The sequence below is a fragment of the Calonectris borealis genome, chromosome W (genome assembly GCF_964195595.1).
Source record: "Calonectris borealis chromosome W, bCalBor7.hap1.2, whole genome shotgun sequence".
Classification (NCBI taxonomy): Eukaryota; Metazoa; Chordata; class Aves; order Procellariiformes; family Procellariidae; genus Calonectris; species Calonectris borealis.
Window position 1 is genome coordinate 30,001,202 of NC_134351.1, and position 576,716 is coordinate 30,577,917.

The 576,716-nt window shown below is 45.3% G+C and overlaps 5 protein-coding genes, 2 long non-coding RNA genes and 1 other non-coding gene across 12 annotated transcripts; 2 read left to right on the forward strand and 6 right to left on the reverse strand.

The window, feature by feature from the left end:
- The first annotated feature begins 64,425 nt into the window (after positions 1-64,425).
- Positions 64,426-64,530, forward strand: LOC142075151 (U6 spliceosomal RNA). The gene has a single exon (XR_012670808.1). It is a non-coding gene; the product is annotated as a U6 spliceosomal RNA (small nuclear RNA).
- Positions 64,531-96,474: 31,944 nt separating this feature from the next.
- LOC142074706 (SWI/SNF-related matrix-associated actin-dependent regulator of chromatin subfamily A member 2-like) lies at positions 96,475-155,199 on the reverse strand. The gene is made up of 7 exons (XM_075135510.1): positions 155,107-155,199; positions 153,065-153,282; positions 113,938-114,043; positions 113,015-113,116; positions 105,632-105,767; positions 97,134-97,276; positions 96,475-96,510 (listed from the first exon to the last, which is right to left on the reverse strand). Exons 1-7 carry the CDS (start codon positions 155,197-155,199, stop codon positions 96,475-96,477), a joined length of 834 nt encoding a protein of 277 aa, XP_074991611.1.
- An 8,453-nt stretch (positions 155,200-163,652) lies between these two features.
- On the reverse strand, positions 163,653-219,436 carry LOC142074949 (SWI/SNF-related matrix-associated actin-dependent regulator of chromatin subfamily A member 2-like). The gene is made up of 12 exons (XM_075135962.1): positions 219,338-219,436; positions 215,762-216,004; positions 215,336-215,449; positions 209,737-209,844; positions 206,517-206,603; positions 205,586-205,632; positions 203,328-203,494; positions 202,330-202,493; positions 197,691-197,918; positions 182,517-182,594; positions 164,396-164,614; positions 163,653-163,697 (listed from the first exon to the last, which is right to left on the reverse strand). Exons 1-12 carry the CDS (start codon positions 219,434-219,436, stop codon positions 163,653-163,655), a joined length of 1,599 nt encoding a protein of 532 aa, XP_074992063.1.
- Positions 219,437-219,992: 556 nt separating this feature from the next.
- Positions 219,993-229,800, reverse strand: LOC142074707 (uncharacterized). The gene is made up of 3 exons (XR_012670672.1): positions 229,659-229,800; positions 221,134-221,297; positions 219,993-220,060 (listed from the first exon to the last, which is right to left on the reverse strand). It is a non-coding gene; the product is annotated as an uncharacterized LOC142074707 (long non-coding RNA).
- A 344-nt stretch (positions 229,801-230,144) lies between these two features.
- LOC142074951 (SWI/SNF-related matrix-associated actin-dependent regulator of chromatin subfamily A member 2-like) lies at positions 230,145-359,073 on the reverse strand. The gene is made up of 12 exons (XM_075135963.1): positions 358,440-359,073; positions 270,001-270,330; positions 267,910-268,011; positions 266,568-266,817; positions 256,437-256,563; positions 255,001-255,174; positions 254,587-254,760; positions 245,132-245,239; positions 243,656-243,709; positions 231,845-231,975; positions 231,583-231,643; positions 230,145-230,249 (listed from the first exon to the last, which is right to left on the reverse strand). The coding sequence occupies exons 1-12, from the start codon at positions 359,071-359,073 to the stop codon at positions 230,145-230,147; spliced, it is 2,250 nt and encodes a 749-aa protein (XP_074992064.1).
- Positions 359,074-364,891: 5,818 nt separating this feature from the next.
- On the reverse strand, positions 364,892-379,526 carry LOC142074666 (zinc finger and BTB domain-containing protein 5-like). Of its 4 annotated transcripts, none has more exons than XR_012670664.1 (3): positions 379,325-379,522; positions 366,526-372,344; positions 364,892-365,963 (listed from the first exon to the last, which is right to left on the reverse strand). XR_012670664.1 is itself a non-coding variant. In XM_075135440.1 (3 exons), the coding sequence occupies exon 3, from the start codon at positions 372,338-372,340 to the stop codon at positions 370,319-370,321; it is 2,022 nt and encodes a 673-aa protein (XP_074991541.1). In that variant the 5' UTR covers positions 372,341-372,344; positions 372,466-372,511; positions 379,325-379,526; the 3' UTR covers positions 364,892-370,318. The 4 variants fall into 4 exon arrangements, 2 of the variants coding, with proteins under 2 accessions (XP_074991541.1, XP_074991540.1); XR_012670663.1 differs by having other exon boundaries at positions 364,892-365,499; positions 365,825-372,344; XM_075135440.1 differs by adding an exon at positions 372,466-372,511 and having other exon boundaries at positions 364,892-372,344; positions 379,325-379,526.
- Positions 379,527-453,493: 73,967 nt separating this feature from the next.
- Positions 453,494-491,107, forward strand: LOC142074725 (mitochondrial nicotinamide adenine dinucleotide transporter SLC25A51-like). The gene is made up of 2 exons (XM_075135566.1): positions 453,494-453,769; positions 489,027-491,107. The coding sequence occupies exons 1-2, from the start codon at positions 453,689-453,691 to the stop codon at positions 489,936-489,938; spliced, it is 993 nt and encodes a 330-aa protein (XP_074991667.1). The 5' UTR covers positions 453,494-453,688; the 3' UTR covers positions 489,939-491,107.
- Positions 491,108-519,962: 28,855 nt separating this feature from the next.
- LOC142075102 (uncharacterized) lies at positions 519,963-533,076 on the reverse strand. Of its 2 annotated transcripts, none has more exons than XR_012670775.1 (3): positions 532,379-533,076; positions 531,695-531,856; positions 519,963-521,370 (listed from the first exon to the last, which is right to left on the reverse strand). It is a non-coding gene; the product is annotated as an uncharacterized LOC142075102 (long non-coding RNA). The 2 variants fall into 2 exon arrangements; XR_012670776.1 differs by having other exon boundaries at positions 531,695-531,930; positions 532,379-532,537.
- Between the last annotated feature and the right edge of the window lie 43,640 nt (positions 533,077-576,716).

Here is a 576,716-nt window from a genome sequence, read left to right on the forward strand (position 1 = left end):
AGCAATAGGAACACGCTTGTTTGAACATCCCAAGGATATTCAAAATTCTCAGGGAATATTGTGGACATCTTCATGAAGAAAGAAGAAAAGGGAGTTTCTGACGATATGGAAGGGAAGATGAACAAGTGGGAGAAAGTGTCCCATCCTGTCTCCCACCTAAATTCATTCTCCAAGGAGAATGAACGAAGTGTAATTACTAATAGTTTCTAAGACGTGGTTCCCGAGGTAAAGAGGTGATGGCAGTGCTGAGTACAGATACCAGATTAGACTTATGACCAATGATTTTATCACCTCATAAAACAGCAGCAAAATGATAATCTTGGCCCAGTTCCGAATAATAATAAACAGCACAAAAGGGAACATATACTGCAAGCAAGGTATTACATAACCCAACATTGAGAGCCAGCCCCACAACTTTGAGAGCCAATACATCAACATTGTGACCAATCAATATAATGAATGCTTATAACCAATTTTGCCTTAACACGCTTTGGTCAGATCTATCGTTATCTCAACCCTTTGTGCCCCACGTTTGGCGCCTAAAAAGGACTGTTGTGGTTTAACCTGGCAGGCAGCCAAAGCCCACGCAGCCGCTCGCTCACTCCCCCTCCCCGGTGGGACGGGGAGAGAATCGGAAGGGTGAGAGTGAGAAAAACTCGTGGGCTGAGATAAAGACAGTTTAATGGAACAGGAAAGGGAAAATAATAATAATACTAATGATAGAATATACAAAATGAGTGATGCACAATGCAATTGCTCACCACCCGCGCTGACCGATAACCAAGTAGCGATCGGTACTTCCTGGATCACGCCTACCGTTCATATACTGAGCATGACGTCACATGGTATGGAATACCCCATTAGCCAGCTTGGCTGGCTGTCCTGATTATGTTCCCTCCCATCTTGTGTACCTAGCTCAGTCAGTAGGCACGGGAGCTGTCCTTGGACTAGGAGGGCACTTAGCAACAACTGAAAACAACAGTGTGTTATCAACATTCTCCTCATACTAAATCCAAAACACAGCACTAGGAAGAAATTTAACCCTATCCCAGCCAAAGCCATGACAGTACCTCAAGGGGATTTGATTTTGGGTGAAAATAGCCAATGAACTGAATTGTATGATGTTAATTGCTATATGATATTGTATATCATCACTTCTATGGTTGCTATCTATGGTATTGCAGTAAAAATCACCCAGATTAATGAAGAATGAACTCTGATGAAACCAAGTAAAGTGCAATGATGATAGAACCGGACGAGCACAGCAATACTGAAATGAGAACTGGCTTCAGGATGCAACAGTCCAACACCACACACCATTTCTCCTGCCCTGAAAGACTGTTATGACAGATGGAGCCCAAAGTCATGGCTTAAATGAACTCAATGGACATTTTAGAGGGATGGCCCATAGACTCAGGGAATGATATCTGTGTGTATATATATCAAAAGACAAGAAAGGTGGTGGTGATAATTGGAATGTGAGACCTAAGCATGACGTAGATAGTACAGAATAAGGGGTGGATACTGTCCTGGTTTCGGCTGGGATAGAGTTAAATTTCTTCCTAGTGCTGTGTTTTGGATTTAGTATGAGAAGAATGTTGATAACACACTGATGTTTTTAGTTGTTGCTAAGTACCGTGCTAGTCAAGGACTTTTCAGCTTCCCGTGCACAAGAGGCTGGGAGGGAGCATAGCCGGGACAGCTGGCCCAGCTGGCCAACGGGGTATTCCATACCATGTGACGTCATGCTCAGTATATGAACGGTAGGCGTGATCCAGGAAGTAGCGATCGCTGTTTTTTGGGCATTGCTCAGTGGGTACACTCATTTTCTGTATTCTATTTTTTTTTTCTTCCCTTCCTTTCTTGTTCTGTTAAACTGTCTTTATCTCAACCCATGAGTTTTTCGCACTCTTACCCTTTCGATTCTCTCCCTGTCCCACTGTGTGGTGGGGGGAGTGAGCGAGCGGCTGTGTGGTATTTGGCTGTCTGCCGGGTTAAACCACGACAATGGCTTTGCAGAATAGATTTTTTGTCTATGTATTACATTGTAAATGCTGATTCTTCGTTCCAGGAAAGAGTGAGAATCTTATCATGTCTGAAAGAAGCTACACAACTTAGAATTAAATGGGAGAAATTTGGAATCAAGAAAATGCTTTCTATCAGAGGAATATACATACCTAGTTATGTCCCAGTCAAATATCTAGAGCATCTGCATGTACCGGGATACATGTGTATGCAGGTTTCTTCCAAGGTTCAGATTCATATTAAGAGTGGGCCTGGTAACAGTGACTGATAAGTTTGCCTGATATGTCCTATTAAAAGAATTTTATTTTTTATAATTTCACTTATAAACATTGGTGAAACTGGCAGATTGAGCTGAAAGTTTTTATTCTGACTCATTATAACTTGTTGGAGAAAATTAAATTCAAACTAGTCTTATTTTGAAAGGTGTATCTAGAAAAAGAATAAACATGCTGTTTATCACCTGTTGAAAATTTCTAGCAGTGTCTTCTTTTTTTTGAAGCTGTAATGGTTTTTTTTTAAGTCCTATTGTATAAGAATTGCAGTTTAAGAAGTCTAAGGAGGAAACATAAGCAGCATAAGAAGCAGAAACTTATGTTTGGCAGGGTGCTGAAAACAATTTTCTTATCCTCCTCATCTTTGAAAAAATTGTTTACATGAAACCACTACTGAGTTTAACAGCTAATATTTCAGAAGGCCCTGAGGTACGCTCCAGGGCTGAACAGGCTTTTCTGCTCTGATTTACTGCGTATTTCTAAGGCTTCGTACTTGACCTCACAGTGGGAATACTTCCTCCCCACGCTCTTGGGTGACTTGCTGCAGGTAAACAGACTACACGTTCTGAAAGCAGAGCTCTCCTGTGGGGGAGGCGGAAGAGGGAGAGAAGGGCACCAAGGAGGAAGACTCGGATTGGCTGGTATTCTGCTCCGGGACGGGGAGAGACAGTGCAGGGTTCTTTCTGGATCTCAGTAGGAAAGGCCCAATAAGAAATGACTTACTAAAATAGCTGTTGTCATGGTTTAAACCCAGCCGGCAGCTAAGCACCATACAGCTGCTCACTCACTCCCCCAGAGTGGGATGCGGGAGAGAATCAGAAGGGTAAAAGTGAGAAAACTCGTGGGTTGAGATAAAGACAATATAATAGGTAAAGCAAAAGCCATGCGCACAAGCAAAGCAAAACAAGGAATTCATTCACCACTTCCCGTTGGCAGGCAGGTGTTCAGCCATCTCCAGGAAAGCAGGGCTCCATCACACGTAACGGTGACTCAGGAAGAAAAACGCCATCACTCCGAACGTCCCCCCTTCCTTCTTCTTCCCCCAGCTTTATATGCTGAGCATGACGTCATATGATATGGAATATCCCTTTGGTCAGTTGGGGTCAGCTGTCCCAGCTGTGTCCCCTCCCAACTTCTTCTACACCCCCAGCCTACTCGCTGGGGGGGCGGTATGAGAAGCAGAAAAGGCCTTGACTCTGTATAAGCACTGCTCAGCAATAATGAAAAACATCCCTGTATTATCAACACTCTTTTCATCACAAATCCAAAACATAGCCCCATACTAGCTGCTATGAAGAAAATTAACTCTATCCCAGCCAAAAGCAGCACATTTTTCACCCCTTATTCCATACCATTTACGTCATGCTCAGGTCTCACACTATCCAATACATTCTCATAACCCACCACCCCCCTTCCCATCCTTTAATATACTACAGAGATATCATTCCCTTAGTCTATGGACCACCTCTGTAAAATGTCCGTAAAATGTCCACACATATACACAAAATGTCCACTGAGTTCATATATGTCATGGTTTAACCCCATCCAGCAACTAAACACCACGCAGCCGCTTGCTCACCCCCCAACTCCGGTAGGATGGGGGAGAGAATCGGGAAGGCACAAGCAGGAAAACTCACGGGTTGAGATAAAAACAAAGTAGAACAGTAATAAAAACAATTATAACAACAATAACAGAATATACAATGCAGGCGATGCACAATGCAACTGCTCACCAGCCGCCGACGGCGTATTGCAAAGGGGGGATGCCCTATCCCAGTTTTTATACTGAGCATGATATCACATGGTATAGAATACCCCATTGGCCAGCTGGGTCAACCGCCCTGGCTATGCTCCACTCCCCCAGCTTCCCCTGCACTTGGGACAGTATGGGAGGCCGAAAAGTCCCCCAGATCAAGCACCACCCAGCAACAAGCAAAGCATCAATGGGCCATCAACGCTCCTCTCATACCAAACCCAAAAACCAGAACCCCCTGACAGCTACTGGGAAGAAAGTTAACTCTGTCCCAGCCGGAACCAGGACAATATCCACCCCTTATACTATACCATATACATCATGCCCAGGTCTCACATTTTCCAATACATTCCAATTAGTCATCACCACTTCTCCTGCCTTTTGATATATACACAGAGATATCATTCCCTTAGTCTATGGGCTATCCCTCTAAAATGTCCATTGAGTTCATTTAGGCCATGACTTTGGGCTCCATCTGTCATAACAGTCTTTCAGGGCAGGAGAGATGGTGTATGGTGTTGGACTGTTGCATGCTGAAGCCAGTTCTGGTTCCACTGTCGCTGCGCTCGTCCGGATCTATCATTGTTGCACTTTGCTTGGTTTCATCAGAGTTCATTCTTCATTAATCTGGGTGATTTTTACTGCAATACTGTTGATAGCAACCATAGAAGTGATGAAATACAATATCATATAGCAATTAACATCATCCAATTCAGTTCATTGGCTATTTTCACCCAAAACCAAATCCCCTTGAGGTACACACCGGACTTCCCCATCCTTTCGCATTACCCACCAAGTGCACCCAGGTCCTTGAGCAAAAGCAATCCCACGGATGGGTTTTCCCTTGCCAGAGGCAGGAGTAACCCAGACTGTCTTCCCCAGCATATTTCTTATGTGCATGACAGGGACTTTATCCCCCTCTACAGTACGTAAGAGTTTTGATTGGGCAGGGCCAGCTCGTATGACAGATCCCCTGGTGTTGACTAACCAGGTGGCTTTTGCTAAATGTGTATACCAAAGCTTGAATGTCCCACCACCCATTGCTCTCAGCGTAGTCTTTAGCAGTCCATTGTATCGTTCGATTTTCCCAGAGGCTGGTGCATGATAGGGGATGTGATATACCCACTCAATGCCATGCTCTTTGGCCCAGGTGTCTATGAGGGTGTTTCGGAAATGAGTCCCGTTGTCTGACTCAATTCTTTCTGGAGTGCCATGTCGCCATAAGACTTGTTTTTCAAGGCCCAGGATGGTGTTCCGGGCGGTGGCATGGGGTACAGGATATATTTTTAGCTATCCGGTGGTTGCTTCCACCATGGTGAGCACATAGCGCTTGCCGTGGCAGGTTTGTGGGAGTGTGATATGATCAATCTGCCAGGCCTCCCCATATTTATATTTCAACCATCGTCCTCCATACAAGAGAGGCTTTACTTGCTTGGCTTGCTTGATTGCAGCGCATGTTTCACATCCATGGATAACCTGTGCAATAGCGTCCATGGTCAAGTCCACCCCTCGATCACGAGCCCATCTATATGTTGCGTCTCTTCCTTAATGGCCTAAGGTGTCATGGGCCCACTAAGCTATAAATAATTCGCCCTTATGTTGCCAGTCCAGATCCACCTGAGCCACTTCAATCTTGGCAGCCTGGTCCACCTGCTGGTTGTTTTGGTGTTCTTCAGTGGCCCGACTCTTGGGTACGTGAGCATCTACGTGACGTACTTTTACAGTCAGGTTCTCTACCCGGGCAGCAATATCTTGCCACAGTGCGGCAGCCCAGATGGGTTTACCTCTGTGCTGCCAGTTGTTCTGCTTCCACTGCTGCAACCACCCCCACAGGGCATTTGCCACCATCCATGAGTCAGTATAGAGATAAAGTACTGGCCATTTTTTCTCGTTCAGCAATATCCAAAGCCAGCTGGATGGCTTTCACCTCTGCAAACTGGCTCGATTCACCTTCTCCTTCAGCAGTTTCTGCAACTTGGCGTATAACACTCCATACAGCAGCTTACCACCTCCGATGCTTTCCCACAAGACGACAGGACCCATCAGTGAACAGGGCATATTGCTTCTCGTTTTCTGGTAGTTTATTATACAGTGGGGCCTCTTCAGAACACGTCACCTCCTCCTCTGGGGATATTCCAAAATCTTTGCCTTCTGGCCTGTTCATGGTCACTTCCAAGATTCCTGGGTGACTGGGGTTTCCTATTCGGGCCCGTTGTGTGGTCAGTGCGACCTGCTTACCCCACGTAGCATCGGTTGCATGATGTGTAGAGGGGACCCTCCCTTTGAACATCCAGCCCAGCACCGGCAGTCGGGGTACCAGGAGGAGCTGTGCTTCAGTACCAACCACTTCCGAAGCAGCTCGAGTCCCTTCATATGCTGCCAATATCTCTTTCTCAGTTGGAGTGTAGCGGGCCTCGGATCCTCTGTATCCCCGACTCCAGAACCCTAAGGGTCGACCTCGAGTCTCCCCTGGTGCTTTCTGCCAGAGGCTCTAGGTAGGGCCATTCTCCCTGGCTGCGGTGTAGAGCACATTCTTTACATCTTGTCCTGCCCGGACTGGCCCAAGGGCTACTGCATGAACTATCTCCCATTTAATTTGTTCAAAGGCTTATTGTTGCTCAGGGCCCCATTTGAAATCATTCTTCTTCCTGGTCACGTGATAGAGAGGGCTTACAATCAGGCTGTAATCTGGAATATGCATTCTCCAAAAGCAGGCTTCAGAAGGATTTGGACTATTCTCTCCCATTTCTCAAAAACTTTTTCTGCTGTGCTGCCCCACAGAATGATGTCATCAATGTATTGCAGGTGTTCTGGAGCCTCACCCTGTTCCAGTGCGGTGTGGATCAGTCCATGGCAAATGGTAGGGCTGTGTTTCCACCCCTGGGGCAGTCGGTTCCAGGTGTACTGGACGCCCCTCCAAGTGAAAGCAACCTGTGGCCTGCACTCTGCCGCCAAAGGGATTGAGAAGAACGCATTGGTGATATCATTTGTGGCATACCACTTGGCTGCCTTTGACTCCAGTTCGTATTGGAGTTCTAGCATGTCCGGCATGGCAGCACTCAGTGGCGGCGTGACTTCGTTCAGGCCACGGTAGTCTACTGTTAGTCTCCCCTCTCTATTAGACTTTCTCACTGGCCGTATGGGACTGTTAAAGGGTGAGCGAGTATTGCTGATCACTCCTTGGCTCTCCAGTCGATGAATCAGCTCATGGATGGGAATCAGGAAATCTCGGTTGGTACAATATTGCTGCCAGTGCACCGCTGTGGTAGCGATTGGTACCTGCTGTTCTTGGACCCTTAGGAACCCCATAACAGAAGGGTCCTCCGAGAGACCAGGCAAGGTGGACAGCTGTTTAATTTCCTCCGTCTCCAGGGCAGCTATACCAAAAGCCCACCGGTACCCTTTTGGGTCCTTGAAATACCCTCTCCTGAGGTAGTCTATGCCAAGGATGCACGGAGCCTCTGGGCCAGTCACAATGGGGTGCTTCTGCCACTCCTTCCCAGTCAGGCTCACTTTGGCCTCCAATACAGTTAACTCTTGGGATCCCCTTGTCACTCCAGAAATACAGATGGGTTCTGCCCCTTTATAGCTTGATGGCATCAGGGTACACTGTGCACCGGTGTCTACGAGAGCCTTATACTCCTGTGGCTCTGATGTGCCAGGCCATCGAATCCACACAGTCCAGTAAACCCGGTTGTCCCTTTCCTCCACCTGGCTGGAGGCAGGGCCCCTCTAGTCCTGGTCATTATATTAGCTACCCACTTCTTGTAAGCACAAATCAGAAGTCCCTTTATTAAGATCGGAAGTGGAATCAGCCCTTCTACTCTTTCTGGGGAACTGCTCACCGGAGACTGGAGCAGCAGTTTTCCTGGAAGGACCCCCTCGTGTGATTGTTTTTTCTTGCAAGTCACGTACCCATGCCTCCAGGGTCGAGGTAGATTTTCAATCCCGCTTCCTCATGTCCTCTCCGTGGTCACGGAGGGAAAACCACAGGGTGCCCCAGGGGGTGTACCCATGATATCTCCTCTCTTGAGCATAAGGACGCTTACTCCTAATGGCTGAGATACTGGCCCGTGGAGGTGGGGAGCAGGACATATCCTCTTTGAGTTGCTGGACCTCCCGGGACAGTTTCTCCATAGCAGAGACACAGGCCCATAGGGAGGAAGAGAGACTTTCTTTGTATTGCCGGATTTGGCCAGCCAGTTCATCAACCGTTTGTTCCTGTCCTTTTTTCCAGGTCATTATTGCCAATGAGTTTCCATGCGACGCTGGTGCGCTCTGTTCAAACTTCCGCCACATGGGTCGGGTGCATTTGACTTCATCTGGATCTTAGGGTAAGTGCTCGTTGTTCAGGTCATCATAAATCACTTCCAGCACGGCTAATTCCCTCAGGTACTGGATACCTCTCTCCATGGTGGTGAAACGAAGAAGTTCCTGAGAAACTCTCTAAGACTCAATTTGGAGTTTTAGAAAGCAGGTATTCTTTATTGCAGCACTGGACGCACAGGGGATTGCTCCACCTAGTGTGCGTGCCAAATCACTTAACCGTAGAAGTTATATACAGTTAGAGTATACATATTCATTACATTTTCCAGAATTCATTAACATATGCAAAAGTCTCAGTCTTCACGCATGCTTAGGTTTAGCTCCTGTTTAATTAGTGCAGTTCTCACTAGCACCACCCTCTTATCTATTCTACTCAAGATACGAGGTTGGCCTCCTTATCTAGGATACTAAGTTTCAAGGCCTTTTTATCTACTATGTGTCAGGTCGGCCTATTCACAAGGTGTTCCTAACCATCTGCATCATTTCAACCAAAGAACTGTAAATCTCTTCATTGTTCCTTCCTATTTGACGTTAATCCCTATCAATCCCTCCTTTTCTTTTGAGGGTATATAGTTAAATCTATATCCCTCAATAAATTAAGCTCCTTTGAGGCTATAGAAGGAGAACTTCACTGTAGTTCCTCTTATATTAGTCTCACCTTCTCAGAACTTTGGTTTCCAATTATAGAACAACATTTCCAAAAACACTGTATTATTACATATATGTAAGCAAAGCCCAATATAGCAATCAAAAGAATACCTAATTACTTTATCACCCATTGACTAAGGTCGGGAATCCAGGAGGTTAACCTTTTGAATGTTTCCCCAAGTCCATATGAAGTGTCATCTTTCTGTATTTCATGGAGCAATTTTGTCTGTTTCCAAATTTCTTCTAAATCAGCAGAAATTCTACCACTTTGATCTACGTATACACAACAGCTTGTGTTTAGCATTGTGCATACTCCTCCTTGAGAGGTTAACATCATGTCCAAAGCCATTCTATTCTGGAGGCTTATTTCTGCCAATTCAGACACTTCTTCCTGCAAGGCCTTTATAGCATCATAGGTTTCATTCCCAATTTTCTCAACCATAGCAGATATATTTACTATAGCTTTCTTTCATTCACCAACTCCTAACCATGGGAGAAACCATCGTGCAAAAGAATGGAACCCAGTGGGTCTATCTACTAATGGGTTATTTCCAGCTCTCTTACTTCTTCGAAGATAAGTTCTTTTAGCCACATTTTAGACTCTAATTTCTCAACCACAGTAATGTGTGGTACTACTGCTCCCAAAGCACATATCTCTGACCAATTTGGTGGCAAGACCTTACGGGCCTTGTTTCCATAAATCTAATACCAACTTCTTCCTTCAGGTACCGGCCATTCAAAAGATTCAAAAGGTCTTAAACCTCCAATATTTATGGTCTTATTACAATCAGAATAATTTCCAACAAAGTCAGTCTTTGTTAGGCACCTGATTTTGTCCATTCCTTTTGGGGGGTTACACCGTTGTACACAGGTACAATATTTTTGTTCTGGAGTTGGGGTCTCAATTATCCATTCCTGTTCTTTCATCTCCCTACTTACATTAAAAGAAGTGTTTACCCACAGAGTGTTCCAAGATATACTAGCTGGTATAGGGATTCCACTTAAGGGAACTCCCTTCTTTGAATGCTCCGGAAAATGAGTACAAGCCCAACAATCTGACTTACTAGCAATATGGACTGTTCTTTGTAACAAGTCTATATGTAGGTTTCCTTTCCATGGATTCCCTGACCCCTCATGGAATAGTTCTATCCAAAAGCAACAAAGGAATATCAAGTCTCTTAGTGTTTTCATTCCTTACTCAAAAGTTAATATCAGTGTATGATACGTCAAAGTTCCAAGTGCAATTTACTGCATTCGAGAGTTTCAACTTTAATGGTCCTGTCCTCTCAGAAGTCCATTCTCCTGGTGGAGCTTTCTTCACACGAGAACAGTGTATCCAGGGTGTCTGCTCTTTGGTCTTGATTGCAGTAAAGGTCATCAGCAACACCTGGAACGGTCCCTTCCACTTTTCTTCCAGTGGTTGACCTGCAAAAACTTTGACATAAACCCAATCTCCTGGCTTAAAAGGGTGAATCGGTTGGTCTAGGCCTCTAGCTCTGGTTCCTAAAACAACTTTTTCTATTTGACCCAATTGTTTTCCTAGAGCAATCATATATTGTTGCAGATATCCTTCTCCTAACTGATTCAAATCTTCTCCTCTATATTGCAATTGGTATGGCCTTCCTAATAGGATTTCAAAAGGACTTATACTTTCCTTAGTTCTCGGTTTTGTTCTAATCCTAAGCAACGCAAGTGGAAGCGCTTGATACCAATATAGATTAGTTTCTTGACAAATTTTAGCTAGTTGTTGTTTTATCAAATGATTCATCTTCTCAACCTGCCCACTTGCTTGGGGTTGATGCGGCGTATGTAACTGCCACTCAATCCCCAGCATTTTACTAAGTTGTTGAACTATTTGTGTGCAAAAGTGAGTACCTCTATCTGATGATATTACTGCTGGTATTCCAAATCGAGGTATGATTTCATTCAGCAATACTCGGATGACTTCTCGAGCTTTGTTTGTTCTGCAAGGGAAGGCTTCTGACCAACCTGAGAACCTGAGAATGTGTCTGTTGACACTAAGTACCGATACCCCCCTTTTCTTGGGAGTTCGGAAAAGTCTATTTGCCATTGTTGCCCTGGGATGTTACCCTTTCCAATTGTCCCTACCTGTACCCTATTGGTTGTATTAGGATTGTTTTTCAAACAAATTTCACACTGCTGCGTCACTTGTTTCACCACAGTATACAAATTGCGACCTACTATTCTTTTGTTTAGATCCTTATACAAAGCATCTGCTCCCCAATGAGTTTTGCTGTGCTCATCTGAAATTAGTTTCCACAATATTCTAGAGGGTATTATAATATGTCTATCTGGTGTATATACCCATCCATCATCTTTTTCTTTCCCTCCTAAATCGTCAATCAAATTCTTATCTTCCTTTGAATATCTTTCAGAGCCTAAATTTAATTTTAATACTTGAAATTTACCATCTGGAATCAAAGCCAATGCCTCAACTTCCGTCCTTTCTGTGGCTTGTCTGGCCTCATAGTCTGCCAATTTATTTCCAATTTCCTGTTCAGTGTTACCTTTTTGGTGTCCTCTGCGATGCATAATAGCCACTTTCTCTGGCAATTTTACAGCTTCTAAGAGTTGTAAAATTTCTTTTGCATGTTTTATCTGTTTTCCTTGGGCTGTGAGTAATCCTCATTCTTTCCAAATGGCCCCGTGGGCATGCACCACTCCAAAAGCATATTTAGAATCAGTCCATATATTAATTTTCTTCCCTTTTGATAATTCTAGGGCTCGAGTCAAAGCAATTATTTCGGCCTTCTGTGCAGATGTCCCAACAGGTAAAGATTTAGCTTCTATTACCTTATGGGTGGTAGTTACAGCATACCCAGCCTTACGTTCTCCTTGCTTCACAAAGCTGCTTCCGTCTGTGAACCATGAGTCCTCAGCATCCTCTAGTGGTTCTTCTTTCAGGTCCGGTCGACTGGAATAGACAGCTTCCATGGTTTCTAAACAGTCATGTATCACAGGTTCTGAGGTATCTCCACTGAGGAAAGATGCTGGGTTTACAATATTAGTAGTCTGTATGTTAACATCATCCTGTTCTACCAAAATAGCTTGGTACTTCAAAAATCTGGAAGGAGAAAGCCAGTGACTCCCCTTTTGTTCTAACACTGCCAAAACTGTATGAGAGACCAATATCGGCATCCAGGCCATCCTTTACTCACTTCATCTAGTTGTTTGGAGAAGTATGCAACCGCTCTCTTGTAGGGTCCTAATCGTTGAGCAAGCACTCCCAGTGCTATGCCCTGTCTCTCATGAGAAAATAACCAAAAGGGTTTTGAAATGTCCGGGAGGCCTAAAGCTGGGGCTCTCATAAGTTCCATTTTTAACTGTTGAAATGCTCTCTTTGCTTCCCCTGTCCAAACTAGTTTTAACGGATAGTCTTTCAGTAGTTCATACAGTGGTTTCACTAAAAGTCCATAATTATATATCCATAATCTGCACCAACCTGTCATTCCAAGAAAGGTTCTGAGTTCTTTTACCGTCCTGGGTTCTGGTGTGCAGCAAATAGCTTCTTTTCGTTCTGCTCCAAGTTCTCTTTGTCCTCCCGAGATTTCAAATCCGAGATATGTCACTTGTGATTGTACCCCCCGTAATCCAAGAGGAAGAAGTTAATGACCTGCTATGCCACCTGGACGTTCACAAGTCTATGGGGCCGGATGGGATCCACCCGAGGGTGCTGAGGGAGCTGGCAGAGGAGCTTGCCAAGCCACTCTCCATCATTTACCAGCAGTCCTGGTTAACAGGGGAGGTCCCAGACGACTGGAGGCTAGGCAATGTGACGCCCATCTACAAGAAGGGCCGGAAGGAGGATCCGGGGAACTACAGGCCGGTCAACCTGACCTCGGTGCCGGGGAAGATTATGGAGCGGTTCGTCTTGAGGGCGCTCACAAGGCATGTGCGGGACAACCAGGGGATCAGGCCCAGCCAGCACGGGTTCATGGAAGGCAGGTCCTGCTTGACCAACCTGATCTCCTTCTATGACCAGGTGACCCACCTAGTGGATGAGGGAAAGGCTGTGGATGTGGTCTACCTGCACTTCAGTAAAGCCTTTGACACTGTCTCCCACAGCATTCTCCTAGAGAAACTGGCGGCTCATGGCTTAGACAGGTGTAGTCTTCACTGGGTAAAAAACTGGCTGGACGGCCGGGCCCAGAGAGTTGTGGTCAATGGAGTTAAATCCAGTTGGCGGCTGGTCACGAGCGGTGTTCCCCAGGGCTCAGTTTTGGGGCCGGTCCTGTTCAATATCTTTATCAATGATCTGGACGAGGGGATTGAGTGCTCCCTCAGTAAGTTTGCAGACGACACCAAGTTGGGTGGGAGTGTTGATCTGCTCGAGGGTAGGAAGGCTCTGCAGAGGGACCTGGACAGGCTGGATCGATGGGCCAAGGCCAACTGTATGAGATTCAACAAGGCCAAGTGCCGGGTCCTGCACTTGGGTCACAACAACCCCATGCAACGCTACAGGCTTGGGGAAGAGTGGCTGGAAAGCTGCCCAGAGGAAAAGGACCTGGGGGTGCTGGTTGACAGCCGGCTGAACATGAGCCGGCAGTGTGCCCAGGTGGCCAAGAAGGCCAACGGCATCCTGGCCTGTATCAGAAATAGTGTGGCCAGCAGGAGCAGGGAGGTGATCATGCCCCTGTACTCGGCACTGGTGAGGCCGCACCTCGAATACTGTGTTCCGTTTTGGGCCCCTCACTACAAGAATGTGGCGAATAAGGACACGGACTCCGTCTGAGTGGGCACAAAGATGAAGACGAAAATTCCCCCTTTATTATACAGCACAAGCGCCTTTTTATACCTCACATTATGCCACGTATGCACTTCAAAGAATTCCCTAGTACATCCCCTAAGCAAAGGTCATCTCGACACTCTTCCTCTAATTTCCTTATCTTTGTCACGCCCTCAGAACCATTAACTGCCACCTCTTATCTCCCTTTTTCCCACAGCTTCTTTCACTTTCCATCTTCCCATGGCTTCTTGTTTACCAACGCTATGATACTGCTTGTACTCTCAGGCATTGATTCCTCCACATCTCCCCCTTTTTCTTTTACAACAAACACTAAGCTAACTGACTTTTCTATTATTCATCTCACACATTGCAATAAACATAGTACACACACAAGATTACATACGAATACAATCAAACGTATAATTCCCAGTTCAGTCAAACTCATTACCCATTTTGCCAAGCCCCAATAATTCTATCTCTTGTGGCTCTACGCTCAGGGCGGATGGTACACCAAACATCCGTCCCAATTATCAGTCACATTGCGGCCGCCACTACAAAGTGTTGCATGCGGCTCCGTGAGACCTAGGGTCCAATTGTTCCATGGGAGTCCCACTAAGCAGGTGGAAAAAAGGATCTCCAGGTGACAAGAGCAAAAGGCAAATGGTCTTCTGGCCTGTCTGATTCGCAAGGGTGATCCAGATGTTCTCTTTGGGCTGTGATGGGGCCCATAACGTGCTTACGCTTGCGACAACGGCGAAAAAGATGGCTTGACGGACCGCGCTGGTACCCATCTTGGTCCTCGATCTGTGGAGACACAAGCATACCCTCGACCCCAGGTTATCAATGAAAACGGGCCTTCCCACTCATGAGATTCCAGGTTTCTCACCTTTACCCACGCCTTGTCCCTTATGATTGCCTCATGACCTTCAACAGAATCAAAATGTCTGCAAATCGGGGGTCCACCTTCCTCAGCCCACCGATTGAGAAAATTAAGAACATAAACGGCTTTTGCCAATCTTTCCTGTGGGGTCAAATCCCCTACTCCCCCTTTTCGTTTTGTTAACATGTCTTTGAGCGAACGGTGCGCACGCTCAACAATGGCTTGCCCTGTGGGACTGTGTGGAATTCCCGTGATATGAGTGATTCCCCACGTTTGCAGGAATGTCTGTGTGGCTTGGGCAATGTACCCGGGGCCGTTATCTGTTTTTATTTTGCTCGGTACTCCGAGAATGGAAAAAGCAAGAAGAAAATGTTTTCGGACATCCCGGGATTTTTCCCCTGTGTGGGCTGTGGCTGCAATTGCTCCCGAAAACGTATCCACTGAGACGTGGACACATTTGAGTCGACCAAAGTCGGGAAGATGTGTAACATCAGTCTGCCAAAGTTCGAGTGCCTGCAAGCCACGAGGGTTGACTCCTCCCGGGTGTGGAGGGCCCGCACACTGGCACTCAGGGCATGCAGTGACAATTTAGCGTGCTTGCATAAGTGGTAAATGAAACATTCTAGCCAAGGCCTTAGCGTTCTGATGATAAAAGTTATGTGAACGCCTCGCTTGCTCAAATTTCCCCGGAACAACAACAGCCCCTGCAAGCGAATCAGCCAACCGGTTTCCCTCAACCAGGGGCCCCGGCAATGCAGTATGAGATCTGATATGTAATATAAAAAAAGAGTGGATCCGTTGATGAATGTATTCTCTGAGGGTTTTAAACAGGGCAAATAGCTGGGCATTATTTACATCTTTCAAATAAGCAAACTCTATGCGGGACACTACCCCTGCAACATATGCAGAATCAGTCACGATGTTGACGGGGCATTGCCATTTCTCAAACACTCGTACCACTGCCGCCAACTCCACGATTTGTGGTGAACCGTCTTGTTTCCGAATATCAGATTGCCATTGATCGTGATCGTCCTTCCAGACAAGGACAGACTTACCCGTACGCCCGGACCCATCCGTGAAGACCGTTAGAGCGTCCAAAGGGGTCACGCTACATTTCGGCAATTGCTGCAGTGGTAGCGGGGACTGCAGCCATTTATGACTGGGAGGGTGAATAGAAATCGCTCCTGTAAAACCTTCCATAGCCATTTGAAAAGGTACAGACATTTGCATCAACCAAGTTAACATAGGCATCACAACAGGGATGTAAATGGTGTGTGGCTCTTTTCCGCACAGTGCTATCAACCGTTGCCTCCCTCTCATGACCAGGGATGCAAACATTTCTGCTCTAGTGGTGATGGTTTTCCCAAATTGATGGGGAAGAAACACCCATTCTATGACCAACAACTGTTCGCCGCTGGGTGTTGGCTTCCATTGAAACAACAAACCATATGGTTGGAAGTCAGTGTTCACTATTGCTAACTGAAAAGGAAGCTCTGGATCACAGCGCTGTGCTTGCCGAGCCGATATCATTGTAGCAATCCGCTGCAACGCTTGCTGAGCCTCGGGGGTTAACGTTCGTCGAGACCCCAGCGCAGGATCACCTTTTAGCAAATTAAACAGAGGTCTCAACAGCTCATTGTTGATTCCCAACAGAGGCCTTACCCAATTGATGATGCCCAATAATTTCTGCAAATCAGTCAGGGTGTGGACCTGACTACTGATCTTGAGCCCTTGCGGTATCACAGTTTGCTCAGTAATGCGCCACCCTAGATATTGCCAGGGAGCAGTCTGCTGCACCTTTTCTGGGGCAACTATCAAGCCGTTATGCTGGAGGCTCGTTACAACAACCTCCATGGCCCCTCGTATCATGGCCTCAGAGGGAATTGCTACAAGGATATCATCCATATAATGATAAATTACGACTTCAGGCAATTGGGCACGGGCTGGACTAAGGGCCCGAGCCACGAACCATTGACATATGGTGGGACTATTCTTCATGCCTTGCGGGAGCACCGTCCAATGGTACCGTTGACTCGGCTGGGCTACATTGGTCGCGGGTACAGTAAAAGCAAACCGCGGCGCGTCATCTGGGTGTAGCGGAATGGTAAAAAAACAGTCCTTAAGGTCTATTATAGTGATGTGCCAGTTCATAGGTATCATGGTTGGTGAAGGGAGGCCTGGCTGTAGAGCTCCCATGTCCTCTATAGCCTCATTTATACGTCTTAGATCGTGAAGGAGCCTCCACTTTCCTGATTTCTTCTGGATGACAAAAACTGGTGAGTTCCATGGGCTCGTGGATGGCACAATGTGCCCAGTGCGCAGCTGCTCAGCAACTAGGTCCTGCAAGTGATGCAGCTTGTCCGTGGGGAGGGGCCACTGATCCACCCATATAGGCTTTTCACAGGACCATTGCAACTTCAGGGTGTGCTGCCGATCAGTAGCCCCTAGGATAAATTTGTCCCCAGCATGATTCCCCATTGTGACAAACAGTCTCGTCCCCACAGCGTGAGAGGGGCCGGAAGAATGAACGGTCGGACATTGGCCCGCCGACCCTCCGGTCCCTCGATTTGAATTAATTGAACACTCTGCAGTGGTGCTGTTTGCCCTCCGATACCTGTAAGGGCAATTGGGACCTGTTTCGTCAGCCATTGAGCTGGCCAGTGTGACTGCGCAATGACTGTCACGTCAGCTCTGGTATCAATAAGGCCGCTGATGCGCACAGACTGCTGAAGGCCACCGCCTGACAGGCAGCAAGTCAGTTGCGGTCGCCCCGCAGCGACAGGCTGCGCCCACCACAGTTGTGGCGTGCCGGTGGAACCAAAACCTTCACCCCCCCGTTCCTGAGGCTCCGCCGCAGGAGGGGCAGCTCGAAAGTAGACGAGCTGTGCTATTCGCACTCCTGCCGGCACGTAACAGGGCGGAGTAGGCGTCCACAACATGATTTTAACTTCTCCCGTATAGTCTGCATCGATAACCCCAGGGAGAACGAATAAGCCCTGTAACGTGGCGGATGAACGTCCCAGTAAGAGTGCACTGTAACCGCCGCCTAGCGGCCCCCACACTCCGGTGGGCACCGCTTGAACAGCCGTAGAAGTCAGGTTCACTGGGTGGGAGGGGGCCAAGTCCACGCCGGCACTTCCCCATGTTCGGGCGGATAATTCGGAGGCACGGATGCCGGCGGGGGGCTGGGGGCAGTTTCCATCATCGCATGGGGGGTTGCTTGTGTCATCGCGCGGCCCCTCCCCGCGCTTCTGCGACCGTTTCCCTGGATAGGCTGACCGTCTCTATCATACTGCGACCGGCATTGATTCGCAACGTGCCGGCCCTTCCTACATTTTGGACACGTTCCCAGTTGTGAGTCAGCCAGTTCCCGCCTCCGCCTGCCTGCCTGCGGGCACTGTCTCTTAAAGTGACCGGGACGGCCACAGCTGAAGCACGTCTGTTGGCTGCACTTAAAGTTTGCAAAAGCAGTAGCCATCGCCACAGCCTGGTGCTCCGTGGTCCCCACACGGTTGCATTCCTCTATCATTTCAACTACCGTAGGGTTTTTTAACGGACGGAGCACCTTCTGGCAATCCGCGTTAGCGTTCTCAATTGCCAATTTTTGTAATAATATTTTCCGCGCTTCCTCATTCTCTACTTGTTTGTCCAAAGCATCTTTTAATGTCTCGATAAATTTCATATACGGTTCCTGTGGTCCCTGCCTAATATTAGTAAAGGAGCGCTGGGGCTTCCCTACCTCGGGGACCTTCATAAATGCTAGGTAGGCAAGATTCTTTGAATCATTTAGGGCTTCAATCGGGAGTTGTACCTGGGCAGAGGCAGTGGCATATCGACCCTCTCCTACCAATGCGTCAACTCCCAAGAATCTCACTGGATCTGCTGCGGGACGCTCCAAATATTCCAGGGCTTTTGCCTCACAGAGTCGCCGCCACTCCCCATTCCAGAGCATAAACTGAGCAGAGGAGAGCAACAATTGCGCCAGCGTTTTGCAATCGAGCGGACATAACGTATAACTCCTCATGACCGACCCTAGCATATTTGCAGAGTAAGGGGCACTGAGGCCAAATTCAATCACTCCCCTTCTCAACTCCTTCACTACTTGGAAACTCAGAGCCTCCCACCGGGGCCTGTGATGAGCTTCATAAATCACCGGGAACACCCGGACCTCACGGAGCTTAGCCGCGAGGTCAGAGTCCCCTTCTTTCTCTGCCTCCCTTTGAATCCCCTTCCACATATCATGCACATGCGGGGGATATAAATCCGGCTCTTTCTCTGGGTTGACTGGTCCCGGATCAAACGGATTGGGATCATCACTGCCGCTACCCTGCTCCCCGCAGGCAGCCACCGCTCCAGCCTCAGTGGCCGGGGGCGCAGAAGGCTCTTTGGCCACAGATGTACTCCCTCCTGAGTTTTCACCTCTCAGCTTGTCTTTAGCACTGACGTGCTTTTTTAGGGTCTCATTCAGAGTCCTCCAAGGCGCTAGCAGTCCTGCAGCCACCGAGTCCGAACGAGTGGCAGCATCCCAAAGCTGGGTGCCAGCTTCATCCCAAATTTTTGGATCATAAATGTTAGTAGAATCGACTCCCTTAACGGTGGTTGTCACCCACTTCAGGAGTCGTCTCAAGTCCCCATTATCCATGGTTACTTGATATTTTTTCAGGATCAATTCCATGGTCCTGCAAACAGTTTTTTCCTCCTTTGTCATGTTTAAACCCATGACTACCGCCCCCCGCTGCTCACCTCTGTTCTGCAGAGACGATTCAACGTCACTATCCTGTTTCCTTTCAACAGCTCTTCTCCCGTTTCCTTTCAACGGCTTTTTTTTTCCTGTTTCTCTTCAACAGCTTTCGTTCCTGTTTCTTTTCAACAGCTTTTATCCCGTCTTCTTCCAGCGGCTTTTTTCCTGTTTCTTTTCAACAGCTTTGGCAGTTCAGCGGGGCTCGCCACCGGATCGACAATTGCCGACTTTATGGCCCTTCAGACAGAATGTCCCGGTCCCTGTTCGGGCGCCATTTGTGGCGAATAAGGACACGGACTCCGTCTGAGTGGGCACGAAGATGAAGACGAAAATTCCCCCTTTATTATACAGCACAAGCGCCTTTTTATACCTCACATTATGCCACGTATGCACTTCAAAGAATTCCCTAGTACATCCCCTAAGCAAAGGTCATCTCGACACTCTTCCTCTAATTTCCTTATCTTTGTCACGCCCTCAGAACCGTTAACTGCCACCTCTTATCTCCCTTTTTCCCACGGCTTCTTTCACTTTCCATCTTCCCATGGCTTCTTGTTTACCAACGCTATGATACTGCTTGTACTCTCAGGCATTGATTCCTCCACACAAGAAGGACATGGAGGTGCTGGAGCGTGTCCAGAGGAGGGCAACGAAGCTGGTGAAGGGCCTGGAGCACAAGTCTGATGAGGAGCGGCTGAGGGAACTGGGACTGTTTAGCCTGGAGAAGAGGAGGCTGAGGGGAGACCTTATCGCAATCTACAGCTACCTGAAGGGAGGTTGTAGCGAGGTGGGTGTTGGTCTCTTCTGCCAAGTAACTAGCGATAGGACGAGAGGAAATGGCCTCAAGTTGCGCCAAGGGAGGTTTAGATTGGACATTAGGAAAAATTTCTTTACTGAAAGAGTGGTCAGGCCTTGGAACAAGGCTGCCCAGGAAAGTGGTTGAGTCACCATCCCTGGAAGTATTTAAAAAACGTGTAGATGAGGCGCTTAGGGACATGGTGTAGTGGGCATGGTGGTGTTGGGTTGACGGTTGGACTCGATCTTAGAGGTCTTTTTCAACCTTAATGATTCTATGATTCTATGATTCTATCAACTGAGCTTTCTGTTGAGAGACTCGATATCCGCTTAATCCCAAAAAATTAAGCAAATTTACAGTCCATTCCATTGCACACATTCTTCTTCTGTTTCTGTAGCAATTAAAAGGTCATCTACATATTGTAACAGAGTGCCATCTTGTGATGGGGGATTCCAAGTTTCAATCTCTCGTGCTAATTCATTACCAAAGATAGTAGGACTATTCTTGAATCCTTGAGGTAACACTGTCCAGGTTAATTGGGTCTTTCTCCCTGTATCAGGGTTTTCCCACTCAAATGCAAATAATTTTTGGCTTTCTTTTGCCAGGGTCAGACAGAAAAAGGCATCCTTTAAGTCCATTACGGTAAACCATATCTGACTATTCTTTAATTTAGTTAGCAATGTATAAGGATTCGCTACCACAGGATGCAAATCTTCTACAATTTTGTTTATTGCTCTCAAATCTTGAACCAATCTGTAACTTTTGCCATCCGGCTTTTTCACAGGTAAGATAGGAGTGTTATACTCTGATTCACATTCCACAAGTAGTCCGAATTGCAAGAAATTATCAATTATTTCTTTTATTCTCTTTTGATCTTCTAACTTCAAAGGGTACTGTTTAATTTTAACTGGGCCAGCCCCTGACTTTAATTCTATCTTTATTGGTGCTGCATTTTTGGCCTTTCCAGGTATCCCAGAGGCCCACACTCCTGGATATACTTGATCTAAAATTTCTTGAGGTATTTGCTTTTTCAGTTTGTATTAAAGCCAGGCTTAAGACTTCAATTAATTGTTCATTTTTAATTTTATATTCCATTTTATCTCTTTTGAATGTTATTTCTGCTCCCAGTTGCTCTAATAAATCTCGCCCCAATAGGGATTTTGGAGAATTTGGCATATACAAAAACTTATGTATCCCTATTTGTTTTCCTAGCCTATATTTAAGCGGCTGTAAAAAGATAGCTTTCTCTTGTTGGCCAGTAGCTCCTATTACAGTCACAAAATCCTCATCCACGGGCATTAATTCTTGGTTTAATACAGAGTAAGAGGCACCCGTGTCCACCAAAAATTCGAAGTCAAACACCTCTCCCATCACAGCATCTAAATCACTCCAATCTGGATCTTGAGTTTTTAACATCTCAAGAGCTTGGGCTGTCTTTTCAGGGTTATTTCGATAATTGCCCGCTGCTTCTCTCCAATTATTCAAATCTGTGACTGTAAAGGGGACTTGAACTACTACTGGACCTTCCGGTCCCACAGCTTCCCGTAAAGGAGCCTGAATGGGTAATGCATTCCTGCCACCTTTGTTCCGAGTCCTCCCTGCCGCAGGGCTAAAACCTCCGCCTTCCTTTTTCCTAACAGTTTCTGAATCGCTCTCATTCGGAGATGAGTCAACAACCCCCTCTGCCCCTTTCTAGCAACCTAGCCTGGGGCGTTATCAACATTTCCATTTCTTCCTCTTTATCTTGTTCCTTTGTCCCCAAACATCTCTGCCCAATGCTACATGCTGAACAACACCGTTTCAACTTTCCCTGATCCTTCTTTCGTTCCTTTTCTAATGCCAATACAAAAGGGTCTTGAGGTGCTAAATTTATACCGCACTCCTGCCATTCCGGATGGTTTCGCAAAGTGAAAAACATATCTGCATACATTACTTCATCCCATTTTACACACGGGAAATCACACAAACAAACTTTTCGCATAACAACAACACAAATATTCAATCACTATGACAATAGATAATACCTTTACACAAAACAATCGAAGGGGAATCGAACCCCTGTGTCACTCTCAGCAAACAAATATTTACAATAGTTACCGTGGGCTTATTCAGATTTTACCTTAAATGGGGACTCTAACCCCGAACCAAATGGGGACTCTTCTTCAAGATACCTCCACTCTGCTTACCGCCCATTACGATATACACAAAATTCTTACACAAAGAATAACAAAATTCTCTTATCACAATAACTGTGGAGGAATCAATGTCTGAGAGTACAATCAGTATCATAGCATTGGTAAACAAGAAGCCGTGGGAAGATGGGAAGTGAAAGAAGCCGTGGGAAAAAGGGAGGTAAGAAATGGCAGTTCGCGGTTCTGAGGGCGTGACAAAAGATAAGGAAATTAGCGGAAGAGTGTCGATCACGAGTTAGAGATGACCTTTGCTTAGGGGATGTACTAGGGGATTCTTTGAAGTGCATACGTGGCATAATGTGAGGTATAAAAAGGCGCTTGTGCTGTATAATAAAGGTCTTCGTCTTGTCTTCATCTTCGTTCCCTCTCAGATGGAGTCCGTGCCCTTAATCGCCACAAATGGCGCCCGAACAGGGACCCTCTGTCTGAAGGGCCATAAAGTCAGCAATTGCCGATCCAGTGGCGAGCCCCGCTGAACTGCAAAGCCGTTGAAAGGAAACGGGATAAAAGCTGTTGAAAGGAAACAGGATAACGACGTCGCTTAATCGTCTCTGCAGGACAAAGGTGAGCAGCGGGGGACGGTAGTCATGGGTTTAAACATGACAAAGGAGGAAAAAACTGTTTGCAGGACCATGGAATTGATCCTGAAAAAATATCAAGTAACCATGGATAATGGGGACTTGAGACGACTCCTGAAGTGGGTGGCAACCACCGTTAAGGGAGTCGATTCTACTAACATTTATGACCTAAAAATTTGGGATGAAGCAGGCACCCAGCTTTGGGATGCTGCCACTCGTTCGGACTCGTTGGCTGCGGGACTGCTAGCGCCCTGGAGGACTCTGAATGAGACCCTAAAAAAGCATGTCAGTGCTAAAGACAAGCTGAGAGGTGAAAACTCAGGAGGGAGCGCATCTGTGGCTGAAGAGCCTTCTGCGCCCCCGACCACTGAGGCTGGAGTGGTGGCTGCCTGGGAGGAGCAGGGTAGCGACAGTGATGATCCCAACCCGTTCGATCCGGGGCCGGTCGACCCAGAGAAAGAGCCGGATTTATATCCCCTGCATCTGCATGATGTGTGGAAGAGGATTCAAAGGGAGGCAGAGAAAGAAGGGGACTCTGACCTCGCGGTTAAGCTCCATGAGGTCCGGGCGTTCCCGGTGTTTTACGAAGCTCATCAAAGGCCCCGGTGGGAGGCTCTGAATTTCCAAGTAGTGAAGGAGTTGAGAAGGGGAGTGATTGAATTTGGCCTCAGTGCCCCCTACTCTGCGAACATGCTTGGGTCAGTCATGAGGAGTTATACGTTATGTCCGCACGATTGTAAAACGCTGGCGCAATTGTTGCTCTCCTCTGCTCAGTTTATGCTCTGGAATGGGGAGTGGCTGCGACTCTGTGAGGCCAAAGCCCTGGACTATTTGGGGCGTCCCGCGGCAGATCCACTGTGATTCTTGGGAGTTGATGCATTGGTAGGAGAGGGTCGATATGCCGCTGCCTCTGCCCAGGTACAACTCCCGATTGAAGCCCTAAATGATTCAAAGAATCTTGCCTACCTAGCATTTATGAAGGTCCCCGATGTAGGGAAGCCCCAATGCTCGTTTACTAATATTAGGCAGGGACCGCAGGAACCGTATATGAAATTTATCGAGACATTAAAAGATGCTTTGGACAAACAAGTAGAGAATGAGGAAGCGTGGCAAATATTACAAAACTTGGCGATTGAAAACGCTAACGCGGATTGCCAGAAGGTGCTCCGTCCGTTAAAAAACCCTACGGTAGTTGAAATGATAGAGGAATGCAACCGTGTGGGGACCACGGAGCACCAGGCTGTGGCGATGGCTGCTGCTTTTGCAAACATTAAGCTTAGCCAACAGACGTGCTTCACCTGTGGCCGTCCTGGTCACTTTAAGAGACAGTGCCCGCAGGCAGGCAGGCGGAGACGGGAACCGGCTGACTCACAACTGGGAACGTGTCCAAAATGTAGGAAGGGCCGGCACGTTGCGAATCAATGCCGGTCGCAGTATGATAGAGACGGTCAGCCTATCCAGGGAAACGGTCGCAGAAGCGCGGGGAGGGGCCGCGCGATGACACAAGCAACCCCCCATGCGATGATGGAAACTGCCCCCAGCCCCCCGCCGGCATCCGTGCCTCCGAATTATCCGCCCGGACATGGGGAAGTGCCGGCGTGGACTTGGCCCCCTCCCACCCAGTGAACCTGACTTCTACGGCTGTTCAAGCGGTGCCCACCGGAGTGTGGGGGCCGCTAGGTGGCGGTTACAGTGCACTCTTACTGGGACGTTCATCCGCCACATTACAGGGCTTGTTCGCTCTCCCTGGGGTTATCGATGCAGACTATACGGGAGAAATTAAAATCATGTTGTGGACGCCTACTCCGCCCTGTTACGTGCCGGCAGGAGTGCGAATAGCACAGCTCGTCTACTTTCGAGCTGCCCCTCCTGCGGCGGAGCCTCAGGAACGGGGGGGTGAAGGTTTTGGTTCCACCGGCACGCCACAACTGTGGTGGGCGCAGCCTGTCGCTGCGGGGCAACCGCAACTGACTTGCTGCCTGTCAGGCGGTGGCCCTCAGCAGTCTGTGCGCATCAGCGGCCTTATTGATACCGGAGCTGACGTGACAGTCATTGCGCAGTCACACTGGCCAGCTCAATGGCCGACGAAAAGGGTCCCGATTGCCCTTACAGGTATCGGAGGGCAAACAGCACCACTGCAGAGTGTTCAATTAATTCAAATCGAGGGACCGGAGGGTCGGCGGGCCAATGTCCGACCGTTCATTCTTCCGGCCCCTCTCACGCTGTGGGGACGAGACTGTTTGTCACAATGGGGAATCATGCTGGGGACAAATTTATCCTAGGGGCTACTGATCGGCAGCACACCCTGAAGTTGCAATGGTCCTGTGAAAAGCCTATATGGGTGGATCAGTGGCTCCTCCCCACGGACAAGCTGCATCACTTGCAGGACCTAGTTGCTGAGCAGCTGCGCGCTGGGCACATTGTGCCATCCACGAGCCCATGGAACTCACCAGTTTTTGTCATCCAGAAGAAATCAGGAAAGTGGAGGCTCCTTCACGATCTAAGACGTATAAATGAGGCTATAGAGGACATGGGAGCTCTACAGCCAGGTCTCCCTTCACCAACCATGATACCTATGAACTGGCACATCACTATAATAGACCTTAAGGACTGTTTTTTAACCATTCCGCTACACCCAGATGACGCGCCGCGGTTTGCTTTTACTGTACCCGCGACCAATGTAGCCCAGCCGAGTCAACGGTACCATTGGACGGTGCTCCCGCAAGGCATGAAAAATAGTCCCACCATATGTCAATGGTTCGTGGCTCGGGCCCTTAGTCCAGCCCGTGCCCAATTGCCTGAAGTCGTAATTTATCATTATATGGATGATATCCTTGTAGCAATTCCCTCTGAGGCCATGATACGAGGGGCCATGGAGGTTGTTGTAACGAGCCTCCAGCATAACGGCTTGATAGTTGCCCCAGAAAAGGTGCAGCAGACCACTCCCTGGAAATATCTAGGGTGGCGCATTACTGAGCAAACTGTGATACCGCAAGGGCTCAAGGTCAGTAGTCAGGTCCATACCCTGACTGATTTGCAGAAATTATTGGGCACCATCAATTGGGTAAGGCCTCTGTTGGGAATCAACAATGAGCTGTTGAGACCTCTGTTTAATTTGCTAAAAGGTGATCCGGCGTTGGGGTCTCGAGGAGAGACGACATCATAGAGGAAGGTAGTGAGGGTGCCATTCTCTATTTCCTCCATAAAAAACCTCTCAGGGGAAGAGGTATAATTGCTATTGGTCTCCATGAGGTGGTACCCTAAATATAGTAATGGCTTCACTACAAATCCCAAATACCAAATAACCCCCAATGCCAGTGTTTTAGTAACAAATCTCCCAGGCAAAACATCATTAATCACTGCAGAGCACAGCAGACTACAAAACCCAACTCCAATCTTTAACAGGTACAGCAAAAACAAGAGCATGGTGCAGATCAGATAAATTAATATCGAGAACAGATGAATCAATATTGTGAGCGGCAACTGTTAACAGATATAAATTCCTTGATACGCTCTAGTTAATCTTTTGTTATCTCAGCCCTTTGTGCCCCACGTTGGGCTCCAAAAAGGACTGTTGTGGTTTAACCCTAGCCAGCACCTAAACACCACGCAGCCGCTCGCTCACCCCCCACCTCTGGTAGGATGGGGGAGAGACTCGGGAGGGCACAGTTAACAGGAAAAGAGATAAGTAAGTTTTAACTGGAACATTTTGAAGTTCAGATACCAAACAGCATTGCAGTGCTCTCCCAGGACCAGGCCTTCGCTGTCTCTTTTGCCTGCATATTAGTTGCTGCTCGATACAAAATGCATCTTGTGGGGGGCCAAATCAAACCCCTGCTGGAATGGGGGGAATGCTGTAGGCAGTTCCTTGTAGGAGCAGAACAAATGTGTCACCGAGTTAAGCACTCATTGAGGCCAATAGCTATTCTTTGCATTTTTTTGCTTCCACAAAATATTTTAGATTACAGCAGTGAATGATAACTGCATTTTAAATCATGATGGGATTTCCATCTTTACAAAGGCCTTCTAGCTGAAGATTGTAATTTCCACATGAGGAATATCTCAAATAATACTACCAGACCATTAACATGTTGTCTTCTTAAACTGAAAGCATTTGTTTTGTTCTGCCAAGTTATACCCAGTGCTTTCACAAAGCCCACCCTGTACAATCTGGCTACCTGAGAGGGACAGAAAGCCAAGAAATTCTTCATTTGTTGCACACTCTTATTGGCCTTTGGACAGTTGTAGATATTAATCTTGTTCCATAGCATCAATTCAGCTACTATGATCTATTTCAGGACCAGAACCATGAGTGTAGGTGATCAGCCTTTTAAAGTACTGGAAAAATGAAGGTGAAAAATGATTTACATTGTTCTTGCTGACTTTTTATTACAGAAACAGATGTTGGAGTTTTACTGGCTGAAATAATCAGACAGTAAAAAGATAAAGATAGTAGGTCATCAGTCCTACTTTCCCCATGAAGTGCCACAATTGTAAAACAAAATGTACGTTCCAGAAATTACAAGTTTTATTGCATATACCAAAACCAGCATCTAGAGAATAAGTGTGGAATAGGTGGTGTGGAAGCAAAGTAGTTAAGGTCTCATAGGCCTTTGTAGGCCTCATTAGTTAAGAAACATTTGCAGCTAATGGTCTTGCACAATTTAATTAACAAAGGAGTGAATTATTCGTGAAGGGATGTACTGCCTAAGGCTTCCTTATCTGACTGTCTAGAGCCTCCTTATCTGAAGAATTCCAGTCGCTGTTGTTATTTACCATATCCTGCTTACCTGACACAGTTTGATGAAGAAGGAGTAGTATAACCCAAAGGTATATAAACTCTGTTACTGCCTCATTTGGGCGGAGTCCTTATCAGCAGTCTGTCCCTCTGCTGCTCTGTGTTCTCTCCTACAGCTATAGTAATAAAGTGCTTCTGTTTTGACCTGATCAAAATTGCATTCCGGATATTCCGCAACAATGGGGGGAGTAGAAAAAAGTGTATTAGCTTTGCATGACGTTGCTTAGAACACTACCATGAATTTTATAAATCCAGCGTCTCTTCATCCCAAACAGAGAGAGTGTTTTGCCTTTGGGAGGGAAGATGGGAAAGGGATGTCATTGCACTGTCATTGTCACTGTCATTGCAATGTCATTGTCACTCTCAATTATCTGTACTGTGTTCCCTAGTCCAAGAAAGATGTGGACTTACTGGAGAAAGTCCAGCGCAGGACCACTAAGATGATTAAGGGACTGGAGCATCTTTCATACAGGGAGAGGCTGAGAGAACTGGGACTCTTCAGCCTGGAGAAGAAAAGGCTCAGGGGGATCGTATCAATGTGTATAAATACCTGATGGGAGGGAATGAAGATGAGGGAGCCAGACTCTTCTCGTAGTGCCCGCTGACAGGACAAGAGGCAATGGGCACAAATTAAAACCCACAAAATACCATCTGAACACAAGAAAACACTTTTTTACTGTGAGGCTGGTCAAACATTGGGACAGGTTGCCCAGAGAGGTTGTGGAGTCTCCATCTGTGGAGATATTCAAAAGCCGTCTGTACACAGTCCTGAGCAACCTGCTCTAGCTGACTCTGCTTGAGCAGGGGAGGGGGGTGGGTGGACTAGATGATCTCATGAGGGCCCTTCCAACCTAAACAATTCTGTGTTTATTTCAGGAAAAGCTTTAGCATTTTTACTCAACAGTTTAAGAAGCTCCTATATAGTATTTTGTGTTATGCATTTGTTTCTGTGTTAATTCCTGCTTCAGTAGGATCTGGGTGTCAATCACAAACAAAATGTTAAAGTTGTCTGTAAAGGATATTTCAGTGTGTTAATGTTAATCTTAATCAACATTAATCTTCAAAGTGTTATCATCCTGTGTATAGCCCTCACCCAGAACTGGGTTAAAAGACCAGTTAATAAGAAACCAGAATGATGAAGTTAGTGAGTGGGTGTTTGATTGGAGGAGATCAAGATGTATATGTTTTAATTTAAGAACACTATGGTGATAGATAGTTTAGTTTGTTGTGGATTCTATATTGCTCGCTTCTGTAATTTTAAACAATGAAGATTTGTTGCTTAGAAGTTAGATAACTAACAGGTGTGTGTTTGTAATTGTGTGGAGTAGTAATTAATTATAAGCTGTGTGTTTTAGAGGTAGTGATAATTAATTTTAGCTATGGAAACTATAAACAAACGTGGTCCAAGCATGGCTCAGGGACAAATTGCGACCCTATAAGGTAAAGAGGAAATAAGTTCATGAAGAGTTCACTACCCTGCCGACCACCAGAGACCACCCGAGACCCCCAAGAAGACCCTAAAGGCTTTAGTGCGCATGTGTTTAAGATGATGTAATATTATAATTAGTTCTCGGAAATGTAATGAATATGTAACAAGGAAATTCAAAATATGTATGAGAAGCATGGATATAAACAGAAAGGTGACTAGACCAGGTGTGCTTGATTTGTGGCAAGTCCACCGAGCACCCAGGCCTGAATAAAACAATATCTCTCCTGAGCGTGTGGAATTGGTTACTTGCACGCCGGGCACGAATCCGCTTTTCGGACAACAAGTGTACCACATTAGCATCTATTTGATGCAATTTGGACTGGCTTTCCTCCGCCCCCCCCTTCTCTCGTAGAAGGAAGTCTGATTTTAAAAAATCTATGATTTTTAAATGACCTAAAGTAGCAATGGACATTCCTAGTCTAGGAAGCAACAACAACAGTAATATCCTTCCTCTGGAAATGTCAGAACAGCATTTCTGGGGGCCTGTTGGAGAAAGTTTACCATAAACACTGGTAAGATAAAATGTGTGATAACCTTCAGTTTACTCACAATAGAAAATTTTTTCCAAAGGACTTCTGTGGATGACTTCATCATAATATTCTCCTGAGGAATGAAAGGCAGAAACATGTCTCTAAATGGGTAACAATTCCAGATATTTCCTGTGAGCCATAAAGGAGAGGGAGAGGAAGGCACTGGAGAACAGTAAGAATTAGGGAAAGAGAAGGAGCAAAATGAAAATGAAGGGAGAAGGAAAAGGGCAATAGAAACATCCCTGATGATATTTTTTCTAAAGATTTTTCTCATATTTACCACACTGGCCATTCTGGGTCCCTGTGTTTGGGAAGGCAAACATCAAAAACTACATAATTTTGGTGCTTTTGACTGGTGTGTGGATTTTTCAGGCAGCTAGTATTCGTGTCTTGTATTAAAGGCCTTTTCTCTGAAAGCTGAAGCAGAAGAAAACTGTGAGTTCCCAATAACTAATGACTACCAAGCTGGTGCAAACTGTTCCTGTCATTTGCATGAGCACAACTATTTGCTTTTTGATGATACATTTCACATTTTATTTTGCTTCTAAGGTTTACAATGAAACAAGAATCAAATTTTCCAAAAAGCAAATAAAGCACTCCTGTAAATCAAATCAGGTTAAAGGGCCAATATACAGAATGGCATTCACCTTTAAAATTAAGTTGAATGATCTGTGCAACATCTGTTCAGAAAAGGTCAATTGCCTCTATCTGTTTTCTGTCCAAAAGAATGATTGTATCTATATTTAGCCCCAGAGCAGAAGAAAAGAGATCTAAAGATTTTTGCAAACATTCTGGAAGTAGAAATGTAGAGAGAACGTTATTTCTTCCTGCCATCTTACAGATACTCAAGTGGGTATCTAAGCAGAAGTTAACTTGTGCTTCAAAAGACTGGTCCTTTGGGGCCGGATGAGCTCAGTAAGGGAGTACTTAGGGTATAGTTTCACGCTGGTTTAAACCCATCTAAATCCAGATTACTGCAGTTGTGCCTTTCCCTCTACTCCCCACCACACTGTGAGCATGTTGTTGAGTTGGTCTGGAAAGCTCATTGGTATGAAAATTAAGCTGAAAAAAAAAAAAAGCTTTCCACCAGATCAAACACTGTGTATTTCCATGAATGCTAATACTAGAGCTGGAAAGGGAGGAAGAGGAGAAAGTGGGAAGGTATACCCCACACAGCAGGGTTATTTTTCTCTTTTACCTTTCTCTGTAAAGAGACCTCATAGCTTTGGATTTTTTTCTTCTTGCTGTTGTTTCTTTCACTTTTTGGTGTGCATTTCCCTGCTGTTTAAATTCATGTGAATCCTATTTGTTCCTCTGTGCATCCATATGCAGGATGTGTCTGGGTATCTGATGTTCATTTCAGTTAGCCATTATCTTCCAGGTACATTTCCCCAAATGTTAAGTATTCATTTTACATCTATATTTTAAGATGCACACATAGTTTTGTTGTAGGAGAATTTTTCTTTTCAAAGTTCCAAACAAGGGGAAATCATTTGCATATGAGTATTATAACTGGTTATACTGTATTTATTAGAATGAAACCAGTTTTAGGCCTCCTGAGAACTGTAAATTTTCCACAAGAATCCAAAATTGATGTGAATGTACTTATATATACTATAATTTGACCTAATATCTTAGGCAAATTAAATCTCTTAATTTGTTATTTATAGAGCACTTCCAAGATTTGCAAACAGTTTGTGTTATGCAACTATTTGCTAATACTAAGTAGAATAACTCCATTAAGTAGTTGCTAATGTTATGAAAATTCCCTTCCCTAACTATTATACCTATCAGTCTTCATAGTATGAAAATGTATTAACTTAATTTATATATATAGTTTACATTGTATACTGATTAGTCATTCTTGAGTAAGCAAACTAAAGGACACCAGCTCATTGCAAGGACTAGAAGGACAGCCCAGCCCTGGAAATAAGGACATTGCTTCTCGGAATCTTAGAGTTGTCCATGAAGGATAAAAGATACCCCTGGACAAACAAGATAATGCCAGCATCCTAGCCCCTCTAACACATCTTTGAAACCCTCCCAGCGTCTGGCATCATAGATAAGTAACTATAGCAAGACCAACTCCAGGGATGTCTGGATCAATAGAAAAGCAGATGGATGATGACGCTGCAGAAATATAGTTGCTTTGCCAAGTTTTACTATGATTAGTAATCGGTAGTGTGTGTAAGTAGTGAGTAGTGTTGAAATGGCCTATCTATTCTTCAGTGAAGTGTTCACAAAGTTAACTCCAAAGAAAACAAAGCCATTGCAAAAATGCTTTGAAACTATACGTATGATATATTCATAGGATCATGTATTGGGTCTGGCTGGAATGGAGTTAACTTTCTCCATAGCAGCCCTCATAGTGCTGTGCTTTGTATTTGTAGCTAGAAAGGCGTTGATAATACACCGGTGTTTTGGCAACTGCTGAGCAGTGCTCCCACAGCATCAAGGCCATCTCTCCAAACCCCACCCCCTCAAAGGCCAGTAGGCTGGGGGTGGGCAAGAGGTTGGGAGGGGACATAGCCAGAACAGCTGACCCAATCTGACCAAAGGGATATTCCATACCATATGACATCGAGCTCAACAATAAAAGCTAAGAGAAAGGAGGAGGAGGGGGGACATTCGTCATTAAAGGCGCTTGTCTTCCGGAGCAACAGCTACATGTACTGAGGCCCTGCTTCCCAGGAAGTGGCTGGACATTGCCTGTTGATGGGAAGTAGAGAATAAATCTTTTTTTTTTTTTCCTTTGCTTCCACATGTGGCCTTTGCTTTTTCTTTATTAAACTACCTTTATCTCGACCCACGAGTTCTTTTTTTCATCTTATTTTCTCCCCTCCCTATCCTGCTGAGGAGAGGGAATGAGAGAGCAGCTTGGTGGGCATCTGGCGGCCAGCTAAGGTCAACCCACCACAGTCCTTTTTGGCGCCCAACGTGGGGCACAAGACAACAGCAGTTTTGTATTAAGCGTGCTATAGTCATAGTAGTTATTAAGTGGCAAGCTTCTGTGCGGGCCATAGAGTTTGCTGGCTGCACTGCTTATCTCTTTATTTTGCTGAGCTTCGGAACATGTTAATACAAACAATGGCTATGCGCTTGGCCCTGGCATTGATGCCCTTACTGTGCTGGGGGAGCTGTCTTGTGGAGAGGATGAGGGAATACACCTCCCTCTTCCCATCCGGGAGTGATGTGGGTGGTTTTATTGCGCAGGCTCCCAAGCTCCTTGTTCACCCTTATATGAGCTGTTTAATACTACTAATTCACACTGTTGGCATATTGTGAGGCATGAGGAATTCGAGATAAGGATGGTAATTGGGAGAGGTAACAGGCAAAACATGGACTGAACATAGCTGGAGAGCGAAGAGCGGAATGATTGTGGGGAATTTCTGTTGTAATTGTGGTGAAGGGACGAGGGGTGGATTGTGTGTAAATTGTCCTCTTTTGTCGGTGTTGTGATGATGTTATTTTGATTTTGGTGTGGGGAATTGTCGTGGTTTCATCTGGCAGGCAGCCAAATACCATGCAGCCGCTCACTCACTCCCCCCGCCCCCCACAGTGGGACGGGGAGAGAATCGGAAGGGTAAGAGTGAGAAAAACTCGTGGGTTGAGATAAAGACAGTTTAATAGAACAGAAAAGGGAAAATAATAATGATAAATAATGATAGAATATACAAAATGGGTGATGCACAATGCAATTGCTCACCACCCGCGCTGACCGATAACCAAGTAGCGATCGCTACTTCCTGGATCACGCCTACCATTCATATACTGAGCATGACGTCACATGGTATGGAATACCCCATTAGCCAGCTTGGCTGGCTGTCCTGATTATGTTCCCTCCCATCTTGTGTACGTAGCTCAGTCAGTAGGCATGGGAGCTGTCCTTGGACTAGGAGGGCACTTAGCAACAACTGAAAACATCAGTGTGTTATCAACATTCTCCTCATACTAAATCCAAAACACAGCACTAGGAAGAAATTTAACCCTATCCCAGCCAAAACCAGGACAGGAATTCTTTTTCTTGATGTAAGTGAAGTTTGTGAAGATTGTAGATTGTGTGATGAATGTGTTTTAATGATAATTCTTAAATATGTGACTCACAGAGGCGAGGGGTGGAATGTATTGGGTTTGCGTGGCAAGGTTTTGGTAGCGGGGGGGCTACAGGGGTGGCTTCTGTGAGAAGATGCCAGAAGCTTCCCCTTTGTCCCACAGACCCAATGCCAGCTGGCTCCAAGACAGACCCACTGCTGGCCAAAGCTGAGCCAATCAGCGACAGTGGTAGCGCCTCTGTGATAACATATTTAAGGGGGAAAAAACTGCTGCATGACAGCAGCCAGAAGAGAGGAGTGAGAATATGTGAGAGAAACAATCCTGCAGACACCAAGGTCAATGAAGAAGGAGGGGGAGGAGGAGCTCCAGGCACTGGAGCAGAGATTCCCCTGCAGCCCGTGGTGAAGACCATGGTGAGGCAGGCTGTCCCCCTGCAGCCCATGGTCCACAGTGGAGCAGATATCCACTCTGCACACCATGGAGGACCCCACGCTGGAGCAGGTGGTTGTGCCTGAAGGAGGCTGTGACCCCGTGGAGAGCCCGCGCTGGAGCAGGCTCCTGGCAGGACCTGTGACCCCATGGAGAGAGGAGCCCATGCTGGAGCAGTCCGTTCTTGAAGGACTGCACCCCGTGGAAAGGACCTACGCTGGAGCAGTTCGTGAAGGACTGTCTCCCGTGGGAGGGACTCCACGCTGGAGCAGGGGAAGAGCATGAGGAGACAGGAGCGACAGAGACAACGTGTCATGAACTGACCACAACCCCCATTCCCTGTCCCCCTGCGCTGCTTGGGGGGAGGAGGTAGAGAATTCAGGAGCGAAGTTGAGCCCAGGAAGAAGGGAGGGGTGGGGGGAAGGTGTTTTAAGATTTGGTTTTATTTCTTATTATCCGACTCTGACTTTTGATTGGCAATAAATTAAATAAATTTCCCCAAGTCGAGTCTGTTTTGCCTGTGATGGTAAACGGCGAGTGATGTCCCTGCCCTTATCTCAATCCACTAGCCTTTCATTGTATTTTTTCTCCCCCTGTCCAGTTGAGGAGGGGGAGTGATAGAGCGGCTTGGTGGGCACCTGGCATCCAGCCAAGGTCAACCCACCACACTAGCTTTCCCATCTTGTTTACCAGGGGGGGTACATTTTCTTTAATCTTTTTTTTCTGGCCAACTGTCGTGGTTTAACCCCAGCCAGCAAATAAACCCCACGCAGCCGCTCGCTCACCCCCCCACTCCGGTGGGATGGGGCAGAGAATCGGGAGGGCACAAGTAGGAAAACTCCCGGGTTGAGATAAAAACAGTTTAATAATTGAAATAAAACAAAGTAGAACCGTAATAATAACAATGAGAACAACAACAATAACAGAATATACAAAGCAGACAATGCACAATGCAACTGCTCACTGACCGCCGACTGCGTGTCACGAACGGGGGGCGAGCCCCCCCACACACCTGGTTTTTATACTGAGCATGATGTCACATGGTATAGAATACCCCATTGGCCAGCTGGGTCAACAACCCCGGCTGTGCTCCCCCTCCCCGGTGCAAGCATCACCCAGCAACAGCCAAAGCATCAATGGGCCATCAACGCTCCTTTCACACCGAACCCAAAACACAGCACACTCCCCAAGCTACTGGGAAGAAAGTTAACTCTGTCCTAGCCGGAACCAGGACAATATCCACCCCTTATTCTATACGATCTACATCATGCCCAGGTCTCACATTTTCCCATACATTCCAACTAGTCATCACCACTTTTCCTGCCTTTTATATATATACACACACAGAGATATCATTCCCTTAGTCCATGGGCCATCCCTCTAAAATGTCCGTTGAGTTCATTTAGTCCATGTCTTTGGGCTCCATCTGTCATAACAGTCTTTCAGGGCAGGAGAGATGGTGTGTGGTGTTGGACTGTTGTATCCTGAAGCCAGTTCTGGGCTCTCGTCCAGTTCTATCATCGTTGCACTTTGCTCGGTTTCATAGGAGTTCATTCTTCATTAATCTGGATGATTCTTACTGTAATACTGTTAATATGGCATATAGTAACCACAGAAGTGATGACATACAGTATTATATAGCAATTAACATCATACAATTCAGTTCATAGGCTATTTTCACCAACAATTAAATCCCCTTGAGGTACACACCGGACTTCCCCATCCTTTCACATTACCCACCAAGTGCACCCAGGTCCTTGAGCAAAAGCAAACCCACGAATGGGTTTTCCCTTGCCAGAGGCAGGAGTAACCCAGACTGTCTTCCCCAGCATATTTCTCATATGCACGACAGGGATTTATCCCCCTCTACAGTACGTAAGGGTTTGGATTGGGCAGGGCCAGCTAGAGTGACAGATCCCCTAGTGTTGACTGGTTAGGTGGTCACCTGGTTAGCTGGCCTTTGCTAAATGTGTGTCCCAATGCTTGAATGTCCCACCACCCATTGCCCTCAGTGTTGTCTTTAGCAGTCTGTTGTATCGTTCAATTTTTCCGGAGGCTGGTGCATGGTAAGGGATGTGATATACCCACTCAATGCCATGCTCTTTGGCCCAGGTGTCTATGAGGGTGTTTCGGAAATGAGTCCCGTTGTCTGACTCAATTCTTTCTGGGGTGCCATGTTGCCACAGGACTTGCTTTTCAAGGCCCAGGATGGTGTTCCGGGCAGTGGCATGGGGCACAGGGTATGTTTCCAGCCATCCTGTGGTTGCTTCCACCATGGTGAACACATGGCGTTTGCTTGTCGGGTTTGTGGGAGTGTGATATAATCAATCTGCCAGGCCTCCCCATATTTATACTTCAACCATCGTCCTCCATACCAGAGAGGCCTTACTCGCTTGGCTTGCTTGATTGCAGCACATGTTTCACATCCATGGATAACCTGTGCAATAGCGTCCATGGTCAAGTCCACTCCTCGATCACGAGCCCATCTATATGTTGCGTCTCTTCCTTAATGGCCTGAGGTGTCATGGGCCCACTGAGCTATAAATAATTCACCCTTAGGTTGCCAGTCCAGATCCACCTGAGCCACTTCAATCTTAGCAGCCTGGTCCACCTGCTGGTTGTTTTGATGTTCTTCAGTGGCCTGACTCTTGGGTACGTGAGCATATACGTGACGTAGTTTTCTCTACCCTGGCAGCAATATCTTGCCACAATGCAGCAGCCAAGATGGGTTTACCTCTGCGCTGCCAGTTGTTCTGCTTCCACTGCTGCAACCACCCCCACAGGGCATTTGCCACCATCCATGAGTCAGTATAGAGATAAAGTACTGGCCATTTTTCTCGTTCAGCAATGTCCAAGGCCAGCTGGATGCCTTTCACCTCTGCAAACTGACTCGATTCACCTTCTCCTTCAGCAGTTTCTGCAACTTGGCTTATAGGACTCCATACAGCAGCCTTCCATCTCCAATGCTTTCCCACAAGGCGACAGGACCCATCAGTGAACAGGGCATATTGCTTCTCATTTTCTGGTAGTTTATTATACAGTGGGGCCTCCTCAGCACGCGACACCTCCTCCTCTGGGGATATGCCAAAATCCTTGCCTTCTGGCCAGTTCGTGATCACTTCCAAGATTCCTGGGCGAGTGGGATTTCTTATTCGGGCCCATTGTGTGATCAGTGGAACCCACTTACTCCATGTCGCATCGGTTGCATGATGTGTAGAGGGGCCCCTCCCTTTGAACATCCAGCCCAGCACCGGCAGTCGGGGTGCCAGGAGGAGCTGTGCTTCAGTACCAACCACTTCCGAAGCAGCTCGAACCCCTTCATATGCTGCCAATATCTCCTTCTCAGTTGGAGTGTAGCGGGCCTCGGATCCTCTGTATCCCTGACTCCAGAACCCTAAGGGTCGACCTCGAGTCTCCCCTGGTGCTTTCTTCCAGAGGCTCCAGGTAGGACCATTCTCCCCGGCTGCGATGTAGAGCACATTCTTTACATCTTGTCCTGCCCGGACTGGCCCAAGGGCTACTGCACGAACTATGTCCCGTTTAATTTGTTCAAAGGCTTGTTGTGGCTCAGGGCCCCATTTGAAGTCGTTCTTCTTCCTGGTCACGTGATAGAGAGGGCTTACAATTTGACTGTAATTTGGAATATTCATTCTCCAAAAACCCACAAGGCCTAAGAATTCTCTTGTTTCCTTTTTGCTAGTTGGTGGGGACATGGCTGTTATTTTGTTGATCACATCCATTGGGATCTGACGACGTCCATCTTGCCATTTTATTCCTAAAAACTGGATCTCCTGTGCAGGTCCCTTGACCTTACTTTGTTTTATGGCAAAGCCAGCCTTCAGAAGGATTTGGACTATTCTCTTCCCTTTCTCAAAAACTTCTTCTCCTGTGTTGCCCCACACGATGATGTCATCAATGTATTGCAGGTGTTCTGGAGCCTCACCCTGTTCCAGTGTGGTGTGGATCAGTCCATGGCAAATGGTAGGGCTGTGTTTCCACCCCTGGGGCAGTTGGTTCCAGGTGTACTGGACGCCCCTTCAAGTGAAAGCAAACTGTGGCCTGCACTCTGCCGCCAAAGGGATTGAGAAGAACGCATTAGTGATATCATTTGTGGCGTACGACTTGGCTGCCTTTGACTCCAGTTCGTATTGAAGTTCTAGCATGTCCGGCATGGCAGCACTCAGTGGCGGCGTGACTTCGTTCAGGCCACGATAGTCTTCTGTTAGTCTCCACTCTCCATTGGACTTTCGCACTGGCCATATGGGACTGTTAAAGGGTGAGCGAGTCTTGCTGATCACTCCTTGGCTCTCCAGTTTACGAATCAGCTTATGGATGGGGATCAGGGTATCTCGGTTGGTGCGGTATTGCCACCGGTGGTAGAGATTCGTACCTGTTGTTCTTTGACCTTCAACAACCCCACAACAGAAGGATCATCTGAGAGACCGGGCAAGGTAGACAGCTGTTTAGTTTCCTCCGTCTCCAGGGCAGCTATACCAAAAGCCCACCAGTACCCTTATGGGTCCTTGAAATACCCTCTCCTGAGGTAGTCTATGCCAAGGATGCACGGAGCCTCTGGGCCAGTCACAATGGGGTGCTTCTGCCACTCATTCCCGGTTAGGCTCAGTTCGGCCTCCAATACAGTTAGCTCTTGGGATCCCCCTGTCACTCCAGAAATACAAATGGGTTCTGCCCCTTTATAGCTTGATGGCATCAGGGTACACTGTGCACCGGTGTCTATGAGAGCCTTATACTCCTGTGGGTCTGATGTGCCAGGCCATCGAATCCACACAGTCCAGTAAACCCGGTTGTCCTTTTCCTCCACCTGGCTGGAGGCAGGGCCCCTCTAGTCCTAGTCATCGTATTCACTATCCACTTCTTGTAAGTATGAATCAGAAGTCCCTTTATTAAGGTCGGAAGTGGAATCAGCCCTTCTACTCTGTCTGGGGAACTGCTCCCTGGAGACTGGAGCAGCAGTTTTCCTAGAGGAACCCTCTTTTGTGGTTGTTTTTCCTTGCAACTCATGTACCCGTGCCTGTAGGACTGAGGTAGGTTTTCCATCCCACTTCCTCATGTCCTCTCCGTGGTCACGCAGGTAAAACCACAGGGTGCCCCGGGGTGTGTACCCACGATGTCTCCTCTCTTGAGCAGAGGGACGCTTGCTCCTAATGGCTGAGACACTGGCCCGTGCAGGTGGGGAGCAGGACATATCCTCTTTGAGTTGCTGGACCTCCTGAGACAGTTTCTCCACAGCAGAGACACAGGCCCGTAGGGAGGAAGAGAGACTTTCTTCATATTGCCGGAGTTGGCCAGCCAATTCATCCACTTTTTGTTCCTCTCCTTCTTTCCAGGTCATTATTGCCAATGAATTTGCATGTGACGCTGGTGCGCTCCGTACAAACTTCCGCCACATGGGTCAGGTGCATTTGACTTCATCTGGGTCTCTGGATAACTGCTCGTTGTTCAGGTCATCATAAATCGCCTCCAGCACGGCTAATTCCCTCAGGTACTGGATACCTCTCTCCATGGTGGTCCACTTGCCTGGGTGGCATATCACATCTTCCTTGAAGGGATACCTTTCCTTCATGCCTGACAGGAGTCGCCTCCAGAGGCTGAGGACTTGTGCCCCTTGCCCAGTCACTTTGTCAATGCCCCCTTCCCTAGAAAGGGATCCCAGCTGCTTGGCTTCCCTACCCTCTAATTCCAGGCTACTGGCCCCGTTATCCCAGCATCGGAGCAGCCAGGTGACAATGTGCTCGCCTGGACGACGGCTGAAGTGTTTTCGCATATCTCGCAGCTCACCCAGGGACAAGGATCGGGTGGTTACCATCTCATTTACGGGTTCTGCCTCCTCCTCCTCCTGTTCTCGTGATGGCCCTGGTTCATTTTCATCCCTTACTAAACGAGCTGATTTTCTTGTGCATTTTCTTTTTTGTATAGGGGCGACTGATACCAGCATGGGTTGATTCCTTGTTCCAGGGGGCAGAGTAGCCGCAGTGCCTGCCGTGGGGGATGGGGGAGCCACAGGGCCTGTTGCTTTGTCATCAGCTGCAGAGACCTTTTCTTCCCCTTGAGGGTTCTGAGTGGTGTTAAACAGGGCTCGGTAGGCGTGGGCCAGGCCCCAGCACATTGTAGTGATTTGCGTCTCCCTGGAATGGCCAGGGTGACAGCATACTTCTTCCAAATATTCTACTAATTTTTCAGGGTTCTGCACTTGTTCAGGGGTAAAGTTCCAGAACACTGGGGGTGCCCATCGTCCTAGGCACTTGCCCAGGCTATCCCACTCGCCCTGCCACTCATAACTATCCAGACTTGGGGCAGATCTCTGGATGACATTCTTAAATTGCTTACTAACCTTGGATGAAACCGCAACAATATTCCCAAGGAGTACCAATAGATGTATCTTAACTACCCAGGGATGTTCAAGGTACTGACAAGTTATCTTAAGAAAGCAGATGACATCATAGAGGAAGGTAGTGAGGGTGCCATTTTCTACTTCCTCCATACAAAATCTCTCGGAGGAAAATGTATAATTGCTAATGGTCTCCATGAGGTGGTACCCGAAATACACTAATGGCTTCAAATAACCCCCAATGCCAACGTTTTAGTAACAAATCTCCCAGGCAAAACATCATTAATCATGGCAGAGCACAGCAGACTACAAAACCCAACTCCAATCTTTAGCAGGTACAGTAAAAACAGGAGCATGGTGCCGAACAAATTAATATGTTAATGGCTATAAATTCCTTAATATGCTCTAATTAATCTGTTGTTATCTCAACCCTTCGCTGCCCCACATTGGCCGCCAAAAAGGACTGTCATGGTTTAACCCCAGCCAGCAAATAAACCCCACGCAGCTGCTCACTCACCCCCCACCTCAGGTAGGATGGGGGAGAGAATCGGGACGGCACAAGTAGGAAAACTCCCGGGTGGAGATAAAAACAGTTTAATAATTGAAATAAAACAAAGTAGAACCGTAATAATAACAATGAGAACAACAACAATAACAGAATACACAAAGCAGACGATGCACAATGCAACTGCTCACCGACCGCCGACCGCGTGTCACGAACAGGGAGCGAGCCCCACACACACCTGGTTTTTATACTGAGCATGATGTCACATGGTATAGAATACCCCATTGGCCAGCTAGGTCCACCACCCCGGCCGTGCTTCCCCCCCCCCCACCAGCAAGCACCACCCAGCAACAGCCAAAGCAATAATGGGCCATCAACGCTCCTTTCACACCAAACCCAAAACACAGCACAACCCCCCAAGCTACTGGGAAGAAAGTTAACTCTGTCCCAACCGGAACCAGGACACCAATGTACCTGTAGAATCCCTTCTTTTTATTCTTCGCATCCCTTGCCAAATTCAGCTCCAACTGTGCTTTGGCTTTCCTGATCCCATCTCTACGCATCTGGGCAGTGTCCCTGTATTCTTCCCAGGATGCATGTCCCTGATCCACTACCTGTGCATTTCCTTCTTACACTTTAGTTTGACCAGCAGGTCCTTACTCACTCATGCTGTTCTCTTGCTTTCCTTGCCTGATTTCTTACATGTGGGAATTGAGAGCTCTCACGCTCTAAGAAAAACGTCCTTAAAGAGCTGCCAGCTCTGTTCAGCTCCTTTGTACCTGAGGGAAGTTTCCCAGGAGGTCCCATCCACTAATTCCTTAAAGAACTGATAGTTTGCTCTTCTAAAATTCAGGGTCCTGACTCTACTCTTCACCGGGCCCATATCCCTCAAGATCATGAATTCCAGCAGGGCATGATCACTGCAGGCCAGGCTGACACCATCTTGACATTCCTAATTAGTTCTTCAGTGTTGGTAAGCAACAGGTCCAGTAACGCTTCTCCTCTCGTGGGGCTGTCTGTCACCTGGATTAAGAAATTATCCTCGATGTAATGTAGTAGGTACAGTATCTACTATTCCATACTGCTCGCTTCTGTAATTCTACTGCTCGCTTCTGTAATTCTAAACAATGAAGACTTGTTGCTTAGAAGTTAGGTAACGAACAGGTGTTGTGTTTGCAGGCGTGTAGAATTGTAACTAGTCTAAATTGTGTATCCTGGAAGCATTGTTAGGCTCTAGTGAAGAATAACCTTGGAAACTATAAACAAACGTGGTCCAAGCATGGCTCAGGGACAAATTGCGACCCTATAAGGTAAAGAAGAAATAAGTTCATGAAGAGTTCACTACCCTGACGACCACCAGAGACCACCCGAAACCCTCAAGGAGACCCTAAAGGCTTTAGTGCGCATGTGTTTAAGATGATGTAATATTATAATTAGTTCTCAGAAATGTAATGAATATGTAAAAGAGGAATTTAAAATATGTATGAGAAGCATGGATATAAACAGAAAGGTGACTAGACCAGGTGTGCTTGATTTGTGGCAAGTCCACCGAGCACCCAGGCCTGAATAAAACAATATCTCTCCTGAGCGTGTGGAATTGGTTACTTGCACGCCGGGCACGAATCCGCTTTTCGGACAACAGTTTTTGGCGACCCAGATGGGACTGCTGTGAAGCCTTGCCCGGATCGACTCGCCGGCTCTCGGTTGGGAGACCCTGCTCTCCGGACTCCAGCGCACACCGACCTTTTGATCGGGGACTCCGTGAGTATTCTCCCCAACCAGAGCAGGTGAGCGACTCAATGGTGCAACGCTAAGGTAAATGAGATATTGTTCTGGGGTATAAAACTGTGCATGCATTTGGTAAGGAATTGTGGCCACAGGTAAAGAGGTATATCCATATGCGTTTGACCGTGACGACTGGAGTATATGAAGTTGTGGTAAAGAACGTTCTTTTTTGGTAAAGATATGGGAGCTCAACCGTCAAAAGTAACACCTTGTTCCCCCTTAGGATGCATCATTAAACATTGGGGAAAATTTGGGGGTGATCCTTTGAGAAAGGAGAAATTAATTGAGTATTGTACTAGATGGTGGCCAATGTATAAATTAGAAGATGAGGAAAAATGGCCAAAATTGGGAACCTTGCAATATAATACTATTTTACAATTGATGTTATGAGGTACCTTATGTAGATTTGTTTTTTTTTCTTTGAGAAATGATCATGAAATTCGGAAAAAATGTAAACTTTTAGATTCAGATTCTAATGTAATGATGATGATGATGGAAAATAAGGAACCAAAAGCACATTGTTGTTCTGCTTGTAGCATAGGAAAACGGTGTTTAAAACTAGGAGAAGAGGAGGATACACAAATGTTAGTACCACCAAATAAAAATGAAACTTCTGAAACCGAAGCAAGAGGAAGCAATACTTTTAGTCCGATAGCTGGCAGGACTAGAACCCAGCAAGGGTCTGTATTGTTAGCACCCCTTCGCCAGGCAGTGGGCCCAAGGGGGGAGCCAGTATTTGTGAAAGTACCATTTACAACTTCTGATTTAATGAATTGGAAAGAGTTAGCAGGATCATATAGAGAGAATCCTGAAAAGGTGTATAGATCTTTTCAAACAATTATTGAAAATCATAATCCAGATTGGCAAGATATTCAAATTCTTTTGAATAATTTGTTTACTCCTGAAGAAAAGAGAGTAGTATTAGAAAAAGCAAATATAAAAAAATGAGAGAATAAATGCAAGAGAAGGTCCTGCTCATTTTATGCCAACTCAAGACCCAAATTGGAATCCCAATAGCAATGACGGGAAATTGATGATTAAACAGTATCAACAATTAATTTTGTATGGAGTAAAGAATGGAGTACCCTGCCCAAAGAATTTGGCGAAATTGACTCAAATAATTCAGGGAAAAACAGACGACCCATCCGCCTTTTATGAACAATTATGTGAGGCAGCTAGAAAATGAACAGACTTAGATCCTGAGAGTGATAAAAATAGAGCAATATTTACTAGTTTGTTTGTAAGGCAAGCTGCTCCAGATATTCAAAAGAAATTGCAGAAAGTGGATGAAATTACAGGAATGACTATATTATAATAATAGGGAAGAGGAGGAAAAGAAAAATCAGGAAAAAGAAAAAATAAAAGACAGGAAACAAAAAGCTGCTATTCTAGCAGCTGCTTTTGTAAATGCCCAAGGATCAGCTGGAGGAAGAGGTAGAAGATATGTGAAAGGAAAAGGTAGAGGAGATAGAGATATGTTTAAACAATATACCCCATTAGGATTTAATCAATGTGCTGTATGTAAGAAACAGGGACACTGGAAAAGTGAGTGTCCAGAGAACAAAGAAGCAGTCATGACTCATCACAACAGGTACCACCTGAAGCTGATTTACTTATGATGGGAGGAGATTCTGAATGATGGGGACCAGGGGTAAAAAATGATATTTTCCCAGCTGAGCCCCTGGTTCCAGTAAAGCTGGAAGATGAAGTAGTCGATTTTTTAGTAGATACTGGAGCAAAATATTCTGTTATAAATACATGTAAAGGACCAATGAGTAAATTTAATGTATCTATTGTTGGGGTCACGGGAAAGGAGGAGGTAAGGCCTTTTTTGAAACCTTTAAAATGTAAAATTGGAGGAAAAACATGGATACATGAATTTTTATATATACCGGAATGCACCATGCCTCTCTTAGGACGGGATTTATTGAATAAATTGGGAGCACAAATTAACTTTAAAAAAGGAAGAATCCAAGTTCATTTTCCTGAAGCTAATGCCTGGCAAGCCCAAGTTTATTTATTACAGACAAACACAGATGAATCTGAAGAAATTCCAGAAGAGATTAAAGATACAGTTTACCCTTTTGTTTGGGCAACAGAGAAACCAGGAAGAGCGAAAAATGTGGAACCGGTAAAAGTTGAATTGAAAACAGGAGCTCGACCGGTAAGAAAGAAACAATATCCTATTAGTATAAAAGCGAGAAACGGTTTGGAACCAATAATAAATAATTTTCTTAAGTATGGACTTTTAAAAGAATGTCAATCTGATTATAATACTCCTATCCTTCCAGTGAAAAAAAAAAAAAGCCACATAACCAAGGATATAGGCTGGTTCAAAATCTAAGAGCAATAAACCAGTTAGTGGTGGACATTCATCCAGTAGTCCCTAATCCATATACGCTGCTAACAACTATCAATGAGTCAAATGCATATTTCTCTGTTATAGATTTGAAAGATGCTTTCTTTTGTATACCTCTGGAAGAAAACAGCCAAAAGATTTTTGCTTTTGAATGGGAAGATCCGTCGACTGGGAGGAGGACTCAGCTCTGCTGGACCGTGCTGCCACAAGGGTTTAAAAATAGCCCAACCATCTTTGGAGCAGCTCTGAATAAGGAACTGGAACAGTGGTCCGGTAAGGAAGATCAAATCACCCTCCTTCAATATGTTGATGACATCCTATTGGGAGCAGATACTATTGAGATCTGCAAAGAAAAGACTGTTAGCCTCCTAAACTTTTTGGGAATGGCCGGGTATAGGGTGTCAGAGAAGAAAGCACAAATTGCAAAACAAACTGTAATTTATTTGGGGTTTGAGATTTCCCAAGGACAGCGAAGATTGGGAAATGATAGAAAAGAAGCCATTTGCAGGATGGCACCCCCTCAACCAAAAGAGAGTTGAGAGGATTTCTAGGAATGGCTGGATGGTGTCGCCTTTGGATTCCAAATTATGGTTTGATGGCAAAACCATTGTATGAGGCAACCAAAGGCCCTGAAGAAAATCCTGCCTCTTTAATGCCAAGGGAAAAAGAGAGTGATCTTAACCATGATTGTTTATAAGTCATTGAACAGGTATATGCCAGTAGGCCAGATCTGAAAGATGTCCCTCTCCAAACTCCGGATGAAGAATTATTTACTGATGGAAGCAGCTTTGTTGTAAAAAGAGAAAGGAGGGCTGGCTATGCCATGGTAACTTTAACTGAAGATCGAGAAATAAAAGCATTACCTCCAAATACATCTGCCCAGAAGGCAAAAATTATAAACCTGACAAAAACCTTAAATTTGGCTAAAGGTAAAAGAGTCAACATCTATACAGATTCTACATATGCTTTTGGAGTTGTGCGTGCTCATGGAGCAATATGGAAGGAACGAGGACTTTTGTCTGCCAGTGGTACCCTTATAAAATATGAAACAAAGATTTTAAATTTGTTGGAAGCAGTACAGAAACCTAAAGAAGTTGCAGTGATTCATTCTAAGGCTCATCAAAAAAGGGACTCAAAAGTAATACAAGGAAATCAGAAAGCAGATGAGGCTGCTAAATGTGTAGCATTAAATACTATGATTTATGTTTTAATTCCATCAAAAGAAATTCAGGTGGAATCCCCAAATTATAGTGAGAAAGAAAATAAATTAGCTATGCTATTACATTGTAAGAAGAATGATCAAGGATGGTGGATAACTTCACATGGACAATGTATAGTAACCCCTGAAATTATGAAGAAATTAATGGTCAAAACCCATGCTGAAACACATATGGGAGCAGAGGCAATGGTCGAGTCAGTAAAACGATATGCGACAGGAACTAAAATGTTATTGATTGCTAAAAGTGTGAGTAATAAATGTGAGATTTGCCTTAGGAACAATCCGAAAATACAAATCCGACCCCCTCCTGGAGAGGTAAAGAAAAGCATAACTCCTGGTGAATATTGGCAAATAGATTTTTCAAAGTTACCGCGATGTAACCAATACCAATATCTATTGGTATTGGTAGATACCTTCTCTGGATGGCCGGAAGCTTTCCCGTGTCGAACCAAGAAGGCAAAAGAGGTTGTGAAACATTTGTTGAAAGAAATAATTTCAAGGTTTGGAGTCCCTTTAGGAATGTCCTCTGATAGAGGCCCACATTTTGTAGCGGAGGTTATTAAAAATGTGAAGAACCAAATATTAAAGAAACAAATTCCTAAAATATATCCAGAAGCTCAGTGGAAATAGATTGAAGCTTTACCATTTGCCTTGTTAAGAATTAGGGTGACCCCGAGAGTTAGAGAAAAAGTAAGTTTATTTGAAATTTTGTATGGTAAACCTTATGATCCTTAATCTAACAAAAAGATCTAAACAAATGCATGTAATAGGAGAAAAATGTTACACCAGAATAAAAAAAAAAAATATATCCTAAACTGTGGACATCTATACCTAAGGGACCATTGAAATTAACTTTAAGGCGTACTTGATGAGTTATCAGAGATGTTGTTAAATTATTTGTGATATTTAAAATATTTATTGTTAGAAAAAAAAAAAACAACCAAATTAATTAAGAAATTGTAGGTTTAGGAGTAGAAAATATAAAGCCTGTTGATATTAATTATGACGATCAGTAAAGCTGAATCCCAAATTCTATTGCCAAAATAAGATAGAAATTACAATTGTTCTTATTTGCAATACTGATCATCATCTTAGTTATAATAATTTGTTGTATAATTTAATGTATGTCTTTTTGTAGACCAAATGCTTATAAATAAATGATGTGAGACTCATGATGCTCAACATCATAAGTCTCAAAGGGGGGAATTGATGTAGTAGGTACAGTATCTACTATTCCATACTGCTTGCTTCTGTAATTTTATTGTTCGCTTCTGTAATTCTAATTCTGTAATTACAAATATTGCAGGAGTAGTTTAAGGCTATTGTAATTGACTGTGCTTTAGGGGGTACTGATATAGTTGTGGTGTCATTTGTCCAATGCAATATGATACCACCTTTTACTTGCTGTAAAGTCCATATTCCCAGTTCTCCATCACCTTCATGATGCAGGCATATGCTTTGACCTCAAGACCCTACCAGCCATGTTAATCTGGATATGTTATGCTCTAAGGTAATACTGAGTTTTCTATTCAAGAGGAGCAAGAGGAACAGAATATACACGCACATGTCTAGATTAGTGTTGTTTGAGCAGCTGAAATTTGCTTTTCCTCAATGTAGCCACCCTTAGTTTGTTCCTTTATATTGCATGAATGTCTTTTTTTTTCACCTTAGGAAAGAGGGGAAAAGAAAATCAGGAGATAAAAAGTTCCCAGTTTACTATTTCCATTGTCTTTGCTGTTAATGATTCTCCCTAGGCTCAAGGCTGCACCTCATGTTACAAGCCGGTCTGTCCTGTCAGAGGAGTGGTCTAATCTAGCATTCATGGGAACTCTGTCTATCACTGAGCCCTTTTTTTCATCTCTGCCTCTCTCCTTGTTATAAGGGGCCTCAAACAAGAATGCACCCAAAGACATAATTTACAACTGTGAATGGTACATCCTGGAGGAGTGTAGATAAACCAGCAGACACCAATTGACACCAAGATAAGGAACTTGAGAACTTTTACAAACAGAGAGATAAGCAAAGACAAGACCATATATGGAAAAGGAGACCCGGAGTTCATGGAAAGGACACAAAGAAACCTCTTCAACAACCACAAGGGACCCCCAGAGACCACCGAAGACCCCCATGGAGGTCCCTCAGAGACCCAAGCCGCATGTGTAATAACTATGTAAATATGACAATTAGTTCCCGGAAATAGAATTAATATGTATAATTCTTCCGGGAAATCCAATGTATATGCATGACATAGGACGATATAAGCTTTAACTGATGCAACACGCGGCATGCACGTTAGGTGGAACGATCCCCCGTGCATCCAGCGCTGTAATAAAGAGAATGCCTGCTTCTTAATGCTGCATTGGGGTTAAGAGGTTTATTCCCGATTTCGGTGACATCCTTACAAACATAAATAAATAAAGGGCTTCTGTGCACATTGAAAAGGAACTCAGTGAAGTTATCTGAAATTACATCTGCTTTTTGAATCAGTCGTGGGAAATATGTATTTTGCACCTCATTAAAAGTCACTCTGCTGAGACTGACACTAAAACAGCCAGCACCCATCTTGTTTGCATGTATTTACAGGTATGTTTATATAGTTTGCCAATTGCTTTTTCTGGTCATTTTACGCTACCAATAATCTTAACAATTTGTAAATAATGACAGTGGAAGACCAGATGGCTCATGAGATTGGTAATAGGTACCATCACCAATTCAGATATATCCCAAACTTCTGCTGAATATTACTGCATGAGTAGGAAAATAAAGGTAGAAATAAGCTACCGTAGTACACCATTTTCCCAGAATTCACAGGCATGTTTTTGATGCAGTAGGTACAGTATCTACTATTCCATACTGCTCGCTTCTGTAATTCTACTGCTCGCTTCTGTAATTCTAAACAATGAAGACTTGTTGCTTAGAAGTTAGGTAACTAGCAGGTGTTGTGTTTGCAGGTGTGTAGAATTGTAACTAGTATAAATTGTGTATCCTGGAAGCATTGTTAGACTCTAGTGAAGAGTAGCCTTGGAAACTAGAACCATAAACAAACGTGGTCCAGAACTGGCTCGGAGACAAACCTCGACCTTATAAGGAAAGAAAAGAACAGGTTCATGAAAAGTTCACTACCCTGCCGACCACCAGAGACCACCAGGGACCCTCAAGAAGACCTTAAAGACTTCAATGCACATGTGTCTAGGATGATGTAATATTATAATTAGTTCTCGGAAATTTAATGAATATGTAAAAGAGAATCTTAAAATATGTATGAGAAGCATGGATATAAACAGAAAGGTGACTAGACCAGGTGTGCTTGATTTGTGGCAAGTCCACCGAGCACCCAGGCCTGAATAAAACAATATCTCTCCTGAGCGTGTGGAATTGGTTACTTGCACGCCGGGCACGAATCCGCTTTTCGGACAACAGTTTTTGGCACCCCAGATGGGACTGCTGTGAAGCCTTGCCCGGATCGACTTGCCGGCTCTCGGTTGGGAGACCCTGCTCTCTGGACTCCAGCGTGCACCGACCTTTTGATCGGGGACTCCGTGAGTATTCTCCCCGACCAGAGCAGGTGAGCGACTCAACGGTGCAATGCTAAGGTAAATGAGATATTGTTCTGGGGTATAGAATTGTGCATGCATTTGGTAAAGAATTGTGGCCAAAGGTAAAAAGGTATATTCATATACGTTTGACAGTGACAACTGGAGTATATGAAGTCGTGGTTAAGAACGTTCTTTTTGGGCAAAAATATGGGAACTCAACAGTCTAAAGTACCTCCTTGCTCTCCCCTTGGATGCATCATAAAATATTGGGGAAAATTTGGGGGAGATCCTTTGAGAAAGGAGAAATTAATTGAGTATTGTACTAAATGGTGGCCAATGTATAAATTAGAAGATGAGGAAAAATGGCCAGAATTGGGAACTTTGCAATATAATACTATCTTGCAACTTATGTTATTTTGTTGACGACAGGGTAAATGGGAGGAGGTCCCTTATGTGGACTTGTTCTTTACCTTGAGAAATGATCATGAAATTCGGAAGAAATGTAAACTTTTAGACTCAGATTCTAATGCGATGATGATGATGATGGAGGACAAGGAACCAAAAACGCATTGTTGTTCTGCTTGTAGTATAGGAAAACGGTGTTTAAAACTAGGAGAAGAGGAAGAAGATATACAGATATTGGTGGCACCGAGTAAAAATGAAAGTTTTGAAACTGAAGCAAGGGGAAGTAATACATTTAGTCCAATACCTGGCAGAACTAGGATCCAACAGGGGTCTGTCTTATTAGCACCCCTTCGTCAGGCTGTGGGCCCAAGGGGGGAACCAGTGTTTGTGAAGATACCTTTTACTACTTCTGATTTGATGAATTGGAAAGAATTGGCAGGGTCGTATAGAGAAAATCCTGAAAAGGTGTATAGATCTTTTAAGACAATTATTGAAAATCATAATCCAGATTGGCAAGATATTCAAATTCTTTTAAATAATTTGTTTACTCCTGAAGAAAAGAGGGTGGTATTGGAAAAAGCTAATATGGAAAATGAAAGAATAAATGCAAGGGAAGGTTCTGCTCATTTTATGCCGACCCAAGAACCAATTTGGAATCCTAATAGTAATGATGGGAAATTAATGATAAAACAGTATCAGCAATTGATTTTATATGGGGTGAAAAATGGTATATCCCATCCAAAGAATTTAGCAAAACTAACCCAGATAATTCAAGGGAAAACAGAAGATCCATCCACCTTCTATGAACGCTTATATGAGGTGGCCAGAAAATGGATGGATTTAGACCCTGAAAGTGATGAGAACAGGGCAATATTTACTACTTCGTTTGTTGGACAGGCAGCTCCTGATATTTGCAAAAAGTTACAGAAAGTGGATGGCGTTACAGGGATGACTATATCACAGTTGATTGAGATTGCCTATAAAGTATATAATAACAGAGAAGAAGAAGAAAAGAAAAACCAGGAGAAAGAAAAAATAAAAGATAGGAAGCAGAAAGCTGCTATTCTGGCGGCTGCTTTTGTGAATGCCCAAGGATCTGCTGGAGGTAGGGGAAGAAGATATTTGAGGGGTAGAGGATGTGGAAATATATTTAGACAGTCTGCTCCATTAGGGATCAATCAATGTGCTTCATGTAAGAAACAAGGATGCTGGAAAAATGAGTGTCCAGAGAATAAGAGAGTTGCTGTGATTCAGCCACAACAAATCCCACCTGAAGCTGATCTGCTTATGATGGGAGGAGATTCTGAATGATGGGGACTGGATGTCGAAAATGATATTTTCCCAGCTGAGCCCCTGGTTCCAGTAAATCTGGGAGATGAAGTAGTTGATTTTTTAGTGGACACTGGAGCAAAATATTCTGTTGATGCAGTAGGTACAGTCTGTTACAGTACCTACCTAGGTAACTAGCAGGTGTTGTGTTTGCAGGTGTGTAGCATTGTTAGACCCTAGTAATGATTAACCTTGGAAATGAGAACCATAAATGAACGTGGTCCAGACATGGCTCGGAGACAAACCTCAACCTTATAAGGAAAGAAAGGAACAGGTTCACAAAGAGTTCACTACCCTGCCGACCACCAGAGACCACCCGAGACCCTCAAGAAGACCCCAAAGACTTTAGTGCGCATGTGTCTAGGATGATGTAATATTATAATTAGTTCTCGGAAATTCAATGAATATGTAAAAGAGAATCTTAAAATATGTATGAAAAGCATGGATATAAACAGAAAGGTGACTAGACCAGGTGTGCTTGATTTGTGGCAAGTCCACCGAGCACCCAGGCCTGAATAAAACAATATCTCTCCTGAGCATGTGGAATTGGTTACTTGCATGCCGGGCACGAATCCACTTTTCGGACAACACTGTTATAAATACATGTAAAGGACCAATGAGTAAATTTAATATATCTATTGTTGGGGTCACGGAAAAGAAGGGGGTTAGGCCTTCTTTGAAACCTTTAAAATGTAAAATTGGAGGAAAAACACTGATGCATGAATTTTTATATATACTGGAATGCACCATGCCTCTCTTAGGACGGGATTTATTGAATAAATTGGGAGCACAAATTAACTTTAAAAAAGGAAGAATCCAAGTTCATTTTCCTGAAGCTAATGCCTGGCAAGCCCAAGTTTATTTATTACAGACAAACACAGAAGAATCTGAAGAAATACCAGTATCTCTCCTGAGTGTGTGGAATTGGTTCCTTGCACACCGGGCACAAATCCGCTTTTTGGACAACAGATCCAGCAATTCCTAACACAGACATTATGGCACACCTCACCCCACCCTTTTTTCCAAGAGAGTGAAATTACTCTGAACTGTTCAAACCTGAGATCTGTGGTGATATAAGAATATGGTGGCATTAGATCTCATTATAGATCTTCTGTGAGCCATTCTCTACAATAACCAAAATCTTCATTTTCCCTGGGAATAAATCAGTGCAACTCCATTAACTTTAATGGATATGAGCACCTATTTAGCTCTTTAACAGTTCACAATAAAACAGAGTAAAGCAGGAGATGAAAAAGAATATAAGGTCCTTTTGAGACTGTTATAGAGCATGTACATATTCTGAAAAATAACTACCTGGTATGGAATTTGGCCAGGATACTCCATGATTTGCCCACAATTCTTTTGCGGGGGGGGGGGGGGGGGGGCGGAGAATAGTGTGATTTAATATCTACAGGATCTTGCTTCATACATAATGCAATGGTATAGCTAAAATATATATAAGATAATGTAGGTATTGACTTAGTCTATTGGTGGATAGTCTTTGAAATGTGAGAGGACCTTAGCACGGGGTATCATGGAGCCATCAAATGCATTATTGGAACTACTCTGCCAGTTACAAACCTTAAGTGAAAGGTCTGGAAACTCTTCCAGAATTAAATACCTACCTGTTCTCTGAGGTCAGCATATCTTCCCCCACCCCAGCCCCAAGCCTCTCCCTACCAGCAGCCACCCTTTTATTCTAACAGCACAGTGGTCAGCATGTTTACCAGGACACAGGGGGGCAGCCTGGCTTTGGTCCTTTTCTCCTACTTAACATGCCTAGAACCCTGAGCAGAACCTGCTATTGCCATACGTGTGAAAAGCAGCAGGTGGTGTTGCTGACCTGTAGAAATAATTGTTATTTAAATCAGTTTTACTTAAACCCCTTCTTCCCTTTCTGCTGAGCATGAGTACTACTAAATTACAGTTCTGGATAAGGAATCAGCATGAAAAAGGTACAAGAGAACTAAAAGCCCGCTGAGCAAGGTCTGCCTCATTCAACAGGAATTTCAGTCTGATTTTTCAGCTCAGGTTACAGTTTCCTCCCATTGTCATGAATGTAATGATTGAACTCTGACCCTTGGCACAGGGATAGAAGCTCCCTGCTGACTTGCCATCTCCACTTCTTTCTAAAATGTGAATTTCTTGTCAGAGGTCTCCCATTCTAGGCCAGTTTGCATCTATTTGTGAGCCTGATGAAAGCACAGGAAGGCTGGCAAAATGGGGGAGGGGACAGTACATCTTCTGTTTTACAATTCTCCATTAGCTGTCAGTGAAATAGGAAACTGCCACCAGCTGCTCAGTGAGTAGCCAAAAACCAAATTAGACAGATTTTACAGTTTACAAGTTCCCTCTCTCTCTTCCTGGTAGCTTGTAGTGAGGGATGAACTGGAAAATTTGGAAGTCTTATGCATGTGAGGGTTGTGTGAGATACAACTAGAAAAATGTTGTCCGAAAAGCAGATTCGTGACCGGCGTGCAAGTAACCAATTCCACATGCTCAGGAGAGATATTGTTTTATTCAGGCCTGGGTGCTCGATGGACTTGCCACAAATCAAGCACACCTGGTCTAATCACCTTTCTGTTTATATCCATATTTCTTATGCATATTCTAAGTTTTCCTTTTACATATTCATTAAATTTCTGAGAACTAATTATAATATTACATCATCCTAGACACATGCGCATTGAAGTCTTTAGGTGTGGAGAAGAATTGTGGAGTTGGGAGTTTCGGCCAAGATAAGACAGGAATTCGGCCTGTGCGCTGAGAACTAGCAGACGCGCACATACGCCTGAGATAAGACCTGAACACCTGGCTTAGTTGTCTCCTCTGTAAGGAAATTGAAAACATCAAGAGAATTATGTAACTGGTTAACCGTGAGAATAAGCGGATCTGAGAGCAGTCGTGTGGATCATTGCCAAAAGGAAGAGAGACTCTTTTTCTTAGTTAATAAGGGATACGAATTGGGTGATGATTGGGGGAGACAGCGGGACCTCCCCGTTATGGTAAAGGATATATTCTCCTGTATTGTAACAATAAATGATTCTGCGCATGCTTATGTGAGAGTCCGTGCAATCATACACCACATTTAGGGTCTTCTTGAGGGTCTCGAGTGGTCTCTGGTGGTCAGCAGGGTAGTGAACTTTTCATGAACCTGTTCTTTTCTTTCCTTATAAGGTCGAGGTTTGTCTCCGAGCCAGTTCTGGACCACGTTTGTTTATGGTTCTAGTTTCCAAGGCTACTCTTCACTAGAGTCTAACAATGCTTCCAGGATACACAATTTAGACTAGTTACAATTCTACACACCTGCAAACACAACACCTGCTAGTTACCTAACTTCTAAGCAACAAGTCTTCATTGTTTAGAATTACAGAAGCGAGCAGTATGGAATAGTAGATACTGTACCTACTGCATCAGATCCAGTAGCCCGAAAGAGGCAAGACTTCCACAGTTCTGTGTCCCCATTTCCGTCTAGTAGCAAGGCTGAGCATGTATTCTCAATAGGTACACAAGCACACATACAGGTAATACATATACACACAGCAGATGACAAAGATCAACATAGCCAGAAAACATAGCATTCAGGCAAACATGAACAGCAACAATGGCATCATCCTATTCCCCTCCCTTGCTGATCCAGTAGCTGGGTTTAGACACTCAGTCTTCCCAGTAGCTGGCCCCTAGATCCCAGTCTCCCCAGTTGCTGGCACCCATACATATGAGCCCTGAAGGCCTGCAGCCCCACTCCAGTTGCTGATATTCAGCAAATATGGATCTTGCCAGTAACTGGCCTTAGACACTCAGTCTATTCAGTAGCTGACCCTGGATCCCCTGGTCTCCCAGTTGATTCACTCAGACACACACAGACACACACATGCTTACATACATGCGCAAAGGTCTCTCCACTAACTGGTCCATAGCCTTACCAGTAGCCGGCCCCCAGACCTCACAGTCTTTTCAGTACTTGGCTTGGACCCTCTGGTCCCTCCAGTAGCCAACTCTCAGCCCCTCTGGTCTCTCCAGTATCCAGCCCAGACTTATGGCTGCTTTGATACCTGGCTCTTCACTCTGTTATCCTACTTGCTGGCTAATCTAGCTTGATATTCTCTAGCGATCACACACTGACATACATACCCACACACAATATGCATGCACTTCAGTCTCTCCAGTTGCTGGTACCACAGACACATGGGGCCCTATGAACCATGGCCCCTGCTCCAGTTGCTGGCACTTAGACTTCCACACATGCACACAGAGTAGAGAGTCCATCACCCAAGAAAACAGTTAGAAATGAAGTTTCAGAACAGACTGTGGTGATCAGGCTCGGGTCATGGCCACATAAGCATACTGAGCAGCAACCTGTTTACATGCAACCAGCCCCTTTTATTCCCTTATCCCTCTATTTTCCCATACTTGTTCCTCCCCGAACCACCTTGATCCCTCCTCCCTTTCCCCACCTTTAGACCTCCCCCAAATATCCCATAATGTCTTGCACAATCCCAAAATGTTCTTCTTGGTATCCTATGATGAGTCTTTTACATTCCCACAATCCACTTAGTATAAGACATAATAAATTCTATTCAATCTCCAAATCATCTTCCCATCTGTTCCTTAATAAGTCCACTACACCTTTAGGCAATTGTCCCCTTTAGTTTGCTAGGCATCAGTAATATAAGGACAACTTTTATCCAAAATAAGCAGTGGCAGGTGCCATGGCCCCCAACTTCTGGGGAAAGCCCCACCCCTACTGGCAGTCACATGTCCCACTTGCCCCAGAAATCCCTTCCCTCTTGTGGTCATGTGTTCTGCTTAGTCCATGCCTTTTTGTCCTGGGGGGGTCGCCATTTTGTAAAACATCATATCCAACGTGTTCACACACTGCCCTGTGATTGGCTGGCAGGACCAATCCCTTCCAGTTTACCTATAAGCAAATCAGACCAGGAAGTCCCCTCCCACTACATACACAGGGGATGCCTTTTTGTAAAACATCATAACCTATGTGTTATGTGCAAGTGAGGGTATGTGAGTGTGTGATCGCTGGCAAATGTCAAGTCGGACTGGTCGGTCAGTATGTGAAGTGGCCCGGGAGACAGGTGTGTGTGTGCACACGCATGTGTCTCTAAGGGCAAGGCCACAGGAGGAGTTGACTATCAGAGGGACCAGGGGAGGTCTGGACAGCTGCCAGAGAGACCATAGGGTCTGGGGTGTCTAGGGGCAAGACCTGCTGGTGTGTGTGTGTCTCTCTCCCTCTCCCTCCCTCTCCACTTCCCTCCTCCACCTCCCTCTCCCCTCCTGCCTGCAAATGGAAAGTAGTGAATGAATTCCTTATTTTGCTTTGCTTGCGCGTGCAGCTTTTGCTTTACCTATTAAACTTCCTTTATCTCAACCCACGAGTTTTCTCACTTTTGCCCTTCCAATTGTCTCCCCCATCCCGTTGTGGGGGAAGTGAGTGAGCAGCTGTGTGGTGCTTAGCTGCCTACTGGGGTTAACCCACAACACAAGCTAATCTTTGTATTGGTGCAGGTAGCCATAGGAGAGCTGCACTAATCATACAGGCAATGCACAGTCCATATAGGCAATGGAACATTTGACTAACACATATACATGCGCGTGCACTCACACAGAAGAGAAGAGATGTATTATACTGAATCAAAGACTGACAATGACCAAGAACAATGCTAGGCATAGAGTTTCCTAACTGTAAGTTAGGAAATGAAAGTACAAATTGCATTTCTGCACACCACACATCTCCCCAAGTGGATAAGAGCTAGGTAGCAGCACAGTTAGGGCTAAAATTAAAAAAAAAAAAAAAAAGTAATAGCATGTACATTAAAGAGAATGAAGCCATACTACAGAAAGGTTCTCCAAGTAGCCTTTGGCATAGTTTGCATGTTCTAAATACACTTGAAACCAAGGGCACAGACAGTCAACATTACTAAGGTATAACGATAACATGCATCACTGAGCCGTGGTAGTTGTCTATATGCAAGCTCTTAGCCCAAGGGAAAAACAAAGTAATGCAATTTTACTGTAGCCCTCTTGCATTTCAGGCTAAAATAAATTGAAAGCCTGATGTTTGCTGAAGTCTAAGAGCATGCACAAGGATGCCACAGCCTTAATCATGTAGGATAATCTGCTAAGCTGGGGAAACTTGAACATGAGTTTGAGCCTTAATATGTTCTACAGTGATTTTCATGATGCTCAGCAGGCTATGTATTCAAACAGCCACTTGTTAAGTAGCCTGTGTAAGTAAAGAAGAAAAAAATAGGGAAACAAACATTGCATATCTAGCATATGCTGCAGCAAGCAGAGCACAGCTCAGTAGGCAGATGCATTAAGGCAGCACACATCTTATAGTGCTGTTTCCTTTTATATGTATGACAAATGGTACCACATTCTTCTGCTGTCTCAGAATTTACAACCTGTTTTTTTTAATGTGGAAACCTGAGAGCCAAACCAATTTAACCAATAGATAAACTGCAGAGTTGGGAAGAAGACAATGTTTTTTGAATGTTCTGTCTCTGTGCTTTCCACTGGGTCCTGCTGCTGTACAAAATGGCTCACTTATAAGCTTCTATAGCACTTCAGACAAAGGCAGCTAATCCCAGCCCTGCAGTGAACACAAACATACATTAAAAAGCCTGCAGCAGCAATAACTTGGAATTAACAAGTGGGAGCAAATACAAATTGTAGATAGGGAAGTTGAAACAAATCTTACTTGGAATGAATAGCTAGTATAGACCTCTGACATTGTCAGACCACAAACTGTGTGGGGAGGGTGGCTGTAGTGATCCTAACTGGAAGACTATTCTATATTGAGGAGTTTGTGATCCACATAACTTAACCTGAGTAGGCACAGGCCTATGCTGTGCTATGCTGTGATGTGCTGCACATATCCCTTGGCCACAGGATAAACTTAGCTGGCTAATTGTAACAAGAGGAGACTATAGGCACCGACAATTGGGCCACTGGCATATCCTTGTCTTTTATCTTGTCCTGGTTTCGGCTGGGATAGGGTTAAATTTCTTCCTAGTGCTGTGTTTTGGATTTAGTATGAGGAGAATGTTGATAACACACTGATGTTTTCAGTTGTTGCTAAGTACTTTGTCAAGGACAACTATCCTCTGCTAGACTGGGAGGGAGCACAGCCAGGACAGCTAGCCCAGCTGGCCAACGGGGTATTCCATACCATGTGACGTCATGCTCACTATATGAATGGTAGGCGTGTTCCAGGAAGTAGCGATCGTTACTTGGTTATTGGTCAGCGCGGGTGGTGAGCAATTGCATTGTGCATCACTCATTTTGTATATTCTATCATTATTTATTATTATTATTATTTTCCCTTTTCTGTTCTATTAAACTGTCTTTATCTCAACTCACGAGTTTTTTCTCTCTCTCACCCTTCCGATTCTCTCCCCGCCCCACCGGGGGGTAGGGGGAGTGAGCAAGCGGCTGCGTGGTATTTGGCTGCCTGCCAGGTTAAACCACGACAGTCCTTTAGTTAACCACACATTTGCCATAAAAGATGGGTAGGAATCCAATTGTAATACCAAAGAGATTTTCCCAAGCAGGATCTTCCACCCCTCCCAAAGTTGCGTGGTGTTTGGCTGCCTGCCACATTAAACCACAACATATCTAAAAGTGAAATAGCATGTCCTCGTGTAAGCATCCTTTTCCTTGACAGTAGAAATGATGAATAGAATTGGTTTCTTCTAATAAGATCCTATAAGGGCTCTAAAGACCCAAATGTGGAGAACCTCTTGTCGTGGTTTAATCTGGCAGGCAGCCAAATACCACTAGGAAGAAATTTAAACCTATCCCAGCTGAAACCAGGACACCCCTTCACGGACAGGATCTGTGTACCAGGCCATGCCCTGATTGTAGGTCCATCTGATGCTGCACAACTTGGTTCCCAGCATCTAAAGGGACTGCAGTTTAATTCAGAAAGGAAAGTTACATATATATTTCACTACATATGGTATAATCAATATACTTAAATTAAGTAAGTTAGAAGGTGTCACAGGCAAATCAGTCTAGAGTTGGGGAGTTAATTTATTGCCAACCAACACAAACCTCCAGTCACTTATTTGGGTATTAAAAAAAACCAAACACCCAAAAGAATTGCACACTTATGCAAATACCTTTCTTCTCCCCTCCCCAGTCTCAGCTTTCCATATTTTCACCACAAGGCACACTCGGCCCATCAAAAATCCTCTGTCAAGGCAACGGGCACCTAAGGCATTTGAGGTGTTAAGAAAATGATTTCTTTCTGCTGCCCTACACTTAATAGTTTCCTGCTGCTCTATGTAGCATACCTGCTCCAGTGTGGGTTGCTCATGGGCCACAGTCTCTTCAGGACTATATGTACCCTTCTTTTGCAGGGTGCTATAGTGATCCTGACCAGAAGACCATTGTACATTGTGGAGTTAGTGATCCACATAAAACTTAACTTGAGTAGGCCCAGGCCTGTGCCATGCTATGCAATGCTACACATACAGTGTGGCCTTCAGGCCTGCATTGTGCTGCACAGATTCCTCGGCCTTTAATCTTGAAGGAACCATCATAACGCTCCTGAAAGCTGCCTTGAGAAAGCACTTGGTGATGTAATTCTTGTGCTAGGACAGTTAGGAGAATGCCAAGCCAAAAAGGAAGAAAGGAGGATAAACTGCAAAAGAAAGAAGTTACCCAAAAGAGATGTTCTTAGCTCTACTCCAGTATGGAGTCCCAAAAGATAAAACTGATGGGAAGCCTACCCCCTATTTATAGGAAAAATATAAGCAAGTGAAAGGGAAAAAGAGATCAAAAAAAGGAAATTAAGATGATGGACAGACTAATGACATCCTCTGCTTCCCATCAAGTAAAGAAAAGTAGAGTATGCCAGGACAAAGTAATTACCCCAAACTCGCCTCAGCAGTTCACTGGAAAACATACAAATCCCATACTGACTGATTAGATTTGGATTCCCTCCCCAGAGTGTAACCAGTAGTGGGACCCTCACAGGGAGATAACAGACCTTATATTACCCTAACAATACATTGGAGCCATCATAACCAGCATTGGGTGATGACTCTAATTGGACACAGGGGCTGAGGTCACTTTAATTCACAGGGACTGTTGTGGGTTAATCCTGACAGGCAGCTAAACCCCACACAGCTGCTCACTCACTCCCCCATAGTGGGATGGGGGAGAGAATCAGAAGGGTAAAAGTGAGAACATTTGTGGGTTGAGATAAAGACAGTTTAATAGGCAAAGCAAAAGCTGTGTGTGCAAGCAAAGCAAAATAAGGAATTCATTCATAGAATCTTAGAATCATTAAGGTTGGGAGAGACCTCTAAGATCATCGAGTCCAACCATCAACTCAACACCACCATGCCTACTAAACCATGTCCCTAAGCGCCTCATCTACACGTCTTTTAAATACTTCCAGGGATGGTGACTCAACCACTTCCCTGGGCAGCCTGTTCCAATGTTTAGCCACTCCTTCAGTAAAGAAACTTCTCCTAATGTCCAATCTAAACCTCCCTTGGCGCAACTTGAGGCCCTTTCCTCTCGTCCTATCACTAGTTACTTGGGAGAAGAGACCAACACCCACCTCACTACAACCTCCTCTCAGGTAGTTGTAGAGCGCAATAAGGTCCCCCCTCAACCTCCTCTTCTCCCAGCTAAACAACCCCAGTTCCCTCAGCCGCTCCTCATAAGACTTGTGCTCCAGGCCCTTCACCAGCTTCATTGCCCTTCTCTGGACACGCTCCAGCAACTCAATGTCCTTCTTGTAGTGAGGGGCCCAAAACGGAACACAGTATTTGAGGTGCGGCCTCACCAGTGCCGAGTACAGGGGCACGATCACCTCCCTACTCCGGCTGGCCACACTATTTCTGATACAGGCCAGGATGCCATTGGCCTTCTTGGCCACCTGGGCACACTGCTGTCTCATGTTCAGCCGGCTGTCAACCAGCACCCCCAGGTCCTGTTCTGACAGGCAGCTTTCCAGCCACTCTTCCCCAAGCCTGTAGCATTGCATGGGGTTGTTGTGACCCAAGTGCAGGACCCGGCACTTGGCCTTGTTGAACCTCATACAGTTGGCCTCAGCCCATCGATCCAGCCTGTCCAGGTCCCTCTGCAGAGCCTTCCTACCCTCCAGCAGATCAACACTCCCGCCCAACTTGGTGTCGTCTGCAAACTTACTGAGGGAGCACTCGATCCCCTCATCCAGATCATTGATAAAGATATTGAACAAGACCGGCCCCAAAACTGAGCCCTGGGGAACACTGCTCGTGACCAGTTGCCAACTGGATTTCACTCCGTTCACCACAACTCTCTGGGCTCGGCCGTCCAGCCAGTTTTTTACCCAGTGAAGAGTACACCTGTCTAAGCCGTGAGCCGCCAGCTTCTCTAGGAGAATGCTGTGGGAGACAGTGTCAAAGGCTTTACTGAAGTCCAGGTAGACCACATCCACAGCCTTTCCCTCATCCACTAGGTGGGTCACCTGGTCATAGAAGGAGATCAGGTTGGTCAAGCAGGACCTGCCTTCCATGAACCCGTGCTGGCTGGGCCTGATCCCCTGGTTGTCCCGCACATGCCTTGTGAGCGCCCTCAAGACGAACCGCTCCATAATCTTCCCTGGCACCGAGGTCAGGCTGACAGGCCTGTAGTTCCCCGGATCCTCCTTCCGGCCCTTCTTGTAGATGGGCGTCACATTGGCAAGCCTCCAGTCGTCCGGGATCTCCCCAGTTAACCAGGACTGCTGGTAAATGATGGAGAGTGCCTTGGCGAGCTCCTCCGCCAGCTCCCTCAGTACCCTCGGGTGGATCCCATCCAGCCCCATAGACTTGTGAACGTCCAGGTGGCGTAGCAGGTCGTTAACTGCTTCCTCTTGGATTATGGGGGGTTTATTCTGCTCTCTGTCCCTGTCTTCCAGCTCAGGGGGCTGAATACCCTGAGGATAACTGGTCTGACTATTAAAGACTGAGGCAAAGAAGGCGTTAAGTACCTCAGCCTTATCCTTGTCCTCGGTGGCGATGTTCCCCCCCAACATCCAATAAAGGATGGAGATTCTCCTTGGCTCTCCTTTTGTCATTAATATACTTGTAAAAACATTTTTTGTTGTCTCTCACGAAAGTGGCCAGGTTGCGTTCTAGCTGGGCTTTTGCCTTTCTAATTTCCTCTCTGCACAACCTAACGAGATCCCTGTACTCTTCTTGAGTGCCAATTCACTCCTTCCCAGGCAGATGTTTAGCTATTTCAAGGAAAGCAGGGCTTCATCACACGTAACGATTACTTGGGAAGACAAACACCATGACCCTGAATGTCCCCCACTTCATCCTTTTTCCCAGCTTTTATTGCTGAGCATGACATCATATGGTATGGAATATCCCTTTGGTCAGTTGGGGTCAGCTGTCCCAGCTGTGTCCCCTCCCAACTTCTTGTGCAACCCCAGCCTACTTGCTGGTGGGGCAGTGTGAGAAGCAGAAAAGGCTTTGACGCTGTGTAAGCACTGTTCTGCAATAGCTAAAACATTGGTGTATTATCAACACTGTTTTCAGCACAAATCCAAAACATAGCCCCATACTAGCTACTATGAAGAAAATTAACTCTATCCCAACCAAAACTAGTACATTCTCCATCCCTTATTCCATACCATTTACATCATGATCAGCTCCCACACTCTCCAGTACATCCTCATTAACCACCCCCCCCTTCCTGTCCTTTGATATAATACACAGATATTATTCCCTTAGTCTATGGACCACCCCTGTAAAATGTCCATAAAATGTCCAAAAATGTCCACAAAATGTCTACTGAGTTCATTTAGTCCATGACTTTGGGTTCCATCTGTTATGGTGGTCACTCAGGACAGGAGAGGTGGTGTGTTGCGTGGAGTTATTGGGCACCAAAGCCGGCTCATGTTGGGTCACTGCTGCACTTGCATGGCTTCTTGTGAGGCTCATCCTCCGTTGGTTTGGGTGGCTCCTGCTATAGTACTTCCTATAACATGCAACTCAAATCATGGGTTACAGCAATTTAAAGGTATATCCATTAAAGGGACCCATCCCAATATCCGAAAAATAGATTGATGGAAATTAATGCTTTGGGAGGGGTGGAAGATCCTGCTTGGGAAAATCTCTTTGGTATTACAATTGGATTCCTACCCGTCTTTTATGGCAAATGTGTGGGTAACTAAAGTACTGTCGTGGTTTAACCTGGCAGGCAGCCAAATACCACACAGCCGCTTGCTCACTCCCCCCGACCCCAGCGGGACGGGGAGAGAATCGGAAGGGTAAGAGAGAGAAAAATCTCATGGGTTGAGATAAAGACAGTTTAATAGAACAAAAAAGAGAAAATAATAATAATAATAATAAAATATACAAAATGAGTGATGCACAATGCAATTGCTCACCACCCGCGCTGACCGATAACCAAGTAACGATCGCTACTTCCTGGAACACGCCTACCATTCATATAGTGAGCATGACGTCACATGGTATGGAATACCCCGTTGGCCAGCTGGGCTAGCTGTCCTGGCTGTGCTCCCTCCCAGTCTAGCAGAGGATAGTTGTCCTTGACAAAGTACTTAGCAACAACTGAAAACATCAGTGTGTTATCAACATTCTCCTCATACTAAATCCAAAACACAGCACTAGGAAGAAATTTAACTCTATCCCAGCCGAAACCAGGACAGGATCCGCTCTCTTCAGCAGCACATATACTAAAATTGGAACAATACAGAGAAGATTAGCATGGCCCCTGCGCAAGGATGACACTCAAATTCGTGAAGCATTCCATATTGGCGCCCAACAGGGGGCACGAAGGTTTGAGAAAACGATAGAACTGACTTAATCGTGTTAAGGCAAAATTGTTATAAGCATTCATTATATTCATTGGTCACAATGTTGATTTATTGGCTTTCAAAGTTGTGGGGCTGGCTCTCAATGTTGCAGTACGTAATACCTTGCTTGCAGTATATGTTCCCAGTTGTGCTGTTTATCGCTATTCAGAACTGGGCCAAGTTTATCATTTTGCTGCTGTTTTATGATGTGATAAAATCGCTGGTTGTAAGTCTAAACTGGTACCTGTACTCAGCACTGCCGTCACCTCTGTATCTTGGGAACCACCTCTTAGAAACTATTAGTAATTACACTTTTTTCTCCTCGGAGAATGAATTTAAGGGGAAGACAGGATGGGACACTTTCTCCCACTTGTTCATCTTCCCTTCCATATCGTCAGAAAGAGCTTTTTTCTTCTATCCTCTTCATGAATACATCCACAATATTCCCTGAGAATTTTGAATATCCTTGGGATGTTCAAACAAGCATGTTCCTATTGCTATGTCTCCTGAATGTGGTTCAGGACTTGTTTAGGGTTAAACAACTATTCAGGAATACTGTCCAGAGATCAACACTGGCAACAGACACGGTGACTACTCAAACCCCCACGACAGGCACTGCAGCTACTTCAACCCGCACAACAACCCCTGTGGCTACTCAAACCCCCAAGACAACCACTGTGGCTACTCTAACCCCCGCAACAGGCACTGTGGCTACCCAAACCCCAGCAACAGTCACCACAGTTACTCCAACTCCCGTGACAGGCACTGAACTCAAACCCCTGAAACAGGTACTACAGCTGAACCAGAGGACCAACCCTTGCTGGTATCCGTTGACCCTGTACAGAAGAGGAAATCTTGGAAGGGGAGGTCAGGTCGTTTAGAAAGGGATGATGGAAGAGCAGGGCCATCATGGGGAGGGGAGGAGGAAGAGGAAGAACTCATAAATGAGACAGAAACCACCCGATCCCTATCCCTGAGTGAGTTGAGAGATATGCGGAAAGATTTCAGCCGTCGTCCAGGCGAGCATATTGTTACCTGGCTGCTCCGATGCTGGGATAATGGGGCCAGTAACCTGGAATTAGAGGGGAAGGAAGACAGACAGCTGGGATCCCTTTCTAGGGAAGGGGGCATTGACAAAGCAATGGGAAAAGGGGCACAGGAGCTCAGCCTCTGGAGGCGACTGCTGTCAGGCGTGAAGGAAAGGTATCCCTTCAAGGAAGATGTTATATATCGCCCAGGCAAATGGACCACTATGGAGAGAGATATCCAGTACCTGAGAGAACTAGGTGTGCTGGAGGTGGTTTATAGTGACCTGGACAAAGACCAAATGCCCAAAGATCCAGATGAAGTCCAGTGCATGTGACCCATGTGGCGGAAGTTGGTACGGAGCGCACCAGCGTCATATGCCAGTTCATTGGCAGTACTGTGCTGGAAAGAGGAAGAAGCACCAACGGTGGATGAAATGGTTGGCAGACTCCGGGATTTCAAAGAAACTGTCTCCTCCTCCCTTGTCTCAGCTGTGGAGAAACTGTCCCGGAAAGTCCAGCAACTCGAGGAGGTACATGTCCTATTCTCCACCTGTACAGACCAGTATCTCAGCCATTAGGAGTCAGCGTTCTTCTGCTCAAGAGAGAGGATATAGAAAGTACACAACACGGGGCTCCCTGTGGTTTTACCTGTGTGACCACGGAGAGGACATGAGGCAGTGGGATGGAAAACCTACCTTGACCCTAGAGGCACGGGTACGTGACTTGCAAGGAAAAACAATCACACAAGGGGGTTCTCCCAGGAAAAATGATGCTCCAGTTTTCAGGAAAAACCTGTCTCGTGAGGGTCCAGTTTCCAGTGAACAGTTCCCCAGACAGAGTAGAAGGGCTGATCTTACTTTGGATTGTAATGAAGAAATTCTTGACTCATGTTTGCAAGAAGTGAGAAATGGATACTATGACCAGGACTAGAGGGGCCCTGCCTCCGGCCAGGTGGAGGAAAGGGACAACCGGGTTTACGGGACTGTGTGGATTCGATGGCCTGGCACATCAGAGCCACAGGAGTATAAGGCTCTCGTAGACACCGGTGCACAGTGTACCCTGATGCCATCAAGCTATAAAGGGGCAGAACCCATTTGTATTTCTGGAGTGACAGGGGGATCCCAAGAGTTAACTGTATTGGAGGCCGAAGTGAGCCTAACCGGGAATGAGTGGCAGAAGCACCCCATTGTGACTGGCCCAGAGGCTCCGTGCATCCTTGGCATAGACTACCTCAGGAGAGGGTATTTCAAGGACCCAAAAGGGTACCGGTGGGCTTTTGGTATAGCTGCCCTGCAGACGGAGGAAATTAAACAGCTGTCCACCTTGCCTGGTCTCTCAGAGGACCCTTCTGTTGTGGGGTTGTTGAAGGTTGAAGAACAACAGGTACCAATCGCTACCACAACAGTGCACCGGCGACAATATCGCACCAACCGAGACTCCCTGCTTCCCATCCATGAGCTGATTCATCGACTGGAGAGCCAAGGAGTGATCAGCAAGACTCGCTCACCCTTTAACAGTCCCATATGGCCAGTGCGAAAGTCCAATGGAGAGTGGAGACTAACAGTAGACTACTGTGGCCTGAATGAAGTCACACCGCCACTGAGTGCTGCCATGCCGGACATGCTAGAACTCCAATACGAACTGGAGTCAAAGGCAGCCAAGTGGTACGCCACAAGTGATATCGCTAATGCGTTCTTCTCAATCCCTTTGGCGGCAGAGTGCAGGCCACAGTTTGCTTTTACTTGGAGGGGCGTCCAGTACACCTGGAACCGACTGCCCCAGGGGTGGAAGCACAGCCCTACCATTTGCCATGGACTGATCCACACCACACTGGAACAGGGTGAGGCTCCAGAACACCTGCAGTACATTGATGACATCATCGTATGGGGCAGCACAGCAGAAGTTGTTTTTGAGAAAGGGAAGAGAATAGTCCAAATCCTTCTGAAGGCCGGCTTTGCCATAAATCAAAGTAAGGTCAAGGGACCTGCACAGGAGATCCAGTTTTTAGGAATAAAATGGCAAGATGGACGTCGTCAGATCCCAATGGATGTGATCAACAAAATAACAGCCATGTCCCCACCAACTAGCAAAAAGGAAACACAAGCTTTCTTAGGCCTTGTGGGCTTTTGGAGAATGCATATGCCAAATTACAGTCAGATCGTAAGCCCTCTCTATCACGTGACCAGGAAGAAGAACGATTTCAAATGGGGCCCTGAGCAACAACAAGCCTTTGAACAAATTAAACAGGAGATAGTTCATGCAGTAGCCCTTGGGCCAGTCCGGGCAGGACAAGATGTAAAGAATGTGCTCTACACTGCAGCCGGGGACAATGGCCCTACCTGGGGCCTCTGGCAGAAAGCACCAGGGGAGACTTGAGGTCGACCCTTAGGGTTTTGGAGTCGGGGATACAGAGGATCCGAGGCCCGCTACACTCCAACTGAGAAGGAGATATTGGCAGCATATGAAGGGGTTCGAGCTGCTTCGGAAGTGGTTGGTACTGAAGCACAGCTCCTCCTGGCACCCCGACTGCCGGTGCTGGGCTGGATGTTCAAAGGGAGGGTCCCCTCTACACATCATGCAACCGATGCTACGTGGGGTAAGTGGGTCGCACTGATCACACAATGGGCCCGAATAGGAAACCCCAGTCTCCCAGGAATCTTGGAAGTGATCACGAACTGGCCAGGAGGCAAAGATTTTGGAATATCCCCAGAGGAGGAGGTGACGCGCGCTGAAGAGGCCCCACTGTATAATAAACTACCAGAAAATGAGAATCAATATGCCCTGTTCACTGATGGGTCCTGTTGTCTTGTGGGAAAACATCGGAGGTGGAAAGCTGCTGTATGGAGTGTTATACGCCAAGTTGCAAAAACTGCTGAAGGAGAAGGTGAGTAAAGCCAGTTTGCAGAGGTGAAAGCCATCAGCTGGCCTTGGACATTGCTGAACGAGAAAAATGGCCAGTGCTCTATCTCTATACTGACTCATGGATGGTGGCAAATGCCCTGTGGGGGTGGTTGCAGCAATGGAAGCAGAACAACTGGCAGCGCAGAGGTAAACCCATCTGGGCTGCTGCATTGTGGCAAGATATTGCTGCCCGGGTAGAGAACCTGGTTGTAAAAGTACGTCACGTAGATGCTCACGTACCCAAGAGTCAGGCCACTGAAGAACATCAAAACAACCAGCAGGTGGACCAGGCTGCTAAGATTCAAGTGGCTCAGGTGGATCTGGACTGGCAACATAAGGGTAAATTATTTATAGCTTGGTGGGCCCATGACTCCTCAGGCCACCAAGGAAGAGATGCAACATATAGATGGGCTCGTGATCGAGGGGTGGACTTGACCATGGACGCTATTGCACAGGTTATCCATGAATGAGAAACATGCGCTGCAATCAAGCAAACCAAGCGAGTAAAGCCTCTCTGGTATGGAGGACGATGGTTGAAATATCAATATGGGGAGGCCTGGCAGATTGATTATATCACACTCCCACAAACCCGACAAGGCAAGCGCTATGTGTTCACCATAGTGGAAGCAACCACAGGATGGCTGGAAACATATCCCGTGCCCCATGCTACTGCCAGGAACACCATCCTGGGCCTTGAAAAGCAAGTCCTATGGTGACATGGCACCCCAGAAAGAATTGAGTCAGACAACGGGACTCATTTCTGAAACACCCTCATAGACACCTGGGCCAAAGAGCATGGCATTGAGTGGGTATATCACATCCCCTACCATGCACCAGCCTCTGGGAAAATCGAACAATACAATGGACTGCTAAAGACAACACTGAGGGCAATGGGTGGTGGGACATTCAAGCATTGGGACACACATTTAGCAAAAGCCACCTGGTTAGTCAACGCCAGGGGATCTGTCACTCGAGCTGGCCCTGCCCAATCCAAACCCTTACGTACTGTAGATGGAGATAAAGTCCCTGTCGTGCACATAAGAAATATGCTGGGGAAGAGAGTCTGGGTTACTCCTACCTCTGGCAAGGGAGAACCCATCCGTGGGATTGCTTTTGCTCAAGGACCTGGGTGCACTTGGTGGGTAACGCGAAAGGATGGGGAAGTCCGGTGTGTACCTCAAGGAGATTTGATTTTGGGTGAAAATAGCCAATGAACTGAATTATATGATGTTAATTGCTATATGATATTGTATATCATCATTATTTCTATGGTTGCTATAGCACTGAAAATCACCCAGATTAATGAAGAATGAACTCCGATGAAACCGAGCAAAGTGCAACGATGATAGAACCGGACGAGCGCAGCGACAATGGAAATCAGAACTGGCTTCAGGATGCAATAATCCAACACCACACATCATCTCTCCTGCCCTGAAAGACTGTTATGACAGATGGAGCCCAAAGTCATGGACTAAATGAACTCAACGGACATTTTAGAGGGATGGCCCATAGACTAAGGGAATGATATCTGTGTGTGTGTATATATATGTATATATATAAAAAGACAAGAAAGATGGTGGTGATTAATTGGAATGTATTGGAAAATGTGAGACCTAGGCATGACGTAGATGGTATAGAATAAGGGGTGGATACTGTCCTGGTTTCGGCTGGGATAGTGTTAAATTTTTTCCTAGTGCTGTGTTTTGGATTTAGTATGAGAAGAATGTTGATAACACACTGATGTTTTCAGTTGTTGCTAAGTACTTTGTCAAGGACAACTATCCTCTGCTAGACTGGGAGGGAGCACAGCCAGGACAGCTAGCCCAGCTGGCCAACGAGATATTCCATACCATGTGACGTCATGCTCAGTATATGAATGGTAGGCTTGTTCCAGGAAGTAGCAATTGTTACTTGGTTATCGGTCAGCGCGGGTGGTGAGCAATTGCATTGTGCGTCACTCATTTTGTATATTCTATTATTATTATTTTCCCTTTTCTGTTCTATTAAACTGTCTTTATCTCAACCCACGAGTTTTTTCTCACTCTTACCCTTCCGATTCTCTCCCCGTCCCACTGGGGGAGGGGTAGTGAGTGAGCGGTTGCATGGTATTTGGCTGCCTGCTAGGTTAAACCATGACAAGTACCCAAATATAATACTGAGCATGATTTTTTGACAGGGAGAACTTTCAGGGTTCGCACTATCAATGTGGGAAAAGTGGTTATGGCTCCTGTTGTTTTGCACCCTTCTGCCAATCTGGTTGTGTCCAAGAGATACAGGCTGCCCAAAGGCTATGCAGAGATTACCCAGACAATTAAACAGCTACCGGAGGCTGGAATTATTTGCAGAAATCATCCTCCCTTCAGTAGCCCTATCTGGCTGGTGAAGAAGCCTGATGGCTCCTTGAGAATGACAGTTGATTACCAATTGATAAATAAGGTTGCCTCTCCACTCGCAACCGTAGTGCTTGATATCGTCAGTCTGCTCAAGCGTATTGAATCCAAAGCTGGGACATGGCATGCTGTCTTAGATTTATATAATGTTTTCTTTAGTATTCCAATTGTTAAGGAATCACAGGAGCAATTTGCCTTCTCATGGGAAGGTCAGCAGTATACCTTCACAGTTCTACCTCATGGGTTTTTAGACAGCCCCACCATTTGCCATGGGCTGGCAGCCCAGCATTTGGAAGATTGCAATATTTCCCCGCATTGTAAATTGTTCCACTATGTGAATTATGTTCTGATCACTGGTCCCTGCTGAGATCCTGGCCCAAGGGCTAGGGCATACATTCTTAATTTTGGAACATTCTGCTGATATCCTGCAACGCTTGATTTACAGAAAATAGTTAATTCAATTTGTTTTGCAAAATGTGGATATTGATACCCTACCTGATAATCCTCATCACTGCACTAGCCTGAAGCCACGTCTGTTGATGGCCCCTAAATTACACTGAAGTTTGAAGCCCCACCTGCTCAGCATGCAATGGACTCTTTGGTGGGAACTGAAAGGCTAATGTTTAAGAGGACATGGAATTTTTTCCATATGTTCACTTCTTTCTCTGTTTGTCCTCTGACAATATGGTATTTCATTGTCCTCTATTGGATGGAAAAATATTATATGTATTATATATATTATATACATTACATATCATACATTCGAGCTAAAGAGGAGAGGCACTCTGCTGGACCTCATACTCACCAACGAGGAGGGCTCGTTGTGGATGTGAAGGTCAAAGGCAGCCTTGGCTGCAGTGACCATGAGATGGTGGAATGCAGGATCCTAAAGGGGAGGGAGGAGGGTGACAAGCAAGCTCACAACCCTGGACTTCAGGAGAGCAGACTTTGGCCTCTTCAAAGATCTGCTTGGAAGAGTCCTGTGGGATAAGGTCCTGTAGGGAAAAATGGCCCAAGAAAGATGGTTAATATTCAAGGATCACCTCCTCCAAGCTCAAGAGAGCTCCATCCCAACAAATATGAAGTCAGGCAAAAATGGCAGGAGGCCTGCATGAATGAACAAGGAGCTCCTGGCTAAAATTAAATACAAAAAGGAAGCATACAGAAGGTGGAAACAAGGACAGGTAACCTGGGAGGAATACAGAGGCACTGTTTGAGCATCCAGGGATGAGGTTAGGAAAGCTAAAGCCCAAATGGAATTGAATCTGGCCAGGAATGTCAAAGACAACAAGGGCTTCAATAAGTACATAGGTGACAAAAGGGAGACAAGGGAAAATGTGGGCCCATTGCTCAATGAGAAAAGGGAACCTGGTTACACAGGACATGGAAAAGGCTGAGGTACTGAATGCCTTCTTTGCCTCAGTCTTTACTAGCAAGACTGGCCTTCAGGAATCCCAGGTCCCAGAGACCAGGGGGAAAGGCTGGAGCAAGACATACCCTTGGTGGAAGAGGATCAGGTAAGGGAATACTTAAGCAAACTGGACATACGTAAGTCCATGGGCCTTGATGGGATGCACCCACGAGTGCTGAGGGGGCTGGCTGATGTCATTGTGAGGCTACTCTCAATAATCTTTAATCAGTCATGGTGACTGGGAGAGGTGCCGAAAGACTGGAGGATCCCTAAGAAGGTGATGCAGCAACTAATCCTGGGAACCATTTCCAGGCACATGAAGGACAAGAAAGTCATCAGGAGTAGTCAGCATGGATTCACCAAGGGGAAGTCATGCTTGACCAACTTGACAAACTCCTATGATGAAATGACTGGCCTGGTAGATGAGGGGACAGTAGTGGATATTGTCTACCTTGACTTCACTAAGGCTTTTGATGCTGTCTCCCACAAGATCCTCATGGAGAAGCTGTTGATGTGCAGACTGGATGAGCAGACAGTGAGGTGGGTTGAAAACTGGCTGAATGGCCAGGCCCAGAGGGTGGTGATCAGTGGCACAAAGTCTAGTTGGGGGCCAGTGACTAGTGATGTACCCCAGGGGTCAATACTGGGTCCAATCCTGTTCAACATCTTCATTAATGATCTGGATGATGGGGCAGAGTGTACCCTCAGCAAGTTTGCTGATGACACAAAAGTGGGAGGCGTGGCTGATATGCCAGGGGATCGTGCTGCCACCCAGAGGGACCTGGACAGGCTGGAGAAATGGGCTGACAGGAACCTCATGCAGTTCAACAAGGGGAAGTGCCAAGTCCTGCACCTGGGGAGGAACAACCCCAGGCACCAATATATGCTGGGGGCTGCCCAGCTGGAAAGCAGCTTTGCAGAAAAGGACCTGGGGGTCCTGGTGGGCACCAGGTTGAACATGAGACAGCAATGTGCCCTTGCGGCAAAGAAGGCAAATGGTATCCTGGGCTGCGTTAGACAAAGTATTGCCAGCAGGTTGAGGGAGGTGATCCTTCCCCTCTCCTCAGCACTGGTGAGGCCACACCTGGAGGACTGTGTCCAGTTCTGGGCTCCCCAGTACAAGAGAGACATGGGCATACTGGAGGGGGTCCAATGAAAGGCCATGTCGTGGTTTAACCTGGCAGGCAGCCAAATACCACGCAGCCGCTCACTCACTCCCCCCGCCCCCCACAGTGGGACGGGGAGAGAATCGGAAGGGTAGGAGTGAGAAAAACTCGTGGGTTGAGATAAAGGCAGTTTAATAGAACAGAAAAGGGAAAATAATAATAAATAATGATAGAATATACAAAATGAGTGATGCACAATGCAATTGCTCACCACCCGCGCTGACCGATAACCAAGTAGCGATCGCTACTTCCTGGATCACCCTACCATTCATATACTGAGCATGACGTCACATGGTATGGAATACCCCATTAGCCAGCTGGGCTGGCTGTCCTGATTATGTTCCCTCCCATCTTGTGTACCTAGTTCAGTAGTAGGCATGGGAGCTGTCCTTGGACTAGGAGGGCACTTAGCAACAACTGAAAACATCTCTGTGTTATCAACATTCTCCTCATACTAAATCCCAAACACAGCACTAGGAAGAAATTTAACCCTATGCCAGCCGAAACCAGGACAGGCCACAAAGATGATGAAGGGACTGGAGCATCTCTCCTATGAGGCAAGGCTGAGAGAGCTGGGACTGTTCAGCCTGGAGAAAGCTTGGCAGGGATCTCATCAATGTATATAAATATCTGAAGGGAGGGTGCAAAGAGGACGGAGCCAGACTCTTTTCAGTGGTGCCCAGTGACAAGGCAAGAGGCAATGGGCACAAACTGAAACAGAGGAGGTTCCGCCTGAACATCAGGAAACACTTTTTTACTGTGAGGGTGACTGAGCACTGGGACAAGTTGCCCAGAGAGGTTGTGGAGTCTCCTTCCTTAGAGATATTCAAAAGCTGTTTGTACATAGTCCTTGACAACCTGCTCTAGGTGGCTCTGCTTGAGCAGGGTGGTGGACAAGATGACCTCCAGAGGTCCCTTCCAACCTCAACCGTTCTGTGATTCTGTGATTCTGTATATATCTTGTATATTATTAAATATAATTTATATTATATACATTCTATACTATACCTGCTATATATTATAATTATATAATGTATTATATAGTTATATGTTGGATGTAACAGAATATTACTACTAAAGTATCCATGTTATCGTTTCAGCTTCTAGTGGCTGCTATTTGCAGAAGATAAAAGCCTTAATATTCCTATTCATCTGTGACAGTTTCCTGGTTTCTCCTAGTGACTTATATTCTTATATTAATTATTTTTCCTCCATTAAATATTTATACTCTTTTACATAATTAAAATTAAATCATATTCATTCCTTTAAACCACTGTTAGGCTCTCCTATTTCACAAGTCTTGATACCTGCATATGTTTGTTCCAGCAGCACTGAAATTAAGATGGTTCATATTAAGGGATGTTAGGAGTGGCCGCTGCTTCCAGCAACTCTGGTCCAGGACTTCCTCATGCCTGTCCACTGGACCCCAGCTTTGTGCGCCCCAGGGACCTGGGGGTCTCTGCTCCTTTCCGATTTGCAGGTTCAACCAGTAGTGAAGCACGTATCCCAGAGACACACACACGCAGGACACACACAGGACACTGTCACGGCTAGTTACACAGACTGCCACAGGCAAGGCACTGCCTTCAACAGCACTTACATATAGGACTCACATAAAATATAAACATAGACAGTCACATCCCCTTCCTCCTCTTCAGCTGGTAGAGATAGAAGTTCGCTAGTGAAATCACACACATGACACACTCTAGATTCACAAGCACACGCACATTTGCAGATCCTTTGGGTACCAGCACAGCCTCTCTGTCCGCCCGATACCTCTGCCCGCATCCCAGGCCCTCTTACCCACTTCACGGGTCCCCTACTTACCAGCTAGTCCAGCTTGATGCTCACTAGCAAACATGCATGCACTCACACACTCGTTCCACAGGCACTCCACATTCCCAAGTCCCCATGGGCATACCAGCATGGACTCTCTGCCCGCCTGATACCCCTGTCCTACTGACAAGCTAGTCCAGCTTGAAGTTTGCTAGCGAATTACACATGCACACCCCCACACACACCACGTTTGGGGAAGATACAGATGCTTGGCCCCCTACCCAGCAGCCAGCACCAGGCATATGGGCTTGTGACTCACAGTCCCACTCCAGCCTCCAGCACTGAGCCCCTCACTCACTTCACTCACCGTGGTCCCCCCCAGTAGCTGTTTTTTGGGACACACACTGTTCCTGTCCCAGTGGCTGGCAGCTGAGACCCTCACCCACTCCAGTAGCTGATGCTGGGACTCCCACTCGCTCCAGTAGCTGATACCACAGGCCAGGGTGCCTACACCCCTGGTCTGACTCCAGTAGCTGACCTTAAGTCCACTCACACCAGTCCCCCCAGTAGCTGGCACTTAGTCCTTGCAGCAAACATACACGTGGGATAGAGAGTGAGATTCCACAGAGAGAGAGTTAAGAAAACATTTAATAAGAAGATAGGACAGACTGCTGTGATCAGGCACAGGACTCAGTCAGACAATCATACTGACTGGCCCCGTTTTACAAGCAACCAGCCCCTTTTGTACCCCATTCTATCTAGCCCCCTCTTTGTTCCTCCCTGCTCCTCCTTCCCTTGCACATTGTCTCATCATCTGGAATAGTTTCACAGACCCCCTCAAACATCCTGGACCCTCAAGTTTGCATCCTTATCAGTTGCAAAGTCCTAGTTTGACTGCAGTCTCTTCATAGCCCATCAATTAGTGTGACTGACCAGTTTGTTTCTAGTTATTGTCTTTCTTAACACTAACTGGTCAAGTTTTATGTCTGTGTGTTTGTCTCCCTCCCTCCCTTTCCTTATCATCCCAATTTGGCAAGGTCCTTAGTCAGATAACTTTACTGAAAAAAAAAAAACATTCTCACGCTCCACATATATTTATCAATTAGTGTGACTGACCAGGTTTGTTCTTATCACTACCTCCCTTATCATTTGTTGGTCAGATTTGTGTATCTCTATGTTCTTGTTTATGGCTCCTTTGACCAGGAACCCTTAAAGAAGCAGACACTCTCCTTCCACATACCCTTACAGTTCTTTTTGCTTATTTAGCAAACATATCCTCAATAATAGCTCAACTCTCAGGACATTACTGGATGCTTGTGAATATGCCAGGAGAAGAAAAGCTTATACTACTGGCTATCCTTTTTTTTAAGACTAATTTTTAATTTTAGGCAGATATTTAAAACCTTTAAGATATCCTACATCAGAGCCCTGAGAGCATCTCCCCCCACTTGCACCCCCAGAGGTTTGGCTGCCTGGGCTCAGGACCAATTTAAAGATAGTGCAGTTGAGGGCTGCCCCCCTTCCCTCTGGTGACCTTGGCAAGAGCACTCCCAGACAGCACTGCCAGGAGGCCTCCGCCAGGGCTGACCCCCCTTCCCATGGGAGCTGCTTTTAAGCTGAGGCTGTAGTGCTTGGTCCCACCTGAGCTACAGCAGCAGCTGTGTTGTAGCCATGCCTGTGCATGGACATGTGCTCTGTTGATCTGGACTTGAGCCCTGACCCGCAGACTGATTTCCCAGCTTGACCTTGGACCTGCTTCATAACTATGGACTTGCCTGACAGTCACTGTGTTGTCCGAAAAGCGGATTCGTGCCCGGTGTGCAAGTAACCAATTCCACACGCTCAGGAGACATATTTTTTTATTCAGACCTGGAGGCTCGGTGGACTTGCCACAAATCAAGCACCCCTGGTCTAATCACCTTTCTGTTTATAACCATGCTTCTCATACATATTTTAAGATTCTCTTTTACATATTCATTGAATTTCCAAGAACTAATTATAATATTACGTCATCCTAGACACATGCGCACTAAAGTCTTTAGGGTCTTCTTGAGGGTCTCGAGTGGTCTCTGGTGGTCGGCAGGGTAGTGAACTCTTCATGAACTTATTTCCTCTTTACCTTATAGGGTCGCAGTTTGTCCCTGAGCCATGCTTGGACCACGTTTGTTTATAGTTTCCATAGCTAAAATTAATTATCACTAAATCTAACAATACCTCTAAAACACACAGTTTATAATTAATTACTACTCCACACAATTACAAACACACACCTGTTAGTTATCTAACTTCTAAGCAACAAATCTTCATTGTTTAAAATTACAGAAACAAACAATATAGAATCCACAACAAACTAAACTATCTATAACCATAGTGTTCTTATATTAAAACATATACATCTTGATCTCCTCCAATCAAACACTCACTCACTAACTTCATCATTCTGATTTCTTATTAACTGGTTTTTAACCCAGTTCTGGGTGAGGGCTATACACAGAACAATAACACTTTGAGGATTATAGTTGATTATGATTAACATTAACACTATGGAGGAAGCTCTCATAACTTTTCAGGAAAATCAGCATAACTGGGTACTCCTCTGAAGTACATGTACACTAATGCATACAGCATGGTGAACAAACATAAGGAATTAGAGTTCTGCATGCAGTTGCAGGGCTAAAATCTAATTGGAATCGCAGAGATGTAGTGGGATAGCAGGAGTGCTACCATGAATGGATAAAGACTCTTTAGGAGGGACAAGCCAGGAAGGTGAGGAGGGGAAGTTGCCCTTCATGCAAGGAGTGCATGATGTATGAGCTAGATGAGAGCTTATGAGTGTCCCATCCAATGTCGGGGGAGGTTTCGATATGATCCCAAGAGCGAGATTAAGACACAAACGAGGTCAAATGCCGTATGTCCTAAACAACTTTTATTATCAAAAGTAAAAGTTAGTAGTGATAGGATAGATCAGAACAAAGATAGAAATCAAGCAAGCATTCAGGATAGAGTTGCAAGAATAGTCACCACCATGGATCCGCGGCGTCTCGGGAGTTCAAGTCTTTCGGTTTCGGCGGTGGGTGATCCCCTCGGGCTAGTCTTGTCAGTCCCTTTTATTCCTGTTCAAGGGCTGCAGTTTCCATGGCAACGGCACGTTGCTACATTCCTGTGCAACACGGAGTCTTGCACATAGCGCAGCCCCTGCAAACCGGAGGCCTCCGTGGCCTTGCAGCTGCTCTTCTTAGATAAGCAATCTTTGAGATAAATGTTCTACAGTTCAGTCTCTCACACCTATTCAGAGGATTCTTTGCTTAGATAAGCAATCTTTGAGACAAATGTTCTACAGTTCAGTCTCTCACAATGAGTTATGATTAAAGGACAGATCACCATGCCTAACACTGCTGTGAGAGTCTGCTAGAGATCACCTGGTCAGGAAGTAGATGAGGCCTTCTTCAGACAACCAGAAGAAGCCTCATGTTTGCAGGTCCTGGTCCTCATGGGGGACTTGAACCACCCCGATATCTGCTGGAGGGGCAACACAACAGGATGCAAGCAATCCAGGAAGCTTCTGGCATGGACTGATGATAACTTCCTGACACAGGTGATCAAGGAGCTGATGAGAGGAGGTGCTCTGCTGGACCTGATACTTATAAACAAGGAAGGACTGGTTGTGGATGTGAAGGTCAAAGGCAGCCTTGGCTGAGATGGTGGAGTTCAGCATCCTGAGAGGAGGGAGGAGGGCAAAAAGCAAGATCACAACCCTGGACTTGAGCAGAGCAGACTTTGGCCTGTTCAAAGATCTGCTTGGAAGAATCCCATGGGATATGGCCCTGGTGAGAAAAGGGGTACAGGAGAGCTGGTTGATTTTTCAAGGATCACCTGCTCCAAGTTCAAGAATGGTCCATCCTGATGAGCAGGAAATCAAGCAAAGGTGGCAGGAGGCCTGCATGGATGTACAATGAGCTCCTGCCTAAACTCAAACATAAAAAGGAAGCGTACAAGACGTAGAAGCAGGGGTAGGTGACCCAGGAGGAATATAGAGACAGGGGGTTAGGAAAGTCAGACAGAACCCACCTGGAGTTTAATCTGGAAAGGAACATGAAGGACAACAAAAAAGTATTCTATAAGTACATAAGCAGCAAAAGGAAGGCTAGAGAAAGTGTGGGCCCACTGCTGAAAGTGGCACGGAACCTGATGACAAAGGACATGGAAAAGGTTGAGGCACTCAGTGCTTTCCTTGCCTCAATCTTGACTAGTAAGGCTTGCCTTCCAGGATCCCCACTGGTCTCAGGGGCCTGGCAAAGTCTGAAGCAATGAAGACTTGCCCTCAGTAGAGGAGGATCAAGTTAACAAAAATTTAAACAAACTGAATATACACAAGTCCATGGACCCTGACTGGATGTGTCCGCAAGTGCTGAGGGAGCTGGCTGATGTCATTGCAAGGCCACTCTCAATTTTTGAAAGATCACGGTGATCAGGGAAAGTTCCCAAGGACTGGAAGAAAGCAAATGTCACTCCTATCTTCAGGAAGGAGGTTCCAGAGGCTGACAGGCCATTCAGCCTCACCTTGTTCCCTGGGAAAGTGATGGAGCAAGTCTTCCTGGAAGCTATTTCCAAACATATGAAAGACAAGACAGTGATTGGGAGTAGTCATCATGGTTTTACAAAGTGGAAATCATGCCTGACCAACGCAATAGCCTTCTATAAAGAGAAGACTGGCTCAGTGGATGAGGGGAGAGCAGTGGATGTTGCTTATCTTGACTTCAGTAAAGCTTTTGATACTGTCTCCCATAAGATCCTCATAGACAAGCTGATGAAGTATGGACTGTGAGGTGGATTGGAAACTGGTTGGGCTGACAGGCTCAGAGGGTCGTGCTCAGTAGCATGAAGTCCTGCTGGAGACCAGTCACTAGTCAACACTGGGACCAATACTGTTTAACAACTTCATTCATGACCTGGATGATGGGACAGAGTGAACCCTCTGCAAGTCTACAGATGATACTAAAATGGGAGTAGTTGCTGATATACTAGATGGTTGTGCTGCCCTTCAGAGGGACCTCAACAAGAGGAGAAATGGGCTGACAGGAACCTCATGCAGTTCAACAATGGAAAGTGCAAAGTCCTGCTCCTGGGGAGGAATAATCCCATGCACCAGTACAGGCTGGGGACCGACCAGCTGGAAAGCAGCTTTGCAGAAAAAGACCTGGGTGTCCTGGTGGATACTAAGTTGAATATGAGCCAGCAATGTGCCCTTGTGGCAGAGGAGGCTGTTTTGGACCAGGAGGTGCTGGCTTATTATAATCCCAGTACGAAAGGCACTCGGACTCTGTAAACTATTGCTTAAAATGCCATTTATTGGAACTAATACTAGAAAGGAAGAAAGAATAGTATAGATCAGTGATCTCCAAACTTTTCTGATCATGTACCCCATCAGTAAAAAAATTTTGAGCACGTACTCCCAATATATGTTTATTTATAAATTATATACATATACTACTGTACTAATATATTATATACATTATAAAAATATGAAAAATAAATTAAAAAGGAAGAGATAAAGATGATATAAAGAATATTTTAAAAATAATTTAAAAATTTTATTTATTAATGATACAATAAAAATTTTTGCTCTCACTAAAAATTATTGTATGGAATATTATATATATATTATATATATATGGAAAAGAAAACTCACAAAGATATGTAGATCCAAATGGAAGAAGTGCAACATTGGCTGTGCTTATTAAATCATGATACTCATTTATCACTCCCATCCACTAATTATGCAAAGGTTCTTTTTGAAATATGGCTAGTAAATTTCCATCTTCCATGATGTCAATCAGTTGTTCTTGCAAACTGATCGGAAGGTGTTGCATTTTTATGTTTTTAACAAATGGGTTCAAAACCCACTGAAACTCTTCATTTGGAAAATTTCTAAACAGCTTAGGAAATTCTGTTTCCAAAAGTCTTTTAAGTGTATGAATATGAGAGTTTTTATAGGTGACACACTTGCATCATTTTTGGCAACAAAGTCACATAATGACGGAAACATTTCCAAAAAGCCACTTTCAAAAAGCAGTTACTTTCTCGATCCTTGTTAAAACATCACCTTTATTTTCTGGTTCAGCAATTTGACTATGTAGTAGAAAAACTTCCTCCTCTGTACTATATGCGTATGGACATCTGAATAAAAATATCAAACTTCTGTCTGTCTTCAGCTACAGGCAGAGATGTAAAAAGATAAAACAAGCAGAGGGTCAGACCAAGCTGATCGGTAAAAACTGATTGTCAAAGTACAGGAAATTCACCTTGTTGACAATGTGTACAGTGCTTAGTTGTTACTTAGAGCTTTGTGTAGGCCTTTTACCGTGGTTGAATTCTCTGCTTTCTCTCCCTCCCCTATGGACACCATTGTGTTTTGAATGTGATCTTTTAAGAATTTTTGTTCCCTTGATATTAATCTTGATTTTTAAGGCCAATAGTGAAATGTTAATAAATCTATGTTTGTGTACACATATAGTTTTTAAAATATTTAGATTCTGTGAGTGCTCATAAGGCCTTAATCAAAACTGAAGCTCCATTTTGCGTGTGTATATCATCTATTGAAACTTGTCAGTCATAAAATGTTGTCAAATAGGTAGTTGCATCTTTTCAAAGTCCCCTTTTGAAATGTCAAGCCTACTTAAAATAAAAGTTTGGGAACCCTCCTCCCAAGTGCTATAGACAGTTGGCTTGAAACATCCATGGTTAGTGTTTGCGTCTATATTATAGAAAATATAGCTGAGATGGCAAAGAACAAGTGAGCTAAAATTTCCCTTCCACATGTGCTTTATACAACTAAGATTGCTTTTAAATTATTTCAGTAGAAGATCTTTGTCATAGGGTTTCTTTTTATTTCTTTTTTAATTTCTTCTCAGGTACAACAAAATCGGAGGATCGAGCTGCCCTGCTGAAGAAATTTAATGAACCTGGCTCACAGTACTTCATCTTCTTGCTGAGTACAAGGGCAGGAGGGCTGGGCTTGAACCTCCAGGCTGCTGACGCTGTTATAATCTTTGATAGTGATTGGAATCCTCATCAGGTTATTTTTATTTAATTATCTTCATGTAATATGGAAATAATTGTTTGTGCTTTTTTAGGCTTTGTGTTTTGATTTGGGAAGATTGACAGTGAAATGAAAGTATATCATAAAATGCTGCTTTGAGAAGAATTGGTAAGGCAAGCTGCTACAATCAAGTAGTGTTTTGTTTTAAATCGGTAAAGTGATACTGTGTCTGCGTATATAGTTTTTCTGAGTGTCAGGGAATCCTCAAAGTTAGAGTCTTACAGTCTGCATTTTCTGTTTCATTGGTATAACTTTGTTCACCCTTTAATCATAAGGCACTAATAAATGGCTCTCCATTCAAAGTTAAAAGCTCATGCAGCAGATGAAATAATTTCTAAGATTACTAATGCATTTAAGATTCTCAGGGATAGTGATTTGCTTTAGATACACAGGTCTATAGCTAGATTATATTATATATATATCCAGCTATATTGTTGCCTCTGTTCTTGTACCTGGACTAGAGTCTATACTGGGTCTGGCTGGGATGGAGTTAATTTTCTTCATAGCAGCCCATATGGTGCTGTATTTTGGATTTGTGACCAAACCAGTGTTGATAATGCATGCACCAGTGTTTTGGCTGTTGCCAAACAGTGCTTGCACAGCCGTGAGGCTTTTGATTTTTCCTACTCTGCCCCACCAACAAGTAGACTGGGGTTGGGCAAGAAGCTGGGAGGAGACACAGCCGGGAGACCTGACCCAGACTGATCAAAGGGATATTCCATACCATATGACGTCGTGCTCAGCAATAAAAGCTCAAGGAAAGGAGGAGGAAGCGGGGACGATTGTGGTCATGGCGTTTGTCTTCCCAAGCAACCATTATGCGTGCTGAGGTCCTGCTTTCTAGGAAGTGGTTGGACATCTGCCTGCCAAAAGGAAATAGTAAATAAATTCCTTCTTTTGCTTTACTTGCACACACAGATTTTGCTTCACCTATTAAACTGTCTTTTATTTCGATCAACCATTCTTCTCACTTTCCTTCTATTTTCTCCCCATCCTGCGGGAGAGGGGAGTGAGCGAGCGGCTGTGTGGGTGCTTGGCCGTTGTCTGGAGTCAACCCACCACAGTCCTTTTTGGTGCCCCACGTTGTGGTAGGTTGACCCCGGCCAGCAGCTAAGTACCCACACAGTCGCTTGCTTACTAGCCCCTTAGCGGAATGGGGGAGAGAATCAGAAGGCCAAAAGGGTGAAAAGTCCTGGGTTGAGATAAAGACAGTTTAATAAGTGAAGGAAAGATATAAAAGAGACATTGGAAGAAACAGGCGTGCCCAAGACATCAATACCTGGCTCCAGGACTGGTGCCTCTGCCAGAACTTTGGTTTTTATAACCATGGAAGAGTCCTTGAAACACAAGGTATGCTGGGCCCTGGCGGGATCCACCTGACCCAATGGGGGAAACACTTCTTTGCTTGTAAGCTGGCAGGACTGATTGAGAGGGCTTTAAACTAGAATCAATGGGGGAAGGGGATACCATCAGGAGAGCTGAAAGTAAGCCAAGGGTTGGCATGGCATCGCCTGAGGCTGGCAATGCTAATGGGAGCATTTACTCTGCTCCAGAGAGCACTGAGGGCTTAGGAGCACATCTGAAATGCCTGTACACCAATGCACGCAGTATGAGAAACAAACAGGATGAACTGGAAGAGTTGGTCCATTCCCAGAGCCATGATGTCATTGGTATTAGTGAGACTTGGTGGAATGAGTCCCACGATTGGAGTGCTGGGATGGAGGGCTACAGGTTGTTCAGGAGGGATAGGCAGGGCAGGCGAAGTGGAGGAGTTGCACTGTATGTAAGGGAGAGGTGTGACTGTACAGCCCTCACAGTTAGGGATGATGTGGTTGAGAGCCTCTGGGTGAGGATTAGGGGGATGGAAAACAAAGCAGCTGTCATAGTGGGTGTCTACTACCGATCGCCCAGCCAGGATGTAAGCACTGATGAGTTATTCTGTAGGCAATTAGGAGAAATCTCTGGATCTGTGGCCCTTGTCCTTATGGGATATTTCAACTTCCCAGTCATCCACTGTGAATACCATACTGCTGTGACAAGCAAGCCTGGGAAATTCCTGAAGTTTGTGGAAGAAAAATTCTTGTCACAAGTACTCAGTGAGCCAACTAGGAAAGATGCCCTCCTAGACTTGTTGTTTGTGACTAGAGAAGGACTCGTGGGAGATGTGATGGCAGGTGGCTGTCTTGGCCACAGTGATCATGAAATGGCTGAGTTTAAAATTTTCGGTGTAATGAGAAAAAAGGTCAGCAGAGTTGCTACCCTGGATTTCAAGAGAGCAAACTTTAAGCTACTCAGGGAGCTAGTTAGCAGTGTCCCCTGGGAATCTGCTTTTGAGGGCTTAGGAATCCACGAGTGCTGGTCAGTTTTTAAGAACCGCCTTTTAAAAGCACAGGAGCAGGCAATCCCATGGTGTCACAAGTCAAGCAAGCGGGGCAGAAGACCAGCTTGTCTGAACAGGGAACTCCTCTTGGAACTCAGGCAGAAAAAGAAATTGTATGACCTCTGGAAGCGAGGTCAGGCTTTGCAGGAAGATTACAGAGCCGTGGTTCGCATATGCAGGGAGAAGACACGAAAGGCTAAAGCTCAACTAGAGTTGAAACTGGCCAGTGTTGTGTCAGACAACAAGAAAGGCTTTTGTATGTATGTTAATAGCAAGAGGAGGTCTAAGGAAAACATTGGACCAATACTTGTTGAAGATGGTCACCTGACAAATAGGGATGAAGAAAAAGCGGAGGCATTCAATGCTTTTTTTGCCTCAGTCTTCAATAATACGGATAGACCTTGGGCTGCCTGATCCTCTGAGTTGGAGGATCACGAGTGTGGGGTGCTGGTTGACAGCCGGCTCAATAGGAGTCAGCAGTGTGCCCTGGCAGCCAAGAGGGCAAACCGCATCCTGGGGTGCATTAAACACAGCATAACCAGCCGGTCAAAAGAGGTGATTATCCCGCTGTATTCAGCGTTGGTGAGGCCTCACCTTGAGTACTGTGTGCAGTTCTGGGCCCCACAATTTAAGAAGGATGTGAAGGTCCTTGAATGCGTCCAGAGGAGGGCAACAAAGCTGGTGAAAGGGCTGGAAGGCATGTCCTATTGAGGAGCGGCTAAGGACTCTGGGTTTGTCTAGTTTGGAGAGAAGGAGGCTGAGGGGCGACCTCATTGCTCTCTACAGCTTCCTGAGGAGGGGAAGTGGAGAGGGTGGTGCTGATCTCTTCTCCCTGGTATCCAGTGATAGGACGCGTGGGAATGGCTCAAAGCTGCGTCAGGGGAGGTTCAGACTAGACATTAGGAAACATTCCTTTACCGAGAGGGTGGTCAAACACTGGAACAGGCTTCCTAGCGAGGTGGGTGATGCCCCATGCCTGTCAGTGTTTAAGAGGCATTTGGACAATGCCCTTAATAAGATGCTTTAATTTTTGGTCAGCCCTGAAGTGGTGAGGCAGTTGGACTGGATGACTGTTGTAGGTCCCTTCCAACTGAACTATTCTATTCTATTCTATTCTATTCTACTCTACCTTGGAAGCCAACACACATATGTACACCACCACCACCACCACCACCCCCCCCCCACACACACACTCTGCTCAGTTTTTATTGCTGAACATGATGTTATATGGCATGGAATATCCCTTTGGCCAATTCAGGTCAGTTGTCTTGGCTGTGTCCCCTCCCAACTCCTTGCCCACCCTCAGCCTACTCCCTGGGGGGGCAGAGTGAGAAACAGAGAAGGCCTTGACGCTGTGCAAGCACTGTTCAGCAATAGCCAAAACATTGCTGCGTTATCAACACTCTTTTGGTGACAAATCCATATCACAGCACCATCCCGGACAAGCCCCCAACAGGCTGGTATGAAGAAAGTTAACTCCATTCTAGCCAGACCCAATACATAAAATTACTAATGCATTTAAGATATTCAGAAATAGTGGTTTGCTTTAGATACACAGGTTTATATCTGGACTTTATAATATATACCTAGTTATATCGTTGCCTCTGTTCTTGTACCTGGACTAGAGAGTTGCTTTACTTCAGGGTTCCTTTCTGGCCTGAAAGGCCATGAACTCTGAGTGGCAGAGAAGAATTACATACTGCGGCCTATCTTGGTCACTTACTGCACATGCTGTCGAGAGGTGTTAGACTTACTGCATTCACATTGTACAGAGCATGCACATACTTTTTTCCCTCCGGTTTGCCTGCCTGGGTCTGATGAACTCCCAAGAAGGAGGATAATCAGGAATGAGCTAGATGAATTGCGGTGGACTGTAGCTCGAGCACTTCTTTTTGTTATGCTAATGAAACCCAACATTACAGTGTCCTTTAAGCAGGGAGTGATTTGTGTAGCACAGTTACGTTATGCATCATTCCATATTCTTTGCCTAATAGGACTTGCAGGCCCAAGACCGAGCTCATCGAATTGGTCAGCAGAATGAGGTTCGAGTCCTGCGACTGTGCACTGTGAACAGTGTGGAGGAGAAGATACTCGCTGCTGCAAAGTATAAACTGAATGTAGATCAAAAAGTTATTCAGGCTGGAATGTTTGATCAGAAATCTTCAAGCCATGAGCGGAGGGCTTTTCTACAGGCTATATTAGAACATGAGGAAGAAAATGAGGTAAGGCAGTTAAAAACAATCAAAGAGAAGATGTTTCAGTTGGTGCTTGGGAAGCAGCTATATAACTGGTAGGCGAGAGTGCAGTTTGAGTGCAGCTTGGGACTGCTTGAGACTGCAAGCTATTATATAATTTCCTTACAAGGAAACAACTCTATTCCTAAAGGATATTCTCATGAGAACTTGTTGCTGCACTGTTAGATAAAGGCGAGGCCATGCAGGTGGCGTAGTCACCGGTACCAAGTGGGAGCTGCTTGCAGGCTCCTCTGTTACAATGAGCTGTCTGAGTTTATCCTGTGGCCAATGAATTTGTGCAGCACAACACAGGCCTGAAAGCCAAGCTGTACGTGCAGCGCAGCACAGGCCTGGGCCTACTCCCATTAACTGTTATGTGGATCACTAACTCCTAAATGTGCAACGGTTTCTCGGTCAGGATCTCTACATTCCATCCATTGATCCACATACAGTTTGCCTTTACCAAAGATATATTGTAAGTTACAGATTATATTAATAACGTATGGGCTTCTCAAGCCCTAAGTACGAGCCCCAATAGAGCAGACAGCCTGTTCAAGATCCCTGACTCCTCGAATACAATGTCTTCCACAAGGCTCCCAATACAGCTGTGTAGCATGGGGGAGGATGGGCAGGAGATGGTCTTCAGAGACCCTGCAGAGGCAAAAGCTTGCAAATGATGCAAAGGAGGTAAGTTTAGAGGCTGTGCTCAGAGGAGCATAAAGCCCTGAGCAACCTGGTCCAATCTCGTAGCTGACCCTGCTTTGAGGAAGAGGTTGGACTAGATGACCTACTGAGGACCCTTCCAACCCAAATTATCATGTGATCCTATGACCAGTAGATGGAGACTCCCATGTCAGGGAAGACCTGAAGCTTGTGACTTCTGGCAACAGAAGGAAGATTCCTTCTCTGCCTGCAGATCTGCAATTACAGAACAGGTATAGTGCCCTGGGAACAATTGAGGAGGAACAAGCTCGGTCAAGGGAGGCATCAGAGTCAACTGAGCCTATACCAAGTATCTACTCAGCACTGATGAGACCACATCTGGAGTACTGTGTCCAGTTCTAGGCTTCCAACTACAAGAAAGAAATGGACATACTAGAGTGAGTCCAATAAAGGGCCACTAAGATAATTAAGGGATTGAAGCATCTGACATAAGGAAGAGGCTGAGAGCGCTGGGATTGTTTAGCCTGGAGAAGAGACGGCTCAGGGGGGATCTCATCAATGTGTCTAAATACCTGATGGGAGGAAGTAAAGAAAATGGAGCCAGACTCTTCTCAGTGACAGGACAACAGGCAATGGGCACAAACTAAAATACAGGAAATTCTGTTTAAACGTAAGAAAAAAAACCCTCTTTTTTACTGTGAGGGTGGTCAAACACTAGAACAGGTTGCCCGGAGAGGTTGTGGAGTCTCCGTCCTTGGAGATATTAAAAACCCAACTGGACATGGCCCTGAGGAACCTGCTCTAGTTGACCCTGTTTGGGGATGTGTGGGGGGGTGTTGGACTAGACAGTCTCCAGAGGTCCCTTCCAACCTCAACTATTCTGTGATTCTGTGATTCCTTAAAGGAGTCCAATTTTCATATCACCTCCAAACAATTCAACAAAACAATTAACTACCTTAATTAAGATAACAGTATTTTTGCATGCATAACACACCTCTCCGCTTAAACAGAATAACTGTCAGATCCTGATATAATTTCTGTGGCTTAATGAGTTGTCTTAGGTTATTGAAAGGTTTTGTCATCTGTAATTCTTTATTTTAGGCTTTCAAAATACTTATCTTAACTACTTTTAATAAAATTTAAGCAAAATCTTTGTGAATATCTGCCAGAATCTTTCCATGTTAAAAGAAATTCCTTCAGTAGTCATTAAATCTATTGTATTGAAAGCAGTTAAAACTGTGAAATAACAAAGCTAATACATTTTTTATATTCACTGTGATACAGGTTTGATTTATACTATTACTTCACATGTTCATACAATCCTTTCCAGTGTGACATATATTAAAAGCAATGTTGCTGCTCCCTATCATTCAGTTACAAACATGCCTTTTTGTAGGATTGGAACCTCTCTGAAAATGCATTCTAGGAATGCTCCCAAAGAGGGTACTGAAGATGTCATCAGTTAAAACTTAGCTTAATATGTGATATGTTGCATCAGTATTATTTGTTGTATACTTCTCACAATTTTCACTTGCGTTTTTTACTAGACTACATTAAAAATTACACATGCTTTCTCTTCTAGCTCTGCACATTTCTGGGTTTAGAGAAAAATATGATAAAATTGAAGGAAAAAATATTATTGAGTAATTCAAGATGATAGTAAATGCATACACATTGAGAGGAAGAGAGAGAGTTTCACTAGTTCAGAATCCAAATATTTTGGACTTCTTGTACTCTTTTGCAGGATTTTTGGGGCAGTTTTTAATAGTTTACTTAATGAAGGCTTTTTATGCATGTGATTTTTTTCATTGTTGTTAGGGTTGGTGTTTTCTTTTTTAACTCTCAAATTTCTTCTATTCCCCTCCACTTCTTATTTTCATTTCTTCCCATACACACGTGCATTCAAGTATATGCACGCCCACAAAATATGTAATGAGTTTTTTTAAAAAAAAAAGAACAGCTAGCTTTTTCCAAATATTGAATGTATGAAATATTGGTGGGGAGGGGAACCAACAGTTCCAGAGCATATGCCACCAGAACACTGTGTCAGAACACTATCACTTTTCCAACTGCTTTACTTATTTCATGTTTGAATTACAAATTACATGAGTATTTAGAGAGAGCTGAAGTGGTAATCATACCTTTTTCCTGAAGTGTAGAAATCTTACCAATGGAGGGAAAATGGGATGTATAGACATAGATGCAGGCTTCTTTTGATTACTTTGAAAATAAAAGACTGTAGAAAGTTAATTTTGAGGTACTATATACTGCATTCTACTCCACCTCCATTTTAGTGAGTACAAAACATTTATTGTCATGTGAAACCCTTAACTGTAGGTTTACAATATACTGTAACACAGATTCAGGAAATGTTTTAAGGTTTTTACGTGGGAACCAAACTAAAGTTTGTAGCTTTGATTTACCTGTCCTGTTATGAAATTTAAAATGCCATGTACTTGCAAAATAGTTGCTGTATTTGGAGAGAGGAACTGAGCATTATGGAGCCTGATCATGTTAAAAATGGGCACCATAGCTCTTCAACATTTATGTTTTCAGTTGAATCCTAGAGTTTTGGTTTATTTTGCCAATGAATGTTTTTGATTTTATGAAATAACTTTTTGTCAAAAAGACGGATCTTCACCAGACCCACTTCTTAGGAAAGTCTGCTGCCTCCCTGGGGCCCGGGTTAAAGATGTTACGAGAAAACTTCCTACCCTGGTACGGCCCTTGGATTATTATCCATTATTGCTTTTTCATGTAGGCAGCGACAAAGTTGCAATAAGAAGTCCAAGGGCGATCAAGAAACTTCAGGGCCTTGAGACGACTGGTTAAGGGATCAGGAGCACAAGTAGTGTTTTCCTCTATCCTTCCAGTTGCAGAGAATGCTGTTGGAAGAAACAGGAAGACCCAGCTGATCAATACCTGGCTCCGTGACTGGTATCACCGGCAGAATTTTGGGTTTTTTGATCATGGGTCGGTCTATATGACACCAGGCCTGCTGGCGACAGATGGGGTACACCTTTCTCAAAGGGGGAAAAGGATCTTTGCGCAGGAGTTAGCAGGGCTCATTGAAAGAGCTTTAAACTAGATTTGAAGGGGAAAGGGCTAAAACCAGGCTCGCTAGTGACAAGCCATGGGATGGCATGCCGATGTTTGCGGGACAGTGTGCTAGCGAGGTCCTTCGGTCTGCTCCACGATGTGCTGAGTACACTGGAGCACATTTGAAATGTCTCTATACTAATGTGCACAGCATGAGGAATAAACAAGAGGAGCTAGAAGCTTTGGCCCAGTCCCAGAGCTACGACATCATTGGCATAAGCAAACCCGGTGGGATGAGTCCTGTGACTGGTGTGCCGTGATGGACGGTTATAGGCTCTTCAGGAGGGATAGGCAGGGCAGGCGAGGTGGGGGGGTGGTGCTGTATGTAAGGGAGGGGTTGGATTGTATGGCACTTGCAGTTGGCGATTACATGGTTGAGAGCCTCTGGGTAAGGATTAAGGGGAAAACAAATAAAGCGGATGTTGTTGTGGGAGTCTACTATCGACCACCCAGCCAGGACGATGACATCGATGAATTATTCTACAAGGAATTAAGGGATATCTCTAGATCAGCTGCCCTTGTCCTTATGGGTGATTTTAACTTCCCAGACATCAACTGGGAATATCATACAGCAGACACAAACAGGTCCAGGAAATTCCTGAAGCACATTGAAGATAACTTCTTGGTGCAGGTACTAAGGGAGACGACTAGGAAAGGTGCCCTCCTAGATTTGTTGTTTGTAAACAGAGAGGGACTAGTGGGCAAAGTGGTGATTGGTGGCTGTCTTGGTCACAGTGACCACAAAGTAGTTGAGTTTCAAATTGCTGGCAATAGGAGAAAAACTGCCAGCAAAACTTCGACCCTGGATATGGGGAGAGCAGACTTCGGGCTGCTGAAGGAGCTAGTTAGTAAGGTCCCCTGGGAATCTGCTTTTGAAGGTATTGGGGTCCATGAATGCTGGTCACTTTTTAAGAGCCATCTCTTAAGAGTGCAGGAGCAGGCAATTCCAAAGTGTCGGAAGTCAAGCAAGCGGGGCAGAAGGCTGGCTTGGCTGAGCAGGGATCTTCTTCTAGAACTTAGGCGGAAAAAGAAAGTGTACGGACATTGGAAGCAAGGACAGGCAACACGGGAGGACTACAGAGATGCTGTTCGCCACTGTAGGGAGACAATTTGCGCGGCCAAAGCTCGATTAGAGTTCAAGCTGGCCAGCACTGTGAAGGACAACAAAAAGGGCTTTTTAAAATATGTTAATACCAAAAGGAGAATCAGAGATAACATTGGTCCATTGCTTGACGGGGTCAGTCACCTCACAAACAGGGACGTAGACAAAGCGGAGACGTTTAATGCCTTCTTCGCCTCTGTCTTCAACACCGATGATGGGCCCTGGGACCCCCAGAGCCCTGTGTTGGAAGACTGTGACTGGGGGGACGATAAACTCCCAGCCGACTCTGAAGTTGTTTGAGACTTGCTGCTCCAGCTGGATGCACATAAGTCTATGGGGCCCAATGGGATTCATCCCGGGGTACTGAAAGAGCTGGCCGATGTTATCGCGGGACCTCTCTCCATTATTTTTCAACGGTCTTGGGAGTCTGGAGAGGTCCCAGTCGACTGGAAGCTGGCAAATGTTGTCCCAATTTTCAAGAAGGGTAAGAAGGAAGACCCTGGTAATTACAGGCCTGTCAGTCTCACTTCAGCACCTGGCAAAATTATGGAGAAGGTTATTCTGGGAGTTATTGAAAAACACTTGAGAGACAATGCAGTCATTGGTCATAGCCAACACGGGTTCACGAGGGGAAAGTCTTGCTTAACTAACTTAATTTCCTTTTATGACAAGGTCACCCATCTAGTTGACCAAGGGAAGCCAGTAGATGTGGGTTTTTTTGGATTTTAGCAAAGCTTTTGATACTGTCTCTCACAGTATCCTTCTGGACAAAATGTCCAGCATACAGCTAGACAAGTCCATAATACATTGGGTGAGCAATTGGCTGACGGGTCGGGCTCAAAGAGTTATAGTAAATGGGGTTACATCAGGCTGTCGGCCAGTCACCAGTGGGGTTCCCCAGGGCTCAATTTTAGGGCCAGTGCTCTTTAATGTTTTTATAAATGATCTGGACGCAGGAATCGAATGTACATTAAGTAAGTTTGCCGACGATACTAAACTAGGAGGAGCTGTGGACTCCCTCGAGGGTAGAGAGGCCTTACAGAGAGATCTGGATAGACTAGAGAGCTGGGCAATCACCAACCGTATGAAATTTAACAAGAGCAAGTGCCGGATTCTGCACCTGGGACGGGGTAATCCTGCTTATACAATAGAAATTGGGGGACGAGAGGCTGGAGAGCAGCCCCGCGGAAAGAGATCATAGAATCATAGAATCATAGAATCATTAAGGTTGGAAAAGACCTCTAAGATCATCATGTCCAACCGTCAACCCAACACACCATGCCCACTACACCATGTCCCTAAGGGCCTCATCTACACGTCTTTTAAATACTTCCAGGGATGGTGACTCCACCACTTCCCTGGGCAGCCTGTTCCAAGGCCTGATCACTCTTTCAGTAAAGAAATTTCTCCTAATGTCCAATCTAAACCTCCCTTGGTGCAACTTGAGGCCATTTCCTCTCGTCCTATCGCTAGTTACTTGGGAGAAGAGACCAACACCCACCTCGCTACAACCTCCTTTCAGGTAGTTGTAGATTGCGATAAGGTCTCCCCTCAGCCTCCTCTTCTCCAGGCTAAACAGTCCCAGTTCCCTCAGCCGCTCCTCATCAGACTTGTGCTCCAGGCCCTTCACCAGCTTCGTTGCCCTCCTCTGGACACGCTCCAGCACCTCCATGTCCTTCTTGTAGTGAGGGGCCCAAAACGGAACACAGTATTCGAGGTGCGGCCTCACCAGTGCCGAGTACAGGGGCACGATCACCTCCCTACTCCTGCTGGCCACACTATTCCTAATACAGGCCAGGATGCCGTTGGCCTTCTTGGCCACCTGAGCACACTGCTGTCTCATGTTCAGCCGGCTGTCAACCAGCACCCCCAGGTCCTTTTCCTCCGGGCAGCTTTCCAGCCACTCTTCCCCAAGCCTGTAGCGTTGCCTGGGGTTGTTGTGGCCGAAGTGCAGGACCCGGCACTTGGCCTTGTTGAACCTCATACAGTTGGCCTCGGCCCATCGATCCAGCCTGTCCGGGTCCCTCTGCAGAGCCTTCCTACCCTCGAGCAGATCAACACTCCCGCCCAACTTGGTGTCGTCTGCAAACTTACTGAGGGAGCACTCAATCCCCTCGTCCAGATCGTTGATAAAGATATTGAACAGGACCGGCCCCAGTACTGAGCCCTGGGGAACACCGCTCGTGACCGGCCGCCAACTGGATTTAACTCCGTTGACCACAACTCTCTGGGCTTGGCCGTCCAGCCAGTTTTTTACCCAGCAAAGAGTGTACCTGTCTAGGCCGTGAGCCGCCAGCTTCTCTAGGGTGGCAAGTTGAATATGAGTCAACAGTGTGCCCTGGCAGCCAAAAGGGCCGACCGTGTCCTGGGGTGCATCAAGCACAGCATAGCTAGCCGGTCGAGGGAGGTGATTGTCCCACTCTACACTGCACTGGTGCAGCCCCGCCTCGAGTACTGTGTGCAGTTTTGGGTCCCTCAATATAAGAAGGACATCAAACTATTAGAGTGTGTCCAGAGGAGGGCGACCAAGATGGTGAAAGGTCTTGAGGGCGAGACTTATGAGGAGCAGCTGAGGTCACTTGTTTTGTTCAGCTTGGAGAAGAGAAGGCTGAGGGGTGACCTCATCGCAGTCTACAACTTTCCTCAAGGGGGGCAGCGGAGGGGGAGGTGCTGATCTCCTCTCTCTGGTGACCAGCGATAGGGCACGAGGAAATGGCATGAAGCTGCGTCAGGGGAAGTTCAGATTGGACCTTAGGAAAAGGTTCTTCACTGAGAGGGTGGTCGGTCACTGGAACAGGCTCCCCAGGGAAGTGGTCACGGCACCAAGCCTGTCCGAGTTCAAGGAGCGTCTGGACGATGCTCTTAGTCATATGGTTTAGTTTTAGGTAGTCCTGCGAGGAGCAGGGAGTTGGACTCGATGATCCTTATGGGTCCCTTCCAACTTGAGATATTCTATGATTCTATGATTCTATTATACTCTGTGTGGCTACCTGTGTTAGTATCCCATGTGTGTGTGTGTGCCTCTCTGGAATACACACTCAGCCTCACTACTGGCCAAACCTGCAAATGGGGATAGCAGCAGCTGCATCTTAGAGTGGGTCTTAGCGTGCACCCAGCTGGACTTCAGTGACCAGTAAGGAGGAATTCACAAGTCCCGGAATCCTCTAGGTTTGACAGCTCCCATAACATCCTTAACAGTGAGGATACATACTGAGAAACAAATGGTTCATGTAACTTAGAAATCTTCAGTTTAAGAAATGTTCTATGATGTGCAGAAATTTTATATTGATTGTATATTTAGAATATGAGAAGTTTGGGTTTCTACAGGAAGTAACAGCAATGTTAAGTGTAGATATTACATACTGTACCACATCTTAGTGCATCTCAGTCCTGGAAAGCATGATCTGATTCTTTGTAATGAAGAAAATAAACTAATTTATAGATGGGGTGACTGCCTACATAACTAATTGTATTCACTCCCACTAAAACATATAAAAACATAAAACATAAAAAAATAAAAAAGAACAAAGATGTTTGTTTTATTGATTAATCACTTGAATTCTAGTTAAGGACTGGAATTATGCTTCCGTTTCAAGGTATCTTTTAATAGCTGTCGCTTGTCTTGTATCTCTCTTTGAGGATGTTCCTATGGAATTCAGACAAGCTCTTATGTTACCTGTTTAGAGCAGAGCACCTTGGGTCTCTCTACAAGAGGCACTCTTGTCACTATAGTAAAAAGGATTTTTGTGGAATTCATAACACAAGGCTGTGTTTATTGAGATAAATTATCCCTTTATTAGGAAAGCACCAATAAAACATTCTTCAAAATTACTGGAGTTTTATTTGCCTCAGGCTTATGACTTGCAACCAAAGACATTGTGCAAAGAAAGCAAAGATTAAGTACACTTTAGGGAAAAGGTGAGAATTCACACTTGTAACATAGAAGATCAGTTTGATGAAAGAAGCCATTCATTACACTATATAGATTGCGATATTCTAAAACATTTTCAACTCATTGTTTTTAATCAAGAGGAGAAAAGTTTAGCAAAGTTTACAGTACACATAAATTTGCTACAATTCAAAAAAGCATTTTTCTGAAGATCATCAAGCATAAAGTGAAAAAATGTATAGAGGACAAGGTGAGGTAAAGGCTAACTACTGTGCATTTATAAGCTATTAAACAAAGTTGCATATATGCACCACAGTGTAAAAAAACAATAGAGCAGAAAACTGCCTGATGAAAAATAAAATAACCAGTGGCTTTTTATGGCTTCTCCTGGTTATCAATGCTACAAAAGACTTTTTTTTTGTCTTTCTGGTGACACTGAAAACATCAAATGATAAAACCAGGCATGATGAAACCATTACCAAGGAAACCCAACCCAGAGAAATATACTATCAATGCACATTTTTTCATCAAAAGCTTTTTTGTTGTTCTGGAGATTTTAAAAAAAAACTTTGAGGCCCATTTGGTCACAGTATGTTACTTTTTTCCTTTTTTACACTATGATATCATATGTTTGTCAGGCACTATCCTAGAGCTAGTTTATAGAGGATGAGAATACAACCCAATGTCTGTTTGACAAAATTAATTCAGTGGTTGTAAAATGAGAGAAGAGAAGGGGATGGGGTCAGTTCTGCCAAGGAAATAAACTGAATTACTCATCATCACTTCCGCTTGCTTCTGACTGGTCCTAGAGGTAAGAGACACAAGAAAAGTCAGAAATTCTTTGCCAAGTATTCTATGTTTCTTGTTAAAGAAAAAAAGAAAAATTACAATTAAATTGACAAATCAAGATAGCCATAAGAAAAGTAATATGTTATTTACTATTTTCCTTTCATGACATTTCATTCTAATTAAATTGCCATGGGCCTCTTTAGAGAAGAAAAGGCACAGAATCGGGAAACACTAGCTCCTTTCTGTCTACCCAGGTATTTTAAAAATGTCTGGAAAGATCTGTCTTCATTTGTTGCATTAATAGAAACACCTACGAGAAATTAAACCCAAGTGTTTCTAGGGTGGGAATGAAAGCAAACAAACCATGAGTTTTAAAGTTTCAAAGAAAGAAAGAACATCTTCAAAAAATAAGTGCCAAAAGTGTCAGACTTTTTGTCTTAAAGCACCAAGACCAGATCCCACAAGCAAACCCTAACACAGTTTGAACCTGCTCCCCCATCCTCCCAAGATGATGACACAGATTAAAAACAATGCTTAATGTTTCTAAGCATGAAGAGGTGAAAATTCTGAGTGCAAACAGGACATGGTATAGATGAAATCACTGCAACCATTTCCAAAATCTCAGTGAACAAAACGTACGTTTTCATCTTGATCCTCATCACTGTCATTGTCACTCACAACAGGCTTGGCTTTTACTCGGCTTTGCCTCTTCTTGCCTTTGCCTTTGTCCTGGCTTTTTTCATCCTTCTTGTACAGCTTGATTTTGACTTTCACTGATTTTGCTGTAAAAAGTGGAATGTGAATGTAACATCTGCCTTTATTTATTGTATACCATTTTCCTACTAAATAACTTTTAAATAGTCTGTCTTAATGCAAATTCTCCCCTTGTAGCCTGAAAAAAATCTTCTTTCTGTTCTTTATCTGGATTGTGGAATTAAGTAGAGATATTTGCTTTTACTTGTGGTCTTGATAGTTGCAGTGCTAATGTGCATTAAACTATCAAGAAAATCCAAGAGTTGATCAGGTGCATCCTCCTTTCACTTTTAGAATGCATGGCACTTAGAGATAACATTTAATGTTGCAACTACACTCAGGGAACCTTGTACAAGAAGATGCATGTTAAGAAATAAAGTAGTTTTTGTTGCCTGCACATAGAAAAATGTCTGTCTACAGTAGGAACAGACAATTTTGGGGTTTTTTAACTACACAAACTCCATGTGGAGGTGACTGGAAATTTCTGAGTTGACAGCTGTCGTGGTTTAACCCCAGCCAGCAAATAAACCCCACGCAGCCGCTCACTCACCCCCCCACCTCTGATGGGATGGGGGAGAGAATCGGGAGGGCACAAGTAGGAAAACTCCCGGGTTGAGATAAAAACAGTTTAATAATTGAAATAAAATGAAGTAGAACAGTAATAATAACAATGAGAACAACAACAATAACAGAATACGCAAAGCAGGCAATGCACAATGCAACTGCTCACCGACCGCTAACCGCGTGTCACGAATGGGAGGCGAGCCCCGCCCCACCCCGGTTTTTATACTGAGCATGATATCACATGGTATAGAATACCCCATTGGCCAGCTGGGTCCACCACCCCGGCTGTGCTCCCCCCGGCCCCAGCTTGCCCTGCACGTGGCAGGGTATGGGAGGCCGAAAAGAGAAACCAAAAGTCTCCCTGGTGCAAGCACCACCCAGCAACAAACAAAGCATCAATGGGCCATCAACGCTCCTCTCATACCAAACCCAAAACACAGCACACCCCCCCAAGCTACTGGGAAGAAAGTTAACTCTGTCCCAACCGGAACCAGGACAACAGCTTACTGAAGAGAACACAAGTGCCCAGTTCCAGGGTATCTGCTCATTTCCAGATGAACTGCTGAAGTTGCATGCTCTGCACAGCTGCTTGTAATACTTGCAGATTAGCTCAAGGCAAAAGTAATCTAGTTTCTCTATCCAGACACACTTTCAAAGTGCAGTTCTAGGTAGTTAGAAAGTATGGGGTAGAAGCACTTGGGTGGCAGAAAGCAGAATGAAGGGATCCCTCCTTTTCCACAATGTCATGTTTCCAAATTTGCAGGGACTTCAAGTTCAGAGGTTATGTGAGAAGGTACCTATTGAGGAAAATTTAATTGGTCAGGGGATCTAAAAGGCAATATGTAGAACTGGCTCATTCTATAGTCATTTTTTTGACATAAGTGTGTTGTGAACCTACTGGCTACTTGGTTATTGGTCAGCGCGGGTGGTGAGCAATTGCATTGTGCATCACTCATTTTGTATATTCTATCATTATTATTATTATAATTATTTTCCCTTTTCTGTTCTATTAAACAGTCTTTATCTCAACCCACGAGTTTTTCTCATTCTTACCCTTCCGATTCTCTCCCCGTCCCACTGCAGGGGGCGGGGGGAGTGAGCGAGTGGCTGCGTGGTATTCGACTGCCTGCCAGGTTAAACCACGACAGTCATTTTTTGGTGCCCAACGTGGGGCACAAAGGGTTGAGATAACGACAGATCTGACCAAAGTGTGTTAAGGAAAAATTGTTATAAGCATTCATTATATTGATTGGTCACAATGTTGATTTACTGGCTTTCAAAGTTGTGGGGCTGGCTCTCAATGTTGCAATATGTAATACCTTGCTTGCAGTATATGTTCCCGGTTGTGCTGTTTATCATTATTCAGAACTGGGCCAAGATCATCATTTTGCTGCTGTTTTATGAGGTGATAAAATCATTGGTCGTAAGTCTAATATGATATCTGGACTCAGCACTGCCGTCATTTCTGTACCTCGGGAACCACCTCTAAGAAACTATTAGTAATTGCACTTTTTTCTCCTCGGAGAATGAATTTAAGGGGGAGACAGGATGGGACACTCTCTCCCACTTGTTCATCTTCCCTTCCATATCTTCAGAAAGTCCTTTTTCTTCTATCCTCTTCATGAAGATGTCCACAATATTCCCTGAGAATTTTGAATATCCTTGGGATGTTCAAACAAGCATGTTCCTATTGCTATGTCTCCTGAATGTGGTTTAGGCCATGTTTAGGGTTAAAAAATTATTCAGGAATGCTGTCCAGAGATCAACCCTCAGCAACAAGAAAAGAGGGAGGGCGAAGGGCGGTGCCTCATCGGGGCAGGCGGAGCGGAGGGTCCCGGGGGAGCGGGCGGCGGAAGATCAACCCCAGCGACAGACACGGTGGCTGCTCAAACCCCTGTCACAGGCACTGCGGCTATTTCAACCGCCACGACAACCCCTGTGGCTACTCAAACCCCGGCAACAGACACCGCAGTTACTCCAACCCCCGTGACAGGCACTGCAGCTACCCAAACCACAGCAACAGGTACTACAGCTGAACCAGAGTACCAACGCTTGCTGGTATCTGTCGCCCCTGTACAGAAGAGGAAATCTTGGAAGCGGAGATCAGGTCGTTTAGAAAAGGATGATGGAAAAGCAGGGCCATCACGAGGAGGGGAGGAGGAAGAGGAAGAACTCATAAACGAGATGGAAACCACCCGATCCCTATCCCTGAGTGAGCTGCGAGATACGCGGAAAGACTTCAGCCATCGTCCAGGCGAGCAAATTGTTACCTGGCTGCTCCGATGCTGGGATAATGGGGCCAGTAGCCTGGAATTAGAGGGGAAGGAAGCCAAACAGCTGGGATCCCTTGCTAGGGAAGGGGGCATTGACAAAGCAATTGGAAAAGGGGCACAGGAGCTCAGCCTCTGGAGGCGACTGCTGTCAGGCGTGAAGGAAAGGTATCCCTTCAAGGAAGATGTTATATATCGTCCAGGCAAATGGACCACTATGGAGAGAGGTATCCAGTACCTGAGAGAATTAGGCGTGCTGGAGGTGGTTTATAGTGACCTGGACAACAACCAAACGCCCAAAGATCCAGATGAAGTCCAGTGCACGCGACCCATGTGGCGGAAGTTGGTACGGAGCACACCAGCATCGTATGCCAGTTCGTTGGCAGTACTGTGCTGGAAAGACGAAGAAGCACCAAGGGTGGATGATGTGGTTGGCAGACTCCGGGAATATGAAGAAACTCTCTCTTCCTCCCGTGGCTGTGGAGAAACTGTCCTGGAAGGTCCAGCAACTTGAGGACGATATGTTCTACTCTCCACCTGTACGGACCAGTATCTCAGCCATTAGGAGTCAGCGTTCTTATGCTCAAGAGAGAAGATATAGTAGATACACACCACGGGGCACCCTGTGGTTTTGCCTGCGTGACCACGGAGAGGACATGAGGCAGTGGGATGGAAAACCTACCTTGACCCTAGAGGCACGGGTACGTGACTTGCAAGGAAAAACAATCACACAAGGGGGTTCTCCCAGGAAAAATGATGCTCCAGTTTTCAGGAAAAACCTGTCTCATGACGGTCCAGTTTCCAGTGAACAGTTCCCCAGACAGAGTAGAAGGGCTGATCTTACTTTGGATTGTAATGAAGAAATTCTTGACTCGCGTTTGCAAGAAGTGAGAAATGGATACTATGACCAGAACTAGAGGGGCCCTGTCTCCGGCCAGGTGGAGGAAAGGGACAACCGGGTTTACTGGACTGTGTGGATTCGATGGCCTGGCACATCAGAGCCACAGGAATATAAGGCTCTCGCAGACACCGGTGCACAGTGTACCCTGATGCCATCAAGCTATAAAGGGGCAGAACCCATGTGTATTTCTGGAGTGACAGGGAGATCCAGGAGTTAACTGTATTGGAGGCCGAAGTGAGCCTAACCGGGAATGAGCGGAAAAAGCACCCCATTGGGACTAGCCCAGAGGCTCCGTGCATCCTTGGCCTAGACTACCTCAGGAGAGGGTATTTCAAGGACCCAAAAGGGTACCGGTGGGCTTTTGGTATAGCTGCCCTGGAGACGGAGGAAATTAAACAGCTGTCTACCTTGCCTGGTCTCTCAGAGGACCCTTCTGTTGTGGGGTTGCTGAGGGTTGAAGAACAACAGGTACCAATCGCTACCGCAATGGTGCACCGGCGACAATATCGCACCTACCGAGACTCCCTGATTCCCATCCATGAGCTGATTCGTCGACTGGAGAGCCAAGGAGTGATCAGCAAGACTCACTCACCCTTTAACAGTCCCATATGGCCAGTGCGAAAGTCCAATGGATAGTGGAGACTAACAGTAGACTACTGTGGCCTGAACGAAGTCACGCCGCCACTGAGTGCTGACGTGCCGGACATGCTAGAACTCCAGTATGACCTGGAGTCAAAGGCAGCCAAGTGGTACGCCACAAATGATATCGCCAATGCGTTCTTCTCAATCCCTTTGGCGACAGAATCCAGGCCACAATTTGCTTTCACTTGGAGGGGCGTCCAGTACACCTGGAACCGACTGCCCCAGGGGTGGAAACACAGCCCTACCATTTGCCATGGACTGATCCACACCGCACTGGAACAGGGTGAGGCTCCAGAACACCTGCAATACATTGATGACATCATCGTATGGGGCAACACAGCAGAAGAAGTTTTTGAGAAAGGGAAGAAAATAATTCAAATCTTTTTGAAGGCCGGTTTTGCCATAAACCAAAGTAAGGTCAAGGGACCTGCACAGGAGATCCAGTTTTTAGGAATAAAATGGCAAGATGGACGTCGCATCCATCCCAATGGATGTGATCAACAAAATAACAGCCATGTCCCCACCAACTAGCAAAAAGGAAACACAAGCTTTCTTAGGCCTTGTGGGCTTTTGGAGAATGCATATTCCAGATTACAGCCTGATCGTAAGCCCTCTGTATCACGTGACCAGGAAGAAGAACGACTTCAGATGGGGCCCTGAGCAACAACAAGCCTTTGAACAAATTAAACAGGAGATAGTTCATGCAGTAGCCCTTGGGCCAGTCCGGGCAGGACAAGATGTAAGGAATGTGCTCTACACCACAGTCGGGGAGAATGGCCCTACCTGGAGCCTCTGGCAGAAAGCACCAGGGGAGACTCGAGGTCGACCCTTAGGGTTCTGGAGTCGGGGATACAGAGGATCCGAGGCCCGCTATACTCCAACTGAGAAGGAGATATTGGCAGCATATGAAGGGGTTCGAGCTGCTTCGGAAGTGGTTGGTACTGAAGCACAGCTCCTCCTGGCACCCCGACTGCCGGTGCTGGGCTGGATGTTCAAAGGGAGGGGCCCCTCTACACATCATGCAACCGATGCTACGTGGAGTAAGTGGGTCGCACTGATCACACAACGGGCCCGAATAGGAAACCCCAGTCACCCAGGAATCTTGGAAGCGATCACGAACTGGCCAGAAGGCAAAGATTTCGAAATATCCCTAGAGGAGGAGGTGACACGTGCTGAAGAGGCCCCACTGTATAATAAACTACCAGAAAATGAGAATCAATATGCCCTGTTCACTGATGGGTCCTGTTGCCTTGTGGGAAATCATCGGAGGTGGAAAGCTGCTGTATGGAGTCCTATACGCCAAGTTGCAGAAACTGCTGAAGGAGAAGGTGAATCGAGCCAGTTTGCAGAGGTGAAAGCCATCCAGCTGGCCTTGGACATTGCTGAACGAGAAAAATGGCCAGTACTTTATCTCTATACTGACTCATGGATGGTGGCAAATGCCCTGTGGGGGTGGTTGCAGCAATGGAAGCAGAACAACTGGCAGCGCAGAGGTAAACCCAGCTGGGCTGCCGCATTGTGGCAAGATATCGCTGCCCGGGTAGAGAACCTGGCTGTAAAAGTACGTCACGTAGATTCTCACGTACCCAAGAGTCGCGCCACTGAAGAACACCAAAACAACCAGCAGGTGGACCAGGCTGCTAAGATTGAAGTGGCTCAAGGTGGATCTGGACTGGCAACATAAGGGCGAATTATTTATAGCTTGGTGGGCCCATGACGCCTCAGGCCATCAAGGAAGAGATGCAACATATAGATGGGCTCGTGATCGAGGAGTGGACTTGAGCATGGATGCTATTGCACAGGTTATCCACGAATGCGAAATCTGCGCTGCAATCAAGCAAGCCAAGCGAGTAAAGCCTCTTTGGTATGGGGGACGATGGTTGAAATATCAATATGGGGAGGCTTGGCAGATTGATTATATCACACTCCCACAAACCCGCCAAGGCAAGCGCTATGTGCTCACCATGGTGGAAGCAACCACAGGATGGCTGGAATCATACCCTGTGCCCCATGCCACTGCCCGGAACACCATCCTGGGCCTTGAAAAGCAAGTCCTGTGGCGACATGGCACCCCAGAAAGAATTGAGTCAGACAATGGGACTCATTTCCGAAACACCCTCATAGACACCTGGGTCAAAGTGTATGGCATTGAGTGGGTTTATCACATCCCCTATCACACACCAGCCTCTGAGAAAATCGAACGATACAATGGACTGCTAAAGACTACGCTGATAGCAATGGGTGGTGGTACATTCAAGCATTGGGACACACATTTAGCAAAAGCCACCTGGTTAGTCAACGCCAGGGGATCTGTCACTCGAGCTGGCTCTGCCCAATCAAAACTCTTACGTACTGTAGATGGAGATAAAGTCCCTGTCGTGCACATAAGAAATATGCTGGGGAAGACAGTCTGGGTTACACCTGCCTCTGGCAAGGGAAAACCCATCCGTGGGATTGCTTTTGCTCAAGGACCTGGGTGCACTTGGTGGGTAATGCGAAAGGATGGGGAAGTCCGGTGTGTACCTCAAGGGGATTTGATTTTGGGTGAAAATAGCCAATGAACTGAATTGTATGATGTTAATTGTTACATGATATTGTATATCATTATTTCTATGGTTGCTATCAATGGTATAGCAGTAAAAATCACCCAGATTAATGAAGAATGAACTAACTCCTATGAAACTGAGGAAAGTGCAACGATGATAGAACTGGACGAGTGGAGCGATACTGAAATGAGAACTGGCTTCAGGATGCAACAGTCCAACACCACACACCATCTCTCCTGTCCTGAAAGACTGTTATGACAGATGGAGCCCAAAGTCATGGACTAAATGAACTCAATGGACATTTTAGAGGGATAGTCTGTAGACTAAGGGAATGATATCTCTGTGTGTGTGTGTGTGTGTATATATATATATATATAAAAAGAAAGATGGTGATGATTAATTGAAATGTTTTGAAAAATGTGAGACCTAAGCATGACGTAAATGGTATAGAATAAGGGGTGGATACTGTCCTGGTTTCGGCTGGGATAGAGTTAAATTTCTTCCTAGTGCTGTGTTTTGGATTTAGTATGAGGAGAATGTTGATGACACACTGATGTTTTCAGTTGTTGCTAAGTACCCTGCTAGTCAAGGACAGCTCCCATGCTCTGCCAGGTGCACAAGATGGGAGGGAACCTAGTCGGGACAGCTGGCCCAGTTGGCCAATGGGGTATTCCATACCATGTGACGTCATGCTCAGTATATGAACGGTAGGCATGATCCAGGAAGTAGAAATCGCTACTTGGTTATTGGTCAGCACGGGTGGTGAGCAATTGCATTGTGCATCACTCATTTTGTATATTCTATCATTTTAATTTTTATTTTCCCTTTTCTGTTCTATTAAACTGTCTTTATCTCAACCCACGAGTTTTTCTCACTCTTACCCTTCCGATTCTCTCCCCGTCCCACCGGGGAGGTGGGGAGTGAGTGAGCGGCTGCGTGGTATTTGGCTGCCTGCCAAGTTAAACCATGACAGCCTCTTAAATTATGAATGTCATCTCCTGCTTGCCAAACAATCTGATTTCCATTTTCCCTTTGTCTTACTGAAGTAACATTTTCTGGTTCTTAATGATATATGTCGCATAATATCAGAAAGGTTGCTTACCTATGGATTAAGCAAGGCACTACTTCTAGGCACTTATATTTACAAGCGACATGATCAGGAAAAGAAGGGTCCATATATACCCATGGTCAGTCAGATAAGGATAAGTCAGATCTGTTTCCATCTGAGCAGTGCTTAAAAGCACTTGAAGTTTTCAGCACAATTCTTAGAAATATAGCCAGAATAGAGTAGCCAAGAGACTTAAGCTGAATGGAAGCAGCCAAAACAGCAAACTTTATAAGAAACTACTTCCACCAGTGGAAAATGACAGTCTATAACCAGTCTCAGTACACAAATGGAAAAATCAATTCCTCTCTCCTCCATAAATGTATTTCCTTCTCAGCATTCAGCAGGGAACTTACATTCTGACTCTGACTCCTCTTCTTCTTCATCATCATCATCATCATCATTGTTGCTTTCTTCCTCACTCTCTTCTTTGGCAATCTTCTGTCGTGCACTTTTGAATACAGACTGAAGAACAATGGAATCCTCATAGATCTACAGTATGAAAGCAAACCTATGTCAGAACTGCAAGCCAAGCAGCACCAAAAATTCACTTTTTTTCCTATACAAACTCACAGAACGTAGCCTTTTTATAAAAAATAACAATGCTTGTTTCATGAATTTTACAAAAAAATGCCAATATTGAATTTTCATGTTCTAAATGAAGAATCCGGCCAACAGTGAGCCACAAAAATATGACTCTTAAAATGTATCATATTTAAAATATCCAATTAGAGAAAGAGTCCATCCTGGAATGAATTTTTTTTTCTTTTATTATTATTTTATTACCACTAAACTATGATATATTTTAATTAGATCATAGCAGCCTTGAAAAATAGTTGTTCCAAAATCCAAAGTGGGTAAAAAAGAAAATAATTTATCCCAAGCAGCTTTGGGATTCCTTTAAGACTCCTTCGTTTAAGATCCAAAAAGACTGAAAATCAATGCTTATCCAAAACTCTATTAATATTTTGAAGCCTGCTAAGTATTTTTGATACTATCAGCTTTTATTTTAACCTCATTGGAAGAACATCTATGAACGAGAGGACTACATCTGGCTTGTAATGTATTTGCCAGATTAATTTAACAGAAATAAAAATTAAAAATAATAATGAGATACTGTAATCATCTAAACAAAATGAGCTTGCATATACTGCTCTGTAACACTTTGGAAGTAATGCATTGGTTACATTGAACACACCATATAAGATCTGTCTCTCCATGAAAGCACTTTTTAAGCCTCCAGCCCAGATGGAAATGCTTTGCTCAAAAAAACATAGAGGAGCATGCATCATACTAATAAAACAAATCTGAAGTATCTCACTTAAATTTTACTTTATTGTATACTTAAATATCTCTGTCCGAATTAAACTTATGGGTTTGTATCTTTTAATGTAAGTAGTGCACACATAAATATTATATTTTAATTTTATAAGTATGTGTCAGAGCAAAAGTGGATCCAAACTATTACAGAGATGTCCTGGTTCCGGCTAGGACAGAGTTAACTTTCTTCCCAGTAGCTTGGGGGGTGTGCTGTGTTTTGGGTTTGGTATGAGAGGAGCGTTGATGGCCCATTGATGCTTTGTTTGTTGCTGGGTGGTGCTTGCACCGGGGAGACTTTTGGTTTCTCTTTTCGGCCTCCCACGCCCTGCCACGTGCAGGGTAAGCTGGGGCGGGGGGGGGGAGCACAGCCGGGGTGGTTGACCCAGCTGGCCAATGGGGTATTCTATACCATGTGACATCATGCTCAGTATAAAAACCAGGTGTGTGGGGGGCTTGCCCCCCCTTTGTGGCACGCGGTCGGCGGTCGGCGAGCAGTTGCATTGTGCATTGCCTGCTTTGTGTATTCTGTTATTGTTGTTGTTCTCATTGTTATTATTACTGTTCTACTTAGTTTTATTTCAATTATTAAACTGTTTTTATCTCAACCCGGGAGTTTTCCTACTTGTGCCCTCCCGATTCTCTCCCCCATCTCAACGGAGTGGGGGGGTGATCGAGCGGCTGCGTGGGGTTTATTTGCTGGCTGGGGTTAAACGACAACAGTCCTTTTTGGCACCCAGTGTGGGGCACAAAGGGCTGAGATAACAACAGATTAATTAGAGCATATTAAGGAATTTATATCTGGTAACATACTAATTTGTTCTGCACCATGCTCCTGTTTTTACTGTACCTGTTAAAGATTGGAGTTGGGTTTTGTAGTCTGCTGTGCTCTGCCGTGATTAATGATGTTTTGCCTGGGAGATTTGTTACTAAAACGCTGGCATTGGGGGTTATTTGGTATTTGGGACTTGTAATGAAGCCGTTTCTGTATTTCGGGTACCACCTCATGGAGACCATTAGCAATTATACCTCTTCCCCTGAGAGGTTTTTTATGGAGGAAATAGAGAATGGCACCCTCACTACCTTCCTCCATGATGTCATCTCCTTTGTTAAATTAAATTGTCAGTACCTTGAACATCCCTGGGCAGTTAAGATACATCTATTGGTACTCCTTGGGAATATTGTTTTGGTTTTATCCAAGGTTAGTAAGCAATTTAAGAATGTCATCCAGAGATCTGCCCCAAGGCTGGATAGTTATGAGTGGCAGGGAGAGTGGGATAGCCTGGGCAAATGCCTAGGATGGTGGGCACCCCCAGTGTTTTGGAACTTCACCCCTGAACAAGTGCAGAACCCTGAAAAATTAGTAGAATATTTGGAAGAAGTATGCTGTCACCCTGGCCATTCTAGGGAGACACAAATCACTACAATGTGCTGGGGCCTGGCCCACGCCTACTGAGCCCTGTTTAACACCACTCAGAACCCCCAACCCACTCAGAACCCCCAATGTCTCTGCAGCTGATGACAAAGCAACAGGCCCTGTGGCTCCCCCACCCCCCACGGCAAGCACAGCCGCTACCCCACCCCCCACGGCAGGCATGGCAGCTACTCTGACGCCTGCAACAAGGAACCAACCCATGCCGGTATCAGTCGCCCCTATACAAAAAAGAAAATGCACAAGAAAATCAGCTCGTCTAGTAAGGGATGAAGATGAACCAGGGCCATCACAAGAACAGGAGGAGGAGGAGGCAGAAGCCATAAATGAGATGGTAACCACCCGAGATCCCTATCCCTGGGTGAGCTGCGAGATATGCGAAAAGACTTCAGCCGTCATCCAGGTGAGCACATTGTCACCTGGCTGCTCCGATGCTGGGATAACGGGGCCAGTAGCCTGGAATTAAAGGGTAGGGAAGCCAAGCAGCTGGGATCCCTTGCTAGGGAAGGGGGCATTGACAAAGCGATTGGGCAAGGGGCACAAGTCCTCAGCCTCTGGAGGCGACTCCTGTCAGGTGTGAAGGAAAGGTATCCCTTCAAGGAAGATGTTATATATCGCCCAGGCAAGTGGACCACCATGGAGAGAGGTATCCAGTACCTGAGGGAATTAGCCGTGCTGGAAGTGATTTATGATGACCTGAACAACGAGCAGTTATCCAGAGACCCAGATGAAGTCAAATGCACCCGACCCACGTGGCGGAAGTTTGTATGGAACGCACCAGCATCACATGCAAACTCATTGGCAATAATGACCTGGAGAGATGGAGAGGAACAAAAAGTGGATGAATTGGCTGGCCAACTCCGGCAATATGAAGAAAGTCTCTCTTCCGCCCTACGGGCCTGCATCTCTGCTGTGGAGAAACTGTCCCGGGAGGTCCAGCAATTCAAAGAGGATATGTCCTATTCTCCACCTGCACGGGCCAGTGTCTCAGCCATTAGGAGCAAGCGTCCCTCTGCTCAAGAGAGGAGACATCGTGGGTACACACCCCGGGGCACCCTGTGGTTCTACCTGCGTGACCACGGAGAGGACATGAGGAAGGGGTATAGAAAATCTACCTCAGCCCTACAGGCACGGGTACATGAGTTGCAAGGAAAAACAACCACAAAAGGGGGTTCTTCCAGGAAAACTGCTGCTCCAGTCTCCAGGGAGCAGTTCCCCAGAAACAGTAGAAGGGCTGATTCCACTTCCGACCTTAACAAAGGGACTTCTGATTCATACTTACAAGAAGTGGATAGCAAATATGATGACCAGGACTAGAGGGGCCCTGCCTCCAGCCAGGTGGAGGAAAGGGACAACCGGGTTTACTGGACTGTGTGGATTCGATGGCCTGGCACATCAGACCCACAGGAGTACAAGGCTCTCGTAGACACCAGTGCACAGTGTACCCTGATGCCATCAAGCTATAAAGGGGCAGAACCCACCTGTATTTCTGGAGTGACAGGGGGATCCCAAGAGTTAACTGTATTGGAGGCCGAAGTGAGCCTAACCGGGAATGAGTGGCAGAAGCACCCCATTGTGACTGGCCCAGAGGCTCCGTGCATCCTTGGCATAGACTACCTCAGGAGAGGGTATTTCAAGGACCCAAAAGGGTACCGGTGGGCTTTTGGTATAGCTGCCCTGGAGACGGAGGAAATTAAACAGCTGTCCACCTTGCCTGGTCTCTCAGAGGATCCTTCTGTTGTGGGGTTGTTGACGGTCAAAGAACAACAGGTGCTGATCGCTACCACAACAGTGCACCGGCGGCAATATCGCACCTACCGAGACTCCCTGATTCCCATCCATAAGCTGATTCGTCGACTGGAGAGCCAAGGAGTGATCAGCAAGACTCGCTCACCCTTTAACAGTCCCATATGGCCAGTGCGAAAGTCCAATGGAGAGTGGAGACTAACAGTACACTATCGTGGCCTGAAAGAAGTCACGCCGCCGCTGAGTGCTGACGTGCCGGACATGCTAGAACTCCAATACGAACTGGAATCACAGGCAGCCAAGTGGTACGCCACAATGGATATCGCTAATGCGTTCTTCTCAATCCCTTTGGCACCAGAGTGCAGGCCGCAGAGTGCAGGCCACAGTGTGCTTTCACTTGGAGGGGCGTCCAGTACACTTGGAACTGACTGCCCCAGGGGTGGAAACACAGCCCTACCATTTGCCATGGACTGATCCACACCACACTGGAACAGGGTGAGGCTCCAGAGCACCTGCAATAAATTGATGACATCATTGTATGGGGCAGCACAGCAGAAGAATTTTTTGCGAAAGGGAAGAGAATAGTCCAAATCCTTCTGAAGGCCGGTTTTGCCATAAAACAAAGTAAGGGCAAGGGACCTGCACAGGAGATTCAGTTTTTAGGAATAAAATGGCAAGATGGATGTCGTCAGATCCCAATGGATGTGATCAACAAAATAACAGCCATGTCCCCACCAGCTAGCAAAAAGGAAACACAAGCCTTCTTAGGCGTTGTGGGTTTTTGGAGAATGCATATTTCAAATTACAGTCAAATACTAAGCCCTCTCTATCACGTGACCAGGAAGAAGAACGATTTCAAATGGGGCCCTGAGCAACAACAAGCCTTTGAACAAATTAAATGGGAGATAGTTCATGCAGTAGCCCTTGGGCCAGTCCGGGCAGGACAAGATGTGAAGAATGTGCTCTACACGGCAGCCGGGGAGAATGGCCCTACCTGGAGCCTCTGGCAGAGAGCACCAGGGGAGACTCGAGGTCGACCCTTAGGGTTTTGGAGTCGGGGATACAGAGGATCCGAGGCCCGCTATACTCCAACTGAGAAGGAGATATTGGCAGCATATGAAGGGACTCGAGCTGCTTCGGAAGTGGTTGGTACTGAAGCACAGCTCCTCCTGGCACCCCGACTGCCGGTGCTGGGCTGGATGTTCAAAGGGAGGGGCCCCTCTACACATCATGCAACCGATGCTACGTGGAGTAAGTGGGTCGCACTGATCACACAACGGGCCCGAATAGGAAACCCCAGTCGCCCAGGAATCTTGGAGGTGATCACGAACTGGCCAGAAGGCAAAGATTTTGGCATATTCCCAGAGGAGGTGACACATGCTGAAGAGGCCCCACTGTATAACAAACTACCAGAAAATGAGAAGCAATATGCCCTGTTCACTGATGGGTCCTGTCGCCTTGTAGGAAAGCATCGGAGGTGGAAGGCTGCTGTATGGAGTCCTATACGACAATTCGCAGAAACTGCTGAAGGAGAAGGTGAGTCGAGCCAGTTTGCAGAGGTGAAAGCCATCCAGCTGGCTTTGAATATTGCTGAACGAGGAAAATGGACAGTACTTTATCTATCTCTATTTCCTCCATAAAAAACCTCTCAGAGGAAGAGGTATAATTGCTAATGGTTCCCTTGAGGTGGTACCCAAAATACAGTAACGGCTTCATTACAAATCCCAAATTCCAAATAACCCCCAATGCCAGCGTTTTAGTAACAAATCTCCCAGGCAAAACATCATTAATCACGGCAGAGCACAACAGACTGCCAAACCCAACACCAATCTTTAACAGGTACAGCAAAAACAAGAGCATGGTGCAGATCAGATAAATTAATATCGAGAGCAGATGAATCAATATTGTGACTAGCAACTCTTAACAGATATAAATTCCTTAATACGGTCTAGTTAATTTGTTGTCATCTCAACCCTTTGTGCCCCACGGTGGGCGCCAAAAAGGACTGTCGTGGTTTAGCCCCAGCCATCAACTAAACACCGCGCAGCTGCTCGCTCACCCCCCCACTCCGGTAGGATGGGGGAGAGAATCGGGAGGGCTCAGGTAGGAAAACTCGCGGGTTGAGATAAAAACAGTTTAATAATTGAAATAAACCAAAGTAGAACAATAATAATAACAATGAGAACAACAACAATAGCAGAATATACAAAGCAGACAATGCACAACGCAACTGCTCACCGCCCGCCGACCAACGGCAGCCCGGCCCATCCTGAGCATGAGAGTCCCCTCCTTCCCAGACCACGCCTCCTAATTATATACTGAGCATGACGCCACATGGTATGGAATACCCCATTGGCCAGCTGGGTCAGCCGCCCTGGCTATGCTTCCCCCACCCAGCTTCCCATGCACCTGGCAGAGCACGGGAAGCAGAAAAGTCCCCGGTGCAAGCCCACTCAGTAACAACCAAAACATCAATGGGCCATCAACGTTCCTCTCATACCAAACCCAAAACACAGCACACACCACACACCCCCAGCTACTGGGAAGAAAGTTAACTCTGTCCCAGCCGGAACCAGGACAGTATCTCTGTTTACCTCTTCTATTGTGAATTCATAGGACCGCGTGCATCCTTGTGTGTAAACCAGGCAAAATCCTGAACTCTATATCTCTCCAAGATGAGAGATTTGGGTACATTATTTATTAATGAGGCTACATTATTCCAGTCTCTCAAAATGGATATTGTTCTTTCAACAAGAAAAAAATTTCCACAATGTCCAGAGAATGTGAACTATATACACAAAGATCTAGTGTCAGACAAACTTTAAACTTTATCTTCCATTAGTAGAGCTGAAAATTTCACCACTAAACGCTTAACAACTGTCCCTAAGCTGGACTATTCTCTCAATTACTTGTGTTATGCACTGTGGTGAGCTCAAACCAACATATGGCTCTTCAGGGCGCAGCCATTTAGCATAGATTCAAATAGTCTGAAAACTGTCCTAAAGTATATCAGAACAAACTGATCTCAGGATTATGGAATCAAAACTAAATTCGCTGAATGTTTGAATTCTAGTTGTGACCAAAGGATTCTGGATGCTTCAAAGAATATGGGCATTTTTATTCATTAAAAGCACTAATAAGATTAAAAATAGAGGTTTTATATACAGAATTGTCATAATTAAACAAGCACTGAAAACACTGAGTAGGGAAGACACATGTTTAACACAAAGTGGTTCAATCAAACCTGTGATCCCTCCAAATTGAATGTCTGAGCATTGTGACACAGCAACATGACATCTTTCTCCAGATCACTGAGGTTCCGATATTTATGGCTACGAATTCTTTCCTGTTGCATTTGTTAAGAAGACATGGAGAAGGATGGATGGCAGCAGTGGGGAGAGAAAAATTAAAATAACAGACAAGACAATTAATATTGCTTTTCAATACATTAAAACCCTCTCTTTATACATTTTACCTAAGTGGAATGACAAGTATCTCATTAAAACAAACAAACCAAATTTAAAGCCTGTGTGAGAGGAATATGCTGACAAAACGCATCATGGCCAAAGGCAGACTAAAAATTGTGGAATCGTTTTGTGAATTGGAAGGGCCAAAAGCAACAGAAATTGTATTGTTGTGGGTAAGAAAGGAGTTCAATTCCAAGTTTCTTCTCAGTACAGAAACAAAAAGAGGTACAGTGTGAGTGAAGGTAAAAGAGAGAGCCATGAACTCCTCATGGCCTCTAAGGTGCAAGAAGTTGCCTAATCTTCACCTATCCAACTGTGGCTGTTCCAAGATGTGATGCTAGTTGAAAGATGATTATATCCCTCCCAAAAACATAAAATTTTTGCAAGCACTACACTTATTTAAGTTTTGCTTACAGATTCATGATTTGGTCCTTTACAAAAAAACCATTAATGTATCATCTCTGAAAGTATGATTTATGTCATCCTGTGTTTTGCTTTGACTTAGGTGTTAGTAGTGAAGTACTGCAATATACATTAAGCAAAATTCATAACAAGGGGTATATTAAATTTTAAAATCTAAGCAAAAAACATAGACAAATTTAATATCCACATGATCATAATTTTAATGATGACTTAATGTTCATATTTCTATATAGTGAAAAGGAATAAAGAAATGTCCACACCCAAAAATGGTTCTCACCTTTATTTTTTTGAAGTCCACTGGTTTCCTAATTAATTCATAATACTCTGGTAATTCTTTTCTAGATGGGAGCTGAATGAAGACTTCACTTAGCTGCCGTCCTGAACTGTTGAGAAAAACAAGCACACAATACAAAGAATTACTACAGCTTTCTCAGAAAAGAAATTGTATACAATCAAATTATTAAAAATCTAGCATTTTTTTTCTTGTAAAGGATTAGTAACAAACTTTGTTCTGAATTGATCTTATTGATTTGATATAAATAATTAATCTACAGTTTAATGCACAACTTTCATGTTCTTGTCCTGATACATCACCACCATAATATGTATAGATCATAAAGGAGAAGGATCAGGATTTGAATCTGAATTCTCTAGTGCTTTGTCTAGGGCAGTTTTATTCTTTTCTTCATTTTCTTTTATTATTCTTAACTATTCTCTTTCTTGTCACCTTAAATTTATCTTCCTCTTGGTCTTTTTTATAGCTATTTTTATAGCTCTGGTTCATAGTGAACTATTTGTCCATACTGGCTGCTATTATACCAGATGCTGATTGAAATCAGATCAACTAGGTTTTACAATACATGCCAGTATCAACTTTCATTAATGAATGTTAGGTTTCTGGGAAGATAATTTGTAAGTGCGTTGAAAATCAGTACTGCAGTTTGTACCTCTATAATCATCTGGAAAGAATTGTCAGAGATAAAGTAATGGATTATTTAGATTCCTTGGATAACCTAAGATACACTTTGCCTATGATTTGCAACTGTTTATATTCTCTGAGATTTCCAGATTTTCCCTTGTCCATCCCTTATTAATAGCTACTTTAATGCTTCTGAATAGAAGTTCTTTTTATCCTCTCATTTGTGGCTTCCCAGGTAATAGCTGACTATGAGTTATTTGGAGAGGAAAGATCTGTTGATGGCCCTTATGGGCTCAAGCATATATATATATTTATGCATATATTGCCATTTATCTGACAGTCATGGTAGCAGAAAAAAGCAGCTTCTGAGAAGAACTGTAGCCTGTTTACACAGACAGCATTCACCAGTGTTTCTCAGCCCATATTTCACAGACAGGAATATCACTGCTTAATTCTATCACAACTTACTCCAAAGGGGCCCTGTTTTTTCATTTCCACCTTTGAATGGTAATTTGTAGGAGTTGGGCAACACAGAGCCTGCTGCCAGTTCTTGAGCCCCCGCCTGAGCTTCTCTCTTACAGCTGTCCTCCACAATACAGCATTCTGTTGAAACTGCAGGTATCTTATCAGACACACTGGAACTAATGCTAAATCAAAGGTTAATTTAGGTAATTCTGTCATGATGAAGGAGGATAAGATGTATGGGACAGCTGTGTCCTCTATGAATGTCATCATCTATGCCTTCTCAATAGGGATCTCTTAATGTGTAAAATAGTCTCAGGATTTGGGTAGATACTATTTTGCCTATGGACCTAGTAGGTCAATGAACAATTAGGAATAAACAGTTTTCTTCTTTTACATGGAGATGTTGTTCCACTGATCCAAGATTTCTTAATGTTCTTGGTTTAGTTCTAGGACATTTCTTCTTATAGACATTGTATGAGAGAGAAGGACAATAATTCAAATATTCCAAGCACAGCTTCCTATTCGGTGTGGTCCAATCAATATCCTGTGGCATAAATCTTGTGTATTTTTCCATCCAGTTTACAGCAAACACAATCCTAGCAGTCAAATGCCTGTTAGGTTATGGCAGGTGCAGGAATATACTTTTAGCAGCTGCTGCTGCAGGGTGAGAAGAGACGGCTGGCTACATATATCCACCAGGGAAGGGAAAGTGTTCTGAGCATAGATCCAACCCTTATAGCTGTTGAGGCCAGACCACCCCATTCTGTACCACACATGAGAAAACCAGTCAAACTCCAGAAAGTTTACTAGCAACTCACCAAACAGATCTGATTTACTTAGGAAGCACCTGGATATTGTAATAAGAGAAAATCGTTAAATAGACAGATAATCCTAATCCAAATTCGCATTATTCCTCTCCCATCAGCAAATATTTGTGAAATTGTCATGCCGCTCTGTCTCTCATCTCCTTCTAGTACTGATTCACACAGAAGAGGTCAATTTACTACTTCTATACTTCATGAGTCAAAGGGAGAGAGGTTTGTACTGTGGATTTAAAGGCTCCAATCCTATCAATGTTCTATGTGAGTGACAATGTGATTCCACATGACAGGATTTGCTTTTGTTTCAGTTTGCGTTTTCAAAGAGAAATGGGAAGTTGCAAACAAAAGCTACATTTACATTATTTTCTTTAATAACCAAAAGTGTAGAACATTCACAGCTGCAAATGACATCAATGAAATTTGTTCCTGAATATATAAAACAATAAGTACTCTGAAAACAGATCTCTGGTGTCCAAATGGTATCTTAAAGTTTAAGTGTCTATTTGTCATCCATAAATTTAAAATAATGCTATGGTGTTGTGAAACTCAATTATATGTTTGCAAAGCATTTAGATACTATATACTGATGAACACCATAAAGAAGCCCATAAAAAAATTCATAATTCTGTCTTCTAATAGGGTTTGAATAATGGACACAACAAGTAAGGCATGAAACCACATATTCAGGAATGAAGATAAAGCAAAATAACAAATAGCTGTTCATTAAGTGATCATTGCCCATCTTGTACATGATATGAGGCAAAGATCCTGTGGAAAAAAACAAATGAAACCAGTACTCTGTCATAGCATTACAGGCTGTACTTACCTTCTGGCTGCTTGATTTCACAAACTTAATAATGTTCTTTTAATAATTCTGATTTGCAACATATATCATGCAGATGTAAGCTAATTCTTTAAAAGGCACAAGTTACTTGCAAAATTAGCACACAATTAGCAGATGACTTGTGGAGTCATCCAATATTGTGACAAAACTGTGTCTTCAGAAGCCAGAAGGTATGTTATTTTGTAGACATCCTCACTCTGTACTTGCTCAAAGATTAAAACAAAACATTTTCCCATTAAAACAAAAATTGGTAAAAAATAAATTTATTTTTAAAAAAGAAAGTAGTAAAACTCTACTTTCTGCAGCTAATACTATACTTTAATAGGAACAAACACAAATTTACAATTGCACCGTTATAGTAGATATGAAATATAGTCTTCAAAGTGCTTACAAAAAAACCAACCCCCCCCCTCAAAACCCACAAAGAGCATGTCTCCTGATTTATCATGTAAATGGTAAAACCAGATGTACTGCCCTTTAATTTTGTCTACCCAGATCAGTAACAACTTATTCTGTTGTACCATTTTCCCAGAATCTCCTATCACAGAAACATTACCTCCTGCTCCCTTTGTGTATGTGTTTCCATATTGCATGTTTGAAAAGACAATATTTATGTAATCAAAAATGACTGTTATGGGTATGGTGGAAGAAAATTATTAATTCTGAATGCCATTCTCTGATTTTTAATCCATATTTCCACTTTTAAAATTAAAAATAATAACCTCTATAGCCACCATATAAAAAAGCATGAGCAGTAATCATTTATGTTTGCCTAGCAACTAGCAGACTACATGTTGAAGAGCAAAGAGTGACCAGAATAAATTAACAGAGTTGACTGTGACAGGAAGATGAGTGATGGTTCTATTTAATACTAATATTTTTTAATACTATTGTATTAGTTCATCCTTTTATTCCCATGTGTGTTCACATGTGAATACTTACATATTATATAGGTTAAAATTCCTTAAGGAATACTACTCCTTTTTTTCAAAACTCTTTCCCCTTCAGGTATTTGAAACTAATGAAACCAGAAAGGAAAGATAAAAATGAAGCTGAAACTGCAAGATGTTCACATTTCTTTGGCAAATTTCACACTTCTCAAAAAACACTGTGTCCTGGTTTCAGCTGGGATAGAGTTAATTTTCTTCCTAGTAGCTGGTATAGTGCTGTGTTTTGGATTTAGGATGAGAATAATGTTGATAACACACTGATGCTTTAGTTGTTGCTAAGTAGTGTTTACAAAGTCAAGGACTTTTCAGCTTCCCATGCTCTGCCAGGTGCACAAGAAGCTGGGAGGGAGCATAGCCAGGACAGCTAACCCAACTGGCCAAAGGGGTACTCCATACCATATGACGTCATGCTCAGCGTATAAAGCTGGGAGGAGAAGAAGGAAGGGGGGGACATTCGGAGTGATGGCGTTTGTCTTCCCAAGTAACCGTTACGTGTGATGGAGCCCTGCTTTCCTGGAGATGGCTGAACACCTGCCTGCCGATGGGAAGTAGTGAATGAATTCCTTGTTTTGCTTTGCTTGTGCGCGCGGCTTTTGCTTTACCTATTAAACTGTCTTTATCTCAACCCATGAGTTTTCTCTCTTTTACTCTTCTGATTCTCTCCCCCATCCCATTGTGGGGGGAGTGAGCGAGCGGCTGTGTGGTGCTTAGTCGCTGGCTGGGGTTAAACCACGACACACTGAAATTCCATTTACATGGGTTGAGTGAAGAGTCCTGCATGCTTGCTCTAGTCAGAGTTCTCACACCTAGCACTAGTGTGCTAATTACAACTCCCATTCAAGTGCAACTCACAGTGAAGTTGTTCTAAAAAAATCCCAAACAAATACAAAAAACCCACCTTCATGGTAAGGTTGTTATTTTGTATTTATAACCTTCCAGCAGTAATCCAGACAGGTGGAGATATTATTCACTTTTGTTAATTTTTTTTTTTTTTCCTTTCCAAGATTATTTGACTTCACTAGTAGATGGCAGACATTTCCCTATTATTTAAATGGGAATAGATAGAAATAGCAATTCCTATTTTTGATGTTTGGCTACATAGGCCATAATCTTGATCAGGTTATCAATCACAACTATTTATTTTGTATGCTTGAAGACTTCAGAGTATTGATTGGTATAGTTAATTACTATTTACATTACTGATGACCAGTTACACTACTCACTATTTTATAACACAGCTAAAAGCTAGTCACTTGAGGAAACCTCTGAAACAGTCCAAATGAAAACAATTTTACATACAAAGAAAAATCCTCTCCCCTGAACTAATCTGTCAAAACTAGGATGGTACAAGTACTTATTTAAACATTTTTAGCTTTAATGATGTAGTGATCAAAATGCTACACACCAAAAATATGGGAAGTCTTCTGTTCAAGCAAGAAACATGGGCAGGGCACAATGACCCAACCCTCCAACTTTATCGGCCTTATTAAACATGGTTAACAACCACCTACTAAGAGGAGGAAGCTTTATGAAGTTATCAGGTAAGGCTCTGCACTCACTACTTTGTCTAGGTCTAATGAGCTGAGTAGAGAGTAGGTGGATCACAGAAGCACACCACTTCATACAACAGAGCTGTTATGGTTGTAGAGATCTGGTAGGAGTCAACTGTTGCTATCTAAGCAAAGTTAATGCAAAGTAACAGGTGCAGCAAAATGTCACCAAGGCATTAAAGAACAAACTACTGCAAGGGAGGAGAGTACAGTGAAGTTGTAAGGAAGATGGAGGAATATTGGATCAAATGAATTTTTTTGCATTTAAAAATCAGGAAAGGGAAAAACTAACTTCTGAGGATTCTAGACTAATAGTTTATCTTTGAAATTTAAACATAAGGGAAAGCACTCACAGGAGGAAGAAGATGGTTTTGGAGTCTAAGGCAGCATGCATGTCCATGGTGCAAACAGAGCAGCTAGGGCTCCGCTTGAACTCATTTGGCATATAAATTCCTAGTTCAGTAAAAACATGTGTTTATTTCCAGTAAAATTGTTCGTAATTTCAAAAGGGTAAAATAATTACCCTGGTCACATAGAGAAACTTTGGTTTCTAAAAACATAAGAAAAGAATTACAAATTAATCTACACCAGCCTTCTATGTGGACATTCTCAATTTCAGAGGGAATGAAAGACAAAAAGGTTAAAAATGAGGAACAGAACTGGAAAAAAAAGACGTAAGTGCTGGACGTACTCATTTCAACCATCTTTCCCCTTGAAGGGGAAATTCAAATTGTAACTGCTCAGCAATGGTAATTTTTGACAAAGGAATAATCTGGCATATTGGGCAAGAAGGCCTAACTGCAGAACGGGTTAAACTGCCTGATGAGATAAGAAATGCCGCAGTATTGTCTTGTAACAATCGTGGAATGCAAGTGCTCAGGGGCCACTTTTGGTAAACACAACTGGCCTAGGGGATGAACCAAACACCGGGCTAAGGTGCCTGATGCCGCCTGATACCGACACTCACATGATTGGCATAGGTGTAAGTGTATATAAGGAATTCGCTCATGCCGCATCTTTGCAGACTCCTTGTAGAACCGCTTATTGCGGTAGGACTCTGTCCAATGCATTGCTCATTAAATCTTTTTACATATAAGCACAAATGTGTGTTTAATTTGCCTCAAGGGGTACAATAAAAATTCCCTAACACCCTAAACAATTGTCTTATATCACAAATACAGACCAAGGTTTAACACCTACAAGGGCACCTTTTCTAACTTGCAGATATTAGTTTCTTAAGTGTAGAAATAATTGCAACAAAATCCAAAACGAAAACACTTTAGACATTGCAAATGGGGTCTGTAAAGATGATGCTTATGTTAATGTTAATCTTAATCAACATTAATCTTTAAAGTGTTATCATCTTGTGTATAGCCCTCACCCAGAACTGGGTTAAAAAACCAGTTAATAAGAAACCAGAATGATGAAACTAGTGAGTGGGGTTTTGACTGGAGGAGATCAAGATGTATGTGTTTTAATTTAAGAGTACTATGGTGATGGATGGTTTGGTTTGTTGTGGATTCTATGTTGCTCGCTTCTGTAATTTTAAACAATGAAGACTTGTTGCTTAGAAGTTAGGTAACTAACAGGTGTGTGTTTTAGAAGTAGTGATAATTAATTTTAGCTATGGAAACTATAAACAGACGTCGTCCAAGCATGGCTCAGGGACAAATTGCGACCCTATAAGGTAAAGAGGAAATAAGTTCATGAAGAGTTCACTGCCCTGCCGACCACCAGAGACCACCCGAGACCCCCAAGAAGACCCTAAAGGCTTTAGTGCGCATGTGTTTAAGATGATGCAATATTATAATTAGTTCTCAGAAATGTAATGAATATGTAACAAGGAAACTTAAAATATGTATGAGAAGCATGGATATAAACAGAAAGGTGACTAGACCAGGTGTGCTTGATTTGTGGCAAGTCCACCGAGCACCCAGGCCTGAATAAAACAATATCTCTCCTGAGCGTGTGGAATTGGTTACTTGCACGCCGGGCACGAATCCGCTTTTCGGACAACAGTTTTTGGCACCCCAGATGGGACTGCTGTGAAGCCTTGCCCAGATCGACTTGCCGGCTCTTGGTGGGGAGACCCTGCTCTCTGGACTCCAGCGCGCACCGACCTTTTGATCGGGGACTCCGTGAGTATCCTCCCCAACCAGAGCAGGTGAGCGACTCAACGGTGCAACACTAAGGTAAATGAGATATTGTTCTGGAGTATAAAACTGTGCATGCATTTGGTAAGGAATTGTGGCCACAGGTAAAGAGGTATATTCATATGCGTTTGACAGTGACGACTGGAGTATATGAAGTTGTGGTTAAGAACGTTCTTTTTTGGTAAAGATATGGGAGCTCAACCATCAAAAGTAACACCTTGTTCCCCCTTAGGATGCATCATTAAACATTGGGGAAAATTTGGGGGTGATCCTTTGAGAAAGGATAAATTAATTGAATATTGTACTAGATGGTGGCCAATGTACAAATTGGAAGATGAGGAAAAATGGCCAGAATTGGGAACCTTGCAATATAATACTATTTTACAGTTAATGTTATTTTGTAGAAGACAAGGAAAATGGGATGAGGTACCTTATGTAGATTTGTTTTTTTCTTTGTGAAATGATCATGAAATTCGGAAAAAATGTAAGCTTTTAGATTCAGATTCTAATGTAATGATGATGATGATGGAAAATAAGGAACCAAAAGCACATTGTTGTTCTGCTTGTAGCATAGGAAAACGGTGTTTAAAACTAGGAGAAGAAGAGGAGGATACACAAATGTTAGTACCACCAAGTAAAAATGAAACTTCTGAAACCGAAGCAAGAGGAAGCAATACTTTTAGTCCGATAGCTGGCAGGACTAGAACCCAGCAAGGGTCTGTATTGTTAGCACCCCTTCGCCAGGCAGTGGGCCCAAGGGGGGAGCCAGTATTTGTGAAAGTACCATTTACAACTTCTGATTTAATGAATTGGAAAGAGTTAGCAGGATCATATAGAAAGAATTCTGAAAAGGAGTATAGACCTTTTCAAACAGTTATTGAAAATCATAATCCAAATTGGCAAGATATTAAAATTGTTACTCCTGAAGAAAAGAGGGTAATATTAGAAAAAGCAAATATAGAAAATGAGAGAATAAATGCAAAAGAAGATCCTGCTCATTTTATGCTAACTCAAGACCCAAACTGTAATCCTAATAGTAATGATGGGAAATTGATGATTAAACAGTATCAACAATTAATTTTGTATGGAGTAAAGAATGGAATACCCTGCCCAAAGAATTTGGCGAAATTGACTCAAATAATTCAAGGAAAAACAGAGGACCCATCCACCTTTTATGAATGATTATGTGAGGCAGCTAGGAAATGGACAGACTTAGATCCTGAGAGTGATAAAAATAGAGCAATATTTACTAGTTTGTTTGTAAGGCAAGCTGCTCCAGATATTCAAAAGAAATTGCAGAAAGTGGATGAAATTACAGGAATGACTATATTATAATAATAGGGAAGAGGAGGAAAAGAAAAATCAGGAAAAAGAAAAAATAAAAGACAGGAAACAAAAAGCTGCTATTTTAGCAGCTGCTTTTGTAAATGCCCAAGGATCAGCTGGAGGAAGAGGCAGAAGATATTTGAGAGGTAGAGGTAGAGGGTATTTGAAAGGAAAAGGCAGAGGAGGTAGAGATATGTTTAAACAATATACCCCATTAGGATTTAATCAATGTGCTGTATGCAAGAAACAGGGACACTGGAAGAGTGAGTGTCCAGAGAACAAAGGAGCAGTCGTGACTCAGTCACAGCAGATACCACCTGAAGCTGATTTACTTATGATGGGAGGAGATTCTGAATGATGGGGACCGGGGGTAGAAAATGATATTTTCCCAGCTGAGCCCCTGGTTCCAGTAAAGCTGGGAGATGAAGTAGTCGATTTTTTAGTAGATACTGGAGCAAAAGATTCTGTTATAAATACATGTAAAGGACCAATGAGTAAATTTAATGTATCTATTGTTGGGGTCACGGGAAAGAAGGAGATAATGCCTTTTTTGAAACCTTTAAAATGTAAAATTGGAGGAAAAACACTGATGCATGAATTTTTATATATACCGGAATGCACCATGCCTCTCTTAGGACGGGATTTATTGAATAAATTGGGAGCACAAATCAACTTTAAAAAAGGAAGAATCCAAGTTCATTTTCCTGAAGCTAATGCCTGGCAAGCCCAAGTTTATTTATTACAGACAAACACAGATGAATCTGAAGAAATTCCAGAAGAGATTAAAGATACAGTTTACCCTTTTGTTTGGGTAACAGAGAAACCAGGAAGAGCGAAAAATGTGGAACCGGTAAAAGTTGAATTGAAAACAGGAGCTCGACCGGTAAGAAAGAAACAGTATCCTATTAGTATAGAAGCCAGAAAAGGTTTGGAACCAATAATAAATAATTTTCTTAAATACGGACTTTTAAGAGAATGTCAATCTGATTATAATACTCCTGTCCTTCCAGTGAAAAAGCCGCATAACCAAGGATATAGGCTGGTCCAAGATTTAAGAGCAATAAACCAGTTAGTGGTGGACATTCATCCAATAGTCCCTAATCCATATGCGCTGTTAACAACTATCAATGAATCAAATGCATATTTCTCTGTTATAGATTTGAAAGATGCTTTCTTTTGTATACCTCTGGAAGAAAACAGTCAAAAGATTTTTGCTTTTGAATGGAAAGATCCGTCGACTGGGAGGAGGACTCAGCTCTGCTGGACCGTGCTGCCACAAGGGTTTAAAAATAGCCCAACCATCTTTGGAGCAGCTCTGAATAAGGAACTGGAACAGTGGTCCGGTAAGGAAGATCAAATCACCCTCCTTCAGTATGTTGATGACATCCTATTGGGAGCAGATACTATTGAGATCTGCAAAGAAAAGACTGTTAGCCTCCTAAACTTTTTGGGAATGGCCGGGTATAGGGTGTCAGAGAAGAAAGCACAAATTGCAAAACAAACTGTAATTTATTTGGGGTTTGAGATTTCCCAAAGACAGCGAAGACTGGGAAATGGTAGAAAAGAAGCCATTTGCAAGATGGCACCCCCTCAATCCAAAAGAGAGTTGAGAGGATTTCTAGGAAGGGCTGGATGGTGTCGCTTTTGGATTCCAAATTATGGTTTGATGGCAAAACCATTGTATGAGGCAACCAAAGGCCCTGAAGAAAATCCTGCCTCTTTAATGCCAAGGGAAAAAGAGAGTGATCTTAACCATGATTGTTTACAAGTCATTAAACAGGTATATGCCAGCAGGCCAGATCTGAAAGATGTCCCTCTCCAAACTCCGGATGAAGAATTATTTACTGATGGAAGCAGCTTTGTTGTAAAAGGAAAAAGGAGAGCTGGTTATGCCGTGGTAACTTTAACTGAAGATCGAGAAGTAAAAGCATTACCTCCAAATACATCCGCCCAGAAAGCAGAAATTATAGCCCTCATAAAAGCCTTAAATTTGGCTAAAGGTAAAAGAGTTAACATCTATACAGATTCTAAATATGCTTTTGGAGTTGTGCATACTCATGGAGCAATATGGAAGGAGCGAGGACTTTTATCTGCTAGCAGTACCCCTATAAAATATGGAACCGAGATTTTGAATTTGTTGGAAGCAGTACAGAAACCTAAAGAAGTTGTGGTGATTCATTGTAAAGCTCATCAAAAAGGGGACTCAAAAGTAATACAAGGAAATCGAAAAGCAGATGAGGCTGCTAAACGTGTAGCATTAAATACTATGATTTATGTTTTAATTCCATCAAAAGAAATTCAGGTGGAATCCCCAAATTATAATGAGAAAGAAAATAAATTAGCTATGTTATTACATTGTAAGAAGAATGATCAAGGATGGTGGATAACTTCACATGGACAATGTATAGTAACCCCTGAAATTATGAAGAAATTAATGGTCAAAACCCATGCTGAAACACATATGGGAGCAGAGGCAATGGTGGAATCAGTAAGACGATATGCGACAGGAACCAAAATGTTATTGATTGCTAAAAGTGTGAGTAATAAATGTGAGATTTGTCTTAGGAACAATCCGAAAATACAAATCCGACCCCCTCCTGGAGAGGTAAAAAGAGGCATAACTTCCGGTGAGTATTGGCAAATAGATTTTTCAGAGTTACCGCGATGTAACCAATACCGATATCTATTGATATTGGTAGATACCTTCTCTGGATGGCCGGAAGCTTTCCCGTGTCGAACCAACAAGGCAAAAGAGGTTGTAAAACATTTGTTGAAAGAAATAATTCCAAGGTTTGGAGTCCCTTTAGGAATATCCTCAGACAGAGGTCCACATTTTGTAGCAGAAGTTGTTAAAAACATGAGTAAGACATTAGAGATTAAGTGGGATCTCCATACCCCTTGGAGACCTCAATCTAGTGGGCAGGTGGAAAGGATGAATTGAAGCCTTACCACTTGCCTTGTTGAGAATTAGGGTGACCCCTAGAGCTAAAGAAAAAGTGAGTCCATTTGAAATTTTATATGGAAAACCTTATAGCGTTAATTTGACAGGAGGATCAGAACAAATGCATGTAATAGAAGAAAAAGTATTAACTGAATATCTTTTATCTTTGAGTAAGGTGTTGAATTCTTTGCATAAGTATGTCCTTTTGAAGACACCTTTACCTCTTGAATTTCCAGTACACTCATTTAATCCAGGGGATCAAGTTTATTTGCGAACGTGGAAGGACGACCCTCTTGGAGAAAAGTAGAAAGGACCTTTCCAGGTGCTGTTAACAACAAACACTGCTGTGAAACTGGAAGGAATAGATTCTTGGATTCATTATACGAGGATTAAGAAAATTCCACCTGGACTGTGGACATCTGTATTTAAGGAACCATTGAAGTTAACTTTGCGGCATGTTCAATGAGATACTGGAGATGCTGCTAAATTAGTATAACAATTTGATTATTGAACAGAATTAAATTAGAGAGAGAGGGAAGATGTGGAATGTGTTGTTGTTAATAATAACGATCAGTCAGATTGATTCTCAATTTTTGTTACCAAAATGGGATAGAAATCGAAATATCTGGGAACTTTTAGCCCGAGAAGTAACCAACATGTTTTCTTGGTTGTTCTCGTGGCTTCCAAATTTAAATTGGCACAAACAATTGTTCTTATTTGCAATACTGATCGTCATCTTAATTATAATTATTTGTTGTATGATTTAATGTATGTCTTTTTGTAGACCAAATGCTTATAAGTAAATGATGTGAGACTCATGATGCTTAACATCATAAGTCTCAAAGGGGGGAATTGTTAATGTTAATCTTAATCAACATTAATCTTTAAAGTGTTATCATCTTGTGTATAGCCCTCACCCAGAACTGGGTTAAAAAACCAGTTAATAAGAAACCAGAATGATGAAACTAGTGAGTGGGGTTTTGATTGGAGGAGATCAAGATGTATGTGTTTTAATTTAAGAGTACTATGGTGATGGATGGTTTGGTTTGTTGTGGATTCTATGTTGCTCGCTTCTGTAATTTTAAACAATGAAGACTTGTTGCTTAGAAGTTAGGTAACTAACAGGTGTGTGTTTTAGAAGTAGTGATAATTAATTTTAGCTATGGAAACTATAAACAGACGTCATCCAAGCATGGCTCAGGGACAAATTGCGACCCTATAAGGTAAAGAGGAAATAAGTTCATGAAGAGTTCACTGCCCTGCCGACCACCAGAGACCACCCGAGACCCCCAAGAAGACCCTAAAGGCTTTAGTGCGCATGTGTTTAAGATGATGCAATATTATAATTAGTTCTCAGAAATGTAATGAATATGTAACAAGGAAACTTAAAATATGTATGAGAAGCATGGATATAAACAGAAAGGTGACTAGACCAGGTGTGCTTGATTTGTGGCAAGTCCACCGAGCACCCAGGCCTGAATAAAACAATATCTCTCCTGAGCGTGTGGAATTGGTTACTTGCACGCCGGGCACGAATCCGCTTTTCGGACAACACTTATGTCTAAAAATGTCAGCGTCATCCCCAAGTTTTTCCCCACTTGTGATTTTAATTCTAAATTACAAAGAGGGCAAATGTGATCTCTGACACAAAGATAGTACGTTTATAGATACCAGAAGATTAATGAAATAATATCCCACTCATAATTTGGTGTTAGAAATTCATACTAGAGACAACAGTAAGAATGGTGTAGTGAAAAAAAGCACAGCTATCGGAGGGGCTAATAAGTACAATTTCCTAATGTTTTCCTTTTTTTGTAACTCTGGGAAATTAATTACCTAGGCAAGGGTTTTGTTTGTTTATTTTTTTAATGCCAGATATCTGCTTCAGGGTGATTTGTTTTGGAAGACTTCATTCAAACAATTAAACTTCTAAAAATAAAAGCTAGCAGACAAACTCCTGTGTAGTTAAAAATTCTATTCTTACAACTGTTCTAGTGCTTCTGTACTTTGAACAGTAATGCAACATTGAGTCGCCGAGGCGGGCTGCTCCGGTGCCGGCCCGGTCCGCAGCGGAGCGGCAGATCTTGGTGTACAGGGGGGTTTCCTGAGGCAGGGAAACGTCAGGGCAGCAGAGAGACTCGCCAGGAGCCGGCACCTCTCGCGAGAGACGCTGACGAGGCCTGGGCGTTGCCAGAGCAACTGCGGCCACCCCTACATCTATAAAAAAGCAGCCTAGGGAGCTTTAGTGACCAGGGTGTGGCGCGGCAGTTTGCGCGTGAAGGGTGTTGTCACCCTACCAGCTCCAAAGGTCAGTTCAATTGGTGGTCATCACCCTCCCAGAAGGAGCTTAGCTATGGTATCCACCCAGCAGAAAGCTATGTCCTCTGCACTCACCAGAACTGATGTGGCAAACCAGACAGAGCTCCCATTAAAACATGCAGCCATCCAGGTCTCAGGCTGCAGGGTAGTACCTGATGGCAGTAGCGAGAACAGCTGTATGAGGTGTGACCAAGTAGATGATCTGCTCAGCCTGGTGGCAGAGCTTTGAGAGGAAGTGGACAGGTTAAGGAGCATCAGGGAGTCTGAGAAAGAGAGAGACTGGTGGAACCATGCTCTGCCCTCCCTGAGACAGAAACAGCCACCAGAAAAATCACAAGATCAAGGGGATCCTGTATCCTTCCCCCCACCAGGCAGAAGGCAGTAACTTAAAGGAAAGGAGCGAATGGAGGCAAGTCTACGCTCGGGGTGGCAGGCGAACCCCCTCCTTGCCTACCTCACCTTCCCAGGTGCCTCTATACAACAGATATAGAATCATAGAATCATTAAGGTTGGAAAAGACCTCTAAGATCATCATGTCCAACCGTCAACCCAACACCACCATACCCACTACACCATGTCCCTAAGCGCCTCATCTACACGTCTTTTAAATACTTCCAGGGATGGTGACTCAACCACTTCCCTGGGCAGCCTGTTCCAAGGCTTGACCACTCTTTCAGTAAAGAAATTTTTCCTAATGTCCAATCTAAACCTCCCTTGGTGCAACTTGAGGCCATTTCCTCTCGTCCTATTGCTAGTTACTTGGGAGAAGAGACCAACACCCACCTCACTACAACCTCCTTTCAGGTAGATGTAGAGCGCGATGAGGTCTCCCCTGAGTCTCCTCTTCTCCAGACTAAACAGTCCCAGTTCCCTCAGCCGCTCCTCATAAGACTTGTTCTCTAGACCCTTCACCAGCTTTGTTGCCCTTCTCTGGACACGCTCCAGCACCTCCATGTCCTTCCTGTAGTGAGGGGCCCAAAACGGAACACAGTATTCGAGGTGCGGCCTCACCAGTGCCGAGTACAGGGGCACGATCACTTCCCTAGTCCTGCTGGCCACACTATTTCTGATACAGGCCAGGATGCCGTTGGCCTTCTTGGCCACCTGGGCACACTGCTGTCTCATGTTCAGCCGGCTGTCAACCAGCACCCCCAGGTCCTTTTCCTCTGGGCAGCTTTCCAGCCACTCTTCCCCAAGCCTGTAGTGTTGCATGGGGTTGTTGTGGCCCAAGTGCAGGACCCGGCACTTGGCCTTGTTGAACCACATACAGTTGGCCTCGGCCCATCGATCCAGCCTGTCCAGGTCCCTCTGCAGAGCCTTCCTACCCTCCAGCAGATCAACACTCCCGCCCAACTTGGTGTCGTCTGCAAACTTACTGAGGGAGCACTCGATCCCCTCATCCAGATCATTGATAAAGATATTGAACAAGACCGGCCCCAAAACTGAGCCCTGGGGAACACCGCTCGTGACCGGCTGCCAACTGGATTTAACTCCGTTCACCACAACTCTCTGGGCTCGGCCGTCCAGCCAGTTTTTCACGCAGCGAAGAGTACACCTGTCTAAGCCATGAGCCACCAGTTTCTCTAGGAGAATGCTGTGGGAGACAGTGTCAAAGGCTTTACTGAAGTGCAGGTAGACCACATCCACAGCCTTTCCCTCATCCACTAGGCAGGTCACCTGCTCATAGAAGGAGATCAGGTTGGTCAAGCAGGACCTGCCTGCCATGAACCCGTGCTGGCTGGGCCTGATCCCCTGGTTGTCCCGCACATGCCTTGTGAGTGCCCTCAAGACGAACCGCTCCATAATCTTCCCTGGCACCGAGGTCAGGCTGACAGGCCTGTAGTTCCCCGGATCCTCCTTCCGGCCCTTCTTGTAGATGGGCGTCACATTGGCAAGCCTCCAGTCGTCCGGGATCTCCCCTGTTAACCAGGACTGCTGGTAAATGATGGAGAGTGCCTTGGCGAGCTCCTCTGCCAGCTCCCTCAGTACCCTCAGGTGGATCCCATCCGGCCCCATAGACTTGTGAACGTCCAGGTGGCGTAGCAGGTCGTTAACTGCTTCCTCTTGAATTATGGGGGGTTTATTCTGCTCTCTGTCCCTGTCTTCCAGCTCAGGGGGCTAAATACCCTGAGGATAACTGGTCTGACTATTAAAGACTGAGGCAAAGAAGGCATTAAGTCCCTCAGCCTTTTCCTCATCCTCCATGGCAATGTTCCCCCCCGCATCCAATAAAGGATGGAGATTCTCCTTGGCTCTCTTTTTGTCATTAATATATTTGTAAAAACATTTTTTGTTGTCTCTCACGACAGTGGCCAGATTGCATTCTAGCTGGGCTTTTGCCTTTCTAATTTCCTCTCTGCATGACCTAACGAGATCCCTGTACTCTTCTTGAGTTGCCTGCCCCTTCTTCCACAAGTGGTAAACTCTCCTTTTTTTCCTGAGTCCCAGCAAGAGCTCCCCGTTCAGCCAGGCCGGTCGTCTTCCCCGCCCGTTCTTCTTATAGCACATGGGGACAGCCTGCTCCTGCACTGGAGGCTCTGGATGTGGAAGGTCAGTCAATTGATGGTGTGGATGATGGTCCATCTACACCAGAGGTGTTGCCAAGGTCAGAAAGGCCTACCCCCTGTATCACGACCACCTCCACGAGGAAGAAAAGATGGGTTATAGTTGTAGGTGACTCCCTTCTGAGGGGAACAGAGGGTCTAATATGCCGGACAGACACTCCTCTTAGGGAAATCTGCTGCCTCCCTGGGGCCTGGGTTAAGGACGTCACTAGGAAGCTTCCTAGCCTGGTACAGCCCTCAGACTATTACCCATTATTGCTCTTCCATGTGGGTGGTGATGAAGCCGCAACGCGTAGTCCAAGGGCAATCAAAAGAGACTTCAGGGCCTTGGGACGGTTGGCAAGGGAATCTGGGGCACAGGTAATTTTTTCCTCTATCCTTCCAGTTGCAGGCAGTGATATTGGAAGAAACAGACGGACCCAGTCTATTAATACATGGCTCCGTGGCTGGTGTCACCACCAGAATTTTGGGGTTTTTGATAATGGGATGGTCTACACGGCATCAGGCCTGCTGACGTCAGATGGGATTCACCTTTCTCAAAGGAGGAAGAGGGTCTTTGCTCACGAGCTAGCGGGACTGATTGACAGAGCTTTAAACTAGACTTGAAGGGGGAGTGGGATAATATCAGGCTCGCCCATGACAAGCCATGGGATGACATGCCAAGGTTAGAGGGATGGGGTGCTAGCGAGGGCCCTCAGCCTGTTGCTGTGAGACTTGCTGGGTACACTGGAGCACACCTGAAGTCTTACGGAGATGAGCCGGTGGCTCCTGAGGTAATAGGAGCCAACAGGGGAACACCGGTGAAATACCTCAGAGGAATTAAGGTGTGTTCTTCTAAAAAGGTGACACTTCCAACAGCCCAGCTGAAGTGCCTCTACACCAATACACGCAGCAAGGGCAACAAACAGGAGGAGTTGGAAGCCACCGTGCTGCTAGAAAGCTACAACCTAGTTGCCATTACTGAAACTTGGTGGACGAATCCCGTGACTGGAGCACTGCTATCGATGGCTACAGGCTGTTCAGAAGGGACAGGTGAGGAAGGAGGGGTGGAGGGGTTGCCCTCTACATCAAGAAATGGATAGACTGTGAAGAGCTGTCTCTGAAGAATAGCCACGAGCAGGTTGAAAGCTTATGGGTAAGAATTAGAGACCAAGGCAACAAAGGGAACCTTGTGGTCGGCGTTTACTACAGGCCGCCCGATCAAGGGGAGCCTATTGACGAAGCCTTCTTACTCCAGCTACAGGAGGCATCGCGCTCGCAGGCTCTCGTCCTGCTGGGGGACTTCAACCACCCCGACATCTGCTGGAAAAGTAGCACAGTGAGCTGTAGGCAATCCAGGAGACTCCTGGAGTGCATCGAGAATAACTTCTTAGGCCAGGTAATAGACAGCCCTACCAGAGGGGCTGCGATACTGGACCTGTTGGTCACCAACGCAAGTGAGCTAATCGGTGACATCAAGATTGGAGGCAGCCTGGGCTGCAGTGATCATGCACTGGTGGAGTTCGCAGTCCTGAGGGATATGGGACAGGCGAAGAGTAAAGTCAGGACCCTGAATTTTAGGAAAGCAAACTTCCAACTGTTCAAGGAGTTAGTCAATGGGACCCCCTGGGAAACTGCCCTCAGGGACAAGGGAGCAGAACAGAGCTGGCAGATCTTTAAGGGCGCTTTCCATAGAATGCAAGAGCTCTCGATCCCCAGGTGTAAGAAATCAGGAAAGGAAGGCAAGAGACTGGCATGGCTGAGTCAAGACCTGCTGGTCAAACTAAAGGGCAAGAAGGAAATGCACAGGCAGTGGAAGCAGGGACAGGTACCTGGGAAGAGTATAGGGGCGCTGCCCGGTTGTGTAGGGATAGGGTCAGGAAGGCCAAGGTGCGGATGGAGCTGAACTTGGCAAGGGACGCAAAGAATAATAAGAAGGGCTTCTATAGGTATGTCAGCCAGAAAAGGAAGGTCAAAGAAAGCGTACCCCCCTGATGAACACGACTGGCGAACTGGTAACAACGGACGAGGAGAAGGCTGAGGTACTCAACAACTTTTTTGCCTCAGTCTTCACTGGCAATCTCTCTTCCCACACCTCTCGAGTGGATGGACCTCAAGGCAGGGACTGGGGAAACAAAGTCCCTCCCACTGTAAGAGAAGATCAGGTTCGAGACCACCTGAGGAACCTGAACATGCATAAGTCTATGGGACCTGACAAGATTCCTGAGGGAATTGGCTGATGTGGTTGCCAAGCCACTCTCCATGATATTTGAAAAGTCATGGCAGTCAGGTGAAGTCCCCGGTGACTGGAAAAAGGGAAACATTGCACCCATTTTTAAAAAGGGTAGAAAGGAGGACCCTGGGAACTACCGACCTGTCAGCCTCACCTCTGTGCCTGGGAAGATCATGGAACAGATTGTCCTGGAAGCTATGCTAAGGCACATGGAGGACAGGGAGGTGATTCGAGACATCCAGCATGGCTTCACCAAAGGGCAAGTCTTGCTTGACCAACCTAGTGGCCTTCTACGATGGAGTGACTACATCAGTGGACAAGGGAAGAGCTACGGATGTCATCTATCCGGACTTCTGTAAGGCCTTTGACACGGTCCCCCACAACATCCTTCTCTCTAAACTGGAGAGATATGGATTTGATGGGTGGACTATTCGGTGGATAAGGAATTGGCTGGATGGTCGCATCCAGAGAGTAGTGGTCAACAGCTCAATGTCCGGATAGAGATCCGTGATGAGTGGTGTCCCGCAGGGGTCCGTATTGGGACCGGTACTGTTTAATATCTTCATCAACGACATAGACAGTGGGATCGAGTGCACCCTCAGCAAGTTTGCAGACGACATCAAGCTGAGTGGTGCGGTCGACACGCCTGAGGGACGGGATGCCATCCAGAGGGACCTGGACAAGCTCGAGAAGTGGGCCCGTGTGAACCTCATGAGGTTCAACAAGGCCAAGTGCAAGGTCCTGCACCTGGGTCAGGGCAACCCCCGGTATCAATACAGACTGGGGGGATGAAGGGATTGAGAGCAGCCCTGCCCAGAAGGACTCGGGGATGCTGGTGGGTGAAAAGCTGGACATGAGCCAGCAATGTGCACTTGCAGCCCAGGCAGCCAACCGTATCCTGGGCTGCATCAAAAGAAGCGTGGCCAGCAGGTCGAGGGAGGTGATTCTGCTCCTCTACTCTGCTCCGGTGAGACCCCACCTGGAGTACTGCATCCAGCTCTGGACCCCTCAGCACAAGACAGACATGGACCTGTTGGAGCAGGTCCAGAGGAGGGCCACGAAAATGATCAGGGGGATGGAACAGCTCTCCTATGAGGAAAGGCTGAGAGTGTTGGGGTTATTCAGCCTGGAGAAGAGAAGGCTCCGGGGAGACCTTACTGTAGCCTTTCAGTACTTAAAGGGGGCTTATAAGAAAGATGGGGACAGACTTTTTAGCAGGGCCTGTTGCAATAGGACAAGGGGTAATGGTTTTAAACTAATGGAGGGTAGATTCAGACTAGATATAAGGAAGGAATTTTTTACGATGAGGGTGGTGAAACACTGGAACAGGTTGCCCAGAGAGGTTGTAGTTGCCCCATCCCTGGAAACATTCAAGGTCAGGTTGGACGGGGCTCTGAGCAACCTGATCTAGTTGAAGATGTCCCTGCTCATTGCAGGGGGGTCGGACTAGATGACCTTTAAAGGTCCCTTCCAACCGAAACCATTCTATGATTCTATGATTTTATTGAGGGGACGGGGGAAAACTTCTGTACTAAGTAAAGCAAGGAATGGTATGAGAAAGACAGGTGATTGATGTAGCTATTTGTGTTAGCTATTAATGACCACACTTTGAGAAGGGAGTGAGGCATATATCATAGAACAGCCCAGGTTGGAAGGGACCTCGAAAGATCATCTGGTCCAACCTTTTGTGGGAAAGGGAGCCTAGATGAGATTATCTAGCACCCTGTCCAATAGCATCTTGAAAACCTTCAGTGATGGGGACTCCACCAAGTCCCTGGGGAGGTTGTTCCAGTGAACGATTGTTCTCGCTGCAAAAAATTTCTTTCTTATAGCGAAATGAAACCTCTCCCAGTGCAACTTGAACCCATTGCCCTTTGTCTTCTCCATGTGGCTCCTTGTGACGAGAGCACCTCCGTCCTCTTTGTAGCCGCCCTTTAAGTACTGCAATACTGTGATGAGGTCCCCCTTGAGCCTTCTCTTCTCCAGGGAGAAAAGACCTATCTCCTTCAGTCTTTCCTCATAGGGCAGGTTCTCCAGCCCTTTGATCATCTTCATGGCCCTCCTTTGGACCCTTTCCAGTCTGTCCGCATCTTTCTTGAATTGTGGGGACCAGAACTGGACACAGTACTCCAGGTGCGGCCTGACAAGCGCTGAGTAGAGTGGGATGATCACATCTCTATCTCTGCTAGTAATGCCCCTGCGGATGCAGCCCAGGATCCCATTTGCTTCTGTTGCTGCAGTGGTGCACTGCTGACCCATGTTCAGCTTGTTGTCCACCAGGACCCCCAGGTCCCTTTCAGTAAGGCTGCTCCCCAGCCACACAAATCCTAGCCTGTACTGGGCTCTTTGGTTATGTCATCCCAGGTGCAGGACCTTGCACTTGTCTTTGCTAAACTTCACACTGCTCTTGCTTGCCCACTCTTCCAGCCTGTCCAGGTGTCTCTGTAAGATGGCTCTCCCTTCTGACGTGTCCACCTCACCACCCAGTTTAGTGTCATCAGCAAACTTGGTGAGAGTACTTTCAATCCCATCGTCCAGATCATTTATGAAGATGTTGAAGAGCATAGAATCATAGAATCATAGAATCATACAGGTTGGAAAAGACCTCTAAGATCATCGTGTCCAACCGTCAACCCAACACCACCATGCCCACTACACCATGTCCCTAAGGGCCTCATCTACACGTCTTTTAAATACCTCCAGGGATGGTGACTCCACCACTTCCCTGGGCAGCCTGTTCCAAGGCCTGACCACTCTTTCAGTAAAGAAATTTTTCCTAATGTTCAATCTAAACCTCCCTTGGCGCAACTTGAGGCCATTTCCTCTTGTCCTATCGCTAGTTACTTGGCAGAAGAGACCAACACCCACCTCGCTACAACCTCCTTTCAGGTAGTTGTAGAGCGCGATGAGGTCTCCCCTCAGCCTCCTCTTCTCCAGGCTAAACAACCCCAGTTCCCTCAGCCGCTCCTCATAAGACTTGTGCTCCAGGCCCTTCACCAGCTTCGTTGCCCTCCTCTGGACACGCTCCAGCACCTCCATGTCCTTCTTGTAGTGAGGGGCCCAAAACTGAACACAATATTCGAGGTGCGGCCTCACCAGTGCCGAGTACAGGGGCACGATCACCTCCCTACTCCTGCTGGCCACATGTGGGGCCCAAGTATCGATCCCTGGGGGACCCCACTTGTGATAGGCTGCCAGCCTGAGTAAAAACCATTGATCACCACCCTCTGCACCCTCTGAGTGCGGCCTGTTAGCCAATTTCCTACCCATCTCACAGACCACCCATCCAGTCTGTATCTTGCCAGTTTGTCCAGGAGAAGGCTGTGGGAAACAGGGTCAAATGCTTTGCTGAAGTCCAGGTAAACAATATCCACTACTGTCCCCATGTCAACAGAAGATGTTACTTTGTTGTAGAAGGTGATCAGGAGGATGAGAGTTGGAAAGTGAAGGAACTAGTTGCTGATTATAAAGAAAGGATAAAGTGTTTGCAACAGGCTGCCAAGAGTGCTGAAGCTAAGAATGCTCAGCAGGCTCAGAAGCTAGTGCAGGTGGCAGTGGTGATGGCTGCACAAAAGGCAGAACACATTCACAGGAAAAAGAACAAAGGGAAACAGGATTTGGAAGACTTAATGGCAGTTCAGAGTGAGGATTGGGATCCAGAAACATGGGATGGAGTCATCTGGGAATCAAGTAAGCATGAAGATGAAGAGTGCAATATGGCAGTTGTTTGGACCCAAATAATATCCCAGGGTCCACAAGATCCATCTCAGGGTGTGTCCGAATGACCTCATATGGCCCCTAAGCTAAAAGACTTTACTGTAACAGTTACCAGGGAAAAAGGGGAGGCAGGTTTTTGTTTCTGTCTTTACAGGTATAACAGAGAAACCAAAATGGCCACTTCCTGGGTGATACTGTTCAGCTTCACATGGGGGATATATATTGCTGAATCATCCAACGCCACAACTGGATGGAATAACGCAACCATTTTTGAACAATCAATCAAAACTGAAGCCACAGAGAACATCACTTTGACCACCATCTCAAGTACCAAAGATAGAATTGTCAGAATGAGATAACTTTCATAAGAAGTAGGGGTGGTATGGGAATCAGGCAAAGGATGCAACATTTCCCTAAGTGGAGGAACCACCAACAATGCAGAATTAGGCACCAACAGTAAATCAGGAATAATTTGGTAATATAGGAAAAACAACCAACAGTGTCAAAAGGGAAATGTGTTTACGGAAAACCAGTTAAATAACACCGTTTATTTAGATTTAGGAGATAGCTTGATAGGGCAATATTGGGCCAATGCAACAAAACTTGGGTCAATTTGACTACAGTATATTACGTTCCGGAAACTGACGTTAACAAGACTAATGTAAACACCTGACAATCATTTTTGTTAGGAAAAGAAAGAGGTGAGGGCCCTTAGAGTGAATATATTATTCAAATGAAATTTAACAAAACCATAATAATGTCATGATCTCACAAATAAAGCATTATGGGCAATGATGAAAGGCCAGGGGATTTTATGAAAAGCAAGAGACCTGTCAGGTACACTCAGTGTTTTAGAAAGTCTAAGCATAGGAACCCAAATGGGAAGCCTCCAAGCCCAACTCCAAGATGCAGTAAAATTTATAGGCATGTGGATAGAATCAAGCAGGGTTGCTTTGCAAGGAGGTGTGCAAGCCGTAAAACTAGAATTTGCATTGGAACAAAAATTGTTTAATGCCACCGCAACAGCAGGTTTTGGTTTGGCAGGAACAATAAATGATTCTTTAAAGAACTTAACATGTTATATAATACCACAGCAACTCAATATGGAAACGCAAGCATTGATGTCTCAAGTACAGATGGGGTGGTAGCAGAAGGAAATGGACTGATTACTAGGAAAAGATAAGACACCCTCTTTATCTTTGAAACAAGGCAGTTGTCAGCTGCAATGGATTAAAAGATTGGGGTCAACAGGATGGTTCTGGAAAATAAGATGTGCAGGAAAAAGACAGTTAAACCTCCAACAATGTTGGTTAAAAACGCTTTGATGCAGAACAATGAAACTGGCCCACAATGTCTTTAAATTCACAATGGTGCAGTGTTACACCCAACAGTTCTGGTATACAACAAGCTGATATGATTAGTTTAAGCAATTGTGAGATGTATGGGGTGTCTTGGTTTCGGCTGGGATAGAGTTAAAATTTCTTCCTAGCGCTGTGTTCTGGATTTAGTATGAGAAGAATGTTGATAACACACTGATGTTTTCAGTTGTTGCTAAGTATCTTGTCAAGGACAACTACCCTCCAGGAAGCTACCAAGCTACTACCCTCCCAAGACTGGGAGGAGGGAACACAGCCAGGACAGCTAGCCCAGCTGGCCAACGGGGTATTCCATACCATGTGACGTCATGCTCAGTATATGAATGGTAGGCGTGATCCAGGAAGTAGCGATCGCTACTTGGTTATCGGTCGGCGCGGGTGGTGAGCAATTGCATTGTGCATCACTCATTTTATATATATTATTTATTATTATTATTATTATTTTCTCTTTTCTGTTCTATTAAACTGCAGGTACTTCAACCTGCAGTTCTGTTCTATTAAACTGCAGGTACTTCAACAGGCACTGCAGGTACTTCAACCCCCATGACAGTGTGGCTACTTCAACCCCCACGACAGGCACTGTGGCTATTCAAACCCCGGCAACAGTCACCGCATTTACTCCAACCCCCACGACAGGCACTGCAGCTACCCAAACCACAGCAACAGGTACTACAGCTGAACCAGAAGACCAACCCTTGCTGGTATCCATCGCCCCTGTACAGAAGAAGAAATCTTTGAAGCGGAGGTCAGGTCATTTAGAAAAGGATGATGGAAAAGCAGGGCCATCACGAGGAGGGGAGGAGGAAGAGGAAGAACTCATAAACGAGACGGAAACCACCCGATCCCTATCCCTGAGTGAGCTGCGAGATATGCGGAAAGATTTCAGCCGTCGTCCAGGTGAGCATATTGTTACCTGGCTGCTCCGATGCTGGGATAATGGGGCCAGTAGCCTGGAATTAGAGGGGAAGGAAGCCAAACAGCTGGGATACCTTGCTAGGGAAGGGGGCATTGACAAAGCAATGGGAAAAGGGGCACAGGCCTTCAGCCTCTGGAGGCGACTGCTGTCAGGCGTGAAGGAAAGGTACCCCTTCAAGGAAGATGTTATATATCGCCTAGGCAAATGGACCACTATGGAGAGAGGTATCCAGTACCTGAGAGAATTAGGCGTGCTGGAGGTGGTTTATAGTGACCTGGACAAAGACCAAATGCCCAAAGATCCAGATGAAGTCCAGTGCACGCGACCCATGTGGCGAAGTTGGTACGGAGCGCACCAGCGTCGTATGCCAGTTCGTTGGCAACATTTTCCTGGAAAGAGGAAGAAGCACCAACGGTGGATGTCGTGGTTAGCAGACTCTGGGATTTCGAAGAAAATGTCTCCTCCTCCCTTGTCTCGGCTGTGGAGAAACTGTCCCGGAAGGTCCAGCAACTCGAAGAGGATATGTCCTACTCTCCACCTGTACGGACCAGTATCTCAGCCATTAGGAGTCAGCGTCCTACTGCTCAAGAGAGAAGATATAGAAGGTACACACCACAGGGCACCCTGTGGTTTTACCTGCGTGACCACGGAGAGGACATGAGGCAGTGGGATGGAAAACCTACCTTGACCCTAGAGGCACAGGTACGTGAGTTGCAAGGAAAAACAATGACACAAGGGGGTTCTCCCAGGAAAAATGCTGCTCCAGTTTCCAGTAAAAACATGTCTCGTGAGGGTCCAGTTTCCAGTGAACAGTTCCCCAGACAGAGTAGAAGGGCTGATCTTACTTTGGACTGTAATGAAGAAATTCTTAACTCGCATTTACAAGAAGTGAGAAACGGATACTATGACCAGGACTAGAGGGGCCCTGCCTCCAGCCAGGTGGAGGAAAGGGACAACCGGGTTTACTGGACTGTGTGGATTCGATGGCCTGGCACATCAGAGCCACAAGAATATAAGGCTCTCGCAGACACCGGTGCACAGTGCACCCTGATGCCATCAAGCTATAAAGGGGCAGAACCCATTTGTATTTCTGGAGTGATAGGGGGATCCCAAGAGTTAACTGTATTGGAGGCCGAACTGAGCCTAACGGGGAAGGAGTGGCAGAAGCACCCCATTGTGACTGGCCCAGAGGCTCCGTGCATCCTTGGCATAGACTACCTCAGGAGAGGGTATTTCAAGGACCCAAAAGGGTATCGGTGGGCTTTTGGTATAGCTGCCCTGCAGACGGAGGAAATTAAACAGCTGTCCACCTTGCCTGGTCTCTCGGAGGACCATTCTATTGTGGGGTTGCTGAGGGTTGAAGAACAGCAGGTACCAATTGCTACCACAACAGTGCACCGGCGGCAATATCGCACCAACCGAGACTCCCTGATCCCCATCCATAAGCTGATTCGTCGACTGGAGAGCCAAGGAGTGATCAGCAAGACTCGCTCACCCTTTAACAGTCCCATATGGCCAGTGAGAAACTCTAATCGAGACTGGAGACTAACAGTAGACTATCGTGGCCTGAACGAGGTCACGCCGCCACCGAGTGCTGCCGTGCCGGACATGCTAGTACTGCTGAAGGAGAAGGTGAGTCGAGCCAGTTTGCAGAGGTGAAAGCCATCCAGCTGGCCTTGGACATTGCTGAACGAGAAAAATGGCCAGTACTTTATCTCTATACTGACTCATGGATGGTGGCAAATGCCCTGTGGGGGTGGTTGCAGCAGTGGAAGCAGAACAACTGGCAGCACAGAGGTAAACCCATCTGGGCCGCCACATTGTGGCAAGATATTGCTGCCCGAGTAGAGAACCTGGCTGTAAAAGTACGTCACGTAGATGCTCACGTACCCAAGAGTCGGGCCACTGAAGAACATCAAAACAACCAGCAGGTGGACCAGGCTGCTAAGATTGAAGTGGCTCAGGTGGATCTGGACTGGCAACATAAGGGCGAATTATTCATAGCTCGCTGGGCCCATGACACCTCAGGCCATCAAGGAAGAGATGCAACATATAGATGGGCTCGTGATCGAGGAGTGGACTTGACCATGGACGCTATTGCACAGGTTATCCATGAATGTGAAACATGCGCTGCAATCAAGCAAGCCAAGCGAGTAAAGCCTCTTTGGTATGGGGGACGATGGTTGAAATATCAATATGGGGAGACCTGGCAGATGGATTATATCACACTCCCACAAACCCGCCACGGCAAGCGCTATGTGCTCACCATGGTGGAAGCAACCACCGGATGGCTAGAAACATATCCTCTGCCCCATGCCACTGCCCGGAACACCATCCTGGGCCTTGAAAAACAAGTCCTATGGCGACATGGCACCCCAGAAAGAATTGAGTCAGACAATGGGACTCATTTCCGAAACACCCTCATAGACACCTGGGCCAAAGAGCATGGCATTGAGTGGGTATATCACATTACCTATCACGCACCAGCCTCTGAGAAAATCGAACGATACAATGGACTGCTAAAGACTACGCTGAGGGCAATGGGTGGTGGTACATTCAAGCATTGGGACACACATTTAGCAAAAGCCACCTGGTTAGTCAACGCCAGGGGATCTGTCACTCGAGTTGGCCCTGCCCAATCCAAACCCTTACGTACTGTAGATGGAGATAAAGTCCCTGTCGTGCACATAAAAAATATGCTGGGGAAAACAGTTTGGGTTACTCCTGCCTCTGGCTAGGGAAAACCCATCCGTGGGATTGCTTTTGCTCAAGGACCTGGGTGCACTTGGTGGGCGATGCGAAAGGATGGGGAAGTCGGGTGTGTACCTCAAGGGAATTTAATTTTGGGTGAAAATAGCCAATGAACTGAATTGTATGATGTTAATTTTTATATGATATTGTATATCATCATTATCTCTATAGTGCTATAGCAGCAAAATCACCCGGATTAATGAAGAACGAACTAATTCCAATGAAACCAAGCAAAGTGCAACGATGATAGAACTGGACGAGCGCAGCAGTACCGAAATGAGAACTGGCTTCAGGATGCAACAGCCCAACACCACAGATCATCTCTCCTGCCCTGAAAGACTGTTATGACAGATGGAGCCCAAAGTCATGGACTAAATGAACTCAATGGACATTTTAGAGGGATGGCCCATAGACTAAGGGAATGATATCTGTGTATATATAAATAGAAAGACGAGAGAGGTGATGGTGATTAATTAGAATGTATTAGAAATTCTGAAATCTAAGCATGACGTAAATGGTGTAGAATAAGGGGTGGATACTGTCTTGGTTTCGGCTGGGATAGAGTTAAAATTTCTTCCTAGTGCTGTGTTTTGGATTTAGTATGAGAAGAATGTTGATAACACACTGATGTTTTCAGTTGTTGCTAAGTATCTTGTCAAGGACAACTACCCTCCAGGAAGCTACCAAGCTACTACCCTCCCAAGACTGGGAGGAGGGAACACAGCCAGGACAGCTAGCCCAGCTGGCCAACGGGGTATTCCATACCATGTGACGTCATGCTCAGTATATGAATGGTAGGCATGATCCAGGAAGTAGCGATCGCTACTTGGTTATCGGTCAGCGTGGGTGGTGAGCAATTGCATTGTGCATCACTCATATATATTATTTATTATTATTATTATTATTTTCTCTTTTCTGTTCTATTAAACTATCTTTATCTCAACCCACGAGTTTGTTTCCTCACTGTCACCCTTCCGATTCTCTCCCCGCCCCGCTGTGGGGGGGGGGGGGAGTGAGCGAGCGGCTGCGTGGTATTTGGCTGCCTGCCAGGTTAAACCACGACAATGGGGATAGAAAGTGGCAGTGTCCACAAACAACATGAAAAGTGATACCCCGTATAGATGGATTTGCTTTTAGTTCAAATGTCACCAGCTGAAATTATAGAGGAGGGAAACATCACCCGTGCAGAAGTAAAATCAGAATATGTATTGCAAACTAATAGGGGCAATATTACAAGCACAGGGTGTAGGAATGATATAACCTGGTGGGTGTTACCTGGAATGAATGGAAGTGTGATTGAGAGGGCATTTGCCCCAAACTGATCATGTTAAAGAGAAAAATAACCATCAGCTGGATTAAACAGTAACCTGGGAATTAATTACCAAGAGATTTCTGAAACAAAGGAGGAGTCAGCTTGAAAAGAATAGAAGCAGCATGAAAATCTGAAACAAGGGAGGAGAGGCCTTGGACTGGAAACAGCAAGTTTCAAAATTGTGTTTGATACTGCCAGATGTGCCCCCTCCAGCATCTCAACCTCTGTTTAGACCTGGCAGAGCAGCCTACTTCCTGTGGGATGCTGTGAATAGCCTGCATCCAACCAGTGGGCTGACAGCATAGGGTGCACCCTTCAGGTGTGCATAGGTGACCTCATGGGGGGGCTTTCTCACCAGCATGTGGATGAGTGGGTTGTAGGGAGTAGCACAGGCACACCTAAAGATGGAGCACCCACATCTCCCACAGAAGGGGTGTGCAATTAGGGAAACACATGCTCCCAGAAGGGGGTATGTGTTTGTAACTCACACTGCCTCTTTGTGTGTGTGTGTGTGTGCGCGCGTGCGTGTATGTACGCGCTCATGGGATTATTTTGGGATTAGTTACAGAAGGGTTTTAGGTGTTCAGGTGTAGGTGTTTACTGAACTTTTGTGTGTGTTTGGTATTGTGTTTTTTCTGTTGTATTGCTGATATGGATCCTGAATGTAGTTCACTGATTGCAAATTAATCATGTGTTGCTAACAAATCAATAAACCACCTGATTTGGTTTAAACCATGTGAGTTGAGTAGTTTTTCCCTGTGAAAAGATGGGCTTTACTTTACAGAACTGTTTCTTTCTTGTCCTTTGTCCCCTGCTAGCCAAGACTTCACAACTAAGCTTGATTTTTCATATAATGGATCAGGCCCATGATCAGGTGGATATTAAATGAATATCATTAATATATTACAATCCATCCCAACACAAATCTTTCAAGAACTTCAGTGTTATCTTCCTTCCAGCCTAATGGTTCCTCTTTCAACATTGCTTTTAGTCACATCTTTATCCAAGTCCTCATACATCTTGGAAATATTGCATTACACTCCTCTTTTTTTCATCTTAACTAACAATTTTCTTGTGGTATCATATCAAATGCTTTGCTAAAATCCATCTATATTAAATTTACCACGTTCCCTTTGATAAAATATCTTTCATCTACAAAATGAGTTATCATGTTAGTCTGGCACAACCTATCTGGCTATTAGACCACTGACTAGATATATCAATTCCTTCAAAATCCTGGGATTTATATTATTTGACTCGTCCCCACAACTGAGTGCTTTAATTGCTTGACCTTTTGCTTCCCTCTTGTAGATGGCAATTTTAATATCTATCTTCTCACTACCACCACTCATCCTCCCTTTCATATCATCATCCTTACTGAAAAGTATAACTTCAGAATTATAACTATGTAATCTTTATTTAATCTCTATGCCATCAACAATGCATGATAGCTCTATGTCTTTCCTCATTCTCTTTTTATTCATACAGCTGAAGAGCCTTTGTCTATGTGTTTTAACGTTCTTTGCAAATTTTAATTCACCTGACTTAGCAATTCTCACTTTCCCCCTATACTTCTTACTCTCTAACAGATAGTTTTATAATTAGACTTTTTCCTCATGCTATCTAGAGGATAGGCTTTATAATTATTCTGCTTCATTCAGTTAGAGCTGCAGCTGTTTCCCACAAGACTGCTGTCTTCCTTGAGAAAAACATTTCAACTGTCCCAGACAGAATCACAGAACCATAGAATCATAGAATGGTTTGGGTTGGAAGGGACCTTAAAGATCATCTAGTTCCAACCCCCCTGCCATGGACAGGCACATCTTTCACTAGATCAGGTTGCTCAAAGCCTCGTCCAACCTGACTTTGAACACTTCCAATGATGGGGCATCCACAACTTCTCTGAGCAACCTGTTCCAGTGTCTCACCACCCTCATCGTAAAAAAATTTCTTCCTTATGTCCAATCCAAATCTACCCTCTTTCAGTTTAAAACTGTTGCCCCTTGTCCTGTCACTACAGGCCTTGGTAAAAAAATCTCTCTCCATCTTTCTTATAAGCCCCCTTTAAGTATTGAAAGGCTACAATAAGGTTTCCCCGGAGGCTTCTCTTCTCCAGGCTGAACAACCCCAACTCTCTCAGCCTTTCCTCATAGGAGAGCTGTTCCAGCCCTCTGATCATTTTCGTGGCCCTCCTCTGGACCCACTCCAACAGGTCCATGTCTTTCCTGTACTGGGGACCACAGAGCTGGACCCCACTCCAGGTGGGGTCTCACAAGAGTGGAGTAGAGGGGGAGAATCACCTCCCTTGACCCGCTGGCCACGCTTCTTTTTATGCAGCCCAGGATACGGTTGGCTTTCTGGGCTGCGAGCACACATTGCCGGTTCATGTCCCATTTTTCATCCACCAGTATCCCCGAGTCCTTCTCCGCAGGGCTGCTCTCAAGCCATTCATCCCTCAGTCTGTATTGATACTAGGGATTGCCCCGACCTAGATGCAGGACCTTGCACTTGGGCCTAAGGGAGAATGCTACCATCCAGGACTCTGGGTGTCTCCAGCCCCAGAAGGAGGCCCCAGGCACTCCCTGAAGCCAGAGACATGGATGCCGGCATCCACCCTTAGGAATTCTGTCTGCATTGAGGCCTCTAATGTGCTAGAGACAATTGGGAGGTGTGTTCTAGTTGAAGCACTGAATCATCAGATGAAGGAGCTGCAAGAGGAGGTGAGAAGGCTGCGCACCATCAGGTAGAATGAGCAGGATATTGACAGGGTCTTTGCAGAGACTCTACAGAGCCAAGAACCCAAGCCCTACGTTGCAAGGAAGGAGGGACAGATAGAGACTACCCTCAAAGAAATGGTGGATGGAAACTCCCAAGATGGGGGAGGCTGGAAAGTTATCACTTCTGGCAACACATCTAAGGCTTCTTCTCCACCTCTGGTTCTGCAGTTACAGAACAGGTACAATGCCCTGGCAACAGGTGAAGAAGAACCACATTCAGGGAAGGTGTCAGAGCCAACTAAACCTCAACCAAGTGTCTGCACAAAGAAGCAAAGGAGGTTGATATTGCATGTAATAGAGGCACCCATCTGCCAACCTGACCTGATGTCTCAGGAGGTTTGCTTCTTACCAGGCACTTGGATCTGGGATGTTGCAGAGAGACCATGGAGGCTTGTCCGACTCTTGGACATGCTTGAGTGTTTCATGGGGCCTTAGATGTCTTACCCTGTGTAATACTGAGGGCCTTTCATTTCCAGTTCTGCAGCCTACCTTTCACTCTCACCTCTTTAACCTTTCATCTATACACCCCCAAGGTTGCTGTGGCAGTGCCCTTACTCTCATGTCCCAAGTGCTCTTTTCTCACAGCCTTGCACTGGCAGATGCTAAACCACTGTCATGTTGGGTTTCTTGTGGAAAGTGATTGCTCTTGACATGTGAATCACCCTTTTCTTCCTTTTTCTCCTCATCCTTCACCTTGTAGCTTCTAGTGTATAATGTCATAATATGATTTCCTCATCCTTCCCTTTGTAGCTTTTAGTTTATAACTTTAGAGCCTAGTAGATAACATAGTCAATAATAGCTATTTACATATTAAAAAAATATTACCCAATAAATACACACCTGTACAAAATAAAGTGTTCTCCAATTAGCATTAATAGCAGGAATGACCAACCTCTATTCTCTCTGTCTCTCTCTTCCTCTCTCTCTCCTCTCTCAAAAGTTGGGAAAGAGCATCTTTGCCAACAGGTTGACCAACCTGGTGAGGAGAGCTTTAAACTGCAGACATCAGGGTTAGAAGATTACAACCCACAGTTAAGTGAAGAAATGGTGAATGGGGTGGAAAGCAAAGGGTGCAGGGCAACAGATACAAAGAGAGACCTCGGGAACAATAAAACAGGGTGAAAGGAGACCCACCTCAAGTATATGTGCATAAATGCATACAGCCTGGGAAATAAGCAGGAGAAATTAGAGCTCCACATGTGGATGCAGAACTATGACATCACTGGAATAACTGAGACGTGATGGGAGAGTTTGCGTGATTGGAGCTCTGTGATGGATGGATACAGGCTCTTTAGGAAACACAGGCAGGGAAGACTGGGAGGGGGGTGCCCTCTATGTGAATGAGTAGCTCAAATGTATGGAGTTCTATGGAATGGGAAACAGGATGGTTGAGAGCTTGTGGGTCAGGAACAGAGGAGAGGATGGTAAGGGTGACCTCATGGTGGGAGTTTGTCACAGACCACCTGATCAGGGTGAGAAAGCGGACAAAGTCTTCTTTAAACAATTTGAGGAAGTCTCCAGATCTCAGGCCATGGTTCTTGAGGGGGGGCTTTAATTGCCTTGACATCTGCTAGAAGGGCAACACAGAGCAACACAAGCAATCCAGGTTTCTGGAGAGTGCCAGTGATAACTACTTGATACAGGTACTAGAGGGGCTAGCCAGTGGTGACGCTCTCCTGGTTCTGCTACTCATGAACAAGGAAGAAATATTCAGGGATATGATAAAATGGCAGCTTTGGCTGTAGCGACCATGAAATCGTGAAGTTTAAGATCCTGAGAGGAGTGAGGAATGAAACAGAGTACAGACCCTGGACTTCAGGAGGGCAGACTTGGGCTTATTCAGGGAACTGGTAGGTGGGATCACTTAGGAGTCAGCTCTGAAAAGCAAAGGAGCTCAGGAAAGCTGGCAGGCTGGCAACCTCCTCCAAGTGCTAGAAAGATCCATTCTGATGCTCAGAAAATCAAGCAGACATATCAGGAGACCGACTTGGCTGAACAGGGAACTCGCAACTGAGCTCCAATACAGAAAGGACGCATGCAGAAGGTGGAAGCGAGGACAGACTTCAAAGGATGAATTTTGAAATATTGCCCAAGCAAGCAGGGGTGGTAATAGGAAAGCCAAAATTCACCTAGAGTTGATGCTTGCAAGGGGCACCAAGGACAACAAAAAGAGCTTCTTACCGCTACATTAGTAGTAAAAGGCTGAACAAGGAAAATGTAGGACCATTGCTCAATGGAGTGGACAAATATAAGACTAAGGTACTCAATGTCTTCTTTGTCTCAGCCTTCACCAACAAGGTCTCCTAGGCCTTTGTGCTTAGATGAAGGATTCAAAGAGGAGAACAACCAACAGGGAGAGAGTCAGGGATTACTTGAGAGAACTTGACCCATACAAGTCCATGGGACCAGATGGGATGCACCTGAAGATGCTGAAAAAGCTGGCTGATGTCACCATGAGGACACTCTTTATCATCTTTGAAAAGTCATGGAGACTGGGGGAGGTCCACGACGGCTGGAGAAAGATGATGAACCCAATCCCTCAAAAGGCCAAAAGGACAGTCAGTCTCACTTCAGTCCCTGGGAAAATCATGGAACAAGTCCTCTTGAAACACATTTCTGGGCACATGAAGGAGAAGGTAGTGACTGGTAAGAGTCAGCATGGATTTACCTAGAGCAAGTCATACCTGTCCAACCTGATTGCCTCCTATGATAAAATGACTGGATTTGTGGATGAGGGGAGAACACTGGATGTTATTTACCTTGACTTTAGCAAAGCTTTTGACACTGTGTCCCACAATATTCTTGTATCCAAGTAAGTACATTATGGTCTGGATGAGTGGACAACCAGATGGGTAAAAAACTGCTTGGATGATCAGGCTCAGAAGATTAATGGTTACTGTACCTGGAGGCTGGTAACAAGTAGAGTCTATCCTGGGACCTGTCCTGTTTAACATCTTTATCAATGACCTGGAGGAGGCAACGGAGTGTGCTCTCAGCAAGTTTTCAGATGACACCAAGCTGGGGAGGTGGGGTGGAGTTGGCTTCCAGTTGATATACTCTAGGGCAGGACTGCCATCCAGAGGGACTTAGACAGGCTGGAGGAATAGGCCAACAGGAACCTTATGAAATTCAACAAGGACAAGTGCCAAGTCCTGCACCTGGGAAGGAAGAACACCTTATAATGATACAGGCTGGGGACTGACTGGCTGGGGAGCAGCTCTGCTGAAAAAGATCTGGGATTCTTGGTAGACAACAAGCTGAACATGAGCAAGCAGTGTGCCCTGGCAGCAAAGGTGGCCAACAGTATCCTGGGCTGGATTAACAGGAGCATAGCCAATAGATTGAAGGAAGGGATCATCCCCCTCTAATCAGCACTCCTTGGACCACATCCAGAAGACTGCATCGGGATTTGGGTCCCCCAATAAAGGAAAAACATTGATGAACTGGGGTGAGTTCAGCAGAGGGCCACCGAGATGGTCACGGGGCTGGAGCACATGCCCTGTGAAGAGAAGCTGAGGGAACTGGGCTTGTTCAGCCTGGAGAAGAGAAGGCTTCAGGAGACCTGATAGTAGCTTCCCAATACATACGAAGAATTTACTAACAAGATGGAGCCAAGCTCTTCGGCGGTGCATAGCAGGAGGATGAGAGAGACAATGGGCAAAATTTGAAAGAAGGGAGGTTCAGACTGGATATGAGGAAAAAAATTTTCACCACAAGGACAGCCAAACAGTGGAACAGGTTGCCCAGAGAGTTTGTGCAGTCTCCATCCCTAGAGGTCTTCAAGACTGGATCAAGCTCTGAGCAATGTGGTCTGATCTCATAACTGACCCTGCTTTGAGCAGGAATTTGGCCTAAAGACTTCCTGAGGACCTTCCAACCTGAATTATTCTATGGTTCTATGGAACTTGATCACTTAATTCAAAGTTTTTTCTATAACCAGGTTTCCTGTTGGCAGATGATATCTCAACAACAATAACAAAAAGAGGAGTCAGAAAAGTTAATACAATTAAATTCTCCTTCTCAGTCATAAGCTTCCTTTTACTTAGGAAATTTTTTCCTTGAAGTCAGAGGATTTTGTCCAGCTTTCTTATCTTGTTTTCTCTTGCTTCTAGTTTCATTCTGTATTCTAAACTATCGAATTTAGAGCCTAGACTAACATTTTTAAATTCATAAAGAGAAGAAAATGTAATGTTAAAACATCCCTGCCCTACCAGACAAAATTGAAAGCCGTCAGTGGGGAGGGGCATGAGGAGAAAGGAAAGGAATGTATTTAACGCTTCTGAAAGAGAGGATTCCTTATTACTTGGGAGACACCCCAGATATCAGGAAACTGGTGTGTGGAAGAAGGCCCTTAAAGTCTTCATGTAGTTAGGGTGCCAGAAAAAAAACATCTCAGCATAAACACTGAAGCACTCTCCCATTAAGTAAGTTAGTGAGTTACCTAGTTTTGTGAAACAATTGAGAGAAACTCAGCTGGCAGCTATAAATTGCTCTGTGAAGACTACTAAGCTTATACTTATTGGAATGTTTCATTAAAATCTGTACTTATGTTGGAATGTGGAATGGGAAGAAAAGGAAGCATGCTAGTTGCTAAATATCCCTGCATATAGTAGGGAAATCTGAGGAGGAAGCTTTCATGGCAGAGAGAAACAGTAATTTGATTTCTGTACTAAAACATACACCCAGCTAAGCTAGCTTTTACTGCCTTGGGTAAAGTCCTTTAATTGGGATTTACAAATACGTCTTTGAATTTCCTGTCACAGGATTTAAAGGAATTATATATTGTATTTGACTACATTGAATATTTATCTCAAATGTTGCTAATTTGTCTATTTGACTTTATTTTGACCTCAATTTAATAACTATATAGCTCAACCTTTGGTTTATTATTTGCATTATTATAGCCTTTAGAAATCCTAAATGTAGGCAACCCATCCTGTTTTGTTGGATGCTGTTCGAATACATAAGAAAAAGACTGTCCCTGCCCCAAAATGCTTACAACAGAACTCTAAGACAAGTCATGACAGTGGAGGAAGTACATAGGGACTCCTCCCCCTTGTCAACATTATGCAGAGGTCTCTATACATAAGCAGCCAACTTGTATTCAAGAGTTTTGTAAGCATCATGGAAAAAGAAATTTTTTAAAAGAAAGATTTAAAGTAGAACAGAGAAGTGGTTCAATGAGTACAAGAAGCTCAAGTGTGACGGGAAGCATGAGAGAAAGCACAGAGATGTTTAGTAGTTTACTCCTAGTAATATTTTTCTTGATTTATTTTCTCCTGGCTTATTAGCTGCAATAAAGAGTGTAAATTTGCTTTTGAGGAAGCAACTCAGGCCAGAGCCACTAAGACTTTTGGATGGGTGTCTCCTGATCACCCTTTGGTCTAGATTAACCCTTTGGACTTTCATAAAGTAGAGATGAAACATTTACTAGTGCTGAAAACTTAAGTTGAAGATGTAAACAGTTTTAAGCATTCAAATACTAAATGCATGGCCTACTCCCTTTCTAATGAACCTGTCCCTCTGTACTTGCCCCAAAGCCCCGGAGTTGAAAAAACACCCCCCCCCCGAATTCAAGGGTTCAAATGGCTAAAATAAAACTCATTCTGAAACTGCCAATCCTGAAAATGCTCCTCTAATCCAAAGGAATAACTCCAAAGACTTTTTAATATTTAAATCTTTACATTTTTAAGAGCCTAAATTTGCTCTTCTGTGCTTTCCCAGCCTTAATATGACTAAGTGGTTTGATGCTAGCTCATACATAATCAAAATAAAGGAACTTGGCATTCTTCTGCCTAACTCATTCCCTTCAAAAGCTCAACCCACAACACAGGCATTTCTAATGCCTAATGGACTAGGGCTCCATATGCTTTCTACATTGGCAACCAATTCTGTCTTTTAAAAAAACTCAATTACTGGAAGAGGGAGTGGTATCTCTCTTAGTGCAGTAGTTACCTGGGTGATAGAGATAGAGATTTGAACCTCACTGGGCAGAGGAAGCAAAATGCCCAAATCTCATACTTCTTAAGTGAGTACTTTAACCACTGAGCTATGATACATAGGAGGAAGGTAGAAGTGACTTAAGCCTGCTATGTTTAAAATTAAAAGTAGGAGCTCTGACCAGAAGTGCTTGCCTTCTGGAAAAGGTCCAAGGCTAGGGACCCTAAATGGAAAGAGATTGCAGCTCTGATTGGAATGCCTGAATTTAAAACACTCCACTCTTCCCAGCTTTTCTGCTAGTTAAAAGCCACAGCAAACTGAATGTTGCTGACCTTTTAGGCAGCTCCTGCTCATCGTGCTCATTTTTTGTAACCCATTTTGAAGCAATAAACTTTTCAACACACTCTAAAGAGAACCTATAGATCACAGGATGATCTGGAGTCCACTGCAGTTATGTGCCCAAAAAATAAGGTATCACCACTCTAAATCCTTTATTGCATATTGCCCAAGTTATCCCTGTACAAGTACAGATCAAACTGTAGCTGCAAAAAGGAAAACATGTATCCTGCCATTTGAAGCCACACACTCTGAAAAGCTTGTTTATATAAAAATTGTAGTAAATTAGGTACTCAGTTCAGAAACCAAATAGGTTACACCAGTGCAGCTCCTCTGGTGTGAAAACGCCTTCTTTTTGAATGAATTTTATATTGATTTAGTTTACACCTGCTCCTTATTCAACTTAAGTAAATAAATGTATGGCAAAATAGGAATGTCTACACAGGAAGGTTGCACCAATTTAAGTAAATCAGAAACCTGAGATCAAAGAGTACAAGTTCCCCACATAGCTGAAGCCTGATACAGAGTTTCTATTAAGCAATAGCCGAAGATGAGCCATTTCTCAAGTTCGTTCTCAATAAAAAAGATGATTTTCAGTTGGAAAGTCAACAAAATAAAAATCCCACAACTTCAGTTTGGATTAGAAGTTAGTTATATTTCTTCCTGAGGTTCAGTTGTCTAACATGTGAAACATATATATATGTGTTGAAAATTGGGTTTTAAGGACAAAAAAGCTTCAGTCTCATTTATGAACAACCTACTAGTGCTCAGTATTTCTACAGTTTTTCCTTTGAAAAGTCAAGTGTTCATCAGGCGAACCCTAAGTATTTTGGGAGTATTCTTAAGTTTCATGGTGAGAACTTGTATTGACAAAACTATATCCACGCATTTAAAATTATTTATATAATTATTAAGACAGAATACTCCATTAAGCTAAAGAAAAACCCTTCCCAAACCTGCAGTACTGAAATATATCTACTAAACAGGACAGTAGCATTTCTAAGCAGACATGATATGCCCATCTTTTAAATTACATTTTGACAAGTTTCGATCAACCAGATCCTTTAAAAAGCCCTCTATGTAGAGGAAGACTTACAAGATCGGGCCCTAAATGGAATTATTTTATTTATAAATAAATAAATAACTACAATTGAAAATTACACAGGATTAAGTTTCCAGAAAGTATTTGTCAAAACCAAAAAAGGCTGAGCTCACCTGTCTTTGTAGTTTATCACAGTATCAATAATGGCATTCATCTGTTTTGTCAATTTAGGTGGGTTGGGTGACAACTTCTCTGCAGGAGGTCTGCCTCTTCTTTTCTTTGCTTTCTCCCCATCCTCTTTCCCAGAATCCTTATCCAAATTTCGTCGTCTCTTCCGTTTTTTAAGCCGGATTTCCTCTTCCATTTCTTCCAAATTGCCGTCTTCAATTGCCTGACAACCATGGATTCCAAAAAACCCAAAAAACCCAAAAGAGAAATATGCAAAGACAATTAACAAGTGTTTAAACCCCCCCCAAATACAATGCAACAAGATATAGATAATTCAACATTAAATGCTCGGTCTATTTATAAAAAAGATTTCAAAAGGAAATTCAGTTACTGACAAACAATAAGACACTAAAATTAAATTAGTTCTGTAAAGAACCCTACCATCTAAATACATATTCATCTGATCCTGAATTTCATATATATGAGGGCTTGCATCAATTTGTTCACTTTAGTAGCAGTCCTAGAGAATGTAGTTCAAAAGAAAGACTCTGATGTGCATGTTTACAGACAGGATAGTCCACACCATGCTCAGCTTCCAATGAAAGAGATTACAGTTTTTTAATATGTTTTTTTACATACAGACACACACACACTTTATGTAGTAGCATAGAATCATAGAATCATAGAATAGTTTGGGTTGGAAGGGACCTTTAAAGGTCATCTAGTCCAACCCCCCTGCAGTGAGCAGGGACATCTTCAACTAGATCCAACCTGACCTTGAATGTTTCCAGGGAACATACTAGACAGCTTCTCTTTCAAAGAATTTAAGTGACCTAACAGTTAAAACCATATCTAAAATGTATAATTTTCATTTAGAATAACAATCAATAAAGAGGCAGAAGCACTGACAATAGTGTTTTACAGTAAAGAGCACTCATCATAGAATGAAAAAAGAAAAAACACACACATAGCCACAAAAAATTAACAGTTTCAATTACCCGCAAATGTGTGCTTTTAACCAGAGCCAGCAGCACCAGGTAGAGAGATAAAATCTCTATGAAAACAAACCAGGCACAAAGGGAACCTGTTCACACACTAACAGATCCAGGTGAAAAAACAAGAAGCTGAACTTTTTTCTTTGGGGGGAAAAAATCCCATAAACAGATAAAAAATATATTGAGCCATAAGAGAACTGAAACTAAAAGGAAAAAAAAAATTAAAAATCTTAAAAGTAGGCTTTCTGATTAATGCTTTCTGGAACATAACTGTTGTTGATATTTGTCCCTCTTGCCTCTCAATATTGCCTTGAATACATGCAAATACTAATCAATCATTTCTCATAGCTGAAAGAGCTATAATCATAAGGCAATTACCTTCATTTCTCTACAGAACCACACATGACTAATATTTATGATCATATGAGAATAACAATCAATATAAAAAGAGTGATTACAGTCCAGACATAATTTATTTCATTTGCATACAGTGTCTCTTGAAAAACATTTTATGAACAAAACCTGGTTCACTATACAAAACAACCTGGCATGTTAAAACCACTAGTGGGATTTCAAAATCTGTTTCCTATTCATTCTCTAATGTGCAAATCCATAGAACAAACATGAACACAGAATCCTGAGGGACAGCCTGAAACAAGGCCTTAATAATCAAAAGACAATTTCCATCATGCTTTCAAGCATTCAGATAGCCACTATGAAGAAGGCTTGAGATCTGATGAGTTAGGAAGAATAAGTAAGGAAAAAACTGCACAAAAATTCATTAATATTCATTTGGTTAAATCAGGACACCCACCATATACCACTGCAGCTAGCAAAAATTAAGAAAAGGAAATTTCTCCACAAATTTTAGAAGCTAAAAATAATGAATACAGCATGCAAGGCTGTCAACAGTTAATGTCATTGCTCTCCTTAAGCATTCAGTTGCACATCGAAATACAGAGAACACCAGCTTTTGATGTCTTATACACCTACACATTCCTGTGATGTAATTCTACTGAACCTTCAAGACTGCAATGAAAAAGGTTATTTACCTTACCACTATCAGCAGGCCAGCTATCGGAAATCACAGTTAATGGGGATAAAATTAACAAAACAGCAAAGCAGCGAGCTGCTAGTCTCTTCATCAGCTGATCAGGGGAAAAAAAAGAGAGCTGGGGAAAGGCTATGTTTTCAGATACAAGTAATTTTATTTTAGTGAAAATTTAATACCGAAAGGATTGTAGATACTCAAATCTGCTGTTTCATTCTACCTACTACAAGGCCCAAGGCCTTCTTCCTTCAGCTTGCTTTAATATTGACAACTTCTTATCATATTTTTCTCTTATTATTCTAGGCACTCAGATTCTAGATTTTTAGCTGGGCAGTTACCAATTCTTGTTAGCATTTTAATTGTAAGAGCAAAATTGGTCAATTTCATGTATGATTTTAAAACTAAAATAGATCATATGCAACAAATACAGTTTTAAAATGCAAACAATACTTTTTATTGTTCTGTACTGAACAGATTAGATTTTGGTTATTAGAACTAATACAACAAAATACTCAGAATGACAAGAAACAAAAAACAAGGTTAGCATTTTGACGCAATGTACTTTAGAAAATGGATATTTACTCATTAACCAAAACAAAAAAAATATTTTCTTGCCAAATGTTCCCCCCCATGCCCTCCAAATCAATGGTGGTGTCACCACTGTTGAGTACTAGCATCTCATTTAGAACTGTGCATACAGTTGTTACTTAGGATATATAATATTTTGAAAAATTGTTGCTGGGGGTAAGATCAAAGTCAAAAGAATGTTTGGGGTTGTTTTTTTTTTAAAACAACATTGGCCAATGTAGTAAAAAAAAAAAAAAGAAAAGAAAGAACAGGCAAATTGTGACATTTGTTCTTCCACTCTGTAAATTAATGAGTAGTATACAACAAATTAATTGCCAGCACACTATAAATCTGCAAATGAATATTAAAAACTATTTGGATAATAATATAGAAATCTATTATTATAATTAGGTCTTAAAATTTTGTGCAGACGTAAATTCAGACAATTTTCCTTAAAAAAGGTTTTAGTGAAAGTACTAAAAATCACGCAAACGTGTGCGTGCACACATTCATATATGTGTGTGTTCATGTTACCAACAACAAGTTATTTATGAAACTAATTCAAATGACAGTGCTTCATTAGAAGAAACTTACTACAATAAGGCTAAAGTGCCACATCCAAGAGAACATCCTTCCAAACCTTTACCAGCAGGATAATGCAACACATCCCAGAAACAAATCTCCAGTTTCTGATGGATGATGTGTTGCACAAGATTATAGGAGATCAGGTTAGTCAAGCAGGACCTGCCTTTCATAAACCCATGCTGACTGGGCCTGATCACCTGGTTGTCCCGTACGTGCCGTGTGATGGCGCTCAAGATGATCTGCTCCATAATCTTCCCTGGCACTGAGGTCAGGCTGACAGGCCTGTAGTTCCCTGGACCCTCCTTCCGGCCCTTCTTGTAGATGGACGTCCCATTTGCTAACCTCCAGTCAACTGGGACCTCCCCGGTTAGCCAGGACTGCTGATTGATAAATTATTGTCAAGCATGGGATTCTAATGAAGAACATTCTACTTTGAAACTCCCAGATCATCCTAGTTTCTATTTTATTTTTTTTATGCACAATCAAAACAGAGTGCACAAGCAGAGAAGTCAGGCATTTAAGGGTTACACGTTCTACTATATTTAGAAAATAAATGTGATTATAGTCAGAACACTATTTCATGGAGTATACTCAAATTAGATGCTCAAAATACACATCAGTAATACTATGACGATATAATACAGATTGCATTATATATAAACTACTAGGAGACCAGGGTGGTAAAATTACTCCTATATTAAAGTTTGCTTTCTCAACCTGCCCCCTCCAATTTATCTCCCCAGCTTTATCCTTCAGGTCCTGAAGAGATGTCGTAATACCAATTCCATTTTTCTTCCTTCTATGCTCTATCTGAAATCCTATCCTCCTTTGCTTTACGTTTTTGCTCACACTGTCTCTAACTCATAATCTAACTTTTTAAGTCCTCAAAAGAGCCCTCTCTTTAAAATCCAGTTATCTTGTTTAGTTTCTCAACACTGGTCTTCCTGATGTCTGTGGCTGTTTACAGCTTCCATATATCTGATTTTTTTTTTTTAATCTCCCTAGAGATGCAATAACTGAATAGTTCTTGCTATGCTACAGCATACAGGACAATATATTACTAATAAAGACTATGAAGAAGAATAATGATACAATATTGCAGGCATGGCCAATCAGATGACACAAAGATATTCTATTGATAATACAGATGAAGAAAATCAGTCATTTAAGTCAGATAATTCAGATACTGAACATCTGAGGATAATACAAGGATTGATAGGGTTATTTTAACTGATTTTTTTTTTTCACTCTTGGATAGCATCACACAACAGATAAGTGTCCTGGTTTTGGCTGGGATAGAGTTATTTTTCTTCCTAGTAGCTGGTATAGTGCTGTGTTTTGGATTTAGGATGAGAAGAATGTTGATAACACACTGATGTTTTCGTTGTTGCTAAGTAGTGCTTGCACAGGTCAAGGACTTTTCAGCTTCCCATGCTCTGCCAGGTGCACAAGAAGCTGGGAGGGAGCATAGCCAGGACAGCTAACCCAACTGGCCAACGGGGTATTCCATACCATATGATGTCATGCTCAGCATATAAAGCTGGGGGAAGAAGAAGGAAGGGGGGACGTTCGGAGTGATGTTGTTTGTCTTCCCAAGTAACCGCTACGCATGATGGAGCCCTGCTTTCCTGGAGATGGCTGAATACCTGCCTGCGGATGGGAAGTAGTGAATCAATTCCTTGTTTTGCTTTGCTTGCGTGCGTGGCTTTTGCCATACCTATTAAACTTTCTTTATCTCAACCCATGAGCTTTCTCACTTTTACCCTTCTGATTCTCTTCCCCATCCCACCAGGGGGGAGTGAGTGAGTGGCTGTGTGGTGCTTAGTTGCTGGCTGGGGTTAAACCATGACAAGCAAGAAAAAAATTAAATAAATTTTATGTCATGATATTTTCCAACACTATTATATTCCAACACTTGGAATTCAAAATATTTTATTATATTCCAACACTGTTATATTCCAATACATGAGGATGTTAAAAATACTTTGTATGTATGTATGTATTGGCTTTCTTCTAATTTAAATAAGAAAAATAAATATGGACTTAATGCCTTAATTTCACTTGAATTTTTTAGATCAGCAAAAGCAAGTAGTCTACAATAGCTTGATTTTGAATGTCCGTGTGAGATAAATCTGACACTGCTCATCTCAGGTTTCAGACTTGTTCCACTTGGCAACATGCAAATCTACTTTGAATTAAATCTGCACATCAACAGAACAGAACTTTGTTCATGTCACCAAGCAAGCAATTAGGTTGAATGAGAAACTGAATCCAGATGCAAAACATTTCAACTGTCTTAAGAGATTTAGCTTCACGGTAAGGGTTTGGAGGATGAGTTAAAGAGCATCAGAACTAGCTTAGCCAGGTAAGAGCTGTCTTGATGCCTCTGCCTGAGTCAAAACTATTAGAATCAAGATCAGGTCAGGATAAGTATCTCAGATATCATGGAACACATCTAACAGCAATCCTGGTCAATTTAGCCTCTGAGCAGCAGCTCAGATACACTAATTTGCGACTATTGCAAACAAATCCATTGATTCTTGAAAAGCCCTAAACAACAGAGTCCTTAACAGCACACTCATGGCCCTTTAAGAAATAATCTGATTGCTGATCTATCATTTTGCCACCCTGTGAGGAGCACTGTTGTGGGAGAAATATGCCAGAGGATACAATAATTCCACAATTTAAATGCTTTCTAGGATCAGAAGGCAGGCTCCTACTTCCCTGTTTATAGAAAATGCAGTTGCCATACCAATAGTTAGGGCACAGCACCCTGCAGCATCAGCTAGTGATCAAAGCCTGTTCTTCTAAGTTCCCAGGGAGTCTGAAGAGTGATATTCAATTACAGTTTGCCTAGGGCAGCTGCAGGCCTCCAAAGCAGTTTCACAACATATTGCATGTGTTCATCCTCTTGGCTTTAATAATATTTTTTATTTTTGGTCCACTGCTTCCAAACTCAGAACTCAGGTCTTCTGATATGCACGTGCACAAATGCCTTGAGGTCTTTTTTTTCCTTTGGGGATCTGCAATGATGCATATGCTCATGAACGTGAGCATAGGCACCAAGTACTACCCAGCACCCAGAACTCCAGGAAGGGAAAACTGGCATTAGATGTTTTTGTTTCCTTGGGTTTTTTTTCCCCTTCAGAGGCAACAAGAAGGAATTAAGCCTATAAGACCCTTACTGGACTATTCAGCATTGAGGTATCTGTGTTATGGCCAGGTATATTGGGAGCCTTGTGGAAGACATTGTATTCAAGGAATTAGTGATCTTGAGCAGGCCATGTCTGCTCTATTGGGTCTTGTACTTAATACTTGAAAAGCCAATAGGTTAGCATGAGTAGCCACTGTAAGGGAATCTGCTGGAGTGCCCTGTGCCAGCCTGTGCTGTGGATGTTACGACAGAGATAACATTCCAACCTGTCAGGATAAGATCTATGGTTTTGTTTTTTACACAAGATAAAAGGCACTATGGTACAGGAGGGAGGAGGGACTTCTCCACGGACAGGGATCTGCGCAGCGTGCTGTGGGAAAATCCATCTGGGGGTCCATCCGATGCTGCATGAAAGTGAAGTTCCCAGCATCTGAAGGGTCGTAAGATTTACTCGCTATCTATATTCCTCTTTTTATTCTATCTTATTAAAACAGCTATTTTATTATGCTATTTGTTGTCAGGCCTTTCTTACCGAGATCCAGAAAGAACTCTGTGCCATCTCTCTCTTCCCGCCCTTGCCCCCCCCACCCCCGCCCCACCTGGTGCAGAACACCAGGGTCCAGCTCAGAAGGAGCAGGTAGCTGATCTGCAGTCAGAATTCTGGCTGCTGACCCAGGCAAAACTCCTCAGAAATTAAAGTAAAATTCAACTGAATCTCTCAAAGACAAATGCAGCTAAGGAGACAGCTGCGAGTTGGATAATCATATTATCAAACCAATGTATTCATCAGAAACATAAAGTTTCCTTCTGAAAAGCCTCATGCAAGTATAGCTTAAAGGTATCAGCAGCTGGAGAAAGAAAAAAACCCTAGAGATATAGCCCTGCTGCTAGTGACCAACAGGTCTGTTTCTTCTACAGTGCTCCAAAAGAGGAGTGGACAGTGGCATAATAAAACATGTGGGGTAGTAAGGGGAAAACTTTTATGAAATAAAGTACCATCCTTAATTTAGAATGTATTGAATCTTGTGGGTACTGTTTAAAAAGCCTTAGCTGTTTAAGTAGTTTATTGTGTCCATTTTAACAAAAAATGATTTGATTTAAAATTTCCATACAATGTGTATGATATTGTTACATTGCAAGTTGGAGTGGCAAAACCTCAGGGTAAAGCTGCTTATTAACTCCTTCTGATAATTTACACATTTAAAGATTCCCTCGAAAATGTTGTACATGATTGTCATCTCTTTTTCTATGATCCCCGAGGTATGTAATTTAAAAAAAAAAAACAAGAGAAAAATTTAAATTACTCAAAGAAAAGACAAGTGAGGGGTAAAAATGCAGAAAAACAGAACTCCTTACTTTCCCTGCAAACTAAATCTCATGAAAACACTCAGGAAAGTTTCACTTTATTCAAGTTTTCATTTCCACCTAATGGAGAGGACCTTTTACTGTGAAGCTGCATGACTAGTGCTGCACTATAAATCTAATCCTCAGAATACAAGCATTTAAAAATATTAGTAGCTCTTACATCAGCATTTGCTGTAACACTCTGAAGTATACAGACTTGCCACCTGAAAATGCAATTGAAAATATGTACACAATACAGTTAGAAGTGACTGCTATGTAGTATGGAAATATCTGATCTAGCTTTAAACTAGCTAATTTGAGTACAGAGTTAACAGTTTAACAGTGGAGGAGGAAGGAACTTGCAGTTTTCTTCAACAAGGTAGCAAGCCATGTTGAAAAGGAGTAGCAGTACATACTGTATCTTGACTTTAGCAAGGCCTTTGACCTTGTTTCACACAACATTATCACAAACAAACCAGGAAAACATGGACTACATAAAATTACTATCAGGTGTGTATCAAATAGTCAGAAAATTCTATTCAGAGCACTTTTTAAAACTCGGAGTAGTCCTGTCAAAATGGAAGGCTGTGGAAATAGGGGTCCAGTGCTATTCAATATCTTTTTTTAATTACCTGGATTATGGAACGAAAAGTATGCCTATTAAATCTGCAAAGAACACCAAGTTGACAGGGACCACAAGTATACCTGATAACAGGATTAAAATTCAAAATTATTTTGATAAATTGGTGTAACAACTGGAGAAAACATCGATAATTTACAACAAGGATATACGCAAAGTATTTCTATTAGGCAAGGAAAAATCAACTGTTTTATTGGGTTTACGTGGCAAGGTTTTGGTAGCAGGGAGGTCTGCAGGGGTGGCCTCTGTGAGAAGATACCAGCGGCTGCCCTCATGTTGGACGGAGCCAGTTCCAGCCAGCCCCAAGATGGACCCGCTGCTGGCCAAAGCTTAACCAATCAGTGACACTGGTGGTGCCTCTCTGATAACATATTTACAAAAGGGTAAAAAACGCTGCACAGCAGCTGTGAGAGAGACGAGTGAGAAAAAAGGCGAGAGAAACAACTATGCAGACATCAAGGTCAGAGAAGAAGGAGGGGGAGGAAGTGCTCCAGGCGTTGGAGCAGAGATTCCCTTGAAGCCTGTGGTGAAGACCATGGTGAAGCAGGTAGTCCCCCTGCAGCCCATGGAGGACCACATCAGAGCAGATAACCTCACTACAGCCCATGGAGGGCCCCACGCCTCAGCAGGTGGATATGCCCTGAAGGAAGCTGCAGTCCATGGAGAGGAGCCCACGCAGGAGCAGGTTTTCTGGCAGGAGCTGTGGCCCATGGATAGCACCCATGCTGGAGCAGTCTGTTCCTGAAGGACTGCAGCCCGTGGGAAGGACCCACATTGAAGCAGTTCGTGAAGGACTGTCTCCTGTGGGAGGGACCCCACACTGAAGCAGGGGAAAAGCGTGAGGAGGAAGGAGTGGCAGAGAAAAAGCATTATGAACTGACCACAACCCCCATTCCCCATCCCCCTGTGCTGCTCAGAGTGGGGGGAGGAGGTAGAAGAGTCAGGAATGAAGGAGTAAAGTTGAGCCTGGGAAGAAGGGAGGGGTGGGGGGAAAGGTGTTTTTACTTTTGTCTTTGTTTCTCGCCATGCTGCTCTATTATTAATTGGCAACAAATTAAATTAATTTTCCCCAAGTCGAGTCTGTTTTGCCTGTGACGATAATTGGTAAGTGACCTCCCTGTCCTTATCTCGACCCACAAGCTTTTCTATCTTATTTTCTCCCCCTGTCCTGTTGAGGAGGGGGAGCGAGAGAGTGGCTAGGTGGGCATTTGGCAGGCAGCCAAGGTCAACACACCACAACTGTACAAAAAAGGATATGGAAAAATTGGATAGGGAGTAGTTTCACAGAAAGTGATTGAGGGTTTATACTGGATCACAAGTTGAACACAAGTCAGTATCTGTACTGCTGAGAAAATAGAAAAACACTATACCATTATGCATAAACACCCTAGCAGTTATGTGAAAGAACTCTTCCCCTTTATTCAGGCAAGGTTGTACCTGGAGTATTGGTGTCTAGCTTTGAATAAAACTTGAACAAAGTTGTTAATCACTTGGAGAGAGTTTAAGGAAGTTGAATGAAAATGATCAGAGGTCTAGAAAACAGGGCCTATGGGAAAAGATCAGATGAGCAGGGGTTGTTAACAGAAAGAAAAAAAGACTAAGCAGGGGTATGATAACAGTCTTTTAAGACATAAAAATATGTTGGGAAAAAAAAAGAAGTGAAAAACCTGTTCTTCATGATCACAGTGAACAGAACAAGAAGTAATGCGCTTAAAAACCAGCAAAGAAATTCAGATAAAGTATTAGGGAAAACTAAATCACAGTGATAGCTTCCCTTAGGGAGTTCTAAATTTTCCATCAGTGGAGGCCTTTAGGCAAACATCTGTAAGGAATGACATAGGAATAGATGATCTTGCCTTGAGGTAGAAAGATGACTTCTTGAGGGCTATTATTTTTTGACAGAAAACGGCTTAACATTGGGTACAAAACCAACCTGAGAAGTAAAGTATGAAAGTCCAAGCTGAGCTTTTGCCATATCCAGAGTATTTCAGTACTGAAGCTAACTAGTTTAAAATAAGCTTGAGCAGATCTACCCAATATACACTTTATTTTGGTGTTTTTTTCCCTAGCTTATAAAAGGTCCTAGCTGCACTGTGTATTAGTGTCAACCACATAAGCATGTGATTGTTCTACCATGGTAGAATACTGCCTATCAAATCACAGAGACTAGTTCTGTACATGAAAAATCTTACTAATATGCTTTAGAAATCATAATTGAGTTAAAAATTATGAAATTTCCTGGTTTTGACAAGACTTTCTAGAGATCAAACCTCATTTCTTTACCACCCCGGATATTAACATTCTGAAAAGCCATATACATTCGTGTTCATTATCTAATGCTTTTTGTAAGCATTTTTAAGCATTTTCATTATCTCCACTTTTTTTTAAGCAGAGGAATGACAAGAACTCCTCAAGGGCAACAAAATCATAGATTCAGTGAGAGTAAGTTTAGATTCTTTACTTTCAGGCATGGAAATCCTGCAACATGGTCTTCATTGAGTTTTTTGATCTCACTGGGATCAAGAAACACAGAGGCACTTGGAAATGAAAAAGCTTAAGAGAGAGAAGACTTGCTTAAAAGTTTCCAAACCTTTAAAATGGATCAGTTTGGGTTTTTTCTTATACACCTGCAGCACAGAAAGCTGTAATACACACTGATCATAGGTTTCCCATACTTTAAATTGAAAAGTCTCTTAATGATGACAATCTGCTTAGTGTGTCGAAAAACATAAGTGAAATATGTCAATATCTACGGCCACAGAGTAGTTGCAATAGAAAACAACTGTAATCACGATTCTGCATCTAGCAATGAGTTAAGTTTCAGCAACATAGCTTGAAACCTAAGTTATGTCTTGAGCACAGTTGTAAAAACTGAATAATAAGAATACATGGACCTTAGATATTACACGGTGTTTTCACTTGTGCAACTTTGTAATCTTCAATGAGAACATCCCTCCCCCCCCAAATAGCAACTGTCAAAAAGAAAAAAGCAGTACCTACCCGTAGCCACTGTTTCTCTGTAAGAGCATCGCTATAGTCCACATCCCTGCGCTGACGGGACCCTCTTCCAAATATTTTCTCTTCCTCTTCCTCACATGTGAGCCTTTCAACTTCAGCATCATCCTTAATAATCCAAGATGGCAATTCATCCTCCTCCATCAAGCGGGGCTTGCGCTTGGGGTTTCTGGCATCTTCCCTACGACGATCCATGTCCATGCGCTGCAATGGCAGTTGGGAAAAGATACAACAATTTGAAGGGTCTTGATTAAATAAACCATGGGAATACCTGGTTATTTACTTATGCTTGAAACTTTAAACCAACTCCTCTGGTGGCATTTCCCTCCTCCACCCCAATACTTATAAAATGCCACTATAAAAAGGAATATCCCTACATGAAAGTTGATCTTCAATCAAATTCATTATTACAAAGTGAATTTCACTGAAGTGAAGAATATTATAGTCTGGATGTGTGGACAACCAGATGTGTAAAAAAAACTGGCTGGATAATCAGGCACAGAGAGTACTTGTTAATGGGTCGTACTCTACCTGGAGACCAATCATGAGTGTAATACCACAGGGGTATATCCTGGGACCTGTCCTACTTAGCATCTTTATAAATGATATGGAAGAGGTGACAGAGTGCTTGCTCATAAAGTTTGCAGATGACACCAAATTGGGGCGGGGTTAAGCTGATATGCTTGAGGGCTTGTTAGACCACATCTAGAATACTGTATCCAGATTTGGGTCCCCAAAAAAAGAAAAACTTTGATGAACTGGCGAGAGTTCAGCAGAGGGCCACCAAGATGGTCACAGGGCTGGAGCACATGCCCTGTGAAGAGAGGCTGAGGGAACTGGGCTTGTTCAGCCTAGAGAAGAGAAGGCTTCGGGACACCTAATAGTAGCTTTCCAATATGTACGAGGAAGCAGTACATGTTGGGAATATGAGAGACAACAGGCATAATTTGAAAGAAGAGAGGTTCAGAATGGATATGAGGAAAAACATTTTCACCAGTGGAACAGATTGCCCAGAGAGGTTGTGCAGTCTCCATCCTGGATAAAGCCCTGAGCAACCTGGTCTGATTTCATAGCTGACCTTGCTTTCAGTAGAAGGTAGGACTAGACACTTCCTGAGGTCCCTTCCAACCTAAATTATCCTATGATCTGATTTCTAAATCCAGATGAAAAACAGAATGCAATACACGCAACCTGACTATGCAGGTCCAACTAGATTCCAGAATCAATGATATTCCATATCTCATTACTTCATAATGGGGAAGTGACTGTATAGACATCTATTTGCATAGAAGACTTTCAAATTCCCCCTTTTAAATGGCTTATTCATTCAAACTGGGCATGCACATGGTTTAGTTTATTGACAAACCCGCCAACTGGCAAGAAATGAAAATCTGCAGTCAAACAAGGCCCAAATCAAAACACTTTTCTATTATTTAGTAACGAACTTTAATTAAATATACTGTCCTGGTTTTGGCTGGGATAGAGTTAAATTTCTTCCTAGTGCTGTGTTTGGGATTTAGTATGAGGAGAATGTTGATAACACACTGATGTTTTCAGTTGTTGCTAAGTACCCTGCTAGTCCAAGGACAGCTCCCATGCCTACTGACTGAGCTAGGTACACAAGATGGGAGGGAACATAATCAGGACAGCCAGCCCAGCTGGCCAACGGGGTATTCCATACCATGTGACGTCATGCTCAGTATATGAAGGGTAGGCGTGATCCAGGAAGTACCGATCGCTACTTGGTTATCGGTCAGCGCGGGTGGTGAGCAATTGCATTGTGCATCACTCATTTTGTATATTCTATCATCATCATTATTATTTTCCATTTTCTGTTCTATTAAACTGTCTTTATCTCAACCCATGAGTTTTTCTCACTCTTACCCTTCCGATTCTCTCCCCGTCCCACTGTGGGGGGGCGGGGGGAGTGAGCGAGCGGCTGCATGGTATTCGACTGCCTGCCAGGTTAAACCACAACAGTCCTTTATTGGCGCCCAACGTGGGGCTCGAAGGGTTGAGATAACGAAACATAATGCCCAAAAATTGCATTTATTTTTTCACTGATTAATATGCTTGCATTTGAAAAGTACAGACTGAAGAACTAAGGATATGTTAGCTGCTGCTTTTTTGAAAGGAAAGAGCATAACAGGGGAAATTAAAGACACTCCTAATTAAGCTGAGAAATAAGAGACAAATAACCATTTGCTTTTTCTCAAAAGATTCTATTCAAATCCCTTTTATCACTGAGAAACCTCTAGTTTCATCTTCCCATGTTTTAGCAAAACATGTACTCGGCACTGGTGAGGCCGCACCTCGAATCCTGTGTTCAGTTTTGGGCCCCTCACTACAAGAAGGACATGGAGGTGCTGGAGCATGTCCAGAGAAGGGCAACGAAGCTGGTGAAGAGCCTGGAGCACAAGTCTTATGAGGAGCGGCTGAGGGAACTGGGACTGTTTAGCCTGGAGAAGAGGAGGCTGAGGGGAGACCTCATTGCGCTCTACAACTACCTGAAAGGAGGTTGTAGAGAGGCGGGTGTTGGTCTTTTCTGCCAAGTAACTAGCGATAGGACGAGAGGAAAGGGCCTCAAGTTGCGCCAGGGGAGGTTTAGATTGGACATTAGGAAAAATTTCTTTACTGAAAGAGTGGTTAAACATTGGAACAGGCTGCCCAGGGAAGTGGTTGAGTCATCATCCCTGGAAGTATTTAAAAGACGTGTAGATGAGGTGCTTAGGGACATGGTTTAGTGGGCATGGTGGTGTTGGGTTGACGGTTGGACTCGATGATCTTAGAGGTCTTTTCCAACCTTAATGATTCTATGATTCTATGATTCTATATATTTACAAAAGAGATCCACCTTATTTTATTTAAACTAACAAAGTAATTATATTCACAGTGTCCTCAGTGAGGGCGAAAGCCTAGAAACAAAGAAATTCATGTGCTACAAATGCTTATATGTGAGCAAAGAATGCATGCTTTGGTAAAATTAGGGCCTAAATCTTTCAATTTCAAAAAGCACACAATATTGCTGACCTTTGAAAAGTTATCTTATTCTTTCTAAATTGCAACTATAACTGTCCTTATATAAAAAACCACTCATCTTAAATCCACTGACTTTTAGCTCAAATGCCATGTACTGGGTCTGGCTGGGATGGAGTTAATTTTCTTCATAGTCACCCACATGGTGCTGTTTTTTGGATTTGTGACCAAAACAGTGTTAATAATACACCAGTGTTTTCACTATTGCTAAACAGTGTTTGCACAGCTTCTCTGTTTCTCACTCTGCTCCCTGCAGCGGGTAGGCTGCAAGAAGTTGGGAAGGGACACAGCTGGGACAGCTGACCTTACCTGACCAAAGAGATATTCCATACCAAATAACATCATGCTCAGCAATAAAAACAGAAGGGAGGGTGTTTTGGGGTAGGTAGCCATTGCTCAGGAACTGACTGGGCATCGGTCTACTTGTGGGAATTGGTGAGTGATTGCCTTTGTATCACTTGTTTGGGTTTTTTTTTCCCTTCCTCTTTCCTTTGTTCATTAAACTGTCTTTATCTCAACCCACAAGTTTTTTTCTCACTTTTGCCCTTCTGATTCTCTCCCCCATCCCACTGCAGGGGAGTGAGAGAGAGCGAGTGACTGGGTGGGGGCTTACCTGCCAGCCGGGGTCAAGCCACCACAGTCCTTTTTGGAGTCCAACATGGGGCTCGAGGGGTTTGAGATAATGACAGATTTGATCGGAGTGTGTGTCCTGGTTTCGGCTGGGATAGGGTTAAATTTCTTCCTAGTGCTGTGTTTGGGATTTAGTATGAGGAGAATGTTGATAACACACTGATGTTTTCAGTTGTTGCTAAGTGCCCTGCTAGTCCAAGGACAGCTCCCATGCCTACTGACTGAGCTAGGTACACAAGATGGGAGGGAACATAATCAGGACAGCCAGCCCAGCTGGCCAACGGGGTATTCCATACCATGTGACGTCATGCTCAGTATATGAACGGTAGGCGTGATCCAGGAAGTACCGATCGCTACTTGGTTATCGGTCAGCGCGGGTGGTGAGCAATTGCATTGTGCATCACTCATTTTGTATATTCTATCATTATTTATTATCATTATTTTCCCTTTTCTGTTCTATTAAACAGTCTTTATCTCAACCCACGAGTTTTTCTCACTCTTACCCTTCCGATTCTCTCCCCGTCCCACTGTGGGGGTGGGGGGAGTGAGTGAGCGGCTGCGTGATATTTGGCTGCCTGCCAGATTAAACCACGACAGTCCTTTATTGGCGCCCAACGTGGGGCTCGAAGGGTTGAGATAACGATAGATCTGACCAAAGTGTGTTAAGGCAAAATTGTTATAAGCATTCATTATATTGATTGGTCACAATGTTGATGTATTCGCTGTCAAAGTTGTGGGGCTGGCTCTCAATGTTGAGTCATGTAATACCTTGCTTGCAGTATGTGTTCCCTTTTGTGCTGTTTATCATTATTCGGAACTGGGCCAAGATTATCATTTTGCTGCTGTTTTATGAGGTGATAAAATCATTGGTCGTAAGTCTAATCTGGTATCTGGACTCGGCACTGACGTAATTTCTGTACCTCGGGAACCACCTCTAAGAAATTATTGGTAATTGCACTTTTTTTTCCTCGGAGAATGAATTTAAGGGGGAGACAGGATGGGACACTTTCTCCCACTTGTTCATCTTCCCTTCCATATCGTCAGAAACTCCTTTTTCTTTTATCCTCTTCACGATGATGTCCACAATATTCCCTGAGAATTTTGAATATCCTTGGGATGTTCAAACAAGCATGTTCCTATTGCTATGTCTCCTGAATGTGGTTCAAGCCTTGTTTAGGGTTAAACAATTATTCAGGAATACTGTCCAGAGATCAACCCTCAGGAACAAGAAAAGAGGGAGGGCAAGCAGCGGTGCCTCGTTGGGGTGGGCGGAGCAGCGAGTCCCGGGGGCAGCTATAGACACGGTGGCTACTCAAACCCCCACGACAGGCACTGCGGCTACTTCAATCCCCACGACAACCCCTGTGGCTACTCAAACCCCGGCAACAGTCACCGTAGCCTCTCCAACCCCTGAGACAGGCAGTGCAGCCACTCAAACTCAGGCAACAGTCACTACAGTTACTCCAACCCCCATGACAAGCACTGCAGCTACCCAAACCCCAGCAACAGGTACTACAGCTGAACCAGAGGACCAACCCTTGCTGGTATCAGTCACCTCTGTACATAAAAAGAAATCTTGGAAGTGAAAGTCAGGTCATTTAGAAAGGGATGATGGAAAAGCAGGGCCACCACGAGGAGGGGAGGAGGAAGAGGAAGAACTCATAAATGAGACGGAAACCACCCGATCCCTATCCCTGAGTGAGCTGCGAGATATGCGGAAAGATTTCAGCCGTCGTCCAGGTGAGCATATTGTTACCTGGCTGCTCCGATGCTGGGATAATGGGGCCAGTAGCCTGGAATTAGAGGGGAAGGAAGCCAAACAGCTGGGATCCCTTGCTAGGGAAGGGGGCATTGACAAAGCAATGGGAAAAGGGACACAGGTCCTCAGCCTCTGGAGGCGACTCCTGTCAGGCGTGAAGGAAAGGTATCCCTTCAAGGAAGATGTTATATATCGCCCAGGCAAATGGACTACTATGGAGAGAGATATCCAGTACCTGAGAGAACTAGGTGTGCTGGAGGTGGTTTATAGTGACCTGGACAAAGACCAAACGCCCAAAGATCCAGATGAAGTCCAGTGCACGCGACCCATGTGGCGGAAATTAGTACGGAGCGCACCAGCGTCATATGCCAGTTCGTTGGCAGTACTGCGCTAGAAAGAGGAAGAAGCACCAAGGGTCGATGATATGGTTATCAGTCTCCAGGAATACGAAGAAACAGTCTCCTCCTCCCTTGTCTCAGCTGTGGAGAAACTGCCCCGGGAGGTCCATCAACTCAAAGACGATAGGTCCTACTCTCCACCTGTATGGACCAGTATCTCAGCCATTAGGAGTCAGCGTTCTTCTGCTCAAGAGAGAGGATATAGAAAGTACACACCCCGGGGCACCCTGTGGTTTTACCTGCGTGACCACGGAGAGGACATGAGGCAGTGGGATGGAAAACCTACCTTGACCCTAGAGGCACGGGTACGTGAGTTGCAAGGAAAAACAATGACACAAGGGGGTTCTCCCAGGAAAAATGCTGCTCCAGTTTTCAGGAAAAACCTGTCTCGTGAGGGTCCAGTTTCCAGTGAACAGTTCCTCAGACAAGAGTAGAAGGGCTGATCTTACTTTGGATTGTAATGAAGAAATTCTTAACTCGCGTTTGCAAGAAATGAGAAACGGATACTATGACCAGGACTAGAGGGGCCCTGCCTCCAGCCAGGTGGAGGAAAGGGACCACTGGGTTTACTGGACTGTGTGGATTCGATGGCCTGGCACATCAGACCCACAGGAGTATAAAGCTCTCGTAGACACTGGTGCACAGTGTACCCTGATGCCATCAAGCTATAAAGGGGCAGAACCCATCTGTATTTCTGGAGTGACAGGGGGATCCCAAGAGTTAACTGTATTGGAGGCCGAAGTGAGCCTAACTGGGAAGGAGTGGCAAGAGCACCCCATTGTGACTGGCCCAGAGGCTCCGTGCATCCTTGGCATAGACTACCTCAGGAGAGGGTATTTCAAGGACCCAAAAGGGTACCGGTGGGCTTTTGGTATAGCTGCCCTGGAGACGGAGGAAATTAAACAGCTGTCCACCTTGCCTGGTCTCTCGGAGGACCCTTCTGTTGTGGGGTTGCTGAGGGTTTAAGAACAGCAGGTACCAATCGCTACCACAACAGTGCACCGGCGACAATATCGCACCAACCGAGACTCCCTGATTCCCATCCATGAGCTGATTCATCGACTGGAGAGCCAAGGAGTGATCAGCAAGACTCACTCACCCTTTAACAGTCCCATATGGCCAGTGCGAAAGTCCAATAGAGAGTGGAGACTAACAGTAGACTACCGTGGCCTGAACGAAGTCACGCCGCCACTGAGTGCTGCCGTGCCGGACATGCTAGAACTTCAATACGAACTGGAGTCAAAGGCAGCCAAGTGGTACGCCACCATTGACATTGCTAATGCCTTCTTCTCCATCCCTTTGGCAGCAGAGTGCAGGCCACAGTTTGCTTTCACTTGGAGGGGCGTCCAGTACACCTGGAACCGACTGCCCCAGGGGTGGAAACACAGCCCTACCATTTGCCATGGACTGATCCACACTGCACTGGAACAGGGTGAGGCTCCAGAACACCTGCAATACATTGATGACATCATTGTATGGGTCAACACAGCAGAAGAATTTTTTGCGAAAGGGAAGAGAATAGTCCAAACCCTTCTGAAGGCCGGTTTTACCATAAAACAAAGTAAGGTCAAGGGACCTGCACAGGAGATCCAGTTTTTAGGAATAAAATGGCAAGATGGACGTCGTCAGATCCCAATGGATGTGATCAACAAAATAACAGCCATGTCCCCACCAACTAGCAAAAAGGAAACACAAGCTTTCTTAGGCGTTGTGGGCTTTTGGAGAATGCATATTCCAGATTACAGTCAAATTGTAAGCCCTCTCTATCACGTGACCAGGAAGAAGAACGATTTCAAATGGGACCCTGAGCAACGACAAGCCTTTGAACAAATTAAACAGGAGATAGTTCATGCAGTAGCCCTTGGGCCAGTCCGGGCAGGACAAGATGTGAAGAATGTGCTCTACACCGCAGCCAGGGACAATGGCCCTACCTGGAGCCTCTGGCAAAAAGCACCAGGGGAGACTCGAGGTCGACCCTTAGGGTTCTGGAGTCGGGGATACAGAGGATCCGAGGCCCGCTATACTCCAACTGAGAAGGAGATATTGGCAGCATATGAAGGGGTTCGAGCTGCTTCGGAAGTGGTTGGCACTGAAGCACAGCTCCTCCTGGCACCCCGACTGCCGGTGCTGGGCTGGATGTTCAAAGGGAAGGTCCCCTCTACACATCATGCAACCGATGCTACGTGGAGTAAGTGGGTCGCACTGATCACACAACGGGCCCGAATAGGAAACCCCAGTCGCCCAGGAATCTTGGAAATGATCACGAACTGGCCAGAAGGCAAAGGTTTTGGAATATCCCCAGAGGAGGAGGTGACGCGTGCTGAGGAGGCCCCACTGTATAACAAACTACCAGAAAATGAGTAGCAATATGCCCTGTTCACTGATGGGTCCTGTCGTCTTGTGGGAAAGCACTGGAGATGGAAAGTTGCTGTATGGAGTCCTATATGACAAGACGCAGAAACTGCTGAAGGAGAAGGTGAATCGAGCCAGTTTGCAGAGGTGAAAGCCATCCAGCTGGCCTTGGACATTGCTGAACGAGAAAAATGGCCAGTACTTTATCTCTATACTGACTCATGGATGGTGGCAAATGCCCTGTGGGGGTGGTTGCAGCAGTGGAAGCAGAACAACTGGCAGCGCAGAGGTAAACCCAGCTGGGCTGCCGCATTGTGGCAAGATATTGCTGCCCGAGTAGAGAACCTGGTTGTAAAAGCACGTCACGTAGATGCTCACGTACCCAAGAATTGGGCCACTGAAGAACATCAAAACAACCAGCAGGTGGACCAGGCTGCTAAGATTGAAGTGGCTCAGGTGGATCTGGACTGGCAACATAAGGGTGAATTATTTATAGCTTGGTGGGCCCATGACTCCTCAGGCCATCAAGGAAGAGATGCAACATATAGATGGGCTCGTGATCGAGGGGTGGACTTGACCATGGACGCTATTGCACAGGTTATCCATGAATGTGAAACATGCGCTGCAATCAAGCAAGCCAAGCGAGTAAAGCCTCTTTGGTATGGAGGACGATGGTTGAAATATAAATATGGGGAGGCCTGGCAGATTGATTATATCACACTCCCACAAACCCGGCACGGCAAGCGCTATGTGCTCACCATGGTGGAAGCAACCACCGGATGGCTAGAAACATATCCTCTGCCCCATGCCACTGCCCGGAACACCATCCTGGGCCTTGAAAAACAAGTCCTATGGCAACATGGCACCCCAGAAAGAATTGAGTCATATAACGGGACTCATTTCCGAAACACCCTCATAGACACCTGGGCCAAAGAGCATGGCATTGAGTGGGTATATCACATCCCCTACCATGCACCAGCCTCCGGAAAAATTGAATGATACAACGGACTGCTAAAGACTACTCTGAGAGCAATGGGTGGTGGGACATTCAAGCATTGGGATATGCATTTAGCAAAAGCCACCTGGTTAGTCAACGCCAGGGGATCTGTCACTCGAGCTGGCCGTGCCCAATCAAAAATCTTACGTACTGTAGAGGGGGATAAAGTCCCTGTTGTGCACATAAGAAATATGCTGGGGAAGACAGTCTGGGTTACTCCTGCCTTGGGCAAGGGAAAACCCATCCGAGGGATTGCTTTTGCTCAAGGACCTGGGTGCACTTGGTGGGTGATGCGAAAGGATGGGGAAGTCCGGTGTGTACCTCAAGGGGATTTGATTTTGGGTGAAAATAGCCAATGAACTGAATTGTATGATGTTAATTGTTACATGATATTTTATATCATTATTTCTATGGTTGCTATCAATGGTATAGCAGTGAAAATCACCCAGATTAATGAAGAATGAACTAACTCCGATGAAAGCAAGCAAAGTGTAACGATGATAGAACTGGACGAGCGCAGCAGTACCAAAATGAGAACTGGCTTCAGGATGTAACAGCCCAACACCACACACCATCTCTCTGGCCCTGAAAGACTGTTATGACAGATGGAGCCCTAAGTCGTGGACTAAATGAACTCAATGGACATTTTAGAGGGATGGCCCATAGACTAAGGGAATGATATCTGTGTGTGCATATATATATATGTATATATAAAAAGAAAGATAGTGGTGATTAATTGAAATGTATCGAAAAATGTGAGACCTAAGCATAACGTAAATGGTATAGAATAAGGGGTGTATACTGTCCTGGTTTCGGCTGGGATAGAGTTAAATTTCTTCCTAGTGCTGTGTTTTGGATTTAGTATGAGGAGAATGTTGATAACACACTGTTTTCAGTTGTTGCTAAGTACCCTCCTAGTCCAAGGACAGCTCCCATGCCTACTGACTGAGCTAGGTACACGAGATGGGAGGGAACATAATCAGGACAGCCAGCCCAGCTGGCTAATGGGGTATTCCATACCATGTGACGTCATGCTCAGTATATGAAGGGTAGGCGTGATCCAGGAAGTACCGATTGCTACTTGGTTATCGGTTAGCGCGGGTGGTGAGCAATTGCATTGTGCATCACTCATTTTGTATATTCTATCATTATTATTATTATTATTATTTTCCCTTTTCTGTTCTATTAAACTGTCTTTATCTCAGCCCACGAGTTTTTCTCACTCTCACCCTTCCGATTCTCTCCCCGTCCCACTGTGGGGGTGGGGGGAGTGAGTGAGCGGCTGTGTGGTATTTGGCTGCCTGCCAGAGTAAACCACGACAGTGTGCTAGACTGAACTTCTAGCCGTTATACCTGTTTAGCCAAGTTGTTATTTGGTAGGCTATTACTTGCTGTTGCTGGTCCTGATGCTGACGTATTTACTCTGGATGCTGACTTATGTGTTCCCTCCCCTGCTCTCGTGCTTCATCTCTTTCCTGCTGTACAACAAACTCCAAGAATTGTTAATGACTGTTTTCAATTGTTGCTGTTTGCTGTGTTGTTTATCACTTTGTTTTGCTTTGCCTGGGAGAGCTATGATAAAAGCCCTGGCCTTGAGCCTACTCTGGTATTTGGGCCCCACATTGCTGCTGTCCCAGTACTCCAAGAACCATCTCATGGAGAAAATTAGCAATTACACTTTTCCCCTTTTCTCCTCTGAGGGACACTTTGTGGAGAGAGGGAAGAATGGCACCTACTCCTTCCTCTCCTCCAGGTTAGGTCTTTCCAGCCTTCTTGTAATGGCCTCTCAGTTTCTTGAATATCCTTATGCAATCAGACTTTTTGCACTGGTGTGTGTCGTGAGCCTGATATTAATTTTGATTAATGTTCATAAGGTTAAACAACTAATTGGGAATGCCACATAGGAACATGTCCCGAAGCTGTCGATCCCTGGGTGTCAGGGTGTATGGGAGGATTTGGGCAGGTGCCCAGGGCCATTATCACCTCTGTTAGCCTGGGATTTTACACCTGTACAGGCATGTTATGCCATTGAATTGGTACAGCATTTGAAAGAGGGGAGCCTTGCCTGCCCCAATGAAACACAGCGAATTCTAATGTTGTGTTGGGGCCTGGCCCATGCCTATCGAGCCTCTGTCCAGCACCCTCAATAGAACAAGAGGGTCTCTTGCTCTGAGGGCACACAAATGGACACTGAGAGGGCTGCTCGCTCTGAGGTCACATGAACAGACACTATGGCTAAACCAGAGACCCAACCCTCAACTTCCATAGTTGCTCCTGTAGTCAAGAAGAAACAATAGAAGCAGAGGTTGACCCAGTTAGTAAGAGAGGAAGAAGCTCCTCCTAAGAGGGAGCAGGAGGAAGAATCAGAAGAGGCAGCCTGTTCTGCAGCAGGACACCCACAAGAAGAAGAGAGGGAAGAGACAGAAATCATAAAAGAGGTGGAAACTACCCAGTCCCTATCCCTGAGTGAGCTGTGAGATACGTGGAAAGATTACAGAGGTCAGCAAGGTGAATGAATTGCTACCTGGTTGCTCCGATGCTGGGATAGTGGGGCCAATGATCTGGAACTAGATGGTAAGGAAGACCAGCAGCTGGGATCCCTTGCTAGGGACCATGGAATCAACAAAGGGATCGGAAGAGGGACAGCCATCTGCAGGCTCTGGAGGCAGCTCCTATCAAGCATGAAGACAAGGGTATCCCCCTCAAGGAAGATCTTGTAAACTACCAAGGCAAGTGGACTACCACAGAGGAAGGTATCCAATATTTGAGGGAATGAGCGGTAGTGGTGTTCTACAGCGAACTGGACAACAACCAGGCCTTCAAAGATCCAGATGATGCTTAGTGCACGCAGTCTATGTGGCAGAAGTTTGTACAGAATACACTGATGTCCTATGACAATGCTCTGGTGATAATGGACTGGGCAGACATTGAGGCACCAACTGTGGATAGACTGGTCTGCCAGCTCTGGCAATTCAAAGAGAATCCAGAGGATCAGATGACTGACCCAGCCCTGCCCAAACAAAACCCCTATGTGCTCTAGAAGGAGATAAGGTCCCCATAGTGTGTGTAGGGAACTGGCTGGGAAAGACAGCATGGGTTGCTCCTCCATCAGGAAAAGGCAAACCTGTTCGTGGGACTGCTTTTGTTCAAGGACCTGGGTGTACTTGGTGGGTAATGCAGGAGGATGGGGAAATCTGGCGTGTACCTCAAGGAGATTTAACCTTGGGGGAAAATAACCCATGGTTTGAGTTGATTATAGGAAGTACTACAGCAGGAATCACCCAAACCAACCTGAGCCTCGCAAGAAGCTGTGCAAGTGCAGCAGTGACCCAACCTGAGTTAGCTTTGGCACCCAATAACTCAACACAACACACTGCCTCTCCTGTCCTGAGCGACCACCATAACAGATGGAGCTCAACTCATGGACTAAATAAAAATTTTATGAAAATTTTACGGACATTTTATGGGGGTGGCCCATAGACTAAGGGAATGCTATCTGTGTATATATCAAAGGATAGGAAGGGGAGAGATAGATAACGAGGATGTATTGGACAGCATAAGACTTGAGCATCAGGTAAGTGGTATGGAATAAGGGGAGGAGATGTGGTGGTGCATTCCCCCCCTCCCTTCTCCTGGGCTGCTCGTTGATCTCAGAAATTCCCATGAAACCTCGGCCTTGGTGCACTGAGTCTGACGGTTGAGCGCTCCTTGACCATATCAGAAACTCTGCATGGCTGAGGCTGGGAATGTACTCCCACTGCCTGGCCCAGGCACCATCTTATCTGAGTTGTAGCTCAGTTGTAACAACACTGAAACCTTCAGAATTTTAGTCAATACCGCTTTGGACTGTGGCCAGGATGGAAATTTACAGATGACTAAAGTCAATCATCTTGCGCCCCTATAAATGGTGGTCCTAAGTGAGACCCTTTGAGCTCTCCTGGACCGCAGCGGGTTGCACCCAGCATTTCCCTCTGAGTGGAACGCTCCTCAGAGTTTGCGAACCCTCGAGTTTGCGATATTCGGAGGACCATCGCCAGCTGGCACAGGACCTGGGCTGCAGTACTCCTCGAGGCTCAACCCTTCGCCCATTGAGAGAAATGCCGAGACATTTTACGTGAGTATTTCACTGAACTCGAGGGGGATTTTTAACAGGTATATCTTTGTATATTTATCCATCTTTGCATCCATGTGTGTGTGTGTGTGAATTGATGGAAGTATCTGCTAGCAAATATAGTCTGCTAAAATCTTATGATCTGTCTTAAGATTGTGAGTGAACCTTAGACTGCTGCTAAACACATATAATCCCTTAGACATATACCGTTGACCAAGTCTGGGACTAGGGGTAGATCTAGCCGGGTCTGCTCTGAACCTCGCGACTCAACGGGAGGGTCTCCTTACCCTTTTTGTATCAGACATAAACCATTGTCCAAGTCTGAGACTAAGATTGGATCCAGCCGGGTCTTCTCTGAACCTCGTGACTCAATGGGAGGGTCTTCCTTAACCTTTTTGTTCTCGGCCTCTGTATAAATCATCCCAACTCAGTTCTAACACGATACCCTGGTTTCAGCTGGGATAGAGTTAATTTTCTTGCTAATAGCTGGTATAGTGCTGTGTTTTGGATTTAGTATGAGAATGATGTTGATAACACGCTGATGTTTTAGTTGTTGCTAAGTAGTGCTTGCACTAGCCAAGGACTTCTCAGCTTCCCATGCTCTTTTCCTTTGTATGCTTCATCCGTGTAGTAAGTGATAGAGTGAACCTTGCCATCGAACTCTGTTAAGTCATGCTTTTATAAATCACTATTAAAATCACTTTCTGCTAATAACTTTGACAGTGATTCTTTGAGCGGCCTCTAAACCACTCATTCGCGACAGGAGATTAAACTGAGTCTGGCTGGGATGGAGTTAATTTTCTTCACAGTAGCCCATATGGTGCTATATTTTGGATTTGTGACCAAAACAGTGTTGATAACACACCAATAGCTTAGCTATTGCTGAACAGTGCTTACATAGTATCAAGGATTTCTCTGTTTCTCACTCTGCCCCTCCCAGTGGGTAGGCTGGGGGTGGATAAGAAGTTGGGAGGGGACACAACCGGGACAGCTGGCCCAAACTGACCAAAAGGATATTCCATGCCATATAATGTCATGCTCAGCAATAAAAACAGAGGGGAGGGGGGGGATCGGGGAGGTAGCCATTGCTCAGGATACTGAGCTGGGTATTGGTCTACTTGTGGCAGGTGGTGAGTGATTGCCTTTGTATCACTTGTTTTGTTTTTTTCTTTTATTTCTTCTTCCTCTTTCCTTCGCTTATTAAACTGTCTTTATCTCGACCCATGAGGAGCCGGAGTCAACCCACCACATGCTGTATTGCCATTTTGGCTTCAAGAAGAAAAACTTCTACTTATATTTATTTATCTAAAACTTTAAGAAAGTAATTAACCTTTACTAATATCTAATATACAGATTGACACTGGCGCCCTCACTCGGTCCGTATGTCAGACAGTTATGTGTCAGGTGCTGTACGCAAAGTGTCCTGGGGGAAGAGTGGGCGGGTGTTCCACAACATGGAGGGGTTCACAGTGGCAACATCAATTAATTTGTTCGCTTTCAGCATATTGCGATATATTGCAGTTTACGTGTGCCCAGTTAAGTGGATTTACAGATTATATTATCTAGTTTTAACTAAAATAACCCTCACAGAATGGACATGTGGCTTAAAAAGATTCCTGCAAAGAAACTGCAGATTGAAGATAATACTAATAATGCGAGTACAAGCAAACTACAAGAACGTGGCAGAGCTGACACTTCTACTCCTAGTAGGAGTACTCTTTGTCAGCCACATTACGAGGTAAAAACAATGACGAACTAATCAGATCTGACAAGAAGTTGGCCAAAAAAATTCAAAATTATCAAGACAACTATTTGAAATATGGATTTACATCCACTATCATCAATGTTGAACCTCGCCCTAAGTGTATATTGTGCCTTGAGATATTAGCTAATGATAGTATGAAGCCATCACGATTAGCAAGACATTTAAAAACTAAACATCCAGAACATGAAGACAAACCTCTACAATTTTTTCAGCGATGTTTGAAGTCATGTGATACTCCCACATACCATCGGGGAAATACTTGTTCTTCCTGATGTGGTAAAAATGACTGAAATAGTACACAGAAAACAATATGGCGACAAACTAAAATGCATGCCTTGGTCAGCAAATGCAATTGGAAGATGCATAGAAAACATTGCTGAAGATTTGAAGAAACAAGTATTAGAAAAAATTACGCAGTGTGGGAGGGTTGCTATGCAGTTGGATGAAAGTACAGATGTTTCTAACATGTCTCAGCTTACGGTATTTGCTAGATTCTGTTTCAAGAATGAAATATACAAAGAACTATTTTTTGTGAGCCACTAAAGGAAAAACGCACCAGAGAAGATATATTCCCGACAGTAAATGACTTCTTTAATAAAAAACAACGCTTTGTGGAAAAACTGTGCAAGTGTAACCACTGATGGAGCGGCTGCTTTGACTGGAATAAAAAAAGGATTCCGGGGTAAGGTTACAGAGATAGCACCACACGTGGAACTCATTCACTGCATCATTCATAGGCAAGCTATTGCAGCAAAGATGTTGGAGCCAGAAGTGCACAAAGTGCTACACGATGCCATCAATGTGGTTAAGTTTATAAAAACAAGACCTGTAAATAGTAGAATCTTCACAATACTTTGTAATGAGATGGGGAGTGACCTTGGAAATCTTTTGTTCCACACAGAGGTTTGCTGGTTATCTCATGGCAAAGTGTTTAAAAGAGTTGTTGAACTTAAAGATGTTATGCATTTTTCTTTCACAAAAAGACAAGTGTTCCAAATTTGCTGACCTTTTCTGTGATGACAAGTGGCTGCCAATAGTATGCTACCTAGCACTTATTTTTGAAAAAATAAACACACTTAATGTGTCCCTTCAAGGTGAAGGTAACGTTTTAACAAAGCGTGAGAAAGTAACTGCTTTTCAAAAGAAACTCATGCCATGGAGAGAGCATTTTGAAAACGGCTTTCTGAAAATGTTTCCATCATCATGTGACTTTGTTGCTGAAAATGATGCAGTGTGTCACCTATAAAAACTCTCATATTCATACACTTAAAAGACTTGGAAACAGAATTTCCTAACCTGTTTAGAAATCTTCCCAATGAAGAGTTTCAGTGGGTTTTGAACCCATTTGTTAAAAACATAAAAATGCAACACCTTCCGATTAGTTTGCAAGAACAACTGATTGACATCATGGAAGATGGAAATTTACTAGCCATATTTCAAAAAGAACCTTTGCATAATTAGTGGATGGGAGTGATAAACAAGTATCATGATTTAATAAGCACAGCCAATGATGTACTTTTTCCATTTAGATCTACTTATCTTTGTATCTTTCTCTCTAAAGAGTCTTCAATTAAACAATGAGTTTCAATCCATGCTTTGGTTCTTTCTTTCTTGATCTTTAGCACTAAAATGCTGTTTCAGGCAGCAAATCTATTTCTACAGCACAGTGAACTCTGGATACTTCATTTTCAGCCCTGATGTGTGACACAACAGCATTCACATCAGTCACTGTGTATCTATCATCTTCCACATTCAGTTAGTGAGGTTGGATATAGCAACAGCCGGAAATTCCACACAGTGTGCAGAAGCAAGCATCTTTGATGGAGGCCAGGAAGGAGACATTTGGCTGCAATTATTCCTTTGAGTTATGGATCAAATTATCATCTCTTGATTTCTGGCCTGCCAATCTCCTTACATCTGAATTATATTGCAGGAAATTTTAAAATGATAGAGATCCCTGCAAGCATTCACTTCCAGTGCATCAAGTCTTTAATGCTGTCTGAGAAAAACTTAACTCCTTAAATAAAACTTAGCACCTAAAGGACTAGACTGGCACTTCAACATAATGCACTGCCACATAAGGGAACATGGCCTTTGCCAACTGTCCACCTGAAGTTTTGTAACTTGCATAGCTGTACAAAGACTATGTTTTATAGAATGAGATGGTGTGAGAATGTAATATCTGGGGTTCCTATTAACAATTGACTCCATGGATACTTCCTGATATACTTGCATGTTTATGCATATGTGAGAGTACCTGTGTTGCTTCACTTTAGAGAACAGATCAACCTGCTCCCACCAGTGCAGAAAGATAGGAGACGGCGGTTTCCCTTCAACATTTATTTAAGTGTGCTCCTGTGGCTGTATCAATATAAGGGACTGATTTTGATAGGTCCTCCAGCAATCCCCACATTGGATACTTGCCAAAAGGCCAATTACCTACACTGATGTTTTAGTAATTATTCCATCAATGCTAACAAGGGAAGTACTAATATAGATAGATTGCTGGCAGTTGAACCACTGTCATCTAGGTGTGCTTTGAGAACTGTTCAAAAGTTTTAGTAGCAGAGACACAGCTAACTGAGCCCTTGACATAATCCTCAGCAAACCCAACTAATTCCTAAAGGAAAACAGCACCATCAATCTCCTATCTTACTATTTTGTTAAATACCTGTACTTGCCCTAGCTAATACTATAACACGTGAGTACAAGAAGCGAGGAGTCATAAAAAAAAAATGCTGTAGGATTAGCATGACAAGCAGTGATCATCAGTTTTGCACTGTCTAAATCCATCAAACCACCTACAAATCCTCCTCTGGATGGACAGTGTTCCACTGTACCACTCAGCAGGGATTTCTGCATTTTGTTTGTCATGTGAGGATGCTGTTCTCTGTTTAGATTCTTTCCTTTTCCCAGATGAACAATGTGAGTAAATGAATCCTTTCCCTCCCACAATAATAATCCAACATTTGAATCACAGAAGGATAACACCTTTAGCAAAACAAAAGTGTTAAAAAGGCTAGAGAAGATATACTACTTAACATCATAATGTCCTTACCATGAAGAGATCAAACTCCTCTTCACGCCGAGCAATCATCTGATTCAGAGTCTCATCATCAGGAACTTCATCTTCTTCCTATTTAAACAGAAAAAGGCATTAGAAAAATACAAAGTAATGTCCAAAGTGAGGCAACCATTTGCATTGAGCCACTGTTGCACTGATATCTCTCTCTCTCAAAAGGAGTGTGAAACACTCAAATGAAAACTAAAAATTTGAAAGTGCCTAGCTGTTCATCGATTCAGAAGTAACACAAAATAGACTCAATCAAAGAGATAATTAGGACTTCTTATCACTTTCATATATTGAGAATGAGGAAGTGAGCAAACATGCAACCAGGAAATTTTGGTTCGTGTTTTTTGCAGGGTCACAAGCACAGTTAGTTGTCAGCTTGTTTTTCAGTTAAAACATACACATTTCCCTTCTGCTGCTCTACAGCACTCCTCCAGTAATAGCATTCTACACTATGAGGTCTTTATTGTCAAAGCAGAAGGCAGGAAAACAATCCTGAAAAAAAAATTGCTAGAAACAAAGCCTGCCCAATCCATATTTCTGTAGACCACCGTCCACTCACAAAGTGAGATGTGAATCATAGAATCATAGAATCATAGAATATCTCAAGTTGGAAGGGACCCATAAGGATCATCGAGTCCAACTCCCTGCTCCTCGCAGGACTACCTAAAACTAAACCATATGACTAAGAGCATCGTCCAGACGCTCCTTGAACTCGGACAGGCTTGGTGCCGTGACCACTTCCCTGGGGAGCCTGTTCCAGTGACCGACCACCCTCTCAGTGAAGAACCTTTTCCTAAGGTCCAATCTGAACTTCCCCTGACGCAGCTTCATGCCATTTCCTCGTGCCCTATCGCTGGTCACCAGAGAGAGGAGATCAGCACCTCCCCCTCCGCTGCCCCCCTTGAGGAAAGTTGTAGACTGCGATGAGGTCACCCCTCAGCCTTCTCTTCTCCAAGCTGAACAAAACAAGTGACCTCAGCTGCTCCTCATAAGTCTCGCCCTCAAGACCTTTCACCATCTTGGTCGCCCTCCTCTGGACACACTCTAATAGTTTGATGTCCTTCTTATATTGAGGGACCCAAAACTGCACACAGTACTCGAGGCGGGGCTGCACCAGTGCAGTGTAGAGTGGGACAATCACCTCCCTCGACCGGCTAGCTATGCTGTGCTTGATGCACCCCAGGACACGGTCGGCCCTTTTGGCTGCCAGGGCACACTGTTGACTCATATTCAACTTGCCACCCTAGAGAAGCTGGCGGCTCACGGCCTAGACAGGTACACTCTTTGCTGGGTAAAAAACTGGCTGGACGGCCAAGCCCAGAGAGTTGTGGTCAACGGAGTTAAATCCAGTTGGCGGCCGGTCACGAGCGGTGTTCCCCAGGGCTCAGTACTGGGGCCGGTCCTGTTCAATATCTTTATCAACGATCTGGACGAGGGGATTGAGTGCTCCCTCAGTAAGTTTGCAGACGACACCAAGTTGGGCGGGAGTGTTGATCTGCTCGAGGGTAGGAAGGCTCTGCAGAGGGACCCGGACAGGCTGGATCGATGGGCCGAGGCCAACTGTATGAGGTTCAACAAGGCCAAGTGCCGGGTCCTGCACTTCGGCCACAACAACCCCAGGCAACGCTACAGGCTTGGGGAAGAGTGGCTGGAAAGCTGCCCGGAGGAAAAGGACCTGGGGGTGCTGGTTGACAGCCGGCTGAACATGAGCCGGCAGTGTGCTCAGGTGGCCAAGAAGGCCAACGGCATCCTGGCCTGTATTAGGAATAGTGTGGCCAGCAGGAGTAGGGAGGTGATCGTGCCCCTGTACTCGGCACTGGTGAGGCCGCACCTCGAATACTGTGTTCCGTTTTGGGCCCCTCACTACAAGAAGGACATGGAGGTGCTGGAGCGTGTCCAGAGGAGGGCAACGAAGCTGGTGAAGGGCCTGGAGCACAAGTCTGATGAGGAGCGGCTGAGGGAACTGGGACTGTTTAGCCTGGAGAAGAGGAGGCTGAGGGGAGACCTTATCGCAATCTACAACTACCTGAAAGGAGGTTGTAGCGAGGTGGGTGTTGGTCTCTTCTCCCAAGTAACTAGCGATAGGACGAGAGGAAATGGCCTCAAGTTGCACCAAGGGAGGTTTAGATTGGACATTAGGAGAAATTTCTTTACTGAAAGAGTGATCAGGCCTTGGAACAGGCTGCCCAGGGAAGTGGTGGAGTCACCATCCCTGGAAGTATTTAAAAGACGTGTAGATGAGGCCCTTAGGGACATGGTGTAGTGGGCATGGTGTGTTGGGTTGACGGTTGGACATGATGATCTTAGAGGTCTTTTCCAACCTTAATGATTCTATGATTCTATGATTCTATGATCTCTTTCCGCGGGGCTGCTCTCCAGCCTCTCGTCCCCCAATTTCTATTGTATAAGCAGGATTACCCCGTCCCAGGTGCAGAATCCGGCACTTGCTCTTGTTAAATTTCATACGGTTGGTGATTGCCCAGCTCTCTAGTCTATCCAGATCTCTCTGTAAGGCCTCTCTACCCTCGAGGGAGTCCACAGCTCCTCCTAGTTTAGTATCGTCGGCAAACTTACTTAATGTACATTCGATTCCTGCGTCCAGATCATTTATAAAAACATTAAAGAGCACTGGCCCTAAAATTGAGCCCTGGGGAACCCCACTGGTGACTGGCCGACAGCCTGATGTAACCCCATTTACTATAACTCTTTGAGCCCGACCCGTCAGCCAATTGCTCACCCAATGTATTATGGACTTGTCTAGCTGTATGCTGGACATTTTGTCCAGAAGGATACTGTGAGAGACAGTATCAAAAGCTTTGCTAAAATCCAAAAAAACCCACATCTACTGGCTTCCCTTGGTCAACTAGATGGGTGACCTTGTCATAAAAGGAAATTAAGTTAGTTAAGCAAGACTTTCCCCTCGTGAACCCGTGTTGGCTATGACCAATGACTGCATTGTCTCTCAAGTGTTTTTCAATAACTCCCAGAATAACCTTCTCCATAATTTTGCCAGGTGCTGAAGTGAGACTGACAGGCCTGTAATTACCAGGGTCTTCCTTCTTACCCTTCTTGAAAATTGGGACAACATTTGCCAGCTTCCAGTCGACTGGGACCTCTCCAGACTCCCAAGACCGTTGAAAAATAATGGAGAGAGGTCCCGCGATAACATCGGCCAGCTCTTTCAGTACCCCGGGATGAATCCCATTGGGCCCCATAGACTTATGTGCATCCAGCTGGAGCAGCAAGTCTCAAACAACTTCAGAGTCGGCTGGGAGTTTATCGTCCCCCCAGTCACAGTCTTCCAACACAGGGCTCTGGGGGTCCCAGGGCCCATCATCGGTGTTGAAGACAGAGGCGAAGAAGGCATTAAACGTCTCCGCTTTGTCTACGTCCCTGTTTGTGAGGTGACTGACCCCGTCAAGCAATGGACCAATGTTATCTCTGATTCTCCTTTTGGTATTAACATATTTTAAAAAGCCCTTTTTGTTGTCCTTCACAGTGCTGGCCAGCTTGAACTCTAATCGAGCTTTGGCCGCGCAAATTGTCTCCCTACAGTGGCGAACAGCATCTCTGTAGTCCTCCCGTGTTGCCTGTCCTTGCTTCCAATGTCCGTACACTTTCTTTTTCCGCCTAAGTTCTAGAAGAAGATCCCTGCTCAGCCAAGCCAGCCTTCTGCCCCGCTTGCTTGACTTCCGACACTTTGGAATTGCCTGCTCCTGCACTCTTAAGAGATGGCTCTTAAAAAGTGACCAGCATTCATGGACCCCAATACCTTCAAAAGCAGATTCCCAGGGGACCTTACTAACTAGCTCCTTCAGCAGCCCGAAGTCTGCTCTCCCCATATCCAGGGTCGAAGTTTTGCTGGCAGTTTTTCTCCTATTGCCAGCAATTTGAAACTCAACTACTTTGTGGTCACTGTGACCAAGACAGCCACCAATCACCACTTTGCCCACTAGTCCCTCTCTGTTTACAAACAACAAATCTAGGAGGGCACCTTTCCTAGTCGTCTCCCTTAGTACCTGCACCAAGAAGTTATCTTCAATGTGCTTCAGGAATTTCCTGGACCTGTTTGTGTCTGCTGTATGATATTCCCAGTTGATGTCTGGGAAGTTAAAATCACCCATAAGGACAAGGGCAGCTGATCTAGAGATATCCCTTAATTCCTTGTAGAATAATTCATCGATGTCATCGTCCTGGCTGGGTGGTCGATAGTAGACTCCCACAACAACATCCGCTTTATTTGTTTTCCCCTTAATCCTTACCCAGAGGCTCTCAACCATGTAATCGCCAACTGCAAGTGCCATACAATCCAACCCCTCCCTTACATACAGCACCACCCCCCCACCTCGCCTGCCCTGCCTATCCCTCCTGAAGAGCCTATAACCGTCCATCACGGCACACCAGTCACAGGACTCATCCCACCGGGTTTGCTTATGCCAATGATGTCGTAGCTCTGGGACTGGGCCAAAGCTTCTAGCTCCTCTTGTTTATTCCTCATGCTGTGCACATTAGTATAGAGACATTTCAAATGTGCTCCAGTGTACTCAGCACATCGTGGAGCAGACCGAAGGACCTCGCTAGCACACTGTCCCGCAAACATCGGCATGCCATCCCATGGCTTGTCACTAGCGAGCCTGGTTTTAGCCCTTTCCCCTTCAAATCTAGTTTAAAGCTCTTTCAATGAGCCCTGCTAACTCCTGCGCAAAGATCCTTTTCCCCCTTTGAGAAAGGTGTACCCCATCTGTCGCCAGCAGGCCTGGTGTCATATAGACCGACCCATGATCAAAAAACCCAAAATTCTGCCGGTGATACCAGTCACGGAGCCAGGTATTGATCAGCTGGGTCTTCCTGTTTCTTCCAACAGCATTCTCTGCAACTGGAAGGATAGAGGAAAACACTACTTGTGCTCCTGATCCCTTAACCAGTCGTCTCAAGGCCCTGAAGTCTCTTGATCGCCCTTGGACTTCTTATTGCAACTTTGTCGCTGCCTACATGAAAAAGCAATAATGGATAATAATCCAAGGGCCGTACCAGGGTAGGAAGTTTTCTCGTAACATCTTTAACCCGGGCCCCAGGGAGGCAGCAGACTTTCCTAAGAAGTGGGTCTGGTGAAGATCCGTCTTTTTGACAAAAAGTTATTTCATAAAATCAAAAACATTCATTGGCAAAATAAACCAAAACTCTAGGATTCAACTGAAAACATAAATGTTGAAGAGCTATGGTGCCCATTTTTAACATGATCAGGCTCCATAATGCTCAGTTCCTCTCTCCAAATACAGCAACTATTTTGCAAGTACATGGCATTTTAAATTTCATAACAGGACAGGTAAATCAAAGCTACAAACTTTAGTTTGGTTCCCACGTAAAAACCTTAAAACATTTCCTGAATCTGTGTTACAGTATATTGTAAACCTACAGTTAAGGGTTTCACATGACAATAAATGTTTTGTACTCACTAAAATGGAGGTGGAGTAGAATGCAGTATATAGTACCTCAAAATTAACTTTCTACAGTCTTTTATTTTCAAAGTAATCAAAAGAAGCCTGCATCTATGTCTATACATCCCATTTTCCCTCCATTGGTAAGATTTCTACACTTCAGGAAAAAGGTATGATTACCACTTCAGCTCTCTCTAAATACTCATGTAATTTGTAATTCAAACATGAAATAAGTAAAGCAGTTGGAAAAGTGATAGTGTTCTGACACAGTGTTCTGGTGGCATATGCTCTGGAACTGTTGGTTCCCCTCCCCACCAATATTTCATACATTCAATATTTGGAAAAAGCTAGCTGTTCTTTTTTTTTTAAAAAAACTCATTACATATTTTGTGGGCGTGCATATACTTGAATGCACGTGTGTATGGGAAGAAATGAAAATAAGAAGTGGAGGGGAATAGAAGAAATTTGAGAGTTAAAAAAGAAAACACCAACCCTAACAACAATGAAAAAAATCACATGCATAAAAAGCCTTCATTAAGTAAACTATTAAAAACTGCCCCAAAAATCCTGCAAAAGAGTACAAGAAGTCCAAAATATTTGGATTCTGAACTAGTGAAACTCTCTCTCTTCCTCTCAATGTGTATGCATTTACTATCATCTTGAATTACTCAATAATATTTTTTCCTTCAATTTTATCATATTTTTCTCTAAACCCAGAAATGTGCAGAGCTAGAAGAGAAAGCATGTGTAATTTTTAATGTAGTCTAGTAAAAAACGCAAGTGAAAATTGTGAGAAGTATACAACAAATAATACTGATGCAACATATCACATATTAAGCTAAGTTTTAACTGATGACATCTTCAGTACCCTCTTTGGGAGCATTCCTAGAATGCATTTTCAGAGAGGTTCCAATCCTACAAAAAGGCATGTTTGTAACTGAATGATAGGGAGCAGCAACATTGCTTTTAATATATGTCACACTGGAAAGGATTGTATGAACATGTGAAGTAATAGTATAAATCAAACCTGTATCACAGTGAATATAAAAAATGTATTAGCTTTGTTATTTCACAGTTTTAACTGCTTTCAATACAATAGATTTAATGACTACTGAAGGAATTTCTTTTAACATGGAAAGATTCTGGCAGATATTCACAAAGATTTTGCTTAAATTTTATTAAAAGTAGTTAAGATAAGTATTTTGAAAGCCTAAAATAAAGAATTACAGATGACAAAACCTTTCAATAACCTAAGACAACTCATTAAGCCACAGAAATTATATCAGGATCTGACAGTTATTCTGTTTAAGCGGAGAGGTGTGTTATGCATGCAAAAATACTGTTATCTTAATTAAGGTAGTTAATTGTTTTGTTGAATTGTTTGGAGGTGATATGAAAATTGGACTCCTTTAAGGAATCACAGAATCACAGAATAGTTGAGGTTGGAAGGGACCTCTGGAGACTGTCTAGTCCAACACCCCCCCACACATCCCCAAACAGGGTCAACTAGAGCAGGTTCCTCAGGGCCATGTCCAGTTGGGTTTTTAATATCTCCAAGGACGGAGACTCCACAACCTCTCCGGGCAACCTGTTCTAGTGTTTGACCACCCTCACAGTAAAAAAGAGGGTTTTTTTTCTTACGTTTAAACAGAATTTCCTGTATTTTAGTTTGTGCCCATTGCCTGTTGTCCTGTCACTGAGAAGAGTCTGGCTCCATTTTCTTTACTTCCTCCCATCAGGTATTTAGACACATTGATGAGATCCCCCCTGAGCCGTCTCTTCTCCAGGCTAAACAATCCCAGCGCTCTCAGCCTCTTCCTTATGTCAGATGCTTCAATCCCTTAATTATCTTAGTGGCCCTTTATTGGACTCACTCTAGTATGTCCATTTCTTTCTTGTAGTTGGAAGCCTAGAACTGGACACAGTACTCCAGATGTGGTCTCATCAGTGCTGAGTAGATACTTGGTATAGGCTCAGTTGACTCTGATGCCTCCCTTGACCGAGCTTGTTCCTCCTCAATTGTTCCCAGGGCACTATACCTGTTCTGTAATTGCAGATCTGCAGGCAGAGAAGGAGTCTTCCTTCTGTTGCCAGAAGTCACAAGCTTCAGGTCTTCCCTGACATGGGAGTCTCCATCTACTGGTCATAGGATCACATGATAATTTGGGTTGGAAGGGTCCTCAGTAGGTCATCTAGTCCAACCTCTTCCTCAAAGCAGGGTCAGCTACGAGATTGGACCAGGTTGCTCAGGGCTTTATGCTCCTCTGAGCACAGCCTCTAAACTTACCTCCTTTGCATCATTTGCAAGCTTTTGCCTCTGCAGGGTCTCTGAAGACCATCTCCTGCCCATCCTCCCCCATGCTACACAGCTGTATTGGGAGCCTTGTGGAAGACATTGTATTCGAGGAGTCAGGGATCTTGAACAGGCTGTCTGCTCTATTGGGGCTCGTACTTAGGGCTTGAGAAGCCCATACGTTATTAATATAATCTGTAACTTTGTCCTGGTTTCGGCTGGGATAGGGTTAAATTTCTTCCTAGTGCTGTGTTTTGGATTTAGTACAAGGAGAATGTTGATAACACACTGATGTTTTCAGTTGTTGCTAAGTGCCCTCCTAGTCCAAGGACAGCTCCCGTGCCTACTGACTGAGCTAGGTACACAAGATGGGAGGGAACATAATCAGGACAGCCAGCCCAGCTGGCCAATGGGGTATTCCATACCATGTGACGTCATGCTCAGTATATGAAGGGTAGGCGTGATCCAGGAAGTACCGATCGCTACTTGGTTATCGGTCAGCGCGGGTGGTGAGCAATTGCATTGTGCATCACTCATTTTGTATATTCTATCATTATTTATTATCATTATTCTCCCTTTTCTGTTCTATTAAACTGTCTTTATCTCAACCCACGAGTTTTTCTCACTCTTACCCTTCCGATTCTCTCCCCGTCCCATTGGGGGGCGGGGGGAGTGAGTGAGCGGCTGCATGGTATATGGCTGCCTGCCAGGTTAAACCACGACAGTCCTTTTTGGCGCCCAACGTGGGGCTCGAAGGGTTGAGATAACGATAGATCTGACCAAAGTGTGTTAAGGCAAAATTGTTATAAGCATCCATTATATTGATTGGTCACAATGTTGATGTATTGGCTGTCAAAGTTGTGGGGCTGGCTCTCAATGTTGGGTCATGTAATACCTTGCTTGCAGTATGTGTTCCCTTTTGTGCTGTTTATCATCAGTCGGAACTGGGCCAAGATTATCATTTTGTTGCTGTTTTATGAGGTGATAAAATCATTGGTCGTAAGTCTAATCTGGTATCTGGACTCGGCACTGCCGTCATTTCTGTACCTCGGGAACCACCTCTTAGAAATTATTGGTAATTGCACTTGTTTCTCCTCGGAGAATGAATTTAAGGGGGAGACGGGATGGGACACTCTCTCCCACTTGTTCATCTTCCCTTCCATATCGTCAGAAACTCCTTTTTCTTCTATCCTCTTCACAAAGATGTCCACAATATTCCCTGAGAATTTTGAATATCCTTGGGATGCTCAAACAAGCATGTTCATATTGCTATGTCTCCTGAATGTGGTTCAGGCCTTGTTTAGGGTTAAACAACTCTTCAGGAATACTGTCCAGAGATCAACCCTCAGGAACAAGAAAAGAGGGAGGGCAAGCAGCAGTGCCTCATCAGGGCGGGCGGAGCGGCGAGTCTCGGGGGCGGCTACAGACACGGTGGCTACTCAAAACCCCACGACAGGCACTGCGGCTACTCCAACCCCCATGACAACCCCTGTGGCTACTCAAACCCCGGCAACAGTCACCGTAGCTTCTCCAACCCCTGCGACAAGCACTGCAGCCACTCAAGCTCCGGCAACAGGCACTACAGTTACTCCAACCCCCATGACAAGCACTGCAGCTACCCAAACCCCAGCAACAGGCACTACAGCTGAACCAGAGGACCAACCCTTGCTGGTATCCGTTGCCCCTGTACAGAAGAGGAAATCTTGGAAGCGGAGGTCAGGTCGTTTAGAAAGGGATGATGAAAGACCAGGGCCATCACGAGGAGGGGAGGAGGAAGAGGAAGAACTCATAAACGAGACGGAAACCACCCGATCCCTATCCCTGAGTGAGCTGCGAGATATGCGGAAAGATTTCAGCCGTCGTCCAGGCGAGCATATTGTTACCTGGCTGCTCCGATGCTGGGATAATGGGGCCAGTAGCCTGGAATTGGAGGGGAAGGAAGCCAAACAGCTGGGATCCCTTGCTAGGGAAGGGGGCATTGACAAAGCAATTGGAAAAGGGACACAGGTCCTCAGCCTCTGGAGGCGACTGCTGTCAGGCGTGAAGGAAAGGTATCCCTTCAAGGAAGATGTTATATATCGCCTAGGCAAATGGACCACTATGGAGAGAGGTATCCAGTACCTGAGAGAATTAGGCGTGCTGGAGGTGGTTTATAGTGACCTGAACGATGACCAAACACCCAAAGATCCAGATGACGTCCAGTGCACGCGACCCATGTGGCGGAAGTTGGTACGGAGCGCACCAGCATCGTATGCCAGTTCGTTGGCAGTACTGTGCTGGAAAGAGTAAGAAGCACCAACGGTGGATGAGGTGGTTAGCAGACTTCGGGATTTTGAAGAAACTATCTCCTCCTCCCTTGTCTCGGCTGTAGAGAAACTGTCCCGAGAGGTCCAGCAACTCAAAGACAATAGGTCCTATTCTCCACCTGTACGGACCAGTATCTCAGCCATTAGGAGTCAGCGTTTTACTCCTCAAGAGAGAGGATATCGAAAGTACACACCACGGGGCACCCTGTGGTTTTACCTGCGTGACCACGGAGAGGACATGAGGCAGTGGGATGGAAAACCTACCTTCATCCTAGAGGCACGTGTTGCAAGGAAAAACAATCACACAAGGGGGTTCTCCCAGGAAAAATGCTGCTCCAGTTTTCAGGAAAAACCTGTCTCACGACGGTCCAGTTTCCAGTGAACAGTTCCCCAGACAGAGTAGAAGGGCTGATCTTACTTTGGACTGTAATGAAGGAATTCTTGACTCACGTTTGCAAGAAGTGAGAAGCGGATACTATGACCAGAACTAGAGGGGCCCTGCCTCCGGCCAGGTGGAGGAAAGGGACAACCGGGTTTACTGGACTGTGTGGATTCGATGGCCTGGCACATCAGAGCCACAGGAGTATAAGGCTCTCGTAGACACTGGTGCACAGTGCACCCTAATGCCATCAAACTATAAAGGGGCAGAACCCATTTGTATTTCTGGAGTGACAGGGGGATCCCAAGAGTTAACTGTATTGGAGGCCGAAGTGAGCCTAACCGGGAACGAGTGGCAGAAGCACCCCATTGTGACTGGCCCAGAGGCTCCGTGCATCCTTGGCATAGACTACCTCAGGAGAGGGTATTTTAAGGACCCAAAAGGGTATCGGTGGGCTTTTGGTATAGCTGCCCTGGAGACGGAGGAAATTAAACAGCTGTCCACCTTGCCACGTCTCTCAGAGGACTCTTATGTTGTGGGGTTGTTGAGGGTTGAAGAACAACAGGTACCAATCGCTACCACAACAGTGCATCGGCGACAATACCGCACCAACCGAGATTCCATGATACCCATCCATGAGCTGATTCGTCGACTGGAGAGCCAAGGAGTGATCAGCAAGACTCGCTCACCCTTCAACAGTCCCATATGGCCAGTGCGAAAGTCTAATGGAGAGTGGAGACTAACAGTAGACTACCGTGGCCTGAACGAAGTCACGCCGCCACTGAGTGCTGCCATGCCGGACATGCTAGAACTTCAATACGAACTGGAGTCGAAGGCAGCCAAGTGGTACGCCACCATTGACATTGCTAATGCCTTCTTCTCCATCCCTTTGGCAGCAGAGTGCAGGCCACAGTTTGCTTTCACTTGGAGGGGCGTCCAGTACACCTGGAACCGACTGCCCCAGGGGTGGAAACACAGCCCTACCATTTGCCATGGACTGATCCACACCGCACTGGAACAGGGTGAGGCTCCAGAACACCTGCAATACATTGACGACATCATCGTGTGGGGCAACACAGCAGAAGAAGTTTTTGAGAAAGGGAAGAGAATAATTCAAATCCTTCTGAAAGCCGGTTTTGCCATAAAACAAAGTAAGGTCAAGGGACCTGCACAGGAGATCCAGTTTTTAGGAATAAAATGGCAAGATGGACGTCGTCAGATCCCAATGGATGTGATCAACAAAATAACAGCCATGTCCCCACCAACTAGCAAAAAGGAAACACAAGCTTTCTTAGGCGTTGTGGGTTTTTGGAGAATGCATATTCCAAATTACAGTCAGATCGTAAGCCCTCTCTATCACGTGACCAGGAAGAAGAACGACTTCAGATGGGGCCCTGAGCAACAACAAGCCTTTGAACAAATTAAACAGGAGATAGTTCATGCAGTAGCCCTTGGGCCAGTCCGGGCAGGACAAGATGTGAAGAATGTGCTCTACACCGCAGCCGGGGAGAATGGCCCTACCTGGAGCCTCTGGCAGAAAGCACCAGGGGAGACTGGAGGTCGACCCTTAGGGTTCTGGAGTCGGGGATACAGAGGATCTGAGGCCCACTACACTCCAACTGAGAAGGAGATATTGGCAGCATATGAAGGGATTCGAGCTGCTTCGGAAGTGGTTGGCACTGAAGCACAGCTCCTCCTGGCACCCCGACTGCCGGTGCTGGGCTGGATGTTCAAAGGGAGGGTCCCCTCTACACATCATGCAACCGATGCTACGTGGAGTAAGTGGGTCGCACTGATCACACAACGGGCCCGAATAGGAAACCCCAGTCGCCCAGGAATCTTGGAGGTGATCACGAACTGGCCAGAAGGCAAAGATTTTGGCATAACCACAGAGGAGGAGGTGACACGTGCTGAAGAAGCCCCACTGTATAATAAACTACCAGAAAACGAGAAGCAATATGCCCTGTTCACTGATGGGTCCTGTCGCCTTGTGGGAAAACATCGGAGGTGGAAAGCTGCTGTATGGAGTCCTATACGCCAAGTTGCAGAAACTGCTGAAGGAGAAGGTGAATCGAGCCAGTTTGCAGAGGTGAAAGCCATCCAGCTGGCCTTGGACATTGCTGAACGAGAAAAATGGCCAGTACTTTATCTCTATACTGACTCATGGATGGTGGCAAATGCCCTGTGGGGTTGGTTGCAGCAGTGGAAGCAGAACAACTGGCAGCGCAGAGGTAAACCCATCTGGGCTGCCGCGTTGTGGCAAGATATTGCTGCCCGAGTAGAGAACCTGGTTGTAAAAGTACGTCACGTAGATGCTCACGTACCCAAGAGTCGGGCCACTGAAGAACATCAAAACAACCAGCAGGTGGATCAGGCTGCTAAGATTGAAGTGGCTCAGGTGGATCTGGACTGGCAACATAAGGGTGAATTATTTATAGCTCGGTGGGCCCATGATGCCTCAGGCCATCAAGGAAGAGATGCAACATACAGATGGGCTCGTGATCGAGGGGTGGACTTAACCATGGACGCTATTGCACAGGTTATCCACGAATGTGAAACGTGCGCTGCAATCAAACAAGCCAAGCGAGTAAAGCCTCTTTGGTATGGGGGACGATGGTTGAAATACAAATATGGGGAGGCCTGGCAGATTGATTATATCACACTCCCACAAACCCGGCACGGCAAGCGCTATGTGCTCACCATGGTGGAAGCAACCACCGGCTGGCTAGAAACATACCCTGTGCCCCATGCCACTGCCCGGAACACCATCCTGGGCCTTGAAAAGCAAGTCCTATGGCGACATGGCACCCCAGAAAGAATTGAGTCAGACAATGGGACTCATTTCCGAAACACCCTCATAGACACCTGGGCCAAAGAGCACGGCATTGAGTGGGTCTATCACATCCCCTACCACGCACCAGCCTCCGGGAAAATCAAACGATACAACGGGCTGCTAAAGACAACACTGAGGGCAATGGGCGGTGGGACATTCAAGCATTGGGACACACATTTAGCAAAAGCCACCTGGTTAGTCAACACTAGGGGGTCTGTTAATCGAGCTGGCCCTGCCCAATCAAGACTTTTACGTACTGTAGATGGAGATAAAGTCCCTGTCGTGCACATAAGAAATATGCTGGGGAAGACAGTCTGGGTTACTCCTGCCTCTGACAAGGGAAAACCCATCCGTGGGATTGCTTTTGCTCAAGGACCTGGGTGCACTTGGTGGGTGATGCGAAAGGATGGGCAAGTCCGGTGTGTACCTCAAGGGGATTTGATTTTGGGTGAAAATAGCCAATGAACTGAATTTTATAATGTCAATTGTTATATGATATTGTATATCATTATTTCTATGGTTGCTATCAATGGTATAGCAGTGAAAATCACCCAGATTAATGAAGAATGAACTAACTCCGATGAAACCGAGCAAAGTGCAACGATGATAGAACTGAACGAGTGCAGCAGTACCGAAATGAGAACTGGCTTCAGGATGCAACAGCCCAACACCACACACCATCCTTCTGGCCCTGAAAGACTGTTATGACAGATGGAGCCCAAAGTTGTGGACTAAAAGAACTCAATAGACATTTATATATATATTTATGTGTATATATGTATGTATATGTATTATATATGTATATATATAAAAAAGATAGTGATGATTAATTGAAAGGTATTGAAAAATGTGAGACCTAAGCATAACGTAAATGGTATGGAATAAGGGGTGGATACTGTCCTGGTTTCGGCTGGGATAGGGTTAAATTTCTTCCTAGTGCTGTGTTTTGGATTTAGTACAAGGAGAATGTTGATAACACACTGATGTTTTCAGTTGTTGCTAAGTGCCCTCCTAGTCCAAGGACAGCTCCCATGCCTACTGACTGAGCTAGGTACACAAGATGGGAGGGAACATAATCAGGACAGCCAGCCCAGCTGGCCAATGGGGTATTCCATACCATGTGACGTCATGCTCAGTATATGAAGGGTAGGCGTGATCCAGGAAGTACCGATCGCTACTTGGTTATCGGTCAGCGCGGGTGGTGAGCAATTGCATTGTGCATCACTCATTTTGTATATTCTATCATTATTTATTATCATTATTCTCCCTTTTCTGTTCTATTAAACTGTCTTTATCTCAACCCACGAGTTTTTCTCACTCTTACCCTTCCGATTCTCTCCCCGTCCCATTGGGGGGCGGGGGGAGTGAGTGAGCGGCTGCGTGGTATTTGGCTGCCTGCCAGGTTAAACCACGACAAACTTACAATATATCTTTGGTAAAGGCAAACTGTATGTGGATCAATGGATGGAATGTAGAGATCCTGACCGAGAAACCGTTGCACATTTAGGAGTTAGTGATCCACATAACAGTTAATGGGAGTAGGCCCAGGCCTGTGCTGCGCTGCACGTACAGCTTGGCTTTCAGGCCTGTGTTGTGCTGCACAAATTCATTGGCCACAGGATAAACTCAGACAGCTCATTGTAACAGAGGAGCCTGCAAGCAGCTCCCACTTGGTACCGGTGACTACGCCACCTGCATGGCCTCGCCTTTATCTAACAGTGCAGCAACAAGTTCTCATGAGAATATCCTTTAGGAATAGAGTTGTTTCCTTGTAAGGAAATTATATAATAGCTTGCAGTCTCAAGCAGTCCCAAGCTGCACTCAAACTGCACTCTCGCCTACCAGTTATATAGCTGCTTCCCAAGCACCAACTGAAACATCTTCTCTTTGATTGTTTTTAACTGCCTTACCTCATTTTCTTCCTCATGTTCTAATATAGCCTGTAGAAAAGCCCTCCGCTCATGGCTTGAAGATTTCTGATCAAACATTCCAGCCTGAATAACTTTTTGATCTACATTCAGTTTATACTTTGCAGCAGCGAGTATCTTCTCCTCCACACTGTTCACAGTGCACAGTCGCAGGACTCGAACCTCATTCTGCTGACCAATTCGATGAGCTCGGTCTTGGGCCTGCAAGTCCTATTAGGCAAAGAATATGGAATGATGCATAACGTAACTGTGCTACACAAATCACTCCCTGCTTAAAGGACACTGTAATGTTGGGTTTCATTAGCATAACAAAAAGAAGTGCTCGAGCTACAGTCCACCGCAATTCATCTAGCTCATTCCTGATTATCCTCCTTCTTGGGAGTTCATCAGACCCAGGCAGGCAAACCGGAGGGAAAAAAGTATGTGCATGCTCTGTACAATGTGAATGCAGTAAGTCTAACACCTCTCGACAGCATGTGCAGTAAGTGACCAAGATAGGCCGCAGTATGTAATTCTTCTCTGCCACTCAGAGTTCATGGCCTTTCAGGCCAGAAAGGAACCCTGAAGTAAAGCAACTCTCTAGTCCAGGTACAAGAACAGAGGCAACGATATAACTAGGTATATATTATAAAGTCCAGATATAAACCTGTGTATCTAAAGCAAACCACTATTTCTGAATATCTTAAATGCATTAGTAATTTTATGTATTGGGTCTGGCTAGAATGGAGTTAACTTTCTTCATACCAGCCTGTTGGGGGCTTGTCCGGGATGGTGCTGTGATATGGATTTGTCACCAAAAGAGTGTTGATAACGCAGCAATGTTTTGGCTATTGCTGAACAGTGCTTGCACAGCGTCAAGGCCTTCTCTGTTTCTCACTCTGCCCCCCCAGGGAGTAGGCTGAGGGTGGGCAAGGAGTTGGGAGGGGACACAGCCAAGACAACTGACCTGAATTGGCCAAAGGGATATTCCATGCCATATAACATCATGTTCAGCAATAAAAACTGAGCAGAGTGTGTGTGTGGGGGGGGGGTGGTGGTGGTGGTGGTGGTGTACATATGTGTGTTGGCTTCCAAGGTAGAGTAGAATAGAATAGAATAGAATAGAATAGTTCAGTTGGAAGGGACCTACAACAGTCATCCAGTCCAACTGCCTCACCACTTCAGGGCTGACCAAAAATTAAAGCATCTTATTAAGGGCATTGTCCAAATGCCTCTTAAACACTGACAGGCATGGGGCATCACCCACCTCGCTAGGAAGCCTGTTCCAGTGTTTGACCACCCTCTCGGTAAAGGAATGTTTCCTAATGTCTAGTCTGAACCTCCCCTGACGCAGCTTTGAGCCATTCCCACGCGTCATTCCCACGCGTCCTATCACTGGATACCAGGGAGAAGAGATCAGCACCACCCTCTCCACTTCCCCTCCTCAGGAAGCTGTAGAGAGCAATGAGGTCGCCCCTCAGCCTCCTTCTCTCCAAACTAGACAAACCCAGAGTCCTTAGCCGCTCCTCAATAGGACATGCCTTCCAGCCCTTTCACCAGCTTTGTTGCCCTCCTCTGGACGCATTCAAGGACCTTCACATCCTTCTTAAATTGTGGGGCCCAGAACTGCACACAGTACTCAAGGTGAGGCCTCACCAACGCTGAATACAGCGGGATAATCACCTCTTTTGACCGGCTGGTTATGCTGTGTTTAATGCACCCCAGGATGCGGTTTGCCCTCTTGGCTGCCAGGGCACACTGCTGACTCCTATTGAGCCGGCTGTCAACCAGCACCCCACACTCGTGATCCTCCAACTCAGAGGATCAGGCAGCCCAAGGTCTATCCGTATTATTGAAGACTGAGGCAAAAAAAGCATTGAATGCCTCCGCTTTTTCTTCATCCCTATTTGTCAGGTGACCATCTTCAACAAGTATTGGTCCAATGTTTTCCTTAGACCTCCTCTTGCTATTAACATACATACAAAAGCCTTTCTTGTTGTCTGACACAACACTGGCCAGTTTCAACTCTAGTTGAGCTTTAGCCTTTCGTGTCTTCTCCCTGCATATGCGAACCACGGCTCTGTAATCTTCCTGCAAAGCCTGACCTCGCTTCCAGAGGTCATACAATTTCTTTTTCTGCCTGAGTTCCAAGAGGAGTTCCCTGTTCAGACAAGCTGGTCTTCTGCCCCGCTTGCTTGACTTGTGACACCATGGGATTGCCTGCTCCTGTGCTTTTAAAAGGCGGTTCTTAAAAACTGACCAGCACTCGTGGATTCCTAAGCCCTCAAAAGCAGATTCCCAGGGGACACTGCTAACTAGCTCCCTGAGTAGCTTAAAGTTTGCTCTCTTGAAATCCAGGGTAGCAACTCTGCTGACCTTTTTTCTCATTACACCGAAAATTTTAAACTCAGCCATTTCATGATCACTGTGGCCAAGACAGCCACCTGCCATCACATCTCCCACGAGTCCTTCTCTAGTCACAAACAACAAGTCTAGGAGGGCATCTTTCCTAGTTGGCTCACTGAGTACTTGTGACAAGAATTTTTCTTCCACAAACTTCAGGAATTTCCCAGGCTTGCTTGTCACAGCAGTATGGTATTCACAGTGGATGACTGGGAAGTTGAAATATCCCATAAGGACAAGGGCCACAGATCCAGAGATTTCTCCTAATTGCCTACAGAATAACTCATCAGTGCTTACATCCTGGCTGGGCGATCGGTAGTAGACACCCACTATGACAGCTGCTTTGTTTTCCATCCCCCTAATCCTCACCCAGAGGCTCTCAACCACATCATCCCTAACTGTGAGGGCTGTACAGTCACACCTCTCCCTTACATACAGTGCAACTCCTCCACTTCGCCTGCCCTGCCTATCCCTCCTGAACAACCTGTAGCCCTCCATCCCAGCACTCCAATCGTGGGACTCATTCCACCAAGTCTCACTAATACCAATGACATCATGGCTCTGGGAATGGACCAACTCTTCCAGTTCATCCTGTTTGTTTCTCATACTGCGTGCATTGGTGTACAGGCATTTCAGATGTGCTCCTAAGCCCTCAGTGCTCTCTGGAGCAGAGTAAATGCTCCCATTAGCATTGCCAGCCTCAGGCGATGCCATGCCAACCCTTGGCTTACTTTCAGCTCTCCTGATGGTATCCCCTTCCCCCATCGATTCTAGTTTAAAGCCCTCTCAATCAGTCCTGCCAGCTTACAAGCAAAGAAGTGTTTCCCCCATTGGGTCAGGTGGATCCCGCCAGGGCCCAGCATACCTTGTGTTTCAAGGACTCTTCCATGGTTATAAAAACCAAAGTTCTGGCAGAGGCACCAGTCCTGGAGCCAGGTATTGATGTCTTGGGCACGCCTGTTTCTTCCAATGTCTCTTTTATATCTTTCCTTCACTTATTAAACTGTCTTTATCTCAACCCAGGACTTTTCACCCTTTTGGCCTTCTGATTCTCTCCCCCATTCCGCTAAGGGGCTAGTAAGCAAGCGACTGTGTGGGTACTTAGCTGCTGGCCGGGGTCAACCTACCACAACGTGGGGCACCAAAAAGGACTGTGGTGGGTTGACTCCAGACAACGGCCAAGCACCCACACAGCCGCTCGCTCACTCCCCTCTCCCGCAGGATGGGGAGAAAATAGAAGGAAAGTGAGAAGAATGGTTGATCGAAATAAAAGACAGTTTAATAGGTGAAGCAAAATCTGTGTGTGCAAGTAAAGCAAAAGAAGGAATTTATTTACTATTTCCTTTTGGCAGGCAGATGTCCAACCACTTCCTAGAAAGCAGGACCTCAGCACGCATAATGGTTGCTTGGGAAGACAAACGCCATGACCACAATCGTCCCCGCTTCCTCCTCCTTTCCTTGAGCTTTTATTGCTGAGCACGACGTCATATGGTATGGAATATCCCTTTGATCAGTCTGGGTCAGGTCTCCCGGCTGTGTCTCCTCCCAGCTTCTTGCCCAACCCCAGTCTACTTGTTGGTGGGGCAGAGTAGGAAAAATCAAAAGCCTCACGGCTGTGCAAGCACTGTTTGGCAACAGCCAAAACACTGGTGCATGCATTATCAACACTGGTTTGGTCACAAATCCAAAATACAGCACCATATGGGCTGCTATGAAGAAAATTAACTCCATCCCAGCCAGACCCAGTATAGACTCTAGTCCAGGTACAAGAACAGAGGCAACAATATAGCTGGATATATATATAATATAATCTAGCTATAGACCTGTGTATCTAAAGCAAATCACTATCCCTGAGAATCTTAAATGCATTAGTAATCTTAGAAATTATTTCATCTGCTGCATGAGCTTTTAACTTTGAATGGAGAGCCATTTATTAGTGCCTTATGATTAAAGGGTGAACAAAGTTATACCAATGAAACAGAAAATGCAGACTGTAAGACTCTAACTTTGAGGATTCCCTGACACTCAGAAAAACTATATACGCAGACACAGTATCACTTTACCGATTTAAAACAAAACACTACTTGATTGTAGCAGCTTGCCTTACCAATTCTTCTCAAAGCAGCATTTTATGATATACTTTCATTTCACTGTCAATCTTCCCAAATCAAAACACAAAGCCTAAAAAAGCACAAACAATTATTTCCATATTACATGAAGATAATTAAATAAAAATAACCTGATGAGGATTCCAATCACTATCAAAGATTATAACAGTGTCAGCAGCCTGGAGGTTCAAGCCCAGCCCTCCTGCCCTTGTACTCAGCAAGAAGATGAAGTACTGTGAGCCAGGTTCATTAAATTTCTTCAGCAGGGCAGCTCGATCCTCCGATTTTGTTGTACCTGAGAAGAAATTAAAAAAGAAATAAAAAGAAACCCTATGACAAAGATCTTCTACTGAAATAATTTAAAAGCAATCTTAGTTGTATAAAGCACATGTGGAAGGGAAATTTTAGCTCACTTGTTCTTTGCCATCTCAGCTATATTTTCTATAATATAGACGCAAACACTAACCATGGATGTTTCAAGCCAACTGTCTATAGCACTTGGGAGGAGGGTTCCCAAACTTTTATTTTAAGTAGGCTTGACATTTCAAAAGGGGACTTTGAAAAGATGCAACTACCTATTTGACAACATTTTATGACTGACAAGTTTCAATAGATGATATACACACGCAAAATGGAGCTTCAGTTTTGATTAAGGCCTTATGAGCACTCACAGAATCTAAATATTTTAAAAACTATATGTGTACACAAACATAGATTTATTAACATTTCACTATTGGCCTTAAAAATCAAGATTAATATCAAGGGAACAAAAATTCTTAAAAGATCACATTCAAAACACAATGGTGTCCATAGGGGAGGGAGAGAAAGCAGAGAATTCAACCACGGTAAAAGGCCTACACAAAGCTCTAAGTAACAACTAAGCACTGTACACATTGTCAACAAGGTGAATTTCCTGTACTTTGACAATCAGTTTTTACCGATCAGCTTGGTCTGACCCTCTGCTTGTTTTATCTTTTTACATCTCTGCCTGTAGCTGAAGACAGACAGAAGTTTGATATTTTTATTCAGATGTCCATACGCATATAGTACAGAGGAGGAAGTTTTTCTACTACATAGTCAAATTGCTGAACCGGAAAAACACTCCCAAATTTATTTTCATTCAGCTTACCATCAAGACGTAAGTAAAGGAAATGTCGAAATGCAAAATAGTCCTCCATAATGGTCATGAGTGATGTCATTTGACAAAAAAGAAGCACACGATGGTTAGTGGCTCGCAACTTAGGTAAAATACGATCAAGTAGTTCAAATTTCCCTGAGGCCCGATAAAGCTCAGCTCTGTTTAAGAGGAAAAAACACAATAAATGCCATGACAAGCCTGCTTATAGAAGAGTTTTTAATAATGCATTCTAATTACAATTGTGTCATATCATGATAATGGATAGATTCCTTTACTCAAAGGAAAACAAAATTGATAGCACTTTTCTCTCTTTAAAACTGTTTATGATGTTGATTAAAATAAGAAAAAAACCTACATGAATTGTATCTATGTATTTATTTGTTAGGAAAGGGTTCCTCCCCCCAATATAAGAATTCTCTGGACTCTCAAGCACATCAAATATCTTCCTTTATGAGCCCAGTATTTTTTTTTTCATTATTTCTCAAAACAAGCATTATTTCTGAAGTACATAAGCATTTTATTGGTTTAGATGCTCTCCCACAGGATCTGCTTTCAATCAGCATCTACTGGAGCCACAAGTTACATTCATCAAGTGTATGTTAGAACTGATTACTTTTCCACTCACTACTGTACATGTGAAAGCAGAGTCCAGACCAGACTAGTTTATATACAGAAACAATGGGAAAAGTTTGATAGTGGACATATTCTTTTATTGTATACACTTATAACTGTCTTGAACTATCTTTATTTGCTCTGATTACTAATTTTCTGTCTTCTGTGCTATCAAGATGAGTTGCAAAACAGATTGAGCACTAGGTTTGTACACAAAGATGTTTAAGCCAAAAATCAGAAAGAGAATAACAAAGGTGGCTAAATGAGTAGGAAAACCATATAGTGTAGAAAATCAAATTACACATAACTCTCCTCTAATTCTAAATCTGTAGCCTTAAAATATAATTCATCATTAGGAACTGTATACTCAGTCCACAAGATACAAGGCCTTCTGAGATGTATACATATATAATTGCTATGCAAAAGGCCAAACTATTTGAGGGACAGATGGTCTTGTATACTAATAAAGAAATAAAGACATTGCTGACACTTAAACAGGAAGGGAGCCATGTGGAGGATACACACAACCTCCTCTATCCCTTGCTCAGAGTAAGACGGAAACCATTTCTAGCCAGTCAGACAGAAGTGTTGAGAACAAATTTAAATCTATTTAATTTTTTTATCTAAGCAATGGAAAAAGTGCTAACATAACTTTAATTTGGAATAAATTAAAAAGGAAGAGTAGAAGAGGGAGAGAGTGAGAGAAATCCCTAAAGAGTCTCCACAATAAATTTCAGATAGTGTCTTTGTTTTTTTAAAAAAAAGGAAGGGACAGAGGGAGGCAGGCAAGCAGGCAGGAAGGATAGGCAGGAGGGAAGGCAAGGCAGGTAGGCATTGGTTTGTCTGCATGAAGACAGGATTTATTATTCAGTATATTGACATGCAGTGTAATAACCATCTTTCCCTATTTTCCCGAGACAGACAGAGGGGCAGAAAAGCTTCACATAACACTCTTAATACCAGCATCTTTTGGTTCAGGTATGGATCCTGTGCCTCTGTCCTCCTATAAAAGGGCATAGAGGACAAAGGAATCAGGATTCTCTTTCAGGTCCCTCCCAAACTGAAGTCCATGCTACAACATGTTACAACAGGAATAAAAGCTTTCTGAAGAACCAGCAATCATTTCTACCATGTTCAGTCATTGCCCAAGGACTGGAAGTTTTGCGAAAGAAAGGTTCCTATATCTTGGTATGATGTTAATGAAAATAATGGAAATCCATCTTCAAAATTCTCCTAACCATTCTCTGCTTTAGCCGAATGCTTCTTTTCAAAGCACAAGAACTACTTTAAATCAGATAAAAACTTTCTTACTTTGACATTAGTCACTCAGCAGGGCTTCAGCATCAGTCAAGGACAAAACTGGAGTCCAGAAGATTCTAATTACCATCCAGATATAAAAGCAACTTTAAACTGCCATTTTGGAGATGAAACATCCCTTGAAGTAAGAAGCAGTCCCTTAGGCTGGGGGACTATGGGAAGAGTTTTAAGCTAGCTAGGTTCCTTCTAAAGCATGTTATTTCTATAGCTGATTAGATTTATCTTAGAAACTGCTTAGCTTTTGAGAACATACAGCTTTTGGAAACAAGATATGATACAATAGTTTCATTGCAGCATATATGAAGAAGATAAAGATTTACCCATTGATGACACCATTTGAGTAGCCTAAATGTTCAGCGAAAGATTCCTGCAGAATTATAAGCAATAAACAGAATATTAGACACAGTCTATACAGTGGCCAAAATTATGCATCCCTATATCAAGAAACTATATGAATGGGGTTTGAGTCCCATTACACTCATACCCTTGGAATTTGCCTTGTGGCACAAATACTCTAATGTTTTCTTGCTACTGCTTTATTTAAAATGCATGGCTTGTAGGAATAATTTCCCTCTGTATGCTTTTTACCAGATTACAAATACAGTAGAACCTAATTAATTTGCACTGATTACTGGGAGACCCATTTGCAAAATACTGAATTTCATGAGTTAATAAGCAAGTGAGCAAACAATAAAAAACACAATAATACACCACAGGAGATAATTGTTCATTTCTTTGTATACTGTAGCTACATTTTAGTTAGCTTTAGCTCAGTAATGAGAAATGCTACACAGTAAACAAATCTTTGTTGAAAAAAAGGAGGGGTATGGAGGGGGGCAATTTTTGATAGATATTCTAAAGGATTAGCAGTCTGCTAGATAACAAGGTTCTACTATATGTTCTACTATATGGCATTTTAAACTGATATCTCTATTTTAAAATTTAGTTTTATTTTAAGCACAGGTAGTGGCAAGTTGATATGGAATATCTTAAACTCAGAAAACTATATTTTTTAAAAATAGTGCCTCAAAAAGAACAAATGCTGTAAAAGTGAATTTAAGACTGCAGATAAAAATCTGGTGACTGCTCCATTTCTTCACTTATACAGAGGAATGGAATGAGTGTTTCTCAAATGTGTTCTTTCCAGCACAAGTGTTGTTGCCAAAGATGTTCCCTCCTGTGCTAGCAGTTTTTGGCTATGTTAGCCACCTGAATAAAAAAGACCCACAAAATCAAACATGACAGACTTACCTCAATATGTTGAAACATATATGGGTGATTGCATATCTTTCTCAATTGCATGATTGTGTTCATAAGAGTTTTTGCCCCACCTTTTCCCTAGGGAAGCAAACAACACAAATCATATTACGAAACCCATTTCCTAGCTTGTTAATGAAACTTTTGAAACTCAATTTCAAAAGGAGACATAAAAATACTTCTACCCCAAAGCAGAACACCATATCACCATGAAATAAAAATATTTGAAGCTGTGAAATAAGGTGCAGTTATCTGGCTGCTCAAATTAAAATATGAGGATGGTAACACCATATTAAGATTGACTAACACTTCTTACTTTAAGGTCCTATTTTGATTTGCTATAACTTTGTGAAACTGTTACCAGAGTTGGTACAATTTCCAAACTCACTATGTCACTCAGGTGAAATTATTTTTAAATATCTCAGCCAAAACAATTCAGACATTTCCAAGAGTGAGATTAGGAAAAATTACATTATGTGATCATTTTATATTCTGGTAAATTCATCTCCGGAAGGGAACTGACATTTGATTGAGGGTAGTCCGCATATCAAAGTCTACTGTTGATCCCTTTAAAGTCTATCTCAATTTGTTCCAAACTGCAGTTTGCATTTGTTTATGAAATGTTTACTAGAGCTTTGCATCCTAATGAATTCTCTCTAGTTTGAGCAGGCCAGAGCTGCAGAATTTTCCCTAAAACAATAGTTATCGGATCTTCAAAGCCAAGAGTTCTCAATGACCACCACCTCCTTCTGCTGGCACCAGGAAGCATGAATAAGAGAACCTGATGAATTGCTTACAGAAAAGAAAAAAGTTGGAGGATAGGGAAAAATTGGACCTATGAGTATGAGGGAGTTGAGATTGCAATGTTCTGACCAAAGAGACTAGAAAGCTAGAGGACAGCAGAGGCAATTAGAACTGCTTAAGGCAAAGAGCTGGGCAGGGAAGCAAGGAAGAAAAAGCAGAGAGAAGATTCTGAACTAGTGAACAAGAGAAACCAGACAGAGAGGTAAGCAGAAGGCTGGGATGCAAAATGAAATTGGGGGGGTGGGGGGAAATTAGAACAAGGAACAGGATGTAAGATAGGCAACGTTGAGGTAGACATAAACCTGCTGAGGTGGACTGGGAACAGGGAATGAGGGCATAGAGATGGCTGACCTCTATTTAGTTGAGTAAGGTGACTGCACACAAATCTTGAGTCAGAGGAAGGGCAACAGGAATGGCTGTGCCAGGAAACTGGGCCTAGTTAGGCACAGAGAACTGAACTAACAGAAGATGTTGGGATGAGGAAGAAAATAGACTGGACATGGATCAAAGTGGTTATGGTAAAAGGCATCACAGTCAGGTCAGGAATAGGGGGAGATGAGCAGGAGGGACAACATCCATTCAAGTACCCTCTCTCCAGATCTTAGAACAAATTGAAGGCTCCCCAGTCTCACTGCTCTTCTGTCATCAAATATGTATTAAACCCTCAACCACATCAAATGCATTGTAAAAGGCAACTACTATCAGTTATTCAAGTAACTCAAACCTCTAGTATAGGTCTCTGTAGTGGTTCTAAACTTCCAATCATTCTGATTACCTCCTTTGGATGTAAATGTGTCAAATGACATTTTCTAAGACTTAAAAAATGGTAGCTGAAAAATTACATTAAAAATACAACAAAAGAAAGTAAACAGATGTTTGCAAAGTACTCAGAACCTATATAGAGATGACTGTCATAGAAGATCCTATGAGGAAAGGACTAACTTTGTTTTTAGAGCAGGGTTTGAATACTCAACAGTAAATAACACATCAGACCACATCAAATAGAGGTTATAACAAAATAAGTTATTGAACAAAAATATCATCCATTGTGACAATGAAATTGGCAGGAGGCAGGTGGAAAAATAGTATGTGATCATATTGTATCATGAAAACACATATAATGGGGCCAATATATGGGACTGGCGCGCACACAAGCTGTTACACACCAGCTGCTCAGAACCACAGAATGGTTGAGGTTGGAAGGGACCTCAGGAGATCATCTGATCCAACCCCCCTGCTCAAGCAGGGCCACCTAGAGCAGGTTGTCAAGGACTATGTAGAAACAGCTTTTGAATATCTCCAAGGAGGGTGACTCCACAACCTCTCTGAGAAACCTGTTCCAGTGCTCAGTCACCCTCACAGTAGTGTTTCCTGATGTTCACACAGAATCTCCTGTGTTTCAGCTTGTGCCCATTGCCTCTTGCCCTGTCACTGGGTACCACTGAAAAGAGCCTGGCTCCATCTTCTTTGCACCCTCCCTTCAGGTATTTATATACATTGATGAGATCCCCCCGAGCCTTCTCTTCTCTAGGCTAAACAGTCCCAGCTCTCTCAGCCTTGCCTCATAGGAGAGATGCTCCACTCCCTTCATCATCTTTGTGACCCTTCACTGGACTCTCTCCAGTAGTTCTATCTCTCTCTTGTACTGGGGAGCCCAGAACTGGACACAGCGCTCCAGGTGTGGCCTCACCAGTGCTGAATAGAGGGGAAGGATCACCTCCCTCAACCTGCTGGCAACACTCGTATTAACGCAGCCCAGGATACCATTGGCCCTCTTTGCCACAAGGGCACATTGCTGGCTCATGTTTGTTGCTCTGTGTTAAGTGCCTACATGATCTTACTCTGAGGAATCTCACGGTAAATCCAACCTACCTCACATCTATTGCAATGTAAAATATGTATTTACAGACAAGCTGATACATAGCTACTTGTCTTCTCTACAATAACTTGACCATATGCCAAAGTCCTAAGATAGAAAAGTCAACATTTGTTTTGGCATATTCTAATGTATGACTACATGACTTTGAATCTTATTTTTCTTTTAACACCTTTTTGCATGAACAGATGTTATTTGTATGTATGAACAGAGGCACTCATACCCTAGCTGGCCAAAACAAGATTTGTGCTTAATAATGGCTCTGAGAGAAAAGATGAACACCCAGTAGTAGTCAGTGCTGCCACAATCCCAATTAGTCAGGTTTTTTATTGGATTAAACTCAGCATATTTTTACCTTATGAATGGAGAGCACAAACTACTGTCTTTTAAAACACAAACATGTCTGAGATTTCTTTCTTCAAAGATATCTGTGGTAAGAACCTACTTATTAATTTTTTTTTTAAAAAGAAGTCATGTAGTCAACACATGATCATGATCTGTTGTTCTGTAAGTGTTCTAGTTTCCCCTTTGTACCTTCTTGTCTTTCTCAGAACCATCTGTGAGAAGGATTCCCTTGGCTTGCATGTGGCGGTACAGAATCTTCTGAAGAGCTGACATGTCACATTTGATTACATATTCAACCTAGTGTAAAAACACAATTAACAAATACAGTGTCAATTTTTACCAAGATATAATCATTTCAGTATGATTTTAATTCCAAGTCCTTGCCTTCCTAAACAAATAAAACAAAAACTATATTTCTTTGATCCTCATCATAACAGCACCTTTAAACAAGTTGCAATTCACTTGCAAGCATAATAATGACTATTTGAAAAGATTAACTGTGGGATTTATGATTACTACAAGACACAGATTCTAAGGGCATGACTGTAGATTCAGTGCTGTTTTACCAAACATATAAAAAAGGAAATATTATTTCCTGTTTCTCTCTTCTTATAATTTTAACCAACTGTCAAAAGACTGAATGGCTAATAACCTGTGAAATTTATTATACCTGCAAAGCATCAATCACAACTGGCACAACCTGGCACAAAATAAATAACATCACTTACAGTCCTAAGTAGCATTCTACTTACCAATGTGGGGATGGAAACATGCTATTTTGTTTCTCAATATCTACTAAAAAAAAGGGGAACTAATGAAGTAGAGTATGAACACCAAATTCATTTTGACTTCTTGTTAAATATGATTAAAATAAGTTAGTTTCAGAATGTTTTGACTGCACACCACCCTTAAGTCCAGTAACACAAGAAAAGTTTTCATGTACCAATTTAACACACATTTTTTCGACTGCCAGGCTTGTATACTTCACTGTCTTTAATAACTAGGCTAAAATGAAAATAGTCACATAATGAAGCCAGAATAATGGTGACAAATAATGCAAGAAGTGATTAAAAAAAAAAGAGCAAGATGCTTAATGTTTCATAAATAAACTTGTGGAAGTTAAGTTATATTTAACACTTCATAGGCCTTTGGAGGCCTCACTAGTTAAGAAATACATGTCAGCATGACCTAACAGCCTCACCGAGTCAGCACAATTTAATTAACAAAGGAGTGAATTATTTGTAAAAAAGAGGTACTGTCTAGAGCTTCCTTATCTGACTGTTTGGAGCCTCCCTATATGAAGTAATCCACGTTACCGCTCTTAGTTGCAATTTACTATAGTCCTGTTTCTCGGACATGGTTTGATGAAGAACGAGTTGTATAACCCAAAGGTATATAAACTCTGTAACTGCCCCATTTGGGCAGAGGTCATATCAGCAGAGTCTGTCACTCTGCTGCTTTGTGTTCTCTCCTATAGCTATAGTAATTGCTTCTGTTCTGACCTGATCTAAATTGTAATTCCAGTTATTCTGCAACAAACTAAATAAAGAGCATCTTTGCTAACAATTTCATTAACCTAGTGAGGAAAGCTTTCAACTAGGTACATCAGGGAAGGATTGTCATTACCTGAAGAAAAGCGAAGGCATGGGGGGCAGCGAAGAAGTGTCTGGGAGACAGCACGACTTGGGAGGTTCTTGTGCTTCCCCTATGAAAGCAGCATGACTGGGGGCCCATCTCAAGTGCCTGTACACAAACGTATGCAGCATGGGCAGCAAACAGGAGGAATTATAAGTCCATGCACATTTGCAAAACTCTGATCTCATTGGGATTACAGAGATGTGGGAGATAGCTCACATGATTGGGGTGCTGCCATGGATGGGTACAGGCTCTTCAGGAAAGACAGACTGGGAAGGTGAGGACAGGGGATTGCACCCTATGCACAGGAGGGGCTCGAATGCACAGAGCTTTACCTTGGAGCAGGTGACGTGCCAGTTGAGAGTTTATGAGTAAGGATCAGAGGACAAACCAGTGCAGGTGCTATTGTGGTAGGCATCTGCTACAGGCTTTCTGATCAACAAAAGGAAGCACATGAAGCCTTCTTTACACAGCTCATGGGGGACATGCTCTGCTGGACTTGATAGTCATACACAAAGAAGAATTGCTCCAAGATGTGAAGGCTGAGGGCTGCACTGGCTGCAGCAGCCATGAGATTGTGGAGTTTAGGATCCTGAGAGAAGTGAGCAAGACAAATAGAATCACAGCCCTGCACTTCAGGAGAGCAGTTTTCAGCTTGTTCGGGTATCTCCTTGGCAGGATCTCATGGGAGACTGCTCTGGAGGGCAATGGGGCCAAGGAGAGGTGGATAATCTTCAAGGACAGCCTCCTCAGAGCAGAAGTTGTTTCTTATGACGTGGAAGAAGTCGAGCAAGCATGGCAGAAGGCCAGCGTGGATGAACAGGGAACACATGACTGAGCTCAAATGCAAAAAGGAAGCACACAGAAGGTGGAGACAGACATGGACTACCTGAAAGGAATATAGAGACATTGCCCAGGAGTGCAGGGATGAAGTTAGGAAAGCCTAGGCTCAGCTCAAGTTGGAACTAGAGAAGGATATGAAGGGCAACAAGAAGGGCTTCTATAGGTACACTGGCAGTAAAAGGAAGGCTAAGGAAAACAGAGGCCCACTGCTCAATGGGGCAAGGGACAGTGCCAAAGGACACAGGAATGACTGATGTACTCAGTGCCTTTTTTTGCTTCAGTGTTCACTGGTAAGGCTTGTCCTCAGGCCTCACAGGTCCCTGAGCCTAATGGCAGAGTCTGGGGGAGTAAAGCATTACTCATAGTAGAGGAAAATACAGTTAGAGACCACTTAAACCAGTTTGACGTATACAAGTCCATAGGACCAGATGGGATTCATCTAAGGCAGCAAAAGGAGTTGGCTGATGTCATTGTGAGGTTACTCTCTATCATCTTTGAAAGGTCATGTTGATCAGGGGAGGTTCTGAATGCCTGGGAAATGCAAACGTCAAACCCATTTTCAAGAAGGGCAAGAAGGGGAATCCAGGGAACTACAGGCCAGTCAACCTCACCGCCATCTCTGGGAAGCTTATGGAACAAATCCTTCTCAAAGACATTTCCAAGTACATGAAGGACAAGAATGTGACTCGCAACAGCCAGCATAGATTTATCAAGGGGAAATCATGCCTGACTGATTGCCCTCTATGATTAGATGACTGGCTGTGTAGACAAGGGGAGAGCAGTGGATCTTGTTTACCTTGATTTTAGTAAGGCCTTTGACATGGTCTTCCATAGTATTCTTATAACCAAACTAGTGAGATATGGACTGGATAAGTGGACAATAAAGTGGATGGAAATTTGGCTGGATTACCCAGCTCAAAGGGTAAAAATCCAGTACTACTACTCAGTAGTAGTCCAACTTGCAATCAGTTATCAATCAGTGGTGTCTCTTAAGGGTCAATACTTGGCCAATACTGTTTAATGTCTTTATGAATGACCTGGATGATGGGACAGAGTGCACTCTTAGCAAGTTTCTGGATGACACCAAATTGGAGGGGGGGAGTGCTCAATATGCTGTAGGTCAGAGGAACCTGGACAGGCTGGAGAAATGGGCTGACAGGATCCTCATGAAGTTTAACAAGGATAAACGCCAAGTCTTGCATCTGGGATGGAATAACCCTCGAATTGGGGGGAATAGTCAATATGCTGGATGCAGGGCTGCTATTCAAAGGAACCTCAACAGGCTGGAAAAATGGGCTGACAGGAACCTCATGAAGTTCAACAAAGGGAAATGCCGAGTCCTGCACTGGGGATGGAATAATGCCAGTATACTCTGGGGGCCAACTGGCTAGGAAGCAGCTTTGTAGAAAAGGACCTTGGAGTCCTGGTGGACAAAAAGTTGAACATGAGTCAGCAATGTGCCCTTGCAGCAAAGACGACCAACAGCATCCTGGGCTTTATTAGCAAAAGTGCAGCCACCAGGTCAAGGAAAGCAATCCTTCCCCTCTATTGAGCACTGGTGAGGCCACATCTGGAGTGCTGTGCCCAGCTTTTTTCTCCCCACTACACAACAGACATGGACATACTGGAGCAAGCCCAGCAGAGGGCCACCAAAATGGACAGAGGGCTGGAGCACATATATGAGGAGAGTTTGAGGGAGCTGGACTTGTTCAGCCTGGAGAAGAGAAGGCTCGGGAGACCTTATTGCTTTCTTTAACTACCTAATGGGCCAGACTCTGCTTGGAAACATTCAGCACAAGGACAAGTGGCAATGGTCACAAGTTGGAAAGTGAGAAATTCTGATTAGATATAAAGAAAAAAATTTCCCATGAGGGTGGTCAAACACTAGAACAGGAACCCAGAGAGGTTGTGGGATCTCCATCCTTGGAGATATTCAAAACTCAACTAGACAGGGTCCTGAGTGACCTGCTCTGAGCAGGAGGTTGTATTAGAGACCTCCAGAGGTCCTTTCCAACCTATATGATTTTATAACTAAAAAATCAATAGGTTATTTTCATCTCAGAAGGACAGGAGGATGAGCTCACAGGTAAGAAACATGAACATCCACTTAGCATCTTTATCAGGGGCCTGTCAGAGCAGCTAGAACTGTCACCAACAGACTTCTGTCAAAAAGTCTGATGCTTCAAGTCAGACATGCTTTGTTTTGAAAACGGGGACAGAAATGAAAGTGCTCCACTAAGTAACAGTGCATATGCAACTTATAAATCCTTTTTCTCCCATGACTCTTAATTGTTCTATCAAATACAGTGGCTCTAATTGGCAGAAATTTGAAATGCAATAAAAATTTCAGTAATGAGATTTTCCTGGTAGAATGTCAGACAACATTTTCAGATCTATGTTTCAAGCTCAAATAAATGCTACATAGAAGGCTATTGTGAATATGACATTTGGGGGAACAGAAGGTCAAAACAGCAACAATCTTCATAACATTCTAAATTTTTAGGTCTTTAATTAGAAGTCTTTTTATAAATGCAGATAAAGAACTCTTCATTCATTAAATGTAAATACAACCTCACAACTCACATGTAACAATAACTTGATTTTTGATTTTTGTTATGGTTTTAACCCAGCAGGTTTAAGTATCAAATGTCCCCCCAACCTGCCTTCAATTTTCATTTTTGGTTATGTTTTTGTGGGTTTGGGGGGAAGGGAAAAAGGGGAAGGATGCTCAAAATCATAAAGGAGGGCAGGGGTGTGGGTAGAGTGAGATGCCTGGAAATTAAAATAGTGGCCTTTCAAATCAGTGTTGAATTTTACATTCTGAGATGCACAAACTGGTTAAGACACATATACAAGCCAAACAAAATACTTCACACAACTCAAGAGTCCTGAAAAGTTAACTAAAATTCTACTAACTTTATGAATGTCACACAGTCCTTTAGGAGTTTCAGTGAAACAATTCAGCGAGCAAAGTTTCTTCTCAGTGCATGAGGGAGTGGCACAATCTGACCCTCAGGGTATGACTGGCTTTTATTAATGCCTTGAAACCAAATACTATGGAAACAAGCTGTATGTCTTATATAAACCTTGGGTGGCTACATACAGAATTAGAGCTGTAGGACTGAGGATTAAGACTGAGAATGCAGAAATCAGGATTCCTCAGTGGCCAGTATTTCTTCTTTGCAGAGTTAAAAACACAAACCACAACAACAACGGACACTTAATAAGTGCTCTTATCTAGGATGCATCTCAAAAACCAATATTGTATAGTGCTCAAAAAAAAAGTATAAAACCCCTTTCTATTGCAAACCTTTTCTGGCAGTTGAGACTCAACCTCTTTTTTCAGTCTCCTTAGCAAAAAGGGCCGGAGCACTTTGTGGAGACGACGGATGATCAGGATAGTCTCTTCCTCATTTAAGTCCACCTACAAAAGTTTATAAAGGTCACAACAAGGCAACTCAGTGTGTTATGCAATGTCTTTGTGATTAGGTAAAAGATTATTTCTCATTATAAACGTTTGCAGTAATTACTTGTTATGTTACAACTAAATTGACTCAGAGTCCAGAAAGAGACACTTTAATGAAGACTTTTAAAGCTATAATAAAGGTAGCTTTTAAGTACGCTAATTCTCTGAGCACAAAGAAGAGTTCAAAGACTATTCCTATAACATGGCCTCCATTTTGTTTCCATCCTAATGGTTTGTTTCTAACGAACTTTAAGCAAACTGTTGCAGTACCCTTTCTCCAGTCATGGCAAATGGAGCATTGAACCACTGTTCAAAGGTGCTGCAGCTCTTGAAAATGGTAGGGAGGAGGAAGTTGAGAAGAGCCCAGAGTTCAGGCAATTTGTTCTGAAGTGGAGTCCCGGTCAACAGTATCCTCCTAGGGGCCACATAATGAGTGTTCAAGACCTGAGTCAGCTTGCAGTGATGGTTCTTCATTCGATGGCCTTCGTCTACTATCATGTATTTCCATCGAATCTGCAAGAAGAAGAAAAGCTGGTAAAGAAAAAGCAGGTCAGATATCATCAGAATTAGAACCTACCTCCCAGTAGGTTTAAAACAGGAACGTTTCAAAACCGAAACATCAGTCATTCTTGTTGAATGACTGGAAACCCAAATCTGATGTTATCCAAGCATTAGTGACCTCCCAAGCAACAAGAGGAGAAACAAATACTAGGCAGGCTACATCTGTAAATAAGCTTGCATCAGCAAACAGCTGAATCCCCTCATTTCTTGGGAGGAGTTCAGGAGACTGACACCATAAGGTCAGAATTTGTCTTACTGGGGAAGAAAAAGAACACGAGAAATCCAAATGAAACTGTCAGAAAGAAGAAACTAGACAGGATGCAAAGGCATTTTCAGACAAAATAGCTGTATTCTCTAAAAAGATAGTAACCCTGAACTTTGCTTTGATTCAGTTAATCCCTTTCTTCTAACCCCAAAATGAAGCAACATAATTAAGGACATATCAGTCACTGCATCTTCTGAAATAAAACTTTAATGCAGTCAGAGCAGATGTTGAATGAAAACTGCCATGGTTTTTATTACTTTCTGTGCTAAGACATGGATAGCTAACCTATAGCCCATAGGATGAGTTTGATGGGACATTGCTTGAACCTCAGCACATCAGTGATTCAGGCAGTTCTTTAGTTCGGTCCTTTCAGACACTTCATGTCAGCTGTTTAGGGAATTTTTTGTTGTTGTTTTTGCTTTTTAAAAAGCAAATACTGCCTCACAAGCTACTTTGTTAAAGATGTGAAGCTTTCGGTGCCTCTTGCTGATTTATATGCTTGCTGAGGCCCTCAGTGATCACAAAGAACTGGGCCAGATAACCAGTGGACAAGCATGTGTCACATAACCAAAAATATAACCACCCCCCCCAACAAATGTTGGGCATATATCCAAATTCTAGGCCATGTGACCAGAGGCTTCATGTAAGTCAGGTCACATGCCAAAAATAGAATAGAATAGAATAGAATAGAATAGAATAGAATAGAATAGAATAGAATAGAATAGAATAGAATAGTTTAGTTCAGTTGGAAGGGACCTACAACAGTCATCCAGTCCAACTGCCTCACCACTTCAGGGCTGACCAAAAATTAAAGCATGTTATCAAGGGCATTGTCCAAATGACTCTTAAACACTGACAGGCATGGGGCATCGACCACCTCTCTAGGAAGCCTGTTCCAGTGTTTGACCACCCGCTCGGTAAAGAAATGCTTCATAATATCTAGCCTGAATTTACCCTGACGCAGCTTTGAACCATTCCCACGCGTCCTATCACTGGATACCAGGGAGAAGAGATCAGCACCACCCTCTCCACTTCCCCTCCTCAGGAAGCTGTAGAGAGCAATGAGGTTGCCCCTCAGCCTCCTTCTCTCCAAACTAGACAAACCCAGAGTCCTTAGCCGCTCCTCAATAGGACATGCCTTCCAGCCCTTTCACCGGCTTTGTTGCCCTCCTCTGGATGCATTCAAGTACCTTCACATCCTTCTTAAATTGTGGGGCTGTGCTGGTTTTGTCTGGGATAGAGTTAATTTTGTTTGTAGTAGTAGCTAGTATGGGGCTATGTTTTCGATTTGTGCTGAAAACAGTGTTGATAATATAGAGATGTTTTCATTATGGCTGAAAAGTGCTTACACAGTCAAGGCCGCCTCAGCTTCTCATGCTCTGCGGACTGAGAAGGCTGGAGATACACAAGAAGCTGGGAGGGGGCACAGCCAGGACAACTGACCGAAACTGGGCCATGGGATATTCCATACCATATGACATCATGCTCAGTATATAAACTAGGGGAAAACTGGCCGGGGGGCTGCTGCTCAGGGACTGGCTGGGCATCGGTCCGCGGGTGGTGAGCAATTGTTTTTGTTTTTTTTTTCATTTGCATCACTTGTCTTTCCTGGGTTTTGTTTCTCTCTCTTTTTGTTATCTTTCTTTTCATTACATATTATTATTGTTATTATTATTAGATTATTTTATTTCAATTATTAAACTGTTCTTATATCAACCCATAAGTGTTATCATTTTTACTCTAGTGATTCTCTCCCCCATCCCACTGGGGGGGAGTGAGCGAGCGGCTGTGTGGTGCTTAGCTGCCTGCCAGGTTAAACCATAACAGGGGCCCAGAACTGCACACAGTATTCAAGGTGAGGCTGCACCAACGCTGAATACAGTGGCATAACCACCTCTTTTGACCATCTGGTTATGCTGTGCTTAATGCACCCCAGGATGCAGTTTGCCCTCTTGGCTGCCAGGGCACACTACTGACTCATTGAGCCTACTGTTGACCAGCACCCCCAGATCCCTAAATCCCTATGCCAAGGGCGTGCCAGTCATAAACCAGAGGATACCTCTGTTTGTAGTTATGTGCAAAATTTGAGTCATGTGATGGGGTACGCAGCAACATAACAAGACTATGATGTACTGATCACATGACCAGTAAGGTCTCAGTTTGTAGTCCTCAAGTGCTTTCATCAGATGCTATGTAGCCCCATTGCACAGAAAAGATTGGTGCTACACTGCTGTTCCCTGCTCTTATCTTTTAGTAATGGTGGGCAAAAACTAGAAGGATAGAAAAACTGTGCAGAGTAAAACTGTTTTCAACCATTCAGAATTATGCTAAGATCATGTACTGTCTATGTTCCAGAGAGGACAAATGAGACATCTAAATATATAATAGGATAAAAGGAAGACAATAGGATCACAAGGTTTCACAGTATGGCAAAACATACCCACCTCGTCGGGTTTGTGTGTATTTTATAAAATACTCTTACACTACCATACAGTTTTCAAAACAATTCATTACATCTGAGGCACCGATATCCACAGATCAGTTTGTGAGGTTTTAAAAACTGAGTCTTATGTAATAAAGCATCTGGATATCAAATTCATTATATAGGTGGTCACTTGGGAAAAACACACGATGCAGCTGGAGAGGTTGTAATAACAGCGAGCTTCAGCTCAGAAACAGAACTAGAAAAGTAAAGTCAGGATGACAGATTAGGATAAATGCTATCAGGCAGTGGAAAGAAAAATCACACTTTTCTAAAAGACAGGTAAGTCTACAGTACTGACAAAATTCCAGAGCAATAATATTATTCTCTGAATTATATCCAGGAAAATCCTGCTGTTTTCAGGAGGGAGAGATCCAATTGTCAACAGGGGAATGAAAAGGTAGATGAAATGGTTAATTTTTAGCAAGACAAAACAGCAATCCAGGACTATAAATCAAAAACAGGTGTTTTGTGCTAGGCACCAAATAAGGTGATGTCTTTTAGGGTTAGCTGTTAAGAGATGACAGACATTCCTTACCTTAGCAAGAATATGTTTGTCCTTTATTATGTACTCGTAAGTAGTTAAAAGAACATTAAATTTTCCACTTCGAAGCTGAGGAACAAGTGAGCGACGCATGGCAGGTGTCCCCTAAAAGAGAGACAAAGGATGAAGAAAACAGCTATACCTATATTTCTATGCAGTACAGTCATGAATTAGAAAGAGCCAATATATGACCTTGTAATCCTGCAAAATCATACCAAATATATTGATATATTCCATACTCCTTCAAGAGTGGTTTCCATAACCAGCTGCTGGACTGTAAAGCTCTGTTTATATGGGAATGCATGCAGCTGGCAGTTTAGTCTCCTTACTAATTGCTTGACTTTATAGGAACTGCAGTAGCCAAACAACAAAATATTCAGCTGTAAACAAAATGTGCAGTATTTATCATTTGTATTGCTCTCAGCAAATCCTTGCAATATGGTATTTAACAATTTTATTCTGCATTTCACTAACCAAAAGCAATTACAGTTAATTACAGTAATCTTGGGATGATTAACTCTCACTGCTTAGCACATAATGTACATGACAAAACTTTACAAACAAACACAGTTTACAAATGAATGTAGGGGCTGAGGAAAAAAAATGTTTTATTCTTTCAGCTTGATGTTCATATAAAAAATAAATCAAACCTTGTAAGATATTTTCACCACAGAAGGAGCCCATTTGTCAAATTCGTATGTCCAGTTGGATAAAGTTCTAAATACAAGATTAATAGGTAAAAATAATATATTTCATTATATGTTAAAAAAAAAAGTTAAAATTCATAATTATGCCATCTGTTTCCCACTGAATGCTGGATTCTCAACATACTTCTTACACCCCCTATAATAAACAGTATATTTAAAAAGAAGCACATAATATATTGTATCAGGATATATGTATCTTTATTTGAGAGGGGAGGAAATAGAAATAAAGTGGGGAAAATGTCTCTTCCCCTTATATTCAGGGGTCCCTTTCAGACCAATTCAGCAAAGTATTATTTGAAGGATACCTTTGTATTTTGACACATATTAAGGAGAAGATATACCTACACAGAAAGACTTATGTGTCATTGTAAGCTGATCACCTCTCATAAATTGAGCCTGCAACTTTTCAGATATAGCCATATGAAGTCTACAGTAAAATACATCTGTATTCAGCTATAATGATATACTATTGCCACTAGGCAGATTCGGTTTTGCACTGTGTGGTTTCAGCTTTATGATGACAATAAATAGTCTTTAAAATGGGTAAAAGTGTGTTTGCCAGTATGATATGGGAACAGAAGATAACCTTTTTGTTTGTGAAGTCATTGGACATGCCAAGGCAGCACCAACCTGGTCTAATGTGCATCTTATGGGGGGAGAAGAGAAGGAAGAAAGAGTTTTAAAATAACTAAAATCACTCAAGTTTCAGCTTCTCTCTTCTAGAAACTTTAAAAGGTTCCTAGAATAGGGAAAACTACAGGCATATAATATAAAAAAAAAAGTATCATTCCTCTCTCGTGGCTAATGTGAGGAGTAAGTAACAGTGAAGTAGGACATACTATATAGCATGCCAGCAAGTGAACAGTAAAATTAATGAAACAAAGTGCTTTTATCAGCCATCTGGTCACCTTTCAATGCTAGACAATCAGTTAGGAAGAAATAATCACAGGCTAAATTCAGAGTACACGCTCAGTGCAATTCCAAGACGTGCCTCATCTTGTCATTGTGTGAAAAAAAGTACATGTTGCTAAGAAACCAAACTACAATACACAGAATAATAGCAGAATGAGTTTCTTTACTTACGAAAGGGGAACAATGATGAGATAGGGGCCGTTGAGTCTTTTGTGTTCCATCAGATAAGTGATGAGTGCAATAGTCTGTATGGTTTTTCCGAGTCCCATTTCATCAGCTAAAATTCCATTCAAATTGTTATTATAGAGTGAAACCATCCATTCCAGGCCCTGGAGCTGAAATGAATAATCATTTCAATTATTTGAAATCCACAGAGGTAGGTAGTACTAATATTAAAGAAGAGAGGTTCGTTCTTCTCTTAGTACTTAGATGCTGTTTTTCCTTCCACAGTACTATGTGCATGCAGTTCCCAATATGTCTTGGAAAAGGTGATATGACTTATATCTATATTAAAGTCATCACTGCTATTTAGGGCCAGTATGGCCCACGCTACAAAGTAATATTTTATACATACTGAAGATTTTTTGTACTGTAGGCTGTCCTGGTTCCGGCTGGGACAGAGTTAACTTTCTTCCCAGTAGCTGTCGGGGGGTGCTGGTTTTTGGGTTTGGTATGAGAGGAGCGTTGATGGCCCATTGATGCTTTGGTTGTTGCTGGGTGGCGCTTGCACCAGGGACTTTTTTTCAGCCTCCCGTACCCTGCCAAGTGCAGGGGAAGCTGTGGGGGGAGGGGAGCATAGCCAGGGCGGTTGACCCAGCTGGCCAATGGGGTATTCTATACCATGTGACATCATGCTCAGTATAAAAACCAGGTGTGTGGGGGGGCTCGCCCCCCGTTCATGACACACGGTCAGCGGTCGGTGAGCAGTTGCATTGTGCATCGCCTGCTTTGTATATTCTGTTACTGTTGTTGTTATCATTGTTATTATTACTGTTCTACTTTGTTTTATTTCCATTATTAAACTGTTTTTATCTCAATCCGCGAGTTTTTCTACTTGTGCCCTACCGATTCTCTCCCCCATCCCACCAGAGGGTGGGGGTGAGCGAGTGGCTGCATGGGGTTTAGCTGCTGGCTGGGGTTAAACCACGACAGTCCTTTTTGATGCCCAACGTGGGGCATGAAGGGTTGAGATAACAACAGACTAATTAGAGCATATTACGGAATTTATTTCTGTTAAGAGTTGCTGGTAACAATATTCATTCATCTGTTCTCGATATTAATTTATCTGAATTACACCATGCTCTTGTTTTTGCTGTACCTGTTAAAGACTGGTGTTGGGTTTTGTAGTCTGCTGTGCTCTGCAGTGATTAATGATGTTTTGCCTGGGAGATTTGTTATTAAAACGCTGGCATTGGGGGTTATTTGGTATTTGGTATTTGTAATGAAGCCGTTAGTGTATTTCAGGTACCACCTCATGGAGATCATTAGCAATTATACCTCTTCCTCTGAGAGGCTTTTTATGGAGGAAATAGAGAATGGCACCCCTGCAACAGAGAACCAACCTGTGCCGGTATCAGTCACCCCTATACAAAAAAGAAAATACACAAGGAAATCAGCTCATTTAGTAAGGGATGAAGATGAACCAGGGCCATCACGAGAACAGGAGAAGGAGGAGGTAGAACCCGTAAATGAGATGGTAACCACCCGATCCCTATCCCTATCCTGCGAGATATGCGAAAAAATTTCAGTCCTCATCCAGGCGAGCACATTGTCACCTGGCTGCTCCGATGCTGGGATAACGGGGCCAGTAGCCTGGAATTAGAGGGGAGGGAAGCCAAGCAGCTGGGATCCCTTTCTAGGGAAGGGGGCATTGACAAAGCAATTGGGCAAGGGGCACAAGTCCTCAGCCTCTGGAGGCGACTCCTGTCAGGCGTGAAGGAAAGGTATCCCTTCAAGGAAGATGTTATATGCCACCCAGGCAAGTGGACCACCATGGAAAGAGGTATCCAGTACCTGAGAGAATTAGGCATGCTGGAGGTGATTTATGATGACCTGAACAACCAGCAGTTACCCAAAGATCCAGATGAAGTCAAATGTACCCGACACATGTGGCGGAAGTTTGTACGGAGCACAACAGCGTCACATGCAAACTCATTGGCAAAAATGACCTGGAGAGATGGAGAGGAACAAACGGTGGATGAATTCGCTGGCCAACTCCAGCAATATGAAGAAAGTCTCTCTTCCTCTCTACAGGCCTGCGTCTCTGCTGTGGAGAAACTGCCTTGGGAGTTCCAGCAACTCAAAGAGGATACGTCCTACTCCCCACCTGCACGGGCCAGTGTCTCAGCCATTAGGAGTAACCGTCCCTATGCTCAAGAGAGGAGATATCGTGGATGCACACCCTGGGGAACCCTGTGGTTTTACCTGCGTGACCACGGAGAGGACATGAGGAAGTGGCATGGAAAACCTACCTCAGTCCTACAGGCACGGGTACATGAGTTGCAAGGAAAAACAACCACAAAAGGGGGTTCTTCCAGGAAAACTGCTGCTCCAGTCTCCAGGGAGCAGTTCCCCAGAAACAGTAGAAGGGCTGATTCCACTTCCGACCTTAACAAAAGGATTTCTGATTCGTACTTACAAGAAGTGAATAGCGAATACAATGACCAGGACTAGAGGGGCCCTGCCTCCAGCCAGGTGGAGGAAAGGGACAAACGACTGTGTGGATTCGATGGCCTGGCACATCAGACCCACAGGAGTATAAGGCTCTTGTAGACACCAGTGCACAGTGTACCCTGATGCCATCAAGCTATAAAGAGGCAGAACCCATTTGTATTTCTGGAGTGACAGGGGGATCCCAAGAGTTAACTGTATTGGAGGCCAAAGTGAGCCTAACCGGGAACGAGTGGCAGAAGCAACCCATTGTGACTGGCCCAGAGGCTCCGTGCATCCTTGGCATAGACTACCTCAGGAGAGGGTATTTCAAGGACCCAAAAGAGTACCGGTGGGCTTTTGGTATAGCTGCCCTGCAGACAGAGGAAATTAAACAGCTGTCCACCTTGCCCGGTCTCTCGGAGGATCCTTCTGTTGTGGGATTGCTGAGGGTTGAAGAACAACAGGTACCAATCGCTACCACAACAGTGCACCAGCAGCAATATCGCACCAACCGAGACTCCCTGATTCCCATCCATGAGCTGATTCATCGACTGGAGAGCCAAGGAGTGATCAGCAAGACTCACTCACCCTTTAACAGTCCCATATGGCCAGTGCGAAAGTCCAATAGAGAGTGGAGACTAACAGTAGACTACCGTGGCCTGAACGAAGTCACGCCGCCACTGAGTGCTGCCGTGCCGGACATGCTAGAACTCCAATACGAACTGGAGTCAAAGGCAGCCAAATGGTATGCTACAAACGATATCGCTAATGCGTTCTTCTCAATCCATTTGGCGGCAGAGTGCAGGCCACAGTTTGCTTTCACTTGGAGGGGCATCCAGTACACCTGGAACCGACTGCCCCAGGGGTGGAAACACAGCCCTACCATTTGCCATGGACTGATCCACACCGCACTGGAACAGGGTGAGGCTCCGGAACACCTGCAGTACATTGATGACATCATTGTATGGGGCAGAACAGCAGAAGAAGTTTTTGAGAAAGGGAAGAGAATAGTCCGAATCCTTCTGAAGGCCGGTTTTGCCATAAAACAAAGTAAGGTCAAGGGACCTGCACAGGAGATAGAATCATAGAATCATTAAGGTTGGAAAAGACCTCTAAGATCATCGAGTCCAACCGTCAACTCAACACCACCATGCCTACTAAACCATGTCCCTAAGCGCCTCATCTACACGTCTTTTAAATACTTCCAGGGATGGTGACTCAACCACTTCCCTGGGCAGCCTGTTGCAATGTTTAACCACTCTTTCAGTAAAGAAATTTTTGCTAATGTCCAATCTAAACCTCCCTTGGCACAACTTGAGGCCATTTCCTCTCGTCCTATCGCTACTTACTTGGCAGAAGAGACCAACACCCACCTCGCTACAACCTCCTTTCAGGTAGTTGTAGATTGCGATAAGGTCTCCCCTCAGCCTCCTCTTCTCCAGGCTAAACAGTCCCAGTTCCCTCAGCCGCTCCTCATCAGACTTGTGCTCCAGGCCCTTCACCAGCTTCGTTGCCCTCCTCTGGACACGCTCCAGCACCTCCATGTCCTTCTTGTAGTGAGGGGCCCAAAACTGAACACAGTATTCAAGGTGCAGCCTCACCAGTGCCGAGTACAGGGGCACGATCACCTCCCTAGTCCTGCTGGCCACACTATTTCTGATACAGGCCAGGATGCCGTTGGCCACCTGGGCACGCTGCTGGCTCATGTTCAGCCGGCTGTCAATCAGCACCCCCAGGTCCTGTTCCGACAGGCAGCTTTCCAGCCACTCTTCCCCAAGCCTGTAGCGTTGCCTGGGGTTGTTGTGACCCAAGTGCAGGACCCGGCACTTGGCCTTGTTAAACCTCATACAGTTGGCCTCAGCCCATCGATCCAGCCTGTCCAGGTCCCTCTGCAGAGCCTTCCTACCCTCGAGCAGATCAACACTCCCGCCCAACTTGGTGTTGTCTGCAATCTTACTGAGGGAGCACTCGATCCCCTCATCCAGATCATTGATAAAGATATTGAACAGGACCGGCCCCAAAACTGAGCCCTGGGGAACACCGCTCGTCACTAGCCGCCAACTGGATTTAATGACTGCCGATGCTGGGCTGGATGTTAAGAGGGAGGGTCCCCTCTACACATCATCCAATTTTTAGGAATAAAATGGCAAGATGGGCATCATCAGATCCCAATGGATGTGATCAACAAAATAACAGTCATGTCCCCACCAACTAGCAAAAAGGAAACACAAGCCTTCTTAGGCGTTGTGGGCTTTTAGAGAATGCATATTCCAGATTACAGCCTGATTGTAAGCCCTCTCTATCAGGTGACTCGGAAGAACGATTTCAAATGGGGCCCTGAGCAACAAGAAGCCTTTGAACAAATTAAACAGGAGATAGTTCATGCAGTAGCCCTTGGGCCAGTCCGGGCAGGACAAAATGTAAGGAATGTGCTCTACACCGCAGCCAGGGAGAATGGCCCTACCTGGAGCCTCTGGCAGAAAGCTCCAGGGGAGACTCGAGGTCGACCCCTGGGGTTCTGGAGTTGGGGATACAGAGGATCCGAGGCCTGCTATACTCCAACTGAGAAGGAGATATTGGCAGCATATGAAGGGGTTCGAGCTGCTTCGGAAGTGGTTGGCACTGAAGCACAGCTCCTCCTGGCACCCCGACTGCCGGTGCTGGGCTGGATGTTCAAAGGGAGGGTCCCCTCTACACATCATGCAACCGATGCTACGTGGAGTAAGTGGGTCGCACTGATCACACAACGAGCCCGAATAGGAAACCCCAGTCGCCCAGGAATCTTGGAGGTGATCACGAACTGGCCAGAAGGCAAAGATTTTGGCATATCCCCAGAGGAGGAGGTGACACGTGCTGAAGAGGCCCCACTGTATAATAAACTACCAGAAAATGACAAGCAATATGCCCTATTCACTGATGGGTCCTGTCGCCTTGTAGGATAGCATCGGATGTGGAAAGCTGCTGTATGGAGTCCTATACGCCAAGTTGCAGAAACTGATGAAGGAGAAGGTGAGTCGAGCCAGTTTGCAGAGGTGAAAGCCATCCAGCTGGCCTTGGACATTGCTGAACGAGAAAAATGGCCAGTACTTTATCTCTATACTGACTCATGGATGGTGGCAAATGCCCTGTGGGGGTGGTTGCAGCAATGGAAGCAGAACAACTGGCAGCGCAGAGGCAAACCCATCTGGGCTGCCGCATTGTGGCAAGATATTGCTGCCCGGGTAGAGAACCTGGTTGTAAAAGTACGTCACGTAGATGCTCACGTACCCAAGAGTCGGGCCACTGAAGAACATCAAAAACAACCAGCGCTATGTGCTCACCATGGTGGAATCAACCACCGGATGGCTGGAAACATATCCCGTGCCCCATGCCACCGCCCGGAACACCATCCTGGGCCTTGAAAAACAAGTCTTATGGCGACATGGCACCTCAGAAAGAATTGAGCCAGACAATGGGACTCATTTCCAAAACACCCTCATAGACACCTGGGCCAAAGGGCATGGCATTGAGTGGGTATATCACATCCCCTACCATGCACCAGCCTCTGGTAAAATTGAACGATACAACGGACTGCTAAAGACTACGCTGAGAGCAATGGGTGGTGGGACATTCAAGCATTGGGTACACATTTAGCAAAAGCCACCTCGTTAGTCAACACTAGGGGATCTGTTAATCGAGCTGGCCCTGCCCAATCCAAACCCTTACGTACTGTACATGGAGATAAAGTCCCTGTCATGCACATAAGAAATATGCTGGGGAAGACAGTCTGGGTTACTCCTGCCTCTGGCAAGGGAAAACCCGTTCGTGGGATTGCTTTTGCTCAAGGACCTGGGTGCACTTTGTGGGTAATGCGAAAGGATGGAGAAGTCCGATGTGTACCTCAAGGGGATTTGATTTTGGGTGAAAATAGCCAATGAACTGAATTGTATGATGTTAATTGCTATATAATACTGTATGTCATATCAATGGTATTGCAGTAAGAATCACCCAGATTAATGAAGAATGAACTTTGATGAAACCAAGCAAAGTGCAGCAATAATGGAACCAGAACTGGCTTCAGGACGCAACAATCCAACACCACACACCATCTGTCCTGCCCTGAAAGACTGTTATGACAGATGGAGCCCAAAGTCATGGACTAAATGAACTCAATGGACATTTTAGAGGGATGGCCCATAGACTCAGGGAATGACATCTCTGTGTGCATATCAAAAGGCAGGAAAAGTCGTGGTGATTAATTGGAATGTATTGGCAAATGTGAGACCTGGGTATGATGTAGATGATATGGAATAAGGGATGGATACTGTCCTGGTTTTGGCTGGGATAGAGTTAATTTTCTTCCTATTAACTGGTAAAGTGCTGTGTTTTGGATTTAGGATGAGAAGAATGTTGATAACACACTGATGCTTTAGTTGTTGCTAAGTAGTGTTTACAAAGTCAAGGACTTTTCAGCTTCCCATGCTCTGCCAGGTGCACAAGAAGGTGGGAGGGAGCGTAGTCAGGACAGCCAGTCCAGCTGGCCAACGGGGTATTCCATACTATATGACGTCATGCTCAGTATATAAGCTGGGGGGAGTTGGCTGGGAAACAGCGATTGCTGCTTGGGGACTGGCTGGACATCAGTCGGTGGGTGGTGAGCAATTGCATTGTGCATCACTCATTTTGCATATTCCATTATTATTATTATTATTATTATTACTACTACTACTACTACTACTATTATTATTATTCCTTTCTTTTCTGTTCTATTAAACTGTCTTTATCTCAATCCAGAAATTTTACTTTTTTTCCCGATTCTCTCCCCCATCCCTCTGGGTTGCAGGGGGAGTGAGTGAGTGGCTGTGTGGTGTTTGGCTGCCTGCCAGGTTAAACCACAACATCTAGACACATTCCCACTTCCATGATCCAGATGTTTGATGAGTCTCATGTATGAGGAGAGAATTAAATTAACAGGTCTGAGAAAGTTCAGCTAAGAAGTATGGGGAAAACTTTGTATGTAAAAAAATAATCCATTGTATCCATGAAAATTTATACAAAATAATACAGCCAATCTATCAGCTTCACACATATGCTGATTGATTTTTATTTAGGTACTAAATTCTCTGAAGACTGTCTTTACTGAACTCAGGGCAACAACAGTCAAGCAGAACTTTTTCTGCAGTTGTCTCCCACTTACTAGTGGCTGCAGAACTGATAATAGAGGAACCCTTTCCTGTGTCATCAGTCACCCCTTCACTGACGTGTACTGATGTGCAGAAGGAAGAGGCAGCTTAACTAATTTCAAGAATGAAGAATGTGAAAAAGGAAAAAAAAGAGAAGGAAATTGGGGCAGGAAAAAATGGATAAGATCTAGAGGAAATTGAGGGGCATAAGAGTCAAAGGGAGAGTGATAGGACAAGAACCAAAACCAGGCCTCAACACACCTGCTGTAAAGCTCTCTGGAAAAGTATGTACCTTATCTGTAACACTAACAATCTGTATATAAAACAAATATTGTATAGAACAATTTTATCAGTTCAATCACTAGAGATCCACGCTTGAGGCGCTAAAAGCTCAAATTGTTAATTTTTTAAATATTAAAAGAAGAAAAAGATTATTTAAAAAAATAATAAATTAAAATTAAAATAATGAGCAAAAATCCAAATACTGGGTTGATGGGAAGGAGAGCATAACCAAAACACTATTGTTCTGCAATGAAAAGAGATGTTTACAGGTGTATATAGAAAGTTGATATTACTATTCAAGCAGTATGTATGAAATTTGATCTGGGATAGAAGACTACATTCCCTTTCCCCATATGATCATCAATTTCTAACCTAATAGATATCTTGTATTTCTGCATGCATTTTCAAACAGTTTGTCATTTTAAGTACTGTAATGAAATATCTAGGATAAGGCAAGTCTTAAACATTTTAACATGCTTTACTCAATGAAAAGTATATTATATAGGAGCCTGGCCATTATTATGTAACTGTCAGCTGTAGAGCAGGGTATTATTTTGAATAAAAGGGTTTGGAACTACTTAAGCTAACTATATTTCTTACCTGATAATGTTTTAGTGTACCATTAATAAGAAGAGAAGACTGCTTCTCCACCCTCTCTATGATTGCATGAGCAACAGTGTAGTAGGACTGAGACCCTCTAGCACTATATTGCATACTGTATTCATCATCCACATCTTGTTTGGCTGTCCTGGAAAGCAGACAAAGAATAAAGGTAAATTCCCACAAATACATATATTTTTCAATACAGTTCACTTATTTATACAAGTGGTAAAGAGGCAGTAGAAATCCTCAACTGTGGGAAGTTCACCCTTAGAAGAATGCACATTACTTTTTTAGTAAACAAGTACTACCAAGCAGTCATATCCCTTCTCCTGCAGATGCATGTCACAGGTGCTACAACAACCAGCCACTCATGGTAATCTAGAGCAAGCTAATTTTGAGAGCCCTGATAAGAAATCACCATTCAGGGGCAAAGTGGGGAGGAGAGAAAAAGAAAAAAAGAAAAAAAAAGGCAGAATCCAAAGCTCACTCAATGATTTGTTTAGCATCTTTCTCAGAAACTTCCTCGCTGTTAGGATCCAGAAGTATCTTCTCATCTGCTTCTAACCTACTTGATTCTTCTTCATCATCCTAGAGTATATGGAAAAAGGGCAGGAAAATGTTGTACTCTCCAATGCTACTCAGTCGTAACTTTGGCTAACACATATTTATTAACAGTTTTCATTGAAAAATGCTTTATACTGACAGGAACCTGAACCAAAAAGTTCAACTGACAGCTATCTTGATACACTGCAACAAAACAAAACAAAAAAATTTACATAGATTAACTAACAGAAAGACACAATACTTTAAGAAAAAATATTTTCCTCTTCAGTGTTCTCATTTATAAAAATCTTACTCTACCTGTCCTGCTCATAGAGCAGACTGATATTATGCATATATTTGTATCATATTCAAGATGCACAATACTGTAAGACAGCTTAAAAAACTGGCAAGAGCTCCTGCATTCATGCTGTTTTAAGCTTTTGGTTTATTATTTTTTTAAAACAGATTATATTTTTAATCTTTATTTATAGTTTCCCTTCTAGCTACAGTTGCAACGGATGACAAATGGGTAAATTTTTCTGATTTTACTGGGAGCTCTCTAACAATGCTTGAACCATTTGAAGAAAAGGGTGTTGTGGAACAATTTAAATTCTTAACAACTAAACAGAGCAAAATATTGCTCTATAATATTGCATCTATCAAAGATGATATAAGCCGACAAATTAATGTACCTAACTATGTCTTATTACATTGGCCCTATTTCATCCCTACTGAAGAATTACCAAGAAAAAAAAAAAAACAAACCTGAAAGCTTCCAAATGCTGATGTGCAACTGTAGAAATGAAGGTGTATTCTAGCAAATGATCCTAATAAACCTTTGCCATTTACTGACTCAAAACACCTGAGTCAGAATCACACCACAATCAATAAAATTTGTCTTTTCTCATCCTCTCAATAGGCAATACTTCAATGTTAAGACTAGGAAAGCATTGCTTTCTGTAGAAAAGTATTTCATAACGGATACAAGAGGCATCTAGAAGATAAAAGATGTTAACTTCATTCAGCACAAAGCCACCATATGTCCTTTACAGAGGTGTATTTTAAAATAGGAACCTGCTTGCCTGTTCTGACATGATTATTCCATTATTTTTACTCTGATGATATGAGAGTAAAACAAGTTCTCTTTTCCCCTCATTCAGATTATCACGTAGGCATTTACAGCACATATAAAAGACATGCTATGCTATGAGCATCACTGCAAAAAGGATGTATTTTGCTGTCTGTATTATGTTTAAAACAATTAGACACTTGCTACTGCTTTTCTTCAAGCCTATGAAAAAAGAAACATACAGGAAAATAATATGGGTTTTGCTCTACTGCACTACTAAAAATGAAATTTGAAGAAAAGCATACCTACCTCCTCCTCATATTCAGAGCCACTTTCATCTTCACTGTCTGACCTGGGAGCAACTTCATAGCTGTACAGAGAAGACAAAAGAATACGAATTAGAAATACAAAGGGAGGAATGGAATAGATTCAATACATTTCCTACTCAACTTACAAGTAAAAAATTAAAAGGCAAATTGAAGAGATAAAAAAGACAGTTTCATCAAAAATAACAATACAGTTGACACCCCCCCAATAATAAAAATACCCCATTGGTTTGCTAGCTACTTACCCAGGGTTCATTTCCAACCAAGCATCTAGCTGACTTGCTTTTGGTGCTTCTGGTCCAAGAAGAACTTTGCCTGTTTCAGTGTGAGTCACTTTGACTGGAAGGTCACTCATCTGACTGCTCTCATCTATGGGCTAAAAATTCAGATGAAATTTTAGAAGATAACTGGTCTTCCTGTGTTTGCCACAGTTAATGAAGAGAGCTACCAGCAACTGCAAAGTTATGACTGAATAAGTTAATGTGTTACTGAAGCCTCGGCTTCCCATACTGCTACCAAGTCAACACTAAGTCACAGTATTTCTGTGTGTAACATTTAATATCCACACATGCATCACAGTATTCCAAGTAAATGAATGAGAGCAGTGTGGAACAGAAATAACTTGATCTCTCTGAAAGAAGAGAGAATCATAGAATCATAGAATCATTAAGGTTGGAAAAGACCTCTAAGATCATCATGTCCAACCGTCAACCCAACACACCATGCCCACTACACCATGTCCCTAAGCGCCTCATCTACACGTCTTTTAAATACTTCCAGGGATGGTGACTCCACCACTTCCCTGGGCAGCCTGTTCCAAGGCCTGACCACTCTTTCAGTAAAGAAATTTCTCCTAATGTCCAATCTAAACCTCCCTTGGCGCAACTTGAGGCCATTTCCTCTCGTCCTATCGCTAGTTACTTGGGAGAAGAGACCAACACCCACCTCACTACAACCTCCTTTCAGGTAGTTGTAGAGCGCGATGAGGTCTCCCCTCAGCCTCCTCTACTCCAGACTAAACAACCCCAGTTCCCTCAGCCGCTCCTCATAAGACTTGTGCTCCAGGCCCTTCACCAGCTTTGTTGCCCTCCTCTGGACATGCTCCAGCACCTCAATGTCCTTCTTGTAGTGAGGGGCCCAAAACTGAACACAGTATTCGAGGTGCGGCCTCACTAGTGCCGAGTACAGGGGCACGATCACCTCCCTACTCCTGCTGGCCACACTGTTTCTGATACAGGCCAGGATGCCGTTGGCCTTCTTGGCCACGTGGGCACACTGCCGGCTCATGTTCAGCCGGCTGTCAACCAGCACCCCCAGGTCCTTTTCCTCCGGGCAGCTTTCCAGCCACTCTTCCCCAAGCCTGTAGCGTTGCCTGGGGTTGTTGTGGCCGAAGTGCAGGACCCGGCACTTGGCCTTGTTGAACCTCAAAGAAAGTATATTATGCTTACAGTCCTTCCACTCTTGCTGCTTATACTGATGGAGATCTGTAAGGAGAAAAAACACTGAGCTTTCAGCCTTTTTCTTTATGGATGAAGAAATGGAGCTATAAGATTTTAATTAACTTTTAAAGTAAAGAAGGCCTAGTTAAAGATTCACTGTCCTGACTCCCTTTCACTTACTCTGGTGCTCTAACAAAAGAAAACCAGAACAAATTTATGTCTTTGATACTTCTTTGGCCTGCTCAAACCACAGATTTTCTACTTTACAAACTATTTTGGCTAAATATCGTTTTTTAATAATAATTAGCACAATAAAGAACACTTTCCCAAAATATATAAACACAAAACTGGAAAAAAAAATTGAACAGGTATAAAGATGACTTACAGTGAGTACAAAACTTACTCCCCCTTCTATAAATGATTAAGTTACAACAGTATATGTACATTTTCCTGGTGCAACTATATATACATTAAAGGATGTGGCTGTACTTTTTTAACTACACCAGCAAAGATAATACTTTCATGTGTAGATAAGACTAAGTAAAGTAATAAGCAGAATTTTCAAGTTGTGTTTACACATAAATGAGTAAAAAAGGGCATAACAGTATAGCTCTTAATGAGGCAGCATATGTCCTCCAATTCTACTAAAAAAAAAAAAAAAGAAAAAGAGAGCTAACTGTTTGTCCTAGTTTCGGCAGGGATAGGGTTAAATTTCTTCCTAGTGCTGTGTTTTGCATTTAGTATGAGGAGAATGTTGATAACACACTGATGTTTTCAGTTGTTGCTAAGTGCCCTCCTAGTCCAAGGACAGCTCCCGTGCCTACTGACTGAGCTAGGTACACAAGATGGGAGGGAACATAATCAGGACAGCCAGCCCAGCTGGCCAATGGGGTATTCCATACCATGTGACGTCATGTTCAGTATATGAATGGTAGGCGTGATCCAGGAAGTACCGATCGCTACTTGGTTATCGGTCAGCGCGGGTGGTGAGCAATTGCATTGTGCATCACTCAGTTTGTATATTTTATCATTATCATTATTCTTTTCCCTTTTCTGTTCTATTAAACTGTCTTTATCTCAACCCATGAATTTTTCTCACTCTTACCCTTCCGATTCTCTCCCCGTCCCACTGCGGGGGGCGGGGGGAGTGAGTGAGCGGCTGCGTGGTATTTGGCTGCCTGCCAGATTAAACCACGACAGTCCTTTATTGGCACCCAACGTGGGGCTCGAAGGGTTGAGATAACGATAGATCTGACCAAAGTGTGTTAAGGCAAAATTGTTATAAGCATCCATTATATTGATTGGTCACAATGTTGATTTACTGGCTCTCAAAGTTGTGGGGCTGGCTCTCAATGTTGGGTCATGTAATACCTTGCTTGCAGTATGTGTTCCCTTTTGTGCTGTTTATCATCAGTCGGAACTGGGCCAAGATTATCATTTTGTTGCTGTTTTATGAGGTGATAAAATCATTGGTCGTAAGTCTAATCTGGTATCTGGACTCGGCACTGCCGTCATTTCTGTACCTCGGGAACCACCTCTTAGAAATTATTGGTAATTGCACTTGTTCCTCCTCGGAGAATGAATTTAAGGGGGAGACGGGATGGGACACTCTCTCCCACTTGTTCATCTTCCCTTCCATATTGTCAGAAACTCCTTTTTCTTCTATCCTCTTCACAAAGATGTCCACAATATTCCCTGAGAATTTTGAATATCCTTGGGATGTTCAAACAAGCATGTTCATATTGCTATGTCTCCTGAATGTGGTTCAGGCCTTGTTTAGGGTTAAACAACTATTCAGGAATACTGTCCAGAGATCAACCCTCAGGAACAAGAAAAGAGGGAGGGCAAGCAGCGGTGCCTCATTGGGGCGGGCGGAGCGGCGAGTCTCGGGGGCGGCTATAGACACGGTGGCTACTCAAAACCCCACGACAGGCACTGCGGCTACTCCAACCCCCATGACAACCCCTGTGGCTACTCAAACCCCGGCAACAGTCACCGTAGCTTCTCCAACCCCTGCGACAGGCACTGCAGCCACTCAAGCTCCGGCAACAGGCACTACAGTTACTCCAACCCCCATGACAAGCACTGCAGCTACCCAAACCACAGCAACAGGCACTACAGCTGAACCAGAGGACCAACCCTTGCTGGTATCCGTTGCCCCTGTACAGAAGAGGAAATCTTGGAAGCGGAGATCAGGTCGTTTAGAAAGGGATGATGAAAGAGCAGGGCCATCACGAGGAGAGTAGGAGGAAGAGGAAGAACTCATAAACGAGACGGAAACCACCCGATCCCTATCCCTGAGTGAGCTGCGAGATATGCGGAAAGATTTCAGCCGTCGTCCAGGCGAGCATATTGTTACCTGGCTGCTCCGATGCTGGCATAATGGGGCCAGTAGCCTGGAATTGGAGGGGAAGGAGGCCAAACAGCTGGGATCCCTTGCTAGGGAAGTGGGTATTGACAAAGCAATTGGAAAAGGGACACAGGTCCTCAGCCTCTGGAGGCGACTGCTGTCAGGCGTAAAGGAAAGGTATCCCTTCAAGGAAGATGTTATATATCGCCTAGGCAAATGGACCACTATGGAGAGAGGTATCCAGTACCTGAGAGAACTAGGCGTGCTGGAGGTGGTTTATAGTGACCTGGATGACCCCCGAACACCCAAAGATCCAGATGACATCCAGTGCACGCGACCCATGTGGCGGAAGTTGGTACGGAGCGCACCAGCATCGTATGCCAGTTCGTTGGCAGTACTGTGCTGGAAAGAGGAAGAAGCACCAACGGTGGATGAGGTGGTTAACAGACTTCGGGATTTCGAAGAAACTATCTCCTCCTCCCTTGTCTCGGCTGTGGAGAAACTATCCCGAGAGGTCCAGCAACTCAAAGACGATAGGTCCTATTCTCCACCTGTACGGACCAGTATCTCAGCCATTAGGAGTCAGCGTTTTTCTCCTCAAGAGAGAGGATATCGAAAGTACACACCACGGGGCACCCTGTGGTTTTACCTGCGTGACCACGGAGAGGACATGAGGCAGTGGGATGGAAAACCTACCTTGACCCTAGAGGCACGTGTACGTGAGTTGCAAGGAAAAACAATGACACAAGGGGGTTCTCCCAGGAAAAATGCTGCTCCAGTTGTCAGGAAAACCCTGTCTCACGACGGTCCAGTTTCCAGTGAACAGTTCCCCAGACAGAGTAGAAGGGCTGATCTTACTTTGGACTGTAATGAAGGAATTCTTGACTCACGTTTGCAAGAAGTGAGAAGCGGATACTATGACCAGAACTAGAGGGGCCCTGCCTCCGGCCAGGTGGAGGAAAGGGACAACCGGGTTTACTGGACTGTGTGGATTCAATGGCCTGGCACATCAGAGCCACAGGAGTATAAGGCTCTCGTAGACACTGGTGCACAGTGCACCCTAATGCCATCAAGCTATAAAGGGGCAGAACCCATTTGTATTTCTGGAGTGACAGGGGGATCCCAAGAGTTAACTGTGTTGGAGGCCGAAGTGAGCCTAACCGGGAACGAGTGGCAGAAGCACCCCATTGTGACTGGCCCAGAGGCTCCGTGCATCCTTGGCATAGACTACCTCAGGAGAGGGTATTTTAAGGACCCAAAAGGGTACTGGTGTGCTTTTGGTATAGCTGCCCTGGAGACGGAGGAAATCAAACAGCTGTCCACCTTGCCCGGTCTCTCAGAGGACCCTTCTGTTGTGGGGTTGTTGAGGGTTGAAGAACAACAAGTACCAATCGCTACCACAACAGTGCATCGGCGACAATACCGCACCAACCGAGATTCCCTGATCCCTATCCATGAGCTGATTCGTCGACTGGAGAGCCAAGGAGTGATCAGCAAGACTCGCTCACCCTTCAACAGTCCCATATGGCCAGTGCGAAAGTCTAATGGAGAGTGGAGACTAACAGTAGACTACCGTGGCCTGAACGAAGTCACGCCGCCACTGAGTGCTGCCGTGCCGGACATGCTAGAACTTCAATACGAACTGGAGTCAAAGGCAGCCAAGTGGTACGCCACCATTGACATTGCTAATGCCTTCTTCTCCATCCCTTTGGCAGCAGAGTGCAGGCCACAGTTTGCTTTCACTTGGAGGGGCGTCCAGTACACCTGGAACCGACTGCCCCAGGGGTGGAAACACAGCCCTACCATTTGCCATGGACTGATCCACACTGCACTGGAACAGGGTGAGGCTCCAGAACACCTGCAATACATTGATGACATCATCGTGTGGGGCAACACAGCAGAGGAAGTTTTTGAGAAAGGGGAGAGAATAGTTCAAATCCTTCTGAAATCTGGTTTTGCCATAAAACAAAGTAAGGTCAAGGGACCTGCACAGGAGATCCAGTTTTTAGGAATAAAATGGCAAGACGGACGTCGTCAGATTCCAATGGATGTGATCAACAAAATAACAGCCATGTCCCCACCAACTAGCAAAAGGGAAACACAAGCTTTCTTAGGCGTTGTGGGCTTTTGGAGAATGCATATTCCAGATTACAGCCTGATTGTAAGCCCTCTCTATCAAGTGACCAGGAAGAAGAACGACTTCAGATGGGGCCCTGAGCAACAACAAGCCTTTGAACAAATTAAACAGGAGATAGTTCATGCAGTAGCCCTTGGGCCAGTCCGGGCAGGACAAGATGTGAAGAATGTGCTCTACACCGCAGCCGGGGAGAATGGACCTACCTGGAGCCTCTGGCAGAAAGCACCAGGGGAGACTGGAGGTCGACCCTTAGGGTTCTGGAGTCGGGGATACAGAGGATCGGAGGCCCGCTACACTCCAACTGAGAAGGAGATATTGGCAGCATATGAAGGGGTTCGAGCTGCTTCGGAAGTGGTTGGCACTGAAGCACAGCTCCTCCTGGCACCCCGACTGCCGGTGCTGGGCTGGATGTTCAAAGGGAGGGTCCCCTCTACACATCATGCAACCGATGCTACGTGGAGTAAGTGGGTCGCACTGATCACACAACGAGCCCGAATAGGAAACCCCAGTCGCCCAGGAATCTTGGAAATGATCACGAACTGGCCAGAAGGCAAAGATTTTGGAATATCCCCAGAGGAGGAGGTGACGCGTGCTGAAGAGGCCCCACTGTATAATAAACTACCAGAAAACGAGAAGCAATATGCCCTGTTCACTGATGGGTCCTGTCGCCTTGTGGGAAAGCATCGGAGATGGAAAGCTGCTGTATGGAGTCCTATACGCCAAGTTGCAGAAACTGCTGAAGGAGAAGGTGAATCGAGCCAGTTTGCAGAGGTGAAAGCCATCCAGCTGGCCTTGGACATTGCTGAACGAGAAAAATGGCCAGTACTTTATCTCTATACTGACTCATGGATGGTGGCAAATGCCCTGTGGGGGTGGTTGCAGCAGTGGAAGCAGAACAACTGGCAGCGCAGAGGTAAACCCATCTGGGCTGCCGCATTGTGGCAAGATATTGCTGCCCGGGTAGAGAACCTGACTGTAAAAGTACGTCACGTAGATGCTCACGTACCCAAGAGTCGGGCCACTGAAGAACATCAAAACAACCAGCAGGTGGACCAGGCTGCTAAGATTGAAGTGGCCCAGGTGGATTTGGACTGGCAACATAAGGGTGAATTATTTATAGCTCGGTGGGCCCATGATGCCTCAGGCCATCAAGGAAGAGATGCAACATATAGATGGGCTCGTGATCGAGGGGTGGACTTAACCATGGACGCTATTGCACAGGTTATCCATGAATGTGAAACGTGCGCTGCAATCAAACAAGCCAAGCGAGTAAAGCCTCTTTGGTATGGGGGATGATGGTTGAAATACAAATATGGGGAGGCCTGGCAGATTGATTATATCACACTCCCACGAACCCGGCACGGCAAACGCTATGTGCTCACCATGGTGGAAGCAACCACCAGCTGGCTAGAAACATACCCTGTGCCCCATGCCACTGCCCGGAACACCATCCTGGGCCTTGAAAAGCAAGTCCTATGGCGACATGGCACCCCAGAAAGAATTGAGTCAGACAACGGGACTCATTTCCGAAACACTCTCATAGACACCTGGGCCAAAGAGCATGGCATTGAGTGGGTCTATCACATCCCCTACCACGCACCAGCCTCCGGGAAAATCGAACGATACAACGGGCTGCTAAAGACTACGCTGAGGGCAATGGGTGGTGGGACATTCAAGCATTGGGACACACATTTAGCAAAAGCCACCTGGTTAGTCAACGCCAGGGGATCTGCCAATCGAGCTGGCCCTGCCCAATCCAAACCCTTACGTACTGTAGAGGGGGATAAAGTCCCTGTCGTGCACATGAGAAATATGCTGGGGAAGACAGTCTGGGTTACTCCTGCCTCTGGCAAGGGAAAACCCATCCGTGGGATTGCTTTTGCTCAAGGACCTGGGTGCACTTGGTGGGTAATGCGTGGTTTAAATACCATGCAGCCGCTCACTCACTCACTCCCCCCGCTCCCCCAGTGGGACGGGGAGAGAATCGGAAGGGTAGGAGTGAGAAAAACTCGTGGGTTGAGATAAAGACAGTTTAATAGAACAGAAAAGGGAGAATAATGATAATAAATAATGATAGAATATACAAAATGAGTGATGCACAATGCAATTGCTCACCACCCGCGCTGACCGATAACCAAGTAGCAATCGCTACTTCCTGGATCACGCCTACCATTCATATACTGAGCGTGACGTCACATGGTATGGAATACCCCATTAGCCAGCTGGGCTGGCTGTCCTGATTATGTTCCCTCCCATCTTGTGTACCTAGCTCAGTCAGTAGGCATGGGAGCTGTCCTTGGACTAGGAGGGCACTTAGCAACAACTGAAAACATCAGTGTGTTATCAACATTCTCCTCATACTAAATCCAAAACACAGCACTAGGAAGAAATTTAACCCTATCCCAGCCGAAACCAGGACAGGGCCCCTCACTACAAGAAGGACATTGAGGTGCTGGAGAGTGTCCAGAGGAGGGCAACAAAGCTGGTGAAGGGCCTGGAGCACAAGTCTTATGAGGAGCGGCTGAGGGAACTGGGGTTGTTTAGTCTGGAGTAGAGGAGGTTGAGGGGAGACCTCATCACGCTCTACAACTACCTGAAAGGAGGTTGTAGCGAGGTGGGTGTTGGTCTCTTCTGCCAAGTAACTAGCGATAGGACGAGAGGAAATGGCCTCAAGTTGCGCCAGGGGAGGTTTAGACTGGACATTAGGAGAAACTTCTTTACTGAAAGAGTGGTCAGGCCTTGGAACAGGCTGCCCAGGGAAGTGGTGGAGTCACCATCCCTGGAAGTATTTAAAAGACGTGTAGATGAGGCGCTTAGGGACATGGTTTAGGGGGCATGGTGTGTTGGGTTGACGGTTGGACACGATGATCTTAGAGGTCTTTTCCAACCTTAATGATTCAATGATTCTATGATTCTATGCTCACCACCCGCGCTGACCGATAACCAAGTAGCGATCGCTACTTCCTGGATCACGCCTACCATTCATATACTGAGCATGACGTCACATGGTATGGAATACCCCGTTGGCCAGCTGGGCTGGCTGTCCTGATTATGTTCCCTCCCATCTTGTGCACCTAGCTCAGTCGGTAGGGCATGGGAGCTGTCCTTGGACTAGGAGGGTACTTAGCAACAACTGAAAACATCAGTGTGTTATCAAAATTCTCCTCATACTAAATGCAAAACACAGCACTAGGAAGAAATTTAACTCTATCCCAGCCGAAACCAGGACACCAGGCAATCTACTGACCCACAGCCATGCTGGCTGAAGCAAAAGGTCAGATCTGAAGCTGCAAGGATTAAATAGTAAGGTTTGCCCAGCCATGTCTAAAGGCGAGTCAGGCAGGAGCTGTGAGCAATGAAGAGGAGTAAATGAGCTTGATTGGTAGTCAATATCAAAGGCTTCTGAATCAATTGGACCCTCTCCTGTGCCAGCTCAGGGATAGCAATACCTATGATGGGCATGGGATGAGAATGCATGATCATGCAATTCTCCTTCCACACATGACAGTACAGTTTCCTTCTTTGGACAACTCCCAGTACCTAGAGAGAGCTAGGAAGAGCTGGTAGCTCTTGATGATGCTGCTCTGGGTGGGATTTCCAAGGTAATGCCTCTCTGGAACCTCTCTTTTCTTCCCAGGAGGAGAAGCCATATACCACTCTCATGACTCAGACCAGGATTAACAGCCATCTTTTATTCTCTGACTGTACTGCCCCAAACAGAGCTTTTAAGATCTCCTTTTTGTTAACACATATAAATCTAACAAGACTCCATAAGAATCAATATAAGTTTTACATATAAATATGGGGTCTGCACGAAGCAACAGAGAGAGAGAGAGAAGTAGAAGAAAAGAAGAAAGGAAAGAAAGCAAGCAGGTCCAAACCCGAAACCAGAGACCTTGACTCCACACTCCACAAAACTTAAGGACAGGTATAATTCTCCTCACTTTACTCATATGAGAAAGTGAAGCTCTGTCTCTCACACACACTCTCTCATAGTCTTTCTTTCTCTTTTCCTTATGCTCTCAGACTTCTGTCTTTAGTCAGTCATCCTTGCTGTAAGTTGCTTTAAATTGTAATTGGATAATCTTCCAGATTTGGGGGGGGGGGGCTTTTATCAGAGGAATTCCTGGGGATATAGCCTTTATTTGATGAAATTGAGAGTTGCTAAATTAACAAAGGACAAACTGAAGATATGATTCTTTGTTCATAGTAGAAACTATTTTTAAGAAACAAAATAGAGTACTGAAGGAGTTAGTGGATGTTACAGCAGGACCCCTCTCGATCATCTATCAAAGGTCTTGGGAGTCTGGGGAGGTCCCTGCTGACTGGAAGCTAGCCAACGTTATTCCAATTTACAAGAAGGACGTAAGGGAAGACCCAGGAAACTACAGACCTGCTAGTGTAACCTCAGTACCTGGGAAAATTCTGGAGAAGATCATACTGGGTGCTATTGAAAGGCATTTAAAGGACAATGCAATCATCAGGCACAGTCAACATGGGTTCACAAAGGGAAAGTCCTGTCTAAATAATCCGATATCCTTCTATGATAAGGTCACTCGCCTAGTGGATGAAGGGAAGGCGGTGGATGTAGTTTTTCTGGGTTTCAGTAAGGCTTTTGATACTGTCCCTCACAGCATCCTTCTGGACAAGTTGTCCAACTGTGAGATGAGCAGGTACATGGTGCGCTGGGTGAAGAACTGGCTGAACGGTGGGGCTCAAAGGGTTGTAGTGAATTGGGCTACATCTGGCTGGCGACCAGTCACCAGCAGTGTTTCTCAGGTCTCAATTCTAGGGCCAGTTCTGTTCAGTATTTTTATCAAAGATCTGGAGGCAAGAGTTGAATGCACCCTTAGCAAGTTTGCTGAGGATACTAAACTGGGAGGTGCTGTTGACTCTCTTGAGGGACAAGAGGCCTTGCAGAGCGATCTGGATAGGTTGGAGCATTGGGCAATCATCAGCGACAAGAAATTTAGCAAGAACAAATGCTGGATTCTGCACCTGGGACGGAGTAATGCTGGACAAAAGTATAGATTGGGAGAGGAGTGGCTGGAGAGCAGCCCTGCAGAAAGGGATCTGGGGGTGCTGGTTGACAGTAGGCTCAATAGGAGTCAGCAGTGTGCCCTGGCAGCCAAGAGGGCAAACCGCATCCTGGGGTGCATTAAACACAGCATAACCAGCCGGTCAAAAGAGGTGATTATCCCGCTGTATTCAGCGTTGGTGAGGCCTCACCTTGAGTACTGTGTGCAGTTCTGGGCCCCACAATTTAAGAAGGATGTGAAGGTCCTTGAATGCGTCCAGAGGAGGGCAACAAAGCTGGTGAAAGGGCTGGAAGGCATGTCCTATTGAGGAGCGGCTAAGGACTCTGGGTTTGTCTAGTTTGGAGAGAAGGAGGCTGAGGGGCGACCTCATTGCTCTCTACAGCTTCCTGAGGAGGGGAAGTGGAGAGGGTGGTGCTGATCTCTTCTCCCTGGTATCCAGTGATAGGACGTGTGGGAATGGTTCAAAGCTGCGTCAGGGGAGGTTCAGACTAGACATTAGGAAACATTTCTTTACTGAGAGGGTGGTCAAACACTGGAACAGGCTTCCTAGCGAGGTGGGTGATGCCCCATGCCTGTCAGTGTTTAAGAGGCATTTGGACAATGCCCTTAATAAGATGCTTTAATTTTTGGTCAGCCCTGAAGTGGTGAGGCAGTTGGACTGGATGACTGTTGTAGGTCCCTTCCAACTGAACTATTCTATTCTATTCTATTCTAAAATAGGTATGCTTGTACATTCATGTTACTATATTTTCTTTTCTTTCAAATACTGAATTGATGAATATTGTGATCTCTGTGTGTGTCTCATGGGGACCTTAGCATGCACAGTTGCTACCCTCGACCTTAGAGATTCCAAATGTGTAGGCACCTCTTGAACTAATTTCCCCAAATCAGTTTCATTTTTGCACTCTCTCTGAGTGTATACGTGGCTATTAGTCACATGCAAAAGCCCTATAGAGTACTAACTGAACAAAGAGGTCAAATGTCTGGCATACACTTTAATCTTTTACCACCACTATAAGTTATAAAAAGCTCTGGGAAAATTAAACAAACCAACCAACCCCATAAACTAAAAAGGCTTGTAAAATTCATACCTCTCCATCAGGACCAAGACCAGATCCCATTCCTTCTGCATTTTCTTCTGCCTTCTACAACAAATAGAGGCAAAACTATTATAGTCAAGCTATGAGCATAAAAAGCATTTTATATGATGGAAGCATTCTAGAGCATGAACAGTTTTTTACTTTGCATTTTCATAGCCTGGGATGAATGCAAATAAAGATATTGATGGATGTAAGGGGGATATATATACAGGTACTACTGCACTCACAGCACTTGGCAGTATTAATGGGAAATCTACAACCTTCTTAGTTGCCTTGGTAAATCTGTGCCTGGTACGTGGCTAGCCTACTGGATTTCTGGTCCAGGAGAAGCTACATCTTTACTTTGGAGGCACAGGCCATTTTATCTGTTAAAAATATATTCTTAACAAAATGTACAACTGTCTTGGAGATGGGAATAAGGAATATTTTTTATGTCAGTCATTTCAAAATTGTCCATCTATTATATATTGGCATTTATTACCACATGTAGAGCATTGTTTTTAAGCAATGCATATATTAACATTTTAAATGGTATATATTTTTGGTGTCCAAACTATACAAAGTTAAATTGTCAGGAATATTAGGTACAGCAGTCTGTTTATATACAAGCACATGAAACTTCTGAGACTCTTTTTCTTATAGCTGATAGTAAGATCATTCACATCATGAAAACTAGAGATGGAAATGGGCTATTAAGGCCATCTTACCCATCCTCTGGGACAGGAAAGGAATTTAGGGGTCACAAAAATGACAAATTATTACTTAATTGTCACTTTTTTTTTTCCCCCATAAATTTGCTCAGTTACCAACTAGTCTCTCTGACAGGGAGAGAAATATTTAATAACATACAAAGTGGATTTTCAAAAGGCTTAAATTAAATGGTTACAATGTAGACAATGAACAATACTACTTGTGGAATACCCATTTATACAAAATACACCTATTAAAGTTCTCTTTCTCTGGCTATTTCTAATGGCCCTACAAACCAAATATAGAACTGAGTTTAGAATCTAGAGGTCTAAATAAGCAGTTCTATATGTTACAATTGAATATACTAGCCTTTTCTGATATACTCTAGTTTGGACTCTCATAACTTATTCCTAATTTACATGGTTGGCCCATTTTTGCCTATAGGAAGTTTATCAGTAATTCAGATGTTTACAACCCACAGGTTTCTAATCCCATCTTCTTCTTTCCATCTTTGGAATACTGTTAGCGTGGCAAAAATACAGCATTTCCTACAACAGACTTCAGAGAAATATGAATTCATTCAATGTTAAGAATTTGGCAATGCAGATTTCAGACACTGATCTCTGTAAGACAACTGGAGATCACTGCATTTACCAATGTTAAAATGGGGTTTGAGGGGGAAGTGGGATAAAAATGTTAGTTTTAGCTACTTGCCTTCTTTCTTCTCCTCCTCTTTTTCTTCTCTTTGGCTGCTTGTGCCTGTTTGTGCTCCCATACCAGATTGGTCAGATTAGCCACATACTCGTCTGTCTGCTGCAATAAGTAGGCTAGGCGTCTATCTTTCTTTTGGTCAATCAACTTACGGTAGCCTTCTTCATCTTCAGCCTAGCAATGCAGGACAAACATCATCCATGAGAGAAATGTTCCTAAGAAGAACCTACAATTGCAGTCTCAATGATGATGCGTTACCTTAAATATCTTCTACTCCTGGCGGGGGGGAGCATTCTACAACAGGACTGAGAATGGGAAAAAATTATATAACAGCACATCAGACAAGTTACAATGCTGGGAAACTAAGGGAATTGATAAGACTCCTACAGAGAAGATTTTTCAAAAGCACGAAGTACAGTTATCCCCCACTCTCATAGAAAGGTAATGGGACCCAGATGCCTAACTTATTTGGTCCTTTACCCAGTATAAGTAATAATCTTTATCTGTCAGGTGTTACCAAGAAATTTTCCTTAGGGCAGATTATGCATCTCTGGTGTTGTTTCATCTTCCTGTGGAGAATCTGATGCTGGCCACTGTTAGAAACAGGATATCAGACCAGATCAGCCACATCTCTGAGTCAGTTCAGCAACTCCCATATCCCTACAGCACTGCATAAGTATGTTGTTAGAGCATAGCAGGAAATATTACTTGTGTATGCCAGAAAGATATAATGACATCTTTATGCATATCAGGAAATACAAGACAAGCATCACAGAGCCCACAGAGCCCTGAGTTATCTCGGCCAAGATAACTCAGTGAATAAATTAATAATTGAAGAAGTATACAGGGCCTTATAAAACCAAACAAAAATAAGAAATATTTTGAAGACCGTTACTTTCAATAAAAATAGCACAGTTGTGAGATATGAACAAACTCCTGCCTTTCTGGAGACATACCAGAACTGCAGTAACCTGGCAAGAACTTGCAAGGTAAAATCCATTTTCAGCATTCAAGACAACAGAACTACAATGCTCAAAAAGTAAGCTTCTATGACTATTGTAATTAAATATAGTATCATTATAACCTAGCCAAGGTATTTCCTCTATACATACTATCTTTTTCTTGGTGAGATCTTTTGAAGCATATCATGAATGTTCTTGCATGCAATATATAAATGTTAAGGAACTTCCCTGGGACACAATCACCATTGCTAATCCTAGTTATCTAAGGACAATCTGTATAAGGAATTTAAGACTATTATCTAAGATGCTTTGGTTAAAAAGTATGCTATCATACTTTTAAACATAGCCTATTTTCCTAGGCTAGCCCAAGTGTCTGAGAGGAGATGAAGTCTTTAGAAATTTCTAGTATATAGAAGATCAACTTCTGGCTACACTGAATTAAAGATCTGTAAAAACTGTAAGAACATATCACAGTCGGACTAAATTTAAACAGGGAAAATAACTCCACTAACATAATATGCATAATTAGCATCATTTTGTTTTGCTTTTCCGTGAAAATTTAATTAAGCTTTTAGAAGGGAACAGGGTAAGTGCTTCTGACTGCAAAACCCAGTTGAAGATGCTGTCCTGGTTCCGGCTGGGACAGGGTTAACTTTCTTCCCAGTAGCTTGGGGAGTGTGCTGTGTTTTGGGTTTAGTGTGAAAGGAGCGTTGATGGCCCATTGATGCTTTGGCTGTTGCTGGGTGGTGCTTGCACCAGGGAGGGGGGAGCACAGCCGGGGTGCTGGACCCAGCTGGCCAATGGGGTATTCTATACCATGTGACATCATGCTCAGTATAAAAACCAGGTGGGGGGGGGGGGGCTCGCCCCCGTTCGTGACACGCGGTCGGTGAGCAGTTGCGTTGTGCATCGCTTGCTTTGTGTATTCTGTTATTGTTGTTGTTCTCATTGTTATTATTACTGTTCTACTTAGTTTTATTTCAATTATTAAACTGTTTTTATCTCAACCCGGGAGCTTTCCTACTTGTGCCCTCCCAATTCTCTCCCCCATCCCACCGTGGGGGGGAGTGATCGAGCGGCTGCGTGGGGTTTATTTTTGCTGGCTGGGTTTAAACCACGACAGTCCTTTTTGGCACCCAACGTGAGGCACGAAGGGTTGAGATAATGACAGATTAATTAGAGCATATTAAGGAATTTATATCTGGTAACATATTAATTTGTTCTGCACCATGCTCCTGTTCTTGCTGTACCTGTTAAAGATTGGAGTTGGGTTTTGTAGTCTGTTGTGCTCTGCCGTGATTAATGACGTTTTGCCTGGGAGATTTGTTACTAAAACGTTGGCATTGGGGGTTATTTGGTATTTGGGATTCGTAATGAAGCCGTTTCTTCATTTCGGGTACCACCTCCTGGAGACCATTAGCAATTATACCTTTTCCTCCAAGAGATTTTTTATGGAGGAAATAGAGAATGGCACCCTCGCTACCTTTCTCTATGATGTCATCTCCTTCGTTAAAATAACTTGCCAGTACCTTGAACATCCCTGGCTAGTTAAGATACATCTATTGGTACTCCTTGGGGAATATTGTTGTGGTTTTATCCAAGGTTAGTAAGGAATTTAAGAATGTCATCCAGAGATCTGCCCCAAGGCTGGATAGTTATGAGTGGCAGGGCGAGTGGGATAGCATGGGCAAATGCCTAGGACGATGGGCACCCCCAGTGTTCTGGAACTTTACCCCTGAACAAGTGCAGAACCCTGAAAAATTAGTAGAATATTTGGAAGAAGTATGCTGTCACCCTGGCCATTCCAGGGAGACGCAAATCACTACAATGTGCTGCGGCCTGGCCCACGCCTACCGAGCCCTGTTTAACACCACTCAGAACCCCCAAGGGGAAGGAAACGTCTCTGCAGCTGATGACAAAGCAACAGGCCCTGTGGCTACCCCACCCCCCACAGCAAGCACAGCAGCTCCCTCACCCCCCACGGCAGGCGCGGCAGCTACTCCGCCCCCTGCGACAGAGAACCAACCCGTGCCGGTATCAGTCGCCCCTATACAAAAAAGAAAATGCACAAGAAAATCAGCTCCTCTAGTAAGGGATGAAGATGAACCAGGGCCATCACGAGAACAGGAGGAGGAGGCAGAACCCGTAAATGAGATGGTAACCACCCGATCCCTATCCCTGGGTGAGCTGCGAGATATGCGAAAAGACTTCAGCCGTCGTCCAGGGGAGCACATTGTCACCTGGCTGCTCCGATGCTGGGATAACGGGGCCAGTAGCCTGGAATTAGAGGGGAGGGAAGCCAAGCAGCTGGGATCCCTTTCTAGGGAAGGGGGCATTGACAAAGCAATTGGGCAAGGGGCACAAGTCCTCAGCCTCTGGAGGCGACTCCTGTCAGGTGTGAAGGAAAGGTATCCCTTCAAGGAAGATGTTATATGCCACCCAGGCAAGTGGACCACCATGGAGAGAGGTATCCAGTACCTGAGGGAATTAGCCGTGCTGGAAGTGATTTATGATGACCTGAACAACGAGCAGTTATCCAAAGACCCAGATGAAGTCAAATGCACCCGACCCACGTGGCGGAAGTTTGTACGGAGCGCACCAGCGTCACATGCAAACTCATTGGCAGTAATGACCTGGAGAGACGGAGAGGAACAAACAGTGGATGAACTGGCTGGCCAACTCCGGCAATATGAAGAAACTCTCTCTTCCTCCCTACGGGCCTGTGTCTCTGCTGTGGAGAAACTGTCTCAGGAGGTCCAGCAACTCAAAGAGGATATGTCCTGCTCCCCACCTGCACGGGCCAGTGTCTCAGCCATTAGGAGCAAGCGTCCCTCTGCTCAAGAGAGGAGACATCGTGGGTACACACCCCGGGGCACCCTGTGGTTTTACCTGCGTGACCACGGAGAGGACATGAGGAAGTGGGATGGAAAACCTACCTCAGTCCTACAGGCACGGGTACATGAGTTGCAAGGGAAAACAACCACAAAAGGGGGTTCTTCCAGGAAAACTGCTGCTCCAGTCTCCAGTGAGCAGTTCCCCAGACAGAGTAGAAGGGCTGATTCCACTTCCGACCTTAACAAAGGGACTTCTGACTCATACTTACAAGAAGTGGATAGCGAATATGATGACCAGGACTAGAGGGGCCCTGCCTCCAGCCAGGTGGAGGAAAGGGACAACCGGGTTTACTGGACTGTGTGGATTCGATGGCCTGGCACATCAGATCCACAAGAATATAAGGCTCTCGTAGACACCGGTGCACAGTGTACCCTGATGCCATCAAGCTATAAAGAGGCAGAACCCATTTGTATTTCTGGAGTGACAGGGGGATCCCAAGAGTTAACTGTATTGGAGGCCGAAGTGAGCCTAACCGGGAACGAGTGGCAGAAGCACCCCATTGTGACTGGCCCAGAGGCTCCGTGCATCCTTGGCATAGACTACCTCAGGAGAGAGTATTTCAAGGACCCAAAAGGGTACTGGTGTGCTTTTGGTATAGCTGCCCTGGAGAGGGAGGAAATTAAACAGCTGTCTACCTTGCCCGGTCTCTCGGAGGATCCTTCTGTTGTGGGATTGCTGAGGGTCAAAGAACAACAGGTACCAATCGCTACCACAACAGTGCACCAGCAGCAATATCGCACCAACCGAGACTCCCTGATTCCCATCCATAAGCTGATTCATCGACTGGAGAGCCAAGGAGTGATCAGCAAGACTCGCTCACCCTTTAACAGTCCCATATGGCCAGTGCGAAAGTCCAATGGAGAGTGGAGACTAACAGTACACTATCGTGGCCTGAATGAAGTCACGCCGCCACTGAGTGCTGCCGTGCCGGACATGCTAGAACTTCAATACGAACTGGAGTCAAAGGCAGCCAAGTGGTATGCCACAAGTGATATCGCTAATGCATTCTTCTCAATCCCTTTGGCGGCAGAGTGCAGGCTACAGTTTGCTTTCACTTGGAGGGGCGTCCAGTACACCTGGAACCGACTGCCCCAGGGGTGGAAACACAGCCCTACCATTTGCCATGGACTGATCCACACCGCACTGGAACAGGGTGAGGCTCCAGAACACCTGCAATACATTGATGACATCATTGTATGGGGCAGAACAGCAGAAGAAGTTTTTGAGAAAGGGGAGAGAATAGTCCGAATCCTTCTGAAGGCCGGCTTTGCAATAAAACGAAGTAAGGTCAAGGGACCTGCACAGGAGATCCAGTTTTTAGGAATAAAATGGCAAGACGGACGTCGTCAGATCCCAATGGATGTGATCAATAAAATAACAGCCATGTCCCCACCAACTAGCAAGAAGGAAACACAAGCCTTCTTAGGCATTGTGGGTTTTTGGGGAATGCATATTCCAAATTACAGCCTGATTGTAAGCCCCCTCTATCACGTGACCAGGAAGAAGAACGACTTCAAATGGGGCCCTGAGCAACGACAAGCCTTTGAACAAATTAAACAGGAGATAGTTCATGCAGTAGCCCTTGGGCCAGTCCGGGCAGGACAAGTTGTAAAGAATGTGCTCTACACCGCAGCCGAGGAAAATGGACCTACCTGGAGCTTCTGGCAGAAAGCTCCAGGGGAGACTCGAGGTCGACCCTTAGGGTTCTGGAGTCGGGGATACAGAGGATCCGAGGCCCACTACACTCCAACTGAGAAGGAGATATTGGCAGCATATGAAGGGGTTCGAGCGGCTTTGGAAGTGGTTGGTGCTGAAGCACAGCTCCTCCTGGCACCCCGACTGCCGGTGCTGGGCTGGATGTTCAAAGGGAGGGTCCCCTCTACACATCATGCAACCGATGCTACGTGGAGTAAGTGGGTCGCACTGATCACACAACGAGCCCGAATAGGAAACCCCAGTCGCCCAGGAATCTTAGAAGTGATCATGAAGTGGCCAGAAGGCAAAGATTTTGGCATATCCACAGAGGAGGAGGTGACACGTGCTGAAGAAGCCCCACTGTATAACAAACTACCAGAAAACGAGAAGCAATATGCCCTGTTCACTGATGGGTCCTGTCGCCTTGTGGGAAAGCATTGGAGATGGAAAGCTGCTGTATGGAGTCCTATACGACAAGTCGCAGAAACTGCTGAAGGAGAAGGCGAATCGAGTCAGTTTGCAGAGGTGAAAGCCATCCAGCTGGCCTTGGACATTGCTGAACGAGAAAAATGGCCAGTACTTTATCTCTATACTGACTCATGGATGGTGGCAAATGCCCTGTGGGGGTGGTTGCAGCAGTGGAAGCAGAACAACTGGCAGCGCAGAGGTAAACCCATCTGGGCTGCCGCACTGTGGCAAGATATTGCTGCCCTACTAGAGAACCTGGCTGTAAAAGCACGTCACGTAGATGCTCACGTACCCAAGAGTCAGGCCACTGAAGAACACCAAAACAACCAGCAGGTGGACCAGGCTGCTAAGATTGAAGTGGCTCAGGTAGATCTGGACTGGCAACATAAGGGTGAATTATTTATAGCTCGGTGGGCCCACGACTCCTCAGGCCATTAAGGAAGAGATGCAACATATAGATGGGCTCGTGATCGAGGGGTGGACTTGACCATGGAAACTATTGCACAGGTTATCCGTGAATGTGAAACGTGCGCTGCAATCAAACAAGCCAAGCGAGTAAAGCCTCTTTGGTATGGGGGACGATGGTTGAAATATAAATATGGGGAGGCCTGGCAGATTGATTATATCATGCTCCCACAAACCCGACAGGGCAAGCGCTATGTGCTCACCATGGTGGAAGCAACCACAGGATGGCTAGAAACATATCCTGTGCCTCATGCCACCGCCCGGAACACCATCCTGGGCCTTGAAAAACAAGTCCTATGGCGACATGGCACCCCAGAAAGAATTGAGTCAGACAACGGGACTCATTTCCGAAACACCCTCATAGACACCTGGGCCAAAGAGCATGGCATTGAGTGGGTATATCACATCCCCTATCATGCACCAGCCTCCGGGAAAATGCAACGATACAATGGACTGCTAAAGACTACGCTGAGGGCAATGGGTGGTGTTACATTCAAGCATTGGGACACACATTTAGCAAAAGCCACCTGGTTAGTCAACGCCAGGGGATCTGCCAATCGAGCTGGCCCTGCCCAATCCAAACCCTTACGTACTGTAGAGGGGGATAAAGTCCCTGTCGTGCACATGAGAAATATGCTGGGGAAGACAGTCTGGGTTACTCCTGCCTCTGGCAAGGGAAAACCCATCCGTGGGATTGCTTTTGCTCAAGGACCTGGGTGCACTTGGTGGGTAATGCGAAAGGATGGGGAAATCCGGTGTGTACCTCAAGGAGTTTTGATTTTGGGTGAAAATAGCCAATGAACTGAATTGTATGATGTTAGTTACTATATAATACTGTATGTCATCACTTCTATGGTTACCATATGCCCTATTAACAGTATTATAGTAAGAATCACCCAGATTAATGTAGAATGAACTCCGATGAAACTGAGCAAGGTGCAACGATGATAGAACCGGACGAGCGCCCAGAACTGGCCTCTGCATGCAAGAGCCCAACACCACACACCATCTCTTCCGCCCTGAAAGACTGTTACAACAGATGGAACCTGAAGTCATGGACTAAATGAACTCAACGGACATTTTAGAGGGATGGCCCATGGACTAAGGGAATGATATCTCTGTGTGCGTATATATCAAAAGGCAGGAAAAGTAGTGGTGGCTAATTGGAATGTATGGGAAAATGTGAGACCTGGGCATGATGTAGATGGTATAGAATAAGGGGTGGATATTGTCCTGGTTCCGGCTGGGACAGGGTTAACTTTCTTCCCAGTAGCTTGGGGAGTGTGCTGTGTTTTGGGTTTGTTGTGAAAGGAGCGTTGATGGCCCATTGATGCTTTGGCTGTTGCTGGGTGATGCTTGCACCGGGAGTGGGGAGCACAGCCGGGGTGCTGGACCCAGCTGGCCAATGGGGTATTCTATACCATGTGACATCATGCTCAGTATAAAAACCAGGTGTGGGGGGGGCTCGCCCCCATTCGTGACACGCGGTCGGTGAGCGGTTGCGTTGTGCATTGCCTGCTTTGTGTATTCTGTTATTGTTGTTGTTCTCGTTATTATTACTGTTCTACTTAGTTTTATTTCAATTATTAAACTGTTTTTATCTCAACCCGGGAGCTTTCCTACTTGTGCCCTCCCGATTCTCTCCCCCATCCCACTGGAGTGGGGGGGTGATCGAGCAGCTGCATGGGGTTTATTTTTGCTGGCTGGGGTTAAACCACGACAGATGCATACTGAGTGCTGTGTCTCTGATAGCAGATCTGAGTCACAGGCTTTGGGTAGGAGGTTTTAGGAGGAAGCACTGGATATTAGTGTTTTGTGACATTTCTGGACATAGAAATCCATCTTGTATTTATTAGCTGTGGACTTCTTTACCATATATCATATATATTTCAGAGTGACATAAGCTCATTCACCTCAGAATCTAAAAAATATTTTTAAAACAATGAGACTTTTGTAAAGTCATCATATTTTTATCTGATAATTAACATTGTAACAGCTTGAACAGATAAATTGTTGGCAATTGTCTCTGATTATTGATAGTATAAAGAAGCTCTATAATAAACCTTAAATATTTGGGGTTTTATTAGCACTGTGTTTCAATGAAAACATGCCGATTCCCATTAACTTCTATGTTGTTGTTACATTGTGTCATTCAATTGCTGACTGAGAATCTATATTTTCCCAGTCACCTACTGTCTTGTCGGTTTCAACAATTCAAAAAAAAGTATTAGAGTTACCCAGTGTCTGGTAGAAGTTTTTCAGAAGAAAATTAATCTAACTCTGGTTGCTAACACACTTGTTCATAAAAACTACTCTGTCTACATTTTAAGTTCTAAGACAGAGATATTTTAACTCTTGAAATGGAAGTAGTCCACTGATCAATTCCACAGCATTCTGAAGAGACATGGTTATATACAAAACCATTATATCTTGTCTTTAAAAAAGGTGCAACTGGTATTGTTCAGGTGCAAAGAAGGGAGAGAATAAGAAATAACAGCAGCAAGAGGAACTGTAGCTGATTGCCATTAGTTCCCAGGAAAAAAACTGCATATATTTACTGCTATTGGATATGTATGTGTGCAAATACAAAGTTTCTGAGGAATACCATAAAAAGTTAATCATAAGTAGTCTTCAAAACTATAATAGCTAGAAAGAATACACAGTACTTGTATAGTAAATAACTTGAATCTCTCTGCAATGTTGTAAAAATGTTGACAAAGAGATTAAGTAATGTTATACAAAAGTGGCTATGATATGCATGAATGACAAGTTTTTAAGCTTGTAGAAAAGACAATTATATATTATCAGAAATCTTAAGAAAAAAGTAGCTATAGCTCGAAGTGAATACTATCAAGTTCACTACCATCATTAGAAATACAAGGGACTCTTCTGCATTAGTTTTAGGTTTATACTTTTTAAACTTCTTGAATTAAAGAGATTTTATTCTGAAAAGAGCATACATAAGCACCTGAGGGTCTACACCAGACTGTATGTAATTTTAGCCAAACTTGTCATACCCCTTCCCCCATTCCTTACCATTAGTCTTCTCATTCTTTCTTTCTCAATTCTCTCAGTTTCCTTTTTCTGCTCACGTTCAGTGTTGGCATGCCAAGTTGCCACAGCTTTAGAAATTTTCTGTATTTTCCCAGACACTGACCGGTGGTATTCTTTAAAATCTTTAGCATGCTGCAATATGCAGTTCAGATATTCCTAGAGAAAGAAAAAATTTAAATCAGAGATTTGATAGCACAAGATTTGAGATCAGGAATACAAGAGTTGTAATTTTAGAGTTTTATGCTTGCTTATTGCATAAACTTGTTTTCTTGTGCCTCAGTCTCCAGAGGTGAATAAAATATAAAATGACGATGACTGGCAGATCATAACAAGATGCAACAATCAACTGAATGGCATTTCCATGTCTGGGAGAACAGTTAATAGGAGTTAAAATACCTGGTGTTTCTGTCTACGTTTCCTCTCTTGTTCTATCTTCTGCTGTTTCTCAAGCTTTTCTGTCATACGGGCCTCCCTCAGAGTCTGGCGCTTGCTTCTCTTGTAGGCTTTGGAGTTTAGTGCTGTCTCTAGTGTTGTGTCACGACGCATGCAGGCTACTACCTCTTGTCTTAGCTACCGGTGAGAAAAAAGAAACAGTTCAAAAGAAAACCATTTTTCACACACACAAGAACAACTTTAATTAGTAATAAAGTAAAGTAAAATTTTAGTGGTGCAGGAGATCTCCCAGCTTCCTTTCCCCTTTCCATTACAGTTCTGCAACTCCTCAGTTGTAGCAGAAAGGTCTGTCTCCCTAAATAAATCTTCAGTCTCTGTAGGATGACAGAAAAAGTCAAACAACGTAGGCACATCACTTTTTTCCTTCTTACCTACTGAAAATGACTGTCCTGCTTGTATGAAAGGCACCAGTCAAGATGTTACGCCACCCAAGTAAAGCATGAAAGAACAGATATTACATGCTTTTCTAGAATTGGTGCTGAACATAGGTGACAACTGTTCTCATTGTCAGTTGCATGGGAAACAGAATAGGGAATAGGAAATTGGGAAGGCTTGGAATAATACAGCCACAGTCCCAGCAATGCAAGCAGGGAAAGCCTGCCACTTTTCAACTAACCTCTGACAAAGCCTCACTATAAAGGAATTGCAAGGGCAGTGGGAAGGAAGATATAGATAACATGGTAAAAATACTGCCAAAGACTTCTTCCAGGAACTATTTTTGCTTGGCCTGACAAATCACATCTCTGCTGCTTCCAGGCCAGCCAGGCAAGCCAATGACAAGGGGCCCAGAATGGTCTGGCATTGTGACTCCCTTTCTGAAATTCAGATGCTGTTATATTCAAGATCTAACTTGTATCTTAGACGTGCTTTTGTTAGGCTTAATTTTCACAGTCTGTGTGTCACAGTGGGAATGCTGAAAACAGATTACAGAGAAATGCTACACACAACAATAAGAACATTCAACTCTCACCAATAAAAGACCCATGACAAGTATAAAGAGTGTCATGAAAATTACATCTATTATGATTTGTGTTGAAAATGGGCTTGCAGCCTGTCCTTCTCTTGTGTCTCTGTGCCACTGCCATTATTTTCATGAAAAACTACAATTCTAGGATTACAACTTATACTGGAGGATGGAGCAGGAGGGAAAGAGAACACATGTACATATTCAGTAATAAAACAAAATAAATACTAAGTTAAACATTTCTGTGAAATTATTCTTATCAGTCAAGTGTGCTCTTTTACAAAATCTCCTGTTTAAGGTCAGCGCTGCTGTAAAATCTCTTGACACATGCCACAACATCACATTTGATCCCATGCTACAACATCACATTTAACTGTGAGCACTACAAGAACTTCCCTGCAGCAAAAGGCATTACCTGGCGCTGGAAATTCAGTAACCTAAGTGCCTTCAACTCCACTGTAGCTTTGGTTCGCAGATCAGGAGGCAAAGAGCCAGGCAAGTTCTCCAGTTCTTGGATTCTGTGAGCAATTCGAGCCTGAAGCCTAAATAAATATAGGATTGGAAAAGATACTGGGGAAAATCTGTCAGTAGTTATCAACAGTATATAGTAAAATTTGGCAATTTACCTCAGATACTTAGTTGGTTTTTACTACCTGTTTCTGAAATAAAAGGTGTTTGTATAGATGGAGAAGAATAAGGTTTAATTTTCCATTTACAGAATAAATTGCCAAATAATGAAAACCCTCCTCTGCCCCTCTTCCCCTCTTTTAATTCGAACAGAAAGAATATGTGTGCATAGCAACTTGGAAATTTTATTTTACTCATACTTCCTAGCATTCTGTCTGCAGGTCTGTTTGGTGGGTACTATTTTATGCCTTTAACACATGGTGTTGTCAGAATAGTTCCATTTTTTCTGTCTGAGTTTTTCTCCAGCATTCTAGGTTTCCTCATACAACCTGCTATCTCCTCTTCAATTTAATAGCTTATTTTTTTAATAGAGGTTTCTGCATTTTATCCTGTTTTCATTTTAAGAGCTTGTTGATTTTACAGACCTTAAGTACATTAAAATAAAATGCTATCAGTTTTTCTAATCTTAAAAATAAATTCTATTTCACAGAATCACATAATCATTTAGGTTGGAAGGGACCTCTTGAAATCAGCTAGTCCTAGAGCAAGTTGCCCAGGACTGTGTCCAGTCACATTTTAAATATCTCCAAGGATGGAGACTCCACAACCTCTCTGGGCAACCTGGTCCAGTGTTTGACCACCCACACAGTAAAAAAGTATTTTTGAGGGGTTCAGATGGAATTTCATGTGTTTTAATTTGTGCCCATTACTTCTTGTCCTGTCACTGAACACTACTGAGAAGAGTCTGGCTCCCTCTTCTTCATTACTCCCTCCCATCAAGTATTTAAACAAATTGATAAGATCCCCCCAGAGCCTTCTCCAGGCTGAAGAGTCCAAGCTCTCTCAGCCTCTCCTCATATGAAAGGTGCTCCAGTCCATCAATCATCTTGCCTGACCAACCTAGTGGCCTTCTACGATGGAGTGACTACATCAGTGGACATGGGAAGAGCTACGGATGTCATCTATCTGGACTTCTGTAAGGCCTTTGACACGGTCCCCCACAGCATCCTTCTCTCTAAACTGGAGAGATATGGATTTAATGGGTGGACTGTTAGATGGGTAAGGAATTGGTTGGATGGTCGCATCCAGAGGGTAGTGGTCAACGGCTCAATGTCCAGATGGAGATCCGTGATGAGTGGTGTCCCGCAGGGGTCTGTATTGGGACCGGTACTGTTTAATATCTTCATCAACGACATAGTGGGATCGAGTGCACCCTCAGCAAGTTTGCAGACGACACCAAGCTGAGTGGTGCAGTCAACACGCCTGAGGGACGGGATGCCATCCAGAGGGACCTGGACAAGCTCGAGAAGTGGGCCCGTGTGAACCTCATGAGGTTCAACAAGGCCAAGTGCAGGGTCCTGCACCTGGGTCAGGGCAACCCCCGGTATCAATACAGGCTGGGGGATGAAGGGATTGAGAGCAGCCCTGCCCAGAAGGACTCGGGGATGCTGGTGGGTGAAAAGCTGGACATGAGCCAGCAATGTGCACTTGCAGACCAGAAGGCCAAACGTATCCTGGGCTGCATCAAAAGAAGCGTGGCCAGCAGGTCGAGGGAGGTGATTCTGCCCCTCTACTCCGCTCTGGTGAGACCCCACCTGGAGTACTGCGTCCAGCTCTGGAACCCTCAGTACAGGAAAGGCATGGACCTGTTGGAGCAGGTCCAGAGGAGGACCACAAAAATGATCAGGGGGATGGAACAGCTCTCCTATGAAGAAAAGCTGAGAGACTTGGGGTTATTCAGCCTGGAGAAGAGAAGCCTCCGGGGAAACCTTATTGTGGCCTTTCAATACTTAAAGGGGGCTTATAAGAAAGACGGGAACAGACTTTTTAGCAGGGCCTGTTGCGACAGGACAAGGGGTAATGGTTTTAAACTAAAAGAAGGTAGATTCAGACTAGCTATAAGGAAGAAATTTTTTACAATGAGGGTGGTGGTGAAACACTGGAACAGGTTGCCCAGAGAGGTGGTAGATGCCCCATCCCTGGAAACATTCAAGGTCAGGTTGGACGGGGCTCTGAGCAACCTGATCTAGTTGAAGATGTCCCTGCCCATGGCAGGGGGGTTGGACTAGATGACCTTTAAAGGTCCCTTCCAACCCAAACTATTCTATGATTCTATTCTATGATCTTTGTGGCCCTTTGCTGGAATTGCTCCAGTAAGTCCATATCTTTCTTGTACTGGGGAGCCCAGAACTGGACACACTACTTGAGATGCGGCCTCACCAGTGCTGAGTAGAGGGGAAGGATCTTCTCCTTCAACCTGCTGACACTGTTCTTCCTAATGCAGCCCAGGATGCTGTTGGCGTTCTTTGCCATGAGGGTGCATTGGTAGCTCATGGTCAGCTTGTTGTCCACCAGTACCCCCAGGCCCATCTCTGCAGAGCTGCTTTCCAGCTGGGTGGCCCCCAGTGTGTAGTGGTGCATGGGGTTGTTCCTCCTCTCCTCTGCATGACATTCGTCTCTGCCCATTTCTCCTGCCTGTCCAGGTCCCTCTGGATGGCAGCACAACTCTCTGGCGTATCAGACACTCCTCCCAGTTTTGGGTCATCTGAAAACTCTGTCCCATTGTACAAGTCATTAATGAAGGTGTTAAAAAGGACTGGACCCAGTATTTACCCCTGGGGTACACTGCGATTTACTGGCTTCCAACTAAACATCGTGCTACTGATCACCACTCTCTGGGCCTGGCCGTTCAGCCAGTTTTCAACCCACCTCATTGTCTGCTCATCCAGCCCATACTTCATTAGCTTCCCTATGAGGATGTTATGGGAGACAGTGTTAAAAGCCTTCCTGATGTCTATGTAGACGATATCCACTGCTCTCCCCTCATATACTAAGCCAGTCATTTCATCATAGAAGGTTATCAAGTTGGTCAAGCATGACCTCCCCTTGGTGAATCCATGCTGACTACTCCCAATCAACTTCTTGTCCTTAATGTGCCTGGAAATGGTTCCCAGGATTTGCTGCTCCATCACCTTCCCAGGGATCGAGGTGAGGCTTACTGGTCTGTAGTTCCCTGGGTCCTCTTTCTTGCCCTTCTTCTGTCAGCCCATTTCTCCAGCCTGTCGAGGTCCCTCTGAATAGCAGCCCTGCCTCCAAGAGTATTGACCATTCTTCCCAAATTGGTATTGTCAGAAAAATTGCTGGGAGTGTGCTCTGTCCGATCATCCAGGTCTTTAATAAAGATGTTAAACAATATCAGACACAGTATTGATCCCCGAGGGATGTCACTAGCAACTGCGTACCAGATAGGCTTTGTACCACTGATCACAACCCTCTGAGCACAACAGTCCAGCCAATTTTCCGCCCACCTTATCGTCCACTTATCCAGTCCATATATCACCACTTCAGTTATAAGGATACTATGGAGGACTGTGTCAAAAGCCTTGCTAAAGTCAAGGTAAACTAATTCCACTGCTCTCCCCTTGACCACATAGCCAGTCAAACTGGTTTAAGTGGTCTCTAACTTTTTTGACTGTGCATGGAGTTCTAATTCCTTCTGTTTATTTTCCATGCTGCATGTGTTTGTGTATGGTTACTTAAAATGGGCCACTAGCCATGCTAGTGGGAAGGAGAAGTATGAAGGCCTCCACATCATACTGTCCCTGTGGGCACTTCTTTGCTGTTCCCTGTACCTCCACTTTTCTTTGAAGAGTCTCTGTGAAGATCCTGTCTATTTCCTGCTCATCCTCCCTGATGCTACATAGCCTGCTCCCCTCCTCGCATAGCTCCTTCACCTGGTGGCTCAGCACCTCAAACATAGCACGTCTCTCACAAGTGAGGCCACTGTTGCCCTCAGCCCCAGGGAGAGGCCCCAGGCACTCCCTGCAGCACCAGACCTGGGCAGCTGCATCTTTCCTCCAGGGCTCTGTGTCTGGGTCAAGCTCCCTGACGTGCCAGGGGTACTTGCTCCAGCAAGTGCTGGGGACCAAGCCCTGTGGCACGTCACTACCATTGTTGTGCAGCCTCAAGCAGTCCCACACTTTATTGAGCAGAGTTTTTGGCCCCTTTCCGACACAAACTGCCCTCTAACTACCAATATCCCTGTTAGCTGGTCCTGTTTGTTGCACTCCTCTGTTGAGAATTACTCTCTAGAGGGTATAGAGACTTCTGTCCATTTCCTAAGTTTGTCTCTTTTCTCTGACACATCTCCTCAAACCTGTCTCAGCTAACTGCTTGTGCTAGTTCTCTCTCCACTCTTGTCCTCTATGCATGTATCCAATCTTACCCTCCATATCCAAGTTATGTCAGTTTTTAGTCCCATTCTCCTCTGCATTGAGGGGTATAGGACTTGAGGGGGCCTTCAGATTCCTCTGCTGCCACAGCTAGCCACACCATAGAACTTCCTTTCATGTGCTGCTCAAACTCCATCTTAAAACTAGAGGCTATGCTTATTGAAAAGCTGTTCCAGAACCCTGTACCTCTGACATTTAGAAATCATCTTCTATTTCCCAGCCTAAATTTATTTCTGGTCTATTTATTACCATTTGTTCTTGTACAAACTGTCTGTTACATTAACTAGCTCTTTCCTGAACTGATGCTTTCTTCTTTAATGTAAATATACATATAATAAGGAAAGCAGCACCTTTTAATGTTCTAAAAGTTGAGAAGTACTCATTGGTATAGCCTCTTCTACTACCTACAGGGAAGTTACAGAAAAGACAGTGCCAGACTTCTCAGAGGTGTACACTGCAAGGACAAGAGACAGCAGGTGCAAAAAAGGGAAATTCTGATTGGACATAAGGAAAAAAAGAATCACAATGAGAGTTGTGCAGCACTGGAACAGAGGCCCAGAGAGGTTGTGGGATCTCCATCTTTGGAGACTTTCAAAATTTGCCTGGATAAAGCTCTGAGCAACCTGATCTAACTTTGAAGTTAGCCCTGCTTTGAGCAGGAAGGTTGGACTAGATACTCTCCACAGGTCTCTTCCAACCTGAATGATTATATAAAGCAACCATGTTTTTTTGAGCCTTTGCTTGGTTAGGCTATATAAACTTTTTTTTTTTTGTCGCTAAGCCAGAACATCCTTTTTCTGCATCATCTAAGATAACTCTTTCTGTATTTGTTCTGGTTCGAACTAACTTTTCTTTAACCTGAGTTTCTAGAATAGCACATAGTAGGTCCTCTTAGTGATGTGAATAATTATATTAATAGTTTTTACTCTCTATTGGAAATATCTCCCCTCATACATCCTAAAACCATGCCTGTGCTTTTCATTGGCTTTATTATCATGGCTAGTTCATTATCATTAGTGGTTCAAAAGCCCTAGTTCTGAACCTAACACTAAAGACAGTGCCAGAAATTTGAAAAGAACCAGAAACAGACAAGCCAGGAGGCCTTAGACTCAGGTTTAGTACAAGATCCCAAAATTAACCTGAACAAACCTAAAAAGCTTTCTTCTGTTATATAGATTTTTGAAAGGACAATAAAGTTGCAGTATTTGCAACCCAGACACTGCAACCTTTAACTAACCTCCAAACCATAAAGCAAAACTCTTCCCCTCGTTTGCAGACAGTAGTTGTTTAATGAAATATTTCCTTTTAGTAATATCATAAATTACTTTCATAAGGCTATGTTAAATATAAATGGAAAAATGGGGGGGGGGGGAGAGAAATGGGAGAAGAATCCAGTAAAATAAGAACAGGTACAGAACTGATATACATTTAATCATTAAGAGATATTGTTCTTGCATTCTTAAAAATTTAATGTATATTGCCACAGCACCTGTACACCTAAGTAATAATATAATTTGCATTATCAGGCAATAAAGCTACAATTTATATATAACCATATAGATTTTTTTTTCAAATCCTTTAGAAGTTAAAATAGTCTGCTTGCAATATCTTGTGGCAATTTAGTGGCAGGCAATCACTGGATTTCAGCATTAACAAACAAGCAACATGAAATTTTCAGGGTTATTGAACACTGGACTGGCACTAAATTTACTTTTCTAATTTTCTTTTAGTAAGCTACCCCAATTCACAGTACTCAGCAACCATTAATCCTGCACTTTTATTTCTGTGACATAGTAAACCAAAGTTGGTAATCTGCCCTCAGTGAGAGCAAGACAGATGTCCTAGTTAAAAAGACCTTAAAATAAGTTTTCTGTGGGATAGCAGGGATACAGGACTGCAAAAAGCAAAAATGAAGCATCTCCTAAGGAATGCTTCCCTCCCCCCTCAATACCTGTTTCTCCAAGGATATGGAGAATTATACATACATTAACTGATAACAAAAGTAGGAATACCCCTATTGATACCATTTTGTGCAAAGTGCACCTGCACATACATGACAGCAAGAATGCAATAGAAAGAACAAAGGTCCATATTGCATATATATGTATTTGGGTCAATGCATCAGAAAGCATTAGGGTACATTAGAATTTAATCAAAAATATTATGTTCAGAACTGATTTAAAATTGATTTTTAATTTTTTTTATTTGAACTTAGTATTAGTAATTTTAAGTGCTGCTCAATTTTGTCTTAAAATCAGTAAGGCACAGTAGACAGTCTGATATAAGATTCTAAAATTCCTGAAAAAAAACCAAAATGGATGTAATACTGCATTAACTGCAGGAGACTCATTTAGTGTCCTCAAGAGAAGAGAAAATGAAAGCAGAATTAGGTCAGTAAGGTTTTCCATACTGATTGAACACCAAATCAAGAAGGGTTACTCTTCTGGCAAGAAAGAGTTCCATTAAAAGCAACAGATATTTGTTCAGGTCCACAGAAGTTTGTGATTCCTTGAAATAAGAACGCTTCGTCAACAGGCTCCCCTTGATCAGGTGACCTGTAGTAAACACCAGCCATGAGGTTTCCTTTGTTCGATTGGCCCCTAATTTTTACCCATAAGCTCTCAACCTGTTTATCGCTGTTTTTCAAAGACAGCTCTGTGCAGTCCATTCTTTTACATGGAGGGCAACCCCCCGTCCCTCCTTCCTTGCCTGTCCCTTCTGAACAGTTTATAGCCATTGATTGCAGTGCTTCAGGTGTGTGATTCATCCCACCACGTTTCAGTGATAGCAATTAGATCATAGCTTTCTAGCTGCACAGTGGCTTCCAGCTCCTCCTGTTTGTTACCCATGCTGCATGCATTGGTATAGAGACACTTCAGTTGGGCTGTCGACTGTGTCACCTTTTTAGAGTAATACACCCTAATTCCTTTGAGGCTTTTCACAGATGTTTCCCTGTTGGTTCCTAATACATCAGCAGCCCCTGGCTCTTCTCTGTTACTCAAAACTCCATCCCTTTCCCCAGATAAATCTAGTTTAAATCTAGTTTAAAGCTCTCCTTATAAGTCTGGCCAGCTTGTTGGCGAAGACCCTCCTGCCCCACTTGTTCAGGTGAATCCCATCAGCTCCCAACAGACCTGGCTTCTCAAAGGTAGATCCATGATCATAGAAGCCAAAACCTTGAGTATGGCACCAGCTATGCAGCCAAGCATTCACCTGTTCAATTTGTCTCCTCCTTCCTGAACCCCTTCCCCTGACTGAGAGGATAGAGGAGATGAGACAATAGAGACAAGACAGACGTTAGACAGGTACGAGAAAGGAGGGAGAGAGAGATGAGATGAGAGAGGACAAGAGAGAGAGGAGAGAGAGAGATATGCCCTGCATGCAACTAGGACATGCTCTAACATATATGCTACATAAGCAATCCATAAAAATTGAAAGGTGTATAGAAACATGCATCTCCCCCAAAAGCAAACTATTAATCACTTATGGGGGTGCATATGCACAAAGAGGAATGGCCAAATACCTCAGCAAGTGACTTATATAGCAGATAAATTAGCAGTAAGTGAATGTGACAGAGCAGACTTCACATCTTTAGTCAAGAAATACCATGCTCAAGGCCACAGACTGTGGCCTCAGATTTAAAGCAGAGACTTCTCCACAGTGAGGCAATATGCCAAAATTTTAACTTTTAGTCTGGATGTTTGAATTATGGGATTTGTTGAAGCATCTTGCATCTTTTTTTGAAGATGTGAATAATTCACCTTTTTTATTTAAAAAAAAAATATTTCATAGTAAAATGCTTTCTCTTATTAAAAAAAGGAGCTCTCTTGTTTACTATCCAGTAATTGTTTTTCAAAGATATTGCTAACTTCACTGGGTTTTCAGGATGCAAATGTTTATATTAACTTTCTTCTATTCCCATTTTACTAAGAAGGCATGAATACTTCATACTGTTATGTTAACTCTACTTGTACTAAAGCTAAGTCTATTACCATCCAAAGCATAAAAGCTGTTTTCACAGCTTTAGTTTGGTGTTATTTAGGTTTAAATAATGAAAAGACCTATACAAGTTCTAAGCACCTTGGTATACAAAACAAAACAAATTCCCAACAACACTCAATATTTAAAAAGCTTGAATTACTAGCCAGCCATTACAAAAACAATTCTACTAGTCCAGAATCCCTCTCAAACTTCCATCTTATTTAGCCTGCCCAGATCAGGCTATTTAGAACCTAATGGATATGCTGTGACTGCAACCAATTTCTACATAGTTGAGCAGATCTACCTCAGTTATTTTCTGCTGTCCCTCACTCCCCTTCCTCCCTCATTTATGCATATCCTCAAGTCATAAAATTTGGCACAAACAGTGCGGCAGTGGAGCAGGGCTGGAAGGGCAGAAGCGGTTACAAATGAGTTTATGCAATACTGGCCAAATGATTGCTGGCTCAGGTTAATGCTATGATCCCTCATTCAGAGCAACAGTGAAACTGTGTTATGGTGCATCCTACATGTTTTCTGAAAAAGCTGTTAGATCATGACTGTACACACCAAAATAGCTACAGCCATTCCATGCTAAGGTGAAAATTATGAGACTGAGAGAATGACCACAACTATAAGTCAGAAAAGCACTTAAGTATGCTCTTATGTAAAAACCACAAGTGTTTTGCTGGATCAAGGCCTGGTTTCTGGATATCACACCATATCCTTCCTGAGATGCTTGATATCCTATAAAAGTTCATGCCACTTGCCCTCCCTCCTGTATCTGAAAAGGTAGAACACATTTGCAAAGCAAGTATTCATTTAATCCGTTTTCAGTGAGTTTACCATCTTTTGTCTACTTTCCTCCTATACCCTCATTGTTTTAGTAACAAGAGGCATTATCATTTCAAATCAAGCAAATACACTATGTGGAGTCTGCTTTCTGTCACTGACAGTGACCAGGAACATACTTTAGATAAAAGTCAACCTTTCTCCTCCTCCAGTCCTCAAGGAGAATTGTATAATAGTCTCAGTAAGGGGAAGGAACAGTTTCTTTCTAACCACAGAAAATCATAAGAGCTTAGATCCTCTGTGTATTACTAGGAATATTACTGGGTACTCATCACCTTTTAATTAGGGTACTTACTTAGGAGTCTAACTCAACATTTATGGACCATACTTCCTGGTATCCTATTTTTCATCTTCACTTTCACCTCCTTAATACTCTCACTATTCTTTGGTAGTCCAGCCAACCCATTTATCATTATACAAAATTAGTTTTTGCTTTGGCCACTTATTCTTCAGTCTTTTCATTGCCATTTTTTTTCTTCTAATTTCCTTTTGTTTATGGTTCTGAATACTTTCTGTACTAAAATAGTTTCCATGTGGATTCTAAGGATTTTAATTTCATAACTATTATTATTTGCAGCTTTCCAAATATCACACTAATCCAGCCAAGTACTTGAGTCCATTTTAAAGTTAAGCTGGTTTGCAATGATACTACCAACATGCTTTGCTAATTCAGAACTTGGGCTGAAACTAAATCATGCTTTACAGTTTGATGTCTCTGAACTTGTTTTTGACATGGTCCCTCTACGGAAACTCAACTTAAACTACGATCACTACAATACAGGGGATGATTGCAAGAGTGCCCACTGAGAAAGTAAAAAATAAGCATATACATTTAAATCTTGTTATTCAGCTTTTACCTATATTCACGTTCCTGGAGTATTTCAATTGGATCCAATCCTTGTGGTTTCTGGATAGGGCTGATACGATTCTGTTTTTGCTGCAGCTGCACAATAGGTGAAGGTTGTCCAGGTGTGGGCTGTGGTACAGAGGTCCCAGGCATGGCTGCAGAAGGCTGGGAAGCAGTGGGGGCAGGAGAAGGCCTCCCACTAGGAGGTGGCACGGAGAGCTTTTGTGGTGTATTGAGAACACTCATATCTGGGGCTTGGCCTAGAACATAAAAAACATGATAACACGAAATATGGAATGCAGTAAAAAATCCAAGATGATATTTTAGGTCAAAACATGAAGCTAAGACAAACATTCAAACTTATCAGGAAAAATACTAGGTTTCCCTCCCTATAGAGAAACAAACTCAAATGGACATTGCAGAAAGTGATCCAAAAATAATAAAAGTGCATGTCAATTTATGAACAACACCTCTTTTTTTTTTAATTCACAGTTTTTTAAGTAAATCTAGCATTAGTAAGAGCCCTCTAGAACTAGTTTCATATAAGTGCAGGACCAAATTCTGCCTCTTCATATGTTCATTGTCCTTATACCGCTTGCAAGGATGAATCCACAGTCACAATTTGACTAGAAGCATGAGTAGGCCTGCTTTTACAACTCTCTTTGAGAACCAGTAAGCCATATTAAAATTTCAGCAATAGTACTTAAATATACCTGGCAAATATAAATAGCTTCCATTTTGCCCCAACTCCCAATTAATTATATTTATGTATCTGAAATACTTGGTATCTGATTACTCTTTTATGTTATAACATTCTAACTATTTTGAAAGTTAACTAACTCATCAGTTAACATGAATATAGCACCTGCCAATGACAGCACAGGTTTCAGTACTCTAACAAGTCAGGAAGTCACTCGCACACAGATGTGAGATATATTGTTTGAGGAAACATAATAATTTATTGCTAAAAAATACAACTACACAATATGCCTGTAGTCTTGTAATCAATTTCACTTCAGATCCAGCATCCTGACCATCTGGCATTCAACCATCTGCATCAATCTCTGGAAAAGGAACAAGCTTATATATTTAATTCTGATTGTAGAGGGTGCTTCATGTTCAGGCTGCCTAACAGCTGCAATAATTTCATCTGGTCAACTCATTCACCTTTGAATAAGTGGTAAAACACTCCGTGATATTTAAGTGCTAGGCAAAGTAAAGGTCACACCATTTCTTCTTTATGCCTTTTTATTTCCCCATTCTTTTCCCTGCCTCTTTTCCCCAATCCCTACCCACATGGTTTAACCTTAACTGTATGCATGATATAAAATTACTGCTATACTCCCTTCTACCTTCTGTCCAAGGTTTAGGGGTCATGGCAGCTATATGTCCAGGTACTCCTGGAGCTGGTCCTGGGCCAGCTGTAGGACCACTCATTGCATGTGACCCAATACCTATAATTTAACAGAGGAAAGAAAATTATTAAAATATAAAACATTACTACACATTAAGAAATCCCTCTGCATTCCAATATGCTAGTCTATTTATGCAAATAAGCTTTGTGCATTAAATACAGATTTAAGTGGATTCCATTGTGCAAAAAATCAATGTAATGAGGTATATTAAAATCACATCTTTTAAAATACTTGATGACAAAGCCACATGCATTGAAATTAAGTGACCAGAGTGTCCTGGTTTCGGCTGGGATAGAGTTAATTTTCTTCCTAGTAGCTGGTATAGTGCTGTGTTTTGGATTTAGGATGAGAATAATGTTGATAACACACTAATGTTTTAGTTGTTGCTAAGTGGCGTTTCCTTAGTCAAGGACTTTCCAGCTTCCCATGCTCTGCCAGGTGTACAAGAAGCTGGGAGGGAGCATAGCCAGGACAGCTGATCCAAACTGGCCAAAGGGATATTCCATACCATATAACGTCATGCTCAGTATATAAACTGGTGGGAGTTGGCCGGGGGGCGTGATTGCTGCTCAGGGACTGGCTGGGCATCAGTCGGCAAGTGGTGAGCAGCATCACTTGTTTTTTCCTGGGTTTTGTTTCCCTCTCTCTCTCTCTCGTTGTTTTCCTCTTCATTACAAATTTTATTATTATTATTATTGCTATTATTATATTTCAAGCATTAAACTGTTCTTATCTCTACCCACGAGTTTTCTTACTTCTGCCCTTCCCATTCTCTCCCCCATCCCCCATCCCACCGGGGGGGTGGGGGTGGTGTGAGTGAGCGGCTGCGTGGTGCTTAGTTGCCAACTGGGGTTAAACCATGACACAGAGTTATTAAAATTATTTTTTATAAGAAAATAGGATCAATCTTTACCCTCAGCTTCTAAAGCTAAATAACAGTTTACAGAAATCATTAACTCTTTAAAATAATCAACATATTTTTTAATCTGTTCTTGAAGCTAATTTTGTGCCCCAAATCATTTGTATGGTGCATATTATGATATCACGAACCCAGGATTATTATTTCAAGTGAGTAATAAACAGCAGGAGGAGATTAATTTTTAAAAATAAAGATCACATTTTCATAGCCCTTGGTTAAAAAATGTACAAAATGGAAAAGACAAAAGAAATACATAAAGGATATTTAAAACTGCCTTTAAGTAAACTGGAATTTTTTTTCCCATGGGAAAAGGTCCTAAAAGGTCTGAAGTTGAAAGTAATGAAGAGTCAAAAAATATGCACATAATACTGTTATTAAGATATCACAGTGGGATCCATATAATATCCACAAGGCTAGATAAACCATTTCTTTATTTTCTTGAGGTTGTGGAGGAGGAAAAAAGTGAAAGACAATCATCATACAAATTAATGAACTTACAAACAAAACCAAACTTCAACAACAGAAAACTCCCCTCCTTTCCCTCCCTCCCCATTAAATTGATCTTAGGATTGGACTTGTTCAGAAGACAAACAGGTGCAAGCTGTTTAAAGTAACACAGCTGTTTAAGACCGAAAAAAGTTTGCATACTGCATTATAACATTTATTATTATTATGAGAAACTCTTTTCCCTATGTTATGCACTTGACAGCATACTGCATATAGTTTCAATTTTCATGATCTGCATAATCAGTCAACTTCTAGATTTTATATCTGTTTTTCTGCATGGCAACAGGGGAGTGAAAACGCATTCTAAGAAGAGCAGTAAAATGTAATTGGTAAATTGTGACAAACATTTGCAAAAGTGGCAGGCATAATCAGGACAGACAGTATATAAATTACTTTTATCTCTATTTAAAAAAAAATGACAGTATCCTATTAATAATGTGCTTTATGCACTTACTCAAACTTAAAACCATAGATCATTGTTCATATAGATGTCTGCAAATGGTTCCAAATTATATGCCTGCACACCAACAATTTCTGTTATTTTCCACAGGTAGAACTTAAAGAAGTATCTTGCCAATGACGTGGTGCCTACATTCACTTACTTGATTGCCTGCTATAGGCAGCAGGAACCTGTTGCTGCTGAATGCCGGGCAGGGTCCTCTTTCCTTGAACAGCAAGTTGGAGGTTTTCTGGTAAAGACTGACCTCTAGCTAACATTTTGTATGCTAGAATCTGAGCTCGGAGCTGATGTAGCTGTACAGGACTGAAAGGGGAAGGACCTCTGTTGGGCTGACTCATAACTTGTGGGTCTCCTGGTATCATGGGTCCTGGCTGACTTGGAGTCATCTGGGGTGGAGTTGGACCTCGTCCAGACATTGGACTGGGCACATGTTCTGGTGCTCCCAGTGGAGATGGGTGTGGAGACATATAGCCTGGAGCAGATAAGAGGTTCAAAAACTTATTTTCCAGGTTAATCAAGTCTAAACTCCGCTGAAGTTTCTTGACCTTAAACAGTATCTGAAGTATAAAAAATTCTCTCTCACATTAGTAGAGCTGTAATATTTTCTACAAGAACAGAAGTACGATCTGAAATTCCCTGAGATAGCAAGAAGGCTACAAGAGCTATTATTCAAACAGAATAATTAACTCCCCTCACATTTGGGGTAAAAAAACCTAAAACTAAATTGCATGTGAAATACAGCAATCAAATGGCATGATAGGGCACTGGTTCTCCTGTATGTTGAATGAATATTTCATTATAGAATGTTTTCAAAGATGTTTGCCTATTTTACAGCTTATAAAAACAACATTATATTTATATATTTATATATTTATATATTTATATATTTATATATTTATATATTTATATATTTATATATTTATATATTTATTTTGATGTGCATACATCAAAGCACCTATTCAATGATACATAACCTTTTTGCTAATACTCTCCAACATACAAATATAAAAACAGACAGTATCTAATTAATATTTTTATATAGTTCCTCAAGCTTATGTGGATTAAAGCTTTTAGTCTGAGAAACAACATTCGCTACCTTTTACCATCCAGGTGCTGGAAAACCCAGAGTATCAACTTTGAACACAAAAACTATCTTCTGAAGAAGCTGTTGAACATTGAATCCTATAAAAGATCTAACAGGGTATATTGGGTTTACATGGCACGGTTTCGGTAGTGGGGAGGGGGGGCTGCAGGAGTGGCCTCTGTGAGAAGAGACATAGGGCTGCCCCCATGTTGGACAGAGACAGTTCTAGCCGGCTCCAAAACAGACCCGCTGCTGGCCAAAACTGAGCCAATCAGCGAAGCTGGAGGTGTCTCTGTGATAACACATTTAAGAAAGGGTAAAAATTGCTGAACAACAGCTAGCAGAGAAAGGAGTGAGAAAAATGTGAGAGAAACAATTATGCAGACACCAAGGTCAGTGAAGAAGGAGGGGGAGGAGGTGCTCCAGGCACCGAAGCAGAGATTCCCCCACAGCCCGTGGTGAAGACCATGGTGAAGCAGACTGTCCCGCTGCAGCCTGTGGAGGACCACGATGGAGCAGATATCCACCTTGCAGCCCGTGGAGGACCCCACGACGGAGCAGGTGGATGTGCCCTGAAGGAAGCTGTGACCCCATGGAGAGCCCCCGCTGGAGCAGGCTCCTGCCAGGAACTGTGGCCCTGTGGAGAGAAGTCCACGCAGGAGCAAGTTTTCCGGCAGTACCTGTGCCCTGTGGGGGACTCATGCTGGAGCAGGCCGTTCCTGACGGACTGCACCCCGTGAAAAGGATCTATGCTGGAGCAGTTCATGAAGAACTGCAGCCCATGGGAAGGACCCACATTGGAGAAGTTCGTAAAGGAATGTCTCCCATGGGAGGGACCCCATGCTGGAGCAGGGGAAGAGCATGAGAAGGAAGGAGCGGCAGAGAAAAAGCTTTATGAACTGACTGCAACCCCCATTCCCCATCCCCCCTGTGCCACTCAGTGGTGGAGGAGGAGGTAGAAGAGCCAGGAGAGAAGTTCAGCCTGGGAAAAAGAAGGGAGGGGTGGGGGGAAGGTGTTTTTAGCTTTGTTTTTGTTTCTCACTATCCTACTCTATTTTTAATTGGAAATAAATTACATTAGTCTTCCCCAAGTGTCCTGGTTTCGGCTGGGATAGGGTTAAATTCCTTTCTAGTGCTGTGTTTTGGATTTAGTATGAGGAGAATGTTGATAACACACTGATGTTTTCAGTTGTTGCTAAGTACCCTGCTAGTCCAAGGACAGCTCCCATGCCTACTGACTGAGCTAGGTACACGAGATGGGAGGGAACATAATCAGGACAGCCAGCCCAGCTGGCTAATGGGGTATTCCATACCACATGACGTCATGCTCAGTATATGAAGGGTAGGCGTGATCCAGGAAGTACCGATCGCTACTTGGTTATCGGTCAGCGTGGGTGGTGAGCAATTGCATTGTGCATCACTCATTTTGTATATTTTATCATCATCATTATTCTTTTCCCTTTTCTGTTCTATTAAACTGTCTTTATCTCAACCCACGAGTTTTCTCACTCTTACCCTTCCGATTCTCTCCCCATCCCACTGTGGGGGGTGGGGGGGGTGAGTGAGCGGCTGCGTGGTATTTGGCTGCCTGCCAGGTTAAACCACGACAGTCCTTTTTGGTACCCAACGTGGGGCACGAAGGGTTGAGATAACGACACATCTGACCTGAACGGGTTAAAAGAAATTTGTTATAAGCATTCATTATATCAGTTTAGTACTCGCTGGTCACAATGTTGGTTTATTTGCTCTCAGAGTTGTTGGATCTGTTCTTGGAGGTTTGGTCTGTAGCACCTTACTGGCTGTCTATACTGCTGATTATCAGTATTTATGTGGGGTTGGTCATCTCTGGAAAATGGATTAAGGTCATCGCTTTGCTATACTGTGTGACACTGGTTTATGTTATGATAAAATTATTAGTCACGAGCCTGTACTCAGCACTGCCATCATTCCTGTTCTTCGGGAGCTATCTTTTGGAAACTATTAATAACACTTTTTACCTCTTCCCCTCAGAGGATGAATTTAGAGGGGAGACAGGATGGGACACTTTCTCCCACTTGCTCATCTTCCCTTCCATATCTTCAGAAACTCCTTTTTCTTCTATCCTCTTCATGAAGACGTCCACAATATTCCCTGAGAATTTTGAATATCCTTGGGATGTTCAAACAAGCATGATCATATTGCTATGTCTCCTGAATGTGGTTCAGGTCTTGTTTAGGGTTAAACAACTATTCAGGAATACTGTCCAGAGATCAAACCCGGCAACAGACATGGTGACTACTCAAACCCCCACGACAGGCACTGTAGCTACTTCAATCCGCACGACAACCACTGTAGCTACTCAAACCCCGGCAACAGTCACTGCAGTTACTCCAACACCTGCGACAGGCACTGTGGCTACTCAAACTCCGGCAACAGTCACTACAGTTACTCCAAACCCCGTCACAGGCACCACAGCTACTCAAACCCTCGCGATGGGTACTACAGATGAACCAGAGGACCAAACCTTGCTGGTATCCGTCGCCCCTGTACAGAAGAGGAAATCTTTGAAGCCGAAGTCAGGTCGTTTAGAAAGGGATGATGGAAGAGCAGGGCCATCACGAGGAGGGCAGGAGGAAGAGGAAGAACTCATAAACGAGACAGAAACCACCCGATCCCTATCCTTGGGTGAGTTGCGAGATATGCGGAGAGATTTCAGCCGTCGTCCAGGCGAGCACTTGGCTGCTCCGATGCTGGGATAATGGGGCCAGTAGCCTGGAATTAGAGGGGAAGGAAGACAAACAGCTGGGATCCCTTGCTAGGGAAGCGGGTATTGACAAAGCAATTGGAAAAGGGACACAGGTCCTCAGCCTCTGGAGGTGACTGCTGTCAGGCATGAAGGAAAGGTATCCCTTCAAGGAAGATGTTATATATCGCCCAGGAAAATGGACCACTATGGAGAGAGGTATCCAGTACCTGAGAGAATTAGGCATGCTGGAGGTCATTTATAGTGACCTGGACAACGACCAAACGCCCAAAGATCCAGATGAAGTCCAGTGCACGCGACCCATGTGGCGGAAGTTGGTACGGAGCGCACCAGCGTCGCATGCCAGTTAGTTGGCAACATTTTCCTGGAAAGAGGAAGAAGCACCAACGGTGGATGACGTGCTTAGCAGACTCCAGGAATATGAAGAAACTGTCTCCTCCTCCCTTGTCTCAGCTGTGGAGAATCTGTCCCGGGAGGTCCAGCAATTCAAAGAAGATATTTCCTATTCTCCACCTGTACGGACCAGTATCTCAGCCATTAGGAGTCAGCGTTCTTCTGCTCAAGAGAAAGGATATAGAAAGTACACACCACGGGGCACCCTGTGGTTTTACCTGCATGACCACGGAGAGGACATGAGGCAGTGGGATGGAAAACCTACCTTGACCCTAGAGGCACAGGTACGTGAGTTGCAAGGAAAAACAATCACACAAGGGGGTTCTCTCAGGAAAAATGCTGCTCCAGTTTTCAGGAAAACCCTGTCTCACGACGGTCCAGTTTCCAGTGAACAGTTCCCCAGACAGAGTAGAAGGGCTGATCTTACTTTGGACTGTAATGAAGGAATTCTTGACTCACGTTTGCAAGAAGTGAGAAGCGGATACTATGACCAGAACTAGAGGGGCCCTGCCTCCGGCCAGGTGGAGGAAAGGGACAACCGGGTTTACTGGACTGTGTGGATTCGATGGCCTGGCACATCAGACCCACAGCAGTATAAGGCTCTCGTAGACACCGGTGCACAGTGTACCCTGATGCCATCAAGCTATAAAGGGGCAGAACCCATTTGTATTTCTGGAGTGACAGGGGGATCCCAAGAGTTAACTGTATTGGAGGCCGAAGTGAGCCTAACCGGGAAGGAGTGGCAGAAGCACCCCATTGTGACTGGCCCAGAGGCTCCGTGCATCCTTGGCATAGACTACCTCAGGAGAGGGTATTTCAAGGACCCAAAAGGGTACCGGTGGGCTTTTGGTACAGCTGCCTTAGAGGCAGATGAAATTAAACAGCTATCCACCTTGCCTGGTCTCTCGGAGGACCCTTCTGTTGTGGGGTTGCTGAGGTTCGAAGAAAAGCAGGTACCAATCGCTACCACAACAGTGCACCGGCGGCAATATCGCACCAACTGAGACTCTCTGATTCCCATCCATAAGCTGATTCGTCGACTGGAGAGCCAAGGAGTGATCAGCAAGACTCACTCACCCTTTAACAGTCCCATATGGCCAGTGCGAAAGTCCAATGGAGAGTGGAGACTAACAGTAGACTACCGTGGCCTGAACGAAGTCACGCCGCCACTGAGTGCTGCCATGCCGGACATGCTAGAACTCCAATACGAACTGGAGTCAAAGGCAGCCAAGTGGTACGCCACAAGGGATATCGCTAATGCATTCTTCTCAATACCTTTGGCGGCAGAGTGCAGGCCACAGTTTGCTTTCACTTGGAGGGGCGCCCAGAAAGGGACAAAAATAATTCAAATCGTTCTGAAGGCTGGTTTTGCCATAAACCAAAGTAAGGTCAAGGGACCTGCACAGGAGATCCAGTTTTTAGGAATAAAATGGCAACATGGACGTCGTCAGATCCCAACAGATGTGATCAACAAAATAACAGCCATGTCCCCACCCACTAGCAAGAAGGAAACACAAGCCACCTTAGGCGTTGTGGGTTTTTGGATAATGCTTATTCCAAATTACAGCCTGATTGTAAGCCCTCTCTATCAAGTGACCCGGAAGAACAACGACTTCAAATGGGGCCCTGAGCAACGACAAGCCTTTGAACAAATTAAACAGGAGATAGTTCATGCAGTAGCCCTTGGGCCAGTCCGGGCAGGACAAGATGTAAGGAATGTGCTCTACACCGCAGCCGAGGAAAACGGACCTACCTGGAGCCTCTGGCAGAAAGCACCAGGGGAGACTCGAGGTCGACCCTTAGGGTTCTGGAGTCAGGGATACAGAGGATCCGAGGCCCACTACACTCCAACTGAGAAGGAGATATTGGCAGCATATGAAGGGGTTCGAGCTGCTTTGGAAGTGGTTGGCACTGAAGCACAGCTCCTCCTGGCACCCCGACTGCCGGTGCTGGGCTGGATGTTCAAAGGGAGGGTCCCCTCTACACATCATGCAACCGATGCTACGTGGAGTAAGTGGGTCGCACTGATCACACAACGAGCCCGAATAGGAAACCCCAGTCGCCCAGGAATCTTGGAAGTGATCACGAACTGGCCAGAAGGCAAAGATTTTGGAATATCCCCAGAGGAGGAGGTGACGCGTGCTGAAGAGGCCCCACTGTATAACAAACTACCAGAAAATGAGAAGCAATATGCCCTGTTCACTGATGGGTCCTGTCGCCTGGTAGGGAAGCATCGGAGGTGGAAGGCTGCTGTATGGAGTCCTATATGACAAGACGCAGAAACTGCTGAAGGAGAAGGTGAATCGAGTCAGTTTGCAGAGGTGAAAGCCATCCAGCTGGCCTTGGACATTGCTGAAGGAGGAAAATGGCCAGTACTTTATCTCTATACTGACTCATGGATGGTGGCAAATGCCCTGTGGGGGTGGTTGCAGCAGTGGAAGCAGAACAACTGGCAGCGCAGAGGTAAACCCATCAGGGCTGCCGCACTGTGGCAAGATATTGCTGCCCGGGTGGAGAACCTGGTTGTAAAAGCACGTCACGTAGATGCTCACATACCCAAGAGTCAGGCCACTGAAGAACACCAAAACAACCAGCAGGTGGACCAGGCTGCTAAGATTGAAGTGGCTCAGGTGGATCTGGACTGGCAACATAAGGGTGAATTATTTATAGCTCCGTGGGCCCATGACTCCTCAGGCCATTAAGGAAGAGATGCAACATATAGATGGGCTCGTGATCGAGGGGTGGACTTGACCATGGAAACTATTGCACAGGTTATCTGTGAATGTGAAACGTGCGCTGCAATCAAACAAGCCAAGCAAGTAAGGCCTCTTTGGTATGGAGGATGATGGTTGAAATATAAATATGGGGAGACCTGGCAGATGGATTATATCACACTCCCACGAACCCGGCACGGCAAACGCTATGTGCTCACCATGGTGGAAGCAACCACCGGATGGCTAGAAACATACCCTGCACCCCATGACACTTCCCAGAACACCATCCTGGGCCTTGAAAAGCAAGTCCTATGGCGACATGGCACCCCAGAAAGAATTGAGTCAGACAACGGGACTCACTTCCGAAACGCCCTCATAGACACCTGGGCCAAAGAGCATGGCATTGAGTGGGTCTATCACATCCCCTACCATGCACCAGTCTCTGGGAAAATCGAACGATACAACGGGCTGCTAAAGACAACACTGAGGGCAATGGGTGGTGGGACATTCAAGCATTGGGACACACATTTAGCAAAAGCCACCTGGATAGTCAACACCAGGGGATCTGCCAATCGAGCTGGCCCTGCCCAATCCAAACCCTTACGTACTGTAGAGGGGGATAAAGTCCCTGTCGTACACATAAGAAATATGCTGGGGAAGACAGTCTGGGTTACTCCTGCCTCTGGCAAGGGAAAACCCATTCGTGGGATTGCTTTTGCTCAAGGACCTGGGTGCACTTGGTGGGTAATGCGAAAGGATGGAGAAGTCCGATGTGTACCTCAAGGGGATTTGATTTTTGGTGAAAATAGCCAATGAACTGAATTTTATTATGTCAATTGTTATATGATATTGTATATCATTATTTCTATGGTTGCTATCAATGGTATAGCAGTAAAAATCATCCAGATTAATGAAGAATGAACTAACTCCAATGAAACCGAGCAAAGTGCAACGATGATAGAACTGGACGAGCGTAGCAGTACCAAAATGAGAACTGGCTTCAGGATGCAACAGCCCAACACCACACACCATCTCTCCTGCCCTGAAAGACTGTTATGACAGATGGAGCCCAAAGTCATGGACTAAATGAACTCAATGGACATTTTAAAGGGATAATCCATAGACTAAGGGAATGATATCTGTGTGTGCATATATATATATGTATATATAAAAAGAAAGATAGTGGTGATTAATTGAAATGTATTGAAAAAAAAAGTGAGACCTAAGCACGACGGAAATGGTATAGAATAAGGGGTGGATACTGTCCTGGTTTCGGCTGGGATAGGGTTAAATTTCTTCCTAGTGCTGTGTTTTGGATTTAGTATGAGGAGAATGTTGATAACACACTGATGTTTTCAGTTGTTGCTAAGTGCCCTCCTAGTCCAAGGACAGCTCCCATGCCTACTGACTGAGCTAGGTACACGAGATGGGAGGGAACATAATCAGGACAGCCAGCCCAGCTGGCTAATGGGGTATTCCATACCATGTGACATCATGCTCAGTATATGAATGGTAGGCGTGATCCAGGAAGTAGCGATCGCTACTTGGTTATCGGTCAGCGCGGGTGGTGAGCAATTGCATTGTGCATCACTCAGTTTGTATATTTTATCATTATCATTATTCTTTTCCCTTTTCTGTTCTATTAAACTGTCTTTATCTCAACCCACGAATTTTTCTCACTCTTACCCTTCCGATTCTCTCCCCGTCCCACTGCGGGGGGCGGGGGGAGTGAGTGAGCGGCTGCGTGGTATTTGGCTGCCTGCCAGGTTAAACCACAACACCAAGTTGAGTCTGTTTTGCGTGTGATGGTAATTCGTGAGTGATCTCCCTGTCCTCATCTCGACCCATGAGTTTTTTTCATCTTATTTTCTCCCCGTCTTGGTGAGGAGGGGGAGTGAGAGAGCAATTGGGTGGGCACGTGGAGGCCAGCCAAGGTTGACCCACCACACAGGCTGAGCACAACTCTGAAGGGAACAGAACTCATCTCATTACAATCCTTGCTTTTTGGTGGGTTTAGGTTTGAGTTTTTATTACACTTCACAAATATTTCCCTGAGCTTCATAACACATCCATGAAAACAGATAGTATGTGTATGCTTTTTAAGTGAGCTATCAAAGACTCCAAAGCATATCCAAGACAAAAAAATCTTAAGACTTATCCTTTAGGTGATGCACTACAGTTAGATTTTAAAGATATCCACCAGCTGTGAAAGAGAGATTTGCAGAATAAAAATAACATTTTATCTGTACTGGGTCTGTCTGGGATGGAGTTAATTTTCTACATAGCAGCCTGTATGGCGCTGTCTTTTGGATTTGTGACTAAACCACTGTTGATAACACCAATTTTTTGGCTGTTGCTGAACAGCGCTTGCACAGCATCAAGTCCTTCTCTGTTTCGCACTCTGCCCCCTCAGGGAGTAGGCTGGGAGTGCACAAGAAGTTGGGAGGGGACACAGCCGGGACAGCTGACCTGAACTGGCCAAAGGGATATTCCATGCCATATAACATCATGGTCAGTAATAAAAAACGATGGGGAAGTCTTTCCAAAGTAGCCATTGCTCGGACACTGGCTGGGCATCAGTCTGCTTGTGGGAGGTGGCGAGCGATTGCCTTTGCATCACTTGGTGGTTTTTTTTCTCTTTCCTTCACTTATCAAACTGTCTTTATCTCAACCCACAAGTAATTTCTTCCTTTTGGCCTTCTGATTCTCTCCCCCATACTGCTGGGGGAGGGGAGGGAGTGAGGAAGCAGCTGGTGGGTGCTTAGTTGCTGGCCGGGGTCAACCCACCACAGTATCAATCTGATGAGCTTTACAAAACAAATCTCCTAGCTCCCTTTCATAGTCTTTGACCAAGTTATAGGTCACAGAACTCAAAAGTTCATGCAGACTTCCCTGAGTTCTGTGGAATCAAATCTACTCCTGTGATTCCTTGGCTGATCTGAAATTCTGAACTGAAACTATGCCAACTTTATCTATACCTAGTCCTGGTCAAAGTAACAAGCAATTTCATTCCTTCCCTTATTTCACTGTTCTTCCAATAAGGGCAGCATAGGGGAACTCTACAAATTTTGACTGGTGAGATGCCAATAGCTGTAAATTCAGAATTCATACAAGCTGAGACATGAGAGTGCTAAAGAACTGAAAGTTAATGAAAGGTGAGGTCTGAGGATACTGATATCCTACGGTGAAGTACACGTTAAAAATAACTGAGAGAAAGGATAAAGAAAAAAGAACGGAAGATTTGGGGTTGGTTGTGTTTTGTTTTGTTTTTCAAAAATAGGAAAAGGAAATGGAAGGACAGGACAGAAGAAGAAGTTTTAGTTGGGAAAAGATCAGATAAGACAGAAAGAGACTGAGAATTCAGTTTTATAACTAAAGAACAAAAAGACAAGAAAATAAGACCCTATTGAAAATAAGAAAAAATAAGGAACCTAAGGGAAAGATAGAAAGAAAAAGTTGATCAAAGAATGAAAAAGAAGAATAAGAGACATTAAGGGTAAAAAGCTAAAATTACTGAGGTTATTCAATAGAAAGATTAATATCAAAATTGCTTATACATATATTCATAAATATATTGCTGGTGATAAATAATCATACAGATCATACGGTTTATTCCATTTATTAATCTCTGTCCACCAAAGGTGTCAGGACTGAGACTACTAACTACTCTCAAAAATAATTCTTTCTTTATTAAGAAAAGGGGGGGCTAAAATCCCACTTACCGAAGACACTGCTTTAAATGAATACATTATGATATTAAAAAAGCATATAATTGCTCTATTGTCTTATGCTTTTAAATTTTGGTTTCTTATTTATTGTATTTTTCCATTACTGTTACATTTCCAAATCTCACAATTTCCTTCAAATAGCAGCTACTTTTAATCAAGCTCTTTTCAAAACTGTCTGCCAAAGAAAGATTTCTTTGTCTCCCCACCACAACATTATACTTTTCAAAGTGATTTAGTCCTAAATCAGTGATGGGTTTTGAGATGCTGGATCTTAAATCTATCCGAGCTACAAAAAAGTGAAGTCAGAAAGGTGAAATGAGACATACAGCACTTGTTTTTAACCTTGACAATTCAAGCCTTAAGTGCATGACATTGCTATGGAGAGAGGAATTTCTAGAAATGAAATTTTTTTTAGGTTTCTACATATTTAATAATTACATTTCCTCTCTCCCTCAAAGTTATACGCATTGGGAATCTTGGCAATAAGGAAAACAAGTTTTACAAAAGTAAAGATTAAAATAAAACACCAACTAATTATTTCAGGTAAGGACAAAAACCTTCCAAACTTCTCATTATTAGCTATAAAATGTGACATTCACAGACTCTAAAGTTTTGTGATGCCATATAGAGGTTTTCTACTTTAAGTGCAAGACCTTTAAAAAGAGTCAAGACACACTGGCCAACCTCGAGCACAACCCTGGGCTTCAGGACAGCAGACTTTGGCATCTTTAGGGAGCTGCTTGAAAGAATCTCAGGGTATACAGCACTAGAAAGAAGAGGGATCCAAGAGAACTGGTTGATATTCAAGAATCACGTCATTCAAGCTCAAGAATGACATGCAGGAAGTCAAGCAAAGGCAACAGGAGGCCTGCATTGATGGACAAGGAGCTCCTGACTAAAATCAAAGAAAAAAAGGAAGTGCAAAGGAGGTGGAAGCAGGGGCAGGTGACCCAGGAGGAGTATAGAGACACTGTAGAAGTACACAGGGATGGGGTTAGGAAAGCCAAAGCTCATCTGGAGTTGAAACTGGAAAGGGATGTGAAGGGTAAGAATGACTTTTACAAGTATACTTGCAGGAAAAGGAAGAAAAAAAAATGTGGGCTCACTGCTGAATGAGGCTGGGAACCTGGTGACAAAGGACATACATAGAAAAGGCCAAGGTATTCAGTGCCTTCTTTGCCTTGGTCTTTACTGGTAAGATCAGCCTTCAGGAATCCTAGGCCTCTGAGACTAGAGGGAAAGTCTAGAGAAAGGAAGACTTACCCTCAGTAGAGGAGGATCAACTTAGGGAAACATTTAAACTATCTGAATGTATGCAAGACCATGGGACCTGATGGGATGCACCCATGAGTGCTGAGGGAACTGGCCAATATCATTGCGAGGACATTCTTGATTATCTTTGAAAGGTCATGATGATTGGGAGAGGTTCCTGAGGTCTGGAAGAAAGCAAATGTCACTCCTATTTTCAAGAAGGGCAAGAAGGAGGATCCAGGGAACTACACACCAGTCAGCCTCACCTCTGTCCCTGGGAAGGTGATGGAGCAAATAATCCTGGAAGCCATTTCCAAACATATGAAAGACGAGAAGGTGATTGGGAGTAGTCAGTATGGATTTATGAAGGGGAAATCAAGCTTAACCAACTTGATAGCCTTCTATGATGAGATGACTCACTCAGTGGACTAGGGGAGAGCAGTGCATGTTGTTTACCTTGACTTTAGCAAGGCCTTTGGCAGAGTCTCCCATAGCATCCTTATAACCAAATTGGTGAGATATGAGATATACTGCAGCCAGTACTGTTTAACATCTTCATTAATGACCTGAATGATGGGACAGAGTGCACTCTCAGCAAGTCTGCAGATAATAAAGAATTGGAAAGGAGTGGCTGATACACCAGATGGTTGTGCTACCATTCAGAAGGACCTCAACAGGCTGGAGAAATGGGCAGAGAGGAACCTCATAAAATTCAACAAAGGGAAATGCCCAGTCCTGCCCCTGAGGAGGAATAACCCCATTCACGAATACAGACTGGAGGCCAAACAGCTCAAAAACAGCTTTGTAGAAAAGGACCTGGGGGTCCTTGTTGACACCAAGTGTAACATGAGCCAACAATGTGCCCTTGCAGCAAAGGCAGCCAAAAGCATCTTGGGCTGCTTTAGGAAGAGTGTTGCCAGCAGATAAAGGGAGGCAATTTTCTTCCCCTCTACTCAGCACTGATGAGGCCACACCTGGAGTACTGTGTCCAGTTCTGGGCTTCCCAGTACAAGAGAGACATGGACATACTGGAGTGAGCCCAGCAAAGGGCCACAAATATCATGAAGTATGATCATAGTGTTTGACATATGAGGAGAGATTGAGTGAGATGGGATGGGAAGATGGAGCCAGACTCTTCTCAGTGGTGCCCACTTGAAAGGACAATAGGCAATGGGCACAAACTGAAACACAAGAAATTCCACTTAAATGTAAGAAAAAGGTTTTTTTTACTGTGAGGGTGGTCAAACACTGGACCAGATTGCCCAGAGATTCTGGAATCTCTATCCTTGGAGATATGCAAAACCCAACTGGTCAAGATCCTGAGCAACCTGCTCTAGTTGACCCGTTTTTGAGCAGGGGGGTTGAACTAGATGATCTCCAGAGTTCCCTTCTGATCTCAACTATTCTGTGATTCAATGGTTTACCAGTGACAGTACTTGCAAGCTTGTACTCATAAAGCCTCTATACCACTTGATTTTTCCTATCTACACATGCTCTACTACAGGTGAGCATGCACATGAGTGCTGAATAAGGTAGAAACTTATGATGGAGACTGATGAAGGTAAAGGTTATCTGGTATATATCAAAAAAAGAAAAGTTAAAGATATAGGGCTAAAGAATATTAAAGATACAGACAAGAAGAGTCTGGACTTCTTTTCAGACTTTGCAAACAAGTTTTCCTCAATTAGCAGGCATTTCAAATGCATTTTTGCAGTACACATAAATTTCTACCATAAGTATGCATCAATTTCTCAAAACCCAGCTCATTAATTGCTCAGAAGAATGTTACCTACTGAATGCCAATACCACCACTTCTAGATTTTCCTCGGATATCTTTGATTTTAGTCCTGACATAAACCCATCCTGCTTAGTTTAATCTGGGAAAGGTAAGATGACCCCAGCACAGAGTGATTGCAACAAGAGAGTTCTGTGTGCTAAACGTTAATTCTGGAAAATATACAGGGGAGAAGACACCAAATATGAGGAAAAAAAATAGCCTTGACATCGCAAGTAAATTCCCCAGATTTCATGTGAATTTTCTGCCACTTGCATCTGGGCCTAATGTAAACCATATATCTATGCAATGCTCTGCATTACAAAAGTATTAATTCATTGCTATTTAAAACGCAGAGCTACAAAGACAATGTAAATTAGAGATGCATATAGTACCCTAATAACAAAGACTTTAATGCTATAATTCTAATGGTTGCCAATATTCTGAATGGAAACAATCAGCTTTTTTTTTTCTTATATGAATATACTTTCTTTTACCAAATTATTTAAAATTAAACAACATTAGTATCTTGTTAAAAAATTAAAAATAGAATCACAGAATCATCTGGGTTGGACCTCTGGAGGTCCAGCACGGGTTCATGGAAGGCAGGTCCTGCTTGACCAACCTGATCTCCTTCTATGAGCAGGTGACCCGCCTAGTGGATGAGGGAAAGGCTGTGGATGTGGTCTACCTGGACTTCAGTAAAGCCTTTGACACTGTCTCACACAGCATTCTCCTAGAGAAGCTGGCGGCTCACGGCTTAGACAGGTGTACTCTTCGCTGCGTGAAAAACTGGCTGGACGGCCGAGCCCAGAGAGTTGTGGTCAACGGAGTTAAATCCAGTTGGCGGCCGGTCACGAGCGGTGTTCCCCAGGGCTCAGTTTTGGGGCTGGTCCTGTTCAATATCTTTATCAACGATCTGGATGAGGGGATTGAGTGCTCCCTCAGTAAGTTTGCAGACGACACCAAGTTGGGCGGGAGTGTTGATCTGCTGGAGGGTAGGAAGGCTCTGCAGAGGGACCTGGACAGGCTGGATCGATGGGCTGAGGCCAATTCAACAAGGCCAAGTGCCGGGTCCTGCACTTGGGTCACAACAACCCCATGCAACACTACAGGCTTGGGGAAGAGTGGCTGGAAAGCTGCCCAGAGGAAAAGGACCTGGGGGTGCTGGTTGACAGCCGGCTGAACATGAGCCGGCAGTGTGCCCAGGTGGCCAAGAAGGCCAACGGCATCCTGGCCTGTATCAGAAACAGTGTGGCCAGCAGGACTAGGGAAGTGATCGTGCCCCTGTACTCGGCACTGGTGAGGCCGCACGTTGAATACTGTGTTCAGCTTTGGGCCCCTCACTACAGGAAGGACATGGAGGTGCTGGAGCATGTCCAGAGGAGGGCAACAAAGCTGGTGAAGGGTCTGGAGCACAAGCCTTATGAGGAGCGGCTGAGGGAACTGGGGTTGTTTAGCCTGGAGAAGAGGAGGCTGAGGGGGGACCTCATCGCACTCTACAACTACCTGAAAGGAGGTTGTAGTGAGGTGGGTGTTGGTCTCTTCTCCCAAGTAACTAGCGATAGGACGAGAGGAAATGGCCTCAAGTTGTGCCAAGGGAGGTTTAGATTGGACATTAGGAAAAATTTCTTTACTGAAAGAGTGGTCAAGCCTTGGAACAGGCTGCCCAGGGAAGTGGTTGAGTCACCATCCCTGGAAGTATTTAAAAGACGTGTAGATGAGGCGCTTAGGGACATGGTTCAGTGGGCATGGTGGTGTTGGGTTGACAGTTGGACTCGATGATCTTAGAGGTCTTTTCCAACCTTAATGATTCTATGATTCTATGTATTCTAACCTTCTGCTCAAAACAGGGCTAACTTCAAAGTTAGATCAGGCTGCTCAGAGCCTTATCCAGGCAAATTTTGAAAGTCTCCAAGGCCTCTCTGGGCCTCTGTTCCAGTGCTGCACAACTCTCACTGTGATTTTTTTTTCCTTATGCACAATTAGAATATCTCTTGCTAGGCAGCAGGCACCTCTGAATAGTCGGGCTCCATCTTCTTCTAGTAGAAGAGACTGTTCCTGTGAGTCCTTCTCAAATTTTAGGAAGTTAAAAGGCTTTTTTAACTATATATATAATTAGCAACCAATTTTTTTTCAAACTTTGATACAACTTGATCTACACAAGTATGTTATAGCATCATGTGTTATATAAAGTAAGCATATTATTTTCAGTCTTCACAGTGGAACAAACCCTAGTTCTAACACTTCTCCAGAAGCAAGTGGGGGTGGGGGGGGGGTGAGGAGCATATATAATTTTTTTGCCTTAATTGCTTCTGCTTTCATTTTGTTTAGCAGATGCAAATAGAACTTTTTCTTCATTTGGACTAATTCTTTCAAAGTTGAGAAAATGGGAGCTGAAAGCTGAGGAAAACTTGTACTCCTTTTCCACTCTATGAATAAACAGCGGATGACTTTATTAATTCTAAACCACAATACCATAATAGATAGCACTAGATGCACAGTCAAGATTCCACCATTCCAAGCAGTGGAATATTCAACAGTGCTTAAGTCAACTAAGCTCTTAACTACCAGTAAATATTAAGATGACTTAAATGATGAAAATGTATGTGGACCATATGCATTAAAATTTCAACTGCTGTCAGCTCTGATACAACTGATGGCAGGGGGGTGGGGATGGGATTTTTATTGAAACGATGAATGCAAACAAGTTTTGGGAGGAGGAGATATAGACCGGAATTGAAGAAATTTAGTTCGATGGCTTATTTAGGTTGACTATCACTTTTTTCATTAATTAAATGTAGTCTCAGAAGGAGGAACAGAATAGGTATTCACAATACACAGTGAGAGCACATAACATCTTAGAAGAAATATACAGTGAGAAATATATTCAGACAGGACTGAAGCTACAAGATTTATTTAAGGTAAGCAAAGTATAAAACTTTCCTCATTGGTAATATGGCCAGTGCTAATATAATCTCTTGTGAAACTGTCAACTAAGAGAAAGATATTAAGGCCCCAAGCATGCAATTTATTCAAAATTAGGACTGGAGAAATATACTGTTGAGAGGTAGTCTTCCACTGGCAGACAGATGGATAAGATGACCAAATAGATTTTTCTCATCTTTAAAAGGCTGAAAGGATCAGAAAAGAAAGTGCAGCTAAGTTTAAGAACAGTAGGGACAGTAAATATCAATATTCTCTGTGAAGAAGCAGTAACTTAGTGAACTCTGTTAACCTAAATTTGGGTAGCTTTATTGTAAAAAGCTCAGCAAATACTGCTTCATGATTAAAAATGTATAGAGATTAAGTCCCAGAGCCTTAAAACTCCTGCAGTGCTTATCTTTGCATTTCAAGTTATTTTATCAACTGTGAACAGAGCACTTTAAACATTGTAATTGGAGTGGGTTTCACTGCTGTATCACAATAATTTCACTTATTTAGTTCCAAATTCCATGAAAAAACAAGAGGGTTTTTTGGTTTCAGTTCATTGGTATCTTTCTATGATCTTGATCAGCATATATAATCAACTTGTTCCTTTTGTTATTTACTGCTACACCACTGTTATCTGCAAATTCTATCAGCAATGAGTTTATGACATATATTTATGACAAATATATTCAGATTCCCACGAGACCAACTAGAAATGTCCTCAACTGGTTGATGATTTACTATTTAGTTATTTTTATAAGCTATCACTTAACAAGTTTTAGTCTGTTTAATATGGGTTATATTCATTTTGCTTAGTGCTACTTTTCTTCTAAATTAGAATGTTATGCAGAAGCAAGCCAAGCACTATACATGTCTATTATATAGACCGTCGTACCTGTTATTACTGCTTATTAGTTTTATTGTAGCACAGAGAAGTCCCATGCATGAGCCATGACCCACAGTGCTAAGTATTTGTCCTGGTTTCGGCTGGGATAGGGTTAAATTTCTTCCTAGTGCTGTGTTTTGGATTTAGTACGAGGAGAATGTTGATAACACACTGATGTTTTCAGTTGTTGCTAAGTGCCCTCCTAGTCCAAGGACAGCTCCCGTGCCTACTGACTGAGCTAGGTACACAGGATGGGAGGGAACATAATCAGGACAGCCAGCCCAGCTGGCTAATGGGGTATTCCATACCATGTGACGTCATGCTCAGTATATGAAGGGTAGGCGTGATCCAGGAAGTACCGATCGCTACTTGGTTATCGGTCAGCGCAGCCGGGGAGAATGGTCCTACCTGGAGCCTCTGGCAGAAAGCTCCAGGGGAGACTCGAGGTCGACCCTTAGGGTTCTGGAGTCGGGGATACAGAGGATCCGAGGCCTGCTATACTCCAACTGAGAAGGAGATATTGGCAGCATATGAAGGGGTTCGAGCTGCTTCGGAAGTGGTTGGCACTGAAGCACAGCTCCTCCTGGCACCCCGACTGCCGGTGCTGGGCTGGATGTTCAAAGGGAGGGTCCCCTCTACACATCATGCAACTGATGCTACGTGGAGTAAGTGGGTCGCACTGATCACACAACGGGCCCCAATAGGAAACCCCAGTCGCCCAGGAATCTTGGAGGTGATCACGAACTGGCCAGAAGGCAAAGATTTTGACATATCCACAGAGGAGGAGGTGATACGTGCTGAAGAAGCCCCACTGTACAATAAACTACCAGAAAACGAGAAGCAATATGCCCTGTTCACGGATGGGTCCTGTCGCCTTGTGGGAAAACATCGGAGATGGAAAGCTGCTGTATGGAGTCCTATACGCCAAGTTGCAGAAACTGCTGAAGGAGAAGGTGAATCGAGCCAGTTTGCAGAGGTGAAAGCCATCCAGCTGGCCTTGGACATTGCTGAACAAGAAAAATGGCCAGTACTTTATCTCTATACTGACTCATGGATGGTGGCAAATGCCCTGTGGGGGTGGTTGCAGCAGTGGAAGCAGAACAACTGGCAGCGCAGAGGTAAACCCATCTGGGCTGCCGCGTTGTGGCAAGATATTGCTGCCCGGGTAGAGAACCTGACTGTAAAAGTACGTCACGTAGATGCTCACGTACCCAAGAGTCGGGCTACTGAGAAACATCAAAATAACGAGCAGGTGGACCAGGCTGCTAAGATTGAAGTGGCTCAGGTGGATTTGGACTGGCAACATAAGGGTGAACTATTTATAGCTCGGTGGGCCCATGACGCGTCAGGCCATCAAGGAAGAGATGCAACATATAGATGGGCTCGTGATCGAGGGGTGGACTTAACCATGGACGCTATTGCACAGGTTATCCATGAATGTGAAACGTGCGCTGCAATCAAACAAGCCAAGCGAGTAAAGCCTCTTTGGTATGGAGGACGATGGTTGAAATATAAATATGGGGAGGCCTGGCAGATTGATTATATCACACTCCCACAAACCCGACAGGGCAAGCGCTATGTGCTCACCATGGTGGAAGCAACCACCGGATGGCTGGAAACATATCCTGTGCCCCATGCCACTGCCCGGAACACCATCCTGGGCCTTGAAAAGCAAGTCCTATGGCGACATGGCACCCCAGAAAGAATTGAGTCAGACAACGGGACTCACTTCCGAAACGCCCTCATAGACACCTGGGCCAAAGAGCACGGCATTGAGTGGGTCTATCACATCCCCTACCATGCACCAGCCTCTGGGAAAATCGAACGATACAATGGACTGCTAAAAACTACGCTGAGAGCAATGGGTGGTGGGACATTCAAACATTGGGACACACATTTAGCAAAGGCCACCTGGTTAGTCAATACCAGGGGATCTGCCAGTCGAGCTGGCCCTGCCCAATCAAGACTCTTACGTACTGTAGATGGAGATAAAGTCCCTGTCGTGCATATGAGAAATATGCTGGGGAAGACAGTCTGGGTTACTCCTGCCTCTGGCAAGGGAAAACCCATCCGTGGGATTGCTTTTGCTCAAGGACCTGGGTACACTTGGTGGGTGATGCGAAAGGATGGGGAGGTCCGGTGTGTACCTCAAGGGGATTTGATTTTGGGTGAAAATAGCCAATGAACTGAATTTTGATGTCAACTGTTACATGATATTGTATGTCATTATTTCTATGATATAGCAGTGGTATAGCAGTGAAAATCACCCAGATTAGTGAAGAATGAACTAACTCCGATGAAACCGAGCAAAGTGCAACGATGATAGAACTGGACGAGCGCAGCAGTACCGAAATGAGAACTGGCTTCAGGATGCAACGGCCCAGCACCGCACACCATCTCTTCGGCCCTGAAAGACTGTTATAACAGATGGAGCCCAAAGTCATGGACTAAATGAACTCAGTGGACATTTTAGAGGGATAGTCCATAGACCGAGGGAATGATATCTGTGTGTGCATATATATATATGTGTGTATATATAAAGAAAGATAGTGGTGGTTAATTGAAATGTATTAAAAAAGATGTGAGACCTAAGCACGACGTAAATGGTATGGAATAAGGGGTGGATACTGTCCTGGTTTCGGCTGGGATAGGGTTAAATTTCTTCCTAGTGCTGTGTTTTGGATTTAGTACGAGGAGAATGTTGATAACACACTGATGTTTTCAGTTGTTGCTAAGTGCCCTCCTAGTCCAAGGACAGCTCCCATGCCTACTGACTGAGCTAGGTACACAGGATGGGAGGGAACATAATCAGGACAGCCAGCCCAGCTGGCTAATGGGGTATTCCATACCACATGACGTCATGCTCAGTATATGAAGGGTAGGCGTGATCCAGGAAGTACCGATCGCTACTTGGTTATCGGTCAGCGCGGGTGGTGAGCAATTGCATTGTGCATCACTCATTTTGTATATTTTATCATTATCATTATCATTATTATCTTCCCTTTTTTTTTCCCTGTTCTATTAAACTGTCTTTATCTCAACCCACGAGTTTTTTCTCACTCCTACCCTTCCGATTCTCTCCCCGTCCCGCTGGGGGTGGGGAGAGTGAGTGAGCGGCTGCGTGGTATTTGGCTGCCTGCCAGGTTAAACCACGACAGTATTGTCCTGTATTATTAGTGCATTATGTTTAAATTGAACCAGTTTTCATTTTCAGAGTAAACACACTGTTCATTTTAGGAAACACATTTGTTACAAGCAAAACTGTCTCTGAATGCATACTCAGGTAAAATTTTGCTCTCAGGTGAGCATGCTTGAATTCCACTGAAATCAGCAGAAAAACACTTTAATCTGATGGAGAATTTGTACCTTCAGAAGTCAGTTCTATTTCACTTAATTGGTAGTGAAAGGTGTAACTGAAAAACAGTACTTTCCAATGTTCAAGGTACAGGAACAAGTATTGACCAGGATCCCAGTCACAGCCCACTCAGAGTCACACAGCGGTTCAAGCAAAGACATTCTGCTAATCTATACCCATTTTCTCTTCCCACCATTTGTCTTATCCAATCTAACAAACACAAAAACACATCAAAAAAAGTGACCATCTCTTAATAGATTTGTACAGGGACTGGTAAAACAGGGCTCCTAATTCTAGTCAGGGTCTTTAAGCATTGCCGTAATACAACTAGTTATGCAATATACAGAACCTTATCTGCTAAACTAATTAATGAAAGTAGGTGTTGTCAGTTAAATCTTCAACATACTGAGCTGCTTATAGAATATGTTTCCTTTTACCTTGTGAACTAAAGGACATGAGGAAGAAATATGATGAAATTAGCTTCTATTTTGTTTCTGTTGTTGGGCACAATTTTTTGGCAAAACCTACGAACAGTACTTGACCAAACACGGCAGATATTAAATAAGGCCACTCCAGGCTGGTTTGACTTCTCTCTTGTGATTCCTTCATCATAGGATTCAAACCAATCAAACTCTTTAATGCACTTATGTTTACAATACTGACATAAAAAAGAAGAAAACTCTTTTTAAAACGGGAACTGAAATCTATAATGGACTTTAGTGATTTGCTGAAGATCGTAGAAAGTTACCCAGGTCACAGATTATAACCTTACCCAAGCCCTTACATTACCCCTTTTTTTCAGTACATGGTTGATGAACACTCCAAAAAGCAAGATAATTAAGTTATTCCTCTACTCTCCTGAATATCACAATTTATCTTTTCCAAACAGAGCACAGAGGAAATATAAGAAACTTGTTCCAAGGAACTTGTGATTTCCTGTAGCACAAAAGGGCCCCAAAAATCATATTGCATGCATAATATGTATAAACCTTGATTATGTTGGTCCATTGGACTCTGAGGTGGGCCCATTCCAGGGTGAGGAGGTCGCATACTCTTCATAGAGCTACAATGAACATCTTCAACCATTCCTTTTTCATGCAAGCCATCAGTAGGCTGTAAAAAAAAAAAAATCTACTAAAAAAAATCAAAGGGACATAAAATAAAAATTTACACAAGTATATAAAGAAGCATATAAACTTCTCATACTACCTATTATAAGTAAATACAATGGGACTCTCTATCCCTGGAATCAGATTTTTGGAAAGCAAAGCACAACATGAGAACGTTTATCCCCCTTCCTGATGCTTCCTTTTCTTTTTCTGATTCCTTATGAGCTGTTTGGACAATTTCAAGTACTACAAACTGGAGGAAAATTGTCCAAACAGAAACAAATGAACTGTATTGACTTCATATAACAAAGCAGTGTAATGCAGACCAGTACAGCCTGTGGTTTAGGCCAAATTATTAACCCAACTTTTTGCCTTTCAGTTGCCGCTATACTGGAATGTCCCAAATGCTGTTTCCTTTCAAACATAAAGATTCCATTAAAGGAATCAATTTCTTATTGGTATATTTTTACTTCAAGTAAAAATCCTGCTTGTGACATCATACTAATTTTTCTACAGCCAGTAATCGTTTATGGTATACATGGTGTATTAGGTTTAAGTGGCAAGGCTTTGGTAGTGGGAGGGGGCAGGACTGCAGGGGTGACCTCTGTGAGAAGAGGTAAGGGGCTGCCCTGTGCCTGACACAGCCAGTTCCAGCCAGCTCAGCAATAGTTCCACTGCAGGCCAAAGCTGAGCCAAATGCTGGACAAGCGGGGGGGTGGGGGTGGGGGAAGAAGAGTGAGAAACAGCAGTGCAAACACCAAGGTCAGAGAAGAAGGAGAAGGAGGAGGTGCCCCAGGCGCCAGAGCAGGTATTCCCCTGCAGCCCATGGAGGACACCATGCTTTATTTTTTTTGTCTTTGTTTCTCACTATCCAAATCTATTTTAATAAATAAATAAATTAAATTAATTTTCCCCAAGTCAAGTCTGTTTTGTCCGTGACAGTAATTGATAAGGTATCTCCTCATCTTTATCTCACCTCACGAGCTTTTTCATTCTATTTTCTCCCCCTGTCTTGTTGAGGAGGGGGAGTGAGTGAGCCGTTGGGTGGGCATTTGGCTGCTGGCCAAGGCTATCCCACCACACATGGTTATAAATAAAAAAACAAAACAAAACAAAACAAGGGATTATGCTTCTGGTTATGAGCAAATAGGAAGAGAGATCATAGAGTGCACAGTTCTCTTTCTGTCCCTCAAGTAAGATCTACGGAAAATAACGTTGTTCTGGTTAATAAATATATATAGTTAAAAAATACATGGCCCAGTTGGTGCATAAGAACAGCTATACCACTTCAGACCAAGACCATCTTTCCCTTTCTTCTGTCTCCAGAAGGGACCAGAGGTGAATACCCAGGAAGAATAAGATCAGGGCAAACACATAGCAATGCTTCCCTCTTCTATCCTCCCAGCTTCCAAATATTTTGAGTTCAGGAGTTTTCCTGATGCTGTTGACATCCTGATGCTGCTGACAATGTGATTGATGGACTACAGTTTATTCCAAAAATTAGTGAGAAAAAGTTAGTTTATTCTTTCTGGCCTAACTATAAATCAGCAGTAAATTTTCCTGTGTACAGATTTTCTGGTTATTTGAATATATAGTATTTAATTTTCACATAAATGTTGTTAAGTATGGGAACTATATGATTTATTAATTCCAACTTAATGTTAGATTATGCTATTAAAAGCAAATCTCTGTAAACACAAAGGAGCACAGGCACAATGGCAGGTGGAGGAACCCCAATAACCTAATCGGAGACAGAGCCCCTGCCCCAGCTCCTCCCAGGGCTGTCCCAAGGAGAGCCTCAGCTCCAGTGTGAAACCCACCTGATGAGTCAACAGGAGCAGCTCTCCCAAGCACCTACAGATTGAGGGGGGTTACTGCCTACTAGGGTATGGGACTCATTATGGGATGCCAGGAAGAACATTTTGGAATCGTGCAAGACTTATTATGGAATGTTTAGGGGAGGAACCAAAGGCAGGGAAAAGGAGGGATCTAGGCAATTTTGGGAGGAACAAGCATGGGAAAATAGAGGTATAAGGGGATAAAAGAGGCTGGTCGCATGTAAACAGGTCTGGTGAGTACATTTGTCTGACCATGCCCTGCACTTGATCAGCACAGTCTGTCCTGCCTTGTCATTAAACTCACCCCCTGGGTGAGGGGGGCTCTCAACTCTGTGTGCATGTGTGTGTGTATGGAGGTCTAAGTGGCAGCAATTGGAGTGGGGAACCACAAGTCATAGGGGTCCATGTGTCTGTGGTACCAGCAACTGGAGAGACTGGAGTGCATGCTTATTGTGTGGGTATGTATGTCAGTGTGTGATTGCTAACATATATCAAGCCAAACTAGCCAGCAAGTAGGATAAGAGGGTATAAGCCTGGGCCAGATACTGGAGAGACCAGAGGGTCTGAGAGTTGGCTACTAGAAGAACCAGGAGGTCCAAGCCAGCTACTGGAGAGATGATGGGGTTTGGGGGTCAGCTACCGGTAAGGCCATAGGTCTGGACCAGTTACCAGAGAGATCTATTTGCATGTGTGTGTGTGTCTGTGAGGCAACTGGGAAACTAGGGGATCCAGGGACCAGCTACTGAATAGACTGAGTGTCTATGGTCAGTTATTGCAAGGATCTATAGCGTGTGTGTTCATGTGTGCAAGGAGGGGGCAAGGCAAGTACCAGGAACTGGAATGAGGCTGCAGGTCTTGAGGGCTTGCATGCCAAGGTGCCAGCAACTAGAAGACCAGGGGATCCAGGGGCCAGCTAATGGGTCAACTGAGTATCTGAGCCCAGCTCCTGGAAGGATCCATATCGTATATATTTTCCACTAACAGGCTTTTGTCCTGATCAGCTAGAGAGTGGAACAGGATGAGGCTGTTGGTGCTGGTTGTGCTTGCAAGTGCAGTGTTTTCTGTTGGTGTTGATCTGTGCAGCTGTATGTATATGTGTATTGTGTGCATATGTGCCTACTAGCAACACACGCTCACTGTCACGACTGGCTAGACCTGGAGACACAGAGCACTGGCAGCCTTGCCCCTACCCTATTACAGGATTTAGCAAACCCTTATATCAAGCAGTTTTTTCATATACTTCTGCATACTTTGGATTCTTTCAAATTCTGTATGCATTATATTATTCTCTGTAAGTTAGTCAAGTATCCAATACAGAATGAAGGTAGTTTACTGGTTAGTTTGTCAATTTTAAAAGTGAGAATCATATTCCATTGCATATATATGCACAAATATGCCCATCCTACAAATATCTGCATGAATCAGAGCATATTTTGTCTACTTTAGTCATGCACACACGCAAGCGTGCTACAAAAAATGAACTGGCAGCCTGGAGAAGAACAAGGCTGTTTAAGCCAACAGTGCTGCTAAAACAAATACTTGTGTAGTTACAGTCTTAGCCTCATTTGCAAAATCAGTAGAGAGAAGGGGAAGTAATTTTATTCTAGCTATACTGATTGGTGACCTTTAGATCAACTATCTGGACTCTACGGTCATGGTAAATTTTAAAAGAACCCTTGAAGTATCTCAAAGGCATAACTTGTACTCTACTACACAGAACTTCTCCAAGATGCTACTAAAATCTCTATAAAAGTTCTGTGGTATATATTTGTTTCCATTGCTGACATAGCATACAGCTCCTGATGAATGCACAATGAAGCCAGATGTAGAAGTTACACTTACTGTATTGAGTATTCAACAGTTCTACCGCAGAATTCCAGGTGCTTCCTCTTTTGTGCAGTTCAGGAATCTCTCAAGAGAGAGACAATTGAAGAATGTAAACCCAGATTGCCTACTGAGTTTTTGGTATTCACCAGAATGCTGGCATCTTGGACAGTCACTGACCCCACAAACAAGGAAATGGCAATTGCAAATGTCTAATATCATAGAATCATAGAATCATTTAGATTGGAAAAGACCCTTAAGATCATCGAGTCCAACCATTAACCTAACACTACCAAGTCTACCACTAAACCATGTCCCCAAGTGCCACATCTACACGTCTTTTAAATACCTCCAGGGATGGTGACTCAACCACTTCCCTGGGCAGCCTGTTCCAAGGCTTGACAACCCATTTGGTGAAGAAATTTTTCCTAATATCCAATCTAAACCTCCCCTGGCGCAACTTGAGGCTAACAACTAAACTAACTTGATGCTTCAAGATTCATGTGCATAAAATTCAAGTATTGAATGTACCAACCTCTCAAAGATGATGATTTCAGCAGTTCAGTACAACTTGGGACCATGGCTCCCCTCCACCTTAGATATCTTTGCATTATCAAAAGTTTTAATGATGTGTTTTTTCATACTGTAGATGACAACCAGTGTCATGTCCTTATTGCCTGGACATGACAATCATTGTTTTAATAACTAAGATTGAGCCATATGTGAAAAAGGCAAGTTGAAGAAGTTGCCATTTCAGAAAGAGTTCAAAAATGTTTTAAAAGTAAATTAAATAAATGTTTCATTTTTATTTTAATTTGAAAATTTCTCTATATGCTTATAGCAATAAGAACAATTCCAAGCGACACCAATGATAATCACCAAAAGGTTTTGAAATGATATCTTGCTTCTGTAAGCAGTTATTGCATATTTATGAAGGTAAAACACCTGTAAAAGTGAAGTTACCATAAATTTACTTCATAATTAAATAAAAGATGAGAGTTAGTAAGAGAATGTCTTAAAAAAGAAAATTTCAGACATATTTCCTTATAGCAAAGGAAATTGATTGTGTAAGCACACACGTAAATTTAAGCATGACAAGCACTCAAGTCAGATTATTCACATGCTTTAAATTAAATAGTTTTAAATTCCTTAATGAGATGGAGCCTATGTAAATTAATTTGACAATAATTTTTAAATCAACATGGAAGATGAAACAAATATTTAAGCCTTTTAAGAGATAATAATAAATGTTCAGGAAAAAAAAAAGTCACCCCAGAGAAATATAATATGGAAAAAGAATAGTTCCAAACAGATGTCGAAAAAGAACCTTACAAGATCTAACATGTAGGTTTAACTACAAAAGATGACTACTAGAATGGTCTTGTAGCACTTCAATTTTATTCTCTAGCAAGGTCTATTCTATTGAAATGTGCAGTTTACAAGTTAAGATTTGCATAATTGCTAGCACTGTAGTTCAAACTGGTCTATTAAAAACAAACAAGTTCTGTTTGATCCGATATGTACACCATCTTTAGTAATAAAGATGTAATCAAAGTGTAGCTGCAGCTTTGCAGGTGATGTATGAAGTGCAATAGCTTGTTTTGCAGGTCTAAATGTAGTAAAAGTATGCTTTTTAATCAATAGAGAGAAGTCTAGGAAAAAATCTCATTTATTAAAAACAAAATTACCTTATGTCGTTGGTGCATGCCCTCCTGCAGGTAATCAGTAGACCCCATTGTCGGCATAGGATGTGGGACACTGGGCGGTCCAGGACTCGGCCCCATCATGCTGTGTACTGAGCCAGGAGATGGCCCTGGTCCTGGGCTAGGTCCTAGAATTGGTCCAGGTGAAGGACCTGGCCCTGGGGAAGGACCAGGATGAGGCATTGTGCCAGGGTCCACTGGTGTACACATCTATTTTCTGTCTCCTTTTCAATTATCAGAATAGCTCTAATGAAAAGAAAAAAATAAATAAAACAGAATTTCCATGTGTCGTTAGGATCAGTGGAATATAGCCAGGAAAAAAAAACTATACTGGAGACCATTTGGATGGTGAGAATCAAAGACAAAAAAAATTAAAACAGCACCTTTCCCCACCCCTCCTTTTCCCAGGCTCAACTTCACTCCCAGCTTCTCTACCCCTCCCCGCCAGCAGCGCAGAGGGGATGGGGAATGGGGGGTTACAGTCAGTAGTAACAGTTCCTCTCTGCCTGTCCTTCCTCCTCACACTTTTCCCCTGCTCCAGCATGGGTCCTCTTCATGGGACGCAATTCCTTCAGGAAAATCTGCTTCAGCATGAGCTCTCCACGGCATGCAATTCCTTCAGGGACTAGCCAACTGCTCCAGCATGGGGTCCTCCATGGCCTACAGTGTGGATATCTGCTCCACCGTGGTGACACAGGACATGGAAAAGGCTGAGGTACTGAATGTCTTCTATGCCTCAGTCTTTACTAGCAAGACCAGCCTTCAGGAATCCCAGGTCCCAGAGACCACAGGGAAAGGCTGGAGCAAGGAAGAGGATCAGGTAAGGGAATCCTTAAGCAAACTGGAAGTACACAAGCCCATGGGCCCTGATGGGATGCACCCACGAGTGCTGAGGGAGCTGGCTGATGTCATTGCGAGGCCACTCCCAATAATCTTTGAACAATCAAGGCGATTGGGAGAGGTGCCTGAGGACTGGCGGAAAGTAAATGTTATCACTTGTATCTTCAAGGAGGACCCAGAGAACTACAGGATAGTCAGCCTCACCTCCGATCCCTGGGAAAGTGATGCAGCAACTAATTCTGGGAACCATTTCCAGGCACATTAAGGACAAGAAGGTGATCCGGAGTAGATAGCGTGGATTCACCAAGGGGAGGTGAAATGACTACAATGAAATGACTGGCTTAGTAGATGAGGAGAGAGCAGTGGATATGCTCTACATACACTTTAGTAAGGTTTTTGACACCGTTTCCCATAAGAGCCTCATGGAGAAGCTGATGAAGTATGGGCTGAATGAGCAGACAGTGAGGTGGATTGAAAATTGGCTGAAGGGATGGGCCCAGAGGGTGGTGATCAGTGGCACAAAGACTAGTTGGAGGCGAGTGACTAGTGGTGTACCCCAGGGGTCAATACTGGGTCTGATCCTGTTTAACACCTTCATTAATGATCTGGATGATGGGCTATAAAATCAGCTAGCAAACGCCAATCAAATCTGTCATTATCTCAAACCCTTCGAGCCGCATGTTGGGCACCAAAAAAGACTGTCGTGGTTTAGCCCCAGTAGGCAGCTAAGCACCACACAGCTTCTCGCTCACTCCCCCCACAGTCAGATGGGGGAGAAAATTGGAAGGGTAAAAGCGTGAAAACTCATGGGTTGAGATAAAGACAATTTAATAGGTAAAGCAAAAGCTGCACGTGCAAAGTGAATAAAGAATTTATTCACTATGCCCCATCAGCAGGCGGACATTTAGCCATTTCCAGGAAAGCAGGGCTCCATCACAAGGCCAAGTGCAAGGTCCTGCACCTGGGTCAGGGCAATCCCTGGTATCAATAAAGGCTGGGGGGATGAAGGGATTGAGAGCAGCCCTGAGGAGAAGGACTTGGGGGTACTGATGGACGAAAAGCCGACAATGTGCGCTCACAGCCCAGAAGGCCAACTGTATCCTGGGCTGCATCAAAAGAAGCATGGCCAGCAGGTCAAGGGAGGTGATTCCACCCCTCTACTCTGCTCTGGTGAGACCCCACCTGGAGTACTGCGTCCAGCTCTGGACCCCTCAGCACAAGACAGACATGGACCTGTTGGAGCAGGTCCAGAGGATGGCCATGAAAACGATCAGGGGGGTGGAACACCTCTCCTATGAGGAAAGGCTGAGAGAGTTGAGGTTATTCAGCCTGGAGAAGAGAAGGCTTCAGGGAGACCTTACTGCAGCTTTTCGGTACTTAAAGAGGGCTTATAAGAAAGATGGGGACAAACTTTTTAGCAGGGCCTGTTGCAACAGGACAAGGGGTAATGGTTTTAAACCAGAGTGTGGTTGTGTGTGGGTCTTCACTAGTGACCTCGTATCTCTACCAGCCGAAGAGGAGGAAGGGGACTTGGCTGTCTGTGTTTATGTTTTATGTGGGTCCTGTATGTAGGTGCTGTTGAAGGCAGCGCCTTGTCTGCGGCAGTCTGTGTGACTGGCCATGTCAGTGTCCTGCGTCTGTGTGTGTTTTTCTAGGATACATGCCCAGCTTTGCTACTGGTTGAACCTGCAAACAGGAAAGTGGTAGCCTCATCCCTCAGCCGGGCAGAGACCCAGGGTCCCTGGGCTGGGCTCCAGCAGCTGGGCAGGAGGGAGCCCTGAGCTGGAATGGCTGGAGGAGGTGGCCCTGCTCCTAACATCACTTAACACAATGTACCCTCCTAGGATTCCCACCAAAGCAGAGAAGAGGCCCACTGAGAAGACGTAATGGAGTAGGATGGTCATTACTGCTGGCTGCCCCATTTGCTTGCAAACAAGGAATGTCAGGTTTACAGAACTGCCAACCTTGTTCCTGTGACAAGTAAAACAGCATTTACCCAACAGACCCAATACTTCAAGCAAGCAAAACACAATTGCATCAAGACCTTATTTGGGTATTCCCCCCCTTACCTACATGTTCTATCAGGACCAAAAATGTTTACTAGTTTCTATTTATAAACTCCCTTTTGTTATGTTTTATTAGTTACATCTCTATTCTGATTCAAGTAAACAAATTAGAAAAAGGGTTGAACTCAATTAAAATTAACTACCTTGGGATCCCATTTCCTTGCAGGGTAAGACATGCTGATACCTCTGATGCTTTTCTGTTTTTTTTGGGGGTTTTTTTTTGGTTTTTTTTTTTTTTTTAAAATCACAGCAGAACACCACAGGGGCTAATTAGCACCCCACAATCCCACAGCATCACCAACAAAAGGAATCACATTTTAAAATCACCAGAAATTTATATATCATGTCAAAGCTTCTTAGAAGGGGCCTAGCAATTCAGCTGTATAACAGATGAGACAGAGCAAAAGGAAGCTTTATAAGACAAAAATCACTATGTTGAAAAATATAGCAGCTGGTAGATATTCAAGGATCACTTCCTCCGAATTCAAGAATGGTCCATCCTGATGAGCAGGAAAACATGCAAAGGCAGCAGAATATACTGCCTGCATGGATGTACAAGGAGCTCCTGACTAAAATCAAACATAAAAAGGAAGCGTATAGGATGTGGAAGCAGGGTCAGGTGACTCAGGAGGAATACAGAGACACTGTGTAAGCATGCAGGCATGGGGTTAGGAAAGCCAAAGCTCATCTGGAGTTGAAACTGGAAAGGGATGCGAAGGGCAGTAAGAAGGGCTTCTACAGCTATAACCGCAGCAAAAGGAAAGCTAAGGAAAATGTGGGCAAGGGGGCTGGTGAAAGGGGATATGAAAAAGGCTGAGGTGTTCATCACCTTCTTCACCTCAGCCCTTGCTGTTAAGACCAGTCTTTAGGAATCCTAGGCCCCTGAGACCAGGGGGAAACTCTAGAGCAAGGAAGACTTACCCTCAGTAGAGGAGGATCAAGTTAGGGAAACAAAAAATTAGACATACACAAGTCCATGGGCCCTGACAGGAATGCACCCACAAGTACTGAGGGAGCTGACTGATATCACTGCAACGCCACACTCGATTATCTTTGAAAGGTAAGGGGAAATTTTGATAGAAATCAAAATATGATAGTCAAATGTTGTTTAAAAAGCTTTGTTTTTTATTGCATTCTACTTATTTTTATGGGATAAGTGACCATGGGCAGGTACCCTAATTATAAAACTGCTCTCAAAATTAAGTAAAAGCAGCAAATAGGCTAAGCCTGTCTAATGGCCAGTTGCCACTAAAGGGGGTGTTACTACCTCCTCCCTTGTGCTTGCACACATCTGACCCTACAGCAAGTCAGTTCAGGAACCCAAATCAGCAGAAAATTACTTTTTGCGGGGTTAGTTTTCTGCTGATTTAGCTCCTCAGATAATGAAATTACTGTGTTATCAGACATGTGGAATTGGTGTCACTGGGAGGGAGAAGTACCAAGAAACAGGACTGATCTTGTTGGCAGCAACTGACCAGCAGTTTTATAAAAGGATGGCATCTGTGTTGCAATACACTGATTTTAGTAGACTAGAAATTCCAACTGTTAGACACTAATAAAAGTTTTCAGAAAGCTAGAAAAGCAGACCGATTCTAACTTGTAGTCTGCCTCAATTTTTGTTAAGTACAAGTAACTAAAAAAATAGTAGCTGGTCCTCCAGCAAGTTGAAGACCTATAATTCATTTTCTGGGCTCCTAGCATTGTATAAACCACTTAAGCTTATCGCATGGTTTGCGACACTCAGCAAACCCCTCAAGTGAATTACAGCTGTGTTCACTCTAAAGCAGTCTTGTCTTTTGTGTGTTTCACTTGATGTTATGATTGCATAGACCTAATCAGGAATGTCCTTAAGTAAATATTTAAATAAAAAAAAAAGTCACATAACAGTCTTAATCATTCTAATATTTATTTTCTTGTATTATCCTGAATTTTGTAAATAAGAATCACAGAATGGTTGAGGTTGGAAGGGACCTCGGGAGGTCATCTGGTCTGGATGACAGGACTGGATCCAGTATTAATCCCGGGGGTACACATGCACACCCACACACACACCAGATTTGGGGAAGATGCAGACACTTGCGCCCCCCCCCAAGCACTCACACACAGACGTAGGTCTCACCAGTGGCTGGCACTTAGTCCTTGCAGCACACATACACACAGGATAGAGTGAGATTACGCAGCGAGATAGTTAAGAAAAGATTTAATAAGTAGATATAAGAAGATAGGACTGACTGCAGGGATCAGGCACAGGGCTCAGCCAGACAAGCGTACTGACCAGCCCCATTTTACACTCGACTGGCCCTTTTTATACCCCATTCTGCCTACGCCCCCTTTTTGTTGTTCTTCCGTGCTCCCCCCTTCCCCCTGCACATTCTTTCATGGGTTTGTATAGCTCTATCAATTCCCACACCTCTTCCAGTCTGGTGTCCAGGATCCTCCTCCTCCCCTTTACAATCTTATCAGTTGCAAATTCCAGGTTGATCTTCCTGGAAGTGGCACCTGCAGTTTCTTCTTGATATCCCATTAATTAGCGTGACTGGCAAGGTTTGTTTCTTGTCATTGTCCCCATGTTTGTTTTGTCAGGTCTGTCTCTGCATATTTTGTTTCTGGTTTCCCCCTTTTTACCTTAGTTTCCCAATTGACAAGGTCCCCAATCAGATAACCTTACTGGAATAAACATTCTCACACTCTCACATACCCTCACCAATTCGTGTGCCTGACCAGGTTTGGTTCTCAGCACTGCCTCCCTTATCATTTGCCAGTCAGGTTTGTGCCCCAGTATGTTCTTGTTTATGGCTTCCTCCTTTTCTTATTATCCCTTGTTGAAAAGTGTCCTTGATCAGATACCCTTAAAGAAGCAAACACTCTCCTTCCACATACCCTTACACTTTTACTTGTCTGTTCTGTACTTGACTTGTGCTAGCCAGGATTGTCAATTACAATGTGGATTTATACCAGTTTTTTTAGAAACTGGGTTCAGACCACTTATATCAGAAAATAAGTGGAGTCAGTTATTACCGACTGTGGATTGTGATGGATCCAAACATTGAAGGTGGAATGCTTGTTCTTCTGCTGTAAGTTCTACAAGGACAGAGGATGGGTCAGGGAGACCTGCCAGGTCTTAGAATGGACTGGAAGAAGGCAAATGTCACTCCCATCTTCAAGAAGGGCAAGGAGGATCTGGGGAACTACAGCCTGGACAGCCTCACCTCAATCCCTGCGAAAGGTGATGGAGCACCTAATCCTGGAAATAATTTCCAAGCATATGAAGGACAAAAAGGTGACCGGGAGTACTAAGCATGGACTCATGAAGGTGAAACATAACCCCCATTTTTAACAAAGGGAAAAAAGGAAGACCCGGGGAACTACAGGCCAGTCAGCCTCACCTCTGTGCCTGGGAAGATGATAGAACAGATCCTCCTGGAAGCTATGCTAAGGCACATGGAGGACAGGGAGGTGATTCGAGACAGCCAGTATGGCTTCACCAAGGGCAAGTCTTGCTTGACCAACCTAGTGGCCTTCTACAATAGAGTGACTACATCAGTGGACACGGGAAGGGCTACAGATGTTGTCTATCTGGACATCTGTAAGGCCTTTGACACGGTCCCCCACAACATCCTTCTCTCTAAACTGGAGAGATATGGATTAAATGGGTGGACTGTCCGGTGGGCGAGGAATTGGTTGGATGGACGCATCCAGAGGGTAGTGGTCAACGGCTCAATGTCCAGATGGAGATCCGTGATGAGTGGTGTCCCGCAGGGGTCCGTATTGGGACCGGTACTGTTTAATATCTTCATCAACGACATAGACAGTGGGATCGAGTGCACCCTCAGCAAGTTTGCAGACGACACCAAGCTGAGTGGTGTGGTCGACACGCCTGAGGGACGGGATACCATCCAGAGGGACCTGGACAAGCTCGAGAAGTGGGCCCGTGTGAACCTCAAGGTCCTGCACCTGGGTCAGGGCAACCCCCGGTATGAATACAGGCTAGGGATTGAGAGCAGCCCTAAGGAGAAGGACTTGGGGGTGCTGGTGGATGAAAAGCTAGACATGAGCCAGCAATGTGCGCTCGCAGCCCAGAAGGCCAGCCATATCCTGGGCTGCATCAAAAGAAGCATGGCCAGCAGGTCGAGGGAGGTGATTCTGCCCCTCTACTCTGCTCTGGTGAGACCCCACCTGGAGTACTGCGTCCACCTCTGGACCCCTCAGCACAAGACAGACATGGACCTGTTGGAGCAGATCCAGAGGAGGGCCACGAAAATGATCAGGGGGATGGAACAGCTCTCCTATGAAGAAAGGCTGAGAGAGTTGGAGTTGTTCAGCCTGGAGAAGAGAAGGAGCACAAGTCTTATGAGGAGCGGCTGAGGGAACTGGGACTGTTTAGCCTGGAGAAGAGGAGGCTGAGGGGAGACCTCATCGCACTCTACAGCTACCTGAAAGGAGGTTGTAGCAAGGTGGGTGTTGGTCTCTTCTCCCAAGTAACTAGCGATAGGACGAAAGGAAATGGCCTCAAGTTGCGCCAAGGGAGGTTTAAATTGGACATTAGGAAAAATTTCTTTACTGAAAGAGCGGTCAAGCCTTGGAACAGGCTGCCCAGGGAAGTGGTTGAGTCACCATCCCTGGAAGTATTTAAAAGACGTGTAGATGAGGCGCTTAGGGACATGGTTCAGTGGGCATGGTGGTGTTGGGTTGACAGTTGGACTCGATGATCTTAGAGGTCTTTTCCAACCTTAATGATTCTATGATTCAGACTAGCTATAAGGAAGAAATGTTTTATAATGAGGGTGGTGAAACACTGGAACAGGTTGCCCAGAGAGGTGGTAGATGCCCCATCCCTGGAAACATTCAAGGTCAGGTTGGATGGGGCTCTGAGCAACCTGATCTAGTGGAAGATGTCCCTGCCCATGGCAGGGGGATTGGACTAGATGACCTTTAAAGGTCCCTTCCAATCCAAACGATCCTATGATTATCTCACCCAATAGCCTTCTACGATAAGATGACTGGCACAGGTGATGAGGAGAGAGCAGAGGATGTTTTGTCTTGACTTTAGCAAGGCCTTTGACACTGTCTTCCATACCATCCTCACAAACCAACCAATGAAGACTAGACTAGAAGAATGGACAGTGAGGTTGACTGAAAACTGCCTGAACTGCTAGGCTCAGAGCATTGTGATCAGCAGTACAAAGTCCAGTTGGAGGCCAGTCACTATTAGTGTACCCCAGAAGTCAATATTGAGTCCAGTCCTGTTCAACGTCTTCATTAATGACCTGAATGATGGGACAGAACGTACCCTCAGTATATATGCAGATGATACAGAGTTGGGAGGAGTGGCTGGTACACCAGAGTTGTGCCGCCATTCAGAGGGACCTGGACAGGCTGGAGAAATGGGCAGACAGGAACGTCATGAAGTTCAACTAAAGGAAATGCCCAGTCCTGCCCCTGAGGAGGAATAACACCATGCACCAGTATAGGCTTGGGGCTGACTAGCTGGAAAACAGCTTTGCAGAGAAAGACCTGGGGGTCCTGGTGGACACCAAGTTGAGTGTGAGTCCACAGTGTGCCCTTGTGGCAAAGGCGGCCAACAGCACCCTGGATTACATTAGGGAGAGCGTCACCAGCAGGTCGAGGGAGGTGATCCTTCCACTCTACTCAGCACTGGTGAAACCCCAACTGGAGTACTGTGTCCAGTTCTGGGCTCCCCAGTACAAGAGAGACATGGACATAGTAGAGCAAGTCCAGTGAAGGGCCACAAAGATGATTATGGGATTGGAACATCTCTCATACAAAGAGAGGCTAAACAATCCCAGCTCTCTCAGGCTCAAGAAGAGGAAGCTCAGGGGGAATCTTATCAGTGTGTCTAAATACCTGACAGGGGGCATAAAGGAAATGAAGCCAGCCTCTTCTCAGTGGTACCCAAGTGAAAGGACAAGAAGCAATGGACACAAATTAACATACAAGAAATTTCACTTAAATGTAAGGAAAAAAAAAATATTACTGTGAAGATGGTCAAAGACTGGACCAGGTTGCCCAGAAAGGTTGTGGAGTCTCCCTCCTTGAAGATATGAGAAACCCAACTGGACACAGCCCTGAGCAACCTGCTCTAGTTGACCCTTCTTTGAGCAGGGGGGGGTGGACTAAACAATCACCAGAGGTCCCTTCCAACCTCAGCAACTCTATGATTGTTGATCAGGCTGTTGCCTGGTTTGTTAACCACCACTACTTTGGAATTTACAACCAGCAGGACACCCAGAAAGTTCCAGAAATGACAGACTACTTTAGCACAAGACAGTTGCACCGACTTAGCAACACATAGAGCAATACGTGTTTTCAATTCCTCTGTTTGTTTCTCATTGCTATCTAATATAACTTTTGTCTTTTTCTAGCCCAAATCAACCCAAAATGAGTCTCAGCCACAGGGTGTTTTTGATCAGATCCCCTGCCTTAGCAAGATATTGGAAAACAAGTAAACTGCACCATTTAGATCTGATGAAAAGGCAGCGTAGACCCAAGCTTCAGCTGCATGCTGATAGCATGTTACTGTGCAGATCACATTCCCTTGTCTTTAAATCTACAGGAAAATAATTACAGTCCACCTCCTCCCTCCAACTGAAGTCACGATCCACAGGTGCTTTTGAAAAAACAATACATTATGAAATCACAACACACTGTTACTGGAAACAGGAAAGCTTGGGGCCACCTTTCTTACATCATGAAAAATACAAAATGGCGCTATGAATGTTTCATGATATTTGCTTGTGTCCTGGGTCCAGCTGGGACAGGGTTAACTTTCTTCCCAGTACCTTGGGGGTGTGCTGTGTTTTGGGTTCGGTGTGAAAGGAGCGTTGATGGCCCATTGATGCTTTGGCTGTTGCTGGGTGATGCTTGCACCGGGAGGGGGGAGCACAGCGGGGGTGGTGGACCCAGCTGGCCAATGGGGTATTCTATACCATGTGACATCATGCTCAGTATAAAAACCAGGTGTGTGGGGGGGCTCGCCCCCCGTTCGTGACACGCGGTCAGCGGTCGGTGAGCAGTTGCGTTGTGCATTGCCTGCTTTGTGTATTCTGTTATTGTTGTTGTTCTCATTGTTATTATTACTGTTCTACTTAGTTTTATTTCAATTATTAAACTGTTTTTATCTCAACCCGGGAGCTTTCCTACTTGTGCCCTCCCGATTCTCTCCCCCATCCCACCGGAGGAGGGGGGTGATCGAGCGGCTGCGTGGAGTTTATTTTTGCTGGCTGGGGTTAAACCACGACAGCTTGATTTATTAACTATAACCAAAACTAAGATTCTGGAAGTTTAAAAACCGATAATAGGAAGACAGCTCACTATAATTAGAACAAGTAACTTACGAGTCAGTGTTTTGCATTTTAGATCCCCATAAAACACCATTTGTTAGATAACATTTATCAGGACCTAAATATTGCCATTCCAGGGTCAAACAACGACTCAATCAATGAACACAAAGTGTATATGAAACAATATAAAACCAGTAAAAATGAAAGAGATCTTCAACTGACATAAACTAGTGTTATTCAATTTACATAACAGGAGCCGAACTCATAAAAGTTCACTCTTGGAAGGCAACTTGCAGTTTTGCATACAAACCATAGAATCAGAAATACATCACCTTAGTTCTTTATGCAGATGCTTAGGACAGAGACAAACAAGCTCTGTACACTGCCCCAGCTTTTTCTCCAACCCTCTGTAAGAGATCACCATCCTCACCCACAGTAGAGCGACTAGAATGGGTTGTATACCTGCATCACAGACATTGTGGAGGTCAAATAACATAAGGCTCTTTTACAAAAAGAGACGGCTTACTTTTGGATAGTTCTAGTAGTCCCCACCTCCAACTCTTTCCCAGTCCTCTTGTAGAAGCTCATCCCTACTGTCTAGTTGTTTTGGTTTCTCATGAAGCAGTTTCTGAAGCACTGTAAATTACAACCTAAGTTATTAAATAAAACAAAAATCAGCACCAAGAAAAGAGCGGCTAACAGCTAGGGGCTGGATCTACTACAGCCATCCCAAGGGAAGTCATCAAGAGTCCGTGCCCATAGAAGATGAGCATAAGCAATGTTATCAAATTTTTCACTGAAGAAGTTGAGGCATGTATATACGATCCCTTTTAACAGCTTTGCTACAGAAGGCAATAACCTTCAGGAAAAGAGTAAAGTAGATAGTTGGAGTTAAGAGTATAAGGAACTATTTCTTCACCACATATCAATATTCACAACACTCTGCCAGTGCGTAAAAATCAAGTCTACACTTGGAGTAGCACTATTCAGTGCTACATGTGCAGATTTTACTCTACTTTTAGGGGACAGAAGACTCACTCATGACTTTGTTGACTGGTTAGGGATCAAGGGGAAGCAGAGAGAAAGAGATGCTCATATGAAAAGTGATAGTTGTGGGTTTTTTTCCTGACAATTAAAATCTTTTTCAATCTCAATCTTATTATCCTATGTATTTGCAAACTATCAAAGCTGTGCAAATAAGGCATAAGCTTCTACTTGCTTCCATTTTCGTGGCAAATGATCTTTATGTTGTAATTTTCCATTTATTACTCCCACTAGAGGATCAATCTGAAATGAAAAACTGAAATAAAGGAGCACAGAAGAGGTGGAGGTCAAGGACACTCTATATATGGAGATCAATTGCAGTAGGAAACAAAAAATATAATGAGTATTGCAATGATTTGTAAAAATGGTCTCATTTGCTGCTAAATTAAAATTCCCTTTTAGAAAGAAGGGCCTTCATTTGTATAACAATACACTGACTCACACAAAAAAGGCTGTCGGCCTTGACATGTAACTCTCATAATACTAAAGGAAGAAAATTTTGGTGTAACATTTATTGCCTCGACCTCAGGGGTTATGGTTAGAGGTGAGTAACACCAAAGAAAGATCTAAATATACAGGAAAAGTGGCAAATGGAACGATGCGGTAAATGACATGGGTTCCATATCATTTAAACAGAAAACAAACACAAGATTTAGTTTACTACAGTTAAAAAAAAAAAAAATCCATATATCTTCAACTCTTCAGCCAATTACTTACCTGTCTAAAATATTCATCAGAGACCTTCTTAGAAAGAATGGAGTTCATCTAATGTTTGGAAATGTTGCACATAAAAAAAAATTTTTTAACATCAAAAAAACAAAAATAAACAGCAAATATAAAGGGAAAAAAAAAATCAACTCCAATGTAACCTATTTAGTCATATTGAGGTTACAGCACAGTATTTATTCAATAATATTTACACTCACTTAAAAAAATTATTTTTAAAAATCTGATTCTTTAGAATATCTTTTAAAAAGATCTGATTCCAATTATAGGTTAAAAAATACTTTTTTCCATTGTGTATATTTTGTTCCTCCTTAATCATAAATTTTGTTTGGGCATGAAAAGACAAAATTATAAACTCCATTCTTCCCCTAGCAAATATAAAGGGCTTCCTTAAATATGGTCAGGGGAAGTACCACTTGTTTTATCTACATACAAACTTCATATGAATAATATTAAAACAAAATAAAATAATAATTAAAAAAAAGAATCCAAACTCAATCACTCCCTTTCCCCCTACGCACAAAGAGGCTGGATCATTAGAGATCGCAAGTTTCCCCACTCTGATTGTCTTCATTAAACAGTAAGCTTTTTCTTTTAAAACCCCAACATGAATTTTCTGGAATTGCTGGGGAATGTACAGGCCTCAACTTTATAACTGTAACACACCCCAGCACCTCCATCCACAAACACACAAGTGACACGCAAGCACATTTAGCAGAACTATATTTCCTTCCTAGGAAGTTTTAGCCCCAATCAAGAGGATCTCAAAATCGATTTTGAAAGAGCCAGTCCTGCTTTCTTCTCTCACTCTACAAAGCAATTGCTGCACTGCTTTTCCTGGTGGGTTACCTTGATGAAGTGACACCCAAAAGTGAGATCTAAGCACGCACAACTTGGGTTAAGAGCCAGATGCATAGACAGGAAGCATGTTTCATGGCAAAGCTAGGCTTCTCTCTCCTCCTCTTCTTCCGTCATCATGTCACACCAATCAAACACGTCCATAAACGTGTAAGTCTGTATTTGGCTGCTGTGACTTCCCAATTCTCTGCTGCTGAACGCATACGCAGGGAGAAGAAAGAAAGAAGAAAAAAAAAAAAAAAAAAGGACCCCCCCCCCCCCCATGCAAACAAAGCAAAACAACCACCCCCAGCTACCACAAAACACTGCCTTTCTCTCTCTCCAGAGATAGAGACAGGCTGTAACTGCTCTCCTTCTCCAGGTTTACTCAGCACCCAGTAACAAACTGGAACGCTCCTGAAAGCCCCATTTTCTCCTTACCTCCTCTTAACCACCGAGGGGGGATGCCCAAACACCAACCCACTTTTTTTTTTTGTGCAAAGAACAAGACCCCTCTCTCAACAGGATGATGAGAATCACATCTTTACAAAGAACTTGCATCTATATTAATATAAGCGTGTATGTACTCCCCCCCCAAAAAGGCATATTTTCCGTACATACCGGAAATAACATGCAAATTGCATGGAGACAATTATAAATTTGTAAGCGCATGTTGTTTTATGCCACTCTTTGTTCCTCAGACTACTGCAAGGTGTGGGGGGGGACACGGGACGCTTGCTTTTTTTCCCAGAAAAAAAAAGGGGGAATAAGAGAAGCTATTTTAGGAAATTAATCACAACATTTTTACAGCAGGAGTGACTTGACTGGGCAATTAAAACCAGAGATTGAAAGATACTAAAATGAAAGGCAACAGGAGCTGCAGCCTTGGTTAGTAAATCCCCCGCCCCCCAAATGTTCTCCCGCGTGTTCATATATTTGGGGCAGTCAGACAGGGAGATTATCAAGCTCACGGCCTCCTTGGCATTCCTAGTTAATGCTGCTGCTCTAACAAGTAAAACCACTCCTCATCCTCACACACAGCTCTTTCCACTCCACTTCTCTTTCCTCAGCCACATCTACTTAATTCTTTGCAGTAGAAGACAACAATGCCATTACACTCACAAAGTGCAGCATTTGTTCTCCCCTTCCCCAAGACAGAAGGCAATGAATTTCAAAGTACAATGTTCAGCTGCATGCAATAAATCTAACCCTTCTGCTCAAAAGACTGGAAAATTATAATCTCCCTCCCAATAAACTCTGTTTAGAGCCACTAAAATACAAATCAATCAATAAATGCAGGGGAAAAAAAAATTTAAAAAAAGACAAGACCAACTCCCAGCCCCATCGTAGCTGCTGAGCTGCTCCTGAAGAGGCTGTTGTTTCAGGGATCTATTTCTGTTTAGACTGCTTTGCCCGGAGCCTTTTAAACACTCGCTTCAGACGCCATACCAAGGGATTACAAAAGCAGCCGATTCTTCTTATTGTAGTTTTTCAGACACTTTCTTTAAAAATTACATATACGCACAGACAGATAGATTGATAGATACATATACACACCATTCCCTGCTTCCTCCTCCTCCTTCTCTCTGTTGGTGCAGCTGACTTGCAAATCAGGAAGAAGGTTGGTGGGTTTTTTTATTCTTATTAGAGATTTACATTATGATTATTCCAGAAATGCTGGATCAAAACTTTTTTTCTCTTCACCCACAGAAAAATATAAATATTTTTTGAGAAATGGCAGTTGTAGATGGCAGAAAGGAATGGAAAGAAGGCACATAATAATCTTTGAAGCCAGCAAGGATATTTTTTAAGAAATGAAAGCAGGCATGATGCGTGCTTACATAATTAATAATAATAAATTATTTTAAAAAAAAACTATAATGGAAAATGTTGAGAGTATACATGGGAAGGGGGGGGTGAAATTATAAATTACAGTTACCTTGCTTTGGAAGAACGTTGTGTTGAAAGGCTTCCCTCTCTGTGAGTCACTCAGAGTACAAAACCAGAGAGGGATGAGATTATGACTTCATTGATGACAACTCTTCCCTCCTCCTGCCTCGTCCCACCGCTTCTCCAACCCGACACCATCGCTCAAGAAAAGGGTTCTCCCATTGGTTCACCTCCAGGAGAGCACCCGCCTCCTGTTCATAAAGGGCGATCCGATTGAGACTCATTAACTGTTGTTTAGCCTGGAATGGAGGGGGTGGGGCTGCATTAGGAAGAGCATTGCCAGCAGGTCGAGGGAGGTGATCATTCCCCTCTACTCAGCACTGGTGAGGCCAGTATCCTCAAGTCCTTCTCTGCAGGGCTGCTCTCAATCCCTTCATCCCCCAGCCTGTATTGATACCAGGGGTTGCCCCCACCCAGGTGCAGGACCCTGCACTTGGCCTTGTTGAACCTCATGAGGTTCACATGGGCCCACTTCTAGAGCTTGTCCAGGTCCCTCTGGATGGCATCCCATCCCTCAGGTGTGCCAACTGCACCACTCAGCTTGTCCACTAATGTAGTCACTCCATCATAGAAGGGGCATCTAGGTCAGGGCAATCCCCAGTATCAATACAGACTGAGGGATGAATGGCTTGAGAGCAGCCCTGCGGAGAAGGACTCGGGGATACTGGTGGATGAAAAATGGGACATGAACCGGCAATGTGTGCTCGCAGCCCAGAAAGCCAACCGTATCCTGGGCTGCATAAAAAGAAGCGTGGCCAGCGGGTCAAGGGAGGTGATTCTCCCCCTCTACTCCACTCTTGTGAGACCCCACCTGGAGTGGGGTCCAGCTCTGTGGTCCCCAGTACAGGAAAGACATGGACCTGTTGGACTGGGTCCAGAGGAGGGCCACGAAAATGATCAGAGGGCTGGAACAGCTCTCCTATGAGGAAAGGCTGAGAGAGTTGGGGTTGTTCAGCCTGGAGAAGAGAAGCCTCCGGGGAAACCTTATTGTAGCCTTTCAATACTTAAAGGGGGCTTATAAGAAAGATGGAGAGAGATTTTTTTACCAAGGCCTGTAGTGACAGGACAAGGGGCAACAGTTTTAAACTGAAAGAGGGTAGATTTGGATTGGACATAAGGAAGAAATTTTTTTACGATGAGGGTGGTGAGACACTGGAACAGGTTGCTCAGAGAAGTTGTGGATGCCCCATCATTGGAAGTGTTCAAAGTCAGGTTGGACGAGGCTTTGAGCAACCTGATCTAGTGAAAGATGTGCCTGTCCATGGCAGGGGGGTTGGAACTAGATGATCTTTAAGGTCCCTTCCAACCCAAACCATTCTATGATTCTATGGTTCTGTGATTCTGTCTGGGACAGTTGAAATGTTTTTCTCAAGGAAGACAGCAGTCTTGTGGGAAACAGCTGCAGCTCTAACTGAATGAAGCAGAATAATTATAAAGCCTATCCTCTAGATAGCATGAGGAAAAAGTCTAATTATAAAACTATCTGTTAGAGAGTAAGAAGTATAGGGGGAAAGTGAGAATTGCTAAGTCAGGTGAATTAAAATTTGCAAAGAACGTTAAAACACATAGACAAAGGCTCTTCAGCTGTATGAATAAAAAGAGAATGAGGAAAGACATAGAGCTATCATGCATTGTTGATGGCATAGAGATTAAATAAAGATTACATAGTTATAATTCTGAAGTTATACTTTTCAGTAAGGATGATGATATGAAAGGGAGGATGAGTGGTGGTAGTGAGAAGATAGATATTAAAATTGCCATCTACAAGAGGGAAGCAAAAGGTCAAGCAATTAAAGCACTCAGTTGTGGGGACGAGTCAAATAATATAAATCCCAGGATTTTGAAGGAATTGATATATCTAGTCAGTGGTCTAATAGCCAGATAGGTTGTGCCAGACTAACATGATAACTCATTTTGTAGATGAAAGATATTTTATCAAAGGGAACGTGGTAAATTTAATATAGATGGATTTTAGCAAAGCATTTGATATGATACCACAAGAAAATTGTTAGTTAAGATGAAAAAAAGAGGAGTGTAATGCAATATTTCCAAGATGTATGAGGACTTGGATAAAGATGTGACTAAAAGCAATGTTGAAAGAGGAACCATTAGGCTGGAAGGAAGATAACACTGAAGTTCTTGAAAGATTTGTGTTGGGATGGATTGTAATATATTAATGATATTCATTTAATATCCACCTGATCATGGGCCTGATCCATTATATGAAAAATCAAGCTTAGTTGTGAAGTCTTGGCTAGCAGGGGACAAAGGACAAGAAAGAAACAGTTCTGTAAAGTAAAGCCCATCTTTTCACAGGGAAAAACTACTCAACTCACATGGTTTAAACCAAATCAGGTGGTTTATTGATTTGTTAGCAACACATGATTAATTTGCAATCAGTGAACTACATTCAGGATCCATATCAGCAATACAACAGAAAAAACACAATACCAAACACACACAAAAGTTCAGTAAACACCTACACCTGAACACCTAAAACCCTTCTGTAACTAATCCCAAAATAATCCCATGAGCGCGTACATACACGCACGCGCGCACACACACACACACACAAAGAGGCAGTGTGAGTTACAAACACATACCCCCTTCTGGGAGCATGTGTTTCCCTAATTGCACACCCCTTCTGTGGGAGATGTGGGTGCTCCATCTTTAGGTGTGCCTGTGCTACTCCCTACAACCCACTCATCCACATGCTGGTGAGAAAGCCCCCCCATGAGGTCACCTATGCACACCTGAAGGGTGCACCCTATGCTGTCAGCCCACTGGTTGGATGCAGGCTATTCACAGCATCCCACAGGAAGTAGGCTGCTCTGCCAGGTCTAAACAGAGGTTGAGATGCTGGAGGGGGCACATCTGGCAGTATCAAACACAATTTTGAAACTTGCTGTTTCCAGTCCAAGGCCTCTCCTCCCTTGTTTCAGATTTTCATGCTGCTTTTATTCTTTTCAAGCTGACTCCTCCTTTGTTTCAGAAATCTCTTGGTAATTAATTCCCAGGTTACTGTTTAATCCAGCTGATGGTTATTTTTCTCTTTAACATGATCAGTTTGGGGCAAATGCCCTCTCAATCACACTTCCATTCATTCCAGGTAACACCCACCAGGTTATATCATTCCTACACCCTGTGCTTGTAATATTGCCCCTATTAGTTTGCAATACATATTCTGATTTTACTTCTGCACGGGTGATGTTTCCCTCCTCTATAATTTCAGCTGGTGACATTTGAACTAAAAGCAAATCCATCTATACGGGGTATCACTTTTCATGTTGTTTGTGGACACTGCCACTTTCTATCCCCATTGTCGTGGTTTAACCTGGCAGGCAGCCAAATACCACGCAGCCGCTCGCTCACTCCCCCCCCCCCCCACAGCGGGGCGGGGAGAGAATCGGAAGGGTGACAGTGAGGAAACAAACTCGTGGGTTGAGATAAAGATAGTTTAATAGAACAGAAAAGAGAAAATAATAATAATAATAATAAATAATATATATGAGTGATGCACAATGCAATTGCTCACCACCCACGCTGACCGATAACCAAGTAGCGATCGCTACTTCCTGGATCATGCCTACCATTCATATACTGAGCATGACGTCACATGGTATGGAATACCCCGTTGGCCAGCTGGGCTAGCTGTCCTGGCTGTGTTCCCTCCTCCCAGTCTTGGGAGGGTAGTAGCTTGGTAGCTTCCTGGAGGGTAGTTGTCCTTGACAAGATACTTAGCAACAACTGAAAACATCAGTGTGTTATCAACATTCTTCTCATACTAAATCCAAAACACAGCACTAGGAAGAAATTTTAACTCTATCCCAGCCGAAACCAAGACAGTATCCACCCCTTATTCTACACCATTTACGTCATGCTTAGATTTCAGAATTTCTAATACATTCTAATTAATCACCATCACCTCTCTCGTCTTTCTATTTATATATACACAGATATCATTCCCTTAGTCTATGGGCCATCCCTCTAAAATGTCCATTGAGTTCATTTAGTCCATGACTTTGGGCTCCATCTGTCATAACAGTCTTTCAGGGCAGGAGAGATGATCTGTGGTGTTGGGCTGTTGCATCCTGAAGCCAGTTCTCATTTCGGTACTGCTGCGCTCGTCCAGTTCTATCATCGTTGCACTTTGCTTGGTTTCATTGGAATTAGTTCGTTCTTCATTAATCCGGGTGATTTTGCTGCTATAGCACTATAGAGATAATGATGATATACAATATCATATAAAAATTAACATCATACAATTCAGTTCATTGGCTATTTTCACCCAAAATTAAATTCCCTTGAGGTACACACCCGACTTCCCCATCCTTTCGCATCGCCCACCAAGTGCACCCAGGTCCTTGAGCAAAAGCAATCCCACGGATGGGTTTTCCCTAGCCAGAGGCAGGAGTAACCCAAACTGTTTTCCCCAGCATATTTTTTATGTGCACGACAGGGACTTTATCTCCATCTACAGTACGTAAGGGTTTGGATTGGGCAGGGCCAGCTCGAGTGACAGATCCCCTGGCGTTGACTAACCAGGTGGCTTTTGCTAAATGTGTGTCCCAATGCTTGAATGTACCACCACCCATTGCCCTCAGCGTAGTCTTTAGCAGTCCATTGTATCGTTCGATTTTCTCAGAGGCTGGTGCGTGATAGGTAATGTGATATACCCACTCAATGCCATGCTCTTTGGCCCATGTGTCTATGAGGGTGTTTCGGAAATGAGTCCCATTGTCTGACTCAATTCTTTCTGGGGTGCCATGTCGCCATAGGACTTGTTTTTCAAGGCCCAGGATGGTGTTCCGGGCAGTGGCATGGGGCAGAGGATATGTTTCTAGCCAGCCGGTGGTTGCTTCCACCATGGTGAGCACATAGCGCTTGCCGTGGCGGGTTTGTGGGAGTGTGATATAATCCATCTGCCAGGTCTCCCCATATTGATATTTCAACCATCGTCCCCCATACCAAAGAGGCTTTACTCGCTTGGCTTGCTTGATTGCAGCGCATGTTTCACATTCATGGATAACCTGTGCAATAGCGTCCATGGTCAAGTCCACTCCTCGATCACGAGCCCATCTATATGTTGCATCTCTTCCTTGATGGCCTGAGGAGTCATGGGCCCAGCGAGCTATGAATAATTCGCCCTTATGTTGCCAGTCCAGATCCACCTGAGCCACTTCAATCTTAGCAGCCTGGTCCACCTGCTGGTTGTTTTGATGTTCTTCAGTGGCCCGACTCTTGGGTACGTGAGCATCTACGTGACGTACTTTTACAGCCAGGTTCTCTACTCGGGCAGCAATATCTTGCCACAATGTGGCGGCCCAGATGGGTTTACCTCTGCGCTGCCAGTTGTTCTGCTTCCACTGCTGCAACCACCCCCACAGGGCATTTGCCACCATCCATGAGTCAGTATAGAGATAAAGTACTGGCCATTTTTCTCGTTCAGCAATGTCCAAGGCCAGCTGGATGGCTTTCACCTCTGCAAACTGGCTCGACTCACCTTCTCCTTCAGCAGTACTAGCATGTCCGGCACGGCAGCACTCGGTGGCGGCGTGACCTCGTTCAGGCCACGATAGTCTACTGTTAGTCTCCAGTCTCGATTAGAGTTTCTCACTGGCCATATGGGACTGTTAAAGGGTGAGCGAGTCTTGCTGATCACTCCTTGGCTCTCCAGTCGACGAATCAGCTTATGGATGGGGATCAGGGAGTCTCGGTTGGTGCGATATTGCCGCCGGTGCACTGTTGTGGTAGCAATTGGTACCTGCTGTTCTTCAACCCTCAGCAACCCCACAATAGAATGGTCCTCCGAGAGACCAGGCAAGGTGGACAGCTGTTTAATTTCCTCCGTCTCCAGGGCAGCTATACCAAAAGCCCACCGGTACCCTTTTGGGTCCTTGAAATACCCTCTCCTGAGGTAGTCTATGCCAAGGATGCACGGAGCCTCTGGGCCAGTCACAATGGGGTGCTTCTGCCACTCCTTCCCCGTTAGGCTCACTTCGGCCTCCAATACAGTTAACTCTTGGGATCCCCCTGTCACTCCAGAAATACAAATGGGTTCTGCCCCTTTATAGCTTGATGGCATCAGGGTACACTCTGCACCGGTGTCTGCGAGAGCCTTATATTCTTGTGGCTCTGATGTGCCAGGCCATCGAATCCACACAGTCCAGTAAACCCGGTTGTCCCTTTCCTCCACCTGGCTGGAGGCAGGGCCCCTCTAGTCCTGGTCATAGTATCCGTTTCTCACTTCTTGTAAATGCGAGTTAAGAATTTCTTCATTACAGTCCAAAGTAAGATCAGCCCTTCTACTCTGTCTGGGGAACTGTTCACTGGAAACTGGACCCTCACGAGACATGTTTTTACTGGAAACTGGAGCAGCATTTTTCCTGGGAGAACCCCCTTGTGTCATTGTTTTTCCTTGCAACTCACGTACCTGTGCCTCTAGGGTCAAGGTAGGTTTTCCATCCCACTGCCTCATGTCCTCTCCGTGGTCACGCAGGTAAAACCACAGGGTGCCCTGTGGTGTGTACCTTCTATATCTTCTCTCTTGAGCAGTAGGACGCTGACTCCTAATGGCTGAGATACTGGTCCGTACAGGTGGAGAGTAGGACATATCCTCTTCGAGTTGCTGGACCTTCCGGGACAGTTTCTCCACAGCCGAGACAAGGGAGGAGGAGACATTTTCTTCGAAATCCCAGAGTCTGCTAACCACGACATCCACCGTTGGTGCTTCTTCCTCTTTCCAGGAAAATGTTGCCAACGAACTGGCATACGATGCTGGTGCGCTCCGTACCAACTTCCGCCACATTGGTCGCGTGCACTGGACTTCATCTGGATCTTTGGGCATTTGGTCTTTGTCCAGGTCACTATAAACCACCTCCAGCACGCCTAATTCTCTCAGGTACTGGATACCTCTCTCCATAGTGGTCCATTTGCCTAGGCGATATATAACATCTTCCTTGAAGGGATACCTTTCCTTCACGCCTGACAGCAGTCGCCTCCAGAGGCTGAAGGCCTGTGCCCCTTTTCCCATTGCTTTGTCAATGCCCCCTTCCCTAGCAAGGGATCCCAGCTGTTTGGCTTCCTTCCCCTCTAATTCCAGGCTACTGGCCCCATTATCCCAGCATCGGAGCAGCCAGGTAACAATATGCTCGCCTGGACGACGGCTGAAATCTTTCCGCATATCTCGCAGCTCACTCAGGGATAGGGATCGGGTGGTTTCCGTCTCGTTTATGAGTTCTTCCTCTTCCTCCTCCCCTCCTCGTGATGGCCCTGCTTTTCCATCATCCTTTTCTAAACGACCTGACCTCCGCTTCAAAGATTTCTTCTTCTGTACAGGGGCGATGGATACCAGCAAGGGTTGGTCTTCTGGTTCAGCTGTAGTACCTGTTGCTGTGGTTTGGGTAGCTGCAGTGCCTGTCGTGGGGGTTGGAGTAACTGCGGTGACTGTTGCCGGGGTTTGAATAGCCACAGTGCCTGTCGTGGGGGTTGAAGTAGCCACACTGTCATGGGGGTTGAAGTACCTGCAGTGCCTGTTGAAGTACCTGCAGTTTAATAGAACAGAACTGCAGGTTGAAGTACCTGCAGTTTAATAGAACAGAAAAGAGAAAATAATAATAATAATAATAATAAATAATATATATAAAATGAGTGATGCACAATGCAATTGCTCACCACCCGCGCCGACCGATAACCAAGTAGCGATCGCTACTTCCTGGATCACGCCTACCATTCATATACTGAGCATGACGTCACATGGTATGGAATACCCCGTTGGCCAGCTGGGCTAGCTGTCCTGGCTGTGTTCCCTCCTCCCAGTCTTGGGAGGGTAGTAGCTTGGTAGCTTCCTGGAGGGTAGTTGTCCTTGACAAGATACTTAGCAACAACTGAAAACATCAGTGTGTTATCAACATTCTTCTCATACTAAATCCAGAACACAGCGCTAGGAAGAAATTTTAACTCTATCCCAGCCGAAACCAAGACACCCCATACATCTCACAATTGCTTAAACTAATCATATCAGCTTGTTGTATACCAGAACTGTTGGGTGTAACACTGCACCATTGTGAATTTAAAGACATTGTGGGCCAGTTTCATTGTTCTGCATCAAAGCGTTTTTAACCAACATTGTTGGAGGTTTAACTGTCTTTTTCCTGCACATCTTATTTTCCAGAACCATCCTGTTGACCCCAATCTTTTAATCCATTGCAGCTGACAACTGCCTTGTTTCAAAGATAAAGAGGGTGTCTTATCTTTTCCTAGTAATCAGTCCATTTCCTTCTGCTACCACCCCATCTGTACTTGAGACATCAATGCTTGCGTTTCCATATTGAGTTGCTGTGGTATTATATAACATGTTAAGTTCTTTAAAGAATCATTTATTGTTCCTGCCAAACCAAAACCTGCTGTTGCGGTGGCATTAAACAATTTTTGTTCCAATGCAAATTCTAGTTTTACGGCTTGCACACCTCCTTGCAAAGCAACCCTGCTTGATTCTATCCACATGCCTATAAATTTTACTGCATCTTGGAGTTGGGCTTGGAGGCTTCCCATTTGGGTTCCTATGCTTAGACTTTCTAAAACACTGAGTGTACCTGACAGGTCTCTTGCTTTTCATAAAATCCCCTGGCCTTTCATCATTGCCCATAATGCTTTATTTGTGAGATCATGACATTATTATGGTTTTGTTAAATTTCATTTGAATAATATATTCACTCTAAGGGCCCTCACCTCTTTCTTTTCCTAACAAAAATGATTGTCAGGTGTTTACATTAGTCTTGTTAACGTCAGTTTCCGGAACGTAATATACTGTAGTCAAATTGACCCAAGTTTTGTTGCATTGGCCCAATATTGCCCTATCAAGCTATCTCCTAAATCTAAATAAACAGTGTTATTTAACTGGTTTTCCGTAAACACATTTCCCTTTTGACACTGTTGGTTGTTTTTCCTATATTACCAAATTATTCCTGATTTACTGTTGGTGCCTAATTCTGCATTGTTGGTGGTTCCTCCACTTAGGGAAATGTTGCATCCTTTGCCTGATTCCCACACCACCCCTACTTCTTATGAAAGTTATCTCATTCTGACAATTCTATCTTTGGTACTTGAGATGGTGGTCAAAGTGATGTTCTCTGTGGCTTCAGTTTTGATTGATTGTTCAAAAATGGTTGCGTTATTCCATCCAGTTGTGGCGTTGGATGATTCAACAATATATATCCCCCATGTGAAGCTGAACAGTATCACCCAGGAAGTGGCCATTTTGGTTTCTCTGTTATACCTGTAAAGACAGAAACAAAAACCTGCCTCCCCTTTTTCCCTGGTAACTGTTACAGTAAAGTCTTTTAGCTTAGGGGCCATATGAGGTCATTCGGACACACCCTGAGATGGATCTTGTGGACCCTGGGATATTATTTGGGTCCAAACAACTGCCATATTGCACTCTTCATCTTCATGCTTACTTGATTCCCAGATGACTCCATCCCATGTTTCTGGATCCCAATCCTCACTCTGAACTGCCATTAAGTCTTCCAAATCCTGTTTCCCTTTGTTCTTTTTCCTGTGAATGTGTTCTGCCTTTTGTGCAGCCATCACCACTGCCACCTGCACTAGCTTCTGAGCCTGCTGAGCATTCTTAGCTTCAGCACTCTTGGCAGCCTGTTGCAAACACTTTATCCTTTCTTTATAATCAGCAACTAGTTCCTTCACTTTCCAACTCTCATCCTCCTGATCACCTTCTACAACAAAGTAACATCTTCTGTTGACATGGGGACAGTAGTGGATATTGTTTACCTGGACTTCAGCAAAGCATTTGACCCTGTTTCCCACAGCCTTCTCCTGGACAAACTGGCAAGATACAGACTGGATGGGTGGTCTGTGAGATGGGTAGGAAATTGGCTAACAGGCCGCACTCAGAGGGTGCAGAGGGTGGTGATCAATGGTTTTTACTCAGGCTGGCAGCCTATCACAAGTGGGGTCCCCCAGGGATCGATACTTGGGCCCCATGCTCTTCAACATCTTCATAAATGATCTGGACGATGGGATTGAAAGCACTCTCACCAAGTTTGCTGATGACACTAAACTGGGTGGTGAGGTGGACACGTCAGAAGGGAGAGCCATCTTACAGAGACACCTGGACAGGCTGGAAGAGTGGGCAAGCAAGAGCAGTGTGAAGTTTAGCAAAGACAAGTGCAAGGTCCTGCACCTGGGATGACATAACCAAAGAGCCCAGTACAGGCTAGGATTTGTGTGGCTGGGGAGCAGCCTTACTGAAAGGGACCTGGGGGTCCTGGTGGACAACAAGCTGAACATGGGTCAGCAGTGCACCACTGCAGCAACAGAAGCAAATGGGATCCTGGGCTGCATCCGCAGGGGCATTACTAGCAGAGATAGAGATGTGATCATCCCACTCTACTCAGCGCTTGTCAGGCCGCACCTGGAGTACTGTGTCCAGTTCTGGTCCCCACAATTCAAGAAAGATGCGGACAGACTGGAAAGGGTCCAAAGGAGGGCCATGAAGATGATCAAAGGGCTGGAGAACCTGCCCTATGAGGAAAGACTGAAGGAGATAGGTCTTTTCTCCCTGGAGAAGAGAAGGCTCAAGGGGGACCTCATCACAGTATTGCAGTACTTAAAGGGCGGCTACAAAGAGGACGGAGGTGCTCTCGTCACAAGGAGCCACATGGAGAAGACAAAGGGCAATGGGTTCAAGTTGCACTGGGAGAGGTTTCATTTTGCTATAAGAAAGAAATTTTTTGCAGCGAGAACAATCGTTCACTGGAACAACCTCCCCAGGGACTTGGTGGAGTCCCCATCACTGAAGGTTTTCAAGATGCTATTGGACAGGGTGCTAGATAATCTCATCTAGGCTCCCTTTCCCACAAAAGGTTGGACCAGATGATCTTTCGAGGTCCCTTCCAACCTGGGCTGTTCTATGATATATGCCTCACTCCCTTCTCAAAGTGTGGTCATTAATAGCTAACACAAATAGCTACATCAATCACCTGTCTTTCTCATACCATTCCTTGCTTTACTTAGTACAGAAGTTTTCCCCCGTCCCCTCAATAAAATCATAGAATCATAGAATGGTTTCGGTTGGAAGGGACCTTTAAAGGTCATCTAGTCCGACCCCCCTGCAATGAGCAGGGACATCTTCAACTAGATCAGGTTGCTCAGAGCCCCGTCCAACCTGACCTTGAATGTTTCCAGGGATGGGGCAACTACAACCTCTCTGGGCAACCTGTTCCAGTGTTTCACCACCCTCATCGTAAAAAATTCCTTCCTTATATCTAGTCTGAATCTACCCTCCATTAGTTTAAAACCATTACCCCTTGTCCTATTGCAACAGGCCCTGCTAAAAAGTCTGTCCCCATCTTTCTTATAAGCCCCCTTTAAGTACTGAAAGGCTACAGTAAGGTCTCCCCGGAGCCTTCTCTTCTCCAGGCTGAATAACCCCAACACTCTCAGCCTTTCCTCATAGGAGAGCTGTTCCATCCCCCTGATCATTTTCGTGGCCCTCCTCTGGACCTGCTCCAACAGGTCCATGTCTGTCTTGTGCTGAGGGGTCCAGAGCTGGATGCAGTACTCCAGGTGGGGTCTCACCGGAGCAGAGTAGAGGAGCAGAATCACCTCCCTCGACCTGCTGGCCACGCTTCTTTTGATGCAGCCCAGGATACGGTTGGCTGCCTGGGCTGCAAGTGCACATTGCTGGCTCATGTCCAGCTTTTCACCCACCAGCATCCCCGAGTCCTTCTGGGCAGGGCTGCTCTCAATCCCTTCATCCCCCCAGTCTGTATTGATACCGGGGGTTGCCCTGACCCAGGTGCAGGACCTTGCACTTGGCCTTGTTGAACCTCATGAGGTTCACACGGGCCCACTTCTCGAGCTTGTCCAGGTCCCTCTGGATGGCATCCCGTCCCTCAGGCGTGTCGACCGCACCACTCAGCTTGATGTCGTCTGCAAACTTGCTGAGGGTGCACTCGATCCCACTGTCTATGTCGTTGATGAAGATGTTAAACAGTACCGGTCCCAATACGGACCCCTGCGGGACACCACTCATCACGGATCTCTATCCGGACATTGAGCTGTTGACCACTACTCTCTGGATGCGACCATCCAGCCAATTCCTTATCCACCGAATAGTCCACCCATCAAATCCATATCTCTCCAGTTTAGAGAGAAGGATGTTGTGGGGGACCGTGTCAAAGGCCTTACAGAAGTCCGGATAGATGACATCCATAGCTCTTCCCTTGTCCACTGATGTAGTCACTCCATCGTAGAAGGCCACTAGGTTGGTCAAGCAAGACTTGCCCTTTGGTGAAGCCATGCTGGATGTCTCGAATCACCTCCCTGTCCTCCATGTGCCTTAGCATAGCTTCCAGGACAATCTGTTCCATGATCTTCCCAGGCACAGAGGTGAGGCTGACAGGTCGGTAGTTCCCAGGGTCCTCCTTTCTACCCTTTTTAAAAATGGGTGCAATGTTTCCCTTTTTCCAGTCACCGGGGACTTCACCTGACTGCCATGACTTTTCAAATATCATGGAGAGTGGCTTGGCAACCACATCAGCCAATTCCCTCAGGAATCTTGTCAGGTCCCATAGACTTATGCATGTTCAGGTTCCTCAGGTGGTCTCGAACCTGATCTTCTCTTACAGTGGGAGGGACTTTGTTTCCCCAGTCCCTGCCTTGAGGTCCATCCACTCGAGAGGTGTGGGAAGAGAGATTGCCAGTGAAGACTGAGGCAAAAAAGTTGTTGAGTACCTCAGCCTTCTCCTCGTCCGTTGTTACCAGTTCGCCAGTCGTGTTCATCAGGGGGGTACGCTTTCTTTGACCTTCCTTTTCTGGCTGACATACCTATAGAAGCCCTTCTTATTATTCTTTGCGTCCCTTGCCAAGTTCAGCTCCATCCGCACCTTGGCCTTCCTGACCCTATCCCTACACAACCAGGCAGCGCCCCTATACTCTTCCCAGGTACCTGTCCCTGCTTCCACTGCCTGTGCATTTCCTTCTTGCCCTTTAGTTTGACCAGCAGGTCTTGACTCAGCCATGCCAGTCTCTTGCCTTCCTTTCCTGATTTCTTACACCTGGGGATCGAGAGCTCTTGCATTCTATGGAAAGCGCCCTTAAAGATCTGCCAGCTCTGTTCTGCTCCCTTGTCCCTGAGGGCAGTTTCCCAGGGGGTCCCATTGACTAACTCCTTGAACAGTTGGAAGTTTGCTTTCCTAAAATTCAGGGTCCTGACTTTACTCTTCGCCTGTCCCATATCCCTCAGGACTGCGAACTCCACCAGTGCATGATCACTGCAGCCCAGGCTGCCTCCAATCTTGATGTCACCGATTAGCTCACTTGCGTTGGTGACCAACAGGTCCAGTATCGCAGCCCCTCTGGTAGGGCTGTCTATTACCTGGCCTAAGAAGTTATTCTCGATGCACTCCAGGAGTCTCCTGGATTGCCTACAGCTCACTGTGCTACTTTTCCAGCAGATGTCGGGGTGGTTGAAGTCCCCCAGCAGGACGAGAGCCTGCGAGCGCGATGCCTCCTGTAGCTGGAGTAAGAAGGCTTCGTCAATAGGCTCCCCTTGATCGGGCGGCCTGTAGTAAACGCCGACCACAAGGTTCCCTTTGTTGCCTTGGTCTCTAATTCTTACCCATAAGCTTTCAACCTGCTCGTGGCTATTCTTCAGAGACAGCTCTTCACAGTCTATCCATTTCTTGATGTAGAGGGCAACCCCTCCACCCCTCCTTCCTCACCTGTCCCTTCTGAACAGCCTGTAGCCATCGATAGCAGTGCTCCAGTCACGGGATTCGTCCACCAAGTTTCAGTAATGGCAACTAGGTTGTAGCTTTCTAGCAGCACGGTGGCTTCCAACTCCTCCTGTTTGTTGCCCTTGCTGCGTGTATTGGTGTAGAGGCACTTCAGCTGGGCTGTTGGAAGTGTCACCTTTTTAGAGGAACACACCTTAATTCCTTTGAGGTATTTCACCGGTGTTCCCCTGTTGGCTCCTATTACCTCAGGAGCCACCGGCTCATCTCCGTAAGACTTCAGGTGTGCTCCAGTGTACCCAGCAAGTCTCACAGCAACAGGCTGAGGGCCCTCGCTAGCACCCCATCCCTCTAACCTTGGCATGTCATCCCATGGCTTGTCATGGGCGAGCCTGATATTATCCCACTCCCCCTTCAAGTCTAGTTTAAAGCTCTGTCAATCAGTCCCGCTAGCTCGTGAGCAAAGACCCTCTTCCTCCTTTGAGAAAGGTGAATCCCATCTGACGTCAGCAGGCCTGATGCCGTGTAGACCATCCCATTATCAAAAACCCCAAAATTCTGGTGGTGACACCAGCCACGGAGCCATGTATTAATAGACTGGGTCCGTCTGTTTCTTCCAATATCACTGCCTGCAACTGGAAGGATAGAGGAAAAAATTACCTGTGCCCCAGATTCCCTTGCCAACCGTCCCAAGGCCCTGAAGTCTCTTTTGATTGCCCTTGGACTACGCGTTGCGGCTTCATCACCACCCACATGGAAGAGCAATAATGGGTAATAGTCTGAGGGCTGTACCAGGCTAGGAAGCTTCCTAGTGACGTCCTTAACCCAGGCCCCAGGGAGGCAGCAGATTTCCCTAAGAGGAGTGTCTGTCCGGCATATTAGACCCTCTGTTCCCCTCAGAAGGGAGTCACCTACAACTATAACCCATCTTTTCTTCCTCGTGGAGGTGGTCGTGATACAGGGGGTAGGCCTTTCTGACCTTGGCAACACCTCTGGTGTAGATGGACCATCATCCACACCATCAATTGACTGACCTTCCACATCCAGAGCCTCCAGTGCAGGAGCAGGCTGTCCCCATGTGCTATAAGAAGAACGGGCGGGGAAGACGACCGGCCTGGCTGAACGGGGAGCTCTTGCTGGGACTCAGGAAAAAAAGGAGAGTTTACCACTTGTGGAAGAAGGGGCAGGCAACTCAAGAAGAGTACAGGGATCTCGTTAGGTCATGCAGAGAGGAAATTAGAAAGGCAAAAGCCCAGCTAGAATGCAATCTGGCCACTGTCGTGAGAGACAACAAAAAATGTTTTTACAAATATATTAATGACAAAAAGAGAGCCAAGGAGAATCTCCATCCTTTATTGGATGCGGGGGGGAACATTGCCATGGAGGATGAGGAAAAGGCTGAGGGACTTAATGCCTTCTTTGCCTCAGTCTTTAATAGTCAGACCAGTTATCCTCAGGGTATTTAGCCCCCTGAGCTGGAAGACAGGGACAGAGAGCAGAATAAACCCCCCATAATTCAAGAGGAAGCAGTTAACGACCTGCTACGCCACCTGGACGTTCACAAGTCTATGGGGCCGGATGGGATCCACCCGAGGGTACTGAGGGAGCTGGCGGAGGAGCTCGCCAAGGCACTCTCCATCATTTACCAGCAGTCCTGGTTAACAGGGGAGATCCCGGACGACTGGAGGCTTGCCAATGTGACGCCCATCTACAAGAAGGGCCGGAAGGAGGATCCGGGGAACTACAGGCCTGTCAGCCTGACCTCGGTGCCAGGGAAGATTATGGAGCGGTTCGTCTTGAGGGCGCTCACAAGGCATGTGCGGGACAACCAGGGGATCAGGCCCAGCCAGCACGGGTTCATGGCAGGCAGGTCCTGCTTGACCAACCTGATCTCCTTCTATGAGCAGGTGACCTGCCTAGTGGATGAGGGAAAGGCTGTGGATGTGGTCTACCTGCACTTCAGTAAAGCCTTTGACACTGTCTCCCACGGCATTCTCCTAGAGAAACTGGTGGCTCATGGCTTAGACAGGTGTACTCTTCGCTGCGTGAAAAACTGGCTGGACGGCCGAGCCCAGAGAGTTGTGGTGAACGGAGTTAAATCCAGTTGGCAGCCGGTCACGAGCGGTGTTCCCCAGGGCTCAGTTTTGGGGCCGGTCTTGTTCAATATCTTTATCAATGATCTGGATGAGGGGATCGAGTGCTCCCTCAGTAAGTTTGCAGACGACACCAAGTTGGGCGGGAGTGTTGATCTGCTGGAGGGTAGGAAGGCTCTGCAGAGGGACCTGGACAGGCTGGATCGATGGGCCGAGGCCAACTGTATGTGGTTCAACAAGGCCAAGTGCCGGGTCCTGCACTTGGGCCACAACAACCCCATGCAACACTACAGGCTTGGGGAAGAGTGGCTGGAAAGCTGCCCAGAGGAAAAGGACCTGGGGGTGCTGGTTGACAGCCGGCTGAACATGAGACAGCAGTGTGCCCAGGTGGCCAAGAAGGCCAACGGCATCCTGGCCTGTATCAGAAATAGTGTGGCCAGCAGGACTAGGGAAGTGATCGTGCCCCTGTACTCGGCACTGGTGAGGCCGCACCTCGAATACTGTGTTCCGTTTTGGGCCCCTCACTACAGGAAGGACATGGAGGTGCTGGAGCGTGTCCAGAGAAGGGCAACAAAGCTGGTGAAGGGTCTGGAGAACAAGTCTTATGAGGAGCGGCTGAGGGAACTGGGACTGTTTAGTCTGGAGAAGAGGAGACTCAGGGGAGACCTCATCGCGCTCTACATCTACCTGAAAGGAGGTTGTAGTGAGGTGGGTGTTGGTCTCTTCTCCCAAGTAACTAGCAATAGGACGAGAGGAAATGGCCTCAAGTTGCACCAAGGGAGGTTTAGATTGGACATTAGGAAAAATTTCTTTACTGAAAGAGTGGTCAAGCCTTGGAACAGGCTGCCCAGGGAAGTGGTTGAGTCACCATCCCTGGAAGTATTTAAAAGACGTGTAGATGAGGCGCTTAGGGACATGGTGTAGTGGGTATGGTGGTGTTGGGTTGACGGTTGGACATGATGATCTTGGAGGTCTTTTCCAACCTTAATGATTCTATGATTCTATATCTGTTGTATAGAGGCACCTGGGAAGGTGAGGTAGGCAAGGAGGGGGTTCGCCTGCCACCCCGAGCGTAGACTTGCCTCCATTCGCTCCTTTCCTTTAAGTTACTGCCTTCTGCCTGGTGGGGGGAAGGATACAGGATCCCCTTGATCTTGTGATTTTTCTGGTGGCTGTTTCTGTCTCAGGGAGGGCAGAGCATGGTTCCACCAGTCTCTCTCTTTCTCAGACTCCCTGATGCTCCTTAACCTGTCCACTTCCTCTCAAAGCTCTGCCACCAGGCTGAGCAGATCATCTACTTGGTCACACCTCATACAGCTGTTCTCGCTACTGCCATCAGGTACTAGTGAAAGGCTCTGGCATGCCCTGCAGCCTGAGACCTGGATGGCTGCATGTTTTAATGGGAGCTCTGTCTGGTTTGCCACATCAGTTCTGGTGAGTGCAGAGGACATAGCTTTCTGCTGGGTGGATACCATAGCTAAGCTCCTTCTGGGAGGGTGATGACCACCAATTGAACTGACCTTTGGAGCTGGTAGGGTGACAACACCCTTCACGCGCAAACTGCCGCGCCACACCCTGGTCACTAAAGCTCCCTAGGCTGCTTTTTTATAGATGTAGGGGTGGCCGCAGTTGCTCTGGCAACGCCCAGGCCTCGTCAGCGTCTCTCGCGAGAGGTGCCGGCTCCTGGCGAGTCTCTCTGCTGCCCTGGCGTTTCCCTGCCTCAGGAAACCCCCCTGTACACCAAGATCTGCCGCTCCGCTGCGGACCGGGCCGGCACCGGAGCAGCCCGCCTCGGCGACTCAATGTTGCATTACTGTTCAAAGTACAGAAGCACTAGAACAGTTGTAAGAATAGAATTTTTAACTACACAGGAGTTTGTCTGCTAGCTTTTATTTTTAGAAGTTTAATTGTTTGAATGAAGTCTTCCAAAACAAATCACCCTGAAGCAGATATCTGGCATTAAAAAAATAAACAAACAAAACCCTTGCCTAGGTAATTAATTTCCCAGAGTTACAAAAAAAGGAAAACATTAGGAAATTGTACTTATTAGCCCCTCCGATAGCTGTGCTTTTTTTCACTACACCATTCTTACTGTTGTCTCTAGTATGAATTTCTAACACCAAATTATGAGTGGGATATTATTTCATTAATCTTCTGGTATCTATAAACGTACTATCTTTGTGTCAGAGATCACATTTGCCCTCTTTGTAATTTAGAATTAAAATCACAAGTGGGGAAAAACTTGGGGATGACGCTGACATTTTTAGACATAAGCATCATCTTTACAGACCCCATTTGCAATGTCTAAAGTGTTTTCGTTTTGGATTTTGTTGCAATTATTTCTACACTTAAGAAACTAATATCTGCAAGTTAGAAAAGGTGCCCTTGTAGGTGTTAAACCTTGGTCTGTATTTGTGATATAAGACAATTGTTTAGGGTGTTAGGGAATTTTTATTGTACCCCTTGAGGCAAATTAAACACACATTTGTGCTTATATGTAAAAAGATTTAATGAGCAATGCATTGGACAGAGTCCTACCGCAATAAGCGGTTCTACAAGGAGTCTGCAAAGATGCGGCATGAGCGAATTCCTTATATACACTTACACCTATGCCAATCATGTGAGTGTCGGTATCAGGCGGCATCAGGCACCTTAGCCCGGTGTTTGGTTCATCCCCTAGGCCAGTTGTGTTTACCAAAAGTGGCCCCTGAGCACTTGCATTCCACGATTGTTACAAGACAATACTGCGGCATTTCTTATCTCATCAGGCAGTTTAACCCGTTCTGCAGTTAGGCCTTCTTGCCCAATATGCCAGATTATTCCTTTGTCAAAAATTACCATTGCTGAGCAGTTACAATTTGAATTTCCCCTTCAAGGGGAAAGATGGTTGAAATGAGTACGTCCAGCACTTACGTCTTTTTTTTCCAGTTCTGTTCCTCATTTTTAACCTTTTTGTCTTTCATTCCCTCTGAAATTGAGAATGTCCACATAGAAGGCTGGTGTAGAGATTAATTTGTAATTCTTTTCTTATGTTTTTAGAAACCAAAGTTTCTCTATGTGACCAGGGTAATTATTTTACCCTTTTGAAATTACGAACAATTTTACTGGAAATAAACACATGTTTTTACTGAACTAGGAATTTATATGCCAAATGAGTTCAAGCGGAGCCCTAGCTGCTCTGTTTGCACCATGGACATGCATGCTGCCTTAGACTCCAAAACCATCTTCTTCCTCCTGTGAGTGCTTTCCCTTATGTTTAAATTTCAAAGATAAACTATTAGTCTAGAATCCTCAGAAGTTAGTTTTTCCCTTTCCTGATTTTTAAATGCAAAAAAATTCATTTGATCCAATATTCCTCCATCTTCCTTACAACTTCACTGTACTCTCCTCCCTTGCAGTAGTTTGTTCTTTAATGCCTTGGTGACATTTTGCTGCACCTGTTACTTTGCATTAACTTTGCTTAGATAGCAACAGTTGACTCCTACCAGATCTCTACAACCATAACAGCTCTGTTGTATGAAGTGGTGTGCTTCTGTGATCCACCTACTCTCTACTCAGCTCATTAGACCTAGACAAAGTAGTGAGTGCAGAGCCTTACCTGATAACTTCATAAAGCTTCCTCCTCTTAGTAGGTGGTTGTTAACCATGTTTAATAAGGCCGATAAAGTTGGAGGGTTGGGTCATTGTGCCCTGCCCATGTTTCTTGCTTGAACAGAAGACTTCCCATATTTTTGGTGTGTAGCATTTTGATCACTACATCATTAAAGCTAAAAATGTTTAAATAAGTACTTGTACCATCCTAGTTTTGACAGATTAGTTCAGGGGAGAGGATTTTTCTTTGTATGTAAAATTGTTTTCATTTGGACTGTTTCAGAGGTTTCCTCAAGTGACTAGCTTTTAGCTGTGTTATAAAATAGTGAGTAGTGTAACTGGTCATCAGTAATGTAAATAGTAATTAACTATACCAATCAATACTCTGAAGTCTTCAAGCATACAAAATAAATAGTTGTGATTGATAACCTGATCAAGATTATGGCCTATGTAGCCAAACATCAAAAATAGGAATTGCTATTTCTATCTATTCCCATTTAAATAATAGGGAAATGTCTGCCATCTACTAGTGAAGTCAAATAATCTTGGAAAGGAAAAAAAAAAAAAATTAACAAAAGTGAATAATATCTCCACCTGTCTGGATTACTGCTGGAAGGTTATAAATACAAAATAACAACCTTACCATGAAGGTGGGTTTTTTGTATTTGTTTGGGATTTTTTTAGAACAACTTCACTGTGAGTTGCACTTGAATGGGAGTTGTAATTAGCACACTAGTGCTAGGTGTGAGAACTCTGACTAGAGCAAGCATGCAGGACTCTTCACTCAACCCATGTAAATGGAATTTCAGTGTGTCGTGGTTTAACCCCAGCCAGCGACTAAGCACCACACAGCCGCTCGCTCACTCCCCCCACAATGGGATGGGGGAGAGAATCAGAAGAGTAAAAGAGAGAAAACTCATGGGTTGAGATAAAGACAGTTTAATAGGTAAAGCAAAAGCCGCGCGCACAAGCAAAGCAAAACAAGGAATTCATTCACTACTTCCCATCGGCAGGCAGGTGTTCAGCCATCTCCAGGAAAGCAGGGCTCCATCACACGTAACGGTTACTTGGGAAGACAAACGCCATCACTCCGAATGTCCCCCCCTTCCTTCTTCTCCTCCCAGCTTTATACGCTGAGCATGACGTCATATGGTATGGAGTACCCCTTTGGCCAGTTGGGTTAGCTGTCCTGGCTATGCTCCCTCCCAGCTTCTTGTGCACCTGGCAGAGCATGGGAAGCTGAAAAGTCCTTGACTTTGTAAACACTACTTAGCAACAACTAAAGCATCAGTGTGTTATCAACATTATTCTCATCCTAAATCCAAAACACAGCACTATACCAGCTACTAGGAAGAAAATTAACTCTATCCCAGCTGAAACCAGGACACAGTGTTTTTTGAGAAGTGTGAAATTTGCCAAAGAAATGTGAACATCTTGCAGTTTCAGCTTCATTTTTATCTTTCCTTTCTGGTTTCATTAGTTTCAAATACCTGAAGGGGAAAGAGTTTTGAAAAAAAGGAGTAGTATTCCTTAAGGAATTTTAACCTATATAATATGTAAGTATTCACATGTGAACACACATGGGAATAAAAGGATGAACTAATACAATAGTATTAAAAAATATTAGTATTAAATAGAACCATCACTCATCTTCCTGTCACAGTCAACTCTGTTAATTTATTCTGGTCACTCTTTGCTCTTCAACATGTAGTCTGCTAGTTGCTAGGCAAACATAAATGATTACTGCTCATGCTTTTTTATATGGTGGCTATAGAGGTTATTATTTTTAATTTTAAAAGTGGAAATATGGATTAAAAATCAGAGAATGGCATTCAGAATTAATAATTTTCTTCCACCATACCCATAACAGTCATTTTTGATTACATAAATATTGTCTTTTCAAACATGCAATATGGAAACACATACACAAAGGGAGCAGGAGGTAATGTTTCTGTGATAGGAGATTCTGGGAAAATGGTACAACAGAATAAGTTGTTACTGATCTGGGTAGACAAAATTAAAGGGCAGTACATCTGGTTTTACCATTTACATGATAAATCAGGAGACATGCTCTTTGTGGGTTTTGAGGGGGGGGGTTGGTTTTTTTGTAAGCACTTTGAAGACTATATTTCATATCTACTATAACGGTGCAATTGTAAATTTGTGTTTGTTCCTATTAAAGTATAGTATTAGCTGCAGAAAGTAGAGTTTTACTACTTTCTTTTTTAAAAATAAATTTATTTTTTACCAATTTTTGTTTTAATGGGAAAATGTTTTGTTTTAATCTTTGAGCAAGTACAGAGTGAGGATGTCTACAAAATAACATACCTTCTGGCTTCTGAAGACACAGTTTTGTCACAATATTGGATGACTCCACAAGTCATCTGCTAATTGTGTGCTAATTTTGCAAGTAACTTGTGCCTTTTAAAGAATTAGCTTACATCTGCATGATATATGTTGCAAATCAGAATTATTAAAAGAACATTATTAAGTTTGTGAAATCAAGCAGCCAGAAGGTAAGTACAGCCTGTAATGCTATGACAGAGTACTGGTTTCATTTGTTTTTTTCCACAGGATCTTTGCCTCATATCATGTACAAGATGGGCAATGATCACTTAATGAACAGCTATTTGTTATTTTGCTTTATCTTCATTCCTGAATATGTGGTTTCATGCCTTACTTGTTGTGTCCATTATTCAAACCCTATTAGAAGACAGAATTATGAATTTTTTTATGGGCTTCTTTATGGTGTTCATCAGTATATAGTATCTAAATGCTTTGCAAACATATAATTGAGTTTCACAACACCATAGCATTATTTTAAATTTATGGATGACAAATAGACACTTAAACTTTAAGATACCATTTGGACACCAGAGATCTGTTTTCAGAGTACTTATTGTTTTATATATTCAGGAACAAATTTCATTGATGTCATTTGCAGCTGTGAATGTTCTACACTTTTGGTTATTAAAGAAAATAATGTAAATGTAGCTTTTGTTTGCAACTTCCCATTTCTCTTTGAAAACGCAAACTGAAACAAAAGCAAATCCTGTCATGTGGAATCACATTGTCACTCACATAGAACATTGATAGGATTGGAGCCTTTAAATCCACAGTACAAACCTCTCTCCCTTTGACTCATGAAGTATAGAAGTAGTAAATTGACCTCTTCTGTGTGAATCAGTACTAGAAGGAGATGAGAGACAGAGCGGCATGACAATTTCACAAATATTTGCTGATGGGAGAGGAATAATGCGAATTTGGATTAGGATTATCTGTCTATTTAACGATTTTCTCTTATTACAATATCCAGGTGCTTCCTAAGTAAATCAGATCTGTTTGGTGAGTTGCTAGTAAACTTTCTGGAGTTTGACTGGTTTTCTCATGTGTGGTACAGAATGGGGTGGTCTGGCCTCAACAGCTATAAGGGTTGGATCTATGCTCAGAACACTTTCCCTTCCCTGGTGGATATATGTAGCCAGCCGTCTCTTCTCACCCTGCAGCAGCAGCTGCTAAAAGTATATTCCTGCACCTGCCATAACCTAACAGGCATTTGACTGCTAGGATTGTGTTTGCTGTAAACTGGATGGAAAAATACACAAGATTTATGCCACAGGATATTGATTGGACCACACCGAATAGGAAGCTGTGCTTGGAATATTTGAATTATTGTCCTTCTCTCTCATACAATGTCTATAAGAAGAAATGTCCTAGAACTAAACCAAGAACATTAAGAAATCTTGGATCAGTGGAACAACATCTCCATGTAAAAGAAGAAAACTGTTTATTCCTAATTGTTCATTGACCTACTAGGTCCATAGGCAAAATAGTATCTACCCAAATCCTGAGACTATTTTACACATTAAGAGATCCCTATTGAGAAGGCATAGATGATGACATTCATAGAGGACACAGCTGTCCCATACATCTTATCCTCCTTCATCATGACAGAATTACCTAAATTAACCTTTGATTTAGCATTAGTTCCAGTGTGTCTGATAAGATACCTGCAGTTTCAACAGAATGCTGTATTGTGGAGGACAGCTGTAAGAGAGAAGCTCAGGCGGGGGCTCAAGAACTGGCAGCAGGCTCTGTGTTGCCCAACTCCTACAAATTACCATTCAAAGGTGGAAATGAAAAAACAGGGCCCCTTTGGAGTAAGTTGTGATAGAATTAAGCAGTGATATTCCTGTCTGTGAAATATGGGCTGAGAAACACTGGTGAATGCTGTCTGTGTAAACAGGCTACAGTTCTTCTCAGAAGCTGCTTTTTTCTGCTACCATGACTGTCAGATAAATGGCAATATATGCATAAATATATATATATGCTTGAGCCCATAAGGGCCATCAACAGATCTTTCCTCTCCAAATAACTCATAGTCAGCTATTACCTGGGAAGCCACAAATGAGAGGATAAAAAGAACTTCTATTCAGAAGCATTAAAGTAGCTATTAATAAGGGATGGACAAGGGAAAATCTGGAAATCTCAGAGAATATAAACAGTTGCAAATCATAGGCAAAGTGTATCTTAGGTTATCCAAGGAATCTAAATAATCCATTACTTTATCTCTGACAATTCTTTCCAGATGATTATAGAGGTACAAACTGCAGTACTGATTTTCAACGCACTTACAATTATCTTCCCAGAAACCTAACATTCATTAATGAAAGTTGATACTGGCATGTATTGTAAAACCTAGTTGATCTGATTTCAATCAGCATCTGGTATAATAGCAGCCAGTATGGACAAATAGTTCACTATGAACCAGAGCTATAAAAATAGCTATAAAAAAGACCAAGAGGAAGATAAATTTAAGGTGACAAGAAAGAGAATAGTTAAGAATAATAAAAGAAAATGAAGAAAAGAATAAAACTGCCCTAGACAAAGCACTAGAGAATTCAGATTCAAATCCTGATCCTTCTCCTTTATGATCTATACATATTATGGTGGTGATGTATCAGGACAAGAACATGAAAGTTGTGCATTAAACTGTAGATTAATTATTTATATCAAATCAATAAGATCAATTCAGAACAAAGTTTGTTACTAATCCTTTACAAGAAAAAAAATGCTAGATTTTTAATAATTTGATTGTATACAATTTCTTTTCTGAGAAAGCTGTAGTAATTCTTTGTATTGTGTGCTTGTTTTTCTCAACAGTTCAGGACGGCAGCTAAGTGAAGTCTTCATTCAGCTCCCATCTAGAAAAGAATTACCAGAGTATTATGAATTAATTAGGAAACCAGTGGACTTCAAAAAAATAAAGGTGAGAACCATTTTTGGGTGTGGACATTTCTTTATTCCTTTTCACTATATAGAAATATGAACATTAAGTCATCATTAAAATTATGATCATGTGGATATTAAATTTGTCTATGTTTTTTGCTTAGATTTTAAAATTTAATATACCCCTTGTTATGAATTTTGCTTAATGTATATTGCAGTACTTCACTACTAACACCTAAGTCAAAGCAAAACACAGGATGACATAAATCATACTTTCAGAGATGATACATTAATGGTTTTTTTGTAAAGGACCAAATCATGAATCTGTAAGCAAAACTTAAATAAGTGTAGTGCTTGCAAAAATTTTATGTTTTTGGGAGGGATATAATCATCTTTCAACTAGCATCACATCTTGGAACAGCCACAGTTGGATAGGTGAAGATTAGGCAACTTCTTGCACCTTAGAGGCCATGAGGAGTTCATGGCTCTCTCTTTTACCTTCACTCACACTGTACCTCTTTTTGTTTCTGTACTGAGAAGAAACTTGGAATTGAACTCCTTTCTTACCCACAACAATACAATTTCTGTTGCTTTTGGCCCTTCCAATTCACAAAACGATTCCACAATTTTTAGTCTGCCTTTGGCCATGATGCGTTTTGTCAGCATATTCCTCTCACACAGGCTTTAAATTTGGTTTGTTTGTTTTAATGAGATACTTGTCATTCCACTTAGGTAAAATGTATAAAGAGAGGGTTTTAATGTATTGAAAAGCAATATTAATTGTCTTGTCTGTTATTTTAATTTTTCTCTCCCCACTGCTGCCATCCATCCTTCTCCATGTCTTCTTAACAAATGCAACAGGAAAGAATTCGTAGCCATAAATATCGGAACCTCAGTGATCTGGAGAAAGATGTCATGTTGCTGTGTCACAATGCTCAGACATTCAATTTGGAGGGATCACAGGTTTGATTGAACCACTTTGTGTTAAACATGTGTCTTCCCTACTCAGTGTTTTCAGTGCTTGTTTAATTATGACAATTCTGTATATAAAACCTCTATTTTTAATCTTATTAGTGCTTTTAATGAATAAAAATGCCCATATTCTTTGAAGCATCCAGAATCCTTTGGTCACAACTAGAATTCAAACATTCAGCGAATTTAGTTTTGATTCCATAATCCTGAGATCAGTTTGTTCTGATATACTTTAGGACAGTTTTCAGACTATTTGAATCTATGCTAAATGGCTGCGCCCTGAAGAGCCATATGTTGGTTTGAGCTCACCACAGTGCATAACACAAGTAATTGAGAGAATAGTCCAGCTTAGGGACAGTTGTTAAGCGTTTAGTGGTGAAATTTTCAGCTCTACTAATGGAAGATAAAGTTTAAAGTTTGTCTGACACTAGATCTTTGTGTATATAGTTCACATTCTCTGGACATTGTGGAAATTTTTTTCTTGTTGAAAGAACAATATCCATTTTGAGAGACTGGAATAATGTAGCCTCATTAATAAATAATGTACCCAAATCTCTCATCTTGGAGAGATATAGAGTTCAGGATTTTGCCTGGTTTACACACAAGGATGCACGCGGTCCTATGAATTCACAATAGAAGAGGTAAACAGAGATACTGTCCTGGTTCCGGCTGGGACAGAGTTAACTTTCTTCCCAGTAGCTGGGGGTGTGTGGTGTGTGCTGTGTTTTGGGTTTGGTATGAGAGGAACGTTGATGGCCCATTGATGTTTTGGTTGTTACTGAGTGGGCTTGCACCGGGGACTTTTCTGCTTCCCGTGCTCTGCCAGGTGCATGGGAAGCTGGGTGGGGGAAGCATAGCCAGGGCGGCTGACCCAGCTGGCCAATGGGGTATTCCATACCATGTGGCGTCATGCTCAGTATATAATTAGGAGGCGTGGTCTGGGAAGGAGGGGACTCTCATGCTCAGGATGGGCCGGGCTGCCGTTGGTCGGCGGGCGGTGAGCAGTTGCGTTGTGCATTGTCTGCTTTGTATATTCTGCTATTGTTGTTGTTCTCATTGTTATTATTATTGTTCTACTTTGGTTTATTTCAATTATTAAACTGTTTTTATCTCAACCCGCGAGTTTTCCTACCTGAGCCCTCCCGATTCTCTCCCCCATCCTACCGGAGTGGGGGGGTGAGCGAGCAGCTGCGCGGTGTTTAGTTGATGGCTGGGGCTAAACCACGACAGTCCTTTTTGGCGCCCAACGTGGGGCACGAAGGGTTGAGATGACAACAAATTAACTAGACCGTATTAAGGAATTTATATCTGTTAAGAGTTGCTAGTCACAATATTGATTCATCTGCTCTCGATATTAATTTATCTGATCTGCACCATGCTCTTGTTTTTGCTGTACCTGTTAAAGATTGGTGTTGGGTTTGGCAGTCTGCTGTGCTCTGCAGTTGTTGTCCGAAAAGCAGATTCGTGCCCGGCGTGCAAGTAACCAATTCCACACGCTCAGGAGAGATATTGTTTTATTCAGGCCTGGGTGCTCAGTGGACTTGCCACAAATCAAGCACACCTGGTCTAATCACCTTTCTGTTTATATCCATGCTTCTCATACATATTTTAAGATTCTCTTTTACATATTCATTAAATTTCCGAGAACTAATTATAATATTACATCATCCTAGACACATGCGCACTAAAGTCTTTAGGGTCTTCTTGAGGGTCTCGAGTGGCCTCTGGTGGTCAGTAGGGTAGTGAACTCTTCATGAACCCGTTCCTTTCTTTCCTTACAAGGTCAAGGTTTGTCTCCGAGCCATGTCTGGACCACATTCATTTATGGTTCTTAATTTCAAGGTTAATCTTTACTAGGGTCTAACAATGCTACACACCTGCAAACACAACACCTGCTAGTTACCTAACTCCTAAGCAACAAGTCTTCATTGTTTAGAATTAAAGAAGCGAGCAGTATGGAATAAGAGGTACTGTAACAGACTGTACATACTGCATCACAGTGATTAGTGATGTTTTGCCTGGGAGATTTGTTATTAAAACGCTGGCATTGGGGGTTATTTGGTATTTGGGATTCATACTGAAGCCGTTACTGTACTTCAGGTACCACCTCATGGACACAATTAGCAATTATACCTCTTCCTCTGAGAGGTTTTTTATGGAGGAAATAGAGAATGGCACCTTCACTACCTTCCTCTATGATGTCATCTCCTTTCTTAAGATAACTTGTCAGTACCTTGAACATCCCTGGGTAGTTAAGATACATCTATTGGTACTCCTTGGGAATATTGTTTCGGTTTTGTCCAAGGTTAATAAGCAATTTAAGGATATCATCCAGAGATCTGCCCCAAGTCTGGATAGTTATGAGTGGCAGGGTGAGTGGGATAGCATGGGCAAATGCCTAGGACGGTGGGCACCCCCAGTGTTTTGGAACTTCACCCCTGAGCAAGTGCAGAATCCTGAAAAATTAGTAGAATATTTGGAAGAAGTATGCTGTCACCCTGGCCATTCCAGAGAGACACAAATCACTGCCATGTGCTGGGGCCTGGCCCATGCCTACCGAGCCCTGTTCAACACTATTCAGAACCCTCAAGGGGAAGAAAAGGTCTCTGGATCTAATGACAAAACAACAGGTCCTGCGGCTACCCCACCCCCCACAGCAGGCCCTGCGGCTACCCTACCCCCCACGGCAGGCACTGTAGCTACCCCAACCCCCCATGGCAGGCACGGTGGCTACTCCGCCCCCTGCGACAGAGAACCAACCCGTGCCAGTACAGTCGCCCCTATAGAAAAAAGAAAATGCACAAGAAAATCAGCTCGTTTAGTAAGGGATGAAAATGAACTAGGAAGATCAGGGGAAAAGGAGGAGGAAGAGGCAGAACCCATAAATGAGATGGTAACCACCCGAGATCCCTGTCCCTGAGTGAGCTGCGAGATATGCGAAAAGACTTCAGTCATCCTCCAGGCGAGCACATTGTCACCTGGCTGCTCCGATGCTGGGATAATGGGGCCAATACCCTGGAATTAGAGGGGAAGGAAGCCAAGCAGCTGGGATGCCTTTCTTGGGAAGGGGGCACTGACAAAGCAGTTGGACAAGGGGCACAAGTCCTCACTCTGTCAGGCGTGAAGGAGAGTGTCCTGGTTTCGGCTGGGATAGGGTTAAATTTCTTCCTAGTGCTGTGTTTTGAATTTAGTATGAGGAGAATGTTGATAACACGCTGATGTTTTCAGTTGTTGCTAAGTGCCCTCCTAGTCCAAGGACAGCTCCCATGCCTACTGACTGAGCTAGGTACACAAGATGGGAGGGAACATAATCAGGACAGCCAGTCCAGCTGGCTAATGGGGTATTCCATACCATGTGACGTCATGCTCAGTGGGGCCCGAAGGGTTGAGATAACGACACATCTGACCCGAACGGGTTAAAACAAATTTGTTATAAGCATTCATTATATCGGTTTAGTAGTCGCTGGTCACAATGTTGGTTTCTTTGCTCTCAGAGTTGTTGGATCTGTTCTTGGAGTTTTGGTATGTAGCACCCTACTGGCTGTATATACTGCACTTTGTCGGTATTTATGTGGGGTTTGTCATCTCTGGGAAATGGATTAAGGTCATTGCTTTGCTATAATGTGTGTGACACTGGTTTATGTTATGATAAAATTATTGATCAGCAAGACTCGCTCACCCTTTAACAGTCCCATATGGCCAGTGCGAAAGTCCAATGGAGAGTGGAGACTAACAGTAGACTACCGTGGCCTGAACGAAGTCACGCCGCCACTGAGTGCTGCCGTGCCGGACATGCTAGAACTCCAATACGAACTGGAGTCAAAGGCGGCCAAGTGGTATGCCACAATTGATATCGCTAATGCATTCTTCTCAATCCCTTTGGCAGTAGAGTGCAGGCCACAGTTTCCTTTCACTTGGAGGGGCATCCAGTACACTTGGAACCGACTGCCCCAGGGGTGGAAGCACAGCCCTACCATTTGCCATGGACTGATCCACACCGCACTGGAACAGGGTGAGGCTCCAGAACACCTGCAATACATTGATGACATCATCGTGTGGGGCAACACAGCAGAAGAAGTTTTTGAGAAAGGGGAGAGAATAATTCAAATCCTTCTGAAGGCCGGTTTTGCCATAAAACAAAGTAAGGTCAAGGGACCTGCACAAGAGATCCAGTTTTTAGGAATAAAATGGCAAGATGGACGTCATCAGATCCCAATGGATGTGATCAATAAAATAACAGCCATGTCCCCACCAACTAGCAAGAAGGAAACACAAGCCACCTTAGGCGTTGTGGGTTTTTGGAGAATGCTTATTCCAAATTACAGCCTGATTGTAAGCCCTCTCTATCAAGTGACCCGGAAGAACAACGACTTCAAATGGGGCCCTGAGCAACGACAAGCCTTTGAACAAATTAAACAGGAGATAGTTCATGCAGTAGCCCTTGGGCCAGTCCGGGCAGGACAAGATGTAAGGAATGTGCTCTACACCGCAGCCGAGGAAAACGGACCTACCTGGAGCCTCTGGCAGAAAGCACCAGGGGACACTCGAGGTCAAGCACCAGGGGACACTCGAGGTCGACCCTTAGGGTTCTGGAGTCGGGGATACAGAGGATCCGAGGCCCGCTACACTCCAACTGAGAAGGAGATATTGGCAGCATATGAAGGGATTCGAGCTGCTTCGGAAGTGGTTGGTACTGAAGCACAGCTCCTCCTGGCACCCCGACTGCCGGTGCTGGGCTGGATGTTCAAAGGGAGGGTCCCCTCTACACATCATGCAACCGATGCTACGTGGAGTAAGTGGGTCGCACTGATCACACAACGGGCCTGAATAGGAAACCCCAGTCCCCCAGGAATCTTGGAGGTGATCACGAACTGGCCAGAAGGCAAAAATTTTGGAATATCCCCAGAGGAGGAGGTGACACGTGCTGAAGAGGCCCCACTGTATAACAAACTACCAGAAAATGAGAAGCAATATGCCCTGTTCACTGATGGGTCCTGTCGCCTTGTGGGAAAGCATCGGAGATGGAAAGCTGCTATATGGAATCCTATATGCCAAGTTGCAGAAACTGCTGAAGGAGAAGGTGAATCGAGCCAGTTTGCAGAGGTGAAAGCCATCCAGCTGGCCTTGGACATTGCTGAACGAGAAAAATGGCCAGTACTTTATCTCTATACGGACTCATGGATGGTGGCAAATGCCCTGTGGGGGTGGTTGCAGCAGTGGAAGCAGAACAACTGGCAGCGCAGAGGTAAACCCATCTGGGCTGCCGCACTGTGGCAAGATATTGCTGCCCGAGTAGAGAACCTGGCTGTAAAAGTACGTCACGTAGATGCTCACGTACCCAAGAGTCGGGCCACTGAAGAACATAAAAAACAACCAGCAGGTGGACCAGGCTGCTAAGATTGAAGTGGCTCAGGTGGATCTGGACTGGCAACATAAGGGTGAATTATTTATAGCTCCGTGGGCCCATGACGCGTCAGGCCATCAAGAAAGAGATGTAACATATAGATGGGCTCGTGATTGAGGGGTGGACTTAACCATGGACGCTATTGCACAGGTTATCCATGAATGTGAAACGTGCGCTGAAATCAAGCAAGCCAAGCAAGTAAAGCCTCTTTGGTATGGAGGACGATGGTTGAAATATAAATATGGGGAGGCCTGGCAGATTGATTATATCACACTCCCACAAACCCACCAAGGCAAGCGCTATGTGCTCACCATGGTGGAAGCAACCACCGGATGGCTGGAAACATATCCCATGCCCCATGCCACCGCCAGGAACACCATCCTGGGCCTTGAAAAGCAAGTCTCATGGCGACATGGCACCCCAGAAAGAATTGAGTCAGACAACGGGACTCATTTCTGAAACACCCTCATAGACACCTGGGCCAAAGAACATGGCATCCCCTATCATGCACCAGCCTCTGGGAAAATCGAACGATACAATGGACTGCTAAAGACTACGCTGAGAGTAATGGGTGGTGGTACATTCAAGCATTGGGATACCCACTTGGCAAAAGCCACCTGGTTAGTCAACACCAGGGGATCTTTCAGTCGAGCTGGCCCTGCCCAGTCAAAACCCTTACGTGCTGTAGATGGGGATAAAGTCCCTGTTGTGCACATGAAAAATATGCTGGGGAAGACAGTCTGGGTTACTCCTGCCTCTGACAAGGGAAAACCCATCCGTGGGATTGCTTTTGCTCAAGACCTGGGTGCACTTGGTGGGTAATGCGAAAGGATGGGGAAGTTCGATGTGTACCTCAAGGGGATTTGATTTTGGGTGAAAATAGCCAATGAACTGGATTGTATGATGTTAATTTATATGATAGTGTATGTCATCACTTCTATGGTTGCTATATGTCATATCAATGGTAGTGCAGTAAAAATCACCCAGATTAATGAAGAATGAACTCCGATGAAACCAAGCAAAGTGTAGCGGTGATGGAACCACAACTGGCTTCAGGATGCAACAGTCCAACCCCATACACCACTTCTCCTGCCCTGAAAGACTTTTATGACAGATGGAACCCAAAGTCATGGACTAAATGAACTCAATGGACATTTTAGAGGGATGGCCCATAGACTAAGGGAATGATATCTGTGTGTATATATCAAAAGGCAGGAAAAGTGGTGATGATTAATTGGAATGTATTGGAAAATGTGAGACCTGGGCATGACATAGATGGTATGGAATAAGGGGTGGATACTGTCCTGGTTTTGACTGGGATAGAGTTAGTTTTCTTCCTATTAACTGGTGTAGTGCTGTGTTTTGGATTTAGGATGAGAAGAATGTTGATAACACACTGATGCTTTAGTTGTTGCTAAGTAGTATTTACAAAGTCAAGGACTTTTCAGCTTCCCATGCTCTGCCAGGTGCACAAGAAGCTGGGAGGGAGCATAGCCAGGACAGCTGACTCAAACTGGCCAAAGGGATATTCCATACCATATGATGTCATGCTCAGTATATAAGCTGGGGGGAGTTGGCTGGGGGGCAGTGACCACTGCTCGGGGACTGGCTGGGCGTCGGTCGGCGGGTGGTGAGTATTTACATCATGCATCACTTGCTTTGTATATTCTGTTATTATTATTAGTAGTAGTACTATTTTACTTTATTTTATTTCAGTTATTAAACTGTTCTTATCTCAACCCACGAGTTTTCTCACTTTTACTCTTCCGATTCTCTACCCCATCCCACCGGAGGTGGGGGGAATGAGCGAGCAGCTGTGTGGTGTTTAGTTGCTGGCTAGTGTTAAACCATGACACCCCCTCATTGGCAAAATTGAGGAGTAAACCATGTAGGCCTTAATGCCCTTGCCCCCAGAGCCATGTGGTCACTCTTGATATGCAGTATTATTGGTGCCCACATGGATGAGCAGCAGGGCTTAATAGTCCAAGGGCTGGACAAGTCTCAGCAGTCTCTCCATAACATCCTGGATCCGAACCCCTGGCAAGCAACAAACCTCCCTGGACAGCAGGTCAAGGTCAGCAGATGGGAGCCTCTACCCCCTGCAGGAGTGAGTCTCCCACTACTATTGGTTGCTGCTTCCTTTTGGTGCTACTGCTTGGTTCAGGCTCAGCTGGCTCTGATGCTTTGTTGGACAGAGCTTCCAGCCTTTCATTTACAGTTAGGGTACTGAACCTATTCTGCAGTTGCTGATCTATGGCTAGAACAGGAGCCTTCCTCCTGGTGCCAGAAGTCACAAGTTTCCAGCCTTTGCCATCATGGGAGTCTCCATTTCCCACCCCAATAAGCACAGATTCTGGCTGCCCTTCCTTCAGGGATATTCAGGCCTTTTTATCTGCAGGGTCTTGGAAAAGATACGGTTGGATTGTTCCGTGTCATCCCTGATGCTATGTAGTCTGCTGACCTCTTCTCCCAGCTCCTTTACTTGGCAACACAGATCTACCAGCACACAGCTGCAGGCAAAGAGACCATCGCTCCTTGCCCCAGTCTCAACAAAAGACCCCAGGCATTTCCCAGGGCCCGAGATCTGGAAAGCTACAGCTTCTTCTGGAGCCTCTGATGTTCCAGGGATAGTTGCTCCATTTGGTGCTGGGAACCTTGCCCTGAGGCACATCACAACCATTGCTGAGCACGTGCACACTGCCCTCAGCAGAGTTGCTGGCCCCCTTCTATGCAAACTGCTATGTAAATTGTTGCATCTGTTGCCTGTGCTCTGGGCCTAGCAGTTACATAGGCCTCTCCCTAGCACATGCTGAAAGGGTGCTTGACCCTCCCTAATCAGGAGTTGGCTGGGAAAGAAAAGCTCAAACCACCCTCGGATCAGGAATAGCTGACAGAGCTTGTTAGAAGCTGCTAGAGCTTGCTAGAAGTCACAACCCCCTGTAGCTGTCTTTTCCTTTCATTAGCAGGCACCCTGGAGTTCCTTGAAGAGGTTCCAGAAGTCTTTTGACAATCCCATAAAATCTAGAAGCAGATCCTGTTAACTGCTGTCTGTTGGCTGCCTCTGTTAGCTGTTCATTATAGTGTTCCCATTATTGTAGGTGTACTGATTGTAGTGCAGTAGAGGAAGACAATGGAAGTCACTTTTCTGGAATTTCTGTCCTATAAATGGAGAAGGCTGTGAATATTGTAGGTTGAGAAAAATAAATTGTATTACTGTGAAAATTATGGTGATTCATTTTTATCAAGGTAAAGACCAAGAGTAGAGGACTCTTGTCCTTTTCCTCTGGGTAATGCTTGACTCAAGCCAGGCTAACACTTGGAGGAGGATTGGTCTAATGACATTTGTATTACAGGTTCTGTTTCAGTTCACAATATGGAACTAGGTAAAAAAAAAGTGGGATCTAGCCAGGAAAATAATAGTGTGAGCTTTGGAAAGGGTGATTTTGCAATTTAATTTTGCATAGGTCACATATGTACCCCCTGATTTACTAATGAGAGGAAATTTTATGACTGTTGTCTGTATCAAGTCTGATGGTGACAAAAGCACAATTCCAAAAGTGGCTCACTACATGCTCAGGATAGTAGAGTTTGTCATAGCTTGAGCTTCTCTCATCCAAGCTAATTTTGGGGAATTGTGTTCTTCTGAGTGCTTCCTCACATAGGTTTAACTTTTCACTTTGCTGATTCATTCTCTGTATAGTTTCTTATTTGCTTTTTTCATATACATTGTGCTTTCTTCTGATTTTTGGTGTATGAACACAATTATGCACTCAAATCTGTTTCTTCATCAACACTGTCCATGTCACTGTTATGATTAAATGCTTGCATAGTGCTAGTGGTCAAAGTGAAATTATATTATCTAGTGACATTCACTTAAATAATCAAATGCTCATTATTTAGGCAAAAGTTGGGGACCAGTTATGAATATTGTTTCCATTTCTGAAATGTGGGCTAGGTGTAGTCCAGATATTAGCATATTTCTGACAAAAATTAAAATAAATTTTTTTAGCTTATACTAAAGATTCTTTAGTTGGGTTATATACTGGGGGGTATGGGTTTCATGGAAAGATCATTAGGCATCTTCTCAAGCAATAACCGGTTGTTAACATGACATGCATCCTTGCTAAATATGCATTTTCTCTCATACTTACTTCAGAACACCAAAGATGGGGACATTCTTGTCTTGGCAACTGTTTTGGCCTACTGTGCTGACATCACTCATATAATTAGACTGATGTTGGAAGCCCACAGTTTTACCTTTGATATTTTGCTAGGTAGTTTTTAGAGATCAAATTATTGTGTAGTAATTAATGTGTGCGTTTAGTCTGTCCTGACCTAAATCACAACATTAATAAAAATGGTGTCAGCAGTGGGATACGAAGGAGGTTTTGGATAGTGAAAAGAGAATTGTACAGCTGTAGCATCATTCAACAAATGCCCACAAGGCCAAGACCACCTACAGCTGCCAAATTAGTTTGCCTGGGTATAATCTTGTAGGATGTGAGGGTGGGCACTCAGGGTTAGGAGTCTGATGGGAAGCACACTTTGTACTCCTACTTGAGGCAGTGTGTTAATAGTGTATATAGGATAACACTAACTTGTATATAAGGTAACATTCATTCCTACTTGGTAAAATGTGTCAATAGTGTATGTAGGATAATATTTTGAAACATGTTCAAGTATAAGACAGTAACAAATAAAATGCAACTCCTCCCCTCCTTGGTATGTTTTCTGTAATCATCCAACAGCTCCCAGTATACTGTCCAGCAAATCCTCCCTATGCTGTTTGGAACACCCTTAGTATAAGACTGCTTTTTTTTTTTTGTGGGGAGGCGGGGCCTGAGAGATTGTGTGCTCCTTGAAGAGCAGTGAGAGGAAACAGGAGTCAAGGTTGTGCAACTGTGCTCTGAGCAGCATATCTTAACTCTTCCACTCCTAGCATCCATGTGAAAAGTTGCAGCAGTTTCTGCCAGGCTGGGAGAGGGGCTGAGAATAGTCACACAAAACACTAGTGACACAACAAACTGAAACCACTTGACCCTTAAATAGTGCTGAATTGTGAAACCTAAATACTAATTCTTCAATGAGGAGTAGAGGAAAACCTCCTAACCTAGCTATTATGATGCTGGAATGCGGGCACCAGTAGCTTAGAGCTAGATAACTGGGAGGAACAGTGGCTGGCATCTCTGTCCAATGATGGAGCTGTGGATAGTGCAATCACCAAGGAGCTGGCCACTTAGGTACATGAACTCAAGTAGCAATGAAGGCCATCTGCTAAGCCACAGCAGGCTGAGAAAGGCCTCACACCATCAGCCCCATGAGCAGAAAATTCCTCCTACTCTCCTCTCCTGGAAGAACTGACTTTGGTAAACGTCCCATAGGGAAGCCCTGTCCCCAGCCAAGTGGGGGAAAGGGATGATGATGTTACAGAGGATAACAGGATTTACTGGACTATGTGGGTCTGGTGGCCTGACACACTGATCCATAGAACATCAAGCCTTGATGGACACAGGAGCCCAATGTACCCTCCTCCCTTCCACCCTCAGTAGAAAGATGCCAGTCATCATCAAAGGAGTCACCAGAGGCCAGTGGAAACTGCATGTAGTAGAAGTCAAACTCACTCTTGCTAAAGAAAACTGGAAACCCCATGAAGTGGTAGTGGGACGGGGTGCTCCTTGCATCTTGGGTGTTGACTTTTTAAAGAATGAACATTTTAAGGACCCACGAGGAAATCAATGGGCATTTGGCATCACCACTGGGGGAATGAATGAGGACACCCCTTTGATATCTCAACTACCTAGTATCTTAAAAGGAGAGTCAATAGTAGGACTACTACAGATGTCAACTCAATTGGTGCCGGTTGCACCTGGAACAGCGCACCAATGACAGCATTGAACCAAAATAGATTCCCTTGGTTCCATACACAGTCGTATCAAAGAGCTGGAAAGTCAAGGGGTGGTTACTTGAACCCATTCACCCTTCAACAGCTCCATCTGGCCAGTGCAAAAACTCAATGGGGACTAGAGATTAACCACAAACTATTGAAGTGTGAATGAGGTAACACCACCTTTGAGCACAGCAGTACCATATAGGCTAGAGCTACACTATGAACTTCAAGCAAAGAATGCTGCCTGGTATGCAACCACTGACATAGCCAGTTCTGTTTTTCTTAATTCCCCTGACACCTGAGTGTAAACCGCAGTTTGCCTTTACCTGGAGAGGAGTACAGTACTCCTGGAACCATCTGCCACAAGGATGGAAGCATAGCCCCACCATCTGTCACAGACTTATACAAAAGGTTTTGGAGGAGGCCAGTGCCCCAGATCACTTACAGTACATTGATGACATAGTAGTATGGGGAAACATCACCCAAGTGGTGCGTAACAAAGGCAAATTGGAAACAGTTTGCAAGTGTGCAAGTACGACAAAGGCAAACTGGAATTTTACTAAATGTGGGATTTGCAATCAAGAGGGATAAAGTGAAGGAATCTGCATAAGAAATACAGTTTCTGGGTGTCAAATGGCAAGATGGGCACCATCACATTCCTACTCACATGACTGACAAGATCGTGGCAATGGCGCCACTAACCAATAAAAAGGAAACATAAGGTTTTTTTGGAACGGTGGGATTTTGGCAAATGCACATGCCCAGGTACAGTCAGCTCATGAACCTACTGTACCAAGTCACCAGGTGTATTGGGCATAAATTGCAGGGTTTTGGTAGCAGGAGGCTGCACGGGTGACCTCTGTGGGAGGAGGCTATGAACTGCCCTGTGCCAGTCGCAACTGGTTCCAGATGGCCCTGAAACTGATGGAAAAAACCCACTGCAAAACAAAACTTGAACCAGTCAGAGGAGCATATGGTGCCTCTGCTCAAACATTTTTAAGAAAGAGTTGTAGCCACCAGGGGCAAGACACGCAAAAGAAGATATGTGAGAGGACACACAAAAAGGAGATATGTGAGGAGATACATGAAGAGACATGTGAGGAGAAAACAGGAGGAATCACAGGATACATGTAGAAGAAGACATTGTTGAGGACACAGCTGGAAATGCACTTTTGGAAGGAGGCACTCCATGCCAGAGGAGGTACAACTCTGAGGAGAATGTAGCCCATGGAGGATTGTGGGAAAATAATGGAAGATTGGCGAGGAGGATTATAAACACGTTCAAGTGACCTGCAGCTGAGGTGTAGAAAAACACATATATCATACTAATTGTTGTTTAGCCTTGTGTGTTTGACAAGTAGAACATCTGTGTTCAGATAACATAGGCCTGTGATAGACTTAGAGGCACCCTGTAGAACATGCTTGAGATTCCTGCCCTGCTATAGGAAAGATCAAAGCACAGTGGTAAACTACACCTGCGTGAATCCCTGAAATACAGGCAAAACCAGCAGGTTTGGTGATCCTCTAGCATGGACCGAGCTCCGCGGTGCCTGCGTCCCCGCTTGTGTGCCTCTGCCTGGGTACTGCTTTGGGGATCCCCTGGTTGGCGAGGTAACGAAAATAAATTTACTCTTTGCATTTCATCTGTGGTTTTGTGGTTGTTCCTGCATTCTGCCTGTGCTGGCTCACACAAGGATCCATGCCAGAGCAGGTACAGCCCTGAAGGAAACTATCCTGGCGCAGAGGAGCAGTAAGAAGCAAGGATCAGTGGAGGAAAACAACTAAGAAGCAAAGAGTGACAGAAAGAAACTGTTATGCACTGAACCCAACCTCCTGCACCTCCCATCACCTCACCAAAGGAATTGGGAGGGACTGAGTGTAATGCACAGAGAAAACAAGGAAGCTGATGCTAGAAAGAGGGGAAGAGAGGTGTGTTCTGCACTGGAGGAGGGGCAGTATGAGAGATTGAGAGAGGGAGAGATGGTGCAGGGCTCTTTCTAGATCTCAATAAGAAAGGCCTGACAACAAATAGCTTAATAAAACAGCTGTTTTAATAGGATAGCGTACAAAGAGAAATATAGACAGCAAGTAAATCTTATGTCTTTTCAGATGCTGGGATCCCTGTGTTTGTGCAGCATCAGACAGAGCCCGAATGGATTTTCTCACGGCACACTGCACAGATTCTGTCTGTGGACAGGTTCCTCCTTTTTGGTTATTTGAGGTATTATACGATTTCCTTACAAGAAAAGAACTCTATTCTTCATTTCTACTGTCAAACAGAAAGGATGTTCGCATAAGAACACCTTCCTGCACCTTTTGATAAAGGCAAGGCCACGCAGGTGGCGTAGTCACAGGTACCAAGCAGGAGCTGCCTGCAGACTCCTCTGTTACAATGAGCTGGTTACATTTATCCTGCGGCCTAGGAATTTGTGCAGCACAAGACAGGTTTGGGCCTACTCAGGTTAACTGTTATGTGGATCACTCCTTGATGTACAATGGTGTTATGGTCAGGATCACTACATTGCACCCCTTGATCCACATACACTTTAACTTTCTTAAAGACATTATAAATTACAGATTACATTAGTAAGATGTTCAGCTAATAGAAATTTTCCTGACAGGTTGGAATGTTATCTCTGTCATAACATCCACCAGCACACAGCATAGGCCAGCATGGGGCGTTCCAGCAGGTTCCCATACAGCGGCTACTCAAGCTAACCTACACACTTCTCAAGCCTTAATACAAGGCCCAATAGACATGTCCTGTTCAAGATCACAAACTCCTCGAATACAATGTCTTCCCCAAGGCTGCCAATACAAGGTGTTTCACTGAAGCTGAGCCTGGAGAAGGGGGAGAAAAGGTGTTTCCCTAAGTGTTTGTTTAATTGTCTTTTTTTTCTCACTACACCTATTAGAAATTAAAAATTTATGTTAATTTGCAATAAATTAAGTTAAATTACCCAAGGTGAGACTGTTTTGCCTGTGACAAGAGGAAAATTAATTCATTTGAGTGGGGACCCAAGCAAAAACAAGCCTTTGACTAGGTAAAACAAGTAGCAGTACATGCAATTGCCCTAGACCCCATCAGAACCAGTCCAAATGTCTGAAACGTACTATACACATAAGCAAGGGACCAATCAATCCAGTGGAGTTTATGGTAGAAAGCACCAGGAGAGACCAGAGGAAGGCCCCTTGGATTCTGGAGCTGAGGCTACTGAGGATGTGAGGAAAACTATATCTCAACAGAAAAAGAAATATTAGCTGCCTATGAGGGAATCCGGGCAGCACCTGAAGTGATGAGGATGGAATCACAACTGCTGCTGGACCCTCGGCTGCCGGTATTTCACTGGATGCTGAAAGGAGAAATGCCCTCAACTAATCACGTGACAAGTGCTACCTGGAGTAAATGGATACTCCTGATTACCCAGCAGGCTCAGATGGGGAAACAGGGATATCCAGGTGTGGTAGAAGAGCTGATGGAACGGCCTGAAAACTGAGATTTGGGGACCTCACCCAAGGTATTACTACACTGTCATGGTTCCAGCTGGGACAGAGTTAACTTTCTTCCCTGTAGCTGTGGGGGGGTGCTGTGTTTTGGGTTTGGTATGAGAGGAACGTTGATGGCCCATTGATGCTTTGGTTGTTGCTGGGTGGTGCTTGCACCGGCGACTTTCGGGCCTCCCATGCTCTGCCAAGTGCAGGTGAAGCTGGGTGGGGGAAGCATAGCCAGGGCGGCTGAACCAGCTGGCCAATGAGGTATTCTATACCATGTGACGTCATGCTCAGTATAAAAACTAGGGGGGGGAGCTCTCCCCGCCCCGTTCACGACACGCGGTCGGCAAGTGGTGAGCAGTTGCATTGTGCATTGCCTGCTCTGTATATTCTGTTATTGTTGTTGTTCTCATTGTTATTATTATTGTTCTACTTTGTTTTATTTCCATTATTAAACTGTTTTTATCTCAACCCGGGAGCTTTCCTACTTGTGCCCTCCCGATTCTCTCCCACGTCCTAGCGGAGGGGGGGTGTGAACAAGCAGCTGCATAGTGTTTAGTTGCTGGCTGGGGTTAAACCACGACAGTCCTTTTTGACGCCCAACGTGGGGCAGCGAAGGGTTGAGATAACAACAGATTAACTAGAGCGTATTAAGGAATTTATATCTGTTAACAGTTGCCGGTCACAATATTGATTCATCTGTTCTCGATATTAATTTATCTGATCTGCACCATGCTCTTGTTTTTGCTGTGCCTGTTAAAGATTGGTGTTGGGTTTTGCAGTCTGCTGTGCTCTGCAGTGATTAATGATGTTTTGCCTGGGAGATTTGTTATTAAAACGCTGGCATTGGGGGTTATTTGGTATTTGGGATTTGTAATGAAGCCGTTAGTGTATTTAGGGTAACACCTCATGGAGACCATTAGCAATTATACCTCTTCCTCTGGGAGGTTTTTTATGGAGGAAATAGAGAATGGCACCTTCACTACCTTCCTCTATGATGTCGTCTCCTTTCTTAAGATAACTTGTCAGTACCTTGAACATCCCTGGGTAGTTAAGATACATCTATTGGTACTCCTTGGGAATATTGTTTTGGTTTTATCCAAGGTTAGTAAGCAATTTAAGAATATCATCCAGAGATCTGCCCCAAGTCTGGATAGTTATGAGTGGCAGGGTGAGTGGGATAGCATGGGCAAATGCCTAGGACGGTGGGCACCCCCAGTGTTTTGGAACTTCACCCCTGAGCAAGTGCAGAATTCTGAAAAATTAGTAGAATGTTTGGAGAAAGTATGCTGTCACCCTGGCCATTCTAGGGAGACACAAATCACTGCCATGTGCTGGGGCCTGGCCCATGCCTACCAAGCCCTGTTCAACACTATTCAGAACCCTCAAGGGGAAGAAAAGGTCTCTGGATCTGATGACAAAACAACAGGCCCTGCAGCTACCCCAAACCCCACGGCAGGCACAGCGGCTACTCTGCCCCCTGCAACAAGGAACCAACCCGTGCTAGTATCAGTCGCCCCTATAGAAAAAAGAAAATACACAAGAAAATCAGCTCGTCTAGTAAGGGATGAAAATGAACCAGGGCCATCACAAGAACAGGAGGAGGAAGAGGCAGAACCCGCAAATGAGATGGTAACCACCCGATCCCTATCTCTGAGTGAGCTGCGAGATATGCGAAAAGATTACAGTCATCCTCCAGGCTGCTCCGATGCTGGGATAATGGGGCCAATACCCTGGAATTAGAGGGTAGGGAAGCCAAGCAGCTGGGATCCCTTTCTAGGGAAGGGGGCATTGACAAAGCAATTGGACAAGGGGCACAAGTCCTCAGCCTCTGGAGGCGACTCCTGTCAGGCGTGAAGGAAAGGTATCCCTTCAAGGAAGATCTTATATATCGCCTAGGCAAATGGACCACCATGGAGAGAGGTATCCAGTACCTGAGGGAATTAGCCGTGCTGGAGGTGATTTATGATGACCTGAACAACGAGCAGTTATCCAAAGATCCAGATGAAGTCAAATGCACCTGACACATGTGGCAGAAGTTTGTATGGAGCACACCAGCGTCGCATGCAAACTCATTGGCAGTAATGACCTGGAGAGACGGAGAGGAACAAACAGTGGATGAACTGGCTGGCCAACTCCGGCAATATGAAGAAAGTCTCTCTTCCTCCCTATGGGCCTGCGTCTCTGCTGTGGAGAAACTGTCTCAGGAGGTCCGGAAACTCAAAGAGGATATGTCCTGCTCCCCACCTGCACGGGCCAGTATCTCAGCCATTAGGAGTAAGCATCCTTCTGCTCAAGAGAGAGGATATAGAAGGTGCACACCATGGGCCACCCTGTGGTTCTACCTGCGTAACCACGGAGGGGACATGGGGAAGTCGGATGGAAAATCCACCTCAACCCTAGAGGCATGGGTGCGTGAGCTGCAAGGAAAAACAAACACAAAAGGGAGTTCTCCCGGGAAAATTGCTGATCCAGACTCCAGTGAGCAGTTCCCCAGACAGAGTAGAAGGGCTGATCTTAATTCAGATCTCAATAAAAGGACTTTTGATTCGCATTTACAAGAAGTGAGTAACGAATACTATGACCAGAATTGGAGGGGCCCTGCCTCCAGCCAGGTGGAGGAAAGGGACAACCGGGTTTACTGGACTGTGTGGATTCGATGGCCTGGCACATCAGACCCACAGGAGTATAAGGCTCTCGTAGACACGGGTGCACAGTGTACCCTGATGCCATCAAGCTATAAAGGGGCAGAACCCATTTGTATTTCTGGAGTGACAGGGGGATCCCAAGAGTTAACTGTATTGGAGGCCAAAGTGAGCCTAACCGGGAAGGAGTGGCAGAAGCATCCCATTGTGACTGGCCCAGAGGCTCTGTGCATCCTTGGCATAGACTACCTCAGGAGAGGGTATTTCAAGGACCCAAAAGGGTACCGGTGGGCTTTTGGTATAGCTGCCCTGCAGACGGAGGAAATTAAACAGCTGTCCACCTTGCCTGGTCTCTCAGAGGGCCCTTCTGTTGTGGGGTTGCTGAGGGTCGAAGAACAGGTGCCGATAGCTACCAGAACGGTGCACCGGCGGCAATATTGCACCAACCGAGACTCCCTGCTTCCCATCCATAAGCTGATTCGTCGACTGGAGAGCCAAGGAGTGATCAGCAAGACTCGCTCACCCTTTAACAGTCCCATATGGCCAGTGCGAAAGTCTAATGGAGAGTGGAGACTAACAGTAGACTACTGTGGCCAGAACAAAGTCACGCCGCCACCGAGTGCTGCCGTGCCAGACATGCTAGAACTCCAATACGAACTGGAGTCAAAGGCAGCCAAGTGGTACGCCACAACTGATATCACTAATGCGTTTTTGTCAATCCCTTTGGCAGCAGAGTGCAGGCCACAGTTTGCTTTCACTTGGAGGGGCATCCAGTACACCTGGAACCGACTGCCCCAGGGGTGGAAGCACAGCCCTACCATTTGCCATGGACTGATCCACACCGCACTGGAACAGGGTGAGGCTCCAGAACACCTGCAATACATTGATGACATCATTGTATGGGGCAGCACAGCAGAAGAAGTTTTTGAGAAAGGGAAGAGAATAATTCAAATCCTTCTGAAGGCCGGTTTTGCCATAAAACAAAGTAAGTTTAAGGGGCCTGCACAGGATATCCAGTTTTTAGGAATAAAATGGCAAGATGGACGTCATCAGATCCCAACGGATGTGATCAATAAAATAACAGCCATGTCCCCACCAACTAGCAAAAAGGAAACACAAGCCACCTTAGGCGTTGTAGGTTTTTGGAGAATGCTTATTCCAAATTACAGCCTGATCGTAAGCCCTCTCTATCAAGTGACCCGGAAGAAGAACAACTTCAAATGGGGCCCTGAGCAACGACAAGCCTTTGAACAAATTAAACAGGAGATAGTTCATGCAGTAGCCCTTGGGCCAGTCTAGGCAGGACAAGATGTAAGGAATGTGCTCTACACCGCAGCTGAGGAAAATGGCCCTACCTGGAGCCTCTGGCAGAAAGCTCCAGGGGAGACTCGAGGTCGACCCTTAGGGTTCTGGATTTGGGGATACAGAGGATCCGAGGCCCGCTACACTCCAACTGAGAAGGAGATATTGGCAGCATATGAAGGGGTTCGAGCTGCTTCGGAAGTGGTTGGTACTGAAGCACAGCTCCTCCTGGCACCCCGACTGCCGGTGCTGGGCTGGATGTTCAAAGGGAGGGTCCCCTCTACACATCATGCAACCGATGCTACGTGGAGTAAGTGGGTCGCGCTGATCACACAACAGGCACGAATAGGAAACCCCAGTCGCCCAGGAATCTCTATACTGACTCATGGATGGTGGCAAATGCCCTGTGGGGGTGGTTGCAGCAATGGAAGCAGAACAACTGGCAGCGCAGAGGTAAACCCTTCTGGGCTGCTGCATTGTGGCAAGATATTGCTGCCCGAGTAGAGAACCTGGCTGTAAAAGTACGTCACGTAGATGCTCACGTACCCAAGAGTCGGGCCACTGAAGAACATCAAAACAACCAGCAGGTGGACCAGGCTGCTAAGATTGAAGTGACTCAGGTGGATCTGGACTGGCAACATAAGGGTGAATTATTTATAGCTCGGTGGGCCCATGACTCCTCAGGCCATCAAGGAAGAGATGCAACATATAGATGGGCTCGTGATCGAGGAGTGGACTTAACCATGGACGCTATTGCACAGGTTATCCATGAATGTGAATCGTGCGCTGCAATCAAGCAAGCCAAGCGAGTAAAGCCTCTTTGGTATGGGGGACGATGGTTGAAGTATAAATATGGGGAGGCTTGGCAGATTGATTATATCACACTCCCACAAACCCACCAAGGCAAGTGCTATGTGTTCACCATGGTGGAAGGAACCACCGGCTGGCTAGAAACATATCCCGTGCCCCATGCCACCGCCAGGAACACCATCCTGGGCCTTGAAAAGCAAGTCCTATGGCGACATGGCGCTCCAGAAAGAATTGAGTCAGACAATGGGACTCATTTCTGAAACAACCTCATAGACACCTGGGCCAAAGAGCATGGCATTGAGTGGGTATATCACATCCCCTATCCTGCACCAGCCTCTGGGAAAATCAAACGATACAATCACTGCTAAAGACTGCACTGAGAGCAATGGGTGGTGGGATGTTCAAGCATTGGGATACCCATTTAGCAAAAGCCACCTGGTTAGTCAACACCAGGGGATCTTTCAATCGAGCTGGCCCTGCCCAGTCAAAACCCTTACGTACTGTAGATGGAGATAAAGTCCCTGTCGTGCACATAAGAAATATGCTGGGGAAGACAGTCTGGGTTACTCCTGCCTCTGGCAAGGGAAAACCCATCCGTGGGATTGCTTTTGCTCAAGGACCTGGGTGCACTTGGTGGGTAATGCGAAAGGATGGGCAAGTCCGGTGTGTACCTCAAGGGGATTTGATTTTGGGTGAAAATAGCCAATGAACCGAATTGTATGATGTTAATTATTATATTATATTGTATATCATCATTATTGCTATGGTTGCTATAGCAGTAAAATCACCCAGATTAATGAAGAATGAACTAACTCCAATGACACCGAGCCAAGTGCAACAACGGTAGAACCGGACGAGCACAGCAATACTGGAAATCAGAACTGGCTTCAGGATGCAACTGTTGTCCAAAAAGTGGATTCGTGCCCGGCAACATTTGGATTACTTGTTCAACATCGTAAGGCGTAAGCAAATAGCCTGAAAAAATATGCTCTAATACCGCTTTCGCGTATGATGACTGCAACCCATATTGAGACACAGCTGTTTTAGCTTCTTTTAAGATCTTCCAATCTAACGGCCCCCAATCACACCCTCCCTGTTGGTTAGTAAATACCGGATATGCGTTAGGGAAAAATACTCCTTCTACTGCAGCATCCCTAATCACCTCTTTCCACCGAGAACCAACCCCGCAATCCCCCCCTTCCATTCCCCCCTGTTGTCCCAGAGGCGGGGCCGAGGGGAAAAACGGAGGTGGTGGAAGACTTCTTTCCTCTAGGCACGCTTCCAGAGCTTCCAACTTCTTACACAACTCCTCAATCTGACGCTCCGGTGGGCTCACTGGCTCACTCTTCTCCGGTCTGGAGGGCGGCGACAGTGGCAGCGGGGGGTAGCGCTCCGTCTCTGCGGTTGGATCCCCCTCATCGCTTCCCTCGTCTATGTCCAGCTGTGGTGGAGGCGGGGGTGGTGGCGGAAAGTCGCAGGGAGAACCCTCGGCCACCTTCTGGGATTCCTCAGGATTTTTTAAGTTAAGTCCCTGAGTCAATTGCGGCCTCTGGGTCAAAGGTGGATTAATCGGTCGCGTCCCAAAAGTAAAGCTCGTCGGGGACGGCCCCTCTGGATTAAGTGCCGCAAAAGCGGAGGCTGAAACAGCACGCTCGGCCCGCATAGTCTTTAAAGTTTCTGTTATCAACCTCCACAACGTGGAGAATTTTTGTGCCTCTTTGGAGCCTTTACTTACTTCATCCCACAATACCGTGCCTATGCGATCCCAAGTATCGGAAGCATAGAGCGCCGCAGTTGTGGGGATCAAACTCCTTTCCCGGGCCCACAGTAATAGGGCCTTCAAAACAGGCACATCATACTTCAGTCCTCTCGTAGAGAGCATGTGCTGGAGGAGCTTCACCGCTGCCTCTTCCTCTTTGGACAAAGCGGACCCCATCTCCTCCCCGGCCGCTCACCTGATCAGGGCGAGATTCCCTTTATTTCAGCGCTAGCGTCTTTTCCGAGTGCTGGGGCAGCACTCACCTTTCGGCCAGCTTCCGCACCCTCTCCTTGTCGGCTTGTCCCATCGGTCCGGTATAAGGCCCAACGCCGATCTGAGGGTCCCTGTTCGGGCGCCACTTGCAGACGCGGAAGTCTCGGACACAACACAGCGACCAATGTGATCAAGTTAATGCCACTTTATTGCCCAAATAGCTCGGTTTATATACATTCTTCTACCCAGATACACACGCATCTAGTCCCCCTATTGGTCTACAGTCAGCAAGCACACGAATCTTAATATACACAGATTGGTCAAAAGCAGGTGTCCACACGAACGCTTCCCCCGCCTGCATTCCATTACCTAATCTGCTGATAGTTACATTTCTCAGCCTGCTTCCCTATTCTGCTATTGCTTCAGAGACTCTAAAACCACAATTGCTCTTTAGCAACCCTTTGCCTTATACTGTTGTTAACAAATCCTCAGTGCTTGGAGTGTTCATAGGATGTCCGTTATTTAATAAAAATCCTTCCACATATAAATATTAACTCTTTTACCTTTAGCCAGATTTAAAGCTCTTGTCAAAGCTGTTATCTTTGCCTTCTGGGTGGATGTATTTGGAGGTAATGCTTTTACTTCTTGATTTTCGGTTAAAGTTACCATGGCATAGCCAGCCCTCTTTGCTCCTTTCACAGCAAAGCTGCTTCCATCAGTAAATAATTCTTCATCCGGAGTCTGCAGAGGGACATCTTTCAGGTCTGGCCTGCTGGCATATACCTGTTTGATAACTTGTAAACAATCATGATTAGGATCACCCTCTTTTTCACTTGGCATTAAAGAAGCAGGATTTAAAATTGCACTTACTTCAAAAAGATGTCATCTTGTTCCACTAACAGAGCTTGATATTGTAGATTGAGGGGGTGCCATCTTGCAAATGGCTTTTTTTCTATTATTTCCCAATCTTCGCTGTCCTTGGGAAATCTCAAATCCCAAATAAATTACCGTTTGTTTTGCAATTTGTGCTTTCTTCTCTGACACCCTGTACCCAGCCATTCCCAAAAAGTTTAGGAGGCTGACAGTCTTTTCTTTGCAGATCTCAATAGTATCTGCTCCCAATAGGATGTCATCAACATACTGAAGGAGGGTGATTTGATCTTCCTTACCGGACCACTGTTCCAATTCCTTGGTCAGGGTTGCTCCAAAGATGGCTGGGCTATTTTTAAACCCTCGTGGCAGCACAGTCCAGCAGAGCTGAGTTCTCCTCCTGGTCGACAGATCTTCCCCTTCAAAGGCAAAAATCTTTTGACTGTTTTCTTCCAGAGGTATACAAAAGAAAGCATCTTTCATATCTAAAACTGAGAAATGTGCATTTGATTCACTGATAGTTGTTAGCAGCATATATGGACTGGATGAATGTCTACCACTAATTGCTTTTTCACTGGAAGGATAGAGTACATTCTCTTAAAAGTCCGTATTTGAGAAAATTATTTATTATCGTTCCAAACCTTTTCTGGCTTCTATACTAATAGGATATTGTTTCTTTCTTACCGGTTGAACTCCTGTTTTCAATTCAACTTTTACCGGTTCCACATTCTTTGCTCTTCCTGGTTTTTCTGTTGCCCAAACAAAAGGGTAAACTGCATCTTTAATTTATTCTGGTATTTCTTCAGATTCTTCTGTGTTTGTCTGTAATAAATAAACTTGGGCTTGCCAGGCATTAGCTTCAGGAAAATGAACCTGGATTCTTCCTTTTTTTTAAAGTTAATTTGTGCTCCCAATGTATTCAATAAATCCCATCCTAAGAGAGGCATGGTGCATTCCGGTATATATAAACATTCATGCATCAATTTTTTTCCTCCAATTTTACATTTTAAAGGTTTCAAAAAAGGCCTTATCTCCTTCTTTCCCGTGACCCCAACAATAGGTACATTAAATTTACTCATTGGTCCTTTACATGTATTTATAACAGAATATTGTGCTCCAGTGTCCACTAAAAAATTAACTCTTTTATTTCCCAGCTTTACTGGAACCAGGGGCTCAGCTGGGAGAATATAATTTTCTGCCCCCAGTCCCCATCATTCAGAATCCTCTCCCATCATAAGTAGATCAGCTTCAGGTGGAATTTGCTGTGGCCGAATTACAGCAACTTTCTTATTCTCTGGACACTCATTTTTCTAGTGTCCTTGTTTGTTATATGCAGCACATTGATTGATCCCTAACAGAGTAGACTGTTTAAATATATTTCCACATCTTCTACCTTTGCCCCTTAAATAGCCTCTGCCTCTTCCTTTCAAATATCTTCTTCCCCTACCTTCAGCACATCCTTGAGCATTCACAAAAGCAGCTGCCAGAATAGCATCTTTCTGCTTCCTATCTTTTATTTTTTCTTTCTCCTGGTTTTTCTTTTCTTCTTCTTCTCTATTATTATATATTTTATAAGCAATCTCAATCAACTGTGATATAGTCATCCCTGTAATGCCATCCACTTTCTGCAATTTCTTTCGAATATCAGGGGCTGCTTAACCAACAAACAAAGTAGTGAATATTGCCCTGTTCTCATCACTTTCAGGCTCTAAATCCGTCCATTTTCTGGCTGCCTCACATAAGCGTTCATAGAAGGTGGATGGGTCTTCTGTTTTCCCTTGAATTATCTGGGTTAATTTTGCTAAATTCTTTGGACGGGATATTCCATTTTTCACCCCATATAAAATCAATTGTTGATACTCTTTTATCATTAATTTCCCATCATTACTATTAGGATTCCAATTTGGGTCCTGTGTTGGCATAAAATGAGCAGGACCTTCTCTTGCATTTATTCTTTCATTTTCCATATTAGCTTTTTCCAATACTACCCTCTTTTCTTCAGGAGTAAACAAATTATTTAAAAAAATTTAAATATCTTGCCAATCTGGATTATGATTGTTAATAATTGTCTTAAAAGATCTATACACCTTTGCAGGATTTTCTCTATATGATCCTACCAATTCTTTCCAATTCATCAAATCAGAAGTAGTAAAAGGTATTTTCACAAACACTGGTTCCCCCCTTAGGTCCACAGCCTGATGAAGGGGTGCTAATAAGACAGACCCCTGTTGGGTCCTAGTTCTGCCAGCTATTGGACTAAACGTATTACTTCCCCTTGCTTCAGTTTCATTTTTACTCGGTGCCACCAACATCTGTATATCTTCTTCCTCTTCTCCTAGTTTTAAACACTGTTTTCCTATACTACAAGCAGAACAACAATGTGTTTTTGGTTCCTTGTCCTCCATCTTCATCATCATCACATTAGAATCTGAGTCTAAAAGTTTACATTTCTTCCGAATTTCATGATCATTTCTCAAGGTAAAGAACAAGTCCACATAAGGGACCTCATCCCATTTACTCTGGTTGTCCACAAAATAACATAAGTTGCAAGATAGTATTACATTGCAAAGTTCCCAATTCTGGCCATTTTACCTCATCTTCTAATTTATACATTGGCCACCATTTAGTACAATACTCAATTAATTTCTCCTTTCTCAAAGGATCTCCCCCAAATTTTCCCCAATGTTTTATGATGCATCCAAGGGGAGAGCAACTCAAAGACTATTGAGTTCCCATATTTTTGCCCCAAAAGAATGTTCTAAACCATGATTTCATATACTCCAGTCATCACTGTCAAACGTATATGAATATACCCTTTTTACCTTTGGCGCCACAATTTCATATACTCCAGTCGTCACTGTCAAACGCATATGAATATACCTCTTTACCTTTGGCCACAATTCCTTACCAAATGCATGCACAATTTTATACCTCAGAACAATATCTCATTTACCTTAGCGTTGCACCGTTGAGTCGCTCACCTGCTCTGGTTGGGGAGAATACTCACGGAGTCCCCGATCAAAAGGTCGGTGCACGCTGGAGTCCAGAGAGCAGGGTCTCCCCACCGAGAGCCGGCGAGTCGATCCGGGCAAGGCTTCACAGCAGTCCCATCTGGGGTGCCAAAAACTGTTGTCCGAAAAGCGGATTCGTGCCCGGCGTGCAAGTAACCAATTCCACATGCTCAGGAGAGATATTGTTTTATTCAGGCCTGGGTGCTCGGTGGACTTGCCACAAATCAAGCACACCTGGTCTAATCACCTTTCTGCTTATATCCATGCTTCTCATACATATTTTAAGTTTCTCTTTTACATATTCATTGAATTTCTGAGAACTAATTATAATATTACATCATCCTAGACACATGCGCACTAAAGTCTTTGGGGTCTTCTTGAGGGTCTCAAGTGGTCTCTGGTGGTCGGCAGGGTAGTGAACTCTTCGTGAACCTGTTCCTTTCTTTCCTTATAAGGTCGAGGTTTGTCTCCAAGCCACGTCTGGATCACGTTCATTTATGGTTCTTGATTTTAAGGTTAATCTTTACTAGAGTCTAACAATACTACACACCTGCAAACACAATACCTAATTTTTTAAGCATCAAATCTTCATTGTTTTAAAATTACAGAAACGAACAGAACAGTATGCAATGTTTGAAATTACAAAACAAACAAACTATACCTACTACATCACAACAGTCCAACACCACACACCATCTCTCCGGCCCTGAAAGACTGTTATGACAGATGGAGCCCACAGTCATGGACTAAATGAACTCAATGGACATTTTAGAGGGATGGCCCATAGACTCAGGGAATGATAGCTGTGTGTATATATAAATATAAAGACAAGAAAGGTGGTGGTGATTAATTAGAATGTATTAGAAATTGTGAAACCTAAGCATGACGTAAATGGTATAGAATAAGCGATGGATACTGTCCTGGTTTTGGCTGGGATAGAGTTAAATTTCTTCCTAGTGCTGTGTTTTGGATTTAGTATGAGAAGAATGTTGATAACACACTGATGTTTTCAGTTGTTGCTAAGTATGTTGTCAAGGATAACTATCCTCTACTACCAAACTAGACTGGGAGGAGGGAGCATAGCCGGGACAGCTAGCCCAGCTGGCCAACGGGGTATTCCATACCATGTGACGTCATGCTCAGTATATGAATGGTAGGCGTGTTCCAGGAAGTACCGATCGCTACTTGGTTATCGGTCAGCGCGGGTGGTGAGCAATTGCATTGTGCATCACTCATTTTGTATATTCTATCATTATTGTTATTATTTTCCCTTTTCTGTTCTATTAAACTGTCTTTATCTCAGCCCACGAGTTTTTTCTCACTCTCACCCTTCAGATTCTCTCTCCGCCCCTCTGGGGGTGGGGGGGAGTGAGCAAGCAGCTGTGTGGTATTTGGCTGCCTGCCAGGTTAAACCACAACAAGTGGTCATCTGCAGACATAATTGGCAGAGAACAGAAAATACGTTCTAAGTTTATGCAAATTTTACCAATATACAGCTGTTGCAATCTTACTCTGCTGGTTCAAATTGGCTCACAAAATGTTGATGGGATAACACAACCCTGTAAGACTTTATAATGGCTCAACTACTGTGCATTTGTATGTTGATCAAGTACTCTGTGTCCTTGTAGTTGGCAAGAAAAAATCAGTGTAAGGCAGGAGACTTGCATGAGTAGTACTGTGTACTTTGTTTAATTTGGTTAAAAAAACCACAAAACATAATTGTGTGTTCACAGCTGAACAAGATTAATTTCCACTGAGAAGTGATTGCGTAACACACGCAACCTGCTTACTGAACACACAACCAGAACTTGTTCAGTCAATAATCCACTGCAAGCTATTAACAAAAAAACCAGGACAATGTAAGCAAGTAAAACAAATCAGACATAAGAGCACAAAAACATAGTATTTATTTTTTGATGTATTTCGTAATACTAAACATACTGACATCTTCACATGAGATCTCACTGTAATGCTCAGAAAGTAAGTCTTCCAAACAAAAAAACCCAACAGTGATAGCTTTGTGACAATTATCAGGCTTGGAGATGCAGTATTTATTTTGCAGTATGGGTTATTTACATGGTGATATCTTTCTGAAATAATGCTTCATAGAGTTGAAACCTGCAATGGATTCAGGGGCAACAAGAGCAGCTTCTATTTATACATTAATAATAAAAGGCTGAGCAAGGAAAATGAGCATCTGTTGATGAATGGGGTAGGTAATTAGTGATAGCAGACACAGACAAGGCTGAGGTACTCACTGCCGCCTTTGTCTTGGTCTTCATCAACAAGGTCTTCCAGGACTCTGTACATAGAGACAGGGTTCAAGGAGAACTCTACCAGTAGTGGATGAGGGTCAAATCAGGAACCTCTTGAGAAATCTCAACCCATACAAGTCCTTGGGACCAGATGGGATGCATCCAAGGGTGCTGAGAGAGCTGGCTGATGTCACTGGGAGGCTGCTCTCTATCATCTTGGAAAGGTTGTGGAGATCAGGGGAGGTCCTTGATGACTGAAAAAGGACAAATGTTGCATCCATCTTCAAAAAAGGCCAAAAAGATGATCCAGGGAATTACAGGCCAGTCAGTCTAACTTCAGTCCCTGGGAAAATCATGAACTGACTCTTCTTAGAACATGTTTCTGGGCACATGAAGGAGAAAAAGGTGACTGTTCTGCACTGGGGGGGATGGGAGGGGGGCGGAGAAAAGTGAGTGAGCGAGACAGTGCAGAGTTTTCTGGATCTCAATAAGAAAGGCCCAACAACAAATGGCTTAATAAAATAGATGTTTTAATAAGACAGAATAAGAAGAGGAATATAGATAGCGGGTAAATCTTACGTCTCTTCAGATGCTGGGAACCCTGCATTTGTGCAGCATCAGACAGACCCCAGATGGATTTTCCCATGGCATGCTGTGCAGATTCTGTCCGTGGAGAGAGGTTCCTCCTTTTTGGTCATTTGAGCTATTATATAATTTCCTTACAAGAAAACAACTCTATTCACAAAAGATGTTCACATGAGAAGAACTTGCTGCACTTAGATAAAGACAAGACCACACAGCTGGCATAATTGCTGGTACCAAGTGGGCGCTCTGTTACAATGAACTGGCTGACTTTATCCTGCAGCCAAGGAAGTTGTGCAGCACAAACACAGGCCTGAAGGCCACACTGTATGTGCAGCACAGCACAGGCCTGGCCTCCTCAGGTTAACTGTTATGTGGATCACTAATTCCTCAATGTACAATAGTCTCCTGGTCAGGATCACTACAGTGATTAAGAACAGTCAGCATGGATTTACCAAGAGTAAATCACACCTGATCAACCTGATTGTCTTCTATGATAAAATGGCTGGATTTGTGAACGAGGGGAGAGCTCTGGATATCATTTAGCTTGACTCCAGCAAGGCTTTCAATACTGTCTCCCACAATATTCTTGCATCCAAGTTGGGAAATTACACTCTGGATGGGTAGACAACTAGATGAGTAAAAAACTGGTTGGATGGTTGGGCTCAGAGGGTAGTGGTTAACGGGTCTTACTTTACCTGGAGGCCGGTTACAAGTCAGATACTGCAAGGGTGTATCCTGGGAACTTTCCTGTTTAACATCTTCAATGACCTGGAGGAGGTGATAGAGTGCACTCTCATCAAGTTTATAAATGACACCAAATTAGGGCATCAGTTGATATGCTAGGGCAGGGCTGCCATTCAGAGAAGCCAAGACAGGCTGGAGGAATGGGCCAAAAGGAAGAACCTTATAAAACTCAACAAGGACAAATGTCAAACTCTGCCCCCACGAGGGAAAAAAAATCCCTTGCAACTATACAGGCTGGGGACAGACTGGCTGGGAAGCAGCTCTGCTGTAAAGGGCTGGGGACTGTGGTAGAAAGCAAGCTGAACGTGAGCCAGCAGTATGCCCAGGCAGCAAAGGCAGCTAACAGCATCCTGGGCTGTATTAACAGGAACATAGCCAATAGATCCAGGGAAGTGGTCATCTCCCTTTACTTGGCACTCATTAGACCACATCTAGAATATTGCATTCAGTTTTGGGCCCCCAATATAGGAAAGAGATCAAGAAAATGGAGCAAATTCAGTGGAAGACCACTGGGGTGGGTTGACCCTGGCCAGCAGCCAAACATCCACCCTGCAAGCACTTGTTCAGCAATAGCCAGAACATTGGCATGTCATCAATACTGTTTCAGCCACAAATGCAAAGCACACCACCATATGGGCTGCTATGAAGAAAGTTAACTCCATCCCAGCCAGACCCAGTACAGCCACCAAGAAGTGCAGGGAGCTAGAGCAAATACCCTATAAGGAGAGGCTGAGAGAAATGGGCTTGTTCAGCTTGGAGAAAAAAAGGCTTTGGAGGACCTAGTAGCAGCCTTCCAATACATACAAGGAGATCAACAAGAAGATGGAGCCAGGCTCTTCACAGTGGTGCATAGTGAGAGGATGAGAAACAACAGGCATAAAATTGAAACAAGAGAAGTTCAGACTGGATATGAGGAAAAACTTTTTCACTATGAGGACAGTCAAGCAGTGGAACAGGGGCCAAGAGAGGTTGTGGGAGTTCTGGTCTTGGAGGTTTTCAAGCCCTGACTGCACAAAGCCTGAGCAACCTGGTCTGGCCTCATAGCCGACCCTGTTTTGAGCAGGATGTTGGACTAGAGACCTCCTGAGGTCCCTTCCAACCCAAATGTTCTGTGAATCTATGATAGCCAAAGACCAAGAGAGCAAGAGCAGTCAGACACAAGTTCCTGGGTTTTCAGTATGCCCCTCCAGGAACACTAGAATCAATGAATGATGAAAATTAAAAATTGCTACTTGCAAAAAAAAAAAATTTTTTTTTTTTTTAAAAAACTGAGTCCTCCCTTACAACCTCTGGCTAGTCAAAAAGTACAGTTAAACATGGTAGGGTTTCAGGTGCAATGTAGCATATGAAAGCAGATAGAAAATACAGATAAAACTAATTTTAAGGGAAACACTAGAAAGGCAAGGAAGATGGAAAAAATAGGCAGGATGTCACTAATAAGGCAACACACGAGCAAGATAATTAAGTAGAAAATACTGTATCTTATTGTTGATCCAGTGAGACTGAGTGAGGCTCAATGTCATTAGACCCTGATATCAATATGATTATCAAACAAAATGTGCTCTTTCCTACTGCTTTCTGTAAGTATGACAAATTTCTTTAATGCTTTAAAAATAAAGATCCAGAAATGTGACCATTAAATAAAACCTACAGTGAAATTTTAACATACTAAAGGATTTAATCATGCCATTCACCATAGTTCCACATTCTTATTTACCTTGGATGCTCAAGCTGCAAATAAAGTATTGACAGACATTAGGCATTTTTTCCAACATGGAGAAGTGTGGTTAGAGGAGATGAAGCTGTATTTCTTTATTAGTGAACTACTGTTTCATATAAAGACACATGTAGAGAGAGTTCCATATTTCCTTTGGTCCGACAATGCACATTTTGTTTTGGTGCTTCAATACTTTGGATTGTTCATCCAGTTAAAATTAGTTACAGCACTGTGAATTAGGATTTTCTTTTCAGTTTACCTAAATATAAATCCAAGATTATTCAGAAGGCTAACCTGTCTATCAGATAGCACAAGTTCCTCAAAATTGGTCAATAACATCACACAGGATATATTTGCTATACAGAACAAAGAGGGGAAGTTTGCAAGTACGTTTTTATATTAAAAGCAGCAACTGCTGTGTGACTTAGATATAGAAAATGTTAAATATCTGTCTGTTCTAGGTAGAACTGACATGCTGAAGCACTGACCCAGCTCCCACATAGCAGAGTAAAATTTATCAGTTTAAGTACTCCAAAATTTATTTAGAAACCTAATATATTGAAAGGCAGTAGTTAGTTCATGGGCATCTGTAACAAAAAACAAAACCAAAAAAACCCTGCAAACATTATTAGTTACAGTGGTTTCTAAGAACAGGAAATTAAAACACAATCTATGCGATTCACCTGAAGAATAAAGATCACTGAATTTCTGCTTTACAAAGTGTATAATGCTATATTTTTAATGAAATTAATGCTAGATTTTTACTTACTTGAAAAAGTACATTTATGATACTATAAACTGAAGGATTGGTGTTGATTGATAGCTACATTTTATACAGAGACATCCATAAATATGGCAAGTGAGGCTCATTCCTGACACTGATCTGAGGAACAATCTATAGTTAGGAAGGACAGTAAGTATATGGAGGAAGAAATTAAAGCCTGAAGATAAAATGAGGAAATGATAATATGTTTACACAATAACGTGAATCAGATTGACTATCTGCATCTGGAGTAAGAAACTACCTTACCCAGTAAAAAGAGCCACCACAAATCATCTCTCATTTTAAAAAAACAAAGTAGATATAGACAAGCTCATTTCAGGCTTCCATGTCTATGAAATTTAAACATATGAAATACAAGTTGGTTAAAATATTGCTAAGAATAGCACGAACAAGAAACAGTATTTCACTTATTACTCAGTACAAGTTTTTACAGAAAAAAATGGTGAAACAACCAGATCTTGTTGTATTCAAAGTATTTATGTACACATCTAACAGTCCAGAAGTTACTTGTCGTGGACTTATTTTAAGCACCTTCATTACACACTGTCCTTTACTGCAAAACAGCCAAAAAGGCATTCAGAACCCTAAAACTACTTTCATAATTAACATTTTAAAGCATTTTATGGCAGACAGGTGCATCCGAGGTTGGTTTTAGTTACTGTACAGATATTAGTTACTGTACAGTATTAGTTACTGTAAAGATCTCTTTGCCTTACTGTTCATACACAACTTACCAACTTATGTCATGGGTCATTTAAATGTTTTCAGAATTTTACAAAATCCCCCCCCCCAAAAAAAAAAATTATTTGCCCTTCAGTTTTTCATTCTTGAAACATGCTACTCCAACATAATTAGGAGTTAACTACATTCTCACTCAACCCCCACCTGTCTGCCCTACAATGGAACTACTTGGTTTTAGGGATTACATCCCTGTGAGCCCAAGACCTGCATGTATTTAACAATAACTCCTAACCTGTCTACAGTGCCTCCTTCTGAAGATCTCAAAGCAGTTCATTAACAGTTGTTTAAGTCTCACAACACCCCTGTGAGGTAAATACAGTATTATCACCAATTTACAGAACCAAGACTTGTGAATGCAGCACAATCACATGCAAGCATTCAGTAATCTACAAGGGCAGCTTCTTAACCTTCAGCCTTGAACAAAAGAACATTAGTGTTCCTGAAATACTACAGTCTTAAAAGTTTGTATTAGCATTCCCATAGGGCTAGGGAGTGGGGGAGATTAAAGCAAAGTGCTAGGTAGATTGCTGCTCTGCCACCTCAGACAGGTTGTTTTGGAATGTTTATATAGATGGCTGGACTGGCTGAACCGTTTGCCACACTTTAAACAGGCATAAGGCTTTTCTCCTGTATGCACACGAATGTGCTTCTTACAGTCTGTTAGGGTCAAAAAAGTCTTGCAGCAGATCTTACAGGCATATTTACGAGCACCTTCAACAACCAAGACATTATGTTCAGATAAGGCCTTCTTACACTTTGAAAGAACATCTGCAGATGCCCTTGTCAACTGTGGTGGACCAGGTTGTGAAGGATGTCCATTTTCAAAAGTAGTCCCATTGATTAACAGCTGGGAACTGGAAGTGTTATCTTGTAGCTGGGAGCTCCTGACAGAGGTCACAACAGGCATTTTGGGGGCTATGCGACGATAGCCAGGAAAGCTACTAGCTCCACCTCTTACAGAGCCCATCACTGTCCTTGATGAAGAGTGCAGGCCCAAGCCTGACCTTGGAAAATCCATACCAAATTGTTCTGCAGCCCTGTACCCGGAAGTCTGTACACATGGAAGAGCCATTGCATCCTGCATTGGTCTAACAAAATGAGAGTCTGCAGACTCACTGAATGGATTCTCTACATGACAAACTGTAACAGAGGAATGACTACTAGCAGGCCCAGACTCTGGACTCAATAGGTAAGAGGCATCACCATCCATTCTGCAGTCCCTTGTTGTATTCGGAATGTTATCATTGCTATTTTGACTTGCACCAAAGTTACCACCTCTGCTTTTATTCAGAAAATTTGAGATACTGAAAGTGGACTTGTGTTCCAGGTTATTTGACACTTCCATAATATGGATGTCTCCCACCCTATCAGTACTAGACTGTGGGTCAGAAAAGCTACGATCACTGCTTTCAGGACTCAGTTCTATCTTCTCTGCGCTCACCACTCCTCCTTCCACTTCAACAGACTCACTGCCTTCTGCTTGAGAAGTGACATCACTCACTTCATCTTGAGGCTCTGGGGAACTCAAAGGCTCAGATTTAACCACCACCCCCGTGTGTTCTTTTTCATTTAGACTGACTTCTGGATTTTTGCATGGGAAGTTGTTTTTTTCAGAAGTAGCTTCCTGATCAAAACTGGTTTCCACTTGTATTACCTGAGATGAGATGGATATCTGTGAAATGTTTCCTCCACTGTTGTCTGACTGGCTGGGCACTTGAGCATCTTCTTGAGCACCAAAAGACTGATCAAAAATAATAGTATTATCCTCTTGTTTATCAATAACAGCATCAGCCTTAGAATTGTCCACATTCTTCAGTGAATCTGGTGAAAAAAAATCTTCTCGTGAATGAACTACTGACTGCCCGCTCTCTGGAGTAACATCTGAAATGGACTCATCTACGGTAGGTCTGATTCGCTGTCTGGCCCGATCATCAGAAGACTGCTTACGCTTGTGGAGACGCCGGATAGGAAAGGTAGTACGTTGTTCTATGTTACTTCTCATCGATGAGCTCATGGTATTTAGTTGTTCCTCTGTGCTCTGAGTGGAATTTAACGCAGAGCTCACAATGCTCAGCCCAAGTTGCTGAAGCATGAAAGATCTTTGGATGCGTGCATTTTGCTCCTGAACTCTATCACTAGGTGGAGACATTGGTAGTGTCCTGGTAGTAAGGTAGTGTTTACACGCTTTAACAACAGAGTTCAAATGTAGGTGAGAAGCAGCCAGCAAGACATCCATTACATTGCTCTCCCCAAGCATTAGTGTAGAAGTGTACATCATATCAATCAGGGCAGCAAAAGCTTCTGCTGTCACCACTTCACTGTCCAGCTGAATCATGTTCATAGTTTGATCACCCTCTGCTACAGTAAAGAGAGCTCGGAAGTGTGTGCTACACGCTGCCAGAACAGAGCGATGGGCTTTGAAATGTCTGTTTCCCACCACAATGACACAGTCACAAAGTTGGCCATGAAGCCTCTGGTAATTTAGCTGCTGAAAGACTTGCTCGAAGTGTCCTGGAAAATCCATGATTCTGTAAAATAAAGCAGAAGAAGCTATAATACTAAAAATGGATGAAGTTTGACTTAGAACACAGTGAGAACAGTTAAAAAAAAAAAAAATGATGGCTAAGAGACAGATGACCAAAAACTTACCTTAATGTCCCACTACCATATTGATATTATACTCATGCTGGCAACCCTGTGAAGGAGCACAAAAACAAACAAAAGAAACCCCAAACCAGAATCTGTTATGGAGTTAACATAGTATAATAGCTAACAAAACATTGAACATGTCACAGGATGCTCTACTGTGAGCTGAATAATGCAATGTGGTTCCTGTTAATTCCTGTTCAAACTAAAACACCTCTTCAGTAAACCATCCAATCCTGATGTAAAAATTTCTACTGTGAAGAAGCCAACACAGTCTTTGATAAATTGTTCCTCATATTGAAAAATTTGAGCTTTAACTCTAGTCTGAATTGGTCTAGCTTCATCTTCAGGAGTATACAAGGAGCCAATTGCTATCTGTTACACCATAAAAAACTTCATTCAAATATCTGCCTTCTGCATAGGTACTTTTAAAATAGAGTGATTATTTTCATGTGTGTGCAGCCATGAACTACAAACATAATTTGCATACAAAACTCCAGATAGACATATAACATTGTATTGGGATTACATGGCAAGGTTTTGGTCGCGGGGGTGTGTACAGGGGTGGTTTCTGTGAGAAGATGCCAGAAGCTGCCCCCATGTCGGACGGAGCCAGTTTCAGCCAGCTCCAAGATGGACACGCTGATGGCCAAAGCTGAGCCAATCAGCAATGGTGGTAGCACCTCTGTGACAACATATTTAAGAAAGAGTAAAAAAATGGCTGCGCAAGAGCAGCCGGGAGAGAGGAATGAGAATATGTGAGAGAAAACTATGCAGACACCAAGGTCAGTGAAGAAGGAGGGGGAGGAGGTGCTCCAGGCACCGAAGCAGAGATTCCCCCACAGCCCGTGGTGAAGACCATGGTGAAGCAGATTGTCCCCCTGCAGCCTGTGGAGGACCAAGATGGAGCATATATCCACCTTACAGCCCGTGGAGGACCCCACGACGGAGCAGGTGGATGTGCTCTGAAGGAAGCTGTGACCCCGTGGAGACCCCCCGCTGGAGCAGGCTCCTGCCAGGAACTGTGGCCCATGGAGAGAAGCCCACGCAGGAGCAAGTTTTCTGGCAGGACCTGTGGCCTGTGGGGGATTCATGCTGGAGCAGGCCGTTCCTGAAGGACTGCACCCTGTGGAAAGGAGCTGTCCTGGTTTCGGCTGGGATAGAGTTAAATTTCTTCCTAGTGCTGTGTTTTGGATTTAGTATGAGAAGAACACTGATAACACACTGATGTTTTCAGTTGTTGCTAAGTACCCTGCTAGTCAAGGACATTCAGCTTAAGAAAAAAACAAAACAAAACAAAACAAAACAAAACAAGCGTTGGGAGGGAACACAGCCAGGACAGCTAGCCCAGCTGGCCAACGGGGTATTCCATACCATGTGACGTCATGCTCAGTATATGAATGGTAGGCCTGTTCCAGGAAGGAGCGATTTCTACTTGGTTATCGGTCAGCACGGGTGGTGAGTAATTGCATTGTGCATCACTCATTTTGTATATTCTATCATTATCATTATTATTTTCCCTTTTCTGTTCTATTAAACTGTCTTTATCTCAACCCACGAGTTTTTCTCACTCTTACCCTTCCAATTCTCTCCCCGTCCCACTGGGGGTGGGGGGGAGTGAGCGAGCGGCTGCGTGGTATTTGGCTGCCTGCCAGGTTAAACCACGACAGGACCCATGCTGGAGCAGTTCGTGAAGAACTGCAGCCCATGGGAAGGACTCACATTGGAGAAGGTCATGGTTTGGGAGCCAGGTATGCATGTGTCTCTAAGGGTGAGGCACCTGGAGGAATTGGCTACCGGAGGGACCAGAGGGTCCAAGCTAACTGCCAAAGAGACCGCGGGGTCTGGGGGTGGAATAAGAGACTCATTTACGTGTGTGTGTGCGCGTGTGTTTCTGTGGGAGGCAACTGGGGAGACTGGGGGGATCCAGGGGCCAGCTACTGGGTAGATCGAGTGTCTAAGCCCGGCTACTGGGGGATCACAGTGTGTGTATGTGAGAGGAGGTCTGTACTGGCAACTGGAGTGGGGCTATGGGCCTTGGGGGCTCGTATGCCCAGGTGCCAGCAACTGGGGAGACCAGGGGATCCAGGGGCCAGCTACTGGATAGACTGAGTGTCTAAATCCAGTTACTGGATGGATCCACATTGTATATACGTATATATTTCCCACTAATGGACTTTCATCCTGATCAGCCAGAGAGGGGAACAGGATGAGGCCATTGTTGCTGTTTGTCTGAGTGCTGAGTGTTTCCGTCTGTGTTGCTGGCCGTGTGTATATGTGTATTGTTTATGTATTTGTATACCTACTGGGAATACATTCCCAGCCTTGCTACTGGTTGGATCTGGGGATATGGAGCTGTGGCAGACTTGCCCCTATGGTGCTGCCACATTCAGCAATTCCCTAACAAGAGATCAGGATGTTTCCCATCTTGATTGAACTACTGAGCACTGTAGAGTGTGTACCACTTAAAAAGGCCCGATGGCTTTCAGGTCACAGGTTATTCAATTAGTTAACCAGAATAGTACTGCAAACTGGTACTCCTGTACCACCAAATATGGGAAACACTGGCCCTATCTATTTAGTTTTTATCCCCATCCTAATGCCAAGCACAAGCATGACAGTTAAAGTAGAAGGTTTTATGGGGTTTGTTTATTTTTCAGGTTTGATAACTTATCACTAGGATAGTGTCTAATTACTGCCTGCTGGCTCTTGAGTTGGTAATTCTTAATCAATATCAACCAACTTAAAACAGGAACAATACAATATTTTTCAAAACTTGACTACAGATGGTTCCTAACTATCTGCATTAACCTCTAAGTCTGACACTTTTCAAGACATAGCTATGCATGTAAGTAAGAAATTCTTCAATCTTGGTAGCTCATTATAATAGAGGAACCCTTAATACTTCTTACAGATACTGGTGAAGGCCTATCAAGTAAGACCTATTAGTTGCACTATAGTATTTTGCACAAGTAGTCAACACACTGAAGACTCATAATTATTTTGGTGTTAAAACAAAAAGTTGGGCCAAGTAAAAGCAGAAGTGGATGAGTGGCTTGCTAGTGCCAAAATGGTTGCTTAGTTACTGTTTACTTTGAACTAAAATACGGTACAACTGAAATAAAAATTAAAAAAAAAAGAAAAGAAAAGAAAAGCTATTTGAACTACTTAACAAAAGACACTAAAATTTGAAGTGAACTTCCCCTCCCCCACCACCAGTAACCCTGCATATCCATCTGGGGGAAAATAAATAGCAATATTATGTAATATTCTTTAACCTGTTTCTCCATAGATAGCTCCCCATACAACTAATAGTTACCATGAGCTGACAGATTTATGATATTTGACTGCCTTCTTCATTATATGATTTAATTAGAAGTTAAATATCATAAAGGAAATTAATTTGGTTACCCAGTTTGTTTTTATTTTCCAAGAAGTGATTCCATCCCAGATACAGCTATATCTTTGCTTACATTGGTCTCAATTTCCAAAGATTACCCTTACAACTAACAGGAACTACACAAGATCAAAGCAGAGGCCAATAAGTGTGATATTGTGGCAGGAGTTTGTTACAGACAGGGTGAGGAAGCAGACAAAGCCTTCTTTAAGCAACTTGAGGAACTCTACAGATCACAGATCAAGGGCAACAAGAGCTTCTGCTACCACTTTAATAGTAAAAGACTGAACAAGGAGAAGGTGGGCCTATTGCTGAATGGGATGGGTGATCTAGTGACAGTAGACATATAGATGAGGCTGAGGTACTCAATGCCTTCTTGGCCTCAATCTGCACCGACAAAGTCTCCCAGGCCTCTGTGCTTAGAGACAGGGTTCAAGGAAAACTACCAACAGTGGATGAGGATTGAATCACGGATTATTTCAGAGAACTTAATCTGTACAAATCCACGGGACCAGATGGGCTGCATCCAAGGGTGCTGAGAGAACTGGCTGGTTTCATAGTGAGGCCGTTCTCTTATCAGCTTTGAGAAGTCATGAAGATCAGGGGAATTCCCTGATGACTAGAGAAGGACAAGTGTTGCATTCATCTTAAAAAAAAAAAAAAAAAAAAAAGCCAAAAGTTCAGCCCAGGGAACTTCAGTTCCTGGGAAAATCATAGAGAAAGTCCTCTTGGAACATGTTTTTGGGCACATGAAGGAGAAGGTGATTGGGAACAGTCAGCATGCATTTACCAAGGGGCTATCATACCTGACCAACCTAATTGCCTTCCGTGATAAAATGGCAGGATTTGTGGATGAAGGGAGAGCACTGGATGTCATTTACCTCGACTTTAGCAGGGCTTTCAATACTGTATCCCACAATATTCTTGTGCCCAAGTTGGGATATCATAGTCTGGATGGGTGGACAACTGGATGGGTTTAAAAACTAGTTGGGTGACTGAGCTCAGAGTGGTGGTTAATGGGTTGTACTCTACTGGGATGCCTGTGACAAGTAGTGATAGAGGGAACTAACACTTAAGGGTTAATAGCAGAGCCATTGTCTGGCTTGCTAGTGCAATCTTTTGCAGCTAGCAACTCGGATAGACAAGATGCTGTTATAAGCATAATAAATATTGTAAGCAGAAGTTACAAAGGCTGTGTAGATAACAGGGTCCTTGAATTACTAAACTAACAATTCCTGACTGAGACCTTACTGTAGTGCGTCCTCCCACTTGATAAGAGAGGATAGACCTTGAGCTGGCTCCTTAGGCCTCCTATGTAACAGCTGTGATGAGATAAGTGTCCTATGTAAATCACTAACAATGAACAACTGTGAAGGGATAAGTGTTAAAGGACAAGATAACCTGATGCCTCGTTACATTCCAAGAGTCCAGGAACTGATGAGTTAATTAAGTGACCATATATAGACAAAGGAAGCCCAGAGTTCAACTAACGGACACAGTGAAGAAGACTATGGACGACCACCGGAGAAGGGAAAGACCCTAACCCTAATTTTACTGCGCATGCTTGGACTATGTAAATGACTTCCAGGAACTCATTACCATAAGACCACCTTTTCTAAGGAATGTAATGAATATGTATATATTGATTGCATATAACCCCTGTAAGTTAAGTACCCTGGCGCGCACAACTTTGGTGGGACTACCCCCCGTGCTGCCCAGCGCTGAATAAACATACCTACTTTATAACCTTTTAGGTTGTGGAGTCTGTTTTCCGCACGTCAGTAGGGTACTGCAGGGGTCTATCCTGGGACCTGTCCTGTTTAAAATCTTTATCAAACACCTGGAGGAGGTGATGCATCTTGCTCTTGTCAAGTTTGCAGGAGTTGGGAGGATGAAGTAAATACACTCAAGGGCAGGGCTGCCATTCAGAGAGACCTAGACAGGTTGAAGGAATGGGCTGACAGGAACTTAATTTAATTCAACAAGGACAAATGCCAAGTCCTGCACCTAGGGAAGAAGAACCCCTGGCATCAATACCATCTGGGGACTGTCTGGGGAGCAGCTCTGCTGAAAAGGACCCGAGGATCTTGGAAAACAGCAAGCTGAATATGAGCCAGAACTTTGCCCTGGCAGCAAAGGTGGTTAGCAGTATCCTGGGCTATATTACCAGGAGCATAGCTAGTAGATTGAGGGAAGTGATTATCCTCCTTTACTTGGTGCTCATTAGATCACATCTAGAATGCTGTGTCAAATTTTAGGCACCCCAATACAAGAAAGTAATTGATAAAGTGGATCAAATTCAGCAGAGGGCCACCAAGATGTCAGGGGGCTGGAGTACTTGCACTGCGAGGAGAGGCTGAGGGAACTGTGCTTGTTCAGCCTGGAGGAAGGAAGGCTGCAGGGGCACCTAATAGCAGCCCCCCAGTACCTATGAGGAGGCTATCAAGAAGACAGAGCCAGGCTCTTCACAGCGTTGCATAGTGGGAAGATGACACAATGGGCACAAATTGAAACAAGCAAGGTTCACGCTGGCTATAAGGAAACTGTTTTTCACCATGAGGACAATCAAGCAGTGGAACAGGGGCCCTGAGAAGTTGTGCAGTCTCCAGTCTTGGAGGTTTTCAAGCCCTGACTAGAGAAAACCCTGAGCGAGCTGGTCTGAATTCAGTGTTGACCCTGCTTTAAGTAGGAGGTTGGACTAGAGACCTCCAGAAGTCCCTTCCAACCTGAATAGTTCTCTTATTTTTTTTTCTTCTAGCCTGAGAAGAGATTCTCTGTAAAGAAGTGGAACTGCCAAAAGAAAAGACACCTAAACACAGTGTTGAGTTTGGAAGGCAGCCATTGCATTCTCTTGTTTAGCCTTTTCCCGGTGCCTGCATCAGGAACAATGCAGGGATTTAGAGAAGCAACCTGAGTGTGTTTGTGTCCTGAGCAGGATCAGGCTTTCAAGCTCTGCTGTGTAGACTGCCACCAGCTCCTCGGCAGCAGGTACTGCAGAGCTCACTGCCTGTGTGGATGAGAGAAAGCGACCAAGGGATTAGCAGCTAGGATTCCAGGCGGCTTGCAGAAGACTACCGCGTGCTGTTGTTATTCTCCCTACTCCTGTCCAGTCGTCACCTACTCCGCAGCATGGCGGAACGTCTCTCCTGCGGTTCCCACTGAAGAGCGCGTCCCAAGACGCCACTCCCAGTCTGGAGCACAGGGACGAATTGATGCAGCCCGGCTACCGTACACCACCCCCCCCCTGCCGCTTCCGGGTGCTCCCCGCCCCCCTCCGCGCTGCCGTGACAGCCTAGGACGCTCACGCTCCAGAGGCAGCAGCGGTCCAGCCCGGCGCGACCTTCACCACCGGCGGGAATCCTTATGAGACAGGAATGAGGGACGAGAGAGAGAGGCCGCACAGGGTGGCCCTGCCGCAGTGGAGAGAGATGCGAGCAGCAGCACACCCTCTCCCCAGTGACTCACCTGTTGCGTCTTCCATGCCACCTGAAAACGCAATTTGGAGATAAAAGTTGCCACTGCCACTGACCAAACTGGACGCTGCATCCACCACTTCACATTCTTGATGACGTAGGAAGTGCAGCACAGAAACCCAACTCGCGTCAACTACACGTGACCAAGAGAAAGAGCAGCTGGGAGGAGTGAGCCCCACCCCGTCTCCCCTTTCCTCAGCTAATCACAGAGCTGCCTGGGTACAGCCTCGCTCCAGAAGGGCTTTGTGGGTGTCATGATACTCCTCATGCTTGGTGAGCTGTGCTTGTGGAAGGATACATATCAGGGTAAAATACACTGCGCAACAGCAGCTGGGAGAGAGAGGAGTGAGAACATGCGAGAGAAACAACCCTGCAGACACCAAGGTCAATGAAGAAGGAGGAGGAGGAGGTGCTCCAGGCACTGTAGCAGAGATTCCCTTGCAGCCCGTGGTGAAGACCATGGTGAGGCAGGTTGTCCCCCTGCAGCCCGTGGAGGACCCCACGCCGGAGCAGGTGGATGTGCCCTGAAGGAGGCTGCAGCCCGTGGAGAGCCCACGCAGGAGCAGGCTCCTGGCAGGAACTGTGGCCCATGGAGAGGAGCCCACGCAGGAGCAAGTTTTCTGGCAGGACCTGTGACCCCGTGGGGGATCCATGCTGGAGCAGTCCATTCCTGAAGGACTGTACCCTGTGGAAAGGACCCATGCTGGAGTAGTTCTTGAAGGACTGCAGCCCGTGGGAAGGACCCACATTGGAGAAGTTCGTGAAGGACTGTATCCTGTGGAAGGGGCCCCACATTGGAGAAGTTTGTGAAGGACTGTATCCCGTGGGAGGGACCCCACACTGGAGCAGGTGTGGCCGTGTGCTCCCCCCCCCGCGTGAGCAATAACCACCAGTGGGGGTTGTGATGGCTGCATCCAGCTTATGCTGGACTTTGGAGACAGATGGCAACACAGTAGCCAAGGGCTGTCTGGCGTAGCAACCCAGACGTCTTGCTGGTATGCAAATATGACTATAAGTCAATCATCTTACTCCATAAATAGTGGACAGCGCAGGGCCCGTTGAGCTCTCCTGCATGGCAGTGGGCTGCACGCCAGGATCTCCCCTGAGTAGGGACGCCTCTCAAGGTTACTCCTCGAGGTTGAGAGATTCCTTGCCACAACAGATCCTTGGTAAGTGACTAATAGCATGCTAAACTTGGAAATCTTAGCTAAGCGATATAAAGGATTGATTGCACATATATAATCCTTTAGACATAAACCGTTGACCAAGTCTGGGACTAGGATTGGATCCAGCTGCACCTAGACTCCTCTCTGAGGAGGAGTTTAGAAAGCAAGGGGACCTTTCTGAACCTCATGACTGAACGGGAGGGTCTCCCTGACAGTTTTGTCTGACCCTGTCCTCTATGCAGTTGATAATCAAGTGTACCCTGCCATCGAATCTTGTTAAACCACTGTCGCATTTACCATTGTTAACTCACTGTTTTATATCAATAAAGTATATTTTTGCTTCTCTCTTATGAGTGAAGTGCACTCTCACTCTATCTGCGACAGCAGGGGAAGAGCGTGAGGAGGAAGGAGCCGCAGAGACGAAACGTTATGAACTGACCGCAATCCCCATTCCCCATCACTCTGTGCTGCTTGGGGGGTGGGGGGGGAGGGGGTAGAAGAGTCAGGAGTGAAGCTGAGCCTGGGAAGAAGGGAGGGGTGGGGGGAAGGTGTTTTTAGATTTGTTCTTATTTCTCATTATCCTGCTCTGTTACAATTAATTGACAGTAAAGTAAATTAATTTCCCTGAGTCGAGTCTGTTTTGCCCGTGATGGTAATTGGCAGGTAATCTCCCTGTCCTTGTCTCTCTCTCTTCTCCAGGCTGAACAGGCCCAGTTCTCTCAGCCTCTCCTTGGATGTCATGTTCTCCAGCCCCCGACCAGCTTGGTGGCCCTCCGCTAGACTTGTTCCAGTGTGTCACTATCCTTCTTGTACTGGGGAGCCCAAAACTGGACACAGTACTGCAGATGCAGCCTCGCAAGTGCCGAATAAAGGGGAAGGATCACTTCCCTGGACCCACTGGCTGCACTTTTGCTAATACAGCTCAAGATGCAGTTGGTCGTCTTTGCTGCAAGGGCACACTGCTGACTCATCGTTAACTTGTTGTCCACCAGGACCCCCAGATCCTTTTCTGTGGAGCTGCTTCCCAGACAGTCGGCCTCTGGCTTGTATTGTTGCATAGGGTTATTTCATTTCAGATGCAGGACTTCAGATCTGCTCGTGTTGAGCTTCATGAGGTTCCGGTCATCCCATTTCTCCAGCCTGTCCAGGTCCCTCTGAATGGCAGCCCTGACCTCCAGCATACTGACCACTCCCCCCAATTTGGTGTCATCCACAAACTTGCTGAGAGTGCACTCCATCCCATGGTCCAGATCATTAATGAAGACATTAAATACCAGTATTGGTCCCAGTACTGATCCCTGAGGGACCCCACTAGTTACTGGCCCCCAGCTGGGCTTTGTACCACTGATCACAACTCTTTGAGCTCAGCAGTCCAGCTAATTTTCCATCCACCTTATCATCCACTTATCAGGCCCATATCCCAACAATTTGGAGATAAAAAGACTATAGGAGACTGTGTCAAAGGCCTTGCTAAAGTCAAGGTATACAACATCCACTGCCTTCTGCTCTTCCACAGCGCCAGTCACCTCATTACAGAAAGCAATGAGATTGGTCAGGCATGATTTGCCCTTGCTAAAGCCATGTTGGCTGTTCCAAATCACCTTCTTGTCTTCCATATCTTTAGAAATGGCTTCTAAGAGGATTTGCTCCATAATCTTTCCGGGAAAAGAGGGTAAGGCTGACCAGCCTGTAGTTCCCTGGATCCTCCTTCTTGTCCTTCTTGAAAATGGGAGCGATGTTTGCCCTGTTCCAGCCATCAGGAACCTCCCCCAGTTGCCATAACCTTTCAAAGATGATAGACAGCGGCCTCCCAATGACATTGGCCAGCTCCTTCAGCACACTTGGATGCATCCCATCTGGTCCCATGGACTCGTATATGACCAATTGGCTTATGCGCTCCCTAACTCTTTCTTCCTGTACTGTGCTACTGTTTCACTCCCCCAAACTGTGCTAGCTGGTTCAGGGACCTGAGAGCGGACCTTAACAGTAAAAACTGAAGCAAAAAAAAGCATTGAGTAACTTGACTTTTATGATGTCCTTGATCACTAGGTCCCCTGCCCCAATGAGCAATGGGCCCACTGTGAAGAAAAGTACAAACTTAGGTCACTTAATAGGATGAACCTTACCCTAGTTTCAGCGAGCTTTCCAAGAACTCAAGGAGGGAAGACACTGAAGCACAAAAGCTCAGCTAGTTACGACAACCTTGCCTGATAACAAACCTGTGGAAACCGGTTCTGAGCATGTAGCAGACAAAGGATGAAAACCAGCCCAGACCACTGTCTCTGATCACACAGCCACGCGAAGGATCGGCCGACTATAGATAAGCTTAGGACTGTAATTGGGAGATAGCCCACCTGTATATTCTATATAACCTGTGTGTTACTTATGATTAGGGTCCCTCAGAACTAGGCTGGGGCACCGCATGCACATTGCAGTAAAGAATTTCCCTTTGGAATTCTATACTTAAGGGTGTCTGCATCTCCTTCCTTGGTCGGCAATAAAGAATCCCGCGACAGTTTTGGCACCCCAGAAGGGACTTTGCCGACTCGCTTGAATCCACCAGCCACTACGATCCCCTGCGAGTCAACGACCCACTGACGGCAAAAGGTGAGTTCACCTGGGGAACCTGAGCGCAGGGGGTAGCAGTTGGACGAATCATTTTTTTGCGGTGAGGAGGTGAGAGTTAATAATAATGGGGACGGGACACAGTATAGTGAAAGGGACACCTTTAGGTGAATTGCTAACCAATTGGTCGAAAATAGATGGAACCCGGGGATTATCTAAGAAAAGGACACTGGAACTGCGTCAGGATACCTGGCCCGCATTGACCACCCTTGGAATTGCAAACCAACGGTGGCCTGAAGTGGGCAGTTTTGATTATGATAGGCTGCATTTTTTGCGGCTCGAATTGGATGAACAGTTCCCAGGGCAAATGCGTTATTGGTATGTTTGGAATAATTATGTCTGGCAATGGAAACTTCCTCCTCTGAAACGGAACTGATCTTGATGTGAGAGTGTGAGGAGGAAGGAGCCAGAGACAAAATGTTATGAACTGACCGCAACCCCCATTCCCCATCACCCTGGGCTGCTCGGGGAGAGGAGGAGGTAGAAGAGCCGGGAGCGAATCTGAGCCTGGGAAGAAGGGAGGGGTGGGGGGAAGGTGTTTTTAGATTTGTTCTTATTTCTCATTATCCTGCTCTGTTACAATTGACAGTAAATTAATTTCCCTAAGTCAAGTCTGTTTTGTCCATGACAGTAATTGGTAAGTAATCTCCCTGCCCTTATCTCGACCCACGAGCTTTTAATCCTGTTTTCTCCCCGTCCTGTTGATGGAGAGAGAGTGATAGAACAGCTTGGTGGGCACCTTGCAGCCAGCCAAGATCAACCCACCACAGACATCCCTGGCAAATAGCCAATACTTAGATACATGTCAATATTAACTTTTGGCCTGTTAGCTTAAGTTACATTTTACAAAAATATTAGAACACTCTTCTACTGCGCTTAATGATTGTGCTAGAAATAACACAGCTCAAAAAAAAGTTCCCGTCAAGTCTGAAATGGATGGTTAAATCCATATAATAGTCAGTGATAAAAGCACTATTTAAAAATATCCTTCCAATTGTTTTGGGGATTTTTTTTTTTTTAAATAAGCAAGCAGGTGGGAGAGGAGAGTGAACCTTAAGGTTTGTGATTTGGGTTTGTTGGGGTTTTTTTTGGCATTTTCAGTAAGTTACATCTCTTCAAAATAAGGAGCTAGATATATCAACAGCTCTAAGGGTGTACTCAGACTGAACATGAACCAGAACTTCTAGAAATAATTTTAACCACCATTTAACTGATTTGCTCCATCCAACCAAAACCTCAGTGCATGAATGTGCCACCTTCATTTCGCCTACAATACTAAGTGACAGGCATTACAGGACTTTTATTTCACATCTGAGAAATATAGCAAAGCAACAGCTAGTGACTTTAGTGCCTGACATTCAAGTTTGCACAGTACACTTGAAGTGTTTGCTTAGTGTGGTTTTATGCATAGTTCAACATGTACAAGTTTTCTCCTGTGTTGGAGAGGATGAGTTACCACTTGCCTAAGAATCAGAGGAGATAAACTGCACTGCTGAAGCTGCTCCTGGTTGCAGCAACCCTCCAATGAAGGACAAGAGTTTTCCATGTGGCTCAGAAAGTGTCCAACGTTTTATCACCATCTGAAAAGCACTGCAAATAGATACTCCAACCTGCTGTGAGACCAACTTGCTAGTAAAAAACAGTATAGTCTGCTAGCCACAGAAAGCATGTTGAGAAGGTATTCATAAAAAGCTTTTTTTTAAAAAAAAGGACATACTTGGCTGTCTGAAGCAACCAAAGCCATCTGTGATGGCAGGGTGCATGCCCATCTACTTATGTTCTTTGTCTTCTAGATCACTTATCTCCAACCCTATCATGCACCTCAGTCATAGTATCACACTTGAATATTTCAGTCTCTTACTGTATGTCTTGCTTTCAACTCCTGCATTTTGATGTGCCTTGCCAGTTAAGGTGTTTCCTGTTATAATTATAACTAGAACGTGAAACAGTCTCACGGACTGTGATGCTGAACACTGGTGCTTGCTAATTCTTTGCCAATGCCTTTATCACTTGAGCTTCAAAGTCAGTACTATAACCTTTATATGAGTCAGTCTCTAGAAAGACCTGACGTAAGTTTTTCTAGTCTGTTATATGAAAGCACAATGTTTGTTAGGCATCAATAGAAAACTGGAAATGAAGTCATTAGATTCCATTCTTGAATTTAGGAAGATAGCAAAACATACCTGGATACAAGAAACTAGCTATTCACAAGAGCAGGATATCTTGTTTGATAAGACAGAGGGATATAAAAGAAGAAATCCAGTTGGGTAGTAACACTGATTTTAGAAGGAGAAAAAGCAGGGTATTGTCTATTGATTGCCACACAGAACTGGCAATAAAGCCAAAGAAGGGCATAAATGCATAAGCTGTTACCAATGAGCGTTAATCTGAATTTACAGTTTCCACATTATCAGCCCAGGAAACTGTCCTTTGGGGTTCATGGTATTCTGGTAGTCTTTGCTGTTAGCCATCTTCCCCACAGGAGGGGATCCAACTTTAAAAAAAAGAAAACTCAATCGCCAGCTTTTCCTGTCTCAAAACAATCCTCTGTTCATGAATGAAATCACAAATGATGTGTGAAGCTAAAGGTCTGCATGTAAGCATCCAAAGGGAAAGAGCAACCATAGACATCTCAGCATGATGCCTGCCTCAATACAGCATTAATTTCTAAATGTAACAGTTCAACTTAATTGTTTACTGAAAGCTCAAGAATCTTAACAACTCCTCTCTCAGCCCTCCTTGATTCTGAAGATGCCTTTTCCTACACTTTTAAAACGCCACTTGGATGAAACTAGAGACACTTAGTTTAATTCCATATGGGGGGGTGTGTCTTTTCCCAGAAAAATTTAGATTATGATAACATATGTCAGTTGCGCCACCTGCACAGAGACTACATCAGTTTTCAACACTGGTTTTAAGATTCAAACTAGATCCACATAATGGATTGACACCCTGCCCCGTTACCAATATTGGCAGGGTAGACAGACTGCCAACACCCTGCCCCCTGACTGACATTGACAGCAGCATAGGCAGGTTGCCGCCCACATTATCCATGTAAGGTATGATTCTCTCAAATCGCTTTGCCATTGGTGGAGCCAAGGGGCGGCGCGACTCTCACCCGCATTCAAAAGGCATTTGCGCGGTTGGCCGTCGCTGCCAGATGACCTGGACACCAAGTGTCCCTGGCAGTCCACTGGAGCCATGGCATCGCTTATGATCCTGTGTTTGCTATTGGTGAGTTGCCGTATGGGCGCGTTGTTGCTCATCTTTCCTACTGCCTCAATAAAGCTTTGTTTTAGAACATGTTGTGAGACTCTATTAGTGTTTGGACCACATTATTGGCATCACAAACAGGATAAGAGTCTTTCCAACAACTACTGGAGGCTTTAGGAAAGGAGCAAGTTTGGAGCTCCCCCCAATGGGAGGAGGATTGTGTCCAAGATAATTGAACAGATCCCCAGGCTATGAGGGATACATTTGAACTGTGGCATAAGGCCAGTCATTGCAAACAAGGAAAGGGCAAGGAAGCCTTAATCGGCCTCCTGAGTTGTGTCCTCAGCGTTGCCCAGACTGAAGTTACAGGGCTGCATGGTGCCCTCAAACAGGCGGGAGAAGCTAAGCAAGGGGCCAAGAGGGATGAGCATAAGTTAGCCTCCTTGGCTCAGCAGGCCCTTGAGGCCTGGAGAGATCGTCCCAGTACAATGGCCCAAGTTAGGGCCACTATCTACCAGGACGATAAGGATGATAATTGGGACAGGGACATTTTTGGCCATGGACCAGACCCTGACCCCATTCCCAACCCTACAGGGGAAGGCTGGATGGAGTGGCTCGGGAGTCTCTGGGGCAGCTCTAACTTACCTCAGTGAAGGGGACCATGGGCGCAGGAGCTCTGCACACCCTGGCTGCAAGGGTGGGTGCCCTGGCAATGGCTTCTGTGCCCAGCAGTCAGATACAGAGGAATCCTCACCTGGGCAGAGGACAGGGCACCTCCACCAGCCAGCCAGAGAAAGACCGCCTCAGGCAGCCCCTGCTGGAAGCTGAGTTTACCCCTCCCAACAAATTAATAAATTGCTGAATAATGTTTTGTTACAGCTTTTGAATGGCCATTGGCAGGTGGACCCCCCACCCCAAGTCTTGCAGTGCCTCCCGGCATGCCAGTGTTAACCCCTTAGCATCCCCCCCCAAGGCACTGCCAGACAACTGGTGGGCAGGTGTCCACTGCCAGATGGAGATCTGCCTCCTAGCCCTGTTTTCTGGCATACCCTTTTTGCTTACCCCATGTCCTAGCCCCAATTAAAAGTTGTCATGAGTGACTGGCACTCAGTCACCATTGTTGTGAACACCAGGGCCCAAATCTCGATGTTAGATCCACAGACCACCCCTTCAGGCTGTCCTAGAAGCAATTTTGTATTTCAGGAAGTGATAATGTCCATGATGAGCCCAGAGCCGCCGACTCATCCTGGCTACTGGACTCATCTGTGTACTGGTTTTGGCTAGGATAGAGTTAATTTTCTTTTTAGTAGCTTGTATGGTGCTATATTTTGGATTTGTAATGAAAACAGTGTTGATAACACACTGATGTTTTAGCTATTGCTGAACAGTGCTTGCACAGCATCAAGGCATCTCACCCTGCTTCTCGCACTGCCCCACCAGCAAGTAGGCTGGGGGTGGGGGACTGACCTTCAGAGTTATGGCGTTTGTCTTCTCAAGTAACCGTTATGCATGATGGAGCCCTGCTTTCCTGGAGATGACTGAACACCTGCCTGCTGATGGGAAGTAGTGAATTAATTCCTTAATTTGCTTTGCTTATGCATGCAGCTTTTGCTTTACCTATTAAGCTGTCTTTCTCTCAAACCATGAGTTTTCTCACTTTTACCCTTCCGATTCTCTCCCCCATCCCACTGGGTGGGGGAGTGAGCAAGAGGCTGTGCAGTGCTTAGCTGCCTACAGGGGTTAAACCACAACAACCTGGAAAAATCCTCCTGCTACATTGCATTCGTTTTACTTGTACTACTGTTGGTTATTCTGTGCAAGAACCAATTTTGAATATGCTGTGGATACTGTTCTTAGGGACAGTCCACCAGGGCCTTGCTGGTTGGGATTTTAACTTGTTAATTCGCACATCTCAGGCACTGGCAAATGTTAGAAAGGGAACTTATTGTGGGATTTGTACACAACATCCTGCATCTGGCCACCAAGGAGTTCCTTTTCTGGGAATGCTAGTATTGGTGGAATTGTGGGTCCATGCACCTAAAACTTTTGTCAGATGTTACTCTATTCGGGCTAATCTCTCAGCCACTGACTACCCACTGCCGCCTCAGTGAAGAACAGATCAGAATTCTACATCCTCCAGAACTTTACGGGCTATGATCCGTCCAGTGATCAGCTACAAACCATGTGGCAGGGTCCATCCTACACCATGCAAACCTACCATGCCAATATTGACAATTGCCTGAAAGATACCAGTTGCTGCAGTGACCCTAGCACATTAGGTGCCCCTGGCCTATACTGGCTGTGCAGCAATCATGCCATGAAAAAACCTCACACGGAGGTGGGAGGGGACCTGCACACTCAGACAAATAGTGCCTGGGATGCATGTTGAAGAAAACCTTGACGCGACCCATGCCCACTATTGCCCTGATGCCCTGCGACATCATTGTAGATCAGCCCTTTGGTAGAGCAGAGACCTGGATTTCACCAATTTGCCCGGGTCCTCCTTTCTCAGCTAGGGGTCTCCGAGCTGGAGAAAGCAACTGTCAATCTCTCTGCTACCCTGGAAAAATATAGAAAACATAACAATCGATGCCATCCAAGCGCTGCAGCAAGAAGTCACTCAAGTATCACAAACTACCATTCAAAACCATCTAGCCTTAGACTACTTGCTGGCCGCACAAGGTGGCATTTGCACATTAGTAAATACTACCTGCTGTGTCTATGTCAACCAAGATCAATGCATTGAGACCGACCTTAAGAAAATCCAGGCACAACTAAAGCCCTTGCATCAGGGGACAACCAAAAATACTCATTGGGGAATTGGCAAATTGTGATCATGGCTTACCTCTTGGTTCCCAGATCTCAGGGTAGTTGTCAAAAGATTTTGGCTGTACCTTTTGTAATTAACTTGTTTATTGTCATTGTTCGTGTTTTGTTTCATATCACTGGATGGGGTTGTAGATTGTGCTGTAAAGTATTTTCCCAGTCGAGGTCGAGCCGCTCCCTGACCCAGGTTGGGGGCCACTAGATATAAGCGGATACTAACCCTGAATTGTAATCTCTTTTGCAGCCTCTCTCGTAGCAATTGGGAAGATACCGTAGTAATCACCTCCTGGATACCCACGCAACTGATACTTGATAGAGGTAATTCTACGGTACCCATCTCGTGATGCACCAGCTTTTGACCTCTGACTATGTAACTTATACCCTGCAGGTGTCAGGACACCAACCTCACCTAGCTTATTATATAGCTAATGACCCACCAAAATAACACCCTAGCCTATAACTCCGCATCAAGTGATGATTTGAGAGAATCAAGGGGGTGGAAGTGACACCCTACCCCTTGACCAATATCGGCAGTGTAGACAGACTGCCAACACCCTCCCCCCAACCAACATTGGCAGTGTAGGCAGGATGCAGCCCACATTATTCATATAAGGTACGATTCTCTCAAATCACACTACCATTGGTGGAGCCAAGGGGCGGCGTGACTCTCACCCGCATTCAAGAGGCATTTGCATGATTGACTGTTACTGCCAGATGACCCGGACACCAAATGTCCCTGGCAGTCCAATGGAACCATGGGCACATTGTAGCTCATCTTTCCTACTGCCTCAATAAAGCTTTGTTTTATAACGTGTTGTCAGACTCCATTACTGTTTAGACCACATGGATTCAAACAGATAATACTGCATTTCATTTGAGACTTACCATGATTATTTGCTTTTGATCTTCTTAAACTCATTTGTATTTAAGTAATTTCAAAAACTCATCTTCTGACAATGACTCGGAACATTAAAAGCTTATTATACAATCTTTACATCAATCTATTATACAGTTCTAGACATTTTAACGCATACTGAGGAATAGAAAAAAACAACCACCAAAGACATATTTTTCAAATCATGGCTTACCAGTCACACAAGAGCTTTAAGTCAATGTACGTTCCAATAATTAAATTATTTCTGAACAATTTTAAATGGATGAGAAGAAAAATTAAGTGGCTTTTTTTCCTCAGTTCAAAAATAGTAACTTTTCCTCCATTTTTACACCAGTCCACATATTACCTTTGCTTTGTTATTTATCAGTTTACAAAAGAGTACAACAGCAGCAGCATGATTACCAGCTTGACCTTGTTAGCATGAATGAAGTAGTCATGGCTAATCATGTCAACATGACAGAGATAATACATATTTATAACAGCCAGCTATAATTTGCACAGCTCTTGTATGTTGACAGTATAGATAACATTTCTCCATTTGATTAAACATTATCCTCCACAACATAAACTATTATGAGCAATTCAATAATGACAAGTACAAAAAAAGTAGTTCTTCCTAAGGTGTCACAAAAAAAAAAAAACAAAACAACCCAAACTTTAAGAATCCCAAATAATTAAACTAATTTTTGGAGGAGAAAGACTACTTGTTCACCTCTCAGCATGTTCAAAAACAGGTGGAGAAACTGAAGAATCAAGTCATAACTGTTTTAGATCAACTTGGACATTCAAATTTCATGTGTAGCTCTAGAAATTCAGGGTTACATCTACATTTCATCCTCGCATAATTACTAAATAGAACTATATAATATATTCAGCACTATATTTTATACAACTATCATCACCTGCAAAGCAAACAAGTTCTACAGGTTGGGTTTTTTGTGCTTCTTTTTATAAGCATGACTTGCTCAGAGTAAGACTTTTCAGCAAGTTCTGAAGCAGAGGCCAAATATCAGTTTCAGTTCACTAGTTTGTTTTGGTTTTGGGGTTGGTTTTTTTTTTTCCCCTCTTTTGTTTAAGTGTTAAATGGTATTGAATACTTCACTGTCTCTTGGCTTTGGATTTGCAAGACAACTGATGGTTTGAACATGATAATCGTATACAGCAAGAAAAAAAAAACAAACCAAAAAACAAACCAAACTTTGAATCTACCAAGAGGAAACCTGAACAACAACATAAGTATACAATCAAAAATATAAATAAAGCATCTACTGCTTTCTAGGAATTATGTACTAACCTTCAGTTACTTTTTAACAAATCACATTCACCATTATCTAAAGAAGTATTCCTACTTAATTACCATGACTTCAGCAGCATTGGCTGAATGGAGATATCTCAGTGTTGCAAGCCTCTCATTCATACAATGCTGTCGAAGTGAAATCACTAGACCTTCTCACTGTATAGCACCCAGGTATTTTTCAGTATATGCATTGCTAGGTTATTATGCATAATAACAAAGCTGTACTAGTGTGGCAACCACCTGGAGGAAGCAGTGAGTGATGTAGTGGGCAACTCCCTGCTACGTGGCAGAGACATCCATCTGCCAACCTGACCTGTTAGCTAAAGAAGTTTGCTGCTTGCCAGGGGCTCAGATCCGGGATGTTGTGGAGAGACTGCCAAAATTTGTCTGACCCTCTGACTATCACTTAGGTGTTGCTGATGTCCAAAAAGCTGCCTATGAAAGGTGTGTTCATAACTTGCATTTCCCTTGTAAGTCAGAATCTACAAGTTTGCTAAAGATAAACCTCAGAGCGAGGAGCTTTTTCCCCAGTGACCTGTCCTTTCACCTTTTCCCCAGAGGTGCACACATGCTTATGAAAGACGGTCTGCAAGAGCATCACTCCCCTCCCATGCAACTGCTCAGGTGGAAGTTTCATTCAAGCCCAGCTGAACTACCACCACACACTCCAAATTGAAGGAACAAAGTGCTACAGAAGACTGCAAGGAAAACAAGGACTTCACAGCAACCCGAGGGAATGCAAGGGGAGGATACCAGAGAGCAAGATACAACCCCACTCCCTACCTGATCGCCTCTGTGTTACTCACCTCCCAGATCATGCGCAGAAGACACGCACCCCACTCCCCCTACCGTCAGCTAAATAGCCAAATTAACAATAAACCACCCGCCGACACCCCTATCCCCTTCACATTTACCAACTCGCACCCAGGCGCATGTCTGCAATTCAGGCGCACGCGCACCACCCCCCACCCCCTCCGCACAACACAACCAGCTGCCTCTCACAGCTACCACTAGCTGCCGCCCGTCTACCTTACCTGCAGTCCCCCAACCCACTTCTCTTTATATCCAGGTGGAAGAATTTCCAGAGCATGAAAAGGGCCAAAAATAGCTATTATTTTCAACCCAAGCAACTCTGTCTCCAGCTCGTTCTAATCCCTTCCCCGCCCCCCCTCCCCCGCAGCCGCCTCACCAGCACCCGGAAATAGCGTCATCGTACCACGACCCACTCAGCGCAGAAGAGCACTGATGACTAAAAGAAAGCATCAAAATCCGTGGGGATACGAAACCACCAGCCAATCACAGAACCTCATCCACTGCCCTATGGTGCCCTAACACACATGATCAGCCAATCAGTAACGTTACCAGTCATTACTGATACACCCTGGGGGACTGCTGGAGGTTTATCAATTAGCTGCGCATTCTTCCCTTCCTCTTTGGTTGCGGGAAGAAAGTTTGTGAATATCTCTTTTCGGTTCAGTTATTAGCTGCACCCTATTACGTTGGAGGTCCTTGGGCAAGGCGACAACTTTTTACGTAGGTGCAGGGGACTTGGGATGGGCTGGGTCTCCAGAGCCGAAGGGAGCATGTCAACAGCCAGAGCAGGTCAGTCCTGCACAAAACGTGGGACCTTCCTTGGTATCAGCAGTGCTGCTTAAACCTGCCCTTCCTACGGTGACAATTGGGCTGTAAGCATCTGTGCGTACCAGTTATTGCATGCAACACCCCTCTGGGTTTGTATCACCACGTGCTGCTGGGGTCTAGGCTGTACCTTAAGGTCAGCCTGAAATTACCCGCCCCGCAAGCTGCCACCAAAAGGCAATGCAGTGTTTCCCCCCTCTCCCCCCGGCTACTGGAGATGCTCACCACTTCCCCTGTGCGTGGTTGCTGCTGCATCTCAGGGGGATCAGTTGAAAACTAACTTGCAAAGAACAGAAAAGGGGAGTTACTTTCAGTTATGTGGACTCCTTGCTCCATCTAAGTGTATGACTACAGGGTGAGCCACAGCTTGCTGATCTGACTGAAAGCAAGTTGCATTTTCTCTGTAGGGTCATTTGCAGTCTGATCTAAATAAGCAGGCAGCCACCCAGGCAGTATCTGGAACCAACCCCAGGAGGGTGCAGGAATGGGTATGGGGTGGATCATCCTGCTGAGGCTCTCAGCTTGAGTAGATGTGAAACCACAGGAGTGCTAGTTCTCCTCGCAGGTAGTGATTGACTCCATCTCTTGTGTTGACCAGATAGCAGAGGGAGTGAAGCATCAATTTCTTGTGAGCACAGAAAATGCCCTTTTAGCCCTCCTTGCTATTTGCAGTACCAAACTTGTCCTCAGAATGTCAGAAATCCCACAAAAGACATATAGTGTGTGTGTGTCGGGGGAGAGGATATTCAGCCTGTGGGCATTTGCAAGGGCAAATGGAAGGATAAACACCTGTTCCAATATGACCTACTTTAAAACTTCTCTGAAGTGAAGATCCAAGTGTAATGAAAGCTAGTGTCAACTGTAACCTCAGATGAAGCAGATCCATATAAGCTGTCAGACTTCAGGGATGTAGTCTATCTCCTGTTTTCCTTCAGTCTCTTCTTTCTGTACAGATTGGTTTAACCCACTTCCTGGGGAACCTACTGCCTGCAGTCACTGGGAATGAGCAGCCCCTACCAAGGATCTCTCAGCTTCTTAATATCACATATATCATCAAGACTGCTTCTGCACAACTTCTCCCCTCAACATCTTCCTGCTTATCTGAGGAATAAACCTTGCTCTTGTCTGGTTGGCCAGAGACAGTCCAGAGTCCTACTTACAGTCCATCCAAATGAAGGAAACAGCTGTATTTGGGGACACCCTAGCCCAGGATAACACTGATTGCAGGATCATTCTGATTGTGCATAAAGGAACTGAGAGGGCTGTCAACCATCAGTTGCTCTCAGCCCCTTGGCATCCCTTCCTAAGGAAGCCAAACACATTTTGGATTGGAAGGCACAACCAACAAGGAAAAGAAAGGCTTCAAGGGGGCTGTGACAGGACTGGATTTTTTTCCTCTGATGCATGAGACACCTATTTCTGGCTTGGTTTTAGTGTTCTGGATCATGCTTTTGCACTCCAGTGGTTTAACACTCTAGTAGTTTAAATTCTGGAGCTGGTAGAAAGCAAGTATCAAAAAACCTCACCCAATAAAGGAAGTATTGACCCTAGTGCAAGAGTTCTATTGCTCCAAGAGGCAGCTCCTCTTGCCAGCCTGGTGTGGTTGACCATTCCCTACACATGTGCTGGTTTTGGCTGGGATAGAGTTAATTTTCTTCATAGTAGCTAGTATGGGGCTATGTTTTAGATTTGTGCTGAAAACAGTGTTGATAATACAGGGATGTTTTTGTTATTGTTGAGCAGTGCTTACACAGAGTCAAGGCCTTTCCTGCTTCTCACACCACCCCACCAGCGAGTAGGCTGGGGATGCAGAAGAAGTTGGGACGGGACACAACTGGGACAGCTGACCCCAAATGACCAAAGGGATATTCCATACCATATGACGTCATGCTCAGCATATAAAGCTGGGGGAAGAAGAAGGAAGGGGGGACGTTCAGAGTGATGGCGTTTGTCTTCCCAAGTAACCATTACACGTGATGGAGCCCTGCTTTCCTGGAGATGGCTGAACACCTGCCTGCCGATGGGAAGTAGTGAATGAGTTCCTTGTTTTGCTTTGCTTGCGTGTGCGGCTTTTGCTTTACTTATTAAACTGTCTTTATCTCAACCCATGAGTTTTCTCACTTTTACCCTTCTGATTCTCTCCCCCATCCCATTGTGGGGGGAGTGAGCGAGTGGCTGTGTGGTGCTTAGTTGCCGGCTGGGGTTAAACCATGACAACATGGAAGGGTCCTTTCCTTAGCTTGACTTTGCCTGCAAGGGCCTGATCTTTCCCACCATGGCTACTTCTAGGAATGCCAGGCTGTGCATACTCCACTCTTGGGGACCTCATGCACATCTAGCCACAAGCAGCCAGTAGGAGAAGCAGAGAAGCTTACACTCCTTCTCTTCCCCTGCATGCTCTGAGCTGCTGAGCCATGGCAGTCATCATCACCTGGTGCTACCATGGGGACCCCCTACTTGTCTGATCATGAATTGCTCAAAAGAAGAAAATGATGCTTTGAGACCTGACATGGAGTACAATGATGTCTTGAGGCTCTTCAGACAAACTATAGACTGTGTTTGTGGAGAACTCCACATATCATAACTTAGACAGTTCTTCATAGTAACAAAACAAGTAAAGCATCTGTCCCCTTCTCAACCCCAAGCAGCATTTTTTTCTGTTAGCTTCCTCCCCCCACTTGCATATTCACAACTGACGTGAGCCTTCTGGAAAAGGGACCTGATACAAACAGAACTTCCCCAGAAATCCCTAAAATACCAGGAAACAGAGATGCATTTTGGGGAATTATTTCTTTCTCACACATAGGGCAAACTCACTATCTGTTGTTCTTCCCTTCAAAGGGAGGTGTCAACCTGAAATGTAATAATTTTTTTAATTAGTTAAAAAATAAAGCTCCATGCAGATTTTCAAGTTCATCTTACTGTACAACAATGAAAGTGACTATTACACAAAGAAAAGAAAACATGGATTAAGATGAGAGAAAGATCTCACGCTCCCCTAGGGGTCTTGGATATCAGACCAGAAGGGCTCTGCACCTGACTCAGACTTCCAGTTTCTATTTGCAGATGTGGCTAACACCAGAGGCTTGAGAGATGTAAGACCCCACAATAGGCTGAGGTGGGATTATTTACGCCTCCCAAGCTCAGGTCCCAAGTTAAATCTCACCCTGATCTCAAACAGCTGAAAAGTAGCTTGGACTTTGAAACATGCAGTTTAGTAGCCTTTCTAATGCATGCTATTCATTGCAGTTGTACATGTTATTATATCCACATATTATCTCTTTCACTTATATAATTTTAAGAATTATACTTGCAAAAATGGTAAGTTTAAAATTATATATTTATACACATTTATAACAACGTTAAGAAAGAATCATCTTCTAAATGAGAACCAAGTTACATCAAACAATCTCCACTAGCGCCAATCTATCCCCTCATGCCTTGAATTCAACCAGAGATGGGATTTAGTCTCCCAGGTCTGTTTTATCATGACATTACTAACTTGTCTAAGGGTTTGTCTCTGTAGGAATGCTGACCAGAACGGTTACAGTGGAGAAGATACTCCATGTTAGTTCACTGTAAGACGACTATTCTAAGAAAACTAACGTGTTCTCCAAGAAAATTATCCCATCTTGGAACCAGCAAGGCAAATCAGACTACTATTCCCTTTTTTTTCTTTTTTTTTGGCAACAGAGTAAGTTTCTCCTGGAACAGTGGAGAGCTTATCATTAGTCATCTCATGGGTGTCACAGCAGAAAGCAGTGTACTGCTTTTTGTCCCCAATTCTGCTCTTTGGTCCCTTAATGAGGAATAATGGGTTTTAAAGGCAAAATTCACAATTTTTTTTAGGAGGAATGTTTTTAAAAAGAGTTGTACTGCATTTGTTGATAAATACTCAGGTTTTACTTTTAAATATTGTCAAGGCTGGGAGCCTGATATAAAGTATACTGGTGGGAGTGGGTAGAGGAGGTTGTGACCTACTGGGGAAATCAAAATGAGACAAGGCCCTGAGCAACCTGATCAACATTAGCATTGGGGTTAGCACTGCTTGGTGTGAGAGGTTGGACTAGAGACTTCCAGGGGTCCCTTCCCACCTAAATAATTTTAAGATTCCAAGATGTAAACTGAGTTAGGAAGATTCTGGGACTTGTGTTTCCTGGGGTGGAGGTACTGTGTGCATTCAGGTGCTCTGAGGGCCCTGCGACAGCCAGAATATTTCCCTGATCATTATTTTCAAGGGTAATTTGATTTCTCTGTTCAACATGCCTCCAGATGTTTTCTTGCTTGTGCCCTCCAGCCCAAACTCTTGTCTCAGCTGGGCTCCCTCCACTTAAAGCCTAGGGGTGCTGCACCACAACAGCCAAAATGGGTCACTTCTTAGCCATGCAAGGTTCCTGCCATTGTACTGCTGTCAGGAGCTAAGCATCTGGGAAACAAACCCAGGCTCCCCTGAACAACAGCTCAGAGACACTGTGGATTAATACATGCTCACCTCTGTCATGCTCCACTTTTAGAAAGTGGACAGTAGTATTTTTTTTATTGTCAAGCCAACTAGCTGTAGAATAACACAGGGAGGGTTTATAGCATTCTCCAAAGATGGACATAGTCAGTGGGGTAGGATTCCAGCCTTCCCAGCAAGGTCCCAACCTTTAGCATTCATCCAAATCTTTCTGGCTGTTGTTGCCTTGGTGTTTTGAGGTAGCTGAGATGCAGAGAAAATGTCACTGCACCCTGCTGCCTCTTGGCTTCTTCCCCCAAAGCAAAAGGCTTATTGTTCTGTTGCATGGCATTGCTGGTATTTGAAAAGTGACTGTGGTGGCTCTTGCAAGGCCAGGTTTTCCCCATTCTTGCCAACAGCATGTTTTTCATCTTGTTTTTCAGAATGATTGACATTGCCAAGGCCATGAGGTTGAAGGCCTCCAAAACAAAGGAGCCCCTGTGACTTGTGGCCAACTAGGATCACAAGCTGGCCTCATTCTCCCCCTTTCTGTGTATAAGCCATCAGGGAGCCAGTGGAAGCACAAAAAGATGAGGTAAAATGCCTAAAAAGACTGGGCAGGAATGAAGCTGATTCCCATCCCTTGCTATACCCCCGAAAGGCAGAGCATCTAGCAGGACCTTTTGTCTGATATGACTTTGGTCAGTGTTGGCATGCATTCCATTCAAAACCTGCTCTCAGTATTAGGCTGGGATGGATGTTCACTTCATTGAATAATTTATTTATTTATTTTTTGAATCACAGAATGGTTGAGGTTGGAAGGGACCTCTGGAAGTCATCTTGTCCCACCCCCCTGCTCAAACAGGGCCACCAAGAGCCAGTCGTCCAGGACCATGTCCAGATGGCTTTTGAATCTCTCCAGTGATGGAGACTCTACAACCTCTCTGGGCAACCTGTTCCAATGCCCAGTCACCCTCACAGTAAAAAGTGTTTCCTGATGTTCAGATGGAACCTCCTGTGTTTCAGTGTGTGCCCATTGCCTCTGGTCCTGTCACTGGGCACCACTAAAAAGAACCTAGCTCTGTCTTCTTTTCACCCTCCCTTCAGGTATTTATATCCATTGATAAGATCCCCCAAGCCTTCTCTTCTCCTGGCTAAACAGTCCCAGCTCTCTCAGCCTTTCCTCATAGGAGAGATGTTCCAGTCCCTTCATCATCTTTGTGGCCCTGTGCTGGACTCTCTCCAGTATCTCCATGTCTCTCATACTAGGGGAACCCAGAACCGGATACAGTCCTCCAGGTGCGGCCTCATCAGTGCTCAGTAGAGGGGAAGGATCACCTCCCTCAACCTGCTGGCAACGCTTTGCCTAATGCAGCCAAGGATACCATTGGCCCTTGCCGCAAGGGCAAATTGATGGCTCATGTTCAACTTGTTGTCCACTAGGACCCTCAGGTCCTTTTCTGCCAGGCTGCTTTCCAGCTGGGTGGCCCCCATCATGTACTGGTGCCTGGGGTTGTTTCTCCCCAGGTGCAGGACTTGGCACTTCCCCTTGTTGAACTGCATCAGGTTCCTGTCAGCCCATTTCTCCAGCCTGTCGACGTCCCTCTGGGTGGCAGCATGACCCTCTGGCATATCAGCCACTCCTCCCAGTTTTGGTGTCATCAGCAAACTTTCTGAGGGTACGCTCTGCCCCAGCATCCAGATCATTAATGAAGATGTTAAACAGGACTGGACCCAGTCTTGATCCCTGGGGTACACCGCTAGTTACTGGCCTCCAACTGGACTTCCTTTTGTCACTTATGTACTCATAGAAGCTCATATTTATATAAATATTTATATAATATATATTAAAAGAAAACTTAACCAAACCCTAAACAATAGGACCTCTGCCCTTCTTCACAGATGTGAGGAAGGTGGACATAGGGGAGGCCAGAGTGGGGAGAGTAGTTTGAAACTACAGGTCCTCCACTGAGTATCATCAGGTTGGTTCTGACATCATGGCCTTATGCTAGCTTACAGTCAGATATCACCCAAGCACGAAGGTCTCCCTACCTCTGTTCCTGTTCTTTTGTTCTTAGACATGAGAGTCAGCCTGTTTCTTTCCACTGTTGTCTGGGGAATACAGGCTGGACAAACCCATGAATTCAAAAAAATTCCTTGGTGGTGCTGACACTGGTGGCATGCAATTACTGAAGTGCAGCATTATTTGTCCAGTTAAATATGAGCCAAAAATGCCATTGGTTTTCATTCCCCTTTGCCTACTGTCAGATTTTACAGAAAGCTGATGATGTGCAAAAGCAATCACAGATGCTCAGAGAAGGAATAGCATGTGTGAGAATGGTACATTTTTACTTGCGACTGTGTAACCTTTCAACTACACACTCCAAGGCTGCAGTAGCATTGTTTCTATCCCTGTAGTTCTCATGCTGTTGTTATCCTGGCCTTGCGCCTGTGAATACTGAGATATTGTTATGATGTCTGTTATGGCAGTTTCTCATGGGAAAGAATTGCCACCAGAAAGAGAGGCAGCTAGAGAGAGAAAAAAACAGACAGGACAGAGAGAGGGGCGGGGGGAGGATGATACAGGGAAAGAAAGAGAAAGCTAGCGAGAAAGATGAGAGAGACACGCAGAAAGCAAAAGAGACAGAGCAAGACAGATGAGAAAGAGAGGGAGAAACAGAGAGAGGCAGAGAACAAGAGAGACAGGAGAGGGAGACAGGGGGGCAGTGAGAGGCAGTGAGAAGGAGAGCCCATCAGTGGGGCTGAGAGAGACAGAAAGAGAGCAGCAGGCAGGGAGAGAGGCAGAGGCAGGCAAGCAGAGAGAGGCAGGAAGTCAGAGAGGCAGGGGAAGAGAGCGAGAGGCAGTCAGACAGTAAGGCAGGCAGAGAGAGGCAAGCAGGCAGAGTGGCAGGCATCCAGAAGAGGCAGGCAGAGGGGAAGAGAGAAGCAGACAGAGAAGAGAGGGAGGCAGAGAGAAAGAGATCCCAGCAGGGAGGCTGAGATATGGGGTGAGTGGGGCAGGAAGACAGAGGGAAAGGCAGGCAGAGAGGCAGACACGCAGAGAAAAAAGAGAGAGGCAGGCAGGCTGGGAGGCAGGCAAAGAGAGAGAGTCAGGAAGACAGAGAGAGGCTGTCAGGTAGAAAAGGCAGGCAGGCAGGCAGGCAGAGGGAGGTGTGGCAGAGAGACAGGCAGAGAGACAGGCAGGGAAAGAGAGGCAGGCAGACTGGAAGCAGCAAGGCAGAGAGGCAGGCAGAGAGGCAGAGAATCATATATAGAGGCAGGCAGGCTGAGAGGCAGAGAGAGAGGAAAGGAAAGCAGAGAGAGGGAGAAGCAGGCAGAGAGTCAGAGGCAGGCAGGAAGGCAGAGTGGCAAACAGGCATAGAGAGAGGCAGGAAGTCAGAGAGACAAGGAGAGAAAGAGATGCAGGCAGAGAGGGAGAGGCAGGCAGAAAGGCAGAGAGACAGGCAGGGAAAGAGATAAGCAGGCAGAGAAAGAGAAGCAGGAAGTCAGAGAAGAGGCAGGAAGAGAGGGAGAGAGGCAGAGAGAGAAGCAGAGAGAGATGCAGGCAGGCAGCAAGAGAGGCAGAGTGGCAGACAGGCAGGGACAAGCAGGCAGAGAGGAAGAGACAAGCAGGCAGAGAGGAAGAGAGACAAAGAGAGAGGCAGTCAGGCAGAGAGGCAGACAGAAAGCAGAGAGGCAGGCAGGGAGAGAAAGAGGTAGACAGGGAGAGAGGAAAGCAGGCAGAGAGGCGGAGGGAGAGGCAGGCAGAGAGACCGGAAGGCAGGCCAGCAGAGAGAGAGGCAGGCTGGCAGACAGGCAGAGAGAGACGCATGCAGGGGGGGAGAGAGAGGCGGGCAGGGAAAAGGAGAGGGAAAGAGTCAGGTAGGCAGAGAGGCAGGCAGGCAGACATAGAGAGAGGCAGGGAGGCAGACAGGCAAGCAGGGTGGCAGGCAGAGAGGCAGAGAGGGAGGCAGGCAGGCAGTGAGACAGAGAGCCCGGCAGGGATGCCAAGAAAGGCAGGGAGGCAGAGAAAGAAAGGGGGGGGGGAGAAAGGCTGGAAGAGACAGAGAGAAAGAGAGAGGGAGAGAAAAAGCAAGAGGCAGGCAGAGAGAAATAAAGAGGCACAGAGAGAGAGGCAGGCAGAGAGGGAGAAAGAGAAGGTCAGGGAGAGAGAAAGAGATAAAAGAGATGAGAATACAGAAAGAGAGAGAGGCAGACAGAGGGGGAGAGAGCTGCAGGGAGAGAGAGGGAGAGGAGCACATAGAGAGAAAGAGAGAGGTGCAAGCCTGGAGAGAGATGCAGAGAGAGGAAGGCACGGGGGGTGGGTGGGGGTGGGGGCAGAGAGAGATATGCACGCAGTGGGAGTGAGAAAGTCAGGAAGGCAGAAAGACAGAGTGGCAGTCCAGGAGAGAAAGAGAGTTGCTGTGGTGGGTCAACCTTGGCTGGCTGCCAGGTGTCCACCAAGCCACTCTATCACTCCCCCTCCATCAACAGGACAGGGAGAGAAAATATGACGAAAAGCTTGTGGGTACAGATAAGGACAGGGAGATTACCTGCCAATTACCATCACAGGGAAAACAGACTCGACTTGGGGAAATTTAATTTAATTTATTCACAATTAAACAGAGTAGGATAAGGAGAAAGAACAAATCTAAAAACACCTTCCCCCCACCCCTCCCTTCTTCCCAGGCTCAGCTTCACTCCCGACTCTTCTACCCCCTCCCCCCCCACCCCCCAAGCGGCACAGGGTGATGGGGAATGGGGGTTGCAGTCTGTTCATAACATTTCATCTTTGCTGCTCCTTCCTCCTCACACCCTTCCCCTGCTCCAATGTGGGGCCCCTTCCACAGGATACAGTCCTTCACGAACTTCTCCAATGTGGGTCCTTCCCACAGGGTGCAGTTCTTCAAGAACTGCTCCAGCATGGGTCCTTTCTACAGGGTACAGTCCTTCAGGAGCAGACTGCTCCAGCATGGATCCCCCATGGGGTCACAGGTCCTGCCAGGAGCCTGCTCCTCTCCATGGGCTCTCCACAGGGTCACAGCTTCCTTCAGGGCACATCCACCTGCTCCAGCATGGGGTCCTCCACGGGGTGCAGGGTGGATATCTGCTCCACCGTGGTCCTCCATGGGCTGCAGGGGGACAACCTGAGTCACCATGGTCTTCACCACAGGCTGCAGGGGAATGTCTGCTCCGGTGCCTGGAGCACCTTTTCCCCTCCTTCTTCCCTGACCTTGGTGTCTGCAGAGATGTTTCTCTCACATATTCTCACTCCTCTCTCCCAGCTGCTGTTGCACAGCGGTTTTTTCCCTTTCTTAAATACGTTATCACAGAGGCGCTACCAACATCGCTGATTGGCTCAGCTTTGGCCCTCGGTGGGTCCGTCTTGGAGCCAGCTGGAATTGGCTCTGTCGGACATGGGGGCAGCTTTTGGTGTCTTCTCACAGAAGCCACCCCTGCAGCCCTCCCTTCCCGCTACTAAAACCTTGCCACATAAAACCAATACAGAGAAAAGTGAGAGTGGTAGGCAGAGAGAGATAGAGGCAGACAGAGACAGAGAGAGAGGGGCAGGCACAGAGGCAGACAGAGAGAGATTGGCAGGCAGAGCCAGAGGTGGGGGGGAAGAGAGAGGCAGGTAGTGAGAAAAAGAGACTGTCGGCCAGAGAGAAAGAAGGCGAGAGAGGCAGGGAGATGATAGAGAAAGAGAGAGGAAGGTAGGTAAAGGGAGCAGAGAGAGATAGAGAAAGAAGTAGGCAGAGAGGTGGGGGGAGAAAGAGAGAGGCAGGCAGGTGGGTGAGGGGAGGAGAGAGAGAGGGGCAGGAGCAAGTGTGGTGGGTTAACCCTGGCTGGACACCAGGTGCCCACCAAAGCCGCTCTATCACTCCCCCTCCTCAGCTGGACAGGGGAGACAAAATATAACGAAAGGCTTGTGGGTTGAGATAAGGACAGGGAGAGATCACTCACCAATTATCGTCACGGGCAAAACAGACTCGACTTGGGGAAAATTAGTTTAATTTATTACCAATCAAATCGGAGTAGGATAATGAGAAAATAAAACCGAATCTTAAAACACCTTCCCCCCACGCTTCCCTTCTTCCCGGGCTCAACTTTACTCCTGAATTCTCTACCTCCTCCCCCCAAGCGGCGCAGGGGGCCAGGGAATGGGGGTTGCGGTCAGTTCATCACACATTGTCTCTGCTGCTCCTTCCTCCTCAGGGGGAGGACTCCTCACACTCTTCCCCTGCTCCAGCGTGGGGTCCCTCCCACGGGAGACAGTCCTCCACAAACTGCTCCAGTGTGGGTCCTTTCCACGGGGTGCAGTCCTTCAGGAACAAACTGCTCCAGTGTGGGTTCCTCATGGGGTCACAAGTCCTGCCAGCAAACCTGCTCCAGCGTGGGCTCCTCTCTCTCTACGGGTCCACAGGTCCTGCCAGGAGCCTGCTCCAGCGCAGGCTTCCCACGGGGTCCCAGCCTCCTTCAGGGCACATCCACCTGCTCCGGCGTGGGGTCCTCCACGGGGTGCAGAGTGGATATCTGTTCTACTGTTAACCTCCATGGGCTGCAGGGGGACAGCCTGCCTCACCATGGTCTTCACCATGGGCTGCAGGGGAATCTCTGCTCTGGTGCCTGGAGCACCTCCTCCCCCTCCTTCTTCCCTGACCTTGGTGTCTGCAGAGTTGTTCCTCTCACATATTCTCACTCCTCTCTTCCAGCTGCTGTCGTGCAGCAGTTTTTTCCCCTTCTTAAATATGTTATCACAGAGGCGCTACCACCGTCGCTGATTGGCTCAGCTTTGGCCAGCGGCAGGTCCGTCTTGGAGCTGGCTGGCATTGGCTCTATCGGACACAGGGGAAGCTTCTAGCAGCTTTTCACAGAAGCCACCCCTGTAGCCCCCCCGCTACCAAAACCTTGCCATGCAAACCCAATACAGCAAGCAATCCAGAAAAACCCTGGGGAACATTGAAGAGAATTTTTTGATGCATGTAATTGACAAGCTGACTAGAGGAGATGCTCTGCTGGAGTTGTGACTCATGGAAAAGGAAGAACTGGTGTACTGGTTTTGACTGGGAGAGAGTTAATTTTCTTCATAGCTGCTTGTATGGTGCTGTGTTTTGGATTTGTGACCAAAACAGTGTTGATATAACACACCAACGTTTTAACTATTGCTGAACAGCATCAAGGCCTTCCCTGTTTCTCACTCTGCCCCACCGACAAATAGTCTGGGGATGCACAAGAAGTTAGGAGGGGACACAGCCAGGACAGCTGACCCAAACTGACCAAAGGGATATTGTTGGAGAAAGTTAGCCAGACTAGGCCGCGGTGGGAAAATTCTGAGTCATGCTGACAAGGGAGAAAAGAAAGTTATGCTGACCTTGCTCTGTGCAGATAAGCAACTTTGAGAAAGTACAGTATAAGGAAAACAGGATGGAACCCGGACCACGTAGCAGTAACTGAAAGTAGGAGGAATATGATAATGTAATTTTTAGAGCTAAGCCAATGATTGTGAGACAAGTATGCATAAGGTAGAACTTAGTGTATAAATATGTGTAGGGTTTTACAATAAAGTTGAAGCTGGCCTTATCACTCACATTGAGTCGACTGCCTGCCTTCCCTCGCTCGTCGCAAGTGGCGCCCGAACAGGGACCCCCCATCCCTGTTTTCCACCGGACAGCGAGATCGGAGAAGCACTGGTAGCAGCGACCAGGGAGCAGAAGATCAGTAGACGCTGTCGCGGCGTGCCTGATCCGTGCTTGAACCCAGGATAATTAAGAAGGGGTTCGCCGTCCGATAGAAGGCTACCCGTGGGAAAAGGCTGCAAACGACCGGATAATTAAGAGGGTCAGGAGAAGCGCGCAATGGAAGTAGAGGTAGCCTTCGATATTTTAAAACGCTTTTTAGAAGAGCGGGGAGTAAGCCAATTAAAAGACCTGGCTGGGTTAATTGCGTTAGGGAAAGCGAAAGGGTTTTTTAAAGACCCTGAAAGTATGTTTGAAGTAGACGAGTGGCGTTTTTATGGAGATTGTTTGTGGGATCTAGTAATTGATGATGATAAATCAGCAAGAAAATTAATGAAATCTTGGAGAGAAGTTATTAATTGTATAAAAAGATATAAAACTGAAAGGCGAATAGCTACAGCCGCCTCAGATCGGCTTGAGCAGTCCGATCCTGCCGCTGGACGTCTCACAGCAGGGGGTGACTACTTTTCACCTCCGCCTTTCGGGAATTCCTGTTCCCGTTGTCTGCCGACCCTCTCGTCCCCCTCCTGATCCGCCGACAGAAAGGGCTTGTCCCTCCGCACCGCCGGGGGAAAGGGAGGGGGAGGGTCCAAGTGAAAATGAGAGGGTAGACAGTAGCGGACAGGAGACTGCTCAAGCTGAAAGTCTTCTAAAGGCCTCACCCCCTCCCACCCCCCCACCCCTCACCCCCCCCCCCCACCCCCATCCCCCCCACCCCCCCCCCCGTCCCAAGCTTATCAACAGCCGCGTTTAGTGCGGGTTGGTTGGGACAAAATAGCACGAGAAGCTGTTGAGCAAAAAGATTTTGATTTATTAGATCAAATTAGCCCTCAAGCCTTCCCGGTAATCTACCAGGTAGATAACGCGGGGGCTATGACTGGGGTGCATCAGGCCCTAGATTGGAAAATATTAAATCAATTGCGAAACACAGTTAATGTGCAAGGCAAATGCTAAACTATATCTGGGGTAGCGGAATGCTATGTCCAGAAGATATTAAGAACATAATGAGGCTTATTTTGAAGCAATCACAACAATTACTTTGGCAAGCTCACTGGCAAAGACTTTGTGAAATATCTGCGCACTCGCCCCGAGCCCCAAATGATCGTTTAGCTGGAGTAACTGTAGAACAACTAATGGGTATAGGTCCTTTTGCCTCTGTAGAAATGCAGATGCAAACTGGCCCAGACGTGTTGTTAGAATCTATGAAATTAGCACGAGAAGCCTTGCAGAAAGTTAAAACTACACCAGCTCCTCCCTCATATATGTCAATTAAACAAGGAAGAGAGGAGCCTTTTGCATCTTTTGTAGAAAGAGTCACAGACGCTATTGACCACGCAGATATGGCAGATTTTATGAAAGGACCTTTGCTGAGACAGTGTGTATTAGAGACTTGTAATACTTATACGAAGGGCATCCTTGTCACCTTACCCTTAGACGCCACCATAGAAGTCATGTTAGAGCGAATGAGTAGAGTTCCTGTAGGAGCTCAAGCCATGTTAGTTGAAACAACCAGAGAACTAGGGGAAAAATTAGTCAAGGCGCAGGGACAGGCGTTTGCAGCTCTTGCCCCACTGAAGCCTCCGGATGCCCACCAAAGTAAGACGACTGGCCGACGAGAGTATAAGTGCTTCTGATGTGGCTACCCAGGACATCTGCGTCGACAATGTCGGGAGCTGCCAGAACTGTCAAATGAATAATCATAATACTACGGTCTGCCGGCATTCGGGAAACGGGAAACCGAGCGCCAAGAGCCACAGCGCGCCGACACCAATCGCGGCTCCGGTCACCTTCAGGCCAACGGCAGCCCCCAACCACACGACAGTGCAGAGATACCAGACGCCATTGCCCAACTTCGACCAGCAACCAGGGGGAGCCTCGGACTGGATCTGGCAACAGCAGTAGATGTCACGCTAATTGACGACCGGCCGCGAAAAATTGCTACAGGAATTAAAGGGCCCATAGTTATCAATGGACAATCTCATGGAGCGTTGTTGTTGGGGCGATCATCCAGTGGTCTCTAAGGACTTTTTATATTACCAGGACTTATCGATTGTGATACAAAAACTCAGTACCCACATCGTTGACCGAGCAGTGGATCGTATTGACCCTGACTTACCTGTGGACTTAACCGTTTTGCACGGCCCCACACATTTTATTGGTGCACTCACGCAGTGCAAAAAGAAAAAGGGGGAGACTGTGAGAGTATTAGAATGGATATTTACCGGAATGCATCCAAAGACTACAATTCAAGATAACGACACGTTTGATTGGAATGTGCTAGATTGAATTTATAGCTGTTACTGCTGTTTAGCTATTAATTCGCAGGCTCTTGTGCTTGCCATGGGGCTTGCTTGCCTTAATGTGTATTAGAGTCTTGTGCTCGTTAGTGGCTGCTTTTTTGCTCTTGCTGCTTGCTGTACTGCTGCACTGCTTATCGTCTTACTGTGCTGTGCCTGGGAACATTCTGATAACAGCAATAGGGATGCGCCTGGGCCGGCAGATGGCCAGGGCATCGCTGCTGCTTCTGTGCTGCTGTGCTGGACAGGCTGGAACTGCAGCGTGAACTCGAGTCGAAGGGACTGTGACCTGTGGCTGAGTCCATGCGGGACAGGACACCCCGAGGCGTCTGTGACTGTGGATAAGCCCATGCCCAAGCAGCAGGAACCACCTGAACCAACGGAGGACAAACTTTACAAGAAGCAGCGCAAGTGCAGCAGTGACCCGACCTGAGCCAACTTTGGTGCCCAGTAACTCCACGCAACGCACCACCTCTGCTGACCTGAGTGACCACCATAACAGATGGAGCCCAAAGTCATGGACTAAATGAATGCAGTGGACATTTTGTGTACATTTATGGATATTTTATGGACATTTTACAGGGGATTGTGCGGGCCTGTCCTACGTGTAGCCACCATGGGCCTGGTCTCGGAATCGGCGTGAATCCCAGGGGACTCGAGGCCAGAGAATTGTGGCAAGTGGATGTGACTCACGTTGCTGACTTTGGCAGACTGAGATATATACATGTTACGATTGACACCTATAGCAAATTTATATGGGCCACGGCACAAACAGGAGAACGAGCACTCCACGTAATGCGACATTTGACTAGTTGTTTTGCAGTTATGGGAGTGCCACAAATGATAAAAACTGACAATGGCCCTGCATACACAAGCGCCAAAGTGAAACGTTTTTTCCAAACATGGGGAGTGCGACATACTGCTGGTATTCCGCACTCACCCACGGGACAAGCTATCATTGAAAGGGCGCATCAAACGCTGAAACAATATTTGCAAAAATTTAGGGAAATCTCAGATGTACAAGAAAGACTTGTTAAGACTCTTTTTGTGCTAAATCATTTATGTATTTTTGCAGATCAGAAAGAGCCACCAGCATGGGTGCATGGTTATCCTAAAGAAAATAAGGATGACAAGCCAGTTTTCGTTATGTATAGAGATCCAGCAACCGGACTGTGGAAAGGTCCAGCAGAAGTGAAGTATATGGGTAGAGGTTATATGTGTGTACTTACTCCCACAGGGCCGAAGTGGATTCCAAGCCGCTGGACCAAAGCTGCTGTTGCTGATGATGATCAATGCAGCTCTGTCTGTACTGATCCCAGCGATGCCGTTGCCCAGCCGTGCGAACTTATGGGTGGCGTGGGCGAATAAAACTGGGATGACAGATCTTTGCCTGAGTTCAGCTACGGCAACTGAGCCCTTTAAAACATGTCTGATAGGCTTTCCTGAAATTATTGCCAGAGATTTTGATAATTGGACGTCTGTAACAGTTAATTGTATAAATGTTACTGTAGCAAATTGCTCGGTACAACTAATAAGAGCCCTAAATCACACTCTCCCTTGGGACCCCCAAGAAATTGACCTTTTGGGGTCAGAAAAAACTGGAAATGCAACTGATAATGTTACTACTCAGACATGTTTTGTGTTTGGCAGCTTTAGCCGCTTTGCCGCACAGGCCCAGACCTTTCAGTCATTGATCGGCATAAGCAGCCGCACTGATGATAACAACCCTTTTGTTAATACCACCGGTTGAACTGTTGTTTCACCTTTTACGAAAGGATTCGAAATAGGCCAATATTGTGGGAATTATAACGCTTCCAAAACACTCAGTGCCTATGGACGGAGTATGAAGGGAACCAATAACTCTTTGTGGAACAATGATACGGCCAAAGCTCTTCCCCCCGGATATTTTTTGATCTGTGGGGATCGAGCATGGCCTGGCATTCCAAAGAACGCCTTTGGAAGGCCTTGTTATGTAGGTAAATTAACTCTGCTCACAGTTAGCCAACAAAGTTGGCTCAATATAACTACAGTAGCGACAAATCGACACAAAAGGTCTATACATCAATTGCAAGCAGATTGTAATGACAATATAGAATTATGGTCAACCACAGCCAATGTATTTGCTTCCCTAGTGCCTAACATAGGCACTGCGCAAGCGCTGGCTTGGTATTTTATTAACAATTATAGTTATAGTAAAAATAGCATATCACTGTATTTTAAATAATGTTGTAAAAATGAACCACAATGTATTGGTGGTCCAAAAAGAAAAAGGGGGAAATGTTGGAGAAAGTTAGCCAGACTAGGCCGCGGTGGGAAAATTCTGAGTCATGCTGACAAGGGAGAAAAGAAAGTTATGCTGACCTTGCTCTGTGCAGATAAGCAACTTTGAGAAAGTACAGTATAAGGAAAACAGGATGGAACCCGGACCACGTAGCAGTAACTGAAAGTAGGAGGAATATGATAATGTAATTTTTAGAGCTAAGCCAATGATTGTGAGACAAGTATGCATAAGGTAGAACTTAGTGTATAAATATGTGTAGGGTTTTACAATAAAGTTGAAGCTGGCCTTATCACTCACATTGAGTCGACTGCCTGCCTTCCCTCGCTCGTCGCAGGATATTCCATACCGTCTGATGCTATGCTCAGTAATAAAAGCTCGTAGAAAGAAGGGGGAAGGGGGGGATGTTCGGGGTTATGGTGTTTGTCTTCCCAAGTAACTGTTAAGTGTGATGAAGCCCTGCTTTCCTGGAAATGGCTAAACATCTGCCTGCCGATGAGTGCACTAATAGGCCTTAATAGCCCTGACCAACCTCACTTGAGGCCTTCACCCATACCCTCTGTCCATGGCCCCAGAAGCCCTATTTATGCTCAGGCCTGGGCATTCAGATATTGCCTGAGCTATGTTATGAGTACTGGTTCCATCTCAGCTGTCACCATGGCCATGCCTGGCTATGGACCACATTGATCTTGATTTGTGGATTGATGTCCCAGATTGATCTCAGTTCTGTCCTGTCACCGTGGACCTACTTGACAATCACTGAATCTGATCCTGACTTGTGGATTGACTTCCTGGCTTGACCTTGGACCTGCCTCATTGTCACGAATGAGTGGTTTTAAGGCCACGTGAAGAATCACTGGCAAAGGTATTGGCAAAGGGTGATTTTAATAGAAATTTATAGAAACGTGACTTAACAGAATTTGATGGCAAGGTTCACTCTATTACTTATTACATGGATTAAGTATACACAGGGAAAAATCGTATCAGAATTGTGTTGGAGTGATTTGTACAGAGATTGAGGATAAAAGGGTAAGGGGGACCCTCCCGTTGAGTCACGAGGTTCAGAGAAGATCCGACTGGACCCAATCTTAGTCTCAGACTTGGACAACGGTTTGTGTCTAATACAAAAGGGATAAGAAGACCCTCCTGTTGAGTCATGAGGTTCAGAGTTTGCTTTCTAAACTCCTTCTCGGAGAGGAGCCTAGGTGCGGCTGGATCTACCCTTAGTCTCAGACCTGGGCAACGGTTTATGACTAAAGGGTTAAGGGTGTTTAGCAGCAACTTAGAGTCCAACAATACTTAAGCATTAATCAATTTGGCAGCTACAAAAAGGAGTTAGTCAAGTTTTTTCTACAAATACTAAAACAATTGAGCTACAGATTATACTTGTTAGTAATTGTACAGATAAATGTGCAAAAAGATCTAGATCAATCAATACGTGTATATATATGCATATAAATATGGTACCAAAGCTAAATGAGTTTATAAAGGCCTAAAGCTAGCTAAATTTATAAAGGTATACCTGTTAAAAATTCCCCTCGAGTCTCGTGAAATACTCACGTTAAATGTCTTGGCATTTCTCAACGGGCGAAGGGTTGAGCCCCGAGGAGTGTTCCAGCCCGAATCTCGGTGATCCTCCGAGTATCGCAAAGTCGAGAGTTTGCGGATTCTGAGAGGCGTCCCACTCAGAGGGAGATTCTGGATGCAGCCCGCTGCGGTCCAGGAGAGCTCAAAGGGTCTCGCTTGGGACCGCTGTTTATAGGTTTGCAAGATGATTGGCTTTAGTCATTAGTAAAGTTCCATTTTGGCTACTATCCGAGGTGGTCCAGGGTAGTAATTATGGTATTGTTTCACAGTAACAATGGTATCATTCCACTTGAGCTATGATCCAGGTAGGGAATGCTTCAGGGGTGTCAGAGATGACGAATTATCCCCTGCTCTCATTCCCTACCTTGATCATGTAGTTGGTGTCCCTGGTACGATCAGTGTCACTCCCCACCTTAGCCATGCAAGAGTTCCTGGTACGGTCAAGGGACGCTCAACTGCCCAACTCATACACAATGGCTAAAGCTTAACAGAAGTTCCTGAGATTGTATCGTAGCCCAGGGGAAGGGGGGGAAATGCACCACCACACTCATCACCATGAACTTGCCTGGTGATCTTGACTCTTGGTTAAACCTGGCTATAATCTCTAGGTCTGCTCTTCTTGCCTCACTGGAGTACTGTGGGGCTGGGCACTGGCTGGCAAGGCCAGAGCTGAGCCCATCAGCAAAGTTGGTGGTGCCTCTGTGAGAACATAGTTAAGAAAGGGCAAAAATGTCACAGAGCAGAGAAGGCAGGGTGGGGCGGGAGTGTGAGAAACAGCAGTGTGAACACCAAGGTCAGAGAAGGAGTGGGAGGAGGTGCTCCAGGTGCTGGAGCAGAGATTCCCCTGCAGCCCGTGGAAGAGTCCACATTGGAGCAGATATCCACACTGCAGCCCACGGAAGACCCTACGCCAGAGCAGTTGGATATTTCCCGAAGGAGTCGCAGCCTGTGGAGAATCCACAGTGGAGCAGGGGAAAAGTGTGAGGAGGAAGGAGTGGCAGAGAGGAACTGTTATGTACTAACCACAACACTCCATTCCCCATTCCCCATTCCCCATTCCCCCTGTGCCGCTAGGGGCGGGGGGGGGAGTCGGAAATGAAGGAGTGAAGTTGAGACTTAGAGAAAAAGGAGGGGGAAGGTGTTGTTTTAATTTTTCTTTGTTTCTCACTATCCAAATCTATTTTAATTGGCAATAAATTAATTTTCCCCAAGTTGAGTCTTTTTTACCCATGACAGTAAGTGGTAAGCAGTCTCTCTGTCCTTATCTCAACCCACGAGCTTTTTTCATCCTGTTTTCTCCCCCTGCCCTGTTCAGGAGGGAGAGTGAGAGAGTGGTTGGGTGGCAATCTGGCAGCTGGCCAAGGTCAACCCACCACACTCCCCAAGGGAAGGTGACCTGGGAGCTGATGGTGACAGCAAGGCAATTGGGGCACCAACAAGGAGCCAGGATGCTGAGCCAGCAGTCAGGGTCAGCCTCAGTCCAGTCATCACTCAGCAAAGTCCATAGTGATGAGGCAGGTTTGAGGTCAAGGCAGAAGCCAAGTCAGTAGGTCTGGGTCTGGGTCAGAACCAATGAAGTGTGAGATCTGGTGCAGACATAGCTACTACACAGATGCGATGTAGCACAAGCGGGGGTCAGCAGTAAAGCCTCAGCTTTATTGTAAGGGCAGGCCCTTGCTTCTAGCTTTCTTCAAAAAAGCTATCATCAGCAAAGGAGCTGACTTTGTACTTGGCGAACTAAACTCCTAGCAAGGGGTATGCACTCAGAGCCCTGACACTAATCTTCAGAGACAGCCGCCTCAGAGCACAAATCCACTACAACATGCAATATGTTGAGCAAGCATGGCAGAAGGTCATCATGAATGAACATGGAGCTCCTGACAGAGCTCAAACATAAAAAGGAAGTATGCAGAAGATAGAAGCAGGGACAGGCTACTTGGGAGAAATTCAAAGACTGCTCCTTTGGGTCCTAAGGTCAGTGGTTTCACGCTGGTCGGGGGGGGGTGCGTTATGGTGAGTTGTCAGCATCTGGAGTCCTTGGTTGGGAGGAATATGATGATTATGTTGATGGTTTCTTCTTCCTCTTTTTCTTTTTTCCCTTCCATATATATATGTTTGCTAATACACTTTTACACCTTTCTCTTTCTTCATTGGTCTGCAGCTCCAGGTTACATCCAAATTTAATATATATGATGTCCTTTACATATGTTAGATACTCTTTCTTTGTTATCCCTAAAAACCATTTTTTTCCAGCTCCAGGTCTGCATTTCTTTAACTGACCATGGGTGAGTTAGTTATAGCTGTGGGGTCTCCAGTGCCAAGCCTGTGCCCCATCTCTTATCACCCCATGCCTGTACTCCTGTCGTGGTACCTCATCCTGTGTCTCCACTTCTCAAGGCCTCTGCTATCATACCAGGTCTGTATTTCTTTGCACTATGTCATTGTATTTGAGTCATAAGCATCTCATTCTACCTAGAACAATTGCTTGTTACTACTATCATCTACATAAAACTATAGCTGTACCACACAAAGATAAACAAAAGTAAAACAAATCATCCATAGACACCCGGTTAGAGAAATTGCTGTCACAGCTAAACCAAGTAAACCAGAACTACAGGCATGTCAAGAAAAGTTCAGACAGAGCAGGCCTGACAAGCCTCAGGCCTGAGGCCTTGCAAATTCAGTACAAAGCTTATGACCTGTTACTAGCAATGGCAATACTGTATTATAGGCCTACATGGTTACAAGGGCAGATTGTATCTGGGGCACCTCAATGAGAACAGGGACAGGTTTGGAAGCTAGAGCTGAAGGGGTGTCAATATGAGGTAGAAGACACATGCAAGATACTGGGGTGTTAAATAGGTTAAAACCGGTAATTCCATCTCTTCCTTTTCAGTTGCTAGTTGATATTGCCAGACAAAATTGATGGTATTCATCTGAAAGAAGCTTGCCAGGCTCCAGTACTAACATCTAAACTGAGCTGTATTTAAAAACTCACAAGTCAGCGGCTGCAGGAGTTTTAAGCAAAAAGTCAATTGGAATAGAAATTACTTGAGTATACAGGTCTGTTTCTTCATTTCCTGCAGCAAGTGTTAGGATGTGAACAGTTCATTCTTCAGCAGAGCCTCTTTCCTCTTTTCAATCCAGCATCAGCACTTGGTGAAAGCATCTGGGTGCAGCAAGCAGATGGGGGTAAGTCACAGAAAGGCACCAGTGCACAATGGTCCCATTTCTGCTCCACATCAGGGAAAGGAGACAGATAGGAAAAGCATGCACAGTGGGAAGAGTAATTCTTAACAGACAGAGGAGAAGAGAGAGAGGTTATAGCTTGCTAACATATCTCACATCAGACTTCCCATTATACAGAATATACACTGTTTGTGGTCAGTGCTCTCAATTTGCGTGGCAGTTCTGGGCTTGGCTTTCAGTTCTCCTGGGAGTTTCTTCCGGTGTCTTCAGATCCAGGCTACTGCTGGGAAAGGCTGACTCCTGACTAGGGAGGTTCAAGCACACAGAGAACAGCAGATAGAGACATAGTAGTTGTCGCAGCAGTCAGCACAGCAGGGGCACAGAAGGGTCCAGCCCTTCTGCTCAGGACTGGGTACGGCTGTTTGGAGATTGTGCAGTGATGGTCTCAAAATGAAGCAGGGCACACTCTCCAGCACTCACTGGCACTAATGCTCTTGGCACATTGGAGAACTCAATCCAGACAGAGCTTCAGGCGTGGTAGAATGTTGCTGTCCAGGTCTTGGGCTGCAGAGAGTGCCTGGGGCCTCTCCCTGGGACTGGGGGCAGTGGTGGCCTCTCCTGTGGGTCAAGGTAAGGACAGGGAGATCACTAACCAATTACCGTCATGGGCAAAACAGACTCGACTTGCAGAAATTAATTTAATTTATTACCAATCAAATCTCGACCCATGAGCCTTTCATCATATTTTTCTCCCCCTGTCCAGCTGAGGAGGGGGAGTGATAGAGCGTCTTGGTGGGCACCTGGCATCCAGCCAAGGTCAACCCACCACAACCCTGTCAACCTCCTCTTCATTTTCCCTAATGGTGTGCAGCATTTTCACCTCTTCCTGCAGCTCCTTCACCTGACAGCTCAGCACCTCAACCAGATCACACCACAATAGGTATAGTTCCCTGGGAACTGGTGAGGACATGAAAGACCCATCAGGGTCTTTAAAGACCCATCAGAGCCAACTGAGCCCAAACTTTGTGGCCACACAAAGGAGAAAAGGCATGTGATAGTTATCGGAGATTGTCTCCTGTGGGGGATGGGGGAATCTGCTGATATGACCTGATATCTTGTGAGGTTTATTGTTTGCCAGGGGCCAGGATATGGGATGTTGCAGAGGGACTGTCCAGCCCTCAGACTATTACCCCTTCTTGCACTCCCATGTGAGCACCAACCATTTTGCTAGGAGTAACCAGAAGCATATTAAGAGTGACTACAGAGCTCGGGGGGGTGAGTGAAAGGTATGGGGGCCCAGGTGGTGTTCTCCTCAATCCTTTCAGGGAGGCAGAAAAGACTTGAGCAGAAGTGGACTCATCCAGCGGATCAACATCTGGCTGTGTGGCTGATGTTGCAGGCAGGGCTTTGGCTTCTATGACCATGGGACCCTCTTTGAGGAGTGAGGGCTACTGAGAAGGGATGGGATATATCTGACAAAGTGGAACAAAAGTATATTTGCAAACAGGCTTGCTAACCTACTGAGGAGGGCTTTAAGCTACATATGCTGGTGGGGAATTACCATAACTTGAAGAGAAGTGAAGGCACAAAGGGTAGAGCAGATGTGTCTGTGGGAATGTTGTGATGGGGAGGCTCTTACACTTCCCCTGTAAAAGAAGCATGACTTAGGGCCCATCTCAAATGCCTGTTGTACTGGGTATGGCTGGGATGGGGTTAATTTTCTTCATAGCAACCCATATGGTGCTGTGTTTTGGATGCGTGACCAAAAAAAGTGTTGGTAACACACTGATGTTTTAGCTATTGCTGAACAGTGCTTGCACAGCATCAAGGACTTCTCTGTTTCTCACTCTGCCCCACTGAGTAGGCTAGGGGTGGGCAAGAGGTTGGGAGGGGACACAGCTGAGACAGCTGACCCCAACTTACCAAAGGGATATTCTATACCATATAATGTCATGCTCAGCTATAAAAGCTCGGGGAAAGGAGGAGGAAGGGGGGATGTTTGTGGTTATGGCGTTTGTCTTCCCAAGCAACTGTTACGCGTGATGAGGCCCTGCTTCCCAGGAAGTGGCTACATATCTGCCCGATGAAGGGAAGTAGTAAATGAATTCCTTATTTTGCTTTGCTTGTGTGCACAGCTTTTGCTTTACCTGTTAAACTGTCTTTATCTCGGTCCATGAGTTTTCTCACATTCCTTCTATTCCCCTCTCGCAGAAGAGGGGAGTGAGTGAGCAGCTGTGTGGGTGTTTGGCTGTTGGCTGGAATCAACCCACAACACTGTACACCAATGTACATGGCATGGGGAACAAGCAGGAGGAGTTATAAGTCGCTATACAGTTGCAGAGTTATAAACTCATGGGGATTACAGAGACATGGTGGGATAGCTCTCATGATTGGAGCACTGCAATGGAGGGATACAGGCTCTTTAGGAAGGATAGGGTAAGAAGGTGATGAGGAGGGTCTGCACTTTATGTAAAGGAATGGCTTCAGTGCATGGAGCTCTGCCTTGGGGCAACTGACAAAGCAGTTGAGAGCTTGTGGGTAAGGATTAGAAGCCAGACTAGCACAGCTGTTGTTGTAGTAAGTGTCTGCTACAGGCCTCCTGCTCAAGAAGAGGAGGCAGATGAAGCCTTCTTTAGGCAGCTGGAGAAAGCCTCACAGTCACAGGCTCTGATACTCATGAGTGATTTCAACCACCCCAATATCTGCTGGAAGGGCAATACACCTGGGCACAAGCAATCCAGGAGATTTCTGGAATGTATTGAAGACAAATTATTGATTCAGATGATCAATGAACCAACTAGGGGAAATGCTGTGTTGGACCTGCTAGTTGCAAACAGGGAAGAACTGCTAGATGATGTGAAGGTCAAGGGCAGCCTTGGCTGCAATGACCATGAGACTGTGGTGTTTAAAATCCTGAGAGGAGTGAGCAAGACATACAGTAGAATTACAACCCTGGACTTCAGAAGAGCAAATTTTAGCCTGTTTGGGGACCTGCTTGGCAGAATCATGGAAGAAACTGCCCTGGAGGGCAGAATGGCCAAGGAGAGCTGGGTGATCTTCAAGGACAGCCTCCTCAGAGCACAAGAATTGTCTGTTCCAATGTGCAGAAAGCTGAGCAAGTGTGGCAGAACAGATGAACATGGAGCTCCTGACAGAGCTCAAACACAGAAAGGAAGTACACAGAAGGTGGAAGCAGGGACAGGCTACTTGGGAGGAATACAAAGATATTGCCTGCGCACGTAGGAATGGAGTCAAGAAAGCCAAAGTTCAGCCAGAGTTGGAACTAGTGAAGGATGCGAAGGGCACGAAGAAGAGCTACTATAAGCACACTGGCAGCAAAAGGAAGGCTAAGGAGAGCGTGGTGTCACGGGATTCTTTATTGCCAACACCTGAAATATAGAATTCCAAAGGGAAATTCTTTACTGCAATGTGCATGTGGTGCCCCAGCCTAGCTCTGAGGGACCTTAATCATTAGTAACACACAGGTTATATAGAAAATACAGGTGGGCTATCGCCCAATTACAGTCCTAGGCTTATCTACAGTCAGCCAATCAGTCCTTAATGTTTGCGTGCACAGTGGGGTTTCCTTCTCGTGGCTGTGTGATCAGAGACAGTGGTCTGGGCTGTTTTTCATCCTTTGTCTGCTACATGCTCAGAACGGGTTTCCATGGGTTTGTTATCAGGCAAGGTCATTGTAACTAGCTGAGCTTTCATGCTTCGGTGTTTTCCCTCCTTGAGTTCATGGAAAGCTCACTGAAACTAGGGTAAAGTTCATCCTCTTAAGTGTCCTAAATTTGTATTTTCTTCACAGTCCCCTCTTTTCTTTTGACCATCAGGGTCAGATTTGATTAAGTCACTCAGTAGGTGATCTTTGAAGACAATCTAGAACACAGAAATACAGCAATGCAGAAGGACATAAATTACAGCAAAAGCAAGTAAAATTACAACCAATATAGTTAAAAGCTTTTGGACCCAGAGGGAAAGGTTGGGAAACTATGAGGTTACCCACCCAGACATATTGAGAGGTGCTTCTTTTCCAATATAATGCAATATTTTCACATGAGTCTTTCTCTCTTCCACATCTGTTTCAGTCCTTTGATCTTGGTAAACATAAAAACAACAACTAGCATTAACTAAAGCACAAACTCCTTGTGCAGCTAACACATAATCTAAAGCCAATTGATTTTGAATTACCATTTGTTATCTCTTCAGCAAACTTCACTCCCTTACAGGGAGACATTCAGTCTCTGGCATTCCTGCTTCCAGCCAGTTTAATCCCTTCTGCAGTTAGGCCTTCTTGCCCTCCATGCCAGATCATTCCTTGGTCACAAACTACCACTGCTGCGCAGTTACAATTTGAATTTCCCCTTCATTCCCTCCTTTTGTGAGTCATTATTACTCACACACATTCATCATTGCAAGTCTTTCAAATTCCTCCTTATGCTTCTTATCTATTTCCATTTCCAAAAACATTTGTTTTGCGTCACTTGGGTTATTCCCTTTGCTCCCTTCTTCATGTGTTAACAGCCTGTTTTCAGGCACCATCAGATAAGGAGGGTCAAGACAGTTTTACTGGGTTTACATGGCAAGGTTTTGGTAGTGGAGGGGGGATTGCAGGGGTGGCTTCTGTGAGAAGATGCCAGAAGCTGCCCCCATATTGGATAGAGCCAGTTCCAGATGGCTCCAAGATGGACCCGCAGCTGGCAAAAGCTGAGCCAATCAGCGACGCTGGTAGCACCTCTGTGATAACATATTTAAGAAAGGGGAAAAAATGCTGCGCAACAGCAGCTGGGAGAGAGGAGTGAGAACATGTGAGAGAGAACTATGCAGACACCAAGGTCAGTGAAGAAGGAGGGGGAGGAGGTGCTCCAGGCACCGGAGCAGATTCCCCTGTGGCCTGTGGTGAACACCATGGTGATGCAGGCTGTCCCCCTGCAGCCTGGGGAGGACCCCACGCCGTAGCAGGTGGACGTTCCCTGAAGGAAGCTGTGACCTGTGGAGAGCTCCTGGCAGGAACTGCGGCCTGTGGAGAGGAGCCCACACAGGAGCAGGTATTCTGGCAAGACCTGTGACCCCGTGGGTGACCCACGCTGTTCCCGAAGGACTGTACCCCATGGAAAGTACCCACGCTGGAGCAGTTTGTGAAGAACTGCAGCCTGTGGAAAGAACCCACACTGGAGAAGTTCGTGAAGGACTGTCTCCCATGGGAGGGACCCCACGCTGGAGCAGGGGAAGAGTGTGAGGAGGAAGGAGTGGCAGAGAAAAAGCGTTATGAACTGTCCACAACCCCCATTTCCCATCCCCCTGTGCCACTCACGGGGAGGAGGTAGAGAAGTTGGGAGTGAAGCTGAGCCTGGGAAGAAGGGAGGGGTGGGGGGAAGGTGTTTTTAGATTTGTTCTTCTTTCTCCTTATCCTACTCTGTTTAATTGTGAATAAATTAAATTAAATTTCCCCAAGTCGAGTCTGTTTTCCCTGTGATGGTAATTGGCAGGTAATCTCCCTGTCCTTATCTGTACCCACAAGCTTTTCGTCATATTTTCTCTCCCTGTCCTGTTGATGGAGGGGGAGTGATAGAGTGGCTTGGTGGGCACCTGGCAGCCAACCAAGGTCAACCCACCACAACAGCACATCCTCTTACAAATAATACACTCTTCTCTTAAGTAAAATTGTGCTGACTGGCAAGACCATTAGCTGCAAATGCTTTTTTTTTTTTTAACTAGTGAGGCCTGCAAAGGCCTATGAGACTTTTTGAGACTTTTAGTCTCACACCATCCTTCTCTTAAAGATCAAGAGTATGGTAGAAGGGCCACAGATGCCCTGCTCATGACTCCTGGGAGCCTAGGATCGATCACCGTGTGGGCCGTGCTGTCCTATCATCCGTTCTTGCCTCTAGATTTTATAATCATTAAGAGTCATGAGTCTAAGCACTTCTCCCTTTTCTTCTTCCTTATCTTCTAATATATTCAGCATCATTGTTCTGGCCTCTGCTTGAGTTATGCCTCATTCAATGTTGTCTTAAGCAGTTTTTACTAACCATCCTTCCATGTCTGGGAGCCATCCCCACCAGTCAAAAACTTTTTTTTCTCCAGGTATTGCATGCAGTATCTGAAGTTTACCTCACATTTTATGTGTGTCCATTTCTCTTCTCTGATGTTGCTCTGCATATGCACAGCAAGTGGTGTTAACTAATACACATATATCTTTCTTGAGCGACGAGCGCATAATCAAATGCCATTCTGTTTTGTAGGGCTACCTAAGATGCTTGTTTTACTTCTAACTGTAAAGCTGAATAAGGCTGAAATCTCTTCTATTACAGCAGATATATTTACAATAGCCCTTTCTAATTCTGATACTCCTAGCCAGGGGAGGAATGTTCGTGCAAACTGGTGGAAGCCAGTTTGGTAAATAACAAGTGGATTTTGCACATAGTATTTTGTACTTTGTTTGGTACATTCAGGTAAGTCGTGCCCATCATTCCAGAAGAGGTCTGGATGTACTGAAATTCCAGGACAAAAAACTGGCTGGCAGCCAGTCACCAGCAGTGTTTCTCAGGGCTCAATTCTAGGGCCAGTTCTGTTCAATATTTTTATCAATGATCTGGATGCAGGAGTTGAATGCACCATTAGCAAGTTTGCTGACGATACTAAACTGGGAGGTGCTGTTGACTCTCTTGAGGGACAAGAGGCCTCGCAGAGGGATCTGGATAGATTGGAGCATTGGGCAATCATCAATGGCATGAAATTTAGCAAGAACAAATGCCGGATTCTGCACCTGGGACGGAGTAACGCCAGGCACAAGTATAGATTGGGAGAGGAGTGGCTGGAGAGCAGCCCTGCAGAAAGGGATCTGGGAGTGCTGGTTGACAGCAGGCTCAAGAGGAGTCAGCAGTGTGCCCTGGCAGCCAAGAGGGCAAACCACATCCTGGGGTGCGTTAAACACAGCATAACCAGCTCGTCAAAAGAGGTGATTATCCCGCTGTATTTAGCGTTGGTGCGGCCTCACCTTGAGTACTGTGTGCAGTTCGGGGCCCCACAATTTAAGAAGGATGTGAAGGTCCTTGAATGCATCCAGAGGAGGGCAACAAAGCTGGTGAAAGGGCTGGAAGGCATGTCCTATTGAGGAGCGGCTAAGGACTCTGGGTTTGTCTAGTTTGGAGAGAAGGAGGCTGAGGGGCAACCTCATTGCTCTCTACAGCTTCCTGAGGAGGGGAAGTGGAGAGGGAGGTGCTGATCTCTTCTCCCTGGTATCCAGTGACAGGACGCATGGGAATGGTTCAAAGCTGTGTCAGGGTAAATTCAGGCTAGATATTATGAAGCATTTCTTTACCGAGAGGGTGGTCAAACACTGGAACAGGCTTTCTAGAGAGGTGGTTGATGCCCCATGCCTGTCAGTGTTTAAGAGGCATTTGGACAATGCCCTTAATAAGATGCTTTAACTTTTGGTCAGCCCTGAAGTGGTCAGGCAGTTGGACTACATGATCGTTGTAGGTCCCTTCCAACTGAACTATTGTATTCTATTCAACCATTGGCACAAACTATATTTTTCTAGAACTTTTTAGAGACCAAGGCTCATTTATGCTATCAGATAATTAGAAAGGATTTTTAATTCAAACTGGCATTTTTTCTCAATGGAAAACAGCATCAGTTCACTATTACTGACAGCAAATGGTAGCATTCTTCATTCTTATCTATTTGTACTGCAATGTAAAATAAAGATTTCTGAACATTATTTTTTGTATGTTCTGAAGCTTCTGGGAGTTTTTTTACGTTCTCTTAGACACAAAATGGTTGATCCTTATGAGTACATTTGCAGCATAAGAACCAAGTGTCCTTCAACTGTAAGAGACCCTATTTAATATTTAATAATATAGAACATGTCCTGGTCGCTGAAGATGACAGAAAAACATCTGGTGGGCCAGGATTTGTTTTTTGCTTGTAGGCAAGCGGTTGGAGAAAGATCTTTTACTATATAGTGGTAAGACTAAATCTGTGAGCATCTTCTCTTTAGTGCAGACAATCTGCTAGATGTTCAGATAAAATGTAGTCACAGAACTAATGGAGTCTGGCTGCAACTATATCAACTTGGACAAAGGAATTCCCTCTTAGAGCATAAACTTAGTATAGTTTCTTCTTTGCCATCCAGAGATGGAGCCAGCATAAGGAGAACATCTAAGGAAAAGGGCCTTTACTCAGGATAAAATACCTGTCACATCAGTCCTCAGAGTCAGTCTCTGCTGTGGCTCTTGGAGTAACATAGCACAGCGGACCAGCTTCACATAGCTGAATGAGGAACACCATACAGAGGTGGTGATCTTGCTGTTCTCTTAGTCATGGTCCATTCCCGATTCTCCTCACTCCTCTGCATTGCATTGTGTACTTCTCAGCTCTGAGAGAGTCCTGGGCCTAGTGATATCTAAACACAGTCTGTGTTCAGTTGTAAATAGGCTATCATGGTGTTTCATATTTGATATCTTTCTTTTCTGGAATCACTTTCCAGATGTTCCCTACTGTGCTGTATTAAATGTTTATGCCCCTTATTGAGTGTGGGGATGAGGCAGGATTTTTTTTTTTTGGTGCAGAAGCAGTAACAGTGACCTCAACAGCATTAAAGGAAAATCACTTCCCTAGTGCGTAGTGTGTAACAGTCAGATACACTGATCTGCTGGTATCACCAACGTAAGAGGAGATGAGATCACTGTTATGGCTTTTTATTGAGTGCAAGCTTGATTAAGTCAGGACACGTATTCTGTTTGAGTGTCTGTTGGAGATGAAAGTGAAAGCTTTATGGAGCATTGGTTTGAGCTTTCAACAGCATCATGTGCAGTATGAAGGTGGAAAGGAACAAAGTCTTAAGTTGTAGGGAGTGTGTCTGACTGAAAACTTAACTGTCACTAAAAGATTTTTTTTCTCCTCAGGATGATTTTGACCATGTTTCTTGGAAGACAACTACATTTTAGGACCTTTTTCTGTAGCATAGCCTAAAAAGATGATATCCCATCTAGTGAAAGTTATAAGCCACCCTGAGGGCTCTTCCTCCTTCCTTCTTGCTCCCCCTCACAGGTTCCAAATTAAACTATATTTACTTCCCAGTACCAATTTAACAAGCTCCAAGGATAAGGGGTGAAGGCTGTTAAAGAGCTTTTCCAGGGAGCAGCTTTGGTTTATGTATTATATTTGTTCAAATACTTGATCACACAGTAGCTTTGCCTATTTGCCTTCAGGTAATGCTGATACAGTAACTTGAGCTGCTTTTGAAAACTTTTACATTTTAACTAAAACTATGGCATAGCCTGGTTAGAACTCTTATTTCTCTTTCTAGATATGAGAATATGCTCTCAAATATTAGTTTGTCAATGACTATCATTAGAAGAACATTGTGGGTTAAGTTCTGAAATAAGAAAAGTTACATCAAGGATTAATTTGACCCTGCTTTGTCTTCTTCGAATACAAATGATGTATTTTCTGTTGCCTTTTTGCATAATAAAACAACTGATATTCTCTCTTGGCAGAACTCCTTAGGTGGGCAGCCATTTTTTTGTTCTACACCCCTTCCAGACTAATGAATTAATGTATTCTATACTGACCAGTTCACAAATAGCTGAGAAACACTAACATATGATGCATGTAAAATAAATCAGCTGGAAAATAGACATGGTCAAGACAACTTCCTTGGTCCAGATAGAATAAGATTCTGTATTGCCACTTAAAAGTTGAAAATTAAGATAGACTTTATGTAGATAAAGTGATGGAATAACCTCATATGAAATTACTTTATGACTGTCAAGTGTATCTGCAATTCAGAAAAGGTAGGGACAATATGTTTATGGAGGTTTTTTTGTTTTTTTTTTTTCTAGACACACAAATTACATTACATCATGGCTAAGTATTGTAGGCCCAGTTGTGTGTTGAAATCTACCCCGAGTTATCCAAAACTAGCACCTGAGCGGAATATAAATGCTGGATTAATCAAAAGGTAAGAGATAATTAAATCACCTTTTTTTCTCTCCTCCGCCCTGGTCCTGCAAAATTAAAGAAGGTCAAATGGATAACTGGCAACACATTATCTTTTCCTTTGGAGCTCTTGGCTCAGTTCATTTAGGAGTCTCCTTTTGACAATTTGCTTACAGGGCTGCCTTATTGCCTTTTTTATTTTGCACTGAAAGTTGCAGAGAGATGATTGGCACACTGCCAACACCCTTCCTGACTGTCAGGAAATCCCTGATATACTGGAGTCTGCTTCAGCTATGTCAGAGCTGGTAGTCCCTCCTGCACGTGGCTGATGGTGTGATCTAGAATAACTCTGCTGCAGTAATTTTAATTTCATTGTCCTGGTTTCAGCTGGGATAGAGTTAAATTTCTTCCTAGTGCTGTCTTTTGGATTTAGTATGAGAAGAATGTTGATAACACACTGATGTTTTCACTTGTTGCTAAGTAGTCTACTAGTCAAGGACATTCAGCTTTTATGCTCTGGAAGAAGCTGGGAGGGAGCACAGCCAGGACAGCTAGCCCAGCTGGCTAATGGGGTATTCCATACCATGTGACATCATGCTCAGTATATGAATGGTAGGCATGTTCCAGGAAGTAGCGATCGCTACTTGGTTATAGGTCAGCGCAGGTGGTGAGCAATTGCATTGTGCATCGCTCATTTTGTATATTCTATCATTATCATTATTATTTTCCCTTTTCTGTTCTATTAAACTGTCTTTATCTCAACCCACGAGTTTTTCTCTCTCTTATCTTTCCGATTCTAGTATGTAGCACCTTACTGGCTGTATATACTGCTGATTATGAGTATTTATGTGGGGTTGGTCATCTCTGGGAAATGGATTAAGATCATCGCTTTGCTATACTGTGTGACACTGGCTTATGGTATGATAAAAGTATTGGACACGAGCCTGTACTCAGCACTGCCGTCATTCCTGTTCTTCAGGAGCTATCTTTTGGAAACTATTAATAATTACACTTTTTAACCCTTCTCCTCGGAGAGCCAATTTATGGGGGAGACAGCTTCCTTCACCTTCCCCTTCTCCTCCAGGCTGATTACAACAGCTCTTGAGGATTTTGAATATCCTTGGGATGTTCAAACCAGCATGTTCCTATTGCTATGTCTCCTGAATGTGTTTCAGGACTTGTTTAAGGTTAAACAACTATTTAAGAATACCCCCCAGAGATCTGCCCCGAGGCTGGATAGTTATGAGTGGCAGGGTGTGTGGGGTAGCATGGGCAAATGCCTAGGACAGTGGTCACCTCCAATGTTTTGGAGCTTCACCCCTGAACAAGTGCAAAATCCTGAAAAACTAGTAAAATATTTGGAAAATGTATGCTGTCACCCTGGCAATTCCAGAGAGACACAAATCACTGCAGTGTGTTGGGGCCTGGCCCATGCCTACCGAGCCCTGTTCAACACTATTTAGAACCCTCAAGAGGCAGAGAAGGTCTCCGGATCTGATGACAAAACGACGGGCACTGTGGCTACTCCAACCCCCGCGACGGGCAATGCAGCTACTCCAACCCCTGCGACGGGCACTGCGGCTACTCCAACCCCCGTGACAGGTACTACAGCTGAACCAGAAGACCAATCCTTGCTGGTATCCGTCGCCCCTGTACAGAAGAGGAAATCTTGGAAGCGGAAGTCAGGTCGTTTAGAAAGGGATGATGGAAGAGCAGGGCCATCACGAGGAGAGGAGGAGGAAGAGGAAGAACTCATAAACGAGACGGAAACCACCTGATCCCTATCCCTGGGTGAGCTGCGAGATATGCGAAAAGATTTCAGCCGTCGTCCAGGCGAGCATATTGTCACCTGGCTGCTCCGATGCTGGGATAATGGGGCCAGTAGCCTGGAATTAGAGGGGAAGGAAGCCAAACAGCTGGGATCCCTTTCTAGGGAAGGGGGCATTGACAAAGCAATTGGAAAAGGGACACAGGTCCTCAGCCTCTGGAGGCGACTGCTGTCAGGCGTGAAGGAATGGTATCCCTTCAAGGAAGATGTTATATATCGCCCAGGCAAATGGACCACTATGGAGAGAGGTATCCAGTACCTGAGAGAATTAGGCATGCTGGAGGTGGTTTATAGTGGCCTGGACAACGACCAAACGCCCAAAGATCCAGATGAAGTCCAGTGCACGCGACCCATGTGGCGGAAGTTGGTACAGAGTACACCAGTGTCGTATGCCAGTTAGATGGCAGTACTGTGCTGGAAAGAGGAAGAAGCACCAATGGTGGATGATGCGGTTAGCAGACTCTGGGAATATGAAGAAACTGTCTCCTCCTCCCTTGTCTCGGCTGTGGAGAAACTGTCCCGGAAGGTTCAGCAACTCAAAGAGGATAGGTCCTATTCTCCAACTGTACGGACGAGTATCTCAGGCATTAGGAGTCAGCGTTCTTCTGCTCAAGAGAGAGGATATAGAAGGTACACACCCCGGGGCACCCTGTGGTTTTTACCTGCGTGACCACGGAGAGGACATGAGGCAGTGGGATGGAAAACCTACCTTGACCCTAGAGGCACGGGTACGTGAGTTGCAAGGAAAAACAATGACACAAGGGGGTTCTCCCAGGAAAAATGCTGCTCCAGTTGTCAGGAAAAACCTGTCTCACGACGGTCCAGTTTCCAGTGAACAGTTCCCCAGACAGAGTAGAAGGGCTGATCTTACTTTGGATTGTAATGAAGAAATTCTTGACTCACGTTTGCAAGAAGTGAGAAACAGATACTATGACCAGGACTAGAGGGGCCCTGCCTCCAGCCAGGTGGAGGAAAGGGACAACTGGGTTTACTGGACTGTGTGGATTCGATGGCCTGGCACATCAGACCCACAGGAGTACAAGGCTCTCGTAGACACCGGTGCACAGTGTACCCTGATGCCATCAAGCTATAAAGGGGCAGAACCCATTTGTATTTCTGGAGTGACAGGGGGATCCCAAGAGTTAACTGTATTGGAGGCCGAAGTGAGCCTAACGGGGAAGGAGTGGCAGAAGCACCCCATTGTGACTGGCCCAGAGGCTCCGTGCATCCTTGGCATAGACTACCTCAGGAGAGGGTATTTCAAGGACCCAAAAGGGTACCGGTGGGCTTTTGGTATAGCTGCCCTGGAGACGGAGGAAACTAAACAGCTGTCCACCTTTCCTGGTCTCTCGGAGGACTCTCCCGCCGCCTCTGAGTGCTGCCGTGATGGACATGCTAGAACTTCAATACGAACTGGAGTCAAAGGCAGCGAAGTGGTACGCCACAAGTGATATCGCTAATGCGTTTTTCTCAATCCCTTTGGCGGCAGAGTGCAGGCAACAGTTTGCTTTCACCTGGAGGGGCATCCAGTACACCTGGAATCGACTGCCCCAGGGGTGGAAACACAGCCCTACCATTTGCCATGGACTGATCCACACCACACTGGAACAGGGTGAGGCTCCAGAACACCTGCAATACATTGATGACATCAATGTATGGGGCAGCACAGCAGAGGAAGTTTTTGAGAAAGGGGAGAGAATAGTCCAAATCCTTCTGAAGGCTGGTTTTGCTATAAAACAAAGTAAGATCAAGGGACCTGCACAGGAGATCCAGTTTTTCGGAATAAAATGGCAAGATGGACGTCGTCAGATCCCAACAGATGTGACCAACAAAATAACAGCCATGTCCCCACCAACTAGCAAAAAGGAAACACAGGCTTTCTGAGATGTTGTGGGTTTTTGGAGAATGCATATTACAGCCTGATTGTAAGCCCTCTCTATCAAGTGACCAGGAAGAAGAATGACTTCAAATGGGGCCATGAGCAACAACAAGCCTTTGAACAAATTGTCCTGGTTTCAGCTGGGATAGGGTTAAATTTCTTCCTAGTGCTGTGTTTTGGATTTAGTATGAGGAGAATGTTGATAACACACTGATGTTTTCAGTTGTTGCTAAGTACCCTGCTAGTCCAAGGACAGCTCCCATGCCTACTGACTGAGCTAGGTACACAAGATGGGAGGGAACATAATCAGGACAGCCAGCCCAGCTGGCTAATGGGGTATTCCATACCATGTGACGTCATGCTCAGTATATGAAGGGTAGGCGTGATCCAGGAAGTACCGATCGCTACTTGGTTATGGGTCAGCGCGGATGGTGAGCAATTGCATTGTGCATCACTCATTTTGTATATTTTATCATTATCATTATTATTTTCCCTTATTTTTCCCTGTTCTATTAAACTGTCTTTATCTCAACCCACGAGTTTTTCTCACTCCTACCCTTCCGATTCTCTCCCCGTCCCGCTGGGGGTGGGGGGAGTGAGTAAGCGGCTGCGTGGTATTTGGCTGCCTGCCAGGTTAAACCACGACAGTCCTTTTTGGCGCCCAACGTGGGGCACGAAGGGTTGAGATAACGACACATCTGACCCGAACGGGTTAAAACAAATTTGTTATAAGCATTCATTATATCAGTTTAGTACTCGATGTTCACAGTGTTGATTTATTTGCTCTCAGAGTTTTTGGATCTGTTTTTGGAGTTGTGGTATATAGCACCTTACTGGCTGTCTATACTGCTGATTATCAGTTTTTATGTGGGGTTGGTCATCTCTGGGAAATGGATTAAGGTCATTGCTTTGCTATACTGTGTGACCTGGCTTTATGTTATGATAAAATTATTGGTCACGAGCCTGTACTCAGCACTGCCATCATTCCTGTTCTTCGGGAGCTATCTTTTGGAAACTATTAATAATTACACTTCTTATGTCTTCCCCTCAGAGGCTGAATTTAGTGGGGAGACAGGATGGGACACTTTCTCCTACTTGTTCACCTTCCCTTCCATATCTTCAGAAACTCCTTTTTCTTCTATCCTCTTCATGAAGACGTCCACAATATTCCCTGAGAATTTTGAATATCCTTGGGATGTTCAAACAAGCATGATCATATTGCTATGTCTTCTGAATGTGGTTCAGGCCTTGTTTAGAGTTAAACAACTATTCAGGAATACTGTCCAGAGATCAACCCCAGCAACAGACATGGTGACTACTCAAACCCCCACGACAGGCACTGTAGCTCCTTCAACCCGCACGACAACCACTGTGGCTACTCAAACCCCTGCGACAGGCACCGTGGCTACTTCAACCCCCACAACAACCACTATGGCTACTCAGACCCCGGCAACAGTCACTACAGTTACTCCAACCTCCGCAACAGGCACTGCAGCTACTCAAACTCCGCCAACAGTCACTGCAGTTACTCCAACCAGTGCGACAAGCACTGCAGCCACTCAAACCCCGGGAACAGTCACTACAAGTACTCCAACCCCCGCGACAGGCACTGCAGCTACCCAAACCCTCGCGACGGGTACTACAGCTGAACCAGAGGACCAACCGTCGCTGGTATCCGTCGCCCCTGTACAGAAGAAGAAATCTTTGAAGCGGAAGTCAGGTCGTGTAGAAAAGGATGATGGAAAACCAGGGCCATCACGAGGAGGGGAGGAGGAAGAGGAAGAACTCATAAACGAGACGGAAACCACCCGATCCTTATCCCTGAATGAGTTGCGAGATATGCGGAAAGATTTCGGCCGTCATCCAGGCTAGCATATTGTCACCTGGCTGCTCCGATGCTGGGATAATGGGGCCAGTAGCCTGGAATTAGAGGGGAAGGAGGCCAAACAGCTGGGATCCCTTGCTAGGGAAGCGGGTATTGACAAAGCAATTGGTAAAGAGACACAGGTCCTCAGCCTCTGGAGGCGACTGCTGTCAGGCGTAAAGGAAAGGTATCCCTTCAAGGAAGATGTTATATATCGCCTAGGCAAATGGACCACTATGGAGAGAGGTATCCAGTACCTGAGAGAACTAGGCGTGCTGGAGGTGGTTTATAGTGACCTGGACGACGCCCGAACACCTAAAGATCCAGATGACGTCCAGTGCACCCGACCCATGTGGCGGAAGTTGGTACGGAGCGCACCAGCATCGTATGCCAGTTCGTTGGCAGTACTGTGCTGGAAAGAGGAAGAAGCACCGACGGTGGATGAGGTGGTTAGCAGACTTTGGGATTTTGAAGAAACTATCTCCTCCTCCCTTGTCTCGGCTGTGGAGAAGCTGTCCCGGAAGGTCCAGCAACACGAAGAGGATATGTCCTATTCTCCACCTGTACGGACCAGTATCTCAGCCATTAGGAGTCAGCGTTTTTCTCCTCAAGAGAGAGGATATCGAAAGTACACACCACGGGGCACCCTGTGGTTTTACCTGCGTGACCACGGAGAGGACATGAGGCAGTGGGATGGAAAACCTACCTTGACCCTAGAGGCACGGGTACGTGAGTTGCAAGGAAAAACAATGACACAAGGGGGTTCTCCCAGGAAAAATGCTGCTCCAGTTGTCAGGAAAAACCTGTCTCACGACGGTCCAGTTTCCAGTGAACAGTTCCCCAGACAGAGTAGAAGGGCTGATCTTACTTTGGATTGTAATTGCAATGAAGAAATTCTTGACTCACGTTTGCAAGAAGTGAGAGATGGATACTATGACCAGGACTAGAGGGGCCCTGCCTCCAGCCAGGTGGAGGAAAGGGACAACCGGGTTTACTGGACTGTGTGGATTCGATGGCCTGGCACATCAGACCCACAGGAGTATAAGGCTCTCGTAGACACTGGTGCACAGTGTACCCTGATGCCATCAAACTATAAAGGGGCAGAACCCATTTGCATTTCTGGAGTGACAGGGGGATCCCAAGAGTTAACTGTATTGGAGGCCGAAGTGAGCCTAACCGGGAATGAGTGGCAGAAGCACGCCATTGTGACTGGCCCAGAGGCTCCGTGCATTCTTGGCATAGACTACCTCAGGAGAGGGTATTTCAAGGACCCAAAAGGGTACCGGTGGGCTTTTGGTATAGCTGCCCTGGAGACGGAGGAAAGTAAACAGCTGTCCACCTTGCCTGGTCTCTCAGAGGACCCTTCTGTTGTGGGGTTGCTGAGGGTTGAAGAACAACAAGTACCAATCGCTACCACAACAGTGCACTGGAGGCAATACCACACCAACCGAGACTCTCTGATCCCCATCCATGAGCTGATTCGTCGACTGGAGAGCCAAGGAGTGATCAGCAAGACTCGCTCACCCTTTAACAGTCCCATATGGTCAGTGCGAAAGTCCAATGGAGAGTGGAGACTAACAGTAGACTACCGTGGCCTGAACGAAGTCAGATCGTAAGCCCTCTCTATCAAGTGACCAGGAAGAAGAACGACTTCAAATGGGGCCCTGAGCAACGACAAGCCTTTGAACAAATTAAACAACCTTTGAACAAATTAAACAAATTAAAAAATCCCCAGTGTTTTGGAACTTCACCCCTGAACAAGTGCAGAATTCTGAAAAATTAGTAGAATGTTAGCAACACTTAATTATCAACTAATCATTAACAAACTTTAGTAACGCCTAATCATTAACTAATTCGATATTTGCAAAGTGAGTTAGTAAGTCTACTACAATCACAACTTAATTACAGATTATGCTTACTATTAGTTCACACACACAGAGAAACATATATATATAAAAAAATATACAGAAGGTATACCTGTTAAAAATTCCCCTCGATTTCAGTGAAGAAATATTCACGTCGAATGTCTAGGCATTCCCTCTCAACGGGCGAAGGGTTGAGCTTCGAAAGGGACTCACCCAGGACCCAGGGGTCCTCCGAATATCATAGGCCTGAAAGATCGCAAGCTCTGAGAGGCGTCCCACTCAGAGGGAGATGCTGGGTGCAGCCGCTGCGGTCCAGGAGAGCTCAGAGGGCCTCACTTAGGACCACCGTTTATAGGTTCGCAAGATGGTTGGCTTTAGTCATCCGTAAATTTCCATCCTGGCCACAGTCCCAGGTGGTAATTACTAAAGAATTCTCAAGGTTTCGGTGGTGTTCTGCTGGACACCCGGGCCAGACAGTAGGAGGATGTTCCCAGCCTCAGCTATGCAGAGTTTCTGATACAGTCAAGGAGTGCTCAACTGCCAGACTCAATACACTAAGGCCGAGGTTTCATGGAAATTTCCGAGATCAACAGGCGGCCCAGATCAACAAGTGGCCCAGGGAAGAAAGGGGGGTATGAATGCACCACCACATCCTTACATGATCAGCTGCAGGATCAGATTCACAGATTACAGGAATTGACTAGCCAAAGTGTGTTTGACAGATTACAGCAAGACTTGTCTTGGATAAATCCAAAAAAATTGGTTTAATGGCCTCAATCTACGCATGTGGGTGTTTATTGGCATAGGGGCAGGAATGTTTATTTTGTTCCTAGTGTTCCTGCAGGTCCTTCGGTCTGCGATCCGCAACGTGCGCAAAATAGAAGCTCGCGTCATGGTGACCTTACTTACCAATGGGGTGGTGATAAACAAAAAAGGGGGAGATGTGGAGAAGAATTGTGGAGTTGGGAGTTTCGGCCAAGATAAGACAGGAATTCGGCCTGTGCGCTGAGAACTAGCAGACGCGCACATACGCCTGAGATAAGACCTGAACACCTGGCTTAGTTGTCTCCTGTGTAAGGAAATTGAAAACATCAAGAGACTCACGTAACTGGTTAACCGTGAGAATAAGCGGATCTGAGAGCAGTCGTGTGGATCATTGCCAAAAGGAAGAGAGACTGTTTTTCTTAGTTAATAAGGGATACTAATTGGGTGATGATTGGGGGAGACAGCGGGACCTCCCCGTTATGGTAAAGGATATATTCTCCTGTATTGTAACAATAAACGATTCTGCGCATGCTTATGTGAGAGTCCGTGCAATCATACAGCACACAAGCGCTTCCACTTGCGTTGCTCAGGATTAGAACAAAACCGAGAACTAAGGAAAGCATAAGTCCTTTTGAAAACCTATTTGGAAGGCCATACCAATTGCAATATAGAGGAGAAGATTTGAATCAATTAGGAGAAGGATATTTGCGACAGTATATGATCGCTATAGGAAAACAATTGGGCCAAATAGAAAAAGTTGTCTTAGGAACCAGAGCTAGGGGCCTGGGGATTGGGTTTATGTCAAAGTTTTTGCAGGTCAACCGTTGGAAGAAAAGTGGAAGGGACCGTTCCAAGTGTTGCTGACGACCTTTACTGCAATCAAGATCAAGGAGCAGACACCCTGGATACACTATACTCGTGTGAAGAAAGCTCCACCAGGAGAATGGACTTCTGAGAGGACAGGACCATTAAAGCTGAAACTCTCTCAAATGTAGCAAATTGCACCTGGAACTTTGACATATTATACACTGATATTAACTTTTGAGTAAGGAATGGAAACACTAAGAGACTTGATATTCCTTTGCTGCTTTTGGATAGAACTATTCCATGAGGGATCAGGGAATCCATGGAAAAGAAACTTACATATAGACTTGTTACAAAGAACAGTCCAGATTGCTAATAAGTCAGATTGTTGGGCCTGCACTCATTTTCCGGAGCATTCAAAGAAGGGAGTTCCCTTAATTGGAATCCCTATACCAGCTAGTATATCTTGGCAAAGTGGTAGAACTTCTACTCATTTAGAAGAAATTTGGAAACAGAAAAAATTGCTCCATGAAATACAGAAAGATGACACTTCATATGGATTTGAGGAAACATTCAAATGGTTAACCTCCTGGATTCCCGACCTTAGTCAATGGGTGAGACAGTTATTAGGTATTCTTACGATTGCTATATTGGGTTTTGTTTGTATATATGTAATAATACAGTGTTTTTGGAAATGCTGTTCTATTATTGGAAACCAAAGCTGTGAGAGGGTGAGACTAATATAAGAACTACAGTGAAGTTCTCCTTCTATAGCCTCAAAGGAGTTTGATTTATTGAGGGATATAGCTTTAACTATATACCCTCAAAAGAAAAGGAGGGATTGATAGGGACTGATACCAATTACAAAGGAACAGTGAAGAGACATTTCTTTGGTTGAAATGATGCAGATAGTTAGGAATGATTTGTGAATAGCCAGGCCAGACATCCAGTAGATAAAAAGGCCTTGAAACTTTGTATTCTGCGTAAAATAGATAAGAAGGCTAACCTTGTATCTTGAGTAGAATAGATAAGAGGGTAGTGCTAGTTTGTGAGAATTGTGTTTATTAAGCCAAGGGTTAAAACTGAGCATGCGTAAAGACTGAGTTCAACTAAAGGACACTGAGGAAGACTATCGACGACCACCAGAGGACCCTGAAAGACCACCAAAGAACACAAGGGTGCATGCATCAGACTTTTGCATATGTTAATGAATTCCGGGAAATAACATGAATATTTAGATTATTTCTTGGAAATGTAATGCATATGTATACTCTAACTGTATATAACTTCTATGGTTAAGTGATTTGGCAAGCACACTAGGTGGAGCGATCCCCTGTGCGTCCAGCACCGCAATAAAGAATACCTGCTTTCTAAAACTCCAAATTGAGTCTTAGAGAGTTTGTCAGGAACTTCCTTGTTTCAGTACCTTGAACATCCCTGCGTAGTTAAGATACATCTATTGGTATTCCTTGGGAATATTGTTTCGGTTTTGTCCAAGGTTAATAAGCAATTTAAGAATATCATCCAGAGATCTGCCCCAGGGCTGGATAGTTATGAGTGGCAGGGTGTGTGGGATAGCATGGGCAAATGCCTAGGACGGTGGGCACCCCCAGTGTTTTGGAACTTCACCCCTGAACAAGTGCAGAATTCTGAAAAATTAGTAGAATGTTTGGAGAAAGTATGCTGTCACCCTGGCCATTCTAGGGAGACACAAAACACTGCCATGTGCTGGGGCCTGGCCCATGCCTACCGAGCCCTGTTCAACACTATTCAGAACCCTCAAGGGGAAGAAAAGGTCCCTGCATCTGATGACAAAACAACAGGACCTGTGGCTACCCCACCCCCCAAGGCAGGCACAGCGGCTACTCTGCCCCCCGCGACAGAGAACCAACCCGTGCCAGTATCAGTTGCCCCCATACAAAAAAGAAAATGCACAAGAAAATCAGCTCGTCTAGTAAGGGATGAAAATGAACCAGGGCCATCACAAGTACAGGAGGAGGAAGAGGCAGAACCCATAAATGAGATTGTAACCACCCGATCCCTATCCCTGAGTGAGCTGCGAGATATACGAAAAGATTTCAGTCGTCCTCCAGGCGAGCACATTGTCACCTGGCTGCTCCGATGCTGGGATAATGGGGCCAATACCCTGGAATTAGAGGGGAGGGAAGCCAAGCAGCTGGGATCCCTTTCTAGGGAAGGGGGCATTGACAAAGCGATTGGACAAGGGGCACAAGTCCTCAGCCTCTGGAGGCGACTCCTGTCAGGCGTGAAGGAAAGGTATCCCTTCAAGGAAGATGTTATATGCCACCCGGGCAAGTGGACCACCATGGAGAGAGGTATCCAGTACCTGAGGGAATTAGGCGTGCTGGAAGTGATTTATGATGACCTGAACAACGAGCAGTTACCCAAAGATCCAGATGAAGTCAAATGCACCCGACCCACGTGGCGGAAGTTTGTATGGAACGCACCAGCGTCACATGCAAACTCATTGGCAGTAATGACCTGGAAAGATGGAGAGGAACAAACGGTGGATGAATTGGCTGGCCAACTCCAGCAGTATGAAGAAAGTCTCTCTTCCTCTCTACAGGCCTGTGTCTCTGCTGTGGAGAAACTATCTCGGGAGGTCCAGCAACTCAAAGAGGATACGTCCTACTCCCCACCTGCACAGGCCAGTATCTCAGCCATTAGGAGTAAGCGTCCCTCTGCTCAAGAGAGGAGACATCGTGGGTACACACCCCGGGGCACCCTGTGGTTTTACCTGCGTGACCACGGAGAGGACATGAGGAAGTGGGATGGAAAACCTACCTCAGTCCTACAGGCACGGGTACGTCAGTTGCAAGGAAAAACAACCACAAAAGGGGGTTCTTCCAGGAAAACTGCTGCTCCAGTTTCCAGTGAGCAGTTCGCCAGACACAGTAGAAGGGCTGATTCCACTTCCGACCTTAACAAAGGGACTTCTGATTCATACTTACAAGAAGTGGGTAGTGAATACGATGACCCGGACTAGAGGGGCCCTGCCTCCAGCCAGGTGGAGGAAAGGGACAACCGGGTTTACTGGACTGTGTGGATTCGATGGCCTGGCACATCAGACCCACAGGAGTATGAGGCTCTCGTAGACACCGGTGCACAGTGTACCCTGATGCCATCATGCTATAAAGGGGTAGAACCCATTTGTATTTCTGGAGTGACAGGGGGATCCCAAGAGCTAACTGTGTTGGAGGCTTAACCAGGAACGAGTGGCAAAAGCACCCCATTGTGACTGGCCCAGAGGCTCCGTGCATCCTTGGCATAGACTACCTCAGGAGAGGGTATTTCAAGGACCCAAAAGGGTACCGGTGGGCTTTTGGTATAGCTGCCCTGGAGAGGGAGGAAATTAAACAGCTGTCCACCTTGCCTGGTCTCTCAAAGGATCCTTTTGTTGCAGGGTTGTTGAAGGTCCAAGAACAACAGGTACCAATCGCTACAACAACAGTGCACTGGAGGCAATACCACACCAACCGAGATTCCCTGATCCCCATCCATGAGCTGATTCGTCGACTGGAGAGCCAAGGAGTGATCAGCAAGACTCGCTCACCCTTTAACAGTCCCATATGGCCAGTGCGAAAGTCCAATGGAGAGTGGAGACTAATAATAGACTACCGTGGCCTGAACGAAGTCACGCCGCCTCTGAGTGCTGCCGTGCTGGACATGCCAGAACTTCAGTATGAACTGGAATCAAAGGCAGCCAAGTGGTACGCCACAATGGATATCGCTAATGCGTTCTTCTCCATCCCTTTGGCGGCAGAGTGCAGGCCACAGTTTGCTTTCACTTGGAGGGGGGTCCAGTACACCTGGAACCGACTGCCCCAGGGGTGGAAACACAGCCCTACCATTTGCCATGGACTGATCCACACCACACTGGAACAGGGTGAGGCTCCAGAAGACCTGCAATACATTGATGACATCATTGTATGGGTCAACACAGCAGAAGAAGTTTTTGAGAAAGGGAAGAGAATAGTCCAAATCCTTCTGAAGGGTGGTTTTGCCATAAAACAAAGTAAGGTCAAGGGACCTGCACAGGAGATCCAGTTTTTAGGAATAAAATGGCAAGATGGACGTCGTCAGATCCCAATGGATGTGATCAACAAAATAACAGCCATGTCCCCACCCACTAGCAAAAAGGAAACACAAGCTTTCTTAGGCATTGTGGGCTTTTGGAGAATGCATATTCCAAATTACAGTCAGATCGTAAGCCCTCTCTATCACGTGACCAGGAAGAAGAACGACTTCAAATGGGGCCCTGAGCAACGACAAGCCTTTGAACAAATTAAACAGGAGATAGTTCATGCAGTAGCCCTTGGGCCAGTCCGGGCAGGACAAGATGTAAGGAATGTGCTCTACACTGCAGCTGGGGAGAATGGCCCTACCTGGAGCCTCTGGCAGAAAGCACCAGGGGAGACTCGAGGTTGACACTTAGGGTTCTGGAGTCGGGGATACAGAGGATCGGAGGCCCGCTACACTCCAACTGAGAAGGAGATATTGGCAGCATATGAAGGGGTTCGAGCTGCTTCGGAAGTGGTTGGTACTGAAGCACAGCTCCTCCTGGCACCCCGACTGCCGGTGCTGGGCTGGATGTTCAAAGGGAGGGTCCCCTCTACACATCATGCAACTGATGCTACGTGGAGTAAGTGGGTCACGATGATCACACAATGGGCCTGAATAGGAAACCCCAGTCGCCCAGGAATCTTGGAGGTGATCACGAACTGGCCAGAAGGCAAAGATTTTGGAATATCCCCAGAGGAGGAGGTGACGCGTGCTGAAGAGGCCCCACTGTATAACAAACTACCACAAAACGAGAAGCAATGTGCCCTGTTCACTGATGGGTCCTGTCGCCTTGTGGGAAAACATCGGAGATGGAAAGCTGCTGTATAGAGTCCTATACGCCAAGTTGCAGAAACTGCTGAAGGAGAAGGTGAATCGAGCCAGTTTGCAGAGGTGAAAGCCATCCAGCTGGCCTTGGACATTGCTGAACGAGAAAAATGGCCAGTACTTTATCTCTATACGGACTCATGGATGGTGGCAAATGCCCTGTGGGGGTGGTTGCAGCAGTGGAAGCAGAACAACTGGCAGCGCAGAGGTAAACCCATCTGGGCTGCCGCACTGTGGCAAGATATTGCTGCCCGGGTAGAGGACCTGACTGTAAAAGTACGTCACGTAGATGCTCACGTACCCAAGAGTCGGGCCACTGAAGAACATCAAAACAACCAGCAGGTGGATCAGGCTGCTAAGATTGAAGTGGCTCAGGTGGATCTGGACTGGCAACATAAGGGTGAATTATTTATAGCTCCGTGGGCCCATGACACCTCAGGCCACCAAGGAAGAGATGCAACATACAGATGGGCTCGTGATCGAGGGGTGGACTTGACCATGGACGCTATTGCACAGGTTATCCATGAATGTGAAACCTGCGCTGCAATCAAGCAAGCCAAGCAAGTAAAGCCTTTCTGGTATGGCGGACGATGGTTGAAATATAAATATGGGGAGGCCTGGCAGATTGATTATATGCTGCTCTAACAGACCCGACATGGCACCCCAGAAAGAATTGAGTCATACAACGGGACTCACTTCCGAAACACCCTCATAGACACCTGGGCCAAAGAGCATGGCATTGAGTGGGTATATCACATCCCCTATCGTGCACCAGCCTCTGGGAAAATCGAACGATACAACAGACTGCTAAAGACTACGCTGAGGGCAATGGGTGGTGTTACATTCAAGCATTGGGACACACATTTAGCAAAGGCCACCTGGTTAGTCAACACCAGGGGATCTGTCACTCGAGCTGGCCCTGCCCAATCCAAACCCTTACGTACTGTAGAGGGGGATAAAGTCCCTGTTGTGCATATGAGAAATATGCTGGGGAAGACAGTCTGGGTTACTCCTGCCTCTGGCAAGGGAAAACCCATCCGTGGGATTGCTTTTGCTCAGGGACCTGGGTGGACTTGGTGGGTGATGCGAAAGGATGGGGAGGTCTGGTGTGTACCTCAAGGGGATTTGATTTTGGGTGAAAATAGCCAATGAACTGCATTGTATGATGTTACTTGCTGTATAATACTTTATGTCATCACTTCTATGGTGACTATATGCCATATCAACTGTATTGCAGTAAAAATCACCCAGATTAATGAAGAATTAACTAATTCCGATGAAACCGAGCAAAGTGCAACGATGATAGAACTGGACGAGCGCAGTGATAATGGAGCCAGAACCAGCTTCAGTATGCAACAATCCAACACCACACACCATCTCTCCTGCCCTGAAAGACTGTTATGACAGGTGGAGCCCGAAGTCATGGCCTAAATGAACTCAATGGACATTTTAGAGGGATGGCCCATGGACTAAGGGAATGATATCTCTGTGTGTGCATATATCAAAAGGCAGGAAAAGTGGTGATGATTAATTGGAATGTATTGGAAAATGTGAGACCGGGGCATGATGTAGATGGTATAGAATAAGGCTGGATACTGTCCTGGTTCCGGCTGGGACAGAGTTAACTTTCTTCCCAGTAGCTTGGGGGGTGTGCTGTGTTTTGTGTTTGGTATGAGAGGAGTGTTGATGGCCCATTGATGCTTTGGTTGTTGCTGCGTGGTGCTTGCACCAGGGACTTTTTTTTTTTTTTTGGCCTCCCGTGCTCTACCAAGTGCAGGGGAAGCTGTGGGGGGCGGGGAGAGCATAGCCGGGGCGGTTGACCCAGCTGGCCAATGGGGTATTCTATACCATGTGACGTCATGCTCAGTATAAAACCAGGGCGGAGGGGGCAGCTCACCGCCGCCCCCATTTGTGACACGCGGTCAGCAGTCGATGAGGAGTTGCATTGTACATTTCCTGCTTTGTATATTCTGTTATTGTTTTTGTTATCGTTGTTATTATTACTGTTCTACTTCGTTTTATTTCAATTATTAATCTGTTTTTATCTCAACCCGCAAGTTTTCCTACTTGTACCCTCCCGATTCTCTCCCCTATCCCACCGGAGTGGGGGTGTTGTGCGAGCGGCTGCATGGGGTTTATTTGCTGGCTGGGGTTAAACCACAACAGCACCCTGATAGAGAGACCCAGAGCGACTGAGACCCCCAGAGAGACCAACATAGAGACAGGGACCCAGACATAGTAACTGGGACTCAGACAGAGACCAACAGAGAAAGTGACAGAAAGACCAGGACACAGAGACACAGAGAGAGCGAGACCGAGAGACAGAGACGCTGACACCCAGAGAGACCAACATGCAGACATAAAGATGGAGACCCAGAAAGAGAGACCAAGACCAAAAGAGACAGAGACCAAGGGAGACCTATAGAGACACCAAGACCAACAGAGACCAGGACCGCAGAGAGAGATATTGACAGAAATATCGAAACCTAGACAGAGATCCAGAGAGACTGAGGCTGACAGAGAGACAAGGACCGCCAGAGACACTGGGACCCATAGAGAGACCGAGACCCATATTAGACAGGAAGAGAAACTGAGAGCGAGACAGAGAGACTGACAGAGGAACTGGGACCCACACAGATAAAACAAGAGCAGGACAGAGGGACTGGGACCCAGGCAGAGAGGCAGAGAGACTGAAACGCAGAAAGAGAGACTGTCAGACTGTGACCGAGACAGACTTGGACTTACCACCCAGTGTTATTACATATAATTAAATTCATATTAACTTTAGATCTTAGGGTTAATGTAACATTATCATCTACTATCAATCCTTGATCTCACGCTATTACAGATGGTATTCAACACCCGAGCTGTTCCATGGGAAATGTGTGAAAGCAGAATCTGTTAGAGACAGGTCTCAGGTGTATGTTCCCATTATCAGTGTTCCCACAGTGATAAGGTAACACCACATTTTCCTGCAAAAGACAACATCTAGGTCTTGGACATAATCCAAGCCTCAGCTATGGTTAACTAACTTCCCTTAGGGTCTACAGCATCCCATACTCCTTTTCCTTTGTAAAACAAGAGTCACTCAGATTAATCCCTGAGTTGGATGTTTAACCACAACCACATCTGCAGGACTCTCTGATTTAACAGGAATTTGTGCAGCTACTGGCACGAATCCCTTATCTATGGGACTTCCCATGGAGGTTTGTCACTTATTTAGCTGACTTACAACACAAATGGGATCCCCACTTAGAGGTATTAATAGATTCACCCTTGTGTGAAGTTGCTGTTTTAGTAGTCCATTCCAACTTTCTACTATTCCATTACTTTGAGGTCGATATGGTAGGTGAAGAGTCCATTGTACTCCATTTAGAAGCAAACCAAGTTTGCACTTCTTTATTCTTAAAATGCAATCCATTATCAGACGGTATTTCTCTGGGCAAGGGAAAAGTAGCAAACCACCGGTTTAAACCAGCAACAGTTGCTGGTTTAAAAAGGTGCAGCTTTGGTGGGGTGCACATTCCCTATACCACTAATTAATTCTACTCCTGTGAGGATGTATTTCCAGCCTTCATGTGTTCACTTTAAGGGACCAATATGATCTACTTGCCAAGTTTCCCAGAGAAGTTTACCTTCCCTGAGACTGGCAAACTGTTGTCCTTTTGACATGTACTGTACCACTGTTTGACAAACATGGCATGAGTCCACAAATTGTTTTGCCAGAGCTTTTGTCACAGGCCATCCTCTCCTTGCAGCCTGTTGCAATAAATCATAAGTCCCAGTGTGTCCTAGCCATTCGTGTAACCATTTACCTAGCCATTCTGCCTCAGAATTTTGTCATACATTTATTCCAGATAAATGATCAGCCATCTGCTATGATTGAAGTGGCTCAGGTGGATCTGGACTGGCAACATAAGGGTGAATTATTTATAGCTTAGTGGGCCCATGACTCCTCAGGCCATCAAGGAAGAGATGCAACATATAGATGGGCTCGTGATCGAGGGGTGGACTTGACCTTGGATGCTATTGCACAAGTTATCCATGAATGTGAAACATGCGCTGCAATCAAGCAAGCCAAGCGAGTAAAGCCTCTTTGGTATGGAGAACGATGGTTGAAATATAAATATGGGGAGGCCTGGCAGATTGATTATATCACACTCCCACAAACCCGCCACGGCAAGCGCTATGTGCTCACCATGGTGGAAGCAACCACCGGATGGCTGGAAACATACCCTGTGCCCCATGCCACTGCCCGGAACACCATCCTGGGCCTTGAAAAGCAAATCCTGTGGCGACATGGCACCCCAGAAAGAATTGAGTCAGACAACGGGACTCACTTCCGAAACACCCTCATAGACACCTGGGCCAAAGAGCATGGCATTGAGTGGGTATATCACATCCCCTACCATGCACCAGCCTCCGGGAAAACTGAACGATACAATGGACTGCTAAAGACAACACTGAGAGCAATGGGTGGTGGGACATTCAAGCATTGGGACACACATTTAGCAAAGGCCACCTGGTTAGTCAACATCAGGGGATCTGCCAATCGAGCTGGCCCTGCCCAATCAAAACTCTTACGTACTGTAGATGGAGATAAAGTCCCTGTCGTGCACATAAGAAATATGTTGGGGAAGACAGTCTGGGTTACTCCTGCCTCGGCAGGCCCTCGTGGGACTGCTTTTGCTCAAGGACCTGGGTGCACTTGGTGGGTAATGCGAAAGGATGGGGAAGTCCGATGTGTACCTCAAGGGGATTTGATTTTGGGTGAAAATTGCCAATGAACTGAATTGTATGATGTTAATTGCTATATGATATTGTATATCATCATTATTTCTATGGTTGCTTTCAATGGTATAGCAGTAAAAATCACCTAGATTAATGAAGAATGAACTAACTCCGATGAAACCGAGCAAAGTGCAACGATAGAACTAGATGAGCACAGCAATAATGGAAGCAGAACTGGCTTCAGGATGGAACAATCCAACACCACACATCATCTCTCCTGCCCTGAAAGACTATTATGACAGATGGAGCCCAAAGTCATGGACTAAATGAACTCAATGGGCGTTTTAGAGGGATGGCCCATGGACTAAGGGAATGATATCTGTGTGTGTATATATAAATATATATATAAAGACAAGAAAGGTGGTGGTGATTAATTGGAATGTATTAGAAAATGTGAGACCTAGGCATGACGTCAATGGTATAGAATAAGGGGTGGATACTGTCCTGGTTTCGGCTGGGATAGGGTTAAATTTCTTCCTAGTGCTGTGTTTTGGATTTAGTATGAGAAGAATGTTGATAACACACTGATGTTTTTTAGTTGTTGCTAAGTACCCTGCTAGTCAAGGACATTCAGCTTCTATGCTCTGGAAGAAGCTGGGAGGGAGCACAGCCAGAACAGCTACCCCAGCTGGCCAACAGGGTATTCCATACCATGTGATGTCATGCTCAGTATATGAATGGTAGGCATGTTCCAGGAAGTAGCGATGGCTACTTGGTTATCGGTCAGCGCGGGTGGTGAGCAATTGCATTGTGCATCACTCATTTTGTATATTCTATCATTATCATTATTATTTTCCCTTTTCTGTTCTATTAAACTGTCTTTATCTCAACCCACGAGTTTTTCTCACTCTTACCCTTCTGCTTCTCTCCCTGTCCCACTGGCGGGGGGAGAGTGAGTGAGCGGCTGCATGGTATTTGGCTGCCTGCCAGGTTAAACCCTTCTCCTTTTTCTGTTAGGTGTCTCCACTTCAGATCTCTGAGCTGAAGGACAGATGATGGTTAGCTGTAGTAAAGCTACTGCAGACTTTCCTAGGACTGTTTCGTGGTTTAACCGCAGCCAGCAACTAAGCACCACACAGCCACTCGCTCACTCCCACCCTGGTGGGATGGGGGAGAGAATCAGAAGGGTAAAAGTGAGAAAACTCGTGGGTTGAGATAAAGACAGTTTAATAGGGAAAGCAAAAGCCGCGTACACAAGCAAAACAAAACAAGGAATTCATTCAGTACTTCCCATCGGCAGGCAGGTGTTCAGCCATCTCCAGGAAAGCAGGGCTCCATCTCGCGTAACGGTGACTTGGGAAGACAAACAGCATCACTCCGAATGTCCCCCCTTCCTTCTTCCCCCAGCTTCTTATTGCTGAGCATAATGTCATATGGTATGGAATATCCCTTTGGTCAGTTGGGTCAGCTGTCCCAGCTGTGTCCCCTCCCAACTTCCTGTGCACCCCCAGCCTACTTGCTGGTGGGATGGTGTGAGGAGCAGAAAAGGCCTTGACTCTGTGCAAGCACTGTTCAGCAATAACAAAAACATCCCTGTGTTATCAACACTGTTTCCAGCACAAATCCAAAACATTGCCCCATAGTAGTTACTGTAAAGAAAATTAACTGTATCCCAGCCAAAACCAGTACAGACTGAAATAAAAAATAGACCAAAGAAATCCTTCCTGATTGGTAAGCAATACAATGTGGAAAGATGACTGTTCCAGGATTTTTTGCCGGCAAGAGCTTGCCTGGTTACAGTTGAAGACCTCTGAGTTGGCTGCATTTGTGAAAATGTCTCTCAAGTGCCTCCAAGACATGAACTCCCTTGTGATAGCATTGACTACTTGAAGTCACTAATTTCCTACCTATGTTTCATTATGGTTGCGGCCTTAATAATACTGTATCCTGTGGGAGGGACCCCACACTTGAGCAGGAAGTATGAGGAGGAAGGAGGGGAAGAGACAAAGTGTTATGAACTGACCACAACCCCCATTCCCCATCCCCCTGTGCCGGTTGCAGGGATGGAGGAGGTAGAAGAGTCAGGAATGAAGGAGTAAAGTTGAGCCTAGGAAGAAGGTGGGGGGAAGGTGTTTTTAGTTTTGTCTTTATTTCTTACTATCCTACTCTATTTTTAATTGGCAATAAATTAAATTAATCTTCCTCAAATCGAGTCTGTGATGGTAATTGGTAGGTGATCTCCCTGTCCTTACCTTAACCCACAAGCTTTTCCATCTTCTTTTCTCCCTCTGTCCTGTTGAGGAAGAGGAATGAGAGAGCAGCTTGGTGGTCACCTAGCAGCCATCCAAAGTTAACCCACCACAGGGCTGAGGCTAATTTGCCTAGGGACCACCTTCACCACCACACCGTCTGACACATGGAGCCTCCTGTGTCTTCCACACATGGATGCACATTGTGACTTCAGTGGTGGATTCTGGCAAAACCCCTTTAAGCTGTGTGTGGAAAGTCCTTAAACATTTCAGTAATACATTTAAAGTTCTTTAATTTTTCTTTCTCACTATTAGCTGTATCTTCAGATATACCAACATTTTAATGATGTAGTCGTTAGCTCAGTGACTTCACTAAAGCATTCCATTGCTCTCATTCCATTCTAAAATAATGTTGAGAACAGACAAATAACTGAAAAATACATGCATAAGAAAAAATGCAGTTAGAGCCATTTACACCTCCTATTGTCCTTCTAAAGTTCTGTAAAAATCTTTTCAGTCCAATTGTTCCAATGACCCCAAGGATTTAGTAGCACAGGTCCCGTTTGGGTACCTGCATAAAGCTCTAGAAGGTTGGTTACAAATTTATCACTGTAGGCACATTAGCAAAGGATCAGTTCCCCCCTCACATAAGAGTGATATATGTGTAATCTTGGGAGTACTCACAACTCGACCAGACCATGCTGGCTGCAAAACTGTTAAGTGATGTTAGGAGTGCAGCTGCCTCCTCTAGCAGCCATGGCCAGAACTCTCCTGCCCGGCTGCTGGATCCCAGCCCAGGGAATCTGGGGTCTCTGCCCAGGCTGAGGGACTCAGCTGTTGCTTTCCCGGTTGCAGGCTCAACCAGCAGTGAAGCTGAGCACGTATCCGAGAGACACACACAGGACATATACAGGACATTGATACAGCCAGTCACACAGACTGCCATAGGCAAGGCGCTGTTGTCAACAGCACCCGGGTATTAGGATTCACATAAAACATAAACACAGAGAGCCAAGTCCCCATCCTCCTCTTTGGCTGGTAGGGATATAAATTCACTAGTGAAAGCACACATGTGCACACACACTACTCTCTAGATTCACAAGCACATGCACATTCGCAGATCCCCCGAGTACCAGCATGGACACTTCTGTCCTCTCACTACCCCTGCCCGGATCCTGGGCCCTCTTTTCTGCAACATTACAGGGGGAGGAGGAGTATTAATGGGGGCAGAAGGGGATTTAGGGGGAGAGGTTTGAACAAATTCCCCGTTCGGACAGGAACCTTGAGATCAGTTCCCTTTTGGAGGGGGAAGTTTCCATTGTCAGACATAATTATTCCAAAGATACCAATAATGAATTTGCCCTGGGAACTGTTCATCCAATTCAAGCAGCAAAAAATATGATGCCATGGCTCCAGTGGACTGCCAGGGACACTTGGTGTCCAGGTCATCTGGCAGCGACGGCCAACCGCGCAAATGCCTTTTGAATGCGGGTGAGAGTCGCGCCGCCCCTTGGCTCCACCAATGGCAAAGCGATTTGAGAGAATCATACCTTACATGGATAATGTGGGCGGCAACCTGCCTATGCTGCTGTCAATGTCAGTCAGGGGGCAGGGTGTTGGCAGTCTGTCTACCCTGCCAATATTGGTAACGGGGCAGGGTGTCAATCCATTATGTGGATCTAGTTTGAATCTTAAAACCAGTGTTGAAAACTGATGTAGTCTCTGTGCAGGTGGCGCAACTGACATATGTTATCATAATCTAAATTTTTCTGGGAAAAGACACACCCCCCCATATGGAATTAAACTAAGTGTCTCTAGTTTCATCCAAGTGGCGTTTTAAAAGTGTAGGAAAAGGCATCTTCAGAATCAAGGAGGGCTGAGAGAGGAGTTGTTAAGATTCTTGAGCTTTCAGTAAACAATTAAGTTGAACTGTTACATTTAGAAATTAATGCTGTATTGAGGCAGGCATCATGCTGAGATGTCTATGGTTGCTCTTTCCCTTTGGATGCTTACATGCAGACCTTTAGCTTCACACATCATTTGTGATTTCATTCATGAACAGAGGATTGTTTTGAGACAGGAAAAGCTGGCGATTGAGTTTTCTTTTTTTTAAAGTTGGATCCCCTCCTGTGGGGAAGATGGCTAACAGCAAAGACTACCAGAATACCATGAACCCCAAAGGACAGTTTCCTGGGCTGATAATGTGGAAACTGTAAATTCAGATTAACGCTCATTGGTAACAGCTTATGCATTTATGCCCTTCTTTGGCTTTATTGCCAGTTCTGTGTGGCAATCAATAGACAATACCCTGCTTTTTCTCCTTCTAAAATCAGTGTTACTACCCAACTGGATTTCTTCTTTTATATCCCTCTGTCTTATCAAACAAGATATCCTGCTCTTGTGAATAGCTAGTTTCTTGTATCCAGGTATGTTTTGCTATCTTCCTAAATTCAAGAATGGAATCTAATGACTTCATTTCCAGTTTTCTATTGATGCCTAACAAACATTGTGCTTTCATATAACAGACTAGAAAAACTTACGTCAGGTCTTTCTAGAGACTGACTCATATAAAGGTTATAGTACTGACTTTGAAGCTCAAGTGATAAAGGCATTGGCAAAGAATTAGCAAGCACCAGTGTTCAGCATCACAGTCCGTGAGACTGTTTCACGTTCTAGTTATAATTATAACAGGAAACACCTTAACTGGCAAGGCACATCAAAATGCAGGAGTTGAAAGCAAGACATACAGTAAGAGACTGAAATATTCAAGTGTGATACTATGACTGAGGTGCATGATAGGGTTGGAGATAAGTGATCTAGAAGACAAAGAACATAAGTAGATGGGCATGCACCCTGCCATCACAGATGGCTTTGGTTGCTTCAGACAGCCAAGTATGTCCTTTTTTTTAAAAAAAAGCTTTTTATGAATACCTTCTCAACATGCTTTCTGTGGCTAGCAGACTATACTGTTTTTTACTAGCAAGTTGGTCTCACAGCAGGTTGGAGTATCTATTTGCAGTGCTTTTCAGATGGTGATAAAACGTTGGACACTTTCTGAGCCACATGGAAAACTCTTGTCCTTCATTGGAGGGTTGCTGCAACCAGGAGCAGCTTCAGCAGTGCAGTTTATCTCCTCTGATTCTTAGGCAAGTGGTAACTCATCCTCTCCAACACAGGAGAAAACTTGTACATGTTGAACTATGCATAAAACCACACTAAGCAAACACTTCAAGTGTACTGTGCAAACTTGAATGTCAGGCACTAAAGTCACTAGCTGTTGCTTTGCTATATTTCTCAGATGTGAAATAAAAGTCCTGTAATGCCTGTCACTTAGTATTGTAGGCGAAATGAAGGTGGCACATTCATGCACTGAGGTTTTGGTTGGATGGAGCAAATCAGTTAAATGGTGGTTAAAATTATTTCTAGAAGTTCTGGTTCATGTTCAGTCTGAGTACACCCTTAGAGCTGTTGATATATCTAGCTCCTTATTTTGAAGAGATGTAACTTACTGAAAATGCCAAAAAAAACCCCAACAAACCCAAATCACAAACCTTAAGGTTCACTCTCCTCTCCCACCTGCTTGCTTATTTAAAAAAAAAAAAATCCCCAAAACAATTGGAAGGATATTTTTAAATAGTGCTTTTATCACTGACTATTATATGGATTTAACCATCCATTTCAGACTTGACGGGAACTTTTTTTTGAGCTGTGTTATTTCTAGCACAATCATTAAGCGCAGTAGAAGAGTGTTCTAATATTTTTGTAAAATGTAACTTAAGCTAACAGGCCAAAAGTTAATATTGACATGTATCTAAGTATTGGCTATTTGCCAGGGATGTCTGTGGTGGGTTGATCTTGGCTGGCTGCAAGGTGCCCACCAAGCTGTTCTATCACTCTCTCTCCATCAACAGGACGGGGAGAAAACAGGATTAAAAGCTCGTGGGTCGAGATAAGGGCAGGGAGATTACTTACCAATTACTGTCATGGACAAAACAGACTTGACTTAGGGAAATTAATTTACTGTCAATTGTAACAGAGCAGGATAATGAGAAATAAGAACAAATCTAAAAACACCTTCCCCCCACCCCTCCCTTCTTCCCAGGCTCAGATTCGCTCCCGGCTCTTCTACCTCCTCCTCTCCCCGAGCAGCCCAGGGTGATGGGGAATGGGGGTTGCGGTCAGTTCATAACATTTTGTCTCTGGCTCCTTCCTCCTCACACTCTCACATCAAGATCAGTTCCGTTTCAGAGGAGGAAGTTTCCATTGCCAGACATAATTATTCCAAACATACCAATAACGCATTTGCCCTGGGAACTGTTCATCCAATTCGAGCCGCAAAAAATGCAGCCTATCATAATCAAAACTGCCCACTTCAGGCCACCGTTGGTTTGCAATTCCAAGGGTGGTCAATGCGGGCCAGGTATCCTGACGCAGTTCCAGTGTCCTTTTCTTAGATAATCCCCGGGTTCCATCTATTTTCGACCAATTGGTTAGCAATTCACCTAAAGGTGTCCCTTTCACTATACTGTGTCCCGTCCCCATTATTATTAACTCTCACCTCCTCACCGCAAAAAAATGATTCGTCCAACTGCTACCCCCTGCGCTCAGGTTCCCCAGGTGAACTCACCTTTTGCCGTCAGTGGGTCGTTGACTCGCAGGGGATCGTAGTGGCTGGTGGATTCAAGCGAGTCGGCAAAGTCCCTTCTGGGGTGCCAAAACTGTCGCGGGATTCTTTATTGCCGACCAAGGAAGGAGATGCAGACACCCTTAAGTATAGAATTCCAAAGGGAAATTCTTTACTGCAATGTGCATGCGGTGCCCCAGCCTAGTTCTGAGGGACCCTAATCATAAGTAACACACAGGTTATATAGAATATACAGGTGGGCTATCTCCCAATTACAGTCCTAAGCTTATCTATAGTCGGCCGATCCTTCGCGTGGCTGTGTGATCAGAGACAGTGGTCTGGGCTGGTTTTCATCCTTTGTCTGCTACATGCTCAGAACCGGTTTCCACAGGTTTGTTATCAGGCAAGGTTGTCGTAACTAGCTGAGCTTTTGTGCTTCAGTGTCTTCCCTCCTTGAGTTCTTGGAAAGCTCGCTGAAACTAGGGTAAGGTTCATCCTATTAAGTGACCTAAGTTTGTACTTTTCTTCACAGTGGGCCCATTGCTCATTGGGGCAGGGGACCTAGTGATCAAGGACATCATAAAAGTCAAGTTACTCAATGCTTTTTTTTGCTTCAGTTTTTACTGTTAAGGTCCGCTCTCAGGTCCCTGAACCAGCTAGCACAGTTTGGGGGAGTGAAACAGTAGCACAGTACAGGAAGAAAGAGTTAGGGAGCGCATAAGCCAATTGGTCATATACGAGTCCATGGGACCAGATGGGATGCATCCAAGTGTGCTGAAGGAGCTGGCCAATGTCATTGGGAGGCCGCTGTCTATCATCTTTGAAAGGTTATGGCAACTGGGGGAGGTTCCTGATGGCTGGAACAGGGCAAACATCGCTCCCATTTTCAAGAAGGACAAGAAGGAGGATCCAGGGAACTACAGGCTGGTCAGCCTTACCCTCTTTTCCCGGAAAGATTATGGAGCAAATCCTCTTAGAAGCCATTTCTAAAGATATGGAAGACAAGAAGGTGATTTGGAACAGCCAACATGGCTTTAGCAAGGGCAAATCATGCCTGACCAATCTCATTGCTTTCTGTAATGAGGTGACTGGCGCTGTGGAAGAGCAGAAGGCAGTGGATGTTGTATACCTTGACTTTAGCAAGGCCTTTGACACAGTCTCCTATAGTCTTTTTATCTCCAAATTGTTGGGATATGGGCCTGATAAGTGGATGATAAGGTGGATGGAAAATTAGCTGGACTGCTGAGCTCAAAGAGTTGTGATCAGTGGTACAAAGCCCAGCTGGGGGCCAGTAACTAGTGGGGTCCCTCAGGGATCAGTACTGGGACCAATACTGGTATTTAATGTCTTCATTAATGATCTGGACCATGGGATGGAGTGCACTCTCAGCAAGTTTGTGGATGACACCAAATTGGGGGGAGTGGTCAGTATGCTGGAGGTCAGGGCTGCCATTCAGAGGGACCTGGACAGGCTGGAGAAATGGGATGACCGGAACCTCATGAAGCTCAACACGAGCAGATCTGAAGTCCTGCATCTGAAATGAAATAACCCTATGCAACAATACAAGCCAGAGGCCGACTGTCTGGGAAGCAGCTCCACAGAAAAGGATCTGGGGGTCCTGGTGGACAACAAGTTAACGATGAGTCAGCAGTGTGCCCTTGCAGCAAAGACGACCAACTGCATCTTGAGCTGTATTAGCAAAAGTGCAGCCAGTGGGTCCAGGGAAGTGATCCTTCCCCTTTATTCGGCACTTGCGAGGCTGCATCTGCAGTACTGTGTCCAGTTTTGGGCTCCCCAGTACAAGAAGGATAGTGACACACTGGAACAAGTCTAGCGGAGGGCCACCAAGCTGGTCGGGGGCTGGAGAACATGACATCCAAGGAGAGGCTGAGAGAACTGGGCCTGTTCAGCCTGGAGAAGAGAGAGAGACAAGGACAGGGAGATTACCTGCCAATTACCATCACGGGCAAAACAGACTCGACTCAGGGAAATTAATTTACTTTACTGTCAATTAATTGTAACAGAGCAGGATAATGAGAAATAAGAACAAATCTAAAAACACCTTCCCCCCACCCCTCCCTTCTTCCCAGGCTCAGCTTCACTCCTGACTCTTCTACCCCCTCCCCCCCCACCCCCCAAGCAGCACAGAGTGATGGGGAATGGGGATTGCGGTCAGTTCATAACGTTTCGTCTCTGCGGCTCCTTCCTCCTCACGCTCTTCCCCTGCTGTCGCAGATAGAGTGAGAGTGCACTTCACTCATAAGAGAGAAGCAAAAATATACTTTATTGATATAAAACAGTGAGTTAACAATGGTAAATGCGACAGTGGTTTAACAAGATTCGATGGCAGGGTACACTTGATTATCAACTGCATAGAGGACAGGGTCAGACAAAACTGTCAGGGAGACCCTCCCGTTCAGTCATGAGGTTCAGAAAGGTCCCCTTGCTTTCTAAACTCCTCCTCAGAGAGGAGTCTAGGTGCAGCTGGATCCAATCCTAGTCCCAGACTTGGTCAACGGTTTATGTCTAAAGGATTATATATGTGCAATCAATCCTTTATATCGCTTAGCTAAGATTTCCAAGTTTAGCATGCTATTAGTCACTTACCAAGGATCTGTTGTGGCAAGGAATCTCTCAACCTCGAGGAGTAACCTTGAGAGGCGTCCCTACTCAGGGGAGATCCTGGCGTGCAGCCCACTGCCATGCAGGAGAGCTCAACGGGCCCTGCGCTGTCCACTATTTATGGAGTAAGATGATTGACTTATAGTCATATTTGCATACCAGCAAGACGTCTGGGTTGCTACGCCAGACAGCCCTTGGCTACTGTGTTGCCATCTGTCTCCAAAGTCCAGCATAAGCTGGATGCAGCCATCACAACCCCCACTGGTGGTTATTGCTCACGCGGGGGGGGGAGCACACGGCCACACCTGCTCCAGTGTGGGGTCCCTCCCACGGGATACAGTCCTTCACAAACTTCTCCAATGTGGGGCCCCTTCCACAGGATACAGTCCTTCACGAACTTCTCCAATGTGGGTCCTTCCCACGGGCTGCAGTCCTTCAAGAACTACTCCAGCATGGGTCCTTTCCACAGGGTACAGTCCTTCAGGAATGGACTGCTCCAGCATGGATCCCCCACGGGGTCACAGGTCCTGCCAGAAAACTTGCTCCTGCGTGGGCTCCTCTCCATGGGCCACAGTTCCTGCCAGGAGCCTGCTCCTGCGTGGGCTCTCCACGGGCTGCAGCCTCCTTCAGGGCACATCCACCTGCTCCGGCGTGGGGTCCTCCACGGGCTGCAGGGGGACAACCTGCCTCACCATGGTCTTCACCACGGGCTGCAAGGGAATCTCTGCTACAGTGCCTGGAGCACCTCCTCCTCCTCCTTCTTCATTGACCTTGGTGTCTGCAGGGTTGTTTCTCTCGCATGTTCTCACTCCTCTCTCTCCCAGCTGCTGTTGCGCAGTGTATTTTACCCTGATATGTATCCTTCCACAAGCACAGCTCACCAAGCATGAGGAGTATCATGACACCCACAAAGCCCTTCTGGAGCGAGGCTGTACCCAGGCAGCTCTGTGATTAGCTGAGGAAAGGGGAGACGGGGTGGGGCTCACTCCTCCCAGCTGCTCTTTCTCTTGGTCACGTGTAGTTGACGCGAGTTGGGTTTCTGTGCTGCACTTCCTACGTCATCAAGAATGTGAAGTGGTGGATGCAGCGTCCAGTTTGGTCAGTGGCAGTGGCAACTTTTATCTCCAAATTGCGTTTTCAGGTGGCATGGAAGACGCAACAGGTGAGTCACTGGGGAGAGGGTGTGCTGCTGCTCGCATCTCTCTCCACTGCGGCAGGGCCACCCTGTGCGGCCTCTCTCTCTCGTCCCTCATTCCTGTCTCATAAGGATTCCCGCCGGTGGTGAAGGTCGCGCCGGGCTGGACCGCTGCTGCCTCTGGAGCGTGAGCGTCCTAGGCTGTCACGGCAGCGCGGAGGGGGGCGGGGAGCACCCGGAAGCGGCAGGGGGGGGGTGGTGTACGGTAGCCGGGCTGCATCAATTCGTCCCTGTGCTCCAGACTGGGAGTGGCGTCTTGGGACGCGCTCTTCAGTGGGAACCGCAGGAGAGACGTTCCGCCATGCTGCGGAGTAGGTGACGACTGGACAGGAGTAGGGAGAATAACAACAGCACGCGGTAGTCTTCTGCAAGCCGCCTGGAATCCTAGCTGCTAATCCCTTGGTCGCTTTCTCTCATCCACACAGGCAGTGAGCTCTGCAGTACCTGCTGCCGAGGAGCTGGTGGCAGTCTACACAGCAGAGCTTGAAAGCCTGATCCTGCTCAGGACACAAACACACTCAGGTTGCTTCTCTAAATCCCTGCATTGTTCCTGATGCAGGCACCGGGAAAAGGCTAAACAAGAGAATGCAATGGCTGCCTTCCAAACTCAACACTGTGTTTAGGTGTCTTTTCTTTTGGCAGTTCCACTTCTTTACAGAGAATCTCTTCTCAGGCTAGAAGAAAAAAAAATAAGAGAACTATTCAGGTTGGAAGGGACTTCTGGAGGTCTCTAGTCCAACCTCCTACTTAAAGCAGGGTCAACACTGAATTCAGACCAGCTCGCTCAGGGTTTTCTCTAGTCAGGGCTTGAAAACCTCCAAGACTGGAGACTGCACAACTTCTCAGGGCCCCTGTTCCACTGCTTGATTGTCCTCATGGTGAAAAACAGTTTCCTTATAGCCAGCGTGAACCTTGCTTGTTTCAATTTGTGCCCATTGTGTCATCTTCCCACTATGCAACGCTGTGAAGAGCCTGGCTCTGTCTTCTTGATAGCCTCCTCATAGGTACTGGGGGGCTGCTATTAGGTGCCCCTGCAGCCTTCCTTCCTCCAGGCTGAACAAGCACAGTTCCCTCAGCCTCTCCTCGCAGTGCAAGTACTCCAGCCCCCTGACATCTTGGTGGCCCTCTGCTGAATTTGATCCACTTTATCAATTACTTTCTTGTATTGGGGTGCCTAAAATTTGACACAGCATTCTAGATGTGATCTAATGAGCACCAAGTAAAGGAGGATAATCACTTCCCTCAATCTACTAGCTATGCTCCTGGTAATATAGCCCAGGATACTGCTAACCACCTTTGCTGCCAGGGCAAAGTTCTGGCTCATATTCAGCTTGCTGTTTTCCAAGATCCTCGGGTCCTTTTCAGCAGAGCTGCTCCCCAGACAGTCCCCAGATGGTATTGATGCCAGGGGTTCTTCTTCCCTAGGTGCAGGACTTGGCATTTGTCCTTGTTGAATTAAATTAAGTTCCTGTCAGCCCATTCCTTCAACCTGTCTAGGTCTCTCTGAATGGCAGCCCTGCCCTTGAGTGTATTTACTTCATCCTCCCAACTCCTGCAAACTTGACAAGAGCAAGATGCATCACCTCCTCCAGGTGTTTGATAAAGATTTTAAACAGGACAGGTCCCAGGATAGACCCCTGCAGTACCCTACTGACGTGCGGAAAACAGACTCCACAACCTAAAAGGTTATAAAGTAGGTATGTTTATTCAGCGCTGGGCAGCACGGGGGGTAGTCCCACCAAAGTTGTGCGCGCCAGGGTACTTAACTTACAGGGGTTATATGCAATCAATATATACATATTCATTACATTCCTTAGAAAAGGTGGTCTTATGGTAATGAGTTCCTGGAAGTCATTTACATAGTCCAAGCATGCGCAGTAAAATTAGGGTTAGGGTCTTTCCCTTCTCCGGTGGTCGTCCATAGTCTTCTTCACTGTGTCCGTTAGTTGAACTCTGGGCTTCCTTTGTCTATATATGGTCACTTAATTAACTCATCAGTTCCTGGACTCTTGGAATGTAACGAGGCATCAGGTTATCTTGTCCTTTAACACTTATCCCTTCACAGTTGTTCATTGTTAGTGATTTACATAGGACACTTATCTCATCACAGCTGTTACATAGGAGGCCTAAGGAGCCAGCTCAAGGTCTATCCTCTCTTATCAAGTGGGAGGACGCACTACAGTAAGGTCTCAGTCAGGAATTGTTAGTTTAGTAATTCAAGGACCCTGTTATCTACACAGCCTTTGTAACTTCTGCTTACAATATTTATTATGCTTATAACAGCATCTTGTCTATCCGAGTTGCTAGCTGCAAAAGATTGCACTAGCAAGCCAGACAATGGCTCTGCTATTAACCCTTAAGTGTTAGTTCCCTCTATCACTACTTGTCACAGGCATCCCAGTAGAGTACAACCCATTAACCACCACTCTGAGCTCAGTCACCCAACTAGTTTTTAAACCCATCCAGTTGTCCACCCATCCAGACTATGATATCCCAACTTGGGCACAAGAATATTGTGGGATACAGTATTGAAAGCCCTGCTAAAGTCGAGGTAAATGACATCCAGTGCTCTCCCTTCATCCACAAATCCTGCCATTTTATCACGGAAGGCAATTAGGTTGGTCAGGTATGATAGCCCCTTGGTAAATGCATGCTGACTGTTCCCAATCACCTTCTCCTTCATGTGCCCAAAAACATGTTCCAAGAGGACTTTCTCTATGATTTTCCCAGGAACTGAAGTTCCCTGGGCTGAACTTTTGGCTTTTTTTTTTTTTTTTTTTTTTTAAGATGAATGCAACACTTGTCCTTCTCTAGTCATCAGGGAATTCCCCTGATCTTCATGACTTCTCAAAGCTGATAAGAGAACGGCCTCACTATGAAACCAGCCAGTTCTCTCAGCACCCTTGGATGCAGCCCATCTGGTCCCGTGGATTTGTACAGATTAAGTTCTCTGAAATAATCCGTGATTCAATCCTCATCCACTGTTGGTAGTTTTCCTTGAACCCTGTCTCTAAGCACAGAGGCCTGGGAGACTTTGTCGGTGCAGATTGAGGCCAAGAAGGCATTGAGTACCTCAGCCTCATCTATATGTCTACTGTCACTAGATCACCCATCCCATTCAGCAATAGGCCCACCTTCTCCTTGTTCAGTCTTTTACTATTAAAGTGGTAGCAGAAGCTCTTGTTGCCCTTGATCTGTGATCTGTAGAGTTCCTCAAGTTGCTTAAAGAAGGCTTTGTCTGCTTCCTCACCCTGTCTGTAACAAACTCCTGCCACAATATCACACTTATTGGCCTCTGCTTTGATCTTGTGTAGTTCCTGTTAGTTGTAAGGGTAATCTTTGGAAATTGAGACCAATGTAAGCAAAGATATAGCTGTATCTGGGATGGAATCACTTCTTGGAAAATAAAAACAAACTGGGTAACCAAATTAATTTCCTTTATGATATTTAACTTCTAATTAAATCATATAATGAAGAAGGCAGTCAAATATCATAAATCTGTCAGCTCATGGTAACTATTAGTTGTATGGGGAGCTATCTATGGAGAAACAGGTTAAAGAATATTACATAATATTGCTATTTATTTTCCCCCAGATGGATATGCAGGGTTACTGGTGGTGGGGGAGGGGAAGTTCACTTCAAATTTTAGTGTCTTTTGTTAAGTAGTTCAAATAGCTTTTCTTTTCTTTTCTTTTTTTTTTAATTTTTATTTCAGTTGTACCGTATTTTAGTTCAAAGTAAACAGTAACTAAGCAACCATTTTGGCACTAGCAAGCCACTCATCCACTTCTGCTTTTACTTGGCCCAACTTTTTGTTTTAACACCAAAATAATTATGAGTCTTCAGTGTGTTGACTACTTGTGCAAAATACTATAGTGCAACTAATAGGTCTTACTTGATAGGCCTTCACCAGTATCTGTAAGAAGTATTAAGGGTTCCTCTATTATAATGAGCTACCAAGATTGAAGAATTTCTTACTTACATGCATAGCTATGTCTTGAAAAGTGTCAGACTTAGAGGTTAATGCAGATAGTTAGGAACCATCTGTAGTCAAGTTTTGAAAAATATTGTATTGTTCCTGTTTTAAGTTGGTTGATATTGATTAAGAATTACCAACTCAAGAGCCAGCAGGCAGTAATTAGACACTATCCTAGTGATAAGTTATCAAACCTGAAAAATAAACAAACCCCATAAAACCTTCTACTTTAACTGTCATGCTTGTGCTTGGCATTAGGATGGGGATAAAAACTAAATAGATAGGGCCAGTGTTTCCCATATTTGGTGGTACAGGAGTACCAGTTTGCAGTACTATTCTGGTTAACTAATTGAATAACCTGTGACCTGAAAGCCATCGGGCCTTTTTAAGTGGTACACACTCTACAGTGCTCAGTAGTTCAATCAAGATGGGAAACATCCTGATCTCTTGTTAGGGAATTGCTGAATGTGGCAGCACCATAGGGGCAAGTCTGCCACAGCTCCATATCCCCAGATCCAACCAGTAGCAAGGCTGGGAATGTATTCCCAGTAGGTATACAAATACATAAACAATACACATATACACACGGCCAGCAACACAGACGGAAACACTCAGCACTCAGACAAACAGCAACAATGGCCTCATCCTGTTCCCCTCTCTGGCTGATCAGGATGAAAGTCCATTAGTGGGAAATATATACGTATATACAATGTGGATCCATCCAGTAACTGGATTTAGACACTCAGTCTATCCAGTAGCTGGCCCCTGGATCCCCTGGTCTCCCCAGTTGCTGGCACCTGGGCATACGAGCCCCCAAGGCCCATAGCCCCACTCCAGTTGCCAGTACAGACCTCCTCTCACATACACACACTGTGATCCCCCAGTAGCCGGGCTTAGACACTCGATCTACCCAGTAGCTGGCCCCTGGATCCCCCCAGTCTCCCCAGTTGCCTCCCACAGAAACACACGCGCACACACACACGTAAATGAGTCTCTTATTCCACCCCCAGACCCCGCGGTCTCTTTGGCAGTTAGCTTGGACCCTCTGGTCCCTCCGGTAGCCAATTCCTCCAGGTGCCTCACCCTTAGAGACACATGCATACCTGGCTCCCAAACCATGACCTTCTCCAATGTGAGTCCTTCCCATGGGCTGCAGTTCTTCACGAACTGCTCCAGCATGGGTCCTGTCGTGGTTTAACCTGGCAGGCAGCCAAATACCACGCAGCCGCTCGCTCACTCCCCCCCACCCCCAGTGGGACGGGGAGAGAATTGGAAGGGTAAGAGTGAGAAAAACTCGTGGGTTGAGATAAAGACAGTTTAATAGAACAGAAAAGGGAAAATAATAATGATAATGATAGAATATACAAAATGAGTGATGCACAATGCAATTACTCACCACCCGTGCTGACCGATAACCAAGTAGAAATCGCTCCTTCCTGGAACAGGCCTACCATTCATATACTGAGCATGACGTCACATGGTATGGAATACCCCGTTGGCCAGCTGGGCTAGCTGTCCTGGCTGTGTTCCCTCCCAACGCTTGTTTTGTTTTGTTTTGTTTTGTTTTTTTCTTAAGCTGAATGTCCTTGACTAGCAGGGTACTTAGCAACAACTGAAAACATCAGTGTGTTATCAGTGTTCTTCTCATACTAAATCCAAAACACAGCACTAGGAAGAAATTTAACTCTATCCCAGCCGAAACCAGGACAGTATCCACCCCTTATTCTATACCATTTATGTCATGCCTAGGTCTCACATTTTCTAATACATTCCAATTAATCACCACCACCTTTCTTGTCTATATATATATATATATAGACACACACACACACAGAGATATCATTCCCTTAGTCTATGGGCCATCCCTCTAAAATGTCCAGTGAGTTCATTTAGTCCACGACTTTGGGCTCCATCTGTCATACTAGTCTTTCAGGGCAGGAGAGATGGTGTGTGGCGTTGGATTGTTGCATCCTGAAGCCAGTTCTGATTCTATTATCGCTGCGCTCGTCCGGTTCTATCATTGTTGCACTTTTTGCTCAGTTTCATCGGAGTTAGTTCATTCTTCATTAATCTAGGTGATTTTTACTGCTATACCATTGATAGCAACCATAGAAATAATGATATACAATATCATATAACATTTAACATCATATAATTCAGTTCATTGGCTATTTTCACCCAAAATCAAATCCCCTTGAGGTACACACTGGACCTCCACATCCTTTCGCATTACCCACCGAGGGCACCCAGGTCCTTGAGCAAAAGCAATCCCACGAATGGGTTATCCCTTGCCAGAGGCAGGAGTAACCCAGACTGTCTTCCCCAGCATATTTCTTATGTGCACGACAGGGACTTTATCTCCATCTACAGTACGTAAGGGTTTTGACTGGACAGGGCCAGCTCGATTGGCAGAACCCCTGGTGTTGACTAGCCAGGTGGCTTTTGCTAAATGTGTGTCCCAATGCTTGAATGTCCCACCACCCATTGCCCTCAGTGTTGTCTTTAGCAGTCCATTGTATCGTTCGAGTTTCCCAGAGGCTGATGCATGGTAGGGGATGTGATATACCTACTCAAAGCCATGCTCTTTGGCCCAGGTGTCTATGAGGGTGTTTCGGAAGTGAGTCCCGTTGTCTGACTCAATTCTTTCTGAGGTGCCATGTCGCCATAAGACTTGTTTTTCAAGGCCCAGGATGGTGTTCCGGGCAGTGGCATGGGGCACAGGATATGTTTCTAGCCATCCAGTGGTTGCTTCCACCCCTGGGGCAGTCGATTCCAGGTGTACTGGACGCCCCTCCAAGTGAAAGCAAACTGTGGCCTGCACTCTGCCGCCAAAGGGATTGAGAAGAACACATTAGCAATATCAATTGTGGCGTACCACTTGGCTGCCTTTGACTCCAGTTCGTATTGGAGTTCTAGCATGTCTGGCACGGCAGCACTCAGTGGCGGCGTGACTTCATTCAGGCCAAGATAGTCTACTGTTAGTCTCTACTCTCCATTAGACTTTCGCACTGGCCATATGGGACTGTTAAAGGGTGAGCGAGTCTTGCTGATCACTCCTTGGCTCTCCAGTCGACGAATCAGCTTATGGATGGGAATCAGGGAGTCTCGGTTGGTGCGATATTGCTGCTGGTGCACTGTTGTGGTAGCGATTGGTACCTGCTGTTCTTCAACCCTCAACAACCCCACAACAGAAGGGTCCTCCGAGAGACCAGACAAGGTGGACAGCTGTTTAATTTCCTCCGTCTGCAGGGCAGCTATACCAAAAGCCCACCGGTACACTTTTGGGTCCTTGAAATACCCTCTCCTGAGGTAGTCTATGCCAAGGATGCACGGAGCCTCTGGGCCAGTCACAATGGGGTGCTTCTGCCACTCCTTCCCGGTTAGGCTCACTTCGGCCTCCAATACAGTTAACTCTTGGGATCCCCCTGTCACTCCAGAAATACAGATGGGTTCTGCCCCTTTGTATCCTGATGGCATCAGGGTACACTGTGCACTGGTGTCCACTAGAGCCTTACACTCCTGTGGGTCTGATGTGCCAGGCCATCGAATCCACACAGTCCAGTAAACCCGGTTGTCCCTTTCCTCCACCTGGGTGGAGGCAGGGCCCTTTTTTTCCTGGACAGACTATTCATTACTTGATTTTTGTAACTGCAAACCATAAGTGTCTTTATTAGGTTCAGAAGTAAGATCTTCCCTTCTACTCTGCTCCATAGAAACTGGAGCAGTAAATTTCCTCGATGGATGCCTTTTGGCTGTTGTTTTTTTCTTCAATTCCCATAGCCAAGCTTCTAGTTTCGAGGTATTTTCACCATCCCACTTCCTCATGTCCTCCCTGTGGTTGCGCAGATAGAACCACAGGGTGGGATGTGGTGTGCGCCACCAGTACCCTTTCCCTTGAGCAGAAAAAGTGTGGCTCTTATTAGCTGAGATATTTGTCGGTATGGGCAAGGAAGAAGACAGATTCTCTGTGAATTGCTGGAACTGGAACAGTCTCTCCACAGCCGAGGTGCAGGCCTGCTGGAGTTGGCTAGCCAATCCAGCCACATTTGGTGCCTCCATGTCTGTCCAGCTCATTATCGCCAGGGTGCTGGCATATGATGTCGGTGCACTTTGTATAAACTTTTGCCACATGGACCGCATGCACCGGATTTCATCCGGGTCTTTGAATACCTGGTTATTGACCTGGTTACTATAGATCACCTTCACCATGGATAATTCCCTCAGATACTGGATACCTCCCACAATGGTGGTCCACTTGCCTCGGTAATTTACAAGATCTTCCTTGAAGGGATACCTTTCCTTCACGCTCGACAGGAGTCGCCTCCAGAGGCTGAGGACTCCTGACCCTTTTCCAATCCCTTTGTCAATGGCCTTATCCCTAGCAAGGGATCCCAGCTGCCGGGCTTCCTTCCCCTCTAATTCCTGACTATTGGCCCCAATATCCCAGCATTGGAACAACCAGATGAGAATTTGCTCACCTGGATGACGGCTGAAATCTTTTTACACATCTCGCAGCTCACTCGGGGATAGGGATCGAGTGGTTTCTGACTCGTTTATGCTTTCAGTCTCTTCCCTCTCCTGTTCTTGTGACTGTGCTGCTGCAGAACAGGCTGCCTCTTCTGATTCTTTCTCCTGCTCCCTCTTAGGAGAAGCTTCTTCCTCCCTTACTAAACGAGTTGACCTCCACTTCCTTTGTTTCTTCTTGTCTATTGGGGCAACATATAGTTGAGGGCTGGGTCTCTGGTTTAGCCACAGTGTCTGTTTGTATGTCTTTAGATCCAGAGACCCTCTCTTCTCCTTGAGGGTGCTGAATAGTTCTCAGTAGGCGTAGGCCAGGCCCCAGCACAGTGCGAGAAGTTGTGTCTCTTTGGCATAGCCAGGGCCAGGGCATCCTTTTTTCAAACATTCTATCACTTCATCAGGATCCCGCACTTGTTCGAGGGTGAATTTCCAGACCATCGGTGACAACCGTTCTAGGTACCTGCCCATATTCTCCCACACGCCTTGCCACCCATAACCACACTGCCTCGAGGCATATCCCTGGGTGATATTCCTAAATAGTTGGTTAACCTTAGAAAAAGCCAAAACAATATTCTTGAGAAGTACCGATAGGAGTATTTTGGTTACCCAAGGATGCTCAAGATACTGAAGACTTATTGTAACAAGGGAGCAAACATCTACCCCATAGAAGAAGGGGAAGGCGCCATTCTGTGTTTCCTCCACTGAATGCCTCTCAGAGGAGAAAAGGGAAAAAGTGTAATTGTTAATTGTCTCCATGAGATGGTTCCTGAAGTACAGGGAAGGCATCAGTGCAGGGCCCAAATACCAGATTAGACTCAAGGCCAGTGCTTTTATCATAATTCTCCCAGGCAAAACACCACCAAGTGCTACACAGCACAGCAAACTGCAAAAGCCAAACCCAGCCTTTAACAAGCTCTCACATTTGATGTACAGCAAAAAAAAAGGGAGCATGGCACAGATCAGATAAACCAATGTCGAGGACAGATAAGTCAACATCACAACCAGCAACTGTTAAACAGATATAATAATTATAACTATAAGTTCCCTCCAATACAGTCCAGTCAAATCTGTCGTTATCTCAAACCCTTCAAGCCCCACGTTGGCCCCAAAATGGACTGTCATGGTTTAACCCCAGTAGGCATCACACAGCCACTCACTCACTTCCCTGTCCCAGTGGGATGGGGGAGACAATCGGAAGGGTAAAAGTGTGAAAACTCATGGGTTCATATAAGACAGTTTAATAAGAAAAAAGAAAAACAAACAAAGAAAAGCAAAACCAAGGAAAACAAGTGATGAAAAAAACCAACAATTGCTCACCACCAGACAACCGATGCCTGGCCAGTCCCCGAGCAATGGCCACCCCAGCAAACTCCTCCCCTAGGTTTTATTGCTGAGCATGACATCATATGGTATGGAATATCCCTTTGGTCATTGGGATCAGATGTCCCAGCTGTGTCCCCTCCCAACTTCTTGTGTACCCCCAGCCTACTCGCTGGCAGGGCAGTGTGAGAAATAGAAAAGGCCTTGACTCTGTATAAGCACTGCTCAGCAATAACTAGAACATCCCTGTATTATCAACATTGTTTTCATCACAAATCCAAAACATAGCACCATACTAGCTACTATGAAGAAAAATTAACTCCATCCCAGCCAAAACGAGTACAATCTTGTACTAGGGGAGCCCAGAACTGGACAGAGTACTCCAGGTGTGGCCTCAACAGTGTTGAATAAAGGGGAGGGATCACCTCCCTCGACCTGCTGGCAACACTCATCCTCATGCAGCCCAGAATACCATTAGCCTTCTTTGCTGCAAGGGCACATTGCTGGCTCATGTTCAACTTGATGTCCACTAGGACCCCCAGGGTCTTCTCTGCAGAGCTGCATTCCATCTGGTCAGCCCTCAGCCTGTACTGGTGCCTGGGGTTGTTCCTCCCCAGGTGCAGGGTGTGACACTTCTTGTTGAACTGCATAAGGTTTCTGTCAGCCCGTTTCTCCAGCCTGTTGAGGTCCCTCTGGATGGCAGCACGATGGTGTATCAGCCACTCCTCCCACTTTTGGGTCATCTGCAAACTTTCTGAGGGTACACATTGCCCAATCATCCAGGTCATTAATGAAGATGTTAAACAAGATCAGAACTAGTATTGAACCCTGGGGTACACCGCTAGTTACTGGCCCCCAACTAGACTTTGTGCCACTTATCACCACCCTCTGGGCCCAGCCGTTCAGCCAATTTTCATTCCATCTCACTGTCTGCTCATCCAGCCCATACTTCATCAGCTTGTCTAGGAGGATCTTACGGGAGACAGTGTCAAAAGCCCTACTGAAGTCTACGTAGACAATGTCCACTGCTCTCTCTTTGTCTACCAAGCCAGTCTTTTCATTGTAGAAGTTTATCAAGTTGGTCAAGCATGACTTCCCCTTGGTGAAACCATGCTGACTACTCCTGATGATTTCCTTGTCCTTCATGTGCCTGGAAATGGTTTCCAAGATTAGCTGCTCCATCACCTTCCCAGGGATCAAGGTGAGGCTGACCAGCCTGTAGTTCCCTGGGTCCTCCTTCTTGCCCTTCATGAAGATAGGAGTGACATTTGCTTTCCTCCAGTCCTCAGGCACCTCTCCCAATCACCATGATCAATCAAAGATTATTGAGAGTGGCCTCTCAATGACATCAGCCAGCTCTCAGCACTCGTGGGTATATCCCATCAGGGCCCATGGACTTATGTATGTCCAATTTGCTTAAGTATTCCCTGATCTGATCCTCTTCCACCAAGGGTACATCTTCCTTGATCCAGCCTTTTTCCCTGGTGTCTGGAACCTGGGATTCCTGAAGGGTGGTCTTGCTAGTAAAGACTGAAGTGTAGAAGGCATTCAGTACCTCAGACTTCTCCATGTCCTGTGTCACCAGGGCCCCTGCCCCATTCAGCAGCAGGCCCACATTTTCCCTAGCCTTCCTTTTGCCACTTATGTACTTACCGAAGCCCTTCTTGTTGCCTTTGACATCCCTGGCCAGATTCAATTCCATTTGGGCTTTAGCTTTCCTAACATGTCTCTGTATGCTCGCACAGTGTCTCTGTATTCCTCCCAGGTTACCTGTCCCTGCTTCCACCTTCTGTATGCTTCCTTTTTGTGTTTGAGTTTAGCCAGGAGCTCCTTGTTCATCCACGCATCCCTCCTGGCATTTTTGCCTGACTTTGTGCCTGTTGGGATGAACCGCTCTTGATCTTGGAGGAGGTGATTCTTGAATATCATCAACCAACTTTCTTGGGCCCCTCCTCCCTCCAGGGCCTTATCCCATGGGACTCTTCCAAGCAGATCCCTGAAGAGGCCAAAGTCTTCTCTCCTGAAGTCCAGGGTTGTGATCTTGGTTTTTGCCCTGCTCCCTCCTCTCAGGATCCTGAACTCCACCATTTCATGGTGTCGTGGTTTAACCTGGCAGGCAGCCAAACCCCACGCAGCCGCTCGCTCACTCCCCCCGCCGGTGGGGTGGGGAGAGAATCGGAAGGGTGAGAGTGAGAAAAACTCGTGGGCTGAGATAAAGATAGTTTAATAGAACAGAAAAGAGAAAATAATAATAATAATGATAGAATATACAAAATGAGTGATGCACAATGCAATTGCTCACCACCCGCGCTGACCGATAACCAAGTAGCGATCGGTACTTCCTGGATCACGCCTACCATTCATATACTGAGCATGACGTCACATGGTATGGAATACCCCGTTGGCCAGCTGGACTGGCTGTCCTGATTATGTTCCCTCCCATCTTGTGTACCTAGCTCAGTCAGTAGGCATGGGAGCTGTCCTTGGACTAGGAGGGTACTTAGCAACAACTGAAAACATCAGTGTGTTATCAACATTCTCCTCATACTAAATCCAAAACACAGCACCAGGAAGAAATTTAACCCTATCCCAGCCGAAATCAGGACACATGGTCACTGCAGCCAAGGTTGCCTTAGACCTTCGCATCCCCAACGAGCCCCTCCTTGTTTGTGAATGAGGTCCATCAGAGCACCTCTACTCATTGGCTCCTCTATCACTTGGGTTGGGAAGCTGTTATCGATGCTCTCCAGGAACCTCCTGAATTGCTTGTGCCCTGCTGTGCTGTCTCTCCAGCAGATATCGGGGTGGCTCAAGTTCCCCATGAGGACCAGGGCCTGCAAACTTGAGGCTACTTCTAGTTGTCTATAGAAGGCCTCATCCTCTTGTTCTTCCTGGTCAGGCGGCCTATATCAGACACCCACTACAATGCCACCTTTACCTGTCACCCACATTTGGCTCCTCATCCATCCCTAGGCAGAGCTCCATGCATTCCAGCTGCTCTCTCACATAAAGGACAACTCGCCCCTCCTCATTTTCCCAGCCTGTCATTCCTAAAGAGCCTGTATCCCTCCATTGCAACACTCCAGTCATGGGAGCCATCCCACCACATCTCCATGATCCCAACAAGATCCTAGCCCTGCAACTGCACACAGATCTCTAACTCATCATTTTTATTCCCTATACTGCATGCATTAGTGTACAGGCACTTCAGAGAGGCACCACAGCATGCTGATTTCCCAGAAAGGGTCTGTTTCCCTCCCACATCAGTGCCTTGTAGGCACTTCCTTGCTTACATGCCAATGCTGGAGGTGACACTACTTAAGCCCTGTTTTGTTGATTTTGTGATCCCTTTCAGTCACATCACCCCAGGCCCTTTGCCCATCAGTGCTGTCCATCACTCTCTCACAGAGCTGCTGGTAACTCTCTACCTCCCTGTTCCTAGTTTAAAGCACTCCTTACCAGGTCAGCCATCCTGCTGGCAAAGATACTTTTGCCCTGCTTAGTGAGGTAGATCCCATCTCTCCCAAGCAGATGTTCATCCTTAAACAGGGACCCATGGTCATAGAAACCAAAACCCTGTTGCTGACACCAGCTCCACAAGCAGTTATTGGTATACAGCATCAGTCCCCTCCTCCTCACACCCTTTCCCCTCACTGGCAGGATCAAGGAGAACACCGCCTAGGCCCCCATACCCCTGATTATCACCCCCAGAGCTTTGTAGTCACTTTTGACTCCAGGTTGCCCCTGGCAGTATCATTTGTGCCTGCATGGAAGAAGGGGGTAATAGTCAAAGGGTCAGACAAGCTACAGCAGCCTCTCCATAGCATCCCAGATCCAGGCCACTGGCAAGCAGCAAACCTCTCTATATGACAGGTCAGGTCAGCAGATGGGTGCCTCCATCCCTTGCAGCAGGGAGTCACCCACTACTGTCACTCACCACTTCCTCCTGATGATCTTGCATGGTTTAGGGTCAGTTGGCCTAGATGCTTTGCTTGAAAGAACACCTCCTCAGCTTTGAGAGCAATGAATCTGTTCCATAGTTGCAAGCCTTCAGGTGGAGCCGGTAGCCTTCCTCTTGTTGCCAGAAGTCACCAGCTTTCATTTTTCACCTTCCCCAGAGGTTGCACTTGCCATTCTGCTAGGGATAGACTCTTGCTTGTGTGTCCACTGCAGCTGGGGTCCAAGGCTCTTGAAGCTGTTGTGACTCTATCTGTAATGCTGCACAGCCTGCTGACTTCCTCCTGTAACTCCTTGTCGTGCTTTAACCCGGCAGGCAGCCAAACACCACACAGCCGCTCGCTCACTCCCCCCTGCCACAGTGGGATGGTGAGAGATTTAGGAGGGTAAGAGTGAGAAAAACTCATGGGTTGAGATAAAGACAGTTTAAAAGAACAGAAAAGGAAGGAGAAATATACTACTACTACTACTACTACTAATAATAATAATAACAACAACAATAATAACAATAATGATAGAATATAAAAAATGAGTGATGCACAATGCAATTGCTCACGACCCGCGCTGACCGATAACCAAGTAGCAATCGCTACTTCCTGGAACATGCCTACCATTCATATACTGAGCATGACGTCACATGGTATGGAATACCCCATTGGCCAGCTGGGCCAGCTGTCCCGGCTATGCTCCCTCCAAGCCTCTTCAGCATTTGGTAGAGCATGGGAGCTGTCCTTGACTAGCAGGGTACTTAGCAACAACTAAAAACATCAGTGTGTTATCAACATTCTTCTCATACTAAATCCAAAACACAGCACTAGGAAGAAATTTAACTCTATCCCAGCCGAAACCAGGACAGTATCCACCCCTTATTCTATACCATTTATGTCATGCCTAGGTCTCACATTTTCCAATACATTCCAATTAATCACCACCACCTTTTTTGTCCTTTTATATATATATATACACACACAGAGATATCATTCCCTTAGTCTATGGGCTATCCCTCTAAAATGTCCATTGAGTTCATTTAGTCCATGACATAGGGCTCCATCTGTCATAACAGTCTTTCAGGGCAGGAGAGATGGTGTGTGGTGTTGGACTGTTGCATCCTGAAGCCGGTTCTGGTTCCATTATTGCTGTGCTCATCTGGTTCTATCATCGTTGCACTTTGCTTGGTTTCATTAGAGTTCATTCTTCATTAATCTGGGTGATTTTTACTGCTATACCATAGATAGCAACCATAGAAGTGATGATATACAATATCATATAGCAATTAACATCATACAATTCAGTTCATTGGCTATTTTCACCCAAAATCAAATCCCCTTGAGGTACTCATTGGACTTCCCCATCCTTTCGCATTACCCACCAAGTACACCCAGGTCCTTGAGCAAAAGCAATCCCACGGATGGGTTTTCCCTTGCCAGAGGCAGGAGCAACCCAGACTGTCTTCCCCAGCATATTTTTTATGTGCACGACAGGGACTTTATCCCCATCTACAGTACGTAAGAGATTTGATTGGGCAGGGCCAGCTCAATTAACAGACCCCCTAGTGTTGACTAACCAGGTGGCTTTTGCTAAATGTGTATCCCAATGCTTGAATGTCCCACCACCCATTGCTCTCAGCATAGTCTTTAGCAGCCCATTGTATCGTTCGATTTTCCCAGAGGCTGGTGCATGATAGGGGATGTGATATACCCACTCAATGCCATGCTCTTTGGCCCAGGTGTCTATGAGGGTGTTTCGGTAATGAGTCCCGTTGTCTGACTCAATTCTTTCTGGGGTGCCATGTCGCCATAGGACTTGCTTTTCAAGGCCCAGGATGGTGTTCCGGGCGGTGGCATGGGGCACGGGATATGTTTCCAGCCATCTGGTGGTTGCATCCAACATGGTGAGCACATAGCGCTTGCCTTGGTGGGTTTGTGGGAGTGTGATATAATCAATCTGCCCGGCCTCCCCATATTTATATTTCAACCATCGTCCCTCATACCAAAGAGGCTTTACTCGCTTGGCTTGCTTGATTGCAGCGCATGTTTCACATTCATGGATAACTTGTGCAATAGCATCCAAGGTCAAGTCCACCCCTCGATCACGAGCCCATCTATATGTTGCATCTCTTCCTTGATGGCCTGAGGAGTCATGGGCCCACCAAGCTATAAATAATTCACCCTTATGTTGCCAGTCCAGATCCACCTGAGCCACTTCAATCTTAGCAGCCTGGTCCACCTGCTGGTTGTTTTGATGTTCTTCAGTGGCCTGACTCTTGGGTACGTGAGCATCTACGTGACGTACTTTTACAACCAGGTTCTCTACCCGGGCAGCAATATCTTGCCACAATGCGGCAGCCCATATGGGTTTACCTCTGCGCTGCCAGTTGTTCTGCTTCCACTGCTGCAACCACCCCCACAGGGCATTTGCCACCATCCATGAGTCAGTATAGAGATAAAGTACTGGCCATTTTTCTCGTTCAGCAATGTCCAAGGCCAGCTGGATGGCTTTCACCTCTGCAAACTGGCTTGACTCACCTTCTCCTTCAGCAGTTTCTGCAACTTGGCATATAGGACTCCATACAGCAGCCTTCCACCTCCGATGCTTTCCCACAAGTCAACAGAGAGGATGTAGATGAAGGTCCATCTAGGGGGTTACCCAGGGTCAGTCAGAGTCCTGGTTTCGGCTGGGATAGGGTTAAATTCCTTCCTAGTGCTGTGTTTTGGATTTAGTATGAGAAGAATGTTGATAACACACTGATGTTTTCAGTTGTTGCTAAGTGCCCTCCTAGTCCAAGGACAGCTCCCGTGCCTACTGACTGAGCTAGGTACACAAGATGGGAGGGAACATAATCAGGACAGCCAGCCCAGCTGGCTAATGGGGTATTCCATACCATGTGACGTCATGCTCAGTATATGAATGGTAGGCATGATCCAGGAAGTAGCGATCGCTACTTGGTTATCGGTCAGCGCGGGTGGTGAGCAATTGCATTGTGCATCACTCATTTTGTATATTCTATCATTATTATCATTATTATTTTCCCTTTTTTTCTGTTCTATTAAACTGTCTTTATCTCAACCCACGAGTTTTTCTCACTCTTACCCTTCCGATTCTCTCCCCGCCCCACCGGCGGGGGGAGTGAGCAAGCGGCTGCGTGGTATTTGGCTGCCTGCCAGGTTAAACCACGACAGTCAGTCAACCCCATGCATTATCACAGACCTCTAAGATCATCGAGTCCAACCGTCAACCCAACACTACCATGCCCACTAAACCATGTCCCTAAGCGCCTCATCTACACGTCTTTTAAATACTTCCAGGGATGGTGACTCAACCACTTCCCTGGGCAGCCTGTTCCAAGGCCTGACCACTCTTTCAGTAAAGAAATTTTTCCTAATGTCCAATCTAAACCTCCCCTGGCGCAACTTGAGGCCATTTCCTCTCGTCCTATCGCTAGTTACTTGGCAGAAGAGACCAACACCCACCTCGCTACATCCTCCCTTCAGGTAGTTGTAGAGCGCGATGAGGTCTCCCCTCAGCCTCCTCTTCTCCAGACTAAACAGTCCCAGTTCCCTCAGCCGCTCCTCATAAGACTTGTGCTCCAGAACCTTCACCAGCTTTGTTACCTTTCTCTATACACGCTCCAACACCTCAATGTCCTTCTTGTAGTGAGGGGCCCAAAACTGAACACAGTATTCGAGGTACGGTCTCACCAGTGCCGAGTACAGGGGCACGATCACCTCCCTACTCCTGCTGGCCACACTATTTCTGATACAGGCCAGGATGCCGTTGGCCATCCAATAAAGGATGGAGATTCTCCTTGGCTCTCTTTTTGTCATTAATATATTTGTAAAAGCATTTTTTGTTGTCTCTCACAACAGTGGCCAGGTTGCGTTCTAGCTGGGCTTTTGCCTTTCTAATCTGCACTCTGCACGACCTAACGAGTTCCCTGTACTCTTCTTGAGTTGCCTGCCCCTTCTTCCACAAGTGGTAAACTCTCCTTTTTTTCCCGAGTCCCAGCAAGAGCTCCCTGTTCAGCCAGGCTGGTCGTCTTCCCTGCCCGTTCTTCTTATGACTGCCTCTGCTAAGAAAAAAAGAGGGTAATTGTCATAGGCGATTCCCTTCTGAGGGGGACAGAGGGCCCAATATGCCGACCAGACCCATCCCACAGGGAAGTCTGCTGCCTCCCTGGGGCCCGGGTTAAGGACATTACTAGGAAACTCCCTGGTCTGGTGTGGCCCTCTGATTATTACCTGTTATTGGTTATACAGGCTGGCAGCGAGGAGGTTGCAGAGAGAAGTCCAGAAGTGATCAAAAGGGACTTCAGGGCACTGGGGCGATTGGTGGAAGGATCAGGAGCACAGGTAGTGTTTTCCACAATCCCTTCAGCGGCAGGGAAGAATACTGAAAGGAACAGGAAAACACACCTGATTAACATGTGGCTCAGGGGCTGGTGCCATTGGCAGAATTTTGGCTGCTTTGATCATGGGGAGGTTTACACGGCACCGGGCCTGCTGGCAACAGATGGAATTCAGCTGTCTCACAGGGGGAAAAGGATTCTCGCTCATGAGTTGGCAGGGCTCATCGAGAGGGCTTTAAACTAGGTTCGAAGGGGGAAGGGGATAAAACCAGGCTCACTAGAGATGAGCCTAGGGGTGGCATGCCAATGTTAGGGGCGAAATCGATAGCCCAGCTCAAGTGCATCTACACCAATGCACGCAGCATGGGCGGCAAACAGGAGGAGCTGGAAGCCATTGTGCAGCGGGATAGCTATGACTTAGTTGCCATCACGGAAACATGGTGGGATGACTCTCACGATTGGAGTGCTGCAATGGATGGCTATAAGCTCTTCAGAAGGGACAGGCGAGGAAGGAGAGGCGGTGGGGTAGCCCTGTATGTTAGGGAGTGCTTCGACTGTCTAGAGCTCAATGATAGTGATGATGAGGTCGAGTGCTTGTGGGTAAGGATGAGGGGGAAGGCCAACAAGGCAGATATCCTGCTGGGAGTCTGTTATAGACCACCTAGCCAGGATGAGGAGGCAGACAAAATATTCTACCAGAGGCTGGCAGAAGTCTCCCAGTCGCTAGCCCTTGTTCTCGTGGGGGACTTCAACTTTCTGGACGTCTGCTGGAAATACAACACGGCAGAAAGGAAACAGTCGAGGAGGATCCTGGAGTGTGTGGAAGATAACTTCCTGACGCAGCTGGTAAGCGAGCCTACCAGGGGAGGTGCCTCGCTTGACCTGCTGTTTACAAACAGAGAAGGGCTGGTGGGAGATGTGGTGGTCGGAGGCCGTCTTGGGCTTAGCGACCATGAAATGACAGAATTCTCGATACTTGGTGAAGTAAGGAGGGGGGCCAGCATAACCGCTACCATGGACTTCCGGAGGGCGGACTTTGGCCTGCTCAGGACGCTGGTTGAGAGAGTCCCTTGGGAGACAGTCCTGAAGGGCAAAGGGGTCCAGGAAGGCTGGACGTTCTTCAAGAAGGAAGTCTTGAAGGCGCAGGAGCAGGCTGTCCCCATGTGCTGTAAGAAGAACGGGCGGGGAAGACAACCGGCCTGGCTGAACGGGGAGCTCTTGCTAGGACTCAGGAAAAAAAGGAGAGTTTACCACTTGTGGAAGAAGGGGCAGGCAACTCAAGAAGAGTACAGGGATCTCGTTAGGTCGTGCAGAGTGCAGATTAGAAAGGCAAAAGCCCAGCTAAAACGCAACCTGGCCACTGTCGTGAGAGACAACAAAAAATGCTTTTACAAATATATTAACGACAAAAAGAGAGCCAAGGAGAATCTCCATCCTTTATTGGATGCGGGGGGGAACATTGCCATGGAGAATGAGGAAAAGGCTGAGGGACTTAATGCCTTCTTTGCCTCAGTCTTTAATAGTCAGAGCAGTTATCCTCAGGGTACTCAGCCCCTGAGCTGGAAGACAGGGACAGAGAGCAGAATAAACCCCCCATAATCCAAGAGGAAGCAGTTAACGACCTGCTACGCCACCTGTATGCTCACAAGTCTATGGGGCCAGATGGGATCCACCTGAGGGTACTGAGGGAGCTGGCAGAGGAGCTTGCCAAGGCACTCTCCATCATTTACTAGCAGTCCTGGTTAACAGGGGAGGTCCCGGACGACTGGATGCTTGCCAATGTGACGCCCATCTACAAGAAGGGCCGGAAGGAGGATCCGGGGAACTACAGGCCTGTCAGCCTGACCTCGGTGCTGGGGAAGATTATGGAGCGGTTTGTCTTGAGGGCGCTCACGAGCCATGTGCGGGACAACCAGGGGATCAGGCCCAGCCAGCACGGGTTCATGGCAGGCAGGTCCTGCTTGACCAACCTGATCTCCTTCTATGAGCAGGTGACCTGCCTAGTGGATGAGGGAAAGGCTGTGGATGTGGTCTACCTGGACTTCAGTAAAGCCTTTGACACTGTCTCCCACAGCATTCTCCTAGAGAAGCTGGTGGCTCACGGCCTAGACAGGTACACTCTTTGCTGGGTAAAAAACTGGCTGGACGGCCGAGCCCAGAGAGTTGTGGTCAACGGAGTTAAATCCAGTTGGCGGCCGGTCACGAGCGGTGTTCCCCAGGGCTCAGTACTGGGGCCGGTCTTGTTCAATATCTTTATCAACGATCTGGACAAGGGCATCGAGTGCTCCCTCAGTAAGTTTGCAGACGACACCAAGTTGGGCGGGAGTGTTGATCTGCTCGAGGGTAGGAAGGCTCTGCAGAGGGACCTGGACAGGCTGGATCGGTGGGCCGAGGCCAACTGTATGAGGTTCAACAAGGCCAAGTGCCGGGTCCTGCACTTGGGTCACAACAACCCCAGGCAACGCTACAGGCTTGGGGAAGAGTGGCTGGAAAGCTGCCCAGAGGAAAAGGACCTGGGGGTGCTGGTTGACAGCCGGCTGAACATGAGCCGGCAGTGTGCTCAGGTGGCCAAGGTGGCCAATGGCATCCTGGCCTGTATCAGAAATAGTGTGGCCAGCAGGAGTAGGGAGGTGATCGTGCCCCTGTACTCGGCACTGGTGAGGCCGCACCTCGAATACTGTGTTCAGTTTTGGGCCCCTCACTACAAGAAGGACATTGAGTTGCTGGAGCGTGTCCAGAGAAGGGCAACGTAGCTGGTGAAGGGTCTGGAGAACAAGTCTTATGAGGAGCGGCTGAGGGAACTGGGACTGTTTAGTCTGGAGAAGAGGAGGCTGAGGGGAGACCTCATCGCCCTCTACAACTACCTGAAGGGAGGTTGTAGTGAGGTGGGTGTTGGTCTCTTCTGCCAAGTAACTAGCGATAGGACGAGAGGAAAGGGCCTCAAGTTGCGCCAAGGGAGGTTTAGATTGGACATTAGGAAAAATTTCTTCACTGAAAGAGTGGTTAAACATTGGAAGAGGCTGCCCAGGGAAGTGGTTGAGTCACCATCCCTGGAAGTATTTAAAAGACCTGTAGATGAGGTGCTTAGGGACATGGTTTAGTGGGCATGGTGGTGTTTGGTTGACGGTTGGACTCGATGATCTTAGAGATCTTTTCCAACCTTAATGATTCTATGATTCTATGATTCTATGACAGGACCCATCAGTGAACAGGGCATATTGCTTCTCATTTTCTGGTAGTTTGTTATACTGTGGGGCCTCTTCAGCACGTGTCACCTCCTCCTCTGGGGATATTCCAAAATCTTTGCCTTCTGGCCAGATCGTGATCACTTCCAAGATTCCTGGGCGACTGGGGTTTCCTATTTGGGCCCGTTGTGTGATCGGTGCGACCCACTTACTCCACGTAGCATCGGTTGCATGATGTGTAGAGGGGACCCTCCCTTTGAACATCCAGCCCAGCACCGGCAGTCGGGGTGCCAGGAGGAGCTGTGCTTCAGCACCAACCACTTCCGAAGGAGCTCGAATCCCTTCATATGCTGCCAATATCTTTTTTTTCTGTTGGATTATAGCAGGCTTCGGATCTTCTGTATCCCCGACTCCAGAACCCTAAGGGTCACCCTCGAGTCTCCCCTGGTGCTTTCTGCCAGAGGCTCCAGGTAGGGCCATTTTCCTCGGCTGCGGTGTAGAGCACATTCCTTACATCTTGTCCTGCCCAGACTGGCCCAAGGGCTACTGCATGAACTATCTCCCGTTTAATTTGTTCAAAGGTTTGTTGTTGCTCAGGGCCCCATTTGAAATTGTTCTTCTTCCAAGTTACTTGATAGATGGGGCTTACAATCAGGCTGTAATCTGGAATATGCATTCTCCAAAAGCCCACAACGCCTAAGAAAGCTTGTGTTTCTTTTTTCTAGTTGGTGGGGATATGGCTGTTATTTTGTTGATCACATCCATTGGGATCTGACGACGTCCATCTTGCCATTTTATTCCTAAAAACTGGATCTCCTGTGCAGGTCCCTTGACCTTACTTCGTTTTATGGCAAAACCGGCCTTCAGAAGGATTTCAATTATTTTCTTCCCTTTCTCAAAAACTTCTTCTGCTGTGTTGCCGCATACAATTATGTCATCAATGTATTGCAGGTGTTCTGGAGCCTCACCATGTTCTAGTGCCTGTCATGGGGGTTGGAGTACCCGCCGTGTCTGTCGCCGGGGTTTGAGTATCCACAGTGCCTGTTGCACGGGTTGGAGTAGCTACAGTGCCTATCGCGGGGGTTTGAGTAGCCACCGTGTCTGTTGCTGGGGTTGATCTCTGGACAGTATTCCTAAATAGTTGTTTAACCTTAAAGAAGACCTGAACCACATTCAGGAGACATAGCAATATGAACATGCTTGTTTGAACATCCCAAGGATATTCAAAACTCTCAGGAACTATTGTGGACGGCTTCATGAAGAGGATAGAAGAAAAAGGAGTTTCTGAATGTATGGAAGGGAAGATGAACAAGTGGGAGAAAGTGTCCCAACCTGTCTCCCCCATAAATTCATTCTCTGAGGAGAAAAAAGTGTAATTACTAATAGTTTCTACGAGGTGGTTCCCGAGGTACAGAGATGACAGCAATGCTGAGTCCAGATACCAGTTAGACTCATGACCAATGATTTTATCATATCATAAAACAGTGTTATACAGTGCAGCAAAATGATAACCTTGATCCGGTTCCGAGCAGTGATAAACAGCACAACAGGGAATATATACTGCAAGTAAGGTATTTGTCGTGGTTTAACCCCAGCCAGCAAAAATAAACTCCACACAGCCGCTCGATCACCCCCCCCGCCGGTGGGATGGGGGAGAGAATTGGGAGGGCACAAGTAGGAAAGCTCCCGGGTTGAGATAAAAACAGTTTAATAATTGAAATAAAACTAAGTAGAACAGTAATAATAACAGTGAGAACAACAACAATAACAGAATACACAAAGCAGGCAATGCACAACAGAACCGCTCACCGACCGCCGACCGCGTGTCACGAACGGGGGGGGGAGCCCCCCCACACACCTGGTTTTTATACTGAGCATGATGTCACATGGTATAGAATACCCCATTGGCCAGCTGGGTCCACCACCCCGGCTGTGCTCCCTCCTCCCGGTGCAAGCAGCACCCAGCAACAGCCAAAGCATCAATGGGCCATCAACGCTCCTTTCACACCGAACCCAAAACACAGCACACCCCCCAGGCTACTGGGAAGAAAGTTAACCCTGTCCCAGCTGGAACCAGGACAATATCCACCCCTTATTCTATACCATCTACATCATGCCCAGGTCTCACATTTTCCCATACATTCCAATTAGTCACCGCTACTTTTCCCTGCCTTTTGATATATACGCACACAGAGATATCATTCCCTTAGTCCATGGGCCATCCCTCTAAAACATCCATTGAGTTCATGTAGTCCATGACTTCGGGTTCCACCTGTCATAACAGTCTTGCAGGGCAGGAGAGATGGTGTGTGGTGTTGGACTCTTGCATGCGGAGGCCAGTTCTGGGCGCTCGTCTGGTTCTATCATTGTTGCACCTTGCTCAGTTTCATCGGCGTTCATCCTAAATTAATCTGGGTGATTCTTACTGTAATACTGTTAATATGGCATATGGTAACCATAAAAGTGATGACATACAGTACTATGTAATAACTAACATCGTACAATTCAGTTCATTGGCTATTTTCACCCAAAATTAAATCCCCTTGAGGTACACACCGGACTTCCCCATCCTTTCTCATCACCCACCAAGTGCACCCAGGTCCCTGAGCAAAAGCAATCCCACGGATGGGTTTTCCCTTGCCAGAGGCAGGAGCAACCCAGACTGTCTTCCCCAGCATATTTCTTATGTGCACGACAGGGACTTTATCTCCATCTACAGTACGTAAGGGTTTGGATTGGGCAGGGCCAGCTCGAGTGACAGATCCCCTAGTGTTGACTAACGAGGTGGCCTTTGCTAAATGTGTGTCCCAATGCTTGAATGTCCCACCGCCCATTGCCCTCAGTGTTGTCTTTAACAGCCCGTTGTATCGTTCAATTTTTCCGGAGGCTGGTGCATGGTAGGGGATGTGATAGACCCACTCAATGCCGTGCTCTTTGGCCCAGGTGTCTATGAGGGCGTTTCGGAAGTGAGTCCCGTTGTCTGACTCAATTCTTTCTGGGGTGCCATGTCGCCACAGGATTTGCTTTTCAAGGCCCAGGATGGTGTTCCGGGCGGTGGCATGGGGCACAGGATATGTTTCCAGCCATCCTGTGGTTACTTCCACCATGGTGAGCACATAGCGCTTGCCCTGTCGGGTTTGTGGGAGTGTGATATAATCAATCTGCCAAGCCTCCCCATATTTATACTTCAACCATCGTCCTCCATACCAAAGAGGCTTTACTCGTTTGGCTTGCTTGATTGCAGCGCATGTTTCACATTCGTGGATGACCTGTGCAATAGTGTCCATGGTTAAGTCCACCCCTCGATCACGAGCCCATCTATATGTTGCATCTCTCCCTTGGTGGCCTGAAGTGTCATGGGCCCACCGAGCTATAAATAATTCACCTTTATGTTGCCAGTCCAGATCTACCTGAGCTACTTCGATCTTGGCAGCCTGATCCACCTGCTGGTTGTTTTGGTGCTCTTCACTGGCCCGACTCTTGGGTACGTGGGCATCTACGTGACGTACTTTTACAGTCAGGTTCTCTACCTGGGCAGCAATATCTTGCCACAATGCGGCAGCCCAGATGGGTTTACCTCTGCACTGCCAGTTGTTCTGCTTCCACTGCTGCAACCACCCCCACAGGGCATTTGCCACCATCCATGAGTCAGTATAGAGATAAAGTACTGGCCATTTTTCTCGTTTGGCAATGCCCAAGGCCAGCTGGATGGCTTTCACCTCTGCAAACTGACTCGATTCACCTTCTCCTTCAGCAGTTTCTGCAACTTGGCGTATGGGACTCCATACCGCAGCCTTCCATCTCCGATGCTTTCCCACAAGGCGACAGGACCCATCAGTGAACAGGGCACATTGCTTCTCGTTTTCTGGTAGTTTGTTATATGGTGGGGCCTCTTCAGCACGCATCACCTCCTCCTCTGGGGATATTCCAAAATCTTTGCCTTCTGGCCAGTTCGTGATCACCTCCAAGATTCCTGGGTGACTGGGGTTTCCTATTCAGGCCCGTTGTGTGATCAGTGCGACCCACTTACTCCACGTAGCATCGGTTGCATGATGTGTAGAGGGGACCCTCCCTTTGAACATCCAGCCCAGCACCGGCAGTCGGGGTGCCAGGAGGAGCTGTGCTTCAGTGCCAACCACTTCTGAAGCAGCTCGAACCCCTTCATATGCTGCCAATATCTCCTTCTCAGTTGGAGTGTAGCGGGCCTCGGATCCTCTGTATCCCCGACTCCAGAACCCTAAGGGTCGACCTCGAGTCTCCCCTGGTGCTTTCTGCCAGAGGCTCCAGGTAGGACCATTCTCCCCGGCTGCGGTGTAGAGCACATTCTTCACATCTTGTCCTGCCCGGACTGGCCCAAGGGCTACTGCCTCAACTATCTCCTGTTTAATTTGCTCAAATGCTTGTCGTTGCTCAGGGCCCCATCTGAAGTCGTTCTTCTTCCTGGTCACGTGATAGAGAGGACTTACGATCTGACTGTAATTTGGAATATGCATTCTCCAAAAGCCCACAACGCCTAAGAAAGCTTGTGTTTCCTTTTTGCTAGTTGGTGGGGATATGGCTGTTATTTTATTGATCACATCTGTTGGGATCTGACGACGTCCATCTTGCCATTTTATTCCTAAAAACTGGATCTCCTGTGCAGGTCCCTTGACCTTACTTCGTTTTATTGCAAAGCCGGCCTTCAGAAGGATTTGGACTATTCTCTCCCCTTTCTTGAAAACTTCTTCTGCTGTGTTGCCCCACACGATGATGTCATCAATGTATTGCAGGTGTTCTGGAGCCTCACCCTGTTCCAGTGTGGTGTGAATCAGTCCATGGCAAATGGTAGGGCTGTGTTTCCACCCCTGGGGCAGTCGGTTCCAGGTGTACTGGACACCCCTCCAAGTGAAAGCAAACTGTGGCCTGCACTCTGCCACCAAAGGGATGGAGAAGAATGCATTAGCGATATCAATGGTGGCGTACCACTTGGCTGCCTTTGACTCCAGTTCGTATTGAAGTTCCAGCATGTCCGGCACAGCAGCACTCAGTGGTGGCGTCACTTCGTTCAGGCCACGGTAGTCTACTGTTAGCCTCCACTCTCCATTGGACTTTCGCACTGACCATATGTGACTGTTAAAGGGTGAGCGAGTCTTACTGATCACTCCTTGGCTCTCCAGTCGACGAATCAGCTCATGGATGGGGATCAAGGAGTCTCGGTTGGTGCGGTATTGCCGCCGGTGCACTGTTGTGGTAGCGATCGGCACCTGTTGTTCTTGGACCTTTAACAACCCCACAACAGAAGGATCCTCTGAGAGACCGGGCAAGGTGGACAGCTGTTTAATTTCCTCCGTCTCCAGGGCAGCTATACCAAAAGCCCACCGGTACCCTTTTGGGTCCTTGAAATACCCTCTCCTGAGGTAGTCTATGCCAAGGATGCACGGAGCTTCTGGGCCAGTCACAATGGGGTGCTTCTGCCACTCATTCCCGGTTAGACTTACTTCCGCCTCCAACACAGTTAACTCTTGGGATCCCCCTGTCACTCCAGAAATACAAATGGGTTCTGCCCCTTTATAGCCTGATGGCATCAGGGTACACTGTGCACCGGTGTCTACGAGAGCCTTATATTCTTGTGGATCTGATGTGCCAGGCCATCGAATCCACACAGTCCAGTAAACCCGGTTGTCCCTTTCCTCCACCTGGCTGGAGGCAGGGCCCCTCTAGTCCTGGTCATCATATTCGCTATCTACTTCTTGTAAGTATGAGTCAGAAGTCCCTTTGTTAAGGTCGGAAGTGGAATCAGCCCTTCTACTCTGTCTGGGGAACTGGTCACTGGAGACTGGAGCAGCAGTTTTCCTGGAAGAACCCCCTTTTGTGGTTGTTTTCCCTTGCAACTCATGTACCCGTGCCTGTAGGACTGAGGTAGGTTTTCCATCCCACTTCCTCATGTCCTCTCCGTGGTCACGCAGGTAAAACCACAGGGTGCCCCGGGGTGTGTACCCACGATGTCTCCTCTCTTGAGCAGAGGGACGCTTGATCCTAATGGCTGAGACGCTGGCCCGTGCAGGGGGGGAGCAGGACATATCCTCTTTGAGTTGCTGGACCTCCTGAGACAGTTTCTCCACAGCAGAGACACAGGCTCGTAGGGAGGAAGAGAGACTTTCTTCATATTGCCGGAGTTGGCCAGCCAGTTCATCCACTGTTTGTTCCTCTCCATCTCTCCAGGTCATTACTGCCAATGAGTTTGCACGTGACGCTGGTGCGCTCCGTACAAACTTCCGCCACATGGGTCGGGTGCATTTGACCTCATCTGGGTCTTTGGATAACTGCACGTTGTTCAGGTCATCATAAATCACTTCCAGCACAGCTAATTCTCTCAGGTACTGGATACCTCTTCTCCATGGTGGTCCACTTGCCTGGGTGGCATATAACATCTTCCTTGAAGGGATACCTTTCCTTCACACCTGACAGGAGTCGCCTCCAGAGGCTGAGGACTTGTGCCCCTTGTCCAATTGCTTTGTCAATGCCCCCTTCCCTAGAAAGGGATCCCAGCTGCTTGGCTTCCCTACCCTCTAATTCCAGGCTACTGGCCCCATTATCCCAGCATCGGAGCAGCCAGGTGACAATGTGCTCCCCTGGACGACGGCTGAAGTCTTTTCGCATATCTCGCAGCTCACCCAGGGATAGGGATCGGGTGGTCACCATCTCATTTACGGGTTCTGCCTCCTCCTCCTCCTGTTCTCGTGATGGCCCTGGTTCATCTTCATCCCTTACTAGAGGAGCTGATTTTCTTGTGCATTTTCTTTTTTGTATAGGGGCGACTGATACCGGCATGGGTTGGTTCTCTATCACAGGGGGCGGAGTAGCTGCCGTGCCTGCCCTGGGGGGTGAGGGAGCCGCTGTTCTTGCCGTGGGGGGTGGGGTAGCCGCAGGGCCTGTTGCTTTGTCATCAGCTGCAGAGACGTTTCCTTCCCCTTGGGGGTTCTGAGTGGTGTTAAATAGGGCTCGGTAGGCATGGGCCAGGCCCCAGCACACTGTAGTGATTTGCGTCTCCCTGGAATGGCCAGGGTGACAGCATACTTCTTCCAAATATTCTACTAATTTTTCAGGGTTCTTCACTTGTTCAGGGGTAAAGTTCCAGAACACTGGGGGTGCCCATCGCCCTAGGCATTTGCCCATGCTATCCCACTCGCCCTGCCACTCATAACTATCCAGCCTTGGGGCAGATCTCTGGATGACATTCTTAAATTGCTTACTAACCTTGGATAAAACCGCAACAATATTCCCAAGGAGTACCAAGAGATGTATCTTAACTACCCAGGGATGTTCAAGGTACTGGCAAGTTATTTTAACAAAGGAGATGAAGGTAGTGAGGGTGCCATTCTCTATTTCCTCCATAAAAAATCTCTTGGAGGAAAAGGTATAATTGCTAATGGTCTCCATGAGGTGGTACCCGAAATGCAGAAACGGCTTCATTACGAATCCCAAATACCAAATAACCCCCAATGCCAGCGTTTTAGTAACAAATCTCCCAGGCAAAACATCATTAATCATGGCAGAGCACAACAGACTACAAAACCCAACTCCAATTTTTAACAGGTACAGTAAAAACAAGAGCATGGTGCAGAACAAACGAATATGTTACCAGATATAAATTCCTTAATATGTTCTAAATAATCTGTCGTTATCTCAACCCTTCGTGCCCCACGTTGGGCGCCAAAAAAGGACTGTCGTGGTTTAACCCCAGCCAGCAAAAATAAACTCCACACAGCCGCTCGATCACCCCCCCCGCCGGTGGGATGGGGGAGAGAATTGGGAGGCCACAAGTAGGAAAGCTCCCGGGTTGAGATAAAAACAGTTTAATAATTGAAATAAAACTAAGTAGAACAGTAATAATAACAGTGAGAACAACAACAATAACAGAATACACAAAGCAGGCAATGCACAACAGAACCGCTCACCGACCGCCGACCGCGTGTCACGAACGGGGGGGGGAGCCCCCCCACACACCTGGTTTTTATACTGAGCATGATGTCACATGGTATAGAATACCCCATTGGCCAGCTGGGTCCACCACCCCGGCTGTGCTCCCTCCTCCCGGTGCAAGCAGCACCCAGCAACAGCCAAAGCATCAATGGGCCATCAACGCTCCTTTCACACCGAACCCAAAACACAGCACACCCCCCAGGCTACTGGGAAGAAAGTTAACCCTGTCCCAGCTGGAACCAGGACAGTATTACATAACCCAACATTGAGAGCCAGCCCAACAACTTTGAGAGCCAATAAATCAACATTGTGACCAGCGACTATTAAACCAATATAATGAATGCTTATAACCAATTTTGCCTTAACACGCTTTGGTCAGATCTATTGTTATCTCAACCCTTCGTGCCCCACGTTGGGCGCCAAAAAGGACTGTCATGGTTTAACCTGGTAGGCAGCCAAACACCACACAGCCGCTCGCTCACTCCCCCGCCCCCCCCCCATACTGTGGGACAGGGAGAGAATCGGAAGGGTAAGAGTGAGAAAAACTCGTGGGTTGAGATAAAGACAGTTTAATAGAACAGAAAAGGAAGGGGTAATAATAATAATAATAACAACAATAATAATGATAGACTATACAAAATGAGTGATGCACAGTGCAATTGCTCACCACCCGTGCTGACCGATAACCAAGTAGCAATCGCTACTTCCTGGAACACACCTACCATTCATATAGTGAGCATGACGTCACATGGTATGGAATACCCTGTTGGACAGCTGGGCCAGCTGTCCCAGCTATGCTCCCTCCCAGCCTCTTGTGCCCTTGGCAGAGCATGGAAGCTGAATGTCCTTGACTAGCAGGGTACTTAGCAACAACTGAAAACATCAGTGTGTTATCAACATTCTTCTCATACTAAATCCAAAACACAGCACTAGGAAGAAATTTAACTCTATCCCAGCCAAAACCAGGACACTCCTCCACTTGGTGACTGCAGGAAAGAAGGCCACCTCTACCAGCCTCAGAGAAAGGCCACAGGCACTCCCTACAGCCTATACTTGCAAGGCTGCATCCACCATCTAAAGCTCTATCTAGGTCAAAGCCTCTGCCCTGGCAGGGAAAGCTGCTCTAATACCTGCTGAGGAATATACCCTATGGCATGTCACCACCATACCTGAGAACATATAGGCTGGTTTGAACTGTGATGAAGATCCCCCTCTGCAACAGCTGTTGCCTCTGGGAGGCTGTACTCCAGGCTCTTTTATAGGCCTCTCCCTAGCACCAGCTAAAAGGGGGTTTGACCCTCTCTAATCAGCAGGTAGCTGTAACAAAGGCTCCAGGCACCTTGGGTCAAGGGCAGCTGACCATTCTTGTTAGAAGCTGCTAGAGCTTCCTTAGACCCACATCCTTGTGGCTCCCCTTACCTTGTCCTTATTTGGCAGCAGCAGGCACCCTCAAGTTTCTCAGAGGGTTCCCAGGAATTCCCTGATGATCCTGGACCCTGTCCACAAAAGCTCCCAAAGCAGAACCCAGAGACTGCTGTGCAAACTGCTGCATCTGTCAGCTGCCTCTGTTAGCAGTACTCATCTTGATGGATATCGCACCTGGATACTGAGGCTGAGGCTCTCCTGGGACAGTCCTGGGAGGGGCCCAGACAGGGTGTCTGTTTCTGAGTCCCTAATTTGGGTTGCCCACCTGCCTTTGCGCCTCTGTGCTCTTCTGGGCTTGTGGAGATGGGTCTTTGATGGGCTGATAGCTCTCCTGTGATGGGCCTGGGAGGAGCCAGGACAGGATATTATTTGGGCTCCTCCACCTGCCATTGTCTCTCTTTTCTCCTTTGTGGGTGTACAGATGAGCTTTTTATCACATAGCATAACATCTCTCACCAGTGTTATGAACACAGTGATATAAAAGGATGCTGGGTACAAAATATTTTTTTTCTTTCCCTTGTGTGTATTCGATCTAGTGGGTGGAGTCTTGGCATTCTGAAGACCATGGTCATTTAGGCAGGTAAATTTGCTGAACTCTTAGTCTTCTTAGAAGGACTAGATGTTATATACCACAGGATGGTATGGAAGTGACAGGAACCTGAAAGGATGGACCTTGGATCAGGGAATATGCTGGACTTTTGTTCAGTCTCTGGATAGATTTCTAAGGACAGCACAAATACAGTCTAGATCAGTGGTCTCCAAAGTGGGTGTGCAAGAAAATCCATTGTGCTGTGGGAAGAAAATATTTTTGTACTGTTAATAAATAAAATAAAAGTTATTTTAACATAGTGTTTATTTCATCTTTATCTCATCCTTTTTAATTTCTATTTTTGTGCATATTTTATAACATACATAATATATTAACAGTAGCACATGTGTATAATTTATAAATAAATATACATATATTAGGGGTGCATGCTCAAAAATTTTTGACTGATGGGGTGCATGATCAAAAAAGTTTGGAGACCACTGGTCTAGATGATCTCATTGTTACCCGTCAAAAAGAGAATCGCCTTTTTCCCCTTGCAGTGTGTTCTGAAACCTCAGGGCGGAGGATGGGCAGACTTCTGCTCAGAAATTGGCTATTGTAATGGCTGCAGAAATTTGTGCATATTGGGAACACAGGTGATCCAAAGCTTTTGTTACTTCTGAGAACTGTTTCCCTTGTAATAAACTTTAATTGGGAAGCAGCTCATGTACTCCACCACTTGTGGTCTATGGACCACCCCTGTGAAATGTCCATAAAATGTCCAGAAATGTCCACAAAATGTCCACTGAGTTCATTTAGTCCATGACTTTGGGCTCCATCTGTTATGGTGGTCACTCAGGACAGGAGAGGTGGTGTGTTGCGTGGAGTTATTGGGCACCAAAGCCAGCTCAGGTCGGGTCACTGCTGCACTTGCACTGCTTCTTGTAAGGCTTCTCCTCCATTGGTTCAGGTGGTTCCTGCTATAGTAATTCCCATAACATGCAACTCAAATCATGGGTTATAACGATTCAAAGGTATTTCCAGTACAATCTCCACCCCTGGTCCCTTTGGGCCAGGTTATAGGGTTTAACATTGCAATGAACTCCTCCCCTTGCCCCTGCTCTAGCTTGGACTTATCCACAAACTGCAGTCCCTTAGGGGTGTACCTGCTCCAAGTGGAGCCTTACCTATGAGCCACAGTCTCTCCAGGGGTATACCTGCTGCGGCATAGACTTATCCACAGTCGCTTTGAGGTGCACCTGTTTCAGCGTGGCCTTCTCCATGGGCCACAATGCCTTCAGAGATAGACCTGCTCCAGCGTGGCCTTACCCACAGCCACAGTCCCTTCAGGAGTGAACCTGCTCCCACATAGCCTTACCCGTGGCTACAGTCCCTCCAGGGGGTGTACCTGCTCTGTCGTGGGCTCATCCATGGCCACACGCTTTGAGGTGCTCCAGCATAACCTCATGCACAGCCACTGATGCTTCAAGGTATACCTGCTGCAGCATGGACTTATCCACATATGCTTCGAGGTGTACCTTCTCCAGCGTGGACTTATCCTTGGGCCACAATCCCTTCAGAGGTATACCTGCTGTGGCACAGACATAACCACAGCCACAGACGCTTCGAGATATACCTGCTCTGGCATGGACTTATTCACGGCCACAGACGCTTCGGGGTGTCCTGCGTGAACTCATCCATAGTCCCTTCAACTCAAGTTCACACTGGAGTTCCAGCCTGTCCAGTACAGCAGCACAGGAACAGCAGAGTAAGATGGCCATCTGCTAGCCCAGGCGCATCCCCATTACTGTTATCAAGATGTTCCCAGGCACAGCAGAGTAAGATGATAAGCAGTACAGCAAGCAGCGAAAGCAAAAAACAGCCACTAACGAGCACTAGACTCTAATATACAGTAAGGCAAGCAAGCCCCATGGCAAGCACAGGAGTCTGCCAATTAATAGCTAAACAGCAATAACAGCTATAAATTCAATCATCTAGCACATTCCAATCAAATCTGTCATTATCTCAAACCCTTTGAGCCCCACATTGGGCGCCAAAAAGGACTGTCGTGGTTTAACCCTAGCTGGCAACTAAGCACCTCACAGCCGCTCGCCCACTCCCCCACCCAGTGGGATGGGGGAGAGAATCAGAAGAGTAAAAGTGAGAAAACTCGTGGGTTGAGATAATGACAGTTTAATAGGGAAAGCAAAAGCCCCGTGCGCAAGCAAAGCAAATTAAGGAATTCATTCACTGCTTCCCATCGGCAGGCAGATGTTCAGCCATCTCCAGGAAAGCAGGGCTCCATCACGCGTAGCGGTTACTTGGGGAGACAAATGCCATAACTCCGAACATCCCCCATTTCCTTCTTCTTCCCCCAATTTTTTATTGCTGAGCATGACGTCATATGGTATGGAATATCCCTTTGGTCAGTTGGGGTCAGCTGTCCCAGCTGTGTCCCCTCCCAACTTCCTGTGCACCCCCAGCCTACTTGCTGGTGGGGTGGTGTGAGAAGCAGAAAAGGCCTTGACTCTGTGTAAGCACTGCTCAGCAATAATGAAAACATCCCTGTATTATCAACACTGTTTTCGGCAGAAATCCAAAACATAGTCCCATACTATCTACTATGAAGAAAATTAACTCTATCCCAGCCAAAACCAGCACAGTGACACAGTAGGCCTTTGAAATTACAGCTGAAAGCAAAGGGTCTGTCATAAACACTTCTGAGAAAAATTGCATTGCCTGGTCATTGCAAGTTCTCAAATCATAAGCATGAGAACTTATTTAAACTACATGAGGATTATCAAGGTAATGCTATAGTTTTAAACTGCTCCTTACTTCATAAATCTAGCTACTCCATAGAAAGAAATACGTACCTTATAAAACTGAGTTAGATCTCTTATTTTTTTTCCTCAAAAGAATTCAGAAGTGATGTTGGCCACAGGTTGCTATTGCCAACATAGCCGGTGACTAGCTGTCAAAAGTCTTATGAATCCTCAGTGTTTTACGTGTTATATTATTGAGTGACACTCTTACCCACTGCAGTAGTGAAGTTGGTATAACTCTTAATATTAAAGTGGGGTGCCAGATAAGACTGTAGCTTAGTTGTGGGTGTGGCTATTTTACTATATGCGGATAGAACTAAGTTGATCCTAGGAACAATATATATTAGTATAAATGAAGTGGTACAAGCTCCCCAATGCGAATTCCTCACTACTGTCATAACTTCATATCAGGAAAAATGCTTCATCTTTGTAAATTACTTCTATGTTGCTGTTCCTTGGCAAACATTAGAGAGTGCAATATTATGCAACAGTGGCAGATCATATATTGCCTATTAAGGACTAATTCTCCGTTTTATTTAATGAAACTGTTCACTGTGTCCTTCAGGATCTTAGCTCTAGCAGAGCTCAATGTATTCTTTAGCTTTTCTATATTCTTTTACTTCTCTATAGTAAACTAATGCTGATAATTAAATTTCTTTTTTAAATTATTCATTGTTGTCTGCCACAGGGAAATACGGGCAGGAATGATCAGAATTTGTAATGCTAAGCTGTGTGTAGTGTGTGTGTGTGTTTTCCAAAACCTTGGTAATTTGTATTGTATCTTACTAGTATTAGAATAGAACATTCAGCATTTGAATTCCTTGACATACTGTAATGGAAACTTAATGTGTAAACTTCCTATTTCTCCCTGACATTTTCAGCTGTAACGTGGCATTGGAGGGGTTCATATGTCTATTTGGTTTAATTCAGTTTGTTTTTAATGAACAAAACATAAAGGGAGGAAAAAAATGACTAGTTTTTCAGGTCCTTGGATCTGGTGTAGAAAATTGTGCATTTTGCATCATCTATCAGATGAAGCATTTGTCACACTGTTCCATTGAATTTGATGAAGTTTCTTCAGGATGTAAAATGTTGAACAGTGTGCACATGATGTGTGTGTGTGAACTAAAAAAGCTGTTTCACATGACATTTTGTTCACATTCTTTTCTTTTTTTGACATAGGAAAAGAAATCTAAGATATATATTAAGGGGAAAAAAAAGATGGATTCACAAGATTGTGTCCCAACAAATTCAAAGCAAGATATCAGCCATCACATAAAGGGTAGCTCTGGTAAACATTATCTTTGTGGCTATTGTGCAGCCTTCACCAATATAGCAGTCACCTTTCCCATCCAGAAGGTCCTCTTTCGACAACAGTTGTATGGCTTGAAAACAAAGGATGCAGTACATCAGCTGCAGAAAGATGGAATTCGAAATCTCTATCGTGGAATCCTTCCTCCATTAATGCAAAAAACGACCACCCTGGCTCTAATGTTTGGCTTGTATGAAGATTTCTCCTCCTTGCTCCATAGTCACACAAGTGCACCTGAACTTCTAACTCGCAGCATGGCAGCAGTGCTTGCAGGGACCACGGAAGCCCTTCTTACACCTTTTGAACGAGTCCAGACTTTGCTTCAGGACTACAAACATCATGACAAATTTACAAACACTTACCAGGCTTTCAAGGTACTAAAAGTCTATGGGATTAGAGAATATTATCGGGGTTTGGTGCCTATTCTGCTCCGGAATGGAAGCAGTAACATCCTCTTCTTTGGCCTACGAGGACCTATCAAACAGTGCCTGCCTGAAGCAACTTCTTACAGCACTCACTTGGTCAATGACTTTATCTGTGGAGGGCTGTTGGGTGCCATGCTGGGATCCTTATTTTTCCCAATGAATGTTGTAAAAGCTCGCATGCAATCTCAAATTGGTGGCGAATTTCAGTCTTTTTCAAAAGTTTTTGTGACGATCTGGCTAGAACGTGATAAAAAATTGATGCATCTTTTCAGAGGAGCCCATCTGAATTACCATCGTTCTGTCCTGTCCTGGGGCATAATCAATGCAACATATGAATTTTTGCTAAAGCTGTTATGAAAAATGTTACCTTCCTTTGAAGCCCCTCTATTCACTTGGGTATTTGTACATTTGAGGTCACTTAGTCTCTGGGAATAGATTAATTTATGGAACTTTTTGTGAATAACATGGAGTACCATGAAACTTGGAGAGAATTCAAAGCAGCAGTTACATTTCAGTAGGGAGATGGGTGATATTGTTAGTGGCTGCTTAGTGTGAAAGGTAATTAGTCTTATTAATGGCCTTCAATATTTATGGGGTAAATGGCAATACATCTAAATCTTGATGCAATTGAATATACTTCTAAACAAGTTAAAGTATTGATATGCTGGTGGATAAATTTACCCACAGTGGAATAACTAGACAAATGCAAAGTAAAAAAATATTTGTATATTGGTCTAGTAGCTTATTCTATCATTTCCGATGTTTCCTAATACTCCCAGTGATCAAATTTTTCACTGTGCACATTGTATAATATGGAAGTCAAGAAGGGGCCAATGAAAGCTACTTCTCTTGCTTGATACACTACAGAGAGTTAAGAACTAAACTTCCAAATGTCTTGGGGTTCTAAATTATCTTTGGAGTTTAAATAGAAGCTGCCAATTTCTGATGAGGATGACTTTCTTTCTGAACCTCAAGTTTAAACTGAGCCTACACAAACTATTTTGCCAACCATTTTACTGCTCAGCTTTAACATGAACATCATCTCATTCATCAACATAAGGGTAGCTACTGAATATTTAACTTCAGTGTAAACTGACCCAATGCAAAGTGGGATTGTGCCTATGTATGTGTGTGCTTTGAAATGGAAAGGTGGAAGGAACGAAACAGCAATTTTATCTCAAGCTTTAAAAGTGTTCTTCCTTGTTTAAAGACCTTCTATTTGCAAATTTGGTATACTCAAGTTTTCTGCTTTTGTATTGCTTTGTTTCTGTTGCAAACATATGAAAACTGATCTCTCTCTGTAATGCTCAAACAGTAATACAGCTTCCTCTGGTTGTCAAACTACTTGATTAACAGCTTTTTTTTTTATCTTTTGCAAACTATCTTTTTTTTAATTTGGGCTGTGGCAGAATTTTACATCAGCACTGACAAAGTGAGATTTCTGGGTATAAGCATTTAAGGCCTTAAAGGGAAAACAAGCATAACTGCCAAACAGGTGGCTGTCTTAATTATTTTTTTCTTTTTTTTTTTTTGGGGGGGGGTGTTATGCATGAAAGTTCATCAAGTATTCTTTGTTTTGGGGGGTGGGGGCAGGAAAGCTTTCAGAAACTATTTTGAATTGTTCTTTTCCTAGGCTTTAGGCCCTGTAAAACTATCAGTGATAATACATTAAAGCAATAAAAGGAGTTGTGTGGCTAATAATTTACACTTCAAGCATTTGTAATTTGGTTAACAGATAACAATATGCAGTAAAGACAGGGGTGTGGTCAGCTGCTAGTATGAAGGTTACTTGCATGTTTCATTCACCAACAAAGACAAAGGTGTAAAAGTGTATTAGCAAACATATAAACATGACCCCAAGTGAATCCTAGAGTGAGGAAGAAAAAAAACAAACAATCAATCAACATGAACATCATATTCCTCCTGGCCATGGACTCCAGATACTAACAACTCACCATAAGCATTCCCCCACCACCACCAGAATGAAACCACTGACCTTAGGACCCAGAAGAGCAGTGAAAGAGTGAGCATAACACCAGGAAAAGGGATAGAAACTAAGAGGTGTGTGTGTTACAATTTTAACTACATCATTATTCTTTCTTTTCCTGTAACAATTAGATCTGGACTAATAATGATTAGACTCTCAAGATCTGAATTACACTAACAATAAATTTTTGGTTTTACTTATGTATATAAGGTGTACTTTCTCTTTGCCCGTAAACAAAATTTTGAGCAGCTTTGAAGCCTGCCAAGGCACAAGTTAGTTCACAAAGGAGAGCACTCAACCATACAAGAAGCCTCACAAAAAAAAAAAAAAAAAGATTCCCACATTACATAATTATAAAACAGTTGTGCTTTTCCTTAGTTTTAGGAAGTTTTCTTACCTCAAGCAGCAACAGCCCACTAACTACAGAGGATAATCCAGAAGTTTGTCCTTGCCTCAGACACGGCTATTGTCCTCTGCTTTGTCATAGCTAGTTTTCATTTCCAGTTTTAAGCCTTTCCATTTGGGCTGATATCTCCCTGTTCACAAATGGCTTTAGCAGAATTTTATGAGGAAAGCAGAGCTTTTCGTCTGCCTTCAAAGGCTTGATGTTTGAGCAAAGAGAGACTTTCTATTCCACAACTATTTTTTTTTTGAGTCAATGGAATAATTAATTGCATGCTTAACTAGTTTGTAATTATTGTACTAGCCTCAGCATGCTACCTGCTTCTAGGGTCTCATGAGTCAACTGTTCCTACTCCAAAGATGTGATGGTGTGATAGCAACAGGCTGACTGAAGGAGGAAAACAGCCATTTTATATGCAAATAAAACAATTTGTGTAAGCACTGGGTATAAGTACTTAAGGCCTTAAAGGGAAAGCAAGCATTCTAATGGTAGGGAGTGGGCAGAAATCAGTGAGCATTTCTAAGAGAGCTCAGTTTAAGACAAATACATTAAAAGAGGAAAAAAAAATCTGTTATAAAAATGCAGAGTTACTTTATTAAATGCTTAATTTATCATGCAAGACGAGAAACTGTCCACAAACAGTCAGTATCAGCCCTCTTTTGAATATACTCAATATATTGTATTAGATGTCTATACTTTTTATTATAGAATCATAGAATCATAGAATAGCCCATGTTGGAAGGGACCTCAAAAGATCATCCGGTCCAACCTTTCATGGGAAAGGGAGCCTAGATGAGATATTCTAGCAAAATGAAACCTCAAATATTTAAAAAATATTCTACATGCACCATATTTTCCCTCATAATAAAAAATGTTACACTGAGTTGGAAAGACTTGTTCGTTGCTATAGAGAATGTGATGTTAAGGGATGTTAAGAGTGGCCACCTCCTCCAGCAGCTCTGGCCCAGGACTCCCTCCTGCCCAGCTGCTGGAGCCCAGCCTGGTGTGCCCGGGGACCCAGGGTCTCTGTCCAGGCTGAGGGATGCAGCTGCAACTTTCCTGTCTGCAGATTCAATCAGTAGCAAAGCTGAAGCACGTATCCCAGAAACACACACAGAGGACATACACAGGACACTGACACGGCCAGTCACACAGACTGCCACAGACAAGGCACTGCCTTCAACAGCACCTACATACAGGACTCACATAAAACAAACATAGACAGCCAAGTCCCCTTCCTCTTCTTTGACTGGCAGAGGTAGAAGTTCACTAGTGAAGGCACATAAACAACACTCTAGATTCACAAGCGCACACACATTCGGGGATTCCCCCAAGTACTGGCATGGCCCCTCTGTCTGCCTGGTACCCCTGCCCAAATCCCAGGCCCTCTTATCTGCTTCATGGGTCTCCTACTCAACGGCTAGCCCAGCTTGATGCTTGCTAGCAAACACGCACGGACTCAAACACTTGTCCCACAGGCACTCCACTCTCACAAGTCCCCCTGGGCATACCAGCACGGACCCTTGCCTGCCTGATATCCCAGCCCAGACCCAAGGCCCCAGCTACTCGCCAGCTAGTCCAGCTTGAAGTTTGCTAGCGAATACACATGCACACTCCCCCCACACACCAGGTTTGGGGACGATACAGACACTCACCCCCAACCCTAGTGGCTGGCACCAGGCACATGGGCTGTGGTGCGTGGTCCTGCTCCAGCCTCTGGCGCTGAGGAGCCCCTCACTCACACCAGTCCCTCCCAGTAGCTGGTTTTCGGGGGACACACCGTTCCTACCCCAGTAGCTGGAGGTTAAAGATCCCCACTCATTCTAGCAGCTGATGCTGAGACCCCAATCACTGCAGTAGCTGACACAACAAGCAGGAGGCGCCTACACCCCCGATCTGACTCCAGTGGCTGACCCCAAGTCCACTCATGCCAGTGTCCCCAGTAGCTGGCATTCTGGGCACAAAGGCTGCAGGACCTTCCCTAGATCCACAGGGCTATGGCCCCCTGCAACTAGGACCCCCGTTTGCTCCAGTAGCTGACACCACAGGCAGGGGGCGCCTACACCCCTTGTCTGACTCAGACACACATAGATCTCACCAGTAGCTGGCACTTAGTCCTTGCAGCACACATACACACGGGACAGAGAGTGAGATTATGCAGACAGATAGTTAAGAAAACATTTAAGAATAAGATAAAAGAAGATAGGACAGACTGTGGTGATCAGGCAAAGGGCTCAGCTAGACAAGTGTACTGACCGGCTCCTTTTACACCCTTTTCAGTCTACCCCCCTTTGTTCCTCCCTGCTCCCCTTTCCCCTGCACATCCCCTTCATGGGTTTGTACAGCTCTGTGATGGGTTGACCTTGGCTGGCTGCCAGGTCCCCACCTAGCCGCTCTCTCACTCCCCCTCCTCAGCAGGACAGCTGGGAGAAAATACAATGAAGCAGCTCGTGGGTTGAGATAAGGACAGTGAGATCACTCAGCAATTACCGTCATGGGCAAAACAGGCTTGTCTTGGGGAAGATTAATTTATTTTGTTGCCAATTAAAAATAGAATAAGATAGTGAGAAATAAAACCAGAACTAAATCAACTTCTTTTCTACCTCCTCCCCTGCCACTGAGCAGTGCAGGGGGGATGGGGGATGGGGAATGGGGATTGCGGTCAGTTCATAAAGCTTTGTCACCACCGCTCCTTCCTCCTCACACTTTTCCCCAGCTCCAACGTAGGTTCCCTCCCACGGGATACAGTCCTTCATGAACATCTCCAGTGTGGGTCCTTCCCACAGGCTGCAGTCCTTCAGGAACAGACTGCTCCAGCGTGGGTCCCCCCACAGGGTCACAGGTCCTGCCAGAAAACCTGCTCCTGCATGGGCTCCTCTCCACGGGGTCACAGCTTCCTTCAGGGCACATCCACCTGCTCTGGTGTGGGGTCCTCCACAGGCTGCAAGGTGGATATCTGCTCCACTGTGGTCCTTCATGGGCTGCAGGGGGACCACCTGCCTCACCATGGTCTTCACCACAGGCTGCAGGGGAATCTCTGCTCTGGTGCCTGGAGCACCTCCTCCCCCTCCTTCTTCACTGACCTTGGTGTCTGCAGGATTGCTTCTATCACATTTTCTTACTCCTCTCTCTCCCAGCTGCTGTTGCGCAGCAGTTTTTTTACCCTTTCTTAAATATGTTATCACAGAGGCACTACCAACATCACTGATTGGCTCAGCTTTGGCCAGAAGCGGGTCTGTCTTGGAGCTGACTGGAACTGGCTCTGTCAAACATGGGAGCAGCTCCTGATCTCTTCTCACAGAAGCCACCCCTGCAGCCCTCCCTCCCCACTACCAAAACCTTGCCACTTAAACCAAATACAAGCTCTACCGATTCCCGCACCCCTCCAAGTTTCCCCCATGGTTTACAGTCTTATCACTTGCAAAGTCCAGGTTGATCTTCCTGGAAGTGGCATCTGTAGTTTCTTGATAGCTCATCAATTAGTGTGACTGGAGAGGTTTGTTTCTTGTTATTGTCCCCATGTTTGTTTTGTCAGGTCTGTCTGTATATTTTGTTTTTCGTTTCCCCCTTTTTCCCTTAGTTTTCCAATTGACAAGGTCCCCAATCAGATAACCTTGCTGGAATAAACATTCTCACTCTCACATACCCTCACCAATTCGTGTGCCTGACCAGGTTTGGTTTTCATCACTGCCTCCCTTATCATTTGTCAGTCAGGTTTGTGCCCCAGTATGTTCTTGTTTATGGCTTCCTTTTTGCATTGAAAAATGTCCTTGACCAGATACCCTTAATGGAGCATATACTTGCCTTCCACATACCCTTAAATGCACCATTGGCTGAAATTAGGCAACAAAAAGTTTCTCCTTCATACTGGACAAAAGTAGTTAAGGGGCAATGTCAGCTTATTTATTCTATTCTAACTTGGTTTTTTTACATCTTGGAAAACAGATCTATTTTTCTTAACTTTCATTTGGCAAGTGTATTTCCTGTGTTCTTAAGGGCCTACATTTCATATAGCAATAGACCCTTGTTTTATGGTGGCAGAATCCTTTTCCACACAAGTGTTACTTGAAATCTTATTAAAAAACAAAACAAAAACCCAAAACACCCCCCCCAATCCAAACCCAACCCCACCCCCCAACAAAACATTAAGTAAGTTTGCCGATGATACTAAATTAGGAGGAGCTGTGGACTCCCTCAAGGGTAGAGAGGCCTTATGCGCTGGAGCAGTCTGTTCCTGAAGGACTGCACCCCATGAAAAGGATGGGGTGCTTCCATCTAGCTCCTTTACTTCCACTTGTCCTGGTTTGGTCACAGAAAACCTTAATACTTCCACAGGATTAATTTTCAAGATTACAATTTGTATCTAGCAGTTTTTCCACACACAACTACTATATGCTCCATCAAACCAAAACAAGCCAAACACACCTTCCAAAAGCACCCCCCCCCACCAGCCTGGCCAGTCAAAAACTGCTTGGAAATTAGCCCCTTCTCTGCATAAGAAACTTGTATTCCAGTAATGCTGTCAAGTTACTGGCATATTTCACTTCCAGCCCTTTATATCACAGATAAAGAGAGCCTGTCTCAATTGTTTTAAACAAATCAATGAATTCAAGCTGCCAGGTATTTTGCTTTGCAGACTGTTATATGCCCGCAACAAAGGAGGAGGTGGTACCAATGGAAGTGATATGTTTCTAATTGGACTGAGATACATTTAGACATTCCTACACAATTATAGTAGTTTTATTCACTTAGCCAATTTGCTTGGAGCGAAGAAAGTACCTTTTAATCATTTCTTACATACTACTCTGAAAACATTTAAATGTACAAGTGAAAGCTTTGCTCTTAAGATCAATATCACCTATTTTTAAAACAGACCCCCATCCTGTTCTTTGTGACTTCTCATCAATGTCATTATGAGCTCAAGGCAATAGTTTCAGGAGCAAAGAAAAAGTGATCAAAGATATATTATATGGAACATTCTTATCTGAGGGCACAGTAAATGAGTTGGTATGTGTAGATGATCTTCATTTTAAGTTAATTCAGTACAGTAAAAAGCCACTTTGCCCCCTCCAGCTAAAAAGATGTACTTTTGAAAAAAAATTGCAGAATAACTGCATTTTAAAAAAAAAATCATAATAAAACAATTTACACAAGACTAGGAACTTGCTCAGTTGCACACAGTCAACTACTTGAATTTAATCAACTAACAGTTCCCCCCCTGCCCCAAACTAACTAGGAGTAATTAACCAAGCCAAACCAACGCCTTTTCAGTATTGGCAAATACACAGTATTTAAAGCTTTTTAATAAATAAAAAAAATAAAATTCACCTACAGCAATGAGAAAGCCGAGATCAAGTTTTTCTCATTAGGCATGCAAGCCTCAAGTATCAATGACTCCTCCACCAAGACCGACAGAGAACATTAAAATAAAGGTAAATTTTATACCACATCAGAGGACTGTCAGTGGTAAGATACACAGGCAGATGACTAGCCCCTGGCCTGAAGTTTAGCAAACTCAGCAGACTATGAGAAACTATTGGACATGACATGGGAAATGGCTGAACATAACAAATAACACAGTGAGAAGCTGACAAAAGTTGCTGTGAGGAATAACCAGATTTCAAAGATGGTTAAGGGGAAGGTATGCTTCACAGGTAATTGGAGGGGAGCATTGGGGACCTTTTGGGGAGTGGAATCTTAGAAGGCCAGCAGTGCTTAGGTAAGTGTATCAGTTATACCATTAAGGCAAAGATGACCAAGATAACAGTATAAGAAATACCAAATTTAACAGACTTTGGCCTCTTCAGGGATCTGCTTGGTACAGTGCCATGGGACAAAGCCCTGGAGGGAAGAGGGGCCCAAGAAAGCTGGTTAATATTCAAGGATCACCTCCTCCAAGCTCAGGAGCGATGCATCCCAACAAAGAGGAAATCGGGCAAAAATGCCAGGGGGCCTGCATGGATGAACAAGGAGCTCCTGGACACACTCAAACACAAAAAGGAAGCCTACAGAGGGTGGAAGCAAGGACAGGTAGCCTGGGAGGAATACAGAGAAATTGTCCGAGCAGCCAGGGATCAGGTTAGGAAAGCTAAAGCCCTGATAGAATTAAATCTGGCCAGGGATGTCAAGGGCAACAAGAAAAGCTTCTATAGGTATATCGGGGATAAAAGGAAGACCAGGGAAAATGTGGGCCCTCTCTGGAACGAAACAGGAGACCTGGTTACCCGGGATATGGAGAAGGCGGAGGTACTCGATGACTTTTTTGCCTCGATCTTCACCGGCAAGTGCTCGAGCCTCACCGCCCAAGCCGCAGAAGGCAAAGGCAGGGACTGGGAGAATGAAGAGCTGCCCACTGTAGGAGAAGATCAGGTTCGAGACCATCTAAGGAACCTGAAGGTGCACAAGTCCATGGGAACCGATGAGATCCATCTGCGGGTCCTGAGGGAACTGGCGGATGAAGTTGCTAGGCCACTATCCATCGTATTTGAGAAGTCGTGGCAGTCCGGTGAAGTTCCCGCTGACTGGAAAGGGGGAAACATAACCCCCATTTTTAAAAAGGGAAAAAAGGAAGACCCAGGGAACTACAGGCCAGTCAGCCTCACCTCTGTGCCTGGGAAGATCATGGAACAGATCCTCCTGGAAGCTATGCTAAGGCACATGGAGGACAGGGAGGTGAATCGAGACAGCCAGCATGGCTTCACCAAGGGCGAGTCCTGCCTGACCAACCTAGTGGCCTTCTATGATGGAGTGACTACATCAGTGGACAAGGGAAGGGCAACGCTATAGGCTTGGGGAAGAGTGGCTGGAAAGCTGCCCAGAGGAAAAGGACCTGGGGGTGCTGGTTGACAGCCGGCTGAACATGAGCCGGCAGTGTGCTCAGGTGGCCAAGAAGGCCAACGGCATCCTGGCCTGTATCAGAAATAGTGTGGCCAGCAGGAGTAGGGAGGTGATCGTGCCCCTGTACTCGGCACTGGTGAGGCCGCACCTCGAATATTGTGTTCAGTTTTGGGCCCCTCACTACAAGAAGGACATGGAGGTGCTGGAGCGTGTCCAGAGGAGGGCAACGAAGCTGGTGAAGGGCCTGGAGCACAAGTCTTATGAGGAGCGGCTGAGGGAACTGGGGTTGTTTAGCCTGGAGAAGAGGAGGCTGAGGGGAGACCTCATCGCGCTCTACAACTACCTGAAGGGAGGTTGTAGCGAGGTGGGTGTTGGTCTCTTCTGCCAAGTAACTAGCGATAGGACAAGAGGAAATGGCCTCAAGTTGTGCCAAGGGAGGTTTAGATTGAACATTAGGAAAAATTTCTTTACTGAAAGAGTGGTCAGGCCTTGGAACAGGCTGCCCAGGGAAGTGGTGGAGTCACCATCCCTGGAGGTATTTAAAAGACATGTAGATGAGGCCCTTAGGGACATGGTGTAGTGGGCATGGTGGTGTTGGGTTGACGGTTGGACACGATGATCTTAGAGGTCTTTTCCAACCTGTATGATTCTATGATTCTATGATTCTATGTTGTCTATCTGGACCTCTGTAAGGCCTTTGACATGGTCCCCCACAACATCCTTCTCTCTAAACTGGAGAGATATGGATTTAATGGGTGGACTGTCCGGTGGGCGAGGAATTGGTTGAATGGATGCATCCAGAGGGTAGTGGTCAACGGCTAAATGTCCAGATGGAGATCCGTGATGAGTGGTGTCCCGCAGGGGTCCGTATTGGGACCGGTACTGTTTAATATCTTCATCAATGACATAGACAGTGGGATCGAGTGCACCCTCAGCAAGTTTGCAGACGACACCAAGCTGAGTGGTGCGGTCGACACGCCTGAGGGACGGGATGCCATCCAGAGGGACCTGGACAAGCTCGAGAAGTGGGCCCGTGTGAACCTCATGAGGTTCAAGAAGGCCAAGTGCAGGGTCCTGCACCTGGGTCAGGGCAACCCCCGGTATCAATACAGGCTGGGGGATGAAGGGATTGAGAGCAGCCCTGCTGAGAAGGACTTGGGGGTACGGGTGGATGAAAAGCTGGACATGAGCCAGCAATGTGCGCTCGCAGCCCAGAAGGCCAACCATATCCTGGGCTGCATCAAAAGAAGCGTGGCCAGCAGGTCGAGGGAGGTGATTCTGCCCCTCTACTCCGCTCTGGTGAGACCCCACCTGGAGTACTGCGTCCAGCTCTGGAGCCCTCAGCACAAGACAGACATGGACCTGTTGGAGCGGGTCCAGAGGAGGGCCACAAAAATGATCAGGGGGGTGGAACGCCTCTCCTGTGAAGAAAGGCTGAGAGAGTTGGGATTGTTCAGCCTGGAGAAGAGAAGGGTCCAGGGAGACCGTATTGCGGCCTATCTACTTAAAGGGGGCTTATGAGAAAGATGGGGACAGACTTTTAGCAGGGCCTGTTGCGACAGGACAAGGGGTAATGGTTTTAAACTAAAAGAAGGTAGATTCAGACTAGCTATAAGGAAGAAATTTTTTACCATGAGGGTGGTGAGACACTGGAACAGGTTGCCCAGAGAGGTGGCAGATGCCCCATCCCTGGGAACATTCAAGGTCAGGTTGGACGGGGCTCTGAGCAACCTGATCTAGTTGAAGATGTCCCTGCCCATGGCAGCGGGTGTTGGACTAGATGACTTTTAAAGGTCCCTTCCAACCCAAACTATTCTATAACAGAGGTCTCCTTGCCTGAAGGAGAGTAGGTTCACTGCAGATGAGAGGCTGGGAGCTCTGTTCCAGCATCTGAACCACACAGCAGCACCAGAAGGAAGCAGTAAGTGATAGCAATAGATGACTCCCTGATGTGGCGGACAGAGGCCCTCATCTACCAACCTGACCTCCTATCTAGGGAGGTTTGATGCTCGCCAGAGGCTCAGATCCAGGATATCATGGAGAAATTGCCAAGGCATGACTAGTCCTCAGGCCATTATCTCCTATTACTCTCCCAAGTAGGCATCAAGGATACAGCGAGAGGAGACATGAAGCATATCACATGTGACTACATGGTTCTGAGCATAATGATGAGGACCATGAAGGCCCAAGTGCTATTCTCCTCAAACCTGCTGGTGAGGGGATGTTGTGGTTTAACCCAGCAGGCAGCCAAACACCACACAGTCGCTTGCTCACTCCCCCTCCCCCAGTGGGATGGGGGAGATAATCAGAAAAAAAAGTAAAATTTGTGGATTGAGATAAAGACAGTTTAACAGAACAGAAAAGGAAGGGAAAATAATAATAATAATGATGATGATAGAATATACAAAATAAGTGATGCACAATGCAATTGCTCACCACCCACCAACCAATGCCCAGCCAGTCCCTGAGCATCAATCACTGCCCCCCGGCCAACTCCCCCTAGCTTATATACTTAGCATGTGTCATGGTTTAACCTGGCAGGCAGCCAAATACCACGCAGCTGCTCGCTCACTTCCCCCTGCCCTCAGTAGGGCGGGGAGAGAATCGGAAGGGTGAGAGTGAGGAAAAAAACTCATGGGTTGAGATAAAGATAGTTTAATAGAACAGAAAAGAGAAAATAATACTACTAATAATAAATAATATATATAAAATGAGTGATGCACAATGCGATTGCTCACCACTCGCGCTGACCGATAACCAAGTAGCAATCCGTACTTCCTGGATCACGCCTACCATTCATATACTGAGCATGACATCACATGGTATGGAATATCCCATTGGCCAGATGGGCTAGCTGTCCTGGCTGTGTTCCCTCCTCCCAGTCTTGGGAGGGTAGTAGCTTGGTAGCTTCCTGGAGGGTAGTTGTCCTTGACAAGATACTTAGCAACAACTGAAAACATCAGTGTGTTATCAACATTCTTCTCATACTAAATCCAAAACACAGCACTAGGAAGAAATTTTAACACTATCCCAGCCGAAACCAAGACAGCATGACATCATATGGTATGGAATATCCCTTTGGTCAGTTGGGTTAGCTGTCCTGGCTATGCTCCCTCCCAGCTTCTTGTGCACCTGGCAGAGCATGGGAAGCTGAAAAGTCCTTGATTAGCATAAGCACCACTTAGCAACAACTAAAACATCAGTGTGTTATCAACATTCTTCTCATACTAAATCTAAAACACAGCACTATACCAGCTACTAGGAAGAAAATTAACTCTATCCCAGCCGAAACCAGGACAGGGGAAAGGGCTGTAAGGGCCCTAAATGCACTAATAGGCCTTAATGGCCCTGATTAGCCTCACCTGGGGCCTCCACCCATACCCTCTGTCCATGGGCCCAGGAGCTCCGTTTAAGCTCAGACCTGGGCCTTCAGTTTCTGCTTAAGCTATGTTGTAGGAACACTAGTCTCTAGCTCAACCACAGCCGTATGTCTGTCTGTTCACAGATTGCATTGATGTGAATGACAGGCTGTCAGCCAGCTTCCCTGTTTGACCTCAGATCTGCCTCATAACTATGGACCTACCTGGTAACCACTAGGCTGTGTCCAACTCTGGTTACCCTCAGACCCGACCTGCATATTGATTTCCTGGCTTGACCTCAGGCCTGTCTCATGACCAAGAACTTGCCCAAAGATTTAGACTCTTGGATGAACCTTGCTACCATCTCCAGGTCTGTTCTGCTCACCTTGTTTGGGTATGGTGGGGTTGGGCCCTGGCTGGTGAGATCCCTGCCCTGACAGCTGTATTGGAGAATCACAGAATAGTTGAGGTTGTAAGGGGCCGCCGGAGATCATCTGGTCCAACCCATATGCTCAGCTCCTGGCTCCCTGTCCCTTAAGGAGCAGACACCCTTCACTACTCCTTTATAGTTGCCTCAAGCCTTCCTGAGCCAAACACCATGGAGCTTGGCTCACAGTCATGCAGGGCCTTGCCCCTATGACTCCTCCTGAGGGACTAGCCTAGCTCTGATCTCTCCAAAGCATCAACCCCTTACTTGTTCAGATCAGCCTTTTATGAAGGGGGAAGGGGATAAAACCAGGCTCTCTAGAGAAGAGCCTAGGGACCGCACGCCAATGTCGGGGGAGAAATCGGCAGCTCAGCTCAAGTGCATCTATACCAATGCACGCAGCATGGGCGGCAAACAGGAGGAGCTGGAAGCCATTGTGCAGAGGGGTAGCTATGACTTAGTCGCCATCACGGAAACATGGTGGGATGACTCTCACGATTGGAGTGCTGCAATGGATGGCTATAAGCTCTTCAGAAGGGACAGGCGAGGAAGGAGAGGCGATGGAGTAGCCCTGTATGTTAGGGAGTGCTTCGACTGTCTAGAGCTCGATGGTAGTGATGATAAGGTCGAGTGCTTGTGGGTAAGGATGAGGGGGAAGGCCAACAAGGCAGATATCCTGCTGGGAGTCTGTTATAGACCACCTAACCAGGATGAGGAGGCAGACGAAATATTCTACCAGAGGCTGGCAGAAGTCTCCCAGTCGCTAGCCCTTGTTCTCGTGGGGGACTTCAACTTTCCAGACGTCTGCTGGAAATACCACACGGCAGAGAGGAAACAGTCGAGGAGGTTCCTGGAGTGTGTAGAGGATAACTTCCTGACGCAGCTGGTAAGCGAGCCCACCAGGGGAGATGCCTCGCTTGACCTGCTGTTCACGAACAGAGAAGGACTGGTGGGAGATGTGATGGTCGGAGGCCGGCTTGGGCTTAGCGACCATGAAATGACAGAATTCTCGATACTTGGTGAAGTAAGGAGGGGGGCCAGCAAAACCGCTACCATGGACTTCCGGAGGGCGGACTTTGGCCTGCTCAGGACACTGGTCGAGAGGGTCCCTTGGGAGACAGTCCTGAAGGGCAAAGGGGTCCAGGAAGGCTGGACGTTCTTCAAGAAGGAAGTCTTAAAGGCGCAGGAGCGGGCTGTCCCCATGTGCCGCAAGAAGAACGGGCGGGGAAGGCGACCGGCCTGGCTGAACGGGGAGCTCTGGCTGGGACTCAGGAAAAAAAGGAGAGTTTATCACTTGTGGAAGAAGGGGCAGGCAACTCAGGAAGAGTACAGGGATCACGTTAGGTCGTGCAGAGAGGAAATTAGAAAGGCAAAAGCCCGGCTAGAACTCAACCTGGCCACTGTCGTGAGAGACAACAAAAAATGCTTTTATAAGTATGTTAATGACAAAAGGAGAGCCAAGGAGAATCTCCATCCTCTATTGGATGTGGGGGGGAACGTTGCCACCAAGGATGAGGAAAAGGCTGAGGTACTCAACGCCTTCTTTGCCTCAGTCTTTAGTAGTCAGAGTGGTTATCCTCAGGGTACTCAGCCCCCTGAGCTGGAAGACAGGGACAGAGAGCAGGATAAACCCCCCATAATTCAAGAGGATGAAGTTAATGACCTGCTACGCCACCTGGATGCTCACAAGTCTATGGGGCTGGATGGGATCCACCCGAGGGTACTGAGGGAGCTGGCAGAGGAGCTTGCCAAGCCACTCTCCATCATTTACCAGCAGTCCTGGTTAACTGGGGAAGTCCCGGACGACTGGAGGCTCGCCAATGTGACGCCGATCTATAAGAAGGGCCGGAAGGAGGATCCGGGGAACTACAGGCCGGTCAGCCTGACCTCGGTGCCGGGGAACATCATGGAGCGGTTGGTTTTGAGGGTGCTCACAAGCCATGTGTGGGACAACCAGGGGATCAGGCCCAGCCAGCACGGGTTCATGGAAGGCAGGTCCTGCTTGACCAACCTGATCTCCTTCTATGACCAGGTGACCCGCCTAGTGGATGAGGGAAAGGCTGTGGATGTGGTCTACTTGGACTTCAGTAAAGCCTTTGACACTGTCTCCCACAGCATTCTCCTAGAGAAGCTGGTGGCTCACGGCCTAGACAGGTACACTCTTCGCTGGGTAAAAAACTGGCTGGACGGCCGAGCCCAGAGAGTTGTGGTCAACGGAGTTAAATCCAGTTGGCGGCCGGTCACGAGCGGTGTTCCCCAGGGCTCAGTACTGGGGCCGGTCTTGTTCAATATCTTTATCAACGATCTGGACGAGGGGATTGAGTGCTCCCTCAGTAAGTTTGCAGATGACACCAAGTTGGGCGGGAGTGTTGATCTGCTCGAGGGTAGGAAGGCTCTGCAGAGGGACCTGGACAGGCTGGATCGATGGGCCGAGGCCAACTGTAGGAGGTTCAACAAGGCCAAGTGCCGGGTCCTGCACTTGGGTCACAACAACCCCAGGCAACGCTACAGGCTTGGGGAAGAGTGGCTGGAAAGCTGCCCAGAGGAAAAGGACCTGGGGGTGCTGGGTGACAGCCGGCTGAACATGAGCTGGCAGTGTGCTCAGGTGGCCAAGGAGGCCAACGGCCTCCTGGCCTGTATCAGAAATAGTGTGGCCAGCAGGACTAGGGAGGTGATCATGCCCCTGTACTCGGCCCTGGTGAGGCCGCACCTCGAATCCTGTGTTCAGTTTTGGGCCCCTCACTACAGGAAGGACATGGAGGTGCTGGAGCGTGTCCAGAGGAGGGCAACGAAGCTGGTGAAGGGCCTGGAGCACAAGCCTTATGAGGAGCGACTGAGGGAACTGGGGTTGTTTAGCCTGGAGAAGAGGAGGCTGAGGGGAGACCTCATTGCGCTCTACAACTACCTGAAGAGAGGTTGTAGTGAGGTGGGTGTTGGTCTCTTCTCCCAAGTAACTAGCGATAGGACGAGAGGAAATGGCCTCAAGTTGCGCCAAGGGAGGTTTAGATTGGACATTAGGAAAAATTTCTTTACTGAAAGAGTGGTCAGGCCTTGGAACAGGCTGCCCAGGGAAGTGGTGGAGTCACCATCCCTGGAGGTATTTAAAAGACATGTAGATGAGGCCCTTAGGGACATGGTTTAGTGGACATGGTGTGTTGGGTTGACAGTTGGACTCGATGATCTTAGAGGTCTTTTCCAACCTGTATGATTCTATGATTCTATGATTCTATGACCTGATCACCGTCCTGTGATGGTACCCTTACTGGCTTCTCCTCTGAGCCTGACCCACACATTCTCACCTAGCCTGTTACTGAATCCATACAAAAGTTCCAGACATCCAAGCTGGTCCTTTATGTAACACACCCCCACACGCACCTGTCATCCTTGAACAGCCTGTATCCATAGATCACTGCATTCCAGTCATACAAGCTCCCACTACATTTTTGGTATTGCAATGGTGTCATTGTTCTGCATACAGAACTCTAGCTCCTCCTGTTTGTTTCTCAGGCTGTGTGTATTTGTGTGCAGACATTTAAGGTGGGCTCCCTTTTGACCTTTATTATCTTTCCCAAGGGCTTTCTTGCTCCCATCAGCCAGCCCCACATACTTACCACCTCAATCTTTGTTCCCTCACTTAACTGCAAACTGTTATCACTACCCCCCAATATACCTAGTTTAAAGACTTCCTCACCTAAATTCACAAGCCTGTTGGCAAAGATGTTCTTTCCCAACTTTGTCGATGGATCCCATCTCTCATTAGCAGTCCTCATTCCTTAAAGAGGAGCCCATGGACATAAAAGCCAAAGTCCTACCTACAGCAAGGTGAGACCACTATCACACCCAGTACCAGGTACTTCCTGTAGCCTGAGTCCCAGACAGTTGCATCCTCCCTCTGAATCAAGGCCCTGATGTGCCAAGGGTACTTTCTCTAGCCTGTGCTGGGGACTAGGCCCTTAACACATCACCACCATTGTTATACAGCCCCACGCTGTCTGGAACAGAGCTTTTAGACCCCACTTCATGCCCCCTGTTGCACAAATCACTGAAATCTGTTAGCTACATGCTTGCTTACCACTTAAATAGGTTCCCCTGCAGCAACTGACCAGGAACTTAACACTTCCTATCAGCATGCAGTTAAAAACTAAGTGTGCAGGTCCTTTTTAATTAAGAACTTGCCTATCAGGAAACAACTAACAATCAGTGTATGGATGGAATCCAGGTGACCTGTATTCAAGTTCTTGCAGAGCTATTAATGTGTGTCTTTGAGCTAGCCACAGGCCCCCATAAAAAAGAAACAAGAAACAGAAAGCCTTGTTTAGTATTCTTCAAGTACCATATGTCTGGTGTATAATTTATTGTGATACCCAAGATTAATAATGGGATGTCACAAGATGAAAGAGGGTATGGTGGGTTAGCCTTGGCCAACAGCCAAACTCCCACCCAGTTGCTTGCTCACTCACTCCCCCTCCAACAGAATGGGGGAGAAAATAGGAAGAACAGGAAGGAGAAAGCTCATGGGGTGAGATAAAGACAGGGAGATTGCTTACCAGTTACTATTGTGGGCAAAATAGACTTGGCTTGGGGAAAATTAACTTAATTTATTGCCAATTAAAATAGATTTGGCTAGTGATAATGTCCTGGTTTCGGCTGGGATGGATTTGATTTTCTTCCTATTAACTGGTATAGTGCTGTGTTTTGGATGTAGTATGAGAAGAATGTTGATAACACACTGATGCTTTAGTTGTTGCTAAGTAATGTTTACGCTAGTCAAGGACTTTTCATCTTCCCATGCCCTGCCAGGTGCACGGAGAGCTGGGAGGGAGCGTGGCCGGGACGGCTGGCCCAGCTGGCCAATGGGCTATTCCATACCATATGACGTCATGCTCAGCATATAAAGCTGGGGGAAGAAGAAGGAGGGGGGGACATTTGGAGTGATGGCGTTTGTCTTCCCAAGTAACCGTTACGTGTGATGGAGCCCTGCTTTCCTGGAGATGGCTGAACACCTGCCTGCCGATGGGAAGTAGTGAATGAGTTCCTTGTTTTGCTTTGCTTGTGTGCGCGGCTTTTGCTTTCCCTATTAAACTGTCTTTATCTCAGCCCACGAGTTTTCTCACTTTTACCCTTCCGATTGTCTTCCCCATCCCACCGGGGGGGAGTGAGCGAGCAGCTGTGTGGTGCTTAGTTGCCGGCTGGGGTTAAACCACGACAGATAAACAATAAGACAAGCATTAACACAACACCTCACCAACAGGCTCAGCTTTGGTCTGCGGTGGGTCCATTACCGAGCCACCTGGAACTGTCTGTGTCCAACACAGGACAGCCACTTACCCCTTCCCACAGAGACCTCCCCAGTAGTCCCCCCCACTAACAAAACCTTGCCCCATATACCTAATACAATCCACCCCTTGTCTCTGTGAAATACATATTTAATAATTGTCATTAAAATATACATTAATTACACAATACCTTTACAAAGGTCACTTAAAACATCATCACAACGCTGACAAATGTGAACAATGTACACACACACAATAAAACTCTACCCGTTGTTGCTTTACCACCAACAGCAAAAAACAATAGCAAAAAAAAAAAAATTCCCAAAATCAAAGCTCACCACAATTATTTCACTCCCTGGTAATGTCCAGTTCAAGTTTTGCCTGCTACCTCTCACAATTACTGTTTTTATCTCAACCCATGAGCTTTCTTCATCCCTGTTCTTCCTATTTCTACCTGTCGTGGTTTAACCCCAGCCGGCAACTAAGCACCACACAGCCGCTTGCTCACTCCCCTGATGCAGTAGGTACAGTATCTACTATTCACTTCTGTAATTCTACTGCTCGCTTCTGTAATTTTAAACAATGAAGACTTGTTGCTTCGAAGTTAGGTAACTAGCAGGTATTGTGTTTGCAGGTGTGTAGAATTGTAACTAGTCTAAATTGTGTATCCTGGAAGCACTGTTAGACTCTATTGAAGAGTAACCTTGGAAAAGAGAACCATAAACAAACGTGGTCCAGACGTGGCTCGGAGACAAACCTCGACCTTATAAGGAAAGAAAGGAACAGGTTCATGAAGAGTTCACTACCCTGCCGACCACCAGAGACCACCCGAGACCCTCAAGGAGACCCTAAAGGCTTTAGTGTGCATGTGTCTAGGATGATGTAATATTATAATTAGTTCTCGGAAATGTAATGAATATGTAAAAGAGAAACTTAAAATATGTATGAGAAGCATGGATATAAACAGAAAGGTGACTAGACCAGGTGTGCTTGATTTGTGGCAAGTCCACCGAGCACCCAGGCCTGAATAAAACAATCTCTCTCCTGAGCATGTGGAATTGGTTACTTGCACGCCGGGCACGAATCCGCTTTTCGGACAACACCCCCACCCAGTGGGATGGGGGAGAGAATCAGAAGAGTAAAAGTGAGAAAACTCGTGGGTTGAGATAAAGGCAGGTTAATAGGGAAAGCAAAAGCTGCGCGCGCAAGCAAAGCAAAACAAGGAATTCATTCACTACTTCCCATCAGCAAGCAGGTGTTCAGCCATCTCCAGGAAAGCAGGGCTCCATCACGCATAATGGTAACTTAGGAAGACAAACGCCATCACTCTGAACGTCCCCCCTTTCCTTCTTCTTCCCCCAATTTTTTATTGCTGAGCATGACGTCATATGGTATGGAATATCCCTTTGGTCAGTTGGGGTCAGCTGTCCTGGCTGTGTCCCCTCCCAACTTCCTGTGCACCCCCAGCCTACTTGCTGGTGGGGTGGTGTGAGAAGCAGAAAAGGCCTTGACTCTGTGCAAGCACTGCTCAGCAATAATGAAAACATCCCTGTATTATCAACACTGTTTTCAGCACAAATCCAAAACATACCCCATACTAGCTACTATGAAGGAAATTAACTCTATCCCAGCCAAAACCAGCACACTACCTCCCCCCCCCACGCCCATCCTCCTGGGGAAGGGGTGAGTGAGCAGCTGGGTGGGATCTGCTGCTGGCCAAAGCTGAGCCAATCAGTGATGTTGGTGCCACCTCTGTGATAACATATTTAAGAAAGGGTAAAAACTGCTGTGCAACAGCAGCTGGGAGAGAGGAGTGAGAATATGTGAGAGAAACAATTATGCAGACACCAAGGTCAGGGAAGGAGGAGGAGGAGGTGCTCCAGGCACTGTAGCAGAGATTCCCCTGCAGCCTGTGGTGAAGACCATGGTGAGGCAGGTTGTCCCCCTGCAGCCCATGGAAGTCCATGGTGGAGCAGATATCCACCCTGCAGCCTGTGGAGGACCCCACGCCGTAGCAGGTGGATGTGTCCTGAAGGAAGCTGTGACCCTGTGGAGAGCCCATGCTGGAGCAGGCTCCTGGCAGGACCTGTGAACCTGTTGGGGGACCCATGCTGGAGCAGTCTGTTTCTGAAGGACTGCAGCCTGTGGGAAGGACCCATGCTGGAGCAATTCATGAAGAACTGCAGCCCGTGGGAAGGATCCATGTTGGAGAAGTTCATGAAGGGCTGTATCCTGTGAGAGGGACCCCATGCTGGAGCAGGGGAAGAGTGTGAGGAGGAAGGAGCAGCAGAGCCAAAGCTTTATGAACTGACCGCAACCCCCATTCCCCATCCCCCCTGCATTGCTTTGGGGGAGGAGGTAGAAGAGTCGGGGGTGAAGCTAAGCCTAGGAATCAGGGTGGGAGGAAGGTGTTTTTAGACTTGTTCTTATTTCTCACTATCCTACTCTGTTATTAATTGGCAATAAATTAAATTAATTTTCCCCAAGTTGAGTCTGTTTTGCCCATGGCGGTAATTGGTAAGTGATCTCCCTGTCCTTATCTCGACCCTTGAGCTTTTCATCATATTTTCTCCCCTGTCCTGCTGAGAAAGGGGAGTGATAGAGCAGCTTGCTGGGCACCTGGTGGCTGGCCAAGGTCAACCCACCACAGTATATAAGGAATTGGTTGGTGATGCATCTTTGCGGACTCATTGCAGAACCACTTATGGCGGTAGGACTGTGCCCAATGCATTGCTCATTAAATCTCTTTATATTTAAGCACCTCAGGGGGTACAATAAAAATTCCCCAAGAGTGTTAATGGCGCAATTAACACTTATCCAGTTGTATGGGCTTAAGTTATATTGTCCAATGGTTGTATACCCTATGACCCTTGTTGTTATTGGGCAAAATGAATATTCTGGGAATGGATAGCCAGAAAAGACAATCTTGGCTAGATAGCTGGGGTAAATTAGAAATTGGTAGTCTTCCAGTTACAAGGAAAAACTAATCTCCATGTGATTAAGCCTATAAATCTGCTACAAATAACCCCTCCCTTGCCTAATAGCAAACCAGTTAACATTCCTCAGTATAAGATACCTGCTTCTACCATAAAATCTGTGACCCAAATAGTCAAACAATTAGAGCAATGGGGTATTATAGAAAAAATAAAAATAAAATAAGTATCCCCATATAACAGCCTGGTATGGCCTGTTAAGAGACCAGACTACAGGGTTTTAAATAAAACAACTGGTGCTTTAACAGCTGCTGTTCCCAACATAGTAGATATAGTTAATACAATAATTGTACATGCCTTTCCATGGATGGGACTGTTAAATATAAAAGATATGTTCTTTATGATCCCAATACAAGAGCAAGACAAATCCAAGTTTGCTTTGACTTGGGGTGGAATACAATACACCTTTAATTGTCTACCCCAAGGTTTTAAATATAGCTCCACCATTGCCCATGCCATGTTAGCTAAAGAGCTAGACTGAATCATCCTCCCACTTGTAGTAACATTTTTTCAATATATAGATGATATTCTAATCAGAAGACCAGATGGGGAAACAGTTTGCCAATCTATCAGCGTTATTGTCCAGCATTTACAGGAACTAAATTTTAGCATTCCTGACTCAAAATGGCAAGGACCAAGTCAAGAAGTTACATTTTTAGGCACCCAATGGATAGGAGGATGGAAAACTGTACCAGAATCTATTTTAGCAGAGATACAAAGCGTTCTGGCACCTTCTGATAAAAAGGAACTTTTGTGTTTTGGAGGTCACATGTTCCTGGATTCAGCGTTCTAGCAAGACCTCTGTGTGATTTGCTAAAGAAAAATGCAGTATGGTACTGGGAACAGAAACATCGTAACACATTAACTGCTTTAAAAGATGAAATTTTTACTTACCAATCTATGGAACCCATCCACCCCACACGCCTGTTTACACTACATGTAGGCGTAGGTGATTAGGGATATCCACGGGGATTATGGCAACAAGATGTGCAAGGTAAAAAGGAGTACCCTATTGCCTTTGGCTCTAAATCCTGGCAAGGCTCCCAAGGGAACTATACTCCGAGAAAGTGCTATTAGGGGCATATGAAGGGCTGCTAACTACTGAGCCATTAACTTAAGAAAGGGAAATCAAGTTATGTGTGCCTATTTCTATCTTAAAACCGATTTTAACTGGTAAGCCGTTACCCCTAGTGGTAGCACAAAAGACTACAGTGCAGCGATGGGCTTTGTATATACATCCCCGGGTTACAAGTGATGGGACAAATAAAAAAACCCAAGCTGTCGGAGAGTAGAGGGACTTGGGATGCCTGTGGAGTACTCCCAGCCACCCTCCTCCCCGATAACTGACGCCCCACCCTGGGACGACGAGACAAAAGCAGGGGTATGGTTCACAGACGGGAGTGCCCAGAGCATAGGGAAACAGTGGAGAGGCAAAGCTGCAGCTATAGTGGTAGAGACTGGAGAAGCTTTCACAGAGGAAATCTGGCAGAGCTCAGAGCGGTGGAAATGGCCCTGGAGCAAGGAGCTACTTGTGTCTATACAGACTCATGCTGTATCGGCCGGTACCACCCAGTGGCTAGAGAATTGGGTGAAAACCAATTGGCAAGTAAATGGTAGAGACATATGGGGAAAAACACACTGGGAAAAGATTTATGATATAGCTCAATCTAAAAGCATATCCATAGGACATGTATCTGCCCACCAAAAACCTAAAACCCCTGAGGCACAGTGGAATCAGATGGCTGATCATTTATCTGGAATAAATGTATGACAAAATTCTGAGGCAGAATGGCTAGGTAAATGGTTACACGAATGGCTAGGACACACTGGGACTTATGATTTATTGCAACAGGCTGCAAGGAGAGGATGGCCTGTGACAAAAGCTCTGGCAAAACAATTTGTGGACTCATGCCATGTTTGTCAAACAGTGGTACAGTACATGTCAAAAGGACAACAGTTTGCCAGTCTCAGGGAAGGTAAACTTCTCTGGGAAACTTGGCAAGTAGATCATATTGGTCCCTTAAAGTGAACACATGAAGGCTGGAAATACATCCTCACAGGAGTAGAATTAATTAGTGGTATAGGGAATGTGCACCCCACCAAAGCTGCACCTTTTTAAACCAGCAACTGTTGCTGGTTTAAACCGGTGGTTTGCTACTTTTCCCTTGCCCAGAGAAATACCGTCTGATAATGGATTGCATTTTAAGAATAAAGAAGTGCAAACTTGGTTTGCTTCTAAATGGAGTACAATGGACTCTTCACCTACCATATCGACCTCAAAGTAATGGAATAGTAGAAAGTTGGAATGGACTACTAAAACAGCAACTTCACACAAGGGTGAATCTATTAATACCTCTAAGTGGGGATCCCATTTGTGTTGTAAGTCAGCTAAATAAGTGACAAACCTCCATGGGAAGTCCCATAGATAAGGGATTCGTGCCAGTAGCTGCACAAATTCCTGTTAAATCAGAGAGTCCTGCAGATGTGGTTGTGGTTAAACATCCAACTCAGGGATTAATCTGAGTGACTCTTGTTTTACAAAGGAAAAGGAGTATGGGATGCTGTAGACCCTAAGGGAAGTTAGTTAACCATAGCTGAGGCTTGGATTATGTCCAAGACCTAGATGTTGTCTTTTGCAGGAAAATGTGGTGTTACCTTATCACTGTGGGAACACTGATAATGGGAACATACACCTGAGACCTGTCTCTAACAGATTCTGCTTTCACACATTTCCCATGGAACAGCTCGGGTGTTGAATACCATCTGTAATAGCGTGAGATCAAGGATTGATAGTAGATGATAATGTTACATTAACCCTAAGATCTAAAGTTAATATGAATTTAATTATATGTAATAACACTGGGTGGTAAGTCCAAGTCTGTCTCGGTCACAGTCTGACAGTCTCTCTTTCTGCGTTTCAGTCTCTCTGCCTCTCTGCCTGGGTCCCAGTCCCTCTGTCCTGCTCTTGTTTTATCTGTGTGGGTCCCAGTTCCTCTGTCAGTCTCTCTGTCTCGCTCTCAGTTTCTCTTCCTGTCTAATATGGGTCTCGGTCTCTCTATGGGTCCCAGTGTCTCTGGCGGTCCTTGTCTCTCTGTCAGCCTCAGTCTCTCTGGATCTCTGTCTAGGTTTCGATATTTCTGTCAATATCTCTCTCTGCGGTCCTGGTCTCTGTTGGTCTTGGTGTCTCTATAGGTCTCCCTTGGTCTCTGTCTCTTTTGGTCTTGGTCTCTCTTTCTGGGTCTCCATCTTTATGTCTGCATGTTGGTCTCTCTGGGTGTCAGCGTCTCTGTCTCTCGGTCTCGCTCTCTCTGTGTCTCTGTGTCCTGGTCTTTCTGTCACTTTCTCTGTTGGTCTCTGTCTGAGTCCCAGTTACTATGTCTGGGTCCCTGTCTCTATGTTGGTCTCTCTGGGGGTCTCAGTCGCTCTGGGTCTCTCTATCAGGGTGCTGTTGTGGTTTAACCCCAGCCAGCAAATAAACCCCATGCAGCCGCTCGCACAACACCCCCACTCCGGTGGGATAGGGGAGAGAATCGGGAGGGTACAAGTAGGAAAACTTGCGGGTTGAGATAAAAACAGATTAATAATTGAAATAAAACGAAGTAGAACAGTAATAATAACAACGATAACAAAAACAATAACAGAATATACAAAGCAGGAAATGTACAATGCAACTCCTCATCGACTGCTGACCGCGTGTCACAAATGGGGGCGGCGGTGAGCTGCCCCCTCCGCCCTGGTTTTATACTGAGCATGACGTCACATGGTATAGAATACCCCATTGGCCAGCTGGGTCAACCGCCCCGGCTATGCTCTCCCCGCCCCCCACAGCTTCCCCTGCACTTGGTAGAGCACGGGAGGCCAAAAAAAAAAAAAAAGTCCCTGGTGCAAGCACCACGCAGCAACAACCAAAGCATCAATGGGCCATCAACACTCCTCTCATACCAAACACAAAACACAGCACACCCCCCAAGCTACTGGGAAGAAAGTTAACTCTGTCCCAGCCGGAACCAGGACAGTATCCAGCCTTATTCTATACCATCTACATCATGCCCCGGTCTCACATTTTCCAATACATTCCAATTAATCATCACCACTTTTCCTGCCTTTTGATATATGCACACACAGAGATATCATTCCCTTAGTCCATGGGCCATCCCTCTAAAATGTCCATTGAGTTCATTTAGGCCATGACTTCGGGCTCCACCTGTCATAACAGTCTTTCAGGGCAGGAGAGATGGTGTGTGGTGTTGGATTGTTGCATACTGAAGCTGGTTCTGGCTCCATTATCACTGCGCTCGTCCAGTTCTATCATCGTTGCACTTTGCTCGGTTTCATCGGAATTAGTTAATTCTTCATTAATCTGGGTGATTTTTACTGCAATACAGTTGATATGGCATATAGTCACCATAGAAGTGATGACATAAAGTATTATACAGCAAGTAACATCATACAATGCAGTTCATTGGCTATTTTCACCCAAAATCAAATCCCCTTGAGGTACACACCAGACCTCCCCATCCTTTCGCATCACCCACCAAGTCCACCCAGGTCCCTGAGCAAAAGCAATCCCACGGATGGGTTTTCCCTTGCCAGAGGCAGGAGTAACCCAGACTGTCTTCCCCAGCATATTTCTCATATGCACAACAGGGACTTTATCCCCCTCTACAGTACGTAAGGGTTTGGATTGGGCAGGGCCAGCTCGAGTGACAGATCCCCTGGTGTTGACTAACCAGGTGGCCTTTGCTAAATGTGTGTCCCAATGCTTGAATGTAACACCACCCATTGCCCTCAGCGTAGTCTTTAGCAGTCTGTTGTATCGTTCGATTTTCCCAGAGGCTGGTGCACGATAGGGGATGTGATATACCCACTCAATGCCATGCTCTTTGGCCCAGGTGTCTATGAGGGTGTTTCGGAAGTGAGTCCCGTTGTATGACTCAATTCTTTCTGGGGTGCCATGTCGGGTCTGTTAGAGCAGCATATAATCAATCTGCCAGGCCTCCCCATATTTATATTTCAACCATCGTCCGCCATACCAGAAAGGCTTTACTTGCTTGGCTTGCTTGATTGCAGCGCAGGTTTCACATTCATGGATAACCTGTGCAATAGCGTCCATGGTCAAGTCCACCCCTCGATCACGAGCCCATCTGTATGTTGCATCTCTTCCTTGGTGGCCTGAGGTGTCATGGGCCCACGGAGCTATAAATAATTCACCCTTATGTTGCCAGTCCAGATCCACCTGAGCCACTTCAATCTTAGCAGCCTGATCCACCTGCTGGTTGTTTTGATGTTCTTCAGTGGCCCGACTCTTGGGTACGTGAGCATCTACGTGACGTACTTTTACAGTCAGGTCCTCTACCCGGGCAGCAATATCTTGCCACAGTGCGGCAGCCCAGATGGGTTTACCTCTGCGCTGCCAGTTGTTCTGCTTCCACTGCTGCAACCACCCCCACAGGGCATTTGCCACCATCCATGAGTCCGTATAGAGATAAAGTACTGGCCATTTTTCTCGTTCAGCAATGTCCAAGGCCAGCTGGATGGCTTTCACCTCTGCAAACTGGCTCGATTCACCTTCTCCTTCAGCAGTTTCTGCAACTTGGCGTATAGGACTCTATACAGCAGCTTTCCATCTCCGATGTTTTCCCACAAGGCGACAGGACCCATCAGTGAACAGGGCACATTGCTTCTCGTTTTGTGGTAGTTTGTTATACAGTGGGGCCTCTTCAGCACGCGTCACCTCCTCCTCTGGGGATATTCCAAAATCTTTGCCTTCTGGCCAGTTCGTGATCACCTCCAAGATTCCTGGGCGACTGGGGTTTCCTATTCAGGCCCATTGTGTGATCATCGTGACCCACTTACTCCACGTAGCATCAGTTGCATGATGTGTAGAGGGGACCCTCCCTTTGAACATCCAGCCCAGCACCGGCAGTCGGGGTGCCAGGAGGAGCTGTGCTTCAGTACCAACCACTTCCGAAGCAGCTCGAACCCCTTCATATGCTGCCAATATCTCCTTCTCAGTTGGAGTGTAGCGGGCCTCCGATCCTCTGTATCCCCGACTCCAGAACCCTAAGTGTCAACCTCGAGTCTCCCCTGGTGCTTTCTGCCAGAGGCTCCAGGTAGGGCCATTCTCCCCAGCTGCAGTGTAGAGCACATTCCTTACATCTTGTCCTGCCCGGACTGGCCCAAGGGCTACTGCATGAACTATCTCCTGTTTAATTTGTTCAAAGGCTTGTCGTTGCTCAGGGCCCCATTTGAAGTCGTTCTTCTTCCTGGTCACGTGATAGAGAGGGCTTACGATCTGACTGTAATTTGGAATATGCATTCTCCAAAAGCCCACAATGCCTAAGAAAGCTTGTGTTTCCTTTTTGCTAGTGGGTGGGGACATGGCTGTTATTTTGTTGATCACATCCATTGGGATCTGACGACGTCCATCTTGCCATTTTATTCCTAAAAACTGGATCTCCTGTGCAGGTCCCTTGACCTTACTTTGTTTTATGGCAAAACCACCCTTCAGAAGGATTTGGACTATTCTCTTCCCTTTCTCAAAAACTTCTTCTGCTGTGTTGACCCATACAATGATGTCATCAATGTATTGCAGGTCTTCTGGAGCCTCACCCTGTTCCAGTGTGGTGTGGATCAGTCCATGGCAAATGGTAGGGCTGTGTTTCCACCCCTGGGGCAGTCGGTTCCAGGTGTACTGGACCCCCCTCCAAGTGAAAGCAAACTGTGGCCTGCACTCTGCCGCCAAAGGGATGGAGAAGAACGCATTAGCGATATCCATTGTGGCGTACCACTTGGCTGCCTTTGATTCCAGTTCATACTGAAGTTCTGGCATGTCCAGCACGGCAGCACTCAGAGGCGGCGTGACTTCGTTCAGGCCACGGTAGTCTATTATTAGTCTCCACTCTCCATTGGACTTTCGCACTGGCCATATGGGACTGTTAAAGGGTGAGCGAGTCTTGCTGATCACTCCTTGGCTCTCCAGTCGACGAATCAGCTCATGGATGGGGATCAGGGAATCTCGGTTGGTGTGGTATTGCCTCCAGTGCACTGTTGTTGTAGCGATTGGTACCTGTTGTTCTTGGACCTTCAACAACCCTGCAACAAAAGGATCCTTTGAGAGACCAGGCAAGGTGGACAGCTGTTTAATTTCCTCCCTCTCCAGGGCAGCTATACCAAAAGCCCACCGGTACCCTTTTGGGTCCTTGAAATACCCTCTCCTGAGGTAGTCTATGCCAAGGATGCACGGAGCCTCTGGGCCAGTCACAATGGGGTGCTTTTGCCACTCGTTCCTGGTTAAGCCTCCAACACAGTTAGCTCTTGGGATCCCCCTGTCACTCCAGAAATACAAATGGGTTCTACCCCTTTATAGCATGATGGCATCAGGGTACACTGTGCACCGGTGTCTACGAGAGCCTCATACTCCTGTGGGTCTGATGTGCCAGGCCATCGAATCCACACAGTCCAGTAAACCCGGTTGTCCCTTTCCTCCACCTGGCTGGAGGCAGGGCCCCTCTAGTCCGGGTCATCGTATTCACTACCCACTTCTTGTAAGTATGAATCAGAAGTCCCTTTGTTAAGGTCGGAAGTGGAATCAGCCCTTCTACTGTGTCTGGCGAACTGCTCACTGGAAACTGGAGCAGCAGTTTTCCTGGAAGAACCCCCTTTTGTGGTTGTTTTTCCTTGCAACTGACGTACCCGTGCCTGTAGGACTGAGGTAGGTTTTCCATCCCACTTCCTCATGTCCTCTCCGTGGTCACGCAGGTAAAACCACAGGGTGCCCCGGGGTGTGTACCCACGATGTCTCCTCTCTTGAGCAGAGGGACGCTTACTCCTAATGGCTGAGATACTGGCCTGTGCAGGTGGGGAGTAGGACGTATCCTCTTTGAGTTGCTGGACCTCCCGAGATAGTTTCTCCACAGCAGAGACACAGGCCTGTAGAGAGGAAGAGAGACTTTCTTCATACTGCTGGAGTTGGCCAGCCAATTCATCCACCGTTTGTTCCTCTCCATCTTTCCAGGTCATTACTGCCAATGAGTTTGCATGTGACGCTGGTGCGTTCCATACAAACTTCCGCCACGTGGGTCGGGTGCATTTGACTTCATCTGGATCTTTGGGTAACTGCTCGTTGTTCAGGTCATCATAAATCACTTCCAGCACGCCTAATTCCCTCAGGTACTGGATACCTCTCTCCATGGTGGTCCACTTGCCCGGGTGGCATATAACATCTTCCTTGAAGGGATACCTTTCCTTCACGCCTGACAGGAGTCGCCTCCAGAGGCTGAGGACTTGTGCCCCTTGTCCAATCGCTTTGTCAATGCCCCCTTCCCTAGAAAGGGATCCCAGCTGCTTGGCTTCCCTCCCCTCTAATTCCAGGGTATTGGCCCCATTATCCCAGCATCGGAGCAGCCAGGTGACAATGTGCTCGCCTGGAGGACGACTGAAATCTTTTCGTATATCTCGCAGCTCACTCAGGGATAGGGATCGGGTGGTTACAATCTCATTTATGGGTTCTGCCTCTTCCTCCTCCTGTACTTGTGATGGCCCTGGTTCATTTTCATCCCTTACTAGACGAGCTGATTTTCTTGTGCATTTTCTTTTTTGTATGGGGGCAACTGATACTGGCACGGGTTGGTTCTCTGTCGCGGGGGGCAGAGTAGCTGCTGTGCCTGCCTTGGGGGGTGGGGTAGCCACAGGTCCTGTTGTTTTGTCATCAGATGCAGGGACCTTTTCTTCCCCTTGAGGGTTCTGAATAGTGTTGAACAGGGCTCGGTAGGCATGGGCCAGGCCCCAGCACATGGCAGTGTTTTGTGTCTCCCTAGAATGGCCAGGGTGACAGCATACTTTCTCCAAACATTCTACTAATTTTTCAGAATTCTGCACTTGTTCAGGGGTGAAGTTCCAGAACACTGGGGGTGCCCACCGTCCTAGGCATTTGCCCATGCTATCCCACACACCCTGCCACTCATAACTATCCAGCCCTAGGGCAGATCTCTGGATGACATTCTTAAATTGCTTATTAACCTTGGACAAAACCGAAACAATATTCCCAAGGAATACCAATAGATGTATCTTAACTACGCAGGGATGTTCAAGGTACTGAAACAAGGAAGTTCCTGACAAACTCTCTAAGACTCAATTTGGAGTTTTAGAAAGCAGGTATTCTTTATTGCGGTGCTGGACGCACAGGGGATCGCTCCACCTAGTGTGCTTGCCAAATCACTTAACCATAGAAGTTATATACAGTTAGAGTATACATATGCATTACATTTCCAAGAAATAATCTAAATATTCATGTTATTTCCCGGAATTCATTAACATATGCAAAAGTCTGATGCATGCACCCTTGTGTTCTTTGGTGGTCTTTCAGGGTCCTCTGGTGGTCGTCGATAGTCTTCCTCAGTGTCCTTTAGTTGAACTCAGTCTTTACGCATGCTCAGTTTTAACCCTTGGCTTAATAAACACAATTCTCACAAACTAGCACTACCCTCTTATCTATTCTACTCAAGATACAAGGTTAGCCTTCTTATCTATTTTACGCAGAATACAAAGTTTCAAGGCCTTTTTATCTACTGGATGTCTGGCCTGGCTATTCACAAATCATTCCTAACTATCTGCATCATTTCAACCAAAGAAATGTCTCTTCACTGTTCCTTTGTAATTGGTATCAGTCCCTATCAATCCCTCCTTTTCTTTTGAGGGTATATAGTTAAAGCTATATCCCTCAATAAATCAAACTCCTTTGAGGCTATAGAAGGAGAACTTCACTGTAGTTCTTATATTAGTCTCACCCTCTCACAGCTTTGGTTTCCAATAATAGAACAGCATTTCCAAAAACACTGTATTATTACATATATACAAACAAAACCCAATATAGCAATCGTAAGAATACCTAATAACTGTCTCACCCATTGACTAAGGTCGGGAATCCAGGAGGTTAACCATTTGAATGTTTCCTCAAATCCATATGAAGTGTCATCTTTCTGTATTTCATGGAGCAATTTTTTCTGTTTCCAAATTTCTTCTAAATGAGTAGAAGTTCTACCACTTTGCCAAGATATACTAGCTGGTATAGGGATTCCAATTAAGGGAACTCCCTTCTTTGAATGCTCCGGAAAATGAGTGCAGGCCCAACAATCTGACTTATTAGCAATCTGGACTGTTCTTTGTAACAAGTCTATATGTAAGTTTCTTTTCCATGGATTCCCTGATCCCTCATGGAATAGTTCTATCCAAAAGCAGCAAAGGAATATCAAGTCTCTTAGTGTTTCCATTCCTTACTCAAAAGTTAATATCAGTGTATAATATGTCAAAGTTCCAGGTGCAATTTGCTACATTTGAGAGAGTTTCAGCTTTAATGGTCCTGTCCTCTCAGAAGTCCATTCTCCTGGTGGAGCTTTCTTCACACGAGTATAGTGTATCCAGGGTGTCTGCTCCTTGATCTTGATTGCAGTAAAGGTCGTCAGCAACACTTGGAACGGTCCCTTCCACTTTTCTTCCAACGGTTGACCTGCAAAAACTTTGACATAAACCCAATCCCCAGGCCCCTAGCTCTGGTTCCTAAGACAACTTTTTCTATTTGGCCCAATTGTTTTCCTATAGCGATCATATACTGTCGCAAATATCCTTCTCCTAATTGATTCAAATCTTCTCCTCTATATTGCAATTGGTATGGCCTTCCAAATAGGTTTTCAAAAGGACTTATGCTTTCCTTAGTTCTCGGTTTTGTTCTAATCCTGAGCAACGCAAGTGGAAGCGCTTGTGTGCTGTATGATTGCATGGACTCTCACATAAGCATGCGCAGAATCGTTTATTGTTACAATACAGGAGAATATATCCTTTACCATAACGGGGAGGTCCCGCTGTCTCCCCCAATCATCACCCAATTAGTATCCCTTATTAACTAAGAAAAACAGTCTCTCTTCCTTTTGGCAATGATCCACACGACTGCTCTCAGATCCGCTTATTCTCACGGTTAACCAGTTACGTGAGTCTCTTGATGTTTTCAGTTTCCTTACACAGGAGACAACTAAGCCAGGTGTTCAGGTCTTATCTCAGGCGTATGTGCGCGTCTGCTAGTTCTCAGCGCACAGGCCGAATTCCTGTCTTATCTTGGCCGAAACTCCCAACTCCACAATTCTTCTCCACATCTCCCCCTTTTTTGTTTATCACCACCCCATTGGTAAGTAAGGTCACCATGACGCGAGCTTCTATTTTGCGCACGTTGCGGATCGCAGACCGAAGGACCTGCAGGAACACTAGGAACAAAATAAACATTCCTGCCCCTATGCCAATAAACACCCACATGCGTAGATTGAGGCCATTAAACCAATTTTTTTGGATTTATCCAAGACAAGTCTTGCTGTAATCTGTCAAACACACTTTGGCTAGTCAATTCCTGTAATCTGTGAATCTGATCCTGCAGCTGATCATGTAAGGATGTGGTGGTGCATTCATACCCCCCTTTCTTCCCTGGGCCACTTGTTGATCTGGGCCGCCTGTTGATCTCGGAAATTTCCATGAAATCTCGGCCTTAGTGTATTGAGTCTGGCAGTTGAGCACTCCTTGACTGTATCAGAAACTCTGCATAGCTGAGGCTGGGAACATCCTCCTACTGTCTGGCCCGGGTGTCCAGCAGAACACCACCGAAACCTTGAGAATTCTTTAGTAATTACCACCTGGGACTGTGGCCAGGATGGAAATTTACGGATGACTAAAGCCAACCATCTTGCGAACCTATAAACGGTGGTCCTAAGTGAGGCCCTCTGAGCTCTCCTGGACCGCAGCGGCTGCACCCAGCATCTCCCTCTGAGTGGGACGCCTCTCAGAGCTTGCGATCTTTCAGGCCTATGATATTCGGAGGACCCCTGGGTCCTGGGTGAGTCCCTTTCGAAGCTCAACCCTTCGCCCGTTGAGAGGGAATGCCTAGACATTCGACGTGAATATTTCTTCACTGAAATCGAGGGGAATTTTTAACAGGTATACCTTCTGTATATTTTTATATATATATATGTTTCTCTGTGTGTGTGAACTAATAGTAAGCATAATCTGTAATTAAGTTGTGATTGTAGTAGACTTACTAACTCACTTTGCAAATATCGAATTAGTTAATGATTAGGCGTTACTAAAGTTTGTTAATGATTAGTTGATAATTAAGTGTTGCTAAATTGTGGATGAAACCTAGACTGTCCCTGAAATATAAACCCTTAGATGATTTTCCTTTATATGTTTCACCCATGTAATAAGTAATAGAGTGAACCTTGCCATCGAATTCTATTAGGTCGCACCTTTATAAATCTCTATTAAAATCACTTTCTGCTAATTTCTTTGACGGTGATTCTTTAAGCGGCCTCTAAACCACTCATTCGCGACTGTCATGGTTTAACCTGGCAGGCAGCCAAATACCACGCAGCTGCTCACTCACTCCCCCCGCCCCCCACAGTGGGACAGGGAGAGAATCGGAAGGGTAAGAGTGAGAAAAACTCGTGGGTTGAGATAAAGACAGTTTAATAGAACAGAAAAGGGAGAATAATGATAATAAATAATGATAGAATATACAAAATGAGTGATGCACAATGCAATTGCTCACCACCTGCGCTGACCGATAACCAAGTAGCGATTGGCACTTCCTGGATCACGCCTACCGTTCATATACTGAGCATGACGTCACATGGTATGGAATACCCCATTGGCCAGCTGGGCTGGCTGTCCTGATTATGTTCCCTCCCATCTTGTGTACCTAGCTCAGTCAGTAGGCACGGGAGCTGTCCTTGGACTAGGAGGGCACTTAGCAACAACTGAAAACATCAGTGTGTTATCAACATTCTCCTCGTACTAAATCCAAAACACAGCACTAGGAAGAAATTTAACCCTATCCCTGCCGAAACTAGGACAGCGACAAAGGATTGAATATTTCGCTGCAATGACAAATCGAATGCTCCCATCAAACGTCGCTTAATAAAAGTCCAATCATGTTGTGATGAATTCCATGGTAAGGGGGTTACACATAAAGATTTGTGTACATGTTCCCAATCACACGGCAGACTAACTCGCGTTTTTAACGCTTCCTGCCGATCCCCCAACCACATCACAGTAGCCTCTAGGGCTTGTAGCCGAGATAACACCTCCTCATCAACTTTCTCTTGAATTTGGAATTCTTTAGTAACATTGGTTAATGCCTCACTTACCTCATGTGCAGTCTTTACAGATTGTGTCAAGGAAGCGATAGCTGCAGTGGCACTTGCTAAAATAATAACAGCAGAAATAATTGCAAAAATTAACCAACCTAAGAATCGTTTTGCTCTTTTCTTAGACTTATCTATATCTTCTACTAGAATTCTAACAAATCTACCCAAACCATCCTCCCCTTCCCACTGTCTGGTTAAATTAACTGGTATCCATAGTTCTGCCCGACGTCGAAGGGGAAAAATATAAGCAGTTTCATTAAAATCCTGTTTAGATATACAACTTATAAAAGAAGGAGAATAAAGCTGAATACAAAAGGAGTGATTACATGGAGTAATGTTTACACGCGAAGTCATAGCAAAAAGATAAGGATGAGTAGTACATACCGTCACATTAATTTAATGTATTATACTCAGATTAGCTTGTGTTTTATTGACAATCCATACTTGAGATAGTTGCCTCATAAAAAGGGGCAAAGCTAAATGCCATACATTCGGTTGTGGAGGAGAAAATGAACCATTATACTCCATCTGCAGGATGGTTCCTGCGGACCCACCATTGTGCCAGACTATTGAATGATTGGCTTTCTGATTGCATTACCGAACCGTCGTAGGAGCAGCATCCTCTCGCTGTTTTTCCTCAGGTCCTTTTTCTGGGCCATCTGCCAACACTTGCACTGGCTTGACATTCTTCACAGGGACCCAATATGGGCCTGTAGGAAGAGAAACACAAGCGTATCCCCGTCCCCAGGTAAGCAAGGGAACCGGACCTTTCCATAGACCAGATTCTAAGTGTTTATAAAATACCTTCGGATACACTTCAGTAACCTCTCCTGTTCGAAAATGCGGGTCAGCAGCCGAATGATATTGCTGCTTTGACCCTGACAAATTTAAAAAATTTAATACATAAGTGGCTTTATCTAACATCTCCTGAGGCATAGTTCCCAGCGGATTCCCCCTTTTTTGTTTTTCAAGAATCAGCTTTAAGGAAGAGTGAGCGCGTTCCACAATTGCTTGACCTGTGGGGGAATGCGGAATACCTGTAACATGATACATGCCCCATGCCTGTAGGAATAATAACAACCATTTAGAGACATAGGCAGGTCCATTATCTGTTTTGAGTTTACGGGGGACCCCCAATACCGCAAAGCATGGAAGAAGATGTTTGATAACATCACGAGCACGTTCACCCGTATGAGCCGTTGTGACCAAAAACCCAGAAAAGGTATCAACAGACACATGAACAAAGTGCAAACGACCAAAGGAGGAAACATGAGTGACATCCATCTGCCATAGTTCATTGGAAGTGAGTCCCCTGGGATTCACAGCAGATACTACTGGCATTGGCGTGAGCCGCTGACAATCCGGGCAAGCACGAACGATGTCCTGGGCCTGTTCAGCTGTAAGAGAAAACTGCTTCCATAAGGAGCGAGCATTCTGATGAAAAAATTCATGGGATAATTTTGCTTCTTCCAAACGGCGAGGCAGGATTGCCATCAAAGTGAGTGCATCTGCAGCAGCATTACCGGAAATGAGCAGCCCTGGTAAGTTAGTATGAGATCGGATATGCATAATAAAATATGGAAATCGTCTAACACGCAGCAGCTGTGCTAACTGTATTAGCAAAGAAAATAGTTGATTATCTACTTCTCGAATAAATGCAGTCTCTATGCGCTGTACTATGCCTGTGACATAAGCTGAGTCTGCCACTATATTAAGTGGTATTTGAGAAAACAGTTCAAAAGTGCGAACAGCAGCTGCTAATTCAACTACCTGCATAGATCCAGGTAGACAAGTAACATCCGAAGACCAGGAGGCCTGATCTGCCTCCTCCACTTGGTCTTCAGACGTTTTCCGTCCTCCCGGCGTCTTCCACGCCACTACAGCTTTACCTGTTTGTCCAGATCCATCAATGAAAACAGTTTGCGCCTGTGGAATAGGCACAGAACTTAGTATGCGTGGCTGTAGTGGTAGAGACTGTAAGGAATTCAAAAGTCGATGGCATGGTAAGTTGTGTTCTATGGAATTAACGTAATTCGCCATTGCAATCTGAAAACTCAGGCTGTTTTGTAATAATGTCCAAAATTCATCTCCTGTGAAAGGCAAATGCATAATATCTGGATCTCGACCTGTCAATTGTTGACATCGTAGTCGACCTTGTGATATCAAACGAGAGATCATTTCAATTGCAGTGGTCAATGTCTTACTAAAGGAGTGAGGTAAAAACAGCCGTTCCAGAATGCATAAGGCATCCTTTTCAGTTTGTACCCTAGCATCCCATTGTCCCAGTAAGGCAAATGGTTGAAAAGAGTGGTAAATAAGGAACAATCGAACTGGCAACGATAGCCGGATTCGATGTGCGAAGGTATCATTAATTTTATCCATTACCTGTTGCAATGCTTCTTGGGCTGGTTCCGAAAGAGATCTGGGGGATGCCAAATCAGGATCCCCTTTCAGCAACGAGAACAAGGGTGACAGTTCATGGGTGGTAATTCCCAATAGAGGTCGCACCCAATTGATTGTGCCCAACAACTTCTGTAGATCGTTCAGAGTACTTACAGCAGTAGCAAGCCGCAAGGCTTGTGGACACACATGCGACTCGAAGAGTTTCCAGCCTAGAGTTTCCAAGGAGAAACTGACTGTACCTTCTCCGCTGCTATCTGAAATCCATATTGATGTAATTCTGCGGACAAACACTCAAAGATTTGAGAAAGATATGATTCTTTCAAGATATCATCCATATAATGATACAATACAATATTTTTATACCGTTGACGAATTGACAAAAGTGCTTCCCCTACCACTATTTGACAAATGGTAGGACTATTCTTCATGCCTTGAGGTAAAACAACCCAATGGAACCGTTGCATAGGTCGATCATTGCTAATTGTAGGAACAGAAAAGGCAAACCGAATACAATCCTCTGGGTGTAGATAAATTGTAAAAAAGCAGTCTCTGAGATCAGTAACTTTTAAATGCCAATCATCAGGGATCATGGTAGGATTTGGGGTCCCGGGCTGTAAGGCCCCCATGGATACCATAACGGCATTAATAGCTCGCAAATCCTGTAACAATCTCCATTTCCCTGATTTTTTAGGTATGACAAAAATAGGCGTGTTCCAAGGACTGGTGGATGGCACTGTGTGTCCTAATTGTAATTGCTCCTGTACTAATTCCCAAGCTTTTTCTAGCCGCTCACCTTTCAAAGGCCACTGATCAACCCACACTGGCTTGTCTGTAAGCCAAGTCAGTTTCAGGCGCGGCTGTACTTCAGTGGCCTTCATTAAAAATGTGTCGTAAGTGCTACATTCCATTGTTGCAACAGATCACGTCCCCATAGGGTACATGGGACATTTAAAACATAGGGTTTCAGCATGGCATGTTTATTTTCCGGACCTTCCACCAGTAAAGAATGCAAGCTCTGCCATGGTATTTGGGTACCACCAACTCCAGTAACGGCAGCAAAAACTTGTACTACTGGCCAATCAGAGGGCCATTCAGATCTCTGAATTATCGAGACATCCGCCCCTGTATCCACCAGTCCAGTAAAAGCACGGCCATTTACTTTACACATCAACATAGGCTGACCCGTAGTTATCTTTTGAGTCCAGAATATTTGAGGCAAACCTGTGCTTCCAAATCCTGCTGACCCCCTCTGCTGGCCTAATATAGGATCTCCCTTCTCCCTTTGAACATTAGGTAACAAAATTAGCTGAGCAATGCGCTCCCCCGCGGGAACAGTACACGGAGGAGTAGGAGTCCAAGCCATAATTTTAATTTCCCCAGTATAATCAGTATCAATCACCCCAGGAAGAACAAAAAGTCCTGCCTTGGAGGTTGAGGAACGTCCTATCAATAAGGCACAAAACCCTGCTGGTAAAGGACCATACACTCCGGTGGGGAGTATGTTAACAGATTGATCTCGTATTACTGTTGATTGGCTGGTGGCCAGATCCAACCCGGCGCTTCCGAACGTAGCTGGCTTAAGGGCATGGACGGTTGGCAATTGTTCACATTTACTTCGTGCGAATTCACCGCCCAGGTTGAGGCTTGAGCCACCGGCCCTGAAATCGGGGTCCTGTTGAAGGTTCTCAGGGCGCCGGACCTTGCGCCCCTCCTCCCGTTTCCCTGCATCAGTCCCGGGAGCAGGTTACCATCCTTATCAAATTTGGATCGACATTGGTTACCCCAGTGATATCCCTTCTGACAATGAGGACACAGCTGAGCGGGACCTTTAATTTGGCCCTTTGTTCCTCGTCTTGCTCTGGGGCAATCTTTTTTAATATGACCTTCCTGGCCACATACAAAACACTTAGTCGCCGCTCGAGCCACCGTTAGTTGTTGAGCCAACGCCGCTGCTAATATCTCCGCTTTAAACTGTTCTGACCCCACATTTTGACAAGCTCTGATCAAATCAGTTAAAGTCTTTGCCCGATTCCGAACGGGGTCTATGGCTTTTCTACAATCAGAATTAGCATTCTCAATTGCAAGCTGAAAAAGCAACAACTCGGCAGCTTCAGGAGACTCTATTTGACGTTGTATAGCAGTTTGTAATCGATCTAAAAATTGCACATAGGGTTCTTGCGCCCCTTGCCGGATCGTAGCAAATGATGATTCCGGCTTGCCAGAATCCGGCACTCGCCTTAATGCTTTTATAGCCAAATCAGCCGCCTGTGTAAGCAGTTCATGGGGCAAGGTGGCTTGTGCAGCAGGTGACGCCCAATTCCTTTCACCTAACATTTCATCTCACCCATAGGGTAGTTGCAAATTGTCCAAATTGTCCATTACCTTCGCAATAACAAGTTCACGATACTCAAAAAACCACACAGAATACCGCACCGCTGACAAAACAAGGCGTAATATAGAATCATAGAATCATAGAATCATAGAATCATTAAGGTTAGAAAAGACGTCTAGGATCATCAAGTCCAACCGTCAACCCAACACCACCATGCCCACTACACTATGTCCCTATAGACTTCCAATCTAAAGGAGTCATCGTATACGATTCCCCTATTGCTTGCAACAAGTTTATAGTAAATGAAGCCTGTAACCCGTACTCCTTTATCGATTTGCGCACCTCCTTAATCACCTCATATGGTAAATGAGCATACTCTGGTGCTCTGCCAGGTCGATAAATTACAGGCATTGCCTGGAGAAGCGTTACATCCCCCTTTTTTAATGCCTCCGTACGACACTCAAAGGACAGCCTTGGCGCTACCGTACCTAAAGGCTGATATATGGGGGGGGTGCGCGGATCCCCGCATCGGATCTCCTCGGGGGGGGAGGCGCAAATGGTGGTGGTTTCATGACGGGCAACCGAGAAAGTGTCTTTTGTCTCTGTCGCTGTAAAATTTCATCCGCCGTTGGCGCGGATGCAGCCATTGCTTTAACTGGCGTGAGCGGAGGGTATAAATCAGGCTCTCGTTCGGGGTCTATCGAGCCCGTGTCAAAAGGATCGTCTGGCTCCGAATCATCCTTCAGAGGCGGGGGCTCCGCCTGAGGCATTACAGTTTCATCAGGAGCCAACAGTTCAAACGAATCTTCCCCATCTTTTGATTCACCCCCCAGTATTGCTGGATCAGTCACATTTTGCAACACCTGTTCGGCAGGCCATAACTTTTGCAGAGCCGTATACACAACTCGCCAGGTAATCAATATTCCCTCTGGAACTTCTAGTTGCAAAATCTGTTTAGTCTGTAATTCCTCACCCACTTTTTGCCATTGCTTTAAATCATAACACCCAGCCGTTCCTACAGAAGGGAACCAAGGGCAGTGATCCCGGACCCATGCAAGGAGTCTCACCAATTGTATTGGAGCGACCTTAAAACCTTGTTCCTTTAAAATACATTGAAATATTTCAAGTTGAAGCTTCTGTGACTGAGATGCCGACTGCCCCATGACTAATGTATAAAGTTCGTATAACTTCCCCGCGGCTGCTCACCTGAATCGTCCTGCGACCGGTGATGAATCGAGCTCGATATGTTGATCCTCCATTTATCCTCCGTCCAGCTCAACAGGGGTACACCACCAGATATTTCTATTTCCTTTCTTCAAGACCTTCTTTCTTCAGGTCGTCTTCCCTTTTTTTTTTTCAATCGTGCCCCACGTTGGGCGCCATTTGTGGTGTATGATTGCACGGACTCTCACATAAGCATGCGCAGAATCATTTATTGTTACAATACAGGAGAATATATCCTTTACCATAACGGGGAGGTCCCGCTGTCTCCCCCAATCATCACCCGACTCATATCCCTTATTAACTAAGAAAAACAGTCTCTCTTCCTTTTGGCAATGATCCACATGACTGCTCTCAGATCCGCTTATTCTCACGGTTAACCAGTTACATAATTCTCTTGATGTTTTCAGTTTCCTTACACAGGAGACAACTAAGCCAGGTGTTCAGGTCTTATCTCAGGCGTATGTGCGCGTCTGCTAGTTCTCAGCACACGGGCCGAATTCCTGTCTTATCTTGGCCGAAACTCCCAACTCCACAATTCTTCTCCACACGCTTGATATCAATATAGATTAGTTTCCTGACAAATTTTGGCTAGTTGTTGTTTTATCATATGATTCATCTTCTCAACCTGTCCACTTGCTTGGGGTCGATGCGGCGTATGTAACTGCCACTCAATCCCTAGCATTTTGCTAAGTTTTTGAACTATTTGTGCGCAAAAGTGAGTACCTCTATTTGATGATATTACTGCTGGTATTCCAAATCGGGGTATAATTTCATTCAGCAATACTCGGATGACTTCTCGAGCTTCGTTTGTTCTGCAAGGGAAGGCTTTTGGCCAACCCGAGAATGTGTTAACACTAACAAGTACCGATACCCCCCTTTTCTTGGGAGTTCGGAAAAGTCTATTTGCCATTGCTGACCTGGGATGTTACCCTTTCCAATTGTCCCTACCTGTACCCTATTGGTTGTGTTAGGATTGTTTTTCAAACAAATTTCACACTGCTGCGTCACTTGTTTCACCACAGTATACAAATTGCTATCTACTATTCTTTTGTTTAGATCCTTATACAAAGCATCTGCTCCCCAATGAGTTTTGCTGTGCTCATCTGAAATTAGTTTCCACAATATTCTGGAGGGTATTATAATACGTCCATCTGGTGTATATACCCATCCATCATCTTTTTCTTTCCCTCCTAAGTCGTCAATCAAATTCCTATCTTCCTTTGAATATCTTTCAGAGCCTAAATTTAATTTTAATACTTGAAATTTACCGTCTGGAATCAAAGCCAATGCCTCAACTTCCATCTTTTCTGCGACTTGTCTGGCCTCATGATCTGCCAATTTATTTCCAATTTCCTGTTCAGTGTTACCTTTTTGGTGTCCTCTGCGATGCATAATAGCCACTTTCTCTGGCAATTTTACAGCTTCTAGGAGTTGTAAAATTTCTTTTGCATGTTTTATCTGTTTTCCTTGGGCTGTGAGTAATCCTCGTTCTTTCCAAACGGCCCCGTGGGCATGCACCACTCCAAAGGCATATTTAGAATCAGTCCATATATTAATTTTCTTCCCTTTTGACAATTCTAGGGCTCGAGTCAAAGCAATTATTTCGGCCTTCTGTGTAGATGTCCCAACAGGTAAAGATTTAGCTTCTATTACCTTATGGGTGGTAGTTACAGCATACCCAGCCTTACATTCTCCTTGCTTCACAAAGCTGCTTCCGTCTGTGAACCATGAGTCCTCAGCATCCTCTAGTGGTTCTTCTTTCAGGTCCGGTCGACTGGAATAGACAGCTTCCATGGTTTCTAAACAGTCATGTATCACAGGTTCTGAGGTATCTCCACTGAGGAAAGATGCTGGGTTTACAATATTAGTAGTCTGTATGTTAACATGATCCTGTTCTACCAGAATAGCTTGGTACTTCAAGAATCTGAAAGGAAAAAGCCAGTGACTCCCTTTTTGTTCTAACACTGCCAAAACTGTATGAGAGACCAATACCATTATTTTCTGACCCATAGTAAACTTGCGGGCTTCCTGAATATTGAGGATGACCGCTGCCACTGCTCGCAGGCATCCAGGCTATCCTTTACTCACTTCATCTAGTTGTTTGGAGAAGTATGCAACCGCTCTCTTGTAGGGTCCTAATTGTTGAGCAAGCACTCCCAGCGCTATGCCCTGTCTTTCATGAGAAAACAACCAAAAGGGTTTTGAAATATCTGGGAGGCCTAAAGCCGGGGCTCTCATAAGTTCCATTTTTAACTGTTGAAATGCTCTCTTTGCTTCCCCTGTCCAAACTAGTTTTAACAGATTTTCTTTCAGTAGTTCATACAGTGGTTTCACTAAAAGTCCATAATTATATATCCATAATCTACACCAACCTGTCATTCCAAGAAAGGTTCTGAGTTCTTTTACCGTCCTGGGTTCTGGTGTGCAGCAAATAGCTTCTTTTCGTTCTGCTCCAAGATCTCTTTGTCCTCCTGAGATTTCAAATCCAAGATATGTCACTTGTGATTGTATCAGCTGAGCTTTCTGTTGAGAGACTCGATATCCGCTTAATCCCAAAAAGTTAAGCAAACTTACAGTCCATTGCACACATTCTTCTTCTGTTTCTGTAGCAATTAAAAGATCATCTACATATTGTAATAGAGTGCCATCTTGTGACGGGGGATTCCAAGTTTCAATCTCTCGTGCTAATTCATTACCAAAGATAGTAGGACTATTCTTGAATCCTTGGGGTAACACTGTCCAGGTTAATTGGGTCTTTCTCCCTGTATCAGGGTTTTCCCACTCAAATGCAAATAATTTTTGGCTTTCTTTTGCCAGGGTCAGACAGAAAAAGGCATCCTTTAAGTCCATTACGGTAAACCATATCTGACTATTCTTTAATTTAGTTAGCAATGTATAAGGATTCGCTACTACAGGGTGCAAATCTTCTACAATTTTGTTTATTGCTCTCAAATCTTGAACCAATCTGTAACTTTTGCCATCCGGCTTTTTCACAGGTAAGATAGGAGTGTTATACTCTGATTCACATTCCACAAGTAGTCCGAATTGCAAGAAATTATCAATTATTTCTTTTATTCTCTTTTGATCTTCTAACTTCAAAGGGTACTGTTTAATTTTAACTGGGCCAGCCCCTGACTTTAATTCTATCTTTATTGGTGCTGCATTTTTGGCCTTTCCAGGTATCCCAGAGGCCCACACTCCTGGATATACTTGATCTAAAATTTCTTGAGGTATTTGTTTTGCTTTTTCAGTATGTATTAGAGCCAGGCTTAAGATTTCAATTAATTGTTCATTTTTAATTTTACATTCCATTATCCTTTTTGAATGTTATTTCTTCTCCCAATTGTTCTAATAAATCTCGCCCCAACAGGGATTTTGGAGAATTTGGCATATACAAAAACTTATGTATCCCTATTTGTTTTCCTAGCCTATATTTAAGCGGCTGTAAAAAGAAAGCTTTCTCTTGTTGGCCAGTAGCTCCTATTACGGTCACAAAATCCTCATCCACGGGCATTAATTCTTAATTCTTGGTTTAATACAGAGTAAGAGGCACCCGTGTCTACCAGAAATTCGAAGTCAAACACCTCTCCCATCACAGCATCTAAATCACTCCAATCTGGATCTTGAGTTTTTATTAACATTTCAAAAGCTCGGGCTGTCTTTTCAGGGTTATCTCGATAATTGCCCGCTGCTTCTCTCCAATTATTCAAATCTGTGATTGTAAAGGGGACTTGAACTACTACTGGACCTTCCGGTCCCACAGCCTCCCGTAAAGGAGCCTGAATGGGTAATGCATTCCTGCCGCCTTTGTTCCGAGTCCTCCCTGCCGCAGGGCCAAAACCTCTGCCTTCCTTTTTCTCAGCAGTTTCTGAATCGCTCTTATCCGGAGATGAGTCAACATCCCCCTCTGCCCCCCTTTCTAGCAACCTAGCCTGGGGCACTATCAACATTTCCATTTCTTCCTCTTTATCTTGTTCCTTTGTCCCCAAACATCTCTGCCCAATGCTACATGCTGAACAACACCGTTTCAACTTTCCCTGATCCTTCTTTCGTTCCTTTTCTAATGCCAATACAAAAGGGTCTTGAGGTGCTAAATTTATACCGCACTCCTGCCATTCCGGATGGTTTCGCAAAGTGAAAAACATATCTGCATACATTACTTCATCCCATTTTACACACGGGAAATCACACAAACAAACAAACTTTTCGCATAACAACAACACAAATATTCAATCACTATGACAATAGACAATACCTTTACACAAAACAATCCAAGGGGACTCGAACCCCTGTGTCACTCCCAGCAAACAGACAAATATTTACAATAGTTACCGCGGGCTTATTCAGATTTTACCAAATGGGGACTCTTCTTCAAGATACCTCCGCTCTGCTTACCGCCCATTACGATATATACACAAAATTCTTACACAAAGAATAACAAAATTCTCTTATCACAATAACAATAACAATAAATCGTTATGAACAATAGTATACCGCAGTATACCCCAAAACTCATTTAGAGTACCAAAATCATAACGAGCAACATTACACAGATGATTCCATATACTTCCAAACTTATTCAGAATCAAAACCAAAATCAGAACCAAAACCAATGTATACGTATACCACTGAGGTGCACCAAAACCAAAAATCAAAACCAAAACCAAAACCAATGTATATCACTAAGGTGCTAGCACCTCGATATACGCTGTCCTGCGTAGTACCCTCTGCCTACGTCTTATGGAGAGCCCAAATTGGCCAATCCCAAAAGTTAAGGAGTTAAAGAATACCTTTATCCAATAGATAGTCCTTTGTCTGCTCCTGCCGTGATCCGGATGAGGATCCAGATGAGGCGAGGAGTCCTTCCGGAGAAGTCTCCAGGGGTACCCAAGGGACTCGTTTTTCTCAGCGGGTCCCGCAGGCAAGCAGAGGAAGTCCCACCTGGGGTGCCAATCTGAAACGAAGAAGTTCCTGACAAACTCTCTAAGACTCAATTTGGAGTTTTAGAAAGCAGGTATTCTTTATTGCAGCGCTGGACGCACAGGGGATCGCTCCACCTAGTGTGCGTGCCAAATCACTTAACCATAGAAGTTATATACAGTTAGAGTATACATATTCATTACATTTCCCAGAATTCATTAACATATGCAAAAGTCTCAGTCTTCACGCATGCTTAGTTTTAGCTCCTGGCTTGATTAGAGCAATTCTCACTAGCACCACCCTCTTATCTATTCTACTCAAGATACAAGATTGGCCTCCTTATCTAGAATACTAAGTTTCAAGGCCTTTTTATCTACTATGTGTCAGGTCGGCCTATTCACAAGGTGTTCCTAACCATCTGCATCATTTCAACCAAAGAAGTGTAAATCTTTTCATTGTTCCTTCCTATTTGACATTAATTGTTGGAGAAAATTAGCCAGACTAGGCCGCGGTGGGAAAATTCTGAGTCATGCTGACAAGGGAGAAAAGAAAGTCATGCTGACCTTGCTCTGTGCAGATAAGCAACTTTGAGAAAGTACAGTATAAGAAAAACAGGATGGAACCCGGACCACGTAGCAGTAACCGAAAGTAGGAGGAATATGATAATGTAATTTTTAGAGCTAAGCCAATGATTGTGAGACAAGTATGCATAAGGTAGAACTTAGTGTATAAATATGTGTAGGGTTTTACAATAAAGTTGAAGCTGGCCTTATCACTCACATTGAGTCGACTGCTTGCCTTCCCTCGCTCGTCGCAAGTGGCGCCCGAACAGGGACCCCCCATCCCTGTTTTTCACCGGACAGCGAGATCGGAGAAGCACTGGTAGCAGCGACCAGGGAGCAGAAGATCGGCGGACGCTGTCGCGGCGTGCCTGATCCGTGCTCGAACCCAGGACTATTAAAAGGGGTTCGCCGTCCGATAGAAGGCTACCCATGGGAAAAGGCTGCAAACGACTGGATAATTAAGAGGGTCAACATAGCGCGCAACGGAAGTAGAGGTAGCTTTCGATATTTTAAAATGCTTTTTAGAAGAGCGGGGAGTAAGCCAATTAAAAGACCTGGCTGGGTTAATTGCGTTAGGGAAAGCGAAAGGGTTTTTTAAAGACCCTGAAAGTATGTTTGAAGTAGACGAGTGGCGTTCTTATGGAGATTGTTTGTGGGATCTAGTAATCGATGATGATAAATCAGCAAGAAAATTAATGAAATCCTGGAGAGATGTTATTAATTGCATAAAAAGATATAAAACTGAAAGGCGAATAGCTACAGCTGCCTCCGATCGGCTTGAGCAGTCCGATCCTGCCGCTGGACGTCTCACAGCAGGGGGTGACTACTTTTCACCTCCGCCTTCGGGAATTCCTGTTCCCGTCGTTCGCCGACCCTCTCGTCCCCCTCCTGATCCGCCGACAGAAAGGGCTTGTCCCTCCGCACCGCCGGGGGAAAGGGAGGGGGAGAGGGAAGGTCCAAGTGAAAATGAGAGGGTAGACAGTAGCGGACAGGAGACTGCTCAAGCTGAAAGTCTTCTAAAGGCCCCACCCCCCACACCCCCACCCCCCCCCCCCGTCCCAAGCTCATCAACAGCCGCGTTTAGTGCGGGTTAGTTGGGACAAAATAGCACGAGAAGCTGTTGAACAAAAAGATTTTGATTTATTAGATCAAATTAGCCCTCAAGCCTTCCCGGTAATCTACCAGGTAGATAACGCGGGGGCTATGACTGGGGTGCATGAGGCCCTAGATTGGAAAATATTAAATCAATTGCGAAACACGGTTAATGAGTCGGGAGTGCATAGCGAGCCTGCAAGGCAAATGCTAAACTATATCTGGGGTAGCGGAATGCTATGTCCAGAAGATATTAAGAACATAATGAGACTTATTTTGAAGCAATCACAACAATTACTTTGGCAAGCTCACTGGCAAAGACTTTGTGAAATATCTGCGCACTCGCCCCGAGCCCCAAATGATCGTTTAGCTGGAGTATCTGTAGAACAACTAATGGGTATAGGTCCTTTTGCCTCTGTAGAAATGCAGATGCAAACTGGCCCAGACGTGTTGTTAGAATCTATGAAATTAGCACGAGAAGCCTTGCAGAAAGTTAAAACTACACCAGCTCCTCCCTCATATATGTCAATTAAACAAGGAAGAGAGGAGCCTTTTGCATCTTTTGTAGATAGAGTCACAGACGCTATTGACCGCGCAGATATGGCAGATTTTATGAAAGGACCTTTGCTGAGACAGTGTGTATTAGAGAATTGTAATACTTATACGAAGGGCATCCTTGTCACCTTACCCTTAGACGCCACCATAGAAGTCATGTTAGAGCGAATGAGTAGAGTTCCTGTAGGAGCTCAAGCCATGTTAGTTGAAACAATCAGAGAACTAGGGGAAAAATTAGTCAAGGCACAGGGACAGGCGTTTGCAGCTCTTGCCCCACTGAAGCCTCCGGATGCCCACCAAAGTAAGACGACTGGCCGACGAGAGTATAAGTGCTTCCGATGTGGCTACCCAGGACATCTGTGTCGACAATGTCGGGAGCCACAAGTGTGGTGCCAGAACTGTCAAATGAATAATCATAATACTACGGTCTGCCGGCGTTCGGGAAACGGGAAACCGAGCGCCAAGAGCCGCAGCGCGCCGACACCAATCGCGGCTCCGGTCACCTTCAGGCCAACGGCAGCCCCCAACCAAACGACAGTGCAGAGATACCAGACGCCATTGCCCAGCTTTGATCAGCAACCCAACTTCGACCAGCAACCAGGGGGAGCCTCGGACTGGATCTGGCAACAGCAGTAGATGTCACGCTAATTGACGACCGGCCGCGAAAAATTGCTACAGGAATTAAAGGGCCCATAGTTATCAATGGACAATCTCATGGAGCGTTGTTGTTGGGGCGATCATCCAGTGGTCTCCAAGGACTTTTTATATTACCAGGACTTATCGATTGTGACTTTACAGGAGAAATCTACCCACATCGTTGATCGAGCAGTGGATCGTATTGACCCTGACTTACCTGTGGACTTAACCGTTTTGCACGGCCCCACACATTTTATTGGTGCACTCACGCAGTGCAAAAAGAAAAAGGGGGAGACTGTGAGAGTATTAGAATGGATATTTACCAGAATGCAACCAAAGACTACAATTCAAGATAACGACACATTTGATTGGAATGTGCTAGATTGAATTTATAGCTGTTACTGCTGTTTAGCTATTAATTCGCAGGCTCTTGTGCTTGCCATGGGGCTTGCTTGCCTTAATGTGTATTAGAGTCTTGTGCTCGTTAGTGGCTGCTTTTTTGCTCTCGCTGCTTGCTGTACTGCTGCACTGCTTATCGTCTTACTGTGCTGTGCCTGGGAACATTCTGATAACAGCAATGGGGATGCGCCTGGGCCGGCAGATGGCCAGGGCATCGCTGCTGCTTCTGTGCTGCTGTGCTGGACAGGCTGGAACTGCAGCGTGAACTCGAATCGAAGGGACTGTGACCTGTGGCTGAGTCCATGCGGGACAGGACACCCCGAGGCGTCTGTGACTGTGGATAAGCCCATGCCCAAGCAGCAGGAACCACCTGAACCAACGGAGGACAAACTTTACAAGAAGCAGCGCAAGTGCAGCAGTGACCCGACCTGAGCCGGCTTTGGTGCCCAATAACTCCACGCAACGCACCACCTCTGCTGACCTGAGTGACCACCATAACAGATGGAGCCCAAAGTCATGGACTAAATGAACGCAGTGGACATTTTGTGTACATTTATGGATATTTTATGGACATTTTACAGGGGATTGTGCGGGCCTGTCCTACGTGTAGCCACCATGGGCCTGGTCTCGGAATCGGCGTGAATCCCAGGGGACTCGAGGCCAGAGAATTGTGGCAAGTGGATGTGACTCACGTTGCTGACTTTGGCAGACTGAAATATATACATGTTACGATTGACACCTATAGCAAATTTATATGGGCCACGGCACAAACAGGAGAACGAGCACTCCACGTAATGCGACATTTGACTAGTTGTTTTGCAGTCATGGGAGTGCCACAAACGATAAAAACTGACAATGGCCCTGCATACACAAGCGCCAAAGTGAAACGTTTTTTCCAAACATGGGGAGTGCGACATACTACTGGTATTCCGCACTCACCCACGGGACAAGCTATCATTGAAAGGGCGCATCAAACGCTGAAACAATATTTGCAAAAATTTAGGGAAATCTCAGATGTACAAGAAAGACTTGTTAAGACTCTTTTTGTGCTAAATCATTTATGTATTTTTGCAGATCAGAAAGAGCCACCAGCATGGGTGCATGGTTATCCTAAAGAAAATAAGGATGACAAGCCAGTTTTCGTTATGTATAGAGATCCAGCAACCGGACTGTGGAAAGGTCCAGCAGAAGTGAAGTATATGGGTAGAGGTTATATGTGTGTACTTACTCCCACAGGGCCGAAGTGGATTCCAAGCCGCTGAACCAAAGCTGCTGTTGCTGATGATGATCAATGTAGCTCTGCCCGTACTGATCCCAGCGATGCCGTTGCCCAGCCGTGCGAACTTATGGGTGGCGTGGGCGAATAAAACTGGGACGACAGACTTTTGCCTGAGTTCAGCTACGGCAACTGAGCCCTTTAAAACATGTCTGATAGGCTTTCCTGAAATTATTGCCAGAGATTTTGATAATTGGACGTCTGTAACAGTTAATTGTATAAATGTTACTGTAGCAAATTGCTCGGTACAACTAATAAGAGCCCTAAATCACACTCTCCCTTGGGACCCCCCAAGATATTGACCTTTTGGGGTCAGAAAAAATTGGAAATGCAACTGATAATGTTACTACTCAGACATGTTTTGTGTTTGGCAGGTTTAGCCGCTTTGCCGCACAGGCCCAGACCTTTCAGTCATTGATCGGCATAAGCAGCCGCACTGATGACAACAACCCTTTTGTTAATACCACCGGTTGGACTGTTGTTTCACCTTTTACGAAAGGATTCGAAATAGGCCAATATTGTGGGAATTATAACGCTTCCAAAACACTCAGTGCCTATGGACGGAGTATGAAGGGAACCAATAACTCTTTGTGGAACAATGATACGGCCAAAGCTCTTCCCCCCGGATATTTTTTGATTTGTGGGGATCGAGCATGGCCTGGCATTCCAAAGAACGCCTTTGGAGGGCCTTGTTATGTAGGTAAATTAACTCTGCTCACAGTTAGCCGACAAAGTTGGCTCAATATAACTACAGTAGCGACAAATCGACACAAAAGGTCTATACAGCAATTGCAAGCAGATTGTAACGACAATATAGAATTATGATCAACCACAGCCAATGTATTTGCTTCCCTAGTGCCTAACATAGGCACTGCGCAAGCGCTGGCTTGGTATTTTATTAACAATTATAGTTATAGTAAAAATAGCATATCACTGTATTTTAAATAATGTTGTAAAAATGAACCACAATGTATTGGTGGTCCAAAAAGAAAAAGGGGGAATTGTTGGAGAAAGTTAGCCAGACTAGGCCGCGGTGGGAAAATTCTGAGTCATGCTGACAAGGGAGAAAAGAAAGTCATGCTGACCTTGCTCTGTGCAGATAAGCAACTTTGAGAAAGTACAGTATAAGAAAAACAGGATGGAACCCGGACCACGTAGCAGTAACCGAAAGTAGGAGGAATATGATAATGTAATTTTTAGAGCTAAGCCAATGATTGTGAGACAAGTATGCATAAGGTAGAACTTAGTGTATAAATGTGTGTAGGGTTTTACAATAAAGTTGAAGCTGGCCTTATCACTCACATTGAGTCGACTGCTTGCCTTCCCTCGCTCGTCGCAATTAATCCCTATCAAAATAAAACAAAGTAGAATAGTAATAATAACGATAGCAACAACAATAACAGAATATACAAAGCAGGCAAGGCACAATGCAACTGCTCACCGACTGCTGACCGCATGTCATGAACAGGGGCGGGGGCGAGCTCCCCACCCCACCCCACCCCACCCCACCCCGGTTTTTATACTGAGCATGACATCACATGGTATAGAATACCCCATTGGCCAGCTGGGTCAGCTACCCCAGCTATGCTCTCCCCCGCCACACAGCTTCCCCTGCACTTGGCAGGGCATGGGAGGCCGAAAAAAAAAAAAGTCCCTGGTGCAAGCACCACCCAGCAACAACCAAAACATCAATGGGCCATCAATGCTCCTCTCATACCAAACCCAAAACACAGCACACACCCCCCAAGCTACTGGGAAGAAAGTTAACTCTGTCCCAGCCGGAACCAGGACAGGTGCCAGTCTCTCTGTCTGTCTCTCTGTCTGGGTCCTGGTCTCTACATCTGGGTCCCTGTGTCTCTGTCTGCATCTCAGTCTCCCTGTCTGGTTCTTGGTTTCTCTGGATCCCCATCTGCATGTTCATCTCTTGGGGTCTCTGTCTGGGTCTCTGTATCTGTCTCTCTCTGAGTCTCTGTCGGGAATGAGTGGTTTAGAGGCCGCTTAAAGAATCATCGTCAAAGAAATTAGCAGAAAGTGATTTTAATAGAGATTTATAAAGGTGCGACCTAATAGAATTCGATGGCAAGGTTCACTCTATTACTTATTACATGGGTGAAACATATAAAGGAAAATCATCTAAGGGTTTATATTTCAGGGACAGTCTAGGTTTCATCCACAATTTAGCAACACTTAATTATCAACTAATCATTAACAAACTTTAGTAACGCCTAATCATTAACTAATTCGATATTTGCAAAGTGAGTTAGTAAGTCTACTACAATCACAACTTAATTACAGATTATGCTTACTATTAGTTCACACACACAGAGAAACATATATATATATAAAAATATACAGAAGGTATACCTGTTAAAAATTCCCCTCGATTTCAGTGAAGAAATATTCACGTCGAATGTCTAGGCATTCCCTCTCAACGGGCGAAGGGTTGAGCTTCGACTCATCCAGGACCCAGCGGTCCTCCGAATATCGTAGGCCTGAAAGATTGCAAGCTCTGAGAGGCGTCCCACTCAGAGGGAGATGCTGGGTGCAGCCTGCTGTGGTCCAGGAGAGTTCGTATTGGAGTTCTAGCATGTCTGGCACGGCAGCCCTCAGAGGCGGCGTGACTTCATTCAGGCCACGGTAGTCTACTGTTAGTCTCCACTCTCCATTAGACTTTCGCACTGGACATATGGGACTGTTAAAGGGTGAGCGAGTCTTGCTGATCACTCCTTGGCTCTCCAGTCGACGAATCAGCTTATGGATGGGAATCAGGGAATCTCGGTTGGTGCGGTATTGCCGCCGGTGCACTGTTGTGGTAGCGATTGGTACCTGCTGTTCTTCAACCCTCAGCAACCCCACAACAGAAGGGTCCGCCGAGAGACCGGGCAAGGTGGACAGCTGTTTAATTTCCTCCCTCTCCAGGGCAGCTATACCAAAAGTCCACCGGTACCCTTTTGGGTCCTTGAAATACCCTCTCCTGAGGTAGTCTATGCCAAGGATGCACGGAGCCTCTGGGCCAGTCACAATGGGGTGCTTCTGCCACTCCTTCCCTGTTAGGCTCACTTCGGCCTCCAATACAGTCAGGTCTTGGGATCCCCCTATCACTCCAGAAATGCAAATGGGTTCTGCCCCTTTATAGTTTGATGGCATCAGGGTACACTGTGCACCGGTGTCTACGAGAGCCTTATACTGCTGTGAGTCTGATGTGCCAGGCCATCAAAACCTCTGGTTCAGCCGCAGTGCTCCTCGCGGGGGTTGGAGTAGCTGCAGTGCTCCTCGCGGGGGTTGGAATAGAATCTTAGAATCATTAAGGTTGGAAAAGACCTCTAAGATCATTGACTCCAACCGTCAACCCAACACTACCATGCCCACTACACCATGTCCCTAAGGGCCTCATCTACACGTCTTTTAAATACTTCCAGGGATGGTGACTCCACCACTTCCCTGGGCAGCCTGTTCCAAGGCCTGACCACTCTTTCAGTAAAGAAATTTTTCCTAATGTCCAATCTAAACCTCCCTTGGCGCAACTTGAGGCCCTTTCCTCTCGTCCTATCGCTAGTTACTTGGCAGAAGAGACCAACACCCACCTCACTACAACCTCCTTTCAGGTAGTTGTAGGGAGCGATGAGGTCTCCCCTGAGCCTCCTCTTCTCCAGACTAAACAATCCCAGTTCCCTCAACCACTCCTCATAAGACTTGCTCTCCAGACCCTTCACCAGCTACGTTGCCCTTCTCTGGACACACTCCAACACCTCAATGTCTTTCTTGTAGTGAGGGGCCCAAAACTGAACACAGGATTCGAGGTGCGGCCTCACCAGTGCCGAGTACAGGGGCACAATCATCTCCCTAGTCCTGCTGGCCACACTATTTCTGATACAGACCAGGATGCCGTTGGCCTTCTTGGCCACCTCGGCACACTGCCAGCTCATGTCCCATCTATGCTCCCTCCCAGCCTCTGCTTGGTAGAGCATGGAAGCTGAATGTCCTTGACTAGCAGGGTACTTAGCAACAACTGATAAAATCAGTGTGTTTTCAACATTCTTCTCATACTAAATCCAAAACACAGCACTAGGAAGAAATTTAACTCTATCCCAGCTGAAACCAGGACAGTATTATTATTATTATTTTATTTCAAGTATTAAACTGCTCTTATCTCAACCCACGTTGTGCGCCAGAAAGGACTGTCATGGTTTAGCCCCAGCTGGCATCTAAGCACCACACAGCCACTCACTTACTCCCCCCTGGTGGGTGGGGGAGAGAATCAGAAGAGTAAGAGTAAGAAAACTCGTGGGCTGAGATAAAGGCAGGTTAATAGGGAAAGCAAAAGCCACGCATGCAAGCAAAGCGAAACAAGGAATTCAGTCACTACTTCCCATCGGCAGGCAGGTGTTCAGCCATCTCCAGGAAAGCAGGGCTCCATCACGCGTAACGGTTACTTGGGAAGACAAACGCCATCACTCCGAATGTCCTCTCCTTCCTTCTTCTTCCCCCAGCTTTATACACTGAGCACGACATCATATGGTATGGAATATCCCTTTGGTCAGTTGGGGTCAGCTGTCCCAGCTGTGTCCCCTCCCAACTTCCTGTGCACCTCCCGCCTACTTGCTGGTGGGGTGGTATGAGAAGCAGAAAAGGCCTTGACTCTGTGTAAGCACTGCTCAGCAATAACAAAACATCCCTGTATTATCAACACTGTTTCCAGCACAAATCCAAAACATAGCCCCATACTAGCTACTATGAAGAAAATTAACTCTATCCCAGCCAAAACCAGTACAGACCTCCAGGGCCTGCTTCCCTACTAGTGGTGAGTTTCCCCTGAAATCAAAGCGTGATACTGCTATTCAGCACCTTGGAGAAATCACACCCATGTATTCTCAAACTGAGATTCCAAACACTGGGGCCTGGAACAAAAACCCAGCCTTGATGGTTTCAAGAGCAATTTGCCATGTACTTCAGCAGAGTTAGGATGCCAGCCTGAGTGTGCAGTCAGTGTTTAATTTTCCCTCAGAGGCAAGGAGAGGAGCCATATGCTAACCCTATGTACCTGAAGGCTAGTACCTCCTAGAACAGCCACTCTCAGGTGCAGAACATGAAGGAAATCTGCCTCCCTTCATCTTGAGAATGACCATATGCAGACACTAAGGCTGTTGCTAGTTGTAGTGCTCTTGCTCTGGAAACTCAGCCACAGAGTACAGTGTCAACAGGCTCACCACCAATAGCGCTGCACATCCTGTGCTCTGGGATGGTGAGATGTGCACAAAGCTTGCACCCACAGGAGGCAAGGCAAATTCCCAGAAGCAGCACTGTGCTACACAAGTAGCATCACCTGGTAACACAGTGACTGGTCCAGCGCCCATCAGTATCAATAGGAACACCCTCCCTGCCCTGACGATGACTCCTCTACCTTCACGTCAGGCTTGGTCCTACAAAGGAGTGAGAGGTGTGGGCTGCTTTCACCTCAGTAAGCAGCACCGTGATGCCAAACGTATCGCAAGTGAGTAATGGTATTATAACTTGCAAATGAGTGAGCTAAACTAAAAAGCTACTAATAGATCACCTTAACACCACAATGCAAACATAGCTCTGGAGTTCTTGTGAGCTGGTAACATTGACATCACATGTAGCAGGAACAGATACAAATGTGAGAAAAATAGCATGGCTCATTGTACTACTGAGCTGCAAAATGTCACAATACTGGCACAAAATAAGTTACCATAATCAGAACACAGAGACAAATCCTTGCCATAATATCAGAGCATGAAGCAGGTGAGGCAGATAGCAAATTGATTTAGAAATCATCTTTGGGCTCTGTGGTGGGTTGACCTTGGCTGGCTGCCAGGTGCCCACTAAGGAAATACTTTACAAACTTTACAAACCCAAGGAGATACTTTATAAACTTTCTACTTCACCAGAGGAAATGTAAGCATTTATTCCTCAGTTGTTGCAGCTTTTTTAAAAAATGAAGGGTCCAGTTTTCCTTTGACTTCCACCACTGTAAATCAAGAGTCACTACTTAAATGACTGCACAATTGCAGCTTTACACTGTAAATCAGAAGAGAACAAGGTTCATGCTCTTCACCTGACTCCCTCTACCACACCATAAATTGCAATATTTACAATTTTCTTTCTCTGTCTCTGTTTTTAAGTGTTTTCCTTTCTAGTTAACTTCCTTTCATACATTTAATTTTGCATGCTAAATTACAAAATGATATCACAAAACTTTGTCAAAGGCATTGCTTGTACACAAAGCCAGATCAAACAGCATAAACTCATGATAATAACTGTGACTAAGGACTTCAGAGTCCCTGGGAAAAAAAATGCCAAGCCCTAAAGGCTTTACTTAAAAGCTACTGAATCCTAATACCTACCTTTTGACCCTAACTGATGCAATATTTCTGTCTCTGTTCTTTATATATTAGTTGCTATACATTTTGGTTTAAGCAGGTTGAGAGAGAGGTTGTTTTCCCTTACAGGTTTAGATGAGACAAACAGCCTTAGCTAGGAAAAGACACATGATCTAACTTCTCTCTCTGCATTAATATCTGCTCCATATACTATTTTCATAGCTAACTGCAAGGAATGAATTCTTCTAAGAACAGTATATTTTGTTTTTCAATGTTATCTTTTTCTATTTGGTGTGTTAGAACTAGCATCTTCTTTTAGATAAATGATTTTTTATGGTACCATTACTATTATTACTTTTTTTTTTTTCATAAAGCCCAGTTTTGGATATGACTGTGTACCGAGTCTGGCAGGGATGGAGTTAATTTTCTTCATAGCAGCCCATATGGTGCTGTGTTTTGGATTTGTGACCAAAACAGTTTTGATAACACATCAGTGTTTCAGCTATTGCTGAGCAATACTTGCACACCTCCGAGGCTTTCTCTTTTTTCCACTCTGCCCCCAGCCCAGTGAGTAGGTTGGGGATGCGCAAGAAGTTTAGAAGGGACATAACCAGGACAGCTGACCCAAATTGACCAAAGGGATATTCTATGCCATATAACATCATGCTCAGCAATAAAATGGAGGGGAAGGGGATTTGGGGAAGGTAGCTGTATTGGGTTTATGTGGCAAGGTTTTGGTAGTGGGGGGCTGCAGGGGTGGCTTCTGTGAGAAGATGCCAAAAGCTGCCCCTCCATGTCAGATGGAGCCAGTTCCAGCCGGCTCCAAGATGGACCCACTGCTGGCCAAAGCTGAACCAATCAGCAATGTTGGTAGTGTCTCTGTGATAACATATTTAAGAAAGGGTAAAAAAACTGCTGCGCAACAGCAGCTGGGAGAGAGGAGTGAGAATATGTGAGAGGAACAACTCTGCAGACACCAAGGTCAGGGAAGAAGGAGGGGGAGGAGGTGCTCCAGGCACCAGAGCAGAGATTCCCCTGCAGCCCGTGGTGAAGACCATGGTGACGCAGGTTGTCCCTCTGCAGCCCATGGAGGTCCACGGTGGAGCAGATATCCACCCTGCAGCCTGTGGAGGACCCCACACAGAGCAGGTGGATGTGCCTGAAGGAGCCTGTGACCTCGTGGAGAGCCCGCGCTGGAGCAGGCTCCTGGCAGGACCTGTGACCCTGTGGGGGGACCCATGCTGGAGCAGTCTGTTCCTGAAGGACTGCACCCCATGGAAAGTACCCACGCTGGAGCAGTTTGTGAAGAACTGCAGCCCGTGGGAAGGACCCATGCTGGAGCAGTTCATGAAGGACTGTCTCCCATGGGAGGGACCCCACGCTGGAGCAGGGGAAGAGTGTGAGGAGGAAAGAGCGGCAGAGGTGAAGCATTATGAACTGACTGCAACCCCCATTCCCCATCCCTCTGTGCTACTCGGGGAGAGGAGGAAGTAGAGAAGTAGGGAGTGAAGTTGATCTCGGGAAGAAGGGAGGGGTGGGGGGAAGGTGGTTTTTTTTAGATTTGTTTTTATTTCTCATTATCCTACTCTGATTTGATTTGCAATAAATTAAACTAATTTCCCCAAGTTGAGTCTGTTTTGCCTGTGACGGTAATTGGTAAGTGATCTCCCTGTCCTTATCTTGACCCATGAGCCTTTCATCATATTTTCTCCCCCTGTCCAGTTGAGGAGGAGGAGTGATAGAGTGGCTTGGTGGGAACCTGGCATCCATCCAAGGTCAACCCACCACAGTAGCCATTGCTTGAAGACTGTCTGGGCATCGGTCTACTTGTGGGAGCTGGTGAGTGATTGCCTTTGCATCACTTGTTTTGTTTTGCTTTTCTATCTTCTTCCTTTTTCCTTCGCTTATTAAACTACTTTTATCTTGACCCATGAATTTTCTATCTTTTTTTCTTCCTATTCTCTTCTCTGTCCTGCTCAGCAGGGGGGAAGTGAGCAAGCGTCTGTGTGGTGCTTAGCTGCTAACTGGGGTTAACTCACAACACTGAGAGCACTATGATAAAAGCACTAGCCTTGAGCCTAATCTGGTATTTGGCTCCTGCATTGCTGTGGTCCCAATACTCTGGGAACCATCTCATGGAGACAAATAACAATTGCACCTTTCTCCTCTTCTCCTCCAAGATCCACTTTTTGGGGAAAATAAAAAATGGCACCCCCCTTCTTCTTTTGTACGGTAGATGTTTCCAACCTTGTTTTAATGGCTCTTCAGTTTCTTGAACATCCCTGCATAGCCAGAATGCTCATATTGATGTGTGCTGTGAACCTGATTTTGGCTTTTCCTAAGGTTAACCAACCAGCTGGGAATGCCACACAGGGATGTGCCCTGAGGCAGTCGATTAATGGGTGGCAAGGCATGTGAGAGAATATGGACAAGTGCCTAGAGCAGTTTTCACCTCTGATGGTCTGGGACTTCATACCTATACAAGTGCAGAATCCTGTTCAACTGCCAGACTACTCGAAGGAAGGATGCCTTGCCTATACCAAAGAGAGAGAAATTCTAGCACTGTGTTGGGGTTTGACTTACTCCTACTGAGCCTGTGTCCAGCACCCTCAAAGAGGTGAGAGGGTCTCTGGATCTGAGGATATACAAACAGATATTGTGGCTAAACCAGAGACCCAACCCAACTATAACAGTTGTTCCTGTAATCAGGAAGAAACAGTGGAAGCAGCGGTCAACCCAGTTAGTAAGGGAGGAAGAAGCTCCTCCTGAGAGGGAGCAGGAGGAATAATCAGAAGAGGCAGCCTGTTCTACAGCAGGACAACCTCAAGAACAGAGGACGGAAGAGACAGAAATCATAAACGAGGCAGAAACCATCCAGTCCCTGTCCCTGAGTGAGGTGCAAGATATGCAGAAAGATTATGGCCATCAGCCAGGTGAGCGAATTCTCACCTGGTTGCGCCGATGCTGAGAAACTGGAGCCTACAGTCAGGAATTAAAAGGTAAGGAAGCCCAGCATCGGGGATCCCTAGCTAGGAACAGGGGAATTGACAAAGGGCAACAATCCTCAGCCTCTGAAGGCAGCTCCTGTCAAGTGTGAAGGCGAGGTATCTCCTCAAGGAAGATCTTGTAAACTACTGAGTCAAGTGGGCCAGTATCTGAAGGAATTAGCAGTGGTGGAGGTGATGTACAGCAACCTGAACAACAGCCAGGCCTCCAAAGATCTGGAGGAAGTCCAGAGCACACGGTCCATGTGGCATAAATTTGTACGGAATACAGCAACATCGTATGCCAGTACCATGCTGATAATGGACTGGACAGACATCGAGGCACTGGCTGTGGATAGATTGGCCGGCCAGCTCCAACGATTTGAAGAGAGTCTCTCTACCTCCCTGACACTACAGGCCTGCATCTGCTGTGAAGAAACTGTGACAACAGGTCCAGCAACTCAAAGAGAATACCTCTTCCTCCTTGCCCCTATAGGTCAGTGTCACAGCTATTAAGAGTGCGTATGGAGCCAGCCTTTCTCTGCTCAAGGGAAAGGGAACCACGGGCACAAGCCATGTGCCACCCTGTGGTTCTATCTGCACAACTACAGGGAGGACATGAGGAAGTGGGATGGTGCACCTACCTCGGACCTAGAAGCCCATGTATGTGAATTGCGAGGAAAAACAGCAGTCAAAAAGGGTCCATCCAGGAAGATGACTGCTCTGGTTGCTGTTGAGCAATTCTCAAGACACAGCAGAACATCTGATGCCACTTCTCCTCCTTCTGATACTGATGAAGGAACTTCTCATTTGCAGTTACAGGAGTCAGGTAATGAATGCTCTGACCAGGACTAGGGAGGCCCTGCCTCTGGCCAGGAGGAGAAAAGGGACAACTGGATTTACTGAACTGTATAGATTTGATGGCCTGGCACACTGGACCCATAGGATTATAAGGCTCTGGTGGACACTTGTGCACAGTGTACCTTAATGCCATCAGGGTACAAGGGGGCAGAACCCATCTGGATTTCTGGAGTGACAGGGGGATCCCAAGAGTTAACTGTACTGGAAGCCGAAGTGAGCCTAACCGGGAATGAGTGGCAGAAGCATCCTATTGTGACTGGCCCAGAGGCCTCGTGTGTCCTTGGCATAGACTACCTCAGGAGAGGGTGCTTCAAGGACCCAAAAGGGTACCGGTGGGCCTTTGGTGTAGCCAATGTGGATACAGAAAAGAATAAACAGCTGTCTACCTTGCCCAGCCTCTCAGGATCCTTCTGTTGTGGGGTTGCTGTGTATCGAATAAGAGCAGGTGCCAATTGCTACCATGATGGTGCACTGGCAGTGATATCACACCAACCAAGACTCCCTGATTCCCATCCATAAGCTGATTTGTTGACTGGAGAGCCAAGGAGTGATCAGCAAGACTCACTCACCCTTTAATAGTCCCATACGGCCAGTGAAAAAGTCTGATGGAGGGTGGAGGTTAACAGTGGACTACCGTGGCCTAAACAAAGTCATGCCATTGCTGAGTGCTGCTATACTGGACATGCTAGAACTCTGATATGAACTACAGTCGAAGGCTGCCAAGTGGTATGCCACAATTGCTATTGCCAGTGTGTTTCTCTCGATTCCTTTTGCAGCAAAATGCAGGCCACAGTTTGCTTTCACTTGGAGGGGTATCCAATACACCTGGAACTGACTGCCCCAGGGGTGGAAGCACCCCCATTCTGTTTGTCATGGAGTGATCCAGACTGCACTGGAACAGGGCGAAGCCCCTGAACACCTGCAGTACACCAATGACAACATTGTGTGGGGCAACACAGCGGAGACCTGCTGTCTTCTGCCTCTTTGGACTCATTTATGACTCTCTCATACAACAGTGCTTCCATTTTAGGGCAGAGTTATCCCATTTGTGTAGTCTGCATGGGCTACTAGCATAACTGATTTCCAGAGTGTCATGGTTTAGCCCGAGCCAGCAGCTTAACACCACACAGCTGCTCGCTCACTCCCCCTCCCGCAGTGAGATGGGGGAGAGAATTGGAAAAAAAAAAAAGTAAAATTCGTGGATTGAGATAAAGACAGTTTAATAGAACACAAAAGGAAGGGAAAATAATAATAATGATGATGATAGAATATACAAAATAAGTGATGCACAATACAATTGCTCACCACCTGCCAACCGATGCCCAGCCAGTTCCTGAGCAGCGGTCACTGCTCCCCAGACAACTCCTCCCAGCTTATATACTGAGCATGACATCATATGGTATGGAATACCCCATTGGCCAGTTTGGGACAGCTGTCCTGGCTGTGCCCCCTCCCAGCTTCTTGTGCACCTGGCAGAGCATGGGAAGCTGAAAAGTCTTTGACTAGGGAAAACACTACTTAGCAACAACTAAAACATCAGTGTGTTATCAACATTATTCTCATTCTAAATCCAAAACACAGCACTATACCAGGTACTAGGAAGAAAATTAACTCTATCCCAGCCAAAACCAGGACACAGAGGGAAACCTATTCTGCTTTTTATAGCTTATTCACTTACTGATTTCTGTTCATAGTACCAGACAGAAGCATATGAAATTTTGATTCTGTATTATAATTTCTGTGGTGCCATAAGCAAATCTTATTCAAAACCTGATAGTTTGGAGCAAGAACCAGTTTTTTTTTTTTTTTCCACAAAATCATCCATTCAAGCCCCAATGCTTTAACAGGAGATGTAAGCTCAAAATACAAGTGTCCTGGTTTTGGCTGGGATAGAGTTAAATTTCTTCCTAGTGCTGTGTTTTTGATTTAGTATGAGAAGAATGTTGATAACACACTGATGTTTTCAGTTGTTGCTAAGTACCCTGCTAGTCAAGGACTTTTCAGCTTCCCATGCTCTACAAAACGCATGAGAAGCTGGGAGGGAGCATAGCCGGGACAGCTGGCCCAGCTGGCTAACGGGGTATTCCATACCGTATGACATCGTGCTCAGTATATGAATGGTAGGCATGTTCCAGGAAGTAGCGATCACTGTTTTTTGGGCATTGCTCGGTGGATGGTGAGAAATTGCATTGTGCATCACTCATTTTGTATATTCTATCATCATCATCATCATCATCATCATCATCATCATTACTATTATTATTCTTTTCCCTTCCTTTTCTGTTCTATTAAACTGTCTTTATCTCAACCCATGAGTTTTCTCACTCTTACTCTTCCAATTCTTTCCCTGTCCCACTACGGGTGGCAGGGGAGGGAGCAAGCAGCTGTGTGGTGTTTGGCTGCCTGCCAGGTTAAACCACAACAGTCCTTTTTGGCGCCCAATGCGGAGCACGAAGGGTTGAGATAACGACACATCTGACCCAAACGGGATAAAACAAATTTGTTATAAGCATTCATTATATCAGTTTAGTACTCGTTGGTCACAATGTTGGTTTATTTGCTCTCAGAGTTGTTGGATCTGTTCTTGGAGTTTTGGTATGTAGCACCTTACTGGCTGTATATACTGCTATTTGTCAGTATTTATGTGGGGTTTATCACCTCTGGGAGATGGATTAAGGTTATCATTTTGCTACACTGTGTAACACTGGCTTATGTTATGACAAAATTATTCGTCATTGGATTGTACTCAGCACTGCCGTCATTCCTGTTCTTCCCGAGCTATCTTTTGGAAACTATTAATAATTACACTTTTTACCCCTTCTCCTCGGAGAGCCAATTTACAGGGGAGACACCATCCTTCACCTTCCCTTTCTCCTCCAGGCTGATTACAATAGGTCTTGAGGATTTTAAATATCCTTGGGATGTTCAAAGCAGCATGTTCCTATTGCTATGTCTCCTGAATGTGGTTCAGGCCTTGTTTAAGGTTAAACAACTTTTTAAAAATACCACCCAGAGATCTGCCCGGAGGCTGGATAGTTATGAGTGGCAGGGTGTGTGGGATAGTATGGGCAAGTACCTAGGACAGTGGTCACCTGCAAAGTTTTGGAGCTTTACACCTAAACAAGTGCAGAATTTTGAAAAACTAGTAAAATATTTGGAGAAAGCATGCTGTCACCCTGGCAATTCCAGAGACACACAAATCACTGCAACGTGCTGGGGCCTGGCCCATGCCTACCGAGCCCTATTCAACACTGTTCAGAACCCTCAAGGGGGAGAGAAGGTCTCTGGATCTGATGAAAAAACAACGGGCACTGCGGCTACCCCAACCCCCGGGACAGGTACTACAGCTGAACCAGAGGAACAACCCTTGCTGGTATCCATCGTCCCTGTACAGAAGAGGAAATCTTGGAAGCGGAGGTCAGGTCGTTGTTTAGAAAGGGATGATGGAAGAGCAGGGCCATCACGAGGAGGGGAGGAGGAAGAGGAAGAACTCATAAACGAGACGGAAACCACCCGATCCCTATCCCTGGGTGAGCTGCGAGATATGCGAAAAGATTTCAGCCATCGTCCAGGCGAGCATATTGTCACCTGGCTGCTCCGATGCTGGGATAATGGGGCCAGTAGCCTGGAAATACAGGGGAAGGAAGCCAAGCAGCTGGGATCCCTTGCTAGGGAAGGGGGCATTGACAAAGCAATTGGAAAAGGGACACAGGCCCTCAGCCTCTGGAGGCGACTGCTGTCAGGCGTGAAGGAAAGGTATCCCTTCAAGGAAGATGTTATATATCGCCCAGGCAAATGGACCACTATGGAGAGAGGTATCCAGTACCTGAGAGAATTAGGCGTGCTGGAGGTGGTTTATAGTGACCTGGACAACGACCAAACACCCAAAGATCCAGATGAAGTCCAGTGCACGCGACCCATGTGGCAGAAGTTGGTACGGAGCGCACCAGTGTCGTATGCCAGTTAGTTGGCAGTACTGTGCTGGAAAGAGGAAGAAGCACCAACGGTGGATGACGTGGTTGGCAGACTCCGGGAATACGAAGAAACTGTCTCCTCCTCCCTTGTCTCAGCTGTGGAGAAACCATCCTGGGAGGTCCAGCAACTCAAAGAGGATAGGTCCTATTCTCCACCTGTACGGACCAGTATCTCAGCCATTAGGAGTCAGCGTTCTTCTGCTCGAGAGAGAGGATACAGAAAGTACACACCACGGGGCACCCTGTGGTTTTACCTGCGTGACCACGGAGAGGACATGAGGCAGTGGAATGGAAAACCTACCTTGACCCTAGAGGCACGGGTACGTGAGTTGCAAGGAAAAACAATCACACAAGGGGGTTCTCCCAGGAAAAATGCTGCTCCAGTTTTCAGGAAAAACCTATCTCACGACAGTCCGGTTTCCAGTGAACAGTTCCCCAGACAGAGTAGAAGGGCTGATCTTACTCTGGATTGTAATGAAGAAATTCTTGACTCGCATTTACAAGTGAGAAACGGATACTATGACCAGAATTGGAGGGGCCCTGCCTCCGGCCAGGTGGAGGAAAGGGACAACCGGGTTTACTGGACTGTGTGGATTCGATGGCCTGGCACATCAGACCCACAGGCATACAAGGCTCTCGTAGACACTTGTGCACAGTGTACCCTGATGCCATCAAACTATAAAGGGGCAGAACCCATTTGTATTTCTGGAGTGACAGGGGGATCCCAAGAGTTAACTGTATTGGAGACCGAAGTGAGCCTAACCGGGAATGAGTGGCAGAAGCACCCCATTGTGACTGGCCCAGAGGCTCCGTGCATCCTTGGCATAGACTACCTCAGGAGAGGGAATTTCAAGGACCCAAAAGTGTACCGGTGGGCTTTTGGTATAGCTGCCCTGGAGACGGAGGAGATTAAACAGCTGTCTACCTTGCCTGGTCTCTCGGCAGACCCTTCTGTTGTGGGGTTGCTGAGGGTCAAAGAACAGCAGGTACCAATCGCTACCACAATGGTGCACCAGCGGCAATATCACACCAACCGAGATTCCCTGATTCCCATCCATAAGCTGATTCGTCGACTGGAGAGCCAAGGAGTGATCAGCTCACCCTTTAACAGTCCCATATGTCCAGTGCGAAAGTCTAATGGAGAGTGGAGACTAACAGTAGACTACCGTGGCCTGAACGAAGTCACGCCACCACTGAGTGCTGCCATGCTGCACATGCTAGAACTCCAATATGAACTGGAGTCAAAGGCAGCCAAACGGTATGCAACAATTGATATCGCTAATGCATTTTTCTCTATCCCTTTGGTGGCAGAGTGCAGGCCACAGGTTGCTTTCACTTGGAGGGGCGTCCAGTACACCTGGAATCGACTGCCCCAGGGGTGGAAACACAGCCCTACCATTTGCCATGGACTGATCCACACCGCACTGGAACAGGGTGAGGCTCCGGAACACCTGCAATACATTGATGACATCATTGTATGGGGCAGCACAGCAGAAGAAGTTTTTGAGAAAGGGAAGAGAATAGTCCAAATCCTTCTGAAGGCTGGTTTTGCCATAAAACAAAGTAAGGTCAAGGGACCTGCACAGGAGATCCAGTTTTTAGGAATGAAATGGCAAGATGGTCGTCGTCAGATCCCAATGGATGTGATCAACAAAATAACAGCCGTGTCTCCACCAACTAGCAATAAAGGAAACACAAGCTTTCTTAGGCATTGTGGGCTTTTGGAGAATGCATATTCCAGATTACAGCCTGATCGTAAGCCCTCTCTATCAAGTGACTCGGAAGAAGAATGATTTCAAATGGGGCCCTGAGCAACGACAAGCCTTTGAACAAATTAAATGGGAGATAGTTCATGCAGTAGCCCTTGGGCCAGTCCGGGCACGACAAGATGTAAAGAATGTGCTCTACACTGCAGCCGGGGAGAATGGCCCTACCTGGAGCCTCTGGCAGAAAGCACCAGGGGAGACTCGAGGTTGACCCTTAGGGTTTTGGAGTCGGGGATACAGAGGATCCGAGGCCTGCTATACTCCAACTGAGAAAGAGATATTGGCAGCATATGAAGGGGTTCGAGCTGCTTTGGAAGTGGTTGGCACTGAAGCACAGCTCCTCCTGGCACCCCGACTGCCGGTGCTGGGCTGGATGTTCAAAGGGAGGGTCCAACGGTATTGCAGTAAAAATCACCCAGATTAATGAAGAATGAACTCTGATGAAACCGAGCAAAGTGCAACGATGATAGAACTGGACGAGCGCAGCGATAATGGAACCAGAACTGGCTGCAGCATGCAACAGTCCAACACCACAGACCACCTCTCCTGTCCTGAAAGACTGTTATGACAGATGGAGCCCAAAGTCATGGACTAAATGAACTCAATGGACATTTTAGAGGGATGGCCCATAGACTAAGGGAATGATATCTGTGTGTATATATATGAAAAGACAAGAAAGGTGGTGGTGATTAATTGGAATATATTGGAAAATGAGAGACCTGGGCATTACGTAGATGGTATAGAATAAGGGGTGGATACTGTCCTGGTTTCGGCTGGGATAGAGTTAAATTTCTTCCTAGTGCTGTGTTTTGGATTTAGTATGAGAAGAATGTTGATAACACACTGATGTTTTCAGTTGTTGCTAAGTACCCGGTAGTCAAGGACTTTTCGGCCTCCCATGCTCTGCCAAGTGCACAAGAGGCTGGGAGGGAGCATAGCTGGGACAGCTGGCCCAGCTGGCCAACGGGGTATTCCATACCATGTGACGTCATGCTCAGTATATGATTGGTAGGCGTGATCCAGGAAGTAGCAATCGCTACTTGGTTATCGGTCAGCGCGGGTGGCGAGCAATTGCATTGTGCATCACTCATTTTGTATATTCTATCATTATTATTATTATTATTTTCCCTTCCTTTTCTGTTCTGTTAAACTGTCTTTATCTCAGCCCACGAGTTTTCTCACTCTTACTCTTCTGATTCTCTCCCCGTCACACTGTGGGTTAAACCACGACAACAAGGCAGTTTAATGATGGTAGATTTTAAATTTTCATTAGCCAGGCCCTTGCTCTAATACAGATTGGCACATGATATATTGCAGAGGGTTTAGTATTCCTGACAATGTTTTCTAAGGGTCAGGTCTTAATGTACAAGATCTGTAATGTGGAAGAAGAACATGCTTTTTCCGCACAGAATTGTAGATAATGTAACAGCATACTATTTAATAATCTTACAGTAGGCTGAAGTCTTTATCCAGTCTAGAGAAAAATCAAGTACCTAAAGGCACTTTGCATGTTCATCTAAAAATACGTTTGACTCTGTCCAACATAAAAATGGGCCAAAGCACTTTGCACCTCAGTTTGTCATGTTTTCACATGTTAAGAGGGCCCTGATCCTAAATGCCAATAGTTGCCTGGGGAGCATGTATTGGGAGCCTTGTGGAAGACATTGTATTCAAGGGATTAGTTATCTTGAGCAAGCCATGTCTGCCCTATTGGGCCTTGTACTTAAGGCTTGAGAAGCCCGAATGTTAGCATGAGTAGCTTCTGTAAGGGAATCTGCTGGAGTGCCCTGTGCTGCGCACTGGTGAATGTTATAACAGAGATAACATTCCAACCTTTCAGGAGAAGATATATGGGTTTGTTTTTTACAGAAAATAAAAGGCACCATGGCATGTGAGAAGGGAAGAACCTCTCCATGGATGGGATCTATACAGCGTGCCGTGGGAAGATCAATCTGGGGTCCATCCGATGCCGCACAAAAGTAGGGTTCCCAGCATCTTAAGGGACGTAAGATTTACTCGCTATCTATATTTCTCTTTTTATTCTATCTTATTAAAACTGCTATATTCTCACACCATTTGTTGTCAGACCTTTTTTATTGAGATCCAGAAAGAATCCTGCATCGTCCCACTCTCTCTCACCTTACCCCCTCACCCCTGCCAGTGCAGAACAGAGCACAAAGCATCTCCGTTTCAAAAGCTTTCTGATGACTTTGGGAGCAAATGCATCAGGGACTTAAGTCAGTGTTTTTTCTTTTAAGAGTGAGGCAGATACACTGGGGCTGTAGCTTTGTTTCTTTACTCCTTTTGTTCCCTCTATAGACAGACTTCACAGAACCTGTGATGCTGGTGGAATAATCTATGCACTATACACAGTGAGACTCACTGTACAGGCCAGAATTTCAAATGGGTCAAAATGGCATCTTTCAGTGTCACTACAAGACATTCAAGTGATTTCAACAGTTTTCAGCTATTGATCATCGTTTGTTTTACAAGGGCAGAGAAGCACTATCCTCCCTCTTTCATGGAGAGGAAAATGAGGTGCACAGTTTTGAGTAACAGAGCCCCAGTTCCTGGATGTAGAGGAGGAAGTCTCTGCTAGCAGTCAGCTGTCAGCGTACAATGCAGAACAGTTCCTCCTAGCAGCCCTGGTTCACCAAGGCAGTAAAGTATGCCATAAGCACCCCAAGGAACTTAGTCCCTTAGCACAAGCTGAAGGTTATGGACTAGTCACCATCTTGAAAGTACCGTTATTCTAACTTGCCCCATGCAAAAGGTTGAGCCAAGGAGGAAATTCCATTTTCCTTCGTATTAATGAGCTGTTACTAGAGTCTATGGGCTTTGGGGATATGAATAACAGTAAAATTAAAGACTGCAATGTTATAGTCTGGTGAACAACAAACACTAATCTAAGTATCTCATATGGCTCCCTCTTAGAAGCAGCTTCTTCATCCCTTACTAAACGATCTGACTTCCGCTTCCAATATTTCTTCTTCTGTATAGGGGCAACTGATACCAGCACAGGTTGGTTCTCTGGTTTAGCTGCAGTGCCTGTCACCAGGGTTGGAGTAGCCGCAGTGCCTGTTGGTTTGTTTTCCTTCTCTTCTCCCTGAGGGTGCTGCACAATACTGGGCAGTGCTTGGTAGATACTAGCCAGGGCCCAGCACAATGCGATAAGTTTTGCCTCTTTGGAATAACAGTGGCATTTTTTTTTCAAGCATTCTATCACTTCATCAGGATCCTGTAGTTGTTCGGGAGTGAAGTTCCAGACCATTGGGGGTGAGAAGTTTTCTAAGTATCTGCCCGTATTCTCCCACATGCTGTGCCACCCATGACCATCCAGCCTCAGGGCAGATCTCTGGGTGATTTTTTTAAATAGTTGTTTAGCCCTAAACAAGACCTGAAACACATTCAGGAGACATAGCAATAGGAGCATGCTGGCTTGAACATCCCAAGGATATTCAAAATCCTCAAAAGCTGGTGTAACTAGCCTGAAGGAGAAAGGGAAGGTGAAAGAACAGGGGAAAGCATCCCCCTCTGTCTTCCCCACAGATTGGTTCTCGGAGGAGAAAAGGTGGAGTGTCATTATTAATAATTTCTGAGAGATGACGCCTGAGGTACGGAGATGACAGCAATACCAAATACAAATACAAAATCAGTTTTTTTACCAATAATATTATTGTATCATAAGCCGATGTTACACAGTACAGCAAAGTGATAATCCTGACCCATCTCCCAGAAGTGATAAACAGCATCGCAGGGAATACATACTGCAAGTAAGGATGTACGTAATACAACCATGCGAACAAATAAAACAACATTGTGACCAGCGACTATTAAATGCTTATAACAAATTTATTTTAACACGCTCTGGTCAGATCTGTCATTATCTCAACCCTTCGTGCCCCATGTTGGGCGCCAAAAAGGACTGTCGTGGTTTAACCCCAGTTGGCAACTAAGCACCACACAGCCGCTCACTCACCCTCGCCCCCTCCAGTGGGATGGGGGAGAGAATCAGAAGAGCAAAAGTAAGAAAATTCGTGGGTTGAGATAAGAACAGTTTAATACTTGAAAATAATAAAAATAAAAATAAAAATAAAAATAAAAATAAAAATAAAAATAAAAATAAAAATAAAAATAAAAATTGCAATGAAAAGTAAAACAACGAGAGAGAGAGAGAGAGAGAGAGAGGAACAAAACCCAGGGAAAAAAAAAAGTGATGCAACCGCTCACTACCCACCAACTGATGCCCAGCCAGTCCCCGAGCAGCGATCACTGCTCCCCGGCCACTTCCCCCCAGTTTATATACTGAGCATGACGTCATATAGTATGGAATACCCCTTTGGACAGTTTGGGTTAGCTGTCCTGGCTATGCTCTCTCCCAGCTTCTTGTGCACCTGGCAGAGCATGGGAAGCTGAAAAGTCCTTGACCTATGCAAGCACTACTTAGCAACAACTAAAACATCAGTGTGTTATCAACATTATTCTCATCCTAAATTCAAAACACAGAACTATACCAGTTAATAGGAAGAAAACTAACTCTATCCCAGCCGAAACCAGGACACTCCCAAACAGGGACTCTCTTCAAGTTTCAGTTCCAGCAGGGGACTTGCTGGGTCACTGTGACTGATCAACATGCTGGTACAGTAGAAGAAGGTTCAGAGGAGATGAGCAAGAATGATGAGCTCAGGAAAGAAGGTAAGGACTGACCACCAATTATCCTGAAGAAATATGAACTTACATAAACACAAAGGGGACTGGAGAGTAACCTTTGGTTTAGTTATACTGCTGTAGCAATGGGTCATCAGGTTGTGTAAACATCCTTCCCTGAGATAATTAGTAGAAAGTAATGTCTTCCTGAGCTAGCCAGACAAGTATGGGGGTGGGGGGGGAAACGTATATGAGGCTCAGCCCAACATAAAGTATAAAAATGGATGTACTGGTTTTGGCTGGGATAGAGTCCATTTTCTTCATAGTAGCTCGTATGGTGCTATGTTTTGGATTTGTGACCAAACCAGTGTTGATAACACACCAATGTTTTAGCAATTGCTGAACAGTGCTTACACAGTGTCAAGGTCTTCTTCTGTTTCTCATGCTGCCCCCGCCAGTGAGTAGGCTGGGGGTGTACAAGAAGTTGGGAGGGGACACAGCTGGGACAGCTGACCCCAACTGACCAAAGGGATATTCCATACCATATGACGTCAAGCTCAGCAATAAAAGCTCAGGTAAAGGAGGGGGAAGGGGGGGACACACATTCAGAGTCATGGCATTTGTCTTCCCAAGCAACTGTTACATGTGCTGAGGCCCTGCTTTCCAGGAAAGTGGCTAAACATCTGCCTGCAGGTGGGAAGTAGTGAATAAATTCCTTATTTTGCTTTGCTTGTGCATGCAGCTTTTGCTTTACCTATTAAACTTTTTAACTCAACCCATGAGTTTTCTCACTTTTACCCTTCCAAGTCTCTCCCTCATCCCACTGGGTGGGGGAGTGAGCAAGCGACTGGGTGGAGGCTTACCTGCCAGCCAGGGTGTCCTGGTTTTGCCTGGGATAGAGTTAAATTTCTTCCTAGTGCTGTGTTTTGGATTTAGTATGAGAAGAATGTTGATAACACACTGATGTATTCAGTTGTTGCTAAGTTCCCTGCTAGTCAAGAACATTCAGCTTCCATGCTCTGCCAAGGGCACAAGAGGCTGGGAGGGAGCATAGTCGGGACAGCTGGCCCAGCTGGCCAATGGGGTATTCCATACCATGTGACATCATGCTCAGTATATGAATGGTAGGCGTGTTCCAGGAAGTAGCAATCGCTACTTGGTTATCGGTCAGCACAGGTGGTGAGCAATTGCATTGTGCATCACTCATTTTGTATATTTGTCATGGTTTAACCTGGCAGGCAGCCAAATACCATGCAGCCGCTCACTCGCTCCCCCCCCAGTGGGGCGGGGAGAGAATCGGAAGGGTGACAGTGAGAAAACTCGTGGGTTGAGATAAAGACAGTTTAATAGAACAGAAAAGGAAGGGAAAATAATAATAATAATGATAGAATATACAAAATGAGTGATGCACAATGCAATTGCTCACCACCTGCACTGACCGATAACCGAGTAGCGATCGCTACTTCCTGGAACACGCCTACCATTCATATACTGAGCATGACGTCACATGGTATGGAATACCCCGTTGGCCAGCTGGGCTAGCTGTCCCGGCTGTGCTCCCTCCCAGTCTAGCAGAGCATAGTTGTCCTTGACAAGGTACTTAGCAACAACTGAAAACATCAGTGTGTTATCAAAATTCTTCTCATACTAAATCCAAAACACAGCACTAGGAAGAAATTTAACTCTATCCCAGCCGAAACCAGGACAGTATCCACCCCTTATTCTATGCCATTTACATCATGCCCAGGTCTCACATTTTTTTCAACACATTCCAATTAATCATCACCATCTTTGCTGTCTTATATATATATATACACATATATATACACACACAGAGATATCATTCCCTTAGTCCATGGGCCATCCCTCTAAAACGTCCGTTGAGTTCATTTAGTCCACGACTTTGGGCTCCATCTGTCACAACAGCCCTTCAGGGCAGGAGAGATGGTGTGTGGTGTTGGACCGTTGCATCCTGAAGCCAGTTCTGATTTCCAGTATTGCTGTGCTCATCCGGTTCTATCATCGTTGCACTTTGCTCAGTTTCATTGGAGTTCATTCTTCATTAATCTGGGTGATTTTACTGCTATAGCAACCATAGCAATAAGGATGATATACAATATCATATAGCAATTAACATCATACAATTCAGTTCATTGGCTATTTTCACCCAAAATCAAATCCCCTTGAGGTACACACCGGACTTCCCCATCCTTTCGCATCACCCACCAAGTGCACCCAGGTCCTTGAGCAAAAGCAATCCCACGGATGGGTTTTCCTTGCCAGAGGCAGGAGTAACCCAGACTGTCTTCCGCAGCATATTTCTGATGTGCATGACAGGGACTTTATCCCCATCTACAGTACGCAAGAGTTTGGATTGGGCAGGGACAGCTCGATTAACAGATCCCCTGGTGTTGACTAACCAGGTGGCTTTTGCTAAATGTGTGTCCCAATGCTTGAATGTCCCACCACCCATTGCTCTCAGCGTAGTCTTTAGCAGTCCATTGTATCGTTCGATTTTCCCAGAGGCTGGTGCATGGTAGGGGATGTGATATACCCACTCAATGCCATGCTCTTTGGCCCAGGTGTCTATGAGGGTGTTTCGGAAATGAGTCCCGTTGTCTGACTCAATTCTTTCTGGGGTGCCATGTTGCCATAGGACTTACTTTTCAAGGCCCAGGATGGTGTTCCGGGCGGTGGCATGGGCATGGGATATGTTTCTAGCCATCCGGTGGTTGCTTCCACCATGGTGAGCGCATAGCGCTTGCCTTGGCGGGTCTGTGGGAGTGTGATAAAATCAATCTGCCAGGCCTCCCCATATTTAAATTTCAGCCATCGTCCCCCATACCAAAGAGGCTTTACTCGCTTGGCTTGCTTGATTGCAGCACACGTTTCACATTCGTGGATAACCTGTGCAATAGCGTCCATGGTTAAGTCCACCCCTCGATCACGAGCCCATCTATATGTTGCATCTCTTCCTTGATGCCCTGAGGCGTCATGGGCCCACCGAGCTATAAATAATTCGCCCTTATGTTGCCAGTCCAGATCCACCTGATCCATTTCAATCTTAGCAGCCTGGTCCACCTGCTGGTTGTTTTGATGTTCTTCAGTGGCCCGACTCTTGGGTACGTGAGCATCTACGTGACGTACTTTTACAGTCAGGTTCTCTACTTGGGCAGCAATATCTTGCCACAGTGCGGCAGCCCAGATGGGTTTACCTCTGCGCTGCCAGTTGTTCTGCTTCCACTGCTGCAACCACCCCCACAGGGCATTTGCCACCATCCATGAGTCCGTATAGAGATAAAGTACTGGCCATTTTTCTCGTTCAGCAATGTCCAAGGCCAGCTGGATGGCTTTCACCTCTGCAAACTGGCTCGATTCACCTTCTCCTTCAGCAGTTTCTGCAACTTGGCGTATAGGACTCCATACAGCAGCCTTCCACCTCCGAGGCTTTCCCACAAGGCAACAGGACCCATCAGTGAACAGGGCATATTTCTTCTCGTTTTCTGGCAGTTTATTATACAGTGGGGCTTCTTCAGCACGTGTCACCTCCTCCTCTGGGGATATTCCAAAATCTTTGCCTTCTGGCCAGTTCGTGATCACTTCCAAGATTCCTGGGCGACTGGGGTTTCCTATTCGGGCCCGTTGTGTGATCAGCGTGACCCACTTACTCCACGTAGCATCGGTTGCATGATGTGTAGAGGGGACCCTCCCTTTGAACATCCAGCCCAGCACCGGCAGTCGGGGTGCCAGGAGGAGCTGTGCTTCAGTACCAACCACTTCCGAAGCAGCTCGAACCCCTTCATATGCTGCCAATATCTCCTTCTCAGTTGGAGTGTAGCGGGCCTCGGATCCTCTGTATCCCCGACTCCAGAACCCTAAGGGTCAACCTCGAGTCTCCCCTGGTGCTTTCTGCCAGAGGCTCCAGGCAGGGCCATTCTCCCTGGCTGCGGTGTAGAGCACATTCCTTACATCTTGTCCTGCCCGGACTGGCCCAAGGGCTACTGCCTGAACTATCTCCTGTTTAATTTGTTCAAAGGCTTGTCGTTGCTCAGGGCCCCATTTGATGTCGTTCTTCTTCCTGGTCACGTGATAGAGAGGGCTTACGATTTTTCAGGGAATATTGTGGACGTCTTCATGAAGAGGATAGAAGAAAAACAAGTTTCTGACAATATGGAAGGGAAGAGGAACAAGTGGGAGAAAGTGTCCCATCCTGTCTCCCCCTTAGATTCATTCTCCGAGGAGAAAAAATGTAATTACTAATAGTTTCTAAGAGGTTGTTCCCAAGGTATAGAGATGACGGCAGTGCTGAGTACAGATACCAGATTAGACTTACAACCAGCGATTTTATCACATCATAAAAGAGCAGCAAAATGATAAACTTGGCCCAGTTCTGAACAGCGATAAACAGCACAAAAGGGAACATATACGCAAGCAAGATATTACATACTGCAACATTGAGAGCCAGCCCCACAACTTTGAAAGCCAGTAAATCAACATTGTGACCAATCAATATAATGAATGCTTATAACCAATTTTGCCTTAACACGCTTTGGTCAGATCTATTGTTATCTCAACCCTTAGAGACCCACATTGGGCACCAAAAATGACTGTCGTGGTTTAACCTGGCAGGCAGCCAAATACCACACAGCCGCTTGCTCACTCCCCACCCCGGTGGGACGGGGAGAGAATCGGAAGGGTAAGAGTGAGAAAAAACTCGTGGGTTGAGATAAAGACAGCTTAACAGAACAGAAAAGGGAAAATAATAATAATAATAATAGAATATACAAAATGAGTGATGCACAATGCAATTGCTCACCACCCGCGCTGACCGATAACCAACTAGCAAACGCTACTTCCTGGAACACGCCTACCATTCATATACTGAGCATGACGTCACATGGTATGGAATACCCCGTTGGCCAGCTGGGCTAGCTGTCCTGGCTGTGCTCCCTCCCAGTCTAGCAGAGCATAGTTGTCCTTGACAAGGTACTTAGCAACAACTGAAAACATCAGTGTGTTATCAAAATTCTCCTTGTACTAAATCCAAAACACAGCACTAGGAAGAAATTTAACTCTATCTCAGCCGAAACCAGGACAATATTCTATTTTTTCCCCCCCCCTTACTTTTCTGTTCTATTAAACTGTCTTTATCTCAGCCCATGCGTTTTTCTCACTCTTACCCTTCCGATTCTCTCCCCGTCCCACTGGGGGGGCGGGGGGAGTGAGTGAGCGGCTGCGTGGTATTTGGCTGCCTGCCAGATTAAACCACGACAACCAAATAAAAAAGACTTGCTTTCCTTTTTGGCGCCCAATGTGGGGCTCGAAGGGTTGAGATAACGATAGATCTGACCAAAGTGTGTTAAGGCAAAATTGTTATAGGCATTCGTTATATTGATTGGTCACAATGTTGATGTATTGGCTGTCAAAGTTGTGGGGCTGGCTCTCAATGTTGGGTCATGTAATACCTTGCTTGCAGTATGTGTTCCCTTTTGTGCTGTTTATCATCAGTCGGAACTGGGCCAAGATTATAATTTTGCTGCTGTTTTATGAGGTGATAAAATCATTGGTCATAAGTCTAATCTGGTATCTGGACTCGGCACTGCCGTCATTTCTGTACCTCAGGAACCACCTCTTAGAAATTATTAGTAATTACACTTTTTTCTCCTCAGAGAATGAATTTAAGGGGGAGACAGGATGGGACACTTTCTCCCACTTGTTCATCTTCCCTTCCATATTGTCAGAAACTCCTTTTTCTTCTATCCTCTTCACAAAGATGTCCACACTATTCCCTGAGAATTTTGAATATCCTTGGGATGTTCAAACAAGCATGTTCATATTGCTATGTATCCTGAATGTGGTTCAGGCCTTGTTTAGGGTTAAACAATTATTCAGGAATACTGTCCAGAGATCAACCCTCAGGAACAAGAAAAGAGGGAGGGCAAACGGCGTTGCCTCGTCTGGGCGGGCAGAGCGGCGACTCTCAGGGGCGGTGGGCAGCGGGAGATCAACCCCGGCAACAGACACGGTGGCTACCCAAAACCCCACGACAGGCACTGCGGCTACTTCAACCCCCACGACAACCCCTGTGGCTACTCAAACTCCTGCAACAGGCACTACAGCCACTCAAACTCCGGCAACAGGCACTACAGTTACTCCAGCTCCCATGACAAGCACTGCAGCTACCCAAACCCCAGCAACAGGCACTACAGCTGAACCAGAGGACCAACCCTTGCTGGTATCCGTTGCCCCTGTACAGAAGAGGAAATCTTGGAAGCGGAGGTCAGGTCGTTTAGAAAGGGATGATGAAAGAGCAGGGCCATCACAAGGAGAGGAGGAGGAAGAGGAAGAACTCATAAACGAGACGGAAACCACCCGATCCCTATCCCTGGGTGAGCTGCGAGATATGCAGAAAGATTTCAGCCGTTGTCCAGGCGAGCACATTGTCACCTGGCTGCTCCGATGCTGGCATAATGGGGCCAGTAGCCTGGAATTAGAGGGGAAAGAAGCCAAACAGCTGGGATACCTTGCTAGGGAAGGAGGCATTGACAAAGCAATTGGAAAAGGGACACAGGTCCTCAGCCTCTGGAGGCGATTGCTGTCAGGCGTGAAGGAAAGGTATCCCTTCAAGGAAGATGTGATATATCGCCCAAGCAAATGGACCACTATGGAGAGAGGTATCCAGTACCTGAGAGAACTAGGCGTGCTGGAGGTAGTTTATAGTGACCTGGACGATGTCCGAACACCCAAAGATCCAGATGAATTCCAGTGCATGCGACCCATGTGGCGGAAATTAGTACGGAGCGCACCAGCGTCGTATGCCAATGCGTTGGCAGTACTGTGCTGGAAAGAGGAAGAAGCACCAACGGTGGATGTCATGGTTAGCAATCTCCGGGAATACGAAGAAAGTGTCTCCTCCTCCCTTGTCTCAGCTGTGGAGAAACTGTCCCGGGAGGTCCAGCAACTCAAAGAGGATAGGTCCTATTCTCCACCTGTACGGACCAGTATCTCAGCCATTAAGAGTCAGCGTTCTTCTGCTCAAGAGAGAGGATATAGAAAGTACACACCCCGGGGCACCCTGTGGTTTTACCTGCGTGACCACGGAGAGGACATGAGGCAGTGGAATGGAAAACCTACCTTGACCCTAGAGGCACGTGTACGTGAGTTGCAAGGAAAAACAATCACACAAGGGGGTTCTCCCAGGAAAAATGCTGCTCCAGTTTTCAGGAAAAACCTATCTCACGACAGTCCAGTTTCCAGTGAACAGTTCCCCAGACAGAGTAGAAGGGCTGATCTTACTTTGGATTGTAACGAAGGAATTCTTGACTCCTGTTTGCAAGAAGTGAGAAATGGATACTATGACCAGAATTGGAGGGGCCCTGCCTCCGGCCAGGTGGAGGAAAGGGACAACCGGGTTTACTGGACTGTGTGGATTCGATGGCCTGGCACATCAGACCCACAGGAGTATGATGCTTTAGTAGACACCGGTGCACAGTGTACCCTGATGCCATCAAGCTATAAAGGGGCAGAACCCATCTGTATTTCTGGAGTGACAGGGGGATCCCAAGAGTTAACTGTATTGGAGACCGAAGTGAGCCTAACCGGGAAGGAGTGGCAGAAGCACCCCATTGTGACTGGCCCAGAGGCTCCGTGCATCCTTGGCATAGACTACCTCAGGAGAGGGTATTTCAAGGACGCAAAAGGGTACCGGTGGGCTTTTGGTATAGCTGCCCTGGAGACAGAGGAAACTAAACAGCTGTCTACCTTGCCTGGTCTCTCGGCAGACCCTTCTGTTGTGGGGTTGCTGAGGGTCAAAGAACAACAGGTACCAATCGCTACCACAACAGTGCACCGGCAACAATATCGCACCAACCGAGATTCCCTGATCCCCATCCATGAGCTGATTCGTTGACTGGAGATCCAAGGAGTGATCAGCAAGACTCGCTCACCCTTTAACAGTCCCATATGGCCAGTGCGAAAGTCTAATGGAGAGTGGAGACTAACAGTAGACTACCGTGGCCTGAACGAAGTCACGCCGCCACTGAGTGCTGCTGTGCCGGACATGCTAGAACTTCAACACGAACTGGAGTCAAAGGCAGCCATGTGGTACGCCACAAATCATAGAATCATAGAATCATACAGGTTGGAAAAGACATCTAAGATCATCGTGTCCAACCGTCAACCCAACACACCATGTCCACTAAACCATGTCCCTAAGGGCCTCATCTACACGTCTTTTAAATACCTCCAAGGATGGTGACTCCACCACTTCCCTGGGCAGCCTGTTCCAAGGCCTGACCACTCTTTCAGTAAAGAAATTTATCCTAATGTCCAATCTAAACCTCCCTTGGCGCAACTTGAGGCCATTTCCTCTCGTCCTATTGCTAGTTACTTGGCAGAAGAGACCAACACCCACCTCACTACAACCTCCCTTCAGGTAGTTGTAGAGCGCGATGAGGTCTCCCCTCAGCCTCCTCTTCTCCAGGCTAAACAACCCCAGTTCCCTCAGCCGCTCCTCATAAGGCTTGTGCTCCAGGCCCTTCACCAGCTTCGTTGCCCTCCTCTGGACACGCTCCAGCACCTCCATGTCCTTCTTGTAGTGAGGGGCCCAAAACTGAACACAGTATTCGAGGTGCGACCTCACCAGTGCCGAGTATAGGGGCACGATCACCTCCCTACTCCTGCTGGCCACACTATTCCTAATACAGGCCAGGATGCCGTTGGCCTTCTTGGCCACCTGAGCACACTGCCGGCTCATGTTCAGCCGGCTGTCAACCAGCACCCCCAGGTCCTTTTCCTCTGGGCAGCTTTCCAGCCACTCTTCCCCAAGCCTGTAGCGTTGCCTGGGGTTGTTGTGACCCAAGTGCAGGACCCGGCACTTGGCCTTGTTGAACCTCATACAGTTGGCCTCGGCCCATCGATCCAGCCTGTCCAGGTCCCTCTGCAGAGCCTTCCTACCCTCGAGCAGATCAACACTCCCGCCCAACTTGGTGTCGTCTGCAAACTTACTGAGGGAGCACTCGATGCCCTCGTCCAGATCGTTGATAAAGATATTGAACAAGACCGGCCCCAGTACTGAGCCCTGGGGAACACCGCTCGTGACCGGCCGCCAACTGGATTTAACTCCGTTGACCACAACTCTCTGGGCTCGGCCGTCCAGACAGTTTTTTACCCAGCGAAGAGTGTACCTGTCTAGGCCGTGAGCCGCCAAAATGATATCGCTAAAGCGTTCTTCTCAATCCCTTTGGCAGCAGAGTGCAGGCCACAGTTTGCTTTCACTTGGAGGGGCGTCCAGTACACCTGGAACCGACTGCCCCAGGGGTGGAAACACAGCCCTACCATTTGCTATGGACTGATCCACACCGCACTGGAACAGGGTGAGGCTCCAGAACACCTGCAATACATTGATGACATCATCGTGTGAGGCAACACAGCAGAAGAAGTTTTTGAGAAAGGGGAGAGAATAATTCAAATCCTTCTGAAGGCTGGCTTTGCCATAAATCAAAGTAAGGTCAAGGGACCTGCACAGGAGATACAGTTTTTAGGAATAAAATGGCAAGATGGATGTCGTCAGATTCCAACGGATGTGATCAACAAAATAACAGCCACGTCCCCACCCACTAGCAAAAGGGAAACACAAGCTTTCCTAGGCGTTGTGGGCTTTTGGAGAATGCATATTCCAGATTACAGCCTGATTGTAAGCCCCCTCTATCAAGTGACTCGGAAGAAGAACGATTTCAAATGGGGCCCTGAGCAACAACAAGCCTTTGAACAAATTAAACAGGAGATAGTTCATGTAGTAGCCCTTGGGCCAGTCCGGGCAGGACAAGTTGTAAAGAATGTGCTTTACACCGCAGCCGGGGAGAATGGCCCTACCTGGAGCCTCTGGCAGAAAGCACCAGGGGACACTCGAGGTCAACCCTTAGGGTTCTGGAGTCGGGGATACAGAGGATCCGAGGCCCGCTACACTCCAACTGAGAAGGAGATATTGGCAGCATGTGAAGGGGTTCGAGCTGCTTTGGAAGTGGTTGGTACTGAAGCACAGCTCCTCCTGGCACCCCGACTGCCGGTGCTGGGCTGGATGTTCAAAGGGAGGGTCCCCTCTACACATCATGCAACCGATGCTACGTGGAGTAAGTGGGTCACGCTGATCACACAACGGGCCCGAATAGGAAACCCCAGTCGCCCGGGAATCTTGGAAGCGATCACGAACTGGCCAGAAGGCAAAGATTTTGGAATATCCCCAGAGGAGGAGGTGACACGTGCTGAAGAGGCCCCACTGTATAACAAACTACCAGAAAACGAGAAGCAATATGCCCTGTTCACTGATGGGTCCTGTCGCCTTGTGGGAAAGCATCGGAGGTGGAAAGCTGCTGTATGGAGTCCTATATGCCAAGTTGCAGAAACTGCTGAAGGAGAAGGTGAATCGAGTCAGTTTGCAGAGGTGAAAGCCATCCAGCTGGCCTTGGACATTGCTGAACGAGAAAAATGGCCAGTACTTTATCTCTATACTGACTCATGGATGGTGGCAAATGCCCTGTGGGGGTGGTTGCAGCAGTGGAAGCAGAACAACTGGCAGCGCAGAGGTAAACCCATCTGGGCTGCCGCATTGTGGCAAGATATTGCTGCCCAAGTAGAGAACCTGACTGTAAAAGTACGTCACGTAGATGCTCACGTACCCAAGAGTCGGGCCACTGAAGAACACCAAAACAACCAGCAGGTGGACCAGGATGCTAAGATTGAAATGGATCAGGTGGATCTGGACTGGCAACATAAGGGCGAATTATTTATAGCTCGGTGGGCCCATGATGCCTCAGGGCATCAAGGAAGAGATGCAACATATAGATGGGCTCGTGATCGAGGGGTGGACTTGACCATGGACGCTATTGCACAGGTTATCCATGAATGTGAAACATGTGCTGCAATCAAACAAGCCAAGCGACTAAAGCCTCTTTGGTATGGAGGACGATGGTTGAAATATGAATATGGGGAGGCCTGGCAGATTGATTATATCACACTCCCACAAACCCGGCACGGCAAGCGCTATGTGCTCACCATGGTGGAAGCAACCACCCACTGGCTAGAAAGATATCCTGTGCCCCATGCCACTGCCCGGAACACCGTCCTGGACCTTGAAAAGCAAGTCCTGTGGCGACATGGCACCCCAGAAAGAATTGAGTCAGACAACGGGACTCATTTCCGAAACACCCTCATAGACACCTGGGCCAAAGACCATGGCATTGAGTGGGTATATCACATCCCCTACCATGCACCAGCCTCTGGGAAAATCGAACGATACAACGGACTGCTAAAGACTACGCTGAGGGCAATGGGTGGTGGGACATTCAAGCATTGGGATACACATTTAGCAAAAGCCACCTGGTTAGTCAACACTAGGGGGTCTGTTAATCGAGCTGGCCCTGCCCAATCAAGACTCTTACGTAATGTAGATGGAGATAAAGTCCCTGTCGTGCACATAAGAAATATGCTGGGGAAGACAGTCTGGGTTACTCCTGCCTCTGGCAAGGGAAAACCCATCCGAGGGATTGCTTTTGCTCAAGGACCTGGGTGCACTTGGTGGGTGATGCGAAAGGATGGGGAAGTCTGGTGTGTACCTCAAGGGGATTTGATTTTGGGTGAAAATAGCCAATGAACTGAATTGTATGACGTCAATTGTTATATGATATTGTATATCATTATTTCTATGGTTGCTGTCAATGGTATAGCAGTGAAAATCACCCAGATTAACGAAGAATGAACTAACTCTGATGAAACCGAGCAAAGTGCAGCGATGATAGAATTGAACAAGTGCAGCAGTACCGAAATGAGAACTGGCTTCAGGATGCAACAGCTCAACACCACACACCATCTCTCTGGCCCTTAAAGACTTTTATGACAGATGGAGCCCTAAGTTGTGGACTAAATGAACTCAATGGACATTTTAAAGAGATAGTCCATAGACTAAGGGAATGATATCTGTGTGTGCATATATATATATGTATATATAAAAAAAGATAGTGGTGATTAATTGAAATATATCGAAAAATGTGAGACCTAAGCATAACGTAAATTGTATGGAATAAGGGGTGGATACTGTCCTGGTTTCGGCTGGCATAGGGTTAAATTTCTTCCTAGTGCTGTGTTTTGGATTTAGTATGAGGAGAATGTTGATAACACACTGATGTTTTCAGTTGTTGCTAAGTGCCCTCCTAGTCCAAGGACAGCTCCCGTGCCTACTGACTGAGCTAGGTACACAAGATGGGAGGGAACATAATCAGGACAGCCAGCCCAGCTGGCTAATGGGCTATTCCATACCATGTGACATCATGCTCAGTATATGAACGGTAGGCGTGATCCAGGAAGTACCGATTGCTACTTGGTTATCGGTCAGCGCGGGTGGTGAGCAATTGCATTGTGCATCACTCATTTTGTATATTCTATCATTATTTATTATTATTATTTTCCCTTTTCTGTTCTATTAAACTGTCTTTATCTCAACCCACGAGTTTTTCTCACTCTTACCCTTCCAATTCTCTCCCCATTCCACTGTGGGGAGCGGGGGGAGTGAGTGAGCGGCTGCGTAGTATTTGGCTGCCTGCCAGATTAAACCACGACAACCATATAAAAAAGACTTGCTTTCTACCCAGAATGGCGCCTCTCTCCGAGAACTTCCCCTGTGTGAACTTCTCTCCACAATCTCTTGGACAGACTGGACCCTCGCCAGGAACGCCTGGCTGACTCCGGACTCTGTGATGCGGATCATCTTTGAAGTGAGACTTTGTCCACTGTCAGTTGGTCCCACTCCTGGGAGCAGTTTGATGAGCACTGTACTGGTAATACTTTGAATAATATATATATATACGTGCACATATAAGAAATTAATCATAAGTATACTTGCTTTATTGTGGTAACTTGTAATATTTCAATATATACTTGTTTTTCTGGTAGTAATTTTGTAGTAATTTGTAATATATACTTGCTTTACTAATAGTAATTTGTAGTAATTTGTAATAAAGAAATTTAAGGAATAAACCCTCTGTGTCCTTGTGTATTACGGAACTCTACAAGCCCACCGTCATGATCTTTACCCGAGGGGCAGGTACCCTTACAGATTGTGACACAGGTACGCCCCAAAGGGATTGTGGCCCATAAATAAGTCCATGTCAGAGCAGGTATCCCCCTGAAGTGACTGTGGCCCATGGATAAGCCCACAATGGAGCAGGGGCAAGGGGAGGAGTTCATTGCAATGTTAAACTGCTCCAAAGGGACAAGGGGTGGAGATTGTAATAGATATACCTTAAAATTCTTGTAACTCGTGATTTGAGTTGTATGTTATAGGAAGTACTACAGCAGGAACTACCCAAACCAACGGAGGACGAGTCTCACAATAAGCTGTGCAAGTGCAGCGGTGACCCAACCTGAGCTGGCTTTGGTGCCCAATAACTCAATACAATGCACCGTCTCTTCTGTCCTGAATGAACACCATAAGAGATGAAACCCAAGTCATGGACTAAATAAACTCAGTGGACATTTTACAGACATTTTACAGGGGTGGGCCATAAAATAAGCAAATAATATCTGTGTATATTTCAAAGGATGAGAAGCAGGGAGGTGGTTCATGAGAATGTATTGGATAGTGTGGGATCTGAGCATGAAATAAATGCTATGGAATAAAGGATAGAGATTGTACTGGGTCTGGCCGGGATGGAGTTCATTTTCTTCACAGTAGCTCATATGGTGCTATATTTTGGATTTGTGACCAAAACAGTGTTGATAACACACCCATGTTTTAAATACTGCCGAACAGTGTTTGCCCAACTGACCAAAGGGATATTCCATACCATATGACGTCATGCTCAGCAATAAAAGCTCAGGGAAAGGAGGAGGAAGGGGGGCACGTTTGTGATTATGGCATTTGCCTTCCCAAGCAACTGTTACATGTGCTGAAGCCCTGCTTTCCTGGAAATTGGCTAAACATCTGCCTGCACCTGGGAAGTAGTGAATGAATTCCTTATTTTGCTTTGCTTGTGTGCAGCTTTACTTCAGTTATTAAACTGTCTTTATCTCGACCCACGAGTTTTCTTGCTTTTGCCCTTCTGATTCTCTCTCCAATCCCACTGTGGGGAGTAAGCAAGCGACTGGGTGGGGGCTTACCTGCCAGCACCCACCACAGGTACTTAGCACATTCTGAACATCAGATTTTGCCAAAGCTGACCCTTTGTTCCCGGGACAGATGGATTATTGGTATACCCGGAATAATTATGCCTGGTGAAAGAAATGTCCCCCTCCGCTCAACCATCAAGGTCGGGCAAACAGGGAATTTTTACAAAACAAACTCCCTTGATTTCCCCCAACTTTGAGGACACCAGGTCACCTAGAATCATAGAATCATTAAGGTTGGAAAAGACCTCTAAGATCATCGAGTCCAACCGTCAACCCAACACCACCATGCCCACTAAACCATGTCCCTAAGCGCCTCATCTACACGTCTTTTAAATACTTCCAGGGATGGTGACTCAACCACTTCCCTGGGCAGCCTGTTCCAAAGGCTTGACCACTCTTTCAGTAAAGAAATTTTTCTTAATGTCCAGTCTAAACCTCCCTTGGTGCAACTTGAGGCCATTTCCTCTCGTCCTATCGCTAGTTACTTGGCAGAAGAGACCAACACCCACCTCACTACAACCTCCCTTCAGGTAGTTGTAGAGGGCGATGAGGTCTCCCCTCAGCCTCCTCTTCCCCAGGCTAAACAGTCCCAGTTCCCTCAGCCGCTCCTCATAAGACTTGCTCTCCAGACCCTTCACCAGCTTCATTGCCCTTCTCTGGACACAATCCAGCACCTCAATGTCCTTCCTGTAGTGAGGGGCCCAAAACGGAACACAGTATTCGAGGTGCGACCTCACCAGTGCTGAGTACAGGGGCATGATCACCTCCCTACTCCTGCTGGCCAGGATGCCGTTGGCCTTCTTGGCCATCTGAGCACACTGCCGGCTCATGTTCAGCCGGCTGTCAACCAGCACCCCCAGGTCCTTTTCCTCTGGGCAGCTTTCCAGCCACTCTTCCCCAAGCCTGTAGCGTTGCATGGTGGTGTTGTGGCCGAAATGGAGGACCTGGCACTTGGCCTTGTTGAATCTCATACAGTTGGCCTCGGCCCACCGATCCAGCCTGTCCAGGTCCCTCTGCAGAGCCTTCCTACCCTCCAGCAGATCAACACTCCTGCCCAACTTGGTGTCGTCTGCAAACTTACTGAGGGAGCACTCAATCCCCTCATCCAGATCATTGAGAAAGATATTGAACAAGACTGGCCCCAGTACTGAGCCCTGGGGAACACCGCTCGTGACCGGCCGCCAACTGGATTTAACTCCGTTGACCACAACTCTCTGGGCTCGGCCGTCCAGACAGTTTTTTACCCAGCGAAGAGTACACCTGTCTAAGCCGTGAGCCGCCAGCTTCTCTAGGAGAATGCTGTGGGAGACAGTGTCAAAGGCCAGGTAGACAACATCCACAGCCTTTCCCTCATCCACTAGGCGGGTCACCTGGTCATAGAAGGAGATCAGGTTGGTCAAGCAGGACCTGCCTTCCATGAACCCGTGCTGGCTGGGCCTGATCCCCTGGTTGTCCAGCACATGGCTCGTGAGCGCCTTCAAGACAAACCGCTCCATAATCTTCCCCGGCACCGAGGTCAGGCTGACCGGCCTGTAGTTCCCCGGATCCTCCTTCCGGCCCTTCTTGTAGATGGGCGTCACATTGGCAAGCATCCAGTCGTCCGGGACCTCCCCTGTTAACCAGGACTGCTGGTAAATGATGGAGAGTGGCTTGGTAAGCTCCTCTGCCAGCTCCCTCAGTACCCTCGGGTGGATCCCATCCGGCCCCATAGACTTATGAGCATCTAGGTGGCATAGCAGGTCGTTAACTGCTTCCTCTTGGATTATGGGGGGTTTATCCTGCTCCCTGTCCCTGTCTTCCCGCTCAGGGGGTTGAATACCCTGAGGATAACTGGTCTGACTATTAAAGACTGAAGCAAAGAAGGCATTAAGTACCTCAGCCTTTTCCTCATCCTCCGTGGCAATGTTCCTGCCCCGCATCCAATAAAGGATGGATATTCTCCTTGGCTCTCTTTTTGTCATTAATATATTTGTAAAAACATTTTTTGTTGTCTCTTACGACAGTGGCCAGATTGCGTTCTAGCTGGGCTTTTGCCTTTCTAATTTCATAGAATCATAGAATCATTAAGGTTGGAAAAGACCTCTAAGATCATCGAATCCAACCGTCAACCCAACACTACCATGCCCACTAAACCATGTCCCTAAGCGCCTCATCTACACATCTTTTAAATACTTCCAGGGTTGGTGACTCAACCACTTCCCTGGGAAAGGGTCCTCTCTGCACGACCTAACGAGATCCCTGTACTCTTCTTGAGTTGCCTGCCCCTTCTTCCACAAGTGGTAAACTCTCCTTTTTTTCCTGAGTCCCAGCCAGAGCTCCCCGTTCAGCCAGGCCAGTCGTCTTCCCCGCCCGTTCTTCTTAGGGCACATGGGGACAGCCTGCTCCTGCGCCTTTAAGACTTCCTTCTTGAAGAACATCCAGCCTTCCTGGACCCCTTTGCCCTTCAGGACTGTCTCCCAAGGGACCCTCTCGACCAGCGTCCTGAGCAGGCCAAAGTCCGCCCTCCGGAAGTCCATGGTAGCGGTTATGCTGGCCC

Bases quoted from the DNA above. Each gene is read 5' to 3' on its own strand.
- LOC142074666 (XM_075135440.1), bottom strand. From the start codon at position 372,340: ATGGATTTTCCAGGACACTTCGAGCAAGTCTTTCAGCAGCTAAATTAC.
- LOC142074951 (XM_075135963.1), bottom strand. From the start codon at position 359,073: ATGGGGTCCGCTTTGTCCAAAGAGGAAGAGGCAGCGGTGAAGCTCCTC. The intron at 268,012-270,000 runs GTAAGTGAATGT...GTTAAATTATAG, and splicing joins TGCCTATAGCAGGCAATCAA to GTATTGGGTCACATGCAATG. The intron at 254,761-255,000 runs GTATTTTAACTC...TTCTTTCTCTAG, and splicing joins AACGTAGACAGAAACACCAG to GAATATCTGAACTGCATATT.
- LOC142074949 (XM_075135962.1), bottom strand. From the start codon at position 219,436: ATGCGTCGCTCACTTGTTCCTCAGCTTCGAAGTGGAAAATTTAATGTT. The intron at 215,450-215,761 runs GTACTGCAACAG...AAACTTTTGTAG, and splicing joins TTGCCATGACTGGAGAAAGG to GTGGACTTAAATGAGGAAGA. The intron at 197,919-202,329 runs GTTATTTTTATT...TTTGCCTAATAG, and splicing joins GTGATTGGAATCCTCATCAG to GACTTGCAGGCCCAAGACCG.
- LOC142074706 (XM_075135510.1), bottom strand. From the start codon at position 155,199: ATGAAGAGACTAGCAGCTCGCTGCTTTGCTGTTTTGTTAATTTTATCC. The intron at 153,283-155,106 runs GTAAATAACCTT...CATGGTTGTCAG, and splicing joins GGCCTGCTGATAGTGGTAAG to GCAATTGAAGACGGCAATTT. The intron at 114,044-153,064 runs GTGAGCTCAGCC...TTTTCTCAACAG, and splicing joins GTGATAAACTACAAAGACAG to TTCAGGACGGCAGCTAAGTG.
- LOC142074725 (XM_075135566.1), top strand. From the start codon at position 453,689: ATGCAGCGTCCAGTTTGGTCAGTGGCAGTGGCAACTTTTATCTCCAAA. The intron at 453,770-489,026 runs GTGAGTCACTGG...TTTTTGACATAG, and splicing joins TGGCATGGAAGACGCAACAG to GAAAAGAAATCTAAGATATA.